We start from the raw sequence: 485,526 nt of genomic DNA, 5'->3' as shown, positions 1-485,526 counted from the left end.
CTTTTGATTACTAGTTCAACGCTCTAACCACTAGGTTACCTGCCACAGTAACAGTTCTTCCCCAGTAGATGGCAGGGTAGTCCGGTACACACTGAAGAAGTAATGTTACAACAATTGTTTCAAAGTTCCTGCTTACATTAAAGCATGACCTCATTCTATCATGTCAATTGATCAACTAAAGGTCAATTTATGAGTGATGTTTTGCAACCTGTTTTCAATGTTGGCCAGCAACATCTCACAAACATATACCGACCATAATCTAATAAGACACTCATATCCATCTCTTTGTTTCACAACTGTCCTCTTTGCTCCCTGATGAGAGAAGCTTCCAAAGCTGCGGTGTACTCACTAGGCAGCAAACGGGATGAAACTGGGAGGGACCTACCTGAATCTGCCCAATAAGAAAGCAGTTTTCATTGGAAACATCTTCTGTTGCAAAACTGCTACGGTGTGCACTAATGAATGCACCCCTAGTAGAACATCAATGCCAAAATAGGATTACAAAGACCTTGGGCTGGGGGGAGGCCAAACGTAGTCCCTCTGCCCTGGCACTATCTCTACCACGAGGGGAAGAGGTTTAGGCCTGAAATATTCGACCACAATACGTTATACCATAAGACATATCCCAAATCAACAACCCATTGCGCCAGCCCTATCTCCAAGACACTTGTGTAAAAATGAAAGGATTGTATAAGCAATATGGCCACAGTTCCACCTAGCCCTTTGATGGCGTTTTCACCAAATTCCCAGTATCCATTCATTTCAGATCTACTGATGTCTAGGCTAAGTTCATTTTGATATCCCTTTGCAGGGTATACACTTCGGTTGGAGGTTGTACATTGTTGGATTTTTGGTTCATATCAAGAGAACAATATATTTTTTTAATGTAATGGTACTGTAACGTCTGCTGGGCTTAGACGTAACGCAAACGTTTAATTTCTATTTTGCTTTATCCTCTTTATACCTTGATATTCATAAATCTTTTCACATCATTAAAGGGTAATTACTTCTCTAGTTATGTCCCAAAGGACTGATCCACAATAAATTGAAGTCAAAATATAAAGGGCATGTACAGTATACGCATATAGTACTACATACTGTAGTAGTACATAAAAAGCCATGTCATTATAGTAAGTGCAATATGCTAGCTCTAATATTTCCCCTCTGGAGGCCATGTGGATGTTTTTTCTACTCACTTGTGTGTGTGTGTGAGAGGGAGAGATTCTGTGGTTAAGATGAGAGAGGACTATTGTCTCCTATTTTAGACTATGCCATCATGCCCCAGCTGTTCTCTAGGCTTTGCTCACAGCTATGTGATTGTCTTTTTGTAGGTGTTCTATCACTGACATTTTGTAAACTATCATTTCGAAAAAAGAAAAAATGTATTCTTTCAGTGAAATACGGAACCGTTCCGTATTTTATCGAACGGGTGGCAACCCTAAGTCTAAATATTGCTGTTACATTGCACAACCTTCAATGTTATGTCATAATTATCTACAATTCTGGCAAATTAGTTTGCAACGAGCCAGGCGGCCCAAACTGTTGCATATACCCTGACTCTGCGTGCAATGAACGCAAGAGAAGTGACACAATTTCCCTAGTTAATATTGCCTGCTAACATGAATTTCGTTTAACTAAATATGCAGGTTTAAAAAAAATACTTCTGTGTATTGATTTTAAGAAAGGCATTGATGTTTATGGTTCGGTACATTTGTACAACGATTGTGCTTTTTTTCGCGAATGCGCTTTTGTTAAATCATCCCCCGTTTGGCGAAGTAGGCTGTGATTCGATGATAAATTAACAGGCACCACATTGATTATATGCAACGCAGGAAAACCTAGTTAACCTAGTAATATCATCAACCATGTGTAGTTAACTAGTGATTATGTGAAGATTGATTGTTGTTTATATGATAAGTTTATTGCTAGCTAGCAACTTACCTTGGCTCGTTGCTGCACTTGCGTAACAGGTGGTCAGCCTGCCACGCAGTTTCCTCGTGGAATGCAATGTAATCGGCCATAATCGGCGTCCAAAAATGCTGATTACTGATTGTTATGAAAACTTGAAATCGGCCCTAATTAATGCCGATTAATCGGTTGACCTCTAGTGCCTTCATAGTACTTCGCCTGCTTGGAAAGATAAAATTAAATCTTGAGGGATGCCATTGAAGCGCAAGCTACACACAAATAGAAAGCTTCAATAAGTTACAGTAGCTAGCCAGTTAACTTTAGGAAAAGAAAACAGTCTGGTGTCTAGCTAGCTGACTAGGAAGGCGGAGGTAAATATGAATGAATGAATTACATTTTATTTTCGTGTCAAATCACCAGTTGGTAAACCATCCCTTAAGGGATTAATTGACACATGAACAAATATTGTGATAATTCTTCTCCGGTATTCTCTGCAGTGCACATCGCATAAAGAATGAAAAAAATGTAAGATAAAAATCAATACATAATTGTAAATAAGGTTATCCAAACAATAATTATATTTATATTTCTACTAACAGATCCCTCTGTACGTATTAAATAATAGTTTTTAATCCAGGTGCTGAGTTAATGCTGATTTGGAGGAGTGGGTTAAATATGGAAGACACATTTCGGTTGAATGCATTCAGATGTGCAACTGACTAGGTATATATTTCCCTTTAATGTTTTGTCGATCAGTAGCGGTCAGTGCTGTTTAAGATGAGGAAGGACTATTTTTTTTCATGAGCATGGCCTTATTTCTTTTACAGCATATTGGATTACTGTCATTTATATTCCATTCACCCAGTTCAATGTAACATCGATAGATTTAGGCTACTACATGATACTCAAATTTTCCCTACACCCATCATGAGGTTGCTACAACCTAGCCTATGAATGAAAGTTTACGATGTAGGTGCACAAAGGTCGAGAGACAGTGACACATGGACAGACAGTGACATTCAATGCCGCCTTGCACAAATTCGAGGTGACAGACAGTGACACTCTTGTCAACAGTTGCAAATTAGAGTTTCTATTGGACAAATTTAAGTATGTTTATCCCCGTTTTGTTCTGTTTGCTTCCATTTTAAGAAAAGTTTTTCAACAGAATTGGCAGAATGAATACACCCCTGATCACGCGTAAACAAACAGCCACATTGTATTCCTTCTCGCATCCATGCATTCTCCTCATCTCACCTCTCCCCTTCGCTTGTGGACTTCAATGCACAACACACCAGCTGTATGTGACCATGCGAAAAAAAAACTTTCCAAGCCAAACCGCATCATTGTCACCAAATTACCTAAAGTAACGTCATAGTCAGCATATCTAATAGTCAAACCAAAAGCCTACCTTAACTTGGAAGAGTTCCAGTGTTGTGTTGGATAGTTATAGCCAGCCAGCTAACATATCATCCCTCTGTTTGAGCAGGGTGTTTGAGTAGGCTAAACTAGCTAGCTGCAATTGATAGCTAAGTAAGTGAAAGTGGAAAAAAAGACAATCACTCTCTATATTTATTTCTCTCTTGCTTCTCCTTCATTTTGAAAGAAATACAGTTGTTCAAAACTGTTCAATTATTGTCTTTCTCTCTCTTTGAGTCATCTATTCACCAGTGCTGTTGAGGCTACATCCTGCTCTGAATTGAGAGAGACTGGGTGGCAGGGGGTACATGAAGACCATGGCATAATACATTCATCATCATTAGAAAGCCAGACATAGACACTCATGAAAGATCTAGACAAATGTTCCTCCCAAAGTAAATGTACAGTTGAAGTTGGAAGTTTACATACACTTAGGTTGGAGTCATTGAAACTTGTTTTTCAACCACTCCACAAATTTCTTGTCAACAAACTCTAGTTTTGGCAAGTCGGTTAGGATATCTACTTTGTGCATGACAAGTCATTTTTCCAACAATTGTTTACAGACAGATTATTTCACTTATAATTCACTGTATCACAATTCCAGTGGGTCAGAAGTTTACATACACTAAGTTGACTGTGCCTTTAAACAGCTTGGAAAATTCCAGAAAATGATGTCATGCCTTTAGAAGCTTCTGATAGGCTAATTGACATCATTTGAGTCAATAGGAGGTGTACCTGTGGATGTATTTCAAGGCCTACCTTCAAACTCAGTGCCTCTTTGCTTGACATCATGGGAAAATCAAAAGAAATCAGCCAAGACCTCAGAAAATAATTGTAGACCTCCACAAGTCTGGTTCATCCTTGGGAGCAATTTCCATACGCCTGAAGGTATCGCGTTCATCTGTACAAACAATAGTATGCACGTATAAACACCATGGGACCACGCCGCCGTCATACCGCTCAGGAAGGAGACGCGTTCTGTCTCCTAGAGATGAACGTACTTTGGTGCGAAAAGTGAAAATCAATCCCAGAACAACAGCAAAGGACCTTGTGAAGATGCTGGAGGAAACAGGTACAAAGGTATCTATATCCACAGTAAAACGTGTCCTATATCGACATAACCTGAAATGCTGCTCAGCAAGGAAGAAACCACTGCTCCAAAACCGCCATAAAAAAGCCAGACGGTTTGCAACTGCACATGGGGACAAAGATCATAGTTTTGGGTGAAATGTCCTCTGGTCTGATGAAAGAAAAATAGAACTGTTTGGCCATAATGACCATCGTTATGTTTGGAGGAAAAAGGGGGAGGCTTGCAAGCCGAAGAGCACCATTCCAACCGTGAAGCACGGGGGTGGCAGCATCATGTTGTGGGGGTGCTTTGCTGCAGGAGGGACTGGTGTACTTCACAAAATAGATGGCATCATGAGGATGATGTGGATATGATGTGGATATGATGTGGATATACTGAAGCAACATCTCAAGACATCAGTCAGGAAGTTAAAGCTTGGTTGCAAATGGGTCTTCCAAATGGACAATGACCCCAATCATACTTCCAAAGTTATGGCAAAATAGCTTAAGGACAACAAAGTCAAGGTATTGGAGTGGCCATCACAAAGCCCTGACCTCAATCCTATAGAAAATTTGTGGGCAGAACTGAAAAAGTGTGTGTGCGAGCAGGCAGGCCTACAAACCGGACTCACTTACACCAGCTCTGTCAGGAGGAATGGGCTAATATTCACCCAACTTATTGTGGGAAGCTTGTGGGAGGCTACCCAAAACGTTTGACCCAAGTTAAACAATTTAAAGGCAATGCTACCAAATATTAATTGAGTGTATGTAAACTTCTGACCCACTGTGAATGTGATGAAACTTCCGAAACTTCAACTGTATTTTAATCAGAGGCCTAATTTAGCTTTTATGACTGGCAGGCAGGCAGACTTCAGTTAACAAGGCTCTTTATGGTTCAGACAATCTGTTTGTGAATTAACAGAAAAAAGACATCAAAACACATCAACAGTAAGGCATATTTTGCTTATGTATTGTTAAGAACTAAAAGCCATCATTCGAAGAATGAGGACTGAGGACCTAATACCAGCGATAACAGTATTTTTAAGCGAGACCAAGACGTCCTTTGACCTTTCAGATTCCATTCACAGCAGGTCTTAGTACAGTCCATATGACCAGGGGGCATTAAGGGTTTCTGATACACATTCCTTGAGCTTTATTGGCCATTACAGGTGGTTGTAAATTACACTTAGCTCCTTGCCACCAGCCCCCCTATGGCCTCTCAACCATGGAACCCAGGCTGGTGCCCCTACGGTCATGATCCCTGCCATCCCTACCCTACTTACACAGCAACAACGGTTGCTAAACAACCATCAGCCTCAATTCGGCACAACCAATTCTGGTGAGGGGAAAAGAGTGAAGGTAGAGGTTCACACTCTTTTTCAGTTCTTTGATTCCCAAAACCCCCCCCCTTCGTTCCTGTGCTTTCCTCTCTGTCTGATGTGATATGAGATATACACTTATCCAGACAGCATCTTATTTGCCCCATCTGGTCCATGACACCTACTTACCTGAATTTACCCCCTGAATCTCCTCCTCATACTACTTGTCCTCTTCTCTTTTGCCTATGAATAGTTTGTCACCAGAATCAGCAGAAGCACCAACAGTAGACTGACGTAATTTTTCCACAGTAGACTAGGCTGTACAGTAAACTTGGGCAGGCTACAGTAGCCTACAGTAGCCTACATTGTCTTTGCAATGCTTAGTGTCTGTGTTGGTCTGCTTTGTAACTTAACCAGAACTTAGCCAGAAAAGGGGTGTAATCATGATGCCAATTATGTTGCAAAAGAGAGTTTCTCTTGGATAAATGTAGGTAGGTCCCTCACAGTTTCGTTCCGTTTGCTCTATTTTCTTCTGTTTGGTTCTAAAACGGTAAACATTTTCGGTAATAAATACACCCCGGTGCCAAATCTTGATTTAGTACATTATTATTGGGTTATCAATAGAATAAGCCCCCCTCAATATTTGCAGCCATAGGTGCTAATATCTTTCTAGGAGCTGATCCGTCATCAGTATTGTGGAATAATTATAATGTTAAGGTAAGATTTTAATGGAGAAAGCTGATCTGAGAGCATTGACACGTCATCATTGACACGTGCCTCAACGACGCACTTAGTGTACGTTGTCTCTGCGTTGTGTTTTGGAAAACGCATATTACATCTTCAGCCATTGGGGTGTGGGGGGGTCTACTAACTAAGCTAACATATGGAATTGTTTTAAGTTGGTCATACCATGGATCATTTTCCTATTTGATTTTGAAGTTTAGGACCCCATGTAGGTATCCGCCAAAGATATATATATATATATATATTTAATTTGGCCTTTACTGCTATAGCTCATAGAAAAGCATTTAATAGCGCATTCATAAATAGCAAATCAGACAGTATAATGTTTTGAAGTGTCTGTCCCATATCTAGAAGATTTAAGAAAGCTCAAGAAATCGATATATATTTTTTTATTTATTTTGAATACCGGTACCGGCTACCTTATAAAGCAAAATGGAGAATGTCTCCCCTTTTGGAAAGTGGCAGAGATACAGTCCTGTGGGGCCCAGGACTGTATCTCTGCCACTTTCCACAGCAGATGTTACATAGGTGGATGTGGTGGATTGAGACTCGGGTCTTTGTTTTTTGTATAGGCTATCTCTAACTTAAACAGAAGGATTTTGATGTGGATTGTTTTATTGTTTAATGTCGACCCTATAGATTTTTAAAACACTCGTAAGCATTAGTTCCATCTCTATCGGGAAACCGTGTCCAGCAGCACAAGGCAGAATCCCTGCCTACATGCAGTGCTAAACAAGACATCACCGGTAGAGGTCTCAACTGGGATAGTCGAAAAATTATGTCGGGCACGACAGAGTCACACACAGTGAGTGGGCACACCAGGGAATTTAGAGCTTTCTGTAAATGATGCAGGGAGTCTGTAAGTATTCCTCTATGAAAAGTTTGTTATTTGCAGTTGAAAAATAGTTGAGAGTAGCCTAAACATAATTGTGTCCTTTCGAGAAATGTTGATGTAGTTGCGCACCTGGATAAGCTACTTTCAAAAGGATCTTCACACCAGCGCATACCTACCAATAGGACGTTTCAAACAGCAAGAGGTCTTTTGATTATAACCCGCAAGCTTGCAATGTTTTGCCGAACTCAAACAACAAGAGCCACGATTGCCCGTGGTTCAGCCCTTGAAATGGAGATACGGCGAGGGAAGTTCAGACGGAGTATTTTCTTGGACACGTTACAGGTAAATTGAGGTTATTCTTATCGAGGACGAACACAGGGTTTTGTTTACTTTCATTGGTCGTTGCGCTCTGTATCCGCACTATGATTGCGCTGCAATCACAATGAGAAACGTGTTGTGCTGGGCAATGGCAGGTACAAAGTTGTCCCCAAATCCGTAATACATTCTATCCGCTAATGGCTAGTGTATTTCTCTTTCATTGAAATGTGCAACAATTTAATGGTAGGGGGTCCGTGTATCTTCCTGTCATTGGTTATTTGATTCAGAAGACAAAATGGAAAATGGCTAGATTTTCGTTTTGGGTTTCTGAATTTGAAAAAACGATAATCGGACATCAACTTGTTTTCTCATTTATTGTGTTAAAATTGGACATGGAATAACAAACAAATAACACATTTTATTCAAATTTTCCATTTTCGTTTTTTGTTTTGTTCATACCTGGAAGCTCATAGAATATTCACAGGGCTTAGGAGGGAGATGTTTACAGCCTAGGTTGGCAGCACAAACAATGGATTAGACTGTGAGTGTGACAGGAAGATAAAAAAATACTCATGTTAGCTTAGATGTAGATTGTAGACCTTATCATGAAATTAGCATGCTAATAGAATAAACTCAACAACTGAACGAAGTTCGCTTGCACTAGCTAGCTGGCTGGCTGCTACTGGCTAGCTAGCAAGCTGGCTGCTGATTAGCTAGCAGGCTGGCTGGTTAGCTTGCCCTACCTGGCTACTGGCTATAGTCATGTTAGCTAGTGGAAGTAAGTTAGTCCCGCAACATGCTACAAGATGAAGCTGCCTGGTCAGAGCTACCAGCTGAAGAAAGGTGAGATTTCTCCATTACTTTCTGTAGCTAACTTAGCTAGACCTTCTGGCTGGCTGATGGTGCTTATTGACTGATTAATAATGACCTGCAGTTACTATCTGTCACTTTGCATAGCTAACTTAGCTATTGCTAACACATGCAACAATATCCAGTTAAGCTTTAGTGTGTGTGTGTGTGTGTGTGTGTGTGTGTGTGTGTGTGTGTGTGTGTGTGTGTGTGTGTGTGTGTGTGTGTGTGTGTGTGTGTGTGTGTGTGTGTGTGTGTGTGTGTGTGTGTGTGGAATTTTCCCACAGGGGAAGGGCACAGTATGGTATCTGAGCAGATCATCATGAATTTCATGTACAGTACGCCAATACAGTATGTTTTTATTGGTATGGGTATACTTCAAACATCCTTTCCTGCTCACTGAAATGTATGACAATTGGCTTACTTCTCAGGATGTATGTGGGGCTGATGAGCAGTGATACGGAGCCAGTCTGATACTCATTCCTCTCTTTCACTCACTCACTCACTCACTCACTCACTCACTCACTCACTCACTCAGAGGACCATTCACACAGTTGTCATTCCCTATCCAGTGGACATCATGCTCTCAAGGTCCTGCACTACTGCCTCCTACAACACCATGATGAGAAGCAATAAGCCTGTCTCCATGACTATAAGTCAACATGTCTCTCTAACCCTGCTGTACCCTACAGTGCTGAAACAATATGACTCTAGAACAGTTTTACACTATTTTTAAATGGAATGCTCAATAGTAATTATTCTCTCTCTGTCTTGACCATCCTCACAGTTCTCTCACAGATGGTATGTAGGCTGGTTGATGGCACCTGCATGTCTGTTTGAGGTACAACTTTACAGAACATATCAGAATGCTTGGACGTCAGCTGAGACCATCCTTCAATTTGAACTGCCCCATGCTCTCTCTCTCCTTCTCTCCAGGATACATTAGGGGAAATTGCTTTGTTGTTGGCATCCTACATTTTCTCACTTTTGTTCAACTGCTCATTTGATTAAATCATTTTAATAAAATGTTTAAATAGTTGTTTTTTGTGAAAGTTGACAGATGGCACTTGTATGGAGAGATGTGGGGGGAGAGAGAGGATAGATGGGTGTAGATTGGTTTGGTTGAAGAAACTCCCTCTCCCCCTACCTCCCTTCCTTCACTTAAAAGTGAATGCCCCTCCACCAGGACTGCTGCACAGAAGAAATTCCAGATTGCGTAGAGATGCAAGAAATTGAACTTCACTGAGTTCACCTCATTAGTTTGCACTGTATAGATCAATGTTTTTTCTGTGATAGGATCAACATTTAATCAGCCCCTTTCCAATGCTACTAAACAAAACAACTCAGATGTTGCAAGATTGAGTCTGTGATTTTGTTGTAGGCAGAGGGCAATGGAGTAGAATTCTATTGGCAGGGGTAGCCCATGAGCGGTCTTTCAATCATCCGTAGGGAATGCGCTTTTCAGATCAGAGCAGCGCGTGTGAACATTTGTTGATATTCTTTTCTAGTTAATGTGTTATTAGCCCAGTTATAGATAAGTATAGGTCAGCAATGGGGAGTTTTTGCATTCTACAAGAGCACAAAACATGTAGGCTACATTTCAAGCTGTATGTTCAGACATTCACAGAAATAGCGACAGCATAACACAATCATCCAAACTGGAAAATGTAGGCTACATTAGTCCTAGTGCTAACTGAGGAAAGAGTGACCTAACACAAGCGGTAATATTTAGCTAACTCTTGGCTGACAGAAACCATAATATGATTAGCTACTATTTACAATGCATCACATCACAGGTGACCTCACCAGTGATCTAAATAATTGAGTAAAACACTTTCTAAATATCGAAAGTAATCTGCCAATGGGTAGTTTGTGCGCACCACCATGTTTGTTTTTTCACGTCAACCAAAGATGACAATATGAGTTTGGTCTGTTTACAGTTTGCATGTTGAAGGGGGTGTGACGTCTATGATCATTCACTTCCAGAAGTTTACTTGAAAGATGAGAGAACCATTCCTTCACCTCATTATAACATCTTTGGTCTGACAGATGTTTACGTCAAAACTGTTCGCTGCTCTGGCACCCCAATGGTGGAACAAGCTCCCTCACGACGCCAGGACAGCGGAGTCAATCACCACCTTCCGGAGACACCTGAAACCCCACCTCTTTAAGGAATACCTAGGATAGGATAAAGTAATCCTTCTAACCCCCCCCCCCCCCCCTTAAAAGATTTAGATGCACTATTGTAAAGTGGTTGTTCCACTGGATATCATAAGGTGAATCCACCAATTTGTAAGTCGCTCTGGATAAGAGCGTCTGCTAAATGACTTAAATGTAATGTAAATGTGACAGCCAGAATGCATTGTACAATGTCAACAAACATGGCGCCACACATAGCTGGCAAATAGCTTAGCATTAGCTCATCATAATCAGTACAACCTTCCAAAAAGTATTTTACACACATCATAGGTGTCCACTAAGCTATAATCGGAATGCATTATTTGTCACCAAAACTTGAAAACATTTGAATAAAACTGTAAATACATTATCATACATGTATACTGTATGCTACAGTGGAAACGACAACACGATATACAGAAAATAAGGCACTTACTTTAATAGGAATTCACACATGTCCCAAGTTATTATTTGTAAGGTAAACAACAATGAAGGCAATGCGAGCGCCAGCCAGAAAATGTGCCAGTTCTGCAGAAACACTGGGAAAGTGATTTGGCTCTTCTCAAAAAGAGAAGTTTGTCTGGCTCAGTGAAGCCTAAACATAAATTGTCCACAACAGTGAAATGAGATACTTCAATGTGAATTAATGAGGTGGAACACACCTCAATTCAAACTGTTGATAGAAAATAAAACTTGTTAAAAAATCATTTGAAATTGACAAGTTGAACCTGCTTATAGATAATTAGCAGGCAGCGCGTGTTAACTGTACTATTGCATAACAATCACATTTTGAAAAGTGAGTGCCTTCTGACATCATGTGCATAAAACAACTCATGCTGGGGTGACAGAGATATTTGGAACTCACACGTGAAAAAGTTAAAGGGACAGTGTTGTATTTTGAGACAGACTTGAATATGCAAATAAGCTAATAGGTTGAGGGGTAGCCTACATTGTCTAATTCTCTATTTGGTAATAATAATTCATTTTATTTTGTAAAGTACAATGCAATTTACAGTCACCTATTTGGCCCATGGTGTTACAGACCAAGTAAAAAATAATTAATGTCAAGCCCTTCATCATGTAAAAACATTTTAAAAGTCTCATGCAATGTATGCCTGCTTTGAACACCAAATATAGGCTACTGTAGGCTATATCATAGAAATCAAAAGCTATTTCCACTTGAAAATGTTATGTGATTTGCTTCATTGGTTTGTTGGTAGGCTTACATTATGCTCAAATGTTACTTGTATCAGGAAACTAGGTGTACATCGCATGTCACTACGTCACAGGTGAGGAGGCATTTGAACGTACATTTTTACTAAATGTGTTTTTTTGCAGAAATGCCTTCTGGAACGTAGACTTTCATGTGCCTTAAACTGTTAGGGCTAGGGGGCAGTATTGACACGGCCGGATAAAAAACGTACCCGATTGAATCTGGTTACTACTCCTGCCCAGTAACTAGAATATGCATATAATTACTGGCTTTGGATAGAAAACACCCTAAAGTTTCTAAAACTGTTTGAATGGTGTCTGTGAGTATAACAGAACTCAAATGGCAGGCCAAAACCTGAGAAGATTCCATGCAGGAAGTGGCCTGTCTGACAAGTTGTGTTTCATCTTGGCTCTTTTTATTGAAGACTGAGGATCTTTGCTCTAACGTGACACTTCCTACGGCTCCCATAGGCTCTCAGAGCCCGGGAAAAAGCTGAACGATATCGAGGCAGCCTCTGGCTGAAACACTTTATCGCTTTTGGCAAGTGGCCGATCAGAGTACTATGGGCTTAGGCGCGTGCCCGAGTCGACCCCATGCTTTATTTTCTTTCGTCTGTTTACCTAAACGCAGATTCCCGGTCGGAATATTATCGTTTTTTTATGAGAAAAATGGCATAAAAATTGATTTTAAACAGCGGTTGACATGCTTCGAAGTACGGTAATGGAATATTTAGAATTTTTTTGTCACGAATTGCGCCATGCTCGTCACCCTTATTTACCCTTTTGGATAGTGTCTTGAACGCACGAACAAAACGCCGCTGTTTGGATATAACTATGGATTATTTTGAACCAAACCAACATTTGTTATTGAAGTAGAAGTCCTGGGAGTGCATTCTGACGAAGACAGCAAAGGTAATAACATTTTTCTTATAGTAAATCTGACTTTGATGAGTGCTAAACTTGCTGGGTGTCTAAATAGCTAGCCCTGTGATGCCGGGCTATCTACTGAGAATATTGCAAAATGTGCTTTCACCGAAAAGCTATTTTAAAATCGGACATATCGAGTGCATAGAGGAGTTCTGTATCAATAATTCTTAAAATAATTGTTATGCTTTTTGTGAACGTTTATCGTGAGTAATTTAGTAAATTCACCGGCAGTGTTCGGTGGGAATGCTAGTCACATGCTAGTCACATGCTAATGTAAAAAGCTGGTTTTTGATATAAATATGAACTTGATTGAACCAAACATGCATGTATTGTATAACATAATGTCCTAGGGTTGTCATCTGATGAAGATCATCAAAGGTTAGTCCTGCATTTAGCTGTGGTTTGGGTTTATGTGACATTATATGCTAGCTTGAAAAATGGGTGTCTGATTATTTCTGGCTGGGTACTCTGCTGACATAATCTAATGTTTTGCTTTCGTTGTAAAGCCTTTTTGAAATCGGACAGTGTGGTTAGATTAACGAGAGTCTTGTCTTTAAAATGGTGTAAAATAGTCATATGTTAAAAAAATTGACGTTTTTGCATTTTTGAGGTTTTTGAATAACGCGCCACGGGATTACACTGGCTGTTACGTAGGTGGGACGATTTGGTGCCACCTACCCTAGAGAGGTTAATAACAGACTTGTATTCCATCCATAAATACAAATAAAATTGTTAAATTACAAACCATGGAAAAAGACATGAATCTTGCCGCTAGCCATGATTGGCTGAGATAATGGATGGGCTGGATATGCCGGGAGATGAGTTTGGATTGGTTTCATTCGGCCGTGATGCGTTCATCCATGTATACGGGTAAGAGTCTGGTTACATTTTCAGATATAATACATTTATAATTTTGTCAGAAAGTCGTTGTCATTGCAAGTTAAAGCGTACTGTTAGATAGCTGGCGTACGTTAGCTTGCTGGCTCGCTAGCTAACGTTAAGTGTATGACCTGTGTAGTAATATTATTCAAATCAGAAATTCACTTGCATTGCTAGTTATAGCCTAATGTTAGCTAGCTAACATTGAACCTAGTTGGTTAGCTTTAGCTACCTGCAGATTCATAATACAACTATGGCAATGTTTGTATTGGTAGTAGTATGAGTTGGGATTATTCCGGTTCATTGTTTAGCTAGCTAGCTACATGTCTAAACAAAAGACTCCACTTCATCAGATTACCCATCTGGGTCACTTCATCAGAGACCCATCAAGTTAGCCAGGTGTTTAGGGGTGATTACAGTCATCTATTGTATTTCATAAACATGTGTACATGTCTAGACAATAGTGACCCATCCACTTAGCTAGATGTGGCTAGTGGGTGCTTATAGCATTTCCTTCACATGACCCATCAATTTAGACAAGTGTGTTGGGTAAGAGTAATCTAATAATGATAAAATATTTGTTTTTGATATTGCTACTATGCAAGTAACCATTTCACTGTACCGTTTACACCTTCTGTATCCTGTGCATGTGACAAATAAACAGATTTTATTTGATATACTGTGTGTTTACCAGCAAAGGTAATGTGAAGAACAACATGACCTGCGCCAAAGTCAGATTAGGAACTAGGCCAAAGACAAAGTGTATTTTTACCTGGAGTTTTTCCTTATTGTAGACTAATACTTTTACCACTTTTAGTCTTGAAATCTTTGGTTGTTTACTAAACTACTCACTTTGTTTAGCGCATGGCCTCACATGTAAATCCTTAAAGAGTTGGGTGGGGCTAAGGCTTAAGAGGGTGTGCACGATGCTGAATGGGTGTAGACAAAGAAGAGCTCTCCAGTCGAGGTACTAAAACATTCAAGGGCCATTTTCTCAAAAGTGGGGTTACAAGTTTATCAGCTTTCAAAGCATATTTACTTTACCATTGATCCTCAACTGCTGTGTGTGATATCCCATTTTCTATCTCAGAGTCTCTACTTTTATCCAATGTAAAAAACAATTTCAAATGTTGCTACATAAGACCAAATCGAGGCTGTTGGTCACAAATAGCCACAATAACCTGTTGGCTACTGTCTAAAACTGTAAGGGTACAGCCTGTGTTCACTGTAAACACGCGCTGGAAGTTGTACAAAATTCTCACAACGTTCAAGTTTTTGCTCACAAGACCTACAATTTGCTCAGTTCCCCAAAATATTTGAGGGAACACTGTGTACAGGTACACCACCGTTCAAAAGTTTGGGGTCACTTAGAAATGTCCTTGTTTTTTAAAGAAAAGCAACATTTTTTGTCTATTAAATAACATCAAATTGATCAGAAGTACAGTGTAGACATTGTTAATGTTGTAAATGACTATTGTAGCTGGAAACGCCTGATTTAATATATATATTTTTTTTAATGGAATATCTACATAGGCGTACAGAGGCCCATTATCAGCAACCATCACTGCTGTGATCCAAAGGCACGTTGTTAGCTAATCCATATTTATAATTTTAAAAGGCTAATTGATTATTAGAAACCCTTTTGCAATTATGTTAGCACAGCGGAAAACTGTAGTTATGATTAAAGAAGCAATAAAACTAGCCTTCTTTAGACTAGATGAGTCTAAAGAAGCACAGTTCCCGCTCAGCCCAGTCAAAACTGTTCGCTGCTCTGGCACCCCTATGGTGGAACAAGCTCCCTCACGACGCCAGGACAGCGGAGTCAATCACCACCTTCCGGAGACACCTGAAACCCCACCTCTTTAAGGAATACCTAGGATAGGATAAAGTAATCCTTCTAATCCCCCCCCCCCCCCCTAAAAGATTTAGATGCACTATTGTAAAGTGGTTGTTCCACTGGATATCATAAGGTGAATGCACCAATTTGTAAGTCGCTCTGGATAAGAGCGTCTGCTAAATGACTTAAATGTAAAATGTAAATGTGGGTTCGATTACAGGCTCAAAATGGCCATAAACAAAGACCGTTCTATTGAAACTTGTCAGTCTATTCTTGTTCTGAGAAATGAAGGCTATTCCATGCGAGAAATTGCCAAGAAACTGAAGATCTCGTACAATGCTGTGTACTACTCCCATCACAGAACAGCGCAAACTGGCTCTAACCAGAATAGAAAGAGGATTGAGAGAGCCCGGTGCACAACTGAGCAACCATAATAGTGAAGACATCAAAACTATGAAATAACACATATGGAATCATGTAGTAACCAAAAAAGTGTTAACCTCTCTGGGCTGTCCCACCTACTCAACAGCCTGTTGAATCCTGTGGCGCGTTATTCAAATCCTTAGATATGCTATTACTTCAATTTTTAAAAAATATGACTATTTTACACCATTTTAAAGATAAGACTCTCGTTAATCTAACCACACTGTCCGATTTCAAAAAGGCTTTACAACGAAAGCAAAACATTAGATTATGTCAGCAGAATACCCAGCCAGAAATAATCAGACACCCATTTTTCAAGCTAGCATATAATGTCACATAAACCCAAACCACAGCTAAATGTAGCACTAACCTTTGATGATCTTCATCAGATGACAACCCTAGGACATTATGTTATACAATGCATGCATGTTTTGTTCAATCAAGTTCATATTTATATCAAAAACCAGCTTTTTACATTAGCATGTGACTAGCATGTGACTAGCATTCCCACCGAACACTGCCGGTGAATTTACTAAATTACTCACGATAAACGTTCACAAAAAGCATAACAATTATTTTAAGAATTATAGATACAGAACTCCTCTATGCACTCGATATGTCCGATTTTAAAATAGCTTTTCGGTGAAAGCACATTTTGCAATATTCTCAGTAGATAGCCCGGCATCACAGGGCTAGCTATTTAGACACCCAGCAGGTTTAGCACTCATCAAAGTCAGATTTACTATAAGAAAAATGTTATTACCTTTGTTGTCTTCGTCAGAATGCACTCCCAGGACTTCTACTTCAATAACAAATGTTGGTTTGGTCCAAAATAATCCATCGTTATATCCAAACAGCGGCGTTTTGTTCGTGCGTTCTAGACACTATCCTAAAGGCTAAATAAGGGTGACGAGCATGGCGCAATTCGTGACAAAAGAATTCTAAATATTCCATTACCGTACTTCGAAGCATGTCAACCCGCTGTTTAAAATCAATTTTTATGCCATTTTTCTCATAAAAAAGCGATAATATTCCGACCGGGAATCTGCGTTTAGATAAACAGACAAAGGAAAAGAAAGCATTCGGTCGAAGCGGGCATGCGCCTAAGCCCATAGTACTCTGAGTGGCCACTTGCCAAAAGCGATAAAGTGTTTCAGCCAGAGCCTGCCTCGATATCGTTCAACTTTTTCCCGGGCTCTGAGACCCTATGGAAGACGTAGGAAGTGTCACGTTATTGCACAGATCCTGAGTCTTCAATAAAAAGAGCCAAGATGAAACACTACTTCTCAGACAGGCCACTTCCTGCTTGAAATCTTCTTAGGTTTTGGCCTGCCATAGGAGTTCTGTTATACTCACAGACACCATTCAAACAGTTTTAGAAACTTTAGGGTGTTTTCTATCCAAAGCCAATAATTATATGCATATTCTAGTTACTGGGCAGGAGTAGTAACCAGATTAAATCGGGTACGTTTTTTTATCCAGCCGTGTCAATACTGCCCCCTAGCCCTAACAGGTTAAACAAATAAAAATATATTTGAAATTCTTAAAAATAGCCACCCTTTGCCTTGATGACCGCTTTGCACACTCTTGACATTCTCTCAACCAGCTTCACCTGGAATCCTTTTCCAACAGTCTTGAAGGAGTTCCCACATATGCTGAGTGCTCGTTGGCTGCTTTCTCCTCACTCTGCGGTCCAACTCATCCCAAACCATCTCAATTGGGTTGAGGTTGGGTGATTGTGGAGGCCAGGTTATCTGATGCAGCACTCCATCCCTCTCCTTCTTGGTCAAATAGCCCTTACACAGCCTGGAAGTGTGTTTTGGGGCATTGTCCTGTTGAAAAAAAAAAAAAGATTGTCCCACTAAGCTCGAACCAGATGGGATGGCGTATCGCTGCAGAATGCTGTGGTAGCCAGGCTGGTTAAGTGTGCCTTGAATTCTAAATAAATCACAGACAGTGTCACCAGCAAAGTACCCCCATACCATCACATCACCTCCTCTATGCTTCATGGTGGGAACCACACATGCGATCATCCATTCACCTACTCTGCGTCTCACAAAGACACGGCGGTTGGAACCAAAAATCTCAAATTTGGACTCATCAGACCAAAGGACAGATTTCCACCAGGTTTCTTGGCCCAAGTAAGTCTCTTCTTCTAATTGGTGTTCTTTAGTAGTGGTTTCTTTGCACCAATTCAGCCTGCGTGATCAGGGGTGTAGTCATTCCGACGATTCTGTTGATAAACATTTCTTAAACGGAAGCAAACAGAACAAAACGGGGATAAACATACCTGAATTTGTCCAATAGAAACTCTTGTTTGCAACTGTTGTGCTAATGACTACATGCTATATCAGCTAGATGCAGGCAAGAGTGTGCAAGGCGGTATTGAATGTCACGTCTTTCCATGTGTCACTGTCTGTCGCATCAAATTTGTTTCTCGACATTTGTGCACCTACGTTGTAAACTTTCAGACATAGGCTTCGTGGTAGCAACCTCATGATAGGTATGGGGAAAATTTGAGTATCATGCCTAAACCTATCGCTGTTGCATTGAACTGGGTGAATGGAATATGAATGAGAGTCATCCAATATGCTGTAAGAGAAATAAGGCAATAATCATGAAAAACAAAATTGTCTTCTCTGGTGTCAAGTATTATCGTATAAAAAATGGTGGGATTTTTTTGTCTGTAAAATTAATTATGCAAAAGGTGGCGGTTGAAACGCTTGCCCTTTATCAGAATTTTTTTGATATAATAACCATCGTATCGAAGTAAACTTGGAGTCACGTGATGGTATGGTGTGTGGTCCTCCCACTAAGACTCGGAAACCATGCTGTTTATAAGGCTACAGATGAAATAACTTTTGAACTTCACAGGGTGATGAAAGTGCACAATGATCTTGATGCTCCTTTCCAATAAATGCTTGACTGCCATTGGACAAATACAAATATTCTCACTCTCTTAGTCTATCCATAATAATGTCATCATGTAGACTAGCCAACAGCCTTCCTGCATTGTATCTGCCAGCTGTTGGCTAGTTTTGGGGCAAAAACTACCAGTAGAGGTGAAAATGCGATGGAAACACATTGAACTTTAGGTTTTTATTTGGTACATGAAAACTTAAGCGAAAAAATATATTTTTGTGTGCACTACATTATATCTTAGTGATTTTTTTATACACAACAAGTCCGTTTGGTGGAAACACAACACTGGTGGGGAAATGCGCAAATTTTCTTTATGCAATTTTTTTTTAAATATACGCAATAAAATCTGTTGCCAATTGGCTGAAAACCTGGCTATTGTCAAACTTTCACTGAGTTTTTCAAGTAGAGGTTTTTGTCAATCATACCCACTAACCACATTTCCATCCCAAAGTCATACTGTATAAAAATAAATGACAGCTGTGATGGGAGCAGGAAGTTTCTGTACAATTTTATAAATGCCAACAGATAATTTGTTCGTTTGACATGGTGGGATATTTTTGTGTGGTAAGATGTATTATTCTCGAAATTGTGGTGGAAAAGCCTTTGTGCGTAAATATTGATATAATAACCATCATATCGAAGTAGGCCTAAACTTGTAGTCACGCTATGAGATGGTTCGTGTGGTCCTCCCACTACGACTCCCACTAGTGCATGGTGATCTTGATGCGCCTTTCCAATAAATATGGAGGGTCTTTTTCCAGTGACATGATCATCGATGCTTGACTGCCGTTTGACAAATACAGATATTCTCGCTCTTATCCATAATGATCTCGTAATTTAGACTAGCCTACCCTGCCCAGCCTACTAGCACTGTATCCATGAGCTGTTGGCTAGAGCGGATGTGCCAAGACCAGATTTTTATCCGCCAGTCCATTTGGTGTAAACACCACTGATGGGAAATTCAGATTTTCGGTTTTTAGAGTATTCGCATGAAAATCTGTCGCCACTTGTGTGGAAATCTAGCTTCTGACTACAATGCAAGCATTTATTAATCTGCATTATAGGTTTTTTACAATCCATTATGGTCAGCTGTAGAGGCTCGCATTAAGTGGTCCCGTGTGGCTCAGTTGGTAGAGAATGTTGCTTGCAACACCAGGGTTGTGGGTTTGATTCCCACGGAGGGACCAGTATGGGAAGAAAATATTGAAAATGTATGCACTCACTACTGTAAATTCCTCTGGATAAGACTGTCTGCTAAATGACTAAAATGTAAACAATTTAAAAAGGCTCTAACTGTTCAGTCCATTACAACATCTGTACTCAATTATCCAATGTTATTTGGGGAGCAGACAGGCTTAAAAGGGTTTCATTCTGACCTCTTCATTATGTTTACACACAGTCTACGTTATTACCAGTGTTTTGATGGAAAGTATCTCTCACACACATACTGTTTGTGGGTGAGCTAAGCAGTTCCATCATATGTGATTTATTTTTGGACTCTTGGCATGGGCTACCAGTAACTTGCTCTGGTTTCACGGGTGTTTGAATGTGTCACATCAAATCTTTGTCAGGCTTGGTGCTGAAATGTTGAAAATAAGGTCAATGAAGTTAAAATGCCATGCCATGTGTAGTCATACCAGACAATGTGGGTGTAGCAGTGCAGACTCTGACATGTAAAAAGGATACTTGAGGGAATCTTAATGATGCTATAGTTCAGAGAATTGATATCTCTCTCTCTCTTTCTCTCTCTGGTGTGGTTGTTTATAGTTCATATCACAGGAAGTCTAATAAATGGCACGAGCGGCACACGATGATTGTATTGATTTGTTACTTGCCCTGGGTCATTTCCTTGATAAGGACCCATGAGCACCAACATGAAGTCCATAGGAACATATCAAATTGGATGTCAAATGAAAGCTAAGAGTCTGTATTTTGTGGAAATGAAGGCAGAGATACATTTTTCAACCATTTTCCATCTTACAAATAAGGCATAAGTAATCAATTTGATTTCTGGTCAAAAAGATGGAAAAGGGGTCTTAGAAAACATCCACCAGAAAAAGTCTTAAAGGGTATTAGAAATACATCAAATGGTTAGCAGATGTTAATGTGAGTGTAGCGAAATGCTTGTGCTTCTAGTTCTGACAATGCAGTAATATCGAACAAGTAATCTAACAAATTCACAACAACTACCTTATACACACAAATGTAAAGGGGTGAATAAGAATATGTACATATAAATATATGGATGAGCGATGGCCGTGCGGCATAGGCAAGATGCAGTAGATGGAATAGAATACAGTATATACATATGAGATGAGTAATGTAGGATATGTAAACATTATTAAAGTGCCGTTATTTAAAGTGACTAGTGATACATTTATTAAGTCCATTTATTAAAGTGGCCAGAGATTTGAGTCTGTATGTTGGCAGCAGCCTCTCTATGTTAGTGATGGCTGTTTAACAGTCTGATGGCCTTGAGATAGAAGCTGTTTTTCAGTCTCTCGGTCCCAGCTTTGATGCACCTGTACTGACCTCGCCTTCTGGATGATAGCAGGGTGAACAGGCAGTGGCTCGGGTGGTTGATGTCCTTGATTATCTTTTTGGCCTTCCTGTGACATCGGGTGGTGTAGGTGTCCTGAAGGGCAGGTAGTTTGCCCCCGATGATGCGTTGTGCAGACCTCACTACCCTCTGGAGAGCCTTGCGGTTGTGGGCGGTGCAGTTGCCGTACCAGGCGGTGATACAGCCTGACAGGATGCTCTCGATTGTGCATCTGTAAAAGTTTGTGAGTGTTTTAGGTGACAAGCCAAATTTCTTCAGCATCCTGAGGTTGAAGAGGCGCTGTTGCGCCTTCTTCACCACGCTGTCTGTGATGTGTACGCCGAGGAACTTAAAATCAAAACACTATTGTTGAAGTAAAGACCCCTGCCAACTAATATCAACAATTATATTTGGTTTTGGAGAAATTATTTAGGTAAGTTTTTAAGAATTATTGCTTTGTGCCTTGTAATTCCGAAACCAAAAACCCACATATATTTTCATATACACTACCAGTAAAAAGTTTGGACACCTACTTATTCCAGGGTTTTTCTTACTTTTTAGTATTTTCAACATTGTAGAATAATAGTGAAGACATCAAAACTATGAAATAACACATATGGAATCATGTAGTAACCAAAAAAGTGTTAAGCTTTGCACACTCTTGGCATTCTCTCAACCAGCTTCATGAGGTAGTCACCTGGAATGCATTTCAATTAACAGGTGTGCCTTGCTAAAAGTTAATGTGTGGAATTTCTTTCCTTCTTAATGCGTTTGAGCCAATCAGTTATGTTGCGACAAGGTAGGGGTGGTCTACAGAAGATAGCCCTATTTGGTAAAAGATCAAATCTATATAATGGCAAGAACAGCTCAAATAAGCAAAGAGAAACAACAGTCTATCATTAGTTTAAGACATGAAGGTCAGTCAATCTGGGAAAATTTCAAGAACTTTGAAAGTTTCTTCAAGAGCAGTCACAAAAACCATCAAGCGCTATGATGAAACTGGCTCTCATGAGGACCTCCACAGGAAAGGAAGACCCAGAGTTATATCCGCTGCAGAGGATAAGTTCATTCGAGTTACCAGCCTCAGAAATTGCAGCCCAAATAAATGCTTCACAGAGTTCAAGTAACAGACACATCTCAACATCAACTGTTCAGAGGAGACTATGTGAATCAGGCCTTCATGGGCAAATTGCTGCAAAGAAACCACTACTAAAAGACACCAATAATAACAAGAGACTTGCTTGGGCCAAGAAACATGAGCAAGGGATATTAGACCGGTGTAAATCTATCCTTTGGTCTGATAAGTCCAAATTTGAGATTTTTGGTTCCAACCGCCGTGTCTTTGTGAGATGCAGAGAAGGTGAACGGATGATCTCCGCAAGTGTGGTACCCACCATGAAGCATGGAGGAGGTGTTATGGTATGGGGTGCTTTGCTGGTGACACAGTGATTTATTTAGAATTCAAGGCACACTTTACCAGCATGGCTACCACAGCATTCTGCTTCTGGATTGCGCTTAGTGGGAACATAATTAGTTTTTCAACAGGACAATGACCCAATACACCTCCAGGCTGTGTAAGGGCTATTTGACCAAGAAGGAGAGTGATGGAGTGCTGCATCAGATGACCTGGCCTCCACAATCACCCGACCTCAACCCAATTGAGATGGCTTGGGATGAGTTTGACAGTAGAGGGAAGGAAAAGCAGCCAACAAGTGCTCAGCATATGTGGAACTCCTTCAAGACTGTTGGAAAAGCATTCCAGGTGCAGCTGGTTGAGAGAATTCCAAGAGTGTGCAAAGTTGTCATCAAGGCAAAGGGTCGCTACTTTGAAGAATCTAAAGTATATTTTGATTTGTTTAACACTTTTTTGGTTACTACATGATTCCATATGTGTTATTTCATAGTTTTGATGTCTTCACTATTATGGTTGCTCAGTTGTGCACCGGGCTCTCCCAATCCTCTTTCTATTCTGGTTAGAGCCAGTTTGCGATGTTCTGTGAAGGGAGTAGTACACAGCGTTGTACGAGATCTTCAGTGTCTTGGCAATTTCTCGCATGGAATAGCCTTCATTTCTCAGAAAATAGTGAAAATAAAGAGAAACCCTTGAATGAGTAGGTGTGGCCAAACTTTGACTGGTACTGTATATACAGCGCATTTGTAAAGTATTCAGACCCCTTGACTTTTTCCACATTTTGTTACGCTACAGTCTTATTCTAAAATGTATTATATTGATTTTTTACCTCATCAATCTACACACAATATGCCATAATGACAGAGCAAAAACTGTTTTTTAGAAATGTTTACAAATGTATTGAAAATATAAAACTGAAATTACATTTACATAAGTATTTAGACCCTTTACACATGACTTTGTTGAAGCACCTTTGGTAGCGATTACAGCCTTGACTCTTCTTGGGCATGACGCTACATGCTTGGCACACATTTATTTGGGGAGTTTCTCTCATCTCTGCAGATCCTCTCATACTCTGTCAGGTTGGATGGGGAGCGTTGCTGCACAGCTATTTTCAGGTCTCTCCAGAGATGTTCGATCGGGTTCATGTCCGGGCTCTGGCTGGTCCACTCAATGACATTCAGAGACTTGTCCCGAAGCCACTCATGGGTTCAATTGGCTGTGTGCTTAGGGTCGTTGTCCTTTTATTGGATGGTATGACCTGCTGTGAGCGTTCCTGAATGGGTATTTGCACATCTGCTAAATCCAGTATAGCAGTATTCCTGTGGGTCTTCCTGGTTGCTATCTCTCTCGGGTTATTGATGGATGGATCTACAGTAAGTCTGACTGCTACCATGCCCTGAGAGTAGGGCTGTGACGATACCAGCATCACTATTTTTTTCCATAGAAAAAATAAAAACATGAAGCAGACCAAACTCTTTGGTCCTTTAAAACTTGCTGTGTGTAAAATATTGTTTGCTATAGCTTGGAAAATAAATATGTTACTCTGGATGACAACATAATGATGTTTGTTTAAATCTGCTTTGTGTTTTGTTTCCTTGCCACGATACTAACGAGTATCGTGATACTGGTATTGTCCTGACCCTACCTGACAGTATGGGGGTCTACTGCTGAATCAGCACGGATGGCAGCCTATCTGGTTTTCCATATGCGTGTGTCTGTGTGCGCCACACATGTTATATTCCCTTTAGTTCAGCTCCTCTCTCTGTGGGAGTTGACATCTGCCTTTTCAATCACCCCGCACAAAACTCCATCCTAACTGCATGCTATTCAGTCTATGTTGTTTTGCTGCGGCAGCGAAAGACAATGTGCATAGAGGGAGAGAAATGGAATGCTAAGAGTAAAAACTCAGTCCTACGGTTTCATTTCAGAGACTGCCCACCTGACCACCATGACCACCAGCAGCTATGCTTTGGTTCAGGAAGTGGTTGGATCATGTGATGTTGTGTGATGGGCACACCCAGACCCAGCCATCCACCCACTCTATCACAGTGCCAGGCAGCCACCCGGAGGATGTGGCAGGGCTTGGGTCTGAGCCTGGATCGTGCTGCTGCTACGGAGCATAGAGAGCCATGGGCCCCGTTCCAATATAAAAATGCATCCTTCATTCCTTCCTTCCTGAAAGTTATAAATGATCTATAAGTGAATGGATGAGTGAGAGTAAGGTTAGTACAATCCTATTGCATTCACCAATCCTACCATCTCTAATCAGTGGGAATGTCAAGGAAGGAAGGATGTCTCTCTTTTTGAAATGTGCCAGTTTGGTCTGGCTGGGCCTGTGGTGCTGTGGAAGTGGTTCTTCCAGGCTCTACACCACAATAAACTACTTTCCTGTTCATTTTCATCACAAAGTTGTTTCGCTCTACATTTTGCAAAGTTCACTTCAATTCTGCTCCAGATGTTTTGTTGAGACCTTGCGTAGACTTTCACTGTTCCCAGACCTGCACTATTCCCAGCATGGAAGCACTGTTAAAACGTTTAATGTGGTTTGGCAGAGATTACATGACTGTAAACTACAAAATATTTTTTTCCAGATTATTTATCTTAGCCTGCCTGTGCAAAAGCATATAAATTTAGGCCCTATATCCTACATGGTTCACTGTCTTATCGTTCTCTCTCTTTCTCTGTCTCTCTCTCTGTCTGTCTCTCACTGTCTCTCTCTCTTTGTCACTCACTCACTCACTCACTCACTCACTCACTCACTCACTCACTCACTCACTCACTCACTCACTCACTCACTCACTCACTCACTCACTCACTAACTTACTCGGCCAACTCAGATTCATACCAATGCTGGGCTTGCTTACCTCTGCGACCCATGTGAGGTTGTTGCTAGGGCAACGCTGGCACTGTTGCCCACGGAGAGGAAGCACCTTGAGTCATGAACACAGGGGGAGTCGTATCAAGGAATACAAAAACTTCCCCTGTGCTCTTCTCAAGGCAGCCCAGGGCCTGGAGAACAATGGGTTATCTATCACTGAGTGCTCAGGCCCAAAACAAGACTCTTGTCTGGATAGAAAATGCCAGGCTTAGGGCCTTAAGGGGGTCCAGAGGGCCAAAGGATCCCACTTAGTTTTCCGTGGCATAATGCATGTGTCAGCAGTAACAGGGGTACATTAGAGATGCCAGGAGGAGTTTTGCCCCCCCCCTCTCAGTCTCTCTCTGAAACAAAGCACTGGGCGAAAAGGGTAAATATCAGGGGATATCTTTATCTACAGTATATGCGGATATCTGACATTTTATTCGATATAAGGAGTAGACATGCTCCAGACACACATGTTCTTAATTTAATATACGGAGCTAGTATATTCCTCGTAATTGGACAGATTCATACATGCAACCCGGACCGCAGAAATCTACATGCTACTGTATGAGTCCAGGGAGATATCTGGGGTGAGAGGCCTTCAAGATATGCCCCTGATGCAAGTGCACCCGCTTACATATTTGTTGAATATTTTCAGAAAGGGTATGTGTCAACATGCTGACATATCTAAGTGTTTATACTTGGGCATGAACGAATCCATATACTTTCAGAAATGTATCATATCTGTAGTCATTACCTGATGTCGTGTCTGGACTATCATTAAATGTGAAGACTGTATATGATCAAATCAATTCTCTAGGTTTAATAATAACGTGATTAAACTAATCATGTTAACATTAATTAACTAGGAAGTTGGGGCACCACGGGAAAATGTTTAGAGTTAGATTTATAATTTCCCGAATACAAATCAATTAGTAATGATTATTAATTGTTGCCTTCGTTAGTCTCATTCTAAATGTTGTAAAATTATTGGTTATCTGCACGAATCCTAGTTTCCATAACGAATCAGCAATATACAAATTGGCTTAATTATTTATTTACTAACTAACTAAATAATTACAGAAATACATAACAAACAAACAGTAGATATTGGTTGCTAACAATGATAGGAAAGTCCCTAGCGGACGAAGCCAATATGACGGCTTGGTAGACAAAGGAATGGGGTGGGGACTGAGAAAGAGCGAGAAAGACAAAATGGATTCACTACACATAGTATAATTATATTCATTGAAATGCTAATCCTTTGCACATGAATGACCGCTCATTAGAGAATACTTGCAATGTATATATTTACGCCCGTATGTCATTGTTGTCGTCTTTGTTGGAATCGCCTGTCCGTCTGCTGGAGAGTCAGTTCATCAGAGAGTCTCTGGTTAACTTCCCCAGAAGTCACAATGTCCTTCATGGTTGTAGGTGGTTAGAATGGATTCTTCAGAGTACCATTCAGAAATGTTCTCATAGAATATATGCTTCGGCGGTTGTCGGTATACTCATTCTAGATTTATGTAATTTCTAGCTGCAGACTAGTAATTAAACGTCTAAGATTTGCTCTTATTCTGTAGTGAATCGATAGTCTCAAGAGTTTAACCATTTCTAGCCATGTAGCCAAAATTACAGCTGTATGGTCTCCGTGGCCTATAGAATTGTAGCCGTTCCAACGTGGGGACTCTGTCCCGGCGTTCTCTGACTTAATGTACATTTTGTATGAAGTGGGTTTTATACTCTGTGGAAAAAGGGGCAGTTCTATGATGCCCAATGTGATGTCTGGGCTTACGGGGGTGTGGCCACTGACTAGTTAATCTTTATATGAAAATCCATACTCCCATTTAGAAGGTTAACATCACATTACATCTTTTCACAAATACTTTCATGTTTAATCACATATGTTTCGCAATATTCAGATGTCAACCTGACAGCTGGGAAATGTACACTTTAGGAGATACAGTTATGTGACCCAGACCCAGAAGCAGAGTTCTACGACTGCCATAAACTGTGGAGGGAGAGAGAAGGGGGGATATGATCCTCCCCCCAGGGCACTTCATGAAACTGATCATTTATGGATCCGTATTTCTCCAATTTCAATAGATATCCTTACATGATATGTAATATTCATCATCATATGTCTGATCAAAAATGTACTAAATCTAACTCATGATCAATGTCCAGTGCCCAAATTATTTTACCTGTTCAGGCATCGAAAATCATTGTGCTTCTTCACATGGTGACATATTTGAGCATACATTTGCACCATATTCAGTAGTAGGCTACAAGGCATGGAAAAGAAAACATATTTAATCTGAAGCACATCTCTGCAATTTCTGTTAAAAAAAATGCAGCATAGCAAATCCAGAGCTCCAATCACAACACGTTTTCTGTAAAGATCCAATCTTTGCTTAAATTGTATTTTATTTATTTAAAATAAAATAAAAGTTGCACACCCTGAATACCCCTGCCAGCCCTGTTTGTTATGGACGATGGATGTGATAGGGGCAGATTGGTTTGTCAGAGGCGGCGGTCCCTCGCAGTCCAGACCCAATGTGATGGTAGTGTTGGTTTGTGGTCCACTCCAAACTGTCATCGTATTAATCATGAATCAAAATTGTGTCGATATTGCAAGAAATATTGTAATTTCACATAACCACAAGGTACCTACTCTACCTGCTTCATTCATGACTAGAACACTGGAACAAGCTTCAATGTATTTATTATTATTATTATCAACAAAACAAATACAAAACAGAAATATACAAACAAGAGTACATATCGAGATACATTTTCAATTTGTAAAAAAGTTTTATGGTGCGTATTGCTTTTTTGTTTTTATTAATTTCTAAATAATATTTAAATTCTGTCTTAAATAATGTGAAGAGGGGTTTTTTCTCCGCCCACTTCATTTTATAGATAAAGAATCTTCCATGAAAAATAAACAATCATATAATTGTCCATCATTATTCAATAATTGTTTAACCCAGATAATGCTGTTGTCAAACCAGTTCTGGAAAAACAAAGACTTGTTTTTGTATTTTATGTCTTTTATTATTCCAGATTGTATATCTATGTGGGGAAAAATTATGTTTGGACATAAGGTTCCCACTTAGAAGTATTTGTTTATGAAAGTTAGCAAGATTAATAGGGATCTTACCCACATCAAAGTTGCATTTGAGTAAGAATTCTAGACCACCAATCTGTTGGAATATTAAATGATGGATTATATTCAAAATGCAATCCTTATTTTTGAAATAGTTTTGTATATATTTGATCTTAAAGATTATATTAGAGGTTTTAAAATCCAGAGCATTCAACCCTCCCTCACTTGGGTGCTACATATTACCGTTTTTCTTAAATAATGAGGTTTATTCCTCCATATGAAGTTAAATAATTCAGTATCAACCATTTTAGTTACTTGACAGAGGAATTTCCAAGGCAATTGGAGGTATAATCTAATCTGGATAGACCTTCAGATTTTGACAAAAGTACATGTCCAGATAAAGAAAGATCTCTTAATAATCAGGAGTTAAATCTCTTTCCAATTTTCTCTACAATAGGAGAGACATTTAAGTTGGCCCTTTCTTTCTGATCTTTAATTCCAAGATATGTGATCACATCTTTTGATCACATCAGGATATTACATACTGAGTTTAAGTCACATCTTTCCAACACAAATAATTCTAATTTCCTAATATTCAGGTACATGTGAGAAGGCATTAATGCACTCAATAGCTTTCCTGACTTCATTGGGATCTTTAAAAAAATGGTGGTGTCGTCAGCCAATTGTGAACATTTGATCTCTTTATCTTGTACCTGAATACCCCTAAAACTGTCCTTATTGATATGAAGTGCCATAACTTGTGTGACCAATAAAAATAAGAAAGGAGAAATTGGGCATCCTTGTTTAATTCCACGTCTAATGTCAAATCTCTGAAGTCCCATGGGATAATTTAACAGAGCTGTTACTATTTTTGTAAAGCGTCTTAATTACACTTTGAAAATATTGACCAAAACCAAAAAATCGAAGTCTCAAAAAGAAAATAATGTTCAACTGTATCAAAAGCCTTGTAAAAGTCTACAAAAAAATAAAACTATCGCGTCCAATACCAGTAAAATATTATTACATATATATCTGCCCTTCGTAAAACCAGACTGGGTATCATCAATGATTTGGTTTTGACCTTTTTTAAGTCTTTCTGCAAAAATGTATGCAAGGAGCTTTCCATCATTGTTCATTAATGTGATTGGTCTCCAATTTTCTAAAATCATAGGATCTTTGCTTGGTTTGCGGATTACATGATGAGGCCTTGTGTCATAGAAACAAGCAGGACCCCTACTTAAAAACATATTAAATATAAATTAAACAATATCCTCCTGAAAATATTTATAGAATTCACTAGTAAGGCATTCCTTATTCCTTGTTACATTCCCTGAAAATGTGTTCTCTTTAAATATATATATATTTATATTTATTTATTTATTTCATTAATATAAATAAATTAGGCCTATGAATAGAGCTAAATCCCGATTATTCTTTTCCCCCCCCCCCTAAAATTGTAAACGTTTTTTGTGTTTTCTTCACCTTCCTCCAACCATCTCGTTCTTTTGCCCCTTTTGCTCTCTCTTCATACATTCGGTCCATTTCTAGTTGTAAAGAAAATAACTGACCGTTTCCTTCTTCATCAAGGTCCTCCATAGAGATTAGAGAAAGTATTTCCTTAACAAGTTTATCTTCCCTCAGTATTTTAAGTTCGGCAATTTCTTTACCTCTCTTCATGGCTGTTTGTCTTATTTCATAAATCCTTAATTCCCAATATTTCCCATCTAGACTTAAATAGTTGGGCTTTCCTCCAAATTTCTTGTATAATATCTTTGGCATCCATCTTGAAATTATCATCTTCCAACAGTCTACTATTGAGTTTCCAATAACTCTGATTCGGGTTTATTAACTTCAGACCCCTTAATATTTAAAGATAAGAATATAACTTTATGATCCATAAGAATTGATGTTTCATTGGATACCTTGATTACAATGTTATCTAATGAATTAGAAATCAACCAGAAGTCAATTCTTGACTGTCAGGACATGTCCTTGTTACTCCAAGTGAAGTCCTTTTTATCAGGATATTTAGATCTCCAAATATCGCCTAATCCAAGACCAAGACATAGATTATTAAACTCAGGATTAATAATGATGGATCTGTTAGGAGGGGGATATCTGTCAATCATCACATTAGATACAGAATTAAAATCTCCACTTAAGATCATTTTGATATGCTGAAATCCACCAAATTCTTGAAATACTATCCTGTTGTTTTGTTTGTTGTTGGATGCATAAATATTCCCTAATAAAAACATTTCACTGTTGAAATTCACTGTTAAAATTAACCAACATCCAGAGTGGTGATTCTTACTACTGATGACCTTCCCTTTAAATGCACCTCTTAAAACTGCTACACCTGCAGAGTGGTGAGTCTTACTACTGATGACCTCCCCTTTAAATGCACCTCTTAAAACTGCTACACCTGTAGAGTGGTTGTTGCCATATGATAACCAGATATCGTCACCCTATTGATTTTTCCATAAAAACAAACTTCAACCAACAACCTTGTTATGCTAATATAAGCTTTTCCTAAGGATATGTAACTCAAAAGGATTTCCATCCCATTATTAACCCCTCCAACAAAAAACAAAGAAATATTGGTCATAAAGTTACCAAAGTATTCTTACTCCCACAAGGTGGAGTCAGTGTAGACCTTACAATAAGCAGTTATTCACCCATAGTTAGTGTTTCGTTTACCAGTTTTCATGTCAGCCTTTTCTTATTCAAGTGTTTGTGTAAATACTTTACAATAAAAGACTGCTTTATAGCTGGCAATTAGGCAGTGTTTAGGCAGTTCTGTACGAATTTTCAGCGTATTCTCCCTAGCCATGTCCTCCAAGCCATTTGCCCTTTCATCTATCTTTGCTGTCAAAAGCATCACAATATTGTTTTGAATTTCAAGAAGTGACATACCCTCTTGCCCTCTCATATTTTTCCTCTGGGACTTGACTGGAGTGCCGGGGTCGTAAGGTAACGGCCTGAGCTGGGGACTGGATGGGCGCAAGTTGTGAGCATTGTTGTCCATGCTCACCAGATTTTCATCACCCATAGCAGTATTTGCCCCCACAGTTACATTCTGAAGAGAAGTACCCAAAACCATACCATCTTTTGCTGTTAATTGTCCATCTGATGATTTCTCCATTTCTTTTCTTTTGGTTCTGGAAGTTTCCATGTAGACAAGCTAGTTTTTGAGCTAGCTAGCTGATTTGGCTATCTAGTGTTGTCTCTAACTTAATAGTTTTAGAGGTGAAAAACTTGCATAAAGTAATCAATTACTTTGGTAAACAAACTAAACCATATTCATACAGGGTTTTATGACCGTAGAAATGACCAAATGGTCATATTTGGGTGAGGAAATGTAATAATTCCTTCAACTACCAAAAAAACGCATCTGCACAGACCGCCATCTTGCGCACGCCCCCTGCCAAGATGCTAGTTAGTCAGCTAGCTAGCTAGCTATTGTATATTAACCAATAATACAAAATATGCCCAAATGTTTTAAACATTTGCTGTCACCTTGAGGCTTCAAAGGTGGTTAAAAAAACAACCTGAAAGGAAGGAAATGTTGTTACAGTATTTGTTAGCTAGCTAGTCTACCAGTTAGCTTTTACCCACCTATCAAGACTAGCTAGCTAGCCCTACTGACTGCTGGCCAAATTAGAAGCGTTGTTGATTCTAGTTACTAAAATAAATAAAACCTATCATTAGCTACTCACTGTAGCGTTACTTTCTTTAAGGTATTTTCTGAACAGCTTCTAACTTCTTGGTTTCTCCAGTTGTTAGTTCAACCACACACCATTTTCAAACTAATTTGTGGCACTCAAATTCAAAAATGGCAGTTGAACTCCACAGCAGAAAATACGTGATTCTTCTTGCTAGGCTACCAGTTACAGTGCTTTTGGCATGCGGTTTGTGCTAGTGTCTGAAAGAATAATCTGGATTTCATATTTGTTGAATTATTGAACATGTCCTCAAAACTCATAAGCACCGGAAATTGTCCTTATTTAGCATGTCAAAAAGCATATCAAGATCCTGATATGGATCTCAGTCAAGAGCATGTGCGTTGTATGTGCTGAAAAATTATACTATGTAATATAGGCCTACGGTCAGTATTTAGCATCCTATAGAGAAAATATGATGTCCACATAGGTCTATCTCAGGATATCTAATAAGTCAATATCCGGCCATAGCATGTATGATATCCGGAGGGAATCACAAAATGATTTGTGCATGAAAGAAAAATATGGATTTCATATTTGACATTATTGAGCATGTGCTGAAAACTCAGAAATGTATCAGAAATCATCCTTATTTTCATCACATCAAAAAGCATATCAAGATCCGGATATGGACCTCAGCCAAGAGAAACCTATATGGAATCAATATAGCTTATTATTTTGAATGTGCTGAGAACTCAGATATGCGATGTATACAGTCAGTATTAGAGAAAAGGATGTCACATATCTCAGGATATTGAGTCCATATCCGGGCATAGGAAATGTCCATGTGTGATATTCAGTGTAATCCCAATATCATACAATATGGGTGTTTCTCAATATGCTACCAACGTGCTCCACACTCATGCCCCGAGTGCGTTCTCTGACCACGTTCTCTTGAGTATGTTCTTGTGGGGACGAGAGTGTGGAGAATGATTGTTCTGAAATAGCTTCTGGAGTTAGAAACATAAGATAAGTCTCTCTCTCTCTCTCTCTCTCTCTCTCTCTCTCTCAAGAGGAATGCTAATCTCATCAGAGCTGTGTAGAGCTGACATGTCAGACAGGGCCTTGAGCATTGGCAGCATCTCCATGGCAAGGCTGGGATCTACCAGGCACTTCTAATAATATACAGACTGGTCCTCTTTTCACATAGACATGCACACTGGCAGGAAGTGACTAACACATATAGGTCTGTCTGTACACATCTCACGTGTGATTAACATGTGGTCCCCTATCATTCTCTATCAGATACACACACCAACACCCTCTCACGGCAGCCCCATTCACACAGTTACGAGCAGGCTTTTGTGTGGGTGGGCACAGACTCCTGAAATGTCATGGGTTGAGGACTTGTCTATCTGCAGTGGTGTAAAGTACTTAAGTAAAAATACTTTAAAGTACTACTTAAGTCATTTTTTGGGGTATCTGTACTTTACTATTTATGTTTGACTACTTTTACTTTTACTCCGCTACATTCCTAAATAAAAGAATGTACTTTTTTTCCTTACATTTTCCCTGACACCCAAAAAGTACTTGATACATTTTGAATGCTTAGCAGGAAAGAAAAATGGTCCATTTCAAAGACTTATCAAGAGAACATGCCTGGTCATCCCTACTGCCTCAGATCTGGTGGACTCACTAAACACAAATGCTTAGTTTGTAAATTATGTGTGAGTGTTGGAGGGTGCCCGTAAATTAAAATAAAAAATAAAAAATCATGCTGTCTGGTTTGTTAGATATAAGGAATTTGAAATGATTTATACTTTTGATATATTAGCAATTATATTTACCTTTGATACTTAAGTAGATTTAAAACCAAATACTTTTACTCAAGTAGTATTTTACTGGGTGACTTTCACTTTTACTTGAGTCATTTTTTTTATGAAGGTATCTTTACTTTTACTCAAGTATGACAGTTAGACAGTGGTGGAGAAAGAACCTATCTGGCACAGTTCGATGGAGATGGGTCAATCCTGGATACCTTCCAGTCTATGAATCTGAAGACTTCTGGGTAAATCCATTTGAATTCAATCACTTTTTGACAGCACCCCTTTTGATTTGAACAAAACCTTCCATACATATCTGTCCATTGTAGAAGTGCTCAGAAAGAGTTTTTTTTTTAAGCTGAATGCCAAAACATTGAAGAGATAAAGGTGCTCAAAGTTGACCTATTTTCCATACCACACCATGACATATCCATGTCTTCATCACTGGAAAATATTGAGATTGATATCATTTAAAAGCATCAATCATTTCTTGAAAAAAAAAAAAATTAAATAAAAAAGATGTCATTTTTTACGTCAATTATTTAAAAACAAGTAAACTCCGATTTTTTTCACGCCGTAAAACTTCAATTAAACGCAGTCTCAAATAGCCACCTGTGCCTTTTAATAGCCGGGCAACGGCACACATTTCAGCAAATAAACTCCTGGGTCTAAATTCATTGTTTATGAGGTTACCATGAATTACCATTAATTGTTTACGAGGTTTAATGTCTGATTGGTTACATTAAATAATTCAGTAATGACTCGAAATAATTATGGCAATCATCCATTTTTATCGGCAGTAAGAAACCGCTAGCCATTGGCTGTAAACAGATGAGAACTGCTAGCCAACTGGCAAGCACAAAAACAGTCAACAACTTCTAGTACAGACCCATAGAAATACAGGCATAATAAGACAAATGAAAAATGACACAATGTGTAAATGATAACACATTAATACAGGAAATTAAGAAATTGATTAAAATGCTATAAGTGAGTGCTGGAATTAAACAATTAGCTTTGCAAATGGTAAACCTGTGTGCATTAAATCACATGTTGTAGCTTAGACTCCACTTTACATCAAAGGTTTATGTGTTGTGCCCGCCATCATTTCAGACACAACATGCTCTTGAATACAAGGTGGGTGTCAAGCCTAGAAATGGAATTACTATAATGGACCTATCCCTTCAGACCACTGCAATTTAGTCGGTACACCGTTAAAATCAACATTTTAACATTTTTCTTCTTACTACAACAAAGATGTCCGACGGGCCACCCACTGTCGAATGTAAACTTAAATGGTAGTCTATTCTATTATCTATATTTCTATGATTTAAATAGGTTTCCTGTGGAGGATTTACAGAATCATTTTAAACAGATATTCCCATTCAAGTCAACATTCTCTGATCTGTGGACCTCCAACCATCTTTTTGGTACTATTTGAAAATCTAAATTGTGAGAAATGTGTTGTTTTCATAGTTTCTATGTGGTATTCTAATGTCCTGATTTCCTGGTAGTGAGAACTCCTTTGTCTAACTAGCCTAGTTGAGAGAAGGATAGTAAAATACATGGCTATCTCTTAAACGCACACATTCACGCTCACAGGCATGCGCGCACAGACACTCACACACGGGAGTATGCCTGGATGGTAGAGATGGAATGTCTGGGATTTATTCATGTTTAATGTCCTTGTTCCTGATGAGCATGTAGATAAGAGCTGCTCAACACAGCATTAATGTGCTTAGTTTACCAGTTTACCAGGATTAATGTGCTTCATTTTAAGAAGTTATTTGGCCGCTTTAGTTGTGATACAAGCCTTATTAAAACATATAGGCCTATGGGCTAGGCTACATGAGGTGTGCGACTACGATTCGAAAAAGTCACAAAAAAAGTAATAGAAATCTGTCGTTCTGCCCCTGAACAAGGCAGTTGACCCAGTGTTCCTAGGTTGTCATTGTAAATAAGAATTTGTTCTTAACTGACTTGCCTACTTAAATGAAGGTAAAATGTAAAAAATCCAAAGTGTTAGAATCCATTGCACAGGGTTGTATTCTCTTTGTGTTGCTATTCCCCCCCACGTGTTGAAAGCATTCCATAGGGATGCTGGCCTATGTGTTGACTCCAATGCTTCCCACGGTTGTGTCAAGTTGGCTGGATGTCCTTTGGGTGGTGGACCATTCTTGATACACACGGGAATCTGTTGAGCGTGAAAAACCTATCAAGGTTGCAGTTCTTAACACAAAACGGCGCGCCTGGTACCTACTACCATACCCCATTCAAAGGCACTGAAATATTTTGTCTTTCCCATTCACCCCCTGAATGGCAAACATACACAATCCTTGTCTCTAGGTTTAAAAATCCTTCTTTAACATGTCTCCTCCCCTTCATCTACACAGATTTGAAGTGGATTTAACAAGTGACATCAATAAGGGATCATAGCTTTCACCTGGTCAGTCTGTCATGGAAAGAGCAGGTTTTCTTAATGTTTTGTGCACTTAGTGTATATAGAATAGGGTGCCATTTGGGATGCTCCCTAAGCCTCTGGAACAGGGGAACCAGAGCCCAGTCCATGTCAGTTCACTTATATCACCTCGTCCCTCCATCCCCCTCTCCTCGCCTTTGGACAAAGGATCTGTTCATCCCACTCTCTCCTACAAACATCACATCAGCACCTGGCCATTGTGAGAGGAGAGAGCCTGGGCCCCCCTCATAGAGAAACCTGTCCAAGTGTACTCGCTCCCTCTGTGTGTTTGTGCACATGTACAGTGCCTTCAGAAATGATTCACACCCCTTGACTTTCTTCACATTTTGTTGTTACAGCCTGAATTTAAAATTGATTAAATTGAGATTTTGTGTCACTGGCCTACTACACACAATACCCCATAATGTCAAAGTGGAATTATGTTTTTAGAAATGTTTACAAATTAATTAAAAATGAAAAGCTGAAATGTCTTTAGTCAATAAGTATTCAATGCCTTTAAATAATTTCAGGAGTAAACATTTTCTTAACAGTCACCTAAAAAATTGCATGGACTGTGTGCAATAATAGTGTTTAACATGAATTTTGAATGACTACTTCATCTCTATACCCCACACATACAATTATCTGTAAGGTTCCTCAGTCGAGCAGTGAACACAGATTCAACCACAATGATCAGGGAGATTTTTTAATGCCTAGCAAAGTAGGGCACTTATTGGTAGATGGGTAAAAATGAAAAAAAAAGCAGACATTGAATATCCATTTGAGCATGGTAAAGTTATTAATTACACTTTGGAAGGTGTATAAGTACACCCAGTCACTACAAAGATATAGGCGTCTTTCCTAACTCAGTTGCCGGAGAGGAAGGAAACCGCTCAGGGATTTCACCATGAGGTCAATGGTGACTTTAAAACAGTTAGTTTAATGGCTGTGATAGGAGAACTGAGGATGGATCAACATTGTAGTTACTCCATTATACTAATGTTATTGACAGAATTAAAAGAAGAAAGCCAGTACAGAATACAAATATTCCAAAACATGCATCCTGTTTGCAACAAGGCACTAAAGTAATACTGCAAAAAATGTGGCAAAGCAATTAACTTTTAGTCCTGAATACAAAGTGTTATGTTTGGGGCAAATCCAATACAACACATTACTGAGTACCACTCTCCATATTTTCAAGCGCAGTGGTGGCTGCATCATGTTATGGGTATTTAAAAAAAAAAAAAAAAAAAAAAAAAAATATATATATATATATATATATATATATATATATATATATACTGCTCAAAAAAAATAAAAATAAAAAAATATATATATATATATATATACACACTGCTCAAAAAAAATAAAGGGAACACTAAAATAACACATCCTAGATCTGAATGAATGAAATAATCTCATTAAATACTTTTTTTTACATAGTTGAATGTGCTGACAACAAAATCACACAAAAATAATCAATGGAAATCCAATTTATCAACCCATGGAGGTCTGGATTTGGAGTCACACTTAAAATTAAAGTGGAAAACCACATTACAGGCTGATCCAACTTTGATGTAATGTCCTTAAAACAAGTCAAAATGAGGCTCAGTTGTGTGTGTGTGTGTGTGGCCTCCACATGCCTGTATGACCTCCCTACAATGCCTGGGCATGCTCCTGATGAGGTGGCGGATGGTCTCCTGAGCTACCAGACCTGGACTAAAGCATCCGCCAACTCCTGGACAGTCTGTGGTGCAACGTGGCGTTGGTGGATGGAGCGAGACATGATGTCCCAGATGTGCTCAGTTGGATTCAGGTCTGGGGAACGGGCGGGCAAGTCCATAGCATCAATGCCTTCCTCTTGCAGGAACTGCTGACAGACTCCAGCCACATGAGGTCTAGCATTGTCTTGCATTAGGAGGAACCCAGGGCCAACCGCACCAGCATATGGTCTTACAAGGGGTCTGAGGATCTCATCTCGGTACCTAATGGCAGTCAGGCTACCTCTGGCGAGCACATGGAGGGCTGTGCGGCCCCCCAAAGAAATGCCACCCCACACCATGACTGACCCACCGCCAAACTGGTCATGCTGGAGGATGTTGCAGGCAGCAGAACGTTCTTCACGGCGTCTCCTGACTCTGTCACGTCTGTCACATGTGCTCAGTGTGAACCTGCTTCATCTGTGAAGAGCACAGGGCGCCAGTGGCGAATTTGCCAATCTTGGTGTTCTCTGGCAAATGCCAAATGTCCTGCACGGTGTTGGGCTGTAAGCACAACCCCCACCTGTGGACGTCGGGCCCTCATACCACCCTCATGGAGTCTGTTTCTGACCATTTGAGTAGACACATGCACATTTGTGGCCTGCTGGAGATCATTTTGCAGGGCTCTGGCAGTGTTCCTCCTGCCCCTCCTTGCACAAAGGCGGAGGTAGCGGTCCTGCTGCTGGGTTGTTGCCCTCCTACGGCCTCCTCCACGTCTCCTGATGTACTGGCCTGTCTCCTGGTAGCGCCTCCATGCTCTGGACACTACGCTGACAGACACAGCAAACCTTCTTGCCACAGCTCGCATTGATGTGCCATCCTGGATGAGCTGCACTACCTGAGCCACTTGTGTGGGTTGTAGACTCCGTCTCATGCTACCACTAGAGTGAAAGCACCGCCAGCATTCAAAAGTGACCAAAACATCAGCCAGGAAGCATAGGAACTGAGACGTGGTCTGTGGTCCCCACCTGCAGAACCACTCCTTTATTGGGGGTGTCTTGCTAATTGCCTATAATTTCCACCTGTTGTCTATTCCATTTGCACAACAGCATGTGAAATGTATTGTCAATCAGTGTTGCTTCCTAAGTGGACAGTTTGATTTCACAGAAGTGTGATTGACTTGGAATTACATTGTGTTGTTTAAGTGTTCCCTTTATTTTTTTGAGCAGTATATATATATATTCCATCTTTATTTAACCAGGTAGGCCAGTTAAGAACAAGTTCTCATTTACAACTGCAACCTGGCCAAGATAAAGCAAAGCAGTGCGACACAAACAACAACACAGAGTTACACATGGAATAAACAAATGTACAATCAATAACACAATAGAAAAAAATGTATATATACAGAATGTGCAAATGGCGTGAGGAGGTAAGGCAATAAATAGGCCATAGTGGCGAAGTAATTACAATTTAGCAAATGAGCACTGGAGTGATAGATGATGATGTGCATGTAGAAATACTGGATTGCAAAAAAGTAAATAAAAACAATATGGGGATGAGGTAGGTAGATTGAATGGGCTATTTACAGGTGGGCTGTGTAAAGCTGCAGCGATCAGTTAGCTGCTCAGATAGCTGATGTTTAAAGTTAGTGAGGGAGGTTAAAGTCTCCAACCTCAGCGATTCTTGCAATTCGTTCCAGTCAATGGCAGCAGAGAACTGGAAGGAAAGGCGGCCAAAGGAGGTGTTGGCTTTGGGGATGACCAGTGAGATATACCTGCTGGAGCGCGTGCTACAGGTGGGTGTTGTTATCGTGACCAGTGAGCTGAGATAAGGCGGAGCTTTACCTAGCAAAGACTTATAGATGACATGGAGCCAGTGGATCTGGCGACGAATATGTAGCGATGGCCAGCCGACGAGAGCATACAGGTCGCAGTGGTGGGTGGTATATGGGGCTTTGGTGACAAAATGGATGGCACTGTGATAGAATGTAACCAGTTTGCTCAGTGGAATGTTGGAGGCTATTTTGTAAATTACTTTGTCGAGGATCGGTAGGATAGTCAGTTTTACGAGGGTATGTTTGGCGGCGTGAGTGAAGGGGGCTTTGTTGCGAAATAGGAAGCCGATTCTAGATTACATTTTGGATTGGAGATGCTTAATATGAGTCTGCAAGGAGAGTTTACAGTCTAACCAGACACCTAGGTATTTGTAGTTGTACACACATTCTAAGTCAGAACCGTCCAGAGTAGTGATGCTAGTCGGGCAGGCGGGTGCAGGCAGCGATCGGTTGAAAAGCATGCATTTAGTTTTACTAGTGTTTAAAAGCAGTTGGACGCCTCTGCGTAGAGGTGGATCAGGGAATGACCCGCAGCAAGAGCAACATCGTTGATATATACAGAGAAAAGAGACGGCCCGAGAATTGAACCCTGTGGTACCCCCATAGAAACTGCCAGAGGTATACTTGTAATCGTTAAGGACTGGAATGGAGCTAAGAACAAAATCCTGGAGGAAAACCTGGTTCAGTCTGCTTTCCACCAGACACTGGGAGATGAATTCACCTTTCAGCATTAAAATAACCTACAACACAAGGCCAAATCTCTGCTGGAGTTGCTTACCAAGAAGCCAATGAATGTTCCTGAGTGTCCGGGTTACAGTTTGGACTTAAATCTACTTGAAAATCCATGGCAAAACTTGAAAATGGTTGTCTAGCAATGATCAACAACCAATTTGACAGAGCTTGAAGAATTTTGAAAAGAATAATGGGCAAATATTACACAGGGGTTGGAAGCAAAATTATTTTCCAATTGTTTCGTTCTGAACAGAACCACTATTTTATTCGTTCCGCACCACTTTTCCGATCAACAAAATAAAGTTCTGAAGCAGTTCTGCCCTAAAAAAGTACCAGTTTATATCGTTCCTTTCTATTCCTTTTTTAACCTGTGAAATCAACAGTTTTTTTTACATTTAACTCATTAAATTACTTCACCAATCAGTGCAGATAATGCAGGCAAGCTAGTTGTTTACATGCGTGATGGGCAGACGAGTGTAGCCTATGGCGCAAGATGTGACTGACATTTTACGTGTGGGGAGAGAGCGAGAGAGGGTTGAGAAGGTGGCTTGAAGCGCTGGGCATCTTATGACGTGCATTAACTTAATTAGGTCCACGGAATTATACCTAGGAGGAGCGCCTTTTATGGAGGAGCTTCTAATGTCCTTTGAGCTAGCCAACTAACAAGCTTGAGCTTGCCAACTAACATGCTTGTGTGTGCAGAGCAGCACCAGAATTAAAAACACATCTTGGCTTTTTGTAGTTATTAAATCCAATGTGAAACGTGATAACAGGCCAATAGTATCCTTGACTAGCATTGAAAAATGTAACCCATTCTTCTCTACCTAATCTCTCTCCCTATCTTCTGAAGCACGATAGTGCTACTGGAGGGGGGAGGGGCAGGTAGCCTACACACGCTGGCAAAGATTTTAATTTTGCCGGCAGACACTGGAATATGTTTCCGAGTGACACAGTGAGTGCTTTGCATAGGCGCTTTGTTGCGATTTTTTGTTGTTTCCTGGAACATACAAGAACGTTATTAACCGGTTCCCGTGCTCTTAAAATAATGGTTCTGTTCTGGAACAGTATGGATCACTTTCGTTCCAGGTTCCGTTTCTGTTCCTTCTTTTCCATTTCTGGTTCTGTCCTCTGAACTGGTACCAACCCCTGCTGTGTATACTTATGTAAATGAAATATTTCTGTATTTCATTTTCAATAAATCTACAAAAATTTCCCCAAACATGTTCTTACACTTTGTCATTATGGGGTATTGTGAGAAAAAATATATTTAATCCATTTTGAATTCAGGCCGTATCACAACAAAATGTGGAATATGTCAAGGGGTATGAATACTTTCTAAAGGCACTGTATGCTTGGGGCAGATTTATAGTTATGTTGTCTAATTTCACAGTACATATTGTAACCAAAATATAATGTAAAAGGCTGTAGATGATTTTGTGTGGTGTGAGTGTGTCTGTGTGTGCGTGCGTGCGCTCACGTGTGTGTGTGTGTGTGTGTGTGTGTGTGTGTGTGTGTGTGTGTGTGTGTGTGTGTGTGTGTGTGTGTGTGTGTGTGTGTGTGTGTGTGTGTGTGTGTGTGTGTGTGTGTGTGTGTAGGTGGGTGACTGATTGAAGTCAGTGTTGTGTTTAGAACTGTGCTCCTCCAGGCAATGTGTGGGATGTTTTAACCTCGTAGGAGGTCAGGGGGGGCCAAAACAGAAAACAATGATGTCACTCGCTATTGTGAAATTGGCTTTTAATGCTTGACAGGTGTTGGTTTTGCAAGGTCTGAGGTCACTAGTGATTGTCAGCTTGGAAGAGTGAGAGTGTGATTGTGCTAGGGGTGTAAAGTACATAAGTAAAAATAATTTCGCTCACCGTTGCCGCTTGGTATAGACCCCCCTCGGGCCCCAGTTGTGCCCTGGACACCATATGTGAATTGATCGCCCCCCCATCTATCTTCAGAGTTCATACTGTTAGGTGATCTAAACTGGGACATGCTTAACACCCAGGCCGTCCAACAATCTAAGCTCAATCTCACACAAATCATCAAGGAACCTACCAGGTACAACCCTAAATCTGTAACCATCGGCACTCTCTTAGATATCATCCTGACCAACCTGCCCTCTAAATACACCTCTGCTGCCTTCAACCAGGATCTCAGTGATCATTGCCTCATTGCCTGCGTGTGTAATGGGTCCGCGGTCAAATGACCACCCCTCATCACTGTCCAACGCTCTCTAAAACACTTTAGCGAGCAGGCCTTTCTAATCGACCTGGCCTGGGTATCCTGGAAGGATATTGACCTCATCCCATCAGTAGAGGATGCCTGGTTGTTCTTCAAAGGTGCTTTCCTCTCCATCTAAAATAAGCATGCCCCATTCAAAAAATGTAGAACTAAGAACAGATATAGCCCTTGGTTCACCCCAGACCTGACTGCCCTTGACCAGCACAAAAACATCCTACGTCGTTCTGCATTGGACATTTACATTTTAGTCATTTAGCAGACGCTCTTATCCAGAGCGACTTACAGTAGTGAATGCATACATTTCATACATTTTTTTCCCCCCATACTGGTCCCCCGTGGGAATCGAACTCACAACCCTGGCATTGCAAACACCATGCTCTACCAACTGAGCCACAAGGGAGCAGCATCGAATAGCACCCGCAATATGCAACTTGGAAGTCAGGAACCAATATACTCAGTCAGTTAGGAAAGCTAAGGCTAGCTTTTTCAAACAGAAATTTGCTTCCTGTAGCACTAATTCCAAAAAGTTTTGGGACACTTTAAAGTCCATGGAGAATAAGAGCACCTCCTCACAGCTGCCCACTGCACTGAGGATAGGAAACACTGTCACCACCGATAAATCTACGATAATCGATCATTTCAATAAGCATTTTTCCACGGCTGGCCATGCTTTCCACGTGGCTACCCCTACCCTGGCCAACATCTCAGCCCCCCCCCCCCTTCTCCTTCACCCAAATCCAGACAGCTGATGTTCTGAAAGAACTGCAAAATCTGGATCCCTACAAATCAGCTGGGCTAGACAATCTTTCTAAAAATATTCCTAATTGTCTTTAGGAATGTAGTGAAGGAAAAGTTGTCAAAAATATAAATAGTAAAGTACAGATACCCCCAAAAATGATTTATGTAGTACTATAAAGTTTTTTATGTTATTCATTTTTATTTCACCTTTATTTAACCAGGTAGGCCAGTTGAAAACAAGATCAAAAGCCTCCTTCACTCATGCCGAAAACATACCCTCGTAAAACTGACTATCCTACCGATCCTTGACTTTGGAGATGTCATTTACAAAATAGCCTCCAACACTCTACTCAGCAAATTGGATGTAGTCTATCACAGTGCCATCCGTTTTATCACCAAAGCCCCATATACTACCCACCACTGCGACCTGTATGCTCTCGTTTGCCTGCCCTCACTACATATCCGTCGCCAAACCCACTGGCTCCAGGTCATTTATAAGTCTTTGCTAGATAAAGCACTGCCTTATATCAGCTCACTGGTCACCATAGCAACACCCACCCGTAGCACGCGCTCTAGCATGTGTATTGCACTGGTCACCCCCAAAGCCAACACTTCCTTTGGCCGCCTTTCCTTCCAGTTCTCTGCTGCTAATGACTGGAACGAATTGCAAAAATCACTGAAGCTGGAGTCTTATATCTCCCTCTAACTTTTAAGCATCAACTGTCTGAGCAGCTTACCGATCACTGTACCTGTACACAGCCAATCTGTAAATAGCACACCCGACTACCTCAACCCCATAGTATTACTTACCCTCTTGCTCTTTTGCACCCCAGTATATCTACTTGCACATCATCATCTGCACATCTATCACTCCAGTATTAATGCTAAATTTGAATTATTTTCACTTCTAGAGCCTATTTATTGCCTACCTACCTACCATTCTACATTTACACACAGTATGCATAGATGTTTCAAATAATAAATATATATTTTTCTTTTCTTTTGTGTTATTTACTGTACGTTTGTTTATGTGTAACTCTGTGTTGTTGTTTTTGTCGCACGGCTTTGCTTTATCTTGGCCAGGTCACAGTTGTAAATGAGAACTTGTTCTCAACTGGCCTACCTGGTTAAATAAAGGTGAAATAAAAATAAATAAAATAAAAAACTTTATAGTACTACATAAGTCATTTTTGGGGGTATCTGTACTTTACTATTTATGTTTTTGACAACTTTTCCTTCACTTCATTCCTAAAGAAAATTGTGCTTTTTACTCCATACATTTTCTCTGACACCCAAAAATACTTGTTACATTTTGAATACTTAACAGGACAGAAAAATTGTCAATTCACACACTTACCAAGAGAACATCCATTTTGTAAATGATGTCTGAGTGTTGGAATGTGCCCCTTGGCCCTGTCTATCTGTAAATAAAAAACAGAAAAGAAAATGGTGTTGCTTGGTTTGCTTAATATAAGGAATTTTAAATGATTTAACTTGTGCTTTTGATACTTAGGTATATTTGAGTAACTATATCTACTTTGATACTTAAGTATATTAAAAACCAAATGCTTTTAGACTTTTACTCAAGTGGTATTTTACTGGGTGACTTTCACTTTTACTTGAGTCAATTTCTATGAAGGTATCTTTACTTTTACTCAAGTATGACAATTAGGTACTTTTTCCACCACTGGTTTGCGCACCAATGCATGTACCTAACAGTCTATTTTCATTTGTCTTTGGGTACTCTTTTATCCCGTACTTTCTATTGAGTCTCTGTCGCTTTATTGTTAACTTAATGCCCATTTCTCATTCATTCCCACCCTCTTCTGGTAATAGCTACAGATAGGATATTTTTCCAGTGGACTGACCCCTTCCCCCGCCCTACTGCCTCCGTGGGAACACTGACAGTGGCCTTGGAGGCAGTTAGTGACAGTCATAGGTCTGTGGTAGTGCCAGTAATAAGTATGTGGCATTCCTCTGCTGTGGTTGTCTTTCCCTTCCTGAAGAAGGAAACAAGACAAAAAGGAGCCACTGAACACTGATGTCTTTCAGCAGTCTTGATTGCTTTGTTTGGACTAACACATTGATTCATGGTTTGTTGTGGATTCACTTACTACTTACAGCCTCTGTGTATGCTAAGAGTTCACTTCATTGTGAAATGAGTTTCACACCAGCACCAGTATAGAAAGGGAATATGCTGTTTGCAGTTTTTCCTGTAGAGGGAGCCATTGTTCCATTGTATGATGTCCTGATGTAGCGCACAGCAAAAACTTCTCATTCAGCCCAACTATTGTCTACGTAACTAATGAATGTATAATGTCTATACATGTCAGTCTAGGGTACATCTCTCTTAGTCTCCATCAAAATGAGTCTCTAGAGACCAAATTATGAATCATTGAAATCCAGCTTCATCAAAAAGAGCCAAAACAATGAATTGTCCCAATATATAGATGTTACCTTCATGAAAATCAAATCACATGTTATTGGTCGCATACACATATTTAGCAGATGTTGTTGTGGGTGTAGCAAAATGCTTGTGTTCCTAGCTCCAACAGTGCCGTAATATCTAACAATTAACAACAATACACACATCTAACAGTAGAAGAATGGAATTAATAAATATATTAATATTAGGACGAGCAATGTTGGAGTACATATATATACACATACTCTACCGTTCAAAAGTTTGGAGTCACTTAGAAATGTCATTTTTTTAAGAAAACCACATTTTTGTCCATTAAAATAATATCAAATTGATCAGAAATACAGTGTAGACATTATTAATGTTGTAAATGACTATTGTAGCTGGAAACTACAGATTTTTTTACGGAATATCTACATAGCCGTACAGAGGCCCATTATCAGCAACCATCACTCCTGTGTTCCAATGGCACGTTGTGTTAGCTAATCCAAGTTTATCATTTTAAAAGGATAATAGATCATTAGAAAACACTTATGCTATTGTGTTAGCATAGCTGAAAACTGTTGTCCTGATTAAAGAAGCAATAAAACTGGCCTTCTTTAGACTAGTTGAAGTCACCGATTAGTTCCTTTGTTTTGTTGGCGTTGGGGGAGAGGTTATTTTCCTAGGACCACTCCGCCAGGGTCCTCACCTCCTCCCTGTGGGCTGTTTCGTCATTGTTGGTAATCAGGCCTACTACTGTTGTGTCATCTGCAGACTTGATGATTGAGTTGGAGGCCACGCAGTCATGGGTGAACAGGGAGTACAGGAGGGGGCTGAGCATGCACCCTTGTGGGGCCCCTGTGTTGGGTATCAGCATGGTGGAGGTGTTGTTTCCTACCTTCAACACCTGGTGGCAGCCTGTCAGGAAGTCCAGGACCCAGTTGCACAGGGCCCCTGAGCTTAATGATGACTTTGGAGGGTGCTATGGTGTTGAAGGCTGAAGAAGATGGAAATCAATGGAGTTGAATTGGCTAATGTGCTCATAAAATTGAATTGAGGTGCAGAGTGATGAGATCATACCATATAGTGTATGTGATTGTGCAGAGGCTAAGGGGAGTTGCTGGGAGACTGCCAGAACGTTCCGTCAAGCTCCAGCTGACGTGGTGTTGAAATGTCTCCAGAGAGATGAGTGTAGAGGAAATGCTTGTGTCAGTGAATATGTGTAGCCTTTTAGCTCAGTGGTGCAAACTGTGTGTGTGTGTGTGTGTGTGTGTGTGTGTGTGTGTGTGTGTGTGTGTGCGTGTGTGTGTGCGTGTGTGTGTGTGTGTGTGTGTGTGTGTGTGTGTGTGTGTGTGTGTGTGTGTGTGTGTGTGTGTGTGTGTGTGTGTGTGTGTGTGTGTGTGTGTGTGTGTGGTGTTATTCTCTATTTCTCTCATAGTTCTCAGCCAAGAATGTTGCTGCTAGCTCTCTCCTTATGTTGCTGATGCTGGGAAAACAGGACATAGGCTACAACTACACACTAAGAGGATTCCTCAAGGGGTCTTTGGGAAGTTAGATGGTTCTATGTGGAACCATAATGACTCAAAGAATACTTTGAGCCCTTCAATAGTTCTTTGCAGTTCAGAAAAGGGTTGTTTTCTCTTTTGGTGATAATTAAAATGTGGGGCAGTGACTCATTAAAATATTTTGCGGTGTGGTTTGCTCACAGTTCTTTTTGTGCAATCGCGTGTGAGACCCACTGGGCAAAACTGGTTGAATCAACGTTATTTCCATGTAATTTCAACAACAACAAACATGTAAGCGTTTACGTTGGATCAATGTGGAAAACTGATTGGATTTGCAAAAAGTCATCAACATAAAGGAATTTTGTCTTTTTTTCATCCAACTTTTAACCTAAATCAAATGACATGGTGACATTTTTTGTTGATTTTACGTTGAATTCACTTCAAAACTAGACGTTAAACTGACATCTAAGCCCAGTGGGGAGTGTCATTTCAGTTTATCTAATCTGTTGTTTTATGCGATTACACGTTAAATGCGACTATGCCCAGTGATGGTGTCTTGTGAAAGACTCACGCATGGCCTTCTGTAAATTGAGAGCAGTTTACTAAATCAGTGGTTCTGAATTCTCTCCTCAGGGACCCCCAGCAATTCCAGAGCTAGCACACCTAATTCAACTTGTCAATTAAAACAATAATAACACCTCTGGAATTTTAACAAGATAAAATGGCAAACCTAAATAAAAAAACTCTATGGTTCTTTACCACAGCAGAACCCTTTTTTGGTGCTATATAGAACTTTTTATTAATGGTTCTTTATAGCACCATAAAGGTTCCGTTTAGAACCATATGTGCATGGTTCTTTATAGAACCTTTTAAAAAAGGTTATATGCAGCATCAAAAGGTATCCGCTATGGTTACAAGCCAAATAAACCTTATTTGGCACTATATATAGCTGTTTGTGTGTGTACTCCCCCATATCTCTCCAAGTGGGTGGTTCACTGTACTCACTCTAACCGCACACTGATGAGAGAAAACAATGTCACATGTTTACAGTATTCAAGTCTGCTTTGAAGTCACATACAGGAAGAGAACAGAAAACAAATCAGACCTGACTGAATGTGCTCTGGCATCTGTCTGTCTCAGTCGGCGTGTGTGTGTTTTCCTCCAGGGGTTTTCTGTACGACTGTCGTCTGGTTTTCCAGCTCATCAGGTGAAACAGGTGTGTTGAATGATAGCCTCCCGACTGACTCTCACCAGAACAACAACAACACTGAATCACAGCAGACTGTGCACCATACCTGTGTGAAATGGTTTCTCAGTGAAATGCTTAACGTGCAAGCCCTACCCAACAGTGCAGTATTCAGTATAACAAATCAAATTTCATCCGCAGTCCCTGGGCAGGTTATTAAAAACAATTAAAATAACAATACAGACAAACAATGAGCAGTGAGCACACGCAGAGCAACATAGGACAAGCAACACATAGCACAAAATTCTACAAAGCAAAAATACATAAAAACAACAAAGTCTTTTCACACCTCACAAGCTACAGACAACAGATAACATGGAAAGCGGCAATACGCAGCTAAGCATTATGTTCACGAGTCTGTTTGTCCTTTAGCCCTGACCTTGTTTTTTGTGAAGGTGCGATAGGTGGGTCAATGAGTGTTCAACCCCTTTGTTATGGCAAGCCTAAATAGGTTCAGGAGTAATAATGTGTTTAACAAGTCTCATAATAAGTTGCATGGACTCACACTGTGTGCAATAGTGTTTATCATGATTTTTGAATGACTACCTCATCTCTGTACCCAACACATCTGTAAGGCCTCTCAGTCGAGCAGTTCATTTCAAACACAGATTCAACCTCAAAGATCAGGCAGGTTTTCTAATGCCTAGCAAAGAAGGGCACCTATTGGCAGTCAGGCTACCTCTGGCGAGCACATGGAGGGCTGTGCGGCCCCCCAAAGAAATGCCACCCCACACCATGACTGACCCACCGCCAAACCGGTCATGCTGGAGAATGTTGCAGGCAGCAGAACGTTCTCCACGGCGTCTCCAGACTCTGTCACGTCTGTCACGTGCTCAGTGTGAACCTGCTTTCATCTGTGAAGAGCACAGGGCGCCAGTGGCGAATTTGCCAATCTTGGTGTTCTCTGGCAAATGCCAAACGTCCTGCACGGTGTTGGGCTGTAAGCACAACCCCCACCTGTGGACGTCGGGCCCTCATACCACCCTCATGGAGTCTGTTTCTGACCGTTTGAGCAGACACATGCACATTTGTGGCCTGCTGGAGGTCATTTTGCAGGGCTCTGGCAGTGCTCCTCCTGCTCCTCCTTGCACAAAGGCGGAGGTAGCGGTCCTGCTGCTGGGTTGTTGCCCTCCTACGGCCTCCTCCACGTCTCCTGATGTACTGGCCTGTCTCCTGGTAGCGCATCCATGCTCTGGACACTACGCTGACAGACACAGCAAACCTTCTTGCCACAGCTCGCATTGATGTGCCATCCTGGATGAGCTGCACTACATGAGCCACTTGTGTGGGTTGTAGACTCTGTCTCATGCTACCACTAGAGTGAAAGCACCACCAGCATTCAAAAGTGACCAAAACATCAGCCAGGAAGCATAGGAACTGAGACGTGGTCTGTGGTCACCACCTGCAGAACCACTCCTTTATTGGTGGTGTCTTACTTATTGCCTATAATTTCCACCTGTTGTCTATTCCATTTGCACAACAGCATGTGAAATGTATTGTCAATCAGTGTTGCTTCCTAAGTGGACAGTTTGATTTCACAGAAGTGTGATTGACTTGGAGTTACATTATGTTGTTTAAGTGTTCCCTTTATTTTTTTGAGCAGTGTATTTTTTTGGTTGAAAAAATAGATTGCGGGATGGTTTTGGTAGTTGTCTTTTGGTAGTTCCCCTGGCTCTGCCTTCAGTCTATTGTAGCTGACCTAATAGGTAGTTGTGGATGTGTTTACACTGGAACTCTAGTGCATTGTTCAGTCCAATGACAGTCCAACCTGGTCTCAGAGCGTTTTGTATAATTCATAAGACAGTCCAATCTGTCTTATGTAACCATACCAAACGTAACATATCATACTAAATAGAGTGTCTTGTGTTTACGTACAGAATAATACGAAATTCTCTTAGACCAGTTTGGACAGTCCGGAATGGGACCAGATTGTTCTCCAACCTGGTTTCACAGTCCGTTGTCTGGCTGCAGTTGGTTTGGTAATGGAGACGTGATTGTTGGAAGTGTTTGAATTGGATGTAGATTCATGACAAATGTATGGTCTGACTGACATGGGGGAAACCAGCATTGCTCTGTGGCTCATTCCATATAAACGCAGAATCCACCATGTGTCTCCTTTCAGCAGAAAGAAGGGTTGAGAGATGATAATAGCTGTTCTTTCCTGCCTTGGATATCCCTACGTATCTTTGTTTTATCATTGTAATGTTCAGTGGTTTTGAAGTTTTGATTAAGTGGCACAGTAGCCTTCACTGTGATTTGTATGAATGTATTTATTGTGTATCTATTTATATAGGATCTTAAATTATCCATAGATTATGACAACTTTCCAGTTAATTGTTTGAATGTTAGAATGAGTGACATGTCCCTTATTTAATGGTGTGAGCTGACCTCTTGCAAGTCTTAGCTGATTGCTCAACTGTGGCCTCCTGCCTGAAGCCCTTCAGTTTGTTTAAATGGAGGACGACATTCAGTGTGTGAGGGACAGCTGGTATGTCTGCAAGTTTGAACAAAATCAAGCTATTTGTCATGCTATCACCATCTGTTTCATCAATGTGAGAGGGCATCAGCCAGCTATCTCACAGGGGATTTTGCTCATCCTGTTGAGGAGTTCCACATGTCAGAGACTTTCAGAGGGGACTGCTGGGGATTGGGGAGGATGAACCTCTGAACCAGTCAGACTGTTTTCATAAACACTGAACACCATCCCAGAGAGCATTCCCCTCCATCATTTTTCTTTACACCTCCACTAGAACAATACATCTATTTTCTTACTGTGTGCGGGCTAACCCAGTGTCTGAGGCCGATTAGTTGGGTAATTCAAACTTCAGGATGGAGGCTTTTCCTGGGGGAAATGACCCGGTGAGCTACTTCTCTCCCTTAGTCCTGCTCCTGTGCTCTGTGTGTGGAGTGGGGGTGGGGGGCTTTGTTTATTTTGTTTTTTATGTGATATGTTAGGAATTCTGCAATTCATTTGATGTCACACAAATTTTGCAATTCGTGTAATATGTTACAAATCTAATTGTGCAATATTTTACAATATTTTACATATTAAGATCCCGGTGTGCATCTTTTAAACCCAGAAGTTTCTCAGAGGAAAGTGAGAGGAACCTTTGGCATAAAGTAGACACTAGAATGCTTAGCTTTGGGATTGTCTCTGTCTCAGGACTCTGAAGAGCCACTGGTGAAGAGGAAACGCACAATACAATAAATAACTAGAAATGGCAAGTTAGAGAGCCAGTGCTTTGAGAGTTGAAGAGTGGGGACCAACATTTGGCTGTGTCAACTGAGACAGCGCTGGAAAGTTTAACTGTTTAGCCTACTGTTGATAAATTCAGCGATGCTTGGAAAACAGCATTTTTGGTTGAAAACATATAGGCTTAGCATGTTTATTAGGCTACAACTTGGGAATATCCTCCCTTCGATTGTAAGCTCTAAATTGTAGCCTATTTTCAGAGTTTTAAAAACAGTAATAGGCCGAATAGTTTTCAGAATTCTATCCTGATAGCCGCTTATTTTTTGTTTTATTTAAATTGGAGAACTCTATCCATTAGAAGAACTGGGACATTTTCAGCTTCCAGGAATGGTATACAGATCCTTGCGACATGGGGCTGTGCATTATCATGCTGAAACATGAGGTGATGGCAGCTGATGAATGGCACGACAATGGGCCTCAGAATCTCGTCACGGTATCTGTGCATTCAAATTGCCATAGATAAAATGCAATTGTGATCGTTGTCCCAAGCATATGCCTGCCCATACCATTAACCCATCGCCACCATCAGGCACTCTTTTCACAATGTTCACATCAGCAAACTGCTCATCCACGCAGCGCCATACACGTGGTCTGCGGTTGTGAGGCTGGTTGGACTTACTGCCATATGCTCTAAAATGATGTTGGAGGCGGTTAATGGTAGATAAATTAACATTAAATTCTCTGGCAACAGCTCTGGTGGACATTCCATGCTCCCTCAATACTTGAGACATCAGTTTCATTGTGTTGTGTGACAAAACTGCACATTTTAGAGTAGCATTTTATTGTCCCCAGCACAAGGTGCACCTGTGTAATGATCGTGCTGTTTAACCAGCTTCTTGATATGCACCTGTCAAGTGGATGGATTATCTTGGCAAATGAAAAATGCTCACTAACAGGGATGTAATCAATTTTGTGCACAACATTTTTAAGAAATAAGCTTTTTATGTGGGTATGGAACATTTCTTGGATATTGTATTTCAGCAAATGAAACCAACAGTTTAAAGATTAACTCCGAAAACCTCGGTCCCACAAAGCAAAACGCTGACAAGGAATGAGATGAGAACAATATCTGGATTATTACACTGAACAAAAAAAAATTATGCAACATTTAAAGTGTTGGACTCATGTTTCATGAGCTGAAATGGTTGTCTCCATGCCCTTAAACAATAAATAATAGGTCTACGAAATAACAGACAAACGGGCATTTAAAAAGGAATTGTGGCGGGGCAGATAGCATTGATCTATTCAGACACTTGATAACAAATGACCAAATTAAAACTGGATCAGACAGCGCATTATCACGGTTTGAAAAGATGCCTAACCTAACAGCAAATTAAAGATTAACCCCTAAAACCTCGGTCCCACAAAGCAAAACGCTGACAAGAAATAAGATGAGAACAATATCTGGATTATTACACTGAACAAAAAATAAATAAATGCAACATTTAATTTGCTGTTAGGTTAGGCATTTTTTCAAACCGTGATAATGCGCTGTCTGATCCAGTTTTAATTTGGTCATTTGTTATCAAGTGTCTGAATATCTGCCCCGCCACAATTCCTTTTTAAATGCCCGTTTGTCTGTTATTTCGCAGACCTATTATTTATTGTTTAAGGGCATGGAGACAACAATATTCTCCCCTTCACGTACTTGGTATTTTTATTTTATATTTAATGCTCGGTTGCGAGAGGAGCATTGTATGGGTTAATTTAGCGTAACGTCCCTCGGCTACCGTGGCAAGTATTGCGCACATTTGAGTTGTTGTGGTGTTCGCGCTCACGGAGGCAATGCCCTTTTGTGGAGAGGTCATCACAGCCGACAGACAGCACTCTCAATCAGGACGCAATGACACAAAGAGAAGAATTGCATTTAAAAAGGACCATTCTTTCCCATACTGCCAAGGAGGGGTGTTCACTGTGGGTGTTTGAGAAGCCCTTTGTTGCCTGAGAGAGCGAGAGAGAAAAAAGGTAGCCAAGAATATGCACTGTCGACTAGCTGTATGTTTTATGAACAGTGTTACTGTATGCTGTTAGGGCGCTCGCACACGTCTCTTCTTGCGTTCGGAAAAGTCAGTGCATTGTGGACTTTGGTAGTTTTAACACAGCGAAACTGGTTTGGATATACTTCAGTAGACGAAAAGGTTACGGTGTATGCTATTTTGCGCATTGTTTTTTGGAGACTTGTGCGTAACGCGCCACCTGTACTTTAACTAACACCATATTATCGAAACTGATCTACAGTACAGTCTCTTCATGTTTGTTTTCATCTGCCACCATGAGCGTTTTTGACATTTTGTCATGGGGAATTTGAGTTCTCAGCTCCCATAAACGCTTTTAATTTGCGACAAATGAAGTTAATTTGAGGGGTGGAAGTGAACATTTTCAAGCATAGGCTACCTCAATTTGTGGATACTACTTCGAGGGATGCCAATGGACAGATACGCAGACATGGAGGACAAACTGCGCATTTTGGAAGACCTGAACATGATGTACATCCGCCAGATCGCCCTCAGTTTACAGGTAATGTACCTTAAGGAAGCTGTAACTGTCAGTCATCATTAAGTACCTCCAGACTCTCTCACGGGCTTTGTCTGATATCCTCTCTTCTTTCACCGGCCATTCAATGTGCAGTGTTGTCATGTCATATCTTTGCAGTGCATGTCAGTGAAGTGACATTTTCAAGCTTAAGTGTACAAATCATAGGGTGTCAAAAGTCGGGGAGAGCTGTGAAGCTGTTTGGCATGCAGTCTGAGTGTATGATGTGGCAGGAACCAGGTAAGGTGTACAGGCTCTCACTTCCCCCTGAGCTGTTACAACTGTGCAGAGCACATGAGCCAGTTTACGGAGTGAGTTCGCCGCTGTGCTGCTTTCACATGTCATGTTAAAAGTTGAGCGGGTGTGGCTGAAGAATGTCTCTGACAAAGGGGTTATGCATACTCCGTTGTGGTCTCCTTGTGGCCGAGCTAGCTCTCAGTGAGAGATAATAGAAAACAACACGCCAACTACAGTAAGTAAAGTCGGGTTAGAGAATAACTAACATTGTCTCCAGCTGCACATGTGGGATTCGCAAGTCCCCAAAGGGGCAAAAGTGTGTGTGTCAGAGGAAGAAATAATGATGCAATACTTATATCAATACCTAACAAAGGGTGGTGTCATTGACGTGAACATTATGCTTAACAATTCAGTCAGTGTGGTACTGATCTGAGCATAACATGGTCCACCTCAAAGAGAAAAGGACATCTCTGATCCTTTGATGAGCAGAGGAAATGGCTAGAACATTTCTATCTTAGTCTGGGGAGAGAGGCAGGAGACACATGGTCATTGGAAATGATACAGGAAATATATCAAAAGGACATTTTAATGCTTCATTTCTTTGGCTTTTGGCTGCTCTGTTGTAAAACTATGTTGGCTCTGTGCTCTGCAGCTGTTGTGTGTTAGGGTGTGTTAGGGTGTGTTATCTAAGTGACAATGGGAGTGCCAGCCACTGCTGGGCACTGTGTGGGGCAGTAATATCACCATGGCACAGGTTGGCAGCTCACTTCCAGTATACACACGGAAGTGTCTTAGTTCAGCTGTTCCAAACAGACAGCCAGGTGGTCCATGTGACTGTCTAATGGGCAACTTGGCTTGGTAATAGAGCGATGAATGTCTAATGGACGCACGCATACACACACACAGTGCCAACCCCCTTTTCAGACCCCATACACATACTCAGTGGAGCTGGCTCCTCTCTCTCTCCACTTTCTCTCTCTCTAGAATAAAGACACCAGGTTGCACCAGCTAGCACTCTGGCATTTAGACAGAAACTAGATGCGTCTCCCCTGTGTTTTTTATTTAACTAGGCAAGTCAGTTAAGAACAGATTTTTTTTTTTTACAATGACTGCCTACCCCGACCAAACCCTCCCCTAACCCGGACAACGCTGGGCCAATTGGGACTCCCGATCACGGCCGGTTGTGATACAGTCCGGTATCAAACCAGGGTCTCTAGTGACGCCTCTAGCACTGAGATGCAGTGCCTTAGACCGCTGCGCCACTCGGGAGCTATAGTACCCCCTAACCAGAACCGACTTTAGAACTCTGTCTTTGCCCCTGGCATTCCCTGCCTCCCTGTTGAACCCCCTAACCTATCAACCGCTCACATATTACAGAATCATCATTGACACTCTCATGAGTTGTAACCTTTTAATTCCAGCCACCAAATGTCAGTCAGTCTCAAACCATTCAATTATACTCCATGAAAGAGCTTGCTTTAAGACACTCACTTGTTTGCTGCACTGACAAACTGGAAGAAGCCAGTGAATGTACATGCTGGATCTGTGTTCTATGCTTGCAGAGAATGGTGGCAGATACTCTCTCAACGAAGAGATCCTAATTGGGTTGTCAGTCTGTGTAATATCTCAGTAAACAGTATTGCTTGGACAGGCTTGTTTCTCTTCAGTGTCCCCCCCCCCCCTCCTTCCCTGCCTGGGTGGGTTGCTGGAACAGCGATTCTTTGTATGTGATGGAGCTGTGCGACCCACTGGAACTCCAGGATGACGACTTCTCTGTCTGCTGCAGAGAGGCCTCCATTCAGCCGTAGCATAATTTTTCTTTTGCCCTAAAGGTCATTTAGGAGAGTGCTGTGGATGATCCAGTTGCTATGGTCGAAAACACTGTCAACTTCCCCTTTGTTGTTACTGTTGCTGACTGGGAGGACTGTGCCTGTCCAGTGGGCAAATGTGAGTTCTCAGCTTAGTTCCTCCTGAGCTCTACAGGTAAGACATTCATTTGCTCATAGAGGGGCAGCTATTCTGAGCTCATGTGGTTACATAGAATAACCCTGGCGAGGAAGCAGCAGAGCCAGCATTCCAGACACATAACATGTGTGTCAGTGCACCACTCACAGAATTATAATCCCTCAGTATTTCCCTTCTATTCATTTAGTGAGGAACACCACCGCCCCAAAAGATACGATTACATACAGTACCAGTCAAAGTTTGGACACACCTACTCATTCCATGGTTTTTCTTGATTTTTACTATTTTCTACATTGTAGAATAATGGTGAAGACATCTCAACTAGGAAATAACACATATGGAATCATATAGTAACCAAAAAAGTGTTAAACAAATCAAAATATATTTTATATTTGAGGGTAACCAACCTTTGCCTTGATGACCGCTTTACACACACTTGGCATTCCCTCAACCAGCTTCATGAGGTTGTCACCTGGAATGCAGTTCAATTAACTGGTGTGGCTTGTTAAAAATGTATTTGTGGAATTTCTTTCCTTCTTAATGCATTTGAGCCAATCAGTTGTTGTGACAAGGTAGCGGGGGTATACAGAAGAAAGCCCTATTTGGTAAAAGACCAAGTCCATATTATGTCAAGAACAGCTTAAATAAGCAAAGAGAAATGACAGTCAATTATTACTTTAAAACATGAAGGTCAGTCAATCCGGAAAATGTCAAGAACTTTGAAAGTTTCTAAAAGTGCAGTCGCAAAAACCAAGCGCTATGATGAAACTGGCTCTCATGAGGACCGCCACAGGAAAGGAAGACCCAGCGTTATCTCTGCTGCAGAGGATAAGTTCATTAGTTAACTGCACTTCAGATTGCAGCCCAAATAAATGCTTCACAGAGTTCAAGTAACAGACACATCTCAACATCAACTGTTCAGAGGAGACTGCGTGAATCAGGCCTTCATGGTCAAATTTCTGCAAAGAAACAACTACTGAAGGACACCAATAAGAAGAAGACTTGCTTGGGCCAAGAAACATGAGCAATGGACATTAGACCGGTGTAAATCTGTCCTTTGGTCTGATTAGTCCAAATTTGAGATTTCTGGTTCCAATAGCTCTGTCTTTGTGAGACGCAGAGTAGATGAATCGGATGATCTCCTCGTGTGGTTCCCACCGTGAAGCGTGGGTGTGCTTTGCTGGTGACACTGTCAGTGATTTATTTAGAATTCAAGGCACACTTAACCAGCATGGATACCACGCCATTCTGCAGCAATACGCCATCCCTTCTGTTTTGCACTTAGTGGGACTATCATGTGTTTTTCGACAGGACAATGACCCAACACACCTCCAGGCTATGTAAGGGCTATTTGACCAAGAAGGAGAGTGATGGAGTGCTGCAACAGATGACCTGGCCTCCACAATCACCCGACCTCAACCCAATTGAGATGGTTTGGGATGAGTTGGACCGCAGAGTGAAGGAAAAGCAGCCAACAAGTGCTCAGCATATGTGGGAACTCCTTCAAGACTGTTGGAAAAGTATTCCAGGTGAAGCTGGTTGAGAGAATTTAAGGTCACAGTTATGAAACCTTAGGACACTAAAGAGGCCTTTCTACTGACTCTGGAAAAACACCAAAAGAAAGATGCCCATGGTCCCTGCTCATCTGTGTGAATGTGTCTTAGGCATGCTGCAAGGAGGCATGAGGACTGCAGATGTGGCCAGGGCAATAAATTACAATGTCCGTACTGTGAGACGCCTAAGACAGCGCTACAGGGAGACAGGACAGACAGCTGATCGTCCTCGCAGTGGCAGACCACGTGTAACAACACCTGCACAGGATCGGTACATCCGAACATCACACCTGCGGGACAGGTACAGGATGGCAACAACAACTGCCCGAGTTACACCAGGTATGCACAATCCCTCCAGTGCTCAAACTGTCCGAAATAGGCTGAGAGAGGCTGGACTGTGAGGGCTTGTAGGCCTGTTGTAAAGCAGGTCCTCACCAGACATCACCGGCAACAATGTCGCCTATGGGCACAAACCCACCATCGCTGGACCAGACAGGACTGGCAAAAAATGCTCTAAACTGACGAGTCGTGGTTTTGTCTCACCAGGGGTGATGGTGGGATTCACATTTATCGTCGAAGGAATGAGTGTTACACCGAGGCCTGTACTCTGGAGCGGGATCGATTTGGAGGTGGAGGGTCTGTCTGGGGCGGTGTGTCACAGCATCATTGAACTGAGCTTGTTGTCATTGCAGGCAATCTCAACGCTGTGCGTTACAGGGAAGACATCCTCCTCCCTCATGTGGTACCCTTACTGCCATTCCCCCCCAGAATTGTCCGGGAACTTGGAGGTGCCTTGGTGGAAGAGTGGGGTAACATCTCACAGCAAGAACTGGCAAATATGGTGCAGTCCATGAGGAGGAGATGCACTGCAGTATTTAATGCAGCTGGTGGCCACACCAGATACGGAGTTATTTTGACTTTGTTCAGGGACACATTATTCAATTTCTGTTAGTCACATGTCTGTGGAACTTGTTCAGTTTATGTCTCAGTTGTTGAATCTTATATTCATACAAATATTTATATTCATACAAATATTTACACATGTTAAGTTTGCTGAAAATAATTCAGTTGACAGTGAGAGGACGTTTCTTTTTTTGCTGAGTTTATGTCCAAACGTTTGACTGGTTGTGTGTGTGTGTGCAATATATACATGGATGATTCTTTTTGTGAAAATAATGTAGAAAAGATACTGTGTGTGTCAAATTGATCAGAAATGGAGTGTAGAGTGTTAATGGGCCTCGGTACATAGGTGTATCGAGGCCCATTATCAGCAACCATCACTCCAGCCTGTAATCAAACCCACAAATGCTGATGCTCTAGATACTCAACTAGTCTAAAGAAGGCCAGTTTTATTGCTTCTTTAATCAGGACAAAAGTTTTCAGCTGTGCTAACATAATTGCAAATGGGTTTTCTAATGATCATTTAGCCTTTTAAAATGATAAACTTGGATTAGCTAACACAACATGCCATTGGAACACAGGAATGATGGTTGCCGATAATGGGCCTCTGTACGCCTATGTAGATATTTCATTAAAAATCAGCTTTTTCCAGCTACAATTGTTAATGTTGTAAATTACTATGTCTACACTGTATTTCTGATCAATTTGATGTTATTTTAATGGACAAAACATTTGGTTTTCTTTCAACAACAAGGACATTTCTAAGTGACCACAAACTTTTGAACGGTAGTGTAGAGTATACAGTTGTCGGAAGTTTACATACACTTAGGTTGGAGTTATTTAAAATTCATTTTTCAACCACTTTAACCACACAAATTTATTGTTAACAAACTATAGAGCCTACAATGTAAAAACAATTTAAACTGAGCCATGTTGGTTTAAAAAGCTGACTCTTCCAAATGAAAAATTTGGTTAGGACATCTACTTTGTGCTTGACACAAGTCATTTTTCCAACAATTGTTTACAGACAGATTATTTCACTTAACTCACTGTATCACAATTCCGGTGGGTCAGAAGTTTACATACACTAAGTTGGCTGTGCCTTTAAACAGCTTGGACAATTCCAGAAAATGATGTCATGGCTTTAGAAGCTTCTATAGGCTAACTGACATCATTTGAGTCAGTTGGAGGTAGGCCTTGAAATACATCCACAGGTACATCTTCAAATTCAGTTCCTCTTTGTTTGACATCATGGGGAAATCAAATCAGCCAACACCTCAGAAAAAAGATTGTAGACCTCCACAAGTCTGGTTCATCCTTGGGAGCAATTTCCAAACGCCTGAAGGTACCACATTCATCTGTACAAACAATAGTACGCAAGTATAAACACCATGGGATTACGCAGCCGTCATAATGCTCAGGAAGGAGACGCGTTCTGTCTCCTTGAGATGAACATACTTTGGTGCAAATCAATCCCAGAACAACAGCAAAGGACCTTGTGAAGATGCTGGAGGAAACAGGTACAAAAACAGGTATATCGACATAACCTGAAAGGCCGCTCAGCAAGGAGGAAGCCACTGATCCAAAACCGCCATAAAAAAGCCAGACTACGGTTTGCAACTGCACATGAAGACAAAGATGATACTTTTTGGAAAAATGTCCTCTGGTCTGAAGAAACAAAAATAGAACTGTTTGGCCATAATGACAATTGTTATGTTTGGAGGAAAAAGAGGGATGTTTGCAAGCCGAAGAACACCATCCCAACCGTGAAGCACGGGGGTGGCAGCATCATGTTGTGGGGGGTACTTTGCTGCAGGAGGGACTGGTGCACTTCACAAAATAGATGGCATCATGAGGCAGGAGAATTATGTGGATATATTGAAGCAACATCTCAAGACATCAGTCAGGAAGGTAAAGCTTGGTTGCAAGTGTGTCTTCCAAATGGACAATGACCCCAAGCATACTTTCAAAGTTGTGGCAAAATGGCTTAAGGACAACAAAGTCAAGGTATTGATTGGATTGGCCATCACAAAGCCCTGACCTCAATCCAATAGAAGATTTGTGGGCAGACATGGAAAAAGTGTGTGAGCAAGGAGGCCTACAAACCTTTCTCAGTTACACCAGCTCTGTCAGGAGGAATGGGCCAAAATTCACCCAACTTACTGTGGGAAGCTTGTGGAAGTCTACACAATGTTTGACCCAAGTTAAACAATTTAAAGGCAATGCTACCAAATACTAACTGAGTGTATGTAAACTTCTGACCCACTGGGAATGTGATGGAAGAAATAAAAGCTGAAGTAAATCATTCTCTCTACTATTATTCTGCCATTTCACATTCTTAAAATAAAGTGGTGATCCTAACTGACCTAGGACAGGGAATTTTTACTAGACTTAAATGTCAGGAATTGTGAAAGCCAAATGCATTTTAAAAACTCAGGTTAAGGTGTTTGAACTTACGACTTCACCTGTGTGTGTGTGTGTGTGTTTGTTATGTGTAAAAAGATTATCTTTGAGAACTAACAATCATCAAAATAAAAAGCAAACAGTTGAGAATCCAACATTTCCTAAATGTCATGGCATGGGGCCCCCCATTTGATTTTGTTATGTTTGAGTCACTCGGGTAGCATAAGAACCGAGCATAAGCCATGGCAAAATGTGTAGAATTGCAGGAAATTCTGTAAAACTGCACATTTTCTCTCAGCCCCATGACAAAATGTCACTGCTGCTGAAAAAAAAATCCTAGAGGAAACACTGATCCCTAACTCCTTGGTTTGTTTTCAGTCATCTAGAAAGACTTTCTTCTACTCCTCCTAACTACCCAGTTTGTTCAGGTTTTAACAAGTCCCTTTTGAATAGTAATGACCACATTCTTGGCTCCTCTTTGAGCGGTGTTTCTTGTTTTCCTTTATTTCATGGCTGTCGCTCACCTCCGTTACGACGCTCATTAAGGGCCACAGTAAAACGCCTCGTCAGTGACAGCGCTGTGAAACACTTTTGTCTCTGGAATGCAGGAATTCCCAGCCCACGCTGCTGCTGGCTGATGGGAACAGGAAACAGTCCAGTGAAATGAGTGGTTCCCAATAGAGGGTCAGCATGATGTCATAGCACAGCCTGTACGGACACATGCACACACTACTTACACACTTAACTGTATATTATTGACTGATATAGTAGATATGCCTCATGTCCTACATGTCCCATGCTCTCTGTCCTCTTACTGAGAGGTCACAGGCAGAAGGGAGGGCCCTACATGGCTACTCTCTCCCATGGCTATAATTAGTCTGGAGGCTGTGTGTTCTGGAGAGCGGCCCATAGGGCTGTCTAAGGTCATGTACCAATGTGCATTGGTCATGTATTGATCAAGCTACAGTAATGTGTTACTTACCAGCGGAGTGAGGAGAGGAGCGTGCCCAATTTGACTGGAGCTCAGAGCGAGATTCTCAAAGGCTGGAGCCTTGGCCTTCTTGGCCGCTATCAATTTTGCTTCAGTAGCGCTCACTTAAAGAGCTCAGGGCATGCCCGGGCCCAGCATGCATTTGTTGTCTACTTGTGTGCTGCTATAGCCCCTTGCTACTGTCATGGAGGTCGCTAAATATTTTCATGAAGAAACCAATAAAACACACAGGTGCAAGAGAGGGAGTGCGGTGATGTAGTGTCCACAGCTAAAGAAACATTGTGGAATCTAGGTGCCTATGCTAAAAGAAAGGAACGAGGTGGGTAGTTAAGTGTGTCATTGTAGCAAAGTATTTATAAACAAAAAATCTGATCTCTTAAGTTTCCTTCATTTTTGTTCTATTATCTGTACAATAGGCCATAATTGACTTTAGCCCAATATTCCTGGCAGTATCCAACTTTTTCAAGGAGCTTTCCGTTTTGATTTGATTATTTTGCCTAAAACCTTAGGCCTACTTTTAGAAAAAAACAACTTTGCATCCCTGACCAGGCTGGAGAGGGTGGCCAAAAGGGCCTTTAGCATCTCCAGTGGCTCTGCAAGCGCTCTCCAGGCACCATCACATGAGCTTGAAGCTACAGACTCGTTTCTAAAAATGAATTCAAAGGCACTGTTTAATTAGAATGAAATACAAAGTCACAGCGTATATGCACAATTTATAGACTAATAATGAGTTAATACAACTAAATGTTGAGAGCTTAATGTCCCTGACTCCGTGTGTCGCACTCGCAAATGCTTCACAATGTATTTCTTTGTAGGCTTTAGCCTAAATAAATAATTTGCTTTCCTTAGACTCTGTCTGGCTCCTGACCTACACTTCATGACCAAAAGTATGTGGACATCTGCTCGTCGAACATCTCATTCCAAAATCATGGGCATTAATATCAGTTAATCAGTCCCCACCTTTTGCTGCTGTAACAGCCCCCACTCTCCTGGGAAGGCTTTCCACTAGATGTTGGAACATTGCTGTGGGGATTTGCTTCCATTCAGCCATAGGAGCATTAGTGAGTCGGGCACTGATGTTGGGCGACTAGGCCTGGCTTCATCCGTTGGACTGCCAGATGGTGAAGCATGATTCATCCCTCCAGAGAACGTGTTTCCACTGCGCCGGAGTCCAATGGCGGTGAGCTTTACACCACTCCAGCTGACGCTTGGCATTACCCATGGTGATCTTAGGCTTGTGTGAGGCTGCTCAGCCATGGAAACCCATTTCATGAAGCTCCCAACGAACAGTTCCTGTTCTGTGAGCTTGTGTTGCCTACCACTTTGCAGCTGAGCTGTTGCTCCTAGACATTTCCACTTCACAATAACAGCACTTACAGTTGACCAGGGCAGCTCTAGCAGGGCAGAAATTTTGACAAACTGACTTGTTGGAAAGGTGGCATCCTATGACGGTGTCATGTTGAAAGTCACTGAGCTCTTCAGTACGGGCCATTCTACTGACAATGTTTGTCTATGGAGATTGCATGGACGTGTGCTCGATTTTTATACACCTGTCAGCAACGGGTATGGCTGAATCCACTAATTTGAAGGGGTGTCCACGTACTTTTGTGTATATAGTGTTTATATGCTGTTTTAATATGACGTGGCCTATTTTGAAATGATGAGAGCTTCTTACATTACTTTTTCATGTTTATTAAAATACTTTAATTGAAATCGTTTGGGTTTAGTACTTCAAAACCAAATGTTAAGTCCAGGTAATCATTAAAAAAAAGATGGGTGTTGGCTAAATTGTGAAAAAAAAAAAAAATTATTATTATTTTTTTAAATAAATGGAGTTAATTTGGAGTGGCTTTTTTTTAGCAGAGTGGTTGGAAAGGATGAGCGGGATTTCCGACTCCACTCGCATATTCTGTGTGTGCGCGTGATCCTACACCCAGCTCTCACCCCCGGGGTGCCCTTCCCCACTCAGCATGGGTCCAGACTGGAGCACGGCAGGATGCTACCGGGCTGCTGAACCCCTCCCCTCTTGTTGCTCCTGATGCCGCCAGCGCGCTGCTGCCTCTGATTGGCGAGTGATTAGACAGATCACAGATCATCTGCTCAGGATTAGTTAGCCCAACAAGTAAGACCCAGCCAGCCCTACCCAGGCTGAACAACAGAACATTGGCATGGCTTCTTTTATATCCACAGTGACGATACTGACAACTGTTGTGTGCAACAAAGGCATCAAAGGGATTGAAGACCCAATTTATTTCAATGATATTTTTTGGTTGAATGTGTGGTCGTGAAAGGCATGTAGGCTCCTTATTGTACTTGTAATGTAGACTAACAAGGCAGATGTGAATGCCATCACTGCTTGAGTAATGTGCTGCTGATCCTGGCAAGCTGATTGCCATGGTAACCAAGCTTCTGACCACCCCCCCCGGCCATGACCTCCATAGGGTCAATGTTGGGATGCTGCCAGACGGTCTAGTTTGACCTCTCGCACAACCCTAACCTTGCCATGGCCAGAGTCACTTTTAGTTCCACTGCCCTACTCTGGGTCTTGAAAGGTGAATGGAACAAGTTAAACCGCCTGAGTACCTACTGCCTACTTCAGACAGGCTGCCATCACATACTTAGGTCAATTCTGATGTTGTTCATTTACTTGTTTAATCTGTTATGGATAGGGGGCAGTATTTTCACGGCCGGATAAAAAACGTACCCGATTTAATCTGATTATTACTACTGCCCAGAAACTAGAATATGCATATAATTATTAGCTTTGGATAGAAAACACTCAAGTTTCTAAAACTGTTTAAATGGTGTCTGTGAGTATAACAGAACTCATTTGGCAGGCCAAAACCTGAGAAGATTCTGTACAGGAAGTACCCTGTCTGACCATTTCTTGGCCTTCTTGATTATCTCTATCCAAAACAGGGGATCTCTGCTGTTACGTGACACTTCCTACGGCTCCCATGGGCTCTCAGAAGGCGGCAAAAAGCTGAATCGTGGCTTTGCAGGCCCTGACTGAAAAACATTAGCGCGTTTGGATAGTGGCCGGTCACAGTACTATGAGACTCAGGCTCGTGCACGAGTCGACTCCATGTTTACTTTCTCTATCTTTGAACGAAAACCACCACTCCCGGTCGGAATATTATCGCTTTTTTACGAGAAAAATGGCATAAAAATGTATTTTAAACAGCGGTTGACATGCTTCGAAGTACGGTAATGGAATAACCCTTCGTCACCCTTGGATAGTGTCTTGAACGCACGAACAAAACGCCGCTATTTGGATATAACTATGGATTATTTTGAACCAAACCAACATTTGTTATAGAAGTAGCAGTCCTGGGAGTGCATTCTGACGAAGAACACCAAGGGTAATCAAACTTTTCTAATAGTAAATCGGAGTTTGGTCAGGGCTAAACTTGGTGGGTGTCAAAATAGCTAGCCGTGATGGCTGGGCTATCTACTCAGAATATTGCAAAATGTGCTTTCACCGAAAAGCTATTTTAAAATCGGACCCCTCGATTGCACAAAGGAGTTCTGTATCTATAATTCTTAAAATAATTATGTATTTTGTCAACGTTTATCATGAGTAATTTAGTAAATTCACCGGAAGTTTGCAGGGGGTATGCTAGTTCTGAACGTCACATGCTAATGTAAAAAGCTGGTTTTTGATATAAATATGAACTTGATTGAACAAAACATGCATGTATTGTATAACATAATGTCCTAAGATTGTCATCTGATGAAGATCATCAAAGGTTAGTGCTGCATTTAGCTGTGATTTGGGTTTATGTGACATTCTATGCTAGCTTGAAAGATGGGTGTCTGATTATTTCTGGCTGGGTACTCTGCTGACATAATCTAATGTTTTGCTTTCGCTGTAAAGCCTTTTTGAAATCGGACAGTGTGGTTAGATAAAGGAGAGTCTTGTCTTTTAAAATGCTGTAAAATGGTCTTATGTTTGAAAAATTGAAGTTTTGGGTTTTTTGAGGAATTTGTAATTCGTGCCACGCCCTATCATTGGATATTGGAGCAGGTGTTCCGCTAGCGGAACGTCTAGATGTAAGAGGTTAAGGCACAGATGACCAGAAGAAATGGTCCATCCACCCATTCATTAAGTCAGCAGGGAGATCCAGGGTCTCCTCTCCCACTGTTGGTTCAGCTGTAAGGTTGTTGAAGTAGCCTAACTGATCCCAGACCTGCCTTCCACAGAGAAGGTGTGCTAAGCCAACCCAGATAGGCCTGTGGTTTAGCTGAATATACAGTCCTGCGTGAGGCCAAAACATTCCTACACAACGGGTCACTTCATCTCACTGCGTCACGCCACTACTCCCTACTATACATGTATGAGGTGTGTGCGTGCGTGCATGTATGTTTTTGAAGAGTACTAGCTATGTCAGTAAGCCTTTATACAGAATCATGTTGTTTCGGTGAGGGACACTACATGTCTGTATCCTCATCCTGATCTCTCTGGGTTCTATCGTAAATGGGACTCTGTCTTTGCATCTGTTTCTTTGTGACTGTCACTTTCTCTCTTTGTGTGCCTGTCTTTGCAATTGTGCCCTGCATGGCTGTGCCACCAATATGCCCTGCAGTAGTGGAGAGGGAGTGGGCATGGGGGAGGTGGTGGGAAAAAAGGGGGCATTGTATATGGTCGCCCAGCCCTCCACTGGCCCCAGCTTGGGTCCTGGTTTGGTTAGGACAAGGAGCAGGCCTTGCCTCAATGTGCACTCTGTGTGTGCAGGAACCAGTGAAATGCCTCGGCTTGAGCCAGCTTCCTTTGATAAACACTAGCCAGGAGGGTGCAGGAGGAGACCGCCAGCCCAGCAACAGTAGCTGGGCCCGACCCAGCCTCTCCAACTCCTCTTTCTCTCCCCTCTTTCGCCCTGCTGCCCACACTCTCCTTCCACTCTGTCCTGCTCTGGCGTTCCATGCACACTCTAACAAGTTTAATTCCCTCTATTCTCATCCACACTCCTTTGGCAAATCTCTACCATGACCTTGCTTTCACTCTTCTTTCTCTATTTTCTACCTAGCCTAGCACACCTCACACAAACTTACTATGGCATGATAAGATGTACATCAATACAGTGCCAAAGCAAATCAAATCAAAGTGTCACTGAGTAGAAAGTTGTACATTCAATCCCTCCAAAAAAGCAAACTTAAAAACCACACTTGAATTATTGTGTCAACAACCTCATAAGTAACTGGATTGTGCAAGCGGTGAAATTAAAAACCTCAAAAGATACTCTGGAGATGCAGCTGGCTGTGGATGTTGTTTTTACAGATGGGGGCGCGTACTGATTGTGTGTGGAAAAAGCATTTGATGGTGTGTTTTTTTTAAAAAAAAATTAAATTATTTTTCTAAAATTTTGCTCAGATGTTTGCTTTTCTATTTCTACATGTAATTTACATCTGGTTATTCTGTGTACTTTTGAGATTACAGTATTTGTACATATGCACATGAATGTGTTTTATCTTTTGTAATTATATAAGTGAATTTTGGCATAGAACAGAAATCCACGTCCATGTTGCTATTATTAGTTTGTGTATTTTTATCTGTGTATCTCTGTGGGAATCTATACATTTCGGAAGGCATCAGCCAGGGGACCAAGAACCACTGGCCTGAGGAGAGAAAAGTGAAAAGATGGTGAGATCCCGTAGTTATTGGAAAGTGGTAAGTTACCTCATCCCCTTCGGAGGACTTTGAATGGTCCCCAAACCGGGGGCTCCGCTTCTGGCAAGGCAGGCGGGAGGTTCCTGGTGGAGAGCCAGACGCAATCACCAGGATGGAAAACGGGTGCCTCACTGCGGTGGTAGTCCGCCTGCTCCTTTTGGTGGCGGATGGCACGTTGGAGCCTCATGTGGGCAGCTTCCCAAACCTCCCCTGCGTGCCGGAACCACTCATCCACCGCAGGGGCTTCGGCCTAGCTTGGGTTCCACGGAGCCAGAGCCGGCTGGTACCCCAGGACGCACTGGAAGGGAGACAACCTTGTGGAGGAGTGATGAAGTGAGTTCTGGCGTACTCCGCCCAGGGAAGAAACCGGGTCCATTCCCTCTGCTGGTCCTGACAGTAACTACTCAGGAACCTCCCCAGCTCCTGGTTGGTCCTCTCCACCTGTCCGTTGGACTGAGGCTGGTACCCGGATGTCAGGCTGACCGTGACCCCCAGCTTCTCCATGAAGGCTCTCCATACATGCAACGCGAATTGGGGACCACGGTTGGAGACTGTCCTCCGGAAGGCCATAGTGCTGGAAGACCTGCTGAAACAGTGCCTCGGCGACCTGGAGAGTGGTAGGGAGACCAGAGAGAGGGATAAAACAGCTTAATTTGGAGAATCTGTCCACAACCATTACAGTGGTGAAACCATCAGACAATGGAAGATCAGTGACAAAATCTATCGACAGATGGGTCCAAGGCCACTGAGGCACGGGGAGGGGAAGGAGTTTCCCTGCTGGAGCGTTCCGGGGTGACTTGGTTTGGGCTCATACCAAGCAGGAGTTGACATGGCGGGCGACGTCCTGCGCCGGGGTGGGCCACCAGTACTTAACGGAGATGGATTGAGTGGTGCGGGTGATACCTGGGTTTCCAGCGGCAAGGGATGTGTGCGCGGCAAGGGACTGGCCATGACCTGACCGCATCTACCTTCCTTTCCTCCATAACCAGTCCCTGCGGACTGATCCGATATCCAAAGAAGGAGACGGCGACCTGATGGAACCCAAGCATGTCCCGAAACACCTCCAACACCGACGGAGCTTTAGATAATCGATAAGGCATCACCAGGTACTCGTAGTGCTGAGACCGCGCTGAAGGCCCTCTTCCATTCATCCCCCTCCTGGATGCGGATCAAATTGTAGGCACTCCGCAGGTTCAGCTTGACGATAAACTGGGCCCCGCGTAGCTGTTTAATGGTGGCCAGCACCAATGGGAGGGGGTAGCAGTACTTGGTGGTGATGGCATTGAGACCTCTGTAGTCAATGCACAGATGACGAACCCCTCCCCTCCTTCTTGGCCATGCAGAAGAAACCTGCCGATGCAGGGGAGGTGGATGGGCAGGTGAAGAGCCTCCTGGATGTACTCCTCCATAGCTTTGGCTTCAGCCACCAGCGGGGTAGATGCGGAGGTGCAGTGTCTCTTAGCAGGTCGATGGCACAGTCCCAGGGACATTGAGGAGGGAGACGGGTGGCACGACCCTTAGAGAAAACCTCCCGGAGATCCTGGTAAACCTCCGGGATGTCGGCCTGGAGGGTAACCACAGGACTCTCAACCGAGGTGGAACCACAGGGTAATGGAAAGCAGGTCTTCCGGGTGCCCAGTCTGTAATCTCCATCCTCTGCCAGGAGATGGTGGGGTCGTGGCTTTGGAGCCACGGGAAGCTGAGGATAACTTTTGTGTACGGGTGCCTGGATGATGAGGAAAGGGAGGCTTTCTTGGTGCAGGGGTCCAACGGTGATTGTGTGTGTGACTGTGCCAGATCCCAGTGGTCGGTTATCCAGTGCTTGAACCGGAAACAGAGAGGAGAACGGGTATGATGTTGTCTTCAGGGAGGAGGCAAAGGCCTGGTCAATAAAATTCCCTGCGGCACCTTAATCCACTAGAGCTGTGGAAACAACATATTACAGCCAGCCAGCTAGTGAAAACGGTACTAAAAAGGGTTTGGTGAAGGTGATGGATGATTACCGTCCATTTGCTCTAATGACTCTTGGGTTAGAACGTAGCGGGCACCTTTAAAGCTGGTGTCCCTCCTGGCCACAATAGGGACAGAGCCCCAGTTGTCTCTGACGGCATCGCACAGCGTGTGGCTCCATGGGTTCATGACTCAGATTAGTCAACGAAGAAGGGAGAGAGGTGATGGGAGTGCCGGTTATCCTGAAGGAGGTTATCCAGATGGATGTCCATCTCAACGAGTGAGTGTTGTCGTGGGATGCCAGCTCCGCAATCCTCTTCTGAATAAGGTGCGGAGCGCGGGGTCATTCCATCTGCTGGATGCTCCCACTGTACAAAATCTGAGGCCGTTCTTCGCAGCAGTCTGGTCGTCCTGTTGTAGTTGGAGTAGGCGCTCACCCCCCTTTCTGCCCTCCAGTGGATGATCGAAGACTCCTCTGAACAGAGCCATGAACCTCCCATAGGCACCCAGCTCCTCCTCTCTCGCAGACGGCCGTAGCCCATTCCAATGCCCGCCGGGTCAATAGTGAAATAACCGTGGCAACCTTGGACCTCTCGGTGGTGGAGCTCCCATTTCATGAGCAAAGTACAGGGAGCACTGGAGGAGGAAGCAATGGCATTTGGATGCAATTCCGTCATTTATCTGTAAGGGACAAACGGGCATCGCTGACCTGGGCAGACTGCTGAATGGGCTGGGGTGCTAGGTCGACTCATGGTAGAGGATCCTCCGCTCGTTGGGGGAGACGCCCCTTGGGAACATCTAGTCGTTGAAGAATGCGAAGGACCTCATCCTTCGCAAGTCCCCAGTTGTGCCAGCTCATCGTGGAGTGGGCAAAGTACAGTACCAGTCAAAAGTTTGAACACACCTACTCATTCTAAGGGTTTTCTTTATTTTTACTATTTTCTACATTGTGCAATAATAGTGAAGACAAACTGAAATAACACATGGCATCATGTAGTAACCAAAAAAGTGTTTAAACAAATCAATATATTTTTGATTCTTCAAAGTAGCCACCCTTTGCCTTGATGCCAGCTTTGCACACTCTTGGCATTCTCTCAACCAGCTTCACCTGGAATGCTTTTCCAACAGTCTTGAAGGAGTTCCCACATATATGCTGAGCACTTGTTGGCTGCTTTTCCTTCAATCTGCATCTAACTCATCCCAAACCATCTCAATTGAGTTGAGGTCGGGTGATTGTGGAGGGCAGGTCATCTGATGCAGCACTCCATCACTCTCCTTCTTGGTCAAATAATTAAACGGTAGCAGTAAAATAACAGCAAAAGCGAGGCTATATACAGGGGGTAAGGGTACAGAGTCAATGTGCGGGGGCTCCGGTTAGTTAAGGTAATTGAGGTAATATGTAAATGTGGATAGAGTTAAAGTGATCATGCATAGATAAGCAGAGTAAAAGAGGGGTCTGGGTAGCCCTTTTGATTAGCTGTTCAGAAGTCTTATGGCTTGGGGGTAGAAGCTGTTAAGAAGCCTTTTGGACCTTGACATGGCGCTCCGGTACCGCTTACCGTGCGGTAGCAGAGAGAACAGTCTATGACTAGGGTGGCTGGAGTCTTTGACAATTTTTAGGGCCTTCTTCTGACACCGCCTGGTATAGTGGTCCTGGATGGCGGGAAGCTTGGCCCCAATGATTTACTGGGCTGTACCCACTACCCTCTGTAGTGCCTTGCGGTCAGAGGCCGAGCAGTTGCCAAACCAGGCAGTGATGCAACCAGTCAGGAAGCTGTCAATACTCATAAATGACTCTAAACCCTACCAGTCACTATGAGCCCCAAGTGGCCCAAATCTTGGGCTCTTTAATATTTAGCTTGTTATATATGCAGTTGAAGTCGGACGTTTACATACACCTTAGCCAAATACATTTAAACTCAGTTTTTCACAATTCATGACATTTTCATTCGTAGTAAAAATGTCCTGTCTTAGGTCAGTTAGGATCACCACTTCATTTTAAGAATGTGAAATGTCAGAATAATAGTAGAGAGAGTGATACATTTCAGCTTTTATTTCTTTCATCACATTCCCAGTGGGTCAGAAGTTTACATGCTACCAAAACCTAATTGAGTGTATTGCCTTTAAATTGTTTAACTTGGGTCAAACATTTCAGGTAGCCTTCCACAAGCTTCCCACAATAAGTTGGTTGAGTTTTGGCCAATTCCTCTTGACAGAGCTGGTGTAACTGAGGCAGGTTTGTAGGCCTCCTCGCTCGCACTCGCTTTTTCAGTTCTGCCCACAAATTGTCTGTAGGATTGAAGTCAGGGCTTTGTGTTGGCCACTCCAATACATTGGCATTGTTGTCCTTAAGCCATTTTGCCACAACTTTGGAAGTTGTCTATTTGGAAGACCCATTTGCGACCAAGCTTTAACTTCCTGACTGATGTCTTGATGTTGCTTCAATATATCCACAATTTTCCTGCCTCATGATGCCATCTATTTTGTGCAGTGCACCAGTCCCTCCTGCAGCAAAGCACCCCCACAACATGATGCTGCCACCCCCGTGTTTCACGGTTGGGATGGTGTTCTTCGGCTTGCAAGCCTCCCTCTTTTTCCTCCAAACATAACGATGGTCATTATGGCCATTTTTGTTTCATCAGACCAGAGGACATTTCTCCAAAAAGTACAATCTTTATTCCCATGTGCAGTTGCAAACTGTAGTCTGGCTTTTTTTTATGGCGGTTTTGGAGCAGTGGCTTCTTCCTTGCTGAGCGGCCTTTCAGGTTATGTCGGTGTGTGTGTGTGTGTGTGTGTGTGTGTGTGTGTGTGTGTGTGTGTGTGTGTGTGTGTGTGTGTGTGTGTGTGTGTGTGTGACTCGTTTTACTGTGGATATAGATACTTTTGTACCTGTTTCCTCCAGCATCTTCACAAGGTCCTTTGCTGTTGTTCTGGAATTGATTTGCACTTTTCGCACCAAAGTACGTTTATCTCTTGGAGACAGAACGCGTCTCCTTCCTGAGTGGTATGATGGCTGCGTGGTCCCATGGTGTTTACACTTGTGTACTATTGTTTGTACAGATGAATGTGGTAACTTCATACGTTTGGAAATTTCTCCCAAGGATGAACCAGACTTGTGGAGGTCTATAATTTTTTTTCTGAGGTCTTGGCTGATTTCTTTAGATTTTCCCGTGATGTCAAGCAAAGAGGCACTGAGTTTGAAGGTAGGCCTTGAAATACATCCACAGGTACACCTCCAATTGACTGAAATTAAGTCAATTAGCCTATCAGAAGCTTCTAAAGCCATGAAATAATTTTCTGGAATTTTCCAAGCTGTTTAAAGGCACAGTCAACTTAGTGTATGTAAACTTCTGACCCACTGGAATTGTGATACAGTGAAATAATCTGTCTGTAAACAATTGTTGCAAAAATTACTTGTGTCATGCACAAAGTAGATATCCTAACCAACTTGCCAAAACTATAGTTTGTTAACAAGAAATTTGGAGTGGTTGAAAAACACGTTTCAATGACTCCAACCTAAGTGTATGTAAACTACCGACTTAAACTGTGTGTGTATATGATATTATGAATAAAAACGGAGGAGTTGTCACATGCAGTTATAGAAAATATATGGGAATGTCTGCACAATCCAAACTTACAACCAACTGATTGCAGCACTACCACAAAAATGGAGGAGGCAAGTGGAAAAGGGAGTAGGTAGGGAACTTGTTTGCCTGTCATATATTAAAGATCCAAATTGGCTGAAAGGAATTGGATTAATAGAAAAATAAACCAGTTTCATTTGAGGACAAAAATGTTGATAGCTGTGCCATACAAGTTGCAAAATGAATGCGAAGAGAATTTCGATGTACCGATTCCATGGCACATGGTTTATGAACTCGTCCAAAAAAACACTTGATTCAACACTTGATTTTTTTTCAATTTCAATTATATAACATTCTTGCCACCAACAAAATCCTATATATATGGGGCATACAACAATCTCAGCTCTGTAGATCAATAGGGGCAATACCAAAATAAATTATCTATGTAGCTTGTTTCTGGTCACAGGTTCAGGTATGGTTAAAAAAAATCACAACATGCACTTAAAATTAACCTTACAAATGGCAGTGTTGGGCAAATTGGGAGAGCCATCGTCAGTCAATAAATGATACTCGTAGGAAAGATGTATCTTTAGCTCACAATTTCTGGATACGATTTTAGAAAGGTTAAAAAATTGTTAAACATCACGGCACAATTGAAAAATATATGGCACATGGAAACCAAACGAGGGTGGTCTATGGTGGTCTATGGATGGGCTGAATGTGGCTGAGGGTTTGGATTAAAGAGCCCATGTTTGGTAATGTATTATTATGTGACTGCTTTATAGACAAGTACCATGTATGCAAAATGTATATGTAGCAAAAAAGCTGTTAAAAATAAAAAATATTTGTCCTCTGTGGAGGGGTTAATAAAAAAAAAAACGCTCAAATAAGCAAAGACAAACGACAGTCCATTACTTTAACCCTTTATACTTCTACCCATATATGGGTTGAAAATTGCATATTTGAGCACTGATACGCGCCTAAATTGGAACGCAGTGGCTATACAGTAACACGCTATAAATGACGTCAGACAGCGCTGTATGGGTTTGACTGACAGACGTTTTGAACTTGAGCACTGCACGTGACAAGAAGTTGCCTCTTCCCTCCCGCTACTTGGGAAACTTTTGCACATTTTTGGTTGTCCAAGTGAGGGAAATGCTGTACATTTTTAGAAGAGTCTCTGTATTTTGAAAGATGTGACATTGAAGATTGTAATAAATACCGCTTTGATTTCGTACAAGCAAGCCAAACACACGTAAGGCGCTTCACTTTTTTTTTTTTTGCTACGGAACACGCACCTGAATGCACACGACTCCTTTCTGTGCACATGAAAAATCGGATTCTCTGAATTGCCCTGTGAAAGCATAACACTAAGATCGTATTTTATAACTTAGCTAGTCATGTTAGCGATAGAACAAGCTTTCAAATGATGCCCACCTGACCCGGATTGCGATCTATAATGGGCCGTTTTTGGATTGTGTAAACAACATTGTGTCATGGCGGGGATGGATGCAGGGTTGGGTTCCAAACACAAAAAACTTCAAGTGTGCTTGCTCTAGATCCTCAACGACACAGCTAGGAGAGCTAATAAAAGCAGCTTATAGTTAAACTCTTCTTTGAGTCATACAAGTGCATTGAAATTAATTACGAACTGTGCACACTTTGAAGATGTTAGGTTCTCTACATTTGATACATACATGCGACTTCTATCAGAATACGAAGATCACATTGAAAAGACTGGTCTAGACGGACCACTTCAGGACGTGGTCAGGGATGCATCGTATGTGGATCTCTTCTCAGTCTGGACGCAATCAGGCTACCGAAAATGCATACAGTGGGCGACGTCATCAGCACTCCTCCCACAAGTCTCCAGAAAACCGAGAGGCACCTTTTCATTATAATGTTGGAGGAAATGCGTTCCTAGCGTGTGAGGAATGTGTTTGCTGGCTTTATAAATGCTAGCTAATATTTATATATATTTTTTGGTGGGGGCTAGAGTTATTCTAACCTGTTTGCAATTATTTTAGTGTTGCTTGCTGGCTATCTACAGGCTTGTTAGCTACAGTAGTTAGCTAGTGACATCAGTTGTGGCTGTGTTATCATATTTTGCCTATTCCACTGTTTGTAGAATGCATACTTTTATTTATATATATGAGAGAGAGAGAGCACAAATGGTAGACACATTTAAATGTAGGTATAGACGCAGGACGCGTTCGGAACTCTATGATCAGAATACTAAAGCTGCATGAACTGTAAAGTCTAGACACGTAGTCCTCTCACTCAAACCCGTGTCATTTTTTTTTGTCTTAAGTTGCATCTTCCCCAAATTTTCATAACATAATGTTTGGTTTCAGTATTGTGTCAGGAACTGTTTGGACTAATAATTTTCCCATATTCTCCAAATTGTTGCCTTTCAATTGCTACCATGCTTATGCATTGCATATTTCTTCTGTAAGAAACATTTAAATGTAGCATTATCCATATAGGACAATTCCCACAAGTGTAAAGGTTTAAGGTTATACTGGAGGGTCTGGCTGATTCCTGTTGATGGCTGTGTGAATACCTATTGGTGTAAATTCCCCAGAGGAGACTGTGGGAGCTGAGAGTGTCAGAGGCTCTGGCCGGGGCAGGACTGGACTGAGGTTGGCCGGGCCGGCTGTTGAAAGGGGCCTCTGTTGCTGAGAGAGGTACTGAAAGGCCTGGACAGCCTGTTCTCCCCTCTGCCTCCGGACGATGATGTCAGTGGAACAAACCCTCAGACAGGGTGATGTCATGCTACCCCTTACCCACCAGCTCGTGATTAGGGGTCACTAGCACAGGGTCACAGAAGGAGTGGGGGTCTGGGGTGCTGAAACGGTGCCCTTTTTAAGTTGGCTGACTGACTCTGGGACTGCTTCACATAAGGCTGCCTGTCTGCCTGTTGTGTTGTGAAACTCTTATCCTGCACCTGCTGCATGCAGGCACATTTTCTCTCTCCCACTCTCTCTTGTGGATCATTCCTCTAAAAGCTGTGAAAAAGCTATTGCAGTCTCCCCCTTTTGGCTCCTGGACAGTTTTCACTTTCAAATTAAATTTGCTGCTTTGGGCTGCCGATGGACGACAGCCCAGTTAACACTCAGCTGGAGGGGGAGAGGGAGAAAATAAGAAATTGGAGAGGGAGGGTCAGAGGGAGACCGAGAGATGTGCAGAAAAGAGAAGGAGACCCACAAGCACTGCACAAAAGCCTTCCTTGTGTGAAGAAGCAGATTGCCATGGCCTTCCTCCAGCAGGGGAACCGTATGGGCGTCTAATCTCTTCATCACTGAGAGACAAAGGTTAAGCCAGTTTACTGTAGTGCTGGAGGAGAGAAGCAGCAGGGCAGAGGAAGGAGCGCAGCAGGCCTTTTTCATTGGCTCTGGGAAACACACAGCTCAGTCCCCATTGGCTGAGCAGGACACTTGTCTGTCACAAAGACCCCTTGTTAACCACTGCTCAGCCAAGACCCTCTCAAAGTGTCATTGGTCAGTGTGTCAGGTCACCGGTCATGTTCGTTAGATAATGTGTCAGGGACACTTAGTCTGAACTTAAGCCCCCTTGAATCCTCAGTTGTTGACCACGGCTGTCTAATGCCTGTTGCTGAGAGAATCTAGAAGGATCCATTTAGGATTCCATGTACTACAATAGTTGAATAATACCAGATACAGTATGTGTCATTATGTAAAATGTCAAACACTTCTTGCAGTCCAAGCGGACAGTTGAAAACCAAAACCTCCCATTTTGTTACTTAAACAAACCGAACACAGCCTTCCATGTGGTGTTCTGATTTAATGGTCCATTTTACTGTTCGTACACTCACAATGAGTGTTGTTAAAAAAACACAACTTTTCCTGACTGAAATGTGCCCTTGCCACTAGGAAGGAAATAGACCACGTTATGTCTCATAATAACATTGACTATCAAGACGAAATCCATCAAAAGTTGCACAAACACAGAGCGATGGATGGATGGATGGATGGATGGACGGACAGAAAGCAGGACGGAGAGAACTAAGACGGGATACTTGGCTGTTGATGTGTATGACGAGGAAGGAAGGGAACTCTAGGGACTAACTGCTCAGATGGGAAGAGAGATGGTTGTTTGTTTGGAAAGCATTTTTGCCAGTGACAGAGTAAATAGGAAGGAAGAGGTCTCAGTGGGACACCGCTAGAGAGTTTAGGCAGACCAATGGAATGCCCGCAGAGAAATGCAAGGCATCAGACTATGATTGCATCCCAAATGGCACCCTCTTTCTTTCATAGTGCACTAGCGCTCCATAGGGCCCTGATCAAATGTAGTGCCCTATATAGGGTTCCATTTGGGATGTAACTTAGGTCCTCTGTTGTTGACATTTGAGCACATCAAACGTGACCATTTATTCAGTATTGACGTAATATGGTGTCATTTGAGGATCACAGTTGGGATTTTTGAAACTCATTCGTGGTCCTTTGGTTAGACTCTCCATTTTATCACTTACTGTATGCTGTCAGTGTGCAGTTATTTGTTTTATGTATCTGTTTCTCTTGTGTCTGTTTTTTTGTTGTTGTGGGAGTCCATGTGTGTGTGGGAGTCCCTGTATGTGAGTTTGTGTGTGGTTGTTGTTATTTAGTGTGTATGGCAGTGTAGTCGGCTTTCCAGTACCCCAGTGTTCCGAGGGTAAAGTGAAGTGAGGCTAACGCTTGGTAGGTTGCTCTCTGGCCATGTGCCCACTGCTTCCTGGAACTCTAATCCTATTACCTGCAAGATATTTACTGCTCTAACTCAGTTGTCCTGGCCTATCTACATACATACATACATACATACACACACACACACACACACACACACACACACACACACACACACACACACACACACACACACACACACACACACACAATGTTTATTTTATTTTTCTCCCGATTTCTATCTTGTCTTATCGCTGCAACGGGCACGGGAGGCAAAGGTCGAGTCATGCGTCCTCTGAAACATGACCCTGCAAATAGCGCTTCTTAACACTTGCCCGCTTAACCCGGAAGCCAGCCGCACCAATGTGTTGGAGGAAACACCGTTTAACTGACGGCTGAGGTCAGCCTGCAGGCGCCTGGCCCGTCACAAGAAGTCGCTAGAGCGCGATGAGCCAAGTAAAGCCACACCCCGGCCAAACCCTCCGCTAACCCGGACGACGCTGGGCCAATTGTCGCCGGCCCTATGGGACTCCAGATCACGGCCGGTTGTGATACAGCTCGGGATCGAACCTGGGTCTGTAGCCTTAGACCGCTGTGCCACTCGGGAGGTAACAAGCTTTTTATAAACGGTCTTCTGTCTCTTGTTGTTAACTGTCTTTAATCCTACATGCAATCCAAAAGCATCCTTCTGTGTTGTTGATGATGCTACAGTAGACTTGTTGTTGACGGCTGTTTGACCACGCTGCCCCTGGCTCTTAGCTGTGTGTGGGAGTCATCATAGTACTCAAAGTGAAGCGGTTACCATGACAAACCGTAACCTCAGTCTTTAGCCGGAGGTGAAGAGATCTGTTGACAGAATAGACGTGGAGATGGGTTATGCGTGAGTGTATTTGTGTAGAAGCAAAGCCAAAACAGGCCCGCTCTTGTTCCGTCCTATCCTTTCTACACCTCATCATTAATATCTTTATCTGTTTTTCATTCCCTTTCTTTGCGCAACCATATACTTACTCAACACCGGCTCTCCTCTCTGTCTCCTATTCTCTCCCATCCTATCCCACCCCATCCATCCATGTTGCCATCCTTCCACCTCTCCTCCCAGTGCCATTTTGTTTGTCTGTCTGTCTGTCTGGGTAAAGAGGGAAGGAACAGTGTGACTGACGGGAGGAAGTCAGGCCAGGTCTCCCCTGATCCAAGCATGTAGTAATTTAAGACCTGTTGGATTGGCTATAAAAATAGAACCTCTGATTCACTTATTAGCTGCTTAAATCTGATGGTAATAATTAACTTAAAGGCTGCAGGTAGGCTATAATACATTTTACATTTTAGTCATTTAGCAGACGCTCTTATCCAGAGCGACTTACAGTAGTGAATGCATACATTTCATACATTTTTTTTTTTTCCTGTGCTGGCCCCCCGTGCATTGTAAGACTTGTCTTTAGCATGTATGACTGATAATAAGTTCAATCTCATAATGATCCTGAATTTACAGCCTATTATTAGCCATATGTATGCTTATAACAAGTTATATAAAACATTATATAGGCAATACCTAAAGTATTGTATTGATGGAATGTTTTTTGTCTTCAGGGCACCATTTGTAAATGAGACACTGGTCTCAATTGGGTTCCCCTGAATATATATATATATATGTATGTATGTATGTATGTATATGTATATGTATATGTATGTGTGTGTATGTATGTGTGTGTATATATGTGTGTATATATGTGTGTATATATGTGTGTATATATACACACACACACACACACACACACACACACACACACACACACACACACACATATATATATATATATGTGCATGTTGATGAAAATGTATTAAATAAATGACCAATCTGATATGCTTCCTGACTGATCCAACAGTTAACCAGTGCCCATATCAACTAGAAATATTGCTAGTTGATGATGGGCACTGGAGACGCCATTGCCTCTAGGTGTGTGTCTAGGCTAGTAGACATTCATTTATGATTAGGCCTAAGGAGGGCTGTCCCCTATTACATTTTTTTTATATAATAATCTTGGTTGACCAAGAGTCTTTCGACCAATCGACTGGTTGAAATTCTTAAACGTGTATTTTTCCATATACTGTAGACACACCCTGTGTTTTAATAAAATCAACTAATATGTAAGCTACTGAGCTTGGCTGATGCTTTAAGCACACTGATTTAAATAATTAAGACATACACATTACTCAAGAGGGAGCCAGAGATCAAGATATCCTAACCGGAAGAACAAAAACATGTCCCAAACCACCACCACCCACTGCTGCTGGCCTTCACAGATTTTGCCATTACACTCCCGAAGTTGTCGGTAATAGACTACACCAGGGGTCAGCAAACTTTTCCATTTGGAGTGCCAATTTCTTACCCTTTCTACCAATCTACATGTCAGTTATGATTTTCATATGCACATTTTCATGGAACAGTTTTAATTGATTTTATAATAAATTTGTCATATCTCAAAATATAAATTATACAAATCTAAAAGTAACTTATATTGCCATTGCCAACTAGCCTACATAAAGCCAACAAATAAAAAAAATTGCGGCCTGCAGGTAGAAAATAAATAACATTGGCTATGCATGGCCTGTTTGCAAGGAACTTGAAAAGTTGTATTAACTTGGTCCAGCCCAAATGCTAACAAACTGGCAACATTGTATAAAATATTCTGGACCCTCCAAGTTTCCTGCGCAAGGGATAAGAAGTAATCAGGTAGGCCTATTTTTATGATGTTTCCACCTGATCAGAGCATTACATTTTTTTCACCTTTCAACCCGTGGATATCGAAGGGGAGAGAGCTGGAAAGATTTGTTCAAATAGGCTACATTGAGGAACTGTTGTCATTCTTAGTGGATGTAAAAACACACTTTTGTTTACTTGCTGTTTTAATGTGAAGAGAAATTTATTTGAGAAGCTCCACAACTCATTAGTGGTGGTGAGTTAAGACAATCAGAAATACTATCAGATCCCTAAATGGGCGCATATATTTGCGCGCAGGCCAGGTTGCCTAGGCCTAATTCAATGCATAATCAGGTGCACGTCTTTACTCAACATTAACAAGAGCGCTCCAAATAAAACACCATGAATAAATTGACAACTCGTAAATGGAATGAAATAAGTGTAAGCCTACTGTAGGTTGTGTGCTCTGCAAACAACGTGTCCACTCCGACAATGAGAAATGTAAAATACTGTTATAATAATATATTGAATGCATTAACAGAAATGATGTGAATTAAAGGTAAATGTACTACTGGTAATACTGGTGTGCCATCCCCATGGCCTCCGCAATGGAATAGTCCACTGAGACCGGCATCAATCAAAGACGTGCCATACATTTGAATTGTTTTTGCAACTGCTAGACTAAAAAAATTCTCGGTTGACCAACAGCCTTGACCAAACAATCGACCAGTCGACTAAATGGGGTCGGCCCTAGTCCTAAGTAAGTTGATTAGGCTGTTGATTTGTTAAACGCCTGCCTCTTGAATGGGTAAATCCATTTGAAATAAGTCACTTTTTGACAGCACCCCTTTTTGATTTGAATGAAACCTTCCATACTTTGTGCTCAGAAAGTGACTTTTTGGAGCTGAATGCCAAAACATTCAAGAGATGAAGGTGCTCAAAGTTTCCCCATTTTGCATACCCCACCATACCATGAGACATCCATGTCTTCCTCACTGAAAAAGATAAATGGTTGAGATTGATACCATTTTAAAATCTTACAAACAGGGTTTTACAAATATTGTATAATTCTTTAGAAAAACTAATTGTAATCAAAATTGTCCTTTTGTTAACATCAATGATCTAAAATCGCTTAAACTTTTTTTCATATTCACAAATGCTGTAGCTTAGACCTTATTTTACATCATCTAAGGTTGTTGTGTTGTGTCCCCCATCGGTTGAGATACAACATGCTCTTGAAAACAGTGTGGTTGTCATGTTTTGGACTAGTCTCAGGTTGCCATACCTCCAAAATCACACATCGTTGTCACAATCCTGCAATAAGGAGGGGAAGGGGTTCTGTCTATGTGTCTGTTTCTGTGTTGTATTCTCAAATGAACATTTCCTTTTTATCTAGTTGTAAGATCTCCAATCTGTTTTATTTGATTGTCACTCTTAGTATACAGTGCATTCGGAAAGTATTCAGACCCCTTGACCAACCGGCTCGATTCGGTCTTATGTAGCAAAATATGAAACTGTTTTTTTTATTTTTTATATTGGTTAAAAGTACAGACTCAGAGCTAGAAAATTATATGTACACTACAGTTGAGGAACAATGGGAAAGAAATTCTGCTTTGTGAAATTGGTAAACTTGTAACCTCACTTTTGTGAAAATGGCCCTTGTTTTGGTACCTACTGGAGAGCTCTTCTTTGTCTACACCCATTCAGCATCTTTCACACCCTTTTAAGCTTTAGCCCCACCCATCTCTTTAAGGATTCACATGTGAGGCTATGTACTAAACAACCAAAGATTAAGACTAAAGGCTGGTTTAATCTACACGTGTGTTTGTAAATTTAATCTGGAGTGCCAGAGTGTGCACTGGATGTTCGTAAACTCTGTTGTCAGATTGGCCGTTCGCTCTGTCCGAAAGGTAGGGTTGATCCGAGCGTTCTGACCTAACTGCTTGGGTGCTTGACTACTGCTGTCTGGCTAACGTTGGCTAGCTTGCTATCTACTTCCAGACACAAATGAGAGAACAGCTCACTCTGACCATTTTACTCACACTAGCAGAGCTGGTTAGGCTGTTTTTATGTTATCCAGAACGTTGGTGACTTCAACTGTGCTGCTGGCAACAATTTAATTATGCTTTTTTTGCCAAAGCTCACTGACACCGGCCATATTCAACGGGTGTTGAGCTGGGTAAATTCATCAGTTATTCTGCACACTAAGACGAGAGTGCTCTGAAATCTGAGTAGATAGCCAGAGTGAATTTACCTGCTACGTCTATCGACAGTTGTCACAGTGACCATCATAAACTTTCTATTGAAATGGTTACTTGCATAGTGTAGTCTTTTGTTTAGACATGTAGCTAGCTGGCTAAACAATAAAGCATAATCCCAACTCATAACGTTACTACCCTGCATGAATCTGCAGGTAGCTAACCAACCAGGTGCAATGTTAGCTAGCTAACATTAGGCTATAACTAGCAATGCAAATGGCCTTGAGATACGAATAATATTACAACACAGTAACATTAGCTAGCTAGCTAACAGTACACTTTAACTGGAAATGAAAATGACTTACTGGCATGGTTGCCCTTAGTTTGAAAATCTATCCGAAGACAGATTTTTTTTATACAACAGCCTTCTCTTTTCGACTCCCTCCAAGTATTTGCAATCAAACACCTGAATTTTCTCCTTCACCTTAGCTGTCATACTCTGCTTCCACCGGGCATTCCACTGATGTCAAAACTCGGTCCTCCAGAAAGTGGAGAGCATTATCAACACTTTTGCAGTTCTTCGCGATATCTTTTTATTTATTTTTAAAGCCACGTTTGAAATGATTACCTACAAGTACTGAGCTGCTCATCTTATAGACAGAAGTGCGCTACATGGCAGACCAATCTGAACTCCTCTCTCGGCATGTCCAGTCCATCCATTATTTCAGCCAATCATGGCTAGCAGGAAGGTTCCTGCCTTTTCCATTGGCTAAACCAACTAGGCTCGTAATTTAACAATTGTTTTCATATTAACAGATGGCATACAAGTTTGTTATTAAGGCACATGAAAGTTCACATGTTGCATAAGGCATTTCTGTCAAACAACACATTTTGATTAAAATACATGTTTACGATCAAATGCCTCCCCTGTGAAGTAGGCGCGACATACACCCAGTTTCCTGAAACAAGTCACAGAGGCTTTTAGATGATTGATGGTAAAGCTGCAATATGTAACTTTTTGGGCGAACCTGATCAAATTCACATAGAAATGTGAGTTATATCTGGCCGTCTCATTCAAGGCAAGTCTAAGAAGCAGTAGACATGTTCTATGTGTGCGATTTCTATGCTTCAAACACCAGCTTCAAACAGCTGAAAATACAATATTTTTGGTTATTGACAATATATTTCACAGCGGTTTAGTTGGTACAAGCATTCTCTACACTACGCATTGCTTGTTTTGTCACACAAATTGAAATTAGGGGAACTATTAGAATTCTAGCAACCAGGAAATGGCTGAGCGATTTCTGCATATTGCACCTTTTTTTTTAAAGGTTTAAAAATGTAATATTTGTTATAAAAAAAAATATATCAATAAATAATAGAATTGTTAACTTTAAGCTTTTAAATTGTATCATACTCATCCGTTTTTATCTTTTCTGGTGAGACATGGATTTCCTATGGTGGGTTATGCAAAATGTAACTTTGAGCACCTTTTATTACCTTATTGGCATTAACGTCCAAAAAGTCCGTTTCTGACCACTTCTTCCTTGGGTAAACATATCTTGAACGTTTTGTTGAAATCAAAAGGGAAGCTGTCAAAAAGTGATTTAATTCAAATGGATTTGCCCTAAACGTATGTCAGAGCATGCAGTCGCTGTATTTGAAGCTTGTTTGTTTTCACATTTAATTATGTAGGGCTCATCCGTTTACTCTGCTCTCATTTCCAGCAGGCTGCAAAACGCGTCCATTCATCACCAGCCACCGCGCGATGTGCATCAGCGCGCACCAACTTCCCAGCGCACCCACAAGGCCATGCAATTTAGCAAATACCAGGGAATTCAGGCGGATGTTTTATTTCTAGAGTAGGGTTGGTTCAAATATAGTTTATTTGTTTGAAATGTCAAACATCGACTATTTAGATTTTTCTATTTGCATATTTCGCATGGTATTGAGGTGAAATGTTGTCACAGTGCCTTGTTTTTAAATACGGATTTTGATTTGGATATATTATAGTGTGTGTCATATTTTCCCAACATAACCTACCACAGGTTGATCATTTTTAGACACATTCTAGGCAATGACGGGTCCAGAAACTCACAACTGCCACACCAAGTCTCCAAATGGCAAACAGGCGATGATGAAATCTTGAAATGTATTTGATTGAGCGATAGAAATTTGGCGAGAGACTTTAGGGATTTACGGTACTGTCGTGACAGTAGTTTAGCTGTGGACTAATGAGCGGTAAGAAAACAATGCAAGCCTACCTTTAACACAGATACGATTTGAGTAATTTGGTATTGCTCGGGAAAAGTGACTGACTGTTTCATGTGTCACTATTTCGAAAACTGCACATGCAGTCTCTTTTATAATGGACGGATATAGGCACAGTCAGCAACGGATTTGACATACACACGTACCTTATTTTCAAACCGTGCCCACGCTCCAGCCGCCTTTGCCGGTGTGCGCACACAGCACACCCGCCTCCTCAGCCGCCTCTCCGGTTAGTCCTCCCCGGCAGTCAGTCTTTACCCGTCCGGTGCTGAAGAGCGAGTCGGAGGGGCTACGGATGACAGCGCAGAGATGAGGTCGGGCAGATGACCGCCACATTCTCCGCTGGTCCTGCGCAAGCCAGGGTTATCCGTTTTTTGGGGGAACGGACCACAATAATACAAAAACATAAACTGTAGTAGCCTAGGCTACAACCTTTTCTGAAGATGAATGGATATTCTGTCAATGGATTTATTATATCTTGAGGAATCAAAGAGTTCTGGGTGTGCGGGCTGTTTGGGACGTTACTTGTAACCTGGTATTGCATAAGTGTGTTGTTGTTTGGAGATTTGGAGAGTCTTCGTCCTTGAACTACCATGGCCAGCGTGAATAAGAATCTGCGGGTAAGTATAGTGGCTTTATGTTAACCTAAGTAGTTAGGCAACATAACCATATATGGTTATAATTTCATAGGCGTTTCTAGAGGAAAGGTTGCAATGCTTTGATTTAGAATACTTGATAGAGGCTACACCGTTGTCTGTCCTTCTGCCATAAAATCAATGACAACAGTCCGTCATTACATAAATACAAGTGGCAAGTGCAATTGTTGTAGCTCATTGTACAGCAGTGAAAGCCCATTAAGTCATGTTATGGAGAAACTCCATGGCGACAAGAACGTGCGTCTCTCATACTGCAAGGAGACGCATTCAGAGCATGCACCACCATGCCCTATTGACGGTTGTTCTCGGCGGTGACGTTAATAGCAGAGTAGATAATTTTCTATGAACGATATATACACACACACACACAGTGTCTGGCTGTGGCATAGCGCTCATGTGGTTGGGTCACCAGGTATATGGGTTGTAATTGGGATACTCTGGTGTTCAGTGGGACATTGTCTGACATTCTTTCAAGTGGAACAATGCAGCTACTATGCTTTTTAACTACATTTCAGTCATCAATGCATTTCCGGACTGTGGAGAGCTCTAGATGCCTTGAGCTTCCGGAAAAGGCAAAGGCTTATAGCTGTGGCAGAATCTCTCACTATCTCTCATTGACCACACTGTGATAAAGGACATGCTCATCTGTATTTTGGACCTGTCTAGTCATATCTCAATGTGGACTTGTGGTGTTCGATGATCTGCTAGGTTGTCTGGGCTCCAGTCACATGCCAGCATCACCAGAGAGCTACAGCAGCATATAACTGTCTAGGGTTGCTGAAACCACATCTGATGCCTGATTAGCCAAATACCCCATTACAGATCATTTTGGGATTGCACCTTTTCCTCAATGACAGACTCCTTCCTGCAGTGTGTGTGTGTGTGACATAAGCACATTTCTTTGTGTACGCTTGCGTGTGTGTGTGTGTGTGTGTGTGTGTGGCCCTATACGGATGCCTTGTACTTTAATATGGAAAGGTCACTTGCGTTCTGATACACAGAGACTGCGATAGCTAGAATGACAAGATGGAAAAGAGCAGACTCACTATCGCTCTACATCTCCATTCCCTGTTCTTGGGAGGCGATCATCTCTCACAGAAAATAGCACTGTTCCCTGAGATGCATCCCAATCTTGACTCCCATGGCACATCTTCCTTAGGACAGAAAGCACTATCTTGTAGAAGTGGACAATCATTCTGGTTGTGTTTTTTCCTGGGCTGCAGAGTGCCATACAGGCAGTGTGATGGATGTGTGAGGACCTGCAGGGGGATAGATTGATGTGTATGTAGATAATGACTCCACCAGCCAGTGGTATACTGTAGACAGACGGGTAATGCAGTGTCGGCATGCATCTCTGCTAGCAGACATGATTTGTGTTACACAGATCTGTGTCTGTTTTGAAACGTGTGTGTGTGTGTGTGTGTGTGTTTTTACCACAATCCACACGTTACGCTGCTTTCCTTTCTCCTGCCAGACCGTTATTAGATTGTGTGTTAATGAAGATTGTGTGTTGTTTTGAGTAGTGGTGAGAACACCACACACACACTGGTGGAGACTGAATTAGGTCAGCACACACACGAACATCATACCAAAGTCGTCATTTGTGTCCCTGACCCAGCAAGCACACTGGGTCTATTAAGGTGCAGAGATATGATGGGAATCTGGCGAGGTTTAATAGTGCAGGCCTTCAGCGCTATGCCTCCCTGATATTAAAAGCCCGGCCACACTGAATCAATACTAATATTATCACAGACTGTTCTTCACACACACACACACACACACACACACACACACACACACACAGCACTGACCATACATATATGCTCATACACTTTAAGAGGGAGAAAGACTTTTACACAGTACATAGGAGGTATTCAAGTAAGAGATTGGGCTGTGTGTGTGTGTGTGCACGCACATGGGTGATTCTGAAGGAGAGAGACCCAGAGGGAGCCTCCAAGCCAGCCTCGCCGCCTGCTCCAATGCGGAGAATGTGAATCAGCCATGGTGCACACATTCCGTTAGGCATCCGAGCCAGCGGTCATCTACTGTTACAACAGGCGGCAGTAGGACATTACCTAATTTCTGCCTGCGTAGACCTTTTATACCTCCAGCGCGCATGACGGTCACAAGGTGTTGTAGTAATTTGCAGATGTGGGTGGGCATCTATTTTTAATAAGTCCATTTTGAATATACACCATCAAAAATAAATCCATTATTAATTAGTTTAGGCAGGTCCTGAGAAATATTAAGACTAATAAAATGTATTTTCAAAATAATCGAATAGTATATTTTGAGTTTAACCTCTTTTAATTAGGCCTATGTTACTGGTCTGTGCAGCCATGGCTGCGCCATCCAAATGAAATCAATAGTTTATTTTGTTCATTAAACAGACAAGACACACCTACCCGATCACAGTCAACATACAGCCTCTAGTAAGAATATAATATATACACACAGTACCAGTGAAAAGTTTGGACACACCTACTCATTCAAGGGTTTTTCTTTACTCTTACTATTTTCTACATAGAAGAATAATAGTGACGACATCAACTATGAAATAACACATAGGGAATCATGTAGTAACCAAAAAAGTGTTAAACAAATAAAAATGTTTTATATTTGAGATTCTTGAAAGTAGCCACCCTTTGCCTTAATGACAGCTTTCACACTCTTGGTATTCTCTCAACCAGCTTCACCTGGAATGCTTTTCCAACAGTCTTGAAGGAGTTCCCACATATGCTGAGCACTTGTTGGCTGCCTTTCCTTCACTCTGCGGTCCAACTCATCCCAAACCATCTCAATTGAGTTGATGTCGGGTTATTGTGGAGGCCTGGCCATCAATCGTCGTCTTGGTCAAATAGCCCTTATACAGCCTGGCGGTGTGTTGGGTCATTGTCCTTTTTGAAAAACAAATGATATTCCCACTTAGCGCAAACCAGATGGGATGGCGTATCGCTGCAGAATGCTGTGGTAGCCATGCTGGTTAAGTGTGCCTTGAATTCTAAATAAATCACTGACAGTGTCACCAGCAAAGCACTCCTACACCATCACACCTCCTCCATGCTTCGCGGTGGGAACTACACATGCGGAGACCATCAGTTCACCTACTCTGCGTCACAGAGACACTGCGGTTGGAACCAAAAATCTCAAATTTGGACTAAAGGACAGATTTCCACCGGTCTAATGTCCATTGCTCGTGTTTCTAGGCCCAAGCAAGTCTCTTCTTATTGGTGTCCTTTAGTAGTGGTTTCTTTGCAGCAATTTTATCATGAAGGCCTGATTTCACGCAGTCTCCTCTGAACAGTTGATGTTGATGTGTCTGTTACTTGAATTTTGTGAAGCATTTATTTGGGCTGCAATTTCTGAGGCTGGTAACTCTAATGAACTTATCTTATACCTGCAGCAGAGGTAACTCTGGGTCTTCCTTTCCTGTGGCGGTCCTCATGAGAGCCAGTTTCATCATAGCGCTTGATGGTTTTTGCGACTGCACTTGAAGAAACTTCATGTCTTAAAGTAATGATGGACTGTCGTTTTCTCTTTGCTTATTTGAGCTGTTCTTGCCATAATATGGATTTGTTCTTTTACCAAAAAGGGCTACCTTCTGTATACCACCCCTTCCTTGTCACAACACAACTCATTGGCTCAAACGCATTAACCTGTTGGGGCTAGGGGGCAGTATTTTCACGGCTGGATAAAAAACGTACCCGATTTAATCTGGTTACTACTCCTGCCCAGAAACTAGAATATGCATATAATTAGTAGATTTGGATAGAAAACACTCCAACGTTTCTAAAACTGTTTGAATGGTGTCTGTGAGTATAACAGAACTCATATGGCAGGCCAAAACCTGAGAAGATTCCATACAGGAAGTCTGTCTGACAATTTGTTTTCTTTCTGTGGCATCTCTATTGAAAATACAGCATCTCTGCTGTAACGTGACATTTTCTAAGGCTTCCATTGGCTCTCAGAAGGTGCCAGAAAGTGGAATGACGTCTCTCCAGTCTCTGGGCGAAAAACAGCAGGAGATTTTGTGTGGTCAGGCTGAGAACAGTGACACTGGAGATGCGCGTTCATGTGAATTCTCCATGTTTTTCTTTCTCTCTTTGAATGAATACAACGTCGCCCGGTTGGAATATTAGCGCTATTTTACGAGAAATTGCATAAAAAATTGATTTTAAACAGAGTTTGACATGCTTCGAAGTACGGTAATGGAATATTTTGATTTTTTTTGTCACGAAAGCGCTCGCGCGTCACCCTTTGGATTGTGACCTGAACGCACGAACAAAACGGAGGTATTTGGATATAACAATGGATTATTTGGAACCAAAACAACATTTGTTGTTGAAGTAAAATGTAAGTAGAAGTCCTGGGAGTGCATTCTGACGAAGAAGAAGCAAAGGTAATCCAATTTTTCTTATAGTAAATCTGAGTTTGGTGAGGGCCAAACTTGGTGGGTGTCAAAATAGCTAGCCGTGATGGCCGAGCTATGTACTCAGAATATTGCAAAATGTGCTTTCGCCGAAAAGCTATTTTAAAATCTGACACCGCGATTGCATAAAGGAGTTCTGTATCTATAATTCTTTATATGATTGTTATGTATTCTGTGAACGTTAATCGTGAGTAATTTAGTAAATTCACCGGAAGTTTGCGGTGGGTATGCTAGTTCTGAACATCACATGCTAAAGTAAAAAGCTGTTTTTTGATATAAATATGAACTTGATTGAACAAAACATGCATGTATTGTATAACATAATGTCCCAGGAGTGTCATCTGATGAAGATCACCAAAGGTTAGTGCTGCATTTTAGCTGTGGTTTTGGTTTTTGTGACATATATGCTTGCTTTGAAAATGGCTGTGTGATTATTTTTGGCAGGGTGCTCCTGACATAATCTAATGTTTTGCTTTCGCTGTAAAGCCTTTTTGAAATCGGACAATGTGGTTAGATTAACGAGAGTCTTGTCTTTAAAATGGTGTAAAATAGTCATATGTTTGAGAAATTGAAGTTATAGCATTTGAGGTATTTGTATTTCGTGCCACGCGATTCCACTGGCTGTTGACTAGGGTGCCCAGGGAGGTTAAGGAAAGAAATTCGACAAATTAACTTAAAACCTCTTACATCTAGACGTTCCGCTAGCGGAACACCTGCTCCAATATCCAATGATAGGCGTGGCGCGAATGACAAATTCCTCAAAAATACAAAAACGTCAGTTTTTCAAACATATGACTATTTCACAGCATTTTAAAGACAAGACTCTCCTTTATCTAACCACACTGTCCGATTTCAAAAAGGCTTTACAGCGAAAGCAAAACATTAGATTATGTCAGCAGAGTACCAAGCCAGAAATAATCAGACACCCATTTTTCAAGCTAGCATATAATGTCACAAAAAACAAAACCACAGCTAAATGCAGCACTAACCTTTTGATGATCTTCATCAGATGACAACCCTAGGACATTGTTATACAATGCATGCATGTTTTGTTCAATCAAGTTCATATTTATATCAAAAAACAGCTTTTTACATTAGCATGTGACGTTCAGAACTAGCATACCCCCCGCAAACATCCGGTGAATTTACTAAATTACTCACGATAAACGTTCACAAAAAACATAACAATTATTTTAAGAATTATAAAGAAGTAAAGAAGGGTCGTGCGCATGGCGCAATTCGTGACAAAAAAATTCTAAATATTCCATTACCGTACTTCGAAGCATGTCAACCGCTGTTTAAAATCAATTTTTATGCCATTTTTCTCGTAGAAAAGCGATAATATTCCGACCGGTTATCTCCTTTTCGGCAAACAGAGGAAAAAATCACAAAGACTGGGGCAGTCAGGTCACGCGCATAAGCCCATAGTCCCTTGATCGGCCACTTGAGAAAGGCGATAATGTGTTTCAGCCTGGGGCTGGGATGACGACATTCAGGTTTTTCCCGGGCTCTGAGCGCCTATGGACGACGTAGGAAGTGTCACGTTAGAGCAGAGATCCTTAGTAAAAGATAGAGATGGCAAAGAAGTTCCAGAAATGGTCAGACAGGCCACTTCCTGTAAAGGAATCTCTCAGGTTTTGACCTGCCATTTGAGTTCTGTTATACTCACAGACACCATTCAAACAGTTTTAGAAACTTTAGGGTGTTTTCTATCCATATATAATAAGTATATGCATATTCTAGTTACTGGGTAGGATTAGTAACCAGATTAAATAGGGTACGTTTTTTATCCAGACGTGAAAATACTGCCCCCTAGCCATAAGAGGTTAACAAGGCACACCTGTTAATTGAAATGCATTCCAGTTGACTACCTCATGAAGCTGGTTGAAAAAATGCAAAGCTGTCAAGGCAAAGGGTGGCTACTTTGAACAATCTCATATATATTTTGATTTGTTTAACACTTTTTTGGTTACTACATGATTCCATATGCGTTATTTCATAGTTTGATGTCTTCACTTAATATTCTACAATGTAGAAAATAGTAAACGTAAAGAAAAACCCTTGAATGAGTAGTTGTGTCCAAACTTGACTGTTACTGTATAATGGATTTATTGTGATGGTGTATATTGGTTTTTAAATTTAAATGGATATTTTAACGGCGCACATCAGCAGCAGCTTGTATGCGGTTTGTATGCATTGAGACCTGGAGATGCTAAATGTGTTTGTTAATTAACTGTAGATTACCGTGAGACCGGCAGTCTTTTGCGTGACAATAACCGGCTGAGAAAATGTCATGACCACCACAGCCCTAGGCAGAACTTTACTGAAATTATTACTAGGACATTTGGCAGCAATAAAAGTTTTGACTTTGATACCAGCAATACCTTTCAGGTATAAAAAGAAGGCGTGAAAAAGTTGGATGTATGGTTAAGTTGGCGGAAAAGGGGATAAGGCAGACAGACTCACGTGACCCAATTTATTTTCTCTATCTTAACGCACGCACACACACGTAAACAAAAATATACGCAGACACTGACAGATCGACAAATGGAATACAAATGTGTTTGTATGCATGCTTTCCTTCAAGTTTGCATGTGCATTTTCTGCAAGGATGTGAAATGCGTAATTGAGAGATGATTTGGAAAAAGAGGACAAAAGAGAAGACTGATTGGTTTGCAAGTGCAGACACACACACACACACGAGCGGACACACACTTAAGAGTGTGGGCCATTAGTAACTAGAGGTTCCTGAGTGCCCTGAAGTGGCACAGAGTAATAGAGACTTGGAGCTCATTTTGCAACTATATACTTTGGCAATATTTTACCTAAAACACTGATGTGAATGTTGACCTATTATAACTGTATCCATCACTAATATCTTACATATTTTCTTTTTTTGTTACTGTAAGTAGTGTTAACTAGCGCTAGTCTGCTGTACATGCCCCAACACTCCAGTATTTTTCATCTTAGCGTTTGTTCTGCATCTTTTTAAAGGTGCGCTCTGCAGAAATCACTCAGCCATTTACTGGTTGCTTAAATTCTAATAGTTTGCCTAATATCAGTTTCTGACATAACAAGGAAGTATAATGTAGAGAATCATTGTACCATCTAAACTGCTGTGAAATATTTTTCCCATAACGTAAACAACAATGTTGTATTTTCAGCTGTTTGATGCTGGTCAAAAAAAAGAAGTAAAAGACGCAAAAACTAAACTTAAGAACGGAAAGCATAGAAATGGCGCTCATAGAACAGATGTACCGCTTCTTAGACTTGTGTTCAGTGAGAATGACATACAGTGGTTGCTTAACTAAAAGTTTTGAGATTATGCTGCGGGACTTAGAGGTAATTTGTGGTTTAGTACGGTACCCTGTGTCACTGCTTCATAGCTTCAGACCACCGCAAAGTGGGAGTTAGAGCACTGATTATGCTTTTGGGTCCCAAGGGTCCCATATAGATTGCAAAATAGTTGGGAAGAGATTTTCGATGGCACGTGGTTTATGTATTGACACGCAATTTTCCGTTCCTCCTGAACAATAGTGTAAAAATTGCTATTCCTCTGTCTTACACCACAAAAAAATACAATTTTGTTTCTACTTGATCAGAACAAGCTGTAACTGGATTGTAGCATATTACTTAATAAAACTGTTGTTACACTAAGGTTTTTATTCTAAGAGAAATGAAAATGACCTGCACCTGAATGCCATGTACAGTATTATAGTCTCTAAAAGAGAAAATATTACCACCGTTTTCTACGCATGTCACTTTCCTTTCGTAATGCATCCTTACTTACAAAGTTATTATTAGATATTCTCACAGCGCACATCTGTAAATCCGAAACTCTAAAAGTAATTGGAAAGGTAGATGCTGTGTTTTTATTTACGGTAGTGATGGACAGCTGGAGGCATTTTGAAAACAGGTTTTCAAACACTTGATTTTCACAAGTGTACTGTAGCAGGTGTAGCCCATCATGCAAACAATGTTTCCTATTAGCAGGATAATACTCTCCATAGCCTGTAGGTGTGAAAATCCCCCAATTTGCAATGTATTCGATGCTTAAGTACTCTAAAGTGTTACAGTGCCTTGCAAAAGTATTCATCCTCCTTGGCGTTTTATTTCCTATATTGTGTTGCATTACAACCTGCAATTTAAATAGATTTTTATTTGGATTTCATGTACTGGACATGCACACAATAGTCCAAATTGGTGAAGTGAAATTAAGTGAAAAAAATAACTTATTTCAAAACAAATTTAGCGGAAAAGTGGTGTATGTATTCACCTCCATTGCTATGAAGCCCCTAAATAAGATCTGGTGGGACCAATTACCTTCAGAAGTCACATAATTAGTTAGATTGCAGACAGGTGGACTAAGTGTCACATGATCTCAGTATATATACACCAGTTCTGAAAGACCCCAGAGACTGCAACACCACTAAGCAAGGGGCACCACCAAGCAAGCGGCACCATGAATATCAAGGGGCTCTCTTATAAAACAATATCCAAAACTTTGAACATCCAATGGCGCACTATTAAATCCATTATTTAAAAATGGAAAGAATATGGCACCACAACAAACCTGCCAAGAGAGGACCTCCCACCAAAACTCACAGACCAGGCAAGGAGTATATTAATCAGAGACACAACAAAGAGACCAAAGATGACCCTGAAGGAGCTGCAAAGCTCCACAGCAGAGATTGAAGTATCTGTCCATAGGACCACTATAAGCCGTACACTCTACAGAGCTGGGCTTTACGGAAGAGTGGCAACAAAAAAGTCATTGCTTAAAGAAAAAAATAAGCAAACATGTTTGGTGTTCACCAAAAGGCATGTGGGATCTCCCCAAACATATGGAATAAAGGTACTCTGGTCAGATGAGTCTAAAATGTAGCTTTTTGGCCATCATGGAAAATGCTATGTCTGGTGCAAACCCAACACCCCACATCGCCCCGAGAACACCATCCCTTTTTGAAGATCATGCTGTGGGGATGTTTTTCATCGGCAGGGACTGGGAAACTGGTCAGAATTGAAGGAATGATGGATGGTGCTAAATACATTGAAATTCTTTAGGGAAACCTGTTTCTGTCTTCCAGAGATTTGAGACTGGGACGGAGGTTCACCTTCCAGCAGGACAATGACCCTAAGTATACTGCTAAAGCAACACTAGAGTGGTTTAAGGGGAAACATTTAAATGTCTTGGATTGGCCTAGTCAAAGCCCAGACCTCAATCCAATTGAGAATCCGTGGTATGACTTAAAGATTGCTGTACACCAGCGGAACCCATCCAACTTGAAGGAGCTGGAGCAGTTTTGCCTTGAAGGGGGAAAATCCCAGTGGCTAGATGTGCCAAGCTTATAAAGACATGCCCCAAGATACTGGCAGCTGTAATTGCTGCAAAAGATGGCTCTACAAAGTATTGACTGGGGGGGGGGGGGTGAATAGTTATGCACGCTCAAGTTTTCATTTTTTTGGTCTTATTTCTTGTTTCACAATAAAAAAATATTTTTTATCTTCAAAGTGGTAGGCATGTTGTGTAACTCAAATAATACAACACCCCCCCCCCCCCCCCCCCCCCCAAAAAAAAAAAAATCTATTTTAATTCCAGGTTGTAAGGCAACAAAATAGGAAAAATTCCCCGGGGGGTGAATACTTTCACAAGCCACTGTACATTTCTAACTCAAGACATCATGCAACTGCAAAATGTCAGAGAGCAATATAGATTGCAAAATAGTTGGGAAGAGATTCTATGGCACATGGTTTATGAATTGAGAGTTTTAGCTTTTGAATGACGATGCCTGAGAAGATGGCTGACATTTTACTTGCTCCTAACCGATTGTGTTTTTGTTGTTTTTTTTCTGTGCTGTTTATTAACTTATTTTGTACATAATGTTGCTGCTACCGTCTCTTATGACCGAAAATAACTTCTGGACATCAGAACAGCGATTACTCACCACGAACTGGCAGAAGTTTTTTTGTTTCTTCCTTTTAACGAGCCTGACATGAACGACACACTGCTTTCCCGGGAACAGGCCCAAATCCCCGTCATTTGCGTGAAGAGATGATGGAGAAAAATAGGACGGAGGACGGACTGCCTACTGAGAGTTTGTAGGCGATTGAATAAACCCCCCCGCCTGCCGTTCATCTAGCTAACGTGTAATCATTGGAAAATAAAATCGACAACCTACGAGGAAGATTAAACTACCAACGGGACATCAAAAACTATAATATCTTATGCGTTACGGAGTCGTGGCTGAACGACGACATTATCAACATACACCTGGCTGGTTAAACGCTGTATCGGCAGGATAGAACAGCGGCGTCTGGTAAGACAAGGGGTGCGGACTACGTATATATGTAAACATCAGCTGGTGCACGATATCTAAGGAAGTCTCAAGGTTTTACTCTACCTCAGGCGAGCATCTCATGATAAGCTGTAGACCACGCTATCTACCGAGAGTTTTATTCTGTATTTTAGACCGATGCTGGCACTAAGATCGCACTATTGAGCTGTATTCCGCCATAAGAAAACCGGAAAACGCTCATCCAGAGGCGGCGCGCCTAGTGGCTGGGGACTTTAATGCAGGGAAACTTAAATCTGCTTTACCTCATTTCTATCAGCATGTTAAATGTGCAACCAGAGGGAAAAAAACTCTAGACCACCTTTACTTCACACACAGAGATGCGTACAAAGCTCTCCCTCGCCCTCCATTTGGAAGATCTGACCATAATTCTATCCTCCTGATACCTGCTTACAAGCAAAAATTAAAGCAGGAAGCACCAGTGACTCGGTCAATAAAACTGAGGTCAGATGAAGGAGATGCTAAGCTACAGGACTGTTTTGCTAGCACAGACTGGAATATGTTCCGGGATTCTTCCTATGGCATTGGGGAGTACACCACATCAGTCATGAGCTTCCTCAATAAGTGCATCGATGACGTCGTCCACAAAGAGACCGTACGTACATACCCCATCCAGAAGCCATGAATTACAGGCAACACCCACACTGAGCTAAAGGCTGGAGCTGCCGCTTTCAAGGAGTGGGACGCTAACCAGGAAGCTTATAAGAAATCCCGCTTTGCCCTCCGATGAACCATCAAACAGGCAAAATATCAATACAGGACTTAGATTGAATCGTATTACATGGGCTCCGACGCTTGTGGGATGTGGCAGGGCTTGCAAACCATTAGCCTACAAAGGGAAGCACAGCCGAAAGCTGCCCAATGACATGAACCTACCAGACGAGCTAAACTACTTCTAAGCTCGCTTTGAGGCAAAGAACACTGAAACATGCATGAGAGCACCAACTGTTCCGGACGACTGTGTGATCACGCTCTCCGCAGCCGATGTGAGTAAGACCTTTAAACAGATCAACATTTACAAGGCCGCAAGGCCAGACCTATTACCAGGACATGTACCGCATTATCCCAGAAACCCTAGACCCACTCCAATTTGCATACTGCCCTAACAGATCCACAGATGATGCAATCTCTATTGCACTCCACACTGCCCTTTCCCACCTGGACAAAAGGAACACCTACGTGAGAATGCTATTCATTGACTACAGCTCAGCATTCAACACCATAGTGCCCTCAAAGGCGCATGTGACTAATAAATTCGATTTGATTTGACATGCAACTCTTCATCGTCCAGCTGCTGTAGGTGTGAAAATCCCCCAATTTGGCCCTAACAGTTCATCAACGTCTTTATGCTTTAATATAACGAGAAAAAGACATTGAAAATGCAGATGTTTATTTATACGACATTTTAGTTGCACTTCCCCCCCCAGCTCCACGACCATTGGTGAAACCTTGCGGAGATAATTATTTGTTGCATCGTCAATTTCTCAAGCCAAAATATCTTGATGGCCAGTTCATCTTTGCTTGTACCGTAGACTTGGCAGAGTTACGGGTTAATGTTTTCAGTTGATGCCAAAGAAGTTCGATCGGATTTAAATCAGGAGACCTATACATGTAGAGATTAAACTAATATTTTTTAGATATACTGTAGGCCTACCACAGGTGTTATAGTTGACTTACTCTGCTGGCGTCTTGACCCAGTTTATGCCCTCATTTGCAATGCAAACCCGGGCGGCAGTGTGTTTTGGTTCATTGTCTACATTTGGAGAAGGAAAAAAAAGACATTTAGCCTAACAGCCAACATTAGGTACTAGAAATATACATGTAAATAGGCCTGAACATAACAAAATATTGCTATAATCCTACCTCGAAAGAAACGATGTAGTCCCAGAAACACCTCTCTGACACAGGGTCCAGCATATCTCTTGATGATTTCTTCCTCAAAGAATAAGAATTTGTTCTTAACTGACTTCCATGGTTAAATTTAAAAAACCTCATCCAGCGAGAGTATCCTTTTCTTATCAAGGGAGGAGAATTCTCCACCGGGGCGGACTGTGAGAGGATCACATACAAAACACAATTTTATATATATGGGCATACTTGGGGCGGCAGGTTGCCTAGTGGTTAGAGCATTGGGCCAGTAACTGAAAGGTTGCTAGTTCGAATCCCCGAGCTGACAAGGTAAAAATCTGTTGTTCTGCCCCTGAACAAGGCAGTTAACCCATTGTTCGTAGGCCGTCATTGTAAATAACAATTTTTCTTAACTGACTTGCCTGGTTAAATAAAACATTTATTTAAAAAAATGCTGTAGTCTTCAAATCTGGTGGATAAGTTGTCCCTTAGCTGCTTGATGAAATCTTCCATCACCTCTATGACAATGCTGCGGCCTGGTCCCTCTGCCTGTCATTTCTTCAGTGTGCTGAAGTGCAGTAGCCTTCCCAATGTCAAGTCCACGACTGTTTCCCTCTTCCTTGTCACTGCAGATTTAACCTGTTTAAGTTACAGAATATGTCCTCAAAACAAGCTGTGTGTGCAGTTTGCAGTTAACGATTCAATGTTTGTGTGTCGGGCCTCTACATGGGGCGGGAAGGCCACTGAAGGTGCTGTGCTTGGATTCATAATTAGTCTGAGATTGAATTATTTGCCAACAGCGATATTTTCATTGCAAATAAGACACACACTGGCTTGGCATTGGGAAAGATGGAGAGGTAAACGCATAACTCTGTACATTCTTCTCTGAAACGTCGATTTTCATTATCCACCTTCCTCCTTGATACTTTTTAAGAACAAATGTTGATGTTAAAAAAGTATTGTAGGCTACGTAGACCTGTTTTCCCCATCAATCAACGCACAGAGAAATGGACAAAAATAATAATTGAATAGACAGTGATTTTATGAGCGTAATCAGATAAAAATGATCTTATCGTCACTGAATTTATTATGTACTATTTATTAAACATGTTACATTTGTAGTGTAGGCAAATTATTTGTGCTAATATTATATACTTATTATGTCCTGGCCCGCCGTCATCCAGTTGTTATAATAGGATTTGAAGCAATACCCTACCCGGGTGTGGTCAACTATTTCAGCACCATTTCGCACTGCTCTGAGACGAGCATGGCGGCTGGTCTTGGTAAATCAATGAGATTTTTATTTTCACTGAATCTCCATTTGGGTATTGGTTAGCCGACAATTAGGTGTGGAAATGGTCACATTGTACAGAGCCATATTTTCCTAACAGTTTCGTTTTTCATTTTTCTTGAAATCGAAACACCGTAATATTAATCAAATTAATTAAGCTAAATTTAAAATCAATCCCATATACTATGTTCTTACAAAAAAAGGTTTTAAATTCTCTAGTATTGCCAATGTTACAAAAAGTCAAATGCTTCTCAAAGATGCCCTCTGGTGGTCAAACTTGCACTAACTAGCATTAATGGCAACAACGGCTGACAATTAAATAACGTGCCATAGAATTCTGCGGCAGCCCGCAAGTTGTGCTGCAGTATGACGTAACCCAATTAGTTGGGTTGCCCGAAAAGTTGTTTTCAACACTTTTATTTCCCTGGGTGATCAAAACACGTTTTCTGGTGCTCACACGTGTCTCTCTACAGCAGACATATAGTGAGCAATATGTTTAGAACATTAAATCGCATTAAAATCGCAGTAAGTATTGTGACGTCCCTGGCAATTCCCAGCCCTACCTATTACCTTAATGGGCATTCACTAAAATCACTTAAATTCTGAAAGAAAGAGAAGAATGGAGAGATGAGGAAGAGGGTGCAGTGACGGTAAAGATGACGGCAGAGGAGATGAAGAGATGTACAAGGCTGTGCTAAACTATTGTCCTAGATGTAACATCTACTCTGGACTTCAGTATCCTTACTCTGTCCCTCTATTTTTCATTCTCTCCATCAGCACCCCTCCCATGCCTCTTCCATAGCATTAGTCTCATCAGTGTTTTTACCCAGCAGACTGAGGGTGTGCCTGTGACCAGTGATGCTGTAAAATCAGAGCTCTGGGCTCACTGGTCCTGCTGCTGCTGGCTCATAGATAGGGTTAGGGTTCATCATCATAAGGGCCAGTTAGGCCGGCTCATCTGATTAGACCTGATTTCCTCATCCAGGTTCCAACACAGAGGAAAGTGTTGTTCAGGGGGTTACAAAGACATGTCTTAACAGTTCCTCTCTTTTCTCCCACCCGCTGTTAGCTTTCAGGAAAGTCCAGCTAATCAGCTAACGAGCCAGCGCTCTGAACATGTGTAGTAGTCAAATCAAACATTTTTATATGTCACATGCGCTGAATACAACAGGTGTAGACTTCACCGTGAAATGCTTTCTTACGAGCCCTTTCCCAACTATGCAAAGTTAAAAAGTATGAGAATTTGCAAATAAAAATAGAAAATGGTAACACAATAGATATCAATAACAAGGCTATATACAAGGAGTACCACTACCGAGTCAATGTGCAGGGGTACGATGTAGTTGAGGTAATATGTAGGTAGGGGTAAAAATCACTAGGCAATCAGGATAGATAATAAACACAGTAACAGCAGCAAACACTACATGACCAAAAGTATTGTCTAACATCTCATTCCAAAATCATGGACATTAATATGGAGTTGGTCGCCCCCTTTGCTGCTATAACAGCTTCCACTCTTCTGGGAAGGCTTTCCACTAGATGTTGGAACATTGCTGCTGTGACTTGCTTCCATTCAGCCATGAGTATTAATGAGGTCGGGCACTCGCAGTTGGGGTTCCAATTCATGTGTTCGATGGGGTTGAGGTCAGGGCTCTGTGCAGGCCAATCAAGTTCTTCCACACCGATCTCAACAAACCATTTCTGTATGGACTTCTTTGTGCACGGGGGCATTGTCATGCTGAAACAGGAAAGGGCCTTCCCCAAACTGTTGCCACAAAGTTGGAACCACAGAATCATCTAGAATGTCATTGTATGCTGTAGCATTAACATTTCCCTTCACTGGAACTAAGGGGCCTAGCCCGAACCATGAAAAACGGCCCCAGACCATTATTCCTCCTCCACCAAATTTCACAGTTGGCACTATGCATTCGAGCAGGTAGCATTCTCCTGGCATCTGCCAAACCCAGATTCGTCCGCCGTATTCATCACTCCAGAGAACACGTTTCCACTGCTCCAGAGTCCAATGGCGGCGAGCTTTACACCACTCCAGCTGACGCTTGGGATTGCGCATGGTGATCTTAGGCTTGTGCGGCTGCTTGGCCATGGAAACCCATTTCATGAAGCTCCAGACGAACAGTTATTATGCTGACGTTGCTTCCAGAGGCAGTTTGTAACTTGGTACTGAGGACCACCGATTTCTATGCGCTTCAGCATTCGGCGGCCCGGTTCTGTGAGCTTGTGTGGCCTACCACTTTGCGTCTAAGCCACTGTTCCTTGACGTTTCCACTTCACAATAACAGCACTTACAGTTGACCAGGGCAGCTCTAGCAGGGCAGAAATATGACGAACTGACTGGTTGGAAAGTTGGCAGGTCTTCAGTAAGGGCCATTCTACTGCCAGTGTGTGTGTGTGTTGGAGTGTGGGTAGAGTCCAGTGAGTGTGCAAGAGTTGGTGCAAAAAAGGGTAAATGCAAATAGTCCAGGTAGAGGGCCTCCCGAGTGGCGCAGCGGTCTAAGGCACTTCATCGCAGTGCTTGAGGCATTACTACAGACCCGGGTTCGATCTCAGGCTGTGTTACAGCCGGCCGTGACCGGGAGACCCATGAGGCAGCACACAATTGGCCAAGCGACATCCAGATTAGGGGATGGTTTGGGATTTCATTGTCCCATCGCACTCTAGTAACTCCTTGTAGCTGACTTCGGGCGTCTGCAAGCTGACTTCGGGCGCCAGAATTGCAGCGACGGGACAAGACTGTAACTACCAATTGGGGTCAAAAAGGGGTAAAAAGTACAACAGGAAATTTAAGCTTTCGACCCCCCTCCACTACAAGCCTGTGGATGGGCGCGTGCTCGGCCCTCCGTTTCCTGTAGTCCACGACCAGCTCCTTTGTCTTGCTGATGTTGAGGGAGAGGCTGTCGACCTGGAACCACACAGCCAGGTCACTGACCACATCCCTATAAGCTGTCTCATCGTCATTGGTGATCAGCGCAGACAACTGTTGTGTCATCAGCAAACATAATGATTGTGTTGGAGTCGTGTGTGGCCATGCAGTCATGGGTGAACAGGGATTACAAATAGAGACTGAGCACGCACACCTAAAGAAGCCCCTGTGTTGAGGGTCAGCGTGCAGATTAGTTGTTGCCTACCCTCACCACCTGGGGGGTGGCTTCTAAGTCCAGGATCCAGTTGGAGAGGGAGATGTTCTGTCCCAAGGTCCTGAGCTTTGTCATGAGCTTGGAGGGCACAATGGTGTTGAACGCTGAGCTGCAGTCAATGAACAGCATTGTCACATAGGTGTTCCTCTTAACCAGAGGGGAGAGGGGAGTGTGGAGTGCATTAGAGAGAGCGTCATCTGTGGATCTGTTGGGCCGGCATGCGAATTGGAGTAGGTCAGGGGTGTCTGGGATGATGGTATTGATATGAGCAATGACCAGCATATCAAAGCATTTCATTGCTACAGATGTGAGTACTACGGGGCAATAGTCATTTAGACAGGTAAACTTGGCGATCTTGGGCACAGGGGCTATGTAGGTATTACAGACTGGGTCAGGGAAAGGTTGACAATGTCAGTGAAGAATATTGTGAATTTTTCAGTACATATGTGGCAATTATTTATTTCAGAAGGAGTCAGCAAAACTAGTACTCTATATGTGCTCTAGGTCATTGGACACCATTAGATATGCACCTGTCGGTTATTCTTGTAACTGTTATGGCCAACTATGGTTACACCTCTTGGGTCTTTTCCAGAACAGGGGTTCCCCTTTCAGTGGCGTCAGCAGGATAACATGTATTGGTTAATCCTGTAGAGTGCCAAGGTCTGTTGCTATGGTCTTACATGCATGAAACTATTTCTGTGACTCTACAGGTTGCATGTCCTAATATCAAGGCAATATGATAATGGTGGCTAAATGCCAGAGGTGATGAGCCATTAAGAGGAGTTACTATGAGTATGACGTAAGGAGGGCAAATGTATAAGAAGTCTGTGCCAAGACTGGAAGGCAGTTGTATTCATGATTCAGCTTGGCTTTTATTATGAAGTAATAAAACGTCTATTTGAACTCACATGCGCCGGGAATTTGTGAAATATGATTGACCAAATTTTTCCACGACAAGAACTGGTCAGTGCATGCTCTGAGTACGCATGCTGGTAATTTGTCTGGCCCCATGGCCTTATGAATGTTGACCTGTTTAAAGGTCTTTCTCACATCGACTATGGAGAACGAGATCCCACAGTTGTCCAGAACAGCTGGTGCTCTCGTGCTTGGTTTAGTGTTGCTTGCATCGAAGCAAGCATAGAAGGTATTTAGTTAGTCTGGTAGGCTCATGTCACTTGGCAGCTCGCGGCTGGTTTTCCTTTTGTAATCTGTGATAGTTTGCAAACCCTGCCACATCCGACGAGCATCAGAGCCGGCGTAATAGGATTTGATCTTAGTCCTGTATCGACGCTTTTCCTCTTTGATGGCTCTTCGGAGGTCATAGCAGGATTTCTTATAGGAGTCCATATTAGTGTCCCACTCCTTTAAAGCGGCAGCTCTAGCCTTTAGCTCAATGCAGATGTTGCCTGTAATCCATGCCTTCTGGTTGGGATATGTACGTATGGTCACCGTGGGGATGACGGCGTCGATGCACTTGTTAATGAAAACATTGACTGATGTGGTAAACACCTCATTGTTATTGGATGAATCCTGGAACATATTCCAGTTTGTGCTAGTGAAACAGTCCTGTAGCTTAGCATCTGCTTCATTGGACAACTGTTTGAATTTTTTTCAGGAGGATAGAGTTATGGTCGAATTTGCCGAAGGGAGGGTGGGGGTGAGCTTTATATACCTTTCTTTGTGTGGAGTAAAGGTGGTCTAGAGTTTTGTTGCACAGGTGGCATGCTGGTAAAAATGGGGGTAAAACGGATTTCAGTTTCCCTGCATTAAAATCACTGGTAACTAGGAGCGCCATCTCTGGATGTGCATTTTCTTGTTTTCTTATGGCCCTATACAGCTCGTTGAGTGTGGTCTTAGTGCCAGCATCGGTTTGTGATGGTAAATGGACAACTATGAAAAATATAGATTAAAACTCTCTTGGTAAATAGTGTGGTCTGCAGCTGATCATAACGGTATTCTAACTTGGGCGAGCAAAACCTTGAGACTTCCTTAACATTAGAAATTGCGCACCAGCTGTTGTTAACAAAGAGACACACCCCTCCACCTTAACCTTATCTGACACTGCCGTACGGTTTTGATAATGCATAGAAAAACCAGCTAGATGTATATTGTCCTTGTTCAGCCACAACTCTGAGAAACAGGATTTTACAGTTATTCAGATCCCATTGATTGGATAGTCTCAAATGGAGCTCGTCCAGTTTGTTCTCCAGTGACTCTACATTCGCCAAAAGAACGGAAGGTAGGGGTGGTTTATTTGCACACCAATGTAGGTTCATCAGTATGCCCGCCCGTCTGCCCCTTTTGTGGAGTTGCTTCCTGTTTCGAGTTAGGGCAGAACATCCACAGCAGCTGACTCTTTGAAGTAGAAGTTATGGTCCAAATCGAGGTTAGTGATCGCTGTTCTGATGTCCAGAAGCTGTTTAAAGTTAAAAGAAAGGATGGCGGAGACATTGTGTACAAAAAAAGTAAAGACCAGTTGAAAGAAAAACACGAAGTAGTAGAATTGGTTGGGAGCCTGTAAAATGGCCGCTATCCACTGCAGCACCATCTTCTACTTCCAGTGGCTCTGTGCCAACCTACAGTATAACGCTGCCAATGATCTGGCCTCTTCTGCTGTCTATTATGCGTATGTGTGTAAGCGCTCTGATGTGCACAATGGTCTTAAGTGTGTGTGTGTGTGTTTGTAATTAATTGCTCCCAGACAGTCAGTTCCGCCAATTAATCTCATTAGGTGTTTCTCATTCCTGTGAGATTGGCAGATGATGGAACGTCATGGAGTAAAAACTGTTCACCCGTGTCATTGGATCAGAGCTGGACCAAAAAAGAAAAATTCAGGCTTATCTCAATTGTATTCATCCTCACACCTTTCACTCATTCTCTCACTGTTTTTTAAGGTATGTTCCAGAGCAGCTAGTTCTCCCAGGGTTGCACAATTCTTAAAATCCTGCTTGGTTTCTCTAGGTGCATCTCAATTGTCCACTGTGGCTTCCTCTCTTTGGGTCTTTCCCTTTATTTACAGTGATCTGAGAACATGGGGTAGGTGAAAGCAATGTGGTTGAATACTACAGGTTATTTCCTTTATCTGTCCAGTTATTTCAGATTATTGCAGATGAAGGGAAGGAGACGAGGAGAGGAGGCCAGCGTAGACTATTGTGACCCAGCCTTTCTCTCCAAGAGTGCAGGAGAAGGAGGAATGTTGTATTATTGGACTTCCTGTCTCTGTGTTACCATTATAGAGTAGTACCCTGCAGTTCATGTACAGTGTTCCTAGGACCATACACTTATTTATGGCCTGGCTTGGTCTGTTCTGTACCCACCATTTCATACATCTACTCTCTTTGGGTCTGCTGTGTGCTGAGACCACACACAGATGCACACATATCTGCTTGGGCGCAGACACTCTCTCACACACACACACACACACACACACAAGAATGCCCCAGACTCCAGTGTAAATGTTCTATCGCACACACTAGCAATAATATGGTACATTATTATTTTCTGTGTGTCTCAAAGCTGGTTTTGATGAAGGACCAAAAGCTTTCCCTTGGATTCTGACAGATAATTTTTGGAATCTTCTTGACTTGTCTTACTGTATCTCTAGCTATGTGTGCTGACGTGATGTCTGATCCAGCTGAGAGACGGGTTTACAGTCAAACCGGAATCTAATTAAAATAATCTGGAGTTAACATTGAGGGTGTTAACGCCAATGAATTAATTTGGCAGGTTCAGTATCTTCTCTCTGAGCCTACTTCTTTTAGTCAATTCTCACAACTGAAAACCTGAGCACGGAAAGCGGTACCATAGTGCCAAGTCTAGATCCAAGAGGCTTCTAAACCGCTTCTACCCCCAAGCCATAAGACTCCTGAACAGCTAATCAGATGACTACCCAGACTATTTGCATTATCATAACATTAGCTAGCGAGCCAGCCAACCATAAGCTTTAACTTGAAATGAAAAGAACTTTCTGACAAAATTAGAAATGTGTACTATCTTACCCGTATACATGGATGGATGCTTCTCCATCTCTGTCACGGATGCCATGGTTGCCTTAGTTTGAAGATCTAATCTGGAGACAGGTGTTTTATACTTCTGTGTGTTCTCTTTTCGACTCTGTCTGCATATTTGCAATCTCCATAGCTATCATACTCTAATTCCACCGTGCATTCCACTGATTTCAAAACTCGGTCCTCCAGAAAGTGGAGAGCAACACCTTTGCAGTTCTACTACGTGATAATCTTTCAAAAATGCCGCGTTAGAAAGGATTACCTACACATACAGACCAGCTCATGTTATAGACAGAAGCATGCTACATGGCAGATCAATCCGAACTCATCTCTCAGCATGTCCAGCCCACTCATTATCTCAGCCAATCATGGCTAGCGGGAAGGTTCCTGACTTTAACTGTGGCTAAACCAACTAGGCTCGTAATTTAACAATTGTATTTGTATTTACAGATGGCATACACATTTGTTATTAAGGGACATGAAAGTTCACATGTTGCAGAAGGCATTTCTGCCCCAAAACACATTTTGATTTAAAACAAAAAGTTTAAGTTCAAATGGTTCGCTCTCCTGTGAAATAGTGATGTTCGACATACACCTAGTTTCCTGAAATGAGTGACAAATGTGATTATGCATGTAATGCTATTATTATAAAGGTGCATTTTTATGGTGAATATTTTCTTCCCTAATTTGAAACTCACACGCTGCGTATGTATGCCAGGTAGGCTCTACACCTGTTGTAAAGTGGATTGTGCTTAATTTTAAGAAGTTATTTGGCCACTTTAGTAGTGATACAAAACATATAGGCCTAGGGGCTAGGCTACCTGTGGTGTGAGACTATAAATTAAAAAAGAGCAGTTTTTCTTCCTTACAGCACACAAGCTGAGAATCATTCACAAGTGATAGGCTAAAATTGTCACCCATCACACTGTACTTGATTTAATCTTGTATTTACATACAGTGCCAGTCAAAAGTTTGGACACACCTACTCATTTCAGGGTTTTTCTTTTTATTATTTTCTACATTGTAGAATAATAGTGAAGACATCAAAACTATGAAATAACACATATGGAATCATGTAGCAACCAAAAGTGTTAAACAAATCTTAATATTTTATATTTGAGATTCTTCAAAGTAGCCACGTTTTGCCTTGATGACAGCTTTGCACACTCTTGGCGTTCTCACAACCAGCTTCATGAGGTAGTCACCTGGAATGCATTTCAATTAACAGGTGTGCCTTGTTCAAAGTTAATTTGTGGAATTTATTTCCTCAGTGCGTTTGAGCCAATCAGTTGTTTTGTGACCAAGGTAGGGGTGGTATACAGAAGATAGCCCTATTTGGTAAAAGTCCATATTATGGCAAGAACAGCTCAAATAAGCAAAGAGAAATGACAGTCAATCATTATTTTAAGACATGAAGGTCATGTAGGTGTGTCCAAACTTTTGTTACTGTATACTAAATATATGTGTGAAATTTGTTTTTAATTAGAATGGACCATTATTATGCACCAGTCTCTACAGGAGCAGCGGAAAAAAATAAATGTCGTCTATGCAGCTTAAATAGCCAATGGTGGACGCTTTTCACTGGTTAATTTTCATGCCAGCCAGGTAGGCTATATTCTTGTTTTAAAGAGAAGCAATGTGCTTAACATTAGGAAAGTTGAGAAATATAGTAGGTCTAGCCTATAGAAAGCTGATGGGATCCTCTTTTTAAGAAGCCATCACTCTGTTTTCTCCCACAATTGCATTGCTTATAGAAATGTGGCGCAACATCATCTCATGGGCTCTCATGAAGTGTTTGATTCGATTTGACGACATTTGCATTGATGTCAGAGTGATTAGAGGGACAATAGACTGTGGGGCAGTTAGCAAGTTTGGTAGGCTACGAATGACCATCAGCAGCATCAGAGCTTGGAGATGCCTAATTACCGTGACTAAACGGTCACGTGGAATTTGACTGCCGTCATGACTCGTGACCGCCGGTGTGGCGGTAATGCGGTCACCATAACAGCCCTAACTAGGGGTACTAGGCCTGTGTAATTGACTACAAATCAAGCTGTGGTGCATTAGGATGAGGCTAGTCAGTGCCAGAAGGTCTTATTGTGTCTGTAAGCAAGGCTGGGCTTGGCTGCCAGTCTACACTCTTAATTAATCAAATCAAATGTATTTATATAGCCCTTCTTACATCAGCTGATATCTCAAAGTGCTGTACAGAAACCCAGCCTAAAACCCCAAACAGCAAGCAATGCAGGTGTAGAAGCACGGTGGCTAGGAAAAACTCCCTAGAAAGGCCAAAGCCTAGGAAGAAACCTAGAGAGGAACCAGGCTATGAGGGGTGGCCAGTCCTCTTCTGGCTCTGCCGGGTGGAGATTATAACAGCACATGGCCAAGATGTTCAAATGTTCATAAATGACCAGCATGGTCAAATAATAATAATCATAGTAGTTGTCGAGGGTGTAACAAGTCAGTAACACAAGAGTAAGTGTCAGTTGGCTTTTTCATAGCCGATCTTTGAGAGTATCTCTACCGCTCCTGCTGTCTCTAGAGAGTTGAAAACAGCAGGTCTGGGACAGGTAGCACGTCTGGTGAACAGGTCAGGGTTCCAGCAGGTCTGGGACAGCAGGTCTGGGACAGGTAGAACGTCCGGTGAACAGGTCAGGGTTCCATAGCCGCAGGCAGAACAGTTGGAACTGGAGCAGCAGCACGGCCAGGTAAACTGGGGACAGCAAGGAGTCATCAGGCCAGGTAGTCCTGAGGCATGGTCCTAGGGCTCAGGTCCTCCGAGAGGGAGAAAGAGAGAATTAGAGAGCATATTTAAATTCACACAGGACACCGGAAAAGACAAGAGAAATACTCCAGATGTGACACTGACCCTAGCCCCCTGACACATAAACTACTGCAGCATAAATACTGGAGGCTGGGTCAGGAGACACTGTGGCCCCATCTGATGAAACCCCCGGACAGGGCCAAACAGGTAAGATATAACCCCACCCACTTTGCCAAAGCACCACTGGAGGGATATCTCCAACCACCAACCTACCATCCCGAGACAAGGCCGAGTATAGCCCACAAAGATCTCCGCCACGGCACAACCCAATTAATGACCTTGTTGTTGTGCCTCTGATGTGCACTTTGAAGATTGTAGAATAACTGTCCACATTTACTTTTCCTCAGCCAACAAGACAAGTAACGAACAGCAAAATCACTAGCCTATGTCAGTCTTCCATCCCCCATAGTAGAAAAGTTGACCTATTCTGTTGGTCAGCTTGTCGATAAATAACTAGCCTATTCTAAACAGACTCTAGGATAGTTGTGGGATGATAGGTAGACAAGGTAGTAAGTTACGTGCGAAAGTTCCGTAATGTAATTGGTGGGAAAACACACAGTTGTCAAAAGTGCACTGCACATGCCAGCAGTTTAATTTAAATGTTTAAATTTAACATTTATTTAACTAGGGAAGTCAGTTAAGAACAAATTATTATTTACAATGAAGGCCTACACCGGCCAAACCCGGACGACACTGGGCCAATTGTGCACCGCCCTATGGGACTCCCAATCACGGCCAGTTGTGACCCTGGAATCGAACCAGGGTGTCTCTAGTGACGCCTCAAGCACTGAGATGCAGTGCCTTAGACCGCTGCGCCACTTGGGAGCCCAAGTAACCTTCATGTGACAGAGATTAAAATATCCGTTAGAAAAACAGGAGATCTAATGTGCAACAACTAGCATGGGTTGCTAATTTGACCAGGATTGTGTCTTTGGCTACTGGACAATGAAAGAAAGTTGAAATAAAATAATTGCCTCCATGGATGTGGTCTGATTTTGGCTAGGCTACTTTGATGCAAGGTAAGACATTCCTCATATGTATTTAAACGTTCAGGTTTCAAACACGTAAATGTATACATTTTCAAAATGCATACTTATTGCAAAATTGTGTGTGACGTGCTGATGAAGCCGGCCTTCCGTTGCCGCTGCATTTTCTGTTTGAGATCCTGGCAGATTTTCCGCTCAAAGGCTCTGTATTTGTATGCTGTACTCGTGATAAATAACTTACATAACAAAGATACGGTACACACCCGCCAATTTAATAAGCATGACCAGTCAAATGTATTTCCATTGACTGGTATTTCCATCAGTGAATAGGCTAAAAAGCATTATTTCGCAATGGGATTTTTTTTCTTCTTCTCCTGGGCTATTGGCTGAAGCCAAATGTATTCATCGGCTTCAGCCAAAAAGCAGGCTATTACCGGCTAACGGAAACACTGCCCTACACACACATCCACCATGAATCCCAACCCCAGCTAGCAGCATACTCTTTTCAAAGATTGAACAGTGCTGTGTAAAAACCCTAGGCTGTCGCTCCGCTCCACATACCACACACACACCGCCCCCCTCCGAGCTGGGGCTCAGCTGCACTGGAACACTCGGCGCCTTTGTGTGAGAACAGCTGGCTGCAGTGTCGCACAGTCACACACTGCATATCATACCCCCCCCCCCCCCCCAGACGCACATACTGCCCCACGTAGAACTATAACAGTCTGTTTGTGAATAATTGAATACATTTGATGGTCACAGGTTGTGTTCAGTTCTATATGTATTGGAACAAAGGCCTCTGGCTTTCCACCATCAGAACAGTGCAGAGTCCGTTGGGGCCCTGGTGACATCAGAGCTCTGGCAGTAGCCTGGGGAGGAGAATTATGTGCCTTGGCCCGGACAATGGTTGGACCGCTTTGTGACCGTGTTGCTCTCATTAATGGAGGCAGGCAAACACCCCACCCAGTAACTGCCTTGCCTCCTAACTAGAGGTCGACCGATTTACTTCTATGGGCAACGTGGGACGCTAGCGTCCCACCCACGGTACACACTATCAACAGCCAGTGAAATAGCATGGCGCGAAATACAAAACAGCTAAAATCTCATAATTAAATTTTCTCAAAAATCAACTATTTTACACCATTTTAAAGAAACTTCTCGTTAATCTAACCACATTGTCCGATTTCAAAAAGGCTTTACGGCGAAAGCATAAAATTAGATTGTCCTAACATAAACTTCACAAGAAAAACCACACAGCCATTTTCAAGGCAAGGACAAAAATACAGCTAAAATATTCACTAACCTTTGATCTTCATCAGATGGCACTCATAGGACTTTGTTACACAATACATGTATGTTTTGCTCGATAAAGTTCATATTTATATCCAAAAACCCCATTTTACATTGGCGCGTGATGTTCAGAAAATGTATTCCCACCAAAACGTCCGGTGAATGAGCACATCAATTTACAAACATACTCATCATAAACCTTGATAAAATTTACAACAGTTATTGAAAGAATTATAGATATACTTCTCCTTAATGCAACCGCTGTGTCAGATTTTAAAATAGCTTTACGGAGAAAGCACATTTTTCAATATTCTGAGTACATAGCTCAGCCATCAAAGCAAGCTATACAGATACCCACCAAGTTCTGGGGTCAACTAAACTCAGAATTAGTATTATAAATATTCTCTTACCTTTGCTGATCTTCGTCAGAATGCACTCCCAGGACTCCTACTTCCACAATAAATATTATTTTTGTTCGAAATACTCCATATTTATGTCCAAATACCTCCGTTTTGTCCGTGCGTTCAGATCACTATCCAAAGGCATAACGCGCGAGCGTAAATCCAGACATGAAAAGTCAAATAGTTCCATTACCGTTCGTAGAAACATGTCAAATGTTGTTTACAATCAATCCCTAGGGTCTTTTTAACATAAAACGTCGATAATATTCCAACCGGACAATAGCGTATTCATTACAGAGGAAAAAGAAGGAGCGGCGCGCCAAACGTGCCCACGCAGTAAACAACTCACTGGTCCCAGGCAGTCCACTCATTGACTGAGCTCCTATTTTCTGCCCAGTAACAGGAGAAGGATGAAAGACGTTTCTAAAGGCTGTTGACAACCAATGGAAGCCTTAGGAAGTGCAACGTGACCCCACAGACACTGTAGTTTCGATAGGGATTCAAAAGAACTACAATTCTCAGATTTCCCACTTCCTGGTTGGATTTTTCTCAGGTTTTTGCCTGCCATATGAGTTCTGTTATACTCACAGACACCATTCAAACAGTTTTAGAAACTTTAGGGTGTTTTCTATCCAAAGCCAATAATTATATGCATATTCTAGTTACTGGGCAGGAGTAGTAACCAGATTAAATCGGGTACGTTTTTTTTATCCGGCCGTGTCAATACTGCCCCCTAGCCCTAACAGGTTAATGACCAAAGGCTCGTATTTCTGTGTCTTTATTATATTATAATTAAGTCTATGATTTGATAGAGCAGTCTGACTGAGCAGTGGTAGGCACCAGCAGGCTCGTAAGCATTCATTCAAACAGCACTTTTGTGCGTTTTGCCAGCAGCTCTTCGCAATGCTTCAAGCATTGCGCTGTTTATGACTTCAAGCGTATCAACTCCCAAGATTAGGCTGGTGTAACCGATGTGAAATGGCTAGCTAGTTAGCGGGGTGCGCGCTAATAGTGTTTCAAACGTCACTCGCTCTGAGACTTGGAGTAGTTGTTCCCCTTGCTCTGTTCCTGGTTCGAGCCCAGGTAGGAGCGAGGAGAGGGACGGAAGCTATACTGTTACACTGGCAATACTAAAGTGCCTATAAGAACATCCAATAGTCAAAGGTATATGAAATACAAATCGTTAGAGAGAAATAGTCCTATAATAACTACAACCTAAAACTTCTTACCTGGGAATATTGAAGACTCATGTTAAAAGGAACCACCAGCTTTCATATGTTCTCATGTTCTGAGCAAGGAACTTAAACGTTAGCTTTTTTACATGGCACATGTTGCACTTTTACTTTCTTCTCCAACACTTTGTTTTTGCATTATTTAAACCAAATTGAACACTTCATTATTTGAGGCTAAATAGATTTTATTGATGTATTATATAAAGTTAAAATAAGTGTTCATTCAGTATTGTTGTAATTGTCATTATTACAAATAAATACAAAACAATCGGCCGATTAACCGGTATCGGCTTTTTTTGGTCCTCCAATAATCGGTATTGGCGTTAAAATCATAATCGGTGACCTCTACTCCTAACCCCCGGTACCAGAACCAAACCATTACAGTATGCCCTACACCTGATCAAGATATTCATGTGGGTTAATTTAGTGTTTGTGTTGTATATTTGCATTTGGTGGAACCTGTGTTTGTTTGTGTGCCTCTGTAGTGTATGTGTTAGCATAGGCTATCTTTGTGTGAGGGATGGATAGACCGACAAAGTCTGAGGCTGTTTTTGTGCATGTCATGAAACTATAGTGTGTGACTGTGTGCGGGTTTGTGATTGTGAGTGATGAGAGAGACACAGGGCCCATGCTTTTTGTGTGTTAATGACAGTCTGCTGATGTACGTTCCTTTCGCCCCTCGTGACCACATCCCACAGCTCCCTTGGGCCTTTCCAGGCCCTGCCCCTCCCTCCGTCCACCGCAGACATGCCCCGGGTGTGGGAGAGAGGGAGCAAGGGAAAGCAGAAGAGGAAGAAAGAGGAAGGGATTTGGGTGGAGTGGGCAGGCACATAGTTGTGGCTGACTAATTAAAAGCCAGCTAGCTTTGGTCACTAAAACCCTGATGAATGGGAGTGGTCAGGAATTCCACTCACTGTGTATGTGTGCATGGTGTTTGTCTGTGTGTGTGAGAATCTGTATGTGTTCCTTTGGGTGTCAATGAAAGATTGTGTAGTGGGAAAAATGAACACTAAATTATTTTAAAGAGGACTGCTTGTTTACTCTATGCTGATTGGTGCATATGGTCAGCGAATGAGGATGTCTATGTAGCTCATAGTGGAGGGGTCTCTTCCACACCTCCCCAATCCTGTGCCTCTGTGATTAACTCTATAATAAAGTCAACCCTCCCCATACAGCAGTGGGTTTGGCTCTTGATACTGGTGCTGCTTTCCCTGCTGTCACTCCTCTTTCCATTGTTCTCACTTTCTCACTGTCTTTTCCTCTTTCTTTCTCTCTCTCTCTCTCCTTGGTAATCTCAGTGCTTATGTGACAGACAGACAGGATACTCGGGCAGGAAGTGACCTCACAGTACTAGTCTTTATTCAGGTTGAGCTGTCTGGGCTCTGCAGCGGACCTGGATTTCCTCCCACGAACACGTGTCCCCGTCACAAATTTGAAGACACGCTGATACTGCAGGCTCACAACCAAACACAACCTTTCTATTTCCACCTCCCTACTACATTCACACATAAACACACACACATAAAGACACACATGCATGCACACACACTAGGCTTGGGTGGGATCCAGACTTTCATACCTTCATACAGTTCTTCTGAGATTTACTGTATTACCGGCATAGCACACACGGGGGCACTAAAAACACAATCTAATTGGGCCTCTATTAGCAGAATGCAAATAATAGCAAAAATCTCAGACGTTGTTAGCTAAATGCTAACGAGCAAAAACGAACATAAACTAATTGCAAAGGCTGGGAAATCCGGCTGAAAAAGTGGGAGCTAGTAGCTACCGAATGCCATTTTTGGTGAGCATGGACATTTACAACCGGAAGTGAACGAGAGAAATTGTGCAAATGAACAAAGTTGTGATGCATGCTTTTCTGAAGGAAGAGCAGCATCTGTACAAGGAGCAGCGGGGAGGAGGGGAAAAAACTCTAGTAGTAGAAAGCACAGGGGAAGAAATGGCAGCTGTTTGACTTCTGAAACACGGCAGAAAGACGTTATAAGATATCTGGGTTTCAGGGGTCAGAGACGAAGCCTAACCAAGCAGAACAAGGCAATGTAAACAAGGCAGTGTGGAAGACCCAGGCCCAACACATCACACTGATCACAGAGATGCTGCCAACACCCTACTTACACTAGGGGATCAGCAGCACACACACACACACACATCCATCCATTTGTCTCCTGTCTGTCCCTCTAAGCCTCACACACAGGCAGACCAGAAGATTCCATCTCCCTCAATTATTCCAATCTGGGCTCATTTTCAACACTCACGCTTCATTACCTGGGAACAGGCCGGTCCCTGTAACCCCGCTGCCCCCTCACCCTTCCATCTTCTCGCTCTTTTTCACTGTCTCACATCCAACATACTCCCATCTTGCACGCGCTCTCACTGCCACTGACTGGCACCCTGGCATGGGGCACTGTATTGGCACCAGGCATAAAAATGGGGTGGTCTGAAGATAACTCGGTGTCTGTTTGGTGTTAGGTTTGCTCCTTTTGTGTGTGTAATATTGTCCTTTTGTGCATTCAGCCTCAGCTTGTAATGACGATAAAGCTGTTTTTATATTAGAAACAGTAGCGAGGGAAAACAATTGGTTGTTAGTGGGCAGACTTCATCTCTGAAGCCCAAACGCATCACAGTTTAGGGATGGTGTGTACTGTAGATGTCAGACTTCATCACACTCCTCAGATATACCTTATCCCTGTTAGAATGCCAGAGGAGAGCTTGTCCATGTTTTGCTGTGTGCGTGCATTCGTTCATTTGTGTGTACAGTTGTGTGTGGGTGTGTGCATTCGCCTGTCAAGCAGTGGCACGGAGGGGGATTAATAACAGAACTAGGTTGAATGTCTCATTTTGGGAAAGCCCCGGAGGAGAAGGCTGCTAATTTCCTCTCTATAAATACAGTGAACCCGACTGGCATGTAGGACACAGCAGCACAGCTCCTGTACTACACATGGGCTAAATCCGCAGGTTCAATGGTGTGTGCTACGTAGTACTGCAGAAGATAAGGACACACACACAGAGTATACTACACAGTCATACACACACACATAGGGGTGGCACTATTACCGTATAACCAATGGTTATGGATTAAGACTGTCATTAAAATAATCATCAACCATTTTACTTTCTCTTTTTTGGGGGGTGGGGTAAGAAAAGCTGACTGAAGACAGGACAATCATACAATGTGATTTTCTGGATTTTTGTTTTAGATTACGTCTCTCACAGTTGAAGTGTACCTATGATAAAAAAAATGACAGACCTCTACATGCTTTGTAAGTAGGAAAACCTGCAAAATCGGCAGTGTATCAAATACTTGTTCTCCCCACTGTATATCTTTTCATTCGATAGTGATAATTATCAGGACATTAATCAAATAATGTTTAAAAGGTGCATATCTGCTTCAGACTTAATGCCTAATGCCTGAACAAACCACTAGGCAGGTAGCCTAACCGAAAGGTTGCTAGATCGAATCCCCGTGCTGACAAGTTAAAAATCTGTCATTCTACCCCTGAACAAGGTAGTTAACCCACTATTCCCCGATAGTCCGTCATTGTAAGTAAGAAGTTGTTCTTAACGGACTTGCCTAGTTAAAAAAAATGTTTAAAAAAAATGTGAACTCACACAAAATTAAACTTTAAGGAAAATTGTTCCATGTTTGTGGCCAGGGAGCACGTACCTGGGGTCAGTTAAATTGATAAGCCTCTTGAAACCTTCCTTTTCGACTGTGCTAATTGGTAGGATGTCCTAAGCAATGCAATGCATAATAGCATTTGTGATGTCTTTTGTCTTTTCAATGTTTGCTTGAAGGGCATAAACGCTGTCAGTGTTGACTGGTTCGGGCAAACATCTTTAGATTGGCTGGTGCTTGAGGGGCGTTTATCAATACCGTGGCGCAAACTCAAACTGCCTCCATGTTCCAAAGAGTGATTTTGCTTCAGATGTTGAAAAAGGTTTGTCGTATTACCGGACTTCGTAGCCACCTATCTAAGGCACAATTTCCACCGAACATTGCTCTGCTCTTTGTCGGACTTCAAAAAGCCAAACCACTTCCAAATTACTGAAACAGTTTTAACCCTTTTTATCAATAATTAATAATTTCTGCTCCTTCTCCATGGCTATCACTGTTTTCGCGGTTAATAGTGGCTTTCATCACTCGAGGTGCTAAGTGGTTTTTAGTGGGCGTATACCTCTCCACGTGCATATTGTCACTTCTCCGCACGTTCCTGCTGCGTCAGAGGTGAAATGGACTGCTGTACCTAACTATTCTATATCGTCATTATCAAAAATGAATCTAAACGTTTTTATATCGCTATTGAGGGAAGTAATTACCTCTAATTATTGATATTGACTTATCGCCCTAGCGGGTAGGCTAATCTACATGATGATATTATTATGTACTGTATAAGAGTGAACATATTTGTATTTGTTAACCCGCAGTCAAGCATCGATCATCATGTCACCAGAATAAAACCCTAGATATTTATTGGAAAGGAGCGTCAAGATCACTATCTGTAGCCTAATAAAATGCATGGTTTCCTGAGTTGTAGTGGGAGGACCACACAACATATCATTGTGTAACTCCCAAGTTTACTTCGATATGGTTATTGTATCAACATTTGCACATAAAGACGTTTCCACTGCCATTTACCGACACAAAAAGATCCCATCATGTCGTAAATTGTACCAAAACTTCCTGTTTATTTCAAAGCTGTCATTTTTTTTATATGGTATGACTTTACTCGCATAAAAACTGAAGATGGAAACATAGTCAGTGAGCAGTATTCATGAAGTTTGACTGGGCATGAAAGCTAGCATAAATTTGTCTAACAGCTGAGCCAGTCATTGAAATCATCTTTGATTGCAACAGTGCTGCTAACCAACCAGCTACCTACTTAATGCTGCACACACACAATGTTGAATCTTCCAACAAAAGCTAGCTAACAAGCTACTGTAGCTAGTAGTGCTAATGCTTACATTATTATGTGTTTTCATGAAGCAGCTGTTCTTTTGCCATGATTCATTGCAGTAACCTCCCGATTCAGCTGCTGTGCTCAGCTGACCCAACGATATGACCGCAGAGAAACATGCTGATCTACAAACTGATTTCTGATAATCAGTTCCTCTTAATTGTGAGCCTGCATGTTTACAAATTCAGGGTAATTTAAACATGCTAAGCAAGCTTTTTATGTCAGTGAAGGAAGAGCTAGCTGACTAGCTAGCTATGTCAGTAAGCTACCTAGCTACACAGCTGATCAAGTCACTGGATTGGCGACCAACGTCCTTGCACAGAATATGTGCAGGAGATAGCCACCGGTTTGTTTTTATTTTCTCACAATTGCAAATATTAGATCACTGTCACAATGTTTGTAATAACTGTGCTAGCTAGTTCTGCCTATTTCATGGAGAGTCATAAAAGAGCGCAGTGATATGAATGAGGGACTACTGTATGTTTTCATGTTTTGAATGGCGGATGCTGAATATTCAAATTTGAATATGAGTTACACGTCCTACAAAACCGATTGGTTCATGGACAAGTGAGGCGGAGGAGTGACGCCGTCTGATTTGATACAATGATAACCCAGGCAATTTGAATGATAATGGCGCCAGAGAGGATGGCTGCTGTTTTACGGGCTTTTAACCAACTGTGATATTTTGTTCGTTTTTATTGCATTCTGTAACTCATTTTGTGCATAATGTTGCTGCTACCGTCTTTTATGATCGAACAGAGTCTCAACATCAAAATCAATTTTCTCACCTCGAACTGGACAAAGATTTTTTCTTAAATGTGTCCAACGTGAAGGATATACTGCCCAAATCTCAGTCATCCGTGTGAAGAAAAGGGGGGAGGAGGGCGGGGTGCCTTCTAAGAATTTGCCGACGAGTGGGTAAATCACCACTACCCTCCGTATTATTGGCCAACATGGAAAACAAACTGGACGATCTACGATTAAGACTATCCTACCGAGGGGACATTAACTGTAATATCTTATGTTTCACCGAGACGTGTCTAAACGACGACATGGATAATATAGAGCTGGCTGGCTTCTCCTGGCATCGGCAGGACAGAGCAGCTACGTCTGATAAGACGAGGGGCGGGGGTGTGTGTGTTTGTCAATAACTGCTGGTGTCCGATGTCTAAGTTCTCATCTATTCGTAGCAGTCTATTTACCACCACAAACCAATGCTGGCACTAAGACCGCACTCAACGAGCTGTATAAGGCCATAAGCAAACAAGAAAATGCTCATCCAGAAGCGGCGCTCCTAGTGGCCGGGGACTTTAATGCAGGCAAATTTGAAACCTAATTTCTACCAGCATGTCACATGTGCAATGAGGGGAAAAAACTCTAGACCACCTTTACTCCACACATCGAGACAGATACAAAGCTCTCCCTCACCCTCCATTTGCCAAATCTGACCATAATTCTAGCTTCCTGATTTCTGCTTACAAGCAAGAAGTAAAGCAGAAAGTACCAGTACGCTCAATACGGAAGTGGTCAGATGATGCTACGGTACAGGCCTATTCTGCTAGCACAGACTGGAATATGTTCCAGGATTCATCCAATGGCATTGAGGAATATACCACCTCAGTCCCCGGCTTCATCAATAAGTGCATTGACGAGATCGTCCCCGCCTTGACTGTAAGTACATATCCAACCAGACATCATGGATTACAGGCAACATCCGCACTGAGCTAAAGGCTAGAGCTGCTGCTTTCAAGGAGCGGGACACTAATCTGGACGCTTAAAAGAAATCCCGTTATGCCCTCCTTCATGACTGTTGGAAAAAGCATTCCAGGTGAAGCTAGTTGAGAGAATGCCAAAAGTGTGCAAAGCTGTCATCAAGGCAAAAGGTGTCTATTTGAAGAATCTCAAATCTCAAATATATTTTTATTTGTTCAACACTTTTTTGGGGGGTTACTACATGATTTCATAGTTTTGATGTCTTCGCTATTATTCTACAATGTAGAAAATAATAAAAAACAAAGAGGAACCCTTGAATAAGTACGTTTTCTAAAACTTTTGACCGGTAGTGTACATGGGTACACTTCCTGCTTTGGTCCTGTGGGTACACTCAATTTACTTTCCTCCCTGTCTCTAAACACACACACACTCTTATACACACACTTTGACTACACAAACTGACATAAAAGCACACATAAACACACACACTGCTGCCTAAAATTCCTTCTGTAGTGCTGTTCTCCTTTCCCAACTTTGTTCAAAAGCTTATAGGAAGATGAAGGTATATTGGTGCTTTTTTTCATGTCAGCTCTGCTCTTGCGTTTACCTCTAGCATTGTATGCATTCATATATATATATATCACGTATGGCCCAGGCATCTTTAATAGAATATAATAAAACTTTATTGTCCATCCAGAATGGACATTTTTCTTTGGCATCACCTTACATTCAAGGGATCACATCACACATTTTAAAACAGTCCATCATACCGCATAGATTAAAAACGCATAGGTCATTAATACGTTTACTCACAACTGATCGCTGCGCCAACTGCACTGTTCAAATAGATAAGTTCATATACCGATACAATTAAACGTTGCATTTAGTAGTCCAACAGCACAAGGAACAAATTCATGTTTTAACACATTCTTCTTAGCCACGGGCATTTTGAGGCACCGGCCAGAAGGAAGCCTCTCAAACTGAGGGTGTAGCGGGGGGGAGGGATCGCCTACCATAGCCAGCGCCTTCCTTTTGGCTGTTTTCTGGAACAGACTGCTCAACTGTGCCTGTGGCCGACCAATTACTTTGCTGGCTGCGTTTACTATTCTGGGCAGTTTGCTTTTGCTCCTCACGCTCAGGTTGCCATACCTGACTGTCATATTGAATGTGAGGATGCGCTCCACCAGACTGCGGTACATCCTCTCCAGAACATCCTGGCTGACCCCCAAACCCCTTCAATTTCCTGACTTGAAAACACTTTTTTTAAATGACTGCTTTCTCTGTAAAGCTCAGCTTGCCATCAATTTGTGTCCCTAGGTATTTAAAACACTCAACCACATCCACTGGTTGGTTGTTCGGAGAGAGTGGTTGGTACATTGGCAGGTTGTAGCCATTGATGATCAGCTCCTTTGTCTTGTCCACATTGATGTGGCACTTGACCGGCATCATTCTTGAAGGTTATTGGCCAGATTTTTAAAATGGCTGTCCCCACCCCCATAGCGTCTTAAGAAAATAGTCCCATCAGAGCCGTGTCATCCGTGTACTTCAACAACCTCACGTTGTTTCCTTGGATCTTCATTCCGTTAGTGTAGATGGAGAACAACAACGGTGAAAGGACACACCCCTGGGGGGCGCGCCCCTGTGTTCAGGGTCACTTTATCAGAGAGGGACCCATTTAATGAGAACCCTCTGTGGCTGGTCAGTTAAAGTTCTTGAGCCAACCTGCGTGGCCTCCATTGACATTCAGGTCCAGTAGTCGTTTCAGCAGTGTGTTTATTTGTATTGAAAGCTGAACTAAAATCAATAAAAACCATTTGTGCATATGATTTTGCATGTTAAAGGTGACTAGCCGTCATATTCACCAAGGTCAGGGTAGCATCCTCAGTCCCCTCTTTAACAATGTAAATATTCTTTATCAGGCTTAAACATGTTGGTCTGACAGTATTCCATAGGGAGAAATCTGTTAGACTTTAGAACCCCTTTTGAACGTTAAATGATGTAATTGTTTTTGGAGATGATTTTGTTGATGATAATGTATTACTGTACTCTTGACCCAAATGGCTGTATTAAAACAATATTGGTGTAGGCCCACAGCTTTACCCTGCTTGGTTTGGCTGGAGGACAATGTATTTGGATGTTTGATTTAGAGCTGTTAGTGTATTTAGCGTTCACCACCATGTCAAGCCAGTATGGTTTTGTTCTAAGCTGTGCTATTTGTTCAAAGGACATATTAGTTTACCCTACACAACACTCTGTCTCTGTTACTGCCACGAGAGAGCTGTGGGCCAGAATGCATAAAAGCACTGGATCCAAAGAGCCAAAATGACTCCACATGTAGACAAATGAGTCCAAGCCACATTCACTCCCATCTACCCCACTGTCCTTTGCAGTGCTCTGTTTGGGATGGATGGGAGGAGAAGAGAGTGAGGCTATTTGAAGACAGTGGAGTGAAAAACGGCTTGAGAGAGACAGAGAAGGCGGGGAGAATAAAATAAAGTAGAGAGGGAGGTCTGTAAGACAGTTATCACTTTGGAGTGGTATAACAAAGAGATTGAGTGTGAGAGGCAGGAGCGCGTGTGTGTGTGCGCGCGCACGCGTGTGTGTGCGTGTTTCATATTAAACATGTTTAATTGGACACAAAGCAGCAGATGAGATGTGGGTGGTTGTCATAGCAACAGGGGAGGTCAGTAGCTGGGACTGCTTCCAAAACCTGAGTGGTAGAAGAAATGTTATGGGGGATCCTCAGTACAAAATTAAACATGCAAAGAGGCAAGTCCTATTTGTGTTTTCACTTATTTCTTTGTCTCTCTCGTCTCTTTCCTGCTTGCTTTGTCCTCCATTTTTATGTTGCCCTTTCTCTTCATCTCTGTGGTGGCATTCTGCTGGCAGTATGAAGTGTGTTGCAGTGATTTAGGCTCTGTTAAACCATGTTGAGTGTTCCCTTCATGATCAACTGTACTTTAGACCCCTTGTCCTCGATAAGCCACATCAGATTCACATGTTTTTGTTTACAAACTTGTGATGGGAGCAGGAAGGGGTTCGGGTGTTGGGACTGAGGGTTGTGTCTGGGTGTTAATGTCTGGCGTCTCTCATGGTGGAATACAGGTCTCCACTGTTTTGACAGTTCCACTTGCTACGCCCTCCTGGGTGAGCTGCTCCCAAAGGGTGTGCATTTGCGCGCGCGCGTGTGTGTGTGTGCTATGCACGCAGGGAGGTGTTAAATGATTCAGCATCTTCGTGTCTGTGTGCCGGGGGGGGGGGGGGGACGGACGGACGCAGAAGGGCACAAGGGCATATTTACAGCTTCTGCCTGACTAGCCTCTGTGCCCCAACCGACTGACTCCTCACCGCACAGAGACACCAGAATGCTTTCAAGGGCATGCCCCACTAATGGGCCCATGAGAGGACTTCATCTGGCCTGCACACACACACACACACACACACACACACTTGTCCTCTCTTTCTCTCTCATACACACAGATTTTGGCACATAACACACGCTCTTACTCAGTCATTGTCTTACATTATACATAAAATGTCGCTCTTACCCGGTCCCTCTTCTTACAGTCTCACTCCACACTCGGGAAGACCAAACCTGTTCCAGTCAGCACCATCTCTAACCTCTCTCTCTCTCTCTCACTCACTCACTCACTCACTCACTCACTCACTCTCACTCTCTGCCTGTAGGACAGTGACATCCAGAAAAAGATAGACCATGAGATCCGGATGCGGGACGGGGCCTGTAAGCTGCTGGCTGCCTGCTCCCAGAGAGATCAGGCCCTGGAGGCAGCCAAGAGCCTGCTCACCTGCAACACCCGCATCATGGCCTACATGTCAGAGCTGCAGAGGATGAAGGAGGCCCAGGTCATGCAGAGGGTCGCACGAAGGTCAGATGGCACGAGGTAAGGGGACAGGGCATGGGAGTCGGGTTTTGGGCTGTATAGGAACATAACTTAGGAACTTATCGCTGCATAAATGCTACTATCCCCATAGTGTAAATGTCTTAATATGGTCTGGGTTGGCAATCGGTTAGGGTTTACAATTAGAATTTCCATTGTTGTCACCCCCCCCCCCCCCCCCCATTTCTGTCTCTCCTAGGTCATCAGATGCAGGGCCCATGGACGACAGACTACCCTGTAAGGGTAAGGTGGCCATCTCAGGTAGGCCCCGGTGATGTGCGTGTGTGTACAAATGTGAAAGAGCGAGAGAGTCTGCGACAGACAGCTAGCGAGAGACCGGGTCCCCATGTCTACCCAATAGCTGAGCTCCGTTTAGCACACTTCATCAGCCTCGGGCCCTGACACCCTGCTTCCTCCTCCCCCATTATGCCATGTGTCATTTCCTCATTCCGTCAGAGGGGGTAAGGGTGGGGATAGTGGGTAGAATGAAGGAGGAATAGGTTGGTGTGAGGGGGAGGAATAAGTTAGGGGTGGCGGAGGAGAGAATGGGGGGGTTTAGGATGAGGGGGGGGGGGGTTCAGTGAAAGAGGTAATTAAAGAATTATGATGAACTGCTCTGGCTCAGTGGGAGGACAAGAGGAAAGGGGGGGGGGGGCTGTCTTTCTGGGACTGCTCACAGCTGGAGGGCATACACAAACAGAGGTTGTGATTAATCATTGATTGACTAAGTAGACAGGAAGCCATTCAGCTCGTGGCTCCAGCGCATGGGCATACACAAATTCAGCACAGACACACAGGTAGGCGCACACACACACAGATCACACACCAAGTATGACAGCGACTGCCTTGGTGGGAGGATATAAAAGGTCAGGGGTCTTCTACCTGTCGACCTGAGTGTGTGCATGTGTATATGCTTGTGCGTGTGTATATGTTACATTTGGGGTGGATTTCACTCGTCTGACTGCCCTTTACCATTACAGACCTCCGCATCCCACTCATGTGGAAAGACACCGAGTACTTCAAGAACAAAGGAGGTGAGGAATCGGTGCGGTAGCACTGGTGTCAATCAAATCCTGTTATATTACCCATCGCTCTGAGTTTGTGATGCGAGTTGACTGAGTGAAGCGAAGTGAATCAAATAGAATTTGGGTTAAGTGGTGTGAAATCAGGTGCACATAACTATTTCAACCTGGGCCCCATACCCACAAAGCCTCTCAGAGTATAAGAGTTAGGGCTTTTTTTACATGACATAAATGAAAACACGAAGCAGACCAAACTCTTTGGTCCTTTAAAACCTGCTGTGTGTAAAATATTGTTTGCTATAGCTTGGAAAATAAATACATGTGACTCTGGATGACAACATAATGGTGTTTGTTTCCATCGTTAGGGCTGTTTTCCTCAAGAAGTTAAAGCTTCTTCGTGTTTTGTTTCCTTGCCACGATACAAACAAATATAGCGGTATTGGTATCGTCCCGGATCTATAGGAGTGCTGATCTAGGATCAGTTTCGCCTTTTACATCATAATGAATAACGTTATATGGAACTGGTCCTAGACCAAAAGTAATGAACATGTAAGCATAACAGTTCTGCTCTTTTTAAAAGGACTTGTAGATCTGAAGAACTATACAGCTATTGAAACAATGCAGCTCATTGACAAGCAAACATTCCTACAGTGAGTGATTTGGGATGATGGCCTCTGGCATAGAAACCTGCTGCACAGACAGCCCTTTTCTGTTGTCTTTGGCTGTGCTACTGCAGCTGTGGTATGGTTTATGTTGACTGCTACTAGGGTTGCACATTTTGGGGAATATTCAGAGGTGGAAACGTTCCGTGGGAATTAACGGGAATATATGGAAATTAACGGAAATATATGCAAATAAATATTAATACCATTTAAATGTAGATGTTTTTTGCATTGGATATATTTACCATATCATATGGAGACAGAAACATAAACCGTTTACCTTATCATAAGTAGACATGATTAAATCCTTCCAATAGAAATAAAAAAACACTATTTAGTTACGAATTGAACTTTAATTAAATTAGTTGACTCTTCACATGGAATGATTTCACTGAACAACAAAAGAAAGGGAATATTGAATGATCCCCAATGATGCATCACATCTCCCAAAAACGTTTTCAACATACATCGGTAAAATGATAGTCTAGAAACTAAAACTCTGGTTGTCTTCCGCTCAGGTTTCCATGTCTTCTCCCTGGACCTCCTCAATGTCCACCTCTTGAACATCAGACTCTGAGGCCTCATCTTCACTGTCACTTTCCAACCTAGTTGAGGATGGCTCGTTGTCAGCCTCAAATTTGCCTGGATGGCCACTAATTTTTCAACCCGTATTGGTCAGTCTGTTGTGTGCTTTGGTGTGTGTGTTCCCAAACAAGGACCAGTTGCACTCTGAGGCAGCTGATGTTGGTGTGATTTGGATGATGATGGAGGCAACAGGGGAAAGAGCCTCAGCTCCATAAAGTCCCTTCCACCAGGTGGCTGATGAGATATGTTGGCACGACTGCCATATTACATCTCCATCCCAAAGTCCTTGCTTGGAAGTGTACTTCGCCAGACTGCCAAGAACCTTGCCCTCATCCAGGCCAAGGTGGCGAGACACAGTAATGATAACACCATAGGCCTTGTTGGTCTCTGCACCAGACAGGATGCACTTGCCAGCATACTTGGGGTCCAACATGTACGGGCTTCAGGCAGAAGTCTTTACGCTTTTTGATGTATTTCAGAACTGCAGTTTCCTCTGCTTGGAGCAACAATGAAGTGGGCAGGGCAGTACGGATTTCTTATCTTACATCTGCAAGCAGAGTCTGAACATCAGACAGGATGGCATTGTCTCCCTCAAGCCATGCAATGGCTACTGATATAGGTTTCAGGAGTTTCATGCTGCTTACCACTCTCTCTCCCAAAATACATCATCCAGGAGGATCCTCTTGATGGGGCTGTCCATATCGGCAGACTGTGATATGGTCATTTTTTGGAGACTCCTTCCCCTCCAGGAGACTGTCAAACATGTCAACACCACCCCAATGGATGTTGCTGGGCAGCTTCAATGTGGTGCTCTTATTCTTCTCACTTTGCTTGGTGAGGTAGATTGCTGCTATAACTTGATGACCCTTCACATACCTAACCATTTCCTTGGCTCTCTTGAAGAGTGTATCCATTGTTTTCAGTGCCATGATGTCCTTGAGGAGCAGATTCAATGCATGAGCAGCACAGCCAATGGATGTGATGTGAGGGTAGGACTCCTCCACTTTAGACCAAGCAGCCTTCATGTTCGCAGCATTGTCTGTCACCAGTGCAAATACCTTCTGTGGTCCAAGGTCATTGACTGCCTTCAGCTCATCTGCAATGTAGAGACCGGTGTGTCTGTTGTCCCTTGTCTGTGCTCTTGTAAAATACTGGTTGAGGGGTGGAGATGATGTAGTTTATTATTCCTTGCCCACGAACATTCGACCACCCATCAGAGATGATGGCAATACAGTCTAGTTTCTTTATGATTTGCTTGACCTTCACTTGAACTTTGTTGAACTCTGCATCCAGCAAATTAGTAGATAAAGCATGTCTGGTTGGAGGGGTGTATGCTGGGCGAAGAACATTCAGAAATCTCTTCCAATACACATTGCCTGTGAGCATCAGAGGTGAACCAGTTGCATACACTACTCGAGCAAGACATTCATCAGCATTTCTCTGACTACGTTCCTCAAAAAAACTTCTGATTTCAGGAGGACCATGAGCTGTTGCTATCGATAAGATGTCTGATTCATAATTTTCACCTCGAATAGACGTAGAGGGACTTTTGTCAGAGGTTTCTTGTTGTGAGCGCTGAGGGAACTTGATGCACTTAGGCCAAATGATTCTGCATCTTTGTTGCATTCACATATGATTTGGCACAGTATTTGCAAATGTACACAGCTTTCCTCCTACATTAGCTGCAGTGAAATGTCTCCACACATCAGATAGTGCCCGTGGCATTTTCCTGTAAAGATTAGAAAAAAACCCAATACAATTCCATGTACAGATAAATAGTTAAGCAGTTAGATTAAACAACTCCTTTGTAAGATACATTTTTTTAAATTAAACATGTATGGAAACAGGTGAATTAACACTCCTGAGTTAGCAGGCTCAAGCAAGCTAAAACCCACATGGTAGCAAAAACTAACTAGCAGAAATTGTTAACGAGTTAGAAATGATTTAAACATACTTTGCTGTAGGCTACTATTTACTAGTTAACAAAAAAGAATGTATGTAATATAAAATATATTCACCCCACCCAGTATTGTAATCAAAACTTACCAGAAAGCATGTAGTCCTTGGCTCAGACGGTGTAGTAGTGTGGGCTCAATAGCATCTCATTAGTGTGCAAGATCAGCTGTTTTTATTTAACCTTTATTTAACTAGGCAAGTCAGTTAAGAACACATTCTTATTTACAATGACGGTCTACTAAAAGGCAAAAGGCCTCTTGCGGGGACGGGGGCTGGGATTAAAAAATATATATAAATATAGGACAAAACACACATCACGACGAGAGACAACACTACATAAAGAGAGACCTAAGTCAACAACATGGCAAGGCAGCAACACATGACAACACAGCATGGTAGCAGCACAACATGACAACAGCATGGTAGCAACACAACATGGTAGCAGGACAAAACATGGTACAAACATTATTGGGCACAGACAACAGCACAAGGGCAAGAAGGTAGAGACAACAATACATCACGCAAATCAGCCACAACTGTCAGTGTGTCCATGATTGAGTCTTTGAACATGTGATGGAAGAGTGCACTACACATGTGATGGAAGAATGCACTGTGCATGCAGAGGGTTGCAATTCCATTGAATTGGGGATAGTTTAACCAAAATATGTCACAAGACCTAGAATTGCCTTGTGTATCCCACAAAAAAAGGTTCACTGTTATAAGCTTACTTTCTTTGATGAATTTAAGCAAAATTCCCGGGCTTAACTTCCCATGGAAAATTTCCAACCCTTTGCAACCCTAACTCCTACCTGTAAGGGCCACCACCTAATGGTAAAAAAAGAACAAAGAAATCCTTAGTATGGCCCTCCCCGACAACTGGAATGAATTAATCTGCATGACCTAGTAGACCTATGCGCATATAAATTAACTCCAGGGGGGACAGGTAGTTGGAAAGTCTAGGTGAAGTTTAATGAGGCAATTTGTCAAGGTCGTTAAGTGCAGTAGGAAGATAACAGAGCCCAAGAGGGCATGGACACACACTCGTGCACACATACTCACGCACAGGCACACACTACACTCATGCACACGCTCACACATGTACTCTCTCTCTCTTCCTCAGAGCTGCATCGGTGTGCAGCGTTCTGTCTACTTCAGGTGGGAGGGGAGATCCACGACACAGACATGGTGATGGTGGACCGGACACTCACCGACATCTGCTTTGACAACACCATCGTCTTGTACGTCTTCTCTTTCTGTTGCCTTGTGTTGTCTTGCGCTGCATTTACACAGGCTGCCCAATTCTGAACTTTTGCTCAATTATTGGCAAAAGAGCTAATCTGATTGGTCGAAAGATCAGTTAGTGGAAAAAGATCAGAATTTGGTTTTCTGTGTAAACGCAGCCTTATTGTCTTATCTTTCCCATGCTAAGTGTTTGGTGTTTATAAGTGCATGTTTAAGGTCATGCTTGTATTGAGATACGTGTATAAATGTTAAAATCTTTATCAGTACCTGATTCTGTATATAAAGTGCATTCAGAAAGTATTCAGACCCCTTGACTTTTTCCACGTTTTGTTACATTAAAGCCTTATTCAAAAATGTATTCAATAGTTTTTTTCCCCCTCATCAATCTACACACAATACCCCATAATGTCAAAACAAAAACAGAAATTATCACATTTATATAAGTACACCTATATTTGGGGAGCTTCTCCCATTCTCTGCAGATCCTCTCAAGCTCTGTCAGGTTGGATGGGGAGAATCGCTGCACAGCTATTTTCAGGTCGATCAGGTTCAAATCCGGGCTCTGGCTGGGCAACTCGAGGATATTCAGAGAATTGTCCCGAAGCCACTCCTGCCGTGTCTTGGCTGTGGGCTTAGGGTCATTGTCCTGTTGGAAGGTGAACCTTCACCCCAGTCTGTCCAAGTTTTCATAAATGATCTCTCTCTACTTTGCTCCGTTCATCTGTCCCTCAATCCTTGCTTGTCTGCCGGTGCCTGCAGCTGAAAAACATCCCCACAGCATGCTGCCACCACCATGCTTCACCGTAGGGATGGTGCCAGGTTTCCTCCAGACGTGGTGCTTGGCATTCAGGCCAAAGAGTTCAATCTTGGTTTCATCAGACCACAGAACCAGCAGGCTGTCATGGTTGTCCTTCTGGAAGGTTCTCCCATCTCCGCAGGGGAACTCTGGATCTCAATCAGAGTGACCATCGGGTTCTTGGTCACCTCTCTGACCAAGGCCATTCTCCCCGATTGCTCAGTTTGGCCGGGAAGCCAGCTCTAGGAAGAGTCTTGGTTGTTCCAAACTTCTTCCATTTAAGAATGATGGAGGCCACCGTGTCTATGGGACCTTCAATGCTGCAGACATGTTTTGGTACCCTTTCCTAGATCTCTGCCTCGACACAATCCTGTCTCGGAACTCTACAGACAATTTCTTTGACCTCATGGCTTGGTTTTTGCTCTGACATGCACTGTCAACTGTGGGACCTTATATAGACAGGTGTGTGTTTTTCCAAATCATGTCCAGTTAATTGAATTTACCACAAGTGGACCCCAATCAAGTTGTAGAAACATCAAGGATGATCAATGGAAACAGGATGCACCTGATCTCAATTTCGAGTCTCATAGCAAAGGGTCTGAATAGATTTTTAATACATTTGTAAAAAATTCTAAAAACCTTTTTTTTGCTTTGTCATTATGGGGTATTGTGTGTAGATTGAAGAAGAAAAACATTAATTTAATCCATTTTAGAATAAGGCTGTAACATAATATGTGGAAAATGTCAAGGGGTCTGAATACTTTCCGAAGGCACTGTATAAATATGTGTTTGCTGTGTGTGTTCTTTTTCCTTTACACTGTTGCACATGCTTTGAATATCTATGTGTGTGTCTTTTGGCTGTGTAGCAGCGAGGCCAGCCCGGGCTTTGAGCTGCGAGTGGAGCTATACAGCTGCTGTTCGGAGGAGGACTACTCGGCAGGGAGCGCGCCCAGGAAACTAGCCAGCAAACTGAGCAGCTCTCTGGGCCGCTCGGCAGGAAAAAAGCTCCGTGTTGCCATGGACCCTGGAGCCTGCAGCCCCACCAGCAATGGAGGGGCAGCCACACTGCTGCTACCTGGACCCGCAGTGGCGTAAGTGGGTTTTGTATACACATCATGCAGACGCACTACTATAGCTAGATATTTACACACACTCATATGCATTTCCATGCATACATTGAGGCTGCGTTTACACAGGCAGTCCAATTCTGCTCTTTTGCCCAATTAGAACTGTTAGTGGAAAATAATTAGAATTGGGCTGCCTGTGTAAACACAGCCAAAAACACCCACACAAAGTCACTGGCGGACACACATAGACACATGTGCATTTAGTCCCACAGTCACACAGCTCACCAGTGTCTCTGTTCTGTCCACAGGGGACCTAAGTACCACCTCCTGGCCCACACATCCCTGTCACTGTCACATGTCCAGGACAGCTTCCGCACTCACGACCTCAGCATCTCAGGCAACGGTAGGTCACAGTCTAGATGTGGTTTATCCATGTACAGTACTCATTTTCTTTCCATCTCTTTCTTTCTTTCCCTCAGTGTCAGTGTCTCTCTCTCTGTGTCTCTCCCTCCCTCCCTCTCTCCCAGCAGGTATCTAGCTGACAGACAGCCTGTCAGAGTCAAGGTCGTAGTAATAAAGCACTCTAGCAGGGTCAGTGCTGTGTAAAACTCTAATGATGAGGGCTACAGGGGACTAGACACCCTGACATGTGCTTTATTCATTGCCCCTTACGGCTCTAATAAAGTTTGATAGGCACTTCACTGTTGTTCACAGCTCTCCCTGCAGTGGTGAGACTTTTACTCCCTGCTGTTACTGTGTGTGCGCGTGTGGTATATGTTCATTGTATTTATTTTCTCAACCCTCATTCATCCCATTCTCCCTCTCCCCCTCTCTTTCTCTCCCTTCAGAGGAGTTTTCGTACTGGGTGCCTCTCTACGGAAGTGTGTGTTGTCGCCTGGCTGCTCAGCCTCACTGTATGACCCAGCAGATGATGAGTGGCTGCTTGAAGGTCAAGGTGAGTATCTGTGCGTTTGCGTGTGTGCGTTTGGCAGGAAAGCAAGAGGTGCGTAGGGCTTTAAAGTGAGACAAAATATTTTGTTGTGCGACCCCCCCCCCCCCCCCCATTAAATCCAATCTACTGTATATGTGTTTTAGATAATTGTTGTATTGATAAGGATTTGCTTTACCGTTGTTTCCCCAGTGCAGATTCATTACCGTCTTGCTTGCACCATTACGACAGCAAAAACTGCTTGTTTCTAGTCCAAACTTATCACAACTCAGCATATTACCCAGTTGTTGACATGGGAGGTGGATAGTACAGTTCTCAGTATTTATTAGAAACAAAGGGCAGGTCGAGGGCAGGCAGAGGTTCGTGATCAGGTCAGAGTCAGGATGGTACAGGACGGCAGGCAGGCTCAGGGTCAGGGCAGGCAGAGGTTCGTAATCAGGTCAGAGTCAGACAGGTACAGGACAGCAGGCAGGCTCAGGGTCAGAGCAGGCAGAGGTTCATAATCAGGTCAGTCAGACAGGTACAGGACAGCAGGTAGGCTCAGGGTCAGGGCAGGCAGAGGTTCGTAATCCGGTCAGAGTCAGGCAGGTACAGGAGACAAAGGGCTGTGAGAGACAGGTTTAATCCTAGACACATGAAAAGTGGGATGTATACGGAGGGTACGGGGCAACAGAAGACGAAGAGCAGAGGGGCTAAGGATCTTGGAGATGGGGAAAGGACCGATAAAACGGGGGGACAGTTTGCGGGACTCTACCCGGGGGGGCAGATCCCGAGTGGACAGCCACTCTGCCCGAGACGATGCCAGGGTCCGGTGGTGGTCCACCTGTCGTCGATACCTGGAGGTGAAGAGCCAACCGGTCTTTCTCTCCAGGTACGGCGGACGAACATCTGGGCAGAGGGTATGCTGAGCAAAGGACGGTGTTTGCGGGCGTACTCTACCCACATGAGCTGCTGGCTCCAAGTGGTGGGGTTGGCGGAGACCAGGCAGCGAAGAGTCGTCTCCAGGTCCTGATTGGCTCGCTCAGACTGGCCGTTAGACTTGGGGTGGAACCTGGAGGACAGGCTGGCCGACGACCCAATGAGCGTGCAGAACGCCTTCCAGAACTGGGATGAGAACTGAAGACCACTGTCGGAGACCATGTCCACCGGAAGTCCATGGATCTGGAAGACGTGCTGCACCATGAGCTGGTGGCGTCTTCTTGGCTGAGGGTAGCTTGGGGAGAGGGATGAAGTGGGCGGCTTTGGGAAACTGGTCCACCACGGTAAGGATAACCATGTTGCCATCAGACGGGGGTAGACCAGTGATGAAGTCCAGGGATATATGTGACCAAGCCCGCAGGAAGAGGTCCCGGGGCAGGCAATGCCCATGGCAAAATGGGCTCCAACCCAGGATAGAACCAGTAGCCCAGTAGATCAGGGGATTGTGCCTCTGGAGCCAGGAAACCCCAAAACCACGGGTGCATGATGGGATTTGATGGACAGGAACTGCATAAATTCACTGTGATTACCCGACACTCTCAGGTTAATGTGACACATGGTGTGGGGGACTCTGCCAATAGAGCCCCCATCCAACGCTCTGACTTCCATGGGAATGGAGAGGGGTTGTGTGGGGATTCCCAGCGCCAACACCAGGGTAGCGTCCATAAAGCTCTCATCATCGGCCCCAGAGTCTATGAGCACCCGGAGAGATTTGGACCGGTCACCCCACAACATGGTAGCATGAAGAACAGTATGAGCAATGGAAGATGGGAAACTCCCCATATGGCTCACCAGCGTACTTGTACAAGTACCTCCTTGATGAGCCTTGTTCTTAAATGGGCAGGTAGATAAAAAAAATCCCATAGCTCCACAATACAGACAGTTCTGGGTGTTAAGTCCATGTAAGCACTCAGCAGGAAACAATCTAGCCCTGCCCAGTTGCATGGGCACCGGAAGGGACGACTCGATAGCCCTCGGTGTCCTCCGAGAGACTTCGGCTGCCATCAGATCCACTCGGAAATGTTGGCTTCGTGGATTTCGTCGGAGGCGAGGTGGAAATCGAGGAAAGGGATAGGGAACAGACTCCTTCTCCCTCCTACATTCCCGTAGCCGCCCATCGATCCGGATGGTCAAGGCTATGAGGGAGTCGAGGTCCAGGGGCAGCTCCCGGGCTGCGAGCTCGTCTTTAATCACCTCCGACAACCCGTGAAGGAATTTGTCGAACAGGGCTTCCGGGTTCCAGGCACTCTGTCGCCAACATGCGAAAATCCAACACGTAGTCTGCCACAAACTCCTCTAATCTGAGGCAAACAATGGATTGTTGCTCCCACACCGCCGTAGCCCAGGCAAGAGCCCTCCTGGACATCAGCATTATCACATGCCCTATCCTCGAGCGATCCGAGGGAAATGAAGAGGGCTGCAGCTCAAAGATGAGAGAACATTGCGAGAGAAATGCCAGGCAGGTTCTGGGATCTCCAGCGCAGCGCTCCGGAGCAGGTAAGCGTGGTTCTTGGGAAGCCGGGGTAGATTGGGGAGAAACACCGCTGGTAGCAGGGTAATTGACAGTCTGGGGGGGTTACTGTCTGTGAGGCAGCCCGCCACTGTAATCCGCGGAATTGCTCCAGCAATGTGTTGAAGGCACATCCTGGCATTCCGCCAAGGTCTGGAATTCTTCCATAAGACCTTGAACTAACTCCTTGTCTTCCAATGGTGGCTTCCTGGGAAGAGACGGCGTTGTGGTCCGAGTCTCCTGGATCAGACATGGCCAGTTCGTACTATCACAACTCAGGATATGACCCAGATGCAGACACGGGAGGCGGATAGTACAGTTCTCAGATGATTTATTAGAAACACAGGGCAGGTCGGGGGCAGGCAGAAGTTCGTGGTCAGAGTCAGGCAGGTACAGGACGGCAGGCAGGCTCGGGGTCAGGGCAAAATGGTCAGAACCGGGAAAAACTAGGAAACAGAACTAGAGAAACAGGAAGGCAGGAAAGAACGCTAGTAAGACCTGACAAGATGAACTGGCAACAGACAAACGGAACACGGGTATAAATACATAGGGGATAATGGGAAGATGGGCGACACCTGGAGGGGGATGGAGACCAGCACAAAGACAGGTGACAAAACTGTTCAAAGATCTGACCCATATTACTGGCGCAACAGTTTTTTCTTCTTGTCGAGGATTGGGGGCCCGCATTTTACATTCTAAAACTATTTGGGGGCCGTTAACCTTTTTTGTTTTACACCTTTTTAAGTCACGTTTGTTTCCTCAGCTAGTTAGCTAGCTAACAACCTGGTAACTTTATCGGTATAGTGAAACATTTAGGGGTACAGAAAGAAAGGAAAAGGGATAGCTTCTTCAGATCAATGATCATAGCAATGAATCAGTGACCGATCTCTTGCATGTCCTCATCACAAACTTGGCGCTCTTAAAGAGACAGTGTAAAATGTTCAATGTAATGCATCTCAATAGGAAAATAGGGCTTTTATATAATGTAGAAATATAATATTCCACAAATGACTTTTTTGATTTAAATGACAGGTATTTGTATCAACATTTTAGCTTTTTATAATAAACAAATGTCTCTGCCTGTGTCTCTCTCTGTCTCTCACAGCAGTTGGGAGGTGACCCTCAGAGTTGGACGAATGTCTACGGCGTCCTTAAAGGGACAAACCTTTTCTGTTACCACCGGCAAGAGGATATGGAGGCTAACGTCGAGCCAGCATTTACCATTGCCATCAACAAAGTCAGTCTATTAAAAAAATGTTTTACCACATACACACACTCTCAGAAAAGCATGCTAGCTACAGATATAGGGATTATCTGATCTTTTAATGCCACCTCTATCATTATTATTATTTGTGATATCTTCTTAACCTCTATGGGATCGGTGTCTCCCCGCGGGACAGTTGAGCTAATATGATTAGCATGACGTTGTAAGTAACAAGAAACTTTCCCAGGACATAGACATTTCTTATATGGGCAGAAACTTAAATTATTGTTAATCTAACTGTACTGTCCAATTTACAGCAACTATTAGGGTGAAAAAATACCATGCTATTGTTTGAGGAGAGTGCACAACAACAACTTTTATCACGGCAACTGGTTTGATACATTCACCTCTGAAGGTAAATAATGTACTTACATTCAGTAATCTTGCTCTGATTTGTCATCCTGATGATCCCAGAGATAATGTTGCATAGTTTTGTTTGATAAATCAATTTTTATATTAAAATGTAGGAACTGAGCTACAAGCAGTTACAGTTGTAGTCAGAAGTTTACATACTTAGGTTGGAGTCATTAAATCTCGTTTTTCAACCACTCCACAAATTTCTTGTTAACAAACTATAGTTTTGGCAAGTCGGTTAAGACATCTAATTTGTGCATGACACAAGTAATTTTTCCAACAATTGTTTACAGACAGATTATTTCACTTATAATTCACTGTATCACATTTCCAGTGGGTCAGAAGTTTACATACACTAAGTTGACTGCCTTTAAACAGCTTGGACAATTCCAGAAAATGATGTCATGGTTTTAGAAGCTTCTGATAGGCTAATTGGCATCATTTGAGTCAATAGGAAGTGTACCTGTGGATGTATTTCAAGGCCTACCTTCACACTCAGTGCCTCTTTGCTTGACATCATGGGAAAATCAAAAGAAATCAGCCAAGACCTCAGAAAAATAAAAATCGTAGACAAGTCTGGTTCATCCTTGGGAGCAATTTCCAAATGCCACTTTGTCATTATGGGGTATTGTGTGTAGATTGAGGGGGGGGGGGGGTGTATTTGATCCATTTTAGAATAACAAAATGTGGAAAAAGTCAAGGCGTCTGAAAACTTTCCAAATGCACTATTATTGCTCCGTACATACACTGCTCAAAAAAATAAAGGGAACACCACAATGTAACTCCAAGTCAATCACACTTCTGTGAAATCAAACTGTCCACTTAGGAAGCAACACTGATTGACAATACATTTCAAATGCTGTTGTGCAAATGGAATAGACAACAGGTGGAAATTATAGGCAATTAGCAAGACACCCCCAATAAAGGAGTGGTTCTGCAGGTGGGGACCACAGACCACTTCTCAGTTCCTATGCTTCCTGTTTGATGTTTTGGTCACTTTTGAATGCTGGCGGTGCTTTCACTCTAGTGGTAGCATGAGACGGAGTCTACAACCCACACAAGTGGCTCAGGTAGTGCAGCTCATCCAGGATGGCACATCAATGCGAGCTGTGGCAAGAAGGTTTGCTGTGTCTGTCAGCGTAGTGTCCAGAGCATGGAGGCGCTACCAGGAGACAGGCCAGTACATCAGGAGACGTGGAGGAAGCCGTAGGAGGGCAACAACCCAGCAGCAGGACCGCTACCTCCGCCTTTGTGCAAGGAGGTGCAGGAGAAGCACTGCCAGAACCCTGCAAAATGACCTCCAGCAAGCCACAAATGTGCATGTGTCTGCTCAAACGGTCAGAAACAGACTCCATGAGGGTGGTATGAGGGCCCGACGTCCACAGGTGGGGGTTGAGCTGACAGCCCAACACCGTGCAGGACGTTTGGCATTTGCCAGAGAACACCAAGATTGGCAAATTCGCCACTGGCGCCCTGTGCTCTTCACAGATGAAAGCAGGTTCACACTGAGCACGTGACAGACGTGACGGAGTCTGGGGATGCCGTGGAGAACGTTCTGCTGCCTGCAACATCCTCCAGCATGACCGGTTTGGCGGTGGGTCAGTCATGGTGTGGGGTGGCAGTCAGGAGGTAGCCTGACTGCCATTAGGTACCGAGATGAGATCCTCAGACCCCTTGTGAGACCATATGCTGGTGCGGTTGGCCCTGGGTTCCTCCTAATGCAAGACAATGCTAGACCTCATGTGGCTGGAGTGTGTCAGCAGTTCCTGCAAGAGGAAGGCATTGATGCTATGGACTGGCCCGCCCGTTCCCCAGACCTGAATCCAATTGAGCACATCTGGGACATCATGTCTCGCTTCATCCACCAACGCCACGTTGCACCACAGACTGTCCAGGAGTTGGCGGATGCTTTAGTCCAGGTCTGGGAGGAGATCCCTCAGGAGACCATCTGCCACCTCATCAGGAGCATGCCCAGGCGTTGTAGGGAGGTCATACAGGGACGTGGAGGCCACACACACTACTGAGCCTCATTTTGACTTGTTTTAAGGACATTACATCAAAGTTGGATCAGCTTGTAGTGTGGTTTTCCACTTTAATTTTGAGTGTGACTCCAAATCCAGACCTCCATGGGTTGATAAATTGGATTTCCATTGATTATTCTTGTGTGATTTTGTTGTCAGCACATTCAACTATGTAAAGGAAAAAGTATTTAATAAGATTATTTCTTTCATTCAGATCTAGGATGTGTTCCCTTTATTTTTTTGAGCAGTATATTTTTTCTTTCTTGATTCTTGTGATACAGGCATTTGGAATGTTGTGCAAAAACATATATCGAGCAGACTAAGAGTCCAGTTTTTTCCCCAACGTTTCAAGGACAGAACTTATTCCTCTTTCCACCCTGTCTGTTGTTGATCCCTGCTGCAGCTCATTGAGTTGTGGTGACCCTTGACCCACAGTACAAAGCCCTGTTTTAGCTTCAGGCAGAGACCATTTAATCAGCCAACTCTGTGGGATCATCAGCTCTGACTGCTTTGCTCTCAGGATCAACGTGAGCCCAGAGTGAGGCTGAACAGGGTGCTGCTTCCATCTACTGGTGGCAATGAGGAAACGCACGCAGTACAGTCATTTTTTTTAATTTTACCTTTACTTAACTAGGCAAGTCAGTTAACAAACAAATTCTTATTTTCAATGACGGCCTTAACTGCCTTGTTCAGGGGCAGAATGACAGATTTGTACCTTGTCAGTTCGGGGATTTGAACTTGCAACCTTTCGGTTACTAGTCCAACGCTCTAACCACTAGGCTACGCTGCCGCCCCATTGCCTTTCTCCTGAAATGTACCCTCGCTCACTACTTCCCAAAGTAGTGGAGGTATTGGCTGTAGGGCATTACCACCTCTTATACCAGTAATTTCCTTTCAAATCATTGAAGGGTAGTGAACAAGTGCACACTGGGAGGACGGAGAGATTATTGGGACGTAGCTGATAACTGGGACAGATTAATGCTTGAGGCTGACTCTACCGGACAGTGACCGCTCTTTGTGTCAGTAAGTGCATTCGCAATCTGCGTTGACAGATGTTAAAAGCACAAGTTCATGCTTAAATGCTTATTTTTGGGTGGGTATTAAAACATTTGGTTAATTCAACATCAGTAGCTTATCGTGTGTCTGTGTGTTAGGAGACGAGAATACGTGCATCAGAGAAAGACCCCCACAGTAAGGCCCAGAGCATCTGCATCAGTAACCAGTACGGGGGAGAGGAGGTGACACACACACTCTCGGCAGACAGTCGCGAAGAGACACACCGCTGGATGGAAGCGTTCTGGCAACAGTTCTATGACATGAGTAATTAAAAATAATAATAATGACTTATTATTAACAATATTTTTTTATTTTATTTAATAATATAAACTAATAATACATCTGTATTTTTTAAATGAGTAAGTAGGTTCCGATCACATGATTAGTAAGAAAAAACTCCTGAACCTCCAGGCCTTAGACATGATACACACATTACACTCTAGGTCTTCATATGCTCTTGTTCATGTGCTCATTGGCTCCTGATGTGGTGTTAGTGGTTTTCTCAGCTCTGGATTGGATGTTTGAAGGTGATTGACGGCTTCCTTCTTCCCTGCAGGCCAATGGAAGCAGTGCTGTGACGACTTGATGAAGATTGAGCTACCATCACCCCGGAAACCAGCCCTTGTCACGTCGAAACAGGGTTCTCTTTACCACGAAATTGGTAAGACCGCGACCCAAATGGATTCAGAAAGGGTTTACCATATTGTCCAAAATACTTTTATATGATTCAGTAAGACGTTTTGGAAACTTGAGGGCCTCTTTCTGTTTTCATTTATTTGTTTTAAACCTAGAACATACAGTAGGGTAACATAATAGTTTGTTTAGGTTAGCGTAAATAATGGCTTTATAAACACAAATAAATCCATAAAACATATATCCAGAGGAGGACGGTCCCCTTTCCGTAACTGCATGTGTGTGTTTCTGACTAGTTCTTCTAACAGTGGTGTGGTCCACCATACGCATGAGCTCTCCATCAGACTACTCTGAGCTACCTGCTACCTCACTAGCACACCAACCAACCTCCTGTACTTGACTATGGATGGAAGTGTTCCTTTCTCTGACATGCTGCTGACTCACTTTCTTTCTCTCTTCCTTTCTCCCTCTCCTTGTGTCTCTCTCAATTGTTGTCCCATCTCCCCTCCATGCCACTCACCCTTGTTCCTGTGATCAAATTACACCCCCCTCCGCTCCCCCCCCCCACTAATATCATTCTTTATCCTTCATCATTAATTGTACACTCCAATCGAATGCTAATCTTCATATATTCAAAATGAACGTGCTTTTACCTTGTCGTGCACATCATTTCATTCCCCAAATGATATATCGCCATTATATTCTACTGCCCGTCAATGTACATTATACCTGCCCACCACCCCATGGGTTGCCCCCCCTCCCCCTGGATCCTAGCCCCCCTCACCACCCCCTCTTGCGAGGGTCTCTTGCTGCAGGATAACGCCGTGTCTGCTGAGATTCGTGCTCTGCTCTCCTCCTATTACAACGACAGGTGAAGTACCAGTGGGGTCCACTTCCCTCCCCCCCGTACTGGGCTCTCCTACCTACTGAGGAGTGTTAAAGCTGACATCCCTCAACTACCACCACCAAGTCTAGGCCTACCCTTCTCTAAACTTTCTCAACTTTATTAGCATAGTCTGTCCTTCCACAGTGGAGTAATGACTTTCCTCTGATCCTTCTAGTTATTGACACCTCCGATGACATCAGCACGGTGACGGACATCCTGACGCGGCGGATGCAGGAGCTGGAGCTGAGGAGCCAGCTGGGGACCTCTCCTCCCTGGATGTCCCTGTTCGAGGAGTCTCCTGGTGGCCCCCGCACACCTCGGCTGGCGCGCCACAGCCCCCACTCCCCCCACCGCCTCCCCCACAGCCCACTGAGCCCCCTGCGCTGCCCCTGGCCAGGCCTGCTCTCCTCAGATGCCAGCCTGACCTCGGACAGCGACAGCCCCTGCAGCACCAGCCCCTGCTCCCGCCACCGAGGCTGGGCCGAGCCCCTCTCCTCCCCCCGCTTCCGCCCCCGCACCCTCTCCCTGGATGCCAAGCTCAGCACTCTCAGGGGCAGGGGGTATGGGGGGGTGTTACAGTGCTCCTGTCAGCCCCCTTCCTCCTCCTCCCTTGCCCCCATCCCGGCCCAATGCGTCCCCCAGGCCACCCTGTCCTGCTCCAGCTCCACCTCCAGTAACAGCTCCAGCGAGGGCAGCCACAGCCCCTCCTCGTTGGACGGTACCCCTTTCTCACGCCCCTCCTCGGCCCGCCGGAGCCTCAGGAACTTGAGAGCCAAACTGGACCCCCGAAATTGGCTCCAGAGCCAGGTATAACCCACCTCAGCTCCCCACTCATCTAAACCGTCTCCAGAGCAAGAGGTAACCCACCTCAGACCCCCACTTACTGTATCTAAACCACTGAGCCAGGGATAACCCACCTCAGACCCCCACATCATCCAAAGTCCTGGAAAGAACTGGCGGGAAGGAAGCCAGTCCCTCAGTTGAAAAAGCCCTGGTATTAACTGGAATTACTTTAGACTAAGGACAGGAGACATCCTGCGTCCAGCTCTTCAGTGGGCTGTGTCAGTATCAATGGTCCACAGAGCATGGGAGTCTTCTGCTTCCCTTTCTAATGGTAATGCTGGTTAGGAAATTGAAGAGAAAGTTTTGTTGATGATATACACGCAATATCTCTAGGCTCTGTGCATCTGAAATCTCCAACTGGCAAGGGCAGCATCTGTCAGTCAAAGACTAGAGCTTCCTCGTCAGTCATCCAAGCCATACACCCCTCAATATGAACATGATTTCATAGCATCTTGTTAGTTCAGCTGCGGTATTTATTTACTGTATGTGCTGTATTTGGGTTTGCAGTGTTTGGGCAGGGCAGTGAGCATGTGGCCAAGTGAATTGTCAGTGTATGGGAATGTTTAGTGTCTATATGTGGTCATGGGGTTGTTGTTGTTGTTGTTGTTACCTGTACCACAAAGGCTCACTGTGATCTATCCAAATGGCTAGACCCATCACCTGTATTATGAATTCATGCCTAGAAGGAACAAGTATACTTATGCACCGATTTTGCTTATTGCATGATTGTGCTCAAAGTCAAAGAATCTGTTGCAGGAGATCTTAACTGCTCAGAAGGTGAATGAATTGAAAGGTCAACTTAATGCAACAGTTCTCCCAATAATTTACTGTACTACTTGTTACTACAATGATAACATCAGGGTCACATCGAGCTACTGCAAGGTTCCTAGAACCTCCCCGGCATTCGTTAACACATTGTAGGCCTACTACACACCAACCAATATTTAAGATTTCTGTTAATCACTTATAGAGTAATTATAATGAATTGAAGTAAGCCAAAGGTAATGTACTACATAATCACGAGAACCCATATTAACTTGTTACACTGCCTCATTGCAGTATTGCGTGCAAATGTACTGACTTTGAAATCTGGGCCGGCCCCTACAAAATCCCCTAGAGTTAAGATGTAGGCCTAGATGGTTATGAAATGGAGAGGCATAGGCTTTGGATGTCCTTGTCAATCGTAATATGCCCCTGCTAGCAGGCAAGGATTTTTCTCACAAACGATACTCTGTTGATGAAACCGATACTCTGCATGGAGAACAGTGTTGCTAGGTGGTTTAAACCCCATGCTACAGCTCTTCTCAGGTCCCACTGAAATGGTAAATTCAAGGGTATTTTAATGTCATCCAATTCATTTAGGTTGGCAAATGTTATGTATTTGAGAATGTACAACCTGGGAATGCACATACATGGGTGAAGAGTTTAAATATCCCACCTTTGACCTTGTGGATTTATAGCTTAGTTTGTGGTACAGTCATAACCTTATGCCCTGAAAACCGGACCTAGAATTTCACACAGTACCAGTCCAAAGTTTGGACACGCCTACTCATTCCAGGGTTTTTATTTATTTGTACTAGTTTCTACCTTGTCAAATAATAGTGAAGACAGCAAAACTATGAAATAACACATGTAATCATGTAGTAACCAAAAAAGTGTTAAACAAATCAAAATATATTTTAGATTCTGTAAAGTAGCCACCCTTTGCCTTGATGACAACTTTGCACACTCTTGGCATTCTCTCAACCGGCTTCACCTGGAATGCTTTTCCAACAGTCTTGAAGGAGTTCCCACATATGCTGAGCACTTGTTGGCTGCTTTTCCTTCACTCTGTGGTCCAACTAATCCCAAACCATCTCAGTTGGGTTGAGGTCGGGTGATTGTGGAGGCCAGGTCATCTGATGCAGCACTCATCACTCTCCTTCTTGGTCAAATAGCCCTTACACAGCCTGGAGGTTTGTTGGGTCATTGTCCTGTTGAAAAACAAATGGTAGTCCCACTAAGCGCAAACCAGATGGGATGGCGTATCGCTGCAGAATGCTGTGGTAGCCATCCTGGTTAGGTGTGCCTTGAATTCTAAATAAATCACTGACAGTGTCACCAGCAAAGCACCATCACACCACCTCCTCCATGCTTCACGGTGGGAACCACACATGAAGAGATCATCCGTTCACCTACTCTGCAGCTCACAAAGACACTGCGGTTGAAACCAAAAATGTATAATTTGGACTCATCAGACCAAAGGACAGATTTCCACTGGTCTAATGTCCCTTGCTCGTGTTTCTTGGCCCAAGCAAGTCTCCTGAATGTCTCTTGTTATTATTGGTGTCCTTTAGTAGTGGTTTCTTTGCAGCAATTCGACCATGAAGGCCTGATTCATGCTGTCTCCTCTGAACAGTTGATGTTGAGATGTGTCAGTAACTTGAACTCTGACGTATTTATTTGGGCTGCAATCTGAGGTGCAGTTAACTCTAATGAACTTATTCTCTGCAGCAGGTAACTCTGGGTCTTCCTTTCCTGTGGCGGTCCTCATGAGAGCCAGTTTCATCACAGCGCTTGATGGTTTTTGCAACTGCACTTGAAAATGTTCCGCATAGACTGACTTTCATGTCTTAAAGTAATGATGGACTGATGTTTCTCTTTGCTTATGTGAGCTGTTCTTGCCATAATATGGACTTGGTATTTTACCAAATAGGGCTATCTTCTGTATACCACCCCTACTTGTCACAACACAACTGATTGGCTCAAACGTATTAAGGAAAGAAATTCCACAAATGAACTTAACAAGGCACACCTGTTAATTTAAATGCATTCCAGGTGACTACCTCATGAAGCTGGTTGAGAGAATACCAAGAGTGTGCAAAGCTGTTATCAAGGCAAAGGTCGGCTACTTTGAAGAATATAAAATATTTTTTGATTTGTTTAACACTTTTTTGGTTACTACATGATTCCATGTGTTATTTCATAGTTTTGATGTCTTCACTATTATTATGCAATGTAGAAAATAGTAAAAAAAATAAGAAAAACCTTGGACTAAGTAGGTGTGTCCAAACTTTTGACTGGTACTGTATATATAGAACATCGCAATCGATTATGCAAGTAGGCAATACAGGAATTACTGATCTATAGCAAATATTGTGTTTAGCTTTTTCGTAAGATAGTGCCGTCTTTTACCTACTAAGAAATGCCAACCAGGTGATTGTAGTAGTTGTTAAATGATGGTAAGGTGGGCAGGGGTAAGTGTGGTTGGCCCCCCTGGTCTATGCATTGAAGCCTATCAATCCCTCCATGTTTCTTTGTTTATGATGGACTGTAGGCTATGATATGTTACTGTGTTCCAAGGGCTCACAGCTGGCTCACTCAGTTTCTCATTAAAACAACTGGAAATGCTTCAAAGTGGCATTTTACTGTAAAGTTTTTTTGTAAGTTAATTAACAGAACTCCTCATTTCTTTTTGTTAAAATATGTTTTACATGATTGATTTTGTTATAAATACAGCTATATTGATATTATTTTAACAGTTGATTTCAGATCTATAACTGCGTCCGGTAGATAATGTTAACCATGCAAGTGTCCTGTGTTGTTTAAATATGTAACATAACGATAATAAATGATTTGTCAATTTAGAACAGCCATTGTTTTCTTGTCATGTCTGTCTCATTTTAGTGGAAAAGATACAGAGTATCATTTGATATGTAGAGGAGAAACGCTATTAGCTAACTCGAGAGCAGGGCTGTTCAATTCCGGTCCTGGATGACTGAAACACTTCTGGTTTTTGTTTCTACCTGGTAGTTAATTGCACTCACCTGGTGTCCCAGGTCTGTATCAGTCCCTGATTCTAATGAGAGTATGAAAACCAGAAGTGTTTTGGACCTCCAGGACCGACATTGAACAGCCCTGCTCTAGAGCAAACATGCTTTTTGCCAATGTTGAACAGAAAGGCCCGCACACTGAATATGCTCCCAATTACCACGTTTCGATCCACAAGGATCTTTGTCAGGTCAAATGGACTGTGTGCTCACATACTCAAATATATACACATTTCACCCCATATGACCATTAAGCACATGGGCCCGATTCTGACCCGAGGTTAGCGCGTGTAAATGGAACATTATTCCATTTTGTGCACTTTTCTCTCTGCGTATTCTGACCTTGAACTTAAGCATGAGAATAGCATGCTATTCACCTATTAGTTTGAGGTGGAGAAGAATAAATGAAGGTGTGGCCACAGATACGCTGTATTCTGACTGACTTCATTCCCTAATTATTCCATCACCTTTACGTTATAGTAAACCATGAGTAAGGTCTAGTGAACCTACCAGTTCCAAGTGGAAAATGCATCTACCTTTCCCCCCGATAGAAATAACAATCTCCATGCACTGTAATTTCCAACTTGATAAGAGCTAGGTAATTGAGTAATCTGTTTGGTTAAGGGAATTGTAAATAAAGATGACACTTTAAAAAATATATTTTACCTTCTAATGGCTGGAGACAAATGTGAAACCAGTCATATGTAAGCATATCAACATATCAATTTTCCACAGTAAAGTTTATAAAATGCTGTGCCATTGTGCAGAATTGAAATTGTACAGCCTTTTAACTTGCAGGGATGGGCACTACATTATCATTCCATTTAATTACCTTGTTTCATTTACCTTACCTCAAATCACTTATGCATAATCAGAATTGGAAATGAAAGATGCCTTGATGTAGGCAAAGGATTATTTACAAATCGGGCTGAGTTAGACAGACACTTAGTATTTTTTTTAACCTTTATTTAACTACGCAAGTCAGTTATTTAAGAACAAATTCTTATTTACAATGATGGCCTACCCCGTTAAACTCTGTCAGTTGACCCAAAATGTATGCAGACATAGTGCATGCCAACAGTGTTCCGTTTCATAGTTTAGGGACTGAATGAATATTTTATCCACTTAAAGTTGAAAACTGCTGTAGCGCATTTCAGCTATCCAGACAATGTTCTGCAAGAGCCATTGGTGACCTAGTTATCCCTGTCATTCTCTGCACACAGGATCCAAGCCTGCGTGCCGATTCTCCAACCGTCTCCCGAACTGTGCACTTCCAGTCATGAATTTAAAATCATTGGATTAGTGAAATCATTCGCTAGAGGGATTTTCCACCATCGTTAAAATCTATGACGTGGAGTGTGCAAGGGCACGCTTTGGAAAAGGGAGGAGAATTGGTATTTGCAGCCAAACTATCATACGAATCTTTCAATGGGAATTTGTGCTGTTGAAAATATCCTTTTCTCAGTGTTGAAAGTAAAAGAAAAACACAGTAACTGGAATGTCTCATTTCAAGAATGTGCTAATACTTGTGATGGCTTATGCAGTGTTACAAAATATATAGTCTCGTCCACCAGCCGCCTTTCTCTCACTGTTAGCCTGGGGACGAGGTTACAAAGATATAGACGGGTCATGCTCTGTGTGTGAATGTCTCTCTCTCTTTCTGTCTGTGTTGAGGTCAGTAGGTGGTGTGCTGCCTGTCACCTTATTTCCCTTATGGCAGTGTTATTCGACAACTAACCATCAAGCTCTTCATTAGTTATACCAGCTGGGCTAAAATAAAAATATGCAACTGTGAGTACTGGGGTTGAGAAACACCGCCAGAAGAGATGCTGCTTAATGTGAAAGCACATTCCAACAATCACACAACTTGTCATATTATTAACATTATATACAAAAATATATATTCATTTTCCAGTGAATGCATCCCATAATGATGGGAATCTTGATATTCTGTCAATCATTGCCTGATGTAAAGCGTGGGGGCATTTTAATGAATGACGTAAAATAACATGCATTGGATCACAGCACTTTCTGATTGACAGTACAAAGAATTCCTGATCATTGAGGGGGTAAATTATCTCCCGCATATCCCCAGCCTACCTGTGCGACTCTAAATTCTACCCTGTCCCTATGGCTAGCAGATGCCCCGTGTGTTGGAGGCCCGTAACGCCAATCCGGCCAAGGTCCTCCAGGCGAACGTGGAGAAGCGTGCCGGGCAGGTGCCAGCTTTGTCGATGTACCCTGAGGCGATGCGGTGGAGCTGCTTCGCGCCAAATGTGTGATAGTGTCCCGGCATTACCTGGTCCACCTGCTCGCTGTCCACCAGCCCCACCAGGCGCTCACAGCTGCTGATGTAGTCGCTGACCTGGCTGGTGGGCAGCCAGTCAATCATGGCTCCGTCGTAGACCACGTCCCCGCTGAACAGCATCTTGTTGTCGCCATCGTGTAGGCAGATGCTGCCCCGGGAGTGGCCGGGCATATGCAGCACCGTCAGCTGCCTGTCACCCAGGTTGATGACATCACCTGAGGTAGAATGAGGAGAGAAAGAAAGATGGGGAAAACAGACAAATTGAGCAATAAGATATTCCAACTGCATTGCAGCACTGACGCAGCAGAAGTGTATTGACCAGTGCTCAGATTACACAGGGATCAGATGCTGGCTGGGGAAGTTTGAGCCAACTTTTTTTAAATGTGCGGCAATGCGTGAAAATGTGACAAGACGGACCAAAAACCTGCCATAATTAAGAATGTGTTGTGGTCTGATCTCTGTGGATGGGATTGAATGTGTGTACATTCTCCCTTTCAGGCCATGTAGTAATTCAGTATGTCCGGGTCTAGTCTGCTGTATTTCCTTGGCTGAAATAAAATCCATCAAAGTCATCAGCTGAGTATGAAAATAGCATATACAGTGCCTTCAGAAAGTATTCACACCACTTGACTTTTTCCACATTTTGTAGTATTACAATGTGGGATAACATTTTTATTATTAATGGAAAATAAAATGAATATGTATTCAACACATGCTAATATCACATTTGGCAGTGATTACAACTGTGAGTCTTTGAGTAAGTCTCTAAGAGCTTTGCAAACCTGGATTGTACAATATTTACCCATTATTTTTATTTTTTTATTCTTTAAGCTCTGCCAGGTTGGTTGTTGATCATTGCTAGACAGCCATTTTCAAGTCAAAACTGTAACTAGGACACTCAGGAACATTCAATGTCGTCTTGGTAAGTAACTCCAGTGTATAATTGGCCTTGCGTTTTAGGTAATTGTTCTGCTGAAAGGTGGATTTGTCTCCCAGTGTCTGTTGGAAAGCAGACTGAACCAGGTTTTCCTCTAGGACTTTGCCTGTGGTTAGCTCAATTCCATTTCTATTTATCCCCCCAAAAAACTCCCTAGTCCTTGCCGATGACAAGCATACCCATAACATGATGCAGCCATCACCATGCTCGAAAATATGAAAAGTGGTACCCAGTTATGTGTTGTGTTGGATTTGCCCCAAACATAATGCTTTATATTCAGGACAAAACGTTTTTTTATTTTTTTTGTTTTTTTTTGCAGTATTACTTTAGTGCCTTATTGCAAACAGGATGCATGTTTTGGAATATTTTTATTCTGTACAGGCTTCCTTCTTTTCACTCTGTCATTTAGGTTAGTATTGTGTAGTAACTGCAATGTTGTTGATCCATCCTCAGTTCTCCTATCACAGCCATTTAACTCTGTAACTGGTTTAAAATCCCAATTGGCCTCAGTGTGAAATCACTGAGCGGTTTCCTTCCTCTCCGTCAACTGAGTTAGGAAGGACGCCTGTATCTTTGTAGTGGCTGGGTGTATTGATACACCATCCAAAGTGTAATTAATATCTCTAAAATGCTGAAAAGGATATTCAATGTCTGTTTCTTGTTTATTTTACCCATCTACCAATAGGTGCCCTTCTTTGCGAGCCATTGGAAAACCTTCCTGGTCTTTGTTGTTAAATCGGAGCTCGACTGAGGGAATTATATGTGTGGGGTACAGAGATGGGGTAGTCCTTCAAAAATCATGTTAAACACCATTATTTCACACAGAGTTAGTCCATACAACTTATCTGACTTGTTAAGCACATTTTGACTCCTGATGTTATTGCTAAAAACATAGTTCATAAATGTAATCCATTTTAAATTCAGGCTGTAACAGAACAAAATATGGAAAAGGTCAAGGGGTGTGAATACTTTCTGAAGGCACTGTACCTTTGCAGATACCGGCATACTGCAGAGTAGGGCTATTTATGATCCTAAGAGGGCGGGAGGTAACCTAGTGGTTAGAGCATTGGGCCAGTAACTGAAAATTCGCTGGTTCAAATACCTGAGCCGACAAGGTGAAAAATCTGCCGACGTGCCCTTGAGCAAGGCACTTAACCCTAATTTTCTCTAGGGGTGCCGTATTACTATGCTGACCCTGTAAAATCAACACGTTTCACTGCACCTATCCGGTGTATGTGACATTGAACCATGATCATAAATAATCTTTCTTATGGGACCCATTATAAGGGCTCGCGAGTGGTGCAGCAGTCTAAGGCACCGCATCTCAATGGCATCACTACAGACCCTGGTTCAATTCCAGGCTATATCACAACCGGCCGTGATTGGAAGTCCCATAGGACGGCGCACATTTGGCCCAGCGTTGTTAGGGTTTGGCCGGGACATGCCTTTATTGTAAATAAGAATTTGTTCTTAACTGACTTGCCTAGTTAAATAAAGGTTAAATAAAAGAAATAAAATAAGCAACAACATTGTACAGTTCATGTAACTGAGTCAATAAACATATTTAGGGTGTGGAACCTCATCTCAAGAATGCGCAGTCAGACTTTTAAAGCTCTGACTTATATTGAGAGTGTATGATGGAATACAAAACAGGGAGGGGTAATGCACGTGTGTGTGCGCGTGTGCGTGATGGGAGGTCAGTGTTGGTGCTCTGCCAAGTCTCTGCAGTATAAATTTCCCTTGGGAAGCAGCCTAATGTGAAAGCGTATTCCAATGCAAAGTCTGTAACAAGGGTTGCAGACACATCCATAAATGCCTGTGTTATCACATTCATATTGACCATATCCTTATCTCAACATCATACAGCAAATGGTCTTCTAGATTTCTGTAACAATTATGCCACCACATCGGTATCTCTATAGAATTTTTGGTTTGGTTCTTACCTTCTTGTAGTATATGTGTTGGTTGTACAGCCTTGACTCTGTATTGCCTGGCCCTCCATCCCGGCCAGGGAGCCTGGACTATCTCTCTATCGGACAGCCAGGTGACCGTCTCGAAGTTGTCTCCGTTAGCCAACGCATCGACCTCTGCACTGTGGACCCCGACTTGTTGGAACTGATGCAGACCACCTGAGTGGTCGAAGTGGGCGTGGGTGGCGATAGCCAAAAGGGGGTTCTTTCGCTGCGGGTCGTCTCCAAGCAGACTTTTGGAGTTAATGTAGTCAGGTAAGCTCCTCAAACCCAAGCCTGTGTCTATCACTACGTCTTGGTGAGATCCTCGGAGGAGCCAAATATTAGCTCTGTTTGACGATTCGAAAAACTTCTCCTGGATCCAGTATAGTCCTTCTCCGAGGGATTTATGCGCGTACCAGTCCGTGGCAGACATCCCAGGTCATGCACTTGGCGACGCGTAATAACAAAGCTGTCAATTGCCGCTGTTCTGCTACACACAGGTAATATCACTGTATTTGAATGTCTAAGATTTTAATACGCAAAAAAATAATGGTGGCCACCGGACACACCCTTGTGGGAGGAACGCATGTTGATTGGACGGATAGATGTATGACGGCACTGTGAAACCAAAAAGCTATTGGTTGGAACACACCTACCCATGTCGTCAGATAAACAATGCCAACGTATGCATCGCCGCAAAGTAACAGCTGTGCTCAAAGGAGAAAGACGAGGACCTGCAATTCACCGGTGGCGTGGTAATTAGGTCCTACTTTTAACTCCATGACATTCGATTTGATTAACCCACACAGAACAAACATGCAATGGATTTCAATCCACAACATGGGCTGACTGCAGCTAGGTTTCCATTCAATTTGTGACAGCTTTTTTTCATGCGAATATTCTAAAAATCTGCCTAAAACAATATGCGACTTTTCCCACCAGAGATTTGTTTCCATCAAACTGACTTTCGCGATATCAAATATTTTTCAACTCTAATGATGGTTGTCATAAAACCGTTGCGTTATATAGCAAATGTGCCCACTCTGGTCATGGCACATGTGCTCTATCTAGCCAACAGCTCACAGAACAGTGCTGGTAGGCAACTTAGCCTACATTGTGAGAGTATTGTGGATCAACGACATTATTTGTCAAACGGCAGGAAAGCATCGATGATCATGTCACCAGAAAATGACCCTCGCTCATCACCTTGCACATTCACCACCCTGTGAAATTCATCAATGTATTTCATCTGTAGCTTAAAAACTGCTCACTTTCCCGAGTCATAGTGAGAGGACCACACAACATAATCATCAGCATCGCATGACTCCAAGTGTACTTCGATATGATGGTTATTATATCAATATTTGCGCATAAAGGCGTTTCCACCACCATTTCTCGCATAATTAATTTGACCGAAACAAAAAGATCCCACCATGTCGAACGACAATTGTCAGCATTTATAAACTTGTACCCGCATTTAATGTTTCCATCAGCCCGGGCGTTAGTTTTCTCATACATCAGGTAATTCATGGGAATGAAAGGGTTGGATGGAAACGTAGTTAGTGATGCATTGCCAGCTGATACTATTTACCAGGTTTACATCCAACCTTTTTATGCGAGTAAAGTGCATGTCGGATAAAAAAAAAAAATAATCATGCATTTTTGTCAGGGCTGATGGAAACTTTCCAAATGTCGACGAAACAAAATACGCAAGACAAGTTGTGGTGTTGGTAAAATGAATTATGCGAGAAATGTCAGTGGAAACGCTCTTATGCACACATTAATATAGGTTAATAACCATCCTATCAAAGTAAACGTTGTGTGGTCGTCCCACTATGTGTCGGGAAAACATCCAGTTTATTACAAATTAAAATGGATGAACTTCACAGGGTGGTGAGTGTGCAAGGTGACGAGCTTGATGCTTCTTTCCAATAAATATCGAGGGTCTTATTCTGGTGACATGACAAATAAAAATAATATTGCTCTTTTGTCCATAAGATTTGCGATTGTTTTCATTTTTCAAAAACCTGAAACAGCTTTTTCCTGCAATCTAGCTCATAATCACTATGCTTAATTCTATGTCAAAATGTGTCAATTTTTCTGCAAATCTAAGCATACCTCTGTATCCTCCTGACTGGTGGAAATGAGTTTTATTCAGTACATGTATTTATTGGTTGCTTTTCTAAAGTCTACCAACCTTGCTAGCTACTCGAATTTCGTTGATAACCTGAAATGACTTTTTGGTAGCTGTTTTTAGCAACGCTAGTATTTACACACTAGATTTGCAAGCAATTACATGGTAAGAAAAAAAAAACGGAACAGTCCGCTGTAACTAAAAGTTAAGTACAATTATATTTCAGCTTACTCTGTAAATTGTCTGTAGGCTTGATCCTTATGCGGGGGGGGGGGGAATAAAATAAAACATCTAATGGAACAGAATTTCCAAACGTGCGTCTGTTGTAGACCCATGCAGTTACTCAGCAAGGTCAGTTCCTCTGCTTACCTCATGGAAACATAAAAAGTCCCCCACAACTTCTTGCTTTTTGTTTTGCAGGTATTGCACATGTGAAGCACTTTAATTTTGACATGAGTTAAGCAGAGAGGAAGTGGTTCTACAAATCAAATAACAAATTGAATGAAATGGTATTGTCACATGCTTCGTAAACAACGGGTGTCCTTTTCCAACAACGCAGGGGTAAAAAAATAACATTGCTATATACAGCAATGTTACAACAGACCCACGTTTGGAAAGTCTGTTTCATTTATTTTCTATTGGATGTTTAAAAAAAAAAAAAATTGTCAGCATCTTCCTAGCGATGCTAGTGTGTAAATACTAGCATTTCTAAAAGCAGCAAGCTTCTTGGTAGATAGTTATGAGGTTCTAGGTTTCTAGGTTCTGGGCTAGCTAAAGCCAACTTCATAAAATTGCTAGGTGGCTAGTAGTATTACAGCGAAACAACCAAAAAGTAAATATGTATAAAAACAAATTACAGGACATCTGAGGGGGCATGTGAACATCACTATGTCCTCTGTAATATAGGTTATCGTGTGTTGGAAGCAGTAGCCCACTCATAGTGCAGACATGGCTGGTGGTAAAGGCCGTGGTATAGCTGCCTTCAGCTTCAACATCGAATCCCTGGGCCTCAGCAGGGGGAATATGCCTCAGACCAGAGAGGGGCCCAACAAGCTGTATCCAGTGAGTAGCACTATACTGACTGCATTTACCAGGCTTATGGTCTCTGTTTCCTGGGCCAGTAAGTTACATTGCCTTGGGAAGAATGGGCTTTTTAGTACATTTATATCATTCAGTTTCCCAACTCCAGTCCTCCAGTACCACCAACGGCACACGTTTCAGTTGGAGCCCCAGAAAACCCACATGATTCAACTGATTGACGGCTTGATGATTTGTTAAATTGAATCAAGTGTGCTTGTCCGGAGCTGTTGGCGGTACTGAAGGGTACTGTTGGGGTTACTGGAGGTCTAGAGTTGCGAAACACTGATTTAGCAGACGCTCTTATCCAGGGGGACTTACAGGAGCAATTAGGGTTAAGTGCCTTGCTCAAGGACACATCAACAGTTATTTTCCCCATTCAGGATGTGGAGTTCAAGCCTGTGCCGTTGAAAGAGGGAGAAGATGAGGACTACATGCTAGCCCTGAAACAGGAGATAAGGGGAACCATGAGACTACTACCCCACAACATCAAGCCTCTGGCTGGGAAAGGAGGTGAGTGTGCATTATCAGCAATGGTGAGTGTATCTCATCATCCATTAAGACAATGGCATGAGGTGAGGTAATGTAACACCCAGGAACTGAGCTATTTAACCATACCTTATCTGGAGACAGAGAAGCTGATCTAGGAGAGAATATTGAGTTATAAATTCCTGGCCTGACTAAGCTTGGATTTAGAGCACATTATTTTCTGGGGTAAGATGATGTATCCGTATCAAGTGCAGCCTTATCATAGCTTATTGATGTATAGTAGAAATAATGGCTTTATCTGTATTTTTGAGTTCACTTGGTCATATGCTCAATGTACTACAGGAGAAATGAGTATTTAAGAGAGATTTCCAGCAGGTACAAAATGTGCTTGCTGACTTAATTGAGTGTTTAGTTTCCGTTTGTGTGAGTATCCATGCATAACCTTTACTGTTTTCATATCAAATAGATGTTGAAAGATACAAGGAGAGGTATCAGAGGCAAAACATGTTGGATGAGTGGACACCAGGTACTTGTTCAATTTGGTCATTATCACATTAAAGTCCCCATGCAGTCTTTTTTAAAATTGTATTTTAAAGTCATCACTGTGTCTGATTAAATCATGATGTGGGTTTATTTCATGAAAATAACTTAAATATATTTTTTGTAATTTATTTCCTTTTGCTATTGAACTGCTCAGTCTGATCGTTTGGGCGAGTTGACAGTTTGAAAATATTTCCATACAGTGCTGATTGGCAGATGGGATTGTCTAGAGCAGGGTTCTCCAACCCTGTTCCTGGAGAGCTGGTCCTGTAGGTTTTCACTCCAACCCTCATCTAGCGTACCTGATTCTAATAATTAGCTGGTTTAAAAGCTGAATCAGGTTTGTTACAACTGGGAGGGTAGATCTCCAGGAACAGGGTTGGAGAGCCCTGCTCTAGAGCCTACCCCGCTTACCCCTTGAAAGTAGGAGGATACATATGCAAATAAAAGATGACTGGTCATTGGTCAGAATTATCAGATCAGATTGATCTGTGGGCCAAAAACAATTTTTATTCAAAATAAATAAAAATAAATAAATATTGTAAGCAAAACCTGAGTCTGATTTCCAATATTATTAACTTCTTTTAAGATAACTTCTCACTTGTTTGTCATTACAGACTGGCAGCTTTTTCCAAAAGAGCTGATGCCTCAAAAGAAAAAGTTGAATGTAAAACCAGGTACTTAAAGTTTGTGTAGGGATAATCAATCATATATTTTATATTACAATTGTGATTGTATGCTAATAACTATATTTCCAAATGAACGTAATATAGTAGGTGCAAAGAAGAAACCCATAAAGGTATCAAGCAAAGAAAAAGCAGATGTACTCAGTAAATTAGATGTAAGTCACTTGCATCACCTTTATTCCTTTTCACTTATTATACATTGCATGTTTTAAAATAATAAATCAATTTCTGGAGGGGTTGGGACTAGTTGGGATTTTCTGTACATTCAGATTTGACATTAATAGCATGATAACATTGACTTGTATAATGATAAAATGAACATACCCATCATATAATGTTTTATGTGTGAAAGCTGTTTGTAAATCTGGATAATCATACAAAATGGCTATTTCTTCAGGAACTTGAAAAGAAAGACGATGTAAAATCAGACGAGGAGAAAGAAGAAAATAAAACTACAGAGGAAGGAGAGGAGGAAGAAATTGGAGAGGAGTTGGAAGAGGAGGAATTAGAAGAGGTAAACCCCCCCCCCGACTCCCCCTAGTTGTAATATATAAAGCCCAATTTTGATCTAAATCATCCTTAGTAGTTAACTTCTATCGCACAATGTATTGTATTTCAAGTTGTTCGCTGACACACTTCCATACCATCAACTTGGTATTGAGACGTCTCTGATGGTTTCTGGGTATGATAAATGACATGTTTACAGTCGTGGCCAAAAGTTTTGAGAATGACACAAATCTTAAAGTCTGCTGCCTCAGTTTGTATGATGGCAATTTGCATATACTCCAGAATGTTATGAAGAGTGATCAGATTAATTGCAAAGTCCCTCTGAACTGAATCCCCCCCCAAAAAACATTTCAACTGCATTTCAGCCCTGCCACAAAAGGACCAGCTGACATCACGTCAGGGATTCTCTCGTTAACACAGGTGTGAGTATTGATGAGGACAAGGCTGGAGATCACTCTGTCATGCTGATTTGAGTTCGAATAACAGACTGGCAGCTTGGAATCATTGTTCCTCCTCTGTCAACCACTGTTACCTGCAAGGAAACACGTGCCGTCATCATTGCTTTGCACAAAAAGGGCTTCACAGGCAACGATATTGCTGCCAGTAAGATTACACCTAAATCAACCATTTATCGGATCATCAAGAACTTCAAGGAGAGCGGTTCAATTGTTGTGAAGAAGGCTTCAGGGCGCCCAAGAAAGTCCAGCAAGTGCCAGGACCGTCTCCTAAAGTTGATTCGGCTGCGGGATCGGGGCACCACCAGTACAGAGCTTGCTCAGGAATGGCAGCAGGCAGGTGTGAGTACATCTGCACGCACAGTGAGGCGAATACTTTTGGAGGATGGCCTAGTGTCAAGAAGGGCAGCAAAGAAGCCACTTCTCTCCAGGAAAAATATCAGGGACAGACTGATATTCTGCAAAGGGTACAGGGATTGGACTGCTGAGGACTGGGGTAAAGTCATTTTCTCTGATGAATCCCCTTTCCGATTGTTTGGGGCATCTGGAAAAAAGCTTGTCCGGAGAAGACAAGGTGAGCGCTACCATCAGGCCTGTGTCATGCCAACAGTAAAGCATCCTGAGACCATTCATGTGTGGGGTTGCTTCTCAGCCAAGGGAGTGGGCTCATTCACAATTTTGCCTAAGAACACAGCCATGAATAACGAATGGTACCAACACATCCTCAGAGAGCAACTTCTCCCAACCATCCAGGAACAGTTTGGTGACGAACAATGACTTTTCCAGCATGATGGAGCACCTTTCCATAAGACAAAGGTGATAACTAAGTGGCTCGGGGAACAAAACATCGATATTTTGGGTCCATGGCCAGGAAATTCCCCAGACCTTAGTCCCATTGAGAACTTGTGGTCAATCTTCAAGAGGCGGGTGGACAAACAACCCACAAATTCTGACAAACTCCAAGCATTGATTATGCAAGAATGGGCTGCTATCAGTCAGGATGTGGCCCAGAAGTTAATTGACAGCATGCCAGGGTGGATTGCAGAGGTCTTGAAAAAGAAGGGTCAACACTGCAAATATTGACTCTGCATCAGCATCATGTAATTGTCAATAAAAGCCTTTAACACTTTTGAAATGCTTGTAATTATACTTCAGTATTCCATAGTAACATCTGACAAAAATATCTAAAGACACTGAAGCAGCAAACTTTGTGTAAATTAATATTTGTGTCATTCTCAAAACTTTTGGCCACGACTATGTAATGTCTGAAGATCACAATACGCAATATTCACTGAACAAAAATAGAAACGGAACATGCAACAATTTCAAAAATGTTAGTTACAGTTCATATAAGGAAATCAGTCAATTGAAATTAATTAATTAGGCCCTAATCTATGGATTTCACATGACTGGGAATAGAGATATGTATGTGGATCAGAAAACCAGTCCGTATCTGGTGTGACCACCATTTGCCTAATGTAGCGCGACACATCTCCTTCACATAGACTTGGTCAGGCTGATGATTGTGGCAGATGGAATTTTGTCCCACTCCTCTTTAATAGCTGTGCGAAGTTGCTGGACATTGGTGGGAACTGGAACACGCTGTCGTACACATCAATCCACACTATCCCAAACACGCGCCATGGGTGACATGTCTAGTGAGTATGCATGCCATGGAAGGATTGAGACATTTTCAGCTTCCAGGAATTGTGTACAGATCCTTGGGGGGGCCATGCATTATCATGTTGAAACATGAGGTGATGGCGGTGGATGAATAGCATGACAATGGGCCTCGGGATCTCATCACGGTATCTCAGTGCATTCAAATTTCCATAGATAAAATGTAATTGTGTTTGTTGTCCGTAGCTTATGCCTGCCCAAACCATTACGCCACCATGGGGCATTCTGTTCACAACGTTGCCATCAGCAAACTGTTCGCCTGCACAACGCCATACACGCTGTCTGCCATCTGCCGGGATTCATCTGTGAACAGCACACTTCTCCAGCATGCCAGTGGCCATTGAAGGTGAGCATTTGCCCACTGAAGTCGGTTACGACACCGAACTGCAGTTAGGTCATGCCCCTGGTGAGGACGACGAACACGCAGATGAGCTTTCCTGAGACGGTTTCTGACAGTTTGTGCAGAAATTGTTAGGTTCTGCAAACCCACAGTTTTATCAGCTGTCCGGGTGGCTGATCTCAGACGATCCTGCAGGTAAAGAAGCTGGATGTGGAGTTCCTGGACTGGAGTGGTTACACAAGGTCTGCTGTAGTGAGGCAAGTTGGACGTACTGACAAATTCTCTGAAATGAGAGTAGAGAAATCAACATTAAATTCTCTGGCAACAGCTCTGGTGGATATTCCTGCAGTCAGCCTGCCAACTGCAAGCTCTCTCAACTTTAGACATCTGTGGCGTTGTTGTTTGACAAAACTGAACATTTGTGGCCTTTTATTGTCCCCAGCACAACTTGTTTTAGTTTATTAATTCAACCATTTAAAAAAAAAAACAAGCACACATAAAACTTAAAAGCCATACATGAATAAAATCATCGACGATAACACACAAAGTCGGACTTATTTCCATTGTGGTCCTCTTGAGACAAGATGGCTAGACAAGCTCAAACACAGTATGGCAGCGAGATGATGATGATGATGATGATGATAATAAATAAAACATAAACACGAAGAAGAAGAACATCTATCTCATCATTGCGGTTATATCGTAGGGTACATTCAAATGGGCACAGAAGACATCAAACCATTTTTTTAACTTTATTTTTAAAGCTGCCAAGCGAGGACGTTGTTTTTATGGGTAGAGGCAACTCATTTCACTCTGAGGCGCCAGTATACAAGAAAGTACCTTTCCCAGCATTACTCCGGAACCTGTATACTATTATCACACATTAGTAACACCTAATCTGGTACTGTGATTGTGTGCATCCCTAAAATGGGGAAAGTAATCAGTCAGATATCTGGGTGCAGAACCATAAATATTCCTGTAAACCAAACCCAGTCTAATCTGGGACACTTTAGCATCAACAGGCAGCCAGTTGAGTTCCTGAAAGCAGCTCATGTTTATAGGGAAGGACATTCAACAAGCACTTACAAAAATGACTGATAATTGGCTGAGAGAAATTAAAAATAAAAAGGTTGTCGTGGCTGTTTTGTTAGACTTCAGTGTGGCTTTTGACATTATCAATCATAGTCTGCTGCTGGAAGAAACGTATGTGTTATGGCTTTACACCCCCTGCTATATTGTGGATGAAGAGTTACCTGTCTAACAGAACATGGAGGGTGTTCTTTAATGGAAACCTCTTCAACATAATCCAGGTAGAATCAGGAATTCCCCAGGGCAGCTGTCTAGGCCCCTTTTTTTAGTCTACTAACGACATGACACTGCCTTTGAGTGAAGCCAGTTTTTCTATGTATGCGGATGACTCAACACTATACATGTCAGCTACTACAGCAACTGAAATGACTGCAACACTTAACAAAGGGCTTCAGAATGGGTGGCAAGGAATAAGTTAGTCCTAAATATTTCAAAAACCTAAAGCATTGTATTTAAATAATGTGGAAATTGAGCAAGTTGAGGTGACTAAACTGCTTGGAGTAACCCTGGATTGTAAACTGTCATGGTCAAAACGTATTGATACAACATTAGCTAAGATGGGGAGAAGTCTGTCCATAATAAAGCACTGATCTGCTTTCTTAACAACACTATCAACAAGGCAGGTCCTACAGGCCCTAGTTTTGTCGCACCTGGACTACTGTTCAGTTGTGTGGTCAGGTGCCACAAAGAAGGACTTAGGAAAATTGCAATTGGCTCAGAACAAGGCAGCAAAAATCTCACCTGGCTCAAAGTAGAGGAGAGATTGACTTCATCACTACTTGTATTTGTGAGAAGTATTGACCTGTTGAAAGCACTGAGCTGTCTATTTAAACAACTAGCACACAGCTCAGACACCCATGCATACCCCACAAGACATGCCACCAGAGGTCTCTTCACAGTCCCCAAGTCCAGAACAGACTATGGGAGGCACAAACTACTACATAGAGCCATGACTAGATGGAACTCTATTCCACATCAGGTAACTGATACAAGCAATAGAATCAGATTTTAAAAAGTAAATAAAAATACACGTTATGGAACAGCGGGGCCTGTGAAGCAACACACACGATAACATACACACTATGCACATGTATTTTGTGTTGTAGATATGTGGTAGTGGAGTATGGGCCTGAAGGCAAACACTTAGTGTGTTGTGAAGTCTGTAATGAATGTATTGTAATATTTTTAAAATTGTTTAACTGCCTTAATTTTGCTGGACCCATAATAAATACAAAAATGACCCTGATAAACTTATTCCGGCCTTTCTGGAGCTTCCCATTCAGAAGCTTAGATAAGCCCCCAAACCAGGAAGTACTAGTGTAGTCAAAATGACATTGAATGAGGTCAGTTGCTAGCAGTCTGTGGATAGCAGTCCTGGTGGGATATTTTATCAATTGGGTCAGTGCAAGTGATCTACAGAAGTGCATAGATGCATTGTGGGTTGGGCTATCTTCTTTGCAAACGTGAGTATTGGAAATCTAACAAAATGATTTCCTTCACCAGTTAATCATTAGTTTAACACAATTTAGAGATCTTCATAGAATACATTCTGATAGGGCGGCATGTAACACATCCCCAACAAAATCGGCTTTTTGGAAGGCAGATATCCAGCCAGACCATCTCCAGATCGATTATATCCGATCTGATGTTATAAGCAATGTCCAATCTTACGAAAGTGCACATGTGTAATGATCACGCTGTTTAATCAGCTTCTTGATATGCCACACCTGTCAGGTGGATGGATTATCTTGGCAAAGGATAAATGCTCACTAACAGGGATGTAAACAAATTTGTCCACAAAATGAGAGAAATAAGCATTTTATGCATATGGAATATTTCAGGGATCTTTTATTTCAGCTCATGAAACATGGGACCATTACTTTACATGTTGCGTTTTATTTTTGTTCAGTATAAATGACATTTAATAGCTACAGTCCCTATGCACATAGCACCCTTACTAAAAAAGATTGCAGTCCAATTGCAATATGCTGCAAATATTGCATCCAAAATAAGTTGTTTACAGTAATTTGTAACTGCGTCAAAAATACCTGCCGACTACAGTTACAAAATGGCAATCTTTTATTTTTGCAAGGGCATTCACACCAATGGGGAATGTCACAATTAACACTTGCCTTTTTGTAGGAAAATGACTACATTGCCAGCTACTTTGAAGATGGTGATGATTTTGGTGCAGGCAGTGATGAGAACATGGATGAAGGAGCCACATATTAACCTCAACTGTATGGATGTTATCTCAAGAGCATACAGTATTTAAAAATCCAAAAGAATGTTGACTGTCACTCTTCCAAATGTATTTCCCCTGCAAATCATGATTTATTGTTTACCAAATAGCTGTGACTAACACTGTCATCAAGTTCATATTTTGTTTGAACCTACATTTACAATGTGAGAATCATAAAGATGTTTGAGTTTAAATACTGTAAATGGCTCTTTTGTAAATAATTGTATAAACAAACGTGCAAAGTCTGAGCATCAATAATTTATTCAAAATATACTTATTTTTCAGCCTGTTGTAGTGTTCCACAAGTTCAAGGCACATACTGTTTGTTACACATGATTTTATGAAATGGACATGAGGAAAAGGAACTAAAATAACATGTCACTAGAATATAGCAAGCTAGTGTTTGGGAATATTGTGCATTTCCTGTTTTGTTACCATGCCCTAAGTAGAAATATAGGTTTTGTGAGTCAAAATGCAGTTCTCCCTAGACAGGCCAAAAAAATATACAAGCAAGGTTCAAGATTTGTAACACATTTTAGACAATACTGATATTGTAAGTACAAGACCAATATTCCTCAAATTACTGTCATTGATAAGTGGCAGCAATCAGTACTTTTCTGACCAAGCAAATAACCCTCACTTTAGACAGGGTCATTGGGATGTCCAACTGACATCAACCCATTAAAGTTGAAACCTCATATGGTAACGTAGGGGTTAAGGGTAGGGACATCCCAAGGATCCCTGATAGCACCATCCCTTTAGACAGCGTTACGGAAACAGTTCCATCAGCTGACAAAGGGGACAATAAGCAGTTGGGTACCTCTGTGCGGGGAAAAAGAAAAAAATGCTTTAAAAACGTTTTTAAAAAACATACGTATGTCCACGGAAAATTATTCCCCTCCATAATTTTCCTATGGATTCTGTTCCCCATAAAGTGATTCTCAGATTGTACCAAATAGAACTGCTCAGAAATATCTCCCACTCCTTCAGTGTGACTCTCACCCTCGCTACGTTTTCTCTTTCTTGGGGCCAAGGTGGTCATCCACATTGTGTCCATGTGAGTCTGGTTTAGGTACGTTTCCAGCATGAGGTCTTGAGTTGGGCCCTCCATTGATTGCCACAGGCTCAGGCATCTGGGCATTCTGCATGCCATTCGGATTGGCCGACAGCGTGGTGGTGTGGTGGCTCACGTCCACCTTCATCAGCACCTCGTAATACAGCAGGTAGAACACTGGTGTGACGATGCCAACCACCACCATGATGGCCACCGCCATCCACCACCTCATGCCCCAGTCTGCCCCATGGTAGGGGTCCTTCCTGAGGACAGGCTTGAAGTCAGGCTCCCCCAGTAGTAAGGGCTGCTGGAGGGTCAGGGAGGAGACCACCTCGTTCAGGCTGCTTCTGGAGGTGCCAGTGGACTTGACCAGCAGCTCAATGTCCTTGTCCTTCTCCTGCAGGAAGCTGCCCACACTGTCTGTGGAGGAGGAGGAGTCTGTGCAAGTCTCTGTGGAGACGGGGGGCTGGTGGATGCGTCGGTGGCCTGTGGGGGAGGCAGATTTGAGAGCAGTAGTGTTGTGGGTCTCTGTCAGCATGCTGAAACGTTTCACAGGGATCTTGATGGATCTCAGCGCAAAGAAGTCCTGCTCTGTCAACAGGTTGTTGGCCCTCTTGATGTCTGCTACCTATGATACACAGATACATAACAAAGGAGTTGACTTTGTGTTTTATGTGTTGCAAAAAAGTAGAGAGAAGTCAAAGCTACATGTCCGGTCTGTCTGAAAGGGCTTGTCATTAGAGAGTAAGACAGGGATTAAGGTTGACTTACTGAGCAGTGGTACTGCAGGGAGAAGCTATTCAGAGTGTCCCCTTCTTTAATGTCTCGGACCAGGTGGACAATGTCGTCTGACTTCTCCCTGGAGGTGCTCCTCCGGTCCCGGCCTCGGGTGCGCAGCTCGTAGCTCTCTCCGTCCTCAGCGAGATCGTTCTCAGCGCTGTTCCCAAATAGGTAGGCATGTCCTCCATTGGCAGGCTGCATCGTCGTGGCTGACTGGAAACCATAGTGCTGGCTTCTCCCAGTCATTTTTCACTTCAAAGAGAGGAGCGAGACATTGTTATTGATAGCTATACAACAGCTTCAGTTACAAGTTTCAGATGCATTAGCAAGGTATATATCAGCCTGTTTTTTAAGGTACACCTAGGTAGTTAGCCTACATTCATTTACATTCAATATAGACAAGATCTCACATACTTCAAACCGTGCAACAGTAAATGTATCTTGCATGTGAAGCACAGCGCATTCAGTCCAACTCTTCCAGTTGAATGATCTTCATAGGGATGATTAAAGTCCATCAGTCTTGTAGGTTTAGTCAGTGGTACTGACTGATAAGATTGATGCCTGGGAGACGGCAGTGTACTGAAGCTCCTTGTTTATATAACGTTGGCATTTGTTTCCATTTGACATTCATAGAGGAACATCAGCTGCTGATGTGACAGCTTTTTGTCAGATAACATCTTGATAAACTTTGGCTAATGTTCAGAGGGCTAAAGCACAGAACAATGAGGGAGAAAATGGAACGATGTGGATTTTGGCCGACATTCTGCAAATTCTCAATGATACATTTAATGTCAATACAGTTCTGTTCCCAAAACTAAAATATTTGCTGAACAGAGTGTACAAAGTTTTGTAGACTTTAACCTTTGGCAAAGTTTTATTTTTTATATTTTAATTGCGTTGTTTAGGACTGCAAAGGCGATTTGAGTTATTGCCACTTCAAAGTAGGAGTTCCCTAACGGAAATATGAAAATGTTTACTAGAACGCGACAATAGGATCACGCTAGCTTGTGCTTGGCTCTGCCCACTGTGACTAATTTGTTCCCATTGGAAACGACAGGCTGTGGTCTATTTTAGTAATAAAAATCTTTGGCTAAAGTTTAAGCAGAAGTCACAGTTAGCTAACTAGCTCAGTTAATAACCGTCCCAACAAAATAACCATACTAACGTAAATTCACTATCACTAATATACTGATCAAAGATATAAACGCAACAATGTCAGAGACTTTGCTGATTTGGATTTCACATGACTGAGCACGGGTGCAGCAGTAGCCCACCCACTGGGGAGCCAGGCCCAGTCAATTAGAATTTGTTCTTTCCTACAAAAGACCTCTATTAAAAAGACAAATACTCCTGAGCCCGATCCCGCAGGTGAAGAAGCCAGATGTGGAGGCCCTGGGCTGGCGGTTGTGAGGCCGGTTGGACGTACTACCAAATTCTCTAAAACTACATTGAGGCAGTTTATGGTAGAGAAATTAACATGACATTTTCTGGCAACAACTCTGGTGGACATTCCTGCAGTCAGCATGACAATTGCACGCTCCCTCTACTTGAGATATCTGTGGCGTTGTGTGACGAAACTGCACATTTTAGAGTCGCCTTTTGTCCCCAGCACAAGGTACACCTGTGTAATGATCATGCTGTTAACCCAGTTTCTTAATATCAGGTGGATAGATTATCTTGGCACTAACAGGGATGTAAACAAAGTTTGAGAGTAACTTTTTGTCCGTATGGAACATTTCTGGGATCTTTTATTTCAGCTCATGAAACATGGGACCAGCACTTTAAGTTACATGTTGCGTTTATGTTTTTGTTCAGTATTATAATGAACATTCATAACGTTACGGAACATGGAGGTAAATGCTAGCTAGTTCTCTGGCTAACCTTAAACTAGCTCTCTGAGAACCCAAGTGGGGTATACCCAGTTTACAGCAGTCCTCCCTAACGTTTAATAAAGTTTACCGTCTATTTGAATGGGCAATCCCATCCATATGTAACCTAACACGTTAGTTATCTGCGGGAAAACAACTTGCCAGCTAGCTAGGTACGTACATTGTGTTCTCACCACATCAATTAACTACATTAGTAAAACGCAACCAAACACTTTGTTGCCCAACTGACTGAAGCAGCTGCCAGATAGCTACGTTAGGTAGGTTTCTAGTTAGCTAACTATTAGTTAGCTTGCCTGTCAAGCTAACGTAGAGCTAGCTTAGCTAACATCTGTACCCTAAGTGTCTTAGCTATCTGTAGTACATTCACGATTATTGTTGCTGGTAAAAATCCGTGTTAATTTTTGCAGATTATAAGCGAGGAAGCACCCAGACTTTACCTGAAAACATGAGCACTGTTCCGTCGACGACCTAAGCCACATCCATTCTTCCCCCGGTTTACAGGCGTTCGTTTGTTTAGCTACGCCACGTCAACAGAATACTAACGTGATGACGTACGTGGATAGGAACTCCAATTCTTGCATTGACCACTAGATGTTGTCGTCACTAGTTACCACATCCACAAAGTCATAAACCACGCCACTTTCTACAGTTTATCTTCTTAAAAAGTGATTTTAAACCTAACCCTAACCTTAACCGTAACCTAAACCACATCGATAACAGTATACCTAACCCAAACCTCAAATTAAGAAGCACATTTTTGTTTTCATGAATTGTTACGATATATCCCATTTTGCTGTGGCTGTGGCAACTAGTTTAAACCACTAGATGGCGCAAGTGCTGTTCCTTATCAGAGGCCACGGGCTCGGCCCTATGATTGGGTCCAATTAGTTTGGCCCCTATCAACAGTAGTGGTATTTCTATAATTTATCTTGGACTGATAGCCAGCAAGGTGTCAGGTTGAGCGTAATTTGAAAACATTCATTGATAGGGCTATTCTTTTTGTTATAGTAATTCCTATCTATGATATTTAAAGTGTTAGGCCAAGGCACCGACAAATGATACTTGACTATTTTTCTTCTGAAAATGAACAAGTGCAAGTGTCCACAATTGGAGAAATTTGATAATTTTGAGGTAAGGCTAATGAACGTGATCTTCAGCAATCACTGTGCCATCTAGGGGCTGTTAGGCTATAGGAACACCTTTGAGAAGTTTCTTAGTGAACATTTCAGAATTACTAGGAAGAGACAAATTACGGTACATCTCAATCTACACATCATTCTAACAATAAACTTGAATCCCAAACGTAATGGTCACGTTTCTTTATGGTGAACCTCAGGTCATTTCAAGCATGCACTTCTAGGCCTATCGAAATAGCTGGGTGTAAGGACAACGGTTCGCTGGGTGGAGCTGTCCGCTACTTCTGTCGAGCTCCCCGAGGCAAATGCGATTAAGATTAGCACATTTCGCCTTCCCTCGACATGCGGGGAGTCCGCATAGTAGTTTTGTTTAGACAGTAGTGAGGCTGATCGACATGGCTGCGTATGTTCTTTCTCTCAGCGAACCCTTAAGCAGTCAGATGGATTGAACAAAAAACGATTGCACTACACCGTTTTGTACACAGAGGAAATACCGTTAGTTATTTGCCATATTCCGTCACGAGTGTGACGCTTTATGTGTGGTTGTTCGCTGGGGGTACCGAGAGCTGTCAAGAGCACCCCAAGAATTGGAGTAGGCTACGAGTATCAAGATGCATTCATTGACCAATAACGTCATCTGACAGAAACTTTGGGAGATTATTGATAGGCGTTATCGATGCCTATCAATAACAGTAGTGGTATTTCTATAATTTATCTTGGACTGATAGCCAGCAAGGTGTCAGGTAAGTCTGGATAAATTTCATAATTTTGTGAACAGGTGATTGATTTAACTATACAGCAAGTTGACTAATAAAACCGTTTTCCTGCAGGATTCTTGACCTTATACGCGCACCTTTCATTTGGGGCAATTTGATAGAATCTTGCAGTGGCTCGAATTTCTCAATTTTTCACTTAAGATTGTATTTGTTTTTCTTAATGCTACGTTAGGGTACTTCTGATTACTATAGAGTACTAACCTATGTCAGAGATAGTCCTATATGAATTTGTGCCCCTTACTGTCATCACCTGACAGCTCATGCAGAGGGATTGTCTAACACTGTAAGAAAACAATTAAAGTATTGAGCCACTACTAATTTAATGTTTAACAGTGCCAAAATCCCCTCGGAGTGGCTAATATATTTGAAAAGCCTAAATATTGATACAGTAAAATGACTAAATGAATGGCCGGGTAACCCATTGAGGAGTGAGACAAACGGTTCCATGGTTACTCTCTGGATCTTCAGTGTGGACACTGTGCTTTGTGTGTTTCCTCTCTCTTCCATTGAAATAAAACAACAATCCGCGGGGAACCGCCACACATGGTGCGCATGAGCTAGGACCCGCTCATAAAGGCCCTGTTGACTAATCTTACACTGGGGTCATTAGTAATCTTGGCTCACATTGAGTTACGCATATGCTACTGTAGAAGCTCGCATTGTGCAAGTGTGGCCATCAGTAAAATAACTGCTTTGCGCCACTTTTGCATTCATGAAATATATCTATTTTTTTTTACACTATGTTTTAACATTTAGAAGTGCCTGTCCGGTTTTCCATATAATTAATCATATCCACACCATCTTTAATTGATTTGACGTGATGTCATATTGTTGCGTTTAAGTCTCCTTTGTTGCTTCCTCTATGGTGCCACAGCTGAGTTAGATTCATTTTGTCAGTGGGCAGTGAACTACTTCTATATCCATTCAGCATACACCTGCTCCTCCTTTTTGGGATAATAATGCTGCTTCTCTATTAAGCCCTGTCTGCCAGCTTTTGAACAGTAATGCTTCTTTCCATAGTTAAACAGACATTTGGAGGTTTAAGTGTAGAATCAGACTGATTTGCTCTTGCAGCAAACCTAGAATGGTGTTTTCTCAGCTCTTTAATTCACAGCATTTGTATTAAGGGCCCAGTGCAGTCAAAATCCTGTTTTTCCTGTGTTTTATATCCTATTGTAAAACAGCTGATGACACTGTAAAAGTGAGAGAAAAAAAATGGTGTTGTTTAATGATAGTTGCTAGTTGAAAATACAATCTGCAAAGCAACTTCTAATCAGCAGGTTAGCATGGGTGGGAGTTTCGGCTTTCCATGGTGACATCACCATATGGTAAATTGATTAATAGACCAATAACAAAGAGAGTTCCAAACCTCTCTACCAATAATAGCTAGTTTTCAGCTTTCCCCTTCCCACTCAGACCACTCCCAGACAGTCCTAGCCAAATTCTTGTTTGAGAAATTTTTGTTGTTGCTAAAAAGCCGTTTTTGGCCATTTGAATGGAAATCTAATACATTAACCACATTTCCTTCCATTGATTTCATACTGATTAATTTACCTGGCGCATGAAAAAAAGTCTGGGCTGATGGAAACATGAAATGCAGATTTATAAATGGCAACAGACAATTTGTTCGACAAGTGGGATCTCCCGCTATGACTCGTGAAAGCATGCAGTTTATTCGTTTACAGATTAATTAAGTTACGATGAACTTCACAGGGTGGTGAGTGTGCAAGGTGATGAGTTTGATGCTCCTTTCCAATAAATATCGAGGGGCTTATTCTGGTGACATGATGATCGATGCTTGGCTGCCGTTGGACAAATACAAATAATATTGCTCTTATCCATAATAATCTCATAATGTAGGTAGCGCTGTATCTGCTAGCTATAATGTAGGTAGCGCTGTATCTGCTAGCTATAATGTAGGTAGCGCTTTATCTGCTAGCTATAATGTAGGTAGCGCTGTATCTGCTAGCTATAATGTAGGTAGCGCTGTATCTGCTAGCTATTGACTGGAGAGCATGTGCCACGACCGGAGTGTGACAAAACCATCAGTAGAGTTGAAAATGCGATGGAAACTCATTTATTTAACTTTTTCATTCGGTACATGGTAATTTAGAGGTAAAAGTCATTTTTATGTGCACTACGTCATCACGCACGGCCTTTTATCAGCAAAAAGTCAGTTTTGATGGAGACATCTCTGGTGGGAAAATGCGCATATTATTTTATGCAGAGTTTAGAATATTCGCACCAAAATCTGTCGTAAATTCGATGGAAACCTAGCTATTAAGGTACTTAATTGTTACCCAGAAATTATTTGATATTGGTATAAAAATGTCTGTATTGGGTATTTAAGAGTGGTAAATCCCAGTATGCTACAGTAGCCACTTTCCACCGTGTTTGGGGCAGACTTGGGTCTTATTACTTGCCGTTGTTGCACTGCGTGTCTTTTGTTTGGTTGTCTCTTTTGTTTGTTTGCTTTTATGTCATTGCTTGGCACGACTTACAGCGCAGTCGCCTGTGTGTGAGTGTGAATGTGATTCACTGGGCGGAAACTGTTTTACTGCCTGCCCTGCTCAGCCTCTGTGGCTTCCCCTTACTGCAGCCACACACAAAGGGGACAGTGCCATAAACAGGCCGTGCTAATTGATAAGGTGCTAGAGTGCCTCATGGCCAGACTGAGATGGATGTCTGCTGGAGAGATGCCTCACAGGGCAAGGCGTGATGGAGCACCAGACAAAGAGACAGCCTCCCAATCAGCACCATCACAGGGGGCCAAGGTGATGTCCTGAAAACCCAACAGAGCACCCTCAATAAGAGGCGGACGATGTTAGGAGATAACCTCTTCTGGGCGCAGTCTAGATTGATCACAGACATGGCTGTTTTTGTGTTGGGAATGGCGGTGTTGGGACTGGGTGTACTTTAATACCCAGCAGCAGTTACTACCTCCCTCCCTCCCTCTTTCCCTCAATCCCTCCACACCCCTAGCATGCTGCCGCCCCCCCTCCTCCCCTTCCTGCTTCACCAAGCAGCGTGGGTAACGTGTCTGCATGTAGCTAGGAACCAAAGCAGGGGCAGCTGCCTCACCGATATGTCAAGAGCATTGATTTTATTATGTTTGAAAAGGAATCGTTCGAAGTGGAGCTCTGTGCTCCTCCAGCCTTCTGATGGAGCATGGAGGGGAGTGGAAAGTGCCTCATCCTGTGGGCCCTGCTTGCGTCAGGGTGACTCTCAGACTCCCGGGCCCAGATGGGGCTCTCTCTGTGGGCTTCTTTACAGGGGATAAGGTAAGTCAGTGCTGTGGATCTCTCCATGTATCCCTCCTTTAAACATTTGGAAGTCTTCACACCCCTCTTGGGTTACAATACAGTGTTCTCTGCTTATTCATTGTGCTCATTTCTTATTGTAACAATACTATGTAGATAGTTCAGTGCCACAGAGCAAGGCATGGCACTGACTTACGCTAAGTGTGTGGGAAAATGGGATAGAGATTAGTTCCAGTCTGGTTTTGTTTTCCACACCTTGAGAGTGTAAATAGTGGGGTTCCAGTCTCAGAGCTCTTTCCCACCACTTTGGGGCCTCGGCTAAAACAAAGCACCCACGCATGCCATTGGGCTGCACACAGTCACTCAATTCAACGAGCTCAGCCCAGCCCAGTTCACAAAGACACAGGAGCCACAGGAGCCACAGCACAGTAGCAGCGCAGTGGGGATATGACTGGGGTTAAGCAGTTCAGCTGAGTGCTGCTATGGAGAGAGACTGGGAGGCCAAGAACATGCTCAGAGAGCATACATAAATGGCATTAATTCCCTCTTGGTTTTGAGCATATAACGGGTAGTTTAGATCATTAGAGGTAAGTTATACTCTTATGACATGACAATCAACTCTCAGGCTAATAAGCGAATGGTGAATCAATGTTGCAGGTTGTGCTCTGTCTGTGCTGGTTGGTGGTGGGGCGCTCCTCGATTACGTGATGTTTGGTCAATGTTGAAAAGCACAGCTGTGGAAAGACAGCATAATTAGGGCTCTGATTCAAAAAAGGAGACATGAAGAGACTCTGAATGTGTTGTGGGGTGAAACACGCGCATACACACACAGACACACACAGACAGACACAGACACCACACACAGACACAAACACACACTTCATATTTCTCCTTGTTTAATTTGTTAACTTCTTAAACGGAGCGGAATATTTGAATAAATGGCGGTAGCATAGGAGGGACAAAAGAAAGGGTTCACTACCTTGCTAAAGGAATTGAAGGTCATTTGGTTTTTAGCGCTGCTGCGGTCAGTTAAAAGGCGGGTATTGAGTGTCCTTATGCTCAAATGTAAGAGAGATGACATGAGAAGAAGCCTGTCTTAGGTTATGTCATCACCACATGTTTTAAGTTGCAGTAAAAGTCTAAAGCTATTGCCGTCACGTTGATAGAATAACAGTGAGTCACTTCTCGACTTTGTCAGATAAATGATGGATTCTAATTTATCCACTGTTGAAGTGTTTATAGACTGTGTTCAGAGTACTTTTGTCAGTTTCAAGCTAACCAGTAAGACAGTATCATGTTTTAGTAGAAGTTTACTTTGGAGCAGAGGGACAGGAAAGTGGCGGGACACATCATGAGCCCTTGGAGAGGTCCAACAATCCTGAGGTCTCTTTATTTTACCTGACGGACCGCAATTGTTATGCAGCGGTTTCTGATGTGAGAATCGTTCGGTCACTACAGCCAGAACCAGACCTTCCTCTAAATCCATTCCCTATGCACGCACGCAAACAGGTAAACAGAAATGCACACACGTACTCTTTTAATACACACACACACACACACACACACACACATTGTTCTGTATTGTACTCTGTAGGGCCAAAGAAGAGCCCCCCTACAGTTGTCTTGCATCCCATTTTCTTGGGGCATTGAACTTGAACTTCGACCCTCTCTGATGTTCTTAAAGCCGCCTTAGAGACTTAGCACCCTGCTGGGCCATGCGATGCATCACCAGCTTGTCCACTCTCACTGAGGTCCATAGCTGCTACTTACCTCAGCTTCAACAAAGGACTGTCAATAAAGACTGAATTTACTATGCCACAAACCTATAAATCATTTTGAACATGTTTTGCAGTTGCTACACTATCTCTATAATATGACCATTGAAAGTAAGATATACAAAGCAGCAATTCTGTCAGCTAGATATTCCCTAGCCATTAAAAGCCTTCATTTGATTGCTCTCTGGCTGCTGTTTAGTGCTCCTGTTCTGTAGGATTTACTGACCCCCACTCCCCCCTCCATGGTCACAGTGGTAAGTTTATCCATCCGGCCGTAAACACCCGCGGGTCGTACCTCTTATCCTGGTTAGAGGGGGAGCCACGTTTCCTCTCCTAATTTACAGGGGTCAGTTGGAGAGTCACACACAGACTCCCATTGGAGGGGGTCACAGATAGATCACGCTCCCCGGATCTCACCCTCATTAGACCCACCCCAACCCTACTCTACACCCCAGATCCCACCCCATTCTCCTGCATTAGTCACCCCGATGAGAGCCTTAGTCAGGGGATATAGACAGGCTGGATGGCAGCACTGCTGACAGTATGTAGCCTGTGTATGTATGCATGTGTGTGTGTGTGTGTGCTCTTTTTATTTCACCTTTATTTTGACAGGGAATCATGCTGAGACCAAGGTCCCTTTTACAGATGAGACCTGTATAAACATCAATACACATTTATATACACATCAATACACAAAAACAAAACACAATCATAGAAACCAAACACATTCTTCAGTAAAAAAAGGTCCTCAATCAGCCTTTTGAATTGCTCTAGATCAGGGTTAGGCAACTAGATTCAGCCACGGGGCGATATCTGTCAGAGCGGATGGTTGGGGCGCCGGAACATAAGGATAATAATTTATACACTGCAAATTGACCACAGTTAAGCCCAAAACGAGATTGTAATTGACAATAACAATCATTTCATACCTTGATTACATTGAGAAACGTCTCTTTTTTTCATTTGTGGGAATGCTTTTCTACTAAATATTTTTTTTTTTTAAACAAACGTGCGTGTGTGTGTGTGTGGCTTATACAGAGGAGCATTCTGTTCATTTTTGTATAGATTTTTTTAACTAAAAACTTTGGGTGGCCAGCAGAAAAGGCACCCATTCATCTCGTTGTGTGTGTGTAGCTTATAAACGGGAGCATTCTATATGTCGTTGCCAGTCAAGAAAAGAAGCAAGCCTATTTGCAACACCCTCTTTCTCTTTCATGTTCTTTCTCTTGACTAAGTGTCCCTGGCTCCTTTCTACCAACCAGGTACCTCCTCATTGTAGTTTGTCATGCTGCAGGAATTACTTAAGTAGAGCATTGGAACAGAGATCTAGTGTGTTTGTTGTTCGAGAACATTTAGAGTGGGAGGTGTGTTGATCCTTATTCTCAGTCCTTTCATTTGGAAATTAGGCTAGAGCACCATCTCCATCTTTTTTTCGACGTCCACAGGAGAAAACTGAGTGGTTGTTGTGGTCCCCAGAGAGGAGCTGTGACATGAGATTATCAGTTCAAGAGTGCATCCTAAATGGCTCCCTATTCCTTATATAGTGCATTATTGACCAGGGCTTGTGTTCCTTACTATGCGTTGCAATGCTGAGAAAGTGGATAAGAAGTTATTAGTTGGGATTTATGCCTTTATACATCGTAGCCACTGTACATGATATGCTGCCAATGATAACCTTTATCAGTTTGTGGATTAGGAAGTGTCCCACAGATTCATAGTAAAGTAGCCTGTCTTCACCGTATCTACCGTATGCTTGAAGACAGACAGTTCCTATTCGATGAATTGATGATCTTATCAAAGTGGGGTCCTGAATGGTTTGCTTGCTTATGCTTATTGTCTTCAAGGATAATCTGATCAGCATGCAAAATCCCCATTACTAATCACTGAACAGGTGTTCGCCGTTAACAGAACCCAGGTTGTATAGTGACTCACTACATGATGGGGAGAGAGATAACCTGTGTGGTCTGTGAAGGACCAGGGAAGGATCACTGAGACGGACTTAATGACCAGCTTGTTAGTGGAAGTGCGGTATATAGGCTGTGCATTGGCTGTACCGCTGCTCAGGACCGGCCACACTTGATCAGGGATTTACTGAAGCCACAATTCTGCCATCTGTCCCCAGTCTGCCAAGAGCAGCCCAGTGGAGAGGCTTGGAGAGGAACGAGGTTCCCACATTGCCCATACTGAAGGGGGTGTGGGAGAGCAGAGAGAGAGAGAGAGAGAGAGAATTACTCAGAGAGAAGAGGACTATCTGTCTGAATGGGGTTTGTACTTGGCTGGGTGGGAGGGGGAGTCCTGCATGCAAAAAAGGAGAGAGACAAAGAAAAGAGAGGGAAAAAACAACGCAAAAAGAAAAGAAAAGAACAGGCACAACAGAAGCCTGCTGAAGAACTGTGCGTTGGTCAGTGAATTGTGATGTCCCGCTCCCGCCCTGACAACAGCCACCCCTCTGGATCCCGTCTCTGTTGTGGACGTCTATGAAAGGCAATTAGCATTTCATCCAGGCCTCACTGGTTACATGCGATGAAGTAATACTCTGTCTAATTTGGCCCTTTTGGTCCCGGTGCTGTAGCGAGCTCGTCCTTGTTTAATCCCCTGAAAGTGCATTTCTGTCTAGCTCAATCATTGTGTGTGTTGTACAGGCTAATCAGTCAGAAGAGAGAGCCAGCTCCAGGGCGCTCGGAGCACTCAATGGAACTCGCTTGTTTTGTCTGGGATTCTACCCACTTTTCTCAAAGAAAAAAAATCTTTGTGTTTTTGGTTTGCGAGGATGTGAGATGCAGTTGGCGCAATTTGAGAGCAGCCAACCGCAGCCGTGGGGATGGGACAATACCTCTGTTAGACATTCTCTTTTTTCCTGTCCACAGTAAAAATGCACCAGTGATTGGCACCATCTCCACAAGAGGAAAATAATTTGCTGGAAAAAGTACGCTGTCAATGTGCTCGATGACCTGTAATTGTATTATATTTTTAGTTGCATTGTTTGTATATCGCTGTAATTTTAATTTGTGTTACTTCCCTTGCCTACCAATGTATCAGTGTTTTGTTACTTGTCATGCTTTATGTTTTTTGTGGACCCCAGGAAGAGTAGCTGATGCTTCTGCAAAAACTAATGGGGATCCAAATAAACTTGACTTCTCCCTAAGATGGAATGATATCCTTTTTTTCCCACTCATACCTCTATGCATCCCTCAAAAACGTATTTCCAAAACACTATTTTGTCTGCTTGTTGGGCTAATGCTAGGTTCTCTGTGTTTCCCCCCAAAATACATAGAAGTGCATTTCCAGAATAGCTCTCTAAATTAGTGTCTAGCCAACAATACGCTGTGGTTTACTGAATTTTCATCAGATTTAATGATGTACCTTTTAGCCAAAGTCACATTACATTTCTTAATTCCCCCAAGCTCTGGATGTTGAGAACTTTCACTGATCTAAAAATACTGAAGGAGAAACTATATGTGAAATTGCAATTATGGCTTTGTGAGCTGACCATATATGGCAGCCATTCGTGGCCAGCGACGAGGAATGGCATGGAGGGTGGTTTCTGAGGTAGCCTAACACATGGGGGTGGCATAATTCATGTATGGTTTGCTGAAATAGAAAACTAACCAACAAACACAGAGGATACATTCTGGTTTGGGTAAAGAAAAAAAAATGGGTGGTTTCATCACTTCCGTTAGTTGTTGTGCTGCCTGACTGAAAGTGCCAGTGCCAGGGGGTAAAGGCCTACCAGGGCCGAGCTAGATTGGTTGAGACTCAAGCCCTTTTTATATCTGGTTCTAACATGCTGCCTTTGTCCATGTTTTTAGACATTTTTGAAACGTTATTGAAAATGAAATACAGAAATATCACATTTTCATAAGTATTCACAAAGTTGACTCAAAGGTGAGTCAATACATGTTAGACTCACCTTTGGCAGTGGTTACAGCTGTGTGTCTTTCTGGATTTGTCTCTTAAAGCCTTGCACACCTGGATTGGACAATATTTGCACATTCAAAAATGTTTATTCTTCAAGCTCTGTGAAGTTGGTTGTTGATCATTGTTAGACAGTTATTTTCAAGTCTTGCCATAGATTTTCAAGCCGATTTAAGTCAAAACTGTAACTAGGCCACTCAAGAACATTTAATGTCGTCTTGGTAAGCAACTCCAGTGTATACTTGGCCTTGTGTTTAAGGTTATTGTCCTGCTGAAAGGTGAATTAATCTCCCAGTGTCTGGTGGAAAACAGACTGGAACAGGTTTTCCTCTAGGATTTTGCCTGTGCTTATTTATTTATTTATTTTTTCACCTTTATTTAACCAGGTAGGCAAGTTGAGAACAAGTTCTCATTTACAATTGCGACCTGGCCAAGATAAAGCAAAGCAGTATAACACATACAACAACACAGAGTTACACATGGAGTAAAACAAACATACAGTAGAAAAATAAGTCTATATACAATGTGAGCAAATGAGGTGAGCTAAGGGAGGTAAAGGCAAAAAAGGCCATGGTAGCGAAGTACATACAATATAGCAAGTAAAACACTGGAATGGTAGATTTATATCGCAATTCTGTTTCTTTTTTATCCTGAAAAACTCCATAGTCCTTAACGATGACAAGCACACCCATAAGATAATGCAGCCACCACTATCCTTCAAAATATGGCGAGTGGCGTATTGGATTTGCCCCAAACATATTCAGGACAAAATTGCTTTGAAATAGAATAATTAATCAGTTGCACCACTGAATGTATTCAACCGAAATGTCTCTTCCGCATTTAACCCAACCCCTCTGAATCAGAGAGATGCCTTAATTGACATCATCAGTACTCGGGGGTTAACTCCCTTGCTCAAGGAGAGAACGGTAGATCTTCCCTCCTTGCCGTCTCGAACTGGCAACCTTTTGGTTCCTGGCCGAACGCTCTTAACTGCTAGGCTACTTGCCGCGCTGCCATACCGTTGCCACATTTTTTTGCAGAACTACTTTAATGCCTTGTTGCAAACAGGATGCATGTTTTGGAATATTTGTATTCTGTTCAGGCTTCCTTCTTTTCACTCTGTCATTTAAGTTAATATTGTGGAGTAACTACAATGTTGTTGACCCGTCTTCAGTTTTCACGCTCATTAAACTCTGTAACTGTTTCAAAGTCGCCACTGGTGAAATCCCTGAGCGGTTTCCTTCCTCTCCTGCAACTGAGTTAGTGAAGGATGCCTGTATCTTTGTAGTGACTGGGTGTATTGGTACATCATCCAAAGGGTAATTAATAACTTCACCATGTTTAAAGGGATTTTCAATGTCTGCTTTTTTTATTTGTACCCATCTACCAATATGTGGCCTTCTTTGCGAGGCATTGGAAAACCTCCCTGGTCTTTGTTGTTGAATCTGAGTTTGAAATTCAATGCTTGACTGAGGGACCTTACTGATAATTGTGTATGTGGGGTACAGAGATTGTCATTTAAAAAAATAATGTTAAACACTATTATTGTGCACAGAGTGAGTCCATGCAACTTATTATCTGACTTTTTAAGCACATTTTTACTCCTGAACTTATTTAGACTTGACATAACAAAGGGGTTGAATACTTGTTGACTCAAGACATTTCAGCTTTAAATTCCACTTTGACATTATGGGGTATTGTGTGTAGGCCAGTGACACAAACTCTCAATGTAAACCATTTTAAATTCATGCAACAAAATGTGGAAAGGGGTGTGAATACTTTCTGAAATCACTGTTTGTAGTGACACTTTGGGATGTATGAAGTGTACTGCCTACCACTCCCAGTGTGGCCTGTCCCACCCAGATCAATGGCAAGACACCCCCCTGTCACAGAAACTGTGGTGTACTAGAGTTACTGACAGGCACTTCCAATGTGTCCCGGCTGACTCCAAACAGAACTTGATGATGAATGAAATCCCACAGCCGCCCCATGTTTAAATCCTGCGGATCTGTGGGAACATAAACTGCTAGACACAACCACAGGCTCATACGTGGGAGGACTTTTTAGAACTAGGGAAACCTAAGGGCTGGGAAAGCCCATCATAAAGACTATGAAGTCTCAAGACTGGGTTTTAAAACATTGGCTTGGCATTTGCATTGGCATGGGATTGAAAAAGCTTGGATAGAAGATAGCACAGTATCTATGTTCAAATTAATTTCTCATTAGTACTATCAGCAATTATAATCACACTGATCCAGTGATAGGCGCACATTGACATTGATTGGCGCACATTGACATTGAGTCCTCTGTGTAAGTGTGCTTCTGCTGTAGGAGTCTTTTTTTAGAAGGGAGTTGTCAGCATCAGACAGTATGTCCATTACTTGGCTACGCTCAGCTCCGTGCTCACGTGATCAACCAGAGACACCCATACAGAAGCCTAATATATTGACAGATGTTTGAAATACATACAGTACCAGTCAAAAGTTTGGACACACGTACTCATTCAAGGGTTTTTCTTTATTTTTAGTATTTTCTACATTGTAGAATAATAGTGAAGACATCAAAACTATGAAATAACACATATGGAATCTTGTAGTAGCCAAAAAAGTGTTAAACAAATGTAAATATATTTGAGATTCTTTCCAACAGTCTTGAAGGAGTTCCCACATATGCTGAGCACTGTTGGCTGCTTTTCCTTCACTCTGTAGTCCAACTCATCCCAAACCATCTAAATTCTGTTAAAGTCGGGTGATTGTGGAGGCCAGGTCATCTGATGCAGCACTCAATCACTCTCCTTGGTAAAAAAACCCCAACTAAAATCTAAAATTTGGACTCATCAGACCAAAGGACAGATTTCCACCGGTCTAATGTCCATTGCTCGTGTTTCTTGGCCCAAGCAAGTCTCTTCTTATTGTTAGTGTCCTTTAGTAGTGATTTCTTTGCAGCAATTTGATCTTGAAGGCCTGATTCACGCAGTGTCCTCTGAACAGTTGATGTTGAGATGTGTCTGTTACTTGAACTCTGTGAGCATTTATTTGGGCAGCAATCTGAGGTGCAGTTAACTCTAATGAACTTATCCTCTGCAGCAGAGGTAACTCTGGGACTTCCTTTCCTGTGGCGGTCCTCATGAAAGCCAGTTTCATCATAGTGCTTGATGGTTTTTGCGACTGCGCTTGAAAAAATGTTCAAAGTTCTTGAAATTTTCCGCATTGACTGATCTTCATGTCTTAAAGTAATGATGCACTGTCATTTCGCTTAGATTATTTGAGCTGTTCTTGCCATAATATTGACTTTGTCTTATACCAAACAGGGCTATCTTCTGTATACCACCCCTACCTTGTCACAACACAACTCATTGGCTCAAACACATTAAGAAGGAAAGAAATTCCACAAATTAACAAGGCACACTTGTTAATTGAAATGCATTCCAGCTGACGACCTCGTGAAGCTGGTTGAGAGAATGCCAAGCGTGTGCTAAGCTGTCATCAAGGCAATGGGTGGCTACTTTGAAGAATCTCAAATATAAAATATATTTTGATTTGTTTAACACTTTTTTGCTTACTACATGATTCCATATGTGTTATTTCCTAGTTTTGATGTCTTCACTATTATTCTACAATGTAGAAAATAGTAAAAATAAAGAAAAATCCTTGAATGAGTAGGTGTGTCCAAACTTTTGACTGGTACTGCATGTATTTGAAAAATTGGGGAGCCAGGCCCAGCCAATCAGAATTAGGTTTTCCCCTGACAGCTGGTCTTCTCCTTCATCTGAAGAAAACATTTTTGCAATGGCTGCTCTGTCAGTTGGAGGTGGGCTGGGGGCCTGGCTCGGAAACATTTTCAATTGTGATTGACAGTTCAGAAGAAATATGTTCTAGGTTCATGTGTCTCTTTTCAAAATAAACATAGCTACTCTTATTATGTTTCATAAGTGGTGGGTAGCCTCAATAGCTGCATCATTTTTTCCCAAATTCTGCATGCAAACCCCACTTTGGGAATCGAATGCCAAGGTACTGTATCAGAGGTCAATAGACTCAACATTACAATTCAGCATGATACATGTGGTGCAAAAATAGATGTAATTAACATATATTTAAAAATATATTTACATACATATTCTATGATGTGGTCAAGTTATATATTTTGTGAATATATATATATATATTTTTTTACCCCTTCTTGTCCCATCGCTGCAACTTCCATACGGAATCGGGAGAGGAGAAGGTCGAGGGTCATGTGTCCTCCAAAACACGACCCCGCCAAGCCACACTGCGTCTTGATACACTGCTCGCTTAACCCACAAACCAGCCCGCAACAATTTGTCAGAGGAAACACCGTACAGCTGGCGACCGAAGTCAGCGTGCATGCGCCCGGCCCTCAAGGAGTTGCTAGAGTGCGATTAGACAAGCAAAAACATGATTTTAGAATTTTTTGCAAAAAAATCTATTTTACATAAGTATTCATAACCTTTGCTATGAGACTCGACATTGCGCTCAGGGGAATCCTGTTTCCATTGACCATCCTTGAGATGTTTCTTCAACTTGATTGGAGTTCACCTGTGGTAAATTCAATTGATTGGACATGATTTGGTAAGGCACACGCCTGTCTATATAAGATCCCACAGTTGACAGTGCATGTCAGAGCAAAAACCAAGGCATGAGGTTGAAGGAATTGTCCGTTGAGCTCCGAGACAGGATTGTGTCGAGGCACAGATATGGGGAAGGGTATCAAAATATTTCTGCAGCATTGAAGGTCCCCAGGAAAACAGTGGCCTCCATCATTCTTAAATGGAAGAAGTTTGGAAACCTCAAGACTCTTCCTAGAGCTGGCCGCCCAGCCAAACTGAGCAATTGGGGGAGAAGGGCCTTGGTCAGTGAGGTGACCAAGACCCAATGGTCACTCTGACAGAGCTCTAGAGTTCCTCTGTGGAGATGGGAGAACCTTCCAGGAGGACAACCATCTCTGCAGCACTCCACCAATCAGGCCTTTATGTAATGGCCAGACGGAAACTGGTCTGATGAAACCAAGATTGGCCTGAATGCCAAGCGTCACATCTGGAGGAAACCTACGGTGAAGCATGGTGGTGGCAGCATCATGCTGTGGGGATGTTTTTCAGCGGCAGGGACTGGTAGACTAGTCAGGATCGAGGGAAAGATGAACGACGCAAAGTACAGAGAGAGCCTTGATGAAAACCTGCTCCAGAGCACTCAGGACTTCAGACTGGTTTGAAGGTTCACCTTCCAACAGGAGAACGACCCTAAGCATACAGCCAAGACAATGCAGGATTGGCTTGGGGACAAGTCTCTGAATGCCCTTGATTGGCCCAGCCAGAGCTCGGACTTGAACCTGATCGAACATCTCTGGAGAGACCTGAAAATAGCTATGCAGTGACACACCAAGAAGACTCGAGGCTGTAAACGCTGCCAACGGTGCTTCAACAAAGTACTGAGTAAAGGGTCTGAATACTTATCCTCTCTAGGCTAGGCGGGACGAATTCGTCCCACCTACGTAACAGCCACTGCCAGCCTGTGGCGCGATTTTCAAAACCTTAAAAATCCTATTACTTCAATTTCTCAAACATATGACTATTTTACAGCCATTTAAAGACAAGACTCTCGTTAATCTAACCACACTGTCCGATTTCAAAAAGGCTTTACAACGAAAGCAAAACATTAGATTATGTCAGCAGAGTACCAAGCCAGAAATAATCAGACACCCATTTTTCAAGCCAGCATATAATGTCACCAAAACCCAGAAGACAGCTAAATGCAGCACTCACCTTTGATGATCTTCATCAGATGACAACCCTAGGACATTATGTTATACAATACATGCATGTTTTGTTCAATCAAGTTCATATTTATATCAAAAACCAGCTTTTTACATTAGCATGTGACGTTCAGAACTAGCATACCCCCCGCAAACTTCCGGGGAATTCGCTAACATTTTACTAAATTACTCACGATAAACGTTCACAAAAAGCATAACAATTATTTTAAGAATTATAGATACAGACCTCCTCTATGCACTCGATATGTCCGATTTTAAAATAGCTTTTTGGTGAAAGCACATTTTGCAATATTCTAAGTACATAGCCCAGGCATCACGGGCTCGCTATTTAGACACCCGGCAAGTTTAGCACTCACCATAATCATATTTACTATTATAAAAGTTTGATTACCTTTTGTTGTCTTCGTCAGAATGCACACCCAGGACTGCTACTTCAATAACAAATGTTGGTTTGGTCCAAAATAATCCATCGTTATATCCGAATAGCGGCATTTTGTTCGTGCGTTCCAGACACTATCCGAAATAGTAAAGAAGTGTCGCGCGCATGGCGCAATTCGTGACAATAAAATTCTAAGTATTCCATTACCGTACTTCGAAGCATGTCAACCGCTGTTTAAAATCAATTTTGACGACATTTTTCTCGTAGAAAAGCGATAATATTCCGACAGGGAATCTCCTTTTCGGCAAACAGAGGAAAAAATCCCAAAGGCGGGGGCGGTCGGGGTCACGCGCATAAGCCCAGTGTCCCTTGATCGGCCACTTGAGAAAGGCGATAATGTGTTTCAGCCTGGGGCTAGAATGACGACATTCTGTTTTTTCCCGGGCTCTGAGCGCCTATGGACGACGTGGGAAGTGTTACGTTAGAGCAGAGATCCTTAGTAAATGATAGAGATGGAAAAGAAGTTCAAGAAATGGTCAGACAGGCCACTTCCTGTAAAGGAATCTCTCAGGTTTTGACCTGCCATTTGAGTTCTGTTATACTCACAGACACCATTCAAACAGTTTTAGAAAATGTAGGGTGTTTTCTATCCATATGTAATAAGTATATGCATATTCTAGTTACTGGGTAGGAGTGGTAACCAGATTAAATCGGGTATGTTTTTTATCCAGCCGTGTCAATACTGCCCCCTATCCTAAACAGGTTAAATAAATTTGATATTTCAGCTTTTATTTAGACATTTTTGCTAAAATTTCTAAACCTGTTTTTGCTTTGTCATTATAGGGTATTTTGTATAGATTGATGAGGGGGAAAAAAAACTTTTAATCCATTTTTTATTTTTATATTTAGTCATTTTAGGCTCTTATCCAGGACGACTTACATTAATCCATTCATCTTCAGATAGCTATGTGATATGTTGTTGTCTCACCATCGTTGTAAGTACATTTTCCCTCATCAAAGTCATTATCAGCAAAGTCAGTACTAGTAGGAAAAGATGAGTGCATTTTTGAGGGAGTGGGGACATCACCAGGAAGTAAAATAGTTAATAGACCAGTGAGAAAGGGAGTTCCAAACCTCTCTGCCAATAACAGCTAGTTATCAGCTTCCCCCAGACCACTCCCAGACAGTCCTAGCAAAATTCTTGCTTTAGAAATTGCCCTTTGCTAAGAAGCTATTTTTGTTTATTTTTGACCATTTTAATTCAAAACAATCACAGTAAGGTACTTAATTTTTACCCAGAAATGATTTGATATTGAGATGAAAATAGCTGCATCTGACCTTTCCAAATCTTTTTAAAGAGGTATGTTTCAGACATTTTTGGGAGGATGGGCAATTGATACAATATTGTCTCTCTCTCTTCTTGAAATTCATGTGCATTATTGCTATTATAAACTGGTTGCCAACGTAATTACAACAGTAAAAATACATGTTTTGTCATACCTGTGGTATACGGTCTGAGATCAGCATTCTGGGCTCGAACCACCCAGTTTTATACCATGGCATTGTTGAGCATTCCTTTCTGATTAGCTTAAAGGCCATTCTAGAGCGTGCATTATTTCCCTATAATGCACAGCATTTCAGCATTTTGGCTGTAGTTAATTTTTACATGTTTTGTTTGAGCTGCTTTTGAATGCATAAGTCGAATTGAAAACAGTATTGGTATTGTTAAATTCTATTTTCATAACAGCAAGCTAGGACTGATGGTTTGGTTAGCTAAACTAGCAAGTCTGTATGTTTGCTTACCATGGCAACTACTGTAGCTATCTAGTAAACCTGCTAGCTACTTCAGTGGATGTTGAACACATTTCTACCTACAAATGAACACATATCTAGCGGCAAATGTGTTAAATAATAGCCATAATGTAAAAGGGATAATCAACTCATGGCTCTATGCATTCTCTAGAAAATACTGCAACGCTGCTAGTACGTTGGGTTACACACCTTCCACATCGTTCATTATTTTCCGTAGAATGCATAACCCCTCGTTGATTATCCCTTACATAAGCCTAAACAACCCAGATGTTTCAGCAGTGCATTGTTCACTACACTATATTTCCAAGTGGTAGCACATAGTGACTCTTTCCCCTTTTGGCTGATGGAGGATGATGTATGTTTTACAGCCACATCCATACTGTATATGATTTGGTTTTACATTCCAACATAAATTCATGTCAAATTGATACATTTATGATGTCAAAATATAGAAAAGTACAGTGTTCAGCAGTTATCAAATTATATTTCACTAGGCACTACATCATTTTGGTTCAGTAGTTTTGAGCAGTTTGATTAAGTGATAGTTAATTGTTTTGCCTGACGAATGACAAGAAAATGATATCAAAAGTAAAATGAATATTGCATTTTAAAAAGCATAGGTATCCAAATTGAAAGAGTGATTTGGTGCAGTGAACAAGTGACTGTGAATGTGTTTGTTGTACTCACTCAGTCAATTGAAAACGTGCTTAGAGTTTTGAAACATGAGCCATTTTGATGATCTGTTTAGATTTTTGTGATAAGCATTGTGAAAACGTACCACGCACTTATGAACATTGCACCAAAGCGATTGGGAAAACTGTAAGATTACAGAGCAGGCCTGGCTCCCGGAAGGAGAAACCCTAGAGGCGGGCCCAGGCTGACCCCAGGAGTAGCCAGGTAACCCAACACCTCGTCACATCAGCTCCACAGGATCCAATGTAATCGCCCCCAAGTCTCAGTTACTATGGGCAGATCGGCCCTGTCAACGTTGTTGCCAAGTTGCCGACAGGTGACGGGGTCAAAACACCACTGGCCACCTCTGTCATCGTCCTGGCAGCTGAGGGAGAGCAGTTGTCTAATGACTAGCTATCCATCACAAAGAAAGTGGTGCTAATGCGAAAGGGTGCAGTGTCTTTGAGCTACAGTATGTTCTCTACTCCACTGGCTGTGATCTGTTAAGCTCCTGAAATGAGAGGCTTGCTTATTCGCCATCCTGAATGAAGCTAAATGCTTAACACTAAGAAACTTTCCTGGCGCTTTTGCAAAGGGGCAGTAATTCCAAACCGACTACATAGGGAGAATGTTATAGAAGATGCTTCGTAAATAACAGGTGTACACTAACAGTGAAATGCTTATTTACAGGTCCTTTTCCAACAATGCTGAGTTAAAGATAAAGATAAACATTCATAAATAAATAATATAAATAGTGACATGAGGTATAAATGCACAGTGAATAACAAGAAAGTAAAGTAAAAATAACATGGTTATATACAGGGAGTACCAGAACTGAGACGATGTGCAGGGGTACGAGATAATTGAGGTACAGTATGTACATAGAATTAGGGGTAAAGTGACTAGGCAACAGGATAGATAATAGACAGTAGCAGCAGCGTATGTAATGAGTATGAAAGTGTGTGTGTGTGTGTGTGTGTGTGTGTGGCATCAGTATGCATGTGTTATGTGTGTGTGTGAGTGTTGGGGTGTCAGTGTAAGTATGTGTGAGTGTGTGGGTAGAGTCCAGTGTGTGTGCATAGAGTCAGTGCAAGAGAGTTATTGCAAAAAAGGGTTGTTTCAGGTAGTCCGGGTAGCCATTTGAGGAGCTATTTAGCAGTCTTGTTTGGCTAGGGTAGGCCATCATTGTAAATAAGAAGTTGTTCTTAACTGACTTGCCTAGTTAAATAAAGGTTAAATACAAAAAAATAAAAAATATGAAAATAGAGATCCTGAATGGCAGAGAGCTAAGCCACAGTCATGTACTGGGCCGTACTCACCACTAGGATTGTTACGGTGACTGTATTACTGCCACAACGGGGGTCATGAGTCATGATGACAGTCAAATTCCAGGCTTCTCCAAGCTCTGATGCTGCTGATGGTCATTAGTACCCTACGTAACTTGCTAACTGCCTGGTACTCAGCACTCTAATGACCCTCTAATCACTGACATCAATACAAATGAAATCGCAAATCTAATCAAACACTTCATGAGAGCCCATGAGCTGATGTTGCGCAACATTTCTATAGGCTATGCAATTGCGTGAGAAAACAGAGTGATGGCCTCTATTAAAAAGAGGAGGATCCCATCAGCTTTCTATAGGCTAGGCCTACTATACAGTGAGGGAAAAAAGTATTTGATCCCCTGCTGATTTTGTACATTTGCCCACTGACAAAGAAATGATCAGTCTATAATTTTAATGGTAGGTTTATTTGAACAGTGAGAGACATAATAACAACAACAAACATCCAGAAAAACATATGTCAAAAATGTTATAAATTGATTTGCATTTTAATGAGGGAAATAAGTATTTGATCCCTCTGCAAAACATGACTTAGTACTTGGTGGCAAAACCCTTGTTGGCAATCACAGAGGTCAGACGTTTCTTGTAGTTGGCCACCAGGTTTGCACACATCTCAGGAGGGATTTTGTCCCGCTCCTCTTTGCAGATCTTCTCTAAGTCATTAAGGTTTTGAGGCTGGCGTTTGGCAACTCGAACCTTCAGCTCCCTCCACAGATTTTCTATGGGATTAACCTCTTACATCTAGACGTTCCGCTAGCGGAACACCGCTCCAATATCCAATGATAGGGCGTGGCGCGAAATACAAACTCCTCGAAAATCCGAAAACTTCAATTTTTCAAACATATTACTATTTTACACCATTTTAAAGACAAGACTCTCCTTTATCTAACCACACTGTCCGATTTCAAAAAGGCTTTACAACGAAAACAAAACATTAGATTATGTCAGGAGAGTACCCAGCCAGAAATAATCAGACACCCATTTTTCAAGCTAGCATATAATGTCACAAAAACCAAAACCACAGCTAAATGCAGCACTAACCTTTGATGATCTTCATCAGATGACACTCCTAGGACATTGTTATACAATACATGCATGTTTTGTTCAATCAAGTTCATATTTATATCAAAAACAAGCTTTTTACATTAGCATGTGACGTTCAGAACTAGCATTCCCACCGAACACTGCCGGTGAATTTACTAAATTACTCACGATAAACGTTCACAAAAAACATAACAATTATTTTAAGAATTATAGATACAGAACTCCTTTATGCAATCGCGGTGTCCGATTTTAAAATAGCTTTTCGGTGAAAGCACATTTTGCAATATTCTGAGTAGATAGCCCGGCCATCACAGGCTAGCTATTTTGACACCCACCAAGTTTGGTACTCACCAAACTCAGATTTACTATAAGAAAAATTGGATTACCTTTGCTGTTCTTCGTCAGAATGCACTCCCAGGACTTCTACAACAAATGTTGGTTTAGTTCCAAATAATCCATAGTTATATCCAAATAGCGGCGTTTTGTTTGTGCGTTCAAGACACTATCCGAAGGGTAACGAAGGGTGATGCGCCGGCGCGTTTCGTGACAAAAAATGTCAAAATATTCCATTACCGTACTTCGAAGCATGTCAAACGCTGTTCAAAATCAGTTTTGATGCGATTTTTCTCGTAAAATGGCGATAATATTCCGACCGGGAGACGTTGTTTTCGTTCAAAGACTGAAAATGTAAAATGGACTCTTCACGTGCATGCGCACACCCGTCTCATTGTTCTCAGATCGACCACTATCCAAATGCGCTACTGTTTTTCAGCCAGAGACTGCAGAGTCATCATTCAACGTTCTGGCGCCTTCTGAGAGCCTATGGGAGCCTTAGAAAGTGTCACGTTACAGCAGAGATCCTCTGTTTTGGATAGAGATGACAAAGAAGCCCAAGAAATGGTCAGACAGGGTACTTCCTGTACAGAATCTTCTCAGGTTTTGGCCTGCCATTTGAGTTCTGTTATACTCACAGACACCATTCAAACAGTTTTAGAAATTTTGGAGTGTTTTCTATCCAAAGCTAATAATTATATGCATATTCTAGTTTCTGGGCAGGAGTAATAACCAGATTAAATCGGGTACGTTTTTTTATCCGGCTGTGAAAATACTGCCCCCTATCCATAACAAGTTAAGGTCTGGAGACTGGCTAGGCCACTCCAGGACCTTAATGTGCTTCTTCTTGAGCCACTCCTTTGTTGCCTTGGCCGTGTGTTTTGGGTCATTGTCATGCTGGAATTTTCAATGCCCTGGCTGAGGGAAGGAGGTTCTCACCCAAGATTTGACGGTACATGGCCCCATCCATCGTCCCTTTGAAATGGCGAAGTTGTCCTGTCCCCTTAGCAGAAAAACACCCCCAAAGCATAATGTTTCCACCTCCATGTTTGACGGTGGGGATGGTGTTCTTGGGGTCATAGGCAGCATTCCTCCTCCTCCAAACACGGCGAGTTGAGTTGATGCCAAAGAGCTCCATTTTGGTCTCATCTGACCACAACACTTTCACCCAGTTGTCCTCTGAATCATTCAGGTGTTCATTGGCAAACTTCAGACAGGCATGTATATGTGCTTTCTTGAGCAGGGGGACCTTGCGGGCGCTGCAGGATTTCAGTCCTTCACGGTGTAGTGTGTTACCAATTGTTTTCTTGGTGACTATGGTCCCAGCTGCCTTGAGATCATTGACAAGATCCTCCCGTGTAGTTCTGGGCTGATTCCTCACCGTTCTCATTATCATTGCAACTCCACGAGGTGAGATCTTGCATGGAGCCCCAGGCCGAGGGAGATTGACAGTTCTTTTGTGTTTCTTCCATTTGCGAATAATCGCAACAACTCTTGTCACCTTCTCACCAAGCTGCTTGGCGATGGTCTTGTAGCCCATTCCAGCCTTGTGTAGGTCTACAATCTTGTCCCTTACATCCTTGGAGAGCTCTTTGGTCTTGGCCATGATGGAGAGTTTGGAATCTGATTGATTGATTGCTTCTGTGGACAGGTGTCTTTTATACAGGTAACAAACTGAGATTAGGAGCACTCCCTTTATGAGTGTGCTCCTAATCTCAGCTCGTTACCTGTATAAAAGACACCTGGGAGCCAGAAATCTTTCTGATTGAGAGGGGGTCATATACTTAGTTCCCTCATTAAAATTCAAATCAATTTATAACATTTTTGACATGCGTTTTTCTGGATTTTATTATTGTTATTCTGTCTCTCACTGTTCAAATAAACCTACCATTAAAATTATCGACCGATCATTTCTTTGTCAGTGGGCAAACGGACGAAATCAGCAGGGGATCAAATACTTTTTTCCCTCACTGTATTTATTTTTCAACTTTCCTAATATTATGCACATTGCTTCTGTTTACAACAGGATGGCATGAAAATGAACCACGGGAATAGCGTCCTCCATTCGCTATTTAAGTGCATAGATGACATTTTTTCTCCTGCCCCTGTTTCGAGACAGGTGCATGATAATGGTCCATTCTAAATCAAAACAATTTCACACATATATTATTTAGTATATGTAAAGACAAGATAAAATCAAGAATAGTCTGATGGGTGACACTATTATCCTATCACTTGTGAATTATATATTTTCCGCTGGGAAATTCGATGCATTATCAAGTGTTTGTCAAATTGTAAATGAGAGAATGATGAAGTGTGTAAAGCCTGCGCAAAAATACAAAGCAAAGCCTTTCATGCAACTTTTTTCAAATCATCATTAGAGTTGCATCATGCTGCCTTAGAATGTATTAAACATCAAAACATATAGCCCAACGTTTGTATCACAACTAACGTTGCCAAATAACTTCTTAAAATAAAGCACATTAATCCCCTTTACAACGGTTGCAGAGTCTAACTGGCATACATATGCAGCACGTGAGTTTCAAGTTTGGGGAAGATACATTATGTTGAAATATATCTCCTGTTGAGTCAGCCTCATTACTTACATTTTTTGTTGTTGATGCTACTGGTTGTATTAATTTGGGATCTATTGCATCCCACAACTGTCCCAGACTATGTTTGGAATATTTATTTCTCGCACTGAATAGGTCAACTTTTATACTACCCGGGATAGTAGATAGACATAGGCTAGTGTTTTTTATTTTTGTTCGGTCTACTCATTTTGTTGGCTGATGAAAGTAAATGTGGACAGTTCTTCCAATATCTTCAGTATGTGCCTCAGAATTGGATAAGGACTCGCACAGTTGCGTCGCCAATGTGTCTGTCTTCACTTGTAGCCTGTGAGAAAGACCCAATCACGTGAAAGAGAGCCATGTGAGTGAGAGGTGCTTTGGTGCGCCAAGCCGGGATAAGGGAATTATAACTATTATATTCAGCCCAAGGGCAAAATGGCCACTGGCCGCAAAAGGCATGGATTGTTTAAGGGGAATTACAGCCACACAAAGGGGATGCTGACGGGAAATTCGAGGCATTATCATGTGTTTGTCAAATTGTGAATGAGAGACTGATGAAGTATTTGGAGCCTGCGCCAAAAACAAAGCAGAGCTCATGCCTTTCATGCAACTTTTTTCAAATCCTCATTAGAGTTGCATCATGCAGCCTTACAATGTATTAAACATCAACATATAGCCCAACGTTTGTAGAACAACTAAAGTTACATAAATAACTCAAAACTATTAACCGCTCAACACAGAATAACCGTGTGTGCGCACTCCCTCAAGTACTTTGGAGAAAATATAATTTCAATTTTATTCAGCTATGTTCAATTGTATTCTTCATACTATTAAATAATATAAATTAATGCCATGGAATTCTAAGTGTAGTGTAGCCCACAGCCATGTGGCATAGACAGATCAGGGCCTAATATCAGGATAACTCAGAGTATGCTATTCTGTTCTTCTGAAACATACTACATTTTCTTCATATCATGTTTCTTTAGACCTGTCTACAATAAGTAATGGATTTATGGTGCTGGATTTGTTTGACTTCTTAAAATGTAGATGTTCCAAAGGTCTGCATCTGTGGCTATGCGTGGAAGCCAGGAGATGCTAAATGTGTTTGTTAATTAACAGTCGATTACCGTGAGACTGGCAGTTATTTGCTTGGCTATCAGCGGCTGCAATGACCGCCACAGCCCTACTCACCACCCTCTGTAGTGTCTTGTGGTCGGATGCCTTGCAGTTGTTGTACCAAGCGGTGATGCAGCCAGTCAAGATGCTCTCAATGGTGCAGCTGTAGGGCCTGAGGGCCCTTGCCAAATCGTTTCAGCCTCCTGAGAGGGAAGAGGCGCTGTCGTGCCCTCTTAACAATTGTGTGGGTGTGTGTGGACCATGTTAATTCCTTAGTGATGTGGACACTGAGGAACTTGAAGCTCTCGACCCGCTCCACTGCAGCCCCATCAATGTGGATGAAGGTGTACTCGGCCCTCCGTTTCCTGTAGTCCAAGATCAGCTCCTTTGTCTTGCTGATGTTGAGGGAGAGGTTGTTTTCCTGGCACCACGCTGTCAGGTCTCTGACCTCCGTATAGGCTGCCTCATCGTCGTCGGTGATCAGTCCTACCACCGTCATGTCGTCAGCAAACTTGATGATGGTGTTGGAGCTGTTGATGGTCAGCATGGCGGATGTGTTGTTGTCTGGGTCCGGAGTAAGCAGAACATACAGAGCCAACTCGTTGAAGTAGTGATTTTCATCCAAATTGAGTTTACAGGATGTTTCTTGATTCCAGCTTTAAGGTTTAGCTGAATATGCAGTCTAATAACAGTAAATGCAGATTGATTTGATATGAATTTTGATCTCATCATCAAATAAATGAAATCCAATGTGTTTCCACTTTGCAGGCTACATTGTCTATCCAGACTGTGTGTCAACTCTTCAGGGGTCTGTTGTGAGGTTGGCATTGAGACAGCCACGTCCCTAGTGTCCTGGCCTCTACCCTCCCCTCTCCCTCTCTATCTGGCTGAGGAGATCTATGATGGACAGATCTGGTACTGTGTGTATGGTGCCACTTCAATCTGTGCTCCACTGTCCTGGCCTATCACCCCGCTGTCTGCAGTCTCTGGCCTCTGAGGCCTTTGACGCTCCCAGGAGGACGTATGTCCCGTGGCGGTACTGGCAGAAGTGTTTGTGGAGTTGGACTGTTCAGAGCCTTATCAATGTCAGGAGGCTCAGCCAGGCTTTCCATGCTGCCTTGTGCTCTGACAGACAGGCCCTGCATGGCCCAGGAGCCCCAGTGTCAGAGTTGGCAGTGGAGGCAGCGTCAGGACAAAGACTGGTGCGCTGCACATAACCAGGCTGAGGCAACACACCCAGCATCTCCCCAGCATCATACCTTTGGTTTTTGGGTCAGTGGACGTGTGGTTTTGTGGAGCGACTAAAAGCAATCTTTCTCACTCTCTGAATTTCATGAAGTTTACATTTTGTTTGCCATCCATTTAAAATAATACGGGGGGGGGGGGGGGGGAGTGCTGTTTATAAATGCCGAGAGATAAAGAGTGAATGTAAGGGGAAAGATTAAGAGTGTGAGAGAGACACTGTATGCCAGAGGATATGAGTGATAGCGAGGTAACAATGGTGTTGGTGTTGATGGGTGTCTGTGTAGTGATGAAGTGATACAGCGAGAGTGGGCCTTCGGAGTGATAGAGAGAGTCTCTCTTAGTGTGATGTGATCTGTGTCAGTGGGGCAGGAAGTTCCCATCCCCAGGGGAGACAGCAGGCAGAATAACAGGCTTTACTCCCCCACTGTCCCCTCTTTGTCCCGGCTCCCTCTGCCTCCCCTGCCCTGCCCCGCTACTCATCAGCTCTTAATCCACTTTTGATAGCTTTCACAGCACCCTGTCCACCACAGGCATACACCCAGAAACACACACACACACACACACACACACACTCACACACACACACACACACACACACACACACACACACACACACACACACACACACACACACACACCGAGAGAGAGAGAAACGTAAAGACACAAATATACATACTGTATCAATATTTTGAATATCTGTTCATTTTATGGTTTGTTGATTTTGATTATTTTTGATTATCATAAGGTGCAAAGTAGAATTTTAAATCTAAGTAGTTGTTCCATTCAGTTGTCCAGCATGACACCTTTATTGATTCATGTTTTCTCTATGAAACACACCGTGATACTGAAAATAACCTAAGTGATCTAACAGGGACGGAACATAGGAAAAATTGGATGCTTTCAAAGTCAGTTTCCTAAGACATTTCTTCCCCCAAAAATGAAAACATGACTTCATTCAGTGCTGGTGTATTTTCCAACCTTGTAATTTAGAGCAAATATTTAAAAAAGACGTGATCATGTACATCAGGAACGGGATGCCCACAACTTTGCATTACGGTGACCACACCCACTTGTCGTGTTGTTTGTTTTGTTAGCCATGACAACTGTCTGTGGGCTGCATCGCTCTCTGATTAGATTCTTAGCAGGAAGGAGAGCGTGGGAGTACTGGTGTTTAGACCATGTAAAGTTGACTCATAAAATCCCACAGGCTATCTCAACTGTCTCTAGGAAGACCGTTGTCTATCACATTATTATTGATGGATGTGATGGCAAATTCCACTAGTCAAGCGGGGTGAAACGAGAATCTAGACAAGTCATCATGACAACCCAAAGACAGCACGGGTTAAGGCATGGATTATTTTAGGGCAAGTATCACTTTATATTCCGGTGCGCAGCAAGACTATAGTTTAGCAGGGTAATAGAGGTCATGTTCCCTTCAGTCATCTCTATCTGATCCTCTCTTCTGTCTGTCTGTCTGTGTTCCTCTGTCAGGAATGCACACTATCCTCACACTAGCTGGGTTGATTCTGGCTCTGTCCATCCCGAGTGCCAGGCCCGAATCGGCTGAACTGAGGTTCCTGGGACAGACGGACTTCGTGGTCAACGAGAGCAGCCGCACCGTGGTGCGCCTGGTAGTGGAGAGGATCGGAGACCCGGTCAACGTGACGGCGCTGGTTCTGGTAGGAACGGCCTGGTCATAGAAGGACTGTTTTAGGTCACCTGTTGAGTGTCCGACCTACTGTAGTGTTATCTCGATACGTCTTTGTGTGTTTATATAATCTCCTCTAAACTGGCTTTAGCCTCTCTGACCTAAGTCTTGCAGGGGGCAGCAACAGTGACAAGCCATGATTAGCAACACACAGCAGTAGGGCATCACAGCGGAGCCTTAAACCCAAACCCCTGGTTTCACTAATCTGCACCCTGAGTTCTCATGCGCAGTTCTCCTTAGGGGAATAGATCAGTGACATTTTTACTGTGGGAGGTAGAGGGTGACATGAAAGGTCGACGTCTGCAGTTATTGTCACCCACATCAGAATGTGTCAGCTCCCACATGGGAGCCAGTGCCTGCTCCCTCCCCATGGGTGTCTGGGAAACTGATGACTTGGCCGGGACTTTCCCAGGCCTGAAGAAGCTCTTATATTGTTTTTACAGTTCCTTAAATGTCAGTGCTATATCCCTAGAGAATGAAACACAAAGTGTCATCTTCTGTTTCAGCACTTTAGTTGACCCCAGCATTCAATATTTTTGCACAGGCCGATTGCGTGTTTGACTGGGTGTTCAAGTGGTAAACGATCATGCCAAATTACGACAATAGCGATTACCACATCAACTGTCCTTGTTGCTTCCAGTTGGAGGGAGATGACACGGGGGACTTTGAGGCCACCACGGCTGCAGCCTTCCTGCTGTCCTCAGAGGCCAGTAAGACCGTCTTCATCGCAGTCAGGGATGACGAGCTGCCCGAGGCCGATGAGACCTTTATCTTCAACCTTAGGCTACAGGTAACGGAAAGAGTGTGTGTTGGGTCGGGTGGTCTGTGTGTGCATGTGTGTGTCAGCGGTCCTTCAATATCAGTGGTTGTTATGGTTGCCCTCATACTACGCTCATGTGTTAATATGTGCGCGTGTGTGCGTTTGTGTATGTGTTGTAATGCTCATGAGTGTGTCTATGAGTGAAAAATGAGGCCTCCTTCTTTTGGCCTCCGATGTAGAACCTTAGTCAGTTATCCCACAAAGATCTCTAGTGTTCCTATCCTGCCCCTGAGTACCTTAAACCCTCATCCTGGTCCAACCACTGCCGAGTGGGGGCCTTGGAGCCCTGCCTTTACAACCCCAGCAGAAAGACTTGAGAGGCCATGGCTGCCCTTTGATGTGTTTCTATATGGCTCCTTCAGGGCTAGGCCGCTGAAGAGAGCACCACTTAAAGACACCTTTGTGAGCAGACAGCCATTTTGACAGCCAAGGCTTCACCACACAGTAGATTGAAGCCCAGTCAGGGGCTGTGTGAAGTCACAGCAAGACAGCCGTTTCACACTATCAAACAGACCAGAGAAACCAATGTGCTTCCTGTAGCTGGGGACCATGGTTGGGAGGGAAAATGCTGGAGAACAGATCGGAGGATTCCCTCACAGTAGAAGGGTATAATCTAGAGCCTGACATGAGTGTAGGCGGCCATGGCACAGGCAAACAGCTCTGCTGAAAGAAACCCTTCCCACGATGCATAGAGAGTTGTTAATGTAATGTAAAAAAAAATCTCTGTTGACGGCGGCTGTGCAGCATGCCTTGCACCTAGAGTCCGATTGCCATGGTGTCATTAGCGGGCTGCCGTCATGTGATGGATGATGAAGGGCCTGGCTCCCACTGTATGCCTGTCCACACACTCTGACTAATGGCTCTGTGAAAGAGAGGCAGGACAACCAAGCAAGCAAAGGTCTGGCTGGATGATGAGCTACATGCCTAGGGCCCTCACATATCAAGCACAGGGTACGAGAGGAGGTTGGCTTGGTGAATCTGTCATTTCTGACAAGCAGAAAGCTGTTAGGCTCAGTTGTTTTGGACAGGATGCGATTGGTTGGAGATGAGTGTTTGGTGTTCCCTTTCTTCTTTTGAGTAATTTTGTCATCACCGGCTGGGCTACACTTGCTATAATGCTGGATAAGCTTTTCTTTTTATAATAGAGGAAATGTAGAATGAAGTTAATCCAAAACACAGGGAGAGCTGGAATTGAGTTTAGCACAAAATCCCAATGAGCTCAGCAAAAAGTCCAGGAACGGTCCCTCATACTGTAATGCTACCACCCTGCTTGGCAAGACCATGACAGGTTCTGTCCACTTATCCTGTGCATACTGCTAGGGTCTGGGCTGGGGGTGCAGGGCACGGCTGGGCTGGGCTGGGGGGCTAGGATTCCTGTGGAGGGTTGGTGGTTGGTGGGCTGTGTTTGTGTCCCAGAGGGAACGGGCCCCTGGCAGGGCCTGCAGGCTGGATTGTGAGAGCGTGTGGATTCTGTGTCTGTTTGTCAGCCACAACAAGAGCTCAGCTCCTGAAAGAAAGCTCTGTTACAGCTGGGAAAAGCCATGTCTGAATAGAGAGGTGAAAGCAGAGGGGCTAAGCTCTTTTTCTCACTCAGACACACACACACACACACACACACACACACACACACACACACACACACACACACACACACACACACACTGGTTCTGCATTGGGCACACAGTCAGGTAATCTGATTTCAGATGTGTACATGTAAACAGCATTTTTAGAGAAATCGTTCTTCTTGCAATGCATGTGAACGTTTTAAATGAACTATTTTATTCATCTGACTTTCAACAACAGCACTTTAGTGCACAAGTCGGAAAACATACAGTTTCTGGAAATGTGCAAGTGTCGAGCCGTGTATGGCCCTGCATACATCCTGTATACTGTATCTCCGAAAATCGATCACCTTAGTGCACGAACATGCAGGGACGTGTATATGTCCGGAAATGGTTCAGTAACACCCCTGAAATGACCTCCTAGTTCCACCCACGTACCAGGACATATCTTGAAATTCTGGTGCACGTTTGACATCAATTGCATTACATCTCCGTCTACGTCCACCCACGTCACTCCTATAAATCACAGCTAATAATCTTGCACTTGCTCAAGACGACTGCACATGCTTATTCACCCCAATGAATGCTAAGGCTACACTCTATCTAGAACCTTAAAGGGTTCTTCGGCTGTCCCCATAGGAGAACCCTTTCAAGAACCTTTTTTGGTTGCAGGTAGAACCCATTTGGGTTCCATCTAGAACCCTTTCTAGAGAGGGTTCTACATTGTACCCAAAAGGGTTCTACCTGGAACCGAAAAGGGTTCTCCTATGGGGACAGCCGAAGAACCCTTTTAGAACCCCATTTCTATGAGTGTAGTCATTGCTAGCTTGCCTTAGTGACTGTCACGGGTATATTAAAAACACAATTCAGTATTTAATGAATTAATTAATGAATGAATTACAGTGAATTATGAATGAATGCGTAAATATTTTTTTTTTAAATTATTATTATTATTAGTATCACACATCAGGGTTCCTACACCTTTTCAGAAATATCATTTGAGCACCACTATCAAGGTTTTTCCAGCACCATATGACATAGACATAGCTATACTATCGCTAAACATCTCTTAGTTCCTTGAATAAAACACACAAATCCACTTAATCACTTCTTGAAGGATGGCAATTTAATTTCAGTAGAGCAGGAGAAAGCGGGTAATAGTATCTGCATTTAGGCTAAGCAAGGCCTTAAACTAAAGTAATGAAAGCTAGCCCTGGGCCAAGACTCCTGACAGTACTCTGCTTGATATTTTTGTTTTTTACTTTCATTCATCTTGGAATTTCGAATGTGTTGCTTACCTGGGTGTAAACAGGTAAGCACCACATGGAGGAATATGAAAGAGCCTATTCAAAATTAAAAGATCAACAAAAGGGTTTTCAAAAGAATCAACCACAGTACTGACAGTACTGAGTCATCCAGCTTGGTCCAGGGCAATGGAGGCTACTCAGAGGATGAAGAGGAGGACCATCCTCCTCAGTGAATTTCATAAAACTTAACATTTTAAAACATTTAAAAAGTTAACCTTTTTAGATAAAACTATACTAAATATAATCATGTCACCAAATAATTGATTAAAACACACTATTCTGCAAAGGTCTACAGTAGTCTCAACAGCGCTCTGTAGGGTAGCACCATGGTATAGCCGGAGGACAGCTAGCTTCTGTCCTCCTCTGGGTACATAGACTTCAATACATAACCTAGGAGGCTCATTGTTCTCACCCCTTCCATAGACTTACACAATACTTATGACAACTTCCGGAGGACGTCCTCCAACCTATCAGAACACTTGCAGCATGAACTGACATGTTGTCCGACAATCAAAGGATGAGAGAATGAATATAGTACTAAAAGCATAAGCTACAGCTAGCTAGCACTGCAGTGCACAAAATGTGGTGAGTAGTTGACTCAAAGAGAGAGAAAGACAGTAGTTGAACAGTTTTGAACAAATTCATTTATTCCAAAATGAAGAAGCAAGAGAGAAATAGAGAGAGATACTGTAGATGCGAGAAGGAATACAACGTGTTTTTTATGAAAGTGAACTGTGTTTATGTGTGATCAGGGGTGTATTCATTCTGCCAATTCTGTTGAAAAACGTTTCTTAAACGGAAACAAATGGAACAAAACAGGGATAAACATACCTGCATTTGTCCAATAGAAACTTTTGTTTGCAACTGTTGAACTAATGATTACACCCTATATCAGCTAGATGGAGGCAAGAGTGTGCAAGGCGGCATTGAACTTCACCGTCTGTCAGCTCAAATGTATCTCTCAACCTGTGTTTACCTATGTTGTAAACTGTCATTCATAGGCTAGGTTGTAGCAACCTCATGATGGATATAGGGAAAATGTGAATATCATGTAGTAGCCTAAACCTATCGCTGTTACATTAAACTGGGTGAATGAAATATGAAAATCGCCCTCCCTCATCTTAAATGGCACTGACCGCCATTGGCCTACATCGATGCGGTAAAGAGGTCAATGGAAAGCAGACCGTGGGGGATATAAGAAGGACGCTGGATTGTCGCCCATTCATCAAATCTGATGTAACAAATTGTATATTCGTCAAATCCGTCATGATTGATGTATTGTAACAGACCTACAATGTGGTTACTAAAGTCAGATTTTGATATTTTTGTCTTTTTTCACTTCATAACATTTAGAAGAAGTTCCTTTTCAGGTTTAGAAGAAGTGACTGCTAAATGTTAACTACCGTTCGTACGAGCTGGTAGCATAGCTAGCATAGAGAAATCGGTAGTGGTATTCAAAGTCATTTTTAACTATAATGTAGTTCATTTTATGTTGGTTCATTTTATGTTGTTTTGGTGGCCAGGGCGTTAAACATACCTTTGACAGTTTCACTCTTTTTCTCCTGTGTAAACACAGCCTTCTCTCACTAGATATATATATATATATATATATATATATAGCTATGACATACTGTTGTTGCCCATACAACGCAGGATATCTCATTCACTCACATTTATACAGTTCTAATTGTACATGTAAATTATAGAAGAGGCTTGTGTATTAAATGTGGCAAAACCCCATGAACAGCTAGCTAACAACAACATAAGCTAGCTAGTAGAGTGAAATGGTAGGCTAGCTATCACCTACCACTGCGCTAGATAACGCTAGTGGTTAGCAATTAGCATTGGGACCGTTAGATACAATTTAAAATACATATACAGTCGTGGCCAAAAGTTTTGAGAATGACACAAATATTAATTTTCACAATGTTTGCAGCTTCAGTGTTTTTAGATATTTTTGTCAGATGTTACTATGGAATACTGAAGTATAATTACAAACATTTCATAAGTGTCAAAGGCTTGAATTGACAATAGCATGAAGTTGATGCAAAGAGTCAATATATCTGCAATCCGCCCTGGCATGCTGTCAATTAACTTCTGGGCCACATCCAGACTGATGGCAGCCCATTCTTGCATAATCAATGCTTGAAGTTTGTCAGAATTTGTGGGGTTTTGTTTATCCACCCGCCTCTTGAGGATTGACCACAAGTTCTCAATGGGATTAAGGTCTGGGGAGTTTCCTGGCCATGGACCCAAAATTTCGATGTTTTGTTCCCCGAGCCACTTAGTTATCACTTTTGCCTTATGGCAAGGTGCTCCATCATGCTGGAAAAGGCATTGTTCGCCACCAAACTGTTCCCTGATGGTTGGGAGAATTTGCTCTCGGAGGGTGTGTTGGTACCATTCTTTATTCATGGCTGTGTTCTTAGGCAAAATTGTGAGTGAGCCCACTCCCTTGGCTGAGAAGCAACCCCACACATGAATGGTCTCAGGATGCTTTACTGTTGGCATGACACAGGACTGATGGTAGCACTCACCTTGTCTTCTCCGGACAAGCTTTTTCCCGGATGCCCCAAACAATCGGAAAGGAGATTCATCAGAGGAAATGACTTTACCCCAGTCCTCAGCAGTCCAATCCCTGTACCTTTTGCAGAATATTTGTCCCTGATGTTTTTCCTGGAGAGAAGTGGCTTCTTTGCTGCCCTTCTTGACACCAGGCCATCTTCCAAAAGATGCACTCACACCTGTCTGCTGCCATTGCTGAGCAAGCTCTGTGCTGGTGGTGCCCTGATCCCGCAGCTGAATCAACCTTAGGAGACGGTCCTGGCGCTTGCAGGACTTTCTTGGGTGCCCTGAAGCCTTCTTCACAACAATTGAACCGCTCTCCTTGAAGTTCTTGATGATCCGATAAATGGTTGATTTAGGTGCAATCTTACTGGCAGCAATATCCTTGCCTGTGAAGCCCTTTTTGTGCAAAGCAATGATGACAGCACGTGTTTCCTTGCAGGTAACAATGGTTGACAGAGGAAGAACAATGATTCCAAGCACCACCCTCCTTTTGAAGCTTCCAGTCTGTTATTCGAACTCAATAAGCATGACAGAGTGATCTCCAGCCTTGTCATCGTCAACACTCACAGCTGTGTTAACGAGAGAATCACTGACATGATGTCAGCTGGTCCTTTTGTGGCATGGCTGAAATGCAGTGGAAATGGTTTTTTGGGATTCAGTTCATTTGCATGGCGAAGAGGGATTGCAATTCATCTGATCACTCTTCATAACATTCTGGAGTATATGCAAATTGCCATCATACAAACTGAGGCAGCAGACTTTGTGAAAATTAGTATTTGTGTCATTCTCAAAACCTTTGGCCACGACTGTACTGTTGAAGTCAGAAGTTTACATACACTTCGTTTGGAGTCATTAAAACTCGTTTTACAACCACTCCACAAATTTGTAATTTCTTGTTATGTTTCCAACAATTCTAGTAATGTTTCCAACAATTGTTTATTGACAGATTATTCACTTATAACTCACTGTATCACAATTCCAGTGGGTCAGAGGTTTACATACACCAAGTTGACTGTGCCTTTAAACAGCTTGGAAAATTCCAGAAAATGATGTCATGGCTTTAGAAGCTTCTGGAAGGCTAATACACATAATTTGAGTCAATTGGAGGTGTACCTGTGGATGTATTTCAAGGCTTACCTTCAAACTCAGTGCCACTTTGCTTGACATCATTGGAAAATCAAAAGAAATCACACAAGACCTCAGAAAAAAAACTCCATAAGTCTGGTTCATCCTTGGGAGCAATTCCAAACGCCAGAAGGTACCACGTTCATCTGTACAAACAATAGTACGCAAGTATAAACACCATGGGACCACGCAGCCGCCATACCGCTCAATAAGGAGACGCGTTCTGTCTCCTAGAGATGAACACACTTTAGTGCGAAATGTGCAAATCAATCCCAGAACAACAGCAAAGGACCGTGTGAAGATGCTGGAGGAAACAGGTACAAAAGTATCTTTATCCACAGTAAAACGAGTCCTATATTAACATAACCTGAAAGGCTGCTCAGCAAGGAAGAAGCCACTGCTCCAAAACGGCCATAAAAAAGCTAGACTACGGTTTGCAACTGCACATGGGGACAAAGATGGTACTTTTTGGAGAAATGTCCTCTGGTCTGATGAAACAAAAATAGAACTGTTTGGCCATAATGACCATCGTTGGATTTGGAGGAAAAAGGGGGAGGCTTGCAAGCCAAAGAACACCATCCCAACCGTGAAGCACTGGGGTGGCAGCATCATGTTGTGGGAGTGCTTTGCTGCAGGAGGGACTGGTGCACTGCACAAAATAGATGGCATCATAAGAAAGGACAATTATGTGGATATATTGAAGCAACATCTCAAGACATCAGTCAGGAAGTTAAAGCTTGATCGCAAATGGGTCTTCCAAATGGACAATGACCCCAAGCATACTTCCAAAGTTGTGGCAAAATAGCTTAAGGACAACAAAGTCAAGGTATTGGAGTGGCCATCACAAAGCCCTGACCTCAACCCTATAGAAAATTTGTGGGCAGAACTGAAAAGGCGTGATGTGAGCAATCAGGCCTACAAACCTGACTCAGTTACAGCTCTGTCAAGAGGAATAGGCCAAAATTCACCCAACTTATTGTGGGAAGCTTGTGGAAGGCTACCCAAAACGTTTGACGCAAGTTAACAACTTAAGGGCAATGCTACCAAATACTAATTGAGTGTATGTAAACTTCTGACCCACTGGGAATGTGATGAAAGAAATAAAAGCTGAAATAAATAATTCTCTCTACTATTATTCTGACATTTCAAGTTCTTAAAATAAATGGTTGATTCTAACTGACCCAAGACAGAGAATGTTTACTCTGATTAAATGTCAGGAATTGTGAAAAACTGAGTTTAAATGTCTTTGGCTAAGGCGTATGTAAACTTCCGACTTCAACTGTAATTTGCGTGGTTCATATTTACACATGTAAATACAGTCATCCTTTGTAAAAAAAAATTTAAAAATAAAAGTAAAATTAAGCGCCAAAATATTTATAACAGAAATAAAAATCATCCGAGGCACGATCTTGTTCTCATTTACTTAGTTACATACAAAGTTAGCTATCTTAGGTAGCTCACTCGTTTTTCAGTCGTTCAAAACACTTGACACATCAAAATAACCAGAAAACTCATAACAGTTTAGATAAACATGTTACCGCTAGAAAACGCAACCATTCTTATAAATGTTACAAACCGGAAAACAGGATAAATATGAAGAGAAGGAGAGTTGGTTTCTTTTCACTGGGCTTCTCTTCCACTACATGACGAAATAGGGATTCCCCCATTTCCAGAAACGTGCTATCCTAGACATTCCCGTATCATGCGTATCAGTGTTCTGGGATGTGCGGGAGTGTGCAGGAATGATTGGGAAATTCCCACTCACGACCGTCCACCGCAAATTTCACGGGAATATAGTTGACCCGATTTCACCCAGAAACTCTACTTTTCATGCAATGAGACTGTTTGTGTGATAGCTATTTCAGACAGAATTGACGGTATGTGACCAGTAACAAAACCTGGCAATGTGTATAGTATATGACCCCTTTTGAAACACTCCCATTTTTACCACTTTCTTGTGGGCATACGCCTTTTATCCATCGCCGTGCACAGCCGACACCGTTGAGGGGTGGGAGAAGGGGAGTGCCGATATGGGTGGGATATTTGAATAAATCCATTGAATATACAAATAGAAATCCCCTAGTTTACCAATGTCGAGTGGATACAGACATCGCACGCACTTGAAAATGTGGTGCCACCGTTAAACCACCCGCTTCACAAAAATGAATCAATGGCTGATCATCAAGTGATTTCCATTTTTTTCCAATTGTTGTTTACTCGTTTGGATGTTTTCAGTGTGCCAATTTATCATCACCAGCCAATGTGATCTCACCATCGCGCGCTCTCTCTGCTTTCAAACTCCCCACCAGTTATTTGGGCTGAAGACAGATTTGTAGTCTAAGTTAGAAACCTATACATATTAACCCATCATTTATTAGCTAATTATAAGGCTCCTTTAAATATTTACTTGTCAAAGTACAATAAAAAAAGAAGAAGTGGCAGATGCGCTTGTGTGCTCCCCCAGGCTTAATGCCAAGGCATTTCTGTGACAATAGACAAGAACAGCTCAGCGTTAGAACTACATACATTTACACGGAGAGCATAAATGCATTCAAAGCATTTATGTGAAGCCTTGTGAATGTACCGGCTTTATTACTGGCTTCACCTTTCAGATATAAAGTGGTATAAAGAAGATGGCACGGTAAAGTTGGCACATTTTTGTCTTCGTATAAAAGGGATATGATGCAGTTTGTGTGCCTGATAAGGGGATAGAACTATGGATTTCTCATCCTTGCTCTTCTTTCAGAGCTCCTCCAATGGCGTGAGACTTGGGACGCCCAACAGAGCCACCATCACCATCCTGTCCAATGACAATGCCTTTGGAATCATCTCCTTCAACTCTGTAAGAAACATATATCTGTCTAGTGTTGATTCTTGCTTATAGCATAGGCCTACATTCCATTCAACTAGTTCCGTTTTAACCTTCATTGAATGTAAAGCGAATCCCAGGTTCGGCTACCTACTACAATACGTACCATATTAGATTGAGAGGGAAGGCTTTAGTCACAGTCAGGATAAGGAAATTAAGCTTTGGGCAGGGGTGGGGTGGGGCAAGGGTGGGGGTCAAATGCCACAGAGGGTATCCATGCAGATGGTTGTGCAGGAGGGGTCTGGGGTTGCCAGGGGCAGCACAACCACAAAGGCTGCAGTTTGCTCCTGGGATTAACTTGTCAGTGGGAGTTTTGAGGGTTACTATGGTAACCATAGTATTGGGTCCTGCCTGCACCCCCCTTGGGGTCTTATTTGGGATCATTATTTTGCTTCTTGGAAATCAATGAAGGACTCTCTGCCTCCGGAATTACGATTCTGAAACATGTTTTCTTTTTGTTTAGTTTTAAAGTCAATATGCTCATCATGTCGTCTGTGAAAGTTGTGGTCTTGTGAAGAGCAACTAATTAATTTCATAATCACTAAAGACAATGTTAATTCTCTCTCTTTCTTTCTTTCTCTCTCTCTCTCTCTCTCTCTCTCTCTCTCTTTGTCTCCTCCAGACTGAACAGGTCATTGTGGATGAACCTAGAGGGAGGAACCAATATGTGCCTCTCAGCCTGGTCAGAGAGAAGGGGACGTATGGGACAGTGACGGTTAACTTTGAGGTGAGGTCACTGTAACAGTAACTGACCCCTGTTTGACCTCCCTATGGTTAGGTCATATCAGATCATTAGGCTGGTTGCACTTTAGTATGGATGTCTATCTGTCACCCGGTCTACTTATGCCAGCCACACACACAGACACACATGCATCGACACACACACACACACACACACACACACACACACACACACACACACACACACACACACACACACACACACACACACACACACACACACACACACACACACACACACACACACACACACACACACACACACACACACACACACACACACACACACACACACACACACACACACACACACACACACACACACACACACACACACACACACACACACACACACACACACACACACACACACACACACACACACACACACACACACACACACACACACACACACACACACACACACACACACACACACACACACACACACACACACACACACACACACACACACACACACACACACACACACACACACACACACACACACACACACACACACACACACACACACACACACACACACACACACACACACACACACACACACACACACACACACACACACACACACACACACACACACACACACACACACACACACACACACACACACACACACACACACACACACACACACACACACACACACACACACACACTTCAGATAAACGTATTCCTGTCATTCTGATGACAATATGTGAGCAATATGTTGTGGTTTCTACACGGGCAGATCTCGGAAGGCCCTAACCCTGCCCTGGAGGACCTCAGTCCAGACCGGGGGAACATCACCATTCCACCTGGACGAGCTTTGGTGGTATTTAGCATCCTCATCCAGGATGATCAGGTATCCTGTCCTCTCCACCCCCTCTGTATGCTATCACTTACAGCTTTTACCAGACAGCTTCACATCAAACACATGGATCATCTGAAGCTTTCTTTTGCAGGCTAAGTAAACCCAGAGTTACATGTCAGTAAACCATTGAAACAACACTATATATTCCCATATTATGTACCTAATGTATCTAGTATATCTAATAATAATAATAAGCTGTACTCTGTTTATCATATATCCTGATGCTTGGTCACCTTACCCCTATAAATATTAAAAACAAAAAACTATGTTTTAAGAGACAATAGGCATTGGTCTGAAGTCGAAAAATAAGGGAAATTCACAAGAGCACCACAATGCCTATACCATGCTCTTCCAAGGTTTTCCAGCACACAGCTTTAACCTACTACAGTAGCTATGTTGGTATTATACTTCAGACTATGTGTAGGCAGGTTGCTTAGGATTCAAACCTTCTCAAACAGCTAAATTCATATTCTTAGAGGAGATGCTTCCACAATAATGTGATTTGTACCGCATACAAGGTACCGCATACAAGGTAAAGTATTTGTATCTACTTTACCTTGTAGATACAATGGCGCCGGAGAAAAAGGCAGACGTTTTACATGCCCCCAACCGATTGTGTTTTTTGTTTGTTTATTTGCTTTGTTTGTAACTTATTTTTTTACTTATTTTGTACATAATGTTGCTGCTACCGTCTCTTATGACCGAAAATAACTTCTGGACATAAAGACTGTGATTACTCACCACAGACTGGCATAATCCTTTTTTTCATTTAACGAGTCTGACGAGCCTGACGCGAACGATATACTGCTTTCTCGGGAACAGGCCCAAATCCCCGTGATTTGCGTGAAGAGGAGGCAGAGAAAAAGGGTCCGGAGGTCGGGCTGTCTTCTGAGAATTCGTAGGAGATTGAATAAACCCCCAATTCCTTTCATTCTGCTAGCAAATGTGCAATCTTTGGACAATAAAATAGATGACCTACGCGGAAGATTAAAACACTAACGGGACATTCAAAACTGTAATATATTATGCTTCACGGAGTCATGGCTGAACCATGACACTATCAACATACAGCTGGCTGGTCATACGCTGCACCGACAGGATAGAACAGCAGCGTCTGGTAAGACAAGGGGCGGCGGACTATGTATTTTTGTAAATAACAGCTGGTGCACAACATCTAAGGAAGTCTGTAGCTATTGCTCGCCTGAGGTAGAGTATCTCTTGATAAGCTGTAGACCACACTATCTACCTAGTTTTCATCTGTATTTTTCGTAGCTGTTTACATACCACCACAGTCAGAGGCTGGCACTAAGACAGCATTGAATGAGCTGTATTTTGCCATAAGAAAACGCTTTAATGCAGAGAAACTTAAATCTGTTTTAACAAATTTCTATCAGCATGTTAAATGTGCAACCAGAGGGGAGAAAAAAACTCTGTACCACCTTTATTCCACACACAGAGACGCATCTCTCCCTCGCCCTCCATTTGGCAAATCTAACCATAATTCTATCCTCCTGATTCCTGCTTACAAGCAAAAATTAAAGCACGAAATACCAGTGACTAGATCAATAAAAAAGTGGTCAGATGAAGCAGATGCTAAGCTACAGGACTGTTTTGCTAGCACAGACTGGAATATGTTCCGGGATTCCTCCAATGGCATTGAGGAGTACACCACATCAGTCATTGGCTTCATCAATAAGTGCATCGATGACATTGTCCCCACAGTGACCGTACGTACATACCCCAACCAGAAACCATGGATTACAGGCAACATCCGCACTGAGCTAAAGGCTAGAGCTGCCGCTTTCAAGGAGCGGGACTCTAACCCGGAAGCTTATAAGAAATCCCCCTATGCCCTCCGACGAACCATCAAACAGGCAAAGCGTCAATACAGGACTAAGATCGCATCGTATTACAATGGCTCTGACGCTCGTTGGATGTGGCAGGGCCTGCAAAACCATTACAGACTACAAAGGGAAGCACAGCCGAGAGCTGCTCAGTGACACGAGCCTACCGGACGAGCTAAACTACTTCTATGCTCGCTTCGAGGCTTCGAGGCAAATAACACTGAAACATGCATGAGAGCACCGGCTGTACCGGAAGACTGTGTGTTCACGCTCTCCGCAGCTGAGGTGAGTAAGACCTTTTGACAGGTCAGCATTCACTAGGCCACAGGGCCAGACGAATTACCAGGATGTGTACTGCGAGCATGCGCTGACCAACTAGCAAGTGTCTTCACTGACATTTTCAGCCTCTCCCTGTCCAAGTCTGTAATACCAACATGTTTTAAGCAGACCACCATAGTGCCTGTGCCCAAGAACACTGTAGTAACCTGCCTAAATGACTACCGACCCATAGCACTCACGTCCGTAGCCAGGAAGTGCTTTGAAAGGCTGGTCATGGCTCACATCAACACCATCATCCCAGAAATCCTAGGCCCGGTCCAATTTGCATACCACCCCAACAGATCCACAGATAATGCAGTCTCTATTGCACTCCACACTGCTCTTTCCCACCTGGACAAAAGGAACACCTACGTGAGAATGCTACTCATTTACTACAGCTCAGCGTTCAACACCATAGTGCCCTCAAAGCTCTTCAATAAGCTAAGGACCCTGGGACTAAACACCTCCCTCTGCAACTGGATCCTGGACTTCCTGACGGGCCGCCCCCAGGTGGTAAGGGTAGGTAACAACACATCTGTCACGCTGATCCTCAACACAGGGCCCCCTCAGGGGTGCGTGCTCAGCCCCCTCCTGTACTCCCTGTTCACTCATGACTGCACAGCCAGGCACGACTCCAACACCATCATTAAATTTGCCGATGACACAACAGTGGTAGGCCTGATTACCGACAACAACGAGACAGCCTATAGAGAGGAGGTCAGAGACCTGGCCGTGTGGTGCCAGGACAACAACCTATCCCTCAACGTGATCAAGACAAAGGAGATGAATGTTGACAACAGGAAAAAGAGGACCAAGCACGCCCCCATTCTCGTCGAAGGGCTGCAGTGGAGCAGGTTGAGAGCTTCAAGTTCCTTGGTGTCCACATCACCAACACACTAACATGGTCCAAGCACACCAAGACAGTTGTGAAGCTGGCACAACAAAACCTATTCCCCCTCAGGAGACTGAAAAGATTTGGCATGGGTCGTCATATCCTCAAAAGTTTCTACAGCTGCACCATCGAGAGCGTCCAGACTGGTTGCATCACTGCCTGGTATGGCAAATACTCGGCCTCCGACCGCAAGGCACTACAGAGGGTATTGCGAAGAGCTCAGTACATCACTTTAGCCAAGCTTCCTGCCATCCAGGACCTCTATACCAGGCGGTGTCAGAGGACGGCCCTAAAAATTGTCAAAGACTCCAGCCACCCTAGTCATAGACTGTTCTCTCTGCTACCACATGGAAAGCGGTATCGGAGCTCCAAGTCTAGGTCCAAGAGGCTTCTAAACAGCTTCTACCCCCAAGCCATAAGACTCCTGAACATCTAGTCAAATGGCTACCCAGACTATTCACATTGCCCCCCCCCCCCTCCCTCCACACCAATACCACTCTCTGTTGTCATCTATGCATAGTCACTTTAATTAACTCTACCTACATGGTAGGTAACCGGTGCCCCCACACATTGACACTGTACCTGCACCTATATTGTTATTTTTACTGCTCCTCTTTAATTACTTGTTACTTTTATCTCTTATTCTTATTCCGTATTTTTTTTAACTGCTCTGTCGGTTAGGGGCTCATAAGTAAGCATTTCACTGTAAGGTCGACACCTGTTGTATTCGGCGCATGTGACTAATGCAATTTGATTTGATTTAATGGAAACACAAGGGAAGTTATGTTGTGTAGAATGAGACCAGGGCATATGGGATTGAATTCCTCTTTGAAATTGATAGGAAAACATGGTACTGGAATGTGTAATGGCTGTATGGTAGAGGAAATAGTTTAACATATATTATTATGTTGTGAAATGTATGATGTAGTAAGGGAGAGGTTGTTTGACAGGGTCAGAGAGGTTGGAGGGGTATTGGGTGTGGGTGGTATTTTGGGTGGGGGTGATGGGAGGAGTGAGGTTTGTAGGATTTATTATTCAAGGGTTAATTAAGAGAATATAGTTGTATAGATAGGTTGTGACTGCACATTGTAAATGTGGTACTGGAACAGACCCTGTATATTGTATGATTACTTACTTTATCTTGTTCTTTTTATTTCTTCTTTTTATACTTTGTGTTTTGTTTCTACGTTATTTTTTGTATTTGTTTAGGTCAGAGCTCGCAAAAAAGGCAATTCACTGTACTTGTGCATGTGACATTAAAACGTGAAACTATTTCCATGGTAACACGTCACTAAACCATTGTTACTGTGATTTCCCTCAGATCCCTGAGGGTGACGAGGTGTTCACAGTCAGGCTGACAAGTGTGGCAGGCGGGGCGGTCCTCAACCCCAATGGCAGCAGCGTGGAGCTGAAGATCCGCCGTAATGACAGCCCCCTGCGCTTCTCCCAGTCCCAGGTGGCCGTTGCCGAGACCGCCGGGGTCATCTCCCTGACCATAACCCGCGGCCTCCTGGCCGACCACGGCCGCTTGGTAGGCTCAGATGACACAGAGGTCTCTGTGGACTACGTGGTCGTCAGCGGCGAAGGGGCGGGCAGTGCCACTCCGGCGGTGGATTTCGTGGACCTGCAGGCGGTGCGCACGGTGACATTTCCCCCATGGGTCTATGAGGCACGTCTGCTCTTCAACGTCAGCGATGACGAGGTGCCGGAGATTGCCGAGTCGTTCCACGTAGTGCTGCTGGAGGAGACGGTGAGAGGAGACGCCGTGCTGATCCCGCCCAATGCCGTCCTGGTCACCATCGAACCCAATGATAAACCCCACGGGGTCCTGTCAATCAGTGGCAGCCCCCTCAATCAGCTAATCAGTATCAACGAGGATATGACTGACAGGTTGGTCAAACTACAGTTAGGAGAAGAATGTCATTGGATCAGTGTGTCACCTTATAACATGATCGTTTCCAAACACATTGAACCTCCACTGTTTCTGTGTCTCTGCTATTCTCACAACCCCGCCCTCTCTTGTCCAAAAGATTTGACGGTATCTCCATCGTGAGGAACGGCGGTAACTACGGTGACGTCTCTGTCAATTGGACCATCAGACGGAACTCCAGCGACCGCTCGCCCGTGTCAGATGACCTGAGCCCCGAGGCGGGCACACTGTGGTTGACGGCGGGTCAGATGAGCGCGGTCTTGCCCTTGAACATCACAGCAGATGAGCTTCCAGAGGAAGCAGAGGCCTTTGTCCTCCGACTGCTGCCGGACACTGTGCAGGGAGGGGCCGAAGTGGACGAGCCTATGGAGGTCAGTCTGGCCTGGCTAGGATATGATTGGTTAGGATGCTACTGCTGTTGATTGTTTGGATTGGTTGATTGGTCCATCTATATTTTAAGTTTCAGTTCTAATACTAGAGGCTGACGATTTGTTTTGTATACAGAGATAAGGTTTTCTAGTATTTAAACCAGATATTATGTTCAGTTCTGTCATGTTGTTGATGCTGTTGGTTTTGAGGAGCTCTGTGTTGGCTGTTGTTCATTTGCAATTACAAATTCAAGCTGGGGAAGACAGAAGGACAGACAGTCAGAAAGCTGCTTGTCAACCCTGGGAGCTTAGTGCTATGTCTAACATAGGGTAGCGCCTGACAGGGAGGGAGGGAGGGAGCAGGTCTAGTACCTACGCCCTCCTGAGGAAGTTTGCGGGGGAGGGCTGCACTTGTGGGAGACACATCTGGAGAACAGTCCCCTCCTCTCTAGAGGATGTGGTCTTGTGTGTGTGTGTGTGTGTGTGTGTGTGTGTGTGTGTGTGTGTGTGTGTGTGTGTGTGTGTGTGTGTGTGTGTGTGTGTGTGTGTGTGTGTGTGTGTGGTGTGTGGGTGGAGGTGGGTGGGTGGATGGCTGGAGACTTGGCACACACACTGGTCCTGTACTGTAGACCCTATTAATACTGTCACTTCACACTGGGTGTTCCCTTAATGTGGTTGAATGAATCTAAACAAAAACAACTGTGGGGATATGCCTGTGTCCTCACAAGGATAGTAAATCATGGAAAATTCGAACAAGTGTGGACCTTTCACCCGTCGTCACAAGGAAAAAGGCTATTTTGGGCTTAGGGGTTAGGGTTAGGGATACTATAAAGGTTAGGGTTAAGACTGAGGGTCAGGTTTAGGATTAGGGTTTGTGATTAGGGTTAGGGAAAATAGGATTTAATTTGGTCCCCACAATGATAGTAAAACAAACGTGTGTGTGTGTGTGTGTGTGTGTGTATGAGTGGGTGTGGCAGTGTAAAGTCTTTATTATTGCCATCTTTGTCACAGCTTCCCATCTTGGCTATGTGTGAAAGGAGTGGGTAGATCCAACCCTTGTTTATGTTTAATGTATTAGAACACACACGCACTCACACACGGTGGTGGGACTCCCAGCGTGTGGTATCTGCTGCCATGTGTGTATACGCAGTTGACTAAGCACTGCTTATAAGCATTAGAAGACAACTCTAGAAGTTGAATGAGTTAATCAATGTATGCGTCAAGAGAACACAAATGATTTAACACACTCCAAATGCTGCAAGCCTGCAACACTTAAAACCTGTCAGACAGCCGTGAGTCCTGGTCAAACATCTACAGTAAGCCCTAGTAAAAAAGCTCATGAAAGCTATTCTTGCCCATTTAATTAAAGAGGTTGCATCTCTAAAATTAGCCCAGGGTTCTTTCTTTACGACACAGAGTCTGATGCTTTCTCCTCCTTTCCCCCCTCTCCTTCCTCTCCCTCCTCTCTTTCCACAGATGATGTTCTACCTCCAGGACAGTGATGACGTGTACGGCCTGTTCCGCTTCCACCCGGAGGAGAACCAGAACATCCAAAGTCAGCCCGATGGACGCTTCCTGTCCCTTAGCTTTCTGCGGGAGGGGGGCACCCTGGGGGAGGTAGCCCTAGCCCTCACTGCCCTCTACATCCCCGCGGGGCCCGTGGACCCCGGGCTGGCCCGGGACGGTGTGCTGAACGGCAGCCGCTCTACTACCGTGCTGTTCTCTCAGGGCCAGGATCTGACCAGACTCACCCTGCCCATCCGCAATGACGCCTTCCTGCAGAACGGAGCCCACTTCCTCATCCAGGTGGGGCCAGAGGTCTCGAACGGCAACACTTTTGGGTCAAATACTGACCCAGTCATAGGATCACTGTCACAGGGAGTGGGACACACAATTCATACAGGGGAGGTTTCAAATACAGTAGATAAGAAGATCTGTTTATTTAAATGAGTGTGAAGACCTTAACGTAGCTCACCTGTGCTACTGGATGTAAAAAAATGTAGAAAGTGGTCAGCGACTCCAGCTTTGGAAAATGTTGGTTGGTTCTTAGTTTTGTCAAGCTTGTCCAGATACATGGTCCCTCATTTGCATGTGTGAGTGACTTGGACCTGAGAACTGTGCGCTGGCCTGTTGCCATGGGATCTGTCCAAGCTTCCAAACAAACAGCCCTCATCAGGCAGCGCTTAAAAACAAACACAAAATGGAAGTACCTCCTTCACATTCAATGGGTCCCAAACTGCTCCCTCACACACACACACACACGCACGCACACGCACACATGCGAAAACACACACACAAAGCCCAAAGAAGAAGCAGAATGACAGTGCTGAGAGGTCTTTGGAGAAAGTCATTCATAGTGTAGTGAGAGTGGGAAGTTAAGAGAGCGGTTTATTTGGAATCATGGAGGGGTAAAGAAGTACAGTACTGCACAATAGAACACTAATGCCTGAGAGAAAACTGCAACATTGCATTAACGCTTCACATTCTGTTCCTTCCCTGATGAACCAACTCCACAATACCTGAATGAAACCCACACCTGTACTTATACAGTATACTGCCCATGTGAGAGTCATGTATTTATTTTCTTTTTCTTTTTTTTAAGACATTTTTAAAGGGTTTCATTTTCCGTTTGGCTAACACAACAAAAAATGCGGCCTACTGGTATGAAAGTTGAGTCATGTATTGGAAGATGGCTATAGGGGATTTGTGCTTAGTAATCATTGCTGTCTCTCTTCCAGCTGCATAGTGTGGACCTGGTCAGTATCAGCCCTCCCATCCCGTCTTTGAGTCCTCGCTTCGGAGGGGCGATCAACCTCACCCTCACAGTCACCCCCGACATCGCCAACGGGGAGATCGGCTTCACCAGTAACACCACAGTGGTGGTGTATGAGCCAGAGGACACCAACACTAGCACGGTACAACGCTAATCCTTTGTCTGCATCAATGGCACACACATTAGCATGGTACGGTACTACGCTAACCCTCTGTCTGCATCAATGGCATACATGTTAGCATGGCACGCTATTACGCTAACCATCTCTCTTTATCAATGACACACATGTCAGCACAGTACGCTAACCCTCTGTAGGCTCAATGGCACACCTGTGTAGTGTACCGTGACTCTGATATGATCTGGCTAGAGATACTGTATGTGTGGGGATGTTACTTTGATGTTACAGTGATGACTTTACCGCAATGAAATGTTTTTCAAATTGTAATTACTGCAGTTGAATGATCACTACAGTATGTTTGAACAGCAATTTACAGGTCTTGTTTCATGTAACATAGCCACAGTGCTTATAATGGACAGGCTTCTTATCCTACCAGTCAGTTTGTTCAAATGTCTAATATGACTGCAGATGGTCGAGGGAAAATATATTCTTCCTCCTCCCACAGGTGACCCTCAGCCTGCGGCGGGACGGGACAGACGGAAAGGCCGTGGTGTTCTGGAGCCTTCGACCAATCGGAGACAACCAGGCTGACATCACCCCTGACGACCTGGAAACCCTGAGCGGCTCAGTGGTGTTCCTGACAGGACAGAGTGACGCCGTCATCAATGTCACCGTCATGGCCGACGATATCCCTGAGGTCAACGAGACCCTTTCCCTCACTCTGGACAGGTACTGGACAGCAACTCTGGGGAGCTTTTGGTTGGCCAACAGATTCTCATTCTGTTAATCAGTAGAAATGGAAATAAGTGCCTGTGTCTGATTATGTACCACACGCCATTGCCATATGTCCTGGGATTTGAATCAGTAGCGTATTGTCCACTTGTTCATTTACTTAACGACAATGCCTGGCTGTGCTTAAAATTATTAAAGCAATGAAATAGTTTCTTTTTTAAGAACTACTAATATGAGCAGTGAGACTAGGGTGTCACAAGGAAAGCCTATCCTTTACCCCTGTTCCTACCCCTACTCCAATTCCTGCCTGTCATCTGTTACCGATGACCTGTGACGGGAACATTGGCTCGCCCTCCCTCCCTCCCTCCCTCCCTCCCTCCCTCCCTCCCTCCCTCCCTCCCTCCCTCCCTCCCTCCCTCCCTCCCTCCCTCCCTCCCTCCCTCCCTCCCTCCCCTCTCCTGCAGGGTGGAGACTCCGCGCTTTATAGTGTACTTCGGGTAAGTGGCGAGTGGAGTGAACACTCTTTGTGTGCTTTAAATCACGACTTTGTCTAGGGAAAAAGGAACCACTAGGATTTATTGGGCTTTTGGTTTGATGGGGAGGGGGGGGTTGTTGGGGTGGTTTTGTGGGGCTGTGCATTGGGAAGAGAGGAGCGTGGGTGTGGGGAGTAAGGAGGGATCTTCTTTGTGTTGCACCTAATTTGAACCGTTCTTTATGCCCTCCTGTAAAGACGTCAGTGTTTGTATGCATGATGCGAGTTGGACTCAAGTGTTTGTTTGGTGTGCTTTGCTCTGTCCAGCCTCTGCTTTTCATTTACCCTTTATGTGGCCACACACACACACACACACACACACACACACACACACACACACACACACACACACACCCTGCTCATCAGGGGCCAGGCTGACAGAACACACAGGCCCCCCCCCTGCTGTGAGAGAGAGAGGCTCAGGGGCCACTGAGTGACACGGTTAATCAGAGCAGCTCAAACAACAGGCCTCTGGTCAATACTGAACATGAGCCAATACAAGGAATTTACTCATTCAGTGTTTTTAAATGAAGGGTAAGTTGATGAAAATACTTGATTTCTGTGGTAAGCTTTGAAGTGCATCTCCTTGTTGTTTTACAAGCAGTACATGCTGGCTGTTTTAAAATTCCCCCACAACCCACATTCCCACTGAGATGAAGGCTTGTGAGTTCCTTTTTGGTCTAGCCGCTGAGTTCCCCTCTGTGTTGCAGGGTTAACGTTGAGAACCAGATCCTGAAGCCTGGCTTCACCAGTCGAGAGATTGTCATTGTGGAGAACGACGACCCAGGTGGAGTCTTTGAGTTCTCCCCCTTCTCCAGAGGACCCTGGTATATCAACGTACGTCTGGCACACAGACAGGCCTCATGACTGTTGATGCTCATCTGTTTCATCGACTGATGCGTGTTGAATAGCATCTTGACCCACCGGGTCATTTTCGCAAACTACCAAGTGTTCTCGATGGATTACCTACATCAACAACAGCAACGCTTCTGACCCCTAGTTTGTCCTGGTTTGCCCTGTGACCTTTTCTTTATAGGAAGGTGAGGTGGTGGAGCTACGTGTCATCAGGGTCCAGGGGCAGCTGCTCAAACAGCTGGTGCGGTATGTCCTTATGCCCTCGGGCAACGCCGAGTTCTACGGCGCCACGGGCATCCTGGAGTTTAATCCCGGGGAGAGGGAGGTGCTGGTGGCACTGGTGGCACGGCCTGACGGGGTCCCTGAGGTACAGCTACACGACTGTCCGTCCCCCCTTTATGACATCATGTATGTATGGCTTGGACACTCCCTCCTAACTGTGAGGGTGTCGCCGGTCCTACTGTTTCCAGTTTCAAATGCCTTTGAAGTTCAAAATCAGTTTGCTGGTTTTGATAGTTGTACATGTGTTCGCCTGTAGAACACAGTGCACAGATTACAGTGTGACAGTTCTGTTGATGTGCCCATGTGTGTGTGTGTGTGTGTCTGTGTGTAGCTGGATGAGATGTTCTCGATGGTACTCAGCAGCTATAGCACTCCACCCAGTCGCCTTGGCAACCACCGAGAGGTCAACATCACGGTGCGGAAGAATGATGACCCCTCCGGGGTCATAGAGTTCGGCCGGTCTGGATTGGCAGAGGCCATCAACGAGAGCAAAGGCTCAGAGTCACACTCAGGTACAATGGAGCAGTGGAGGAACAGTGTCTAAAAACTAGACAGTACTTTAAGACAATATAGTATGAAGAAAGTAAAATAACAGGAAAACATTCGTGATCATATTTTAAGTCTTTTTAATTCTTTAGAAGACGAGATTCAGTAGAGAGATGATACAGAAACTAATAGGATTGAGTGTATTATATTGTAAATATTGTGTTCTGTTGTGGGTCTCCTTGGCAGTGGCCTATCCTGTGGTGAGGAACAGGGGTCGCTTTGGGGAGGTGTCTGTGTCCTGGGTCCTAGAGCCCCACATGTCTGCTGACGTCAGCCCCGTACAGGGATACGTTGTGTTTGCTGAGGGGGAGTATGTGAAAAACCTCACCCTCTTCTCTGTACCTGATGAGGTAAAGCCATCTCTCAAACGCTACAGTATTTGACCAGGGCTCCTTTACATAATGTGTATAACATCTATGTCAATAAAAATGTCATGGTTTGTATGGTATCTGTTATCTTTTCTACGCAATACTTCATCTTTGCCCGACAATATCTTGTTTCCAACATAAGCTCCCAGAGGACATGGAGAATTTCACCATCACGCTCCTGAATGTGACAGGGGGAGCAAGACTTGGGAACATACTCAACGCAAGCTTGCAGATAAACAAAAACGATGACCCGATTTACTTTGCAGGTAAGGATATCTTTGATTTGCTCCCTAGCACTTTATGTAAAGCATTGGGAGTTTTTTTCAAGCGCTGCAGCGTGTTAGCAGACGTAGAGTGGCTATATCAAGTGACCTAGTGTTTATTGTCACGCGGCATGGTGGTTATGTCAGTTGACGTAGGATGACGTAATACTCTGTCTCTCTGTCCTCCAGAGCCTGTGGTTGTCAGGATTCGGGAGGGGGGTGTGGCCAACTTCACTGTTTTGAGGGCTGGTCCGGCTGACTTTGTTGCCACGGTGATGTATCGTGTGGACTACGGCGGGACGTCACTGGGTGACTTGGCCCCACTGAGTAACGACACAGTGCTCGTGTTTGGTGTGGGAGAATGGTCGAAGAACATCTCTGTTGCTGTGGAGGAGGACGACACACCTGAGACTGACGAACCCTTCTACATCCTCCTCTACAACACTACAGGTGTGTAAGGCTGCCACGTTCTCTGTGCGTTCAAACGAACAAGATACTTCTCGTGACCTGAACAGGAAAAACTCTAAGCTCTAGTTTTAAACAATGGCTAGGTTCCTGGTCAGGTCACGTGGTCAGGAAAAACTCCTGGCCTTACTCACATTGTGTAGTATGGAAGGTTGTCCAATCGAATTCATTCTCTCAGTACAATAGCACAAAGAGATATTGGGCAAGTCATTTTAGAGACAACTGTAGTAGGAAACAATCATCCTCGTTATGTTGACTGTTTTTCCTCGTTCAGTAGCTGTATCTCCAGTCTCTTTGACAGCTGTTTCTGTACATTGGTGAGTAACTGGGTTGATTAGCATTGACACTGGTGACCCTGAAAAGCCCTCCTAATCCCGGTATTGTGTGACACAGACAGGGATGAAAGCGGGTGGGCCTGTGGGGGAACTTAATTACCAAACTCAGACTCACTCTGCAGGCTGCAGCACAAAGCCCGCCAGCCCAGTCCACTACTCCACTCCGCTGCCTGGCCTGGCTGTATGTGCATGGACTACTTGGAGTGAAAATAAGGGTTAACCCACTCTGCTCCTCTCCAAGCCTTAGTTAACGAGAGAGGGCTCTTATATTATTTTCGTGGCGGACATCTGCATGTAGAACCCTGACCCTCTCCGCTGGGTTGCCGTGGTTACTGTGTGCTATGGTAATGAGAACAGTCTCCTTTTTGTGATGATATTTAGCATGACAATACTATGTGGGTATTATCAAGCAACCTCATCTGTCTCTCTCTCTCTCTCTCTCTCTCTCTGTTTCTCCTGTAAAAGCACACGCACATGCTGCGTTTTATTTAAGCCAAGCAAGATGTTAAGTTCAAACAAGAACATTTTACTGACTTGAAGGACATTACATGTTTTCTTGTGTGGTGTGTGTGTGTGTGTGTGTGTGTGTGTGTGTGTGTGTGTGTGTGTGTGTGTGTGTGTGTGTGTGTGTGTGTGTGTGTGGGGGACAGGTGACGCTGTTGTGTATGGTGCGGACACAGCGACAGTGGTGATTGAGGCCAATGATGAGGCCAACGGAATATTCTCCCTGGAATCCACAGAGAGGTCTGTAGAAGAGGGCAAGACCAACAACTTCTAGTAAGGACCAACTCTAGCCTTAATACACCATACACCTTTCCTGCATGCTTACCCAGCCTCTGGAATAGATTAGCAGCTCTTAACAAACCTATTGAGTTGATTATTCTACCATCTGTTGGTATAATTTAATCCTGTGTGGGACAGTTCAGGACTTCGGGGGCCGTAATGTCTGCTGGCACTCTTCTCCCTGGCACTTCGTTGGTCCACTAATGTCATTGGTTGCTAAGGAAGTGCTCACAATTGATTTTCAGGTCTTAATCACTTCCTGTTTAGAAGGAAAACACAGGAACCAGCATACATTCAAGCCTCTAAGGACCTGAGTTGTATCCTTGCGAGTTCTTCCTCAGTCCCACATACAGTCCTTTTGTCTCCTAGTGTTATCAGGGCCAGGGGCCACTTTGGCAACGTGACGGTGTTCTGGCGCCTTTATGCCAATGACACAGCCCTGGAGCCTGGTCAGGAGTTCACCAACACCTCTGGCTCCATCACCTTCACCACGGGAGAGGAGACCAAGCCCATCGTCCTGCAGGCCATCTCAGACAAACTCCCTGAGTTTAACGAGTTCTACGTCCTCAGGCTCATCAGCATCTCAGGTAAGGGGAAGTGGGAGTGTGAGGCAGATATCCGCCAGGTGACCTACTGAACTAGTAGTACTCCTGTAGTAAGTAACAGACTCACTCACACACAACACGCGCACAGCCAACGCTGCTGTCCCATGTATATAGAGACAGTAGACACTGGACCATTTCTTTTATACTGTCTTTCACACTGTGTATTCATATACTGTATTCTTCATATAGCTCATTCTAATATATCTACTACTGTACATTTCATTTTTGTTATATTGTCCATAAACACTGAGTTTACAAAACATTAAGGACACCTGCTCTTTCCATGACATAGATTGACCAGGTGAATCCAGGTGAATCCAGGTGAAAGCTATGATCTCTTATTGATGTCACTTGTTAAATCCACTTCAATCAGTGTAGATGAAGGGGTTGAGACAGCTTAAAGAAGGATTTTTATGTCATGAGACAATCGAGACATGGAATGTGTATGTGTGCCATTCAGAAGTTGAATGGTCAAGACAAAAAATGTAATTGCCTTTGAACGGTTATGGTTGTCGGTGCCAGCTGCAATACTGCAGTTTGCCGTGTATTTATCAAGAATGGTCCACCATCCAAATTACATCCGGCCAAGTTGACACAACTGTGGGAAGCCTTGGAGTCAACATGGGCCAGAATCCCCTTGGAACGGGGGGGGGTGCAACTCAATATTAGGAAGGTGTCCTTAATGTTTTATACACTCAGTGTACACGGCCTGGGTGTTAGAATAAGGCTATGAAGTAACAAAATGTGGAAAAAGTCAAGGGGTCTGAATACTTTCCGAAGGCACTCTATCTTACTGGTGTGTATACGCATAGATTGCATTTGGATTACTGATACAGTATTATTTGAGTTGTTAACTGGATTCATCCGGACATGAATGATTTCTTGTTTTTGATTATTATTTGTGTATTTGTTTGACATTTTTAGCTAGTAACATAAGCATTTCACTGCACCAGCTATAACATCTGCTAAACTTTGTATGCAACCAATAAACTTTGATCTAATTTGATTTGATTTAGTATGTTCTTGACTAGAACATCAACATCTGAGCTTTAAAGCTACCTATGTTCTCTCAGTTGAAGTGGGGTGTTATGGGTTATTCCTAAAGTACTCTGTGTCACGTTACAAATGTTGTTGATACCAAGCATTAACCATTTTCTGTCCGGTGATATTCCATAGGTGGTTACCCCGGAGAGGGTGGCCGATTGGCTAATACATCCCTCAACGCCTCTGTCCTGATCCCCTTTAACGATGACCCTTTTGGAGTGTTTGCCATCGCCGTCGACAACCTGGACCAGGAAGTGGCTGAGGACATCCTGTCAGAAGAAGACATGTCTGATGTCACTTCCTTCACCATCCTGCGGCAGCAGGGCACCTTCGGGGAGGTGCGGGTTGCCTGGGAGATTGTATCTGTCCGTTTCCCTCTCGGCCTCCCTCCCATGCAGGACCTCCTCCTCAGCGCCTCCTTCCCAAAGGAGGTGGAGCTCAGGCCCCACTCCAGGAGGCACCACTCAGGCACCGACACCTGGTTCTTCTCGGGCCTACAGGGGGCCTACGGCACCATCAGCCCAGAGGAAGGGCCTGACAGTCTTGCTAACTTCACCTTCTCAGCCTGGCTGGTTTCCAGGCCGGACACCAACGGCTTCATCGTGTCCAAGGGCAACAGGAACGGGACGCTGTACTATGGGGTGAAGGTCCAGACCAACGAGTCCCATGTGAGTGTGATGCTGTACTACACAGCCTTGGGGGCCAACAACACCCTGGTGGCCCGGGCCACGGCAGAGAGGTTTGTGGAGGACAATGTGTGGCTCCATGTGCTGATCACGGTGGATGATGGGATTATTGAGTTCTTCCTGAATGGCAACCTTATGCCCAGAGGGATTAAGAGTCTCAAAGGAGAGGCCATCACTGACGGTGAGTCCCAATAATTTCATTAACTCTTGAAGCTGGAATCCTTAGTTGCAACTGTACATCTATTTTGGGACTTAGAAATGAATGATACATACCCATTCATTCAGGAAGAATATATATTACAAATGCCTCGCGAGTTTATTTCAACTGTCATACCCCATCAGAACCCAAAATACAAGTTTGTTTTGCTGCCAGTGTTTGTAAACAATGGAAATGTAAACAAACACTGTATAGCCTCGAAACATGGTTAAAACTATCATTTTGATACCATGGATGGTCGGTCCATAGCTCTGTCTTTGAAATTAAGAGTGGTTATATTTCTCCAGGCCTATACCTCAGCTTTTTACCAAAACACAGGCTGGGTGGCTGCTTTGCTATTGTTTCAATTAAAGTCCTCCTCCAGACTCCTTATAACCTCATTTAACACCGGATATACTTAACAAAATGCACATCTCAATAGGTGGTCCTGGTACAGTATGTCATGATATGGCACAAGTGGGTGGGGGGGGGGGGGGGGAGGGGGGGCTTTCCACTTTTGTTCTCTGTTGCTCATCTATTATTCTAAAAGCAAGGGGGGAGGATGATGACGTCACATTTGACCATAAGACCAACTCCTTGAGTGCCATACTCCTTGAAGTTTGCAGTTGTGTAAAAACATATATATACTACCGTTCAAAAGTGTGGGGTCACTTACAAATGTCCTTGTTTTTGAAATAAATGAAAGCACATTTTTTTTGTCCATTAAAATAACATCAAATTGATCAGAAATACAGTGTAGATAGTGTTAATGTTGTAAATTACTGTTGTAGCTGGAAACGGCAGATTTTTTAAATGGAATATCTACATAGGCGATCATTAGAAAACCCTTTTGCAGTTATGTTAGCACAGCTGAAAACTGTTGTACTGATTAAAGAAGCAATAAAACTGGCCTTCTTTAGGCTAGTTGAGTATCTGGAGAATCAATATTTGTGGGTTCAATTACAGGCTCGAAGTGGCCAGAAGCAAAGAACTTTCTTCTGAAACTTGTCAGTTTCAGTTTCTTGTTCTGAGAAATGAAGGCTATTCCATGCGAGAAATTGCCAAGAAACTGAAGATCTCGTACAACGCTGTGTACTACTCCCTTCACAGAACAACGTAAACTGGCTCTAACCAGAATAGAAAGAGGAGTGGGAGGCCCCAGTGCACAACTGAGCAAGAGGACAAGTACATTAGAGTGTCCATTTTGAGAAACAGACGCCTCACAAGTCCTCAACTGGCAGCTTCATTAAATGGTACCTGCAAAACACCAGTCTCAACATCAACAGTGAAGAGGCAACAAAGACCAAGTCCATATTATGGCAAGAACAGCTCAAATAAGCAAAGAGAAATGACAGTCTATCATTACTTTAAGACATGAAGGTCAGTCAATGCGGAAAATGTCAAGAACATTGAAAGTTTCTTCAAGTGCAGTCGCAAAACCATCAAGCGCTATGATGAAACTGGCTCTCATGAGGACCGCCACATGAAAGTAAGACCCAGAGTTACCTCTGCTGCAGAGGATATGTTCATTAGAGTTAACTGCACCTCAGATTGCCGCACAGAGTTCAAGTAACAGACACACCTCAACATCAACTGTTCAGAGGAGACTGCGTGAATCAGGCCTTCACCAATAAGAAGAAGAGACTTGTGATTTATTTAGAATTCAAGGGACACTTAACCAGGATGGCTATCACAGCATTCTGCAGCGATACGCCATCCCATCTGTTTTGCGCTTAGTGGGACTATCATTTGTTTTTCAACAGGACAATGACCCAAAACAGACCTCCAGGCTAAGTAAGGAATATTTGACCAAGAAGGAGAATGATGAAGTGCTATATCAGATGACCTGGTCTCCACAATCACCCGACCTCAACACAATTGAAATAGTTTGGGATGAGTTGGACCGCAGAGTGAAGGAAAAGCAGCCAACAAGTGCTCAGCATATGTGGGAACTCCTTCAAGACTTTTGGAAAATTAATTCCTCACGAAGCTGGTTGAGAGAATGCCAAGAGTGTGCAAAGCTGTCATCAAGGCAAAGGGGTGGCTACTTTGAACAATCTCAAATATAAAATACATTTTAATTCGTTTAACACTTTTTTGGTTACTACATGATTCCATATGTGCTATTTCAAGGTTTATATATATATATATGTTGCTCAAAACATACGCTATATTTGGGATATCGTTTTCAACAGGAAACATTCAAAATCGCTGCAGGACATCTTTAAAGATTCTAGCTTTAAAGGCAAAAGTCATAATACTTACAATTGTGTTATTGTATAATTTACACTTTCAGACTACAGTGACTTCATTGAAGTCTAGCCTGTCTGAGCCTGTTTCCCGTGAGGCGTCTCACTCTCAGCAGACAGAGGCTTCCCCATCAATCTGAAGTCACCGGTCGTCTGTGAGTGACCACTGTGGGACCCTGATCCTCTCCTCACTCTTGTGGCCCACATCTGGTCAGGGAGGATCTATTTAAAACCATGCATTCCACCCAACCCCTCTCCCTTTGTTCAGACTTACAGAGATTCTGCAATGCTTGAACGAGCGCATAGCCGCCACACTGGTGGACATTGTTACAGGCAGAAGAAAGCCGACGGCAGTTTTCTTTTCCCCCCTCAATAACTGAAGACATAACGGGGCTATCTGTGTTGATAGCTCTTCTATGGTTAACTTCAATCGAAGGGATATAAATGCCAACGTCAGACACGTCCGACCTTGTCAACTCAACCGGTGTTTTATTGCTTTGTCTGATGGCTTTGTCAGGGGTCACCATCGCAGGTTTTCTCAATTTGTCCAGTGTTCTGCTGGGTACTGGTCAAGCCCTCAGTAAGGTGGGTCATCATAGGGAATGACCTCTGAACTAGTTAATGGTTTAATAATTTGCACTGCAGAGATAGGCCTAATGATGATGCGCTGTACCCACTTTTTTTCCACAGGGTTAGGGTTAGAGACGAAGACAGATTTGGCTTTGGAGTACATAGGCCTACACCTTTTTAAGTCAGCATTGTAGCATGAAACCATTCTGGAACGGATACGCTGTTCAATACAGGCTTGTCAGCTTCTCCGTATACAAAAAGCTTAGCTTTTTTTGACAGCAGCATGACCACCCGCTGCTTGATGTTTTTCTGAGTGTATTCTGCCTCCTGTGTTTGTGTTGCAGGTTCAGCTCCGGTGAGGATCGGCTCGGACCCCTACGGAGAACAGCGCTACACGGGCCTCCTGCAGGACCTGCGTCTCTACCACAGCAGACTGAACCACTCGGAGATCCACGAGCTCCACGCGCAGCCCGCCAAGACGGACCTGAGGAACATCTCTGGCTACCTGCAGTACTGGCAGGGCGAGAGGCAGAAGGCCTTTGTGGTGGAGGTGCGGGACGACAAGGAGGAGGAAGGGGAGGAGCTGTTCTACCTGCAGCTGGTGGCGGCCCATGGGGGAGCGCGTCTCCCCCTCCCCCGCCCCACCGCCACCCTGCGGGTGATGAAGAGCGACAACGCCAACGGCTTCTTTGGCTTCACCGGCACCTGCATACCAGACGTAAGACACTCGCACTCCCACGAAAGCACTCGCACACACGCTGTAAATGATTTACAGTATAAATGAGACGCTATTGACACTATTGAGATGAAATGTACAGACCGTATTTACCAACTCTGGCGGTCCCTGAGTTTAACAGACACATCAGCAACAGTGATGTAAAACACAGAGTAGAATGAAGACCACACAGCACATTATTCACACATTCTTTAACTGGCTTTGATCCAGCATATCTCCTGAGAATATGGATATTTTGTTACCGAGAAAGACATGTAATTGAAGGCAGTCATTAGTGAGTGCATATCCTTCTGCATATTTAACCAGTGTTTACGCCTGGGTGAAAGTGTGCGCTCTGCCCTTTAGGGAGATTGGACAAGGGTGTCTCATGGCTCCGCTCAGGTAGAGCGACAGATGGCAGAGCAGCCAAGGGCATTCCTATGGAACTAGAGTCCCAGTAGCACAATAGGTGGTACACCAGGGGATGCCATTCCATCAGAACTAGGGTCCCTCTAACGCTGCAAGGGGACAAAGGGACTCAGAGGCATGCGGGGCTATCGGGTGGACTCTCTGCAAATCACATCTTGACTGTGCAGGAATTAGAGGAGGGTTGTCCATAAAAGTATTTCTCAAACCCAAATGTTCATTTTTGGAATGTGTGGTTGTCTGTCTTGAATTGGTAATGAACTACCCGTATCTTGCTGTGGAAAACTTGAAAATGTCCAAAATGATTTTCTTTCCGTTATTATACCAAGTTTGTGATCAAATAAAAGGTTGTGTGCAATTTTGACAAGTGTAATGTGACATTATGTTTTAAAATGTCTTAGTTCAGGGAGCATCATTAATAACCATCATCTCTTTTCTCTATGGCCAGACGACAGAGGAAGGCTCCACCATCTCCTGTGTTATTGAACGGATGCGTGGGGCTCTGGACCACGTCTATGTCAACTACACTGTCACTCAGCTGGACTCAGACAGCCAGGCTCAGGCCAAACAGGACTTTGCTAACGCCAGCGGCTCTGTGCTCTTCCTGCCCGGTCAGCGCTCTGAGGTGAGGGGGAACACCCAGAGTGCACACACACACACACACACACACACACACACACACACACACACACACACACACACACACACCACACACACACACACACACACACACACACACACACACACACACACACACATACATACATACATACATACATACAGCCTGGGAAAACTACCCCGCGCTCCTCAATCGTTCATGAGCTAGGGAAACCCCAATGGTACACCTGTAGAGCAACCCTATACATATACGAGAACATACACACACACACACACACATTGCATATAAATGCAACTGCAAGAAGTTCAGACTATAGGAAAGTTACAAACCAGTCAATATAAATATTTTACCATGCATCTACATTTCTGGCCATATTGAATCCCAGAAAACTATTTTCATCCATTCAGTGGTGTTGTTGACTTCTAGCCCCACCTAGTGGCTAAAAGGAAAATGTTGTCGTAGTAACAGGTGCCTGCTAATGATTAGGCTTAGTCTAAAATCTCACTACAGAGATCAACGCCTGAAAACACATTATGGATACCTACGCTAGGACTGATTTTAGATTAAAATCTTCACTCTCATGTGTTATGACATCATCTCCCTGCGACTCCCAGGTCCTGAACCTGCTGGTGCTGGATGATGACACCCCTGAGTTCGCTGAGTCCTTCCAGGTCACCCTGGTGTCAGCCGAGTCAGGTGACGGGAAACCAGGCTCTACCCCCACCAGTGGGGCCAGCATTGACCCTGACAACTCAGCCACCACTGTCACCATCACAGCCAGTGACCATCCCTATGGTACAGAGAGGCATACACACATCACTGTGCCACCCTACTAGAACCTCAAACGGATACCCATCTTCCCAGTTTCCACCCTTAGTTGCACTAATCAAGAACTGAAACAATCTGTACAGCCACATAGTTAAAGGGATAGTTTAGTGCCAGCTGTACTTTCCAGTCTTTGTGCTAAGCTATTTAGAATTGGCTCGTGAAACTCCCTCTAACTTCCTTCATACTGGACGCAGAGACATAAAAATGGAATCCACGAGTTCATCTGATACCTTTTAAGAGATACATAAATGAACTTCAGTCAGCCCTGCTTACAACCTACTTGAAAGGTTCAGCTTGTGGCATAACTTGAAAACAATGTAACAGACTGCTATTGGTGTGAGTTAATAACTGACTGTTATACTGTACATGTGTCATCACAGACACAATGGAGCAAAAACAAATGATCACTCAAAGTTAAGGATGTTCCCATGTGAATGTATGGTGAATATTTAGTGCATTGAGCCCCTCTCTCTCTCTCTCTCTCTCTCTCTCTCTCTCTCTCTCTCTCTCTCTCTCTCTCTCTCTCATAATCTCTGACAAGCGTATTGTTCTATGAGGCTAGATGAGCAGCTGTTGTGAGTACTGGTACCCCCCCCCCCTCTCTCTCCCAGGTCTGATCCAGTTCCAGTCCAGCCTGCCAGCTGAGGGGATGATCCGCCCGGCAACAGAGCCTGCCCATGTCACGGTCAATGAGGAGGACGGAGAGGTCCGCCTGCTAGTGGCCAGGGCCCAAGGCCTGTTGGGAAAAGTCATGGTCGCCTACAGGACCTCACCGTTCACCGCAGTCAGCCCCGAGGACTATGAGGTCATTTCCAGCCTTCCTTATCCCGTAGACCAGGGTCCCAGGCAGACACCGGGATGGATGGTTACTGGAGATCTGTGTATTCTCACACAAATCACCCTTAGAAACCAATGCTTTATAAAGCGTGATTTACTTATGTATGTTTAATAAGGAATACACCCATAATCATTACCTATTTAATCCTCATACTTGGCTATCTGTTGCGCTTTTATTTTGAAATGATGAAGACAATAATAAGACATACCTGTACATAAAAGCCCAAATGATAATGGATGACAATTGCAGTGTGTTTGAGTCACTAGACTCACTCCTTGGATAGCTGTTTGGCTGCGTCTACACAGGCGGCCCAATTCTGACCTTTCGCCCAATTATTGGAAAAAAAAGCTGATCTGAAAAAAAATCTACGAGTGGAAAAATATCAGAATTGGGTTGCCTGTGTAAACACAGCTAATGATAGTGAGCTTATGCTAACTACCCAAGCTAGCCTCTTGTTCCCTACCTGATCTGTCTGTACCTGTTCCATGGCCCAAACAGGACTCAGATGGCGTGCTAGACTTCCTGCCAGGAGAACGCTTCAAGTACATTAGTGTGACGGTCATAGACAACCCCGTGCCAGAGCTGGACAAAGTGTTCAGAGTGGAACTCTACAACCCTGGTGGAGGAGGTAAGACAAACAACTACCATTGGTTGATTGATTCGTTGATTGATCGGCCAATTGGTGATGATCTTTTTTACCTCCTCTTCTCTTACTTCAGATACTTGTTAGAGTTCACCTTCCTATCCTGTAGTCACATCCTTCAGTATTTCCCATCCCTGAGATCCTGTTCTAACTGACCCTTTGCCTGTGTCCTTGTGTGCTCCTCCTGTGTGCTCCTCCTGTGTGCTCCTCCTGTGTGGTCTGGTGTGCTGTGCTCCCCTATGATTCCCACTCCTCTGGTGTGATCCTGTGCGATCTCAAAGTGAATCAGTTCCTTCGGAGTGAAGGCAGTGGCAGTGGAGAAAGTGACACTGAGTTTTTCCTCCCGTCCTCTCACCACCGTGGTAAGATCACCTTCCCCTCCACCGCCCCTCCCATCTTTTTAGACTCCACCTTTTCCCCTAAGTGTGTGTGTGTGTGTGTGTGTGTGTGTGTGTGTGTGTGTGTGTGTGTGTGTGTGGTGTGTGTGTGTGTGTGTGTGTGTGTGTGTGTGTGTGTGTGTGTGTGTGTGTGTGTGTGTTTGCATGCCTGTATATTTGTGTGTATGGTATTTACATTGCAATGGGGCCAGTGAGCAGTGACCAGGGAGATTGGTGTGGGAAAAGCAAATAGGCATTATATTGAGTGGAGGGCAACAGTGGTAAGTGGTGACCAGAAATGTCACAGACCCCCCAGGCTCATTGTTTCTCTGTCGGGGTCCACCCTCCACCTGATTAAAAACCCACAATGCACTGCTGTGTTCAGTGCTATTATTTCAAGTGGATCAATGGAATTCAACTGGAATTTCGTTTTAAATTGCACACTAGGAAAAACTCTCGATGACTCATTTGAACAAATTGTAAGTATGTAAATAAGGGCAGCCTTTACAGTTGTGTGACGGTTTTTCTATATAGCCAGCCTGGGAGTCGCCTCCCACATCACCGTGACCATCGCGGCCTCTGATGACGCACACGGACTGTTCCAGTTCAGCCAGGACTCACTGTCTGTCAACGGCACCGAGCCTGAGGAGGGACGCAGCACTGTGCTCCTGCAGGTCATTGTGTGTGTGTGTGTGTGTGTGTGTGTGTGTGTGTGTGTGTGTGTGTGTGTGTGTGTGTGTGTGTGTGTGTGTGTGTGTGTGTGTGTGTGTGTGTGTGTGTGTGTGTGTGTGTGTGTGTGTGTGTGTGTGTGTGTCTATGTGTGTGTGTGTGTCTATGTGTGTGTCTGTCTGTGCGTGTGTGTGTGTCTGTCTGCATGTGTGTGTCTGTTTCTATGCCAGTGCGTGTCTGTCTGTCTGTCTGTCTGTCTGTCTGTCTGTCTGTCTGTCTGTCTGTCTGTCTGTCTGTCTGTCTGTCTGTCTGTCTGTCTGTCTGTCTGTCTGTCTGTCTGTCTGTCTGTGTATGTGTGTTCCCCTGACATTAGGTTGTAAACTCCCTCTTTACCCGTATCAGGTGGTGCGGTCATCTGGTGCCCTATCCAACGTGACTGTATTCTGGGAGGCTGAGGACAGCTCTAAGGAAGACCTCATCAGCAGGGCCGGGAACATCACCTTCCACGTGGGCCAGACCTGGGGGGAAATTGAGCTACAGGTGGCCCAGGACGAGGTGCCGGAGCTGGACAAGAGCTTCGGCGTGTCCCTGGTCAACGTCTCCCATGGGCGTCTGGCTGTGAGGACTGAGGCCACTGTGACAGTGCTGGCCAGTGACGACCCCTACGGAGTGTTTGTGTTCTCAGACAGCAGCAGGCCAGTGCGCCTGTCCGAGGGCCACACCCTGGTGATCCTCACCATCCACAGGCAGAGGGGGCTGATGGGAAAGGTACGCGTGACGTACGGAACCCTGAGTGAGGCTGACACCGCCCCCTTCATGACCCCGGGTGTGGGCAGGGCCAGTGAGGGGAACGACTTCGTCCCCCTCCTGAAGTCGGTGGTGTTCACGGCCAATCAGAGTGAGGCTAACGTAACCCTTCGAGTGCTGGATGACGATGACCCTGAGAGGGACGAGTCTGTGTTCGTGGAGTTGATCAGTGTCAATCTCATAGAAGGAGAGCAGGAGAGACTAAGTAAGTCAATGCCACATGTCCACGTCCCGACTATGAATCTCTGGGCCTATAGTCGTCACATGGTCAACATTTGTAGCTGGAATATGAGATGTTTGTCAAACCATCCGCTTTTCCATGTTTCTATCTTTCCTAGTAGCCCGGTCTCCTCGTCTTGGTCCGAAGGCTGAGATCGTGGCCCAGGTGATAGTGGAGGCGAGTGATGACGCCTTTGGGTTCCTGCAGCTGTCTGCCCCGGCGGTCAGTGTAGCTGAGTACTATGTCGGACCCATCATCAATGTGACACGCACCGGGGGAATTTTTGCTGACGTGTCCGTGAAGTTCAGGGCCGTACCAATGACTGCCAGAGTTGGTAAGTCTGGTCTACATTTTATCTCAATAGTGTTTTGTTATGTTGCTAAGCATGTACAGTGTGTGTGTGTGGGTGTGTGTGTGTGTGTGTGTGTGTGTGTGTGTGTGTGCGTGCGCATGTTTGTAATAATGTGTGCGTATGTGTGTAACAATGTGTAATAATGTGTGTTTCTAACAATGTGTGTGTCAACACAGGTGACGACTACAGCGTAGCATCCACTGACGTGGTTCTTCTGGAGGGGGAGACCAGTAAGCCTGTTCCCATCTACATCATCAACGATGTGATTCCTGAGCTGGAGGAAACCTTCCGCATCGAGCTGCTCAACGTGACCACAGGGGGCGCTCGCCTGGGGGCGCTCACTCGCACCATCATAACCATCCTGCCCTCTGATGACCCCTTTGGGGCCTTCGGTTAGCTCACGTCTCTCTCACACACAGAAATGCACTCACATTTGCCGATAATTTTGCCGGACAAATTTTCTGGGGAAAAACTTTGACGAAGATTTGAGGCTGATGCGCATCGCAAGCTGCTCTTAGGATTTGGACAGTTTTGACTTCCCAACAGCAGCGGCTCACTTTGAGCAGGACGAGGTCCGCCGCAAACGCAAGTAAATTAGATGCAAACTATTGTGTTCGTAGACAGCCATGTTTTGTTATTTACCGTAATTTCCGGACTATAAGCCGCAACTTTTTTCCCACGCTTTGAACCTCGCGGCTTAAACAATGACGCGGCTAATATATGGATTTTTCCCGCTTTCACATTTTTTTTCTCCAAAAAAACACATTCTGTGACGTGCTCAGTTTTTTGGCGGCATGAAGCTTTCATTAGACCAATGAAATTGCCGAACGGGTTAAGGTCAAACAACTTTTTTGTTTACTGTTTAGATTAAATCGAGCGCTCTCAAACTTCCCATCATTCTGATTACGGTAGTCATTTTGTCACCCTCATCATGGCAAAGACACAGAGAAATGCATATGATGCAGCTTTCAAGTTGAAGGCGATTGATCTGGCTGTTGGAAAAGGAAATAGAGCTGCTGCACGGGAGCTTGGTCTTAATGAGTCGATGATAAGACGTTGGAAACACCAGCGTGAGGAATTGACTCAGTGCAAAAAGACAACTAAAGCTTACTGCTAATTTTTTATTTTTTGTTACAAGCCGTGTTTCGTTAAAGCCTATTTATTTTTGTTACAAGCCATGTTTCGTTAAAGCCTGTGTAAAGTTAATTTGTTTCAATGTACCGGTAGGCACCTGCGGCTTATAGACATGTGCGACTTATTTATGTTCAAAATAATATATTTAAAAAAATTCAGTGGGTGCGGCTTATATTCAGGTGCGCTCAATAGTCCGGAAATTACAGTATTCATTAAAATGTTCATAAAAATACCCTATAGGACAGGTTGATCGGAAATTATATTATACAAATATTATATTTCGAAATTATGTTTTATTACTTTGGGCGACAGGTTCTTCTAGCCTAAATGTTTTTTCAATTTTTTTTATTATATTCATTTATTATTTATAGCAGCGATGAAGACGCAATGGGCAATGTTTTGCTTTTCAATATAACCTGTCATGTTGGTATAAGAACATCATTCTATTTCATTTTAGTACGTTTAAAGGCACATTTTTTATTCTGTTAAGGAATTTTTTATATATATTTTTTAATTTAACCTTTATTTTACTAGTCAAGTCAGTTAATAACAAATTCTTATTTATAACGACGGCCTACCGAGGAACAGTGGGTCAACTGCCCCATTCAGGGGCAGAACGGCTTATTTTGACCTTGTCAGCTCAGGGATTCGACCTTTCGGTTACTGGCCCAGCGCTCTAACCACTAGGCTATCTGCTACCCCAAAATGAACAGCCAGTGTAAATGGATGTCTGGTCAATTTCTCAAATGTCCGCCCTGGTAAATAAAAACCTTGCCGGCACCAAATGGAAAACGGAAACCTTGAAACACACACACACACACACACACACACACACACACACACCTATACTAGTCTTAAATATAGTGCTAAAATATACAATTGCTCATTCAAATCAGATTACAGTATATGCACGGTACTGACTACATCAGCAAACTGTATTTTAGTCTAAAAGAGCCCACTGAAGATTCCAGCATGTTTCCTTTATCAACAAATGACATTAGACCTCATAAAAGTACTGTTTGTGTTCCCTAGTATTTCAGGCTGCTCCTGTCACCATAGAGGAGCCAGGGGCGAACTCCTTTGAGGTGACACTGCCCATAGTGCGTAATGCTGGGACCATAGGGACCGTGGCTATCCAGTGGCGAGCCACGGTCAACGGCAGAGCAGCAGTAGGGGACCTCCGGCCTGTGTCAGGAGAGGTAGTCTTTGCGCCCGGAGAAACCATTAAGATGTTGAAAGTCGAGGTCCTAGCAGACGATGTGCCGGAAATTGAAGAAGTAAGAAACGCACATTTTTTTTTCTTTCATTTCATAACATTGTTCTTATTTTTTTGCCAAAGAAAGGATTTGTATAATTATATTTACTATATAATATAGAGGCCAATATAATATACAGTCTGTCATTTTTCCTCTAAACGTTCTGTGCTTTTCAGATAATCAAGGTGGAATTGACTAGTGCCACTAATGGAGGAAACCTTGGAATAGACAAAACAATCAATATTACTGTCCCTGCCAATGACAACCCGTATGGGACGGTCTACTTTGACCAGTCTGTGTATCGTGTGCAGGAACCTCTCGAGGGAATTTTTATGGCCAACATTACTGTCCGTCGAAGGTTTGTCCTTAAGTTTTAGTTCTGTCCTCTTCTGTCCATCTCCTTACCTTGGAATTTGCAGTGAATCGACATATTGCTACTATTCAAATAGAATTCTTAACTAACTCTCTGTCTCTCTCTCTCTCTCTCTCTCTCTCTCCCACTCCTTCATCGCATCAGTGGTGGTCATTTTAGCCAAGTGGAGGTCCTGTACAGCACCTCAGAGATAGACATAGTGAGCATGGCCCAGACTGAGGGCCAGGACTTGCTGTTGTACTACAACCCCCCGGTGTCAGGAGTACCCTCTGGCGCCCCCCGCAGGCCAGTCAACGTCACCTCTCAGGGAGACCCCCTGGCTGCCTGTGCTGCAGTCTGCCTGAGGGAGCAGGCCTGCCAGGCCTTCTCCCTGTCTCCCCCTGGGGGCTCATCCCCCATGGCTTCCTGCACCTGGGTGACCAGCGGGGCTGCCCAGCTCACCGCGTCCGCCCAGACCCTCACCTATGCCAAAAACACCACGGCCGCCGCCGTTCTCTTCAGCTCGCAGGCCGTGGCGGGTAGTGACTACACCGCCATGACAGCGCAGGCGGCCATCTTGGAAGACGGCTCGGGTGTAGCCAACCTGACCGTTCCCATTCTGACGGACAAACTCCCAGAGATGGATGAGAGCTTCTCCATCCGCATCCTGAAGGTGGAGCTGGTCAACTTGACCGTGGCTGAGAAGAACCTGCCCTCCATAGGGCAACCAGACAAGGCAGTGGTCACCATAGGCATGAACGGGGATGCCTTTGGGGTGTTTCTCATCTACAGCCTCAGCCCTAACGCTACAGAGGATGGGATCTATCTGGAGGTGAGAGAGGAGCCACGCGTCTCAGTACCCCTGGTCATAGAGAGGAGGGGGGGCAGCCTAGGACAGGTGACAGTGGAGTGGAGGTTCGTGGGCGGAATGGCTACACCCAACACTGACTTCACCGGGACGGGGGAAACACTTGTCTTTGCCGACGGTAGGTTTAAAAGCTAGTACTGCATAATGCTTTTTGGATATGAATGTTATGTTGATATACAGTATATTGTGTTCTCTCCATCCAAAGGCGATTTGAAGAAGACCATTGAGATAGTGATTGTGGATGACTCGGAGCCAGAGGACAGCGAGACCCTGATGGTTGGCTTGGTGAAGACGGCGGGAGGCAGCCGGATCCTACCCAGCTCCGACACGGTCACCATCGTCATCCTGGCCAACGACAACGTGGCGGGGGTGGTGGGCTTCCACGCAGTCTCACGCTCTGTCATGGCCAGAGAGGGTGGGTGTAGTACAGGGGACCCTGTACGTCGCTTCAATGAAGCAAGCATCAACTGAATCACTGTGTGAATTATTTAGCTCGGCACCGAGCCAGTTTACCAAGCAGCCACTAATGACATAATGACCCCTGCCTCCCCTGACAATAACACCTGTCATAATGCATCAGCAACTGTAGTAAGCTGAACATTGCATTTCACTTCTTTTGAATATCATGGCTTTGTGATCACAAATTCATACGCGTGCTGTTTGTAGTGGGCAACACAGCTACCATTCCTCAACCTCATCACTTCGCTCTCCGTGCGTTCGGAAACATCCAATGAATTAATGAAGGAATGCAAGGGATAGTGGGAGGAGCATGCTGCAACAGGTGGCACATGTAGATAGTTCCAGGCATGGCTCATCGGGTATGCATGACAGAGCCCTTCCACTCTTATCTGTGGCGAATACTTACACCACTTCCTAATGGATTCTTTCTGAACCACCTACAGTAGCTAAGGAAAGACCTTAGTAAGGCTGTAATCAAAGCCTGTATCCTGGTCTAATAATCTAAAACAGCAAACTATGGGCAACATTTTGCACAAGGAATTGGCAATGAGAAATAACCTTAACATTTCACGTAGACAGGAAGGCAAACTGTATAATCCAGTGCAAGTTCCAAATACAGCTTGACATGTTGCGCCATATGTATTACATTAAAAGGTGACTAACGTGCGTGTGTGCCTGTGTGCGCGTGCGTGCGTGTTGTAGGGGAGATGCTGTCCCTGCTGGTGACCAGGACAGCTCCTGGTCTGGGGAACGCCACCGTGGACTGGGCCATCCAAGGCCCCCGTGTTGCCAGGACCTTTACACATACCTCAGGACTACTATTCTTCACCGAGGTAAACAAACTGACCAGGGTAACTCCTCAAGAAACGTCTTTGACTGGAGTCTGTCTCATGGTTTACATGCCGCGTCTAGTATTCGGTTCATTCTGGTGTATATGGTACTTGTTGTTCGAGCGTCTCCTGTCATTCACACAGGGAACACTGAACGCTACCATAGTCCTCCAGCTACTTGAAGACGCAACACCTGAGGAGAATGAAGAATATAGGGTGGTCCTGTCCAACATTCACACTTACGGTAAATCACATTCCCTGGCCTTGGCTGACAAACATAACTGAACATGCACATTCCACTCCTATGTACTTGGATCTCTATTTATTTCACTTTTAGTTTGACCACGCTAGTCATTTAAGAGCAAGTTTTTTGTTTACAATGACTCTATGCAGCATGGATCAGGCATAGAGGTTGCCATAGCAAAGAGTTTTTAGTCTGTTTGACCCCGTAGCCTATAAGGCTGGAAATGAGTGTGACTAGTGTTTGTATGGATATTATCCGTCAGTGTTCTGTTCCCCCTGTCCCCCAGGTGTTCTGGTAACTGGTCACGCAGCGCTGGACATCCAGGGGCGCGAGGCTGTGGTTACCGTGGATACCAGTGACGAGCCATTCGGGATGCTGAGCATCGCCCCATCCTCCCTCAGCCTGAGCACAGAGGAGCGCGACGGCATCCTGAACGTCTTCATCAACAGAGAGTTTGTGGCTTCAGGTCAGTCAGGAATAGGGATTTGGGACTAGCTAGCGGCGACAGAGTTTTTCCCGATCACGTGATCTGACCAGGGAAAACTCCAGGCCTTAAGGAGGAGAAAAGTTGTGACTATACTGTACATTTGATCTATTGTCTCAAAACAAGATTAGCCGCAAATGCCGCCATGTTAACTAATCAGATGTCACCCATTAACTGCTATTGGTTAACTGTTACGTGATCTAATGTTAAAGTAAATGTGTTTGTTAACAGCCAAGTATGTGTTGTTTTATGTTCAGGGGCGGTGAATATCAGCTATGAGACGGTCCGAGGGTCCCTCCAGAACCTGTCCCAGGTGGAAGGGGGCGGCGGCCTCGCTGAACCAGGACAGGACTTCCTCCCTGCGTCGGGCTCAGTGATCCTGCAGGATGGACAGGCTTCGGTGGCCATCCCCATCATCATACTAGACGTAAGGCCACCACCAGGGCTGGGCTCAATGCCTTTTGAATTCAGTCAATTCAGGAAATAAGCTGACATTCCAATTGGTCAATGCTCCATTTTCCTCGATGCTTCTCTATGCATTTTTAGGGGGAATTGGAATGCCAGTTTACTTGCTAAATTGACTGAATTGAAAAGGAATTGTCTCCAACTCTGGCCACCACAGCAAACACGGGCATATTTCTCTCATTTGGCTCTGGTGGTTCTCTGGTAGGCTAAGTTTAGGATGCCTATTCATTTCATTTGACTTTTCCTAGAATTCAAAACGGTATAAATGTAGCAGACTATATGTCATACAAATGATATACATTTATTTTTCCAGGATGACGTCCCCGAGTTGCAGGAATTCTTCCTGGTCAACATTACGTCTGCAGTGCTCATCACCACCCTCTCACCTGCCCCTAAACTAGGTATGCAGTGTTTGGCATTGTCCTGAAATGGGCAACTAGGTTAATCACAAACAAAGCATTCTAAATGTGTATGGTTTTCCCACAGCGATCCTATACGTCACTTTTAGTTCGACATGTAATTTGATGGGTTTACCAACCACTCCTTTTTTTATTCTGCCCTAGACTTCCTGTTATGTACTGTAAATTCCCCTTTCATGTTCAATTCTGTGTAATCTGTGTTGTACCTCTTATTTTCTCCTCTCTCCTTTCGTTTCTCTTCTATTCCATTCTGTGTGATGAGTAGAAGTTGTATATTTTACACTGAAAGGTAACATATATTTAGTGTTTATTACAGTATAATGCTTTGCATTGTGTAGTATGGCATAATGGCTAATATGCGATTCATTCACTGTACATTACATTACGTTCAACGGGTACAGTTTTATCATTGATCTGCAAATATATCCAAAATGTAATTGGCACTACTGCCTCTTGTGTAATCCTAACCATAGTCCATTTTATGAATGGGTAACTTAAGAAAACAACGAGTAGACAGAATACAACACAGACTGGAGAGGCATAGGGCCCATCTGCCTGCCAGCACTCAGTGGCTATGATTCTTATGATTGATTGATGCCTCTATGATTGAGGGGCAGTTGGGATTTGGGTCGAGCTGAAAAACACTGTGGTGAGCAGTGGGAAAGCCAAACCAAACGCTTTAAATGGCCCTCATGCTGTCTGTGCTCAGAGCGAACAGACAGACAGACAGACAGACAGACAGACAGACAGACAGACAGACAGACAGACAGACAGACAGACAGACAGACAGACAGACAGACAGACAGACAGACAGACAGACAGACAGACAGACAGACAGACAGACAGACAGACAGACAGACAGACAGACAGACAGACAGACAGACAGACAGACAGGACAGTAAGGACATTAGAAATCACTCAACACATACTCCAACTCTCAGCTGGCTGCATGTGAAAAGAGAATGGCCCTCGTCTCCTCATCTTGTGCTCCTATTGTAGCGTCAAACAAGTGCTTCATATCCTCTTTAGATGCTCTGGCCCACGTTTTGCGATCATAGTGATCATGCTGAAGCTAATGCTAGTTTTTTTTAATGATAGTATTACTGGAACAAGACTTTAGGACATGAGCTACCATTCCCATTGTATTGGTGCCTTTTCTCCTCAGACACCCAGGGTTTGGTGGCAGAAATCAGCATTGACGCCAATGATGGAATTCGAGGTGTCATTGAATGGACCAACACTAAGTGAGTGGCTCTGTGTTCAACCTCTCATTCACAGTGATTTTCCTCCCCTTTTCCCCCCTTTCTCTCCATTTACGAGATGCCCTCTGTTTCTAAGAGCACCTGTGGTTGTGCAGATATACCCAAAAGCAATCCCTCTACTCTACCACGTTTTTCCTCACACGGACTGCTTGGTTGGGAAAAGCCTACACTGCTCTCACCTTTTTTAGTAGGATCTGTTTTTCTTTCCCCTTTCATGGCTGTCAATCAACAAATCACCCAAGTCACGACATTTTATATTTTAGTCATTTAGCAGACCCTTATATCCAGAGTGACTTACAGTTGCATCCGTCTTCAGGTAGATGGGTAAGACAAGCACATATTATAGCCATAGCAAATAAATCCTTATTCTCTTACCTCTAGTGGCAGACACATCTGATGTTTGGTTGTGTTTGGTTGTGTGTTTTCCCTTGTAGCTTCGAGGTAAATGAGACCATAGGCGTGCTGAGCCTGGTGGCCTACAGGAGCGCGGGAACCCACGGAAACGTCTCGCTCGTCTTCTACGCTCAGAACCTGGAAGCTCAGCTGGGCCTGGACTACAACGCCACTCCATCGGTGAGGCCGTGCCCCTAACCCACTAAACCACCAATCAGAGTTCTTAATGAGTAGGGCCAGGAATTTTCCCTGACCATTTGTTCTGACCGGGAAAAACTCTGGGCCCCACCAGTGAGACTAAACACGCCTGGTCATTGTGAGTTCACACGTCTTTGTTTGTTCTTCAGATGCTCCACTTCGCTGATGGGGAGAGGCACAAGTTTGTTGAGGTTCAGATCGTTGATGACGTCATCCCAGAGGGAGCTGAAAGGTTCCAGCTGGTTTTGGCTAATCCATCGTCTGGGCTGGAGCTGGGAGACAATACCACAGGTAGGATGTTCTGGAAGCCTGTAGCATCATGCATGTTCGCTACACATGTTTTATATTGTATTTTATTGAAGGCCATTTTTGTGTAGTCTACGTACCTATGGTTTCACAGACATTGTTGATTGATTTCACAAATTCGACAAGAGCCCTGGTGAAAACTGCTCTCCCTGTCTCCCCTGTCCCATGTCTCCGTAGCCATGGTGAGCATCTTGGCCAGCGACGACGGCCATGGTGTCATTTCCTTCAACAGCAGCCAGCACTTCCTGTTGAGGGAACCCACGTCGGTGTCCGGGCTGGGGGAGAGCGTGGCCACCCTGTACGTGGTGCGTGACCCACCCCAGGGCACCTTCGGTACCGTCAATGTCCAGTTCACCATTACAGATGCCAACGAAACGCTGGCCCAGGACGACCTCATGCCCTGGCAGGGCATTGTGGAGCTGGAGGACGGAGTCAGGTTCAAGGTGAAGGGGACCATGGACTTCAGTCAGTCTAGAAGATATACAGGAGAACTGATTGAATAGGTTGAAGATATATTGGAGGATTGAGAATAGATTGAATTGATATATAGGCAAGGGCAATAATCTGTTCTTGATGTGTTTCAGCCTATAAAGCCCTTCATATTCTCATTTTGACGTTCTCTGATGTGTTGACATTCTCTGACGTTCCTGCGTGATGTGATGTCCTAGACTCTGGAGATCTGGGCGGTTCTGGATGCTGAGCCCGAGGTGAACGAGACGTTCACGGTAACTCTGTCCAATCCAACGGGTGGGGCGCGGCTTGGAGACACACTCCACACACTCATCACCGTGCTTCAGAACTCCGCCCCGCTGGGCCTCTTCCGCATCGCACCCTCCCTCAATAGGTGAGCATGTGCTCACACACACATGCAAGCACACAAACGCACACATGCAAGCACAAACACATGCGTGCACACACATGCACACAGACACATGCACATGTAAGTACGCACGCACACACACACACTCACACATGTATGTCTATCTCTGCAGGACTGACAGCGCTGTGGTGGGGGAAGAGGGTGGTAGGACTGTGTTCTTGACTGTGTCCCGCAGTAACGGTCTAGAGGCAGCGGTCAGTGTGGAGTGGGAGACCCAGTCGGACACAGCCATTGCCATGGGTAAGACGGGCTAGAAACTCTGCTTCTGTACACACAGTTAATGTCATTATATCCACACTACACAATCCAGTGGCAATTTCCGTTCTGAGTCTGTGTTCACTTGTTTACCATGATATACAGTGATTGTACGAGTCTATTTTCAGAGGGGACTCTTCCAGTGATGGCAGTGTATCAGATCTTCTCAGAGACCCCCACCTCAGGCTGGTGTTCCCTGACTGATGGTGCCTCTCCTCTGGCCATGAGGTTGGACATGCCCTCCCCTGGCGGCTCCACCCAGAGTCATGCCACTCTGTACAGGTGGCAGGGGGTGTTGGTACCTATACAGGTAATCTAGTTCAAGTTCAGGATTTTTGAATACCCACATTGCGGTCATAGACAATGAAATACATGGATATGGACTAACATTAGAAAATTAACAATTACACATTATTTAGATGAGAAGAGTCAAAGGATCTTATCAATTAGGTGGCAGAAGTAGGGTATGGGGGTGGGGGGGGGATTTGTTGCATCTTTCAGTCCTGGCGTGTGGAACAGAGAGTAGGTTGGTGCTGTCTATCACTTCTCCTCTACAGGCAGTTAACCAATCACAGAAAAGGGGACTTGTAGAGAGAGATGTAATTTATCTAAACATTAGCCTATGTGTAGAGTCAGAGATCAAAGGTCAAACTGCATCGGTGCAGTAGTTGAACTACATAGGAGGCAAAGAAGGAAGAAAGGGTAGGAGTGAACATGGGAAGGAAGACATAAACCACCAACCCATAATAGCTTTTAGGTAACTGCCTTACTTTGTGTTGCATCCACACATGCATAACTCAATATCATGGTCACTCAGGATTGCAAATGTATGATATCTCTCTCTCTCTCTCTCTCTCTCTCTCTCTCTCTCTCTCTCTCTCTCTCTCTCTCTCTCTCTCTTGTGTTTTCAGTCGGTGAGGATCCAGGACCCTAGAGTGTGTGTGGGCTTCTCTGTGAACGGCTCGTACAATGTAGCGATCACACACGGAGGCCACACTGACTCCCCTGCCGCCAACCTCAGCCTGTTCAGAGTGCAGCCGGACCACAACCTTACACTGGTGAAGCCCCTCACTTCTTTGGCTTGACGGTTGTCGATTCATTTGGGGTCCTAATGATTTGTTTTCGACCTGTTAAGATGATGTAAGATCTACACGGTCACTGGCCTTATATTCCAATGATACGTCCTTTATAACAGTCACTCAATGGCAGTGGCATTATGTTGAGTATTGTATTCATTTCATTCAAATTCAACCCTTTCCCCCCTAGGAACAAACGTTGGCTGTTGAAGCTCTTGATGTCAAACACTTCTCCGTTGAAGGAAGAGACTACTTGATTGCCTCGAGCCAGGTGAGTTTGGGGGTTAAAATGAACATGACTTGCCATAACCTGTGAGGCATACCGGTACAGTACCACACAGGTGTCATAGATCATGATACCCATATGTACACTACCACATTACTATTGTCATTCCAATCAAAACGCCCAATGGGATAGAGTCCACACCACCTGGAGTTGATTTCGACTAGCTAGTAGCTAACTCCTCCTGTTTTTACCAGGTGTTTGTTCGGACTGGGAGTACCTTTGTTGTTCATCAGAGCCTGGAGCTTCAGGGTGTCCTCAGTGTGTCTCTGTTCTCCCACGGGACCAGTCTCTACCTGGCTGCCTGTGTGGGGAAAGAGACAGAGGACGGCTGTGTACTGTTCCAGTGGAGTCAAGGACACTTCCAGAACCCCAGGCCTCTGCCTGTCAGCAGCAGAGCTCAACAAGTGGAGTCTCTCACCATGGGAGCAGACATACTCCTATTGGTCGTCACTGAAGGTGACCTCACGTGACCTCCTCTACGAACCATGCCCTTTGTAACCTCTGTATTTGTGTTTGCAATCAACAATCTTCTGTGTTGACGTTTTGCTACGGTGCCATTTTGTTCTCACTCTGAAAGGGCGCATGTGGTGCAGAGATGGTGTACTGCAGTTATGATACGTAAGGCATAGTGAATGTGTCCCCAGTCTACTAAAGACAAAACATGATCTGTGTGCACAGATGGGAGGGAGTAAGGCGCCAAAGGTCCTAATGTATATTGGAGCATGTATTTATGTATGTTTTGATGAAACACCACAGACCACAATCCACATAAGCGAAGTAGGTAGGCTCTATGCTGTGAGTTTACTGGAAGGCTCACTGTAGTCGGCCATAGGGAAACCACAGAAAGGCTCAGGGTGTGTAATTTATAGTAGTTGGGTGTGTCAGCATGGCCCATGCTTAACATAACCTCCTCGTGAAAGAATAGAGTGCTAACATAAAGCTCTGTCTGTCTGTGTGTGCGTGTGTGTGTGCGTGTGTGCGTGCGTGGGTGGCTGCGTTCATCCGCGTGTGTGTGTGTGTGTGTGTTCCAATCCTTAGGTTCCTCTCCCTCCTGTGAGGTGTTTGTATGGGGACCCACGCAGCAGTTCCCCCAGCACAGCCAGTCTATCCCCCACCCTGGCCTGGGCTCTGCCCACCCCTTCACCCTTCCCTCAGGGATCAGTGAGTACACACACACGCAATGAACTTTCTTCACACGGGTCAACTCAGAGACCCCTATCATTCAATCAATACTATCAGAGTTACAACTGATTATGACGATCATGGTGATGGTGGTGGCGATGATGATGGTGATGGCGATTATAATGATGACGACCCTACAAATCTTTAACATTTGCAGTCTTATCAAATTAAATCAAACTGTGTTGGTCACCAACACCTGTTTAGCAGATGCTATTGCGGGTGTAACGAAATGCTTGTGCTCCTAGTTCCGACAGTGCAGTAATATCTAACAAGTAATATCTAACAATTTCACAACTTATCCCTGTTTACCCACTAAAGATGTGTCTCTCTCAGCCCATGTCCTGCTGGCGGGGAGGAATGGCTCAGCGCTGTACTCCTGGAGGTCTGACATCAGTCTGTTTGCCATGGTGCTCAGGTCTCCTTCAGCCTCTCACTTCCTTTCTCTACCTCTACCCTACTTCAACACCACCAAGAGCCTCGTAGCAGCCACCGAGCCCTCAGGCTCAACCCTGTACGAGCTCACCACGGTCTCCAACCACTCTGACTTCATACCCAGGTACCTATGATGCCCCACTGTTCCCATGGCAACCCATTACATTCTGACCAGAGGTATTGATCATTAGTTTGATCAAACTTTGGGCAAATTTTCATTTGCGTTGTTTCGTTGTCACACAAGTGTGTTGTTGCTCCCCCGTTCATTCTTCGCGGTTATCCTCTCTGACCGTTGTCCGTTTGCTCTCTGCCGCCACACTCTCAGCTATGGCGAGTTGCGTTTCACACCCGGCGACCGGGAGTTGGAGATTGCGGTGAACATCGTCGATGACGATGCCCCGGAAGAGGAAGAACACTTCCGTGTGGTCCTAAGAAATCCCAAGGGAGGGGCTGAGATTGGCTTTGGTGGTCAGATGACCGTGCTTATTCCAACCAATGACGACGCCCATGGAGTCATAGGCTTTGCACAGGTACCCTCCTCTGTTGATTAACTGTGATACACAGTGCATTTCAAATGATTTTTTTTTTGTCACTTGCATTTATATATTTATAAATATATATGTGTTCACGTTTTTATTTATCGGTGTTCCAAATACATTTGAATGGTCAAATCTACATTATATTACACACTGACGTTGCCTCTCTCCAGGGCTCTCTATCTGTGGAAGTAGAGGAGTTGGAGAGGAGCAACCCTATCTCTCTGAGTGTTGAGAGGAAGAGAGGGACCTTCGGCAGACTGACCGTCCACTGGGCAGCCAACGGCAGTCTGGAAGACATCTTTCCCACGTCAGGAGTGGTGAGGCTCGCTCTCTCTCTCTCTCTCTCTCTCAGGATTATCTCTTTCACTGTTAACTTTGAGGACAATGTAGACGTAGAGAAATAGAAGAAATACAGAACAACTTACTGATGTGAAATTTCCAATTTAGGTTGATTAGTTCATTGGTTGTGAATTGACTTCCTGGATTGCCTAAGCTACAGAGGAACTGACATCATCCGCCGTCATTTTGTTTTCGATCTCAGGTGACGTTTTCTGAGGGTCAGGTGGTGGCTACCATCTCTATGACCGTGGTAGCAGACAGCTTTCCTGAGTTGAGGGAGAGGGTCACCCTTACCCTTTTGGATGTCACCACAGTGGGCCTAGACCAGCTCTCCAGGGGGGCGCTGATAGACCCACAGAGGGCACAGGCCCTCCTCACCATCCTGCCCAACGGTTCGCCCTATGGGGTGATAGGCTGGCACCTGGACTCCCAGTACCTCCACACACAGGAGCCCCAGAGTAAGAGGCCAGCTGTTTAGATTGACTTTAAACAATATATATATTCATGTATTTATACAGGAAAGAAACATGTTCAATTATGTATAGTTAAGAACAAGTCATATGCAATTATCTTACACATCAAGGACAACAAAAAGCCATATTTGAACCATGTCTATTTTTAAAGCTACTAAAGTGTTTGGTTACTTGTCTAAAGTGTATGGTAGGTTGTCATAAGTGGTCACAACTTGATTTGACAGGAGCTATGACATTGGTAGGACTCATTTCTACTTATTATCCAAATTTGTTTCTGTCCTTGCACAGACTGTAAGGTTTATGTTTATTTTTTGAAATGTATTTTTACCTTTATTTAACTAGGCAAGTCAGTTAAGATCAAATTCTTATTTTCAATGACAGCCTAGGAACAGTGGGTTAACTGCCTTGTTCAGGGGCAGAACGACAGATTTTATACCTTGTCAGCTCGGGGATTCGATCTTGCAACCTTTCGGTTACTAGTCCAACGCTCTAACCACTAGGCTACCTATGTGTGTTGTCTGACGCTCCTTGTCCATGTTTGCCTCTGCTTTCACCTCAGAGAGTCCCACTAATGTCACCCTCACCATTGTGAGAGAGCAGGGAGTGTCTGGGGAGGTGGCGGTCCACTACCAGACCAGACCGGCCCTGTCCCAGCCCCCCTCCAACCAGGCCAGCACCCCACAGGACTACACATCCCGGGAGGACACCGTCATCATGAAGGAGAATGCCACCATGGCCCTTGTCACCATCACCATCCTGCCGGTACGAAAATAATAGAATATGACTTTATTGACAAACAATCACCAGGTGTCCTCCTGGGACGCTTGAGGACAGTACAGTAGAATCCTCTCTACTTTCCCCTCTTTTCCTCTCCTCTTCTCCCCTCTCTTTACCTCGCCTCCCCTCTCCCACCCAAGCAGTGTGGATTTAGATTGGTTCAGCAAACAGCCGGGCTTTCTGCCTGTTCTGGGTGCCTTCTGCCTACAGCTAAGACCCATACCAGGCCTAAAACCACCAGTGCTGGGCCTGCCACCAAGGAAACCCACTACTTATCTCCCGTCACCCCAGAATAGATCCGTTCCCAGTAAATTGCAGTGCTGAGTCGCTATTTTAACCTCCACTAATGGTAACTATAATTGTGTTTTGTTTAGACTGAGAGGAGCTTGAAAACAAGGCCTTCATTTCAATGTGCTCTCTAACTGCCAGCATTTATTAAGGTGATTTTTGAGAGTAAAGTTGCTTCAGAAGTGGAACAAGGACAAGCTGTGGGTTGGGTGTTTAAAAATGGTTTCCCTTCTTCCTGATTTAGCATTTACCCTGATCCCAGAGTGTTGCCCAGTTCAGGTCCTCAGGGCTGTGTGTGTGTGTGTGTGTGTGTGTGTGTGTGTGTGTGTGTGTGTGTGTGTGTGTGTGGTGTGTGTGTGTGTGTGTGTGTGTGTGTGTGTGTGTGTGTGTGTGTGTGTGTGTGTGTGTGTGTGTGTGTGTGTGTGTGTGTGTGTGTGTGTGTGTGTGTGTGTGTGTGTGTGTGTGTGTGTGTGTGTGTGTGTGTGTGTGTGTGTGTGTGTGTGTGTGCGCGCGCGCGCGCGCGCGTGAATGCACACGTGCATATCCCCAGGACGAGGCTCCGGAGCTGGCTGAGAGTTTCCTGGTGAACATCACAGGCGTGGAGCTGGTGGAGGGGGTGACAGGGGCTGGCCAGCCCAGTGTGAAGAGGCCTGGCATGGAGGTGGCTGTGGTCACTATCCAGGAGAACGACGACCCACGGGGGGTCCTGCAGTTCAGCGTCTCACAGGTCAACCAGAGAAAACATCACACTACTCCCTCTGTTCATACGTTAGCAATGCTGCTGAAGTATAACACTCCATTCCTTTCTATAGTATCTCACAACACATTACAACAGTAACTACTGTACATGATGCTAAAGTTTAGAGGTTATCTGAAAGAATGATTAAATACAAATAGGTATTTTAATCCTATTCAAGTGTTAATGCTTCAACTCTGTTTCTGTATCGGCTTCTTAGGAAGAGTCCGGAGGGGTACTGGCCTATGAGGTGCCTCCGCCCGGGAACCTCCTCCGCCTACCTGTGGTGCGATTGGCTGGCAGGATTGGGAGAGTGGTGGTGTACTGGGAGGCTCGGACAATCACTGCCAGCCTCAATGACTTCATTCCTGCTTCTGGGAATATCACCTTTCAAGACGGCCAGGTAAAGTGATTATAACTAGGGCCAGAGAATTTCTCCGGTTAGGTTACGTAGTTAGTTAAGTTAGGTCACCTCACGATGATCCACTTGGTCTAGTTGAGCTTCTACAAAGGATAAGAGGCTTGTATTCCTCAGGTAAAAAACTCTGGTTCTGTTTTCAGGGTGAAGCCTTTATTGACATCAGTATCATGGACGACACGGAGGTGGAGTCTGCAGAGCGCTTCGGTGTGACTCTAATGCGTGTGATTGGTGGAGCCAGACTGGGGGAGGGGACCTCTGTGACCGTCACCATCCCCCCAAACGATTCACCGCTGGGCCGATTTGGCTTCCAAGAGCAGACTGTGAGATACCCAACATATTGCAGAGGATGAGGAGGATGAATACAGAGGATGAATACAGCTATCTTAATCAAATACAACTTTATTATAAACCATCATTATGCTAAACGAACTAATCTCCTTTCAGGTCACTATCAGCGAGCCAGCGTTCACTAGTGACCCAGCTGCCATGGCAATGCTGACAGTGTTGCGCAGTGCGGGAGGAGAGGGGGCGGTGACACTGGTGTGGCGGCTGGAGGACGCGGCCCGGGATGACCTTTCACCTCTCAACGGAACACTGGTCTTCAGTGTGGTCAGTAGGGGGTGGGGCTAGGGTGGCCATAGGGGAAGATGGTAGTAAGTCAGTTGACAGTGTTTTGCTCTGCTAGGTAATAATTGATGCTGAATGTACAGTAGTTTGTTGAAAAGACACTGATGTGAGACTTTGTGAACCTCAGACAGAGTTGAGGAAAACATTGGTGCTCTGGGCTCTGGCTGACGCTGTGTTGGAGGGAGACGAGAACTTCACTGTCCAGCTCCTGGCTGCCGAGAGTGGTGCTGTCATCGACCCCATTAACGGTCAGTATCTTTGGGCTGCCTCACATACAGTCTCTGGTCTATGGAGAGGAGAGGAATGCATTTTCCTCTAGAAGCTGATCTGAGGTCAGTTTGTCATTTTCAATCCTAATGGTTACAGTTAGGATTGGGGGAGAGTAAGCTGGTCCTAGATGTGTCCCTAGAGACAACTTCTACCTGGGGTGTGTTTAAGGAGCACCAGTGGAGGGCATTCGACTGAACTGTGTCCCCTGGGTTGGTGTGTGTCTTTAGGGGTGGCCACAATCACCATCCAGGGAGACCGTGCAGCCCTGGGAATGGTGGGCATCGCTGAGGCCTCCAGGAATGTCCTGATAGGAGAACCTCAGGGAAACTATAATGGGACTGCTTTGATCAGGTACAGTTAGCTAAATTTCCTTTCGTAAGATAGCCGGGGGCAAAGTCATTAATATTCATGAGTTACGTTGGGTGATTAGTTGATCCTTCTGGGGCGTGTGATGTTAGACAGATGCACTTTTACATTTTCAGAAACTGTCTGTTGCTTGATATGATCAAGTTGACCCAACTGTATTAAAGAATAAGAAATCCATGATTAGTTGGCTTGGTGTGGCTACTGCCTGGCCAGTGAGCTAGCTAACTAAATTTCAGTAGTTTAGCTAGCCTCCTAAATACAGTAGTCGGTGGATAAACGAACTATGAATTTAACATATTTGCCTGAAAACTAACTAGTTGCCAGTTATTGTTGCCCATGGTGTTGTCATGTCTAATCAGTTGGCTATGGTAGCCCATGAGCTCCTGAGTCTAGCTAGCGTCGTCGTTTGGCGTCCACAATGTTCTAACTGTTAGCTAACTACAGTAGTTGGCTACTGCCTGGCATGTGTGAGCCAACATGTTAGTGACACTATACAGTGCATTCGGAAAGCATTCAGACCCCTTGACTTTTTCCACATTTTGTTACGTCTTATTTGTTACGTCTTCTTACGTCTTACGCCTTATTCAAAAATAATAATTAAATGTAAAAAATCCTCATCAATCTACACACAATACCCCATAATGACAAAGCGAAAACATTGTTAGAATTTTTTTGGCAAATTAAACAAATAAATAAAACTGAAATGTCACATTTACATAAGTATTCAGACCCTTTACTCAGTACTTTGGTGAAGCAACTTTGGCAGCGATTACAGCCTTGAGTCTTCTTAGGCATGACACTACAAACTTGGCACACCTGTATTTGGGGAGTTTCTCATATTCTTCTCTGCAGATCCTCTCAAGCTCTGTCAGATTGGATGGGGAGCGTTTCTGCACAGCTATTTTCAGGTCTCTCCAGAGATGTTTGATCGGGTTCAAGTCCAGGCTCTGGATGGGCCCTTCAAGGACATTCAGAAACTTGTCCTGAAGCAACTCCTGCGTTGTCTTGGCAGGAGTTGTCCTGTCGTTGTCCTGTTGGAAGATTAACCTTAGGCCCAGTCTGAGGTCCTGAGTGCCCTGGAGCAGGTTTTCATCAAGGATCTCTGTACTTTGCTCCGTTCATCTTTCCCTCGATCCTGACTTGTCTCCCACTCCCTGCCGCTGAAAAACATCCCCACAGCATGATTCGGCCACCACCATGCTTCACCGTAGGGATGGTGCCACGTTTCCTCCAGACGTGATGCTCGGCTTTCAGGATAAAGAGCTCAATCTTGGTATCATCAGACCATAGAATGTTTCTAATGGTCTGACAGTCCTTTAGGTGCCTTTTGACAAACTCCAAGCGGGCCGTTATGTGCCTTTTACTGAGGAGTGGCTTTCGTCTGGCCACTCTAACAATAAGGCCTGATTGGTGGAGTGCTGCAGAGATGGTTGTCCTTCTGGAAGGTTCTCCCATCTCCACAGAGGAACTCTGGAGCTCTGTCAGAGTGACCATCGGGTTCTTGGTCACCTCTCTGACCAAGGCCCTTCTCCCCCGATTGCTCAGTTTGGCCGGGCGGCCAGCTCTAGGAAGAGTCTTGGTGGTTCCAAACATCTTCCATTTAAGAATCATGGAGACCACTGTGTTCTTGGGGACCTTCGATGCTGCAGACATTTTTTGGTATCCTTCTCCAGATCTGTGCCTCGACACAATCCTGTCTTGGAGCTCTATGGGCAATTCCTTTGACCTCATGGCTTGGTTTTTGCTCTGACATGCAGTGTCAACTGTGGGACCTTATATAGACAGGTGTGTGCCTTTCCAAATCATGTCCAATCAATTGAATATACCACAGGTAGACTTCAATCAAGTTGTAGAAACATCTGAAGGATGGTCAATGGAAACAGGATGAACCTGAGCTCAATTTCGAGTCTCATAGCAAAGGGTATGAATACTTATCATAATAAGGTATTTCTGTTTTTTATTTGTAATAAATGTGCAAACATTTATAAAAACCTGTTTTATCTTTGTCATTATGGGGTATTGTGTGTAGATTGATGAGGAAAATGTTTTATTTAATCAATTTTAGAATAAAGCTGTAACGTTACAAAATGTGGAAAAAGTCAAGGGGTCTGAATACTTTCCGAATGCACTGTATATGCAAAAGTATGTGGACACCATTTCAAATGAGTGGATTTGGCTTTTTCAGCCACACCCATTGCTGACAGGTTTATAAAATTGAGCACAGAGCCATGCAATCTCAATACACAAACATTGACAGTAGAATGACCTTACTGAAGAGCTCAGTGACTTTCAACGTGGCACCATCATATGATGCCACCTTTCCAACAAGTCAGTTCGCCAATTATTTTCCCTGCTAGAGCTGCACTGGTCAACAGTAAGTGCTGTTATTGTGATGTGGAAACGTCTAGGAGCAACAACGGCACGGCCGTGAAGTGGTAGGCCACACAAGCTCACAGAATGGGACCGGCAAGTGCTGAAGCGTGTAGCGCGTATTAACCGTCTCTCCTCAGTTGCAACACTCACTACTGAGTTCCAAACTGCCTCTGGAAGCAAGGTCAGCACAAGAACTGTTCGTCGGGAGCTTCATGAAATAGGTTTCCATGGCCGATCACCGTGCGCAATGCCAAGCGTTGGCTGGAGTGGTGTAAAGCTCGCTGCCATTGGACTCTGGAGCAGTGGAAACACCTTCTCTGAATCACCCTTCACCATCTGGCAGTGCAACGGACAAATCTGGGTTTGGCGGATGCCAGGAGAACGCTACCTGCCCCAATGCATAGTGCCAACTATAAAGTTTGGTGGAGGAGGAATAATGGTCTGGGGCTCTTTTTCATTGTTCAGACCAGTGAAGGGAAATCGTAACGCTACATCATACAATGACATTCTAGACGATTCTCTGCTTCCCTTGGGGAAGGCCCTTTCTTGTTTCAGCATAACAATGCCCCCTGTGCACAAAGTGAGATCCACACAGAAATGGTTTGTCGAGATCGGTGTGGAAGAATTTGACTGGCCTGCACAGAACCCTGACCTCAACCCCAACGAACACCTTTGGGATGAATTGGAACGCTGATTGCGAGCCTGGCCTAATCGCCCAACATCAGTGCCTTACCTCACTAATGCGCTTGTGGCTGAATGGAAGCAAGTCCCTCCAGCCATGTTCCAACATCTAGTGGAAAGCCTTCCCAGAAGATTGGAGGCTGTTATAGAAGCAGAGGAGGGACCAACTACATATTAATGCCCATGATTTTGTAATGAGATGTTCGACGAGCAGGCGTCCACATGCATTTGTTCACGTAGTGTAGCTACATTTCAGTCATTAGCTATCCTTCTAAATGCGTTGGTCACTGCATTGCTAGCTGAGCTGTTTATAAGAAAACGGCTGAGGTGACTCAAACTCTGTAGCTAGTGTGGGAATATTAGTTAAGTCTTTTGATTTTAAGATAAATGTCATTGAAGTATGTGGTTACTACTGGTTTTAGCGTTGTCACTAATTACCACAGCTACAAGGTGAAATCTTTGATCCAAGGGTTGGGTTTTGGTAAGGGCTCGGAGTGATGTCACGTCCCAATAAGGCTCAACCAATCACCCAATGGATAATAATGACTTTGCCTCAGTTACACACACATATCATTGCTAAGGGGGAATTGTCTTTTTTTCATGGGACCGAATATTGCTGTTGTGCTATTGAGAAAAGCATACTCTTATTTTGGCTGATAAGAGGTCAATGAAAAATATGTTGCAATGATGAAATTCTCTCTGTGTGTGTGTGTGTGTGTGTGTGTGTGTGTGTGTGTGTGTGTGTGTGTGTGTGTGTGTGTGTGTGTGTGTGTGTGTGTGTGTGTGTGTGTGTGTGTGTGTGTGTGTGTGTGTGTGTGTGGGGTTGTAGCCTTGTACGAGGCCCAGGCATCTTCGGAGAGATCCAGGTCTACTGGAACATCACGCCTGCTGTGGCCTCTGAGTTTGAGGAGCTGTCTGGTGTGGTGACCATGCGAGACAGACAGTCTGCAGCCACCATCCGCCTTAAGGTATGACAACCACATTTAACACAGATGCTGTCTGTCTTTGACTATGGAATGATATTCATCACTATGATCTTGTCTTAACATACAGTATATTTTCTTATTGTACCTCATCCTATTATGAAGTGAAAATGAATGCAAAATGAATAATTCCCAATAGAACTGTGAAACGGAATACTAGTGTGATGTGATGTAGCCTATCGGCCATTCATTTTAAATGGTATCTTAGTGTGGATGTTGGGACAGAGGCTGAAGGTAGTGGTGTTTGTTGATGTTGTTGTTTCAGGCCCTGGATGATGACATGGCGGAGGAGCGGCGTGTGTACCAGCTGACCTTGACCTCAGTCACGCCAGGGGCGGAGATCAGCCCCTCGGCTCAGCGGGCCACAGTCACCATGGCAGCTAGTGACCTCCCCTACGGCCTGTTCTCCTTCCCCCAGGGCCTCGTCGGGGCCTCTGAGGAGGAGGGCAAGGTGAGAGAGCCAGGGCAGTCCCGGGCCATGATCAAAAGCATCCACAGTGCTGAAATGCATTAGAGGACGTCTACATGACTATTGCTGCCCTATCAGAGCCTGAGAAAAGTCTGACCTGCCCTATCCGAGGGAGGGTGGTTAAGGGAGGGAGGGATTAGGGAGGGTGGTTAAGGGATTGGCATGAAAGTCATTCGGGCTTATGATGCAGCCATGACAAATTGCCATTCAGTTGATGATATGGCCGCCTGCTTTTTCCCCTACTCCCCCCACCTTCCTCTCCCTTCTCTTCTCCGTCAGGTCAATGTGACAGTGGTGCGTTCCATGGGCACATTTGGGAGTGTGTGGGTGACCTACCAGACAGCAAGCAGTGTAGCGGTCAGTGGAGTGGACTTCACTGAAGCCTCGGGGCGCCTGCTTTTCAGCCCAGGCCAGACCACGCGTGATGTCACATTGAGTATCCGTGACGATGACCTCCCAGAGGGGCCTGAGGAGTTCTACCTCAACATCATCACAGTAGAGCTCCTCAATGACAGGTAGGTGGATCCTAGACGCTAATCTAGAGTCAGTTCTTTGTTTTCTCCCCCCCAGTTAAGATTAGAAGTGTTGGGGAGGGAAAGCTGATCCTCGATCTGTTCCTAAGGGCAACTTCTACCGTGAGCTGTTGGTGTGCGGTTTTGGGATGTGAGTGGGAGGAGAATCTCAACCTTGGTTAATGATTTAATGACCTCTGTCACCCTCCTGTGATCAGTACTGTGAACTTCACTGTAAGAGTGGAAGGTGTTGGTCTCTGGGGTGGGAGTGGTGTGAGCAGTGGTGTAATGGAGGGTAAACGCACGTAAACACTCTCTACCTACCTTTTGCAGAAAAATGCATTGAAAGTTTAGAGAGTGTTACTTATGCGAACTGCATTTAGCGTTAACCCACTTCTTTTTTTGACTGGGTGTGAGGTGGGGTGTCTCTGACCTCTGTCGCCCTCCTGTGGTCAGTACTGTGGAATTCAGCGTGATGGAGCACGGCCTGCAACGAGACCAGCCTCCAGCCATCGGCAACATCTCCTCCATCATGATCGTCATCCAGAAGAGTGACAACGCTGAGGGTATTCTGGAGTTCCTCCCTGACTATGTCAACATCACAGGTCAGTCTCTAAGCCTCTAACACGTTGACACTCTTCAACACAGCTATTAGAACATAAGGCATCACTTTAGGAAATGTCATCTCATCCTGTTAATATGCCATGGATATGCATAATAGAGGGATTCTGAGAGTGGTGATTGGATGAATGCAATATGTAAGGAGTACTAAAGTACATGCACTATTACATTTTACTTAAGTGACTGAATTCAGGAAGGTAAGCTTATGTCAAATGTTCAAGATTGTATTTTTATAAAATGTAAAAAAAAAAAGCCAGACTCAGAGCTTCAAAATGGTATATAATACACTGCAGTTGGGGGAAACATGGGAAAGTTATGCTTCTTTGAGACACTTGTTATTCCACTTTGGAGACAAGTAGGAGAAAATTACGTTCACACCCTCTTAAGCTTTAGCCACACCCATCTCTTTAATAATTCAAATGTAAACGCATGAGTCAACATGGATTGTCCTTCAGAAAGTAGTCTCCCTATTATTCCCCTCCATTATCTCAGCCAATCATGGATCCTGCCTTTCTCCCTAAAGCTCAAAGCTTTCTCCTTGACTATAGGCTCATAATTATTTAGTTTTATTCATATTCACCAGTAGAGGTTCCTCAGAGGAGGAAGGGTAAGACCATCCTCCTCAAGGAATTTCATTAAAAAAATATATTGAAACATTTAAAAAGTGATCCTTTTTAGATCAAACTGTGCTAAATATATTCCACGTCACCAAATAATTGATTACAACACACTATTTTGCAATGAAGGTCTACAGTAGCCTCAGCAATGCTCTGTAGGGTAGCACCATGGTGTAACCAGAGGAAAGCTAGCTTCTGTCCTCCTCTGGGTACATTGACTTCAGTACAAACCTAGGAGGCTCTTTGTTCTCACCCCCTTCCATAGACTTACACAGTAATTATGACAACTTCCTGTGGACGTCCTCCAACCTATCAGAGCTTTTGCAGCATGAACTGACATGTTGTCCGCCCAATCAAAGAATCAGAGAATTAATCTAGTCCTGAAAGCATAAGCTACAGCTAGCTAACACTGCAGTGCATAAAATGTGGTGAGGAGTTGACTCAAAGAGAGAGAAACCGTTTTGAACAAATTATTTTCTTCCAAAATTAAGGAGAAGCAAGAGAGAGAGAGCTATATTTGGTTGTATTTAAAAAAAAAGCTTTCACTGAATGCAGCTAGCTAGTTTAGCCTACTCAAACACCTGGCTCCAACAGAGATGGCTTCTGTTAGCTAGCTGGCTATGACTATCCAACACAGGAACTCTTCCAAGTCAAGGTAAGCTTTTGGTTTGATTAATTTATTGCCACTGGGGCCCGCCGGTGTAACTGCTAAACTGCTTTCTGACTGTACTCTGAAATGCATGATTGTGGCGGGTTTACTAACATGTTAGTTCTAGTAGCTACAGTATGTTGACTATGAGTTGACAATGATGTAGGCTGTGCATAGCGGTTAGCAGTTATGATATGAAGGTTTGGCTAGGGAAGTTTTTTTTTCGCCTGGTTACAGACAGCTGATGTGTCGTTCACAGAAGTCCACAAGTGAAGGGAAAAGGTGAGAGGAGGAGAACGCGTAGATAGTTGAGAGAAGAAATGATATACAAGGAGCAAATTGATCGTGTTGTTTTATGTGGCTGCTATGAAAGTGAACTGCGTTTGCGTGTGATCAGGGGTGTATTCATTACGCCGATTCTGTTGAAAAACGTTTCTTAAACTGAAGCAAACGGAACAAAACGTGGATAAACATACCTGAATTTGTCCAATAGAAACTCTCATTTGCAACTGTTGGACTAATGATTACACCCTACATCAGCTAGATGCAGGCAAGAGTGTGCAAGGTAGTATTGAATATGTCACTGTCTGTCACCTAGATTACTCAAAATTCTCTCGACCTTTGCAGCTACAACGTTCATTCATAGGCTAGGTTGTAGCGACCTCATGATGGGTACAGGCAAAATTAGAAAATCATGTAATAGCCGAAACCTATCGATGTTACATTGAGCTGGGTGAATGGAATCTGAATGACAGCATTTTTTACAGCATTTCTACACAGTTTAAAAACTCTAAAATGCAATTTGGAGAAAAGCAAAAACAATCTAAATTGACTCCTGCCATTATCACCATGGGGGCTGTAGCTTCATTAGTCTCAGACGACAGGGGTCTTAACATTCTATTAACATGTCATACAGCAATTAGATGATTTTAGTACCTTATTTTAAATTGTTGGTGTTGAGCTAGGGTATGACGACTGCCATACTCTTGAAAAAGATAAGGAGAGCCGCACACTCTAGGGGCTCAGATGCAATAATTTAATAACCAACGTTTTGACAGCCATGCTGTCTTCATCAGTCTCTTTTTCTTTTTCAAGTGTTCTACTCTGCTAACCAGTAATTTGCCAAAACATGTGTGCATTTTTTCCACCTCTAGCACTAACACACTTGATTCAACTACTCAACTCATCATTAAGCCTTTGATTTGAATCAGGTGTGTTACCAGGATTGAGAAACACTGTCCTGTATAGTGCACTACTTTTGACCAGAGCCCCATAGGTGCCATTTCAGCCTACTGTGTCCTCTTCTCTCCTTTCTGTTATTTCCAGTGGAGGAGGACGTGGGCAGTGTGTCTATCCCGGTGGTGAGGAGGGTGGGTTCCTACGGCCTGGTCACAGCAGAGTACATATCCAGGGGCCTGACGGCCAGCCCAGGCCTGGACTACAGCCTGGCCAACGGCTCGCTCACCTTCCTCCACGGCCACAACACCAGTCACATCAACGTGACCATCATAGATGACCAGGACAGGTGAGTCAGTCTGTCTGTCTGTCTCTCTGATCACCCAGGCCTGCTACACTGCAAATCACCTACAGTACCAGTCAAAAGTTTGGACACACCTACTCATTCAAATCAAATCAAATGTTATTTGTCACATGCGCCGAATACAACAGGTGTAGACCTTACAGTGAAATGCTTACTTAGAAGCCCTTAACCAACAATGCAGTTTTAAGAAAAATAAGTGTACGTTTTAAGAAAAATCGATAATTCAAAAGTAAAATAATAATAACAAATAATTAAAGAGCAGCAGTAAAATAACAGTAGCGAGGCTATAAACAGTTGAAGTTTGCATACACTTAGGTTGGAGTCATTAAAACTCGTTTTTCAACCACTCCACAAATTTCTTGTTAACAAACTATAGTTTTGGCAAGTCAGTTAGGACATCTACTTTGTGCATGACACAAGTCATTTTTCTAACAATTGTTTACAGACAGATTATTTCACTTATAATTCACTGCATCACAATTCCAGTGGGTCAGAAGTTTACATACACTAAGTTGACTGTGCCTTTAAACAGCTTGGAAAATTCGAGAAAATTATGTCATGGCTTTAGAAGCTTCTGATAGGCTAATTGACTTAATTTGAGTCAATTGGAGGTGTACCTGTGGATGTATTTCAAGGCCTACCTTCAAACTCAGTGCCTCTTTGCTTGACATCATGGGTAAATCAAAAGAAATCAGCCAAGACCTCAGAAAATAAATTGTAGACCTCCACAAGTCTGGTTCAAACTTGGGAGCAATTTCCAAACGCCTGAAGGTACCACGTTCATCTGTACAAACAATAGTACGCAAGTATAAATACCATGGGACCACGCAGCCGTCATACTGCTCAGGAAGGAGACCCGTTCTGTCTCCTAGAGATGAACGCACTTTCGTGCGAAAAGTGCAAATCAATCCCAGAACAACAGCAAAGGACCTTGTGAAGATGCTGGAGGAAACAGGTACAAAAGTATCTATATTCATAGAAAAACGAGTCCTATGTCGACATAACCTGAAAGGCTGCTCAGCAAGGAAGAAGCCACTGCTCCAAAACCGCCATAAAAAAAAGCCAGACTACGGTTTGCAACTGCACATGGGGACAAAGATCATACTTTTTGGAGAAAAGTCCCTTGGTCTGATGAAACAAAAATAGAACTGTTTGGCCATAATGACCATCGTTATGTTTGAAGGAAAAAGGGGGAGGTTTGCAAGCCGAAGAACACCATCCCAACCGTGAAGCACGGGGGTGGCAGCATCATGTTGTGGGGGTGCTTTGCTGCAGGAGGGACTGGTGCACTTCACAAAATAGATGGCTTCATGAGGAAGGACAATTATGTGGATATATTGAAGCAACATCTCAAGACAGTCAGGAAGTTAAAGCTTGGTTGCAAATGGGTCTTCCAAATGGACAATGACCCCAAGCATACTTCCAAAGTTGTGGCAAAATGGCTTAAGGACAACAAAGTCAAGGTATTGGAGTGGCCATCACAAATCCCTGACCTCAATCCTATAGAAAATTTGTGGGCAGAACTGAAAAAGTGTGTGCGATCAAGGCCTACAAACCTGACTCAGTTACACCAGCTCTGTCAGGAGGAATGATCCAAAATTCACCCAACTTATTATGGGAAGCTTGTGGAAGGCTTCATGAAATTTTGACCCAAGTTAAACAATTTAAAGGCAATGCTGCCACATACTAATTGGGTGTATGCAAACTTCTGACCCACTGGGAATGTGATGAAAGAAATAAAATCTGAAATAAATCATTCTATCTACTATTATTCTGACATTTCACATTCTTAAAATAAAGTGGTGATCCTAACTGACCTAAGACAGGGAATTTTTACTACGATTATATGTCAGGAATTGTGAAAAACTGAGTTTAAATGTATGTATGTAGATGTATGTAAACTTCCGACTTCACCTGTACATAAGGTATCGGTACAGAGTCAATGTGCGTGGGCACAGGTTAGTCGACGTAATTGAGATATGTTGTTACTTACCCCTACCACCTGGGGGGCGGTCCGTAAGGACGTCCAGGATCCAGTTGCAGAGGGAGGTGTTTAGTCCCAGGGTCCTTAGCTTAGTGATGAGCTTTGAACACTGAGCTGTAGTCAATGAATAGCATTCTCACGTGAGTGTTCCTTTTGTCCAGGTGGGAAAGGGCAGTGTGGAGTGCAATAGAGATTGCATCGTCTGTGGGTCTGTTGGGCTGGTATGAAAATTGGAGTGTTTTTCTTTATTTCTACTATTTTCTACATTGTAGAATAATAGTGAAGATAGCAAATCTATGAAATAACACGTGTAATCATGTAGTAACCAAAAAAGTGTTAAACAAATCAAAATACATTTGAGATTCTTCAAAGTAGCCACCCTTTGCCTTTGCACACTCTTGGCATACTCTTAACCAATTTCATGAGACTTGTTGGATCCAAGACCTTAGTACAACAAGTGGCAACTTTGTTTGACAACATCCGGTGACATTGCGGAGTGCAAAATTCAAAAAAACTAAATGCAAATATTTAACATACTTAAAAATACATGTGTTATACATCAAAATAAAGCTTAACTTCTTGTTAATCCAGCCGCTGTGTCAGATTTCAAAAAGGCTTTACGACGAAAGCACACCATGCGATTATCTGAGGACAGCGCCCCGTATACAAACACATGAAAATCATTTTTCAACCAGGCAGGTGCGACACAAAAGTCAGAAATAGCGATATAATTAATGCCTTACCTTTGAAGATCATCTTCTGTTGGCACTCCAAAATGTCCTTGAAACATCACAAATAGTCCTTTTGTTTGATAATGTCCTTCTTTATGTCCCAAAAATGTCAATTTATTTGGCGCGTTTGATTCAGAAATACACCGGTTTCAACTCGCCCAACATGCCTACAAAGTATCTAATAAGTTACCTGTAAACTTGGTCCAAACATTTCAAACAACGTTCCTAATCAAACCTCAGGTACCCTAAAACGTAAATAATCAATACAATTTAAGATGGAATAAACTGTTTCTTATACAGGATAAAAACAATGTGGAGCGCGCACCTTTTCACACGCACCAAAACAGTAGAGTCCACCTGGAGTGACACTTACAATGAATAGGACTACTTCTTCATTTCTCAAAATAAAAACATTGAAGAATTTCTAAAGACTGTTGACATCTAGTGGAAGCCATAGGAACTGCCACCAGGATCCTAATAATAAGGGTATCCCATAGAAATCATTGGAAAATCCTATGACCTCAAAACATTTTCCCCTGGATGGTTTGTCCTCGGGTTTCGCCTGCCAAATCAGTTCTGTTATACTCACAGACATTATTGTAACAGTTTTAGAAACTTTAGAGTGTTTTCTATCCAAATCTACCAATTATATGCATATCCTAGTTTCTGGGCCTGAGTAACAGGTAGTTTACTTTGGGCACGTTTTTCATCCGGATGTCAAAATACTGCCCCCTACCCAAGAGAGGTTAATCACGTCAATAGCTATGTTTCCATCGAATTGGAGACAGATTTTCGTGCAAATATTCTAAAATCTGCTTTACAATGATATGTGCATTTTGCCAACAGTGAAGTGTTTCCATCAAACAGACTTGTTGAGGATAAAAATCAGTGCGTGATGACGTAGTGCACACAAAATGTCATTTTTCGTTTAAGTTTTCATGTACCAAATAAAAATGTACATTTCAATGTGTTTCCATTGCATTTTCAACTCTACCAATAGTTTTGTCACAAATGTTTGCGTTAAATAGCAAATGTGCCTATTCTGGCCGTGGCACCTGCGCTCTAGCCAACAGTTCACAGATACAAAGCGGGTAGGCTGTGCAGGTTGGCTAGTCTACATGATGAGATTATTATGGATAAGAGCGAGAAAATGTTTATTTGTCAAATGGCAGTCAAGCATCGATCATCATGTCACCCAGAAAATTACCATCGACAGTTATTGGAAAGGAGCATCAAGATCATTGTGCACTTTCACCACCCTGTGTAGTTCATCATAACTTATTTCATCTGTAGCCTAATAAACTGCATGGTTTCCCTAGTTGTAGTGGGAGGAGAACACAACATGTCATCGTGTGACTCCAAGTTTCTTCGATATGATGGTTATTATATAAATACTTGCGCATAAAGACGTTTCCACCGCCGTTTCTCGCATAATTAATTTTACAGACACAAAAAGATACCACCATGTCGAACGAACAAATGATTTGTTGGCATTCATACAATTACACAGAAAATTCCTGTTTCCATCATAGCTGTCGTGATTTTCTTATACGGTAGGACTTTACTAGCATAAATAGTGTGGAGGCATTTTTACAGTGTCACCTTTTTGATCGGAATGCCATCTTTAGTCAGCTGTTCTACAACACAAAATTGTAAAACTCTCTAGTTTTGACTCATCTCGTCTCTCCTTATGTGTCTGCTGTTGTATCTGAACCAGGCTTAAGAGTTTCTGTAAAGAAATGTATGTGAACGTATAGAGACCAGTAAGGAGCATGTTGGAACTCTTCTTCCAGGGAGTATGCCGAGATGTTTGAGATCCAGCTGTCCAGCGCCACGGGCGGAGCCATACTGGGTACTCATTTGGTCGCCAGTGTTACCATCTCCAAGAGCGACTCACCCAACGGCGTGGTCCGTTTCCTGAACGAGAGCGTGATCACCCTGGTGAACCCCAACAGCACCCTGAGGCTCAGCCTGCACCTGGAGAGGGTGGGCGGGCTAGTGGGCAACACTACGGTAAGCCTACTGGGACCATCCACTTCCTCTGTCTGGTCTCTCTCTCTCTCTTCCTCCTCTTGTTCGCACAGGAGTCTGGTGAGGGGAGGATGGCTTATAATAAAGGCTAGAATGGAGTGAATAGAATGGTATCAAACACAAGGAAGCCATGTGTTCAATGTGTCAATTTCATTACATTCCAGCCAGTATTCCAGCCATTACTATGAGCCTGTCCGCCCCAATTAAGGTGCTAACTTGCTAGGCCTATAGACATCTAAGCAACTTTCGGGCCAGTTTCCCGAACACAGACTAAAAAGTATGCTCAATGGAGAATCTCCAGTGAAAGTACTTTTTAGTTCAGGACGAGCCTGAATCTGTGTTCGGGAAACTAGTGTATAACCGCCATGTTTTGTCTCTCTGACCTCGTAGTACAAGAGCATGTTCACCATCATCGTTTCTCTGCCAGATAGATGTCCATCACTCATTCTATGTTGCTAATGACATTGTAATGTTATTAGCCCACAGTGCCTTCGGAAAGTATTCACACCACTTGACTTAATCCCCATTTTGCTGTGTTATAGCGTGAGTTTAAATATTAATTGAGATTTGTTTGTCACTCGCAATACCCCGTGAGGTGGAATTATGTTATTTTTTTAAATACATTTTTTACAAATTAATAAAAAATGAAAAGCTGAAATATCTTGAGTCAATATGTATTCAACCCCTTTGTTATGGCAAATGTAAATAAGTTAAGGAGAAAAAATGTGCTTAACAAGTCACATAATAAGTTGCACCCTGTGTGCAATAATAGTGTTTAACATGATTTTTTTAAATTACTACCTCATCTCTGTACCCCACACATGCAATTATTAGTGTGAGTGAAAAGAAAGCCTGTACAGAATACAAATATATTTTTTAAATGCAACCTGTTTGCAACCAGGCACTGAAGTAATACTGCAATAAATGTGGCAAAGCAATTAACTTTTTGTCCTAAATACAAAGTGTTATGTTTGGGGCAAATCCAATACAACACATTACTACTGAGTACTACTATCCATATTTTCAAGCATAGTGGTGTCTGCATCATGTTATGGGTATGCTTGTAATCGTTAAGGATTGTGGAGTTTTTCAGGATAAAAAAGAAACGGAATGAAGCTAAGCACAGGTAAAATCCTAGAGGAAAACCTTTTCCAGTCTGCTTTCCACCAGACACTGGGAGATGAATTCCCCTTTCAGCAGGGCAATAATCTACACTGGAGTTGCTTACCAAGAAGACAGTGAATTTGGCCAAGTTACAGTTTTAACTTAAATCTACTTGAAAATCTATGGCATGACCTGAAAATAGTAGTCTAGCTATGATCAACATCCAATGTGACAGAACTTGAAGCATTTTGAAAAGAATAATGGGAAAAGGTTGCACAATCCAGGATTGGAAAGAATCTTAGAGACTTACGCAGAAAGACTCACAACTGTAATCGCTGCCAAAGGTGCTTCTACAAAGTATGGACTCAAGGTTGTGAAAACTTACAGAACCAGTCAAAAGTTTGGACACACCTACTCATTCAAGCATTTTTCTTTATTTTTACTATTTTCTATATTGTAGAATAATAGTGAACACATAACTATGAAATAACACATATGGAATCATGTAGTAGCAGAAAATGTGTTAAACAAATCAAAATATATAGTAGTCACCCTTTGCCTTGATGACAGCTTTCTTGGCATTCTTTCAACCAGCTTCACCTGGGATGCTTTTCCAACAGCCTTGAATGAGTTCCCACATAGACTGAGCACGTTTTGGCTGCTTTTCCTTCACTCTGCGGTCCAACTCATCCCAAACCATCTGAATTGGGTTGAGGTTGGGTGATTGTGGATGCCAGGTCATCTGATGCATCACTCTCCTTCTTGGTCAAATAGCCCTTACACAGCCTGGAGGTGTGTTGGGTCATTGTCATGAAAACAAATGACAGTCCCACTAAGCGCAAACCAGATGGGATGGTGTATCGCTGCAGAATGCTATGGTAGCCATGCTGGTTAAGTGTGCCTTGAATTCTAAATAAATCACTGACAGTGTCACCAGCAAAGCACCATCACACCTCCTCCATGCTTCACGGTGGGAACCACACATGCAGAGATCATCTGTTCACCTACTCTGTGTCTCACAAAGACACGGCGGTTAGAACCAGAAATCTAATTTGGACTCATGAGACCAAAGGACAGATTTCCACCGGTCTAATGTCCATTGCTCGTGTTTCTTCAAATTGGTGTCCTTTAGTAGTGGTTTCTTTGCAGCAATTCGACCATGAAGGCCTGATTCACGCTGTCTCCTCTGAACAGTTGATGTTGAGATGTGTCTGTTACTTGAACTCTGTGAAGCATTTATTTGGGCTGCAATTTCTGTGGCTGGTAACGCTAACGAACTCATCCCCTGCAGCAGAGGTAACTCTGGGACTTCCATTCCTGTGGCGGTCCTCATGCGAGCCAGTTTCATCATAGAGCTTGATGGTTTTTGCGACTGCGCTTGAAGAAACTTTCAAAGTTCTTGACATTTTCCAGATTGACTGACCTTCATGTTTTAAAGTGATGATGGACTGTCGTTTCTCTTTGCTTATTTGAGCTGTTCTTGCCATAATATGGACTTGGTCTTATACCAAATAGGGCTATCTTCTGTGTACCACCCATATCTTGTCACAACACAACTGGTTGGCTCAAATGCATTAAGAAGGAAAGAAATTCCACAAATGAACTTTTAACAAGGCACACCTGTTAATTGAAATGCATTCCAGTTGACGACCTCATGAAGCTGGTTGAGAGAATGCCAAGATGTATGCAAATCTGTCATCAATGCAAAGGGTGGCTACTTTGAAGAATCTCAAATGTAAAATATATTTTTGTAGCACTTTTTTGGTTACTACATGATTCCATATGTGTTATTTCATAGTTTTGATGTCTTCTCTATTATTCTATGATGTACAAAATCAAAACATTTAAGAAAAACCCTAGAATGAGTAGGTGTGTCCAAACTTTTAACTTTTACTGCATGTTGATTAGTTATTTATGTATTTCATGTTCAATAAATGTGCAAACATTTCTAAAAACATGTTTTCACTTTGTCATTTTGGGGTATTGTGTGTAGATGGATGAGAAAAAACAATATTTCATCCATTTTGAATTTAGACTCTAACACAAAATGTGGAATAAGTCAATATTATGGAAAATGTGTTTTTCACAAGGAATCGATTTGTTGGTAAAATATTTGGTTAATGTATTCGTCTTTATCTAAATGTCTTTACAAGCATGAATGTGATGCATACCAGCCCATCTGAATAATTGATGTCCTTTCCTCAGATAACATGGAGCATGCTGGGTCCCAACACCAAAGAGGTCTTACCACCCGTAAACACAGACATTGGTGAACCTGTGAACGGATCGTTCCATTTCAGAGATGGGGAGGGGGGATTACGCATCATCGATCTGAGTATTCTCCCCCATGGGGAGGTGGAGGTGGCGGAGACCTTTGTAGTCATGCTTGAGCTCCTCTCAGGAGACATGGACATTGACCCCCGAGCGGGCTGTGTCACGCTCAAGGTATGTCACCCTCCCAACGAGTGACATCTCAATTTGAATATGCGCTCCAGTTGTATTTAAACCATTATTGTATCATATTGAAATTACATCACAGTCTCTTATTGATATTTAAGAGTCTCTGAGTCATGGTGATGGCGTGTCTTTGTCTCTGGGTTTGTGTGTCTGGATCTGTGTGTGTGTCTCTGTCTCAGATTGAGAAGTTTGGTGACCCTAATGGCATAGTGCAGTTCACGGAGGAGGACCTTAGAGAGCGTGTGTACAGTGAGCCCACAGACAGAGAGGGGCCGCTCAACATCTCCCTCCTCATCACGCGCAGAGAGGGCGTCATGGGCAACATCACGGTAAGACCACCTCGGTACAGTTACAGCCAGCAATAGGCTTTATAGGCAGTGCTCAGGCTTTGAGTGTGTCCCTTTGTTTCAGATGTACTCAGAGAATGTATTGACAATGCATGAAGTTTATAATAGACTCACACTGTCATTACACTGTAGGTCCTATAGCGTACAGCCAATTCCCATGTATGTTATAGATGTGTGTGTGTGTGTGTGTGTCTCAGGTGCACTGGCAGATCCTGAGTGACTCTGACACATCGGGGGATTTCTCGGGCCTCAGCGGCTCTGTGGTCATCCTGGAGGGTCAGAGGGGGGCAGAGGTGGTCCTTTCCCTGCTGCCCGACGCCGTGCCCGAGCTGGAGGAGCTCTACACGCTCATGTTGAGCGCCGTGGAGGGCGGCGCCACCCTGGACGCCAACCGCAGTAGCACCCGACTCAGAGTGCGGGCCAACGACGAGCCGCACGGCTTGTTTGGGCTGGAGGCGGAGCAGCAGGCGGTGGTGGTGGCAGGGATGGGGGCTGGGCTGGGGAGACTCCTGACCCTGAAGGTGACGCGGCAGGCTGGAGCCTTTGGCAACGCCAGTGTGGGCTACCGGATCAGTAGTGGGCCTGGGCTGGATGGACAGGAGCTGCTGGGAGAGGCGGCTGTGGGGAGAGCCCTGGTCAAGGATGGGGAGGACTCCGTCTCTGTTTATGTGCCAATTAATAGTCAGGTAAGGGACCATTGGGGCCAGAGATAGTATACTCAAGACCAGGGTCCCCAATGATTTTTAACCGTCAATGGGGGATCATGCATTCGTGCCGCAACTGAATTTATATATTTCCTGGCAAAGCATGTAGATAACTTTGAATCTATATAGTTTTCCTGTTTTTGCATAATTTGCAATGATGAACATCACAAATGACCTAATAAGATCAAAACTATCTCCAGTATATCTAAGTACCCTTTTGGCAACAATGCCCTGTCGCTGACCCTGACTCTGTAGTCATGCTTACCAGACTGAATCTCTCTCTCTCTGTCTCTCGCTCTCTGTCTTGTAGGTGTTTCTCTCAGTGGGTGTGAACTTCACTGTGGAGCTAACAGACGTGAGCCTTCTGGGACCTCTCCCCAGCTCCCCACCCCGCCTCCTACTGGAAGCCAAGGTCGCCATAGTGACCGTCCCAGAGGAAGCAGCAAGCGCTGAGGTAGGAGTCAACAACTTTATTGAGTAGGGTGAAGTTGCACCTAGACGCTGATCTTGGGTCAGTTTTGCATTTGACCCACTAATGTTTAAGGATAGGATTTGGGGATCTCAGCTCAGGGGAAACTTCTCCCCGGAGCTAACTTTATTGTCCCAATGGGGAATCAAAGTGTACTGTATGTGTTGGGCCTTAGTTGGACCCATGTTCATACCTCCTGTCTCACATCGCATTGACCCAAGATGAGGAGGATGCTCTGTATCTCACTGAATTACTGGTCTGTGGTTGGTAGCCCCTCCCTCTGAACACCCAACCTCTTTCTGTCAGGAGTTATGACAGACTAATGTAACATACATTTCTTCTCAGTCAATTGACCAGCTTGGTGGTGACCACGACATGGGCTTAGTCTATTGACCTAGCTAGCTGCCACTACTATCTCTTCTACTACCAGACAGTATTAACCAAGCATGACAGCATTACATAGGGCTGTGGACAATCTTAATGCCAACTTTGTTTCAAAGTTTCATCACGTCATTGGAGAGAGTCACCGTTACAGTGGAAACGGTCTCGACCGTTCGTCTAGTTTTTTTCAGTCTGAATGCCCCATCTTTAGTCAGCTGTTCTAGCACATCATTCTAAAACTGGCTAGTTTTGCTTTGTCTCATCTCAATATGTTGTCTATTAGGTCTGTCCTGGGCTTTAATGTAACACTTATGAAATCATCCCCTATTCCTTCTCCTCTGTGTTGCTTGTGTGTGTGTGTGTGTGTGTAGGTGGGCTTTGCCTCGTTGGCACTGCAGGTCTCCAGTGTGGAGACGGGTGTGTGTGAGGCGCTGGTGTCCAGGACGGGGCTGTTTGGGGGGGTGAGGGTGGAGTGGAGCGCAGGGTACCCCCCTGGACAGGCTCCAGTTGGGTTCAAGCCTGGAGTTATCACCCCCAGCTCAGGTAAGGCCCTCAGACGGGAAACTCACCACTGTGAGCTTGAGGAGAGGTTTGGTGACATGTTTATCTGTCTATCTGAGATGTGGAAGTCTCTCCCTATTTGTTCATTAACTCTCTCTAAACACAGAAGGGCATGTGAATAGGCTGATAAGTGTTCCTTTTCTCTATATAAACCCACCAGACATATTCCACCTCCTCCAGTCTCATTTACATCTCTTTTTTTCCAAACACCACCACCAACAAACGCCCTACAAAATGACCAAACTGATAGTATTGATGTCGGGTGTCTGAGGGTGTTGTCTGAGGGTGTTGTCTGAGGGTTTGTCGTCCTCCTCAGGCTCAGTGACCCTGGCCCATGGAGAGAGGAGCAAGGCTGTGTCCCTCCAGGCACTCCCTGATGTGTCTGAGCCAGCGGCCTACGCCCTTCACCTCACTGCAGCCGTCTCCAGCTCACCTGCTCCTGGAGAAGCCAGACTCAGGTACAGTAACTAGCCTCACCTGCCAGGCTTATAACGCTCCTATATACTATAGGCACAACGGTTGGAACGAGACAGCCTTCTCACTGAAGATTGCATTCTGTATGTAATAGTACTGTTAGAATGATATAACAGCTATGGTGTGATGTTAATCTCTGTTTCCCTCTCCAGGTCAGGGTTCACGGTGGCAGAGGTCGAGCCACTGGGGCTGTACCAGTTCGCCCCGGACTCCCGCCAGCTGGTCATCGAGGAGGACGTGCAGACCATCACCCTCTACGTCCAGCGGCTCTACGGTTTCCGTAGCAACCGTACCCGCCTATCCTACGAGACGGCGTCGGGCAGCGCCCTGGCGGGACAGGACTTCACCGCCGTGCAGGACGGAGAGCTGTTCTTCGACTCGCCTCGCCAGACCTCCGCCTCAATCCGTCTGTCTGTACTGGACGATGTGCTCTCGGAGCCCGATGAGATCTTCTATGTCAACCTGACAGACGTTCAGGTACTGCGCCGTGGTGGTGACCCCCACTCAGGCGACTCCTGGCCCCGTCTCACCCCCCAACACAGTGTGGCCACTGTCACCATCCTGGCCAGTGATGTCAGCGGGGGAGTGTTGAGCATCGGGCCGGGGCTGGTTCAGACAGCAGAGGACAGGGAGGAGGGGAGCCAGCAGGAGAGGAAAGTGCTCCTCAAGGTGCACAGGTCTGAGAGCCTGGCTGGGCCAGTGAGGGTCAGGGTCCAGGCTTATGGGGGCGGGAGTGTCGGAGGTGCCCCTCTCCCCTTTACTTTGGAACCCAACAGGAGCCTAGCCCTGGAGGGGCAGGACTTCAGGCTGGAGTCCACCCTGGTGTCACTGCAGGAGGGGCAAAGCGAGGCCGAGGTCAGCCTACTCATCCTAGACGACTCTGAGCCCGAGGGACAGGAAGTGTTCTTCATCTACCTCAGCGAGCCAGAGGGAGGGGCACAGATCGCAGATGGACCCGATAAGCAGGGCTTCAGCTCCTTTGCCAAAATTATAATCCTAGGTAAAACACTGAAACGCCCATATCAGCTCCCCTGTCACATGCTTCTTTAGTCTATCCATTGGTCAGTCAATTCAAGCTAATGTCATGCTCTAGTTTGTCTAATGCAATTGAATCTTTATAGGTCATTGTTTTCCAATACAATTTCTAAATTAGGTCCCTGGGCACAGACATCTGACATCATTCCAGTGATGGGAAATCTGTTCCACTGTTCGTTTGAATATAATTGATGATATAATCAAAGGGACGGTCACAAGAGAATTGGAAGCTCGATGCGCTGTATTTGTTGAACGCTCTCCTCAGTCTACATACAGTGAACAGTATAAGGAAATAGTCACATAACTCTGTCTCTCTCTCCTTCCACTCCCTCCCTCTCTCCCTCTCTCTCAGGGAGTGATTTCCATAACGGGATAGTGGGTTTCAGTGTGAGTTCTCTGCTGGGCCAGGTTCTGGATGAGGACTCAGAACAGAACAGAACGGCCCTACTCTACCTACAGAGACAACAGAACCGGTATGTTCCTCAGTGTTTTATCCTCCGTAACATTCCTCTGCCCACATGACTGTCAGCAAACCAAAGAGTAGCAGCAGTGACAGTAAAATCGTTATCATAAGTAGTGTGATACAAGCAAGCTACAATGATCACCCCCAGCCACTTCGGGGCACTGTGTGTTTGATGTGAGACCCATCTGCCTCCGGAAAAATAAAAATAAAAATATTTTCTTATGTTTCTTTTTTCTTCTTCTTGCTTTTCTGCCTCCCCCGTGCAGGGCCTTTGAGGATGTTGAGGTGATGTGGCGGGCCACATTCAACAGGGTGGAACTGTCCCTGGTCAACAACGGTGTCAACCTGACCCGGGAGCTGCTGCAGACCTCAGGCACCGTGCTGTGCAGGAGAGGACAGGTCCTCTGTGTCCTCAGCATGGAGGTCCGACAAGACCAGGTGATTCCCAGGTCATACTAGAGGTTAGAGGTCAAGGGGGACCAGAACAGATGAGTCTCACAATACTCTAAAACTGTCAGCAACTCCTCTTCATTTGGACCAGTGACTTGAAGGAGCAAGCAGGATGTCCTTATAAAGTAGCTCTCTCCCAGCCCGTACATCCCTTGTATTTCACACGATACCTTTCTGCTGTGGCATCAGAGGATATACAGTATGTTAATGTGGAGGTTTGAAGAGAGAATAGGCTGAAGGTGGCATCGACATCAATGTAAGCTCACAGGAGGAGGGCAGGAAGCCCCTGTGGTGTGATCACAGCCTCGGTCCTCTCCTCTCTTCTCATCTCCTTCCTCTCCTCTCCCTGGTGGTCCTACCAGGCAGCTCACCCAGCCTCTGCCCACTTCCTGTCCTGCTGTTTGTCTGTGTGTCTGGGATATTTTAGGGCAGACCTCCACATGCCTCTTCCTATCGAGCGCAGTCTGTCTGCTGTGCTTCCTAATCCCCTACCCCTTCCTCCCCTCCCCCTACAATGCTGGTATATAACACAGCCCCCAGACCTGGGAATGAGCTATTAGTCCCAGACTCACTGTTGGAGGCTGCAGGACCTGTCCACCAGTATGTGGCATGGGGTTCAATTCTATAACCCATTTTTATAAACATTGCTCGTACTGTACTGTAATTTTATGGCTGGGGCACATAATGTTCCCTCTTTCTATTTGTCATCCTTTTCCCCTTTTATGTATTTCAATCTTAAACCAGATAGCCTTTCCTAAACCTCCAATGTCTGTGTGTTGCCATAGGAACCTGAGTACCAGGCCTGGTTCCTGGTTGAGATCTACCAGGTGGGTATTGGCGCTGCTATCAACGAGAGTGCCCGCTTTGCCAATATCACCATGCTGGAGAGCGATGACCCCCGGGGGCTGGTCTACTTTGCGGTGGGTTCCAGACTGCCCATAGCACACCTCAAGACCACCCGCCTCAGTCTGCAGGTGTACAGAGAGGCCAGCACAGCCTCCACCATCACCATACGCTACCGCATGCTGGTGAGAAACATACACATGTGCACAGTACATACTACACACCACACACACTCACACACCACACACAGACACACACACACACACACACACACACACACAGACACACACACACACACACACACACACACACACACACACACACACACACACACACGGAATACTCACACACATATTCTTTTGTAATAATATTTTTCACATTTCCATACATTCACATAAAATAATAATTTTAATATTGACATACTACCACACATCCTCTCACATTGTCTCCCTCTGTAACCTCTCACATCCTTCTGGTCGAAAATGACAATTTCAAAGTAGGCCAAGTCCCATCTTATTCAAGATGTTGTGTTGTCTAACTCACCAAATCAGATTTCCATTCCTCACCCTGACCTAATTAAGCTGACCTAATTTTGTGACCTTCGAGGTCTAACGGTGTGTCTGTGTGTCTTCCCTCTCCTCCCATCCTGCCTCTCTCCCAGGGGTGGGGGATGAGCTCTGTGTGTTTGATCCACTGCCTAGCTGGGGGCCGACATTCACTTGTAACCCCAGCCTTTGATATTGTAGATCAAAAGGGAGATTGTCGAGTGCACTTACCAGCACTCCACCTCCATGTTACATATGACAAGGTTATCTCCTTTCATCTTTCAGACAGAAATGATGTTCTGAAAACATCAGTTGGATACATATTTATGTCACAGAGTCCAAATTCATCTGTTCTTCAATCCATCCCTTTTTCCTTCTATTTCGCCACAGGTCTTCAACCTCCTCTTATATTTGTACATGCATAAAGCTCTGTTGCAACACCTACTGTATCTCCCCATGCATCCGTCTTTCTCTCTATTTTCCACCTTTCCCACCTCCCTCAATCTTTCCATCCTACTATGACCTCACACTCCTTTCTCGTTGTCGTCCAATAGGAACTCCCTCGGGCTGAGGCAGTAGGCCCCAACCTGGTCTGGCCCGCCGTGGCCGGGATGGACTTCCTAAAAGAAGAGGGCCAGCTGACCTTTGACCTGGGCCAGAGGAGCACAGGGCTGGACATCACCCTCACCCCAGACCAGGCCTCGTCCAACCCCCCACCCAAGCGCTTCCGTGTGGAGCTGTATGGAGCCAGCGGAGGGGCCAGGGTACACCCTGAGTATGGGCTGGCTAACGTGACCCTGGTATCGGACACAGAGGCCCAGCTGGTTTGGGCCCTGTTGGACCAGCTCCAGCAGCCTCTGGACAACGCCATACTGGATAGGGTGCTCCAGGCCCTGCTCAACAAGGCCACAGCCCAGCTCACACCAGAACAACTGACTGCCGTTCTGGTCGCAATGGGGAAGGTGAGAGAGGAGGGAGAGCGAGGGAGAGCGAGGGAGAGGCAAAACAAAGGCTAAACAGAGATCAGAGGGAGACTTTTTTTCAAACTTGCTTTGTTTGTTATTAAAAGTGATCTGTTTGTGTGGCTTTTTGCTTTTGTGTGCTTAGCGTGTGTTGCATTTGAGTTTGTCTGCTTTTGCCAAAGGGCAGCCTTTTCCCATACAAAATAGTGACAGATCTGCAGAAGAGTTTCCTTTTGAAAAGGTCTCTGTTGTCACTGACTGTCTGACTCTAGCACCAGCTCGCTGTTACACTGTCACTTCATCTGAACCAATCAGCCTCTAGCCAAGTCAAGCCTGCTCTGTAGTGTGAGAGAGCAGAGCAGGGGGCTGAGGGCACAGGGAATAACTGTCACCGGCGTACTAGAAATGAACCAACACACTCTTAGAAAAAAAGGTTCCAAAAGGGTTTGTCAGTTGCATTGTACTGTATGTATGGTAGCAGGGAATCACCAAATTCCACTTGTCACTCATAAGCCACAGGTACTGTAGATGTGTGTGTGTGTGTGTGTGTGTGTGTGTGTGTGTAGATTTAATAGGGGGCTCTTAGGTCACTGGCTATATGTATCTTAGTCATAAACACCTCCACTCTCTCTCTCTCTCCCTCTGCTCGCCAAGGTGCTTAAGGAGGCAGAGCGAACCCCTCTTGCTGACAGCAGTCGTGGTTTGACTTATGACCTCCTGTGTGCCATGGCAAACCCCAGCCGTGTCGACACGCAGGGCCTGAGTCAGCTGGCAGAGGTGGCTGAGCGCTTCGCCTTCTCCCTCCTCACACACTCCCAGTGTGGAGCACAGGGTCAAAGGTCAGTCCTGCCCTTGGGGGATTGTGGGTAACTCAAGCGGAGCAGTGCAGTTTATTATTTCTGCTAATGTCGACACTAAGGTCGACTATGGTCTTGTATAGTAGATCTCTTATTTCCCACTGTTACAAAGACTATATGAGTAGAATAAGAGTGTGATTTGTTGGTATTTTCAAAGGGGGAGGACCATACTGGACACCTGTGCCTACATATCCATCTCTGCCTACCACTGGTACCCTACCCAGATCAACGGGCACATGTTCACAGGCAAGAACTCAGACTCATTCCAGTTGCCAGAGTCCCTCCTTGAGGTGCCAGCCCTGCCCGCGGGCACCCTCTCCCCCTCAGCCTGCCGCCGCGTTCAGCTCACAGAGTACAGCACGGAGCACTGGTTCCTCACCAATGACAAAACCACCGCCCTCAACGACAAGGCAAGCAGACCCACACACACTCAATGCCAAATCATGGCAGCTATAAGCACTTCCAGACTGATTGGTAACTATACTGGAGATGGGATGCCCCCCCTTGCAATTTTTCCCAAAGTCATTGTTGTAAAAGTGTGAGGTTTTTTTACACCAGACACTCTTATCCAGAGTGACTTACAGGAGCAATTAGGGTTAAGAGCATTGCTCAAGGGCACATCGAAAGATTGTTCAGCTGGTGGGCTGTAGGAGTCAAACCAGTGACCTTTCGGCTACTGGAATATGGGCTTAACCGATAGGCTTCTCGCCGCCCAGAACACATCACAGTTTTACTTGTTTAGTCCATTCATCTGGTCAAATAAAGGTAAATAAATTATCATCAAGTTATAGGAGAGTGCTATGGTATTACAGGTCAGGATGTTTTTGTCCGAATGTAACTTTTGTGCTGGTCAGAAACAGCAGGGGGCAATGTTGTCCACTGAGGCTCTGTCCTTAGTTTCTGCCTGTTGGTCTTTAGAGCTAAAACCAAATAGAAGTTGCCCATAATAGCTGTAGACACATATCTAGGGTCAGCGTACCTTCCCCCAATCCTTAGTATTGAACAATTTTGTGGAAAATCCCATAACTGACCTTAAATCAGCATTTAGGGGGCAACTTCATCCTGATCTGTACTCTAATGGTGTTCCTCTTGTTTTGTAGGTTTTCTCTGCCAGCCTGCAGGGCCGTGGGTCACGGCCCCTGAATAAGAGTGACGAGGTGGTGTACCGTATTCACACCCCTGGGCCAAGGGTCAAACCTGGCCGGTCCCTGTGCCTTCTGTGGAACCAGGCTGCTGAGAGGTACTGTACTCTACCCACCTGATGCCCTCAACCCCCTTTCCCATACACGGCCACTTTCCTTCACACAGTACTATGTAGCTCTGTAGCACGTTAACATCTGATATACTGTATATGCATATTATATATAACTCACATGCGACCCGTAGTAAGACTGTACAATTAGGCTGTTAACATTTGTATCTGACTCCATTTAACATTCTAGTAAAACCATGTGTAATCAAGTATTATGCGTTTGGCTGACTAAGATCAAGAAATGGTCATGAGAGGCGAATGCAGAATGCAAGTATTATTTAATAACTTTGTAAAATGAATGGATTCACATACAAGGCATAACGCTTTAGTTACAAGGCAATACTGACATTAACATAGCAATCACAATCTAGGCATACAGACAAGCCATGAACTAATTGGGGTGGCTGGTAGCCTAGTGGTTAGAGCGTTGGACTAGTAACCGTAAAGGTTGCAAGATCGAATCCCCGACCTGACAAGGTAAAGATGTGTCGTTCTGCCCCTGAACAAGGCAGTTAACCCACTGTTCCTAGGCCGTCATTGAAAATAAGAATTTGCCTAGTTAAATAAAGGTCAAATATTTTTTATCAGACCTAGCTTACAGTAGTTTACAAGAGAAGCATTTCATACAACCTTATTCCATGGGCATAATACAGGATACGAAACAGAATGCATTTCATTCAATTTATAACATTTGAAGGTGTCTTTAAAAAAAATACATATATATATATATTTACACCCTTGACCAATCAAATAATACCAAGTAACCTGATCACCCAGGCCCAATCTCCAAAGGATGTCACAGCATCTGAAGGCTTGTGTGGGGGATGAGTTAAGACCAATGCAAATAAGACATACAGTGTCGTCAGAGTTCTCCTCAGGGGACACGTTTCAGATACATACCAAACATGGATGCAATAGCGTCACTAACACACATTTCAATAGTCAGTCCTATGGATACTATAGAGAGAGATTTGGCCCCTCAAAGAGGGGGGGCGTACTGGCTCTTAAATCATTGTCCTTTGTGTGTTCCTGGGCCATTTGCCAGGCAGACCCAGAGGTGACAGAGAGCACATAGTTACGGCTGAGCCTACAGCTCTACCACAACAAACAGAGCCTTCATGATCACATATTATTCATTTTTTTATGAATCCCCCAAAACGGATATTTCTCTTAGTTTCTGTCGCTATCCTTAACTTGAACCCATATAATAATGTGGTGTGTGACTGAAATGACTCTTTTGGACACAACCATATAGGTGAGTGAAAGGGTCCTCCTCCTGCTCAGCTCTGCTCTGAAGGTGTGAACCTCACACGTAAGGGTCAGCCTCCAGCAGAGAGGTCAGGGGTCAGGCCCTGTCCAGCCAGGACCTCTTTCCGGCCATGGATGAATTGGCCTCCCCCTCTCTCTCTGGGTTGTCCCAGCCTCATCTGTGATGTCTGCAAGAGTTCAGTTTGTTCTGCTCCGAGTTCCCGAACATTCCCGCCCATCAGAAGTGTGTTTGAAAAGACATTCCAGAGGAGGCCCGGCGTGGGACTCTTGGCTAAACAGCCTGTAACAGGACGCAGATTTCTCCGGTTTGGTTTGTTCCATGGAGCAGCTGTCTCAAAGATCCGTCTACCAGATAACCAACCAGATGACAGCGTTGATAACGTCAGCTTGAGGAGAGAGAGAGAGAGAGAGAGAGAGAGAGAGAGAGAGAGAGAGGAGAGAGAGAGAGAGAGAGAGAGAGAGAGAGAGAGAGAGAGAGAGAGAGAGAGAGAGAGAGAGAGAGAGAGAGAGAGAGAGAGAGAGAGAGAGAGAGAGAGAGAGAGAGAGAGAGAGAGAGAGAGAGAGAGAGAGAGAGGAGAGAGAGAGAGAGAGAGAGAGAGAGAGAGAGAGAGAGAGAGAGAGAGAGAGAGAGAGAGAGAGAGAGAGAGAGAGAGAGAGAGAGAGAGAGAGAGAGAGAGAGAGAGGCCTGTTCAAGTTCAACCTCGCCTCGCTGCACTAATGACAGGTCTAATAAAGCCCATCATAGACTTCACAGTCATTTAATCACTAGGACTGTCACAGTGTTTCTTAGATTCATTTCCTTGAGTTGTCAAGTAATCTAAGAATCCCCCATGCCTGTCACTCAGAAAGTAAATTAGCTCAGCTTAATTTTAAACTGGAACAAATATGAATTCTCTCCTTCTGTCTTGTCATACTTGTCACCCTTTGAAATATTCTGAATCCGTTAACGCATCTGAGAGTTGGCACATCGGAGCACTTAAAGAAACAGAGACACTACACAGCTGGATGTTTCAATCAGAATTTCATAACTTCATATGAACTTCCTGCATAAGGCTGGCTACTGACTGTATTATGCCTCCCCTGTCCCTCTCCTTCTCCCTTTCCTGTAGCTGGCTGTCAGACGGGCAGTTCTGCAGGGTAGTGGAGGACAGTGGGAACTATGTGGAGTGTGCCTGCTCCCACCTGTCTGTGTACACGGCCCATGCCGAGATGGCCGCCTCGGCCTCCTACAACGAGGCCTTCTACGCCTCAGGCTTCATCTGTATCTCAGGTACCGTATAGACGGAGGGTCTCTTTAGGTATACATCCAGTTTAGTTCTTTCAGTCCAACCTTTTCTTTATATCACTCTTTCTTTCTCTCTTCCTTTCTCCATATCTTCCTTATATCTCTCTCTCCCCATTCCCTATATATATCTCTCTCTTGCCTTTCATGTCTCCATTCTCCATATTCTCTCTCTCTCTCTCTCTGCCTCTTTCTGTCCTCCGTTACCTCCCACCCTGTTTTATATGTCTTACATTGTAAGTATTTTTAATCCAGTTTAAAACATGTGGGTTTTTATGTTCAATATGGAATGATACAGAATATCTTATTGTCTGATCCTCAGGTTTCGGCTTGGCCATCGTATCCCACCTGCTGTGTTCCCGCTTCCCCATGTTTGCTGCCAAATTGCTCACCCACATGATGATGGGCTGCCTTGGTACCCAGGTACGAGGACCACCCCCGTATTGTCCCCTCGCTGAATATCCACAAAACATAGACACGTCTTCCTCCATCCACAATGATGTTCCCGTGCATTCATTCTAGCCATAAGGCTTTTGAGTGGCGCAAACATAAAAAATGTTGTTCTTCTCTGTCTGGGTGTAAGTGAGCTGATTAGCACGTTTTGACAGTGTGGGTAGATTTAGACAGATGAGGAACCTTTTGAAAACGGTTATAGAACCATTCATCTCTATGCAGATCAATTTGCCTTGCTCTATAGGTCAGCAGCCCCCTCTACTCAAACACACACACACACACACACATACATCAACAGGTGCTGCAGAATTGTGCACAGGGCTGCCACAACCTTGCGGGCTAAGCCGTTAGCCCTGACAACAAAACAATCCTCCAGCGCCCTTTCCATAAAAACCATGGCTGCCGTTAACCGTTAGAGCGGTGAAGGAGAAATGTGGCCGGTGGGGGGCTACCACGGAGGAGTGTCTCAGCTCCTTCGGACCTGTGAGTGGGAGTGGGAATTTTCCACTGATCCCCAGTGCCTAACAGAAAAACACAGAGCCCCTACTAAACCTGTCTATCCATGGGGCTAAATACCCCGGGCACACTGATTTTATTGCTAAGTGGAGCCCCTGAACCTAAAAGGTTTGGGATGGAAAATTCCGTTCTGTCTTTTTCAGATACTGTACTGTACGTTGAGACCCGGGTGGGTGGGTGGGTGGGTGGGGTGGGTGGGTGGGTGGGGGGGGGGGGGGGGGGGGGGAGGTAGGTAGGTAGGTAGGTAGGTAGGTAGGTAGGTAGGTAGGTGTAGGGGATGTGTGTGTCCTGTTGAGCTGTTCAGTCTTTATGGTCAAGTTCTAGTTGAAGGCTTGGTAGGTTGTGTGCCCGTCATAGCTGAAGGTCTACTTGATTGTGTCCATGGTCTGGGCTTCTATCTTTTTTGTGGGTAACTGTACACATATTCTTCAATTTCACTTCAATTCATTGTACTTGCAAACCCATATAAACAAAGTCAAAATGTTAATGTCTCAAGCAACCAAAAGAAGGCTAAGTCCGGGGTTTCCCACTGGTAAATTGCTGAGCAGAATTGTTTTCCTAAGGTGTGAAAACAGAAAAAAGACAGGTCAATGGGACGTCCATCTTCCCATAACTAGCAGTCCCCTGAGTTTGACCTAGAGTTTCTTTGACACTGTGTGGTGACACAGTTGAAGGGTTCATCGAGGGGTTTACACTCAGCACCACAGTTCTGTTTAGCCACCTTTATGGAGCAACATTTGATTTGAAATGGGATTGAAACTCCTAAATCAGGTCAAGCGGTTGCTCCACTGTGTACATTTCCGTCACATACACATACATATATATATATATATATATATATATATATATATATATATATATATATATATATATATATATATATATATATATATATATATATATAATATATAAACGTATGTGGACACCCCTTCAAATGAGTGGATTCAGCTATTTCAGCTACACCTGTTGCTGACAGGTGTATAAAATCGAGCAAACAGCCATGCAATCTCCATAGACAAACGTTGGCAGTAGAATGGCTTTACTGAAGAACTCAGTGACTTTCAATGTGGCACCATCATAGGAGGCCACCTTTCCAACAAGTCAGTTTGTCAAATGTCTGCCCTACTAGAGCTGCCATGGTCAACTGTAAGTGCTGTTATTGTGGAAACGTCTAGGAGCAACAATGGCTCAGCCGCAAAGTGGTAGGCCACACAAGCTCACAGAATGGGACCGCCGAGTGCTGAAGCGCGTAGCTCGTGAAAATCGCTTGTCCTCCAGTACAACACTCACTACCGAGTTCCAAACTGACTCTGGAAGCAACGTCAGTGCAATAACTGTTCGTCGGGAGCTTCATGAAGTGGGTTTCCATGGCTGAGCAGCCACACACAAGCCTAAGGTCACCATGCGCAATGCCAAGCATCGGCTGGAGCAATGGGAACGCGTTCTCTGGAGTTGTGAAGCGTGATTCATATCTGGCAGTCCGACCGACGAATCTGGGTTTGAAGGATGCCAGGAAAACGCTACCTGCCCCAATGCATACTGTCAACTGTAAAGTTTGGTGGAGGAGAAATAAGAAATAGTTTGTCAAGATTGGTGTGGGAGAACTTGACTGGCATGCACAGAGCCCTGACCTCAAACCCATCGAACGTCTTTGGGATGAATTGGAACGCCGACTGCAAACCAGGCCTAATCGCTCAACATCATTGCCCGACCTCACTAATTTGTTTCACACTTTTTTGGTTAGTACAGTACGTGACTCCATATTTGTTATTTCATAGTTTTGATGTCTTCACTATTATTCTACAATGTAGAAAATTGTAAAAATAAAGAAAAACCCTTGAATGAGTAGGTGTGTCCAAACGTTTGGCTGGTACTGTACCTACATGTATACATACATTCTGTACATATCCTATGCGGCTGGCAGATGGCTAGGCTCAGGGGCCAGGGTTGAGGGTTCATCCTCTTTACGGGGTCTGAGGTGCCAGCTGATGCTCCAGTCTGTGGTATCAGGCCGAGCCAGAGGAGTATCTCCCTCTGTGTAATTACTCACTGACACAACCCTCTGCGCCAGGGAAATTAAAAGTGCCTCCATGATTGATTCTCACTCCTCCAGCATTGGCAAGCACATTCCTCCACCTTTTTATTCTCCCGCCCCCTTACCCTCTCTCTTTCAATATCTCACCCCCCTTTCTCGTTTTCTCTCCCCCCCCCCCCCCCCTCTTTCATTGTCACCCCCCTCTAAGATGTGTGCAGTCTCTTCTGGAGGCCGATTTGCATGGCTTTCATTTAGAGTTGTGAGTCTGGGAGTAAGTCTAGATAATGCCTTTCCTGCTGAGGCACAAGTACTTTTTGACCTAAAGTCTCTCGCTCTCTTTTTCGCTCTCTCCCTCTTTCTCTCTCTGTCTGCTTTGTGGTCATTCTTTGGGGTGTTTTGCATTTGGGTCATGATGACATACCTAGGAGATGACATCTGACGGTGTTCTATCAGTCAAACAGATGAGAGGGTTTAGCTGGAGCATATCAATCCTCTTTTTGTGGGGGATTGTTGAGCCCACGGCCTCCAATTCAGCGAGGCCAATTTTTCGAATCCGAAATCTCATTTCCCGACACAATGGCATTGGGATGAGGAGAGAACAAGGTTATCTCTGATGGTGACATCATTCTCATCAGGAACCATCAGCTTTCTCCTGCTGCCGTTATCAGTTCGATATCCGTCTTTTTTTTTACACCTTAACAGCCGAGCTCTGGGAATTTTGTAGCGATCAAATCACAATTTAAAGTCGCAACACACTTTACAGAAATGAAAAAAAGATAAGCTAGAACAGCATGAACTGTGTTCTGTAGTATAGCGCCATAAAAAAACACTTGCATAGTAAAAAAGAGAATGTAGCCATGCCCTTAACCAACTGATCTGGAGGGATATGTTAGATTGATTTGATTTAATATTCAGTGTTCAAGGATTAACAGTTTATTGTCCCAGGCTGCGCACCGTAGCAAAGTAGGCATATTAAGTAATATGGTGGAGTCGCATTGACCCATGTGTTCCTTTTGGCCATATATCAGGTCTGGTACACTCTGGTTGGCTCAGGATGGGGGTCAACCGGGGTGCACCAACCACCAACCAACTGACCTGGGGGACGTGGGGAGGCTGTTCATTAAGGTGCAGAGAGAGGACAGTCAGTGGTGTGGACATCGGACCCCCCCTGAGGGTGAGGAGTGATCTGTCTACTCAGCCACCTCCAGGGAGAGAGAGGTGACCTGGCCTGTCTCTGTGATTCACTGGTGCTCTGTCCGCCCGGGTGGTGGCAGACACGCAACGCCACACTCTGACAAGCCCTCCCCGCAGCAAGACAACAGAAGATTGTGTGGAGTGGAAATGTACCCGGTGCTGCAGCTCACCTGGCCGCGTGTGTGTCAACCACGTTAGGGCTCTTCATACGAGCGGCAATAACGCACATTTGCCCTGGGCAATCAGAGAGGGGCCGCCATAAACGACTTTCAGGAGTAAGGGCAGCGCTGGAGCTTTGTGTGTGTGTGTGTGTGTGTGTGTGTGTGTGTGTGTGTGTGTGTGTGTGTGTGTGTGTGTGTGTGTGTGGTGTGTGTGTGTGTGTGTGTGTGTGTGTGTGTGTGTGTGTGTGTGTGTGTGTGTGTGTGTCATCCTGTCAGTATGTGTGTGAGCTACGGGCATGCAACCACACTGGAGGCTAAAGAAATTTGGCTTGGTCCCTAAGACCCTCACAAACCTCTACAGATACACCATTGAGAGCATCCAGTCAGGCTGTATCACAGCCTGGTACGGCAATTGCACCGTCCACAACTGCAGGGCTCAACAGAGGATGGTGCGGTCAGCCCAATGCATCACCAGTGGCACACTGCTTGCCCTCCAGGAAATCTACAGCACCCGGTGTCACAGGAAGGCCAAGAAGATCATCAAGGACCTCAGCCACCCGATCCATGGCCTGCTCACCCCGCTACCATATACATCTGCATCCAAGCTGGGACCGAGAGATAGCCTGCTACCACCCAGTACTCTACCCTTAGAGACTGCTGCCCTATGTAAATACTAATTGAACAGTGGTCACTTTAATAATGTTTACATACTGTTTTACCCACTTTGTATGTATACAATATACTGTATTCTAGTCATGGCTCATCCTATATTACTACTGCTGTACAAACTTTTTCTATTCAAATAGTCCATACTGTCTTTACGCACAATTTGATATATACATGAAAGTGTTAAACAAATCAAAATATATTTGAGATTCTTCAAAGTAGTTGCCCTTTGCTTTGATGACAGCTTTGCACACTCTTTTTTAAAAACATTTTGTGCATTACTACATGATTCCATATGTATTATTTCATAGTTTTGATGTCTTCACCATTATTCTACAATGTAAAAAATTGTAAAATAAAGAAAAACCCTTGAATGAGTGGGTGTGTCCAAACTTTTGTCTGGTACTGTATATACAGTGCATTCGGAAAGTATTCATACGCCTTCCCTTTTTCCACATTTTGGAAAAAAGGGATTAAATGAATAAAAAAAATCAGTCTACACACAGTACCCCATAATGACAAAGCGAAAACAGGTTTTTAGCAATGTTTGCAAATGTATTAAACTTATAGAACAGAAATACCTTATTTATATAAGTATTCATAACCTTTACAATGAGACTCGAAAATTGAGCTCAAGTTCATCCTGTTTCCATTGATCATCCTTGAGATGTTTCTACAACTTGATTGGAGTCCACCTGTGTTAAATTAAATTGATTGGACATGATTGTCGGGGCCAAGGTCCCACAGTTGACAGTGCATGTCAGAGCAAAAACCAAGCCATGAGGTTGAAGGAATTGTCCGTAGAGCTCAGATAGTGTCACGGCACATTTCTGCAGCATTGAAGGTCCCAAAGAACACAGTGGCCTCCATCATTCTGAAATGGAAGAAGTTTAGAACCACCAAGACTCTTCCTAGAGCTGGTGGCCCGGCCAAACTGAGCAATCGGGGAAGAAGGGCCTTAGTCAGGGAGGTGAGCAAGAACCCAATGGTCACTCTGACGGAGCTCCAGAGCTCCTTTGTGGGGATGGGAGAACCTTCCAGAAGACCAACCATCTCTGCAGCACTCCACCAATCAGGCCTTTTATGGTAGAGTGGCCAGACGAAAGCCACTCCTCAGTAAAAGGCACATGACAGCCCGCTTGGAATTTGCCAAAAGGCACTTAAAGGACTATCAGACCATGAGAAACAAGATTCTCTGGTCTGATGAAACCAAGATTGAACTTTTTGTTTTGAATGCCAAGCGTCACTTCTGGAGGAAACCTGGCACCATCCCCTCGGTGAAGCATGTTGGTGGCAGCATCATGCTGTGGGGATGTTTTTCAGCGGCAGGGAATGGGAGACTAGTTAGGATCAAGGGAAAGATGAACGGAGCAAAGTGCAGAGAGATCCTTGATGAAAACCTGCTCCAGAGAACCCAGGACCTTAGAGTACTGGGGCAAAGGTTCACCTTCCAACAGGACAACGACCCTAAGCACACAGCCAAGACAATGCAGGAGTGGCTTCAGGACAAGTCTCTAAATATCCTTGACTTGAACCCGATCAAACATCTCTAGAGAGACCTGAAAATAGCTGTGCAGCGACGCTCCCCATCCAACCTGACATAGCTTGAGAGGATCTGCGGAGAAGAATGGGAGAAACTCCACATATACAGGTGTGCCAAGCTTGTAGCGTCATACCCAACAAAACTCGAGGCTGTGATCGCTGCCTAAGGTGCTTCTACAAAGTACTGAGTAAAGGGTCTGAATACTTAGGTAAATGTGGTATTTCAGTTTAATTTTTTTTAATACATTTGCTAAATTAAAAAAAAATATATTTTTTGCTTTGTTATTATGGGGTATTGTGTGTGGATTGATGGGGGGACTATTTTAATCAATTCTAAAATAAGGCTGTGATGTAACAAAATGTGGAAACCATCAAGGGGTCTAAATGCTTTCCGAATGCACTGTATAAATATTTATAATCCTGTCTTTGACATTGCTCATTTTGATATTTCTTAATTTCTTTATTTTTCTGGATTGCGTATAGTGTTTTTTTGCTAGGTGTTACTGCACTGTTGGAGCTAACACAAGCATTTCGCTGCACCTGTGCTAACATCTGCAAATCTGTGTACGCGACCAATAAACTTTGATTTGATACACAGACACTGATTCACATGCAGAAACGTATTTGTCCAAACAAAAGCATACTTCATGAGCAACCGTTCAAATGTGACTAAACACAAACATACAATCAACCAAAATGTGACGTCCAACTCATAAGTCACCTACCGACACAAACACACTTCCTCCCAAACATTCACGTCAGCGTTTTTCCAGTAACATCACTTTGTTTTGTATTTCCTTTTAACCTCTCCTAACCGCTGGCAGTTTGTCATCAAATTCATATGGTTCTCTCGTGTCTTAAATAGCTGTTTTGTCTTACACCTGAAAAAAAACAGAACACTTCAGAGGTCTCCATCTTGGTTTATATGTGCATGTTTATCCAGACAGTTGAGCAGTTAGGGCCACTAGCTTACATAACTCCTCTCTGTGGTGAATTGACGACTCACAGTTTTTCATTTATTCCCCCCGAGGCTAGCATATCAGCCCTGTTGCGTTCTGGTCCGACTCAGAGCATGTGAAACGTACAACCTTTCTCTCTCTCCCTCTGACGAAATTCAAATTCTTATCGGTCCCAAACTAATGGGATTTGTATGTAGAAGTGTTGTTACTGGAATTCTTCTCGCTGGTTCCATTAGTAGAGGCACGCGTTACATAATCGGATATGCATCGAAGTTCACCTTCTGACCCACAGAATCAAACGTGTCTTTTTTTTTAACCTGATGTTATCATAACTGACGTAACAGATAATAACTATGGTGGATTGTGTTCCTCAGCAGTGATATGTGGTGTGTTATTTATGTATGTATGGGACAGGCCTATTTCCATAGTCCCTTGCTGACAGGTCGGAGACATCACTATTGTGTGAGTGGGGATGGTGGGTCTTAGGGAGTATTATATATGTGGCATTGTTGGCATGTTCTTTATCTCAGGGCCTGTCAACCTGGCCCCTGTGTGTGAGTGTTTTTGGTTTTGCTATCCTTGTGGGTACCAGAAGTCCTCACAAGGATAGTAAAACAAGGAAAATTCGGACAAGTGGGGAAATTTTGCCAGTCTCCACAAGGAAAAAGTGTATTTTAGGTACAGGGTTATTGTTAGGATTTGGGCTTTGGCGTTAAGGTTACGGTTTGGGGTTGGGAAAAATAGGATTTTGAATCGGAATCAATTGTTTGATCCCCACAAGGATAGTAAAACAAACATTTCTGTCTTCCACTGTGACTTTCTGCAAATATCTTGCTCTCTGTTCTCACACACTCTGATGTTTATCCCAACGGTCAGGAGGTGTTTAGGTGACTGTAGTTGTGAGTAATACAGGATATCCTGTCGTTCTGGGACAGGGTCCAGGAGTTTGCACTCCGCTCCGCTCGCCTCTGCTGCCCACAGGAAAAAATGGGGAAGCTCAGAACTAAGGGATTTGAGATATCATCACTCTCCGCACTCAGGCCGGAAAAGGTAGTTGCTTAACCGCAGGGCCTGACCCTGTTTACTTTGTTAGAACAACTTAAGGAAAACATTGTGCTCATAGCAGTGACACATAGGGTCTGCTTCTCGTTAGGCAGTTCACAGTAAATCAATAAGAAGTGTGACGTGTGGCTGACATCAGAAAGCCTCCTCACAAGGCCTGTGTTATTATCAGAGGCCAGTCTGGAGGGTGTGGGGTGTGAGAAAGTCGGGAGAGGAAGAAATGCTGGCACTCACTCCACTCCTCGATTCCCCCAAAAAAGTCCCTTTCTGATCTGAGTGCCATGGGTTTTCAGTAGGACCTTGACAGATTTTCTCCTTGAAAACAATGCCTGGAAAATTATATTTTATTTTGAGTTGGTCCCACTTGATAGTAGACATGAAATGATGGTAGTGTGCTCAGTGCTACTCCATACTATTCAGTGGGAGGCTCTTCACCTTTCTGCTAATCCTAGCCTAATGACGCCATGCCATGGTGTAATGTAACCAAGGCCTCAGCCAGCAGGACAGGAGGGGATAGGGTGGAGATGAGGAGGGCCCCTAGAGGGGGTCACATTACGCCCCACCGGAAGGTTACTGTCTCCTCCTCTCTTTATCCATCTCTTTCTCTCATACTCAACATACTCCTTTCCTACCCCCATCAGCAATACCTCTTCTCCATTACATCTCTCTCTCTCCTCTCTGTCTCTTGAGATGAAGAAACAGGGCAGGGTCTGATTTGTCATTATGAGTGTGTTTCCAACCCCCCCCCCCCCCCCCCCCGTTTTAGACTATGCCCCTTTGCCCCAGCAGACGAGGTCATTCTCAGGTTTATTTTTTTTACCAACGAGGGGGGCTTGCCTACTGATTGTGATCCCAAAAACAGATGCACAGGTGGCCTTGAACTTTCCCCCTCTTTCCAGAAAAAGCTTTGCAAACAGAGGCAGGAGGCCAGCCTGACCTTTCTCCCGCATCTGACTCAGTTCTGCGGGCACGTGGACTGACTGCACCACCATGAGTGTGAAAAGATGTAAATGAAGCCTTTTCCAATTCAATCTCCTGTCTTACTCATTATTTTTTTGTATCACTCTTCAGCTCCTCCCCCCTCCATCTCTCTCTCTCTGGTGTCGTCAGGGGGTGACTGGGAGGACGGATGGCCCTGGTTGGCTCTGCTCTCTCCATCAGTCAGTCTGTGCTGTCTCTGCTGAGCTGAGCAGGGCCATCAGTGCCCTAGAGTTATGGACCCATCCTGAACCTCTCCTCAGTTCCCAGCCACCCACCCACCCACAGCGCTGAGCACATTAGAAAAGGGAAATGACACCGCTGCTGATGAACTCAGTTTTCATCCTGAGCCAATTGCAGCAACCCTCCCTAGCTCTATTCAATGTTGGTCTTGGAGGGACAAAACACTTCTGGTTTTCATCCTCTCCTAATCAGGGACTTATTCAGACCTGGGAAACCAGGTGAGTGCAATTAACAACCAGGTAGAAACAAAAAACAGAAGTGTTTCAGCCCTCCAGGCCTGGAATTGAACATCCCTGCTCTATACGAACTGCACACCCCTACCTACTACCCAAACCTGATAACGCTGTACACTTCTTATCACTGAGGGACCTCCCCCCCAGGTCTAATACCCTATTATGCATAGAGGAACATCCCGTAGTTTAAACTGTGCACCCTTCATAACTAAGGCACCCAAAATCTTGAAAGATCATATGCGTTCTGAGTTGGGCAACTACAAACAACTTCTCTGTATTGCAAAACATTTCCAAACATTAGACACACAAGAATAAGAAGTAACAGAGGAAGAGACGAGGTGAAAAGAACATCTCAATCCTTAGTGCCCTTCATTCTTGTACAAAACTGTATTCTCCCTGCCACAAACTATACCTCGGCTGGTCTAGTTCTACTTCCACCATAGGTGCTAGCAGTGGCGTGTATTCATGGATGCCAGGGGAAACCAGGCTTCACTAGAAAATGTACCAAGAAAAGAAGAAAAACATACACAAAATAATGTTTCTCTGTGTTTCATAAATTTCCTTCAATTCGCAAGAGGCTGAATATATCTCACCGGAGAAAGCATGCAAGCAAACGAAACAATGCCCCTCTGTCAGAGTATGTTTATCCAATCTATCGGATTCTGTCTGGTCAAAAACAGTTTGACAATGTTGTCGCCCATAGCGTTGAACGCAAGGAAAGGCCGGGGGGGGGTTTGGCCTCCCTTGGTAATTTGGATATTTTTAAATCAGCCTTGAGTTAAACTGAGTGAGCTCAGCTGTGAATGCTCCTGGCGCACCCCAAAAAAGTGTCAAGGGAAGCCAGATTGGATTTGGCTTCATACCAATCAGAAGCCAAATGTCATCATTGACAGAAAAAAAACTTGCATTTTTTGGAGTTGAACAAGTTTTAGTTCAACTGTTTACTGGTCTTCCCAATGGGTACCCTTATCTGCTATACATACATTGAATCATTGTATAAGGGCACAGGGTGAGACCCAGATGCAGACACGGGAGGCAGATGATTTCAGTCTTTGATATTTATAATAATCCAAGGGGTAGGCAAGAGAATGGTCGTGGACAGGCAAAAGATCATAACAAAGTCAGAGTCCAGGAGGTACAGGGTGGCAGGCAGGCTCGAGGTCAGGGCAGGCAGTATGGTCAGACAGGCAGGTTCAGAGTCAAGGCAGGCAAGGTTCAAAACCAGGAGGACTAGCAAAAACAGAGAAAAGGAAAAGCAGGCGCACGGAGTAACAGTCTGGTTGACTTGACAAAACAAGACGAACTGGCAACAGACAAACAGGGAACACAGGAATAAGTACCCAGGGACTAATGAGGAATACAGGTGACACCTGGAGGTGGGTGGAGACAATCACAAAGATTAGTGAAACAGATCAGGGCGCGACACATTGTCTCGCATTCAACCACACTCGGCACAGCCAGAAGAGGACTGGCCACCCCTCAGAGCCTGGTTCCTCTCTAGGTTCCCGCCTTTCTAGGGAGTTTTTCCTAGCCACCAAGCTTCTACATCTGCATTGCTTGATGTTTGGGGTTTTAGGCTGGGTTTCTGTATAAGAACTTTGTGACATCTACTGATGTAAAAAGGGCTTTATAAAAATATTTGATTGATTGAAATACACAGAGTGTACAAAAAATGAGGAACACCTGCTTTTTCCATGACATAGACTGAGCAGGTGAATCCAGGTGAAGCCTTGAGAGAATTGTAACCTGCATTGTGTATGTGTACCATTCAGAGCGTGAACGGGCAAGACAAAATATTTAAGTGCCTTTGAACTGGGTATGGTAGTAGGTGCCAGGCGCACCGGTTTGTGTGTCAAGAAATGCAATGCCGGTGGGTTTTTCACACTCAACAGTTTCCCGTGTCTTTCAAGAATGGTCCACCACCCAAAGGACATCCAGCCAACTGGACACAACTGTCGGAAGCATCGGAGTCAACATGGGCCAGCATCCCTGTGGAATGCTTTCAACACTTTGTAGAGTCCATGCCCCGACAAATTGAGGCTGTTCTGAGGGCAAGATGGGGTGCAACTCAATATTAGGAAAGTGTTCCTAATATTTTGTACACTCAGTGTACATTGACATTGTAATCTAAAAAATGACTTCATAGTAAGATAATACATCAATGCATTATCACTTATTTGGTTGGACAGCAAATACACTTTAAAGCCATTTTTCTCTGTTTGTTTTTATAAGCTGTTTGTGTTTGAGATGAATAAACAGGGCAGGGTCTGATTTGTCATTATGAGTGTGTTTCCAACTCTCCCCTGGTTTAGACTATGCCCCTCTGGCCCAGCAGACGAGATCACTCTCTGATTTTTCATTTCACCAACGAGATAGGCTTGCCTAATGATGATGACCCCAAAAACAGAAGTGCCGGTTGCCCTGAACTGTCCCCCCCTTCCAGAAAAAGCTCTGCAAACACAGGCGAGAGGCCCTTTCTCTCACTCAGTGCAGCCACGTGGACTCTGATTCTTTGTTTTACCACCGAGGGAGGTTTGCCCAATGAGGGTGACCCCAAAAACAGAGGTGCCTGTGGCCGTGAACTTTCCCCCTCTTTCCAGAAAAAGCTCTGCAAACAGAGGCAGGAGCTCCCTTCTGACTAACATATAGCCTAAGCTGCGGCTATTTGGAATTACTTGACCACCATGGGTTAGCAGCACTGACTCTGGCTCTTCGCCACAGAACTAACCACATTAAACTACATTATTACAGTGCTCACAGTTTGAATCTGACTGTAAAATGCAACAAAGGTGAGAGACAGTTTTGAGGTCAAGAGTTCAGTACTATAGATGTCTGATGTTATCTGATCACATCGGCCAGAAAGCTGTTACAGATTTCCTTTACAGTCATTTCTTTCAACGTTTTTGAAGCATTACTTTGATGTCGAGAGTTTAGACTTCAACAGTGGCCATGACAGCTGGTGGCTTTGCTCAGCTTTTCCCAGCAGCCTTATCTATCGTCAAATTCGCGGTAGCCTACAATCCCACATCTATAGACCCTTCTTCTTGTGCTGTAGATTTGCAGGTTTGTGTTTTATAAAGTTAGACTTGTATTGTGCTGCTGCTGTTATGTATACAGTCATGTGGTTTTAGGCTTCTACTTTTGAACAATGTTGTTGGTCTAAGCGTTTATTTATTAATTGTCACCACATTGCCTGATAAACATGAGAGGACCCTTGAACTGTCTGACTGAGTGCTTGCTCTGGTCCACTGCTCTATTTTTGGAGGCCAGGTTGTGTTTGCGGCCCTAAATCTGTTTCAGGCTGAACTTTGGAAGGTGAGATAGGGCAAACTCACGGTGTACCTACTGGTTTGGCTTGCTTGATACACTATATATACAAAAGTATCTGGACACCCCTTCAAATTAGTAGATTTGTCTATTTAGGCCACACGCATTGCTGACACGTGTATAAAATCGAGCACACCGCCATGCAATCTCCATAGACAAACATTGGCCATAGAATGGCCTTCTTGAAGACCGCAGTGACGTTTAACGTAGGACCGTCATATAGGATGCCACCTTTCCAATAAGTCACTTCGTCAAATGTCTGCCCTGCTACAGTAGAGCTACTCCGGTCAACTGTAAGTGCTGTTACTGTGAAGTGGAAACGTCTAGGAGCAACATGATCTTCATGAAATGGGTTTCCACGGCCGAACAGCCACACACACGCCACCATGCGCTTGTGTTGGCTGGAGTGGTGTAAAGCTCGTCGCCATTGGACTCTGGAGCAGTGGAAACGCATTCTCTGGAGTGATGGATCACGCTTCACCATCTGGCAGTCCAATGGACGAATCTGGGTTTGGCAGATGCCAGAAGAACACTACCAGCCCAAATGCATAGTGTCAACTGTGAAGTTTGGTGGAGGAGGAATAATGGTCTGGGGCTGTTTTTCATGGTTCGGGCTAGGCCCCTTAGTTCCAGTGAAGGGAAATGTTAACTCTACAGCAAACAATGACATTCTAGATGATTCTGTGCTTCCCACTTTGTGGCAACAGTTTGGGGAAGGCCCTTTCCTGTTTCAGCATGACAATGCCCCCTGTGCACAAAGCGAGGTCCATACAGAAATGGTTTGTCGAGATTGGTGTGTTAGAACTTGACTGGCCTGCACAGAGCCCTGACCTCAAACCAATCGAACACCTTTGGGATGAATTGGAATGCCGACCGCGAGCCAGGCCTAATCGACCAACATCAGTGCCCGACCATCCTAATGCTCTTGTGGCTGAATGGGAGCAAGTCCCCGCAGCAATGTTCCAACATCTAGTGAAAAGCCTTCCCAGCAGAGTGGAGGCTGTTATAGCAGCAAAGGGGGCACCAACTCCATATTAATGCCCATGATTTTGGAATGAGATGTTCGATGAGCAGGTGTCCACATACTTCTGGTCATGTAGTGTATGTTTGATTGGTTGATTTGTTTGTTTACTTGGAATAACGGCGTCAGTGGTATTGTGTGGCTCTTGCATATAGCTTCCCACCACAGCCTCTTACTTGGATGATAAACTATTTGCTGATACCTCAGTATACCAGTATTGATGATAGTTAAGACAAATCTATGACATTAAGTCAGGTCAAGTGGAGCGTTGTGTAACCAGGGGGTTTGACAGAGTATATGTCTTCATGGTCGGTCGATGCTGAAGAGGCCCTGCTCCATTTACCACCTTGTTGTCAAGTTGTATCGTTTGCTTTCTAAACTGTAACAATGCTGAGATAAGACAAAATGTAACATTAAAGAACAACATTGTGCATTGTGCCGGGCACAATGGTGTGCAAGCACAAAATAAAAAAGGAGAAATGAGACATTTCCTGGAAGAGCTAGGATGTGCTGCTGAGTGGATAGGGGAAGTTAACAATGAAATGTCCCTAATTAAACATGGCCCTGTCTATATTCAGACCTTTTGTCCTTAGTATGACAGCAACGATTTCGCCCAGACTAGTTTAACACAATCAGCCTGCCCAGTCATAGGCCTTTGTTTAGGTTAACACTAGTTGGAGGAGTGTTTGGACAGAACCTGACTTTATCTGTGGAGTCAAGGATGAGGGTTACCATGACAACACACTGAAGAGTACAGTCACACACCAGTGGAGGCTGGTGGGAGGAGCTGTAGGAGGATGGGCTCATTGTAATAACTGGAATGTAGTAAAAGGAACAGAGCCAAACATGTGGTTTCCATTCTAACCATTACAATGAGCCTGTCCTCCTATAGCTCCTCCCGACAGCCTCCACTGACACACACACATACTGTTCTCTGACTGTGCCACTCAATAAAGAAAGGTAGCTCCAGCTGCTTTTCCTGTCAGTCGTTTCCCACTCTGTCCTGTTGGGGTCACTCTCCATCTATGGTCAGAACATGGATGGAGAGTGATCAATAGTTGCCAAGAGCCCCACTGTTACTTAATGACTGCACGTATTTTTAGTGCACACTAATAAATTGCAAGGCTCTGCTCCAAGGAGAAACCGTTTAAGCTCTCCGCTCTGTTTTGTTGAACTAATTTGCCAGTGTTCTGGGGCCTCACTTTATAAGCGTTGCATACAATTTACATTAAATATCTGTGTGCACCATTTATGAAAAGACTGCACGCACAAAAATATTGAGATTTATAAACTTGGCGCACGCCTGTTTCCCATTATAAATCAGACCTATCATAAAGTGTGCGCGCGTGAACGAGCATTTAAATCCGCCTGAAAAACGCCCATCATTCACCTTTTATGGTGACAATAATGCCCTTATTTGCTGTATACTTTGGAAGTATTGGAATTATGCCAACACAGTATCTAACCTAAAGGAAATAGCAATGGCGAACTTGATCAAATGTCTTTGGAGGTGTTGGCAGAATGGTTTCTTTTGCAATGGCATTTGCTGTGCAATAGCAGATTGTTGTGGACGTGTAAACAGATCGTGTGAATGCAATAATGTTTTGCATTCACATTTTAACTAACCTAAATATTCTACACTGCACGTGAATTCTGAAACATTGTCTACGCTGGGGAAAAAAAAGAAGAGAACCACCGTACTTAAAGTAATAGCCTACGCACTTCAATGCAAAATATAAACGGTCTGTTCACCTGTTCAATTCTACTGTATGTTATAAAACATGCTCCCTGTCGGAGGCATAGAGCAAAAACTTGAAATTATAATAGCCTATATAATAGGCACAATTAAATGTGCATAGTAATTTGTTGTATGGCTACTGCGGGAATATGAAAACATCATGGCCAGAAAAGGTGATGATCATGGAAATGAAATAAATAAGAATAAATATATGTCTATTTCTAGTTATATTAGAATGCATACAGTGAGGGGAAAAAAGTATTTGATCCCCTGCTGATTTTGTACGTTTGCCCACTGACAAAGAAATTATCAGTCTATAATTTTTATGGTAGGTTTATTTGAACAGTGAGAGACAGAATAACAACAAAAAAATCCAAAAAAACGCATGTCAAAAATGTTATAAAAGGATTCGCATTTTAATAAGGGAAATAAGTATTTGACACCCTCTCAATCAGAAAGATTTCTGGCTCCCAGGTGTCTTTTATACAGGTAACGAGCTGAGATTAGGAGCACACTCTTAAAGGGAGTGCTCCTAATCTCAGCTTGTTACCTGTATAAAAGACACCTGTCCACAGAAGCAATCAATCAATCAGATTCCAAACTCTCCACCATGGACAAGACCAAAGAGCTCTCCAAGGAGGTCAGGGACAAGATTGTAGACATACACAAGGCTGGAATGGGCTACAAGACCATCGCCAAGCAGCTTGGTGAGAAGGTGACAACAGTTGGTGCGATTATTCGCAAATGGAAGAAACACAAAAGAACTGTCAATCTCCCTCGGCCTGGGGCTCCATGCAAGATCTCACCTTGTGGAGTTGCAATGATCATGAGAACGGTGAGGAATCAGCCCAGAACTACATGGGAGGATCTTGTCAATGATCTCAAGGCAGCTGGGACCATAGTCACCAAGAAAACAATTGGTAACACACTATGCCGTGAAGGACTGAAATCCTGCAGCGCCCGCAAGGTCCCCCTGCTCAAGAAAGCACATATACATGCCCGTCTGAAGTTTGCCAATGAACATCTGAATGATTCAGAGGACAACTGGGTGAAAGTGTTGTGGTCAGATGAGACCAAAATGGAGCTCTTTGGCATCAACTCAACTCGCCGTGTTTGGAGGAGGAGGAATGCTGCCTATGACCCCAAGAACACCATCCCCACCGTCAAACATGGAGGTGGAAACATTATGCTTTGGGGTGTTTTTCTGCTAAGGGGACAGGACAACTTCACCGCATCAAAGGGACGATGGACGGGGCCATGTACCGTCAAATCTTGGGTGACAACCTCCTTCCCTCAGCCAGGGCATTGAAAATGGGTCGTGGGTGGGTATTTCAGCATGACAATGACCCAAAACACAGGGCCAAAGCAACAAAGGAGTGGCTCAAGAAGAAGCACATTAAGGTCCTGGAGTGGCCTAGCCAGTCTCCAGACCTTAATCCCATAGAAAATCTGTGGAGGGAGCTGAAGGTTCGAGTTGCCAAACGTCAGCCTCGAAACCTTAATGACTTGGAGAAGATCTGCAAAGAGGAGTGGGACAAAATCCCTCCTGAGATGTGTGCAAACCTGGTGGCCAACTACAAGAAACATCTGACCTCTGATTGCCAACAAGGGTTTTGCCACCAAGTACTAAGTCATGTTTTGCAGAGGGGTCAAATACTTATTTCCCTCATTAAAATGCAAATCAATTTATAACATTTTTGACATGCGTTTTTTTATTTATTTTTTATTTTTTATTCTGTCTCTCACTGTTCAAATTAACCTAACATTAAAATTATAGACTGATAATTTCTTTGTCAGTGGGCAAACGTACAAAATCACCAGGGGATCAAATACTTTTTTCCCTCACTGTAGATAAAATAAACAGAATTTCGATCTTCTCACTAATGGCAAATGATTGCATCTTGTAATTATATTTAGCAATTTTTTTTGTTATGAATAAGAGTGTCTTCATATATTCCACATTTGCACTAGGCTACTACAACCACATATAGACTACTATTGCCTTCTTGCGATGCAGTACTTCGACCACTAGAAACAGTGCTTACGCATGGTCTAATGATTTCAGGAGGATACGCACAACTGAGAAAGTGAATCAGTATTGGGCTGTGTGGACAGCAGGACTCAACATTAAGTGCTCAACCTGATCTGGCTCATCACATATGGATCGATCCACTCACTGATGAATGCAGTGGTATTAGAGTATCAGGAGAGTTAAAGGGGATCCCTCATCGTCAATGGGCCATTATACAGTAATAAAGCGCCCACGACTAATTAGACAGGATCATGATATCAGGCAGGGATGTCATGCATTATCTATGCATATTCACTTTAATAACTCTACCTACATGTACATATTACCTCAATTACCTCAACTAACCGGTGCCCCCGCACATTGACTCTGTACTGGTACCCCCCTGTGTATAGTCTCACTATTGTTATTTTACTGCTGCTCTATAATTACTTCTATAAATACTACTTTTATTTCTTATTCTTGTTAGTATTTTTTAAACTGCATTGTTGGTTAGGGGCTTGTAAGTAAGCATTTCACTGTAAGGTCTACTCTTGTCGTATTCGGCGCATGTGACTAATAAGATTTGATTTGATTTGATGATCCAGTGATGTAATCCCCCACCCCTCCAAATCTCTCAAATGGAACTCAAGCAGTGTTGGGATCTTTTGATTTAAGTTGCACAGTTTGGTGTACTGATTATAAAGAGGCAAGCTGGAGCGCAGAGCACGACACCGCTCAGGTGATGACGCAACCAAGCAAACGAACTAACCGCTGGCTGTGATGTGACATAATGGTGGTGCCACTCAGAAATGAAGTTTCCCCAAAACAGATCAGCTCTGTAGAGTGAATGGGAAGCTGAGAGGAGCTTCATTCTCAACATGGATAGACGGTAGCACCAGGAAGGAGGTATACTGTAGTGCTGAATGGGATGGGATGTGGTGCTGAACACCACTAATCAATGCTTTGTGACTTTAAAAGGGACTCTCCCCTCACATACTGCAGCCGTTCAGTTGGCAGTTCCAAAACCTTTAGGTGCATAGGGATCTGAAATTGCTTGGCATTCTTTTAAGTCATCTCTTTGCTGTTGTTGTTATGGCTCTCGGGACCTGATTGAATGGTAGCCATGTTGTCTAATGTGTGACCATGGTCCCTACTGTCTGTCTGATGACCCTGGCTGGGAAAAGCAACTGAGAGCCAACACACACACACACACACACACACACACACACACACACACACACACACACACACACACACACACACACACACACACACACACACACACACACACACACACACACACACACACACACACACACACACACACACACACACACACACACACACAGTCCTGTGTATTAGAGTGTGAGTTGACCCATTGAGAGTGTGTTTAGTGCTGACCTTGAACAGCTGGCTCTTGTGTTTTTCTAGCTCACTCCTCACCGTGCTTAAGGCATCTGTGAAACACCCCAATGAGCTCTTTGTCTGGCTGAGGCCGGTGGGAGCATATACAACCTTGTGTTTTTGGACAAGCATCTTCCATTTTTAGTTAACTAGGCAAGTCTGTTATGAACAAATTCTTATTTTCAATGACGGCCTACCCCGGCCAAACCCTAACGACGCTGGGTCAATTGTGCGCCGCCCGATGGGACTCCCAATCACGGCCGGATGTGATACTAGGGTCTGTAGTGACGCTTCTAGCACTGAGAGGCAGTGCCTTAGACCGCTGCGCCACTCAGGAGTCCCATACCGTCTAGCACGTGTAAAACTCATTCCATGGTGGGCCGTGTGTCTGCAGGTTTTCACTCCTATCTTGTAGTTGATTGATGAATTCAAGTCACTAATTAGTGAGGAACTCCCCTCACCTGGTTGTCTAGGTCTTAATTGAAAGGAAAAACAAAAGCCAGCGGGCACTAGGCCCTCCATGGAATGAGTTTGACAGCCCTGATATATAGTATTCATTTTGTATATTTATATTTATATCTCTGATTTTGATATTGACAATGATATTGTCTTTTATTTTCTAGTGGGTAGACCATATGGTTCAATAGAAAAATTGCCTAATTAATGAAAAAAGCATCTAATCAACAATGGCATTATTACCTCTGCAACTTGTCCAACTATTTACTTTATTCACAATTGCCACCACCAGTTTGACGCCAAAATATTGACAACAAATCCATATTGATAATGTGTACAAAAATATAAAGTATATTTCATGCTGAAACCCTGATATTAAACAGAGATGGTATTCACTAAATTGATGGTTTCAATTTAGGATAATGTTTTACAACTTTGTCATTCTATTTTTTATTTTAAAAACATCTTATTGAATTATTTCGTATGTTTTACACGTGTCACGTCCTGACCATAGTAAGATGTTATTTTCTATGGTAGAGTAGGTCAGGGCGTGACAGGGGGTGTTTTGTGTTTTTCTATGTTTCGTAGTTCTATGTTTAGGTTCTAGTTTTCTATTTCTATGTTGTTGTTTTTTGGGATGATCTCCAATTAGAGGCAGCTGGTCCTCGTTGTCTCTAATTGGAGATCATACTTAAGTAGGGTTTTTTTTTCCACCTGTGTTTGTGGGTAGTTGTCTTCTGTTTAGTTTTCTGTACCTGACAGAACAGTGCACTTTTGTTTTCTCTTTGTTATTTTTCTTTGGTCTTCTGAGTTAAAATAAATATTCATCATGAGCAATCAACACGCTGCGCTTTGGTCCCCTCTCTACGACAGCCGTTACAACACGTGATAATGCCAGAGAGAGGGCCAGAGATAAGAACATACACCTGTGATAATCTGAAGTACACAAAAGTGCCACTAGATGTCTTGTGATCCTTGAAAGATACCAAAATTCGGTTAGTTTACTGCTGAACTTTGAAAGTTTCCAGTGATATACCCTCCCTTTGCAACCCTAAACAGGACTGAGGAGGGCGGTTGTTTATTTGATAACAGCCAAGTCCTTTGCGGATTCAGCAAGGCTTGCGGAGAGTGTTAACCAAAAACATGACTGAACTTTACTGATACGTGTTGACCTTAAGCAACTTGTACAAGGTATCAAACAGCAAGGGGGCTGCTCCATGGCACGTAGGGCTCTATGTCATAGAGAATGGCCCTCACAAGTACTCCCACTGTTGGCGTTTTTAAGGGGGTTTGTTTGTAATAAGTGGATAATATTTGTTCCTGTACCCTGTTGGATTAGGCATAGGCATCGCATTCTCCTACGGAGCAGTGCTCCAACAGCCGTCAATTCACCATCATTATCCTTCATTCTACACTCTAAAAAATAAAGGTGCCAGTTGGAACCAAATAAGGTTGGTTATTTTAAGAACCTTACAAAAAAAAATTGTTTTAGCCCTCCAGGCCCGGAATTGAACAGCCCTGCAGTAGGGATTTAAGCCTTATTTGCATATTTCTCAGGGTACCTTTCGAGTACATTTTTGAGTTACAAGTACCACCCATGACTGTGTTTGCTAGTGACAGAGACATTGTTGTTGCATTAAATCATTTTCAGTCCTGTAGCCTTCACCAAATGAGATTCTAAGTGAATATGTTGTCATTACAATTTCATTCTTTAAGACGATACATATTTTAATAAATAGAAGGCCCAGTTTTACCCTAATACAGTGGCCTGAAACTCATAGTTTACAGGCCACATCAGGCCTGCAAGTCCCATTATGCTGGCTTGCAAAGTGATGTGTAATTCCTAATGGAATCCTGCCAGAGTGGGGATATCTAACATTGGGAATTTTTATTCCTCAACCTGCATTCAGAATGACTGCCATGGTTGGGAAGACTAAGATATGAGACTATCTTAAACATCTAAACTGAAACAACCATTTCAGGAACGAGTGCATAAATCCAAGTAAAAGATTGGAATATATAATAATGTATGTTATTTATATTTGAGTAGCATAAGATTAATGAATCAATCGATGTACATGCAAAAACATAGATATTGAAACAATAAAATCTGCTTGCAATAAGGCATGCTGGGAAATATGATAATGTGGGTGCGGTTTTGGTTTTACTCTGGTTATTAACACCAACACTGGGGTTCTTTTACACCACTGAGTGTTAATTTAACTCTTTACAGTGTTCATTTAACTCTTGAATCAACACTAGAAATGTTAGACTGTAAAATCAACACTAGTTAACACAAGCCAATTTGCTGTGTGCTATGAAAGGGACACATTTGCAGGCTTCCATACATTTCAAGAACCTTTTAGAATTCTGAAGAACCGTAGATGCCATGTCAAGAACCCCACACTTAACTCAAAAGGTTCTTTATCGGGCAAGAGTTCTCCAAGGAACCTTAAGAGCTGAGGAAGAACCATTTAAGAACACTTGCCTGCACATGATTTTTTTGTCAGTGTAGCCAGTCTCATTTTCTACCATCTAAATATGTTTAACATCTCGTACAGTAAATATTTAACATCTCGTACAGTAAAATATAGTGAAAAATATGTTATTAGCAGTTAGACATTCCCATTTCCTCTGCTGCTGCCTGCTGCTGCTGTTGTCGTTTACTCTCTGAGCATTTACTGTGAGCATGTTAGGTTGTTTTTCACTCCGTCACCATCCTGCTTGCGTAGGCGGCTCACATACTTCCTCAACCAGTCATAAATCAGGTGCGGGCAAGTGTCCTTCTTCCCACACTGCCCCACTAACCCACCAACGAGACAGCCAGCCATCCCCGTGTGACACCCTTCTCACGGCCGTCGTAAGACCACCACCGTGCACGCAACGATTACGCCATAACTGTAACAAACAGTCGCAATCAGACATACATACTGTACAAACATTCCCTTTCCCACCCACATAATATACAGTACTGACTCTTATTGACCCATATTCAGAGTAGCCAATAAGGCTGGCCAAGCGCTCACCATGAGTTAGATCATAAATTAGATCACAAAAATCTTCCCCCTTGGAATTTAGACTAGCACTTAGCTCTTACAATATATGGTCTCATTTCTAGATAGAACATGGATGATTTAATCTCCCATTGTTTTTCATTCTCCTAATTTGAACCAGTGTGCGTCCTGCGACTCTCACTACTTGGAGCCTGACACACCAAACCTCTGGGGGATAGGATGGGGCAGTGGGGGTGATGAGGAGAGCAGTAGTGTCTAAGGGCTGAGTGGTGGATTGAGGAAGCTGGGGCTCGCTGGGATGGGGCTGGGGCTCGGCAGGGGCTTAAGCTGGTGCTCTGCACTCTGTCTCTGTCTGAACAAAAGCAGCTGAAGAAACACCCACAATGCTGCCTGGGCTGGAAAGAGCTAGTTCAGACTGGTAGCTGTTAGAGGAGGAGGGAGGAGGGGACAGAGGGAGGGAAGGAGGGGGATAGATAAGGGTTTTGGACAGCCGACTGGAGCTATGGAACAGGGCAGACAGGGCTCCACTCCCACTGATGTAATGCTTCTAGCAGATCCTATTATTAGCCCACTGGCACACTAGCCAGCTAACATCAGCACACAGCGCTATTGATTGGGTTAGATGAGCACAACACAAGGACGGGAGGATGCCGCCAGGGTTAGCAACAAGAAGCCCTGGTAGCAGCATTGTAGTGGGTTTACTTAGTGCCTCACACACATTGTTTGTCGTGGCATTTTCATTACAAAAGCTGCTGTGGTTTTCAGTGGTAGCAGAATCAATACCAAAAACGTTGTGTCCTAATTTGCATTTTGATCCTTATTACATGCACCAGGTTTTTGTTACCGTCAATGGCTTCGATAGACAGAAGCCAATGTGATCTAAATTAGATCACAATTCGTTGTAGGCTTCATTGAGACCTCAAATCCTTCAGCTCATGGTGAAACATTGTAACAGGTGTTCAAACCTCATTTGCATACCCCAGATACACTGGATCTTGTCTTGAGATCACTTTATTTATTGCAAAGGCAGCAAAACAACCTCCAGCTGGCACTGTGACAGCAAAACCAGACATCACATCCAGTCCCTTCAGAGCAGAGACCCGAAAAACAGCAACAACCTGACATCCAACCATGTGCTATCAAAAAGAGAACAAATGGAAGCCCGCTGATTGGCCCATCTGCTGAACCGTGGGCCAATGGCACGCCCCGAGTCCCCTGCCTTTCCGCCTTGGCCTTGGTGCTTGATGACAAACACACATGCAGTCTTCCACAGAGGAAGCTCTATTCCCCAACCCGTATGTGGCCTCTGCTCTTCCAGTTTGTCTCAATGCCAGGTATCTATCTATCTCCTGGGTGCATGGCTGCCTTGGACTGGGTTGAGTGTGAGGGAGAGGCTGACTGAATTTGTCATCTTTGTACACTGGGATAATAATTTAGAGACAGGCTTTCAGTTGTTTGTGCTGGTGTGCCTTAGTGGTTCCTGTTTTACCGGAGTGTACTGTGTATACAGCCTCTCTTTTCACACTCACACTTGCACACACACAGACACGCTTGCACACACACAGACACGCGTACACACACACACACACACACGCTTGCACACTCACACACACTTACACACACACACACACAAACACACAGGATGGGAGACTTGTACTTTGAGTCCTGTACCTCCCACACTGTGATTTTTACTGAGCACAGTGTCTGAGGATCCACACACTCCTGCTCACTACAAAAAGGAGGCTGGGATCTGGCGACAAACCAACAACATATGCACCTGACAACTACAGTACCTGTCAAAAGTTTGGACACACCTACTCATTCAAGGGTTTTTCTTTATATTTACTATTTTCTACATAGTGAAGACATCAAAACTATGAACAAACACATATGGAATCAGATAGTAACCAAAAAAGTGTTAAACAAATCAAAATATATTCTACTTTAAAGAATCTCAAATATAAAATATATTTTGAGTTCTTTAACACTTTTTTTGGTTACTACATGATTCCATATGTGTTATTTCATAGTTCTGATGTCTTCACTATTATTCCACAATGTAGAAAATAGTACAAATAAAGAAAATCCCTGGAATGAGTAGGATTGTCCAAACCTTTGACTGGTGCTGTACCTAACCTATCCCCATGGCAGTTTACTGCAGGCAGTGGGGGCACTGGTGTACCACACACCCCCGCAGCTCAGGGTTGGAGGTCGTTCTCATAGAATTAGGAATTAGAATACTAGAATGGACATGAACCTTCTTATGATGGGATAAAGGTCAGCAGTTTTGGTCAGGGAGTTGTTCGACCATGGTTTGCTAATGCTGTGATAAGATATTGTGTAAAATATTGAATTTGAAGAATTTAGCTCAAATCATATGGCATTTTATACATACACATACACATGGTTAGCAGATGTTATTGTGAGTGTAGCGAAATGCTTCCAGCTCTAGTTCAGACAGTGCAGCGCAGCAACATCTAACAAGTAATCTAACAATCCCATAGCAACTACATAATACACACAAATCTAAGTAAAGGAATGGAATATGACTATATATATATAAATATATGGATGAGCAATGACTTAGCGGCATTGGCAAGATGCAATAGATGGTATAAAATACAGTATATACATATGAGATGAGTAATGCACTGTTGTTTGTTAGTTAGCTAGCCTGCCAGTTTTAAAATTTGAAATTAATTGTGAATGTGCCAACATTCCATTTAAACAATGCAGTCAATCCACAGCCATACTGGTTGAAATCAGTAGATGAAAGGACTGATATTGTATCATATAATTCCACTCACACCATTCCAAGAAACTCCAACAAAAATGTGACATTTATTTTCTGTTTGCATATATTTTAGAGGCTATTTATACACAACTGAGGTATGGCCCAGGGTTTACTGATAGAGGGCCATGCATTTAGGAAGCTTGCCGGCCCCTAGCTCAAGCTTCAAGTTTCAAAGTTTATTTGTCATATGTTCAAGATACCCAAGTGAAAAAAGTATATTTTAATACATTACAAGTATGCTAAAGTTTACTTAAATATACCCAAAAATCTAATAATATACTTAAAATACGAGATGTATTTTTCCACTATATCTGATGTATACTATGAATATAATATCATTACACATACATTGTTTATTCAGTCTTTTGGTTTACTATAAATATGCTATCATCACACTTCAATACACTTATTAACAGTGTACTTTAAATTCATTGTCGCTGGACATTAGCGAGAACTGGAACACGCTGTCGTACACGTCGATCTAGAGCATCCTAAACATGCTCAATGTGTGACATGTCTGGTGAGTTTGCAGGCCATAGAATAACTGGGATATTTTCAGCTTCCAGGAATTGTGTACAGATCCTTGCAACATGGGGTCGTGCATTATCATGCTGAAACATGAGGTGATGGCAGCGGATGAATGGCATGACAATGGACCTCAGGATCTCATCACGGTATCTCTCTGCGTTCAAATTGCCATTGATAAAATGCAGTTGTGTTCATTGTCTGTAGTTTATGCCTGCCCATACCATAACCCCACAGCCAACATGGGGAACTGTTCACAAAGTTGATATCAGCAAACTACTCTCCCACATGACGCCATACATGTCATCTGTGGTTGTTAGGCCGGTTGAACGTACTGCCAAATTCTCTAAAACGTTGTGGGAGGCGGCTTATGGTAGAGAAATAAACATTAAATTCCCTGGCAACAGCTCTGGTGGACAGTCAGCATGCCAATTACACACGCCCTGAAAACTTGAGACATCTGTGGCATTGTGTTGTGTGATAAAACTGCACATTTTAGAGTGGCCTTTTATTGTCCGCAGCACAAGGTGCTCCTGTGTAATTATCATGTTTAATCAGCTTCTTGATATGCCACACCTGTCAGGTGGATGGATTATCTTGGCAAAGGAGAAATGCTCACTAACAGGGATGTAAACACATTTTTTTTTTATTTTACCCGCAAAACACAGTCTCAATGTCAACAGTGAAGAGGCGACTCCGGAATGCTGGCCTTCTAGGCAGAGTTGCAAAGAAAAATCCATACTGTATCTCAGACTGGCCAATAAAAAGAAAATATTAAGATGGGCAAAAGAACACAGACACTGGAAAGAGGAACTATGCCTAGAAGGCCAGCATCCCGGAGTCGCCTCTTCACTGTTGACGTTGAGACTGGTGTTTTGCGGGTACTATTTAATGAAGCTGCCAGTTGAGGACTTTTAAGGCGTCTGTTTCTCAAACTAGACACTCTAATGTACTTGTCTTCTTGCTCAGTTGTGCACTGGGGCCTCCCACTCCTCTTTCTATTCTGGTTAGAGCCAGTTTGCACTGTTCTGTGAAGGGAGTAATACACAGCGTTGTACGAGATCTTCAGTTTGGAATAGCCTTCATTTGTCAGAACAAGAATAGACTGACGAGTTTCAGAAGAAAGTCTTTGTTTCTGGCCATTCTGAGCCTGTAATCGAACCCACAAATGCTGATGCTCCAGATACTCAACTAGTCTAAAGGTCAGTTTTATTGCTTCTTTGATCAGACAACAGTTTTCAGCTGTGCTAACATAATTGCAAAAGGGTTTTTAAAATGTTAAACTTGTATTAGCTAACACAACGTGCCATTGGAACACAGGATTGATGGTTGCTGATAATGGTCCTCTGTACGCCTACGTAGATATTCCATAAACGAATCTGCTGTTTCCAGCTACAATAGTCATTTACAACATTAACAATGTCTAAACTGTTTTTCTGATCTATTTTATGTTATTTTAATGGAGAAAAATGACCTTTTCTTTCAAAAACAAGGACATTTCTAAGTGACCCCAAACTTTTGAACGGTAGTGTCATCTGTAAGGTGTCACATTGATGACGCTGGAGAGGTGAAGCAGGTACGGGGAGTCAAACATTTAATATGGAACAGACATGGAACGAGACAGGAACAGTGTCAGCACACGGGTAACACAGACAAATAACAATCAATGCAGCAGCGGGGAACAGAGCTTGGGAACTGACAAATATAAGGGAGGTAATAAACGTGATTGAGTAAGTCCAGGTGAGTCCAATATCGCTGATTAGAGTGATGAGGGAAGGCAGGTGTGCGTAAATGATGGTGGCAGGAGTGCGTAATGCAGGGCAGGCTGGCGCCCTCGAGTGCCAGGGGGGAATAGCGGGAGCAGGCGTGACATAAGGTCCCTCAGTCAAGTATTGCATTTCAAGCACAAATTCAACTACAAAGACCAGGGAGCATATCAAAAGCCTCATAAAATGGCAGCGATTGGTAGATCAGTAACAATGTCAAATCAGACATTGAAAATCTCTTTAAATCAAATCAAATTGTATTAGTCACACACACCGAATACAACAAGTGTAGACCTTACAGTGAAATGCTTAATTACGAGCCCCTAACGAACAATGCAGTTTTCCAAAATACGGACAAGAGTAAGAAATACAAGTAACAAGTGATTAAAGAGCAGCAGTAAAATAACAATAACGAGACTATATACAGGGGGATACCGGTACAGAATCAATGTGCGGGGACACCGGTTAGTTGAGGTAATATGCACATGTAGGTAGAGTTATTAAAGTGACAATGCTTAGATGATAACAACAGAAAGTAGCAGCAGTGTAGGGGGGGGGGGGGGGGCAATGCAAATAGTCTGGGTAGCCATTTGATTAGGTGTTCAGGAGTCTTATGGCTTGGGGGTAGAGGCTGTTTAAAACCTCTTGGACCTAGACTTGGTGCTCCGGTACTGCTTGCCATGGGGTAGCAGGGAGAACAGTCTATGACTAGGGCCTTCCTCTGACACCACCTGGTATAGAGGTCCTGGATGGCAGGAAGCTTGACCCCAGTGATGTACTGGGCCGTTCACACTACCCTCTGTAGTGCCTTGCGGTCGGAGGCCGAGTAGTTGCCATACTAGGCAGTGATGCAACCAGTCAGGATGCTCTCGATGGTGCAGCTGTAGAACCTTTTAAGGATCTGAGGACCCATGCCAAATCTTTTCAGTCTCCTGAGGGAGAATAGGTTTTGTCGTATCCTCTTCAAGACTGTCTTGGTGTGCTTGGACCATCTTAGTTTGTTGGTGATGTGGAAACCAAGGAACTTGAAGCTCTCAACCTGCTCCACATCAGCCCCGTTGATGAGTTTGGGGGCATGCTCGGTCCTCTTTTTCCTGTAGTCTACAATCTTCTCCTTTGTCTTGATCACGTTGGGGGAGAGGTTGTTGTCCTGGCACCACACGACCAGGTCTCTGACCTCCTCCCTATAGGCTGTCTCGTCATTGTCGGTGATCAGGCCTACCACTGTTGTGTCATTGGCAAACTTAATTATGGTGTTGGAGTCGTGCCTGACCTTGCAGTGAACAGGGAGTACAGGAAGGGACTGAGCACGCACCCCTGAGGGGCCCCTGTGTTGAGGATCAGCATGGCGAATGTGTTGTTACCTACCCTTACCACCTGGGGGCGGCCTGTCAGGAAGTCCAGGATCCAGTTGCAGAGGGAGGTGTTTAGTCCCATGGTGTTTAACTTATTGATGAGCTTTGAGGGCACTATGGTGTTGAACACTGACCTGTATTCCATGAATAGCAATCTTTGAAAGGTGTTCCTTTAACCTCTCTAGGGGAGGTGGGACGAAATCGTCCCACAAAATTCAACAGCCAGTGAAAAATCAGAGCGCCAAATTTAAAACCACAAAATGTCATAATTCAAAGTTCTCAAACATAGGACTATTTTACTGTCACGGTTGTCGTCTGGAATGAAGGACCAAAACGCAGCAGGAATGTGGATGCTCATCTTGTATTTTATTTTCAATAAAGGTGAACACCAAAACAACGAACTCACGAACAACAAAACAGTCTCGTAAGGCTCACCCAGGCAAAACAAGAGACAATCACCCACAAACACTAAACCAAACAATTACCCATATATAGGACTCTCAATCAGAGGCAACGAGAAACACCTGCCTCCAATTGAGAGTCCAGCACCCAAACCTAAACATAGAAAACCTAAACTAGACAACAAGCAGAAATACAACCTAGAACATACACCCAAAACCCAGGAACACATAAATCAAACACCCCTCTAACACATACAAAACCCCCACCATACAAAACAAACATCCCTCTGCCACATCCTGACCAAAATACTAAACAACTACTCCCTCTGCTGGTCAGGACGTGACATTTACACCATTTTATAGATACACTTCTCCTGAATTGAACCACGTTGTCCGATTTCCAAAAGGCTTTACAGCGAAAGCAAAACATTAGATTATGTTAGGAGAGTACATAGACACAAATAATCACACAGCCATTTTCCAAGCAAGCATATATGTCACATAAACCCAAACCACAGCTAAACGCAGCACTAACCTTTGATGATCTTCATCAGATGACACTCCTAGGACATTATGTTATACAATACATGCATGTTTTGTTCAATCAAGTTCATATTTATATAAAAAAAAGCTTTTTACATTAGCATGTGATGTTCAGAACTAGCATACCCACCGAAAACTTCCGGTGAATTTACTAAATTACTCATGATAAACGTTGACAAAATACATAACAATTATTTTAAGAATTATAGATACAGAACTCCTTTATGCAATCGCTATGTCCGATTTTAAAATAGTTATTCGGCGAAAGCACATTTTGCAATATTCTGAGTACATAGCTCGGCCATCACGGCTAGCTATTTTGACATCTGCCAACTTCGGGGTCACCTAAACTCAGAATTACTATTAAAATAATTGGATTACCTTTGCTGTTCTTCATCAGAATGCACTCCCAGGACTTCTACTTCAACAACAAATGTTGTTTTGGTTCCAAATAATCCATAGTTATATCCAAATACCTCGTGCGTTCAGGTCACTATCCGAAGGGTAACGTGCGAGCCCATTTCGTGACAATAAATTTCAAAATATTCCATTACCGTACTTCGAAGCATGTCAAACGCTGTTTAAAATAAATTTTTATGCTACTTTTCTCGTAAAATAGCGATAATATTCCAACCGGGCAACGTTGTATTCATTCAAAGACTGAAAGAAAAAATTGAGAAGTCTCGTGGACGCGCATCTCCAGTCTCACTGTCCCCAGGCTGACCACTTACAAACTCTGCTGCTGTACTTTTCCCAGAGACAGCAGACACCCCATTCCACTTTCTGGCGGCTTTAGAGAGCCAATGGAAGCCTTAGAACGTGTCACGTTACAGCACAGATGCTGTAATGTCCATAGAGATGCAACAGAAGGACAACAAATTGTCAGACAGGGCACTTCCTGTATGGAATCTTCTCAGGTTTTGGCCTGCCATATGAGTTCTGTTATACTCACAGACACCATTCAAACAGTTTTAGAAACTTTAGAGTGTAACCTATCCAAATCTACTAATTATATGCATATTCTAGTTTCTGGGCAGGAGTAGTAACCAGATTAAATCGGGTACGTTTTTTTATCCGGCCGTGAAAATACTGCCCCCTATACCACAACAGGTTAATCCAGGTGGGAAAGGGCAGTGATTAGTGCAATAGAGATTGCATCATCTGTGGATCTGTTGGGGCGGTATGCAAATTGGAGTGGGTCTAGGGTTTCTGGGATAGTGGTGTTGATGTGAGCCATGACCAGCGTTTCAAAGCACTTCATGGCTACAGACATGAGTGCTACCGGTCGGTACTCATCTAGGCAAGTTACCTTAGTGTTCTTGGGCACAGGCACTATGGTGGTCTGCTTAAAACATGTTGGTATTACAGACTCGGACAGGGAGAGGTTGAAAATGTTAGTGAAGTCACTTGCCAGTTGGTCAGCGCAAGCTCGCAGGACACATCCTGGTAATCCGTCTGGCCCTGCGGCCTTGTGAATGTTGACCTGTTTAAAGGTCTTTCTCGCATCGGCTGTGGAGAGCGTGATCACACAGTCGTCCGGAACAGCTGGTGCTCTCATGCATGTTTCAGTGTTTCTTGCCTCGAAGCGAGTATGCAAGTCATTTAGCTCATCTCGTAGGCTCGTGTCACTGGGCAACTCTCTGCTGTGCTTCCCTTTGTAATCTGCTTCATCTGACCACTTGTTTATTGATCTTGTCACTGGTGCTTCCTGCTTTAATTTTTGCTTGTAAGCAGGAATCAGGAGGATAGAATTATGGTCAGATTTGCAAAATGGAGGGCGAGGGAGAGCTTTGTATGCATCTCTGTGTGTTGAGTAAAGGTGATCCAGAGTTTCTTTTCCTCTGGTTGCACATTTAAAATGCTGATAGAAATTTGGTAAAACAGATTTAAGTTTCCCTGCATTAAAGTCCCTGGCTACTAGGAGCGCCGCCTCTGGGTGAGCATTTTCTTGTTTGCTTATGGCAGAATACAGCTCATTCAATGCTGTCTTAGTGCCAGCCTCTGACTGTGGTGGTATGTAAACAGCTACGAAAAATACAGATGAAAACTCTCTAGGTAGATAGTATGGTCTACAGCTTATCATGAGATACTCTACCTCAGGCGAGCAATAACTCGAGACTTCCTTAGATATCGTGCACCAGCTGTTATTTACAAAAATACAGTCCGCTGCCCCTTGTCTTACCAGATGCCGCTGTTCTATCCTGCCGGTACAGCATATAACCATGTTGATAGTGTGGTCGTTCAGCCACGACTCCGTAAAGCATAAGATATTGCAGTTTTGAATGTACCGTTGGTAGTTTAATCTTGCGCGTCGGTCATTGATTTTATTCTCCAAAGATTGCACGTTTGCTAGCAGAATGGAAGGAAGTGGGGGTTTATTTGATCGCCTACGAATTCTCAGAAGGCAGCCCTCCCTCTGGCCCACTTTTCTCCGCTTCACGCAAATCACGGGGATCTGGGCCTTTTCCCGAGAAAGCAGTATATTGTTCGCATCGGGCCCGTCAGACTCGTTAAAGGAGAAAAAGGATTCTGCCAGTCTGTAGTGAGTAATCACAGTCTTTATGTCCAGAAGTTATTTTCGGTCATAAGAGATGGTAGCGGCAACATTATGTACAAAATAAGTAGAAAAATAGTTGCAAAAAAACAATCGGTTGGGGACCCGTAAAACGTCTGCCTTGTTCTCCGGCGCCATTTACAAAACAAAGCATGGTCAAGTAAATAATTATGCTGTGGATTATGCATTAACACCCAGACACATCAAAGTTACAGTCCTCTCTCTGAACTGAGCTGCAGGACAGGAATGAAACCGGTCAGGGATGTTACCAGGCCATTGGTGATTGTAAAACAGTTACAATGTTCAATGGCTGTGATGGGAGAAAACTGAGAATGGATAAACAACTTTGTAGGGACTCCCCATAAATGATTTAAATGACAGAATGAAAATAATAATACAAATATACAGAACATATATCAAGTAATAGTGCAAATAGTAAAGTAATAGTGCAAAAAAAAGTGTTGGCCTAAATTCAAAGCCTTATGTTTGGGTCAAATCCAACACAACACATCACTGCGTAAATGCCACCTTATTTTCAGGCATGGTGGTGGCTGCATCCTGGTATGGGTATGTTTGACATAGACAAATACTGGGGAGTTTTTCCAGATAAAAACAAACGGAATGGAGCTACGGACAGGCAAAATTCTAGAGGAAAACCTGCTTCAGTCTGTTGCAGTCTGCTTTGCAACAGACACTGGGAGACGAATTCACCTTTCAGCAGGACAATAACCTACAACACAATGTTCCACAGTTGCCAAGTTACGGTTTTGACTGAAATCTGCTTGAAAATCTATGGCAAGATTTGAAAATAGCTGTGTAGCCATGAGCACCAGCATCTTGTTAGAGACTGAAGAATTTTTAAAATAATAAAGGGCTAATATTGCAAAATCCAGGTGTGTAAAGCTCTTAGAGACTTACCCAAGAAGACTCACAGCTATGATCGTTGCCAAAGGTGTTTCTAACATGTATTGACTCAGGGGGTTGAATACTTATGCAATGACTATATTTTAGTTATATAATTGTTATCTATCTTGTCCCCAAAAAATATAGAAATCTTCCACTTTGACATTGGAGTATTTTCTGTAGATACAATTAAATCCATTTTAATCCCACTTTGTAACAATAAAATGTTAAGAAATCCAAGTGGTATGAATAGTTTTGCAAGGCACTGTAGTTTCAGTGACAATAATGAGTTTTGAAGTAATTTCTGAATTCCTGTTCCCGTAGCTCAGTTGGTAGAGCATGGTGTTTGCAACGCCAGGGTTGTGGGTTCGATTCCCACAGGGGGCCAAGTACGAAAAAAATGTATGAAATGAAAAAAATGAAATGTATGCATTCACTACTGTAAGTCGCTCTGGATAAGAGCGTCTGCTAAATGACTAAAATGTAAAATGTAAAAAGTGCAAGGAAAGTTGACAATGATAACTATTGTTTATTCCACATAAGGAAACATGCACACCTGAGGAACATGCTTCCTGAGAGTATACTTTTTAATATCTTAAGAAAATATACTTAAGTAAAGAAGTATATTTAACTTAAATGACCACAAAATATATTTAAAGTATATATTTAAGAAACGCATGTGCACAAAAATGTGCATATTACCAAGCATCCTTTTCTGCAGCTGAAGTTTTGATTTATAATATGATATTCTTCCTCATATTTAGCTTATTCAAATGTTTTGATGTTCATTTTACACATTACATATTACACATTACACATTTTATTGAAATGTTAATTTATTGCCGTAATGTGAACAACTAAAGTAGGAAATGCCAGTGGGCCACAGTTCTCAAAAGTGTTATTTGTAAGTTGCTGCTCCATCCACAAATGCTTTGTAAATAGCATGTTAACATTGGTGTAGAAGATGCCTTTGTCAATGAAGGTAACCTTTACATGGCTAGAAGAAGAAAAAAAGAAAAAAAGAAAGAATGCAAACTATATACAGGACAGTGCCAGTACCAATATTACAATGTGCAGGGGTAATGGAGTAATTGAGGTAGGTAAAAAAGTGACTGGTAGCAGGATAATTACTAATGGTACTAAGAGTCAATAATAGCAGAACAGCATGGTGGAAAATAGCTGTCTCGGAGCCTGTTGATCCGAGACCCAATGCTCTGGAACCGCCTGCTGGACGGAACCAGAGAGAGGACAGTCTATGGCTGGGTTGACTAGTCTTTGATAATCTTTCGGGCCTTTCTCAGACACCGCTTAGCATAAATGTCCTGAATGGCTGGGAGCTCGCCCCAGGTGATTTATGGGGCTGTCCGCATCACCCTCTGTAGGGCATTGCGATCAAGGGCGTTGCAGTTGCCATACCACGCGGTGATGCAACCTGTCAGGATGCTTTCGTTTGTGCACCTGTAAAGGTTTTGGAGGATCTAGAGGACATACCAAATCCCTTACTCCTTCTTCACAATTGTGCTGGTGTGAGAGGACCATGTTAAGCCCTCAGTGATGTGGACACTGAGGAACGTGAAGCTCTTGACCCTGTCCACTGCGACCCTGTCGATGTAGATGGGTGTGTGCACACACCCGTTTCCTGTAGTCCACAATTAGCTCCTTGTTCTTGCTGACGTTGAGGGAGAGATTGTTGTCCTGGCACCACACTGCCAGGTCTCTGACCTCTCCCTTTAGGCTGTCTCATCGCCATCTGTGATCAGGCCTACCACCGTCTTGTCGTCAGCAAACTTGATGATGGACTTGAAGCTGTGCGTGGCCGCGCAGTCATTGGTAAATAGGGAGTACAGGACGGAGCTAAGCATGCACCCCTGGGATCCCCCGTGTTGAGGGTCAGCGTGGCGGAGGTGTTGCCTACCCTCACCACCTGAGGTTGGCCTGTCAGGAAGTCCAGGATCTAGCTGCAGAGGGAGGTGTTTAGTCTCGGGGTCTGATGACAAGCTTGGAGAGCACTTTGGTGTTGAGCTGTAGTCAATTAACCGCATTCTCACACAGGTATTCCTCTTGTCTAGTTGGGAGGGCAGTGTAATTGAGATTGCATCGTCTGTGGATCTGTTGGGGTGGTTTGCAAATTGGAGGGGGTCCAGGGTATCTGGGATATTTTACTTTACTATTTATATTTTTGACAACTTTTACTTTTGCTTCACTACATTTCTAAAGAAAATAATGTACTTTTTACTCGATACATTTTCCCTGACACCCAAAAGTACATTTTGAATGCTTAGCAGGACAGAAACATTTTACTCAAGTATGGCAGTTGGGTACTTTTTACACTACTGGCGGTGATAAACACCCTGGCAGTCTTCAGTGTTCAGTGGACCTGAGTGCCCAGTACCACTTTGAGTCATGGAGCTAGTAGCAATAGGCCTATGTGTCTGATTACAGGCTACTTTATGGTGGGCCAGTGATGGGCTGTCACTGTCTCCAGAACACATAGCGTTAATCTACCACACTCATAAATAGTTAGTCAGTTTGTCGCACTACCCCGACTTAGAGCTAGTTCGGAGACAAGATAGAGAAGACTTGCTATGTCTTTTGGAAAGCAAATGGATTTGGTAAAAAAAAAAGATTTAATTTGTTTTATTTGATATATAAATTAGACCAGATGGGATTTGATTGCTCTTGTATGAACGGGCAATATTGTGTGCAATATTTGCAATCACAATACATTACTCACACAATAATTAAAAAAGAAGACCAAGCCGAAGCATGTCTTCAATGGAAATGACTGGGGTTCAGAAAAGTGTCTATAGAGGGGACAAAAAAAATGAGTGGTGGGCTTTCAGAACCCTGAGTCCTTGGCTGCTGTGCAACAGTTGTTTGACTGCTTATTTTAGGATGGATTTTCTAGATAGCTACGATACCCAAATGAAATCTGTAGGGGATCCACTCAGTGATCCTGTCCTGTGTGCTCCACTGAGCCCAGACCATAGAGCTCTAACCATGATCAATGGTTTGAGCTCTTGCTATGATCAATGAATTGGCTCTGTCTGGGGCTGGTCTTATTGAGCAGACCTGACCCTCTCACTGCTATGCAATAAACTCTGTCAAGGCATGAGAAGAAGAGGAAAACAAAGATAACTGTGTGTGTGTGTGTGTGTGTGTGTGTGTGTGTGTGTGTGTGTGTGTGTGTGTGTGTGTGTGTGTGTGTGTGTGTGTGTGTGTGTGTGTGTGTGTGTGTGTGTGTGTGTGTGTGTGTGTGTGTGTGTGTGTGTGTGTGTGATGCTTGTGATGACTGTGGCATGCTGTGCCCTTGGCCAAGCCAAGGTTTTATTAGGGGCAAATAACTGCTGCCCGGAATCACACTTCCTAGTAGCCACCTGGTTCAAAGGCTCCATTCCAGGCAGCTCTTGCCCCGGTTTCCTTCCTGAATCGTCCCTCCCCTTCTCACACCATACACAGCTGCAAAACTAACGGAAAATTGAGTTACCTCATTGTTTATTTAAATAAAGCCCCTAACTCAACATAGGATCCAGGCCTGTAGGAGAGGTGACAAAACCTGTAGCGATTCATTCTGGCTGGCTCAGAGTTTCTGAAAGGGAGAGGGAGAGAGGGAAGGAATCAACCACCTTAGTGGAAGTGTTACCTCTGGGGCGAGGTGAAATGAGACTGCTTTATGCAATATTTGTTGCCCTAGGTTGCCTGGGTGACCGCATTGTGGAGTAAATTGAGCGTAGCTGTGGCGTGATAGGGCAGCGCAACCTAATGCATAACTTGTTTGGTTGGAAGGGAGAGCTTGTTTGCTCTCTCTCTCTCTCTCTCTCAGCTTATGTGCTTATATGGAGAGCTGTTGGTCTTTGATGTTTACTGATAGTCATCATGGATAGGCGATGGCTCTGGGCTAGTGACCCCAGCTACCTTTCATAGGATCCTTGTAGGGTTTTTGACACCAATGTTGATCTATCATTTTAGGTTCCCTATGTTAGCAAATGGTCCTCTGGTGATTTGAGGGTTACGAAAGCCGCAGTTATAAGACTCGTCATTACTTACTGTACGCCTAAGGAACAAAACACTTATTACTGTCAAGGATCTTAAAAACGTGACCTGTTTGGTTGATATATATTCTTGTAACCCTGACGTTAGAGAGTCTCAACCTGACTAGTTCCTGCGTCTGCTGTGAAAACGTATTCATTTTAACGAGACTTAATATGACTCAATATGCAGATATAATATGTCCTGTCCCAATACATTTGTCAAGAATCTAACTCCCTGGCTCTCACAAACGTTGTGTAATTCAAAGCTGCAGCTTATTAATGTGGCTTGCGACAGCAGCCACACTTTAAATATTGTGTCACGTCCTGACCATAGAAGCTTTTATTTTCTATGGTAGAGTAGGTCAGGGCGTGACTGGGTTTTGTCTAGTTTAATTTTCTATGTTGTTATGTTCTAGTTTCTGTTTTTCTATGATATTGGGGGGGATGATCTCCAATTAGAGGCAGCTGGTCATCGTTTTCTCTAATTGGGGATCATATTTAAGTAGATGTTTTTCCCACCTGGGTTTGTGGGAGATTATTTTGAGTTAGTGTATGTTGCACCTCTTCGTCACGGTTTGTTGTTTTTGTTTGTTTGTATGTCTTGCGTAGTTTCACAGTTAAATAAAGATGTGGAACGAAACACACGCTGTGCTTTGGTCCGCTCCTTCAGTCGACAATCGTGACATATTGTGAAAAAAATATATACTTTTTATTAGTTATTATTTAGCACGCTACTGCTCTTACACCATTTAAGCTAGAAACTCCATTCAAATTTTTTTATCAAAACAAATCAAGTTTTATTTGTCACATGCGCCGAATACAACAGGTTTAGACCTTACAGTGAAATGCTTACATGTGCTTGCATACAGCGTTTTGATACCATTTATACTATAAAACCTTTATTAAACTTTATCCACTTTAATGGGATTTCAACATTCTAAACCTCCCGTTGTTAACTTCCATTCTGAAGCTGTGTCTTCAAACATTCTATTCACTGTAAACAATGTAACTCTTGACCCAAATCAGCTACTTTGACCACTTTCCCAGGACTTTAGTAAAAAACTTAGACAGTGTGGCATCCTGGTCTCTGCTATTCAAATCTGACATCAGAACAGGATTATCTTCTACCGATCAAACGCTACAGCTGTTTTAGTAACCACATCAACTAGATTCATTAAACTAACTTCCCACTGTTGCATGTACTGTCATTGAAATCAAATTTTATTTGTTACATGCGCCAAGTACAACAGACCTTACCTTGAAGTGCTTACTTACAAGCCCCTAACCAACAATGCAGTTAAGAAAACTAAGAGTTAAGAATGTATTTACTAAATGAACTGAAGTAAAAATATAAAAGAGTAAAAATAAAATAACAATAACGAGGCTATATGCAGGGGGTACCAGTACCGAGTCAATGTGCGGGGGTACAGGTTAGTCAAGGTAATATGTACAGTACATGTAGGGTTTAAGTGACTATGCCTAGATAATGAACAGCGAGAAGCAGCAGCGTAAAGACGGGGGGAGGGTCAAGGCAAATAGTTTGGCTAGCGATTTGATTAGCAGTCTTATGACTTGGGGGTAGAAGCTGTTAAGAAGTCTTGCTACCGCTTGTCGTGCGGTAGCAGAGAGAACAGTCTATGGCTAGGCTGGTTGAAGTCTTTGGCAATTCTTAGGGCCTTCCTCTGACACCTCCTGGTATCGAGGTCCTGGATGGACAAAAGAGAAAATTAACAAAAGATAAGAAACACAAAGGAAAACAGAAAACAATGCAAAAAACAAAGACATCAAGGACTACAAAAAGCATAATAGCAAGGCCAACTGAATATGTTTGACTGCATGTATGGCACTATTTACCTGTGTGTCTGTCACGGCTGTTTAAAGGATCGGACCAAAGCGCAGAATGGTTGAAATTCCACATATTTATTATTACCGTGAAACGTTGCAATAAACCAAATACTTAAAACAACAAAACCGTGACGCAGAGAGAAATACACACTACTCAAAAATTAACAACCCACAAACACAAGTGGAAAAACACCCTACATAAATATGATCTCCAATTAGAGACAACGAGAACCAGCTGACTCTAATTGGAGATCATCCCAACAACCCCAACATAGAAATAGAAACCTAGAAAAACCACATAGAAACAGATAACAAGAAAACCACCCAAAAACACCCCCTGTCACGCCCTGACCTACTCTACTATAGAAAATGACATCTTACAAGGGTCAGGACGTGACAGTGTCCGTGTATGTAAACATGTGTTCATTTGAATGAGAGTGTGTGTATATGCATGTGTACAAACACCTGCACGGCATCAGCCTCAGGCAAATCGGCATTAGCTGTAAAAACATTGCCCCTCAGTGTCATTCAAACGTACTTTTTATTATGTTTTATTTTGACTTTATTTTTTTATACTTTTATCTTTGACCGTCATTCTATCCCCCGCCCAGCAACTCCACTCCCACTTGTCTCCAATTCCACATCCCAACCCTCAGCTACCCTCAGCCCCTCCCACCTATCTCTCCTGGCCACCCTCTTCAGATTTCTATGCACCATATATCTTTCAACTATGCTGTGATGTTTAACATACAATTTCAATCTATCTAATTGAATAAAATCCACAGATTGCGAGTTGAAGATAAATACTTTTACTACGAGTATTAGTATATTATTAATTGACTGACCCGGTCTCTCCAGATCTCCCAACAGTACTATTTATAGGGTCAATTTTAGATCAATGTTCTGCATTTTCAGCCGTTCCTGAACCTGAGACCAGAAACAGGCTACCTGGGGGCAATACCAAAATAAATGGTCTATTGATTCTGTATCCTCACAACAAAATCTGTCATCAGCAAACTTAATGATCATGTTGGAGTCGTGCTTGGCCACGCAGTCATGGTTGAACAGGGAGTACAGGAGGGGTTTAAGCAGAGTGAGCACATTCTTAGCATCAGACAATGACGTTTGACACAAATCGGTTACTTTAACTACTTTCCCAACAACTTATACACAAACTTAGAGGGTATGACATCTTGATCTGCTGTTCCATTCAAATGTCATACAATACTGTGTGTTTACATCAGCATCGGGTAGATTGATGAGTTAGCTGCAGAATGATGTTGTGATGATGAGGATGATGGGGGCACCTAGAGAGTTGTAAGACAGATGAAGAAGCATCATTCTGCAGGTGTGCTTGGTGCAGCCTGCCATCTGGATGTACTGTAGCTTTCCTATCCATCACTCCTGGCAGTCTGGCAGGTGTGCAGCCGCTGTCTCTCCCTGCTCTTTTTCCTTCTTCTTCTCTCTCTGTCGCTTGCACATTCCCTTTCTTGGCTTCATCTGTATAAAGGCAGAGTTAGGAGACTCAATGTCCTCCTTCTCTCTCCCTCCTCACCCTCCCTCGCTCCCTCCTTCCCTGGCCTTCAGCACTGGCACCGGGCCAGGTGGCAGCCACAGTTACATAAGCAGAGATGGTGCTGTGGTTGGCAGTGGCACAAGGCTCTGTCCCATGGGTTAATTAAGCTCTGCCGTTAGAGAGCTGCAGTATTTTCAGCTGTCGTCATGGCTTTTCTGAATTCCCCCCAATCGCTAATTAAATTAGGTCCCTCCCATGTACACACACACACACACACACACACACACACACACACACACACACACACACACACACACACACACACACACACACACACACACACCTACAGATATACACTGAGTATACAAAACATTAAGGACACTTACTCTTTCCATGATATAGACTGACCAGGTGAAAGCTATGATCCCTTATTGATGTCACTTGTTAAATCCTCTTCAAACAGCGTAGATGAAGGGGAGGAGACAGGCTAAAGAAGGATGTTTAAGCCTTGTGAAAATTCAGACATGTTATGTGTGCCATGCAGAGGGTGTATGGGCAAGACACAAGATTTAAGTGCCTTTGAACGGGTTAAGGTAGTAGGTGCCAGGTGCACTGGTTTGTGTCAAGAACTGCAACGGTGCTGGGTTTATCACGCTCAACAGTTTCCCGTGTGTATCAAGAATGGTCCACCACCCAAAGGACATCCAGCCAACTTGACACAACTGTGGGAAGCATTGGAGTCAACATAGGCCAGCATCCCTGTGGAATGCTTTCGACACCTTGTAGAGCCCATGCCCCAACGATTTGAGGCAGTTCTGAGGGCAAAATGGGCGGGTGCAACTCAATATTAAGAAAGTGTCCTTAATGTTTTGTACAGTCTGTGTATATACACGCTCGGTCGCATGCACACACACATTCACAAACACACACACAGTGTGGACTGCAGTGCCCTTCGGTAGGACACACACACTGGTTCCTGGACGGGTACCCAGGAAGTATTTGTCACTTGTTGTTGTTATTTATTTTGGTCCTGCCTGCCTTTGCGCATTGTGATGTAACAGGTCTGCAGGAGGGGGGAGGGATAGGACTGGTCCAACCTGGGGTGTCATAAACAAAAATGCACCCCCTTTCCCCTCCCCTTGTATTGTAAAAAAAATATTGCACACCCTCCCCCCTCATGGAAGGAACTCAAAATAATGTTTACGACCACAAAAACAAATAATTGTAGCAACTCTGTGTTTGTAAACGTGGATATCGACTTTGCCACTGTAGCATGCTTTTTTGGCACAGTCGATGCCACGCAGGGCTACGGGCCAGAAGTTTGAGGGTTCGCCGACCACCACGGACGAGCTTACTCTCGGGCACTTCAACATCATGGTTTGCAGTATAGGCTATATTTAGGCTATGTTGAAGCATTAGGTATAAGTGGGCGAGGTATAGCCACTAGAAGAGGAAGCAGAGTGCGCATTAAGCTTTCCTGAATAACTGGACCTGCTGGGAGCGTATGTGGCCACGTTATTATAGGACGACTTGGGAGAATGATCTGATCCGCAACAGATCTTAGTATCAGAACTTAAAATACAGCCTTAAAGGCCTGTTACTGTGCCTTTCTACACCTTACAAACTGACAAGAGTAGATCCACAACTGATCCAAATGGCACGAAATATTCAAATCGCAGGGCTTTTGCGCCGTTATTCAAATGACATTTTCACTTCAGTTTGCAGCCTAGAGTATCATTTTTTTGCTCACTTGAAAACATGAATGCAATTATTCATTGCATTGTGGTGTTGTAGGCTTGTCTGGGTAGGATACATCTATTGTCCCTAATCAATATCAATAGGGGAGCTTTTTGAGCTGCAGAGTCTGGCTTCACAGTTTTTTTTTTTAATGCGCAATGGAGCACCTTGATGCAGGTTTTAATGATTTTATGTGTGATATGACTGCTTACTTAGCTTATTGCGGATCCTGACATACGATCCGCCCACCAGTGTTGTCACTATGAATGTTGAATAGAGGGCAGGGTAGACAGTTAGACTGGTAGGCTGTATTTACCTGTGGTATAGTTAGTGCACGGAAAAGCGTAGTGCATAAGGGAAGTACCAAAACACCTTGATATAGGGTTGGCGCATGCAAGCAAATGAGGACATGTGGCTAGGATGGAAGAAATGATATAGTAAAACCTGCAAAACACACAACCCTCCCCAAAGCCCCAAAAAGTTAGACAACCCTCCCCTATTTATGACCACCCCACCCACCCCAGTGAATTTCAAACTGTTCCTAGTACTAGCTGACTGAGCTCAGACCGCAGAGAGAAAGTGTAAATGGGAAAGTTGTAAGTGTTTTTGTGCCAGTGTTATTTTGCATGAACTGTATTAGTGTGTGTGAGATTGAGGGGGCTGGTTGTTGTGTAGTAAAGAGCATAGTGTACAGGCAAACGTTATGCATTGTTCGTTTTGGTGTGTGTTTGTTTGTGTGCATTAGTGTGTTTCTGTCTGCCTTTCAGCTGACTCCCCTCTCTGTCTCTCTCTCTCTCTCTCTCTCTCTCTCTCTCTCTCTGTCTCCCTCTATATCACTCTGTCTCTCTCTCTCTGTGTTGTAGATCTGTTTCCTGGTGTCGGCGTTCCGTGGCCGTGTCTTCTCCGAGGACAGCTGTGCTGTTCTGGGCCTCTTCTCCCACTACTTCCACCTCAGCCAGTTCAGCTGGATGCTCATCCAGGTAAGGCCTGCTGCTGACACCTTGGCCTGTATGTATCAAGCTTCTTAGAATCAGAGTGCTGATCTAGGATCAGGTCCCACCTGTACATTGAGTCGTATTCATTCTGATCTATATAAAAGGGAAAACTGATCCTAAATCAGCACTCCTATTCTAAAACATTTCATACATAGGACAATATTGGTTTGGTGAGTAGTCTCATTACATTTCCAAATATGCTCCATCTGTGAGTCCAATCATAGTCATATGAATACAAAAGCGCATTAAGTGATGCTATGTTTCCGTTATTTTCTTGATTTTTTTGTTTGATACTACATATTAGATTATTTTTTGTTCCACTGAAGGCCTGAGTCCGATAGTCAAGGTTCGCCACTGAGGTCATGTATGTATTTTCAAAATCCACTTTAGAATTTCTGTTGAATGATCAGCCTCATTTAAGGTCAGATGCAACCAGTTGACGGGTGGGTTGTCTAAAGAAGTGTAGACCTGAACAATGGCACAGAGCAGGCACTGAAAGACTGGCATACTGTTCTCCGGGCCATCTGTACACCTGCGTCAACCTGTTGAAAGCTGTTCTGATAGTTCTATGCTGCCTTGGCACACACGTTGGCACGTAAAGGCCCATGTATGCTCCTTTCCGCTTGTGTGGACAATGAGGGTCATTCAGTCAGGGTGCCCTCCCTCTCTCTGTCTCTCTCTGCCTCTCTCTCTCCTACGATAGTCGGCGTTGAATGGCAGCATTTCTGTCATCCAATTGTGGATGCTAGAATTGACATACTGCACCTCTAATGCTCATATCCTTTGCGCTGCCATTTGTTATTTGTCAACTCTTCCTGAATTTAACTGCAGGGAACTTCTTGAAAGGCTTTGAACGGGAAATTGCATTGTATCTTTCCATAGATAGTTTGATTTCATTAATACAATTACAGTTCTACCATGTCAAATAGGATTTTTGTGACTCCCTCACTTGGCAGAAATAGATGATCATTCTTTCCTTTGTTCTTTACCTGACACGTGCGTTTTTATGTAATGTGTGGCAAAATCCCAGGATAGCTGCTACGTGTATTTCTGCTGGTACTGCTGGGGTTCCAAGTTATCTTACCCAACCCCCCCCCCCCAACCCCCACATAAACACACCTCCTTCTGACCCTCTTCCATTCTCACGTAACTGCTTCGAAACACACACTCAGCTCTAAAAACGATCATATGGAGGCTTCAAGTGGTTCATATTTGATATTTAAGCTCAAGTTAATCCCAGAGATGGTGTATAGATGACCTGTGACCTATTTGCAGGGACAGGAATGCTGTGAGCATGGCCTAGTTAATTACACATGGTCAACACAAGCTGATTTACCATACCTCGGAGTCTTACCCCAAATGAACTGCACCCCGTTCTTGCAATAACAGGCTGTTATCTTCACCTGCAGCGCTCCACTTCTGTTCTTTGTGACGCGGAGGAAAGCTCTAGTTGTTTATGTACCGGATGTAATCTGTCTTGGCACCTAAGTCATTTTTCTGAAAAGTGAAAGATTAGTGCATTAAGTTAACTAATGGAGTGTAGCTTTGGAGTCTGACAGGGACATAGATTAGTAGCCGTGCGGTACGTGTCACTGCAATATTTATGCTTCTTAAGCCTGATTGAAATACTTTCCAGATGACCTGGGAGATGTTTGAATGAATAAAGTTGGACTCTGAGATTTCTTAGTAAGTCAATAGGAAACAGTTGCAGTTTGGACTGGCTCGCAGCTAAATGTTTGCGGAACGCTGGCAGCCTGGCGTGATGGAAACGCACGGTATTAGTTGAGCTGATTTGGTGGTGGAAAAGGTAAACTGCAATACACACTGGAAAGTGTTCACACAGCCGTAGGAAGACACTGCGTTGGTGTGCGATGGTGTCGTTTTACCTTTTTCCCCTTTCAACTCGCTGACCTGGAGTCCGTCAGTCAAATTGACAGAGTAGCATCTTTCTCTCTCTGCGTCTGTCTCTCCGTCTCTCTCTCTCTCTCTCATGTCTTTTTTTTTGCATCTCTTTCCCTTTAGAACCACCAAGATGTGATGTCTGATGCATCTTCTTAGGTTTCACTTCTCCCTTTCTGCGGTAGTAGCTCATCCCTGGCTTCATCGACATCCCTACTCCCTTCCCTATACTCCATAATATTGATCGGATGGGGTATCCACCCACTACCCTCCCTCTCCTTGAGTCGTCAGGTATCAGCTTTTTGCTAAGTGGCGTATGCGCGGACGCCAGCCAGGAGGCTTTCACAGACATCCATATTGCACTAAATCAGCATTAAAGGTTGAATGCAGCCATTTTTATCTCAATATCAAATCATTTCTGGGTAACAATTAAGTACCTTACTTAAAATGGTCTACAAGAAACAAAAATAGCTTCTTAGCAAAAGCAATTTCTCAAGCAAGAATTTTGCTTGGACAGTCTGGGAGTAGGGAGAGGAAAACTGAAAACGAAATCTTATTTGCAGAGAGGTTTGGAACTCTTTTTCTTATTGGTCGATTAACTAATTTACCACCTGATGTCACCAGGCAGGCCAAAACTTCATTTAAATGCTAGAAATGAACTCACTTTGAACAAATATGTAGCTAGAGGTGTGATGTTTTGTGGGTATTTGCTGTTATTGTACATCAAAAGCTTCAGCAGGACATTGATCCAGCCCACAACATAGGACCAGGATTAGAAAACAATCTTAAAGGTTCAATGCAGCCGTTTTTATCTTAATATGAAATACTTTCTGGGTAACAATTTGTCAGGGTATGCGTGAAGGGCTGTAGGAAGTCAGGCGCAGGAGAGCAGATAGTTGGTAGCCAAACAAAGCATTTTATTTGGCGACCCAAAAGCACACGGCACAAACTGACACGAAATACAAATAAGGGTTTAACATAACCCAGCCTAACGTGCGCATACATGAACAGATAAACAAAACCACACGAAGACATGGAGAAAACAGAGGGTTAAATACACAACACATAATGAGGGAAATGAGAACCAGGTGTGTGGAAAAACGAGACAAAACAAATGGAAAATGAAAAATGGATCGGTGATGGCTAGAAGAATGAACTCTTTCTTATTGATCTATTAACTAATTTACCAGCTGGTGATGTCACCAGGTAGGCCAAAACTCCATCGCACCACGACAAGCTAAAATTCCAGGTTGATCTTTTCAAGCAGCCAAAAGGGGATTATCATCATTTTCAAAATTTCACAGGATTATTCCAACCTCAGTGTGGAAATATATATAAAACACAGGAAAATTACATTTTGGACTGCAATGGCCCAGTTGAGCGGTGCAATGGTGGAATACAGGCTGGCCCAGAGCCAAAACATAACAGTGCCTAATTGAATCAGCCAGTCTACGAGGCCTTACGGTGAGCATCTTGGATACAGAGGCCCGGCTAGGACTGTCTTACCATAGGGCTCCACAACATTATGTAACGGCAAGCCAATACTTGCCAAAGCCTCTTCGGCCTTCGGCCAAACCCAACTCCTAATTTGTTTATTCACACACCCAGCCATCACTGATCAAATCAAATCAAAGTTTATTTGTCACGTGCGCCGAATACAACAGGTGTAGACCTTACAGTGAAATGCTTACTTACAGGCTCTAACCAATAGTGCAAAAAAGGTATTAGGTGAACAATAGGTAGGTAAAGAAATAAAACAACAGTAAAAAGACAGGCTATATACAGTAGCGAGGCTATAAAAGTAGCGAGGCTACATACAGACACCGGTTAGTCAGCCTGATTGAGGTAGTATGTACATGTAGATATGGTTAAAGTGACTATGCATATTTATGATGAACAGAGAGTATCAGTAGTTTAAAAGAGGGGTTGGCGGGTGGTGGGTGGGACACAATGCAGTTAGCCACTGTGCGGGAGCACTGGTTGGTCAGCCCAATCGAGGTAGTATGTACATGGAGCTCAAAGTGTCACTCCATTAGCAGTCCAATATGATGCATTACACAACAGTTTCTCTCATACTCTCATTCTCTCTCTGCTGTTGATGATGCAACACTCAGAGGAGGAGACTGATCATGGAAAAAGAGGGTTTTGTGTGACTTGCATTTGACCCCACACCCACCCATTCACCGATAACTTTTCAGCTCATGAATGTAATGGAATGAAATATGCAATGTTCTGTTCTCCTTTTATTATGCGATCCTTTCTTGTACAGAAAGAGATGAGGATCTGGCTGTGGATAGGCCTTTTACGGGTATTATCACAATCTAGAGTTATGGAGTGTATTTAGTGTAAGCCTCTCTAGGACAAGGTGTACAGCATCTAATACCGAGAGAGATAATCCAAGCCTGCTACTCCGCTAGATTACAAAGCAAACAGTAGTGAGCCATGTGGTTCCTGAACAGTCCATTGGCTCTTCAGCTGGAGTTTCTTCCTCCCTACTGGCTGATAACCCCTCACTAACCCCCTTTTGCTCTCTATCCTCCTCAAATCCCCTCTCCTCCTCCCCACTCCACTTCTCCCAAACCTTCCCCCCCTACTCCTCTTCCTCTCATACCCTCTCCACCTCCCCTCCCCCCGCCCCCCCCCCCCTCTCCTCTTTCCCACTCCTCCCTTTTTCCCCTCCCTTCCCCTCTTCTTTTCCCTTCCCTTCCCCTCCACCTCCCCTTCCCTACACTCTCCCAGGCAGTGAACTTTTGGCAGGTGTTGGTGATGAACGACGAGCACACGGAGCGGCGTTACCTGGTCTACTTACTGCTGGGCTGGGGACTTCCTGCTCTGGTCATCATCATCCTGGTCATCGTGCTGCTGGGGGGCTTCGGCTGGACCATACACAGTGTTTATGGCCTGGTGCACGAGGATGTGTGAGTGAAGGAAACACACACATCAAGTACAGGAGCACAAAGGAGTACACATACACCAGAGCAAACACACTTGGCGAGAGTGAATAGGAAAATACTCACATGCTTACTTCGTACAACACAAACATGCTTACGCATTCACACAAACAGCTTAACCCAGTGCTGATGTAAAGTAGATAACACGAACACACACACACACACACACACACACACACACACACACACACACACACACACACACACACACACACACACACACACACACACTTATTTATAGTCGGATGAGGGATATGTAAGTAGCACATCTATTATACACCTATGCGTGCCCAGTTGTGACTACATGAGTTGCAGACCCTGTACTTTGTGGACATGGTCCATTCCAGTCCAGCTGTGTCCAACTTGTTTTTAAGGCTATGGTCAACACCCAGGTCTATGGTCAGAACAAGCTAGTGTCGTCAGCAGGTCCAGAGGTGGATCTACTGAATGAATCATGAAATGAATGATTCTCTCTTTACATTGGAGGTGGAGGGAGGCTGTCCCTCTGCTAGTTTCCGAGGTGGAGAGGGTAAGGCTTTAAATAACCCACACAGAGCTATTTATACACCTCCAGGAGCTGTGCTGGTGAGGTCATCCTCTCAAACTGCACACACAGGTCCTTACACAGACTTACCCTCCCTAAGATTCTGTCTGTTGTGCGGGCTTGCGTGTGTGTGTCTTAGCACGAGGTGAGGTTTCTTGCGATTAAAATGAGCCTGTGGTCATAGGTAGGTGTGTCTCTCTTTCGTGTTTTTGTGAGTGAGGTAGACAGAGGTCTATTTAGTCTTCTGGGCGGTAGCACCTATTCCATCACGCGGTCAACACAGGACCTCATCTAGCTGGGTTCCTCTCTGTTCAGGTGGACATTGGTTTCACCCACAACACTGGCATCAGTAGACGGTTGTTCTTCTCTCTCACACACATACGTGATGTATAATGTTTACACGGTGTTTACGCTCTAGTCTTATCAGCTCCCATCACACAATCAATAGGTCAAATGGCCGTATCTCAATACGCCAAGACCAAGCGTATTTACTGTGTTCAATAAAAAGTAGTATTGGTGAATGCATGAGCTCTCATGACAGAAATGTGAGACTTGACGTTTTAAGACCTTCTCTCCTCTCACGTTAGCCAGGCAACACAGCCACATGACTACTCTCTTTGTTGGATAGATATTTGCTCTCCCGGGGAGCCTCTTCTTTCATGCAACAGCTAATTATTGGCAAAGCTCTGTTATCTCAAGCTGGAGTGGCGGCATTAGAATGCCTCTTGACTGACCACAGGCTTGAACGGTAATCCCACCGCAAACAGTCTGGGTCTGTCTGTTTGTCTGTCTGTCTGTCACTCGAGAGGCAGGCAGGCATTGTGGGATTGTGGGTAGGTCTGAGTCTGCCCTCTCTCACTGCCCTCCTTGTCTTCTATTGGTCTACTGGGCTGTGGTCCGATGGTGGGGTTGAGTGGTGGGGGTGGTGGTGGTGGGTGTTGCCCTCTGTTTGGCAAGGAGGGGTAGAACATTGACCCTGAGTCAACAGAGGATGAGGAGGAAGGAATGAGCGAGAAGGAGAGCTTTTTTGGAAGCGTTGGAATGAAAAGATAGACATAGTTCAATATTATTATTACAGTATATTTATTATGTATGTGATTTGTAGGTAAAGGTACAAGATGTTAAAAAGGGGAAATAATATAATAAATAATAATATAATAAATAATAATATTATAAATAATATACACAAAGTTTTATATTATTATTATATTTATTATATTATTTCGCCTTTTTAACATCTTGTACCTTTACCTACAAATCACATACATAATAAATATAATAATAATATAAAACTTTGTGTATATTATTTATAATATTATTATTTATTATATTATTATTTATTATATTATTTCGCCTTTTTAACATCTTGTACCTTTACCTACAAATCACATACATAATAAATATAATAATAATATAAAACTTTGTGTATATTATTATAGAACATAAATTATATTAACGGTATATTCAGAGAGGTAAATAGAGGGAGGAAGAGAATACGTGTTTTGACCGGATGGTGAAATGTGGATCGTGTAAGAGCAGTGCATGGGGTGAAGTGTGGAGGGTCTAAGAGCAGTGCAGGGGGTGAAGTGTGAAGGGTCTAAGAGCAGTGCAGGGGGTGAAGTGTGGAGGGTCTAAGAGCAGTGCAGGGGGTGAAGTGTGGAGGGTCTAAGAGCAGTGCAGGGGGTGAAGTGTGGAGGGTCTAAGAGCAGTGCAGGGGGTGAAGTGTGGAGGGTCTAAGAGCAGTGCAGGGGGTGAAGTGTGGAGGGTCTAAGAGCAGTGTAGGGGGTGAAGTGTGGAGGGTCTAAGAGCAGTGCAGGGGGTGAAGTGTGGAGGGTCTAAGAGCAGTACAGGAGTTGAAGTGTGGAGGTTCTAAGAGCAGTGCAGGGGGTGAAGTGTGGATTGTGTAAGAGCAGTGCAGGGGTTGAAATGTGGAGGGTCTAAGAGCAGTGTAAGGGTTGAAGTGTGGATTGTGTAAGAGCAGTGCGGGGGTTGAAATGTGGAGGGTCTAAGAGCAGTGCAGGGGATGAAGTGTAGAGGGTCTAAGAGCAGTGCAGGGCATGAAGTGTGGAGGGTCTAACAGCAGTGCAGGGGGTGAAGTGTGGAGGGTCTAAGAGCAGTGCAGGGGGTGAAGTGTGGAGGGTCTAAGAGCAGTGAAGGGGTGAAGTGTGGAGGGTCTAAGAGCAATGCAGGGGTTGAAGTGTAGAGGGTCTAAGAGCAGTGCAGGGGATGAAGTGTGGAGGGTCTAAGAGCAGTGAAGGGGTGAAGTGTGGAGGGTCTAAGAGCAGTGCAGGGGGTGAAGTGTGGAGGGTCTAAGAGCAGTGAAGGGGTGAAGTGTGGAGGGTCTAAGAGCAATGCAGGGGTTGAAGTGTAGAGGGTCTAAGAGCAGTGCAGGGGGTGAAGTGTGGAGGGTTTAAGAGCAGTGCAGGGGGTGAAGTGTGGAGGGTCTAAGAGCAGTGCAGGGGGTGAAGTGTGGAGGGTCTAAGAGCAGTGCAGGGGTTGAAGTGTGGAGGGTCTTAGAGCAGTGCAGGGGTTGAAGTGTGGAGGGTCTAACAGCAGTGCAGGGGGTGAAGTGTGGAGGGTCTAAGAGCAGTGCAGGGGGTGAAGTGTGGAGGGTCTAAGAGCAGTGAAGGGGGTGAAGTGTGGAGGGTCTAAGAGCAGTGCAGGGGTTGAAGTGTGGAGGGTCTAACAGCAGTGCAGGGGGTGAAATGTGGAGGGTCTAAGAGCAGTGCAGGGGGTGAAGTGTGGAGGGTCTAACAGCAGTGCAGGGGGTGAAGTGTGGAGGGTCTAAGAGCAGTGCAGGGGGTGAAGTGTGGAGGGTCTTAGAGCAGTGCAGGGGTTGAAGTGTGGAGGGTCTAAGAGCAGTGCAGGGGTTGAAGTGAGGAAGGTTTAAGAGCAGTGCAGGGGATGAAGTGTGGAGGGTTTAAGAGCAGTGCAGGGGGTGTAGTGTGGAGGGTCTAAGAGCAGTGCAGGGGTTGAAGTGTGGAGGGTCTAAGAGCAGTGCAGGGGTTGAAGTGTGGAGGGTTTAAGAGCAGTGCAGGGGTTGAAATGTGGAGGGTTTAAGAGCAGTGCAGGGGTTGAAGTGTGGAGGGTTTAAGAGCAGTGCAGGGGGTGAAGTGTGCGTCAGTAATGATTGAGGGTAGGAGGGAAAGGAAAGGGAATGGGGGATACCTAGTTAGTGGCGGATACCTTGTCAACTGAATGCATTCAGCTGTAAAGGGTGTACTTCTGAGGGATTCACTCCACATTGAATTGATAAGGAGCCAGGTGGGTGCGTGTAGGTGTGTCTATGCATACGTTTGTGTGTATGTGTGTCTATGCATACGTTTGTGTGTATGTGTGTCTATGCATACGTGTGTGTGTGCGTGTGAGGAAGGTGTTGGCCATTCTAAAGTAACTCCAGATTGAATATCTGGTGCTGCAATCCCACACCACTCAGCAGATACGAATTCTTGGCACAGCTAGGCCTTGTAAGAGTACATTGGCGTCGGCTAATGGGGGAGGGGGATCCTAATAAATCAAAGACCATGTGTCTCATATATGACCTGCAGCCTACCTTTACAGCCCTGCATGTAGTTCTGTGTGATGCTGTTGTATCTCTATTCTCTCCTCTCTCGTCTCTGCCGTGTTGCATCTCGGCCCTTTGTCCTGATTTGCCCTCTCCTGGCTTATTGGTTCATTCCTCCTCTGCTCCAGTCCTGCCTCCTGGCCGTCTGTGGCATTCATGCCATTCTTCACCCTGGCTGAACCTTTCCTTTCCTCCGCCTCTTCATCTCTGCTTTTTTCAGTGTTATCCTGGGCGTGCCTGGCCCATTGACAAGGGTGAGATTATTTGCCAGGTTTCACATTCTGACAACCAGAGAGGCAGTGGGAGCGTGGTTTTGTGAAGTATGGTTTATGTTACAGCTGTGCAAATGGAAAAATATTGGAGATTTTGATTAAAGTTCTTAACAAAGTAGTTTGATTTTATTACAGTAAAAGAATGTTTACTCATGATTACGCCATCCAAGTGGACAACATGTTATCACTGTGGATGTTGTGCATAGGCAGTCAGAAAATTGGTATCACTATGATTAGATGATAACGTTAAGGTCAAGCGTTTAAGGCTTGCTGCAAGTTACATTAAAGGGCCACTGCAGTCAAAAACGTGATTTGCCTGTGTTATATATATATATTTCCACACTATGAGGTTTGAATAATACTCTGAAATTGTGAAAATGATGATAATGCCTTTTTAGTGTAAGAGCTGTTTGAAAAGGCCGACCTGGAATTTTAGCTTGTCGTGGTGCGATGGAGTTTTGGCCTACCTGGTGACATCGCCAGCTGGTAAATTAGTTCATCGATCAATAAGAAAGAGTTCCCAAACCTCTCTGCCAATAATAGCTAGTTTTCAGTTTTCCCCTCCCCACTCAGACCACTCCCAGACATCCTAGCAAAAAGTATTGCTTGAGAAATTGCACTTTACTAAGAAGCTATTTTTGTTTCTTTTTGACAATTTTAATTGAAAACATTCACAGTAAGGTACTTAATTGTTGCCCAGAAAGTATTTCATATTAAGATAAAAACGGCTGTATTGAACCTTTAAGATTGTTTTCCAATCCTGGTCCTATGTTGTGGGCTGGATCAATGTCCTGCTGAAGCTTTTGATGTACAATAACAGCAAATACGCACAAAACATCACACCTCTAGCTACATATTTGTTCAAAGAGTTCATTTCTAGCGTTTAACATTTTCTGCAAGGGTGCCTTCCAACAATCTCTCCTTCTCCCTGAACTGGGCACTCGTTCTACTACTTCCCACAAATGAAGGGAAGTGAACAAGTGCACACTTTGAGAGAAAGGAGAGATTATTAGGATGCAACACAGGAGTTCCATGAACATTCCCTCCCACAAAGACACACAGACACCACATGACCAACAACAGCATGTGTCTGTTTTTACACTTTCTCCCGCAGGAAGAACATGATGAAATACTGTATTATTATTATTTGACATACAATACCTTACATTTTATTATGTTTACCATAGCCAATTATTTACCTTGGTGAAGTAGGGTAGGGCTGTATTTGTGTCCGTTGTTCCAGTGCCATATTAGCGCAGTCCTGTGAGATGGCACCGTTGGTATGCTCATTGAGATAAACCTCTCGTCATAACAAGATGGTTGGGTTGTTTTTCCCAGAACCAAACACAGGCTCCCTACCTTTCCAAATGACACGACTAGAGCACAACAGGGACTGGAAAGATGAGGGGAGTGAATTCCTCGGAATAGATTACCTGGAAGGAGGGGGAGTGAGAAAGGGAAAGAGAGGAAGGGCGGCAGAGGGAGGGAGAGAGAGTAGGGGAGGGGGGCAGAGATAGAACGGAGTAGAGTGAGAGTGAGTGAGAGAGACAGACAGACAGACAGACAGACAGACAGACGGACAGACGGACAGAAAAGCAGACTGACAGACAGACAGAAAAGCAGACAGACAGACACAGACAGACTGACTGACATGCTCCAGAGAAAAGCAGTACTATAAATGAATATTGTTCCTTCTCTATTTTTAGATCCACAACAAGTGTCAGTGGTCATTAAGAGGCCATTGGGAGGTGACTGTGTCTGGGCATAGGGGAACAGTTGGACCTAGTGGACACCGTAGCTGGGCTTAACACTGGGAGGGTGGTGTGAGGGCCGTCGGAGCAGGGATACCCCTTCAGAAAGAACACCGTGTCTTTGCTGCACTCCCTGGGGAGTGTGTTTGTTGTGTGAGACTGAGTTGGGAGCCATGTCTGACTGTGCCAATTTGGCCCACTGTGGTGCTGAATATTTTGCCCTCCCCAACCATGGTGGAATGTGCTGCCGCAAGGAGACAACAACACTGAGTGTGACATTAAACACACACGCGCGCCAAAGTAACTGCGCAGTACTTCAGCTCATCCCCTTATAATAATGATGGGTTAAAAAGCTACATCAAGATCAAATATGACGCAGAATCCAGGATCAGTATTTCACCAGAGATTGGAAGAGAACTGTTTTATTTGTCATTTGTATTTGAAGTGGTCAGTGATAGTGGTGGATTTGATCCCTGCAGGATAATGCTCGCTCCCTGACCAACAGCAGAGCTTGTAGACTATAGCAGCCCTCTCCTCCTGGCACGCTCTCCACCTCTCTGTCACTTTGGCACACTCCGAAGACTTGGCCAAAACAGCAGATGTATCGACGATAAACCTTCGATAAATAAGACGCTGTTTTCAAAAGGAGACAAAAAAACTAGACCCCCCCCCCGAAAGCCTTAAATAGAAAAATACTTTAAGCGTCTTTAGATATTATGCCCGGGTTGCTTCAGGGCTGCCCTGGTTGTGGGAGGGAGGTTTAAGTAGATTGTTTGTGCATAAAGGAAGTGTCTTTGAAGCTTGTTCTTCACTGGGAATGCTGAGAGTCTTATGAAGGATCAGAGGTATCAGGCCCTAGATCCTGTTAATGGATGTTGAAGCGAGAATGTCTTTAACTAATACAGCGCAGTAAAGGAACATATCCAGGGCTTCATTTTACTCCTCTCCTTGGCTGTTTACTGCACGTTCTGTGTAATAACACCCCTCTTCTTTCTCTCTCTCTCTCTCTCTCTCTCTCTCTCTCTCTCTCTCTCTCTCTCTCTCTCTCTCTCTCTCTCTCTCTCTCTCTCTCTCTCTCTCTCTCTCTCTCCCTCCCCCTCCCTCCCTCCCGCACCCTCTCTCTCTTTCTCTCTCCTCTTTCTTTCTTTCTTTCTTTCTTCTTCTTTCTTTCTTTCTTTCTTTCTTTCTTTCTTTCTCTCTCTGCAGGTGTTTCATTCCTAATATCTATGCTGCTCTGTGTACAGCAGCCCTGGTGCCTCTCATCTGCCTGGTCGGGGTACTAGTGGTGTTCATCCATGCCTACCAGGTCACACAGCAGTGGAAGGCCTACGATGACGTGTACCGCGGACGCACCAACAGCTCAGGTATATTACCCCCCCCCCCCCACACACACACACACACAGACATGCATGCAGGAATACAAACGTGAATTCACACACAGTCTGCCCACTATGGGACTTATGGCATGGGTTGGAGCATCTAGCCACCTCCATGTCCCGAGCAACCAGACCAAGTCAGCCCCTATGTCTGAACGGCTAGCAGACTGCTTCTGCCTCTGTCTTTCTGTAGGCCTACTGGTCTACTGGGTGACCTGCTCTGTGGTCCATGTAGTAGTCAATCCCCCCCAGACCCCCTTCAGGCTTATGAAGCTGCCAGATACATTTGACTAGAATGTGTTCAACCTGGTCAGAACTGGTTCATACTGCCCTGTCCTATACCGTCCAGAACAGCCTCAATATTGATGGCTCTACTCTCCAGCCTTAGAGGGGACATCTCAACAGGACATTGGCTTCTCATACTGTAACAACAGCAACAAAAGTCTGGCTACAAGGGCTTTCCAGACTGACCAACAGGTCCAGGAGATGACAGCCTCTATAGCGAATACATCATCCACAGAGATACCTCCTATTTTTCAGTCTCACCCATCTCCAACAACCCCTAGCAACCCCCCACCACAGCCCCCATGGCTGGCCCATCCACAGATGGTGGGTAGGATGTCCTTGTTCCAGCACTCTGTGGTAGGTTCCATGAAAAGCATGTGGAGCTTGCTTGTTACAACACACATCTAATCCCCAACCCAGGCTGTTGGACTATTTTTACAATGGCCTGCAAAACCACCCCAACACGCGCACACTCATATCACATACGAAGCAAGCACGCATCTGATCAGGCAGAATAGGGCAGCCTTGGTTAAAGCTTTGTGCACGTCAGTGCAAAACACATACACACTGTATGCTACTCACTTGGATTTATGCAGAGTGGGTGGAAACACAGTTCCTTGCAAACAGAAGATATTCAGTACACACACACACACACACACACACATTATCCCTGGCTTTTGTTTAGGTCCATCGGTATCGTGAATCAAATCTCTCTCCATTGTTGCTAAGTATCAGTGTTTTGGTCGCTCCCTCCAATGACAAAGGAAAGCCTGAATTAGTGCGAGCCCTTTGGTTGGCAAGCTGCTCATAGCCTCCCCACAACACCGCGTGTGGTCTGTGTTACATTGTCTGTGATAAGGATGCGGGGGTTTACTCATATCCCTGGTCCCTAAATGTCTTTGCTCTGCGATAGATGCAGAGATGACAGAGAGAACTTTAACAATGTCAGCTAGATTGAAACATTCATTCTGTCATTTATGACATTATCCTGGTGAGCAAGGGGTTTATTTAGTCCTCTAGGGCAACATATAAGAGAAACTGCATGTATCTAATTATAGACAAGTTGAGTAACATATAGTTTACTAAAAATGTTGGAAATTATAAGCTGAAACAAAAAAATCCTGTACCCCTTGTCAAAAAATTGTTTGTCTGTCTCTGACTGTAGCCTACGACACATTTTCTATGGAGTCTGGTGCAGGCCTCAAATCTTCACTTTATCTCATATAGTCGGGCGGTTGCGGATGGGTTATTAGCAACTGCAGGTGGGTGCGGGTGAACAAACAGCTGCCTAACGGTTAAGCGCATTCGGCCGGTGACCGAAAGGTCGCCGGTTCGAATCCCCGAGACGGCAAGGTGGACAAATCTGCCATTCTGCAGTTAACCCCCACAACACCTGCTCCCCCGGGTGCCGTAGACGTGGATTAAGGCAGGCCCTGCGCACCTCTCTACTCCTCCCTGGAGTGTGTTTGTGTGTCCACTGTGGAGAAGGCAGAGCCACCGGGCCTAACAAACACACACAGACTCACACACAGTCACGTCGTGCTGTAGTGGCTGACTCGGCATGCCTCTGACACTGCCGGCGTCTGTTCCTCAGCCTTAGAGCCCATGTACCTGCCTGTGCCCGACACCCTGAGGGGCACACTAAATACTCAAATACTCACACACACTCAAACGCACACACACTCAAGGAGAGGGGTAGCAGTACCATGAGGTCCATAAACAGGTTTTCAACAGCCTCTAAAACTCCTTATTTACACTGGCTGGACGAGAAATGCAATTTATTTGTGTTCTGAGAAAATGTGAATGTGATAAATGTGGTTTATATTCACATTTAGGGTGGCTAGGCTGCCTAGGCCTTTTTATATACACTACCAGTCAAACGTTTTAGAACATCTACTCCTTCAATGTTTTTTCTTTATTTGTAATAGTGAAGACATCAAAACTATGGAATAACACATATGGAATCATGTAGTAACCAAAAAAGTGTTAAACAAAGCAAAATATACTGCAACAACCAGCTGTTACTGCAATTTCAGGTAAAAACTCAATAAAACAAGTCTCAGGTATTAGGAAAATGTCTATACATTTCAGCTGTTTCAAAAAAACACTGCTCTGCTATTACGATTTATGCTGTTGGAGTGTCGGCTCAATGACACAATTCTGTATACACGGCCCTGCTTCAAGATGGGCAACTGTCGTTTGAGTGTCTCCGGAAGTAGCAGTCGAGACGTAGCAAGTACGCGAGTTTACATTTGAGTAACGTGTGTAGCCAACGGTATTTTTACAATAAAGTGTAGCAAGTGTGAAGAGGCTCCTCGTAGTTCTCCTCAGTGTTGTTTGTTTACATCGCAGCCGAATAGAACAGGGTTCCCCAATTGAATTTGGCCCGCGGCTGGTTTTATCTGTCTGGAGTTTATATAACTCAAGGTTGTAGGATGAGACGCTGGCGAGAAGGCCAAGACTGATTCTCATTTGGGCTAAGAGAGGTTTGATGTGCAGACACGGCTACTGTAGTAGAGATAGAGAATGTTTTTATCGGTGGCCAGAGAGCACACTAAAAAGCCCTCTCCAGTGGAATTGCATTATGATGCCCCTGGGTGCCACATGCAGATTAATGCTATTCTAATGGTCGTCATGGAGGTACAGCTGAACGTTTCTAATGTTTCAGCCAATCAGGGATGAGAGCCTTGGGAACCAGAAGTGTTGGGTGTCATGGATGACAGGAGTTACTGTGTAGAGATGCCAAGCCTCTTGGTAAATGCTGTTATTGATGAGTGGGACTTACAGGACAGATCACTGAACCTGTCTCTTCATATTAGCTTCCAGACTCATAGTCTCATTCACTGGCACTGTTTTTCTGCAACGTTTGTGCTGTATTCGATATTTTTAAATGCCATTTATTTGCAAGACATATAGCGAATAAAACTCTTGTCCATCGGCGTTTCTGTTTCTCTAATGATTCACAGAATGATTTCAGTTTATCTGGCTCATGTAGTGGGCTCACTCCCCTCTGATAACCATTGCTATTGACGGTGGGTGAGAGAGACAACAACAGAAGACAGAGGAGAAGACAGAGGAGCCTGTTGGAATGCTGATGTAATCATTCTGCTCCTTTACCAGGACCGGACTGCTGCTGAGATAAGCACAGGCCTCCACTTATTTCACATCTGTCTGGCCCTGACCTGCAGGTACAGCTCTGAAAGTGCTGTGAGATATGCCACGGCCTCTGACGTCACTCACATTTGATGCCGCGTGTGAGTCTGCAGACATACTCTACTCTACAGCCAGGTGTGAAATGCAGCGTCAGTGTCAGGCTCGTTACCTTGCAGTGGGACAAGATGTGGTGCATTTAGCGGATGGATAAAGAAACGTCTTAGATAACGTGTGGAAGAACCACAGACCGGAGTAGGATACTCCAAGGGACTCCCCCCCCCCCCCCCCACCCTGTGTATACTAAACGTTTATTAGAAAATGCAGCATTTCAGTCACACAGACCACCTTGATCAAGGCATGTGCATGGTTCTGTTGGTTGTGTTGTACAGACTGAGGTGCAGTACCAACATGATATCATAGGAAAACGTCATCCTGTCACATCACCGTCTATGAAAACGTCACAATATATGATTTTTTTTTCTCAATACATTGGATTCAATGGGAAAAGATGTGTCAAATGGTTGACGTTTTTGTCAGCACATTGCATTCAATGGGAAAATATGAGTGTCACGTGGTTGACGTTTTTGTCAGCACATTGCATTCAATGGGAAAATATGACTGTCACGTGGTTGACGTTTTTGTCAGTACATTGCATTCAATGGGAAAATATGACTGTCACAGGGATTAGGGTTAGAGTTAGACACACAGACAGATTTACAATTCGATGGGCAAATGATTGAGAGGCTCGGCCAGACAGGCAGGCAAAAACGCCATTTTGCCATTTTGAACTTGATACTGGGTGCAATTGAGACTTCACTACACACGATTCCTCCTACTGTACTTATTGTATATATACCACGGTAATTAGAGGAGCCACGATGCAATCACTGACCCTAGACAGGCTGTCACCAGCCATGGGAGTGGTCATACAAACAGCTGACCACCTCCTAATCCCAAATTACAGCCAATGCTTACACACTCTGTCTATTCTAAGGGAAAGGATGGATCAAATCTGTCTATCCGCCACTTACTTTGGCCCTGAGAGGTCGTACTGTTGGCCACAATTTTCAGCTCACGTTATTTTTACGATACATATTTTTATTAGGACACTGTCCGACTTTCCAAGAGTATGAGGCCTTTACAGCCGGCTCTACCGTTGATAGCCTTTTCTTAAGTACAGTGTTGAGTATAATGTTGTTATCTAATGTGTATTGCCCCCCATTCTTTTCATTGCACTGTTAACAATACTTAACAACCACGCTATTGGGTTGGATGGGTAGCACCCACACAATTTTATCATTATGTAATGTCATTTTCTTGCCGCTTCACACAGAATGGATATGACTGACAATTTGATAGCATAAGCAGATACCAAGCAATAAAACCATGGTGATGGTTGTGTTCCATACCCATTGACCCTATCAAAGCATGGCCTTTATACATTACAAGACGATACAAATATTGCCAGCCTCGCTTGTTCATGTGTTTTAAACAGTTATTTTTTAGAGTCAACAGAGTCTGGTCAACAGAAGGATATTACTACAGCATTTAATTAGGCCAATGTTCTTATCTTTTCTTCATTCATTCTATTAGGGGTGGCAGGGTAGCCTGGTGGTTAGAGCGTTGGGCTAGTAACCGGAAGGTTGCAAGTTCGAATCCCCGAGCTGACAAGGTACAAATCTGTCGTTCTGCTCCTGAACAAGGCACTGTTCCTAGGCTGTCATTGAAAATAAGAATTTGTTCTTAACTGACTCGCCTAGTTAAATAAAGGCAAAATAATTATTTCCATTATTATACATGTCAGGAAGACTGATGGTAAAAAACTTTTTTTTTTAAACGGCAAACAGTACAGTACTTGAAGTTCCCCTTGACTTTTAGAAGAAGTCCACAGTGGATCTTGTGGGTCTGCCATTTAGGTGTGATGACAAGTTCCATTTCCCTCCTAGCTGACTCTTCCATGTTAACACAGCACCCCAGAGCCGGCCTGTAGCCAGACCTATTGGGATGCCCAGCCACAGCACTCACAGAAGAGGGCTTGGGGAAAGAGTTTGGCAAGACCACACAAACACCCAGCAATGAGCGCACGTACGTGCACAGAAACGCAAGCATACACGCGTGCACACACACACACGCACGCACGCACACACACACACGTGCGCACACACACAAACAAACACATAGGGCACGAACAGACCCACATCTATTCATAACCCCAGTATTATTCAATTATTCCTGTGTTGCTAGTGAACTTAATTGAACCCAAGCCTAAGGGCCAGTGTAGGGGTATGCTGGGTTGTGTTGTGTGTGTTGTTACAGCTGATAACTCCTCTGTGACAGTATCGTCAGCACCATCTTGGGTTTCGGCTCGCTTGTTTGTGTTGAACCCCCGTCCTCCACACAGTTTGTCTTCTCACACTGAGAAGCCTGTCAGTCCAAATATACAGGGGACATACAGTGCATTCCGAAAGTATTCAGACCCCTTGACTTTTTCCACATTTTGTTACGCTTCCTATCCAACCTGACAGAGCTTGAGAGGATTTGTAGAGAAGAATGGGAGAAACTCCCCAAATACAGGTGTGCAAGCTTGTAGCATCATACCCATGAATACTCAGCCTTATTCTAAAATGTATTAAATATAAAACTGAAATATCACATTAATATAAGTATTCAGACTCTTTCCTCAGTACTTTGTTGAAGCACCTTGGCAGCGATTACAGCCTTGAGTATTCATGGGTATGATGCTACAAGCTTGCACACCTGTATTTGGGGAGTTTCTCCCATTCTTCTCTACAAATCCTCTCAAGCTCTGTCAGGTTGGATAGGAAGCATCGCTGCACAGCTATTCCCAGAGATGTTTGATCGGGTTCAAGTCCGGGCTCTGGCTGGGTCACTCAAGGACATTCAGAGACTTGTCCCGAAGCCACTCCTGCGTTGTCTTGGCTGTGTGCTTAGGGTCGTTGTCCTGTTGGAAGGTGAACCGTCACCCAAGTCTGAGGTCCTGAGTACTCTGGAGCAGGTTTTCATCAAGGATCTCTGTACATTGCTTTCCCTCGCTTCTGACTAGTCTCCCAGTCCCTGCCGCTGAAAAACATCCCCACAGCATGACGCTGCCTCCAACATGCTTCACCGTAGGGATGGTGCCAGGTTTATTCCAGATGTGACGCTTGGCAGTCAGGCCAAAGAGTTTAATCTTGGTTTCATCAGACCAGAGAATTTTGTTTCTCATGGTCTGACAGTCCTTTAGGTGCCTTTTGGCAAAATCGAAGCGGGCTGCCATGTGCCCTTTTCTGAGGAGTGGCTTCCGTCTGGCCACTCTAACAATAAGGCCTGATTGGTGGAGTGCTGCAGAGATGGTTATCCTTCTGGAAGGTTCTCCCATCTCCACAGAGGAACTCTGGAGCTCTGTCAGAGTGACCATTGGGTTCTTGCTCACCTCCCTGACCAAGGCCCTTCTCCCCTGATTGCTCAGTTTGGCCGGGCCACCAGCTCTAGGAAGAGTCTTGGTGGTTCCAAATTTCTTGGAGGCCACTGTGTTCTTGGGGACCTTCAATGCTGCAGAAATATGTTGGTACTCTTCCCCAGATCTGTGCCTCATCAGAATCCTGTCTCGGAGCTCTACGGATAATTCCTTCAACCTCATGGCTTGGTTTTCGCTCTGACATGCACTGTCAACTGTGGGACCTTATATAGACAGTTGTGTGCCTTTCCAAATCATGTCCAATCAGTTGAATTTCCCACAGGTGGACTCCAATGAAGTTGTAGAAATATCTCAAGGATGATCAATGGAAACAGGATGCACCTGAGCTCAATTTCGAGTCTCATAGCAAAGGGTCTGAATACTTATGTAAATAAGGTGTTAGTGTTTTTATTTTTAATCTATTTGCTAAAATTCTAAAACGCTGTTTTTGTTTTGTCATTGTGGAGTATTGTGTGTCGATTAATGAGGATATTTTTTTTTAAATCCATTTTTAGAATAAACCGGTATGTAACAAAATGTCTGAATGGGGAAGTGGTCTGAATACTTTCCGAATGCACTGTAGCCCTATCCTCTCCTCTTCTGATCTTGGCAAGGGAAAGGATCTCTCTTTTTCCAGTGGAAACTGTGGGAAAAAGTTTAAACAGGCTTTTTGGATAAAAGTGGGCACATTGTGTTGAGAAAAATTGGGGAGGATTATGGGTTTGGCAGGTTGTCTATTAAGGCCCTTTCTGCATTCAAGGTTGTACAGTAAGATAAGATAATGACTTTATTATCTCCATGGGGAAGTGATGGAAAGCACCCTGCCGCTCCTCTCTCCCATCCCTGTGGACAAGCCATTCCCTCCCAGCAGGCTTTTGGAACCTGCTCCCACTGTGGGACTCCTACTCAGACCACAGCCAGGAATGTGCTTACACTGGTGGAAAAAACAAGGAGGGAGGAGCGAAGAGGGATGCAGATGTGTGAGAGAGGCAGAGAGAGCGTGAAGGAAGTGTGAGTTTATGATAGCGTGAGATCGGAGGAAAGTGGAAAAAGGATCGCACGGAGTGATAGAATTATGGCAAACTGGCACACGGAGGTGGAAGAAGAAGAGGGAGAGAGCAGACAAGGTGGTGGATGTGGCACCTATGTGTAGGCTATTTGCTTAGCCCTGGGCCCGTGCCCTGTGTTTCCTGCCCAGTTGTGAAGTGGACTGAACAGTGTGCCCTACATTTAACCAGCACCCAATGGAACGCACTGACTGCTTGTGTTATGCTGTACTGTGCTACCCTGCACTAGTTTGAGTCTTCCAGTCACCACTTGCTCCTTGCTTCTTCCCCTCATCACCTTTCGATATCACTAAGCTCCACACATCACCCACAACACACTCCACCCCGGCCGGCAGAGAGTCTCCCCAGTAACAGTCAGGATAAAACTGAGTGCACTGGTCAATATCCACCCACAGCCAACACACAGACTGAGAGTGGGGATCAAAGGACCACATCTGCATTGCTGTTCAAAACAAATGGTAATAGGGATTTATTATCCCGGGTCTGGCTAGTTAACATGGAACACTCTGTTCTCAACAGGCAAGAACACACACTAATGGAAACGTGCTCATGTAAATGTCAGATCTCTCTCTCTTTTCCTCTGTATGTGCGCATTGTGTCCAGTCGCTACATCTTCATTGTTCAACGCTGAGCTAGAAGAGAGAGACATGAATGCTGGAGCACATAACATGAACATGCTGTATGATTTTTGTGCTTCCCAATGTCCAACATTGTAAATAGGGTAAGGTATTTTTAGGTGAACTATGGGGTCATGACTCCTCTAGAATTGGGCTTAGTGATGTGTTACTTACAGTACGTTTTACCAGACACTCTTATCCAGAGCGACTTATAGTAGCGAGTGCATTTTTTACTGGTCCCTTGTGGGAATCGAACCCACAACCCCGGTGCTGCAAGCACCATGCTCTACCCACTGAGCCACACATATCTCTCTTCAACTGTGGGGTAGTGTGTTACGTGAAGTCGCTCCTAAAAGCCATTGTTTTCCAACCTGTTGTCTGAGAGGGAACTGCAGGTTGTCCGCAATTTTTGGAGGATAAAAAATACACACAAAAATCTAAATGCAATAGGCCTTTAATTAGTTACATTCACTGCTAAATGGACTAAATTCGACCGAATGTATTTTATGTTATGTAAAAATAAAAATAAATATATGCCTCTGTGAATGGTGGTTCTCAAGAGCTTTTGAGGGTGATTTGGAAGAGAAAAGGTTGGCAACCATTGTCCTAGTTAAGGTTGGATTGTGGGAGGGAAAGCTGATCCTAGATCTGTACCTCTCAGCATCAACTGAGAGTGGTTCAAGGTCAGTGCACATGCTTTAGTAGGTTAAGAGATGGGCTAAAGTCCCTCTGAGGGGCGGGCTAAAGTCCCTCTGCTCCAACATGCTGAAATCAAGGCTTTTAGTTTCACCATAGATCTGTTTCAAGTCTCTAGTGAATCCCCCAAGACTTAACCCACCTTAACCCACACGTACATGTACTTTACATACACACAGACTCTCACACACACTCAGGTGCAGGACAGTCTGACAAAAAATATTGCCAACATTGTTTTAACTTTTTTTTTAAATGATATATATATACATTTATTGGTGGGGGGACTCGGCGCCAGCTATCTAAACTTGTAGTAATCAAGGTTGAATTTGAGCCCGGGGGCCCCCATTGATTTTGTTAATCAGTCACTTAGATATCACATTAAAAACGGAAAATATTTCTCTCCATCCTATGGCAAAATGTGTAGAATTGCAGGAAATTAGCTTTAAAACATGCTCATTTTCAATTGCACGAAATTAACACCAAAACTAAAACATTTCTCATCCCTGGTTTAGAGTGTAGTTCGGAGGTTAGCTTCACGAGTACTTTTCGGGACCCGATGCAATTTGGACAAGAGATACTGCTTTCTGGGCTCTGCTCAACAGACATGTCATTGTGTAGACTGTCTTTGTGCTTACCGCTCTCTCTCTCTCTCTCTCTCTCCCTCTCCCTATCTCCTTGCAATCTCTCTCTCTCATCTATCGATGCACCCTTTAGTTAGAGTGAGTTAGCTGAGCAGTTGGCACAGATTGTGTGTGTGTGTTCGTGCGTGCGTGCGTCGGTGCCGACGGGTGTACTGTACCAGGCAGCCCAGTGCCAGGATCTGTGACCTACAGTATAAAGTGTACTGATTAAGAGAGGCTTCATTAATCAACCTCAAGGGCCTGGTCTGCTGCCTGCTGCCCCAGATCCAGCTCACTACTCTATACTGGACCAGAGCACTGGGATGATGGACCAGAGCCAGACACGGAGAGAGAGCAGCGATCAGGATGCTCTGAACTTTGGGAAAGCTCCCAATTTCTGATTGTGAATAGGTTATGTAATTGATTTCATTCTAGGAATGATCTGTCTGCGTGTATGTGCGTGCGTGCATCTATGCGTGCGTGCATGTCTGTCTGTCTGTGTGAGTGCCTGTGTGTTTTAACTGTGTATTGCGTGTTCCCTGTTGTGTGTGCTGCAGAGGTGCCCATGGTGCTGTACCTGTTTGCCCTGGTGTCCCTGGTGTGGCTGTGGGCAGGACTACACATGGGCTACAGATACCTGTGGATGCTCATCCTGTACGTCATCTTCAACTGCCTGCTGGTAAGACCTTTTTGCCATTATCTTCATCATCATTGCGTGTGTCTTCCAGACATGTTTTGCACAGTAAAATCACAAGACTTAATTGAACTCCTATGGAGTCAAATGTAACATTATTTTGGGGGATTTATATGGTCCCACTCGCATTTGATGACTACTCTGGTCATGGTGTTGATATTTTTGGAGTTAAAACAACAATAAATGGAGTAAATATCCAACTCGCAAGGCCGTTAAACTAACTTAGCAATCGGAAAAATGTTTGCTGACATGGGCTAATTGACGGACTGTCAGTGACCGACATAACAAGATAGAAACTGCTGATGCACAACCACATTTCTAAATGTCACCTTGTGTATTCTACTATTCTAACTCGCAACAGTAAGTTGAGACCCCGACTGAGTTCCTAAAACATCCCTGAACTACACCATGTAAACTGAGGAAACTATCTCATTAACAGTTGGTATAAATCCAACCCCTTACAGATTGGGTTAGTTTAGAAGAATGTTATTTTCTTTGTGTAGCGTAAGATCAAAAACAATCAATGTACGTGCGAAAACACACAGATATTGAAACAAACAGTTGTAAAAAATCAACCTGCAACAGAGCATGCTGGGAAATGTTGACAATGAGTCCCCTCCCACATTGATGCATAACTCCATAGATTGAACTCTGTCTCTGGTTACACTTAATGGAGTTCAAAGTACTCTGTCCCAATCAACTCCAGTTATCAACACTGACTCCATGGAGCTTATCACTCTCTTGAGGGTTAAGATAACTCCCGGTAGAGTCAATTTAACCCTAATGTTCATAACCCTGTGATTTCCACTAACCTTGATTTACTGTCTAGTGTCTTGAATCTCTCCATTGCCGTCAAAACTGGAGGGAAACCTGATTTAGTTTTGTAAATGTTACAACAGAGCACCTACTACTTCCTGGATACTTAAGAGCCCAATGTAGACATTGGCGTAATAACTCTCCTAAGGTTTCTGTTTGTCAGTGTGTGTGAGTTCAGAATAGCCTCCCTCTATCTATCGTTGCTCAGTCTCGGGAGGCCTTGGAGGTTAGCACACTTGTACTATATATTGATGACTTGATGTGTGTGCTTGGATGAGTGTGTGTGTGATGAAGGGTATTCGAGGACTTTGAAGCCATCCTTTGATGTCTGGCCCGGGCAGGGTGGAAAAGCTCTTCTTGAGGGCTATCATAGATACCATATCTCCGGAGAGTGACATCGCCCAGGCCAGACCACTCTCTCAGTACTCTCAGTACAGTGTGGGAATGCATATCAGAGAGCGTGAGAGAGAGGAGAGAGAACCTTATCATCAGATATTTCTGTACGACTGTATAGTCCACAGCCAATAGCACTAATATCTCGTTTTTTAACGGTTGCGTAACTGACAATGTGTTGAAGATGTTTGAACTGTTCAACCCCACTTCATTGTCTGAACTCTGAAGGGGTGTTGCTTGCTAGTTGAGGGTAGATTCCTCACTCATAAAGCAATCGTATCATTTGAAAAGGACATATTATAAAAGCATTGAAATTGTTGTGTTAGGTAGGCAGTGGACTGGACAGTGGAATAATTGTTCTTTCAGGCCAGTCCTTGTGAATGTCTCTGCTAGCTGTCACTTTCTTCTAGACGTCATCTGTCCATTAAGTGTGTCACACAGGACCCTAGTGATATGTAGCGTCTGCACGTGAAAGACGACAGAAGCACACTAAAGTCAACCCGTGGCTTTAATGACTGCAGACATGATGTCATGATGACAATAGCTGAGGTAACACAACACCTATAAGCCCGTGCCATGTACAAATACCCCAATATGAGGTAATCTGATCAGCTGTCCAATGGACGAACAGTATGGCCTATTTTGTCCCAACATGATATCAAAGTATCTTTCTAAGACATGGCTTTGTTTGGCACACTAATATTATATATATATATATATATATATATATATATATATATATATATATATATTATATATACTGCTCAAAAAAATAAAGGGAACACTTACACAACACAATGTAACTCCAAGTCAATCACACTTCTGTGAAATCAAACTGTCCACTTAGGAAGCAACACTGATTGACAATACATTTCCCATGCTGTTGTGCAAATGGAATAGACAACAGGTGGAAATTATAGGCAATTAGCAAGACACCCCCAATAAAGGAGTGGTTCTGCAGGTGGGGACCACAGACCACTTCTCAGTTCCTATGCTTCCTGGCTGATGTTTTGGTCACTTTTGAATGCTGGCGGTGCTTTCACTCTAGTGGTAGCATGGGACGGAGTCTACAACCCACACAAGTGGCTCAAGTAGTGCAGCTCATCCAGGATGGCACATCAATGCGAGCTGTGGCAAGAAGGTTTGCTGTGTCTGTCAGCGTAGTGTCCAGAGCATGGCGGCGCTACCAGGAGACAGGCCAGTACATCAGGAGACGTGGAGGAGGCCGTAGGAGGGCAACAACCCAGCAGCAGGACTGCTACCTCCGCCTTTGTGCAAGGAGGAGCAGGAGGAGCACTGCCAGAGCCCTGCAAAATGACCTCCAGCTGGCCACAAATGTGCATGTGTCTGCTCAAACAGTCAGGTACAGACTCCATGAGGGTGGTATGAGGGCCCGACGTCCACAGGTGGGGGTTGTGCTTACAGCCCAACACCGTGCAGGACGTTTAGCATTTGCCAGAGAACACCAAGATTAGCAAATTTGCCACTGGCGCCCTGTGCTCTTCACAGATGAAAGCAGGTTCACACTGAGCACATGTGACAGACGTGACAGAGTCTGGAGACGCCGTGGAGAACGTTCTGCTGCCTGCAACATCCTCCAGCATGACCGATTTGGCGGTGGGTCAGTCATGGTGTGGGGTGGCATTTCTTTGGGGGGCCGCACAGCCCTCCATGTGCTCGCCAGAGGTAGCCTGACTGCCATTAGGTACCGAGATGAGATCCTCAGACCCCTTGTGAGACCATATGTTGGTGCGGTTGGCCCTGGGTTGCTCCTAATGCAAGACAATGCTAGACCTCATGTGGCTGGAGTGTGTCAGCAGTTCCTGCAACAGGAAGGCATTGATGCTATGGACTGGCCCGCCCGTTCCCCAGACCTGAATCCAATTGAGCACATCTGGGACATCATGTTTCGCTCCATCCACCAACGCCACGTTGCACCACAGACTGTCCAGGAGTTGGCGGATGCTTTAGTCCAGGTCTGGGAGGAGATCCCTCAGGAGACCATCCGCCACCTCATCAGGAGCATGCTGCGTTGTAGGGAGGTCATACAGGCACGTGGAGGCCACACACACTACTGAGCCTCATTTTGACTTGTTTTAAGGACATTACATCAAAGTTGGATCAGCCTGTAGTGTGGTTTTCCACTTTAATTTTGAGTGTGACTCCAAATCCAGACCTCCATGGGTTGATAAATTGGATTTCCATTGATTATTTTTGTGTGATTTTGTTGTCAGCACATTCAGCTATGTAAAGAAAAAAGTATTTAATAAGATTATTTCTTTCATTCAGATCTAGGATGTGTTGTTTAAGTGTTCCCTTTATTTTTTTGAGCAGTATATATATATATAGTGCCAAACAAAGCCATGTCTTAGAAAGATACTTTTGATATCAACTGGATAATGTTGGGACAAAATAGGCCATACTGTATGTTGACACCCCTTCAAATTTGTGGATTCGGCTATTTCAGCCATACCCGTTGCTTACAGGTCTGTAAAATCTAGCACACAGCCATGCAATCTCCATAGACAAACATTGACAGTAGCCTTAACTTAAGAACTCAGTGACTTTCAATGTGGCACCATCATAGGATGCCACATTTCCAACGAGTCAGTTTGTAATATTTCTGCCCTGCTAGAGCTGCCCCGGTCAACTGTAAGTGCTGTTATTGTGAAGTGGAAACATCTAGGAGCAAAAACGGCCCAGCCGCAAAATGGTAGGCCACACAAGCTCACAGAACGGGACCGCTGAGTGCTGAAGCACGTAGCGCGTAAAAATTATCTGTCCTCGGTTGCAATACTAACTACCGAGTTGCAAACTGCCTCTGGAAGCAACGTCAGCACAAGAATTCTTTGACGGGAGCTTAATGAAATGGGTTTCCAAGGCCAAGCAGTCAAGCGTCAGCTGGAGTGATGTAAAGCTCGCCGCCATTGGACTCTGGAGCAGTGGAAATGTGTTTTTTTGAGTGATGAATCATGCTTCACCATCTGGAAGTCCGACAGACTAATCTGATTTTGGCAGATGCCAGTACAACGCTTCCTGCCCGAATGCATAGTGCTAACTGTAAAGTTTGGTGGAGGAGTAATAATGGTCTGGGGTTGTTTTTCATGGTTCGGGCTAGGCCCCTTAGTTCCAGTGAAGGAAAATCTTAACGCTAAAGCATACAATGACATTCTAGACAATTCTGTGCTTCCAACTTTGTGGCAACAGTTTGGGGAAGGCACTTTCCTATTTCAGCATAACAGTGCCCCTGTGCACAAAGCGAGGTCCGTACAGAAATGGTTTGTCGAAATCAGTGTGGACGAACTTGACTGGCCTGCACAGAGCCCTGACCTCAAATCCATCGAACACTTTTGGGATGAATTGGAATGCCGACCGCGAGCCAGGCCTAATCGCCCAACATCAGTGCCTGACCTCACTAATGCTCTTGTTGCTGAATGGAAGCAAGTCGCCGCATCAGAGGCTGTTATAGCAGCAAAGGGGGGACCAACTCCATATTAATGCGCATGATTTTGGAATGAGATGTTCGACGAGCAGGTGTCCACATGCTTTTGGTCATGTGGTGTACAGTGAGGGAAAAAAGTATTTGATCCCCTGCTGATTTTGTATGTTTTCCCACTGACAAAGAAATGATCAGTCTATAATTTTAATGGTAGGTTTATTTGAACAGTGAGAGACAGAATAACAATTTTAATGAGGGAAATAAGTATTTGACCCCCTCTCAATCAAAAAGATTTCTGGCTCCCAGGTGTCTTTTATACAGGTAACGAGCTTAGATTAGGAGCACACTCTTAAAGGGAGTGCTCCTAATCTCAGCTTGTTACCTGTATAAAAGACACCTGTCCACAGAAGCAATCAATCAATCAGATTCCAAACTCTCCACCATGGACAAGACCAAAGAGCTCTCCAAGGATGTGAGGGACAAGATTGTAGACCTACACAAGGCTGGAATGGGCTACAAGACCATCGACAAGCAGCTTGGTGAGAAGGTGACAACAGTTGGTGCGATTATTCGCAAATGGAAGAAACACAAAAGAACTGTCAATCTCCCTCGGCCTGGGGCTCCATGCAAGATCTCACCTCGTGGAGTTGCAATGATCATGAGAACGTTGAGGAATCAGCCCAGAACTACACGGGAGGATCTTGTCAATGATCTCAAGGCAGCTGGGACCATAGTCACCAAGAAAACAATTGGTAACACACTATGCCGTGAAGGACTGAAATCCTGCAGCGCCCGCAAGGTCCCCCAGCTCAAGAAAGCACATATACATGCCCGTCTGAAGTTTGCCAATGAACATCTGAATGATTCAGATGACAACTGGGTGAAAGTGTTGTGGTCAGATGAGACCAAAATGGAGCTCTTTTGTGGAGGGAGCTGAAGGTTCGAGTTGCCAAACGTCAGCCTCGAAACCTTAATGACTTGGAGAAGATCTGCAAAGAGGAGTGGGACAAAATCCCTCCTGAGATGTGTGCAAACCTGGTGACCAACTACAAGAAACGTCTGACCTCTGTGATTGCCAACAAGGGTTTTGCCACCAAGTACTAAGTCATGTTTTGCAGAGGGGTCAAATACTTATTTCCCTCATTAAAATGCAAATCAATTTATAACATTTTTGACATGCGTTTTTCTGGATTTTTTGGTTGTTATTCTGTTTCTCACTGTTCTAATAAACCTACCATTAAAATTATAGACTGATCATTTCTTTGTCAGTTGGCAAACATACAAAATCAGCAGGGGATCAAATACTTTTTTCCCTCACTGTATTTTTATGAATTCCCCTGCCACTATAAGTTCCAATACAGGATGAATCCCCTGAAAGTGTAGAGAAAGTCCAATCCAACTTAAAGGCCTTTGGTTGCTTCTGAAGTGTCTTTCATGAGTGAATCTCTCTCCCTTGACTCTCCTTAGCCCCTTTCGCAGACCTCCCTCTCCCTAGCCCCCCCCCCCCCTAGGGAGAAAGAGCAGAACACGGTTGAAAAGTTATTTTGCTTTCAACCAGAGAATCTCCACAGCCTCCAATTGCCCTGGGCTCAGATGTAAAGACTAAAGCGGTCTATAAGCAGTTGTCTCCAGGGAGAGTTCTCTGTAAGACAGGAAGAATTGAGCTGGAACAGACCGTTCCCTTTTCTACAGGTAATGAGCTTCCAAGGAGAGCTGCATCCCGAGACCATCGATTAGCTCTAAACAAACACATCTGACCTAGATTTCCCGAGCGCTGCTGTTTCGGCTGCTGCTCTCTGCCATTGACGCCTGCACCAGGCCCTTTTTGAAGCTGTTGCCGCCTCAACACGATTAAGGGACAATTGTTCTGCCTTGAGAGTCTGCGTTTATGGAGCAAAAACGAATTACTTTAATGGGGAGACGAGGAACGTGGAGATGAGAGCACTGACATTTGTGTCGTGACACGGCCGTTAGTACCACGTCATCACCAACACTAATGAACATTAATAGAGACGACCGTAAATGTTGCGAACCATAATGCATCAGCATGTATCGGGTTTTTATATTTGTCTTCGTGGAATGTAATTCAACTCATATGATTAGGATTTATAATATAGTCACGTTCGTCTACGTTGCATGGAGTGAAGTTTATTATACATGTATGGTTGGATAACAAATCTTCAGATTAAAGGTTTTCTGTTTTTGGTGTCACAAACCACCTCAGTACCGTCTAAGAAATCTCTTAAAGGCTACATTTCAATTAATTTACTTTCTAGCTATCCATTGAGTTGGCATAATATCTGAGTACATTGTGTCACTTTCTGGTGTTCTGTGGCTATTTGTTACTCCAGCTGCTTATGTGCCCCTATTCTGTTGCACCGTTTGCGGTTGGATGCTCTTTCAGGTTGTTTTGTGTTATCTCGCTCATGCGGTACATTTTCCATGAGGAGAATTTTCCATGTTGTTATTGTTGTTAGTGTGGCTGTTGCTCTGACTGTAAAATGCTGTTTAATGGTTCTGCTCACTTCGGCTAATTGCTGAAAGTCATTAAACAAGTGCAGATGTTAGAGCGTACGTGTGTGCGCGCGAACGCTTGGGTGTACATGCACGCGCGTGTATGCGCCCACGCACAGAAGGTCGATTCTATCCATTCATTTCAACTATATAGACTCTCTCAATGCTATTTACTTTATGATTTAGGCTAACAGCTCTGAACCACAGCAGCACTGTTCCATGTCCTCCAGTAAGCAGCCGTCAACCAGCTGGCTCCAGTGTGCTTGGCTATATTTCATACATCCTGCTTAGTGGTTAGTTAGCGCTGCTCTGGAGCTTCTAGGCAACCTCAAAGGACAGCTGTACATGAAGGCAGCCACCAGGGGATGTACAGTAAATGTCTGTGTCCCAAAGTACTGTATGTCTGCAGGACCAAGTATTGCACTACATAGGGAATAAGGTGTCGCTTGGCACACAGCCTATTACAGAGAAGACTTTGCACCGTATTCAATTTATGGAAGTGGAACTGGTAACTGGGTGGATCCAGCATGATTCTTTTTTGCACTGCAGAATTGTAAGTCTGGATCCTAAGGGTCAAGATAGCCAATGTTTACAGTGTGATCCTAGACGTATTCCTGATTGAGTTGCTTTTCAGTAATGTACGTAATGTCTCGGATATCTTGCCTTCCATGGGCAGACATCCTCCGACGTATCCTATCACATCGAGTGTGATATCATCGGCTATATCCAGCACCTAGCTCCAGCTGTCAACTTGGATTGGCCACCGTCTTACAGTACAGAGCAGTTGCTGCGTGTGTATTATGACTCAGGGAGGAAAGGATTTGTCACATCTCCAAGCTGTTCACTCTCCCTATAAGGGCTGTGTACCAAATGACAACCTATTCCCTATATAGTGCTCAACTTGACCAGAGTCCATAAGATGTAGTGCCCTATATAGGGAATAGGGTGCCATTTGGGATGCCGGCAAGGACCAACAGAGACATTTCCCTTGATGTCAATTTCAGTGACTTACAAATTACATAACAAGTCTGTGTCTATAAAACACAGGCTGTGTCCAAAATGGCACTATATAGTGCACTACTTTTGACCAGGGCCCATAGGGTGCCATTTGGAACGTAGACATATACTACTAGTTGCCAAGTATTGGTCTCGGTGTTTTTGGAGTGAGAGCAACCTCTGTGCCCCAGCACATTATTCAGTACAACCATAGATTTAGTTGGCTTCTTCTCAGCACTCCACACGGATAGACATAACAGCATTACTGTTGGAGTCTGTCAATATAGATGCTACCCAGAGCTGGCATATGCAAGGCTTTTTTGCTTCTCTCTCTCTTTCACTCTCTCTCTCTCTCTCTCTCTCTCTCTCTCTCTCTCTTTCTCTCTCTCTCTCTCTCTCTCTTTCACTCTCTCTCTCTTTCTCTCTTTCTCTCTTTCTCTCTCGATCTCTCGCTCTATTTCTTTCTCTCTTCTGACATATTTCTTGTCTAGGGGTTGTCTAGGGCAGCATCTGCGTTAGATCCGGCTGAATTTGTCCCGAATTATAAAAGAATAATCCAATCACGGCAGCACTGTTTGTGTGCTGCTGTAAACTTTGATTTGATTTGATTTGTGTCCGCCCCTCTGCCAGTAAATGGGCTTGTACATTATTAGCTCACAAACAAACAGCCCCCCCTTTCTTTGATCAATGAAAGACGCCAGGCACCCACCACAAAATTACATTTACCCCCGCACTTCCTGATTGGGCCACACAGCGGACTATAAATAGACTTCTCTTCATTGCAGCGCAGATCCTGTCACGAGCCCTGTCGCTGGAGATGAGTTGATAATGCAGAAGTAGCAGCCTCATTCATCGATTCAACCCAGCACACGTTGCTAGGAGACATGGTATAGGAGGGATAGGCCCAGTGGTCTAAGCGCTACGATGTCCATGCATTATCATTTGATCTCTTTCTGTTGCCCATCTCAGTACCTCTCTGTTTCTCCTTTGCTTTTTCTCTGTTTCTCTGTTCTCTCCTTTCAATTGATTTTCTACTGAAAGCGTTCTCTCCCTAGCTAGCTAGCTGGTTAGCGCAGGGCCTCTCTGTACCTCTCTCTGTACCTCTCTCTGTACCTCTTGTGTTCTCCCTCCTCTCTCCTCCCTCCCTGGTTCCCATGGTGGTGTAGGGGCCGTGACCTAACCTCCTGTAGTAACACTCTCGCTCTCTTTGTCTCACACACACACACACACACACACACACACACACACACACACACACACACACACACACACACACACACACACACACACACACACACACACACACACACACACACACACACACACACACACACACACACACACACACACGTCAAGTCCCCAGAGCAGGGAACACTTACATAACAGCCTGTGGGTAATAAAGTTTGTTCCTCTGGCCGTGCTGACTCAGGCTGGTCCTTAAACGGCGTGTGCTAATCGCCCTGAAGACTGTCAGGATGGGGTCGCTCTCACTCTATCAGAGACTACTGATAGTGGCTGCTACACACACACACACACACACACACACACACACACACACACACACACACACACACACACACACACACACACACAACACACACACTCATGTACACACACACTCATGTACACACACACACACACACACACACACACACACACACACACACACACACACACACACACACACACACACACACACACACACACACTCATGTACACACACACACACACACACATACACACCACATACACACATGCTCCGCTCAGGCTGTAAAGGCACTCTGAGTGATTGTTGTGGGTGTACTGTGTCCATTCCCATATGTGTGCTTTTTCCCCAGATAGAAGCGCATGTTCCCTATTTACAGTGCACCAATAAACAGGTAGTGGACTAAGCCTGTTCCCCTTCGTCTCCTCGCATCTCGTATCCATTAAAAGCCACGCGTTTATTTTTCCATTTCAATGTCAGGGTTCCAAGGAAAGTGTAATTATTCCCACACGTTTGTATCTACATTGGGAGCTTTAGTCTCTCTATCAGTGTTGAGTGGCTTTCCTCTCCCTGAGCCGGAATAAACTGCCTGGCTGTTAAGATCAATAGGCCACTGGTGAAACAGGAGCACGGGCTTTAATGGCATGGAGAGATTGCAATTGGTTTCATTTAAGTCCCAGTTTTGATGAACTTCCTGCTCTAGATCGCTTGGTGATGTCCTGTTCTCCTGGGTGTGTGTTCGTGCGTGCGGTAATACTGTATTTGCAGTGCAGTGCATCACTCCATCTCTGTCTATGGTTGCCGTCATCCCCTCCTGCCCGCCTGGTGTTGTGAGATGTCTGCCGGGACTGTGGTATTTCACAGAGGAACGTGCTGGAGTAATTCACACCGGCTTGTCTGATGACACAGAGGAAGTGGTAGAGATACTAGATCAGGATGCTACTGACTGACAGTGATGTCATGTCCAAGGGACGGCGTCTTGCCACTTCTACCATTCTCAATCAATCCAAACTTTCCCCGTACGGGACGTGCTGCTCTGCGTTGTGTGGAGCCGTTCAACATAAATGGACTTCGCAGAGGGCAATGGGGAGAACCACGCGCTATCGACAACAATTTAATTCCGCTCTCCTTTTTCTTTTGTGTGTACGTTCAATTCGGGATGTGCCTGGCAGGGTCAAATCATTTTGAATTGCAATGGAGGTGCCGCATTTTTTATCTTTACCCTCTGCTCCCCAGGGCCTGTACGTGTTTGCGGTGTACTTCCTGATGCACAACCAGCTGTGTTGGCCATCCAAGGCCAGCTACACAGTGGAGATGAACGGCCACGGCAGCCCAGACTCCACCTACCACAGCGGGGTAGGGGAAGCCGCCACCTTAGGGGCGGAGATCAACAAGTCCACCCAGAACCTCATCAGCGCCATGGAGGAGGTAACCCCCCCACACACACACATGCACACCCTGCCATCTTTCCCTCCCTCACTGCACGAAACTATGGAGAAAAAGCAATAGAAAATGCTGAGGAGCCCTGTTCTAGCCCCACAAGTCCCCAACTTACTGACTGACTGCCTCACCCTTACCCCCCATACCGCTCTCTCCCCTGCCCGGTGCCCTTACTCTAAAGCCCTTACCCTTCCCCAGTCCCATCCCTCTCTCTCCTCTCCCCTCTCTCTCTCTCCCATGCCCTCATTCCCAGGGCTCGGTTTGACCAGTCCTCTCCTCACTCACACCCTTGTCAGCGGATCCTCAGGGAAACACAGTGTGTCCCTCCACACTTTCTGTTTGTTCACAATGGCTTGAGTCAGCTATCCCGCAATCACGCTTACACTAACGTGTGTGTGTGTGAGAGCTGCCATGCAGAGAAGTGTTCTCCTCTCCTCAACTAGTAGCCCACCTTACCCAAGAACTAAGCCCTCTCGATATGACCTGTCAGGCTACATACTCTCCGGGCCCAGTCCATTCATCCCCTGCTAGGTCACAGCTCTGCTGGACACCCTATAAGGAGTTACCCTGAAGAGGAGATGGGGGGGGGAGTTAGTGAGAAAATGGAGAGGGGAGGAGGAGGGGGTGCGGAGGGGATTGGTACATGGGAGGTGTCAGCCCCCTTCAGAGTGGATATGGTAAATGGTGGCTGGACACTGTACCACAGCTCTAGACACTGTACCAATTACAGGCTATTACACCACGCTGTCTGTTATTACAGGCCTGTTCAGATAGGCTATTACACCTGTCTGTCTGTCTATCTGAACAGGCCTGTAATGACAGACAGACAGACAGGTGTAATAGCCTGTCATTACAGGCCTGTTCAGATAGGCTATTACACCTGTCTGTCTGTCATTACAGGCCTGTTCAGATAGGCTATTACACCTGTCTGTCTGTTATTACAGGCCTGTTCAGATAGGCTATTACACCTGTCTGTCTGTCATTACAGGCCTGTTCAGACAGGCTATTACGTCTGTCTGTCTGTCTGTCATTACAGGCCTGTTCAGATAGGCTATTACACCTGTCTGTCTGTCTGTCTGTCATTACAGGCCTGTTCAGATAGGCTATTACACCTGTCTGTCTGTCTGTCTGTCTGTCTGTCTGTCTGTCTGTCTGTCTGTCTGTCTGTCTGTCTGTCATTACAGGCCTGTTCAGATAGGCTATTACACCTGTCTGTCTGTCTGTCTGTCTGTCATTACAGGCCTGTTCAGATAGGCTATTACACCTGTCTGTCTGTCATTACAGGCCTGTTCAGACAGGCTATTACGTCTGTCTGTCTGTCTGTCATTACAGGCCTGTTCAGATAGGCTATTACACCTGTCTGTCTGTCATTACAGGCCTGTTCAGACAGGCTATTACGTCTGTCTGTCTGTCTGTCATTACAGGCCTGTTCAGATAGGCTATTACACCTGTCTGTCTGTCTGTCTGTCTGTCTGTCTGTCTGTCTGTCTGTCTGTCTGTCTGTCTGTCTGTCTGTCTGTCTGTCTGTCTGTCTGTCATTACAGGCCTGTTCAGACAGGCTATTACACCTGTCTGTCTGTCTGTCATTACAGGCCTGTTCAGACAGGCTATTACACCTGTCTGTTTGTCTGTCATTACAGGCCTGTTCAGACAGGCTATTACACCTGTCTGTTTGTCTGGCTGGCTGTTGATGATATGTTGATCTTTTGAATCAGCTGTGTAGTGCTAGGGCAAAAACTAAAATGTGCACCCCATTAGGTCCCCAGGACCAGGATTAAGAAACACTGAGATAGGCTATTACACCTGTCTGTCACCGGGGAGAGAGGGAGGGAGGCTGGTGAAACTGGGTTTCCTGGAAAACGCAGACTAAGGGAAAATTAGACTCCACAAGGATTCTTTCCACAACGCAATAATTCCCTGTCTGTGCCTTGGATGGCGTCATTTGGTATGTATGAGAGGACAGGGATAGTTGTCCGGTGATGGGTTATATTATTACCTGGACACATACTGTCTGCTGAAAAACATCCTGTCTCTTTCGGTGGAAACCACACAAGATCGCTTAGCCAAGTGAAATATCTTAGCTATGTACACAATGTGCCGGTTCTCATGGCTAGCTGGTTGTCTGTGATGGTGCTGAACTCTCTCTTCCCATCACCACTCATCCAGACATCTAGTGATTAGCCCTGGGAACTATCTGGGTCTCTCTCTCTCTCTCTCTCTCTCTCTCTCGCCCCTCTCTGTCTTCCCTCTCTCCCTTTTAATTTATCTCCCTCTTCCTCTCCCTCTGTCTGTCACTCTCTCTCTCTGAAGAGAAAGGATTCACCAGTGCAGCAGGTTCAGTGCAATGTTTGCATATTCGAGACTGATTTTGTATGAGACCCAGAGCCAGCGACCTCCCTCTCACCCCTTAACCCCCACATGAGCCTTCGTCCTGCGTTAACCCTTTGGGGAGCTTTGACAACATAAACTCTGCGTGACCCTCCACGTCTAAGACGTGATTACACGGCTGACAGGCCCATTCTCTGCTATCCTGAGCTGACTCCCTGCCAGAATGGGACTGGTTTTTGTCATTGCATTAATCATGGAGATTTAGTTCCCCCCTTTACGTGCTCGTCTCTGGTTTGTGTTGTTTATGCAAATCCATAAGGATACCCACTGTGCACTCCAAATAGTGTAAATGTCAGCTTCTAAAAAACACTCTAGAAATGTAACCCTGACATAATTTATGCCCTCTGATCAGTGTCATTTCAACGTGTTGGACAGTGGCTGTCTTTGTTAATGCCGTATACAGTCTGTAAAGATATGCTGTGTGTGTGTTTGTGTGTGTGCGTGTGCGTGCATATTTGCGTTTTTATGTGTGTGTGTGCACGCGCCTGCGTGCGTTTATGTGTGTGTGTGTGGTGTGTGTGTGTGTGTGTGTGTGTGTGTGTGTGTGTGTGTGTGTGTGCATGCTGTGCCTGTGTGTGTGTGTGTGTGCTTGTGTGCATGCTGTGTGTGTGTGTGTGTGTGTGTGTGTGTGTGTGTGTGTGTGTGTGTGTGTGTGTGTGTGTGTGTGTGTGTGTGTGTGTGTGTGTGTGTGTGTGTGTGTGTGTGTGTGTGCATGCTGTGCGTGTGTGTGTGTGGCAGGTGTCCGCGGACTGGGAGCGTGCGTCCCTGCGTCCGGGCAGTCAGCCCAGCAGTGTGTTTAAGCAGAGCCCTCAGAGTGGGACCTACGCCACCGACGGAGGAGGCTTCATCAACGACAACCTAGTGGCCGACGAGGAGTCCCAGGAGTTTGACGACCTCATATTTGCCTTAAAGACGGGTAAGAATCACTTTGGGCTGCGTCCCAAATGCCGCCCTATTCCCCGTAGTGCACTACTTTAGAAGTGCACTTTGTAGGTAATAGGGAGCAATTTAGGACACGGCCTATCACTTATCCTTCAGACATATTATTCATCAGTCATCTATAGCCTATATGAAGCCAATAATTAGAGCCCAGAGTTTTTCCTAATCAGGTCATATGGTCAGAAGAAACTCCGTGTCCTACTCATCAACACCATAATGGTGTCAAGGGAGAAGTGGATACTGCCATGAGTCAGTATACATACAAATCACCTCTTATTCCCTCGTAAGTTTTTTTAAACATTTTTTTAAACGTTTTTTTTATAGTTTTTTTAATAGTTTTTTTTATTTAACCTTTATTTAACTAGGCAAGCCTGTTAAGAACAAATTCTTATTCACCATGATGGCCTACCGGGGAACAGTGGGTTAACTTCCTTGGTCAGGGTGTGGGTGTGTATGGAGGCCTGGAGCCGGTGTGTATGTGCGTGTACGCGCAGGTGCAGTCGTGGGCCCATGGCAGCCATTACTGCTGGCCCTGCTCGGTCAGTCCTCAGCGAACCCTGTCTTGAGGCTGTAGGAACCATTTTTCCTCAGTCATCAATGTTTAATGAGATATGGGGTCTTACTGCCGGCTGATATATCAACGCTCCACACTCCCTTTCTCAAATCACAGAGGAATCGATCTACGCTGCCTGAATAACAAGTGGCAGGACCCAGCTGAAAACATGCCAAGTAGTGTTCAGGACTTTGTTTGGTCTGTTTCTCTAGGGAATATAGGACGCGCCCCAAATGGCACCCTATTCCCAATATGGTGCACTACTTTTGACAAGAGGCCCATGGGCCCTGGTCAAAAGTAGCGCACATCGAATAGTGATGTCATGTTCTTTTGTAGCGTTAAGGTGGACCAAGATGGCAGTGCTGCACATCGAATAGTGATGTCATGTTCTTTTGTAGCGTTAAGGTGGACCAAGATGGCAGTGCTGTGAGGCGTCATGTCATGTTTGCTGTTATTATTATTATTACCATTATTGTCACAGCATAACATCATCATACCATTTAGATTTGATATGTCTCTTCACTGTACATAGCTACTACGTTCACTGTAGTTGGATTCTTTAGAGAGGACACATGTTATTTCCATGAACCTTCTCTCACCCGTGAAGATTTCTGTTTATAGAAACACACCCCATGGGAAGAGACGTGTCATGCGTCTTACCTTATTTCCCAGTCAGGCCTGATAACCAAGGTGTCCATATCATGGAAAGAACTCCATCTGGGCTTTGAACCCACCTCGTGGTGGCCCCGCCGGGCCCTTGATTGAGTGGCCTCTGAAGGGCCACGTGCAACACAGAGGTTAATCTGGCATCTCAGTGCTAACTGGGCCCCTGGGCGAGGTCAGTGAATACACGCCAGTATCCACTCTCCGGAAAACACATGTCTATCGCCGTGGCCGCGCTAAATTAAAAGTCCCTGGCGGCAGCGGACTTGGAGTTAGTCAGAGGTGTTAATGAGACTGGATTGGCTAGAGAGGGTAATGTTACCGTAAATAAAAGCCTCGGGGAGAGGCGAGCGCTAACTCTTCTTCAGCCGTCTTTAACGTGTAGTGTGTGTGTTTTTGTGTATGATGTGGGTGCGCGCACGTGCGTGCCTGCGTAAGCCATAGTTGTTATGGAAGATGAGTCAGCATTTCACTGGCCTTGCCTTGACTCCGCTATCACCCAACTGTACACCCCATCATTCAGCCTCAAGTTGAACACGTATACGAATGGGACGGCATTCACGGCTCTCTTATTGTTAAAACATCGGGGTAGATGAATTCTACAGGTGAACACGATTGAAAAGCATAAAGGAACAATTATAACCACAAATATCTGCTAAGTCTATTACCTGGGGTTGTTGTGGGATACCTGAAGCGCTCCTGCTTCTTCTTTTCTTCCAGGTTGAACAAGATGTTTAATCCTAAATACATCCAAAACAAGGACTTGGAGAAAGAAATGCTGTGCTAGAGTATTTCTCCTGGCCTGTGTTGTAACCGTCCCCCTTCCGCCTCCCGTTTGGCGTGTATTTCTGACCTCTACCTCTCTACGTGGCCGGCCATATGTTGCCACACTCAAACGATAACCTCCTTCATATCTACCCTAGACCTCCCTCAGACGCAGGCAGAGGTCAGGGAGATAGAAGGGAAGTCTAGAATGAGGTTTTGCATAATAGGCCAGTCAGTCAGTCAGTCAGTCAGGCAGTAAAGTTAGTAGCAGCACACTCATTAGGCTCTTCACAGTCCGTTAAAGGGTGAATCGTTAACTTACCATCCCACTGGTTGTCCTTAATGCCCTGCTTTTACTGTACAATTCCTTTGGAAAGTATTCAGATGCCTTGACTTTTCCACATTTTGTTACATTACAAAAATAAATACATCTCAGCAATCTACACACAATACCCCATAAAGACAAAGCGAAACAGGTTTTTAGACATTTTTGCAAATGTATTAAAAATCTAAAACAGAAATACCTTATTTACATAAGTATTCAGACCCTTTGCTATGAGACTCAAAATTGAGCTCACGTGCATCCTGTTTCCATTGATCATCCTTGAGATGTTTCTTCAACTTGATTGGAGTCCACCTGTGGTAAATTCAATTGATTGGACATGATTTGGAAAGGCATACACCTGTCTATATAAGGTCCCACAGTTGACACTGCATGTCAGAGCAAAAACCAAGCCATGAGGTCGAAGGAGTTGTCCGTAGAGCTCTGAGACAGGATTGTGTCGAGGCACAGATCTGGGGAAGAGTACCAAAAAATGACTGCAGCACAGTGGCCTCCATCATTTTTAAATGGAAGAAGTCTGGAACCACCAAGACTCTTCCTAGAGCTGGCCACCCGGCCAAACTGAGCAATCGGGGGAAAAGGGCCTTGGTCAGAGAGGTGAGCAAGAACCCAATGGTCACTCTGACAGAGCTCTAGAGTTCCTCTGTGGAAATGGGAGAACCTTCTAGAAGGACAGCCATCTATGCAGCACTCCACCAATCAGGGCTTTATGATAGAGTGACCAGACAGAAGCCACTCCTCAGTAAAAAGCACATGACAGCCCGCTTGGAGTTTGCCAAAAGGCACCTAAAGATTCTCTGGTCTGATGAAGCAAAGATTGAACTCTTTGGCCTGAATGCCAAGCGTCACGTCTGGAGGAAACCTGGCACCATCACTACGGTGAAGGATGGTGGTGGCAGCATCATGCTGTGGGGATGTTTTTCAGCGGCAGGGACTGGGAGGCTAGTCAGGATCGAGGGAAAGATGAACGGAACAAAGTACAGAGAGATCCTTGATGAAAACCTGCTCCAGAGCGCTCAGGACTTCAGATTGGGGCGAAGGTTCATCGTCCAACAGGAAGATGAGTGGCCCAGCCAGAGCCTGGACTTGAACCCGATCGAACATCTCTGGAGAGACCTGAAATTAGCAGTGCAGCAACGCTCCCTATCCAACCTGACAGAGGTTGAGAGGATCTGCAGAGAAGAAGTGGAGAAACTTCCCAAATACAGGTGTGCCAAGCTTGTAGCAGCAATCCAAAGAAGACTTGATGCTGTAATTGCTGCCAAAGGTGCTTCAACAAAGTACTGAGTAAAGGGTCTAAATACTTATGTAAATAAGGTATTTCGGCTATTTATTTTTAACACATTTGCAAAAAAGTTTTTGCTTTGTCATAATGGGTTATTGTGTGTAGATTGATGAAGATTTTTTATTTACAACATTTTAGGATAAGGTTGTAACGTAACAAAATGTGGAAAAATAGAAGGGGCTCTGAATTTTTCCCGAATGCACCGTAATTGACTGTCATAAAAATTATTATTGAAATAACTGCGCAGGGAATCTAGAGGTCGTTCTGTTCTTTGGATTACATCACATTGTGTTCATCCCAAATGTCACCCTATTATTCCCTTAAAGTGATGGTCCAGAACTTTTGTATAATTTCAGCCAGTGGTTTTGAAAGTGGTGCTCACGAGACAAAACAGGTCCCTGTTTTTTGTGTACTACATCAATTGATATGATATTTTACGAATCTAATTCAAACAATATGTTACAAATTTGTTGTGCTTAACATCCTGGACTGCATCTTTAATAGTGTACTTCTTAGTGGGCCCTGGTCGAAAGTAGTGCACTAGGGAATAGGGTGCCATTTGATACACCCTATTGTTCATGCCTTTACCTTTGGAACCACTAGTCATGAAACACTCACTTCTACCTGTCAATTTGGACATGTTGACTGTAGTTGAAGTGTATAGATAATGTTAAAATGTGCTGTCACGTGCTGTTTTGGTTGTTGATTATCATTCTCACTCACCTTTCACTCAGAACACTGCAGCAGCTGTTGATGTAGAAATGTCCTGTAGGCCTTTAACCACAAACAAAATTCTCTATATTTTTTTTATGAATCAAGTAAGTTGATGTCATGCATTATCTTAGCTCTGGTCCACAGCGTAGTGTGCATTCTTCCACTACGCTCACCGTGCACTAAGCACTGGACCAGAGTTAACATTATCAATAAGTGATGATTGACATGTGTGCTGTCTCTCTCTCCCTGTTAGGATCTGGCCTTAACCTGAGCGACAACGAGTCGATCCACGGGAGCCATGATGGTGGGAGTACGGCCCCATCCCAGATCGTTGAACTAAGACGCATCCCCATCGCCGACACACACCTTTAACCTCCCACGTTTTTATACCACAGAGAAAAACACAACAGTATTTTTATATTTCTACTGCCTTTGCACTAAAACATCCCGATTTTTGAAATTTTTTTTTAGAAAAGTTGTAGTTTTTTCGTTAGCTGTTTGATATCATGAAACCCGGTGATGTTTTTATGTCTGTTTTTATATATGAATATATAAATGTTTTACTAAATTAATTTGTGAAAGTCCTTGATGGAGTTTTTGAAGTTGATTTTATCTCTCCTTGGATGTAAACATTTTGTAAAGTTTTTAGGACACGAGCCAGCACCCTCAAACCTGCTGCTAAGGTTTGTGTAACATTGTTAATAAATAATTCATCAGCTATTTTACATTGGGCTGTCTTGATTAAATTTGTCCGCCTGTGATTGCGTTTGGAGCGGCTGGCAGCAGTCTATGGTCTGTCAACAGTTGGGCATAAAGAGAGGAGAGCTTGTGTGAGAGTTGCGTAACGCAGGATGTGGAATTGCTGAGTCGCTGTGGGGTCAGACTAGAGGACACTGTGAATGCATGCAGTCTCCTGGGGGAATTTCACAAACTTGTTCTACACAGTCTGAGTGATCTGGTCCTGGGAGATCAGGTCTGGACATTTCTGCTTGGGTCTGCAAAAGAGGCGGGAGGTGGAAATATGGAGTATGGATGTGGAGTATGAAAGTTCATATTGAGCATGTAGATGAAATCTAATGCCTGATGATCCTCATGAAGTGTGCCAAACCTGTAAATGTACTGCATGTACACGATCAGGATACAAGGTCAAACACTGAAGCATTTGTCAGACAATAGACTATTCATGGATTACACGTTACATCACTTCAAAAGCTCTATGACAAGGGACAGTTCAGATAACAAATTCAATTATCCAAACTAAAATGTCAAAAAAAGGAGCCCGTTTCATCTGCAAAGTGAGAGCCAGTTAACTAGGCAAGTCAGTTAAGAACTAATTCTTATTTACAATGACGCCCTGCCCTGGACAATGCTGGGCTAATTGTGCACAGCCCTGTTGGACTCCCAATTAGAGCCAGATATGATACAGCCTGGATTCAAACCAGGGACTATAGTGACAGCTCTTGCACTGAGATGCAGTGCCTTAAACCGCTGCGCCACTCAGGAGCCCAATGAGTGTGTTCACTGTTCAACTTGGAACTGTAAACTCAGTGGTTACTTTACCCTGACCTCTGACCTCAAAAATTGCTAGACTTGGTTAATGGATAGAATAGAAACTAGTTTTTTGGGGGCCAAAACTGAGAGACAGAGGGAGAATTACTAACATAATATGAATGTAGTCCATTTGGATTGTTTGACACTAAGAACAGCAGCTAATATGCTCTCCAGACATGGCCTACCCCTTATTCATTTAGTTAATGAGCTTACAGTTCCAGACAAACATTGGAAGGACTGTAGCCTGCCTGATATGATGCTACTACTACTGCTGCTATTACAGTACATGAAAAACAAGCCATAACCAGTGACTAGTGGTTACCAGTATTTCAGGTCAGGAGCTCTAACGGAAATGCATTACAAAAGGGTTGGGGCGTCTAAACTCCCTCTATGCTGCTGAGGTAATTTATGTATGAAGGGCAACAAGGTTGGAGGCTCCACAGTCTACACATTGAAAGCTAAGACCTATTCATCTGCCACTCTGTTCATATTTGTAGGAAACAAAGAGGGTCCCTGGATGTGTCTCAACTGTGAGTAAGTGCTGGGTCTGGTTTCGCTGGCTTTCTTAGCAGACGTAAGGGAGAATAGAGCACATTGGGATATTTTGTTTCTGCCTTATTCGAGCTCACCTCCTGGTCTCACCCTGGCGGTTCCTTTACGTACCTAGTGGACACTTACAGTTGAAGTCGGAAGTTTACATACACCTTGGCCAAATACATTTAAACTCAGTTTTTCACAATTCCTGACATTTAATCCTAGTACAAATTCACTGTTTTAGGTCACTTAGGATCTTCACTTTATTTTAAGAATGTGAAATGTCAGAATAATAGTAGATAGAATGATTTATTTCAGCTTTTATTTCTTTCATCACATTCCCAGTGGGTCAAAAGTTTACATACACTCAATTAGTATTTGGTAGCATTGCCTTTAAATTGTTTAACTTGGGTCAAACGTTGTGGGTAGCCTTCCACAAGCTTCCCACAATAAGTTGGGTGAATTTTGGCCCATTCCTCCTGACAGAGCTGGTGTAACTAAGTCAGGTTTGTAGGCCTTCCTGACTGATGTCTTGAGATGTTGCTTCAATATATCCACATAATTGTCCTACCTCATGCTGCCATCTATTTTGTGAAGTGCACCAGTCCCTCCTGCAGCAACGCACCCCCACAACATGATGCTGCCACCACCGTGCTTCATAGTTGGGATGGTGTTCTTCGGCTTGCAAGCCTCCCCCTTTTTCCTCAAAACATAACGATGGTCATTATGGCCAAACAGTTCTATTTTTGTTTCATCAGACCAGAGGATATTTCTCCAAAAAGTACGATCTTTGTCCCCATGTGCAGTTGCAAACCGTAGTCTGGGTTTTTTATGGCGATTTTGGAGCAGTGGATTCTTCCTTGCTGAGTGGTCTTTCAGGTTATGTCAATATAGGACTCGTTTTACTGTGGATATAGATATTTTTGTACCTGTTTCCTCCAGCATCTTCACAAGGTCCTTTGCTGTTGTTATGGGATTGATTTGCACTTTTTAACACCAAAGTACGTTCATCTCTAGGAGACAGAACGCGTCTCCTTCCTGAGCGGTATGACGGCTACGTGGTCCCATGGTGTTTATATGTGTGTACTATTGTTTGTACAGATGAACGTGGTACCTTCAGGCATTTGGAAATTTCTCCCAAAGATGAACCAGACTTGTGGAGGTCTACAATTTTTTTTCTGAGGTCTTGGCTGATTTCTTTAGATTTTCCCGTGATGTCAAGCAAAGAGGCACTGAGTTTGAAGGCAGGCCTTGAAATACATCCACAGGTACACCTCCAATTTACTCAAATTATGTCAATTAGCCTATCAGAATCTTCTAAAGCCATGGCATAATTTTCAGGAATTTTCCAAGCTGTTTAAAAGGCACAGTCAACTTTGTGTATGTAAACTTCTGACCCACTGGAATTGTGATACAGTGAATTATAAGTGAAATAATCTGTCTGTAAACAATTGTTGGAAAAATGACTTGTGTCATGCACAAAGTAGATGTCCTAACCGACTTGCCAAAACGAAAGTTTGCTAACAAGAAATGTATGGAGTGGTTGAAAAAGCGAGTTTTAATGACTCCAACCTAATGTAATCTGTAACTTCAACTGTATATGACGCACTGAGGAAAAAAAATGACCTATGTATCTATAATGGAGGGTGGAGAAGTATCGAAGCCATTCTTACGCCGTACTAAGAGCAACCTTGATTTTGTGTGATGAGTTGTCTACTGGCAGAGATGCTGACGGCACCCCAAATCTAGTCCTGAAATGTCTGTTACTGTATTCAAACACTAAATTCTTCTGAAAGGGCAACTGCATAACAGGCTACATTTAATTGACAAAAAGCTTTTACTGTATCTTGTAACTCAGCAGTAAGCAATGCTTTCTTCCATTTACACTGTCCTCACCACACCAGCTCATCCCCAGCTTGTACAGGACTCATTTCAGCAGAACTGAACAATAAAATTACGCAACATGAAACAATTTCAAAGATTGAACTGAGTTACAGTTCATATTCGGAAATCAGTCAATTTAAATAAATTAATTAGGCCCTAATCTATGGATTTCACATGACTATACAGATCTGTTGATCACAGATGCCTTAAAAAAAAGGTAAGGGCATGGATCAGAAAACTAGTCAGTATCTGTGTGACCACCATTTGCCTCATGCAGCGCGACACATGTCATTCGCGTAGAGTTGTTCAGGTTGTTGATTTGAGGCCTGTGAAATGTTGTCTCACTGCTCTTCAATGGATGTGCGAAGTTGCTTTATATTGGTAGGAGTTGGAACACGCTGTCGTACACATTGGTCCAAAGCATCCCAAACATGCTCAATGGGTGACATGTCTAGTGAGTATGCAGGCCATGGAAGGATTGGGATATTTTCAACTTCAAGGAATTGTGTACAGATCCTTGCAACATGGGGCCATGCGTTATCATGCACAAAAGTTGAGAGGGCTCTTTTATTTCAGCTCATGAAAGATGTGACGGATCCCAACACTTTACATGTTACGTTTATATTTTTGTTCAGCGTAGTTTGATGTGATGAGAAGGTTGGGATGTTGTTTTGTCTCTTAAATGCAGCCCTTATACTGTAACAATATGTTTTGTTCATCTAACATAAGGTTTCAGATCAACTTTGTCCTTTTAAACTTTCAAACGCCACAGTTTGCTCTCTCCCTCTTGAGGAAGTAACCTGGGTAGCAATCCGAACTCTTTTGATTAAACGCTTCCAGCCTCAATACTTTGATTTGAACATTTAAATGTGCAATATTTATTTCGCGTTTTGGTGACATACTGTAATTGTTATCACTCTGTGGCCTGGTGTAATTTATGCAGGGAGTCCTACCACAGATTTGACTGTTTGTGGTCTGTGGGTCCTGGCCGGTGTCCAGTAGCATAGCACAACCACCGGCGAACACTTGTCATCAGCCACTTAGGTCAGGAGTTATGAGGGGAGCTGCAGCAGAAATAGATCTTTGGACTCTTTCCATTCTCAAAAAGTCCTTTGCTGTGTGGAAATGTGTTTACCATTGGCTCTGAGAAGAATGGCTGTGAGTGAATGAGGCACATGGGTTTAGGGAAATGTATAGTTTGTATCATGCATTTAGAAAGAATGTTTTTATGAGGTTAATGTATTGTCTCAAGTGTAAACAAGTTTGAAACGACAGGCTGTAAGGGCAATGGGACAGTTCCTGTCCCAGGTCTTGAGTGTGAAAGGCCTATGAACTCAGATCTTGCCTGGTGACTCATCCTATCTCCCAGTCACCAGCCCTCCTCACAGTGATTCAGCACTTTCCCACCAGAACACTTTTGCTCTCTCTCGCTCTGAGAAAAATCGCCTGTTCTTTTCTAAGCCTGTGCTCCCTTTTTCACAAAATGCACACACAAATATACAGGAGCCATGTGCACAGACTCAGGCTTGATTTATTAAACAACACACAGTGGACTTATACTAATTATGTTCTGGCTTCTTTGGGATGAACTGAAACAAGCACCACTGTTCTATACCAGACAGTTACCATATATACACTGAACAAAAATATAAACACAACATGTAAAGTGTTGTTCTCATGTTTCATGAGCTGAAATAAAAGATCCCAGAAATGTTCCGTATGCAAAAATAAAGCTTATTACTCTTAAATGTTGTGCACAAATTTGTTTACATTCCTGTTAGTGAGCATTTCTCCTTTGCCAAGATAATCCATCCACCTGACAGGTGTGGCAGAACAAGAAGCTGATTAAACAGCGTGATCATTACACAAGTGCGCCTTGTGCTGGGGGCAATAAAAGGGCCACTTGAAAATGTACAGTTTTGTCACACACAATGCCACAGATGTCTCAAGTTTTGAGGGGTCCGTGCAATTGGCATGCTGACTGGGGGAATGTTCACCAGAGCTGTTGCCAGATAATTTAATGTTAATTTCTCTACCATAAGCCGCCTCCAACGCCCAACTGGCCTCACAACCACAGACCACGTGTAAGGCATTGTGTGGGAGAGCAGTTTGCTGATGTCAACGTTGAACAGAGTGCCCGATGGGGGCGGTGGGAATATGGTATGGGCAGGCATAAGTTACGGACTACGAACCCAATTGCATTTTATCAATGGCAATTTGAATGCGCAGAGTACCGTGACGAGATCCTCATGTTTCAGCATGATAATGCACGGCACCATGTCGCAAGGATCTGTACACAATTTCTGGAAGCTGAAAATGTCCCAGTTCTTCCCTGGCCTGCATACTCACCAGACATGTCACCCACTGAGTATTTTTGGGATGTTCTGGATCAACATGTACGACAGCGTGTTCCAGTTTGCACCAATATCCATCAACTTCGCACAGAAGGGGAGTGGGACAACAGTTCACAGGCCACAATCAACAGCCCGATCAACTCTATGTGAAGGAGATGTGTCACGCTGCATGAGGCAAATTGTGGTCACACCAGATACTGACTGGTTTTCTGATCCACACCTCTACCTTTTTTTAAGGTGTCTGTGACCAACAGATGCATATCTGTATTCCCAGTCATGTGAAATCCATAGATTAGGGCCTAATTCATTTATTTCAATAGACTGATTTCCTTATATGAACTATAACTAGTCAAATCTATGAAATTGTTGCATGTTGCGTTTATATTTTTGTTCAGTATAAGTTCGCAATGCACACCAGGTGAATAGGATTGTAAAATGTAACCAATGTTTCTTTTTAGTTCACTTGACTCGATGGATGGATCATGTTATGACAATGTCTTTACATGGTTGATATGTTCCTTTTTGTTTGGCAGTGGAACGGTGGCAGTGGAACGGTATCGCATGAAGTTTGATAATGTCAGCGTTTCACCATTTTGTATAGCCTTTCCTTTCTCCATATCTTTTTCAGCACCGCACCTGTGAGATAGATATCTATTCAGTCCAGTTAGCATTCTTCAAGATACCTGTGTTTGAATGTGCGACCATGGGCTATTCAGGGCTTTTTTTTGTGAACACACACCGCCTCTCATTCATCACAATAGTGTGACCTGGTTTCAAATAATGTGTCTGAAAACACTCTTTGTCAACCACATTGATGTGACCAGACAAGACAATAGAAGGTCATGGATTCTACTGTCATTAAGATAACTCAAAAGACTTTATGTTTTTCTATACCACAATTTGCCTGGTCTTTGAAGACGTTCATACCCTAGAAATTCTTGACTACATGGCAATGAATTGACTATGAGTAAAATGAGTTAATAGTTTACACAGTTAGACCGTAATGTATATGGCTCTGTAGGCTATTTGGCATGTGTGAGCTTGTGCAAAAAGTTTTTCCCTTAACTCACAATTACTCCTGTGTTCCTACTCTACATAGGCATTGGCATAAGTCAATTCCTTAACAAATCACCTCCCGCTGATGTTTGTTGAACAGCCAATGGCTCGTTTAGGCTCATTCGCAGTTCATGGATGCTCTTCTGACTGAAGAAGCAGATGCAAGAGATAGAGAGCAAGGTTTAGCGTGCATCACTTGATTAAATTAACCGGAATCTAAAGACTAAATGTGTACAGTGTTACCGCACATCGTAATCCTTTCACATTGCCATTGAGGATTCTATTGAAAATAAATGTTATGTCATATCGAAACGGTACAGGAAAAACTATAGAGGCATGGATGTTCAGTTGCCAAGGCACATGTCATGGTAGCTCTAATCCAATGCGGACCAGAGCTAATTTCATAGTATCTTGATGACAATACAACAAGCATATACTGTAGAATCAGGCTCTTTTAGAGAAATGATTGGATAAGCACTTAAGTTTACGACATGCTCTGCTCTTAAGAAAGCAGTCTGTAAAACGTCTATGATTTGTGTTTCTGTAAAGCTCGTGTGACCCCGCATATTACAAATGGGCCCTTTGACAGCTAAAGGATCCCTGTGTCTCGGAACATCTTTTTCAGAAAAGGGACCCCAAAGCAAACTTCGCTGGGGTCACAGAGTCAGTGCTGTGTGAATTTATGTCAATTTAGAGCTTTACAACCCCACTGTGATGGGAAGGGACCGGCGCAGGATGAGAACCCACAGGTTGGTAGGAGATGAGTGGCTCTCTAAGTCTGCAACGTGCCTGGGTGTCTGCTCTCCCTGGCTGATTGATGTGTTCTGAAAGCAAGCAGGGCCTCATTAAGGCTATACGATCACAGGCTGTACTACCAAAGCATTCCTTATCGCACAGTCACATGCCAATGGCTTTGAAAGCTGTTGAAAGAGCAGGTTAGAGGGGCGGTGGAGGATGTGAGGAGGAAGCATTAGTCAAAATGCATGTCAAAATGAAGGGCATACAAATGTGAAAGGACTGTGCTGTGCAGAGTACTGTTCTATCACGATGTCCCGTACACTGACATCATCACTAGAATCTTCTCATTTACATGTCGTCTAGTTCTGGTCCTGGGGTCGATCTCATTGGCCCTCAAGGACTCTGGTTGTCACAGTGATCCACTAGGTTATCCAGTGCTTACAAAGAGAGGGGGGTGTAGTATTGGAGGGGGTAGGTTTGATAGCAGGTTGGATGAGGAGAGAATAAAACAGGTGACAGAGGATAGGATATAGATCAGGCTATGATTGGATGGTTCAGTACAGGCATCTGCATTTTTATGAGGTGTGTAGTGGCCAATGTATTTACAGTCAGACAATAACATACAGTATGTATTCAGGGTAGCCTATAGGTCCTGTAGAATAAGTGTAATGTAAATAAGACCGGCCAGTGAGGAGAGGACTAAATCACTTAAACTTCTTTGACTTAAAATGAATTTAACACGTTTAGTAGACTGGAGGCTATCTAAGGTCAGGGTAAAGTGATAGCTAAAAACAAACATGCTATTAAGATAAATGAGTACCACCTGAGCAGATCGAATTTCCTGAGTGGCCAGACAGTTGACCCAGTTTTTATATCAAGCCACTGACACCTCAGTCCGATAACGTGACCTTTTGGCACTTTCCGTACCACCCCATCAAATGTCAAAGGGCTTTGATTGACATGCCTTAGTGAGGGCCAAAACGCACAGATCCCCATGAACGTTTTGAGCCATGTTGAAACACAACCCTCTCCGACATTGGCCTAATTGGAGGGGGGGGTCGGAATCTAGCCGAAGTCACTGGAACATATGGCGTGCGAAACCCACCGTCTGGTTGGCAGAAACCCACAGCGGTCTGTGACAGGGACTGGTTAACCCTTCGTCACACAGGAAGCCAGGGTCCTGCACAGACAGCTTGGATTTTATGTTTAACCCGTCCGCGGGCTGGGAATAGATACTGGGTTTGGCGGGCCTACAGTATGAGTTGTTTTGCTATAGCTGTTGACCAAAGCTCTTCGCCTGAAGCGGTTCAACTTACTACTACCACACAAGGCTCAGTCTATAAGCAGTTGTGTTTAATCCAGCACTGCTTTAGGTTATGAGGAATCATAATGAATAGATATTTTCAATGTGGCAGTACAGTGTATGCATGTCTCACTGCTATCATAGAGGACTGAACTGGCTTTACCCCTGGCCCTCTTGTATAATTGTGTCCTGCTCGTCTCCATGTGACACAGTACGTGTGTGTGTGTGTGTGTGTGCGTGTGTGTGTGTGTGCGTGCCTGCGTGCGTGTGTGGGTGTGTGTGCAGCTGCAAATTAGCAGATGACATGCAGGGCCCTGATAAAGCATTCCAGCCCCAACAGCTATCGGTGCCAAGGAGAACACTGAGTCACAAAGTGGCCTCTAAGCGTGGTCATCGAGCCAGTCTCAACCAGTTTGGTTTATCATTCGCCACTTCTGCTGCCCCGCGACAAGGAGAGACACACCTTAATTAAGGAACAGAGCCATTGATATGGAGGAGGAGAGACCCTGAGCAGGCTGCACTGGGTCACCCTGATCCACTGTAAATAGGCGAGTGCTTGCAGGGCCATCTCAGAGAGGGGCACAAGGACAGGCAGGGATGGGGACAGGGGCTGAATATCTTTCACATATCTAGTTTGCTGCTTGGTTGGACTTCGAGGTAGAGTCAGTTTCTCTGGGTGAAAGGAACAGACAGTAGTGGTTAGCATGATAGTGGGAAAACTCAGCAGTAACCACAGTGAGAGACCATGTGCAACAGGATGTGACACATCAAAGAGCCACGGTCACAATGACTCCCCTGTGTGCCAGACACAGCCGGTCTTACCCGGTTAGATCCAGCGGCTGCAACTGTGTCTCAGAAACCGGTCCAGTCAAGTTTTTTCTGCAGGTCGTCCCACAACATTTCTTTTAAACACAAAAAGCATATCCCATCTAGGGCCTTAGGGTGGGTTGTTGACTGAGAACAAAGAAGCCAATGTGAAGTTAACAAGGAGAAGTAACATGAAATACAGAGTTAGAGGCCTCCTGACATCAGAGCTGCAATGCCAGGCTACAGAAAGTCACCTAAATATTTTAAGGAGTGCACACAATCACATCCAGGTCATACTATAGACAGGTTTAGTACAGTTTATCCAGGGTAACGGTGCTGGTTTGCATAATCTTTGTTTCACAAGTCTCAAACACTAGGCCTTAATATTGAGTTTGCATATCAGGTCAATATTGGTCATCCTTAACTGCCTGTTGAAAAATAAAGTTTTGCGCAATGAACATAACCCTGCTTCTCCAATAACAATCTAACAACAAAAGAGCCCACAACTTTAGAGAATGTTCCTTTAAGAGTCTCATTAGGTCATTACCATAGGAATGTTCCAGTGATATCCAAGGACTGTTTCCAAGAAACAATTCCCTTAATGTCAAACAGAACTTACCCAGAACGTGGTTACCATGTTCTCAGAATATTCAATGTTAAGGTTCTAGACATGTTTCATTGGAATGTTGCAAGAATATTCCAGTGTCCAGTTTTCTGAGGGTTAGGAGAATTTTCCATCAATGTAACACCAAACATACGCAGAACATGATTGCCATGTTCTCTGAATAGAAGTTATTCATGTTCTAGTCACATTTCATGGGACGTGGCTAGAACGTTAATGTGTTCAAGTACGTTTTTGTCTCGAGGTTTTCGTCTAGTTCCCGGCATCCCTAAAGACATTTTGTTTCATTACACATCACTCCTTGTCACTGTTGCTCAGCTTGACTTGAGCGCCACAAAAGTCTATACCAGCAAGTGTTTTTCTATGCTAATGTGACCTTTTTATACTCTGCATACTTCTTAGGTCAAACTGTTTGTAAGTGACATTGCAGCAGCGGTGGAAATAGAAAGGGAACAGCTACCCCACTGGGCACGCACTGGTTGAGTCTCTGTTTCCACATCATTTCAATTCAATTACTTTGAACCAACTTGGAATAGACTCAATTAACGTCTTTGCCCAGTGGGACATGCTTTAGCTTTGAGATAGTTAGCAGTTAACTATCTGGCTATTCTGATGATGTCTGAGATCCTTATCAGAACAAGGTGTTCATGGCTCGGTTCCAAGCCAATAGCCTAAGATCAGTCTCCTTATTAACATATGGTTATTTGAAAGCTGGCTCGGCATTGACTTAGGTTGTTGTTATTGTCTCCACAAGCAATCACACACTGACCTGCAGGATTACTGCAGTAAATCTGAAATTAATCATGAAAGGCTTCAAAGCTCAGCTAGAAACGTGGCAGAGGAAATGCGCAAATACCCTGGATACAAAGCTTTAGGGCAGGCTTGAGAAAAACAGATTCTGCAGTGGCCTACTTCTAGTAGTCCACTAGGCCTTCCTATCATGCTGGCTCTGAGGACCAGTATGGTGTCCAGTTGTACTCTCTATGACATATTCACATTCTGAACAGAATAGGTTTAGGTTTCAAATGGATTGTTCTGCTTTGGTGCTGCTGCATTAAAACGAATGGCCTTGAAATTGATTTCAAAGTCCCACCCTGCCTCTTGTAGAATTATATAATCTTTTTCAGGGAAATCCTCCCCTCAAGAGTGTAACTAAGACAAGGGCGAGTCCCGAATGGAAAAATATTTCTTACCTTTGATCAGGGCCATAGGGCTCTGGTCAAACGTAGTGCAGTATATAAGGAATTGGGTGCCTTTTGGGACACCATTTAAATCTACCAGGCCAGCCATTATTAAATAACCTGCTCTATATAAACCAGAAAACTTGTTAAAGTATATTACATTTACATTTACATTTAAGTCATTTAGCAGACGCTCTTATCCAGAGCGACTTACAAATTGGTGCATTCACCTTATGATATCCAGTGGAACAACCACTTTACAATAGTGCATCTAAATCTTTTAAAGGGGAGGGGTTAGAAGGATTACTTTATCCTATCCTAGGTATTCCTTACTTTATCCTGACTATAACGTGCATCAATCCATGTATTATCCATATACAGTTCTTGACACAGCAATAGTTTCACACATCATCACCCATCTGATTAACTGTGTTAAGTACATGGGTAGGATGAGAAACGCTTTTCTCAGAATCCCCAGTACAGTCATTCACAGTTCACACTACCCTGAGTGCACTCAGTCAGTAGCGTGAAACGTGGTCTGGACTGGCACATGGACAGATTGAAGGTGTCTGGAGAGGATTGCACTGGTATGTGTAATACATTCCTCACAAGCAACTCAGCAAGCGATGATGTTGAGCAAGCCTGCCAAAGTCTTTTGTCTTTCTATTGTGGTCTCCTGAAACTGGCTGCCAAAAACTGAGTCAGATGAGACGTTTTTTTATTTGGCACCTCGTCCCAGTGATCACAGTGAGTCACGGAACTGGAGTAAACTGGACTGCCCTTGTCCCAAAGTGACTCTAACTTTCACTTCTCACTGTGTGGGGGATGGATAGGGACCATAGAAAAACAGATAGACAGATGGGTTCACAGATGGACAAATGTTACGTTCCCCAGTTTCTGTGTTGTTGTGGGTTTGTTTGTGTGTGTATTTCAGGAAATGGCTTCCTGGAATCCTAAAGCAGCTGATTGGAGCTCTGACCCTTCCCTCTCGTCAGGGGAAACAGCTGTCTCTTCATTACCAACTCCTTCTCCAGCTTGAAAAAAAGACAGTGTTCCTTCATCAGGGATGAGAGCTTCTTTTTATGTCCTGTGTTGATTGTTGTGGTGGTCAGTAAAAGTTTTGCGGATGCTATTTAGTAGCCGCTCCTTCGGAGGTATGTGTATGCCAATAGGACTTAGTGTTTTTGGTTATTGAAATTGTTCACTTAAAGTATTGGTAATTATTCTGTTTCATTTGTTCCCAGGGGGGAAGGGGAACGCACCTTGGGAGTGTTTAAGCAAGAGGCCTGCGGGCATACATAACCCATAGTATTTAATCTGTCTATGCACACTAGGTAAGACCTGGGCAGACCACCTCCTGTTTTTTGGTTAGCGTGCCAGGTGGTGCTTAAGGTTAGGTAAGAAGTGGGAAGGCAGGTAAGGTAGGAGAGGGGACTCTTTAACTGTTACTTTTACTTGCTTTGGTTCCGTCCAGCCCCTTTTCCCTGCATTACCATGTTAATGAATAAAGAATTCCCTGTAAATGGTATTTTTCTCTGCCTCTGTCGTTCTTCCCCACACCTACGATCACATACTTTTTTCACTCCACGGGGAGTTGAGATGCAGCGGGGTGTTGCATTCCCTCCTCCAAGAGATGTATGTAACAGCAAAGACATATATTACATAGAGGGGGGCCCTGAGAGAGAGAGAGAGAGAGAGAGAGAGAGAGAGAGAGAGAGAGAGAGAGAGAGGAGAGAGAGAGAGAGAGAGAGAGAGAGAGAGAGAGAGAGAGAGAGAGAGAGAGAGAGAGAGAGAGAGAGAGAGAGAGAGAGAGAGAGAGAGAGAGAGAGAGAGAGAGAGAGAGAGAGAGCATTAGAGACTAAACTTTGGTCTCCATGGTGCGCCATGGAGCTTCTGTCAGAAGACAGACTAGAGTTCCCCAGCCACATCATAATTCACACAAGCACAAACGACCTGACAGCCCAGCAGGAAAGGGTGGCCACAGCGCTCAAGGAAGTGATTGAAAAAGCTTCTTCCTCATTATGTAGTCATCTCCACCCCGCTACCACGAAAATACATTCACCCTGCCACCATACAGCGGGTGAATGAAAGAATTTCCCAGGACTGTGCCTCAAAACCTAACGTCTACCTGGCCCACCACCCCACCCTGGACTTGAACTGCCTCTACAACCAGTCACACCTATACAAGGCAACGGTCCCCACCTTTGCCAGGACCCTGAAGGACATCAGCCTCAACTGGAGCCCCAGTTGAGAGAAATGGACATCCCAGAGAAATGGACATCCCGCCAAGACCAGCGAAACACCCTCCCAGAGGACCTGCACCAAATGGATGCACACCAAGAGTACCCCCACCCCTACCAGTCGACCCCCCCATGTCCCCCACCCCTGCCACACATATGACCAGGCTGTGAGCAGAGCAACAGGCCCAACCCCCACTAATACACCTGCCCAAGCCCCATCCTGCGACCTAAGAGGCATGTACCAGATGCTCAGCATGCTCTGCACACACCTAATGGTTCGAGCCTAAACCACACAAATAACAACACTGGACACTATGGAACACAAAGCTTTTACTATCTCATCTTGGAATTTACAAGGTCTGAGGTCATCTGCCTTTTGACATTGTCATCCTACAGGAAACATGGTAACTGATTGTCCTCTAGGTTACAGAGAGCTGGTAGTCCCATCCACCAAACTACCAGGTGTGGAACAGGGAAGAGACTCAGGGGTATGCTAATTTGGTATAGAGCAGACCTAACCCTATCTACTCAATTAATCAAAACAGGAACATTTTACATTTGGTTAGAAACAAGTAAGGAAATAGTCTCAACAGAGAAAAAGTTCCTTGTGTATTCTACCTATATCCCCCCACTAGTATCCCCATATTTTAATGAAGACAGTTTCTCAATCCTAGAGTGTGAGATCAATAATTTCCATCTCTTGGCAGCAGTACTGTAGACTACTTTAACACCGACCTAAACCCAAAGTCTCTCAAAGTATTCACAGTCAGCCCACTGACACCCTAATCAGATCACAGCAGTCACAGCATACCTGAGCAGATCAATCATGAGGCATAAATGCCGAACAAACGACCTACTATTAAGAAATGCTATAGATTGAAGGAGGGTAGTGTAGAAACCTAACAGAAAACAATTAGCCAACAACAAATTCAATCCCTTTTAGACAACTTCCTGGACAAAACATTTCACTGCAATAGTGATGGCAGTAGAAAGCCTAAACAGTATACCTCTCAGCTTCCCTATCAAATCTAAACATTTCAACATTTCAACCTGAAAAAGTGTAAAACAATGAAAAACGGTTTGATGAAGAATGCAAAAACTTACGAAAGAAATTGAGGAACCTATCCAACCAAAAACACAGAGACCCAGAAAACCGCAGCCTACGCCTTCACTGTGGTGAAACACTAAAACAGTACAGAAATACACCAAGGAAAAAAGAAAGAACAGCACGTCAGAAATCAGCTCAATGTAATTGAAGAATCCACAGAATCTAACCACTTCTGGGAAAATTGGAACACACTAAACAAACTCCATCTATCCAAAATGGAGAATATAACAAGAAGCTAAAACAAACAGCAAAAACCTATACATGATCAATTAAAAATCTTAGAGTCCGCTGTTAAAGACTTCCAGAACCCACTGGATTCTCCAATTACATTGAATGAACTACAGGACAAAATACAAACCCTTCAACCCAAAAAGGCCTGTGGTATTTATGGTATCCTAAATGCAATAATAAAATATTCAGACCACAAATTCCAATTGGCTATACTTAAACTCTTTAACATCATCCTCAACTCTGGCATCTTCTCCAATACTTGGAACCAAGGACTGATCATCCCAATCCACAAAATTGGAGACAAATTCGACCCCAATAAATACCATGTGATATGCGTCAACAGCAACCTTGGGAAAATCCTCTGCACTAAGATTAAGAAAAGCTTTGACTATGTATAGACCCAGTGAGCATGGCCTTGCTATCGAGAGAGGCCACCATATGCAGACTTGGCTCTCAAGAGAAGCTGCACTTCCTAACCTCCTGCCAAATGTATGACCATATTAGAGACAAATATAATCCCTCAGATTACACAGATCCACAAAGAATTTGAAAACAAATCCAATGTTGATAAACTCCCATATCGATTATGTGAAATACCACAGTGCCACAACAGAGGCAATATTTGTGACCTGTTGCCACAAGAAAAAGGCTGCAAATAGTTGAGAGAGAGACAACATTTCCTAGCAAAATGTTAAAAATATAAAACCATTAGAAAGTGTCATTTCCCCAAATTTGAAACCCTTGTTTAAGGTTTCCAAGACCTCTCTAATGAAAATAGGCTACCCATCCTGTTGGGGGAGGATGCAGAGATCTGTGGGTTGGCAGCGCACTACATTGCTGCCTGCCATAAAATAAGGGACAGTGTCTGACAGACCAACCAACATGTCCTCTATGCTATTGTTATTTTTATCGTGCAATGTATGGTTGTTTTGACCTTGTTGTTACTGTTGTCCTGTTGGCAATATTAATAATTATTATTTTAATTATGTTATTCCCTTTGGCAATATGTACATTGTTAGGTCATGCCAATAAAGCAAATTGAATTGAATTGAGAGAGGGTACAATGGAGTTTCAGCGACTGAGAAAACAAAAGAGTGACTAAATGACTGAATGTATGTCAGTGGGAGTGCAGTGGGAGGTAAGAGAGAGATGTCACAAGCGATACAGAAGCCCCTACTCTGTACTGTTTCAGGCCATGTGGACTGGAACAGTACAGAGTAGAATGTCTGAGTGAATAGATAAAGCAAAGGAACAGTGTGTGTGTGCCAGCAGTGCAGTGTGTGTGTGTGTGGTTGGGGGACGTGTACATGTGTGAGTATGCAGAGGGGTGGAGCTGTAAGGGTGTGTGTGGCCAAGCCTCTCGCTGGTCATTGGCTTGGCATTTGGCATCTGGTCATTGGCTAAAGTCATTTGGTACACCCTCCCCCCCATTGAGATTTCATGAGTCAGGGCTGAATCATTGCACAGAAGAGAGAGTGGAAACATGAGAGGGTCATAAAGACGATATTTAACGAGGCAAGTCAGTTAAGAGCAAATTCTTATTTACAGTGACGGCCTACACTGGCCAAACCTGGATCAATTGCACGCCACCCTATGGGACTCCCAATCACGACCAGTTGTGATACTGCCTAGATTTGAACCAGGGTGTCAGTAGCAACACCTCTAGCATTGAGATTCAGTGCCTTAGTCCGCTGGGCCACTCGGGAGCCCGATAAGAGAGAGAGAGGGAGGGAAAGAGGGGGACAGAATAGAGAGAGGCAGTCAAATCTCCCATTTCTCTCTCCCTAACTCACACTTTTTCTCTACATGAGGTAGCTCTCACTTGTTTCACTGCAAACGCCATTCTAATCATCCCCAAATCCTTGTTTAATCAGTGAGTGTGACAGCAAGAGCCCAAGAGCCTGGCAAGTACAAGAAGAGCTGCAGTTTGCCCCAATTTCCTCCGCCTCCCTATCTTTTTCTCCACTATTGACTCAATTATAGAACAAGGGAATACAGAAAATGGAAGTACCATGCTTGCTGTTAGGATTCGACACATGGGCAAGAAGAGAGAGAAAAAAATATATACAAAAAATGGTGTGCATAAATCATATTCCCACCTCAAGCTTCTGGAGATAAACATTTAACTGAAACAGTTGTATAACATTGGCCTTTTGAGTTTGAAGACATCTCACATCCGATCACCATCTCAAACACAAATTTCGTTTAGGATTCTGATCCCCTGGTGGCTTTCATCAAATTGTAATTTAACCAAAACCAAGGTTGTTGCTAAGAGATGATAGGAAACACAAGCCACAGCCTTACGTAGTTATTAGCACAGTCCTGGGAAGTTGTTGTGCATCACAATTAGGGAAAGATATTATGAATGTATTAATATATTAATGTGAGCAGTGCATTGCAATATACATGCTTAAGATGTATTTATACATTTATTTTGATGTGGCATGTCTTGGATGTTTTCCAGTTGTGGCTCTGACCCGTCTGTTTAGTAAGGTATGGTGAGTACCCTAATTATATGGATATGGTGAGTACCCTAATTATTTTAGTGCAACAAGTTTATGATCAATGACGCTGATTCTCAGAAACAATTGTGTCCTTTGTTGTTTCTTTAAGGCATGTACTTGCCTATTGTTCCCAGGCCATTCAGTACAGAGACAAAGAGCAGGTAATGTATGGGCCCTTTATGATCAGCTGATAAGCTCTGGTACCACACTTAGGAGTGTTTGCCTTTCGCTAAGGTCATTCAGTTTCAGTCTCAAACCTGGATCAATTGCACGCCACCCTATGGGACTCCCAATCACGACCAGTTGTGCCTCAATGAAACCCCACCTCGAGGAATTGGCAAACAGCATGGCCAGTGGACACACTCCTCCACAAGGCTTTTTAGCTTTTGCATGTCGCCAGCATTAATGCTAGCCTAGTCCCAGATCTGTTTGGTCAACTCCATTGTCATTGCCTACTCCATTGTCAAGTTGGTGAGAGAGCAGAAACAGACTGGCACCCAGGCTACATTAATGCAACTTGAAGGGACTGGTATGATTGGGGTTCAGATGTATTAGCTGGGTATGCGACCAAACAATGCCTGCACAACTTTGAAATTGTCTCTTTGGTTCCCTCAGCCTTTATTCAGGATGTCAACAGGCAGTGTCCCTGTTCTATTTCGGGCGAGGCCAGAGAGCTGTTTTTACCGCCCCATAAAGGTTGCTAAATGCCTGGCAGAGCAGGGGAGATTTACGGCGGTGTGTGTACAAACTGAGAGCAAATGGCAGGAGAAAATATGGCCGATACACACCCTTAGCCTTTGGTCCATTTATCCCGCCGCTTTTAAGGCTGTGCTGTGCTATAGACACGGATTGATTTTAATGGGTTTGTTATTGAGGGTTTTACTGAGCAGTGTAAATAAAAGATGCCTTTCCTGACTAATTCCTGGGCAGAGGAAATCTAAAAAGTCATAATTATCAGCATGTGGGAATAGTGTGCCGTGTCCCATTTGCAGTGGGTGACCTGATGGGGCCACCCTGCTATTTTAGACAGTGTCAGCTCTTCTAAGAGGCTGTTGTACAGAGATCTGGATTAGAGACGTGGAGGCATGTGGTAGTGGTCTCCATACACAACTCCCTGACCCCGACCTAGAGCTTGTTCAAGTTCACGTTGCGCAAGTGGTGTTCAGTACCAGATACCAGATTGTCATACACAGATGCATTTACAAATGCCTTATTTTCTGTGAGGCTAGCTAACAGAGAATGATAAGATAGAAAAGTAACCGACGGGCAGATGGACTGTACAGGCACTAGCATGGAGAGCGCTGCGATGTGCCATGAATCTCCAGTGGGACAGAAAGATGGAATTGGGTTAGTGTTCCACGTGAGGCCTTGCTTTGGCTAAGCATCTGCCACACGCTCTCAGATCCATAAAGCCGGCATGCTAGTGAGGGCTTTCTTTCAGCATATGTGCTGTTCGTGCTACTTTTTCACAGGCTGCAATCAGATAGAGGGGGGGGGGGGGGGGACAGGGTCTTTGTGACTAAGGGAGAAAAACATTTGTGCTGCCGAATGCCTGTGCAGTGGGGTGAGGAGAGAGAAATGGGGGGGATGTTCTTGTCTGGGACTGGCAGGCAGAGCACTCAGGTCCTGCTGCACCTGTTGTTTGGCTGTACCCAGCCACGGGTGGGGGTGGTGGGGGGGGTGGGGGGGGGTAATGGTTCGTTGTGACTCAGGAGAAACTGATCGGGTAGAGAGGGCACGAGCCCAGAGGGGAGGCTGGGCACTGAGTCAGCCATGTCTAAAAAAGGAAGCTCACTCCTCCGGAGGGAGGAAGTTAAAAAAAGAAGTGAAGTACTCCTCAGTCTCCCTACCTTAGACTCTTTGAGCAGTTCTCAGTATTAAGTGACACCATACTAACATATGGGCCTAATGAAAGCACAGCATGAGCAACTTAATGCCTGCCCTATGTAATCGTTTGTGTGTCATCCATCCCAAAATGCACAGATTTGAAACAAAGCAACATATCACACTCAAAATTACAATGAAAGTAGTAGACACAAGCAATGCATTCCATTGCACAGCTTTTACCTTTCCTCCCAAAGGCCTTCACAGAGAACAATTTTTGAAAGGTTGATTCCAAGATTGTTATTTGTTTTAGTCACAATGGCATGCCACCTGCAAGAAACATTCCCGAGCAATCTCTATGTTACGGTGCAAATCCTCATTAACCTAACAACCATAGTACAGTGGGGTAAACCGCAATGTCTCCCCCTACCTGGATCAGAATAGACTTGACCCACCGTGGAGAAGCTAGGGTACGCTAAAACATGAGTTGGGCAGACTGAAAGGGTACAGCGTGTTGCACCATATATTCCCACATACAGCAGCTATGTCAGCTTCGTGTCACACTGACACTGACTTTGTTTTTCTCTCTTAACCATAATCAGAGAGTGCTGGTTCTGCCTGTCCCTCTCTTAATAACTCTGTTAATAACTCTCTCTGTTTGACTCCGTTATGTTGAAGAACACATCACGCTACCTAGGAACAGTTGTTTCTGAGACATCAAAGTCCTCAATGGACCTTCAGAGTGTGTGGAACACATCTGCTCTGGAAAGGAATGTTAAAAGAGAAACCCTTAAGAGGAGGTATCGCACAAGGTGCAAAGTAAGGGGAGGCATCTGTCCAAAAGGCAATCTGTTCATGTCAAAAATGAATTCTGGGTGACTTTTAATGGTGGCCTCCCATTAGGGATATTTAATCAGGCCTGACAAAGCCTTTTGTTTACCTCCAAGCCATCCTACACCCGCCACTGGCAACCCACACTTAATCCCTGCCTGCAAAACTACTGAAATCAACACACGGCTAAGCCACTAACAACAAACGTCATACCATATTAATCTCTGCTACATTATAGTGTGTGTGTGTGTGTGTGTGTGTGTGTGTGTGTGTGTGTGTGTGTGTGTGTGTGCATGCGTGCGTGCGTTTGGGTGCATGCACATATACGTGTGAAAGTCTGAGGGCATGATTACGAAACTACAGACAGGAATGGAGAAATTGTTGTTAGAGCTGTTATGTAAAGAAACATCATGACAGTTGTTGTAGTGAGTTGTCACAGTGAACCAAGGAGGAGAAAAGATTCACTAAATGCATTTCAGACTGGAACATTTTGATAAACTAAGCCAGATATTCAGCGAAAGCATTCTGCATCGTCCCTTTTTCAGAACCCTGTCTTTCAAAGATAATTTGTAAAAATCCAAATAACTTCACAGATCTTCATTGTAAAGGGTTTAAACACTGTTTCCCGTGCTTGTTCAATGAACCATAAACAGTGAATGAACATGCACCTGTGGAATGGTCGTTAAGGTCACAGTTATGAAAACTTAGGACACTAAAGAGGCCTTTCTACTGACTCTGAAAAACTTTCTACTGACTCATCTGCGTGAACGTGACTTAGGCATGCTTCAATGAGGCATGAGGACTGCAGATGTGGCCAGGGCAATAAATTGCAATGTTCGTACTGTGAGATGCTTAAGACAGAGCTACAGGGAGACAGGACAGACAGCTGATTGTCCTCGCAGCAGCAGACCATGTGTAACAACACCTGTACAGGATCGGTACATCCGAACATCACACCTGCGGGACAAGTACAGGATGGCAACAACAACTGCCCGAGTTACACCTGGAATGCACAATCCCTCCATCAGTGCTCAGACTGTCCGCAATAGGTTGAGAGAGGCTTGACTGAGGGCTTGTAGGCCTGTTGTAAGGCAGGTCCTCACCAGAGATCACCTGCAACAACGTCGCCTATGGGCAGACTGGACCAGACAGGACTGGAAAAAAGTGCTCTTCTCTGACGAGTCGCGGTTTTGTCTCAACAGGGGTGATGGTGGGATTCGTGAGACAGATGGGCAAAACCAAAAGTGGGGTGGACGGATGGATGTATAACATGAATGTCTTGCAACTCAATAGTTGCGAGTTCAAATCTCATCAAGGGCAACTTTAGCCTGTTAGGGCTAGGGGGCAGTATTGACACGGCCGGATAAAAAACGTACCCGATTTAATCTGGTTACTACTCCTGCCCAGTAACTAGAATATGCATATAATTATTGGCTTTGGATAGAAAACACCCTAAAGTTTCTAAAACTGTTTGAATGGTGTCTGTGAGTATAACAGAACTCATATGGCAGGCAAAAACCTGAGAAGATTCTGAACAGGAAGTGGCCTGTCTGACAAGTTGTTGTTCATCTTGGCTCTTTTTATTGAAGACTGAGGATCTTTGCTGTAACGTGACACTTCCTACGGCTCCCATAGGCTCTCAGAGCCCGGGAAAAAAGCTGAATGATATCGAGGCAGCCTCTGGCTGAAAGACATTATCGCGTTTGGCAAGTGGCCGATCAGAGGACAATGGGCTTAGGCGCGTGCACGAGTCGACCCCGTGCTTTATTTTCTTTCCTCTTTTTACCTAAACGCAGATTCCCGGTCGGAATATTATCGCTTTTTTACGAGAAAAATTGCATCAAAATTGATTTTAAACAGCGGTTGACATGCTTCGAAGTACGGTAATGGAATATTTAGCATTTTTTTGTCACGAAATGCGCCATGCTCGTCACCCTTATTTACCCTTTCGGATAGTGTCTTGAACGCACGAACAAAACGCTGCTATTTGGATATAACAATGGATTATTTGGGACCAAACCAACATTTGTTATTGAAGTAGAAGTCCTGGGAGTGCATTCTGACGAAGAACAGCAAAGGTAATAACATTTTTCTTATAGTAAATCTGACTTTGGTGAGTGCTAAACTTGCTGGGTGTCTAAATAGCTAGCCCTGTGATGCCGGGCTATCTACTGAGAATATTGCAAAATGTGCTTTCACCGAAAAGCTATTTTAAAATCGGACATATCGAGTGCATAGAGGAGTTCTGTATCTATAATTCTTAAAATAATTGTTATGTTTTTTGTGAACGTTTATCGTGAGTAATTTAGTAAATTCACCGGCAGTGTTCGGTGGGAATGCTAGTCACATGCTAGTCACATGCTAATGTAAAAAGCTGGTTTTTGATATAAATATGAACTTGATTGAACAAAACATACATGTATTGTATAACATAATGTCCTAGGGTTGTCATCTGATGAAGATCATCAAAGGTTAGTGCTGCATTTAGCTGTGGTTTGGGTTTATGTGACATTATATGCTAGCTTGAAAAATGGGTGTCTGATTATTTCTGGCTGGGTACTCTGCTGACATAATCTAATGTTTTGCTTTCATTGTAAAGCCTTTTTGAAATCGGACAGTGTGGTTAGATTAACGAGAGTCTTGTCTTTAAAATGGTGTAAAATAGTCATATGTTTGAAAAATTGAAGTTTTTGCATTTTTGAGGTATTTGAATATCGCGCAACGGGATTACACTGGCTGTTGAGTAGGTGGGACGCAAGCGTCCCACCTAGCCCATAGATTTTAGCATTTTAGCTAATTGGCAAGTTTTCAAGTACTTACACATGTTTTGCTACTTTGCAACTTCTTAGCATGTTAGCTAACCCGTCCCCTAACCCTAAACTTAACTCTTTTAGCTAACCCTTCCCCTAACCCAAACCTTAAACCTTTAGCTAACCCTTCCCCTAACCCTAATATTAACCCTTTAACCTAACTCCTAAACTTACCCCCAACCTTAACCCTAACCCCTAACCCTAAACCCTGGCCTAGCTAACGTTAGGCAGGTAGCTAACATTAGCTACCTAGCCACCTAGCTAGACTTCTTAACAAATCATACATTCAGCAAATTCATAACATAATGTACGTTTTGCAAATTCTTAACATATGGTACGTTTTGCAATTTCATAACATTTCATACGAACTGTAATTCGTAACATATCATATGAAATGGGTGATGGACATCCACAGATTAATACATACCATACAAAACGTAACATATCATAAATGGAGTAGCTCAGATTTACGTAGAGACTAATACGAAATGCTCTGAGACCAGGTTGCTGGGCTTGCACAGTTTTACGCTTGCCTTTGAGCTTGTTATGTTTTCTTTGGGGGGGGGGTGCAAACAAACACAACCCTAACACTATGCCTATTGCCTGTGTTAGTGAGAAGGGACTTGAACTTGTACTGCTGTGGCAGTGGTGCCGACAGGTCTATATGTGTGAAGGAATGCTGAACATGCTGGTCTTGACTGTAGAGTATAGAGCCCCAGCATGGAAACACGGCTTTGTGACTCGGGCTATCAGGTTCCCCCATAGCACACATAGGTCCAGTGTGGTCAGGGCAGGCATCAGCAGGTGTCCATTTCTCCGCTTGCAGCTGCCACCTCTTCCTTAATGTGTTTTTCTCACGCATTGCCATGGTGACAGGTGTTGATGATGTGGCAGCAGAGGAGGAGTGTCTCACCAAGGTAAAACACTGTTTCAGTGTTTGACACTTTTTCCAGCGCCTGTTCTTCCTCAATGCCTACGCCACATCAAAGCTGACAAGGTGCACTAGGCTTCTGCTCTTTCTCCTGTCCTACGCCGGTTGGTTCACTTCAGCATATTGCATCGCGAAGGTAAACAACTTGTCCTTCGCAAGGTTGTTGAAAATCCCTCGCAGAGTACTTGTCACAAGTGACGTCTGTTGTAATAACTGCACTCTTTGTGACTTGGCAGAGAGAGTCAAAGGGCTTCAAACTGGAATGAGCCAGTCTTCTCTTTGTTGTGGAAGATGATGAAAAGCTATTACTCTCTAAAAGGTTCGGGAACATTATGGCCTCGCTGTCTAACAAACAAAACAGAGCAGAAAAACATCTGTATTTATGTCAGATATGAATAGCAGACTGCTAGCATGGTTTTGAAGGAGAGTGTGTGAGCTGAGGTGAGTGCAGTACGGGTGGCGGAAAATAACAGCTCTGCTAAAATACATCTAAACACAATGCTTCCTTGTAATAGACTCTGTATGCCTGCAGTCTTCTAACAAGGAGAGACTTGATCAGACTGGATGTATCCGTCGTAACTAGGGGCATGTGACCTAAGCAGGAAAAACTCCTGGCCCTTGTCATAATGTTAAACACTGCTGCTCATGTTGCTAGGTTTTGACCCTTAGGTCTTCATCAGGCATCCATTTCCTTGTCATAATGTTGCCTTCTGGTCCCTATGCTCCTAGTCCATCAGGCTCTGAGACGCTATATTGTGCAAGCAATGTATTTGATGGAAAAAATGCTTGGGGGAATTTAATTTATAAAGCACTTTGTATTTTCTCTAGGTTGGCAACAAAAGTTTGGTCACTCAATGTTCCCTATCATAGATGAGGCCCTTTTAACTTTTAGTTTTCAATAGGAACATGCCACTGGGTATTGGAGTAATATGATATTAAGGGATGGATTCAATCCCTGTCGCGGAGGTATCGCAGAAGATCCGCATTATAGCTCTATTGAAATTTAAAGGCAATGTTCCCATGTTCGCGGAGACTGTATTCACGGAAAAAGCTGCATATGTCGGCTCAATCAGAAATGACCGTTAAATGTTTACGTTGATCTTCAGCGATACTTCCACCGTACCGATTAAATCCAGTCGTTAGGCCCAGTAGGCCTGATGACAGACGACTTCGAGCTTGAGACCAATAGGTCAAGGCTCAAGAAGAAACAACCATTTGATAGTGACCTTTACTATTAACTTTACAAGGAGCAGCATGCTACCATCACAATGACAACATCATTTCACTAGAAAACAGGATTAAAAAGAACAAAGTGAACATGGGATCTGTAACCTCATGGCAGTCTGCCCATTAAAATCATAACTAAACCTCTTGCCAATGTTAACTTTCTTATTGTTTCCATTTGACTGTGACACACTTTCAACAATAATGTTGACTTTTCCTTCTGAAACGTAATTCACTTAGTTATGTCTCACATGCAAGCTGGCTGAAACAAGAGAAGCCAATAGGCAACTAAGCTATTAGACTTTATTCACGATCTTAACACGTATCTCTCCATGTGGGCTGCAGACATCCATGTGAGAATTGGCTGACATTTTTGGGGGGATTATACAGCCAATTCAAGTAAGAAATTCAATACCTTCATTGCCTCCATTTGAATGAGCTTTTATCACCTCAATTGTTCTATTGGCTAAACATTACATTCACAAGTCCTGTAGTTCAAGTTTCACACTATAAAACCGCTATATAGCAACACCTGGGGAGGGGAATGCTGGTAACCTGATCCCACATCTGTTTGTCATGTCAACTCCTTGTTCCATGATTTGGGACCAGGCTAGAATGCTGGGGCCAGTGGGTTCTTCACTCTGGTTCTATGCAGAAATGTATATGTGCATCTAACTGTGGTTATGTCACAGTGATGATGAGGCAGCTAAGTCTCTCCCATCAAGGCCTTGGACGTGCCTGGTCACAGGTCTCTATGGAGCAGTGGTTGCGGTGTCTGGATTAGCCTGTGAGAGGAAACAGCTGAGGCCTGCGTAGCGTCAGCACTAGCTAATCAGCGTGCTGCTCCCCCCCAATAATCCCACCCTCCTTTATCCCTGTCCCAGGGGTCAGCCAGGCACAAAGGGCCAGACCCACAAGTGTCAAAGAGACCAGGCCAGGGGGAGCGGGGAGCGGGGCCCGGGGGGGGGGACAAAGGGAGACAAAAGTGTTAGGTCAAAGCTGAGCAGGCCGCTGACTCATCATGGAAAAGAAATGTGCGTGGAACGATTACCTGGCACTTCTATGACAGTGATGCGTCAAATATGGTTAGCATCCATACTTTGAAGAGCAGAAAATCATTTCAAATGTTCTGCTGGAGGCCAGATTTATGTGCAGCTGGGTGTAATAAAAAATACTGCCATGACCAGTTAACTTGACTCAGGCTCGAGTAGAGCCAATAGCCTTGCATGAGTATAGTGCATTTTTCATTGCTCAGAATGATGCCATCATTGTGCCTAATATTCTACACTCCTCTTCTTGCTTTGTAATCAATTATTACAATGGATTGTCTACGTATTACATTGATCGTTTTGTTACCTCACAGGTCATGTATCTCTCACCCATGCCAACCATGAAGGCATTTCAAACACAACTTCAAATTGAAAATACTAATGAATTCATCTGAACTATTACAAAATAATGTATCGATTAGTCTTTCTTCATTTTTCTCAGTACAAGACAGTTTGAATGAAATGAACAATGTGTACAGTTAGTTAGTAGAATGGCTATTGGAATAGAAACACCCCTCCATTGTATTTCATTTTATGGCCATCCTTTGATATCAATGCCTGATTGGAAGAAATCATGTTCAAAGAACAATACAACCCAGTTTGTTCTGATCAAACATGGTCAGAGACAACCAGGTGAGTCTCAACCTAACATCCTATCCCCTTGATGAGAAAGGTTAGAAATGGCCCAGCATTCAGTGTGAATCAATATACTGTATCATGCGTGGCATTGTACAGTGCCTTCAGAAAGTGTTCACACCCATTGACATTTTGTTGTGTTACAGCCTGAATTTAAAATTGATTACATTTAGATTTTCTTGTCACTTGTACACACGATACCCCATAATGTGAAAGTATATAATATGTTTGACATTTCTACAAATTAATTAGAAATTAAAAGCTGAAACGTCTTGATTCAATAAGCATTTAACCCATTTGTTATGGAAAACCTAAATAAGTTCAGGAGTAAAAATGTGCTTAACAAATCACATAAGTTGCACTCACTCTGTGTGCAATAATAGTGTTTAACATGATATTTGAATGACTACCCCATCTCTGTACCCCACATATACACTTATCTGTAAGATCTCTCAGTCGAGCAGTGCATTTCAAAAACATATTCAACAACAAAGACCAGGGAGGTTTTCCAATGCCTCGCAAAGAAGGGCACCTATTGGTAGATGGGTAAAAATAAAATAAAAATCAGACATTGAATATCCCTTTGAGTATGGTGAAGTTATTAATTACACTTTGAACGGTGTATCAATACATCCAGTCACTACAAAGATACAGGCGTCCTTCCTAACTCACTTGCTGGAGAAGAAGGAAACCGCTCAGAGAATTCAACATGAGGCCAATGGTGACTTTAAAATATGTACAGAGTTTAAAACTAACCTAATTGACAGAGTGAAAAGAAGGAAGCCTGTACAGAATACAAATATTCCAAAACATGCATGCTGTTTGCAATAAGGCACTAAAGTAAAACCGCAAAAGAAATGTGCCAAAGAAATGAACTTTATGTCCTGAGTACAAAGCATTTGTTGCAAATCCAACAGAACACATCACAGAGTATCACTCTTCATATTTTCAAGCATGGTGGTGACTACATCATGTTATGGTTATGATTGTCATCGGCAAGAACTAGGGAGTTTTTGGGGAATAGAGCTAAGCACAGGCAAAATCTGGTTCAGTCTGCTTTCACTGGGAGACAAATTCCCCTTTCAGCAGGACAATAACCTAAAACACAAGGCCAAATACACACTGGAGAACCTTACTGATACAACATTGAATGTTCCTGAGTGGCTTAGATACAGTTTAAGACAAGACTTGAAAATGACAGTCTAGCAATGATCAACAACCAACTTGGCAGAGCTTTAAGAAGTTTAAAAAGAATAATGTGCAAATATTGTACAATCCAGGTGTGCAAAGCTCTTAAAAGACATACCCAGAAAGAATCACAGCTATAATCGCTGCCAAAGGTTATTCTAACTGTATACTTACACTACCGTTCAAAAGTTTGGGGTCACTTAGAAATGTTCTTGTTTTTGAAAGAAAAGCTATTTTTTTGTCTATTAAATAACATCAAATTGATCAGAAACACAGTGTAGACATTGTTAATGTTGTAAATGACTATTGTAGCTGGAAACAGCAGATTTTTTATTGAATATCTACATAGGCGTAGTTTCTTGCCAATGTCTCGCATGGAATAGCCTTCGTTTCTCAGAACAAGAATAGACTGATGAGTTTCAGAAGAAAGTTCTTTGTTTCTGGACATTTTGAGCCTGTAATCGAAACCACAAATGCTGCTGCTCCAGATACTCAACTAGTCTAAAGAAGGCCAGTTTTATTGCTTCTTTAATCAGACAACAGTTTTCAGCTTTGCTAACATAATTGCAAAAGGGTTTTCTAATGATCAATTAGCCTTTTAAAATGATAAACTTGGATTAGCTAACACAATGTACCTTTGGAACACAGGAGTGATGGTTGCTGATAACGGGCCTCTGTACGCCTATGTAGATATTCCATTAAGAATCAGCCGTTTCCAGCTACAATAGTCATTCACAACATTAACAATGTCTATACTGTGTTTCTGATCATTTTGATGTTATTTTAATGGACAAAAAATGTACTTTTCTTTCAAAAACAAGGAAATATCCACTGTAAGTGACCCCAAACTTTTGAACGGTAGTGTATATAAATTAGATATTTCTGTATTTCCTTTTCAGTAAATGTGCAAAAATATCTAAAAACATGTATTCACTTTGTCATTATGGGGTTTTATTGTGTGTCGATGGGTGAGCATTTTTGGGAGATTTACTCCAATTTGAATTCAGGCTGTACGACAAAACGTGGAATAAGTCTAGGGGTTTGAATACTTTCTGAAGGCACTGTATGTTCTTCCGTGTTTCCATGCCGCTGTAGCCGTGTTGGGTCTCAGCGGCTGTTCCTGGAGAGGGGGTTCACCATGACTTCTCAGTCATATTGTACCTGTCCAATTTCTGTACTCAACCCACTGTGAGTGACCTATGACCTTCACATAGGTCATGACCCCTGGAGCTCCCTGAGAGGAAATGTCATTGAGTAACTGGAGTCAGTGTCCCTGGTGTCTGTGTGTCCAGCACCTCAGATATCAGCTTTGGCATGACCCCTGAACCCTAATACCCTGCCAGGAGAACACATCCATGGTCTCTCTAGAAGATACAGCCCACGTCAGTATTTCACATCCCTATAAGTAAACACATTGTATTAGACTAGAGTAAGGCCGGGATTCAATCCAAGGCACATTATAGAGCCACGCTTCGAATTGGACTTTTAAAGGTAATTTACAGTGAATGCAAACGTCAAGAAAAATGCCTTTAAAAGGCAGCTTGTCAGCTGTTCAGCTCTATAACGTGGATATAAGTTGGGTGTATATAACTTCTGTTTTGGGTTGGGAGGCCTTACAGCAAGCTCACTTTACAGTAACATACACAACTTTGACCAAGACAAGTAAAACCATGTACATGTGGATATAACCGTCATGCCTGTATTGGCATTCCTTATTTATTTTGGATTGTTTATAGCTATTTGCTTGACATTTCTTTCTAGGAAACCACTACCAAGGGCTCTATTCAATCCGTAGCGCTGAACAGCAATTGAAATTTCAAGGCAATGTTCCCGCATTGGCAGAGACTGCATTCACGGTAAATGTTGCATATGTCGGCTCAATCGGAAATTACCTTTACATTTCAATTGCGCTATAGCGCTGAACTTCAACATACGGATTGATTCGGGCCCCAAGTCTTGTGTCAGGCTCACACTATAAAATTGAAATAGTGGCTCCAGTGTAGTGAAGTCTGTTTTTAGGAACAACCAGCAGAGGCGCTGTTGCACTAGCTATGGAAGCTTGGGTTGCGTGTGTAGTGACCGTGTTAGTGATGCCTTGCTTTCTTTCAAAATGTGGGACTGCTGTACTGATATTGAGCACTTCATCTTTATATAGTCTATGGTTGGATGAGCCTAACTAAATTGATTTCAGATAACTTACCTGATCTAGCAAATTACAGACTCCTCTTTAAATCTGGGTATTCCTCCAAAGCTCCATTGTCCTGAGTCTGCACAACTCTGCCAGGACCTAGGATCAAGGGAGATACTAAAGTGTTTTAGTACTATATCTCTTGACGCAATGATGAAAATAATCATGGCCTCCAAACCCTCAAGCTGCATACTGGACCCTATTCCAACTAAACTACTGAAAGAGCTGCTTCCTGTGCTTGGCCCTCCTATGTTGAACATAATAAACGGCTCTCTATCCACCGGATGTGTACCAAGCTCACTAAAAGTGGCAGTAATAAAGCCTCTCTTGAAAAAGCCGAATCTTGATCCAGAAATTATAAAAAACTATCGGCCTATATCGAATCTTCCATTCCTCTCCAAAATTTTAGAAAAAGCTGTTGCACAGCAACTGACTGCCTTCCTGAAGACAAACAATGTATACGAAACGCTTCAGTCTGGTTTTAGACCCCATCATAGCACTGAGACTGCACTTGTGAAGGTGGTAAATGACCTTTTAATGACGTCAGACCGAGGCTCTGCATCTGTCCTCGTGCTCCTAGATCTTAGTGCCGCTTTTGATACCATCGATCACCACATTCTTTTGGAGAGATTGGAAACCCAAATTGGTCTACATGGACAAGTTCTGGCCTGGTTTAGATCTTATCTGTCGGAAAGATATCAGTTTGTCTCTGTGAATGGTTTGTCCTCTGACAAATCAATTGTAAATTTCGGTGTTCCTCAAGGTTCCGTTTTAGGACCACTATTGTTTTCACTATATATTTTACCTCTTGGGGATGTCATTCGAAAACATAATGTTAAATTTCACTGCTATGCGGACGACACACAGCTGTACATTTCAATGAAACATGGTGAAGCCCCAAAATTGCCCTCGCTAGAAGCCTGTGTTTCAGACATAAAGAAGTGGATGGCTGCAAACTTTCTACTTTTAAACTCGGACAAAACAGAGATGCTTGTTCTAGGTCCCAAGAAACAAAGAGATCTTCTGTTGAATCTGACAATTAATCTGGATGGTTGTACAGTCGTCTCAAATAAAACTGTGAAGGACCTCGGGTGTTACTCTGGACCCTGATCTCTCTTTTGAAGAACATATCAAGACTGTTTCAAGGACAGCTTTTTTCCATCTACGTAACATTGCAAAAATCAGAAATTTTCTGTCCAAAAATGACGCAGAAAAATTAATCCATGCTTTTGTTACTTCTAGGCTGGACTACTGCAATGCTCTACTTTCCGGCTACCCGGATAAAGCACTAAATAAACTTCAGTTAGTGCTAAATACGGCTGCTAGAATCCTGACTAGAACCAAAAAATTTGATCATATTACTCCAGTGTTAGCCTCCCTACACTGGCTTCCTGTTAAGGCAAGGGCTGATTTCAAGGTTTTACTGCTAACCTACAAAGCATTACATGGGCTTGCTCCTACCTATCTTTCCGATTTGGTCCTGCCGTACAAACCTACACGTACGCTACGGTCACAAGACGCAGGCCTCCTAATTGTCCCAAGAATTTCTAAGCAAACGGCTGGAGGTAGGGCTTTCTCCTATAGAGCTCCATTTTTATGGAATGGTCTGCCTACCAATGTGAGAGACGCAGACTCAGTCTCAACCTTTAAGTCTTTACTGAAGACTTATCTCTTCAGTAGGTCCTATGATTAAGTATAGTCTGGCCCAGGAGTGTGAAGGTGAACGGAAAGGCTGGAGCAACGAACCGCCCTTGCTGTCTCTGCCTTGCCGGTTCCCCTCTTTCCACTGGGATTCTCTGCCTCTAACCCTTTTACAGAGGCTGAGTCACTGGCCTACTGGTGTTCTTCCATGCCGTCCATGGGAGGGGTGCGTCACTTGAGTGGGTTGAGTCACTGACGTGGTCTTCCTGTCTGGGTTGGTGCCCCCCCCCCCCCCCCCCCCCCCCCTTGGGTTGTGCCATGGCGGAGATCGTTGTGGGCTATACTCGGCCTTGTCTTAGGACGGTAAGTTGGTGGTTGGAGACATCCCTCTAGTGGTGTGGGGGCTGTGCTTTGGCAAAGTGGGTGGGGTTATATCCTGCCTGTTTGGCCCTGTCCGGGGGTATCATCGGATGGGGCCACAGTGTCTTCTGATCCCTCCTGTCTCAGCCTCCAGTATTTATGCTGCAGTAGTTTATGTGTCGGGGGGCTAGGGTCAGTCTGTTACATCTGGAGTATTTCTCTTGTCTTATCCGGTGTCCTGTGTGTATTTAAATATGCTCTCTCTAATTCTCTCTTTCTCTCTTTCTGTCTTTCTCTCGGAGGACCTGAGCCCTAGGACCATGCCTCAGGACTACCTGGTATGATGACTCCTTACTGTCCCCAGTTCACCTGGCCGTGCTGCTGCTCCAGTTTCAACTGTTCTGCCTGCGGCTATGGAACCCTGACCTGTTCACCGGACGTGCTTGTTGCACCCTCGACAACTACTATGATTATTATTATTTGACCATGCTGGTCATTTATGAACATTTTAACATTTTAACATTTTGACCATGTTCTGTTATAATATACACCCTGCACAGCCAGAAGAGGACTGGCCACCCCTCATAGCCTGGTTCCTCTCTAGGTTTCTTCCTAGGTTTTTGGCCTTTCTAGGGAGTTTTTCCTAGGGAGTTTTTCCTAGCCACCGTGCTTCTTTCACATGCTTTGCTTGCTGTTTGGGGTTTTAGGCTGGGTTTCTGTACAGCACTTTGAGAATATCAGCTGATGTACGAAGGGCTATATAAAAATAAATTTGATTTGATTTGATTTGATCTAAGTTATCAGATTTAAAACCCATATGCTGAAAGTTTAATTAGGTCTCATCAAGAAGAAATGACTGATTCTCACAACAACGTCAATTTTTAACAAAAAGTTTATTAAACTCAAAAGAAATACTAGACAGAAGGTTACAATCATTCAGGACATTCATACAATATCTATATATGATCGTGATTAAGAAACTATAAAAAGACAAAAGAAGAAATTAGACATACAAATAGTGAATGAAACTAATTCAAATGAGTAATATTGCACTTTGTTTCTAAAACATTTCAGATGCACTCTCCCATTTCTAACATTTTGATTCCTCACTTTAGTAAGTCAGGAATTTAGCTTTGAAAAACTGGACTAGACTGAGGCCCGAACAATGGACTATAGAATTGACCAACCTGAAACAGATTTAAGCTTATTCATTTGTATTTTAGCTTGATACATATTCCCCAAGATAAAAATTGAAAAAAACAAAAACAAAAGTGATTTTATCTTAGAATAGCGGTCTATTCCATTTGTAAGCTAATTCGTTCTCAGTGGGAAGGGAGGGTTGCTGATCCACAGCTGTTCCCTGAAGCTGAAAGGTGAGTAGAAACGGGGTTGTCTGACTGGATAACAAACCATCAATGCCCAAGTACATAAACTAGCCCAGTCATCACTAAACGCATTCAGAAAAACACACAAAAGAGGCTTGTCCAGGGATCGTCATTTTTGTTTTTTTTAAAACAATTTCTTTAAAAAGGAACTTTTTTTTCTTCCCTTTTTGTCCCTTTGAAAAGCATGAAAGGACTAATCACACATACAAAGAAAAGAAAATAGCTAAAAGAGTAAGGTTGTAAATTATATCGACACTTGATAATGAAGCATCATAATTATGTCAGTTCTGTGTCAAGGCCACCAAGATAAGATCACTTTAATTCGAAGTTTGTCTGTCACTGTAAGCAGTATTCTTATAGTTGCTAGCTAGATCTAAACAGAGCACACACACACACACGTACAAACTTGTCAACTAATTATAACTGTAAACTTTCAAAAAACGTCTTAGAAGATGAAATAATGCATTTATGTCCAACACAACACTGCTTGACTAAATGTCTCATCAGGAAATGATGTGGATACCCAACTTTTTACAGACCTTCACTGTCAATGCAATTTTAAAATGTTTTCCTTATCAAAAAAAGTGCCTCATGTTTAAGACGATGCCAAATCTCCACTATTACTGGTCTAGGTGTTGAATGAGTTTGAAAACCAATGTATTACTCATTTCAACCTACCACTACTTGTTCTGGCCAGTTTGAGTGGAGCTTTAGCAACGGCCAATTCTTCCCCAACATTTAGCCAGGCTGGGTTTCGTCTGCCCCATTATTTGAAGCAGATCATATCATGTAGTCTTACTTTTTTTATTTTTATTATATATCATTCTAGCATTTCAGGCTTCACTGGTCTGGAAAATAAAACAGTTGGTGAATGAAGACGGCAAGTGCAGCGATGGCAAAAAGGGAATGTCGTTCATTTTGGAAAGCTGCATTGCTGCTCTGTGTGTATGTCTCTTCTCTCTTGTTATGGTAATATACTTTTTTTTAAATTAATTTTTTTAAGAAATCCTCCTTTCACTATTTCAAACAGTACAATTAAAACAAAACATTTTCTTTTTCAACCGTTTGGCAAGTGAGAAGATCACCTGAGACAGTGCTTTTTTTTAGGCAGTATGTATGCCTCTGTGCTATGAATAGAGGGGCTGCAGACACAGAGTGTGCGAATTCTGATATGTCCCACTCTTTCCATCTCACACACACGCACATACACAAAATTCTCTGTGTTTCATGCTATACTTGAGTGGCAAGCTCTAGCCTGCGGCTCCTGTACTCCAGAACAAGCACAACATAAACACGAAGCAAACAATGCTTGGCATAAAAGGCATTCTAAGTTTGGAACTAAATCAAAGGGTAGAACATAGTACAGAACCAGAAAAAAGGATGCCACACTTTGAACCAAACTGAGGAGGCAATATCGAAAAAGAGCTTTTGGATGGAGAGTGTGCTACTGCATTCAAGTCCAGTCTACAAGTCATTAAGGAAATGTAATAAGGAAAAATAACATCTTAAAACAGCTTAAACACGGTCAGTGCATTGTCTTTGTCCAAATATGTTCTCTGCGTTGTTCGAAGTTGTGCGGATAAGGAGTTTATGAGTTAAGCTTGCAGTCTCTTTAGTCCAGCATGTTACTAGGCAGAAAAAAAACAATTAGTGATTATTTTTTCTTCTTAAAATGGAGCCACACAACTCAAGCAAAGAATAACATGTGCAAAAATCCCAAATGAGGCAGGAGGAGGCTAGTCTTTGCTCCGTTGCTGACTTCTGCTGAGCGCTTCAGACAGTGGTGGTTATATTGTATTCTCTTCTTCCTGTTTTTCTTTTTTTCTGCTCAGGTCTCGACATGATAGTTCTGCTCTATGTGAAAGCCATGTCCGCAAGTGCAGTGGTTACAGAAAAAAAGCAGGCGATTAAGAGCCATAGGCAGACATGGCCCTGGCGTGTCATCACTCACTCCACCAAGGCTGTCTCCACTAAAGATTTTTTTCCCCCTCCCCCTCACAGGTTAGGTTGATGTTCGACCGGCCTTTCCCCAGCCAGGCAGGCTGACAGGAAGGCAGACTTCCTGTGCCTTTCTCTGTGGGAGGGGGCAGGGCTTTGTTCACCTGTGGTATTTGTTTGTTTGTTTTTTTTCCTCTCGACGTTGACGGCGGAGTGCGAACGCTGTCACCGGGGAAAAATACAAAAACAGAGTTGACTAGAAACGCCCCAAACTTCTCCGGGCAGGGCTCTGTGTTTCCTTCAACGTGATGGACAAGTGTCAGGTCTCCGCTCCTCCGTCCGGCTGGCTTGATCAGGATTGGGATCAATCTAGAGGAAGAGGAGGAAACACTGCTTTAACGAAAAGACCAAGACCTCTTGGCTACCAGACTTTAGTATGATCACTTACTGCAGTGTGTAAAAGTCGAGGGTGTACGCTGTGCTGATGCATACCTCTGAGTAGAGTGGAGGGGGCTGGAAGCGGAACTCCTGGATATAGGCAAAGAGTGGTCCCTCGAACTCATCCCTGGCTGAGGTCACCTCCAGGCTCCGTCTCTGCTCCTCTGTCACAATCTCTGAATAGCTTGGTGGGGCTTCAGGACGCTCTGGCAGGGCCATGCCTAGCCAGCTCATGGTCATGCTGCACTGGCTGCTGACACTGGAGGTGCGGCTGCCGAAGGGGTGCAGTGGGATAGTGCCGATGACCAGTGGCAGGTTCAGAGACAGGTTCATAGCTCCGGGGATGTCCACGTACACCTGGAGAGGGTAAGCAGCACACAACTGAGGGTTAGAACTGAAGGCCCACCTTCAATGAACAACAAACCTGTGTGTTCAACAGTGTTAAGACTTAGGCAAGGGGCAGTCCCGATGACAGGGTAAAGAGATCATTAGCACCACTAAGACAGGTGTTGCCACTAATATTCTAGACTGATCCTCTTAACTGCGTATGGAGAGAACACAAGGTATAATGGGAGTGTCTTTGCCATGACTGCCTAGGTCACAGGCCTTTATGGGAACCATAGAGAGCTTTCTAGGAACCACTCAAGAAACCTATTCAAAATGTGCCTAGTACCAATGTGGATCCTAATGACGCATATTCTCATTTTACAGCACACTATACTCCATATTTATATGGATGACAGCTACAGATTTCTCTCAACCTGTTTGAATTGGTTTACAAATGTCAGAGCGAGAAAGAGATGGTCTCTCCAGGGCAGTTGCTGTACTAACCATGAGAGAATACTCCACTCGGATGATGCTGCAGTCCAAGATGGAGGGAGAGATGGGGGGGATCTTCAGCATTTTGCCACTCCACGTCTCCGTCTTGCCCGAGGACAACGACTCTCCTCGGAGGTTGGCCACCAGCTGTTTGACCTCCTTCATTTTCCCTTTGGCGTAGAAGGTCTGTGTTTGGTAAATGGCAGCCTTTGGCACGACCATGCGAGACGAGCAATTCTCAATTTCGGCGAAGATCTGAATAGACTCTCCTGCAAAGACAAGATAGAAGGGGTTTAGTTAAATCAGTTAAAGGATCATTGGATTGAGATGGCATCAAACATAATAAGGCAGTCGTCTACAGTCATTAATCTACAAGAGTGCCAAATGACTAATCAATAAGAGTGACAATGAGTCGGGGTGTTCCTCTTACCTGGGGTATAACCCTTCCTTTCGATTTTGGCACTTAAGGAGATTGGACCTGAGGTGCAGAACCAGCAGCATAAAGTCTTGTCTTTCGTGCCTGCCTGGGGCGACTGAAACAGAGAGCGAAAACAAGGAAACGTAAGTGTTTGGAAAATTCTTTATTCCTCTACCCAATCATCCCTAGGGGGAAAATACATGTTATTGGCCCCCTGGCAGAAACTGCACCTTGTGCAGGCATGTTTAGACAGCAAGTGGCTATCACAGACAAACAATATTTAAAATAATTTCCCACTCAGCAGTAATTTCACACACAATTTCACACACACATAAATCAACATCATCACTTCATTTTAACCATGTGCTGTATGTCATAATTTCTCTACTGATCAGGAAATAATCTGTTAGGTATGGCGAAACCGTGTTTTTCACAACCAATGTCCACTGGTATCCTCTGTGCTTTGTGTCAGTTGGTACAACAATATCAACAACAACAACAACAAGTGGGACAAGCACATTCTGCGACCACAATAATAGGCACTGGCAGCCACCACACCAAATCAGATTACAACGAATGAAAAGTAAGGGGCCTGAGTGCTGGTACTGGCTAATTCTTTCTATATTTAGGCAACGATTGTGGCTAGGAATTCGTCATACTTCTGCCTTTAAGTCACTCTCTTGGCTGCCAATGAAACTCGATCGCCGTTGCCAAATGAACCATTGAACAATTCTAAAGACCCTGAAGAGATTAGGGGTAACCAAGGAAGTGCCTATAGTCTACTACACATACAAACACTGTACAGGAGAAAGATCCTTAAGCTCACCAGCAGTAAGGGAGTGTTGATGTCGATGTGTTCGAAGACTGTGAATTCTTTCTTGGTCTTCATGGGCAGAAGCCATGGCCTGTGTAGCTCGGCCTTCACCCAGTAGCGCACACTGCCATGTTTCCCTTCGAACGAGGTAGCCAGGGGTCTGAGAGGGGACAGAGAGAGAGACAAGGGGGGGCAAAAACAGGTCATTTCAGGAGAACAAAGCCAGACGCTATTTCAAACCTTCAACTAAGGACAGACATAAGGATATTTAATAGAAGTATTTGTCCTTAAAAAAGAAAAATCTGTCTTTTGATAGGTAAATAGGAGATACTTACATCTGTGGAAGCTCAAGGCTGAATGCATACTCATGTCTTCCTGAATGGATAGTGGTGAGTCCTTCTTCTGAGTTGTCATCATCTGAAACAAGAGAGGGACAATATTCCAACACGTATACCATACCTGGAAAATATACAGTACGATGTCACCTACGTATCAGAACACAGACATAAAACAATACCACCACAACAGAGAGGAACAGAGCACAATAGAACTTCATTTCATAATTATTATCATTTTTTATTTTTGGACACCAGGAAGGCACAGCTTGTAATGACAATGATGAGAAGAAGAAAAAAATGACAAATGTGAAATTATGATCTCTGTGATTAAAGATCCTTTTGACCCTTCTGGAAACACATATTTACCCATCTCTATATATAAAAAAAATGCTTTCATTATTGAACAAGAATCCTTTGACACATTGTTTAAATCAGTATTGAAATTAAAATATTGTTTTTATAAAAGCACATAAGTGATATAATCTGTCCCAATTAACTGTAAAATAGAGAATCTAATAATTACTTCTCACATTATGTATTATTCTTGTGTAATAGGCGGAGGGGGGGGGGGGGGGCGTTGCGTTATTAAGCATTATATGGTCTGTAAGAAAATGTAGATTTTTTTTTTTCCTCTTTACATAAAGTCTACCCTGCTGTGTATTATTTAAAAGTTAGGCGTTATGGAGCGGGAGCTCGGTTTCTGCCAGCTCAGCGCTCCCTCCCGGCCTTAAGCAGCGGCAGAGTCGTGGTAAACAACTGCCGAACTGTCACTCAAAAGCAGACTGGAGCAGGAGAGGACCGGCCTAAACCGGAGCGAGCAGCTTCCCCAAGCCGGCTCTCTCATAACGCATTCACTCTGTGCGGCGTTCAGTCAGTCGCTCAACCAAACGCGCTCACTATCAGGCACAGCCCTCTCAAGACCTGACGCGTGTACTGCACCATGTACCAGAGAGATTTCACTCACTCAATATTACACGTCAGAAAATATTGCAACGGATAGAATAGAGGAACACACACAGTTATTGAAAAAGAGGACAGACAAAGAAGCAAATGATATTACTTAAAACCTTTATTAAGTGCCACGGATACCCTTAACTGCATACATGATTGCAATGGAGACACATAGTAAGGCTTTGACCATTTCAAGAAACTTAAACTATTCAACAATCGATATAAAAACATTAGCAACATGCATACATTAATTCCCCATACATAGATCAAATACATTATTTTCACCATCAAGAAACATTCAATCACAGCCAGTAACAAGGAAAAGGTAACTAAGTTATACATTGGGGCAACACTGTACAAAATACTTGATGGCATAAATCCCCACCCCACATTAAATGAAGCTACTTCAATTCTCGGACTGACCTTTCTATCCAATCAGCTGAAAGATCTACTACCAAAGGAACAAGCTAACAAGGACTACCAAGTTTCAGTGATGTGTAATTTTGAAGTGAACAAAAAGTAGTAGCCTACATTTATTATCCCGCAAATAGGCTAAATTGTTATGCCTTCAGATAATCCAATTGATTTATTCCAATTTCTAGTTCATAGGCAATTGCAGGCCTTGTTATGCACCATTCATTATGCTACACACAGTAGGCTAGCACTAATCACTAGATACAAGCATAATAGAATAGGCTAAATGGAACGAATACAATTTCTTTTCATGCGACTTTGTAACAATTGTGCTGACAGGTCGGACACAAAGTTGCCGACTTTTTTTTCTTTCTGTCATTTTCTGCAAAAGCATGAGGTCATTTGAAGACACATGAGCACTTCAGCCAATCAACGGAGAGAAAGCCCAGTCCCTTCACCCCACACAACCAGTTTCTGAACAGGATTGAACCAGCTTTGAACAATGGTGGAAACTTAAGAATAGCTACAACGTTAAACTTTACATGATCGCTCGATAACTATTTTTTTTGGGGGGGGGGGGGGGGGTAAACAGACTGCTATGCACCTTTATGAACTGCGTTTGAGAAAATATTGTAATTCATAGAATTGTTATAGAGGCTAAAATGAAGGAAGGATAGAGAGGACTCCCATTCACTATGCAGCCGACAGCCAACTTGATAGGCTAAAGATACACTTTAGAATGATGTAGGCTATATGCCAACATGATTATGAAGTATCATGCTTAAATAAATTCCCATATGTTAAATATAAAAAAATTCATTGAATAATACTGTAGTTGACATGTCTCAAGACATCCTACATAAAACTGGCTATACAGCCGTCTATAACACATTATGTTTTATAGACGGCTGTATAGCCAGTATTAAACCAAATAAAAGGTACTGTTGTGAGGTGCTTCATAGATCTTCCCCAAACCTTCCTATGTTATACATTCAATTGTGTTCATTGTTAGCCTATAGTATAGGTTGACAGCACAACAGCATTCTCTGTATGGAATCTCAAGAGCCCCCATGACTAGCCTACACAGAGCACGTCAATAACAAAGTTATTTCTTTAGCTACAAATAAGGTTGTATATTCTTACCTCTTTCATGTCCAATTAGGATGTCTCTATGGTTTAGATATTCTACTTCTTCAGTGTAATTTTGCGTATAGGCAGTGTTGGAGCCAGCATTTCGCGATTCAGTCCAACGAACTTTTGCAAATCCTTTTGCATGAATTTTAAGAGATTTCACACGGATTTCTCCAGTGACTTCGATGATCACCCTCCCTGAGACCGAGTCCCCACTTGCGAAAACGGGGACATTGCTGTCATTGAGACAGTCGTAGCTAACGATGAAGCTCTTCACCTTTCCTAGCACCATGGTGAAAAAAAATATACAGGTAGCCTACCGAAAAATGAAAGTATATGAAAAATAATCTCATAAGAAACAAAATCTGTATTTTAACGCCGATCAATATCTTTGCCCTGCAAAAGCAGTGGGCATGATCAGGGCTCTCTTTGACAACAGTTCATTTAGATGTAAAGGCTTAATAACAGCAGTGGATGCTGTTATCGTCCGCCCGTCTGCGCGTTGGTCTCTGGTCAAAGACAAGGAACTTTCGTCGCTCAGCTCACTTTAAGCGATGATTTTGTGAAAAACAACCTATAGAGCATGCGCAGAATTTTTTCAGCCCCCTCCTTCCGCCTTATGGAACAAGGTAGAGAGTGGCAGTCAGCCAAATAACAAGTTTGGTTAAACAGCTGATGTTATTACAAAAGCAGGCGTGCATCCACCGTAAATAACTCGAGTTTAATGTTCACCCTACAAAACAATACTCAAAGTCAAATAAGTCAAATAAACCTGTTGAATTACTATATTATGTTGGTAGGCATACAGTATAGCCTACATTTTTCAGTGGATTTCCAAAGGGGATGATGCATCACATAGCCATACTGATTTCGCCCAGACAGCATGCTAGGTATCAACAGCCAACCCACTCGTACTTACATTTTTACTTAAGTCGTTTTTTGGGGTATCTTTTTTTACAACGTTTACTTTTACTCCACTACATTCTTAAAGAAAATGAATGTATATTTTACTCAGTACATTTTCTCTGACGCCCAAAAGTACTGGTTACATTTTGAATGCTTAGCTTGACAGTAAAATGGTCAAATTCCTGCACTCATCCAGAGATTATCCCTGGTCATCCCTACTGCCTCTGATCTGGCGGACTCACTAAACACAAATGCTTAGTTTGTACATTATGTCTGAGTGTTGGAGCATGCCACTGGCTATCCGTAAAGAAAAAAAATATTTATACTTTTACTTTTGATACTTAAGTATTTTTTTGCAAGTACACTTACTTTTGATAATCAAGCATATTTAAAACGTTTGATACTTAAGCATATTCAAAACATTTTTGTTGTTGTTAGATTTACTCAAGTAGTATTTTACTGGATTACTGTTACTGGAGTCATTTTCTATTAAGGTATCTTTACTTTTACTCAATATGACAATTGGGTACTTTTTTTCCACCGTTGGAATCTATAGTGGGCTTCGATCGGTCAATAACGCCGCGATATCACAGTGCTTTTGCATAAATTCGGTTTCCCCAACTTTGGTCCCGCTCTGTTCACGCTCCCTCGCCTATGCTATAGCATTGCCGAATGAACCCGGCCCACCTCGCTTCCCTCTAATGAAAATGAATGTCTTCTGAAATGTAATCGTCTCCTGTGAAAATTCACTGTTTAAAATGTACGCTATTATGTATTTATGGCTATAGAAGGGCCTATACACCTGTGCACAACTATGAATAGGCCTAAACCCATTGCTGGTGGACATAAAATCCTGATTAAAATCTAAATAATACACAAAAGCTGTGTTTACACAGGTTGCCTAATTATGATCATTTTTCCCACTAATTGGTATTTTTACATCATATCTTGTTCACAGCTGATCTGATTGGTCAAAATACCATTTAGTGAAAAAAAATATCAGAATTGGGCTGCCTGTGTAAATACAGCTTTGGATACTTGGTTTGAGTCAAACAACTGTGATCTGGCATTGCAGACTTTGAGGCTCGGGTCGCCATCTCGTGGCTATCTTGGATATTGTTGTCAATGGGTGCAAGTGAGCATGACACCTGTTGCATGTAGACTTCACACCAATTTCAAGGAGAGATAGAAGTGGCGCAAGGCATATTTTGAAAATCCCTAATTAATAAATAAGATAAGAATGGATAATTTAAGTAAAATGCCAATTGATGGAGGCGACAAACATTATACTTCCACAAAGCAATGTACGATTAGACTTCTTGTAAATACTTCAATCCCGATACAATGTATGATCAGTGGTGTAGTGGGAGCTATTTGCTGGTATATGCCATAAACCCACTTTTTCCTTTAGTGGGCATTATGTAGGCTATACTCACTAAATAATCCTCACTGCTGCGTATCAAAGTAGTATAGTGGAGGTATACACCGTATCATTTTACTATCTGTGATGTACTAAATGCATGTAAAAAGGTTTGGAAGGCGGTCCATGTACTCCCCCTTCACAGTGGTGGTGACTCTTGTAACCTAAATAATAAAATCGGCCTTTTTCCTAAACTTTCTTGCCTAGCTAAAATATTAGAATCCTTGATTGGACTGTTGTTTCTCTTTGCTTATTTGAGCTGTTCTTGCCATTATATGGACTTGGTCTTTTACCAAATAGGGCTATCTTCTGTATAACCCCTTACCTTGTCACAACACAACTGATTGGCTCAAACGCATTAAGGAAGTAAATTCCACAAATTAACTTTTAAGAAGGCACACCTATTAATTGAAATATATTCCAGGTGACTACCTCATGAAGCTGGTTGAGAGAATGCCAAGAGTGTGCAAAGCTGTCATCAAGGCAAAGGGTGGCTATTTGAAGAATCTCAAATATAAAAAAAATAAATAATTATTATTAACACTTTTTTGGTTACTACATGATTCCATTTGTGTCATTTCACAGTTTTGATGTCTTCACTATTATTCTACAACGTAGAAAACAGTAAAAAATTAAATAAAACCCTTGAATGTGTAGGTGTTCTAAACCTTTTGACCCATAGTGTACTTTTGGTCATGTAGTGTAGCTAGTTTCAGCGGAATATCAGGCAGCAAGAGTGTGCAGCTCTCAACTGGACTGGTTGTTGCATGGGGGAAGCTCATAGAATTGAATGACATCCGTAGCCGGTAGGGTAGGAAAGAGATTTAAACTCATGATATCTACCAGTAAATTCAAACTAAGACAACAATGGGTATGCAAACCAGGTATTGAAAATGTTTGGTCTGAAGTCTTGGTTAAATCTTTTCAATGCACAATTCAGTCATCATGCGCTGTTTTAATGAAAATGTCTAAATAGGGCTTTCCCAAAAAAACTATTCAAATTAAATGTTGACTGCAAAGTAGTCCTACCTGGCAGAATGATATCATGATGATTTGAAGCCTAACAATTGGAGGGCATTTGTTTTGCAAACTCTGCCATCACATGTAGCCTATATTGTACAGTAGGGTGAATTCAGAAAGAGTGGGATATCATAAATTGACACAGCTTAATCCTGATGCGTTTATTTATTGTTCTGACAAGAGAACATCTAAACGATTGTTACTATGCCCTTGCAGAGAAACCACATGATCAAAATCACATCACTTCATTGGTGTGACATCAGAGGGGGGCAGAGCAAGCTTCAAATAGGAAGCTCACCCTGTGAAGAACACTGCAAGAGCACAGCTTTTTTCTGTTTTGATGATAACATTATAAAACTGTCAAATAATGCACTGTGCCAAATTGTGATGTAAATGTGCATACTATGTACTGGTGCATTAAAATACATTAAAAAGTTGACAATATTTTGTTTCAATTTTGTAATTCAGTAATTTGTTTATTTGTTCTGCTTTACCGACTATAGCTAGCTAAAGTAGGACAGCATGGAGTAGCTAAAGTGGGACAGTCTTATAGGCTTTTCCAATGGAGGAAAGAGATCCAGTTTACATTAGGGACCCCCTCCAATGGAGAAAATAGATCCACAGGGCTCTGGTTCTTGTAGTACTATGTCCTGTATTTTTTTGTATTGTAGTACTGTTATTAGTTCTGTTATTTGAGTGAATTCAGAAAAAGTGGGACACTTATTGCATTTCTGTCTTCTGTAACCTCTTCAGACATCCTGTCCAACATATTAGCCCAACACATGATACATTTATGAAACCCTCCGATGTTTCCTAAATCACACAAAGTTGATGATAATGGTGTCCCAGTTTACAAAATGCAAACTGAAAATGTGGTTGAGTCATGACTCCTGTGAATATTTTGTGTTTGATTATGAAACATCTTGAGGATGTGTGTATGGCCATGTAGTCATGGGTGAACAAGGAGTACAGGAGGGGGCTGAGCACCCACCCTTGTGGGGGCCCTGTGTTGAGGGTCAGCGAAGTGGAGATGTTGTTTCCTACCTTCACCACCTTGGTGCGGCCCGTCAGAAAGTCCAGGATCCAATTGCATAGGGTGGGGTTGAGACCCAGGGCCTCCAGCTTAATGGTGAGCTTGGATGGTACTATGGTGTTGAACGCTGAGCTGTAGTCAATGAACAGCATTCTTACATACTGTAGGTATTCCTCTTGTCCAGATGGGATAGGGCAGTGTGCAGTGTGATGGCGATTGCATCGTCTGTGGACCTGTTGGGGTGGTATGCAAACTGAAGTGGGTCTAGAGTGGCAGGTAAGGTGGAGGTGATATGATCCTTGACTAGTCTCTCAAAGCACTTCATGACGACAGAAGTGAGTGCTCCTAATGATAGTCATTTAGTTCAGTTATCTTTGCCTTCTTGGGTACAGGAACAATGGAGGCCATCTTGAAGCATGTGGGGACAGTAGACTGGGATAGGGAGCGGTTGATTATGTCTGTAAACACACCAGCCAGCTGGTCTTCGCATGCTCTGAGGATGCGGCTAGGTATGCCGTCTGGGCCAGCAGCCTTGAGGGGGTTAACACGTTTAAATGTCTTTCTCACGTCAGCTACGGAGAAGGAGAGGGGGCGCCCGCAGTCCTTGTTAGTGGGCCGCGTCAGTGGCACTGTATTATCCTCAAAGCGGGCAAAGAAGGTGTTTAGTTTGTCTGGAAGCAATGTCGGTGTCCGTGACATGGCTGGTTTTCTTTTTGTAGTTTTTTTGTAGTAATTGCCTGTAGACCCTGCCACATACGTCTCGTGTCTGAGCTGTTGAATTGCGGCTCCACTTTGTCCCTATACCGACATTTGGCTTGTTTGATTACCTTGCAGACAGAATAACTACAGTGTTTATATTCAGCCATACTCCCAGTCCTCCTTCCATGGTTAAATGCGGTGATTCGCGCTTTCAGTTTTGCGCTAATGCCGCCATCCATCCATGGTTTCTGGTTAGGGTAGGTTTTAATAGTCACAGTGGGTACAACATCTCCAATGCACTTCCTTATAAACTCACTCACCGAGTCAGCGTATAGATCGATGTTATTCTCCGAGGCTGCCCGGAACATTTCCCAGTCCGCGTGATCAAAACAATCCTAAAGAGTGGATTCCGATTGGTCAGACCAGCAGTCATACATACTTGTATAGCCCTTTTCAAAATAATCTCAGAGCAAAAAAATAAAACAACAAAGACAACAGTAAACATGTCACCTCGCACGAATGATGCCGCTCCCCCTGTGCTAATTAGTGACAATTATTCAAATTTTTGTTGCGTGGATTAATGAGAGAGAAAAAAAAGGCCAAGTCTAATTTGCAGAAAATGTAATAGGTCCTTATGGGAAACACTGCACAGGAGGAGCTGCATATCTGCACAAAATCTCATGACTGTAGCTCAAATGGGACAGGATATATGCTTGTTCAAATTTTGGAATTCCAGTTGATTGCTATAGCGCCACCCTTGGGCCAACAACTGTAATTGTGTAAATGCACTTCATTCAACCAAGTTTGTGCAAAATCGGGGCAGTGGTGTCTGAAATATTGCATGTGACTAACTTAAGAACGTATGGAGATAAATCCAAGGGGGACTATGGATCTAATTGTGGGGGACAACAACAACAAAAAACGTACTATTAAATTATGTAAAGTCTCTTCAGATAAAGGGCTCCCGAGTGGTGCAGCGGTCTAAGGCACGACATCTCAGTGCTAGAGGCGTCACTACAGACCCTGGTTCGATTCCAGGCTGTATCACAACCGGCCGTGATTGGGAGTCCCATAGTGTGGCGCACAATTGACCCAGCGTTGTCCGGGTTTGGTCAGGGTAGGCCGTCATTGTAAATAATAATTTGTTCTTAACTGACTTGCCTAGTTAAATAAAATAAAAAAATAAAAGTTGGGGCAGTTTGGTCTGGAAAGGCCGTCATTAATACAGTGTTGCAAAAGTAGACCTCTGTCTCCCTCTACTGACGTGAAGCTATTTGCATATTACTTCCCAAAACCAGAGTTCGCCATCACGGCCCCGTTTTGTCTTCAAGAATACTTTTTAGGCAACTGGGCCACCGTAGTTACTTTGCCGACGGAAAGTGGTGAACGTGTGGTATCTAGCTAGCTAACTACTTGAACAGGTGAAAGTATGTTTTGAATTACATTTTTTATGTATTAATATTTTCCACTCAAACATACCCAATGCAATATTTAATGAACTGATTTGATTTAAAAATTATAAAAAGCATGAGTTTCATGTAAACGAACCATAATACGAGCTAGCTACTTAGCGTCGTTAGTTTACAGCTGCAATATGTAGCTAGCAATTTAGCTAGAGCTGTTTTATCTGACTGAGCTAGCTAGGCAACAACATTCGATGTTTTCTTTGAACCAAGCTAATCGGACGACACGGTTTCTTTCAGTAGCATAAGTTAATAAGAACGTTACTTTAGCTAGATACGTTACCGAATGCCCACTCCCCTCTGCGCCAAGTTGTACATTTAGTTTGAAAGTGTCAACCGACTATAAAGGCAACCCAGTTAGCTAAATAAGTGAAATGCCAATGCGGGACAGGTGGATGGGTAGTAGCCCTTCATCGTGACTCTCAGTTCTATTCCACATAGCTAAATCATTGGACGAAGAAGTCGTCTTCTGTACGGGGGAGTTTTTTTGAGCGCCCCGACGCTCTCTCGGAACATTAACACCATTTGCGGTACGGTTTTTGGAAGCATAAGGACCTTAATATCAGCGAGAAATCATTTTCACAAAAAACGTTACACACCGTTATCGGGTTAGGGATCCCACACGGCCATATTTCCATGTTACAGCGCTTATTTACGGAAAGCAGAAGACAGTGGACTGACTACCTGTGCTAATTAGCTATCTGTCTCCCCGAACAGCCTGCTCTCATAGATTAGACGTAACGTGATCAACGTAAATCCATTGTATTCAAACAGATACGATATGTTTGGTATGGTTGGTCGGGTGTATAAAGCAAACGTTCGAATCTCATCATGGACAATTTTAGCAAATTAACACATTTTCAACTGCTTACCTACTTTTTAGATACTTTACAACTACTTAGCGTGTTAGCTAAACCTAACCTTATAATTTTTTTAGCTAACCCTACCCTAACGTAAACGTCTCCCAATGGTTTCGCGTTCAAATCTCATCCCGGACAACATTTGCATTTAGAGCAAATTAGCAACTTTTCAACTACCTACTTTATTTTTTTGCTACATTGCAACTACTTAGCATGTTAGCTAACCTTAACTCTTTTAGCTAACCTAATGAACCTAATTCCCAAACTTAACCCTAACCCCTAGGCTAGCTGACGTTAAGCTAGCATATGTTAGCGTTAGCCAAAAAGCTAACATTAGCCACAACAAAATCAAATTTGTAACATATCATACATTTAGCAAACGTACATTTTTCAAATTCGTAACATGTACGAATTGTAATTTGTAATGTAACATACGAAATGGTAATAGACATCCCCAAATTTAATACATACCATATTAAATGTAACATATGATACTAAATGGAGTGTCAGATTTTCATACAGAAAAATTCAAAATGCTCTGAGACCAGGTTGCTCCGAATACCTGTGTGTAAACTGAAGACAGATGACACAAAAATACTGTCGGCTTCCACTGTGTTAACTGATTTAAATCTGTGTACATAAGTGTGTATTTAGCATTTGTGAAATTATTCTGATGTGATCTTTTTGTTTTTAGAACAGAATTGATTCAAGTTTAGATGAAGTATTTGTCTGTTTTAGAGCCAATTCACCTTCAAGAGCCAATTCTAGAGCCAATTCACCTTCAAACAGAACATGTTAAGTCCTTGGACTATAAGGAGTAACGTTAGGCACCTTTAGTCCATTGGGCAAGTGCAGCAGCATCAAGTGATATGTAAAACGAATCTCCACCCATCCAGCTAGCTAGCCAGCAAGTGCTTTACTACTTTGATTGCTCGCTAGGCTAGGCTCATAAGCTACATAACAAAAGTTGTCTTTTAGTTGAAGATCAGAAGTAGGCAGGCTAGCTAATTGTAGAACCAGGCATTCACATTGTATTGGGCATATAATTAGGAATTAGAATACTATACTGAACAAAAATATAAATGCAACATGTACAGTGTTGGTCCTGTGTTTCATGAGCTGAAATGAGATCCCAGAAATGTTCCATACACACAAAAAGCTTATTTCTAATGAATTTAAACAATTTATCTGCACTGTTTGTTAGCTAGCGAGCCAGTTTTAGAAGAATGATTCATTTGTTTTTACATTTGTATTACCTGCAAATACAGTGCATTCGGAAAGTATTCAGACCACTTCCATTTTTCCACATTTTGTTACGTTACAGCTAGTGATGCACCGATATGACATTTTTGGCAGATACCAATATACGATATTTTCCTTGTCAAAAATAACGATACCGATATTTACAATTTTAGTGGCCTTTTAAGCATTCTATTACAGTTAAATTAACACACACACACACACGGATGCAGCAGTCTAAAACAAGTGATTTGAAAGCATAGTGTAAATTCACCTGAGCGCTTCAGGTTTTTGATAGAAGAGGTATCATTTCATATTTTTAAATGTAAGGTTGTCTAACTATACAAATACTTTTTGAGATCAACTGACACTAACCAAAGAGTTTATCAAATTGAACAGCTCCTGTTGAACAAGTGTAAGATCCGGCCATGTTTGGAAGTCCCATAGGGCGTCGCAGGGTAGGCCATCATTGTAAATAATAATTTGTTCTTAACTGAATTGCCTAGTTAAATAAAGGTTGCACATACTACACAGACCAAAAAGTTATTTTGTTGGCATTTACTTATGTCCCCATTACCAGTAAAACATAATCAAAACTTATTTCTTTCACTTATTTGCTGTTTGGTTGTTCATTTGTTCAGTCATTTCATTCTCAACCAGGATTTCTAAGGAACGCCGTTTGGGTCTTTGCATGTCAAAAAAGATAGCCGTCAAATAACACTATTTGACGTGTCAAATAATCTTGTTGACCAATCAGGACCTGAATATAACTGCACGTCACATAATTTGACGCAGTTATTACACGTTGATTACACTATCACTAGTATTTCATATGTCAACGATTCATCGATACGTATGCTATCATGCTGGTAAAGTTGTCTCGCGCACATACATTTCTGGTCATAAAAAAAAGCTAGCTAGCTCATGATGCAAACAATGTTCTTCCCCAAAAACATAGCAAAATGACAATCTGTCTCAGTTGCTATAGTTAGCTAGCTAACTATATAGCTAGGTGTCATCTAAAATAACCCTAATTTACAAGACAGTTCTTATTTGATTAATGGCGGTCGGACCCATCTGTGAAGCTAGCCACAATAAGGATTAGCCACAATAGTGGACTTTGCAGTTAGCCTTCAAAATAAAAATGTCATTGACAGTGATGCAAATGCATACAAATAGTAGAATTATTCCATAATTGAATAGATCATGCTAAACGAGGTTGGATTGTTGTTGTATAGAGTCAACAGAAGACAATCATTTGTTAATTTGACAAAAATCTGTTGAAATCACAGTGGATGTATTATACTTTAGAATTGTATTGGGGGCATACTTATTTTAGTGTACAGCCTTTCCTATGGATTGTGGATCAATGACATGGGGTATCAGTCTACTCAGTGACACCCAGAGAACATTAGCATCGTTGCTCTTATTGCAGGACTCTGAAACAACTGAATTGAGCCACATTTATTGTCAACCTATGTGTATTGAACACTATTCCAGAGGGAAAACAATACTGCGTGGATTAGAGGTCGACATTGCCGATTAATTAGGGCTGATTTCTTCTGCCTTTTTGGACACCGATTACATTGCAATCCACGAGGAGACTGCATGGCAGGCTGACCACCTGTTACGTGAGTGCAGCATCAAAAGGACCTTGTGGCTGCAAGGAGCCAAGGTAAGTTGCTAGCTAGCATTAAACGTATCTTTTGATAAAACAATCAATCTTCACATAATCACTAGTTAACTACACATGGTTGATGATATTACTAGGTTAACTAGCTTGTTTTGTGTTGCATATAATCAATGCGGTACCTGTTAATTTATCATCGAATCACAGCCTACTTCAACTTCGCCAAACGGTTGATGATTTAACAAAAGCACATTCGTGGAAAAAGCACTTTCATTTCACAAATGTACCTAAACATCAATGCCTTTCTTAAAATCAATACACAAGTATAATGTTTTTAACCCTGCATATGTAGTTAAAAGAAATTCATGTTAGCAGGCAATATTAACTAGGGAAATTGTGCCACTTCTCTTGCGTTCAGTGCAAGCAGTCAGAGTATATGCAGCAGTTTGGGCCGCCTGGCTCGTTGCGAACTGTTTAAAGACTAATTCATTTTCCAGAATTTTACATAATTATGAGAACATTGAAGGTTGTGCAATGTAACAGCAATATTTAGACTTAGGGTTGCCACCCGTTCTATAAAATACGGAACGGTTCCATATTTCACTGAAAGAATAAACGTTTTGTTTTCGAATTGATTGTTTCTGCATTTGACCATATTAATGACCTAAGGCTCGTTTTTCTGTGTGTTATTATGTTATAATTAAGTCTATGATTTGATCTTTGATAGAGCAGTCTGACTGAGCGGTGGTAGGCAGCTGCAGGATCATAAGCATTCATTCAAACAGCACTTTACTGCATTTGCCAGCAACTCTTAGCAATGCTTGAAGTACAGCGCTGTTTATGACTTCAAGCCTATCAACTCCCGAGATTCGGCTGGCAATACTGAAGTGCCTATAAGAACATCCAATAGTCAAAGGTATATGAAATACAAATGGTATAGAGAGAAATAATCCTATAATTCCTATAATAACTACAACCTAAAACATCTTACCTGGGAATATTGAAGACTCATGTTAAAAGGAACCACCAGCTTTCATATGTTCTCATGTTCTGAGCAAGGAACTTAAACGTTAGCTTTTTTACATGGCACATACTGCACTTTTACTTTCTTCTCCAACACGGTTTTGCATTATTTAAAACAAATTGAACATGTTTCATTATTTATTTGAAACAAATGTTATTTATGTATTATATTAAGTTAAAATAAGTGTTCATTGTTCATTCAGTATTGTTGTAATTGTCATTTATTACAAATACAGTTGAAGTTTACATACAGTGAGATTTGAGTCATTAAAACTCATTTTTCAACCACTTCACAAATTTCTTGTTAAGAAACTATAGTTTTGGCAAGTCAGTTAGGACATCTAATTTGTGCATGACACAAGTAATTTTTCCAACAATTGTTTGCAGACAGATTATTTCACTTATAATTCACTGTATCATAACTCCAGTGGGCTAGAAGTTTACATACACTAAGTTGACTGTGCCTTTTAAACAGCTTGGAAAATTCCAGAAAATGATGTTATTGCTTTAGAATTTTTTGATAGGCTAATAGACATAATTTGAGTCAATTGGAGGTGTACCTGTGGATGTATTTCAAGGCCTGCCTTCAAACTCAGTGCCTCTGCTTGACATCGTGGGACAATCAAATGAAATCAGCCAAGACCTCAGAAAAACAATTGTAGACCTCCACAGGTCTGGTTCATCCTTGGGAGCAATTTCCAAACGCCTGAAGGTACCACGTTCATCTGTACAAACAATAGTACGGAAGTATAAACACCATGGGACCACACAGCCGTCATACCACTCAGGTAGGAGACGCGTTCTGTCTCCTAGAGATGAATGTAGTTTGGTGCGAAATGTGCAAATCAATCCCAGAACAATGGAAGATGCTGGAGGGAACTGGTACAAAAGTGTCTATATCCACAGTAAAACGAGTCCTATATCGACATAACCTGAAAGGTCGCTCAGCAAGGAAGAGGCCACTGCTCCAAAACCGCCATTAAAAAAGCCAGACTAGTTTGCAACTGCACATGGGGACAAAGATGGTACTTTTTGGAGACATGTCCTCTGGTCTGATGAAACAAAAATAGAACTGTTTGGCCATAATGACCATCATTATGTTTGGAGGAAAAAGGGGGAGGCTTGCAAGCCGAAGAACACAGCATCATGATGGGGGGGGTGCTTTGCTGCAGGCGGGACTGGTGCACTTCATAAAATAGATGGCATCATGAGGGAGGAAAATTATGTGGATATTGAAGCAACATCTCAAGCCATCAGTCATTAAGTTAAAGATTGATCGCAAATGGGTCTTCCAAATGGACAATGACCTCAAGCATATTTCCAAAGTTGTGGCAAAATGGCTTAAGGACAACAAAGGCAAGGTATTGGAGTGGCCATCACAAAGCCCTGACCTCAATCCTATATAAAATATGTGGGCAGATCTGAAGAAGCATGTGCGAGCAAGGAGGCCTACAAACTTGACTCAGTTACACCAGCTCTGTCAGGAGGAATGGGCTAAAATTCACCCAACTTATTGTGGGAAGCTTGTGGAAGGCTACCCGCAATGTTTGACCCAAGTTAAACAATTTAAAGGGAATGCTACCAAACACTAATTGGTGGCAACTTTTGACCCACTGGGAATGTGATGAAAGAAATAAAAGCTGAAATAAATCATTCTCTCTACTATTATTATGACATTTCACATTCTTAAAATAAAGTAGTGATCCTAACGACCTAAAACAGGGAATTTTTACTAGGATTAAATGTCAAGAATTGTGAAAAACTGAGTTTAAATGTATTTGGCTGAGGTGTATGTAAACTTCCAACTTCAACTGTATGTATGTGTGTATAGATAGATATATATATATATATATATATATATATATACTGCTCAAAAAAATAAAGGGAACACTAAAATAACACATCCTAGATATGAATGAATGAAATAATCTTATTAAATACTTTTTTCTTTACATAGTTGAATGTGCTGACAACAAAATCACACAAAAATAATCAATGGAAATCCAATTTATCAACCCATGGAGGTCGGGATTTGGAGTCGCACTCAAAATTAAAGTGGAAAATCACACTACAGGCTGATCCAACTTTGATGTAATGTCCTTAAAACAAGTCAAAATGAGGCTCAGTAGTGTGTGTGGCCTCCACGTGCCTGTATGACCGCCCTACAACGCCTGGGCATGCTCCTGATGAGGTGGCGGATGGTCTCCTGAGGGATCTCCTCCCAGACCTGGACTAAAGCATCCGCCAACTCCTGGACAGTCTGTGGTGCAACGTGGCGTTGGTGGATGGAGCGAGACATGATGTCCCAGATGTGCTCAATTGGATTCAGGTCTGGGGAAGGGCGGGCCAGTCCATAGCATCAATGCCTTCCTGTTGCAGGAACTGCTGACACACTCCAGCCACATGAGGTCTAGCATTGTCTTGCATTAGGAGGAACCCAGGGCCAACCGCACCAGCATATGGTCTCGCAAGGGGTCTGAGGATCTCATCTCGGTACCTAATGGCAGTCAGGCTACCTCTGGTGAGCACATGGAGGGCTGTGCGGCCCCCCAAAGAAATGCCACCCCACACCATGACTGACCCACCGCCAAACCAGTTATGCTGGAGGATGTTGCAGGCAGCAGAACGTTCTCCACGGCGTCTCCAGACTCTGTCACATGTGCTCAGTGTGAACCTGCTTTCATCTGTGAAGAGCACAGGGCGCCAGTGGCGAATTTGCCAATCTTGGTGTTCTCTGGCAAATGCCAAACGTTCTGCACGGTGTTGGGCTGTAAGCACAACCCCCACCTGTGGACGTCGGGCCCTCATACCACCCTCATGGAGTCTGTTTCTGACCGTTTGAGCAGACACATGCACATTTGTGGCCTGCTGGAGGTCATTTTGCAGGGCTCTGGCAGTGCTCCTCCTGCTCCTCCTTGCACAAAGGCGGAGGTAGCGGTCCTGCTGCTGGGTTGTTGCCCTCCTACAGCCTCTCCACGTCTCCTGATGTACTGGCCTGTCTCCTGGTAGCGCCTCCATGCTCTGGACAATACGCTGACAGACACAGCAAACCTTCTTGCCACAGCTCGCATTGATGTGCCATCCTGGATGAGCTGCACTACCTGAGCCACTTGTGTGGGTTGTAGACTCCGTCTCATGCTACCACTAGAGTGCCAGCATTCAAGTGACCAAAACATCAGCCAGGAAGCATAGGAACTGAGAAGTGGTCTGTGGTCCCCACCTGCAGAACCAGTCCTTTATTGGGGGTGTCTTGCTAATTGCCTATAATTTCCACCTGTTGTCTATTCCATTTGCACAACAGCATGTGAAATTTATTGTCAATCAGTGTTGCTTCCTAAGTGGACAGTTTGATTTCACAGAAGTGTGATTGACTTGGAGTTAAATTGTGTTTAAGTGTTCCCTTTATTTTTTGGAGCAGTGTGTATGTATATGTGTATATACACACACACACACACACACACACACAGAGAGATCGGCTTTTTTTGGTCCTCCAATCGGTATTGGCGTTGAAAAATCATAATCGGTCGACCTCTAGCGAGGATGTTTTGGAGTCTGATAACTCTGAATATCTTGGCTACTGAGTAGACTGTTACTCCATTTCATTGATCACCAATCCTTAGGTAAAGCTGTACAGTGCAATATGAATGTCAATACGCACAATAGGCTGTCTGGGGAGGTGATTTCACACAGTCGCGCGATATGAGCTACAACGCTAATATTTGCGTAAACTCTAAACAGTTCTGTGGGTGTCACTGAGTGGACTGATACCCCATTTCATTGCTTCACATTCCAACCTCTTAACATTTTCTAGTCTAAATATGGCATTATTCCACCAATTGTAACTTTCTGCATCACTTTGAATTAGGTACTTTTATTTTGAAGGCAAACCGCAATTTCCACTATTGTTCCCAATCCTTATTGTGGCTAGCTTCACAACACAAGCCGGTCAGGTCGAGCGTCACTAGCCAGATGAAGCTAGCTGGCTGCTTATAACGTTAGCTTTGGGCAACAAGGTTAAGTAGCTGGCTAGCTGTTCAATTTCAATATGTGAAGAATTTGCTGTCGAACAAATAATGCTTTATTACCATTGCGGTATTGTAAACACATCGTTTGTTGCCGGTGTTTGCTTGTTTGCAGGCTCTTTTTTTTTTTGCAGCTTTTACAGTGCTACTGATAGTAGTGGTGGCGCTTGGCTTGCACGTGCAAATTCAGAACACACAACATGCTATAATAGAACTGTGTTGTTTGACGTGTCAAATGAAAAGCTTATTTAACTCGTCAAATTGTGTTATTGTCAAATTTGTGTTATTTGACGTGTCTTTTTTGACACGCAAAGACCCAAATGGCGTTCCATAGTATGTCGTGAAGCTGATAGCAGTGACGCTATTACTGTAACTCCAGTAGGGCAACATCTGAACAATAGCGCACTTGGTAACGTTAGTATGTACTGGTGCTCGATCAGTTGCCAACATCACCCACGACAGAGAACAGTTGATTGTCAAGGGCAATGTATTCCATTATTCTTGGCGTTAACCTCTTACATCTAGATGTTCCGCTAGCGGAACACCGCTCCAATATCCAATGATAGGGCGTGGCGCGAATGACAAATTCCTCAAATCCGAAAACTTCAATTTTTCAAACATATGACTATTTTACACCATTTTAAAGACAAGACTCTCCTTTATCTAACCACACTGTCCGATTTCAAAAAGGCTTTACAACGAAAGCAAAACATTAGATTATGTCAGCAGAGTACCAAGCCAGAAATAATCAGACACCCATTTTTCAAGCTAGCATATAATGTCACAAAAACCAAAACCACAGCTAAATGCAGCACTAACCTTTGATCTTCATCAGATGACACTCCTAGGACATTATGTTATACAATACATGCATGTTTTGTTCAATCAAGTTCATATTTATATCAAAAACAAGCTTTTTACATTAGCATGTGACGTTCAGAACTAGCATTCCCACCGAACACTTCCGGTGAATTTACTAAATTACTCACGATAAACGTTCACAAAAAACATAACAAATATTTTAAGAATTATAGATACAGAACTCCTTTATGCAATCGCGGTGTCCGATTTTATTATTATTTTTTTTTTAAATAGCTTTTCGGTGAAAGCACATTTTGCAATATTCTGAGTAGATAGCCCGGCCATCACAGGCTAGCTATTTTGACACCCACCAAGTTTGGTACTCACCAAACTCAGATTTACTATAAGAAAAATTGGATTACCTTTGCTGTTCTTTGTCAGAATGCACTCCCAGGACTTCTACTTCAACAACAAATGTTGGTTTGGTTCAAAATAATCCATAGTTATATCCAAATAGCGGCGTTTTGTTCGTGCGTTCAAAACACTATCCGAAGGGTAATGAAGGGTGATGCGCCGGCGCGTATCGTGACAAAAATTTTCAAAATATTCCATTACCGTACTTCGGAGCATGTCAAATGCTGTTTAAAATCAATTTTTATGCCATTTTTCTCGTAAAATAGAGATAATATTCCGACCGGGAGACGTCGTTTTCATTCAAAGACTGATGAAATAAAAAATGCCCATCAATCTACAAACAATACCCCATAATGACAAAGTGAAAACAGTTTATTTTTTATTTTAGGAAATGTATTAAAAATGAAAAACAAAAATACCTTATTTACATAGGTATTCAGACTAGGGTTGCAAAATTCCAGGAACTTTCAATAAATTCCCTGCAATCCTGGTTGGAGATTTCTAGATTTCCTGAACCGGGATTTCAGGAAAACCAGGGAATTTATTGAAAGTTCTCTGAATTTTGCAACCCTAATTCAGACCCATTGCTATGAGATTTGAAATTGAGCTCAGGTGCATCCTGTTTCCATTGATCATCCTTGAGATGTTTCTACAACTTGATTGGAGATGATTTGACAAGGCATACACCTGTCTATATAAGGTACCACAGTTGACAGTCCATGTCAGAGCAAAAACCAAGCCATGAGGTCGAAGGAATTCTCCATAGTGCTCTGAGACAGGATTTTGTCGAGGCACAGATCTGAGGAAGGGTACTAATACATTTTGGCAGCATTGAAGGTCCCCCATAACACGGTGGCCTCCATCATTCTTTAATGGAAGAAGTTTGGAACCACCAAGACTCTTACTAGAGCTGGCCGCCCAGCCAAACTGAGCAATCGGGGGAGAATGGCCTTGGTCTGGGAGACGACCAAGAACCCGGTGGTCACTCTGACAGAGCTCCAGAATTCCTCAGTGGAGATGGGAGAAACTTACAGAATCCCAACAATCTCTGCAGCACTCCTCCAATCAGACCTTTATGATAGAGTGGCCAAACGGAAGCCACTCCTCAGTAAAAGGCACATGACAGCCCAGTTGGAGTTTGCCAAAAGGCACCTAAAGTACTCTGACCATGAGAAACAAGATTCTCTGCTCTGATGAAACCAAGATTGAACTCTTTGGCCTGAATGCCAAGCGTCACATCTGGAGGAAACCTGGCACCATCCCTCCGGTGAAGCATGGTGGTGGTAGCATTATGCTGTGGAGATGTTTTTCAGTGGCAGGGACTGGAAGACTGGTCCGGATCGAGGGAAAGATGAACGGACAAAGTACAGAGATCCTTGATGAAAACCTGCTCCAGAGCACTCAGGACCTCAGACTGGTGTGAAGGTTCACCTTCCAAAAGGACAATGAGAGAGGGACTCTAATCTCTGCCAAATGCGCTTCAGCAAAGTACTGAGTAACGGGTCAGAATACTTATGTAAATGTGATATTTCTGTTTTATTTTTATTACTTTTGCAAAAATGTCTAAACCTTTTTTGGGTTTGTCATTATGGGGTATTATGTGTCGATTTAAGAAAAAGTAAATAACAAAAAGTAACATAACAAAATGTGGAAAAAGTAAAGGGGTCTGAATACTTTCTGAATGCACTGTATGCCAAACAATCCATTCAAACAACGCATTCAGTTGAGGATAGGACTTAGACAAGTTCTAAATGCAACAAGAACTGATATTGTATCATAGTATTCACAGCTTTCTAAGAACCAAATTGTAGACATTTCTGGTCTGTTTAGATATATTCTAGAGGTTATTTACACAACACCCCCCTGTATAATTTGGATTTATAAGTACAGTGCCTTCAAAGTATTCACACCTCTTTACATTTTGCGTTAGTCTGAATATGAAATTGATTGTCACTGGCCTACATAATAATCCATAATGTCAGTGGAATTATGTTTTTAGACATTTTTACAAATTAATTTAAAATGAAAAGCTGAAATGTCGAGTCAATAAGTATAGTATTAAACTCCTTTTATGGTAAGCCTTAAGTTCAGTAGTAAAAATTTGCATAACAAGTTACCTAAGTTGCATGCACTCACTCTGTGTGCAATAATAGTGTTTAACATGATTTTTGAATGAGTACCCCATCTCTGTACCCCACGCATACAATTATGTGTAAGGTCCCTCAGTCGAGCAGTGAATTTCAACCACAAAGACCAGGGAGGTTTTCCAATGCCTCGCAAAGAAGGGCATCTGTTGGTACATGGGTAAAAATATAAAAGCAGACATTGAATATCCCTTTGAGCATGGTTAAGTTATTAATTACACTTTGGGTGGTGTATCAGCACACCCAGTCACTACAAAGATACAGGCGTCCTTCCTAACTCAGTTGCCAGAGAGGATGGAAACTGCTCAGGGATTTCACCATGAGGCCAAGGGTGACTTAAACTGCACAAAAAACTGAGGATGGATCAACAACATTGTAGTTACTCCACAATACTAACCTAAATGACCAAGTGAAAAGGAAGCCTGTACAGACTAAATATATTCCAAAACATGCATCCTGTTTGCAATATGGCACAAAAGTTAAACTGCAAAAAAGGTGTCAAGGAAATTAACTTTATGTCCTGAATACAAAATGTTATGTTTGGGGCAAACACTACACATCACTGAGTACCACACTTCATATTGTCAAGCATGGTGATGGCTGCACATGTTATGGGTATGTTTGTCATCGGCAAGGACTAGGGAGTTTAAGATAAAAAGAAATGGAATAGAGCTAAGCGCAGGTAAAATCAGTTTGCTTTCCAACAGACACTGGGAGACACATTCACCTTTCAGCAGGATAACTGCATTCAACACAGGGCCAGATATACGCTGGAGTTGTTTACCAAGACAACATCGAATGTTCCTGAGTGGCCTAGTTCCTGAGTTGCAAGACTTGAATGGCTGTCTAGCAATGATCAACAACTAACTTGATAGCTTGAAGAATGTGCAAATATTTTACAATCCAGCTGTGCAAAACGCTTAAGAGGCTTACCCAGAAAGACTCACAGCTGTAATCGCTGCCAAAGGTGATTCTAACGTATTGACTCGGGTGTAAAATACTTATGTAAATTAGGTATTCCTATATTTAATAAAAATGAAAAAGTTCAGCAATTTCTAAAAACATGTTTTTGCTTTGTCATTATGTGGTATTGTATTCGGGCTACAACACAATGTAGATTAAGTCGAGGGGTATAAATACTTTCTGAACACTGTATTTGACAATATTACAGGTTAACAATAATTGTAATACACGTAACATCACATGCCTGCCTTTTTATTTTCCTACATCAATAAAATCAGGATTATGCCTCTGTCATTCTTTCCAATTAGACTGGTTTGGATTTCTTCCTGACCAATATGGCTGCAATTTTCATCCCGTTCTGAAAGTTTTAGGCTTCATTACATAGTCCTCTAGTCATTTAATAGGATCTCTATGGTATTGGCTCTGTTTTTCTGGCTTTCTTTTTGTTTATTGTTAGGGTTGCACTGGAGAGGTTCAGATTAGAAAGGTTTTGTTATGCATTGCCTAATTTGATGTGTTTTCTTTCTGCGTGTATCTTGTTTGTTGTGTAATAGGTCAGCAGATGGCATCAGCAATGATCTCCGTCCACACCACAGCTTCTCGCTTTGCCTTGCTTCAGGTTGACTCTGATTCGGACTCCGATTCGGAGTCAGGAAAGACCAGAGGTGGCCGGGACTCTGGAAAGGGTCGGCCTGGGAAGGCAACAGAGGGGAAATCCACCGCGAGCAACGGCAAGAAGGAGAAGAGGAAGAAGAAGCGAGAGCAGCAACAGAGCGAGGCCAATGAGGTGACTGGCAGAGGCATTTAACCTCCTCGCTGAACACCAATTTCTGGTGTTCCCAACGTCAGGTCTCAAAGGTTTCAGTTTTACTATTTCACCTGAGCTTGTGGACTGATGACTCCTGTCTCCTGTCCCCAGTTAAGGAGTCTTGCCTTTAAGAAGCTCCCTCAGAAGTCCTCTGCCCCGCTCCCCTCCCTGTCTCTGCAGGGTGTGGCCAATGAGCTACTCCATCCCGCGGCAGGGGACCAAGCCATGCCCCCGGAAGGCTGGCAGCAATGGAAACAGAGGGACTACCAGGTAGAACCTGACAGATCTCCCTCCCCCCCGATCTGAGATGATCAAATAGGTTTTAGAGATATGGTGAAATATGGTCCTACAACTACATTTATTTTCTTCATATCTACATGATTGCTTAAGGGTTGTTTCTGAACAGGGCTCATGGTCACACCTGACATGGTGGGCATGAATGGGCATTACAATTTCTTATGGATGTTACCCTTACCTGATATCCCCCAGCTAATCCCATCCTTAATCTTCATCTTTGTTTCTGCCCAATGCAGTTAACGAGTGAGCTGTATGAGGCAGACCTGGAGAAGGCACTGATTATGAGTAAACTGGAGTTTGAGGAGCACAAACAGGTACCATACTGCCCCATTGCAGCACTAGAGCTCTGCTACCCGAACCCGATGGACCCCGACATTATACATCGTGTTTTCATCAATAACTAGGTTACTGGTATCACTAAATTGATCATTAACATTTTGAAGCCTAGCCATTTGGTTGTGCTCTGCTGCGCAGTACATGTCATGGTGTCAGGAGTTCTTCAACCTTGTCAAATATAAGACCAGAACATTGTCTTATAGAGATTATTTTAATGAAAATAATAATGTTCCTTGTGTTTTGTTGGTTTAGAGTGATGAAAAGTCACTCGTTTATCACTAACTGTTCTCTGTCTCGTCATTGAGCAGAACAGCAAGCAGAGGTGTTTCTATAGATACTCGCACTAGCAGAGATATGCACAGAGCGCATTCAGTGGAGGAAACAAGGTACAGGCAGACGAGCAGCTAATGGATACTAACAGAGGAAGTTATTTCTGGGTTCGGCCAGGGCCGGTCCTTAAATTTGTCAGTAGCAATCAGGCATGAGTAGGGCCTGAACGCCGTGGGCATGGGTATACAGCACCCTGTCACAAAACATCTATCATTAAACGATAAACATAAATCAGAACCATAGAACTACACACATATGGCTCTGACCAAAATGTATATTTGTTTGATGAGGAAATGAATGTTCCATTAAAGCAGATGCTGTTCTTTTTTAAATTGCCTCCTGTCAGGATGATGACGGAACAGATACTCCCTCTCCCAAGTCCCGAGGAGGAGCAGCGGCAGGGAAGAAAGACAAGAAGAAGAGCCAGCAGGGGAAAGACAAGAAGATGACCGTGTCTCTGAAGGACTTCCAGGCAGAGGGGGGTGAGACCAGCAGTGGTTAGAGCTACACTTATGTTAAAGGCCCAGTGCAGTCCAAACAAATACAGATTTTCCTGTGTTTTATAAATATTTCCACACTATGAGGTTGGAATAATACTGTGAAAATTATAATAATGCCATCTAAGTGTAAGAGCTGTTTGAAAAGACTGCTTGAAATTTCAGCCTGTTTTGGCCTGCCTGGTGACATCAGGTGGTAAATTTGTTAATATATAACAATAACGTGTTTGAACAAACAGTGAACTTTCTGTACCCCCTCGTCTCTCTCAGTAACTTTCCATACACATATTTCCTGTTCCCCTTAATCAATAAATTAGTTAGAACCGAACAAGACCAATAAGAAAGAGTTCCAAACCTCTGCCAATAATAATAATTTGATGAGTGCTTATTTGTCCTATTTCAGACATGTACAAGTGTGTATGTGTGAATTTGATTTATTTTTTTATTTTTTTTACATATCACAACTCTCCCTGAGACAGCCTTTGGAGAGTGGGGTCACGGCCAGGGTCTGTCGTTATCAATGGCGACTTTGGAGCAATTAGGGTTAAGTGCCTTGCTCAAGGGCGCTGTTTTCTTACCTTCGGTTCATGGCCCAACGCGCTAACTGCTAGGCTACCTGCCGCCCCAATAACCTCTAGTTTTCAGATTTCCACTCCCCTCTCAGACCAGTACCAGACAGTCCTACCTAAATTCTTGCTTAAGAAATTACGCTTGGAAGAAGCTATATTTGTTTCTTTTTTTTTACCAGAAACGATTTGACTTTCAGGAAAAAAAGGCTGCATTGGGTCTTTAACATTGAGCACTGCCCCATTTCATCGATAGCAGTAACACTAGGACTACTTGTTTAGCAATCAACTTTGAGCAGGTGCTGCGTATAATATGCAATAATTCTGTTTTCTCAGTGGCCCCACTCGTGTTATTATTCCGTTTTTTGACGACGTTCACTTGACTTGTTGAATTCTCCTTAAAAACCACGATTCTCCTTTACAGATCAGCTGAGTAAGAAGCAGGAGAAAGAGGTGAGGTATGGCATCACTGTTGTATTCGGTGTTTGGCTTGCAGTGCTTCGGTCGAGGGTTTTAAACCCTGTAATGTAAGGATGAATGTAATGGACAGGTGGTGATATGACATGAACTAGCGCAAATTGTGTAGGCTGTGTGTGTGTGTGAGTGATTTTAATAATTAAAATGCTGAATCCACTCTCCAGGAGCCCAAACTGCCCACACCTCCAGAAGACAAGTTCTTTAACAAGCTTGAGGATGACGTTAGCAAAATCGTACAGCAGGAAAAAAGACGGGAGCAGTTTTCTAACAGCACTGACGCCGAGGTCACGACTTCAACAGAGCATGAACCGGTGAGACCGGCTGCAAATCAGTTCATTCCAAGTATTTTGTGTTCAAATTATATTCGACCATTGAGTGACTGCTGATGAGGACAGGGTAACTCTATCTCTCAGAGCCTAACTGTGACTCCCATCACACCTCCCAGGACCCCCGAACTGAGCAGCTAAAGGACGACTTGGAGAAGAAAGACCAAGAAATCGAGAAGTTAAAGAAGGTCATTTCACAATGGGAGGTGAGTCGTTGGATGAATACTGTACTGGGCTTTGGATGGAGCATGTCAAGAAGACAGAATAGCGCCATCTGGCATTTACAGTTGGTGTGAACGTGTTATTGTTCTTGATCCTCAGGTGAAATACAAAGAAGTGAAAGCCAGAAACTCCCAGCTCCTGAAGATGTTGCAGCAGGGAGAGAGTACAGCTACTGCACTCCTAATTCAATCTGAGACTATATAGTAATCCGTTACTGATGCATTAGGTAGGCCTACTTGTTCTCATTCTTTCTCTTCCTCTCTCCACAGTGAAAGATAAAGCAGAGATCTTACTGCAGGTGGAAGAGCTTCTAAATATCAAAGAGGAGCTGTCTTCACAGGTGTGTGTGTGTGTGCGCTGTGCGTGTGTCTCAAACCATTAATCGTGCGCAAAGCTGTCGTCCTGGTTGAATGACATTTATTTCTCTCTCCAGGTGACATCACTACATGCCTCACTTGAACAAGAGAAGTCGAAAGTGAAAGGTTTGCAAACAGATCCGCCAAAACACCATCAGGTAAGACGTCACACAGATACTCCTCGCACTTGCAAGTAAAACTCAATACAAAACACATTTAGTGTATCTCATAAAGTGTCCCTGTCTAAAATCAAACCAACAGCTCACGCCTGGTTCAGAGAGAGGGATAAAGGCTGCAGTGTAGAATGACCCCAGTTTGTTTGTTGTGCTGTTCAACCTGTGTAAAGCAGTGAGTCGAATGGGATCTCTTTTAAATTTAAGGTGTGTGTGTGTTCCACTCTTAGAGCAGACAGGAAGTCACCTCTAGGAAGATTACCAAGGTAACAGTGCAGCAGCAGTAGTCCTCACTCTCCAGAATAGTACACAAAACAGAACCATTCACTCTGTCCAACTCATATGAGTGATTCCCCCCCAAATTTGTTTTTACTTAATGTATGAATATTGACAAATCTAATCATGAATATTGAAAACAAACCACCATTTTAGATTTGGAAATGTTTTCTATATGTTGTTGAACATAATATACTCTATGGTCATATCAAAGTTACAGAGTGGGATCTCTGCTACTTTTAGAGTTATGATCCAATTTGTAAGCGTTACCAACCGAATGAATGTGAAAATAGATTTAAAATGGTCGCCCTCTGCTGGTGACTTGCAGGATGTGCATTTATACAAGTAAAAGGAGGACTGTGATTGGTTACATTGCCTACCAATTTCACTGTGAAGTATGGGCCAAATCTTTAAAAGTAGCAGATTTCCCACTCTGGAATGTTGATATACCTGTATAGTATATTATGTTTAGGGCTGTCAAACGATTCAAATAATTAAATCGCGCTAATGGCATTAGTTAATTTGCTCAAATTTGGCCCTAAAGAAAGATTTTAATTTAAAAAGTAATGCATTGAGTTACAGGCATACTTTGATTTGATTGTAAGGGACGGAAACACAGAATTATCTAGGCTACATCAGAATGTTTTAATAGCATTTTCACTATAAACAACACAAAAGGCATTGTAACAAAAGGCTATTAATGCTCCCAATGTAGGCTCCCAAGTAGGCCTACTCCCGCTTATCAATGTTCTTGAAGTTTAAGACTTGCTCACACACAGCTTTAAGTACTGTTAAAGCTTCAGCCATTCTTAATGAGTGTGACTACAGGGGAAAAAATGACTGGCGCTATGGATACAAAGAGCTTTTAAACCATCTGTACAGTTCAGAGAACTTTACACACAGGCCTACACACTCTCCCTCCCTCCTCACACCCTTTCTCTCTCTCTCACACTTATGACCTAAACTCACAAAAGACGAGCGTGCAAGGCGTGCGTTTTAGAATGCATTGTTTTGAATTATAATGACCCAACCGAAGCCGGGTGGACGGGTTGTCAGCTTTGATGCATCACTTTAATTACAACGTGTCTCTCTTTTTGCGTTTTATCGCTGTAGTCACACAAAACAATAAAAATGTTGTCATGATTCACTTTCTTTTCAAGCTCATTTGAATTGGAAAGGTAGGTAAGGGTTGAGGCTTTACCACACATGCTAAATTAGACCAATTCATCCACTAATGGAAACATCGCTATGAGCAAAGATTATTGGAGATATGGACTATCCTGCTAGCATACAGTCACTGTTATGCCTGTCCCGTCTTTTCCACCCGCCTCACTCTGCTTGCGCCGCCCAACGCTTATGGTGACTTTTTGAGAAGGGTGCAACTGCAGCTAACAATTCGGGGCGTTCCTGTATGTGGACATTCCTGCATCTGCATAAACCCCTCTTTATACTTCCATTGGTCAGTTTGTAAGCTATGACTCCAGTACATAGGTGTGAGGCACGGGCGATCTACTACAGTAGATTGTAGTCATGCACCATAACGTTGGATGCAAACCGCCAATAAACCCCACAGAAGAAGAGGCAGGGGCTTCAACGTTAGGGGGGGCTGGAATTTTGCGGGCTGCAGTTGCACACTATTGGAGTTTTACTGCTGCTTTACCCCTGCTCTCACACACATCCTTTAACACAGTGGTTCTCAACTGGTTTTGCCTGGGGACCCAAATTTGACAATGACAATTGAGTCGCGACCCAATATTATGGACTGTTACATTTTATAATGTTGTGTTGCAGCTGCCTTCTTGGGCAGGTTTCACTTGCAAAATAGACTGTCTCAATTGTGATATTAAATAAAGTCATTACACAGCTAATTTAACTGAGAAAACATTTATTATCAATTCAGCAGAATAAGCCATTTTAATCAGGCGACCAGTTCAGGAGTGGGGTGTACTAAATGATCATACTCAGAACATGACATCAAAACCAGTCCTATTAATGTTCATGAACAGAAACACATACCAGTGTTTGAAAAAAAATAAAACAGTTTTAATAATCATTAGCAATTTTGAATCATCAATTATCATGACAACCTTAAAGTTTTTGCCCTTGTAAAGTCAGCAACAATAAGTGGTGCAGCAGTATCCTTTCAAAATAAATTTTGGTGCGAAGGTTACCTTTTTAAAATCCTCCCGCGACCCCCCCCCCCCCCAGTTGAGAATCACTGCTCTAACACACACACACACAATCATACACACCCCACTCTTACATATGCAGCCTACAGTACTTTGAAGCAGTAGCCTATTCCTTTTCAGTTCTTGCAATCAAAATGTGTACATAGTCAATGGTCAAGTTATCATGTTGCTAGGTAACATGACTAGCTAAACAATGTAGTTTGTTATAAAACCCAAAAATACTGACTCCAGAGTAGTTTAAAACGACCCGCGACATGCACACGAATCCTAGGCAAAAAAAATAAATAATACCTTTGGGAATATTAAAAAAATATATATATTTTGTAGAATGGCACATGGTCTTTAGTGATGTTAAAGGCGCAAGCATTGACTGGTATGGCTGCTGTCCAAACTCATAAAAGACACTCTCGTCCACTTACCCTCGCCTTATGCCCTTGGGGGAATCCCCGTCGCCATCTTGGCGGGCGGTCCCACTAATTAGCAACGTTAGCCCCTCAACCCTCGTTTTTATTCGAGTTTGCAAGTGTACAATTATGTTCACTACGGGGCCTGAAACTCCCCTTAATTCAAATTGCAACGATTGTACATCCGCTAAGAAGTCAGCGAAAACTTAAACAACATCAATGGAGAAGTCAACATACAAGTGTAAGTAAAAACTAATGCAAATAAGTTAGAAATGGTGCAAATAATGCACATGACGGCACAAACACGTCTCGTAAAAAGTAAATATGTTTTTATTTGGTTATCTTTTGGAAATTGTAGAAATAAAGCATTTTCCTTCTACAGAAGTTCCAGCTAGGCAGGCTAACGTTAGCTAGCAAATTAATTAGCTAACTATCATATAGTAGGCGTATATTAATCATTATATATTTAAAATAAGTAGACATGCACTCATAATTGACTGTAGTGCGTTTAAAGTCCCCACAAGCTACCGGTGGCTAAAAACACAATCATCGCGGGATGAACGAGTGACGAATTTCCGGGCAAGGGCGGTCCATTTTAAAGATCATTCCTTCCTCTCTCGCCACTTTCCCTGCAAGTGTGTACTTGTCCTGATACGTCATCAGAAGGGTCTACTTAATTTGAGGCCAGAGGGGATAGGGTGTCTTAAGTGTTTGGACTGTAGCCTAGATTTGTTCCGTGTTGTGTTCTGCGCTTAAAAGGGGCTGTACGGATAACACGTGCTCTTGAAAGGTTCCATGCAGTGATGAAATGGAGAAGTGATTAACAGGTCACGCGTTAACATGTTATTAGGGCTTTAACGCTATTCGTGTTCATTTGTCAATATTCTTCTTTTTTGTTGTTTTTTAAATCAAAATACTACTCATGTTACCAAGTAAGCGGTAGAGCTTCATATAACACCAATTTTTGCTTTGTAGCACCTACAGATGAAATATTATAGAGTCTCAAAGGAGGCCTGGTTAATGCCAAAATGTCATAAATATACCAACTTTGATTAATTACTTCTCAAGTATGCTGAACTGTTAGTGTATTTCAGTTGAAGGATATTAGTTTGGTAACAACTTATCATGAAATGTCGAATCTCCTGAGCTGTCTTAAGCCCTTGGAGACAGTCAAGCCCCAGACAAGCGGACCACCAAACTAACAATGTAAGAAACGTTCTGTACTCACTCCATACTTTCTGGTCTCCTCTGATTGGCAGGGAAACAGGAAGGGGAAAAAGGGTTCAGAGCCTGATCTATGAAGACCGCAGAGGGATGAACATTGACTGCAAAATACAACAAAGCAAAGCACTCCTATTCTTCAGGGTCTATTTGTTTGTATGGTTATTCTCTTCTCTCTGTCTTCATGCACTATGCATGCCTTGTATACCACACACACACCAACTCCTGGATGTGCCGCACTGCAGAAGTTATTAAAAGGCTTGTAATGAAGGCTGTACTGATTTAAAGATATGTTTTCTGTTGACTGACATCGCAGCTCCTCTTTTGGTCTGGTATGGAGCTTTATTGTTCTGGTCTGCTCCCCGCCTTCTCTGGGGTGATGCCAAATGACAGTTGTGACTTTTTTTTTTCTTTTCACTGCAAGTTAAATAAACTACTTTTTCAGTGTAAAATCATGTCTCCTTTTGTGATATTACTATGTGCTAATGGTACACAAAAGATGTAAAACTGTTTTTGGTGCTGAGGAGAGTTTAGTATCTTTTAGTGGAGCCTCTTCATCACTCATGACATATCATATACAGTCGGAAGTTTACATACACCTTAGCCAAATACATTTAAACTCAGTTTTTCATAATTCCTGACGTTTAATCCTAGTAAAAATTCCCTGTCTTAGGGTCAGTTAGGATCACCACTTTATTTTAAGAATGTGAAATGTCAGAATAATAGTAGAGAATTATGATTTATTTCAGCTTTTATTTATTTCATCACATTCCCAGTGGGTCAGAAGTTTACATACACTCAATTAGTATTTGGTAGCATTGCCTTAAAATTGTTTAACTTGGGTCAAATGTTGCGGCTAGCCTTCCACAAGCTTCCCACAATAAGCTGGGTGAACTTTGGCCCATTCGTCCTGACAGAGCTGGTGTAACTGAGTCAGGTTTTTAGGCCTCCATGCTCGCACATGATTTCAGTTCTGCCCATACATTTTCTATAGGATTAAGGTCAGGGTTTTGTGATGGCCACTCCAATACCTTGCCTTTGTTGTCCTTAAGCCATTTTGCCACAACTTTGGAAGTATGCTTGGGGTCATTGTCCATTTGGAAGACCCATTTGCAACCAAGCTTTAACTTCCTGACTGATGTCTTGAGATGTTGCTTTAATATATCCACATAATTTTCCTACCTCATGATGCCATCTATTTTGTGAAGTGCACCAGTCCCTCCTGCAGCAAAGCACCCCACAACATGATGCTGCCACCCCCGTGCTTCACGGTTGGGATGGTGTTCTTTGGCTTGCAAGCCTCCCCCTTTTTCCTCCAAACATAATGGTCATTATGGCCAAACAGTTCTATTTTTGTTTCATCAGACCAGAGGACATTTCTCCAAAACGTATGGTCTTTGTCACCATGTGCAGTTGCAAACCGTAGTCTGGCTTTTTTGTGGCGGTTTTGGATCAGTGGCTTCTTCCTTGCTGAGCGGCCTTTCAGGTTATGTCGATATAGGACTCGTTTTACTGTGGATATAGATACTTTTGTACCCGTTTCCTCCAGCATCTTCACAAGGTCCTTTGCTGTTGTTCTGGGATTGATTCGCACTTTTCGCATGGTGTTTATACTTACGTACTACTGTTTATACCTTCAGGCGTTTGGAAATTGCTCCCAAGGATTAACCAGACTTGTGGAGGTCTACAATTGTTTTTCTGAGGTCTTGGCTGATTTCTTTTGATTTTCCCATGATGTCAAGCAAAGAGGCACTGAGTTTGAAGGTAGGTCTTGGAAATACATCCACAGGTACACCTCCAATTGACTCAAATTGTCAATTAGCCTATCAGAAGCTTCTAAAGCCATGACATCATTTTCTGGAATTTTCCAAGCTGTTTAAAGGCACAGTCAACTTAGTGTATGTAAACTTCTGACCCACTGGAATTGTGATACAGTGAATTAAATGAAATGATCTCTCTGTAAACAATTGTTGGCAAAAATCTGTGGATACTATACGATTAGAAAGATAAATAATGTAAAACATCACAATTGAAAAATATATGGCACATGGAAACTAAACGAGGGTGGTCTATGGTGATAGGTGGGATGGGCTGAGAATGGCTGAGGGTTGGGATTGAAGAGCTTATGTTTGGTAATGTATTATGTCTCTACTTTATATAAAAAGTACCATGTATGTATATGTAACAGAAAAGCTGTAAAAAAAAAAAAAAAATACATGTATATTTGTCCTCCGAAGAGGGGGATGGGTTAATAAAAAATAAGAGGCAGGCAAAGGGTCATAATCCAAATCAGAGTCAGGCAGGTACAGGACGGCAGGTGGGATCAGGACAAGCAGGAAGGTCAGAACTGGGAAGACTAAGAAGAGCACAGGGAGAAGGGACAAGACAAACTGACAACAGACAGACAGAACACTCAGGTATAAATACACAGGGGATAATGAGGGGAGATGGGAGACACCTGGTGTGGGGGTGGAGATAAGCACAAAGACAGGTGAAACATCAGGGTGTGACAAATCATTCCAACATTGCCTACAATGGTGAATAAGATACTGAGGTAGACCTATATAAGCAATATAACAATTGAGATGTACAAACTATGGCATAAGGGAATGATGAGCGGATAAGTGGCAAGCCATAATTTCAATTATGACAATGAGTGAGTAGTCTAACTATTTGTTCAGCACTTTATAAATGTACAGAGAACGAATTCAGAACATGGGCTGTTCTTACAGTATTCTCCCTGTGCACCAAGTCAGAAATGTAGGATAAATAACGGGGGTAAATAAGCAGACAATGAAAGCTCTTGCAATATTCGATGATGACGTTTCACCAAAACAGGCTATATTTCTTAGTAGCCCATGTGTCTCACTAACAGATTACTACACAACATACACTTAGTAGTACTTAGCTACTGTATACATATTTCCCTGGCATATTACAATTTATGCAGCCGTATACAAGACATATTTCTAGACTCAGTTGTGCTGTGCTCACTTGAACGTGGCGCGGCAGTCCTTCTTGAAAGCAAACTTTGGTATTAAACTGGCATCAGTCTGGCATTTTCTGGGTTTCTGGTGCTTTCAAGAATTTTGTCTTGCCTTCACCTACTCAACATGGAATCTTATTGGCTGGTTTGCGTAGCTTTCTTACGAGGGAGGATGTTTCAGTTTGAATCGTGCCAGTGAACAAGCACCAAACCAGCGTGTGTGAGTGCAGAGTTGGATGGCGAGCCGTGCATTGCATGACATGCAATTTTGTGCTGTTTCTATCAGAATAAATCTCCATGGCTGGTGCTACAAGTTGGAGTTTGTGTCGATGATTGATTGTACACAACGCAAGAAGAGTATTGTTACACAGGCCAATTGGCAAAATAGGTATTGTAGCCCAAGAAATTGGCTGATGGTCCTCTTCAGCTAACACTCCGATATGCTCTAGACAGCTAGTGGGCCGCAGGCTAGCGGATGGGCCTTCAGGGGATGTCGCGACGGAGGATCCTGTTGAAACCCCTCGGGCTGATTACGTCGGTAGACCAGTCGTGGTGGAATCGGCGGGGCTCCGTGTCGGCAGTAAAAGGGGTCCAGGCCAATTGGCAAAATATGTATTGTAGCCCAAGGAGTGGCTGATGGACCTCTTCAGCTAGCTGGGCGATGGGCCTAGCACGTGGCTAGTTCCAGGCTCACTGGTGCTTGCTTCGGGACAGTGACGTTAGCCAGGGGGTAGCCACTCGGATAGCAGCTAGCTAGCTGCGATGATCCAGGTGAAAAGGATCAGAGTTTGCGGTAGGAAACCGGAGATGTGGAGAAAAAGCAGTCCGGTATGCTCTGGGTTGAATCGTGCTGTGCAGACTGGCAGGAGTTGACCGGGCTAAGGTTAGCTGACGACCGCTTGCAGTGGCTAACTGACTCTTAGCTAGTAGCTAGTTAGCTGGCTAGCTTCTGTTGGGGGTTCCGGTTCTAAAGTATAGAAAATAGCAGATCCATACCACATTGGGTGAGGCGGGTTGCAGGAGAGTATGTTGAAACTGAGGTTACAAATATGAATATATATATATATATATATATATATATATATATATATACATACATACATACATACATACATACATACATACATACATACATACACGGGACACGACAAGACGAAGACAAAGACGTCTGAACTGCTACGCCATCTTGAAATCAAGGTGAGAAATGCAATTATTTCTTTAGCAGAACCTTTCATGTGAGAGTTTTGGTTCCTCCCCGGAAGACATGGAACGGTGCACACATCCCTGTTCATGCCGTTGGCTGTGTTGGTCAAACTCTGTCAAACTTTTGGTAAGCTAACTTCTGTGTCATTCTCTGTGAATGTTTTAACCCTTACTCGCGTAAACAACAGCCAAGAAAGACAATGATTTGTGTTTCAGTGACGTGCTTTATACGGTTTGGGAAAGGCATTCAATGCTGTCGGAGACTCTGCATTGATGCCATATGATAGTTGTGTAGGCCAGAAAAGAGTATGGCTTACCAACTGTAAAGGTACAGTGGCTTGCGAAAGTATTCACCCCCCTTGGCATTTTTCCTATTTTGTTGCCTTACAACCTGGAATTAAATTAGATTTTTGGGGTGGTTTGTATCATTTGATTAACACATCATGGCTACCACTTTGAAGATGCAAAATACTTTTTCTTGTGAAACAAACAAGAAATAAGTAAAAAAATAAAATAGAAAACTTGAGCGTGCATAACTATTCACCCCCCCAGAGTCAATACTTTGTAGAGCCACCTTTTGTAGCAATTACAGCTGCAAGTCTCTTGGGGTATGTCTCTATAAGCTTGGCACATCTAGCCACTGGGATTTTTGCCCAATCTTCAATGCAAAACTGCTCCAGCTCCTTCAAGTTGGATGGGTTCCGCTGGTGTACAGCAATCTTTAAGTCATACCACAGATTCTCAATTGGATTGAGGTCTGGGCTTTGACTAGGCCATTCCAAGACATTTAAATGTTTCCCCTTAAACCACTCGGGTGTTGCTTTAGCAGTATGCTTAGGGTCATTGTCCTGCTGGAAGGTGAACCTCCATTCCCAAATCTCTGGAAGACTGAAACAGGTTTCCCTCAAGAATTTCCCTATATTTAGCGGCATCCTTCAATTCTGACCAGTTTCCCAGTCCTTGACGATGAAAAACATCCCCACAGCATGATGCTGCCACCACCATGCTTCACTGTGGGGATGGTGTTCTCGGGGCAATGGAGGTGTTGGGTTTGCGCCAGACAGAGTTTCACTTGATGGCCAAAAAGCTACATTTTAGTCTCATCTGATCAGAGTACCTTCTTCCATATGTTTGGGGAGTCTCCCATATGCCTTTTGGTGAACACAAAATGGGTTTGCTTATTTTTTTCTTTAAGCAATGGCTTTTTTCTGGCCACTCTTCTGTAAAGCCCATCTCTGTGGAGTGTACAGCTAAAAGTGGTCCTATGGACAGGTGCTCCAATCCCCAATGTGGAGCTTTGCAGCTCCTTCAGGGTTATCTTTGGTCTCTTTGTTGCCTCTCTGGTTAATGTCCTCCTTGCCTGGTCTGTGAGTTTTAGTGGGCAGCCCTCTCTTGGCAGGTTTGTTGTGGTGCCATATTCTTTCCATTTTTTAATAATGGATTTGATGGTGCTCCGTGGGATGTTCAAAGTTTCTGATATTTTTTTTATAACCCAACCCTGATCTATACTTCTCCACAGCTTTGTCTCTGACCTGTTTGGAGAGCTCCTTGGTCTTCATGGTGCCGTTGCTTGGTAGTACCCCTTGCTTAGTTGTGTTGGAGACTCTGGGGCCTTTCAGAGACAGGTGTATATATACTGAGATCATGTGACAGATCATGTGACACTTAGATTGCACACAGGTGGACTTTATTTAACTAATTATGTGACTTCTGAAGGTAATTGGTTGCAGCAGATCTTATTTAGGGGCTTCATAGCAAAGGGGGTGAATACATGTGCACGCACCCTTTTTCTGTTTCATTTATTTATTTATTTCACTTCACCAATTTGGACTATTTTGTGTATGTCCATTACATATCATCTAAATAAAAATCCATTTAAATTACAGGTTGTAATAATGTAAAAATAACATCTGTACAGAAAGACTCATGTGAAGGCCAAATTACAGAGGAGGAACTGCTTGATGCAATTGGGGCCTTTAAGGATGGGAAAACTCCAGGGCTGGATGGCATACCAGTGGAAGTATACAAAACTTTTTTTGATATACTCAAAGGACCATTATTAGCATGTTTTAACCACTCCTATATAAATGGTAGATTATCAGACACGCAACAAGGTCTGATATCATTATTACTGAAACAGGACCCAAATGATATACACTGCAGTGCTCCTCCTGCTCCTCCTTGCACAAAGGCGGAGGTAGCGGTCCTGCTGCTGGGTTGTTGCCCTCCTACGGCCTCCTCCACGTCTCCTGATGTACTGGCCTGTCTCCTGGTAGCGCCTCCATGCTCTGGACACTACGCTGACAGACACATCAAACCTTCTTGCCACAGCTCGCATTGATGTGCCATCCTGGATGAGCTGCACTACCTGAGCCACTTGTGTGGGTTGTAGACTCCGTCTCATACTACCACTAGAGTGAAAGCACCGCCAGCATTCAAAAGTGACCAAAACATCAGCCAGGAAGCATAGGAACTGAGAAGTGGTCTGTGGTCTCCAACTGCAGAACCACTCCTTTATTGGGGGTGTCTTGCTTATTGCCTATAATTTCCACCTGTTGTCTATTCCTTTTGCACAACAGCATGTGAAATTTATTGTCAATCAGTGTTGCTTCCTAAGTGGACAGTTTGATTTCACAGAAGTGTGATTGACTTGGAGTTACATTGTGTTGTTTAAGTGTTCCCTTTATTTTTTTGAGCAGTATATATAAAGATCCAGTCCATTAAAAAAATTGGAGACCTCATACACTTCAGTGTTGTGATGCAAAAATCCTAGCAAAATGCTTGGCGCATAGAATTAAAAAAGTATTGTTAGATATTATTAATCGTAATCAGACAGGTTTTTTACATGAACGATACATTGGAGATAATATAAGACAAGTACTGGAAACAATAGAATACTATGAAATATCGGGGACACCGGGCCTGGCTTTCATAGCTGATTTTGAAAAGGCTTTTGATAAAGTATGAATGGAGTTTATATATAAATGCCTAGAATATTTGAATTTTGGGAAATCTCTTATAAAATGGGAAATCTCTTATAAAATGGGTAAAAGTTATGTGTAGTAACCCTAGGTGTAAAATAGTAAATAATGGCTACATCTCAGAAAGTTTGAAACTATCTAGAGGAGTAAAACAAGGTTGTCCACTATCGGCATATTTATTTATTTTTGCCATCTAAATGTTAGCTGTTAAGATTAGATCAAACAATAATACTATGGGATTAGAAATCGATGGCTTAAAATCTAAGGTGTCATTGTACGCCGATGATTCATGTTTTCTTTTAAAACCACAATTAGAGTCTCTCCATGGCCTTATAGAGGATCTAGATACTTTTGCTATCCTCTCTGGATTAAAACCAAATTATGATAACGTACGTATTGGATCACAAAAAAAATGCAAATTTTAACATTACCATGTAGTTTACCAATTAAATGGTCTGATGGAGATGTGGACATACCCGGTATACAAATCCCAAAAGAAATACATTTTTATAGAAAGTTAGCAAAAATAGATAAGATCTTGCTACCATGGAAAGGAAAATACCTGTCTATTTGTGGAAAAATCACCCTGATTAACTCTTTAGTCATATCACAGTTTACCTATTTGCTTATGGTTTTGCCTACACCTAGTGACCTGCTTTTTAACTTATATGAACAAAAAATATTCAATTTTATTTGGAACGGCAAGCCAGATAAAATTATAAGGGCCTATTTATATAACGAACATGAATTCGGAGGGCAGAAATTATTAAATATTAAAGCATTAGACCTCGCACTAAAGGCATCAGTCATACCAAAGTTATACTTAAATCCAAACTGGTTTTCTAGTAAATTGGTACGAATGTCTCATCCTATGTTCAAGGAGGGACTTTTTCCCTTTATTCAGATTACTCCTGCCCACTTTCAGTTGTTTGAAAAGGAAATAATCTCCAAAATATCTTTATTTTTTAAACAAGCCTAAGAAAGTTGGTTGCAATTTCAGTTTAATCCACCTGAAAAGTAGAACAAATAATACAACAAATATTGTGGTTAAATTCAAATATAGTAATTGATAAAAAAAACTGTATTTTTCAAATACATTTTTAAAAAAGGTATAATTTTAGTGAATGATATTATAAATAGGACTGGTGGAGTGATGTCACACATGCAGCTAACACAGACATATGGAAATGTCTGCTCTACCCAAAATTACAACCAATTAATTGCAGCATGACCACAAAAATGGAAGAGGCAAGTAGAAGGGGAAAAAAGTCATGAACTTGTATGTCAGCCCTATATTAAAGAACATAAATGGTTAAAGAAAAGTGTGATAAATAAAAACATATACCAATTTCATTTAAGGACCAAAAAACTGACAGCTGTGCCATATGAATTGCAAAATAGTTAGGAAGAGATTTTCGATGTACCCATTCCATGGCACATGGTTTATGAATTGATACGCAAAACAAAGCCGGATTCAAAACTTCACATTTTTCAATTTAACCTGTTATGGCTAGGGGGCAGTATTTTCACGGCCGGATAAAAAACGTACCCGATTTAATCTGATTATTACTCCTGCCCAGAAACTAGAATATGCATATAATTATTAGCTTTGGATAGAAAACACTCCAAAGTTTCTAAAACTGTTTGAATGGTGTCTGTGAGTATAACAGAACTCATTTGGCAGGCCAAAACCTGAGAAGATTCCATGCAGGAAGTGCCCTGTCTGACAATTTCTTGGCCTTCTTGATTATCTCTATCCATTACAGGGGATCTCTGCTGTTACGTGACACTTCCTACGGCTCCCATGGGCTCTCAGAAGGCGGCAAAAAGCTGAATCATGGCTTTGCAGGCTCGTGCTGAAAAAAAGTAGCGCGTTTGGATAGTGGCTGGTCACAGTACTGTGAGACTCAGGCGCGTGCACGAGGGGACTCCATGTTTTATCTTTGAACGAAAACCACCGCTCCCGGTCGGAATATTATCGCTTTTTTATGAGAAAAATGGCATAAAAATATATTTTAAACAGCGGTTGACATGCTTCGAAGTACGGTAATGGAATATTTCGAAATGCGTCATGCGCGTGACCCTTATTTACACTTCGGATAGTGTCTTGAACGCACGAACAAAACGCCGCTATTTGGATATAACTATGGATTATTTTTGAACCAAACCAACATTTGTTATTGAAGCAGCAGTCCTGGGAGTGCATTCTGACGAAGAACACCAAAGGTAATCAAACTTTTCTAATAGTAAATCTGACTTTGGTGAAGGCTAAACTTGCTGGGTGTCTAAATAGCTAGCCTGTGATGCCGGGCTATGTACTCAGACTATTGCAAAATGTGCTTTCACCGAAAAGCTATTTTAAAATCGGACACCTCGATTGCACAAAGGAGTTCTGTATCTATAATTCTTAAAATAATTGTTATGTTTTTTGTGAACGTTTATCGTGAGTAATTTAGTAAATTCACCGGAAGTGTTCGGTGGGAATGCTAGTTCTGAACGTCACATGCTAATGTAAAAAGCTGGTTTTTGATATAAATATGAACTTGATTGAACAAAACATGCATGTATTGTATAACATAATGTCCTAGGGTTGTCATCTGATGAAGATCATCAAAGGTTAGTGCTGCATTTAGCTGTGGTTTTGTTTTTTGTGACATTATATGCTAGCTTGAAAAATGGGTGTCTGATTATTTCTGGCTGGGTACTCTGCTGACATAATCTAATGTTTTGTTTTCGTTGTAAAGCCTTTTTGAAATCGGACAGTGTGGTTAGATAAAGGAGAGTCTTGTCTTTAAAATGCTGTGAAATAGTCATATGTTTGAAAAATGGAAGTTTTTGTATTTTTGAGGAATTTGTAATTCGCGCCACGCCTATCATTGGATATTGGAGCAGGTGTTCCGCTAGCGGAACGTCTAGATGTAAGTTAAATTACTATACAAAATTCTTGCAACTAATAGAATGTTACATACAGTGAGGGAAAAAAGTATTTGATCCCCTGCTGATTTTGTACGTTTGCCCACTGACAAAGAAATGATCAGTCTATAATTTTAATGGTAGGTTTATTTGAACAGTGAGAGACAGAATAACAACAACAAAAATCCAGAAAAACGCATGTCAAAAATGTTATAAATTGATTTGCATTTTAATGAGGGAAATAAATATTTGACCCCCTCTCAATCAGAAAGATTTCTGGCTCCCAGGTGTTTTTTATACAGGTAACGAGCTGAGATTAGGAGCACACTCATAAAGGGAGTGTTCCTAATCTCAGTTTGTTACCTGTATAAAAGACACCTGTCCACAGAAGCAATCAATCAATCAGATTCCAAACTCTCCACAATGACCAAGACCAAAGAGCTCTCCAAGGATGTCAGGGACAAGATTGTAGACCTACACAAAGCTGGAATGGGCTACAAGACCATCGCCAAGCATCTTGGTGAGAAGGTGACAACAGTTGGTGCGATTATTCGCAAATGGAAGAAACACAAAAGAACTGTCAATCTCCCTCGGCCTGGGGCTCCATGCAAGATCTCACCTCGTGGAGTTGCAATGATCATGAGAACGGTGAGGAATCAGCCCAGAACTACACGGGAGGATCTTGTCAATGATCTCAAGGCAGCTGGGACCATAGTCACCAAGAAAACAATTGGTAACACACTACGCCGTGAAGGACTGAAATCCTGCAGCGCCCGCAAGGTCCCCCTGCTCAAGAAAGCACATATACATGCCCGTCTGAAGTTTGCCAATGAACATCTGAATGATTCAGAGGACAACTGGGTGAAAGTGTTGTGGTCAGATGAGACCAAAATGGAGCTCTTTGGCATCAACTCAACTCGTCGTGTTTGGAGGAGGAGGAATGCTGCCTATGACCCCAAGAACACCATCCCCACCGTCAAACATGGAGGGGGAAACATTATGCTTTGGGGGTGTTTTTCTGCTAAGGGGACAGGACAACTTCACCGCATCAAAGGGGCGATGGACGGGGCCATGTACCGTCAAATCTTGGGTGAGAACCTCCTTCCCTCAGCCAGGGCATTGAAAATGGGTCGTGGATGGGTATTCCAGCATGACAATGACCCAAATCACACGGCCAAGGCAACAAAGGAGTGGCTCAAGAAGAAGCACATTAAGGTCCTGGAGTGGCCTAGCCAGTCTCCAGACCTTAATCCCATAGAAAATCTGTGGAGGGAGCTGAAGGTTCGAGTTGCCAAACGTCAGCCTCGAAACCTTAATGACTTGGAGAAGATCTGCAAAGAGGAGTGGGACAAAATCCCTCCTGAGATGTGTGCTAGCCTTGTGGCCAACTACAAGAAATGTCTGACCTCTGTGATTTCCAACAAGGGTTTTTCCACCAAGTATTAAGTCATGTTTTGCAGAGGGGTCAAATACTTATTTCCCTCATTAAAATGCAAATCAATTTATAACATTTTTTACATGCGTTTTTCTGGATTTTTTTGTTGTTATTCTGTCTCTCACTGTTCAAATAAACCTACCATTAAAATTATAGACTGATCATTTCTTTGTCAGTGGGCAAACGTACAAAAATCAGCAGGGGATCAAATACTTTTTTCCCTCACTGTATATGGGGGATACAATCTTCCCAGCTCTGCAGATTCTGCTGTGCGGAGGCAGAGTCATTAGATCATTTATTTTGGTATTGTCCATATGTAGCTCGTTTTTGGTCACAGGTCCAGGAATGGCTGAAGAATTGCAACATTTGCCTAGAACTAACGCTGCAGATAGCAATACTGGGTGATTTGAAAAGCCATAGTCAATCAATCAATAATATAATAATTATTTTAGCAAAAATGTTTATTTTTAATTTACAATCAGTAGAAGCTATGTGAATAGAAAGGTTCAATTGTTTTGTGAAGAATCACAGCACAGTTGAAAAAAATATGGCAAATAGAAATCCGAAATGGATGATGTTGAGAGATAGATAGGAGGGGTTGAATGGAGCTGAAGGGTGGGACTAATAACAAGATAAACAATGTAAAACATACGGGGTCTGTAAAATGTTTATAGATTCAGAACTTTTGTGAAATAGCACAGTAACAAATAGAAATCAAACTGGATGGACATCAGAAATAGAGGAAGGACTAAAAACAAACCAAAAATAACTATTGTAAAATAGACTGTGTCTGTAAAATGTGTATAAGATGAATAAATTGAAGGTAAAGCCGAAGTGTTTATTAGTTTACTCCAATTGGGGGAATCGGTGGTAGGGTTTGCGGGGAATAATAATAAAGGTATATTCTTTTAAAAAGTACATGTCTATATAGGTATGTGTATGTATATATGTGTATATGTATGCATGTATGGATATATATATATTTACCCCAAAAATATATGGGGGATTGGAAATGATGCAGACAATTACATTGATGGAAGCAATATTCTTTCTGCAATATTAAGCTGATCCACCCCAATTTTTTAAATTTTTATAATAATAAAAAATGACAGGTTGTAATGCAACAAAATAGGAAAAATGCCAAGGGGGATGAATACTTTTGCAAGGCACTGTATGCACTTTTAACTTTGTAATTGGAATCGAATCTGTTTGATAATGTATTTTAATAAAGTATTCAAGTTTTGATATAGCTATTGCATAAATGAACCAGGGTTGTAATTATGCTTGTGTTTTTCAGATCATTTTGGAGAAGCCTTTGCATGCTCTTTCTGTAGATTTAGTTTGCGTCCCTTACTTTAGGCAGGTAAGGTTTGGGGTTACCTTGGCGGGCAGACAAGTTTATTTTTCTTTGTTCTGCTTGTTGGTATTTTTTGTCTTATTTTGTCACCCCTTCCCCCGACAGACCTCCAGGGCTGGCTGTCGTTTTGAGGGACTATTTTGAATAGAAAGCCAGAACCAGTCTTTTGAATTCATGTGTGTACTTTCACATGCCAATAATTATAGCCTAGTGGTTAGAGCGTTGGGGGCCAGTAACTGAAAGGTTGCTGGATCGAATCCCCGAGCTGACAAGGTAAAAATCTGTTGTTCTGCCCCTGAACAACGCAGTTAACTCAGTATTCCCCAGTGGGCCGTCATTGTAAATAAGAATTTGTTCTTAACTGACTTGCCTAGTTAAATGAAGGTTAAATATTTAAAGAATATATATATATATATATATTTTAGAAATTACATTTACTTTTGACAAAGTATATTTAAAACCAAATACTTTTAGACTTTTACTCAAGTAGTATTTTACTGGGTGACTCATTTTTACTTGAGTCATTTTCTATTAAAAGGTATCTTTTACTTTAAGTCAAGTATGACAATGGGGACTTTATCCACCACTGGCTATTATAAAAAGCTTAGCTTTCTGCCAGAAGAGCTTGCTAAGACTAATATGTATATGACACGTATACAATGGGAGGTGGCTGACTCTCATAGTCATGGTCCTGGGCAACCGCACCCTATTTCACAAGTGAACAGGGTTTAGGTAGGTCAGGCCTACATATGGGAGGATTGTGTTTTCTTTCCAAACCCCATCAAATGTTTCATATCTGTCCATATCAAGTTGAATTGAGATTAAGGCTATTCATTGTGTGTATCGCTGAAACTGCCTAGAGTGCACCTGGCCTGTGACAAAAACAATGTGCTCTGTCCACCACTGGAGGGGAGGGGGCACTGTTGACTAAACTCTCTTCTGCCTCGAGAGAAAATTGAAAATTCAGGAGCCATTGAAGTACATGTGAAACTGGAGCAGGGATCTCAGGGCTCGGTTAAATCGGTAATGCTGAAGTTCAGATTCAATCAGTAAAGCCTAAGATCAGCGTTGTAGAGCGGTTGAAATTTAAAGGTAATTTTGGATTGAGCCGACATAGCCTATGCAGCATTTACCGTGAATGCTGTCTCCGTAAACACAGAAACATTGCCTTTAAATTTCAATCATGCCACAACGCTGATCTTCTGCGATATGGATTAAATCCAGCCCCTAGTCAGGAAAGCACTTGTTTTGTATCAGATAGGTGTTACTTGAGGAGGATGTTTGTGTATGAGAGAGAGTCATGAGCCTTGGCGTGTTCATTCCCTCTCTGTGTCCTCCCTTACATGCTGACTACACCACTCGCATCGCGTGCGCGAGCGTTGCAAAATAAATGTAATCATGCATGTTATTAAATTATTGCTCCCACACTGCGCCAACGAGCGTCTGTGTTGCCAAGCACTAAAATAGAAGTCAGTTCTATTTGTGAAGCTGAACGCGGTGCAAGTCCTGCCTCGCCCATCTCCTCATTGGTTTATAGAAGCAGATACCCATCTCCTCGTTGGTTATACCCACGTGGGTGATTGAAAGATGAACTGAGTTCGGTCGGTCGTCGTGTTAACTATGAAAGTTATATGCCAATCGCTATATAAAGTCCAAATAAGAAAAAGCCTGGAAGGAGGAGAGATGACTAGAAATGATTCGGTTGACCGTTTTATGTGTGGATTAATTGTCGGAGTAGAGGACCTTGTGCATTTCCGGTAAAATAACTCAACGTTTATATCCCAGGACAAATTAGCTAGCAACAGCAAGCTAGCTAGCAAAATTTCCATAAATGTTTTATGCTTTTCGACCTGTCCCCAAATTAATATTATTGGTTCAGTTTGTTTTCATATTTCAACCTGCGTGTCGTAAATAAAGTTACCCCTAGATGAGGGCCTTGGGTCAGTTTTGCATTTCACCCACTAGGATTGGGGGAGGGGAAGCTCAGTAGGGCAATCTTCAGTCCAGAGCTGATTAAATGCTGCGAAACTGTCATTTAAGGACACGGTCTGAGAGTTGAGGTTTGACTTTGAGTCACAGTCCAATATTTGCATCCCCAGGTGTGCCGAAGCACATAAGAGGATTTATGTTGATACCAGCAGTCAGAGGAAAAGGGAATTTAAAAAAACACCCTACACAAAATGTTTCGGAAACTTTTATTTTTAGTTGATCAGCAAAAGAGGAACTGCAAAAGGGATAGTGTAAATTGATTTCAGCTGTGAAAGCTGCAGATTGTACCATATGTGATACAACCAGGACATCCTCAAATAAAGATGGTCCACAATTTATATAGTTAAAATCATTTGATAGTTTTCATCAAGGATCAAGCCATGCAAAACTATTACATTCAGCGAGCTGGAAACATAGGCCTATTTGGGTGTGCAAAAGCCTGTAGGCCTATTCTGAGGCACATTCATAACCCGACTCCCAGACTAAAAGGAACATAATTCTGTCTCAACAAGCACATCGGATCTAATAAGATATTTCTGATATTATTGCGGACTCCTATTTTACCAATAAAATAACATGGACTTGCCCAGATAGCATCTGTCACTGCACATGAAGCCTAATTGGCCTTTAAGAACCTGGTCCCTGGCAGTGCCTGTCCAATGTGCTTTTTTTTGTATGTTAAAATGACAATGCACTGCTCTGAAAACAGTTTGCACCCTGCAATTTCCAGAATTGACTATGCTCGCTTATTGTGTCCCCTTTAAAATGCCAGGTGATATTGTGCAATGAGATCATTTGCTCATGACTCAAGAGTATAATATCATTATGAAATCCAACCATTTTGGAACGTTAGCTGTCATTGACTAGTAGGAACGATGGTAAAAGCAGGAGACAAGGGCTGTGTCCCAAATGGAACCTTAAACATGACTGCATTGGACCTTTTTATCTCAATATCAAATCATTTATGGGTAACAATTAAGTACCGTACTGTGATTGTTTTCATTTAAAAATGGTCAAAAAATAAACAAAGATAGCTTCTTAGCAAGAATTGTGCTTGACTATCTGGGAGTGGGGAGGGGAAAACTGGAAACTAGCTGTTATTGGCAGAGAGGTTTGGAACTCTTTCAGGTGGTCTTTTCAAACTGCTCTTACACTAAAAGGGCATCATCATAATTTTGTGACACTACCATGGAGTTTAGAGTGCTTGATGAGTGTGTGACCTTTTAGCTGCTGGTCCTTGTGCATGACTATTCCGAAGGCTTTCTGATGTCAGCTTGGTGATGATAATCAGCTACATGCTGACTACAGTGTTGTCACTGTTCTGTTTATATCTCCCTGTGATGAGAACATAGGTGTGCAAAAGCTAGACAGATATCTTACTGTATTACTGTGAGAGCACTCCTTTTCAGATAAATAATAACACACAGAAAATCCACAAAAGCTGTACCTTAAACTGTCAACAAACAATTACTGGCATCTGGAAGATGCTGTAAGAAACAGTAGTTCAATGTATACAGTTGTTAACAGTAAAACGTTCAAACGTATCAACATCATTCTAGGATTCCCAGGGGCCATCTCCCTTTATCTGTTCTTTAGCTCTGGTCCAGGTCATTAGTGAGCGTTTCTCCACAAACACTCTCCACAACTCCCTGGACCAGAGATAACTGTTCACATGCTAAGACGTGGATCTATAAATACATTCAGACCCATTTCTTTATAAGAAATACTTCCCACTAAATGGAAGATATTCGTATAATTCTAAATAGCTATTTGCTGCAGCAAGACCTACTGTATAGCTACTCACATTCGGAAGATATCTTAACAACCAAAAGGGTTTAGTTTAAAAGAGTCATTTCAACAAAAAATGTAAACAAAAATAGCTGATTGCTTTCTCTTCAACCTATTCTGCTATGGAATACCCGGGAGTTCCTCTCTCCAACCAAATGTTGATCATTTGCAGGCATTCTTGTAATGAGTACACATCGCTGCTTTGAAGAAACATAGGCCTTTCGGTTAGCTACTGTACAACGTACATTCATTTACAGCAGTGACCACACTGACAGCAGTAAATGAAGTTTTGCTACTGGTGGTATGCAGTAGCGAAACCGCCAGAAGCTTATGTTGTTCGTACAGTACCAAATGGAACTTGATCCACACCTCACGCTCCTCTTATTCTTGTAACATACAGTAAATCAGCTCTGAACATAGGAGCAGCACCACTAGTTTAAGTGAGCAGGGTTAGTTAGTGTCAAGGCAACGCTTACTTATGAAAGAAATTAAAGAAAGTCGCACACCCCAATGATTTATGGGTAAAGAAAAAAAACAACTGTACCCATTAAATCATGTGCAACTTAATTTTTTCCCTTCTACATGCGTTCACTATTCAGTCTGCCAGTGCTCTCTGCGTTAGCCTTGGACCCCAGCTCCTTTCAGGAGTTGGGAGTCTGACGTGGGGGTGGTCTGCGCTCTGGAAGCCTGGATACGCCATTGATGTTGGCCTGTTTGGCCTCGTCTGGGTTTCCACCGAGGTCCTCACTCTGACCACACAGCTTCAGGGCTGTGATGAACACATCCAGGTCAAACGGGCCCCCTTGCCCCCTGGAGGGAAGCATCTGGAAGCGCTCATGGATCGACGAAGGAATCGGAGGTGACATTGACGGAGGAGAAGAGGGCAACAGAGAGGGAGGGGAGCGGGATGAGCCAGGTGGGCTGAGTGTGTCGTCCAGTCCAGCTGAGGGCCATAGGACCGGCGAACAGCAGTGGAAGAGGGGGGCGGGGAGGAGAGTGGGAGAGAGGGGCAGTGGGGGTGAAGGCAGGGGTGAAGGCAGGGGTTCCTGGGGCAGGCTGGGGGAGTGGAGGCGAGACTGAGTGCTCTCCACCCACCGAGATATCTCCTGGAACAGGTCCCCAGGCGGCTCCTCCACAGGCGGCTTCTCCACACTGGCCCCTCTAGGCTCAGGCACCGGCAGCTGTCTGTTCCTCTTCCAGTGAGACAGGTCCAGGATCAGTTTGGGCTCGGAGTAGTGCTGCGGTTTGTCTTCCCTCCACGCAATCTTATCTAGATAGGAAGGAGAGCCCACTTTGTAGTCACAGGAACGGTCACAGTCCAGCTCAGTATAGGCCCCGCCCCCACAAGCACGCTCCAGAGAGGAGTGGGAGTGGTCCAGGAAGCGCTCGGCAGAGCTGCTGTTGGAATACTTGCGAGGGTCCACCTGGGCCTCCTCCAACAAGGGGTTAGAGCCTGCCTTGGGATCCCTCAGGACCTCCTCCTCTGGGTCACCCACCTCCGAGACCCCAGGCAAGCACTGACACCCACCCTGCTGCTGCCAGCACAAGTCTGATGACAGGCTGGTCTCATACCTGCACAGTGGAATCAAAGTGCTTGTCAATGAAACATCTAAGTTGCCATTTCGATCTATTGTTGTGAAGAAAATGTTTGTTGTCTTTATACCCATTACATTTTCTCCTAATTTGTCCACACACACACACACACACACACACACACACACACACACACACACACACACACACACAATGAGAGATAAATGAATACGAAACTGAAATCACCTGGTAGACACTACAACTTATATTGAACAAAAATATAAATGCAACATGTAAAGTGTTGGTCCCATGTTTCATGAGCTGAAATCAAAGATCCCAGAAATGTTCCATACGCACAAAAAGCTTATTTCTCTCATTTTGTGCACAATTTTGTTTATATCCCTGTTAGTGAGCATTTCTCCTTTGCCAAGATAATCCATCCACTTGACAGGTGTGGCATATCAAGAAGCGGATTAAACAGCATGATCATTAAAAGGTGCACATTGTCCTGGGGACAACAAAAGGCCACTCTCAAATGTGCAGTTTTCTCACACATGTGCAATTGGCATGCTGACTACAGGAATATCTACCAGAGCTGTTGCAAGATAATTGAATTTTCATTTCTCTACCATGAGCCGCCTCCATCGTTTTAGAGAATTTGGCAGTGCGTCCAACCGGCCTCAACCACAGACCACATGTAACCACGCCAGCCCAGGACCTCCACACCCGGCTTCTTTACCTGCGGGATCGTTTGAGACCAGCCACCCTGACAGCTGATGAAACTGTGGGTTTGCACAACTGAAGAATTTCTGCACAAATGGTCAGAAACCGTCTCAGGGAAACTCATCTGCATGCTTGTCGTCCTCACCAGGGTCTTGACCTGGCTGCAGTTCTGTGTCGTAACCGCCTTCTGTCGGCAAATGCGCACCTTCGATGCCCATTGGCATGTTGGACAAGTGTGATCTTCACGGCTGAATCCCAGATTCAACTGTACCGGGCAGATGGCAGACCGTGTATGGCGTCATGTGGGCGAGCAGTTCTTCCACGGCCTGCATACTCAGACATTTCACCCATTGAGCATGTTTGGGATGCTTCGGATCGACGTGTACGACAGCGTGTTGTAGTTCCACTAATATCCAGCAACTTCACACAGCCATCGATGAGGAGTGGGACATTCCACAGCCCAAAATCAACAGCCTGATCAACTCTTTGCAAAGGAGATGTGTCGCACTGCAAGAGGCAATGGTGGTCACAAAAGATACTGACAGGGGCGTGGATCAGAAAACCATTTTTTTAAAGGTATCTGTGACCAACAGATGCACATCTCTATTCACAGTCATGTGAAATCCATAGATTACTGAATTTATTTAAATTGACTGATTTCCTTATATTAACTGTAACTCAGTAAAATCGTTGAAATTGTTGCAGGTTGCGTTTACAACATATCTACAAGCCCTCAGTCCAGCTTCTCTCAGCCTATTGCGGACAGTCTGAGCACTGATGGAGGGATTGTGCATTCCTGGTGTAACTCGGGCAGTTGTTGTTGCCATCCTGTACCTGTCCCGCAGGTGTGATGTTCAGATGTACCGATCCTGTGCAGGTGTTGTTACACGTGGTCTGCCACTGCGAGGACAATCAGCTGTCCGTCCTGTCTCCCTGTAGCGCTGTCTTAGGCATCTCACAGTACGGACATTGCAATTTAGTCCTCATGCTCCCTTGCAGCATGCCTAAGGCACGTTCACACAGATGAGTGGGGACCCTGGGCATCTTTCTTTTGGTGTTTTTTAGAGTCAGTAGAAAGGCCTCTTTAGTGTCCTAAGTTTTCATAAAAGTGACCTTAATTGCCTACCGTCTGTAAGCTGTTAGTGTCTTAACGACCGTTCCACAGGTGCATGTTCATTAATTGTTTGTTTCATTGAACAAGCATGGGAAACAGTGTTAAAACCCTTTACAATGAAGATCTGTGAAGTTATTTGGATTTTTACAAATTATCTTTGAAAGACAGGGTCCTGAAAAAGGGAAGTTTTTTTGTTGTTGCTGAGATTAGATGTATCTCTATGGCTGACACACACTAGCCTGGTCCCAGATCTGTTTGTGCTATCATGTCATCTCCTTGTCACTAGTTGACATGACAGCACAAACAGATCTGGGACCAGGCTAGACACACACCTGTCCCAGTGAGAGCTAAAGGCCTGGCTGTGACTGTGGCCAGGCTCCGTGATTAGGCTATCATCCAGCTCGTCCTCTATGCGGAAGGGCTGGGGCGACATGGGCTCGTCCTGAGGAAATGAGTACTGCTGCAGGAAGGGATGGGACAGGGCCGCTTCTGCCGTCAACCGGTCCATGGGGTTAAAGGTCAAGATACGCTCCAGAAAATCAATGGCTAGTGGAGAAAGAGACGTGAACGGAGAATAGAAAATGGTTTCAAATGATGTGCATACGTGGCTGCAAGTAATGCCATATCGCATCAGGAATAAATATTTTTTTCTCTAGGAATAGTAGGCAACAAGTCAGTTAGACACGCGTGTTCGTGATTTTTAGCATAAAACAGTTATCGTTTAAGGGAGAACAAAGGCTCCATCTAATTCTCTACCCTCCATCCCGCTCACCATCCGCCTCCACCTCAGGGATCAGCTCCCTAAATGACCTCTTGACCTTCCAGCCATGGCTGACATAAGTGGGCATGACCTGCAGAAGATCCAGGCGGTCCTCTTCCCTCAACACAGGCACTGTGTCCAGGATCAGCTGCATCTGTTCCAGTTCATGGGCTCCTGCAGAGCAGCCAGGAGGAATCAGGCAGGAAGACACAGAGTACCAGGAGTAAAGAAGCATATCAATCAAATCATGATTCCAAAACTACAAAAGGTCATTTTCATGAAGAAAAATGGAGGTGCCTTGTTTAACTGTCCGAAAGTATTTCTGTGGTAGAAGTTAAGAAATTGTTAAAGGCTAGTGTTGAAATTGAGGTTAACTTAGAAGTAGAAGTATTTTTAAAGACTGGTATTAAGATGGTTGGAGCAGGCTAGTGGGAAAAGAAAAGCTACACCCTCATGACTAACGAGCTACTGACAAGGTCATGGACCACATACTTTTATCCAGACCTAATTATTCAGTATCTGTACATGACCAAATTAATATTAAACAATGACACCAAAAGCCTAAAGAAACTGTCTTAAAATGCTTATATAATGTGAGCACAAAAAGCTTTTTTTTTTGTTTTGTTTCTGTTCAAGTCTCCAAATGAGCGGTTTTTCTTTCGACTTCAGCCAGTGCAATCGTAACAGCAGTGGGAGCTATAATGACACTGTCACTGCGAGACAGCATAAAAGCTCAGCTCTGTCCCAACTGGCACCCGATTTCCTATAGTGCACTACTTTTAACCCTGGTTAAAAAAAAAATGTGTGCACTACATAGGAAGTAGGGTGCCATTTGGGAGACACCCATATGCTGGATCATTTTGCTTCTAATAATTACTCTTATTGACACTATTAAGCAGGTCAGATAGAGAACAGACATGCAAATGGAAATGTCTGTATTATACATCCCCGTAAACAAAGTATACCATCTCTTCACAACATCAAAAAGATCCTGGACAGACAAATAGACTGTACTGCCCAACAGCATAAAAACAAAATGGGCACTACCCAGTTTATCTGAATCATTAAATCTCTCATATCATATTCACGCCTCTCCACTTCAATAGACCTCTTACCTGCAAAGAGCATGCGTCCCGTTAGCATCTCTGCGAGGATGCAGCCAGCTGCCCACATATCGATGGCCTTGGTGTAGTTGTTGGGAGAGAGCAACAGGCGTGGAGATCGGTACCATTTAGTCACCAAGCCCTCTGACAGGTAGCCCTGGCCAACACACACAGACAACAGCACACACAGGGTAAGCATAACAAGTCAATTAATACGTAGAAGGTTCTCTAACGTTGTACATTTTTAATGGCTCTTTTGCTAAGATATTTTGAGGGCATTTTTACAGCTGCCCCCAATTCTTTACGCTCACACTTTACCGGTAGGCTATAGAAGACAGTTTTCTTCTTCATGTCAGTTACAATGTTGAGAAATATATCCAAGTATGGTGGAACAGAATGTCAGAGAAAAAGCATTTGTGAAAATGTATTACTGCACCTTCCTCCTTTGAAGTGGTCCTCTTTCACTATTCTGCCTAATGACACACCGGCTTCATCTCTTTATCACTTTATCGCCTCTTTTTTTATTTAGAACATCCATTACACCCACACAAATCATTTGCTTTACTATCATTGTGGGGACTTGAAATTGATTTCCATTCAAAATCCTAACCATAAACCTAACCATAATTGTCCCCCTAACCCTAAACCTAACCCCTAAGGCTAAAATAGCCTTCGTCTTCATGGCGACCAGGGAAATGTCCCCATGAGGGAGAATTTTCATGTTTTACAATCCTTGTGGTGACTTTTCCGGTGAGATTATGAAAAACACAGCCACTGGACTGAGACCAACATCCACTGCGACCAACCTCTGCAGGATCTTGAATTGAATTTGATTATTGCGTTACACAACCCCAGTGCAAGGCAAGCATCCCCTGTCCTCTCTGTCCCTCCACTCTCTGCCAATGGTTAACGGAGCACTGTTCAATGTTTGATGAGAAGCAGCTGAGACAGCCTTAGGACCACACAACCTCCCCCTCTCTCTCCAACTCTCCTTCGTTTCACTCCTCCCTCCCTCTCACATACACCCTCCATCCTTCTCTCCTCTCTCACCTCCTCCCACTCTCCAGGTGATTAATAATTAAATAGGGTTAGCTCAGCAGGCGGAGAGATTCAGTTAGGCCTCCTCCTATACCCTTTGCTGCAGCCCCTCTTCTGTGACTAAGCAACCTGTCAAATCTCTGCTTATTGTCCAAAAGCACAGTTTAGTCAGTCACTGATGGTTCCAAAAATCAGATTTACAATTATAGGTGCATTGTTGTGCATTGTTGCCGTTACTATAGGCCCTGGTCAAAAGTAGTCCACTTAATAGGGAATACGATTCCATTTGGGACACATCCTATGTCTATATTTGACAGTAACGAAATGGTGGTAGGCGTTGTTAGCACTTCAAATCAAAGCATCTGTCATTATGACAAATTTGGCAACAAAAGAAATGGTATAGCACCATTGAGGAGAGATTGGCACTGATAATGAAAACAAACGTAATGCTTAAGGAAACCTGCCAACCCTCTGTCACAGGCTGACATGCTTACCTTCACGAGCGCAGCGGCACACTCACAGGTCAATTGAAACGATATGAACAATTCAAACAGCCTGTCAAATTCCTCTCCACGTCGGAGGCTGACGACAAATCCCTGACGTCTTTTCGTTGTTGTGTCTGCTGCTAAGGTCTTTGCAACTTTACATTTAGGATTAAATATTCTTCAAATGGTGGCACTATCATGCATCCTCCACATTTACCAAACAAGGACTATCCCAGCAGCTGTAGTGAGCATTGGCCTGTCAGCCTCTCTCTATAGAATAACTATCTTCAAAGTAATGACTCCTCTTGTCCTCTTGTAGGGAGGTCGGCTGGATTAGTTTTCCCTTCAATATGTGACCATGACTCTGGATTGGTCAAGGACTGGATCTCCGTCACTCTGTTCGCGACAAACTGTTTCCATTTCTGAGCTGAGCTGCAAATCCAATGCAGCACGATCATCGAGTCTGTCCACATCTTGATCTGTTTTTCGTCCATTTTCAGTGTGGTCATCAGGTTGTTTTGCTAGTCTCGCTCCAATCACAGCTCCCATGAGCTCCAGGCGTGGCAGCGTCATTTTCTTGAGTGGGGCTACCCTGGACTTGGATGCGACTAGACTTGTTGTTACCCGGTCTTGTGATTCACCTTGCAAGTAAGCTACGGCACTGTAAGCCCTTTCACTTGCATCACAGAACACGTGTAGTTTCAGGGTGTGGCTGTTCTGTGGCCGCATGTCTGTTCTGTACCACCTTGGTATGGTGAGCTGGTGTAACTGGGGTAGTTCTGAACACCACTGTTGCCATTCTCGTGTCAGATCAGGTGGTAATTCTTCGTCCCAGCTGAGTCCCCTCTCCCACATCTCCTGGAACATGCACTTGATCCTGATGGTGAAGGGGGTCAGGAAACCAAGAGGGTCGAAGATACGTGCAGAGGACAGCAGAACACTTCTCTTTGTGTTTTCCCTTTGCTTTAGAATGCTCAGTAGCGGCCTGAGGTCAAACACAAAGTCATCTGTTTCCGGTCTCCAAACTAAACCTAAAACCTTCAGCACTACTCCTTGTGTTTCTAGCGTCAACGGGTGGTCAGTTGTCATACTCTCCTCCCATTTTATTTTCAATTCAGGAGAGTTGATCATCCACTTGCAGAGGTCCATGCCTGCAATCGACAGCATTCGCGTTGCAGTTGTTGTCACAAGGTAAGCCTCTTCAACATTGTGTGAACTTGCAATGAAGTCATCTACATAGAGTGACTCTCTCAATATCTCTACAACTTCTGGTTGTTCGGTTTCATATTGTTTCAGGTGCTTCCTGATTGTAGCTGCCAGCAAGAATGGACTTGGGGAAGCTCCAAATACCACTCTTTTCATCCTCAGCACATGCAGCTCCTCTTCATCTTCTCCCCTTGGTGGGCCGGTGAGCCATAGAAATCTCACGGCGTCTCTGCTAGGGATATCTGCAGGAAAGCCTTCTTGATGTCTGCCATGAATGCGATCTCATGTAGTCTGAACTTAATCAGAACGCTGAGCAGATCCGGATTCAGGTTCGGTCCTGTGAGTAGACAGTCATTGAGGGATGGACAGCCATCTTCATGGGACGAGGCATCAAACACCACTCTCAGTTTTGTCGTCACCTTATCTTCTCGGAGTACTGCATGGTGATGTAAGTAGTATTTTACGTTGTCTGCGCTTGATGCGTTGTCCTTGGGCACGTCCTCTGCCATATCCTGTTGTAAGTAGTCCTCTACTACTTCATTGTATCTGCTGTACAACGTCACATCCTTCTTCAGTCTTTTCTTCAGACCTTCAAACCGTGTCTTGGAGTTCTGGCATTTCTCGTTTCCATGGCAACTCCACGTGGTATCGCCCATCTTTGAAGGTGGTTGTTTCCTCAAACTTCTGTAGAGCCTCGTTTTCCTCTGTTTTTTCTCGCTTATAATACCCAGAGACTCAAGCTTCCAGAATGCATGCAGTTGTTTGGAGACTAGTGTGTCTTCATCAAGTGGGATGAACATACAGGTTGCCTCGGCGACACTTGACATGGACACGGGTCCCTGCACCGACCATCCAAAAGGTGCTCTCTAAAGCAACCAGCGTCTCCGTCAGTCGCTCCACTCTGCCTGATACTATCTGCCAGTAGTAGTCTGCTCCTATCAGGACAGAGAGTTCAGGATCATTGTCATCTCCTGGAAAGTCCGCGAGCTGCAGTACCTTTCTATTGAGCTCATGTTGAATCTGTTCACCAGGAACCTTCATCACAGCTGTGCACACGTGTGGAGTTTCAATTGCCTCTCTCTCTATTCTCTGCGGTTTGTCCCAGACGTTCTCCAAGATGACTTTCACTATGTTGCGTTGGGGCGTTGCTGGAGCAGAGGGGCCAAACGTGTGAAGAGTGAGTGCCTCTTGTCTGATTACTGGTAGCTTCAAGCCCTTCACAAGGTTTTCATGTATGAAGCTTCTCTGACTGCCTCCATCTAGTAAGCAACGAGCTATCTTCCTGCCCGATGGGCCTTCTACCCATGCCTTTGCCGTTTGTAGCAACACAGTGTTCTGTCCATCTGGTTTCATCTTCACTGAATGGGGAATAACTGAGGAAACAGCAGCATCTGCAGAAACAGTAGGGGGTTGCACCGCACTCCTCTTACTGGTACACACAGCAATGTGATGTCTGCTTCCACATGTTGCACATGACACATCTTTGACTTTACAGAATTTTGCTATGTGTTTCTGTCCTAAACATACAAAGCATCTTCCCATTTTCTTTAGTTTCTCTTTGCGTGTAGCAATATTGTGGTCCGGGCAGTTTTCTGATTTGTGGTCTGCACTGTCACAGAATAGACAGTTTTGTTCCTTCTGGCTGGCTGTATGCAGTGCCGCAGCAGATGGCATGTTGGGTCTTTTTGTTTTCATTTCATTGGAGGAGCATGACTTGTTCCATGGTTTGCTCTCTTTCTGTTGGTTGCATGAACTTCCTTCTGTAGGAAACTGGCGATCTCAGCCACTTTCCATTCATCATCTACTCACCTCTGACGACTATAGTCAAGAGCTATGTCCTCTGGAATCATCTGCAGTAAGATTGGGCATAGTAGGCTTCCATAGGTTTCTGACACTACACCCAGTGATTCCAAGCTCCTAATCTGAATTTCACATTCATCATATAGCTGCCTCAATGCATTTAGGTCAGAGTATTTCTTCACAGGAGTGAGATTCAGCAGCTTTGACATGTGAGCACTAATCCCAAGATCTTTCCTTCCAAATCTGCTCTTGAGCAGAGCGATTGCGTCATCATAGTTACTGTCTGTTAACATCAGTCCTGCTACTGCCTTTGCAGCTGGTCCAGTGAGATATGTTTTCAGATAGGTAAACTTCTCTTTATTACACAGTGAATCATTGTTGTGAATAGCGGTCTCATACTGGCTCCAAAACTCCTGCCACATACTGACATCTCCATAGAATTTTTCAATAATCAACTTTGGTAGCCTTACTGATTGTGAGTTAGCATCACTCACCCGTGCTGGTAGTGGATTGAGGTCCTGTTTTTTCTTTATCACTCGTTGTGCACGGCTCTTCAGCATGATAACGCGCTCTTTGTAATCCTCCATGCATGCAATCTCCACCTCCAATCCGTCCAATGGCGTTAACTGTTCAATTCCACGATCAAGTTCAGACAAGCTGTCCTCCTTAGCTGATAGCAATTCCAACAATGTACTCAAGTGATCGGTATCCGAATTTGACTGGGTTATTTCCACGTCAATCTGATTCAAAATCCGTGTTGTGGCACCTCGAATGGTACCCTGCTTTCGTCTCATTCTTTCTGCTTCATGCCGACGTTCCTCCTCAGCCATTTCAGCCGCTTCATCCCTACAATCTTCGTCGCAGCTCATACTTTTCCCGGGTTTCGGCACCAAAATATAGAATAACTATCTTCAAAGTAATGACTCAGGACGTTGGGTTTGAAACGAAAGCTTCTTTTTGTAATAATACTGGTTCACGTTATACTTAACAACTTTAGATTGTACAAACAATAAAAGTAAGTTGCTAGCGAAAAGTCAGGATAATCACTTGTCCTAACATAACTGGCTCTCTCCTGTCGCAAGGCATTCTGGAACTTGCAGTCAAAAGCGTAATTCAATACTAACCAATACAACAAAATATGTATGTAGTTCTCAAATAACTGTAAAGAAAATATCTTTAGATACAGCTCAATGAATTAACTTCAACATTAACTCTGTAACACATTAAAGTTACACTCTCTCAGTAAGCATGGCATAGGAAGAACCGGAGACGCTACGGTTGCGAAATTGACACCCTATATAGTGCACTACTTTTGACCAGAGCCACAAAGACTCTAGTCATAAGTAATGCACTATAGGGAATAGATGTGCTGCACTAGTGCACTATAAAAGTGTTGAAGTCTAGCTTGAAATACACTTATTCATGTTAACATAATAAAACTGATTGATTCCTTTACATTCCTTCACATGTATAATGAATGTACAGTTGAAGTCGGAAGTTTACATAAACCAAATACTTTTAAACTCAGTTTTTCACACTTCCTGACATTTAATCCTGGTAAACATTCTCTGTCTTTAACAATGTAAAGGCAATACTACCAAATACAAATTGAGTGTATGTAAACTTCTGACCCACTGGGAATGTGATGAAAACTAACTGAAGAATCACCACTTTATTATAATAACGTGAAATGTCAGAATAATAGTAGAGAGAATGATTTATATCAGCTTTTATTTTTTCCATCACATTTCCAGTGGGTCAGAAGTTTACATACAGTCAATTAGTATTTGGTAGCATTGCCTTTACATTGTTTAACTTGGGTCAAACCTTTGTGGTAGCATTCCACAAGCTTCCCACAATAAGCTGGGTGAATTTTGGCCCATTCCTCCTGACAGAGCTGGTGTAACCGAGTCTGGTTTTTAGGCCTCCTTGCTCGCACACGCTTTTTCAGTTCTGCCCAGAAATGTTCTATAGGATTGAGGTCAGGGTTTTGTGATGGCCACTCCAATACCTTGACTTTGTTGTCCTTAAGCCATTTTGCCACAACTTTGGAAGTATGCTTGGGGTCATTGTCTATTTGGAAGACCCATTTGCGACCAAGCTTTAACTTCCTGACTGATGTCTTGAGATGTTGCTTTAATATAACCACATAATTTTCCTACCTCATGATGCCATCTATTTTGTGAAATGCACCAGTCCCTCCTGCAGCAAAGCACCCCCATAACATAATGCTGCCACCCCCGTGCTTCACGTTTGGAATGGTGCTCTTCGGCTTGCAAGCCTCCCCCTTTTTCTTCCAAACATAGCGATGGTCATTATGGCCAAACAGTTCTATTTTTATTTCATCAGACCAGAGGACATTTCTCCAAAAAGTACAATTTTTGTCCTCATGAGCAGTTGCAAACCGTAGTCTGGCTTTTTTATGGCGGTTTTGGAGCAGTGGCTTCTTCCTTGCTGAGCGGCCTTTCAGGTTGTGTCAATATAGGACTCGTTTTACTGTGGATATAGATACTTTTGTACCCGTTTCCTCCAGCATCTTAACAACAGCAAAGGACCTTGTGCTGGGATTGATTTGCACCAAAGTACGTTCATCTCTAGGAGACAGAATGCGTCTCCTTCCTGAGCGGTGTGACGGCTGCGTGGTCCCATGGTTTTTAAACTTGCGTACTATTGTTTGTACAGATGAACATGGTACCTTCAGGCACTTGGAAATTTCTCCCAATGATGAAGCGGACTTGTGGAGGTCAGTAATTGTTTTCTGAGGTCTTCGCTGATTTCTTTTTATTTTCCAATAATGTCAAGCAAAGAGGCACTGAGTTTGAAGGTAGGGGTTGAAATATATCCACAGGTAAACATCCAATTGACTGAAATTATGTCAATTAGCCTATCAGAAGCTTCTAAAGCCATGACATCATTTTCTGGAATTTTCCAAGCTGTTTAAAAGGCACAGTCAACTTTGTGTATGTAAACTTCTGACCCACTGGAATTGTGATACAGTGTGAATTAATATGTCTGTAAACAATTGTGTCATGCACAAAGTAGATATCCTAACCGACATGCCAAAACTATAGTTTTAACAATAAATGTGTGGAGTGGTTGAAAAACGAGTTTTAATGACTCCAAGCTAAGTGTATGTAAACTTCTGACTTCAACTGTATATGTTGGGGTCAATGGAGGGTGGATAAGAAGTAGGTGTATGGAAAGTTACTGAGTGAGGAAGGGGGAGTGCAGAAAGTTTACAATCTGTTAAAACATGGTATTGTTAAATCTCATGGCTCCTAAGGAGGGGGGCAAAGGGCAACAGTTTGGTTTCAGTCACTGATAAGGTAGGACAGCCGTGGAGTAGGGAGGAGTGAGGAATTTGGGCCAAGGTCAGGACAGATGCAGTGAGGAGGAACAGTCAGTCCTGTCACACACATACATTTCCACACCCATGAATGTTCTAGCAGGAGGCTATACCAATGAGAGGAATCAATTAAGTTCCTGACTAGCAACAGAGATGTATTGGCTGTGTAGAAGTGCAAGGAGTTGACTCCGGCTCGTAGGAGGGTATAAATATATGTGTTTGTGTAAACATGTCTTTGTATTTGCAGCTGTTTGACCCAGTGGGGGAATACACTTGGTTTGAGCTTTTCCTAGTCATCTGTTTGAATTTTTACACTGTTTGTTTAGAACCTAACAAAGGGAATAGGGTGCCATTTAGGACACACCCTGTATCGCTCTCCTCTGAATCAACACAGGCCTGTCAGAGGAGTTCAGTACTGAACATTCTGTTCCACTCAGAGAGAGGTAGCTAGGTACACATTATGTACATGGCTGTCTGGACTGAGGAGTAGCGACAGTGCATTCAGAAAGTAATGACCCCTTGACTTTTCAACATTTTGTTACATTACAGCGTTATTCTAAAATGTTTTTAAAATGTTTTTTTCCATCATCAATCTACAAACAATACCCCACAACAATGAAGCAAAAATAAACCACTTTTTAGAACTCTTTGCAAAATTTGAAATCACATTAACCTAAAGATTCAGACCATTTACTCAGTACTTTGTTGAAGCACCTTTGGCAGCGATTACAGCCTAGAATCTTCTTGTGTATGACGCTACAAGCTTGGCACACCTGTATTTGGGGAGTTTTAATATTTTAAAAACATTTTAGAATAACGCTGTAACGTAACAAAATGGTAAAAAAGTCAAGGGGTCATTACTTTCTGAATGCACTGTCGCTACTCCTCAGTCCTCAGAGCCAGTCAAGCTCTGTCAGGTTGGATGGGGAGCGTCGCTGCACAGCCATTTTCAGCTCTCTCCAGAGATGTTAGATCGGGTTCAAGTCCGGGCTCTGGCTGGGCAACTCAGGGACATTCAGAGACTTGTCCCGAAGCCACTCCTGCGTTGTCTTGGCTGTGTGCTTAGGGTTCTTGTCCTGTTGGAAGGTAAACCTTCGCCTGAGGTCCTGAGTGCTGTGGAGCAGGTTGTAATCAAGGATCTCTTTACTTTGCTCCGTTCATCTTTCCCTCGATCCTGACTAGTCTCTCAGTCCCTGCCGCTGAAAAACATCCCCACAGCATGATGCTACCACCACCACCATGCTTCACCATAGGGATGGTGTCAGGTTTCCTCCAGACGTGATTCTTGGCATTCAGGCCAAAGAGTTCAATCTTGGTTTCATCAGACCAGAGAATCTTGTTTTTCATGGTCTCAGAGTCATTGTGCCTTTTGGCAAATTCCAAGTGGACTGTCATGTGCCTTTTACTGAGGAGTGGCATCTGTCTGGCTACTCTATCATAAAGGCCTGATTGGTGGAGTGCTGCAGAGATGGTTGTCCTTCTGGTAGGTTCTCTCATCTTCACAGAGGAATTCTGGAGCTCTGTCAGAGTGCCAATTGTGTTCTTGGTCACCTCCCTGACCAAGGCCCTTCTCCCCCAATTACTTATTTTGGGCAGGCTGCCAGCTCTAGGAAGAGTCTTGGTGATTCCAAACTGCTTCCATTTAAGAATGATTGAGGCCACTGTGTTTTGGGGGACCTTCAATGCTGCAGAAATGTTTTTGTACCCTTCCCCAAACCTGTGCCTCGACACAATCCTGTCTCGGAGCTCTATGGACAATTCCTTCGACCTCACGGCTTGGTTTTTGCTCTGACATGCACTGTCAACTGTGGGACCTCATACAGTGCCTTGCAATTGTATTCACCCCCCTTGGTATTTTCCCTATTTTGTTGCATTACAACCTGCAATTTAAATAGATTTTTATTTGGATATCATGTACTGGACATACAGAAAATAGTCCAAATTAATGAAGTGATATGATTTTTTTTATTGTTTCAAAAAATTAAAAAAGATATTAGACTGAAAAGTGGTGCATGCATATGCATTCACCCCCTTTGCTATGAAGCCCCTAAATAAGATCTGCTGCAACCAATTACCTTCAGAAGTCACATAATTAGTTAAATAAAGTCCACCTGTGCGCAATCTAAGTGTCACATGATCTGTCACATGATCTTAGTATATATGCACCTGTTCTGAAAAGCCCCAGAGTCTGCAACACCACTAAGCAAGGGGTACCACCAAGCAAGCGGCACCATGAAGACCAAGGAGCTCTCCAAACCGGTCAGGGACAAAGTTGTGGAGATGTACAGATCAGGGTTGGGTTATAAAAAAATATCTGAAACTTTGAACATCCCACGGAGCACCATTAAATCCATTATTAAAAAATTGAAAGAATATGGCACCACAACAAACCTGCCAAGAGAGGGCCGCCCACCAAAACTCACAGACCAGGCAAGGAGGGCATTAATCAGAGAGGCAACAAAGAGACCAAAGATAACCCTGAAGGAGCTGCAAAGCTCCACAGCGGATATTGGAGTATCTGTCCATAGGACCACTTTAAGCTGTACACTCCAGTGCTGGGCTTTATGGAAGAGTGGCCAGAAAAAGCCATTGCTTAACTTCACTAGGGTAGGGAGCAGTATTTTCACGGCCGGATGAAAAACATACCCAAATTAAACGGCCTACTACTCGAGCCCAGGAACTGGAATATGCATATTATTAGTAGATTTGGTTAGAAAACACTCTGAAGTTTCTAAAACTATTTGAATGATGTCTGAGTATAACAGAACTCATATGGCAGGCAAAAAACTGAGAAAAATCTAAGCAGGAAGTGAGAATTCTGGTGCTTGTAGTCCTTTCAAGTCTTGCCAATCGAACACACAGTGACTAAGGATTCATTTTGCACTTCCTAAGGCTTCCACTAGATGTCAACAGTCTTTAGAACCTTGTTTGAGGTGTCTACGATGAACAGAGACCCGACTGGAAGGCTGGGAAGTTGGTAACCCAAGGAATGACATTACTTCATTGGTGCGCGTTCATTAGAGTGTTAGCTCTGTTCCAAAACCTTTTTCAAGACACAGGAACCGTCCGGTTGAAATATTACTGAATCTTCACGTTCTATAGGCCCTAAAGATTGATGTTTTACAACGTTTGAACGAACGTAAATACAATTTTTTAAACTTTGCCGTGTCATTTCCCTCGCGCGCCCTACATTTGGAGTACCTTACTGAACGCGCAAACAACATGGAGTTATTTGGACATAAATTATGGATTTTATCAAACAAAACAACATTTTGAGTACCTGGGATCCCTGGAAGTACCTTCTGATGAAGATCATCAAAGGTAAGTGAATATTTCTAATACTATTTATTAATTTAGATGACTCCAACATGGCGGCTATCTGAATCGCCTAGTGTTTTTTTCTGAGCTCAGTACTCAAGATTATTGAAAAGTGTGATTTCCCAGTAAAGCTATTTTGAAATCTGGCAATGCGGTTGCATTCAGGAGATGTTAATCTATAATTCTTTGAATGACAGTTTAATATTTTATCAATGTTTTTGACAAGTATTTTTGTAAATTGTGGTGCCGATTCACCGGCAGTATTGGAGGCAAAATATTTTCTGAACGTCACGCTGCAATGTAAAATGCTGTTTTTATATATAAATATGAACTTTATCGAACAAAAAAAATGCATGTATTGTATAACATAATGTCCTAGGAGAGTCATCTGATGAAGATCGTCAAATGTTAGTGCTTCATTTAGCTGTGTTTTGTGTATTTGTGATGCATGCTAGTTGCTTAGAAAATGGCTGTGTGATTATTGTGTCGATGTACTCTCCTAACATAATCTAATGTTTTGCTTTCGCTGTAAAGCCTTTTGGAAATCGGACAACGTGGTTTGATTCAGGAGAAGTGTATCTATAAAATGGTGTAAAATAGTCCTATGTTTGAGAACTTTGAATTATGACATTTTGTGGTTTTAAATCTGGCGCTCTGATTTTTCACTGGCTGTTGAATAGGGTGGGACGATTTTGTTTCCTTCCCTAGAGAGGTTAAAGAAAGAAATAAGCAAACACGTTTGGTGTTCACCAAAAAGCATGTGGGAGACTCCCCAAACATATGGAAGAAGGTACTCTGATCAGATGAGACTAAAATTGAGCTTTTGGCCATCAAGGAAAACGCTTTGCTTGCCGCAAACCCAACACCTCTCATCACCCCGAGAACTTCATCCCCACAGTGAAGCATGGTGGTGGCAGCATCATGCTGTGGGGATGTTTTTCATCGTCAGGGACTGGGAAACTGGTCAGAATTGAAGGAATGATGGATGGCGCTAATTCTTGAGGGAAACCTGTTTCAGTCTTCCAGAGATTTGAGACTGGGACAGAGGTTCACCTTCCAGCAGAACAATGACCCTAAGCATACTGCTAAAGCAACACTCGAGTGGTTTAAGGGGAAACATTTAAAAAGCCCAGACCTCAATCCAATTGAGAATCTGTGGTATGACTTAAAGATTGCTGTACACCAGCAGGAACCCATCCAACTTGAAGGAGCTGGAGCAGTTTTGCCTTGAAGAATGGGCAAAAATCCCAGTGGCTAGATGTGCCAAGCTTATAGAGACATATCCCAAGAACTGTAATTGCTACAAAAGGTGGCTCTACAAAGTATTGACTTTGTCTTATTTATTGTTTGCTTCACAATAAAAAATATTTAGCATCTTCAAAGTGGTAGGCATGTTGTGTAAATGAAATGGTACAAACCCCTCCAAAATATATTTTCATTCCAGGTTGTAAGGCAACAAAATAGGAAAAATGCCAAGGGGGGTGAATACTTTCGCAAGGCACTGTATAGACAGGTGTGTGCCTTTCCAAATCATGTCCAATCAATTGAATTTACCACAGGTGGACTCCAACCAAGTTGTAGAAACATCTCAAGGATGATCAATGGAAACAGGATGCACCTGAGCTCAATTTTGAGTCTCAAAGCAAAGGGTCTAAATACTTTCCAAATGCACTGTATGTGAATAGACGTTGTTCGAACATGATGGAACGAGGGCAGGCTGAATGAAACAGGGAGAACAAGGTTGTGTCCCAAATGACACCCCATTCCCTATACAGTGCATTACTTTGGACCAGGATCCAAAGAGCATTATGTAGGTATTAGGGTGCCATTTGGAACACAACCTTGCTCTTCCTGTTCCATTCAGCCTCCCCTCGTTCCCTTATGTCCGAACAACGTCTATTCACATAGCTACTCTGAACTCCTCTGACAGGCCTGTGTTGATTCAGAGGAGACATAAAAGGTTATTTTCCTGCTTCCTAATAGGAATAGTCCCAGGTTATTCCTTCTTTTCACTCTAGCATCCATACAACCTGATTTTTATCCTGACAAAGGCGTAAGGGTTTGATGTCCTAATCAGCTGTTGCAACTAACACATTTCACCCATACTCTGATAATGGGTAAGCGAGGCCAGGCCAGATGTGTAGTTGATACACTGACTGCTCTATAGCTGGCCTGTCTCAGCCCAACTATGCACAATCCAATGCATAAGAGCAGCATAGATGCTTTTTTCTGCTCGACTTCACGCAGAGCACAGCACTGCCCATTGTTATTTTGGCTACAATCCTGCTCACAGCCTGAGCCATCTCTTTCCCCTGTCTACACCGTGCTGCCCCGAGATCAGATCACTGGGTCTGGGCCCGGCCAGGACAAAGCTTCCCTTCCACTGGGCCCTCGCTGGGCTACTAGTGTTACAGTGTTCCACCACAATAATAAAGCAGTACAATAGATCAGTACATTGTCACATGAATCTCCCAGAAGCTTATCCCCAAAAAACAGACAGGGAAATCATTCTATTTGATTACTGGGTAACTTAAAATCGGGTTACGTTATGAAAGCGCATCTCTAGCACTAGCTATAGACGGATGATAATGCAGTCATTTCCATTTATGCAAAGCAGAGAATCATTAAAGTCTACACAAGGCAACAGAGTTGATGCATGTGACTTGGTGCTAGGATATATTCATACACGCACCACGACCACACAGAAACATGCACAACGAGGCATCTTAATATGGGTAGAACGCTGTATCGTTTGGAAATGCAGTACAATTGTGTTTTTTTATGTCTCTGCCTTACATGTTTTTCCCTAGCTTTTTCTGGTCAGGTCACATGGTTAGGAAAAACTCCTGGGCCCTAATTCATGAAGCGTCTTAGAGTGCTGATCTAGGATACATTTTGCATTTCAGATAATGAATACAACATGGACAGCTGGGACCTGATCCTAGACCAAAACTCCTACTCTGAGGCTTTATGAATACTGACCCCGAGCTAGCTGTTCCCTTCTAACTGCAGCCCACTTTAACTATAGTCTCACCTTATGGGAGTAGTGTGGGTCAACGATTCTGGCCAGGCCAAAGTCGCCGATCTTGAGCAGTAACTGGTCTGTGTTGAGGAAGATGTTCGCTGGTTTGAGGTCGCGGTGCAGCACGTTGGCTGAGTGGATGAACTTGAGGCCTCGAAGGAGCTGGTAGAAGAGCAGAGTGGTGTGCCCGCTAGGAAGTGGCCCCTGCTCCAGCAGGTGAGCTAGGTCCATCTCCATGCACTCCTGGACGATGTACAGGGCGCTCAGCTGGGCTGGGTCGCGATGAAGCGGGCGGCCGTGGGGGCCCAACACCTCGTGCACGCGCACCACGTTCTCGTGCTGCAGGCGCCGCGTGATCTTGACCTCCCGCAGGGCGTGCTTCACGCTGACCACGTCACGCATCACCAGCTTCTTCACAGCCACCCGTTGGCCGCTGCGCTTGTCCACAGCGGACAGAACCAGACCAGTGGTCCCGCTGCCCAGGGGCCGGGGGTCTATGAAGACGTCCCCCAGGTCAAAGCCGTGGAGGAACAGTGGGGAGTCCTGTTTGGCCATGGCTCAGGTGACCTCCACCAGTTATTGCATGACGAGGTAAAAAAATCTGAAAGGATGGTACATGATTTGACAAAGCAAATAAAAGGAACTGGAGTCATACATACACATAAGAAAAATAATCCCATCTGTAAAATGGTCATTATTTCAAATAGAAATGTGTTTTATAATAGCATAGATCAACATGCATGGATTGAATTGCTTTTCCTGCAATAAGCTCCATAGAATTTCAAGTGTATCACTCTTGAACAAAGTGAATATAACAACGTGTACAGTAGTCAAGCTTGTTCCATCTTCCTCAGATATCAGAGATAGTAGAGCAAGTGATGAGACTCTACACCCCGGTGCAGGGCACGTGTTGCCATAGCAACGCCCCAACTGTGCCTGCTACAGATAGAAGCATGGGATGGCAGAGGCAGACACTCGGTACTGGTCTCTAATCCTAGCTGAGCGATCCCAGCTCAACTCCCCCTGGGGAAATGAGCCGAGAGTTACATTCACAGAGATTGTAGTGGATCCCGCTCCTTCCATAGCAGTCTATCAGTCAATTAGTAACTTGCCCATTCCAACCACCCCTGGCCGATATTCCCAAACTTCCCACTCAATCCCGGTTTTGTGGCATTGAGTTAATGAGTGTCCATGGAATCCCTCAGCCTGTGGCTAGAGCTGTAGCATGGCCCTGCCTCCCTCTGGACTCTGGATACTGCTGTTTGCCACCATTACCACCTGCTGCTTCTGCAACAGAGGGGGGAGATAAAGCAAGTTATGCATGAAAAACAAAGATGATATCCTATGTGCCGCATTTTAATGTAGACTGCCTGGTGATAACGCACAATTCACTTCTTTGCCTCTCATTCACACAGAACTCCTACTTGGTGTCATGTTATCCCTACCTAATATAATAGATGCAAGGAACAGATAGCATAGCTTATGTATAGGCCTACCTGATGTTTATATGGGATGTCAGAGCCCATCTACTGCATAGCATAGTCTAGTGGAAGAACAAATCTAGACATCACCACATTCTAATTATTATTTTTAACATTGAAATTACTTAATGGTTAGATATATTATATAATTATAACAAGGGGTAGTAGGCAATTACTGGGGTACAAATATCACAACTCAATAACAGATCATGTTTGGCCTATTAAATTCATTGACATCTGAAGCCCAGATCATTTATAAAATGAATGTGCTCCATTTGTATATTTTTGTATATAGACCTACTCAGTTCAAACCTGACAAATGTGCTCAAGAAAACGATTTTATGCCATAGCCCATCAGTAGAAAATACAATGCTCTTGTTCTATTTTAAAATAGGCTTTTCCCTCAATGGAAACAAAGATAGGCCTATTGACACTGGATCTATTTCAAAGGTATAGAGCAGGGTACCCCAACTGGCAGCCAATGGGCCGAATTTGGCCTGCGGGTGATTTTATTTGGCCCCCTCAAGTTTTCTGAGCAAAACATAATATTTGTAAAAATGTTGACATAAAATACTGGAAAAACAGCTCCAAGTTATTAAACATTTGGAAATCTGTTACAAAATATTCCCAAACATAGAGATATGATTCTATACAAATGTAAGCAAGATTTGAAATTATTACATTTAAGTCAAATATTATATCTGTTTGGGCTTCTTGCGGTCCATTTTCTTTCCCATTTTTTGCCTTTTGTAACACAGGCATAAAGTCTATAGGCTTATTACATAGTTGATTAAGGTATTTGTATCACAGGAGTTTGGTGGCACCTTAATTGGAGAGGATGGGCTTGTGGTAATGGCTGGAGCGGAATCAGTGGAACGGTATCAAACACATCGTTTGATGCCATTCCATTATCTCCGTTACATCCATTATCATTAGTCGTCCTCCCCTCAGCAGCCTCCACTGATTTGTATGTTTATTAACCAGTCTAGCCTGTAGATCCACAAGTAATAGAAGTTGTAATATATGCCAAAGAAACACTAGGCCTATGACAGAAAATATGGGATCAATTTCAGTTACCTGTTGTTATTCTATATGTTATTTATTATGGCCATTTTATAGGCTAATATTACAGTCATTAAAAATATACACTATATATACACACAAAAGTATGTGGACACCCCTTCAAATTAGTGGATTCAGCTATTTCAGCCACACCCGTTGCTGACAGGTGTATAAAAATCAAGCATACAGCCACGCAATCTCCATAGACAAACATTGGCTGTAGAATGGCTTTACTGAAGAGCTCAGTGACTTTCAACGTGGCACCGTCATAGGATGCCACCTTACCAACAAGTCAGTTTGTCAAATTTCTGCTATGCTAGAGCTGCACCGGTCAACTGTAAGTGCTGTTATTGTGAAGTGGAAACATCTAGGAGCATCAACGGCTCAGCTGCGAAGTGGTAGGCCACACAAGCTCACAGAATGGGACCATCGAGCGCTGAAGCATGTAAAAAAAAAAGTCTGTCCTCGGTTGCAACACTCACTACCGAGTTCCAAACTTCCCTCTGGAAGCAACATCAGCATAAGAACTGTTTGTCGGGAGCTTCATGAAATATGTTTCCATGGCTGAGCAGCTGCACACAAGCCTAAGATCACCATGCGCAATTGGAGTGGTGTAAAGCTCGCCGCCATTGGACTCTGGAGCAGTGGAAACACCTTCTCTGGAGTGATGAATCACGCTTCACCATCTGGCAGTCCGACGGACAAATCTGGGTTTGGCGGATGCCAGGAGAACGCTACCTGCCCCAATGCATAGCGCCAACTGTAAAGTTTGATGGAGGAGGAATAATGGTCTGGGGCTGTTTTTCATGGTTCGGGCTAAGCCCCTTAGTTCATTCTAGACGATTCTGTGCTTCCAACTTTATGGCAACAGTTTGGGGAAGCCCCTTTACTGTTTCAGCATGACAACGCCAGGGGCGGAAATCCCGGGGGGATGGGGGGGACACGACCCCCCCCATCCTGGGAAAAATATGATTTGTCCCCCCCAATATATCACTGAAACATAACTATGTAATTTAAGTAATATTAATAATACGCAATGAAAGCAATTGTGCTGATTATAGACACTTAATAGCGTGTTTTTAAGTTTCAAAAGATTGCGACCCCCCCGCCCTTTGCCTCACAATGGTTTGATCCACTGCCAGTTCCTTAGCTTGCTACGTAACTGCCGTGAGGTTCATCCAGTCAATCGCGCACACACACACTAGCTGAATATGCAGAGCTAGCGCGCAAATATTAACTATTAAGCTAGCTAGTACCTATTCCATTTATGTGGCGTCATCAAAGATGGAATCAGCATGCAGATGATGTAAGTTAGTGCTTCAAAGTCCCTGTGATAAGGTTAGCAATAAACTGAAGTCCAAACTGAACAGAACTACACTCTCTTCTACCATTGTCTTAAATATATTTAATGGTCTCGTTGCAAAAGCTAAATTGTCGCAAGGGAACTTTTATTTATTTATTTTATTTCACCTTTATTTAACCCGGGTAGCAAAGATTATAGCAAACACCACTGAAACTGAATTGGTGCTTGCTAGCTTTGCAAATTCAGCTATTGTTGGAAGCCAGCCAATATGAAACAAACTATTAAAATTACAAAAGGTTGCAGCATATGTTGTGTAAATGGTAAAGTCATACAGCTGTCAACTCTTGTCATTTTAATCCGTTTCACATTTGCTAGCTACCTTTTAGATCGAAGCCCATATAGAATGATTGAAGATGATAGAAGCCCATCTCCTACTGTAAATAACCTACACACTGTGTGTGTGTAGCCAGCCAGCCAGCCAGGTAGAAAAATGGCAGAAAAATAAAAGACGGACATCAGAGTATTTTTCAATACACCAAAACGCATAGTAAGAACCCTAGTAGCCTAATATCTCAAAGACTAGTTGATAAAATGTTCATAAGAAAGAAATTAAATTCTAATGGAAATGTTTCACAATGATGTCATTAGGCAGAGCAGGCAACAGATGGCACACAGACAGCAGAGTTGGGGACAGATATGCAGGGACAGACTGGCAGAGACAGGGAGTCTCAGGTAAGTTTGTTGAGTCTTTGTTTGGCAACATTATGAAAGGTTCTCAATTTTTTTGACTTGTAAAATAGGAACATAATTGGAAAATGCCATGGATACCCCCACTCTCAACTTAAACTGGTGACTGAACTAAGATTTGTTAAAGGCAATGGTATTGCTGTTGTGATTAGTTGTGTAGTTTTGGGTACCGGTAGTTAGGAGTACGGCAAACAGCTTATTTCTTTGGTTCCTCAATATACATTTACCATATTACAATGTAGGCTATGTGTTACAGCACTACTTTTGGTGTCCCCCTCAGGAATTGTTCTTGAGAAAATTTCATGTAATTGTCCCCTCCAAAGTGGATATCAGATTTTCGCCCCTGGACAACGCCCCCGTGCACAACGCCAGGTCCATACAGAAATGACCTCAACTCCATCGAACACCTTTGGGATGAATTGGAACCGACTGCGAGCCAGGCCCAACATCAGTGCCCGACCTCACTAATGCGCTTGTGGCTGAACGGAAGCAAGTCTCCGCAGCAATGATCCAACATTTAGTTGAAAGCCTTCCCAGAAGAGTGGAAGCTGTTGGCAGCAAATGGGGGGGACCAACTGTCAATCAATGCCCATTTTGGAATGAGATGTTCGACGAGCAGGTGTCCACATACTTTTGGTCATGTAGTGTTTTTTTGTTGTTGGTTATAGGCTAGGCTACTGTAGCACAATGCATCGGGCTGCATCATTGTGTGTGGTGGTGGCTACATTGTAACGCCCTTATCGCAACAAGAAACATTCAAAACCTCAAAAGGTAAAAAAAAAAAGGAAAAGATGCAGTAAAAGTGTCATTCCCGAATTTCTTGGGACGTGAAAACCTCTGATGGACATGGGCCAGTAGCCAGCCTTTTGCTCAGCGAGCGTAGCGTTATCTTTATCTATCGGCCCATCCATTGAAAACTACAAAATGCACAAGCAAGAGAGCACTCACCATATAGCATATGCTAGGATGAACATCGCAGCCTGTCGCAAGAGGTGGGAGGAAAAAAAACATCTGTGGATGTTTTCGCCAATTATCCTAGTCTATTTGACTGTCAAAAAGAAAGTATGGAATCAGTCAGCGGGACTGTGACCAAGATTGTGGTTACCGTAGGTATCCGCTAATTGCACAAAAGTATTTATTTAGGAATAGGATACAACCATTTTTTTTTATCTGCTCCGGTAGTCTGCGCACAGGCTGGTGAAGGCTGCACTATGAATTATTGAGTGGTGCTCTCTTTCTTTCGGTACTTCCCACACCGAGCGTTGTAACCTCTTCTAAAACACAAACTCCACCACGGCGCCCCCCGATATGACGTCACGTTCGCAGCTGTCAATCAATGTCTCTGACACCTGCTGAAGCGCCCGCCATCCCATAGCCCTAGCAGAAGAAAAAAAAACTATTCTCTGATATAGCCTAGCTATATCTAACAAAATATAATTATGAAATGGTCTATGTTTGCACGCAATGCAATGGCTATGTGTATCCTTAATCCAAAACCAATTCCACCAAGAATAGAAGTGTCACTCATGATTCTCATATGATCTCACTTAGACCACAGCCCTTCAGTCAACCATTCAGTTATACCAGGAAGGAACACAAGTCCAGAATGTAACTGATTAACTTTCCTAATATTGAGTTGCACCCCCTTTTGCTCTCAGAACAGCCTCAATACGTTGGGGCATGGACTCTACAAAGTGTTGAAAGCATTCTACAGGGATGCTGGCCCATGTTGACTCCAACGCTTACCACAGTTTACATGGGAAACTGTTGAGCATGAAAAACCAGCAGCGTTGCAGTTCTTGACACACTTAAGCCAGTGCGCCTGTCACCTATATCTTTTGTCAAATCAATTCAAATGTATTTATATAGTCCTTCTTACATCAGCTGATATCTCAAAGTGCTGTAGCGAAACCCAGCCTAGAACCCCAAACAGCAAGCAATGCAGGTGTAGAAGCACGGTGGCTAGGAAAAACTCCCTAGAAAGGCCAGAACCTAGGAAGAAACCTAGAGAACAACCAGGCTATGAGGGGTGGCCAGTCCTCTAGCTGTGCCGGGTGGAGGTTATAACAGAACATGGCCAAGATGTTCAAATGTTCATAAATGACCAGCATGGTCAAATAATACAAATCACAGTAGTTGTCGAGGGTGCAACAGGTCAGCACCTCAGGAGTAAATGTCAGTTGGCTTTTCATAGCCGATCATTGAGAGTATCTCTACCGCTCCTGCTGTCTCTAGAGAGTTGAAAACAGCAGGTCTGGGACAGGTAGCACGTCCGATGAACAGGTCAGGGTTCCATAGCCGCAGGCAGAACAGTTGAAACTGGAGCAGCAGCACGTCCAGATGGACTGTGGACAGCAAGGAGTCATCATGCCAGCTAGTCCTGAGGCATGGTCCTAGGGCTCAGGTCCTCTAAGAGAGAGAAAGAAAGAGAGAAAGAGAGAATTAGAGAGAGCATACTTAAATTCACACAGGACACCGGATAAGACAGTAGAAATACTCCGGATATAACAGACTAACCCTAGCCCCCCGACACATAAACTACTGCAGCATAAATACTGGAGGCTGAGACAGGAGGGGTCAGGAGACACTGCGGCCCCATCCGATGATACCCCCGGACAGGGCCAAACAGGCAGGATATAACCCCACCCACTTTGCCAAAAGCACAGCCCCCACACCACTAGAGGGATATCTTCAAACACCAACTTACCATCCTGAGACAAGGCCGAGTATAGCCCACAAAGATCTCCGCCACGGCACAACCCAAGGGGGGGCGCCAACCCAGACAGGAAGACCACATCAGTGACTCAACCCACTCAAGTGATGCACCCCTCCTAGGGATGGCATGGAAGAGCACCAGTAGGCCAGTGACTCAGCCCCTGTAATAGGGTTAGAGGCAGAGAATCCCAGTGGAGAGAGGGGAACCGGCCAGGCAGACAGCAAGGGCGGTTTGTTGCTCCAGTGCCTTTCTGTTCACCTTCACACTCCTGGGCCAAACTACACTCAATCATAGGACCTACTGAAGAGATGAGTCTTCAATAAAGAATTAAAGGTTGAGACCGAGTCTGCGTCTCTCACATGGGTAGGCAGACCATTCCATAAAAATGGAGCTCTATAGGAGAATGCCCTGCCTCCAGCTGTTTGCTTAGAAATTCTAAATTCTTCTTGTCTTGCCCATTAACCCTCTGAATGGCACACACACACAGTCCATGTATCAAGGCTTAAAAATCCTTCTTTAACTGGCCTCCTCCTCTTCATTTACAAAGTGGATTTAACAAGAGACATCAATGTGGGATCATAGCTTTCAGCTGGTCAGTCTCATTGAAAGAGCAGGTGTTCCTAATGTTTTGTACACCGGATTTCATCTTAAGGACATCATGAGTTGAGCAACTAGGGTGACCTACTGGTCTCATAAGGACAAGAAATAGAGGCCCTAGCCCCATCCACTCTGTCAAGGGTGGATGGGGACAGGGGGGCAGGGGGGGGAGTTTTCCCTAGGTACAGATTTAGAATCAGCTTCCCCTCCCCAATCCTACTCTAAACATTAGTCAAGAAAACACTTAACTGACCCAAGATGGGCGTCAAGGGACAACTTCACCCTCCACCTGTTCCTTGGGCTGCCGAACCTCCTCAACAGCTGCTTCACAGTGGACGTTGGGAGCCCAGATTATCAATGGGGTGGGGAGGAGCTCTCGGACACTGAACATCTCGCTCCCCTTAAAACATATATGTCATATAGGGAAATATGAATAATATGTCATAGGCCTGTAGGATACACTCCTTATTAGATTGTAGGGCCACCCAGACTGTATACCTACAAGAGTTACCTTAAACTATGTAGCTTAAAAAAAGAAAAAAAAGTGCAATTAGCTTTGAGTACTTACCACTTTCCTTGGAAAACACTGGTAAGAACTTTAACATTTTATATAGCTACATATGTTACAACGTAATTAGTGTGCTTTCTAAAGGCAATAACATTTCTTTAAGACAGCTGGTCTCTGAGCAGGATCCTCTTCCTAATGATGTCCAATCACTGTTTTTTTTTCTGGTGTGTGGATGAGCTTAAAAGGGGCTGAGAAATCACTTGCTCCAACTGAATCACAAAAAAAATGTCCAACTGCTCATGAGCATATAGACAAAAGCAGGATTGTGCATGCACAATTGATGGTTCCCAACATTTCATCCAGTATAGTTTTTTATATTACACATTCCATTTCTGCGGTATAGTTGATGACCATTGCTATGCACACTAAGAAGCCAACCTTACTGTTGCCCTATCCGTCTGCGCTGGCACAAATCTACTACTCAACTGGGATCCTCTCAGGATCCTTCACTCTTGACCCATCCTCTATTTTCTTTACTGCCTCAGCATATGACACCGAATGCACAACTCTGACTCTGGCCACTTCATCCTGCCTCTCTTGCACCGGACACTTCCAATCCCCAGCAACATGGGCACCCCTACAGTTGACACACACAACTTTATACACAATCCTCTGTCCAATGCCCTCCTGCACTCTTCCCACATCTTGGAATCTCCCCCCTAAACACTATGGCAACATGACCATAAACGTTGCACCTGAAACAGAACAGTGGAGTCTGCACAAAAGCTCTAACAGGATAACTGATATATACTAACATGACATAGTCCTTTTGAGTCAGAGACTCTACCAGACAAAACAGTGACACCTCTGTTTCACCACGCTCCCCCCCGGGTCTGCGTCGCACCAAACGGCGGGCGTCACAAACACCAGGAATTTTACATTTCAATCACTCCACCTCCACACTACCCTAGAAATCACTCCATTCAATGGTGCACTGTTCCTAAGAGCAAAGCAAGAAACAGATCTTGACCCAAGTTACATGACGCCTGCTCCCTCAGGTCCGAAGAAACAAACATCACATGTCCACTACAGTTACCGTCACTGATTCAACTGCACCAAACTCCTTTCCCACACACCCTGAAACCACAAATGGATCCATCAAAAGGCAAGGCTCCACTTTCTCCAAAAATGTCACTCCTATTTGCCCAGATTTTTCTTCATCATGTCTGTTGCCATTCTTCCTCAACACACATCTTCCCACTACACTAGACTCTTCTTCCTCGCGGCCCATAACCACGTCTATCTGTTCACCCCGCTCTGGACGCGCCTTCATCCACTGCATTGCTTGCAGAGCACGTACTGCTGGCATTTCTCCAAAACCCAACTTCTGTTCCTTGGCCCAATTTATAAGTCTGGCTATCCCTGACATTTCCATACTTCCTTCACCACGCCTCAATCTCTATGAACAGTGGCCACTCCAGTGTGGCTCGATCCACGACACCATCTTTACCCATAACCCCTTAAAATGTTGTCCTACAAGTAAACCCAAATGGTGGCCACCAGGTGTCACAACAGCAGTAAAGGGATGTTCCATGCAAATAAACAGCTTCTCTAGAACAAACAATTATAGATTTTATTTTATACTTCATATGCAAGTGCATGTATTGATCTTCATCTACAAATGAGTGCATGAGTGTCTCTTCGTGTACATGTGTATGATTGATCTTTATGTAAAAACGTGTGCAAGGTATAAGTGTGTTCTTGAGTTGAAAGGAAAGGGAAAAAGAAAGGTTAAGACTGGAACTGTCATGCCTGCTCCCGCTCTCCCTCCCTGGCGCTCAAGGGCGCCAGGCTACCCAGCATTACGCACTCCTGCCACCATCCTTACGCACACCTGCCTCCCTAGTCGCGTTCATCAGCGATTCATTGGACTCACCTGGACTCAATCCCCTGTGTTGTTACCTCCCCTATATCGGTCTGTTCCCCAGCTCTGTTCTCCGCTTCAGCATTATTGTCGTCATGTCGTTTTGTTCCCCCTGTTCTGACGCTAATCCTGTCTTGTTCCATGTCCATTCATTAAATGTTCAACTCCCTGTACCTGCTTCTCATCTCTAGTGTCGGTTCTTACAGGAACAGACAAACTGGTGTGCCAGGTCAGTCATGTAGTTGTTCAGTGTCTTAAAGTCTTTCAGTCAAGTCTTAGTTCTAGTAAGTGTTCTTTGGAAACAGGATGGTTGCTTCTTCTGGCATTAACTTCCTGTTCCTGTTCCATCTTTCATTCTCTCTTATTCTAAGACTTTCCTTGTTTTTGCTTTGGGTTTGACTTGTATGTGGAGCTGTCTCTTCTGACATTCACATTCCTGCTTCTCTTTAGCAATTGAACTCCTTTGTCCTGGTTAGTTCAGTGTTATTTTTCCATTCCTTACCCAGCTTAGGTGGGTTATTTTTGTTTTCGTGGATGTCCGTGTGAAATGAGGTGAAATTGTGTTTGACTGAAGGTCTAGGTCGTTCCTTCTCCTGTGAGGAAGACTAGACCAATGCTCTGAGCTTTGGGTTTCAGTAAAACAGCGTCTGTCAGACTTCTGTTACATTGACTCCATTGCTTGACATCAGAAGTTTCTTTGCTGGTACCAACACTGCTTGCCCGCATCTTTTTAATGCACCCTTGAACTCCCAGGGCACTGTCAGTGGGAGGGTGTTCTTTGCCCAAAGATACATCCTTGGTTCCTTCTGTCTCAGTAATGGAGGCCAATACAGTTTGGTTGTTACATCCAATGTTCACTAGGGACATCTCTGTCCTTACCACGTCTTCCATTCTGCAGAGTGTTAGGCCAGTGTCAATGGTGCTGCTGAACGGTTTCTCCCTGTCAGAGCTTCCTGCATGATGAAAAGTGTGTGTGAACAACTGTGTTTGAGTGTGTGTGACTGTCACCGGCCCTTTTTGCCGTTCCATTGCCAACTTTTCCTTCCTTGCTTGCAATTCGGCTTGCTCCTTTTCCAATGCGTGTTTTTGCTTCAGCTTACATTTGAGATATAAACTCAGCAAAAAAGAAACATCCTCTCAGTCAACTGCGTTTTTTTCCCAGCAAATTTAACATGTGTAAATATTTGTATGAACATAAGATTCACCAACTAAACAAGTACCACAGACATGTGACTAACAGAAATGAATGTGTGAACAAGGGAGGGGAGTGGGGTCAAAAGTAACAGTCAATGCAGCTGGTGGCCACACCAGATGCTAAGTACTGCAGTACATCTCCTCACGGACTGCACCAGATTTGCCAGTTCTTGCTGTGAGAATTTACCCCACTCGCTCACCAAGGTACCTGCAAATTTCTGGGGGGAATGGCCCTAGCCCTCACCCTCCGATCCAACAGGTCCCAGACGTGCTCAATGAGATTGAGATACGGGCTCTTCGCTGGCCATGGCAGAACACTGACATTCCTGTCTTGCAGGAAATCACACACAGAATGAGCGGTATGGCTGGTGGCATTGTCATGCTGGAGGGTCATGTCAGGATGAGCCTGCAGGAAGGGTACCACATGTAACGCACAGCGTTGAGATTTCCTGCAACAAGCTCAGTCCGATGATGCTGTGACACACCGCCCCAGACCATGATGGACCCTCCACCTCCAAATCGATCCCGCTCCAGAGTACAGGCCTCGGTGTAACGCTCATTCCTTCGAAGATAAACGCGAATCCGACCATCACCCCTGGTGAGACAAAACTGCGTCTCGTCAGTGAAGAGCAGTTTTTGCCAGTCCTGTCTGGTCCAGCGACGGTAAGTTTGTGCCCATAGGCAACGTTGTTGCCGGTGATGTCTGGTGATGACCTGCCTTACAACAGACTTACAAGCCCTCAGTCCAGCCTCTCTCAGCCTATTGCGGACAGTCTGAGCACTGATGGAGAGATTGTGCATTCCTGGTGTACCTCGGGCAGTTGTTGTTGCCATCCTGTACCTGTACCGCAGGTGCGACGTTCAGATGTACTGATCCTGTGCAGGTGTTGTTACACGTGGTCTGCCACTGCGAGGATGATCAGCTGTCCGTCCTGCCTCCCTGTAGCGCTGTCTTAGGCGTCTCACAGTACGGACATTGCAATTTATTGCCCTGGCCACATCTGCAGTAATCATGCCTCCTTGCAGCATGCCTACGGCACGTTTTCAAACCACGGTAATCAAACACGGTTTTAATGATTATTAAAATTTGATACTAACAGTCGGGAATTTTACCATGGTTTATCGTGAAACCGGTAACTGTTTCATCCCTACCCGAAATGAATACACTTTCCACGGCTTTCAAACCACAATCTACCCCACAATGAAAGTTCTAATATGCAAAGCATTCAACCATGAAACAAATCTTCACAGCAATTCCATAAAGTAAAAAAATGCAATACATTAAAATATTGCTCACGAAGCCACTCTTCCAAAGTCACACAGTTCCAATAGCCTATAGCAGGGGTATTCAACTCTTACCCAACGAGGTCTGGAGCCTGCTGGTTATCTGTTCTACCTGATAATTATTTGTACCCACCTGTTGTCCCAGGTCTAAATCAGTTTCTGATTAGAGGGCAACAATGAAAACAAGCAGTGGAACTGACTTCGAGGTCCAGAGTTGAGTTTGAAGGCCCTATAGCATTCAGTGGTGTAAAGTACTACTTAAGTCGATTTTGTGGTGTATCTGTACTATACTGAACAGAAATATGAACGTAATATGCAACAATTTAAAAGATTTTACTGTTACAGTTCATATAAAGAAATCAGTCAATTGAAATAAAATCATTAGGCCCTAATCTATCGATTTCACATGACTGGGAATATTGGCCACAGATAAATAAAAAAAAGGCATGGATCAGAAAACCAGTCAGTATCTGGTGTGACCACCATTTATCTCATGCAGCACGACAGAGCTTCTTCGCATAGAGTTGATCAGACTGTTGATTGGGGCCTGTGGAATGTTGTCCCACTCCGCACACTCCGAGAAGTTGCTAGATATTGGCGGGAATTGGAACAACGCTGTCGTACACATCGATCCAGAGCATCCCAAACATACTCAATGGGTGACATGTCTGTTGACATGCAGGCCAAGGAAGAAAAGGGACATTTTCAGCTTCCAGGAATTGTGTACAGATCCTGCTGAGACATGAGCTAATGGGGGCAGATGACTGGCATGACAATGGGCCTCAGGATCTCATCACGGTATCTCTGTGTATTCAAATTGCCATTGATATAAATGCAATTGTGTTCGTAGCTTATATCTTCCCATACCATAATCAGACCACCACGGGTGAGCCATCTGCTCACCCACATGACGCCATACATATGGTCTGTGTTGTGAGGCCAGTTGGACGTACTGCCGAATTCTCTAAAACAATGTTGGAGGCGGCTTATGGTAGAGAAATTAACAATAAATTATATTTTAAAAGCTCTGGTTGACATTCCTGCAGTCAGCATGCCAGTTGCACGCTCCCTTAAAACTTTAGACATCTGTAGCATTGTGTTTTGTGACAAAACTGCAATTTTAAAGGACTATTATTGTCCCCAACACGAAGTGCACCCGTGTAATGATCATGCTGTTTAATCAGCTACTTGATATGCCACACCTGTCAGCTGGATGGATTATCTTGGCAATGGAGAAATGCTCACTAACAGGAATGTAAACAAATTTGTGAACAAATTGACAGAAATAAGCTTGTTGTGCGTATAGAACATTTCTGGGTTCTTTAATTTCAGCTCATGAAATGATGTCCGTTGGTGCATGTGAGTACCTGTGCTGTGTGTTTTGGCTTTGGTGCCATTGTGGATTGCCCCGATGATTACAGGTCTCGTCCTGTGAGTTAATCATTGTGCGCTTGTGTTATTTATTCCAGGGTACGTCGCTCTTTTGTTTGGGTTTCAACCCTGTGTTTTGATTAGTGTTTGTTTGGTCTTCGTCCCCGTGCCTTTACATGGCATGCCGTAATTTGGGTGCAATAAAAAAAACTATTACGCATTCCTGCGTCTGTCTCCCGAATCAATGATAGCAGTGTGACATTATGGGAGTTCGGTCAACTAGTCTAAAGGAGGAGGTCATAACGCCCCCCCATATCCTTACCAGGCACAGGCAGGAACCAAGGATTGTTTATTTCTTTGTTTATGTCACCAAAGACAAGATGCACAAAGTAAAATGTCCTTTACATTCAATCCTTTTATCACTTGTATGATAATAATAATTATATTTTAAAGTAAGCATTAGATTTGAGCGTCTATCAGGTTCTATCAAATTACATCATTAGAATAAATCATAATAAAGGTTATTAACTACATCATTATAATGAATCATAATAAAGCTAAAATCTACAATCAAAAGGTTATAATCAACAGGAGTGAGTATCTGTAAATTCAGAGGTGAATACATCTCTCAACGTTAACCATTTCTTCCCACATCTCTTACCATAATCGGGTTGGATTGACCTATGTTTTTCACTAACTGTCCCTGGGACAGCAACTTAGTCAAAATATAAAACCCTGTTGTTTAACAAATCTGCAAATACCTTCAAAAGGTTAGTGCTGTCTCATCAGCTCAGTGTTCCATATAATGGAAACAGATTAAGGGTTTAGATGACCTTACCCTCAATTTATGAAACGAAAACAGCTTAGGGGGAAATGGGAACTCATCCAGAGTTGGCAACTCATAAGTTTCACCATCCTCTGGAGGAGCAGAAAGCATGATAG

General features: G+C 43.4%; 8 protein-coding genes across 19 annotated transcripts; 4 read left to right on the top strand and 4 right to left on the bottom strand.

Moving 5' to 3' along the window:
* The first annotated feature begins 54,066 nt into the window (after nucleotides 1–54,066).
* LOC106580158 (rhotekin) lies at nucleotides 54,067–146,492 on the top strand. Of its 3 annotated transcripts, XM_014160906.3 has the most exons (13): nucleotides 54,069–54,858; nucleotides 124,822–125,036; nucleotides 125,233–125,294; nucleotides 126,014–126,067; nucleotides 130,379–130,496; nucleotides 132,163–132,387; nucleotides 132,672–132,766; nucleotides 133,212–133,318; nucleotides 136,906–137,037; nucleotides 140,594–140,759; nucleotides 141,052–141,156; nucleotides 141,903–141,999; nucleotides 142,190–142,324. In XM_014160906.3, exons 1-13 carry the CDS (start codon nucleotides 54,763–54,765, stop codon nucleotides 142,194–142,196), a joined length of 1,479 nt encoding a protein of 492 aa, XP_014016381.1. In that variant the 5' UTR covers nucleotides 54,069–54,762; the 3' UTR covers nucleotides 142,197–142,324. The 3 variants fall into 3 exon arrangements, with proteins under 3 accessions (XP_014016378.1, XP_014016381.1, XP_014016380.1); XM_014160903.3 differs by lacking the exon at nucleotides 141,903–141,999 and having other exon boundaries at nucleotides 54,067–54,858; nucleotides 142,190–146,492; XM_014160905.3 differs by lacking the exons at nucleotides 54,069–54,858; nucleotides 141,903–141,999 and adding an exon at nucleotides 85,485–86,593 and having other exon boundaries at nucleotides 142,190–146,492.
* Nucleotides 146,493–147,615: 1,123 nt separating this feature from the next.
* On the bottom strand, nucleotides 147,616–152,296 carry mblac2 (metallo-beta-lactamase domain containing 2). The gene is made up of 2 exons (XM_014160908.2): nucleotides 151,855–152,296; nucleotides 147,616–149,189 (listed from the first exon to the last, which is right to left on the bottom strand). The coding sequence occupies exons 1-2, from the start codon at nucleotides 152,294–152,296 to the stop codon at nucleotides 148,801–148,803; spliced, it is 831 nt and encodes a 276-aa protein (XP_014016383.1). The 3' UTR covers nucleotides 147,616–148,800.
* polr3g (polymerase (RNA) III (DNA directed) polypeptide G) lies at nucleotides 152,225–163,296 on the top strand. Of its 3 annotated transcripts, none has more exons than XM_082966185.1 (9): nucleotides 152,225–152,363; nucleotides 154,904–155,059; nucleotides 155,458–155,587; nucleotides 156,030–156,089; nucleotides 156,721–156,780; nucleotides 156,877–156,944; nucleotides 157,187–157,303; nucleotides 159,618–159,777; nucleotides 163,003–163,296. In XM_082966185.1, exons 2-8 carry the CDS (start codon nucleotides 154,946–154,948, stop codon nucleotides 159,738–159,740), a joined length of 672 nt encoding a protein of 223 aa, XP_082822311.1. In that variant the 5' UTR covers nucleotides 152,225–152,363; nucleotides 154,904–154,945; the 3' UTR covers nucleotides 159,741–159,777; nucleotides 163,003–163,296. The 3 variants fall into 3 exon arrangements, with proteins under 3 accessions (XP_082822311.1, XP_014016384.2, XP_082822312.1); XM_082966186.1 differs by lacking the exon at nucleotides 152,225–152,363 and adding an exon at nucleotides 152,528–152,618; XM_014160909.3 differs by lacking the exon at nucleotides 159,618–159,777.
* Nucleotides 163,297–163,340: 44 nt separating this feature from the next.
* Nucleotides 163,341–167,376, bottom strand: lysmd3 (LysM, putative peptidoglycan-binding, domain containing 3). 2 transcript variants are annotated; one of them, XM_014160907.3, is made up of 3 exons: nucleotides 167,263–167,376; nucleotides 164,928–165,188; nucleotides 163,341–164,784 (listed from the first exon to the last, which is right to left on the bottom strand). In XM_014160907.3, the coding sequence occupies exons 2-3, from the start codon at nucleotides 165,180–165,182 to the stop codon at nucleotides 164,110–164,112; spliced, it is 930 nt and encodes a 309-aa protein (XP_014016382.1). In that variant the 5' UTR covers nucleotides 165,183–165,188; nucleotides 167,263–167,376; the 3' UTR covers nucleotides 163,341–164,109. The 2 variants fall into 2 exon arrangements, with proteins under 2 accessions (XP_014016382.1, XP_045560266.1); XM_045704310.2 differs by lacking the exon at nucleotides 167,263–167,376 and adding an exon at nucleotides 165,351–167,238.
* Nucleotides 167,377–168,293: 917 nt separating this feature from the next.
* On the top strand, nucleotides 168,294–365,466 carry adgrv1 (adhesion G protein-coupled receptor V1). The gene is made up of 90 exons (XM_014160914.3): nucleotides 168,294–168,704; nucleotides 195,486–195,673; nucleotides 196,343–196,492; nucleotides 205,831–205,926; nucleotides 206,576–206,680; nucleotides 207,449–207,562; nucleotides 211,947–212,515; nucleotides 212,656–212,926; nucleotides 214,400–214,729; nucleotides 215,662–215,838; nucleotides 216,320–216,543; nucleotides 217,789–217,915; nucleotides 218,115–218,300; nucleotides 218,547–218,727; nucleotides 218,948–219,111; nucleotides 219,272–219,395; nucleotides 219,582–219,842; nucleotides 220,843–220,969; nucleotides 221,345–221,562; nucleotides 222,757–223,491; nucleotides 226,670–227,043; nucleotides 227,915–228,091; nucleotides 228,700–228,880; nucleotides 229,525–229,718; nucleotides 230,250–230,379; nucleotides 230,676–230,756; nucleotides 231,306–231,445; nucleotides 231,843–232,452; nucleotides 232,586–232,801; nucleotides 232,996–233,211; nucleotides 234,986–235,230; nucleotides 235,386–235,567; nucleotides 235,727–236,547; nucleotides 236,635–236,844; nucleotides 237,591–237,721; nucleotides 237,863–237,962; nucleotides 238,249–238,428; nucleotides 238,704–238,873; nucleotides 239,225–239,312; nucleotides 240,496–240,574; nucleotides 241,027–241,165; nucleotides 241,333–241,474; nucleotides 241,667–241,932; nucleotides 242,158–242,333; nucleotides 242,482–242,609; nucleotides 242,753–242,934; nucleotides 243,536–243,682; nucleotides 243,891–243,971; nucleotides 244,181–244,442; nucleotides 245,025–245,147; nucleotides 245,502–245,724; nucleotides 245,926–246,130; nucleotides 246,310–246,456; nucleotides 246,681–246,936; nucleotides 247,511–247,713; nucleotides 248,567–248,743; nucleotides 248,973–249,155; nucleotides 249,314–249,493; nucleotides 249,618–249,782; nucleotides 249,928–250,048; nucleotides 250,298–250,421; nucleotides 254,320–254,458; nucleotides 254,739–254,924; nucleotides 255,222–255,457; nucleotides 255,911–256,059; nucleotides 258,668–258,866; nucleotides 263,390–263,609; nucleotides 266,937–267,176; nucleotides 267,368–267,517; nucleotides 267,733–268,221; nucleotides 268,550–268,693; nucleotides 269,461–269,632; nucleotides 269,967–270,108; nucleotides 270,277–271,124; nucleotides 271,512–271,632; nucleotides 271,889–272,060; nucleotides 272,858–273,100; nucleotides 274,015–274,422; nucleotides 275,077–275,261; nucleotides 275,437–275,689; nucleotides 276,380–276,519; nucleotides 278,910–279,070; nucleotides 279,405–279,505; nucleotides 322,929–323,045; nucleotides 327,699–327,877; nucleotides 335,249–335,406; nucleotides 345,871–345,992; nucleotides 356,888–357,079; nucleotides 360,218–360,395; nucleotides 364,995–365,466. Exons 1-90 carry the CDS (start codon nucleotides 168,638–168,640, stop codon nucleotides 365,111–365,113), a joined length of 18,732 nt encoding a protein of 6,243 aa, XP_014016389.3. The 5' UTR covers nucleotides 168,294–168,637; the 3' UTR covers nucleotides 365,114–365,466.
* Nucleotides 365,467–398,410: 32,944 nt separating this feature from the next.
* On the bottom strand, nucleotides 398,411–406,720 carry arrdc3a (arrestin domain containing 3a). The gene is made up of 7 exons (XM_014160920.3): nucleotides 406,195–406,720; nucleotides 403,684–403,765; nucleotides 403,361–403,508; nucleotides 402,547–402,649; nucleotides 402,129–402,385; nucleotides 401,352–401,654; nucleotides 398,411–401,228 (listed from the first exon to the last, which is right to left on the bottom strand). Exons 1-7 carry the CDS (start codon nucleotides 406,472–406,474, stop codon nucleotides 401,160–401,162), a joined length of 1,242 nt encoding a protein of 413 aa, XP_014016395.1. The 5' UTR covers nucleotides 406,475–406,720; the 3' UTR covers nucleotides 398,411–401,159.
* Nucleotides 406,721–412,560: 5,840 nt separating this feature from the next.
* On the top strand, nucleotides 412,561–434,749 carry LOC106580166 (G kinase-anchoring protein 1). Of its 7 annotated transcripts, none has more exons than XM_045704303.2 (13): nucleotides 412,619–412,681; nucleotides 416,323–416,497; nucleotides 426,374–426,606; nucleotides 426,739–426,897; nucleotides 427,161–427,238; nucleotides 427,937–428,087; nucleotides 429,078–429,106; nucleotides 429,295–429,441; nucleotides 429,576–429,662; nucleotides 429,778–429,841; nucleotides 429,948–430,018; nucleotides 430,112–430,192; nucleotides 434,336–434,749. In XM_045704303.2, the coding sequence occupies exons 3-13, from the start codon at nucleotides 426,382–426,384 to the stop codon at nucleotides 434,375–434,377; spliced, it is 1,134 nt and encodes a 377-aa protein (XP_045560259.1). In that variant the 5' UTR covers nucleotides 412,619–412,681; nucleotides 416,323–416,497; nucleotides 426,374–426,381; the 3' UTR covers nucleotides 434,378–434,749. The 7 variants fall into 7 exon arrangements, with proteins under 7 accessions (XP_014016396.1, XP_045560257.1, XP_045560258.1 ...); XM_045704304.2 differs by having other exon boundaries at nucleotides 412,627–412,687; XM_082966184.1 differs by having other exon boundaries at nucleotides 412,630–412,687; nucleotides 427,937–428,072.
* Nucleotides 434,750–449,353: 14,604 nt separating this feature from the next.
* LOC106580168 (mitogen-activated protein kinase 4) lies at nucleotides 449,354–476,298 on the bottom strand. Its single transcript, XM_082966182.1, has 6 exons — nucleotides 475,939–476,298; nucleotides 470,410–471,684; nucleotides 456,195–456,339; nucleotides 455,092–455,253; nucleotides 454,652–454,865; nucleotides 449,354–452,521 (listed from the first exon to the last, which is right to left on the bottom strand). Exons 2-6 carry the CDS (start codon nucleotides 470,950–470,952, stop codon nucleotides 451,591–451,593), a joined length of 1,995 nt encoding a protein of 664 aa, XP_082822308.1. The 5' UTR covers nucleotides 470,953–471,684; nucleotides 475,939–476,298; the 3' UTR covers nucleotides 449,354–451,590.
* Between the last annotated feature and the right edge of the window lie 9,228 nt (nucleotides 476,299–485,526).

Source organism: Salmo salar, chromosome 20, assembly GCF_965601325.2.
Source record: "Salmo salar chromosome 20, fSalSal1, whole genome shotgun sequence".
NCBI classification, from domain to species: domain Eukaryota; kingdom Metazoa; phylum Chordata; class Actinopteri; order Salmoniformes; family Salmonidae; genus Salmo; species Salmo salar.
This window is presented reverse-complemented; position numbering and strand designations above follow the sequence as displayed.

Excerpts from the sequence above, each read along its gene's own strand:
- arrdc3a (XM_014160920.3), bottom strand. The coding sequence starts at position 406,474 with ATGGTGCTAGGAAAGGTGAAGAGCTTCATCGTTAGCTACGACTGTCTC. Across the intron at positions 402,386-402,546 it reads AAGGAAGGGTTATACCCCAG|GAGAGTCTATTCAGATCTTC; the intron begins GTAAGAGGAACA and ends TTGTCTTTGCAG. Across the intron at positions 401,229-401,351 it reads CCCCTCCACTCTACTCAGAG|ATTGATCCCAATCCTGATCA; the intron begins GTATGCATCAGC and ends CTCTTCCTCTAG.
- mblac2 (XM_014160908.2), bottom strand. The coding sequence starts at position 152,296 with ATGTCTGCCACGGACTGGTACGCGCATAAATCCCTCGGAGAAGGACTA. Across the intron at positions 149,190-151,854 it reads AACACATATACTACAAGAAG|GTGATGTCATCAACCTGGGT; the intron begins GTAAGAACCAAA and ends ATTCTACCTCAG.
- lysmd3 (XM_014160907.3), bottom strand. The coding sequence starts at position 165,182 with ATGACTGGGAGAAGCCAGCACTATGGTTTCCAGTCAGCCACGACGATG. Across the intron at positions 164,785-164,927 it reads CCCTGCAGTACCACTGCTCA|GTAGCAGACATCAAGAGGGC; the intron begins GTAAGTCAACCT and ends TGTGTATCATAG.
- LOC106580166 (XM_045704301.2), top strand. The coding sequence starts at position 426,382 with ATGGCATCAGCAATGATCTCCGTCCACACCACAGCTTCTCGCTTTGCC. Across the intron at positions 426,607-426,738 it reads AACAGAGCGAGGCCAATGAG|TTAAGGAGTCTTGCCTTTAA; the intron begins GTGACTGGCAGA and ends TCCTGTCCCCAG. Across the intron at positions 429,442-429,575 it reads CTTCAACAGAGCATGAACCG|GACCCCCGAACTGAGCAGCT; the intron begins GTGAGACCGGCT and ends CACACCTCCCAG.
- LOC106580168 (XM_082966182.1), bottom strand. The coding sequence starts at position 470,952 with ATGGCCAAACAGGACTCCCCACTGTTCCTCCACGGCTTTGACCTGGGG. Across the intron at positions 456,340-470,409 it reads ACCCACACTACTCCCATAAG|GGCTACCTGTCAGAGGGCTT; the intron begins GTGAGACTATAG and ends TGTGTTGGCCAG. Across the intron at positions 452,522-454,651 it reads TTTAGCTCTCACTGGGACAG|GTATGAGACCAGCCTGTCAT; the intron begins GTGTGTGTCTAG and ends TCCACTGTGCAG.
- polr3g (XM_082966185.1), top strand. The coding sequence starts at position 154,946 with ATGGCTGGTGGTAAAGGCCGTGGTATAGCTGCCTTCAGCTTCAACATC. Across the intron at positions 155,588-156,029 it reads GCCTCTGGCTGGGAAAGGAG|ATGTTGAAAGATACAAGGAG; the intron begins GTGAGTGTGCAT and ends CATATCAAATAG. Across the intron at positions 157,304-159,617 it reads AAGAGGAGGAATTAGAAGAG|CTTATGCCTGCCCAAACCAT; the intron begins GTAAACCCCCCC and ends TGTTGTCCGTAG.
- LOC106580158 (XM_014160903.3), top strand. The coding sequence starts at position 54,763 with ATGCCAATGGACAGATACGCAGACATGGAGGACAAACTGCGCATTTTG. Across the intron at positions 137,038-140,593 it reads TTACCATTGCCATCAACAAA|GAGACGAGAATACGTGCATC; the intron begins GTCAGTCTATTA and ends TCTGTGTGTTAG. Across the intron at positions 141,157-142,189 it reads TTCTCTTTACCACGAAATTG|TTATTGACACCTCCGATGAC; the intron begins GTAAGACCGCGA and ends TGATCCTTCTAG.
- adgrv1 (XM_014160914.3), top strand. The coding sequence starts at position 168,638 with ATGCCTATCAATAACAGTAGTGGTATTTCTATAATTTATCTTGGACTG. Across the intron at positions 205,927-206,575 it reads GAATCATCTCCTTCAACTCT|ACTGAACAGGTCATTGTGGA; the intron begins GTAAGAAACATA and ends TGTCTCCTCCAG. Across the intron at positions 323,046-327,698 it reads TCAGCTGGATGCTCATCCAG|GCAGTGAACTTTTGGCAGGT; the intron begins GTAAGGCCTGCT and ends ACACTCTCCCAG.